The following is a 520,745-nucleotide window of genomic DNA, read 5'->3' as shown; positions in this document are numbered from 1 at the left end:
GTCAGGGGCACTAACTAGGGTAAATCCATGAGGTAATGGGGACAGGGCCTGGGTGGATTGTGGTCAGTGTAGACTCGATGGGCCGAATGGTCTCCTCCTGCACTGTAGGATTTTATGATCATGATCTATGAGTTCTTTTCAAGTATAATCACTGTATCATAGGCAAACATGAAAACCAATTTGCTCACAGTCAAGTCTCAACCAACATTTAAGTGATTGACCAGCCAATCTGTCTTTTGTGGCATTAGCTATTGTATACTTCAATAAATCTCTCTCTTCTTCAATACTCAACACAAATTAGGTGGAAATACAATGGCTGCAGTTCCACAAAAGAAAGGTTTGAGTGAAAAAGTGCAACTTCAATGGAAGACTCCTTCCAAAATGTCCTAACCTTGGGGTTCTAGTAATTGGACAAGTTGTTTGTACTTTAGTGCGTATTACAGCTAAGTAACAATCTTTAATCACAAATTTATTCCAGTTGAGTTGGCCAGCATTGCTAGGTTCAAGAGGGCAGCTCACCACCATTTTCTCAAGGACAATTAGATATGGGCAATAAATGGATTCATTCCTGGGATGTGGGCCAGCAAAGCCCACATCCCAGGAACGAATATTTTAACAAATGAGCTTTCTGCTTTTCCTAAAAATACTATGAGATCTTTTACACGCAATAAATTCAAAATTATAAATTGGGAGGCTTGCTACCAGTGAGCCAGTGCCATTACAATATATAACATTTCCAAATGATTTAAAACCCTACCAAATCACTAGCAAGTTTTGGTATAATAAATTGAAAAATGTCAGTGAATGAGATCGCCTTGTTTTCAGGAGTATTGACTCATTATTTAGAAATGTCTTGTAGCAATGTTACACCTAATTGTCGGAGTTTCTCATAAAATTAACATTGTAATTCCAGGAACTTAAACGTACACTAGTTTCATTCTGATGAAAGAAATCAAAATAATTAATTAATTTGTATTTTTGTCCTCTCAAATGGATTTACCAATTTGTATTGAAACTATTCTGAATGTTTACAATGTCATTCTTATCTATTTGATAGCACGGCACAGTGGTTAGCACTGCTGCCTCACAGTGTCAGGGACCCGGGTTCAATTCCCAGCTTGGGTTACTGTCTGTGCGGAGTTTGCACGTTCTGCCTGTGTCTTGTGGGTTTATTCTGGGTGCTCCAATTTCCTCCCACAGTCTGAAAGACCTGCTGGTTAGGTACATTGACCCAAACAGGCGCCAGAGTGTGGCGACTAGGGGAATTTCACAATAACTTCATTGCAGTGTTAATGTAAGCCTTACTTGTGACAAATAAATAAATAATAAACTTTAATCATTTGCAAGTTTTAGACTTCATTAATATAACACATGAACTTGTAAATAAATAAATGGCACTTGTGGTCACTGCTGTTTAAGAACCAGTGCTAAAATTATTCTGGGACCATTTTGGATTTTTCTAAATTGGGAATATTATGACCTCATTGAGTTTCTGTATAAATGAGGTGATTGTTCAGTTTTTGTACTAAAACCTGAACAAAGTTTTGAATTTGAATTCAGAATCTCCTGGCTGGTGGCTAGAATTGATTGTATTCAATGTTAGAAAATATATTAACTTTTAGATTAGAATTGCTTATTTGGCAGAGTTTATTGGGGATACATTATGGAGTGTTGTGCCTGCTTTAGGTAGTTTGCTAAAAATAAATGAACTGGTAATCAGTTCAGGGTGGGTAATTAGAACAGATTTCAGGACTATTTTTGCTTGAAGGATGTGCATCCTAAAAATAAAGTTTCTGAAGTGAAGCCATATTGTGAGACCAGAAGGAATTAACAGAACAAGAATTTTTAAAAGGCCAAGCAAAATTGCAGCTAGTTTGGTCATCAGATAGTGGTATAATTGATCCATGTTGTTTTGATTAACCAAAATGGAAAATGAGTCTTTATCTCCCAACACTGAAACACTCTGAACTGCTAAATTATTGTGATCTTTAAAATTAATTCATGGGATTGTGGTACACCACAATGCTGTGAGGGAGGGTGTTTCAGAATTTTGCCCTAGTGACAGCCAACAAATGGTAATTATATTGAATTGATTTATTATTGCCACATGTATTGGAATAGAGTGAAAAACATTGTTTCTTGCGAGCTATACAGACAAAAAGTACTGTTCATAGAGTACATAGGGGAGAAGGAAAAGATAGGGTGCAGAGTATAGTGTTGCAGTTACCAATAGGGTGTAGAGAAAGATCAGCTTAAGATGTAATAGGACAATTCAAAAATTTGATGGCAGCAGGGAAGAAGCTGTTCTTGAGTTGGTTGGTTATGTGTTTTCAGACTTTTGTGTCCTTTTCCCAATGAAAGAAGGTGAAGGAGAACATGCCTGGGGTGCATGAGATCCTTGCTTATGCTGGCTGCTTTCCTGAGGCAGCAGGAAGTGTAGATGAAGTCAATGAATTGGAGCCTGGTTTGCATGATGGACTGGGCTACATTCATAAGTCTTTGTAGTTTCCAGGGTATTAGTCAGACCAGGAGCCATACCAAGCTGTAATGCATCCAAAAAGGATGTTTTCTATGGTGCATCTGTAAAAATTGGTGAGAGTTGTAGTGGACATGTTGAATTTCCTTAGTCTTTTGAGAAAGTAGAGACGTTGGTGGGCTTTTATACTATAGTGTCAGCATGAAGGGACTAGGACAGATTGTTAGTAATTTCAAGAAGAAATTAGATACAGCTCTTGGGGCTAAAGGGATCAAAGAATATGGGGGGAAGGTGGGATCAGGATATTGATTTTGATGATCAGCCAATGATCAAAATGAATGGTGCAGCAGGCTTGAAGGGCTGAATGGCCTACTCCTGTTTCTATTGTCTATGTTTCTGGACACCTAGAAACTTGAAGCTCTCAACCATCTCCACTTCATCACCTTTGATGTAGACAGGGCATGTCCCTCACTACGTTTCCTGAAGTTTTACTGATATTGAGTGTATAATTCCAAATCAGGATGGTTAGTGACTTGAAGGGGAACATCCAGGTAGTAGTCTTCCTATGTGTCTGCATGTCTGCTGCCTTTTTTTAATTCAGAAAACTAATTATGTTTCTTGAGTATAATTATATACTGGAGGGGATGGGGGACATGGTTGGATGGTAGTTTTCCTTTTGAAAGGTCAATTCAGATTCTGGATTTCACACTCGATATTTGAAGCATAAAACTGTGCAAGCAATGAGTGACAGCAGTTAACTATTTTTGATTACTTATTTCTTTCTTTTACCGATTTGTTTGTGGCTAACAAGTTTTTTTTCGTTCTAGTTAAAATTCTGTTAAATTTAGAAGTACTCCATCTTTAATAGATGTTCCTGTCAGCTCCAGTTCAGTTGCTAATAGAGAAAACAGGTGATGTTCTAGAATGACCCCAATGTGGACAAATTGACACAAGATAATCAGGGCCTAATTTCAATTGTACAATAAGGATTGATTTCAAAGTTTGTTTATTGGTGTTACAAGAGGCTGACATTAACACTGAAATGAAATTACTGTGAAAATCCCCTTGTCGTCACACTCCGGCGCTAGTTCGGGTACACTGAGGGAGAATTTAGCATGGTCAACGCACTAAGCAATACGTCTTCTGGATTGGTTGAAATGCTACTCTATCACTTCTGGGTCTAGTATTTTGAATTACTCCATGGAAAGCTAATGGCTGCTGTTCAAAGTTGGCTTTTGATTTGGACATAATTACACTAACTCAGCCATAATACTCAGACTCCAAGGGTAGAAATTGATACTGTATAAGTATCCTGAGATCTGGGCTGTGTTTGAGCAATTTACCTTTTTTATTCCTTCATGGGATGAGAGCATAACTGGCAAGGTCAGCATTGGTTGTCCGTCCCTAATTGCTCTTCTTTAGGCCCATTTCAAAGGTCAATCCACATTGCTGTGGGTCTGGAATCACATGCAGGCCAGGTCAGGTAAGGATAGCAGATTTCTTTCCCTAAAAGTCATCAGTGAAACAGATTTTTATAACAATCAGCTGGCAATTGTCATAATCACCATTAAATTCCTACAGCATTAATCCAGTGACATTACTGCTATTGCAGTAACATAGCAACAGTCTTAGGCAGAAGATGACCATCAATCTACCTGGTCCACCTGTCATGTTCCTTTAATACATCTCTAATAGCCAGGAATCCCATTTTGTTGACAACCAAAACTCATTCTTTCTTAAAACTTATTATGGCTTCCTGTTCCACCACAAAACTGTTCCACATACTTGTCACTCTTTCAGCATTTGGTATTTTATTTCATCGTTATTTTGTAAATAGAAGCCCCTTCTGCTTAGAAACAGACAGATGGATGTAGCTGTTCTAAATATTAATGCATCATTTCCGGTAGCCAGGAGCAGAAGAGTATAGGCACAGATCAAACAGCTAACATGGAAGCAGATGGAGATAGGTGGGAAGTAGAAAAGTACATACAGAGAAGGAAATTAAGAAGCCAGGAGCACAAAAACAAGATCAAATAGAGAGAGTTTCCACCTATGTATAAAAGATGAAAGAATGCTGCAATACCCTGTAGCATCTAGTCATTTCTATTTAAAATTGTGTGTTTTTCTTTACAATTTTAAAATAGAATGGCATATTTAGCACTGATGTGTTTTTATCTTCCTGTTCTCTTCATTCCCCATCACGACAAAAGAATTTTATGCTCCTTTGCTATTATTTGGTGACAGGAAGGAAGGACTATAACCTGTCAACAATAACTTTAATTTATACAGCACCTCTAATGTAAAAATACTTCACAGAGTTGTAAGGGAAAGAAATGGCAAGTGCACTAAAATATATTGGGAAGGATGACCAAAAGCTTATCAAAGATGCAGATGGTGTTGAAATGGGAAAAGGATGTGAACAGGAAGGTTGTCCAGGGAGGGAATTCTAGAACCTGGGACCTATCTGACTGAAAGCATGAGGTGATGGAGAGGGTGCACAAGGGACAAATGTATGTGTGCATGACCTCCCCTTCACAAAACCATGCTGTCTATCACTAATAAGTCAATTTGTTTCCAAATGTGAGTAAATCCTGTCGCTAAGAATCTTTTCCAGTAATATCCCGACCACTGATGTAAAACTCTTTGGCCTATCATTTCCTGGGTTATCCCTCTTCTTAAACAATGGAACAACATTGACTATCCTCCAGTCCTCTGGAACTTCACCCATAGCCAATGAGGATACAAAGATTTCTGTCAAAGCCCCAGCAATTTCCACCTTGCCTCCCTCATTATTCGGGGGTAGATCCCATCAGATCCTGGGAATTTATCTACTTTAATGCTTTTTAAGATGCCCAACACCATCTCCTCTAGGCTCTTCATCTATCAAGCCCCTCTCTTTGGTGAATACTAGGGCAAAGTGTTCATTTATTATCTTGCTCTCTGGTTCCATGCATAGATTCCCTTCAGTATCCTTGAATGGACCGACCCTTTCCCTGGCTACCCCCTTGCTCTTTACATACATATAAAATCGCTTAGGATTTTCCTTAATCCTGTTTGCCAAGGACCTTTCATTACCCCTTTTAGCCCTCCTAATTCCATAAGTTCCTTCCTACGTTCTTTATATTCTTAAGGGCTTCATCTGACCAAAGCCTTTTAGACCTTACGAATGCTTCCTTTTTCTTTTTGACAAGGCTAATAATATCCCTCATTATCCAGTGTTCCCAATACTTGCCACATTTATCCTTCATCCTCACAGGTACATGCCAGTCCTGAATTCCAATCAACTGACATTTGAAAGACTCCCACATACCGGTTGTTGATTTACCCCAAAACAGCCTCCCCCAATCTAAACTCTCCAGATCCTGCATAATGTTGTTGTAGTTAGTCTTCCCCTAATTTAATACCATTGCTCTAAGACTATTCTTGCCATTATCCACAAGCACCTTAAAACTTATGGAATTATGATCACTGTTCCTGAGATGCTCTCCAACTGAAACTTCAATCACCTGAATGGGTTCATTCCCCAAAACCAGGTCTAATATGGCTCCTTCCCAAGCTGGGCTATTTACATACTGTTTCAAGAAACTCCTCAGTAACTTGATTTCTTCGAGGAAGTGATTTGGAGGAAAATGTAGCTGGTCTGATTCAGTGATCATAATTCCATAAGTTTTAAGTTTGCAGACGACACAAAAATTGGTAGAATTGCTTTTGGTGGAGAGGATTGTCAGAGGATACAGCAAGATATGGACTGGTAGGAGACTTGGATGGAAAAAAGAGTTTAATCCAGACAATTGTGAGGTAATGCATTTTGGAAGCTCCAATGGAGCTATACAATAAATGGTAGAACCCTTAGAAGTATTGACAGGCAGCGAGATCTGAGCGTACATGTCCACCGATCACTAAAAGTGACGCTGCAGGTGGGTCAGTTAGTCACAAAGGCAAATGGCATGTTACCTTCGTTGGTCAGGGCATTGAGTATAAAAATTCACAGGTCATACTGCAGCTGTACAGAATCTTAGTTAGGTCTCATTTAAAATATTGTGTATAATTCTGGTTGCCACACTACCAGAAGACTGTGGATGCTTTGGAGAAGGTACAGAAGAGGTTTACCAGGATGTTGCCTGATCCGGAGGGTAATAGCAATGAGGAGAGGCTGGATAAACTCAAGTTTGTTCTCACTGGAACATCGGAGGTTGAGGGTGACCTGATAGAGGTTTACAAGATTATGAGTGGCATGGAGATGTGTGGGGGCAAGTATTTTACACACAGGGTGACGAATGTCTGGAGTGCACTGCCCAGGGAGGTGGTGGGAGCAGGTACGATAGTGGCATTTAAGGGGCAATGAGACAAATACATGAATAAGATGGGAATAGGAGGATACGGACTCCATAAGTGCATATGGTTTTAGTTTAGACAGCAATCATGATTGGCACAGGATTGGAGGGCCAAAGGGCCTGTTCCTGTGGTATACTTTTCTTTGTTTTGTTCTTTGAAGGATGTGTGCATGGCGAAGGGGAGTGTGTGTGTGTGTGTGTGTGTGTGTGTGTGTGTGTGTGTGTGTGTGTGTGTGTGTGTGTGTGTGTGTGTGTGCACAAGTGTGAGGGGTGAGTGCAGGTGTGTGTGTGTTGTGGCATGTGTGTGTGCATGTGGCAGGGACAAGTGTACATATGTGTGTGCGCACGGGAGGGGCAAGTGTGTGTGCGTGTGCATGCATGAGGGGTGACTGCTTATGTTCATGAGGGACGAGTGTGCATACTTTATTAAAATTCATGTTTAATGTTGTGTCAAACCTTATCTTTTCAAAAATATACTCACTCATTGGCTCCTTGGGTATGAGAAAGTTTGAAATGTGCCCCTAGACAAGTCTGCTTTGGACTCATTATGGAAGGCTTTCAAAAAATTGAGATAAGTATGGACTTTTAAAGAACTGTTAATCATGCATTTGTACAAGTTAAACTCAAGATCTGGGAAAATGTTTTGAAAATGTTTCTCTTGGATTTTCCTCAAGGCAACATTTGTCGCTCATTGTTAACAGATCGGTGGGTGTTAATGGTGTAGGACTGGAGTTCCATCTGGGCCATATCAAGTAGGCATAGTGGTTTCGATTCCTATTCCGGGAGCTTTCATTGCCTTTTTTTCCAAATTGAATTCAGTTTCAGAATTTGTTGTGAAACTGAACTCTCCCACTCTGGATTACAACATCCATACCATGGTGATAACTTGCCATACCCATTATAACAGCATGTTGCACCATTTTCTGAGAGTACAACTATTTTCTTCTATTTATTTTTTTGAAACAGCAGCAAATTGACAGATGGTATTGATTGAGAATGGAATTATTTTCTTTTTGGGCTCCTACAGTCTGTTTCAAGCACTCCTAGCTTATGTATGGTACATCCCAAGGAAAAATACAGGTCCTACTCAATAAAACACCTCAGTCCATTAAGAACACATCCTCATACAGCAGTGAGATACTTCCCATTTTTCTGTCCCTCCATAGATCTGAGATTTCCAATTTGTATCAGTTTGGTTTTGAAGACCCATTTGGATAATGATTCGCTGGCTGTGCAGTATCAGTTCATCCTGGATAGTTAGTTCATCTCTGATGGCCAAGAATGTGCGGAGCTCATAGGAAAGCTCCCTTGAGGACTCATGCCAACCCCCCCATGATGATGTTGCGCAGTTGTCTGCATATGATGGCCATCTATAAGGCATCTTTGATTTCCTGGATTTTATGAAAGGACAGCATCTCCATCATCATGATATCTATGTCTTCCTCATAATCTGCCTGGTCTGTAGTGAGTAGGAGGCTCTAGAGAGACCATTAGCCAAGTATAGCTCCTTACCATGCTCATAGATGGCACTGAGGTTTTAGTGTTGTAGTTTTAGCATCATGCGCTGCAGTCATGCAGATTCTGTGTGAAGAGGATTTTTTAGAATTGTTGTGAGTTGTTTATGAGTTTCAACACTTACAGAATGACCATATATAAAGTCACAATATTTCTGACAGGTGAAGACTCGAACAAGGAGTTCTGAGCATGATGAGTCTTAGTGTCAGTGAGGGCCTTTAATGCAAAGGCTACTGGTCTTCCATTCTGGATTCAGACTGTGCTAAGTCCAAGTTGGGAGGTGTCTGCTGATCAGAGTATGGGCGCTCGAATGTCCAGGTATTATAGCAGCGGTGCGGCTGACAGTACCTGTTTGAGTCAGTTGAAGAGTGTTGAAGCTGTGTGGTTCTCCTGTCAATACCATTCACCATCTTGCTGGAGGAGCTGACGAAGAGGTCCAGTGACCTCACTGTGACAAGGAATAAACTTGGAAAGATAAACTGTCATACCAAGGATGCGCTATAAAACATGGGGATGGTTATTTGTCGTATAACTATTGCCTCACCTGGATCTGACTTCACGCCATCAGCTGTGACTAAAAGCCCATATAAGGAGCCTAAACCAACATTTTGCATTGGATGACCCTGATTTTATTGGGGATGAAACAAAGACGTACATCATGTTCTTTTCTAGTACAACCCCAAACCAGGATATCATTGACGATGATTTCACAAGGTTGGCCTGTAAAGAGTTGCTCTGTGTACCATTGGAAAACCTCGCTGCCAGTCTCATGGGTATACTGCAGGTAGTTTAGCAATAATGTCACATTTGAAGAGGTCTTTGTACTTCTGGGACTTGGTGTTGCAGAGCAACCAAGTTGGATGATCCTCGGTGTGATGCTGTCTTGAAGCCCTAATTGTGGCCTTACGTTCGGGTCGACGATGTGAAACTTGAAGCTGCTTGTGTACAATAGAGAGTGGCCACATCTTCCGTGTGGATGGCTTGTCCACCATAGACCATGTGGTCCACCTGGGTGTTGGGGTCCGGTGTGCAAATTGGTTGCATGGGCAGTACATTGCACTTTGTTGCAGTGTCTATCTGCACCTTCAGTTTGGGTTGCTGCAAATCATATTCAGGTGGTGAAAATCTTGCCTTTTTCTGTGAAGGTGTCAACACTCTCACAATACAATTGTTCAGTAGAGTTGTTTGGTTGTTCTAGCTGTGCTCTGGTTTGTTCACCTTGTTCACACTTCTAACCTTGGACTAACTGCGATGTGGCTGGTGGCACAGGGAAAGCTTCTGTGGTTTGGAGCTGCAGCATTTTGCAAGATGGTTCAATTGCCACATTTATTGCAGCATTTACCAAACTCCAAACATGCTGTTCTGTTCTGAGGGTGATGGCCATGGCAGATGGGGCAGTGCATGTCTTTTGCAGCAAAAACTTCTGTTTCCTGTTTTAACTCCTTGCTGCCTTTTTTGGACTATTCATTTAGCATTCTGTTGCTGATGGCTGTTTGTAATATTAAATCTTTCTCTTGAAGAGCTGCTTATGGACAAGGTTACTGTGAACAGCACGGACTATGTGATCCCTGATTAACTTAGCAGTGAGGGTTCCAAATGCACATTATTTTGTGCTGAAATTTTTAAGATTGTCATATATGATTATATCGATTTGTCAAATCTTTGTTAAATGTAGGCCCGTCGAATATTATGTTCTTTACTGACAAGAAAGTGTTCTCATACTTTTTTAAGGGTATCTCAGGTTCCTCTTCCACCTCCTCCATCTAAAAGACAAAAGGTTCAAACTTCTTTATTGCTTTGGGGCCCACTAGATCTGCTAAAGTGTATATTTGTACCTTTTGGACTTGTCTGATAGCCCGGCACCACAATGCCTGAGCCATTCCAGTTCAGACTTGCTGCCACAATGTTTTCATTGAACACAAGTGGGTCGATGTGACAAAATCCATGTACCATACTGCCAATTGCTGGCACCATGTAGAAGTGTTGGGTTCCAATAACTGGCAACCCAAGACTTATAACAACACTGGTTTATTTAGTACTCAGAGCAGTTCTTACTTTCTTCCACTCCACCCACGTCTTTCCAACACATGACCCTTGAATAGCCACATCATCGGTTTATGCAGTTCTTTATCGTATGCATCACAAGTGTCCCAAATCTAATGAATTTCTTTGCAGTGCGGTAATGACTGTCATGCATGAAAGCATCAGACATTTTTTATATAATGCCCCATAAACAGCATGAATGTGAGGGAAGAATGTTAACCAGCACAGCTATTGTCATAATTCCTCTTCCAATCATAACATTTAATATGTACAAGTCGTGCATATATAATAGTTTACAGATCTATAGGGCTGAATCTTACAGTCCCACCAGCCATGGAAATTGGAGCAGGCAAGGGGGTGGACCATGGGAAGGTACGTTGACCTCTGGCGGGATTTTCCAGATTTGGGATGGGCGCAGCTGGAAAATCCCGCCCATTATGTTTTGTGTTAAGGACCGCACAAAAGGCCTTCTTGAAGATAATATTCACTGGTTATAACTTTAAAACAACTTAGAAAATGCTGAATAAAATGGATGATTTCTCCAGTAATAGGAATGGCAGTTGCTGATCTGTATGCAGTGGACAGAAGCATTGCAACCAGCCAACTTGCTGACAATCATGCTGTTTAATCTGCAAGATCAAGTTTAACCTTGACTTACAAACCGCTATGTATACGCATTCTGTTCTAATTGTTTCAGCAAAATCCATACAGAGGATAAGGCCAAACTGCCCATGGCATCCTTATGGATGCATCAGTGATGATGCTTGCTGTTTGATTAATCATATAGTTGTGTGACTAGTGCAGAAAAATTTTCCCAACTCATCTGCTCTCAATCACAGGCTACCTGTTTAAGTTTATTTACTAGGGTCACAAGTAGGCTTACATTAACACTTGCATTAAGTTACTGTGAAAATCCCTTGGTCACTACAGTTCAGCACCTGTTTAGGTACACTGAGGGAGAATTTAGCTTGCCAATGCACCTAACCAGCATGCCTTTCAGGCTGTGGGAGGAAACCGGAGCACACGAGGAAATCCACGCAGACAAAAGATAGAATGTGCAGATTCCGCATGATACCCAAGGTGGGAATTGAACCTGGGTCCCTGGCGCTGTGAGACAGCAGTGTTAACCACTGCGCTGCCTGTAACTCCACAGTATTGTTTACATTGGACATGCCGCAGACTGGCACTGAAATTAAATTTGACAGCCACACAATTTCAGGGGTCCACTGTTCTGTACCAAGAATCAATTTTATACAAATGTGGCACAATTCATGTCACCAGTGTCAAACTGCAAAATGAAAGCATCTTGGAAGAACTGGTTTGTATTCTGAGTTGGACCACATGTATGATACCACAAATAATTGGAGTGAATTTTCCCGTTCAGCCTGCCACAGGAATCGTAGCGGGCGAGGGGTGGACCACAGAAAGGTCTGTGACCTTGGGCAGGATTTTCTGGTTTTGGGGCGAGTGTTGCTGGAAAATTACAAGTCACACTTGTTTAAAGCTGACAGCTGAACCCAAGTTTTGTTGCAATACTTTCTCGCCTCTGTCCTTTTTCCCTTTCACTGAGAGCTGGAAAGAGTGTAATATTTGTAACTGGATTAATAGTAAACAACACTCTTCCTTTGGCTCTGGAAGCTGAGAGAAATATGGATCATTACACAGTGGAAATACAATATGTAACCTGTCACTGAGAAGTGCATCAGTCATGCATGTAACTTCAATTAACCTCATGTTCTGTCTAGATGAAAGGATTTTGCTCAGTCACAACTTCTGAATACTCAAGTCTGAGAGATCTGAAGGGTGAACTCAGTTGGCTAATCCTTAAGTGTGATTTGGGCCACCTTAATTGTTTCACTCAGGGAGTTAACTGCACACAGTTTTAGCAGGTACTGGATGAGTAACAGATTTGCTGAACTGTTTTTTAAAAAAGACATTAAAACGTTACCATTGTACATGTACCGCTAGAGTTAAAATCTCAGTCCTGGCTGACATTTTCACTCAGATGTCTCTTGAATAAAACTTACCAAACTTCGTTAGATTGCCTGTGACTGAGAAGGAATGAATTGGGAACATCATTCTGCACGAGTCACACAAAATCACCTGATGAATCAAACAGCAAATGAATCATCACTGCTGTATCCATGAGGGTGACATGGCCTTATCCTCTGCGCAGATTTTGCTGAAACAGTAAGAATGGAATGTGTATAGAGTCATAAAGTCATAGAGGTTTACAGCATCAAAACAGGCCCTTCGGCCCAACTTGTCCATGTTTTTTTTAAACCCTAAACTAATCCCAATTGTCTGCATTTGGCCCATATCCCTTTATACCCAAGGTACCCATGTAACCATCTAAATGCTTTGTAAAAGATAAAATTGTACCCGCCTCGACTACTACCTCTGGCAGCTTGTTCCAGACACCCACCACCCTCTGTGTGAAAAGGTTGCCCCTCTGGACACTTTTGTATCTCTCCCCTCTCACCTTAAACCTATGCCCTCTAGTTTTAGACTCTCCTACCTTTGGGAAAAGATATTGACTATATACTTTATCTATGCCCCTCATTATTTTATAGACATTTATAAGGTCACCCCTCAGCCTCCTATGCTCTAAAGAAAAAAGTCCCAGTCTATTAAGCCTCTCCTTATAACTCAATCCATCAAGTCCCGGTAGCAGCCTAGCAAATCTTTTCTGCACTCTTTCAAGTTTAATAATACCTTTTCTATAATAGAGTGACCAGAATTGCACACAGTATTCCAAGTGTGGCTTCACCAATGTCCTATACAACTTTAACAAGACGTCTCAACTCCTGTATTCAATGTTCTAACTGATGAAACCAAGCGTTCTTCACCGTTCTGTCCACCTGTGACTCCACTTTCAAGGAGCTATGGACATGTATACCCCAATATCTCTTTGTTCTGTAACTCTCCCCAATGCCTCACCATTAACTGAGTAAGTCCTGCCCTGATTCAATCTACCAAAAACACATTACCTCACATTTGTCTAAATTAAACTCCATCTGCCATTCATCAGCCCACTGGCCCAATTGATCAAAATCCCACTGCAATTGGAGATAGCCTTCCTCACTGTCCACCATGCCACCAATCTTGGTGTCATCTGCAAACTTATTAACCATGCCTCCTATATTTTCATCCAAATCATTAATATAAATGACTAGTAACAGTGGGCCCAGCACTGATCCCTGAGGCACACCACTGGTCACAGGCCTCCAATTTGAAACACAACTCTCTACAGCCCCCCTCTGGCTTCTGTCAAGAAGCCAATTTTGTATCCATTTAGATACCTCACCCTGGATCCCGTGAGATTTAACTTTATGTGGAGTTGTTTGTAAATCAAGAATAACCTTGACTACTAAACACATCTTCCCCTTCTTCCCCCTATCAGCATTCCGCAGGAACCATTCTCTCCAGGACACTCTGGTCCATTCCTCCATCACACCCGACACCTCACTCCCTGCCTACGGCATCTTCTCATGCAATTGGAGAAGGTGCAACACCTGCCCCTTTACCTCCTCCCTGCTCACTGTCCCAGATTCTAAACACCCCTTTCAGGTGAAGTAGCCCTTGACATGCACCTCCTTCAATCTGGCCTATTGCATTCGTTGCTCCCAGTGCGGTCAACTCTACATTGGAGACACCAAACCACAGGTTGGGTGACCGGTTTTCTGAGCACCTTCGGTCTGCCCATAAGCATGACCCAGACCTTCCTGTTGCTTGCCACTTCAACACACCATCTTGCTTTCCTGTCCACATGTCCATCCTTGGCCTTTTCAATGTTCAAGCAAACCCCAATACAAATCGGAGGAACAACGCCTCATCTTCTGATTGGGCACTTTACTGCCTTCCGGAATCAACATTGAGTTCAACAACTTCAAAGCATGAACTCTCCTCCAACTTCACCCCATTTCCATTTATTTTATTTCATTTTGTTTCATCTCTTTCATTCATTTTTATCACCCTTCTCTGTCACTTCTGTTTTTCCACTTTTCCATTCCTGTTTTACATCTTACCCCCCCAACCTCCTCCCCACCCCTCCCCCTTCAGGGCAACTGTCACATTCCTCAGGCACTCCTTTAACAATCTGTACCTCTGTTCTGCCATTCACGCATTCTGATCACTTGATAGACACTTTTAGCACCTTAGCCTTCTATATCCTCATTTACATTCCCTTTGTCCAATTCTATACCCCCTTCCCTGTTCCCCCCGCCCCACCCCAATTCTCTTTGCTGTCAGCTCTGGGTCATCCAGACTTGAAGCGTTGGCTCTGTTTTCTCTTCACTGACGCTGTCAGACCTGCTGAGATTTTCCAGCATTTTCTGTTTTTGTTTCAGATTCAAGTATCTGCAGTACTTTGCTTTTAAACTTGACTGTGTTGTTTTCTCCAGTCCTTTATTTCTGTCTGATGTTCGTGTTAGACAACAACAAGAATAAACAATTTAAATTTCTATTGCATCTTTAATGTAGAAAATCATCCCACAGCATACCATAGGGAGGTAAGAAAAAAGAAGTTGATTTTAAGGAGATACTGCAAGAAAGGATCAAAAGCTTGCCAAAAGGGACAGGTGGGTTTGGCATGGCAATTCAAGAGCATGGGGGCCAAAGCATCCGAAAGATGTAGTGGGGAAGTAACCAAATGTGGGGTAGCATAGTGGTAATATCACTGGACTAGCAATCATAGAGGCTCAGGCTAATGGTGTAAGGACACAGTTTCAAATCCCACCAGGGCAGCTGGACTTGAACTTAAATTCAATTAATAACTCAGGATTTTTTTTTGAAAAGCGACTCGAGGCGGTGACCATGAAGCCATCACTGATTGTCCTGAAAAGCCATTTGGTTCACTAATCTCCTTTCAGAAAGATCTGGCTTTCGTGTGACTCCAGAGCTACTGCAATGTGGTTGACATTTAAGCCCTCTGAGTTGGCCCAGCAAGCCACTCAGTTGTATCAAACTAATACAAAGTCAAAAAGAATTAGTGAAAGTGGACAGACCACCCTGGCATCAATGAAACAGAAATGACAAGGGGTAACTCAGCCCTGTCAACTCGAGAGAGAAAATGGAATATTGTGTGGGAAGTTGTTGACTCTGGCAAGGAGAATAAAAACAGCATATTACTGAAATAGAGAATGACTGCAGATTCCAAGGTGAAGAGGAATCCAGGTGCTGGAGCATGAGTCACAAAAAATGACTCACTCAAGTTAGTCACAACAAGTAATTAAGAAGGCTAATGGAATGCTATCCTTTCTTCCAAGAGGAATTGAACATAAAAGTAAGGATGTTATGCTTCAGTTATACAAGACATTGGTGAGACCATAGCCGTCATTCTCCTAATGGGCCTCTAAGCCCCCACAAAGTCACATAGCATCAGGTCAACAAGGACAAGGAAGCTTCCTGCTGATTACCACCTATCACTTCTGCCACCTCTGCACAATCTCCCCACCTTAGCTGATGAATCAATACACCTCCATGTCGGATACCACTTAGAGGAAGCACTGAGGGTAACAACAGCCTGGCATAGTCTAAGAGGCAGAATCATACTTTGCAGGGAATATACCAGATACCACCATCACCATCTCTGGAAATGTCCAGTGCCACTGATCGGACAGGCCCACCAGAAGTGGCAGCACAGCACATGTACCATGGGAGGGACTCATACTGTGGACTCATTCTGATACAATTGACGCTGGACCCCACAAAGTCTATCGGCATCGGGTCAAACAAGGAGAAGAAAGCCCCTTACTGATTATCACCTACCATCTCTGCCACTGCTGCACAACCACCACCAGCTCCCCCTGCCCCCCCCGCCACCCCAACCTTAGTTGTTGAATCAATACTGCTCCATGTTGGACACTTCTTGAAGGAAACACTGAGGTAATGTGACAGAATGTACTCTGCGCGGGGGTCTTCATCACCAAGAATGCCTTGGTAATACCACTACTGACTAAGCTGGCCAAGATCTAAAGGACATAGCTGCTAGACTGGTCAGCGGCAGATGGTGAAGGAACCAACAAGAGGGAAAAACCTATTTGACCTCATTCTCACCAATATACCTGTTTGGCTCCTCCTGAGGTCCCCAGCATGACAGAAGCTGGTCTTCAGCCAACTCAATTCACTCCACGTGATACAAGAAACAGCTGAAGGCACTGGATACTGAAAAGGCTGTGGGCCCTGATGGGGGGTAGTATAGAATTTTTAGTTTTACAATAATAAGTAGACTAGGTTAAGGTAATTATAAAGTGCCTTATATGTAATGAGAATTCACAATGTGCCTGGAACAAAATATGCAAAGGTATTATAAACTGTATAACGACAAATTAACCAAGTATTGTAAGTATAAACTGTATTTTCAATATATATGTATTGTGCATCTTGGCCAACTTCATTCTGAATGCAGCATGATGGGAAACAGTGATAGACAAGCTGAATTCTTTTAATACAATGCAGCATAGAAAGGCAGCTTCTGTTATTTATTTTTGGATATGCAAAAGGCGAGTTTAATCATAGGCCTGCTATTTAAGGGAGTAAATTCATTCACGGATAGTGAGGCTGGAGCAGTATTTCAAGCTGATAAAGGAGGCCCAGGTTCCAGCGAAGGAGTGACTCCTTTCACCAATTAAAAATCACAGATGTTGGCTATGGCCTTGGTTACTGGTAGTGACGTGGGTTAAGTTTCTTAGGTAAAGGGGAAGGAACCTACATGGGCAATATGCTAATAATCTCCTAACCCTGTTGACAGGTGGAAAATTATTGGCTAATAATTGTGATGTTGTGATTCAGCCCTCCAGTCTGATTGATGAGACTGGGTGGGATATTGAAATGTTCAGAATAATATAGTAATTTTATATTGCAATATTAGATGAGAGAGGATAGTCGACCCTCATTGACTGTGTCTGTCTCCTAATACATGCGTTAGCAAATAGATTTCTTTTCGTTCTTTAACTATGTACTGTTTTTCGCAGTCTATGTATTGGTTGAGTGAGGTTCAACAAGTACAGAGCACCCCAGAGGATACCTGAGAAAATTCCTCTTACCAGGCCCTGACAACATCCCAGCAATGGAGCTGAAAACTTATGCTCCACACCGAGCTGCTCTAGCTCAGCCAAACTGTTCCTGTACAGCTACATTATTGGTATCTATTCAGCAGTGTGGACATTGCCCAAGTATGTCCCATACACAAAAAACAGGATAAAATCAACCCAAAGTGGTGAAGAGATTCATTAACAATGCAATCAAGAACTGTGCATCATTAAGACAATAATAACATGTTCACTGATAGTCATTTTGGGTTCCGTTAGGGTGACTCAGCTCTTGATCTCATGACAGCCTTGGTTCAAGCATTAACAAAAAAAGCTGAACTCAAAAGGTGAGGTGACGGTGGCTACCCTTGTCATCAAGACGGGACAATGGGTTACCATTGACCAGAAACTGAACTAAACCAGCCACATAAATATAGTGGCTCAAACAGCAGGCCAGAGGCTAGAAATTCTGCAATGAATAACATACCTTCTGATTCCCCAAAGCCTGTCTACCATCTACAAGACACAAGTCAGCAGTGTGATGGAATACTCTCCATTTTTCTGGATGTATGCAGCTTCAACAACACTCATGAAGCTCAACTTCATTCAGAACAAAATAGCCTGCTTCGTTAGCACCCATCCACCCCTGTAAACATTCACTCCCTCCACTACCAATGAAGAGTGGCAGCCATGTGTAATATCTACAAAATTGAATGCAGGAACTCACTTATGACATCATCTTCCAAACCCATGGTCCCTCCATTGTTACAATCCTTGGCCAGGCCTTAGTTGTGGGAAGATCAGGTTAGGAACCAATAATGTTTTGTTTAAAGTAGTCAGTGTTTGACAATGAAGATTCTGAGTGAATAAAGCCAAGAGATTCTGTGGGTTTTGAACAAAATAGACTTTATTATTCAAAATCATAAAGATAAAACAAGTTACAATAACTATGCTGTACTGCAACATTCACAGTAACTACGAAGAACTGAATTACCAGACAAACTGTGGCTAGACACGCCACACTACAAAATAAATGACAGATGTGACCAAAACAGATTTCATGGATTTCTCAACATCCCATTGACACATTAGTCACACTGTGAGTCAGCCAATTTTACTAGAACTCCATCTCTCTCATGAAATTTCCAATCTTTAGCTTTGAAGATCTTATCTTGGAATTTTTTCCAAAGGCTTCTTCCAATTAGACAGCCTCAAGCATATTACAGATTGAATTATCCTGGATTCCTGAGTGTACTCAAACACTGACTCACAAGCACAATTTCGGCCATGCCATGCAGAACACCATTGAGTAGTATTTATGCTCCAATGACCAGCAGCACAATGTCATCAACTTTTGTTTGCCTTTTGGGATCTTTACGGCTTCTCTCAAGCTCACCTCAAAGTCCACTCCGCACAGCCCTTTCTTTAATTTAGAGCCTGTTTTTCTGCTCATTTCTTTTAACTTAACTGGGGTCAGTTGTTCTCCCTTGTCTCTATCTCTTACCTGGACTTCCTTTTGGCTGATTGACTAGAAAAGCTGATTGCATCAGATTTGCTCTTCACTGGCCCTTGATCTGATCTGGTGACCTATCAAAATATTCCACCCTTGTTTCTGGGCAAAACAAGTGTAACAATCAGTGGAACATCCTGTACCTTAAAACTACCAACTTGCATAGCACAGAGATACAGAATTAATGAATTTCATGACAGCTACCTAGAAGGATAAGGACAGCACTTGCATGTGAACATCACCACCTGCAAGTTCCCATTCAAGCTGTACACCGTCTTGAGTTGGAACTATATTGCCATTCCTTCACTGTCACTGGGTCAAAATCCTAGAACTCTCTTCCTAACAGAACTGTGGGTGCCTATAACTCATAGACTGTGGTTCAAGTAAGCTGTACCTAATGTTAGAAAGATAACATAGGCAGTCTCTCCGATGATAAACATACAGGTAGGAATCTCCATTTGTGTTGAATGAGATGCAGAATTTGCAACTAGTATTGTTTAACATGAGGCATTGACGTAACCCACACTTCCTTGTTAAGGGCAATTAGGGGTGGGAAAATAATCTTGGCCTAGCCAGTGACACCCATATCCTGTGTATGAATAAAAAGAAAGGCATGATCACCAATAATGGGGTGAAGGTGGGGAGATTTACAAGAGGCCAATGTCAGAGAATCAGAATTATGTTTACTGGAGGAAGTTTCAGAGAAAGAGAAGGGCACAGCAATGAAGGAATTCAGATAGAAGGATGAGAATTTTGACCTTGAGGCATTGGATTAGTGTCAACCAATGTAAATCAGAGACAACTGGGGGACTGGTGAGTGGAACTTAATGTGGGGTAGGCTTCAGGCAATTCTATTTTATAGAATTGTGGAGAGTGGGTGGGTCATCCAGCAGAATACTGGGAAGTTAAGTCAAGGCAGAGATAATTGTTTTAGTAGAAGATGGCTGAAGTAGGAACAGAGTTAGGGTAATATTACAAAGATAACACTGGAAGCTCTGTTTGAGTCTGAGTAGGTTTACAGATTGTAGCGTTCAACCTAAGGCATTGAGGTAAGCCATACTTGGAGCGGTGTGCACAGTTTTGGTCTCCATACTTAAGAAGGAATGTGCTTCCATTGGAATTAGTTCAGAGAAGGTTCTTCCATTGGAATCAGTTCAGAGAAGGTTCACTAGGCTGATTCCTGGGATGAAAGGGTTGTTTTGTGAAGAAAGGTTGAACAGGTTGTGGCTATGTTCATTTGAGTTTAGAAGAATGAGAGGTGATCTTATTGAAACAAAGGTTTTTGCCAGGGTAGATGCTGAGAGGATGTTTCCCCTCCTAGAGGAATGTAGATTAGAACATAGAACATAGAACATAGAACATTACAGCGCAGAACAGGCCCTTCGGCCCACGATGTTGCACCGACCAGTTACAAAACAATGACCCACTAACCTAAACCAATCCCTTTTCGTCCATAAACCTATCCACAGATCTCTTAAACGCCCCCAAACTAGGCGCATTTACAACTGCAGCAGGCAGGGCATTCCAATCCCTCACCACCCTCTGGGTAAAGAACCTACCCCTGACATCCGTCCTATAACTACCACCCCTTAATTTAAAGCCATGCTCCCTCGTGCTAGATTTCTCCATCAGAGGAAAAAGGCTATTACTATCCACCCTATCTAAACCTCTAATCATCTTATATGTTTCAATAAGATCCCCTCTTAGCCGCCTTCTTTCCAGCGAAAACAACCCCAAATCCCTCAGCCTCTCCTCATAGGACCTCCCCTCCATACCAGGCAACATCCTGGTAAACCTCCTCTGCACCCTCTCCAAAGCCTCCACATCCTTCCTGTAATGTGGGGACCAGAACTGCACACAGTACTCCAAGTGCGGCCGCACCAGAGTTGTGTACAGTTGCAACATGACGCTGCGACTCCTAAATTCAATCCCCCTACCAATAAACGGCAAGACACCGTATGCCTTCCTAACTACCTTATCTACTTGATTCCCAACTTTCAGGGATCTATGTACACATACACCTAGATCCCTCTGTTCATCCACACGATTCAGAGTCCTACCGTTAGCCCTATACTCGACACATCTGTTATTCCTACCAAAGTGAATTACCTCACACTTCTCCACATTAAACTCCATCCACCACCTCTCGGCCCAGCTCTGCAACCTGTTTAAGTCTTCCTGCAAACTATGACACCCTTCCTCACAATCTACCACACCTCCGACTTTGGTGTCATCAGCAAATTTACTAATCCACCCAACTATACCCTCATCCAGATCATTAATAAAAATTACAAACAGCAGTGGCCCCAAAACAGATCCCTGAGGCACACCACTCGTAACCGAACTCCATGATGAATATTTACCATCAACCACCACCCTCTGTCTCCTATCCGCTAGCCAATTCCTGATCCAATTCCCTAGATCACCCCCAATCCCATACATCTGCATTTTCTGCAGAAGCCTACCATGGTGAACCTTATCAAACGCCTTACTAAAATCCATATACACCACGTCCACTGCCTTACCCCCATCCACCTCTTTGGTCACTTTCTCAAAAAACTCAATAAGGTTAGTAAGGCACGACCTACCCGCCACAAAACCACGCTGACTATCTCCAATCAATTCATTACTCTCCAAATAACTATAAATCCTATCCCTAATAATTTTTTCTAAAACCTTGCCCACAACAGAAGTGAGACTCACCGGTCTATAATTCCCGGGGAAGTCTCTGTTCCCCTTCTTAAACAATGGGACAACATTCGCTAACCTCCAATCTTCCGGTACTATACCAGAGGCCAACGACGACCTGAAGATCAGAGCCAGAGGCTCAGCAATCACTTCTCTTGCCTCCCAGAAAATCCTGGGGTAAATCCCATCCAGACCAGGGGACTTATCTATTTTCAGACCCTCCAGAATATCTAGCACATCCTCCTTATCAACTGCAACACTGTCAATTCTACTCCCCTGCAACCCAGTGTCCTCCTCAGCTATATCCATGTCCCCCTGTGTGAACACCGAAGAGAAATATTGGTTCAATGCCTCTCCAATCTCCTCCGGTTCCACACATAACTTCCCTCTGCTGTCTATAACTGGCCCTAATCTTGCCCTAACCAACCTTCTGTTCTTGACATACCTATAGAACGCCTTAGGATTCTCCTTAACCCTATCAGCCAAAGTCTTCTCATGTCCTCTTTTAGCCCTTCTTAGCTCACTCTTCAACTCCCTCCTAGCCAATCTAAAGTTTACTAGTGCACTACCCGAGCCCTCACGTCTCATCCGAACATAAGCCTCCTTTTTCCTCTTAACCAACGAAAAAACTTTTTTGGTGCACCACGGTTCCCTAGTCCTACCAATTCCTCCTTGCCTGACAGGGACATACCTATCACGGACTCGCAGTAGCTGCTCCTTGAAAAAACTCCACATTTCAGACGTTCCCAGTCCCTGTAATCTCCTAGTCCAACCTATGCTTCCTAATTCTCTCCTAATAGCCTTATAATTACCCTTCCCCCAGCTAAAACCACTAGCCCGAGGTTCATGCCTATCCCTTTCCATCACTAAGGTGAACGTAACCGAATTGTGGTCACTATCACCAAAATGCACACCAACTTCCAAGTCTAGCACCTGGTCTGGCTCATTTCCCAGCACCAAATCCAATATAGCCTCACCTCTAGTTGGCCTATCTACATACTGAGTCAAAAAACCTTCCTGCACGCTTTGTACAAAAACTGACCCCTCTAATGAGCTAGAGCTATAACAATTCCAATCAATATTAGTAAAGTTAAAATCCCCCATAACAATTACCCTATTACTATCACTCCTAACCAGGATCGTCTCCGCAATCCTTTCCTCAACCTCTCTAGAACTTTTAGGAGGTCTATAAAAGACTCCCAACAGGGTGACCTCTCCTCTCCTATTTCTAATCTCCGCCCATACTACCTCAACAGACAAGTCCTCATCAAACTTCCTCTCTGACACTGTGATACAATCCCTGACCAATAATGCTACCCCTCCCCCCCTCCTACCTCCTTCTCTACTCCGACTAAAACATTTGAACCCCGGGACCTGCAGCAACCTTTCCTGCCCCTGCTCTATCCATGCCTCTGAAATGGCCACAACATCGAAGTCCCAGATATAGGCCAAACACGGGTAACTGGGACTAGCTTAGGGATTTTAAAAAAAGGGCAGCATGGACAAGTTGGGCTGAAGGGCCTGTTTCCATGCTGTAAACCTCGACGACTATCTCTCTCTCTGTCCCTCTCCTTTCCCTGTATCTCTCTCTCTGCCTCTCGCTCTCTCTACCAATCTCACCATCTTCTCTATCTTTCCCTCTATCTCTCTCTCTTTCATTCTCTCTCTGCCTGCCTATGTCACCATCTCTCTCACTTTCTCTAGCTCTCCTTCTATCTCTCTCTTTCATTCCCTCTCTCTCTCTCTGCCTGTTTATCTCAACATCTCTCTCATTCTCTTCTATCTCTCCCTCTATCTCCTTCATTCATTCTCTCTCTCTACCCCTCTATGTCACCATTTCTCTCACTCGCTTCTCTAGCTCTCCCTCAATCTCTCTGTCCCTTTCATTCTCTCTTTCCCCTCTCTCTCTCTGCCTGTCTATCTCACCATCTCTCTCTCTCTATCTCTCTTCTGTCTATTTCTCCCTCTATCTGTCTCTCGTTCATTTTCTCTCTCTGACCCTGTTCAACATCAGTGTTGAATCATTTCTCCATTCTACACAAACCTCCATTCAAGTGGGGAAATCGGAGGTGTTTCACCTTCCACAGGGGCTGTCTGGGGTCCTTCAAGCTTCAAGTTTCTTTAATCATGTCACGGGTAGGCTTACATTAACACCGCAATGAAGGTGCTGTGAAAATCCCCTAGTCGCCACACTCTGGTGCCTGTTTGGGTTACACTGAGGGAGAATTTAGCACGGCCAATGCATCCTCACCAGCATGTCTTTCGGACAGTGGGAGGAAACCGGAGGAAACCCACGCAGACACGGGGGGAATGTGCAGACTCTGCACAGACAGTGACCCGAGGCTGGGAATCGAACCCGGGTCCCTGGCGCTGTGAGGCTGCAGTGATAACCCACTGTGCCACAGTGCCTGCCCTTGTCCCTGGTATCAGTGCTGACAACTCCCTGAATCTCAAAGGGCCGGACGCAATGGGAGATTGCTCATCCATTCCCTCAGTCAGGGGCAGAACCCGAACACCCCGGAACGGGACACAACTGGAGGGTCAGTCTGGTTCCAACTGAGCAGCAGGCATTCTTTACAAAACAGGGCTTTAATTCCCTACTGAAAGCGATCAGAAACAAATGCTTCAAGCTCCCACACCCTGCAGCCTAACACACAGTAAATATAGCTTTAACTCTCACACACTTCTCATTGGAGATAAACCCTGTACTTGCAGGAAACGAGCTGAGATTAAGGTCGAACGGTCCTGGAGCGAGTCTGGGAATCACACCCAGACCGGATCACGGAATCCGGTTGCTCGCTCACAGGGTGATCTCCATCAGGGATCCAGCTTGTCCACATCCCAGCACTGGACCTCCACCTGATCCCAATCGATCGGCTGCTTTGGACACTGATCCTGGAACATCTGCTGCACCTTCCTCACGGCCACCAGGGGGGAAGGGTTTAAAAAAGGGATCTCCCTAGAAGAGGAGGAGGAATTTCTTCTCTCCGAGGGATGTCAGTCTTTGAAGGCTTGATCATTGTATGTATTCAAGAGAAGTTGAGTGGTCAAAAGGCTACGGTATCAAGGGATCAAGAGGTGGGCCTCAGGGACAAGATGATGGCAGAGTAGATGTGGGGCAAATGAGAGAAATGAAAGAGAAACTGCAGACAGGTTAAATTTCCACATTCACATCCTTTGTTTAAGGTTCACAAATCAACCATTGCTGGATGATTGGAAATAACTAAACACGAAATCAGTGCTCGGATAATGGGGCCTGGGGGGGATTTGATTAATTTGGCAAAGAGAAGGGAAGGAAACAACAGACGCAGCTGAATGCTGGTCTCTGTCTTGGTGACAAAACACTGAATACACTTTGCAGCTTTCAAGCCAACAAACAACAATCTCTGTGCCAACACTGAAGCAATGTTTGATATCAAAATTCCTGAACATAATGATTTTACAAAAGAATATTATATGAGCTTCCAATTAGACCTAATTTTTGCTGCTTGTCGCCTGCTTCTGATCTCCTCAATCAATATATTCCATTCCAATTCCTATTCTCTTCCCGTGCCTAGTGGTGCACTAAGACAGATTTACATCTGTTTCTACAGTTATTAATTCCCAGAACAAGTCGCCAGTCTATCACCAGGGCCTATAGCTTGAGGGGCATCACTCCACATCAAGCATGGCTGACCAGGAGTCTCTCCTGCTTTTACAGCCAGCCAGTGGAAGGATTTGCAAGTTGCAACCTGTTATGAATGCACCTTCCTTGGTCGTCAAGTCCTGGGGTGTGACTGAAACCCAGAGCTTGTGGCTCAGAGGCAGTGACACTACCCATTGTGCCACAAGGCCTCCCAACCGGGATATAGTGGGGACTAAATTTGATAACCCCTAGAAATGGGGACAAGGATTGCTTGGTGTAATTAACCTAATTTAATTTAACGCCTTTTTAATGTAATGTGGGTAACACAACAAATGTACATTGCCTGCTATCTTAAATGATGTCAGAGTCTAGGCAGTCTAATCACGCTGTTGATAGGAACATTCGGCCCTGAGCATGTTCCACCATTCATTCAAAGGCTGATATGTTGTTCCATTAGCTGGAATATTACAGCCCCACACCTATCCATAGGGGTGGGGGGCACATAATATATGAGGGGTGGCTTGTCCACAACCTTCACACCCATCCCTGAACTGTTCCTCCCATAACATGGGGGGAAAGGGGTGTGGTGGATTGGCACTGGAATCTTCAAATGTACGAAATATATAAATGAATAATTAAAGGTCATTTGTGTTTGTTTACAAACCAATTGGCCCCAATATCCCGCTGCCCATGAAAAGTGGTACTATCCTCTGTGTGGGGATGCCCTTTCCAGATTGAGTGCACTTCCCTGAAGATAGTGCTCCCACCTCCCTTCCTCCCCATTGCTCTGCAAACCAAGACTCTCACATCCCCTCACCAAGCATCCCCCTTCCTAAGGTGTCTGATCTCTCCCCGTAAAATATCCTGAATTAATTCACTCCAGGATCCATGGCAGCCTTTATTCTGGGAATGCTTGCAGTTCCAGCAGCACACACTACGAAGCTTTGGCACTGCCTACAAGCAGGGCTTCTTCTCAGTGAAGGTGGAGGTGCCACACTTGCTTCGTCACTGTTGCCTATAGGGCACTATTGCTGCGCAGCGGACTTCATTTTCAGTGGTCGGTTTTGGACCGATGTTTTAGTTTAAGGGCAGGAAAGTAGCCCCTAACACCCCTCTATCCCCAGCACCAGCTGCACTCCCCACCACCCCACCCCATGCCCAAAATGTCCAGCTCCACATCCCCTCATATCTTAGACAAAAAAAGGTCAGTTTCAGATTTAAACTTAACAATTAATCTAGCATCAATTAACATTAATCATTTGCAGGAGAATTTCCAAACATTCACCATCCTTTATGTTTTGAAGAAATGTTTCATAATTCCATTCCAGTTGGTCCGATTCCAATTTTTTGGACTATCTCGCCTCGTAATTTAACCCTTGGAATCCAGGTTTAATTTGGAGAACTCTCCGCTGCACAGCCTTCCAAGTTCACTATCTCCTTCTTAAAATGTGTTGTCCAGACTTGTTGTCGAGACAGGACTTTGCATTGCTGTAACATTGACTTCTACCACATTTTATGTTCCAATCCTCCAGTGTCAGCTGTGGCTCAGTTGGTTGCATTCTCACCTCTTGGTCACAAGGTTCCTGTCCCAGTTGGGGACTTGAGCACAAAATTCAGCGCTCACTCCAGTGTGGGATTGAGGGAGTGCTTCACTGGTGGAAGTGCTGTCTACCTGCTGGGGTGGATGTATAAGATCCCATGACACTATTTTCAAGAAGATATCCTAGCCAATATTTATCTCCCCATAAACAGCAAAGAAACACGCGATCTGCTCATTATCACACTGCTGTTTGTGGGAGTTTGCTGTGTGCAAGTTGGCTGCTCTGTTTCCTACAACAGTGATTTCATGTCAAAAATACTTGACTGGCTCGCATGCTCTTTGAGACATCCAATGGTCAGGAATAAATGGAATAAAAGCAAAATATTATATATTATACAAACTGAAATCTGTCTTTCTTTTCATCCCTCATGATATAAAGACTGGGATGCCATTAACATTTTTGAGGTATTCTCTATCTGTTCATGATACTTTAATGATCTATGTCTCAGAACCCCAAGTTTTATTTAAACCTGCATCAATTCTAGCTTTTCGCTTTGATCAGCTGACCATTTCAGCAGGTCAACTCATGCATGGCCAGCACTAGTTACAGCTACTTTGCATCTCTTAAAGGGAAGATTCTTTGTGGTCAGAGCACTTAGTGGAAATCACGCAGGAAACACATTTGACCTGTGAAATATCGAATAATGGCACAAAACAAAGGAGGGAGCAGATGCCAGGCTTTTCAGACACTGTGCTGGTGGCCCTGGGGGAGAGGTTGGAAAGGAGAAGGAATGTCCTATAACAGCAAGGTACCTGAAGGCCCTCCAGACACTTATTCAGAAGGCATAGGGGAGCAGATGGTCAAGGAGGTCAATACCAGACATCAAAACACAAGCTTGCACTGTTCCTGAAAGTTTGATGACTGTTAAAGTCAGGAAATGAATCTTCAAATGCCACATCCTGCATATTCCACTAACCACATCATAAACATCAAACACTGTATAATTCATCACATCCTCATCACTTACCTGTCAACAATCTCATCAATCTGCACTCATACCTGATATTTACACTGTCAACCACACCCTCACTCCTACAACTTCCCGCTTTCTAGCTATTCAATCATAACAGCTCAATCACTCAGACACATTACATCACGCTCAGACACTCTCACAAACAATATGGTACATTACCAGAAGTGGAGGATGCCAACAGGAGAGGCACAGACATGTCTGCACACCCTGACCAGTATTGGGACACAATAAGAAACCTCACAACACCAGGTTAAAGTCCAACAGGTTTATTTGGTAGCAAAAGCCACTAGCTTTCGGAGTGCTGCTCTTTCATCAGGTAAGTGGGAGTTCTGTTCACAAAAAGGATTTATAAAGCCACAATATGCCCTGTTTGTGAAACGAACTCCCACTTACCTGACGAAGGAGAAGCGCTCCAAAAGCTAGTGGCTTTTGCTACCGAATAAACCTGTTGGACTTTAACCTGGTGTTGTGAGACTTCCTACTGTGTTTACCTCAGTCCAATGCCCGCATCTCCACATCAGTATTGGGACAGCCATTGCTGAGGTCATCGCTGAAACCATCAAAGATGATGCGATTGTCACACATAATCCACCCTCTCACATCCCATGGTCCCCTTCATCTCACATCCTTTTCTGATTTAAAAGCAGGCCCAGGTATCTTCCCTAGTCACCACCTCACCCAGCCCACAAACCTGACCCCTGTGCCTTGTCCCTTTCAGATAGTAGAGAAGTACAACTTGGCCAGGCAATGGAGGAACAGGAAGAAAATGATGATGGTGCAACATCAGTTAATTTCACACTCAGCACTAACAGCTCAACTACGAACACTGCATTTCATTTACAGGAAAGCCCAGAGGTGGGATCTGTACGTGGAGAGACATTCGGATATGAGGTCCAGAGCAGTGGACAAGGATCTCTCAGGTGCCAATCCACCAGAGGGTGAGATTACACACAGATTCTGCTGCAAAAGATCAGAAGATGACTCTAATTTAACCATCTACACTGAACACTGATGGGTGGGCACAACAAAATGCTTGCTGCATTGGCAAGTCTGCCAGAAGGTTAACATTCAATTCCAATGTGCGTGGTGGCATCCAGTACCAGCTTGACACTGGGCATTGGGCCGAACTCAGAGCCCATCCTTTCAAGCAACAAAATGGTGGCCAACTTCTTCAGCACACTTGTAAATTCAACCATGGTGCTGCATCTTCTGGCCAAAGTTAAGCTTCCATTACAACACAAGCAGCTTCTACCAGAAGTCTGAGTGCTGCAAATAGAGGCGCAAGCTGAAATCCTGTTGGGTCACTTTGCTGCATGCAAGCTCTGCTGTGGATTCCAGTGTGCAAAGTGGTTTGCAGGGTATCACAGCAATCCACCAGTCTGTCCTCCAGCAAAACATTAGGAATCCTGAGGCAGCACGAAGCTGCTAACCTCTCTCAGGATGATAGCACTCATCCATCCAGTCTTCCCACTTCACTGGTGTCCTTGTCTACCAGTCAACCTATCCAGGCTTCTGCTACCTTTACCAAAACTGCAGTCTGGTAGAGGCACACAGTCTTTTGTGAGGGACCTTATCTGCAGAGAGACTAAATAGACTGGGTCTGTACTCATTGGAGTTTAGAAGGATGAGGGGGATCTTATAGAGACGTATAAGATAATGAAAGGGATGGATAGGGTAGAGGTAGAGAGATTCTTTCCACTCAGAAAGGACAGCAGGACTAGGGGGCACAGCCTCTAGATAAGTGGGGGACAGTTTAGAACAGAGTTGAGGAGGAACTTCTTCACTCAAAGGGTGGTGAATCTCTGGAATTCTCTGCCCATTGAAGTGGTGGAGGCTACCTCGCTAAATATATTTAAGTCATGGGTAGATAGGTTTTTGACAGACAAGGGAATTAAGGGTTATGGGGGGAAAGCGGGAAAGTGGAACTAATCCATTTTAGATCAGCCTTGATCTTATTGAATGGCGGGGCAGGCTCGAAGGGCTAGATGGCCTACTCCTGCTCCTATTTCTTATGTTCTTATGTTCTTATGTCTGGAGCCAGAAATTCCAGGCACAGAGTTGCTCAGGGTCATCTCCCTAGCTGTCTCCTCGTCTGAAAGTGGAACTGTTCAGGATTATCTCCAGCCATGCCAGGATCATCCTCAGCCATAAGAACTAAGGGCAGGAGTAGGCCAACTGTCTCCTCCAGTCTGCTCCACCATTCAGTGTGCTCATGGCTGATCTAAGGACTGGCAGATCAGCAGTCTAAACAGTACTACCACTAGCGGGGACATTGCTGAGGCTATTGTTGCAGGTTGAGGGTGCCTTTTTTAAAATTAATTCATGGGATGTGAGTGTCGCTGGCTGGACCAGCATTCATTGCCCATCCCTGAAGGCATTTTAAGAGTCAAACACATTGCAGTGGGTCTGGAGTCACTTGTAGGCCACACCAGGTAAGGATGACAGACTTCCTTCCCGACAGAACATTAGTGAACCAGATAGGTTTTTTTGTGACAATCGACAATGGTTTCATGGTCATCATTAGATTTTTAATTCGAGGTTTTTAATTATTTAATTCAACTTTCACCAGCTGCCATGGTGGGAAATGAACCCAGGTCACCAGAGCATTGCCCTGGGTCTCTGGAATGCTAGTCCAGTGACAATACTACTCCGCCACCACCTTCCCTCAATGCCTATGTGCCTATGAAGTGGGGTAAAGGGAATGCTAGAGCCAGTTTTCACTGGCTGTGTCCCCAAACAGAGGCAGGAAGTGGCCTTAATTGGTTATTTGAGTGGTTCAATTGGGCTGCTGATGGGTGAACAATCTGCCATCTTTCCTGCTGCTGGCAAGGTGACATGGATGAGAGACTATTGGGCATCCCTGAATACTTTCCTGTGCCATTTTGTCAGTCTTCCTGCCCGTCATCAAAGGAAGAGTGAAGTTCTGGCTCGTGACTATCAAAAATTAGTACTGCAAAATAATCTTTCAACTACTTTAAACATCAGGTAGTATAACTTGAAGATGAACAGGTACAGAATTCCCTAAAAGTGACGTCACAGGTGGATACGGTCGTAAAAAGTGCTTTTGGTACATTGGCCTTTATAAATCCGAGTATCGAGTATAAAAGTTGGAGTGTTGTGGTAAGGTTATATAAGGCATTGTTGAGGCCAAATTTAGAGTATTGTGTACAGTTTTGGTCACCAAATTACAGGAAGGATGTAAATAAAGTTGAAAGAGTGCAGAGAAGGTTCACAAGGATGTTGCCAGGACCTGAGAAGCTGAATTACAGAGAGAGATTGAATAGGTTAGGACTTTATTCCCTGGAGCATAGCAGAATGAGGGGAGATTTGATAGAGGTGTATACGATTTTGATGGGTATAGATAGAGTGAATGCAAGCAGGCTTTTTCACTGAGGCTAGGGGAGAAAAAAAACCAGAGGGCATAGGTTGAGGGTGAAAGGAGAATATTGGGGGGAGGGGCTTCTTCACGCAGAGAGTGGTGGGAGTGTGGAATGAGCTGCCGGATAAAGTGGTAAATGCGGGGTCACTTTTAACATTTAAGAGAAACTTGGTCAGGTTCATGGATGAGAGGGGTGTGGAGGGATATGGTTCAAGTGCAGGTCAGTGGGACTAGGCAAAGAATGGTTCGGCACAGACAAGAAGGGCCAAAAGCCCTGTTTCTGAGCTGTAATTTTCTATGGTCCTATGGTTCTATGAGTTCTGTTCAACTTGAAACGAAAACTCTTTTCTCTCCACAGATGCTGCAAGAAATTCTGGGTATTTCCAGCACTTCCTTTCTCATTTTATATGACATAAAATATACCATAACTTGGATAAGGTCAAATTTGCCTCAATGTGGCAAAATTGGGAGTGAATTATTCAAGAGCACCTACATTGATCTTCAGTACAATTTACAGATAAGCAGCCTGTGGGGTAACTCTCTTTCAGTTCAAAATGAAGGAGGTGCAGTAATATTTGGAGTAAATAAATGGCAAACTAACTATCACTGATGCTATTACAGCCAGAATTAAAGAAGTACATCAAATCACACACAATGCTTTAATTCATAATACATGCTCTAAACAAGTGTAAAATGAGAAAATACTTCTGATCTTGTTAAATATTTTATTCAAGCCCAAATGAGCAACTGCAGTTTCTAGCCATTAATCTTTGAAGAGGTTTAGCTATTTAGGAAAAGTGATCAGATAGAGATAAATTACTGTGGGTAAATTAATTTTGGTAAAAAACATAAATCACATATTTTAACAAATTGCAGCAACTGGTGCCAAAAACACAGAAGGCTCTATGAATTCTTGTTCATTTTCTGTCTTTCGGGACGAGAGTACTACTACTGATAGAAACTTTTTGACAGCTTTCCTGAAGAGATTACAAATACAATGGTGCAATACGGCAAACATGTTAGAAAGCTCTGTTAGTGCAGTGTGGCAGATGGTGCATTAATGCATTAACAGCAGCTTCTTGTGTTGAATATTAATGCCGCCAGTTTGTGCAGAGGAGGACAACGTTCGATGATTCTGTGCACAAATGCTGATGTGAAAAGGTAATCAGTATTTACTTTAGGGAAAGCCACAGGAAGGCCCAGTCTGGCTCTCCCCAGCCATTTCTTTCATAGCAGAAAATCAATATCCGCATTTCCGATGTATTTGTATTTATCGGTCGTACTTTGGAATCTCAGACAACAAACAACTTATTAATCTCCGGTTGAATAATTTTTTTTGCATAGTTCCAGGTGGAGACTTCTTAATGCTTAACAGAAGTGGTCATTGGTCTGAATACCTCTCCCACAGCCTTGTTGAACTGCAGAAGTCTATAATAATTGAGCTGAATGATTCAAAAGGATTCACACTATTGTTAAATGTAATAACAATTCTATATCAACCCTCTATGTCTATTTACCTTTTTAATTTAATATACCTTGCCTCTCTACCTATGCCTCTCATTTGTTACTAAAACAGAAAACAATCATGAAAGCCATATAAGAGTTTGAAAATGTCACGGCCAAATTCTAAAAGATAATGGTCTTAGCCAGCCTACTATTACAATTATTATTGCTTTGGTACAAAAGAATGCAACGAATGAAAGGAAAATATTTCAAGGACGCTTAGCAAGGACTTGAAAGTCATAATTGATTCATTGCTCTCAAGGTTCAGACAATGTCATATAGCAATTAAAACTGCTGGGGTATATTGTTAATGCAGTAAAGTGCATGCCTTAGAGGTATGCTAAGGTTTTACAATAGTTAGCCAACATTTGAAAGAGTTTACAATGTGACACTGTTCAATGTTAGTCACTAAGGGTGTGATAAATTCTGGGTGACAAAGCCAAGTTGGTTGCTCAGTCATTAGTGGAAGGCGTTTTTGATAACCAAGATGATCTTATGTCACTGTCCTTGCTTCTTTCACATTCTAATCTTATGAACAACAATTTTTGATAGTTTTATAGCAATACAGAATGGTCAGTAATGATTTCACCGGTTCAGCAATGATTACATTATTCGGTCATAATATTGGTTTATTAACATATGTGATTGACTGGAAAAAAACACACTACCAACTCATCATGGAACCCATCTAATCTTCGCTCTATGTAATCATAATGTGGGAGATATTTTGTCCTCATTGGTGAAGATGAAAACCTCATCTGATGTTTCAGGTAATATGTCTCTGTATAGTTTTCCTATAACTCACCCTCTTTCAGTTAGACAAATGGATCTGTCTAGGCCAGCAACTTATTTTTAACTATCTTCCTTGCAACTTCATCGCTGGTCATTAAACAGAACAACTCAAGTTATGCATCAGGACTAAGCAAGTAATTAGCCATAGTCTACAAATGACCATAGGCACCTCTCTATTCAGTCAGAAGCACCATGCCAAAGACAGAGCTAAGTAATTCCATAATATTGATCTATTCAAAGAAATGTTGCATTTACCCACAAGTGGTGGTGAACTAGAATGCAATTAATGGGAGGAAGAAGATCCATGAACTTTCCTAACATCTACAATAGTGGAGCCCAACAAGAATGCAAATGACAAGGTTGAAGCATTCATAACCAACTTGGACCAGCCATGTCGAATGTGACTCCCCTTGATCTTACTTCTGTGACCCTGACCCCTGCAGATGTTAGTCTTCAGCCAAATCGATTCACTCCGTGTGATCTCCAGAAATGGTTGAGTGTAACTGATACTGTGAAGGTTATGAGCCCAGATATTATCCCAGCTGTAAAGCTGAAGATATGTGCTTCAGAAGCAACTGAGCTGTTCTAGTACACTTAAAGCAATTGTCAAACTGGAAGATCGCCCAAGTATGTCCAGCCGATAAAATGAAGGATTTATCTAACCTACCAATTACTGCTCCATCTGCCTACACTCTGTCATTCTGATGGGAGGAGTTATCAACAGTGCTATCAAGTGGAATTCACTCACCAACAACCTGCTCATTGATACTGAGTTTGGTTTCCACCAAAATCAGGTCTCGTGACAAACATGGACACAAGAACTGAATTCCAAAGCTGAGATGCGAGTGACTACCCTTGATATCAAAGCAACATTTGACCATGTGTGCAATCATGAGCCCTAGTAAAACTGAAATCAATGCAAATTAAAATTGGGAGACTGAAATCGTACCTGGCACAAAGGAAGATAAATGATTGTGGTTACTGGAAACAAATCATCTCAGTCCCAAAAACAAGAGTTTCTCAGGGCAGTGTCCCCCATTCTGTTATCGTTTAGCTGTTTCATCACAAAAGGAAGCCAATTAGCTTATCAACCCTGTGTTGGATCTCTGTAAGAGCAATTTAACTAGTTCCATTCCCCTGACCTTCCCTGTAAAGAAAATTATTTGTAACACTACAATGCACGTATATATGTATTCTGGATGATATGGTTCAGGCATCGACAATGCAATCAGCTCAAAGCCATTGCTAGGTCACATTTATAATAAGCCAAATAAATATTTGAACATTCAAGTATTTGACTTCAATATGCAGTTATGACTGCTCCTTTTGTAACTTCCTAGATTTCAGACTGAAATGGATGTGAGCATCGGCATCAAAAAGAACAAGATGATCAAAATGTTTCACAGTAGAGATGTCCAGATCGATTAGGCGCCACCTTGTCCAATAACAACAACAACTTGCACATATCTATTACCATCCAAAAATATTCCAAGCAGCTTCATATGAAGAGGGAAAATAGAAGCCTGCCCAAGAAAGAAAATCATGGGAGTGGAGAGCAAATGCTTTGTAGAAGATGTGAGTTTTGTTGGGCTCAAGGGAAGAGGAGATGGTAAATCAGAGGGTATAAGGAAAGAATTCCAGCTTGTGTGGCCTAGGGAGTTGAAAGCAGAGGGAGTAAAGCTGCGTTAAGGGAGCAGAGGTTGTCAGAGTCAGAAAAATGGAGGTTTAAGAGAAAAGCTGTTGTAGTTCTTAAGGAGGTTATAGAATTAGGGAGGAATGAGGCAATTAAAGTATTTAAACATAACCATGAGAATGTAAATTTGAGACACAGGGTGTAACAACAAGGATAGGGATAATAAGTGAATGGAAATTGGTGTGGGTTAGTGTATAGGCAGTACAGTTTTCAATGAAGCTTATGGTGTATAAAATTATGAGGATAGGGTGAACAGTGGGAAACTTTTTCCCAGGTCGGAGGTGACAAACACGAGGGGTCACAGGTTCAGGGTGAGGGGGGGCAAGGTTTAACTCAGATATCAGAGGGACGTATTTTACACAGAGGGTGGTAGAAGCGGACACGCTGGGATTGTTTAAGATTTATCTGGATAGCCACATGAGCAGACTGGGAATGGAGGGATGCAGAAGAATGGTCTAGTTGGACCAATGAGCGAGCAGGCTTGGAGGGCCAAAGGGCCTGTTTCCTGTGCTGTATTGTTCTTTGTATGGAGAGAATGGCAAGGACTGTTTTACAATAGTTTTGTTTGGAGATCATTGTTGATGCATAGATGAAGGTTCAGTAGCAGCTGAACTAATGTGATTGTGAAGGCAACCGATGCGAAAATTATGTATATACTGGAGAGGATATGAGTGTGGCATTGCAGCTCAGGCAGGAAAATAGGATGTTGAGGATATCCATACTATCTATTTCATCTCGATATGTTACCTGTGTAGTGATGACGGTACATAGTTTATGGTGCGGATCAATGATAATAGCTTGGGTCCTTCAAACCTGTAGCAAGAGGAAATTATGGCTTATCCAAGGCTGGAGTTCTTGTTGCCATTGACGCAAAGATAGATTGGAAAGTAAGTTGTTAAGAGGACGTAAAAGGGGGGATTTTTCCTTTGGTGGGTGGGGGAAGGCAGACAGTGCAAAGGTCCGTTGACCTTGGGCGAGATTTTCTGGTTTTGAGACAAACACGGCTGGAAAATGCAGCTCAAAGAGTCTACAAATGGATATCTATAGGTTAACCAAGTAAATAAAAAAAAGCTGATGGAGCATAATGTGTAAAATGTGTATTGTTCACTTTGATAGGGAAAGTGGAAAAGCAGTCTATTATTTAAATAGAGAGAGATTGCTGAACTCTGCATTACAGAGGGATCTGAATGTCCTAGTCATGTATCAGAAAAAGTGAGTAAGCAATTAAGCTAGTGATTAGGAAGGAAAATGGAATATTGGTGTTTATTGCAAGGGGAATTGAGTCTAAGATGTTTAGCTACAGCTTTACAGGGCCTTAATTGGACTGCATGTGGAGTACTGTGTACAATTTTACTTTTCCTTACTGAAGAAATAGAATGGATGGCACAGTGGCACAATGGCTAGCACTGCTTCCTCACAGCACCAGGGAGCCGGGTTCAATTCTGGTCTTGGGTCACTGTCTGTGTGGAGTTTGCACGTTCTTCCCGTGTCTGCATGGGTTTCCACTGGGTGCTCCGATTTCCTCCCACAATCCAAAGATGTGCAGGTTAGGTTGTTTGTTCATGCTAAATTGCCCCTTAGAGTTAGGGAGACTATCAGCGTAAATACATGGGGTTATAGCAGTACAGCCTAGTTGGAATTGTTGGTGCAGGCTCGATGGGCCAAATGGCCTTCTTCTGCACTGGTGGGAAATGATGATTCTTCTATGAATTGCAGCAAAACCTGTTCAGAGAAGGTTCACCAACTAATTCCTTGATTTAAAGGGTTACTTTATGAGGAAAGGTTAAGCATGTTGGGTTTATACTCATTGAAGTTTAGAAGAACGAGGGATGAGTTATTGAAACATAGAACTCCTGAGGAGAATTGATAGAGCAGATGTTTCTCTTGAGGGGGGAGGGCAGTCTATAACTAGGGACACTGTTTAAGAATCAATTTAAGACACATATGAGGAGAAAACTTTTCTGTTAGTCATTAGTCAGTGGAATTCTCTTCTGCAAAGATCAGTGGAGGATGGGCCATTGAATATATCTGAGGCAGAGTTTGACCGATTTTTGATCAACAAGGGAGTCAAGAGGGTTGACAGGAATTGAGGCCACAAGATCAGCCACGGTCTTATTGAGTGGTGGAGCAGACTAAAGGGCCGAATGGCCTACTCTTGTTTATTGTTCTTGTGTTCTTGGATTTTGGATAAGCAATCTGATGACATAGGGCCAATATAGAGGTCAAACAAAATAGTAAAGAGAGTATAGCTGAGTGTCAATAGCGTATATATAGAATCTGACTCATTCTTTCTGAAGATGCCATCAAGGATCAGCATATTGTGGAAGTGGAGGGATGAATTCCTTGAGAGGACACAAAATGACTGGGTAGGGGTGCAAAGAAAAAAATGCTTAAGATACTTTGACCACAATTATGTAAACAGGAATTTAGCTAAAATTTACCAGTAGCAAAATATTCCGAGATGATTCAAAAGGGAGGTGGAGAGAAAACAGGGAACTATAGACCACTGAACCTAACGTCAGAACAGGGGAAGTTGCTAGAGTCTATCATCAAGGATTTCATAACTTAGCATTTGGAAGGGAGTGGTATAGTCAGACAAAGTCATCATGGATTTACAAAAGGGAAATCATGCTTGACGGATCTATTGGAATTTTTTTGAGGATATAATTAGTAGAGTTGGCCGAGGAGAACCAGTGGATATGGTTTATTTAGACTTTCAGAAGGCTTTCAACAAGGTCTCACATAACAGACTACTATGTAAAGTTAAAGCATATAGGATTGCAGGTAATGTCTTGATATGGATAGAAAGCTGGTTAGCAGATAGAAAGCAAAGAGTTGGCATAAATGAGTCTTTTTCTCACTGGCAGTTAGTGACTAGTGAGATTCCACAGGAATCTGTGCTAGGACCCCAACTGTTCACAATATTATTTAGTGATTTGGAAGAGGAAACTGAATGTATTATCTCCAAATTTGCAGATGATACAAAGTTTGGTGGGAGGGTGAGCTATGAGAAGGATGCAGAGATGCTTCAGTGTGATCGGGACGGGCTGAGTGTGTGGGCATCTGCATGGCAGATGCAGTATAATGTGGATAAATGTGAGGTTATCCACTTTGGTAGCAATAATACAAAGACTTGAATGGGTATAAATTCAGAGGTGGATACTCCTGGTGCATCAGTCGTTGAAAGTAAGCACGCATGTACACCAGGCAATAAAGAAGGCAAATGGGTATGTTGGCCTTTATAATGAGAGGATTTGAGTATAGGAATAGCAACGTTTTGCTGCAATTGTATAGGGCGTTAGTGAGCCCATATCTGGAATATTGTGTGCAGTCTTGGTGTCCTTAACTGAGGAAGGATATCCTTACAGTAGATGGAGTACAGCGAATGTTTACAGGCTGATTCCTGGGATGGCAGATCTGTCATATGGGGAGAGACTAAGTCGGTTAGGATTATATTCACTGGAGTTTAGAAGAGTGAGAAGGGATCTCATAGAAACTTATAAAATTCTAACAGGGTTAGACAGGGTGGATTCAGAAAGAATGTTTCTAATGGCGAGGGAGTCCAGAACTAGTTTGAGGATATGGGGTAAACCTTTTAGAACTGAAGTGAGGAGAAATTTCTTCACCCAATGAACGGTGAATGTGTGGAATTCATTGCCACAGAATGCAACTGAGGCCAAAACGTCTGATTTCAAGAAGAAATTATATATATCTCTAAAGGGATATGGGGAGAAGGGCAGCAGGATATTGAATTTGATAATCAGCCATGATCAAAATGAATACAAAGCGGGCTCGAAGGGCCAAATGCTTCTATTTTCTACGTTTCTATGAGTATTATAAATGCTGGTGTCTTCTAAAGTCCATGAAATTCAGTAATGGAGTAAATTTAAGCATTCAACATTATCAGTAATAAAACACAAAAGAAAATGGAGGTACTTCTCAATGTAGTGCAGTTCTCCTAAGTGGACTTTCTGCCAGGGTTGTACGGTCAGCACCACGAAATCCTGATTGACTAACATCAATAATGTTTCTCTGACGAAGAGGAGTAGCTCAAATAAACTGAGATGCCGCTTCTCCTTGCTCCGAGACTGATCACCCTGTGTCCGCCCCTAGCATTGGGGTGGACATGTTTGTTTTAAAGTGAAAATTTAGGAAACTTTTGCTGCAGACAGATTGAAGAAACGGTCACTCCCTCAGATTGGCATCTTGTCATTAGTTCTTGAAGGTTGCTGTCCACTGAAAATAGAACACGTGAAAATTGATACAATTAATTTAATGCAAATATTAAAATAAATGACAGTTGTAGGAGTGGACGGGACGGTGCACGTAAACAAGGAGTTAATTCTTAAGATGTTAGAGAAATCCATCACTGAAGACGAATCTTGGAGGATTTGAGATATGTTCCACCTGAAAGAGTACAAAACGTTTTAAAAATGGTGAATGTGGCTGTTGGAATATAGGTTGTTCTTTCATTATTGAGAACTAACTATTGCAAAGTCTAGTTGGACTAAAGGTTGTGTGGGATGGTTTTGGACTAAGGGTTGCCTGAGACTGTTTTGGTTTGGCTTTTTTTTGGAGGAGGGGAGGGCATATTTTACAGGACAAAAACACAAGCCTGTGTCCTTTTTTCTGATGTGGGTATGCCGGCGTTGGACTGGCGTAAACACAGTGAAAAGTCTGACAACACCAGGTTTTAGTCCAACCTAGGTTGGACTAAAACCTGGTGTTGTCAGACTTTTCACTCCTTTTTTCTGCAGAGAGAGACTGTACGGCCTTTGAATGGGGTGGCTTGGAGATTGCAATTCGAACCCTGCCGGTGGATGTCAGTATCTCCTCTCCCAGCCTGGGGTAGGAGGAGAGTGATGATAATTAGGCTTTTTCTACATCACTTCTTGCCCGGATGGATGACTTCATTCTTCCGCTCGGAGTTCCTTTATGTTGGCAGTGGGCTCCCCGGCTCTCTCCAGAGCTCTCTCCACACAGGGAAAGGGAAGACAACAACATCTCCAGAAGCATCACCGGCGGGGACAAACAGCAAAAACAAAAGAACCCTCAGCTAACCGAGAGCCAGTCAACGCCAGGATTACCCCCCGAAACAGACCCACCTCGTGCAATTTGTGCTTTCAGTCGGTGAATTTCCGGGACATTGCTTTTTTTTCTCCCCTTCCTTTGCTTTCCTTCTCTTGGAGGCACTATGTCGGAGATTCTGCCCTACAGCGAGGAGAAGATGGCTCATTTCGGCGGCGAGGGCGAGGTGGGTCAGCTCTCCTTCAGCTGTCGCCTCCAGGACACCAACACCTTCTTTGGGGGCTCCCAGCCCAAGAGACCCCCCAAACTGGCGCAGATCGGCCGAGCCAAGCGAGGTAAAGAAAGCGCAAACATTCGCTTAACTGTAAAACTGTTGCTCTGGATGTTGCTGCACACTCCAGTTGTTCCATTGCAGCTTAGATGCTTTTTTAAAATGTCAATAGATTGCAAATCTCGGCGTTTCGTCAAAATGATTATTTGCGAGTTTAATCCAGATCTAGGCAGTGAAATGGGTACTTCCCGTTGGTGAAACAGTGATATTTATCATATCTCTTTGACAAAAATATCGCATTTCACTCTTGTTTGTGTGTGATCTATAGAATATTGATTACACACATATTGTAAACCTTGCCACCTTCCCACTACTTAAAAACAACCCTCACGTTCCAAACTCCTGTCTCTCCTCATTTATTGTTGAATTGAATTATATTTAACATTTAGATGTAATGAATGTTCAGTGCGATTTTTTAATCTGCTTTACCGCGAGGTAAATATCATTTTCATCCATCCGTTTATTGAGTTGGATTTGTTGCCTTTTATTATGCACATCATGTCGTTTCGCTGCGTCTTTTGCTCCGATCATCAATTTGGACATTGAATCCAGATTATTTCCAACTCTCTGGAAATTCCAGATCTCTAGTCTGCTTTGACGCTTTTTTTTTCATTCTCAGATCCAAGCTCCAATATTTAGCCTAGAATGAGCAGATTCGCACCATGTCAAAATAATCCTCTTGCACATTTCTTCCCAGACCAAATTTCATGTATTATTCAGAATCGCAGATCCACACTTACAGCATCATGCACCCAAAAGACCCACTTACAGCATCATGAACAGAATTCAATATATCTGCGAAATATATCGGATTTTTCCTTAACAGATTAGATTCGAAACTTCTCTGTTGTCCCTCTCTCTTCACAGATGATGCCAGACCGGCTGAGTTTTTCCAGCATTTTGATTTTACTTCAGAACCCATTTCATCCTTTTTAGTATCAAAATCGCAAAAGAGAGACAGATTTCCATCCGTTTCAGTTTCCAATCCTCGCCAGTCACGCAGAGGTAGCTGCGAATTTTCTAAAAGATGCTTAAGACATTTTTTCTTCCTGCCCTCGGTGAGTTCACTTAATTCCAACTTGATCAGCGGAAAACCGAAATGCAGACATTTCGCTGGGCAGATGTTCCGGTTAGCCCTCCCGTTGTCTGATCCAGAATTTTTTTTTTAAATTGTAATTAAAATGTCAGATTAATATTTGTGAGGACTGGAGAACAAATGTGTGAACTGGCGGAGAATTTCGCATAGCATCAAAACAAACTTCCGCGTGTTTGTTGACAAAGCAGTACACTTCTGTAATATTGAGGGTCAGTGTTAGAAAATTACAGTGGCACATCTTTGCTTTGACAACAATATGATGCATGGGGGCGAATATTTCCCCCTCTCCTGGTAAGGTGCATTGAAGGTCAACATCTTTGTTGATATGTCTCAGTTTGGCCATGTACGAAATGGAGGTGTGTACTGTCTGTAGATGCTAAATTGCATGTAATTGCTTTACAGTTGTTATCGAAGATGACAGAATAGATGATGTCCTGAAGGGAAGAGAAGACAAAACTTCGTCTGGAGTGTAATCGGAAACGGTGCTATCCTGACTCCCAAACTTTTTTTTAAAAAAAGAGAAAACAAAAACTATTTTAAAGCACTTTTTTGGGCTGTGCATGCGTTTATGGATTGTCCAGAGAGATTTTGGGGCTTGCTGGCGAATCTCCAATCCAAACAAATGCACACAAATTGAGGAGCTGTCGACATCGGCACCATTCGGTTTATCCAAGGTACACAACAGATCAGAGTAGCTGTCCATTTCAGAATTTCAATCTCCAAGTGAAGGCACAAGGGAGAGATGGAGGAGCAGGTCAATTGCAGCAACAACAACACCCAGCTCCTCTCCGCCACTGCACGCAGATTCCCGAGCGCTGCAATTCACAACCATCACATTCGGACTTAACCACAAACAGGGCGGTTGATCGGAGACGACAGCTAGCAAAAGCGACTCGGTGGCAGAAAGAATGAAAGCAAGGGACAACGAGCAGAAAGGAAGGGATTTTTTTTGTTGCATCAAAATAGACATATTAAAATTCATCCTGTTGCATGAGCTTCCGATCACGGTGCCAATATCGGTGCCAGCAGTCATTAACAGTTTGGCACGCTTCTTTCTAATGGAATTCTTCGTACTTGTATTTTTATATCTAAATCTTTGTAAAACAAAATGCTAGTCTATGTATTGTATTGCATTACAAAATGTTTGTATTTTTTGTAAAGGATGTATAAGACCGGAGACTCATTGACTGATTGTGGTCGATTGTGTGTCAGCATTAGGAAGAGACTTATTGAATGTTATTTATGAACCTCTTAGTCTTCTAGGGACTTTTTTGTTTTTTTTAATTTATTTTTGTTTATTTGCACACATCAATGCTAAAAAAAAATCTGTATTTAAAATCTATATTGTGAATAACCATTGCTACTGGATTAGTGAAATCTGAAGGTTTATGGGGAAAACTAATGCACTGTTTAAAGATGTTTAAAATGATGCGCTGTTAACATTGACTTCTCTTTTTGGAGTATTCTGAAGCTGTGTTTTTTTTAATTTAATTTTGTAACATTCTTTTATGAAGCTTACTATCGTTAAATGTGCATGTTAACATGAGGCGTAATTTTAAATAATGGAAACAATCATTCCAAGGATATATAAAAGCAAAAAAATTGTAATGACATTCTAAGAATGACTCATTGTACATTTTATGACCATTTTCACTGTATTTGGTGAACAAATAAATGGTTGAAGGCTGTAAGGACACAAATTGGCTGGTTTTCTCATTGTGTCTGCATCGCATTTCGAATGAAGAATTTTTAAATTTTGATTTTTAAAAATTCTTTTAGTATACAACAACCGCATCCATACAACTGTAAGCTACAACTACAAACGAACCATCGACTGGTAGAATCGGCGCAGTTTTCTTTATTTTAAAGTGACATTATCCTGAACGGTTTATGGATATGTAACCTGTACTTTAATATTGTCTTCCTTTTCATTGCCCACTGTTCTCATCCACCAAATACATTTCTTTCATCAAGGAAAGTCTGGGATAATTGGTCACTAAATGTCCATAGCATTCTAGGTGTAACTAACTATATTCCAGGAGAAACCAATGACTCATCTCGACTATCGATCGCAGTTGTGGTTAGAACATCAGGAAGTCAATCAGTGGAATAATACATGGCTTCTGAGTCGGATAAGGTCTAGTCTCACTGCAGAGTTCTGTCCTCGCACATCGTCAGTTGTTTGCTGACAACATGTATTTTTCTGGGTTTCCCTAATCGTCCTTATCTAAATTAATCCCAGCAACATTGAAATAACTGGCCGGCAGCAATCCTTGGGCTGAATACAAATCATCGAACCCTTATAAAGGGAACGCTAACGGGATGCAGGGAATCAAAACACGGTTTGAAGGTGATTAGCGATACAATTTGAAATTAAATCTGATGCAATTATCTCTCACTTTGGGTGATGAGCACCCAGTTTAAAAGTAGGGTGACTTTCATTTTTCCCGAACAACATCGCAGTTAATGAATATTTAACAATGATGCATGCTGAAATGATATTGGTTTTAAGCGTGTGATTAATATTGCAGCATAATTGAATTTTAAAACCTGATAACTGAGTTCTAATTACATCATGCGCAATAAAATCGAGGCGGTGTGGACCATTCCCGGCGGAGTGACATTATGCCTTTATTTGCATATAAATAAAAGAAAATGAAGGCGTGCAAATTACAATTACCGTTGGTCATCATTTGTGCAAATTTGGTGTTTATTTTCATCCATTTTTGGCCCAAAGGGGATAAATGTTTAGTTAATTTAAAAAAAATAGCAGTGCCAACGGCAATGAAATCCGCTATAGGGTGTCAGCTCAAATATTGGTCAAGGGGCCCCATCCAATGACAGCTGAAGTCACCGTCACCATTGTACCCAAATTGTGGAAATTCCAACAATGCATGTCTCTCATTTCTGGATAAAAGCAGAGTCCACATGAGGGAAGGGTATCAATCCTGGGAAAGCAGGCAAATTCACAATTCAATTCTCTGCATAGTAATTTGACTGTGAAATAGTTGATTACCAAGACCTTCTCACTTCACTGTTTTCAGGAGAATATGGAAGTATTACAAACAGGAGGAAAAAAGTTCAAGTTTATTTATTAAGGTCACAAGTAAACTTGCGTTAACGCTGCAATGACGTTACTGTGAAAATCTGGGAATCGCCACACTCCGGCACCTTTTCAGGTACACTGAGGGAGAACTTAACATGGCCAACTCATCTATCCAGGGGGGTCTTTCAGACTGTGGAAGGAAACAGGAGTACCAAGAGGAAACCCACGTAGACAACGTGCAGTTTCCACACAGACAGGGACCCAAGTGTAAATCGAAGCCAAGTCCCTGGAGCTGTGAGGCAGCAGTGCGAAGAACTGTGCCACCATGCCTTCTGGTAATACTACACCCAAATACCCTTTTACCACCATTTGTTTTGATCATAGTCTAAACAACTTCAATGTTATCAGAAATCAAACTGGAATACTAATTTTGCTGGTAGAAGGTGTATATGTTTTACTCTATACTCAAAGTAAGGGATTGGAACAGGAGCAAGCAATTTATCTTATTAAATCTGTCGTCTTTCTTTTAGATATGGCATTTTAAAAAATCCAAATGCTTCACTTTCACCACATTCCTTAATACCCAATCTTCAAAAAATACTCATGTCCCATTAAAACTCTTCATTCAAATTGATATTTACATTCTTTGGCACAGTGCATGGCACATCCCCCACCCGTTGATTCATCTTTCATTGCCTCATTATGATTCTTGCTCTGGATTCAAATCTGAATTAATAAGTCTTTGCCCATCAACTTTGTCAGTTCCAACATTACGTGAAAACCTTAATTGAACTATTCCTTCATCTGCTCATCTCTGGGCACTACAACCCAAAAGTGTTAGGTCTCATCATAGCCTTACACTTTGATACTGGTTTGATACTGGATAATATTGAGTGAAATATTGCTTGAGCCCATCTTAATATATTGAGCTGCCCAAAACCAATCCATCATTCAATTTTGATCTAAGAAATTGCTCTTAGTGCTTGCTTATATGTTTGAGATGGAGCGCAGCATCCCAGTAATCTTTTGCTTGCTTTTTGTCTGCATGGGGGTCACTTTGTCCTCTTGGATGAGGGTGATAGAGTTTGAGAAGGCATTAAGCATTTTCAATGTTGAATGTAACACAGCCTGATGAGTACAAAACCTCCCTCAGTCTGATATGCCTGTGTCAACCTCAGAAGAGGATTCATTGGTGCGGGACTTTAATGCCAATCATCATGACCTCCATCTTAGATAGCCAAACTGTGGGGCAATTTTGTGCTCTGGATACATACCCACCTGAAATTTGTTGCAGACTGCCCAATTGGATATGTATGGGAACATTGCAAACAGGTGAAGAAGCATTTCATCCATAAGTCTGGGTTGAAATAGTCCAAGGGATTTTTAACATCAAGCACTGGCAGATGACGTTCATTTGTTAACCCTGCATCCAAGGACTTAGATCCTCATGTCAACAGAAAATATGGAAGAAAATTAGAAGTATCAAAATGAGATAATATCACAGCACATTTCAAAGATAGATTGACAAACACATTAATGCCAGTTGGTGTGATACCAACACTATAATTGCACATCAGCACAGCATATTCCCCACCTTTCTGCGATAGTGTTTCCGTTCTCTGTGAGTTTTGACAATATAACAAGTTGCTATATTCGTAGTCATATAAAAGAGGGTAGTTCTAGCATTTAATTGGTTTGCTAAAAGATACAAATGTGTCAGAAACCTCATGTGGCTGTTTAATGAATATTAATGAGACCATCAAGAAAAGCATCATAAAAGGTCATTTATTGTGAATAAAGAGAGTTGGTTGAGTGGAATAGTGTGTGCGTAGATGAGTTGAAAAATACATGTATAAAGGGTCTGTCGGAAGAAATGGGGCTGTTTGGTGAATGAGAAAGAATTGTCGGAAGTATTTTTAAAACCTAGTTGTACCATGTTCTACACTCCCTGATATAGTTTCACTCTGATTTTTCCTTCCTGTTAGATTCCCACCTGCTATTGCTCCTGTAAGTTGTTATAATTAATTAAAAGGCCGGTTCTAGGGAAGGCTGGTAGACCACCATATGCAACATTAAATACAGTGGTGTAACAGTAGAATGCAGCAGAGTAGGCTGGTTAAATGCTCAATCACTAACTGCTGATGGGTAAATAAACGATACATGCGTGGCTAACAATTTGGACTAAAACACCTACAATGTAGCCATTGTCCCACTGGTCATTTTTCAAAGGAGCTGATAGAACATAGAACATTACAGCGCAGAACAGGCCCTTCGGCCCACGATGTTGCGCCGACCAGTTAAAAAAAAACAATGACCCACTAACCTAAACCAATCCCTTTTCGTCCATAAACCTGTCCACAGACCTCTTAAACGCCCCCAAACTAGGCGCATTTACTGACTCCTTCAGTGGACCTGGCGGTTAGACCTTCAACTTGCTGCCTGCGCATGTCATTGGCTGATTAGTCACTATTGAGAAAAACTGGCTTGATCTTTATTTTCAAAATTGAAAATCTATCCCGGTATTTCACCAAAGTAGCCAGGCTATTTAGTTGAAGCTGGATAATTGCACGCGGTCCTCGTGCATACTGGGGATCATGAAGCTTTGACTTTCGCAAGGTTGCAGCTAAGGTCTCTGGAAAGTGGCTGCATCCCAACAAAGCATTTTCAACAAACGGCACTTCTATTTTGTAGATTCTGGAGTTGCATTATAACATTTACCTGCTTACAGGCTATTGTCCTCTTAATACTGATTTTTAAAAAATCTGTAGTGGTTAAATAATCCCAACAGCTGAAATTCAGAGCTGCACAGATTCTTGCTGGAAATGCATAGAGATTACCGATTCAACAGACACAGATGTTATCAACAAATATTAGCATAAAAGGTGCTTAAGTGCAGTTCTGATGCAGATTTCTTGTCAAGTTTCTGTTCATTTTTTAATGAATTAGAATGGCTATAGCAGTATTACATCTAGCACACTAACAAAATACTGTTACGCTTGATGCTTCTTTGCAACAAACTGCAATGGAAAGTGGGTAGAATAAAGGGCAATGTGATTGTCAAGTATGAGGGTTGAGTTTAGTAACAGACTCTACACTGAAAAAAGCAATTAGGAAGCTGCGAAATAAGGACTGAGATACACAGTTTGGCCAATTTGAAGTCCACTGGTGCCAACACTGAGACAGGAAGAAGATGTGTTGATAGGATTACAAAAGTAGAAAATGCTGGAAAATCTCAGCAGGTCTGACATCATCTGCCGAGAGAGAATAGAGTCAATGTTTCGGGTCTAGATGACCCTTTGTCAGAGTTCTGACTCTCCCCTCAGAACTGCTGAAATTTTCCAGCATTTTCTGTTTTTGTTTCAAATTCCAGCATCCGCAGTATTTTGCATTTATTGAATTTATAGGATTAACTCTGCATGAACCAGAATGGGGGCCAATGTCCCAGTAGACAAGGGTGGCAAAGGCTTTGAACTTGTAAGGTTGGGAAGAGATCTGCAAGAACTGAAACGAGCTTCAATATAAACAAATTAGGGAAGGTGATTATTGCACGGACTAAATTACAAAAGGAAATAAATGGCAAGGTAAAAAAAATTGTAGGAGGAAGTGAGAGTAGCTGCTATTAAAAATAAACTATCCATATGGTGATGCACACAAAGTCCGTAATAAAACAGGGATCTGGATGTAACGATATATTGCTAAAAATCCAGATATGGTTCAGATGAAAGGACATGCGGCCTGAAATGTTAACTGCACAGATACTGCCTGACCTGCTGAGTTTTTGCAGCATGTTTTATGTCTACTTCACATTGAGTAGGGATTGCTAACACATAGAATCAAAATGGTAAAATAGAGCCCTAAGTGCTGGGCAGACTTGAAACTGGAAGTGTTTCAGATCCGATTTTTAGACCTGTTCTGAGGTGCCCCCATATGCACTCTGCCTGCAAAAATATCAGCGATTTTGAATTGTGCTGTAGGAGCCTGAGGGCAGGGCTTACCGTGCCCAAAACCCTGCAGCTCTGATCTGTGCCTCCAACTGCGCATGCACAGAAAAAAATGATAGAATGCTGCTCCCCTGCCACATCCATCCCAGGCTGGATAATGCCTCCCCTGCAGACATTGCCCCACTCCCACAACATTACTGACCCCCCCGTATTCCTCCACTCCCCCACCACCCAGACTGATTGTAGGCCCTTCCCTTTTCCCCCCACCAATTTCAGGCAGAGTGCAGCGGAACCCCCTTTCTCTCTACTGATCTCAGGCAGAGTGGCAGTGGACCCCCTTTCCCTCCCTCCCACCAATCTCAGGCAAAATGACAGCAGGCCCAGCTTCTCTGCCCCACCAATCTCAAGCAGAGAGCCGTCGAATGCTAGGCACCTACCTCATTAACTGGAGTGCCCGAATTGGGCTTCTATGGAGCATGTCTGTTTCATGCCAATTCTGGATGGACAAACATGGTAGTAAAGAAGGAAGTACCAGTAAAGTTGGGCATGCAGCCCATTAAGTCAATTTAAATGCATACTAATGCATTTAAATGGCCATCACACCTGTTTTGGGCACAGTTCTGATTGTGGCCATTTTCAGGCCTTGGTAAAGGGGGAACTTTCACAGAAGCGGGCGCAGATCGCGCTACTCACCTCACTTTACTAAGTTTGCTTCTCTGAAAACGGGCACAACGCAATGGTAAAATCAGGCCCATGTTTTTAATAATACTAGAAGTTTAATAATACCATCTAGGGGATGAAACATTATAGGATGTAACATTTTTTTAAAAATAGAGAGGGAAAAAGCCATGGAGCAATCAGAGATGACAATGAGTATAGCTTTCAGTAAGATAGAAATAGTCTAGAATGTTGAAAAAATTAAGGAATAATGAGTCAATCGCACCAATGGGGTCATCTGTAGATCACCGAATAGTGTAAGACGGAAGAAGAAATATGCAAACAAATTAAGGAAAAGAGTAGAAAACACTGAATCATAATTGTGGGGCATGAGGGTGTGGCGGCAGAGGGGGGTTCAACTACCCTGGAATTAACTGACCAGAAATAGGCAAAGAGGATAGAGAAATTAAGTTTCAAAAATGTATACAGGAATCTTTTCCAACATGCATAAAACCCAGCAAAGAGGAATCTAGTTTTTAATTCATTGACAGGATGTGGGCATGGCTAGCAAAGTCAGCATTTATTGTCCATGCCTAATTGCCTTTGAGAAGTTGCCTTCTTCACAACTGAGTGACTGGCTAAGCCTTTCAGAGGGTGTTTAAGGGTCAACCGCATTGCAGTAGGTCACAAAGGGACCGGTAGGATAAACTCACAGTCAGTGATTGGAAAATGGCAGAAATGTTAAAAAATAGTTTTTCTTCCAATTTTTATTACTTCTGGTGGAGAAAATATCAGAAAATGAGATTAGAAATGATATAACACACATTTAAAATAAAAAAAGGTTTTAAATATACTAATCAAACTCAGGGAATAAATCCCCCATTGGGCCACATGGATTGTTTTTGTGCATTTTAGAAGAATCTAGGGAAGAGATGACAGATGTACTCTGATACATATTTAATAATTAGTTAAAAAAAGGTGTAGTGCCAGAGGACCGGTGCATAGCTAAAGTTAAATCTATAATTAAGAAGAATGATAGAACGTGCAGAGTCATCTTAATGTAAAGAAAGATATCGGACTCAAAGAGAAACTAGAAAAGCACATAGAAAACAAAAATATTATGATCAATAATTATCATGGATTTGCAAATGGAAAGTCTTGCTTGGCAAATTCCATTGAATCCTTTGAATATGTATCAGAGTAGACCACAGTAGTTCAGTAGATGCAATTTTTTCTAGATTTTCAAAACATCTTTGATAAGGTGCTGTAAAGAGTGATGAATAAAGACAGGGCATGCAGAATTTTTAAATTCCTTTTTATTATTCATGCGTGGGACATGGGCATTGCTGGCACACCAGCAATTATTGCCCATCCTGTTGCACTTGTTCAGAGGGCAGTTAAGAGTTGACCACATTGCTGTGGGTCTGGGGCCATATATAGGTCAGACCAGGTAAGGATGGTAGATTTCCTTCCCTAAAGGGCATTAGTGAACCAGATGAGTTTTTCTGACAATCAACAATGATTTCATGATCATCAGCAGATTCTCAATTCCAGATATATTCTATTGAATTCAAATTCCGCCAGCTGCCGTGATGGGATTCGAACCCGGGTTCCCAGACCATTAGCTGAGTTTCTGGATTAATAATGACAATACCACTAGGCCATCACCTCCCCGGTATCAGTGTACAAGTAGCAGAACGGATAGCTGCAAGAGGAAAAGGGTAGCTATTCAGAGTGACAGAAAGTGGGAAGTAAATACCCAAAGATCAGTGCTGGGACCACAGTTGTGCACATTTATGTTAACATTTATCCTCTGGAATCAAAACTACCAAACTGGTGAATAAAACCAAATCTGTGGGGAAACGAACTGTAACAAATTACAAGAAAACATCAATAAACTTGCAGAATAGGCATATAATTAGCAAATGAATTTCAACACAAATAAATGTGAGGTATTACATTGTGGTGAGGAAAACAAAGGGGTTACATATTATATGAAAAATAAAAATCTAAATGGAGTACAGAAGCAACAGAATCTGAGAGTACAAATGTATTAATCACTAAGAGTAGCAATGCAGTCTAATAAGGCCATAAAAAGACAAATTAAGCACGACAGTTGATTTCTAGAGTGTTAGAACTAAGAAGTCAGGCTTAATGTATCTTGCATCTTGGTTAGATCATTGGAATACTGTTTACAGTTCTGATTGCCATTTTTCTAAAAAATACATAGAGGCACTGGAGAGGATGTAAAAAAGATTTGCAAGGATGATACCAGAACTGTGAGGTTATGAAGATTATGGAAGAATGAAAAATGTCTATCTCTTTTCTCTTGAAAAAAATTATCTTTGGTAAACTGTTTCCACTCGGGAAGAAGAGCAAAACGAGAGGGCAGCCGTATAAGAAAGTCACCAAGGGATCAAATATATAATTCAGCAGAAACTTCTTTACTCAAAGAATGGTGAGAATATAAAACTCATTACCACAGGGTATGGTTGAGGTGAACTATAGGAATGCATTACAGTGGAAACTAGATATGCATGAGGGAGAAGGGGATTGAGGATCATGCTGATAGGTAGAGAGAAAGGAGGCTTGTCTGGAGCATAAACACTGGCATGGAATGGTTTGGCTGAGTAACTTGTTTTGGTGCTATGTATTCTGTGTAATCTAACATAAATGGCACATTTTGTTTTCGAGGTAGATTCTTGTGAGGGCCTGGACACCAGAGTGAAGTTTAGGTAAGAGGCGTATTATAGCTATAAGCCTTTTCACTTCTGCATGAGTGGCAAAGTTCAATTATTGATGAATTGAATATCCCTGACTCTTAAGTGTGTGTTTAAAAAATTGTTAGGAAGCTGTGTAGGTTAATGTAGCAAGACTTGCATTTTATACATTCTACAGTCACATCTGGCAGATATCTGAAAACCCCTTCCAGCCCTTTAGTTGACAAGTCTGTCCTATACCACATCATGCTCTACTCACCCATCACTCTCTTCTCTGGCTTTTATTGACTGTCAGTCCCCCAGAGTGCACACTTAAAATTCTCCTCATTATGTTTAAATCCTTTTGTGACCTTGCACTTTCTTATTTGTGTATCATTCTGCAGCTTTACAATCTATCAAGTGCTATGTATTCCTTCAACTCAACCTCTTGTGAATCCCAGCTCACTCTGCCCTACGATTTAGAGACATGGGAGAAGGGACAGAGATGGGGATGGATGCTGGGAAATATAGTGATTGAATCATGGGGATGAGAAATTTAAGCACGGGGTTGGGGAAATAGGAGTCGATGTAAATTATTGAAGACAGGGTTGATGGATAAATGTGACTCGGTTTGGGAATAAGGTACAGGCAGCCATTTTGGATGAGTTGAAATACAGTTTGAAGATTTTTTAAAATTTGTTCATAGGATGCGAACATTATTGATAAGGCAAGCATTTATTGATTACTGACATTCCTAATTCCCTTAAGAAGTTGGGGGTGAGCCATCTTCTGGAACTACTGCAGTGCATATGGTGTAGCTACATCCAAAATGCTGTTAGGAAGAAAGTCCCAATGATAATGAAGAAGCAGTGATATATATATATAGTCCCAAGGCAGATTGGTTTGTGACTAGAAGAGGAATGTGCAGGTGCTGGTATTCCCATGGATCTGCTTTTTTCGTCCTTCTTGTTTTTCAGAGCGCACAGGTTTGGAAGATGGTGTATTAGACAATTTGGTGAGTTGCTGCAATGAATCTTATAGGTGCTACACACTGCAGGTGGTGCAGCAACTGAATGTTTAAGGTGGAGGGTGTGGATTCAATCAAGATTTTTGAACAAAGATGATACTGGATCTCGAATGATGCAAAATCTCTCTCCCTGGCAATATATGATGAAGAATTCAGAAAGTAACTGGTAGAGCAGTAGAATCACCCTGTTCTCAATTCCATAGTAACAACTCTCCCGACCATCCCCAACTTTAATGGTTGTTGTGTCTTGAGAAAACCTGAAGAATCCTCTTTGTTTACAATAAAGTGGATTGGGTGAGAAAATATCGGCCATATCAAAACTCAGGGTGAAGAGGAGGCTATTACAGACAAGGGGAACAACAGAGATGCATTTTAGTGGAAGCTAGATAAGCGTGAGGGAGAAAGGAGCTGAGGGTCTGTGCAATCTATCACTAATCTAACAAAAAGGAAGAAAACTAAAGCCGCAAAACATAAAAAAGACGAGAAAGGCTTGGGGGTTCAAATTGAGAGGCTGAAACGCTGTGCAACCCTTGGGCAAACACACAAAGGTCACATCACTTGTGGCACCATCCACCTGACCACTTCATTCACTCACTCTAATCACCTATTAATCTAAACACTTTGTCCCACTCTGCAAAAATCAGAAAGCATCATTGTGATAGTAAACATTCAATATGAAGGGAGTGGGGCTCAAAAGATTTTATCCCGCATTCTACACATTGATTATTTTTGGTAAATATCTGGGGGCTGACCCACCCTGGTTAAGAACCTCTGTGTTATGCCGTGACAGGTCAAAGATCCTCAATCTAGTTTTCTTTCTTATTTTCCTTTCGCCAGTGTACCAGATGCAATTTTCCCATTGATAATGCTCTATTGGCTTATATTTTGGCTTGTACACATCCTTTCCTGGAATTCATTTGCTAATTAAAATTCAATGTTATTGAGGTAGTCTTCATCCTCAGTGATTTGGAGATAAGCTGTGGCCTCAGGTTCTGTTCTCTGTGAACATTTATCTTCAAGTTCCTGATCATCAGAAGATAGGTTTTCTCCTTTGGTCATGGTGTAGAAATGATAATGGAAGTCAGTTCCATAGGTTTGGTGTTTGATGGACCACATGTAGTCCTTTTTGGCATAAAGCGGCTTCCGAAAATGAGGCTGTGCAAATGTGATGGAAATAAAGCGTCCTCCCTTCCGCAGAATGCGACTAACCTGAAATAAAGAAGGAAACACTTAACAATCTTGTTTCCAACTGGCACACTGCCCAATTTCCTTTTTCTCTCTGTCTCTGATATGCCCTTGCTTTTAGACCAAAGGTCCAAAAGTCTTGAAGGCGGATCAACACTGTGTTGCAAAAAGTAGAAATTTAAAAATTTTTACAGCCGTTTACATCCCTTTCTTCTGGTTAAAGATGAGCCCATATACATGGAGTAATATGAAATAATTATTGGTAAGAGGCAGAATGCTTCAATGTTAAGGGGATCTGGTATTATGGGGAAAGGGCAGGAGAATGGGGATAAGAAAAATATCAGCCATGGTTGAATGGCGGAGCAGACTCAGTGAGCCAAGCGGCCTAATTCTGTTCTTATATCTTATGTTCAAACACAACAGGATCAGATGAACATATTCAAGAATACTTGAGGAGATAAGGTTAGAAGTAAAGGTAGGTAAAGAACACTTCGCATTGACATCAACTTAGGAAAAATAAAATTAAAAAATTGTGAAAAAGAATGGTTCAAAGTGTAAACAATTTCAGTCCAACGAAAATCTAAAATTTTATGGAATTCTTAATTTCTTCGAGGACGCAACAGAACAAAAATGGTCATGTGATGAGTGATGTGGACTATCATTTGCTCACATCCTGTTAAAAAAAGAAACAATGAAAAATACAACTTTTTTTTGATAAGGGAGAAACTATTAATCAGACAATAAACTCACAGAAAAACAGAAAATTAATAGTTGTGGTCAATGCTTGTAAGGTTTATTGGACAGCTGTGACCAGACGATTATCCCAGGGATTAATTGTGGAATGTTAGCTGCTCATGATATTCATAAGTAAAATTTAAAGTGTTTGCAGATGGCACAAAGTTGTGCTGGAAGAAAGATATTCAGAGGCAAATAAATATATGTTCATCACCGTTCATAACATAACATATAACGATGAGGCTAACAGCAGAAACTGAATACCATGCAGGCTTGCAATGACAAATTACACACAAAGAACAAAGAACAACCCAGCACGGGAAACAGGCCCTTCGGCCCAACGAGCCCGCGCCGCCACCTTAACAAAGCATTTTCCAACACCTACCTTGCCCCGTGTGTATGCAAATGGTACCCCTATTGTAACCAGATTCAGGGGAGAATAGTGTAGGGTCAATTTGGTACACCAATCAGTCCAAGAGCACATCTTTGGGGTGTGGGAGGAAACCGGAACACCCGGAGGAAACCCACGCAACCACAGGGAGAATGCGCAAACTCCCACAGACACTGGCCCAAATCCATGTAACTGCACAGCTAGCAGTGATAGTCAGTGAGATGTTGTGGTGCCCATCTACTGGTCCAGGTTTAAGCACACACAACGACGTGAAGTACTAGGCCACTCTCGGAACATCCAAGAGCAGTCCACGCACGACCCACCGTGTGCATGCCCCTCGTTTGACAACAAGGTGGACCGACACACCTGTGGATTAAAAGAGACAAAACACTACCATGTAGTACTACATTTCCAGTATCGTCCCGAGGCTCTGACCCTTTTTAAAACCGTCTCCTATAACCCTCCATCCCTGTTTCACTCATGTGCCTAAGTAAACCTTAAACAAGTCCAGCTTGCCTGCCTCCACCACCTTACTTGGTAGCGCATTCCATACCCCCATGACCCTCTGTGTGAAAAACCTCCCTCTAGTATCCAAATTACACTTCTCCCCCCTTACCCTTAGCTCGTGACCCCTCATGATATTTGTCTCCAATCTAGGAAAAAGCCTGCCACTGTTGACTCTATCTATACCCTTCATTATTTTATACACCTCTATCAGATCCCCCCTTAATCTCCGTCTTTCTAAGGAGAAGAGCCCCAGTTTACCCAATCTTTCCTCATAACCCAGTCCTTCCATACCAGGCAGCACCCTGGTAAACCTCCTCTGCACTCTCTCCAGGGTCTCCACGTCCTTCCAGTAGTAAGGTGACCAGAACTGGACGCAGTACTCCAAATGCGGCCTGACCAACGTTCTGTACAACTGAAGCATTAGACGCCAGCTCTTATACTCTATACCCCTTCCTATAAAGGCTAGCATTCTGTAAGCTTTCTTCGCAACCTTCTCCACCTGGGTTGCCACCTTCAGACACTTGTGCACCTGCACTCCCAGGTCCCTCTGCATTTCTATACTCTTAATTGGTCTACCTTTTATCATGTAACTCCTCCCTGCATTATTCCTTCCAAAATGCATCACCTCGCATTTGTCAGGATTAAATTCCATCTGCCATCTATCTGCCCAGTATACCACCCTATCTATATCTTGCTGTGTCACCTGGCAATCTTTCTCACTATCCACCAATCCTGCCATCTTGGTGTCATCTGCAAACTTGCTGATCACACCACGTACGCCCTCTTCCAAGTCGTTTATATATATTACGAAGAGAAGAGGTCCCAGTACTGAGCCCTGCGGCACACCACTGGTGACTGACCTCCAGCTAGAAAAGGACCCTTCCACTACTACTCTCTGTCTCCTGTTGCCTAGCCAGTTTTCAATCCATCTAGCTACCTGTCCTTGTATCCCATGTGCCTTAACCTTTTCTACCAGCCTACCGTGAGGGACTTTGTCAAACGCCTTACTGAAATCCATATAGATGACATCAACGGCCCGCCCATCGTCAACCGTTTTTGTCACCTCCTCAAAAAATTCTACCAGATTTGTAAGGCAAGACCTCCCCTGAACAAAGCCATGTTGCGTATCCCTAATCGGATCGCAACGCTCCAAATACTTATACATCCTATCCCTAAGAATTTTTTCCAACAATTTCCCTACCACCGATGTCAAACTCACTGGCCTATAATTACCAGGGTTATCCCTACTGCCCTTTTTAAACAGCGGTACCACATTAGCTACCCTCCAGTCCTCTGGGACCTCACCTATGTCCAAAGAAGAGACAAAGATTTGCGTCAGAGGCTCAGCAATTTCATCTTTCATCTCCCTAAGCAGCCTGGGATAAATGCCATCAGGCCCCGGAGCTTTATCAGTTTTTATGCTACCTAAAAACCCTAACACTTCCTCCCTCGTAATGGATATTTCCTTCAACTGATCTACAGCTCCCTCCAATACATTACACGACACCAAACCCCTCTCCTTCGTGAATACTGACGCAAAGTATTCTTTCAGGATCTCCCCCATTCTCTCAGACTCAATGCATAGTTCCCCTCCTTTGTCCCTAAGAGGACCTATTTTCCCTCTAACCACCCTCTTGTTCCTAATATAAGAGTAAAATGCCTTTGGATTTTCCTTAATCCTTTCAGCCAAAGCCATTTCATGCCCCCTTTTAAGCTCTCTCCTGCTCTCTCTATATTCCTCCAAGTGCTCTCTCCATTCCCAGTTGTTTAGACCTAACATATGCCGCTCTCTTCTTCCTGACCAAGTCCTCAATATCCCCTGTAATCCATGGCTCTCTAATCCTGCCTTTCCCATTCTTCCTCTTTACCGGCACATGTCTTTCCTGCAACATTATCAGTTTGCCCTTGAAAGCCTCCCATTTGCCAACCGTGGACTTGCCTGCTAACAACCTCTCCCAATCAGTGTCCTTCAGCTCCTTCCTACTTGTGCCAGAGCCTAATTATTTACTAAAGTTAAAAGTTTATTTATTAGTGTCGCAAGTAAGCCCACATTAAGATTGCAATGAAGTTACTTCAAAAATCCCTTCGTCCCCACACTCTGGCAGCTGTTGGGTACACTGAGGGAGAATTTAACATGGCCAACCTAACCAGCACATCTTTCGGACAGTGGGAGGAAACTGGAGCATCCAGAGGAAATCCATGCAGACATGGGGAGAACATGCAGATTCCGCACAGACAGTGACCCAAGCCAGGAATTGAACCTGGGTTCCTGGTCTTTTGAGGCAGCAGTGCTAACCACTGTGCCACCATGCTGCTACGAAAGGCTCAAATGTTGTACTCAATCTTCAAATAGCTTCATACCATCAAATGTTCTTTTGGCTTCTAGTGAAACCACTTCACAACTACCAAAAGACAATGTTATTATGAATTATTTATCCAATATTACCAGCAAAATTATTAGACAATACTGAGATCTGTGGAGCTGTGGGATGAGGGGAGTGGGTTGGGGGGGCAGAAGTGTAATTATTGTGGGAGCAGAGATGATGTGGGAGGGGAGATGCTGCGGGCAGGGAGATGGTGTGGAAAGGGAGATGATGTGGGAGCAGAGTTGGTGTAGGAAGATAGATAGTGTGGGAGGAAAGCTGGAGCTGCCTGGTTAGTATAGGAGGAGGTGGAATAATTGGGGTGGAGGCAAGTGAATATGGAATGATGAGCTGGCTTCTTGAACTGCTGTTGGCCTTGAGATGTGGGTATAGCCAGACCACTGTTGGGAAGTTCATGTTCTGCTGGATAATTGCACTGTAACACAGTGGCATCACTGGAACAATCTGCACCCTCCACCTGACCCCACTGCCAACACTACCATCAGCCTTGGAGTTCTTAGAGGCCAGCTCCCTAACTGCAGCACAGACGCACCTACATCTCAAGGACTGCAGTGGTTCACAAAACCAGATCACCACCATCTTCTCAAGGACGATTGGGGATAGACAATAAACATTGGCATGGCCTGCAACATCCACACCCCATGAGCGAAAAACAAATAATTTTGAACCTAAATTTGAGAGTCGGACCTGTAATTATTGTAGCTTTCCTGACTTTCCTCGTTATCACTGACAGAAAATCAGGCGAAACTTCAAAGAAATAGTGTAAACGCTTTTTTGTTCTCGGATCTGCACAGACCTACACCAAACATACAGCAAAGGAAAAGGAGATCTCCCATGCAAATTCTAACCTGCTCCATTAGTGATGCCGCAAAGGAAATTTATAGGTGAATGCCTATTGATAATGATCCAGGGAAGAACCCAATGGATAGGCATCTACTGGTGTTGGACCAGACTGGAAACCGATTAGTAAGGACAAATTTATGATGATAAGATATCAGCAGGGTTGCCACACTGTAGTATATCTGAACTTTTAAATGCTAAAATAAATTCAATACAGAAAGGGAGGAATTACTAAACTACAAATTTTGTGATAAAAGATCTTCATGGAATTCCATAATATCTGTTTATTTCAATTTATTGCTGATATCATGCCGAGAAATGGGTTGGTCTTGTCTGTCACAACGAGTCATCTGTTACTGCTGCAGCTTATATTCATAGCAATCTATCACTATCTCACCCCCTTCCACATCACTCCCTCTTCCAGAGGTGACAACTGATTAATGGAAGTCCATTCAAACTGATGACTCTCTGTTACCCCCAGAATTCCTTTCTGGCCCATGGTGTTGTCAACTTCACTCCCCATGATGGTAATGCTTGATCTCTATCACAAAGCAAGAAATACTGCCAAACAGCATGATCTCTGTTTGATAGTGCAGCCAATATTCAATGATATGCCAAATAGGCAGTTGCAGGATCTACAGCTGCCTGGAAGGATATACCCGCTGGTGGGAATTAAAATAACATTTGGATTGTCTTGTTGCACCCCCCCTCCCCCACCCCCTCCTCTGGAGGGGTTTTTGAAGACAAAAGCTGCAAGTCCATGTTCTGTCAGAGGTAGTGGCCTCCATAGAGCAATCTGCAACTTAGACACACACCCCACCTACAAACCTTGGAGCTCTCAAAGGCCATGTGCGAGGAAGTGCCTTATAGAGTCATCATAGGGCTAAACTTAAATGAATAACACGAGAGGCATGGACAGAGTGGATAGTCAGAAGCTTTTTGCCAGAGTAGAAAAGTCAATTACTAGGGGGCATAGATTTAAGGTGCGAGGGGCAAGTTTTAAAAGAGATGTATGAGGCAGATTTTTTACACAGAGAGTGGTGAGTGCCTGGAACTCACTGCCGGGGGAAGATAGTGAAAGTGGATATGGTAATGACTTTTAAGGACCGTCTTGACAAGTAAATGAATGAGATGGGAATAGAGGGATATGATCCCCCAAAGCGTAGGTGGTTTTAGTTAAGTCGGGCAGCATGGTCAGTGCAGGCTTGGAGGCCGAAGGGCCTGTTCCTGTGCTGTAATTTTCTTTGTTCTTTGAGAGCAAATCAACAAACTGTGATTGAATTATTTAACCATAAATTGGTTTGTGTGCATACGGACACACACTTTCACAGTGTGTGTGGCACTGTTTTACAAGTTATTCAGCAGTTTGTGATATGTCACGAGAAGATTGGTACTTCTAAACTGGACAGGGATTGTAGTGAAGCCAATTAATAGGAAGAAATACATTTTATTGAGGAAATAATACATTCAGATTTTTTAGAGCGACACAATTCTGTATAGATCTGGGAAAGATCACATTTGAACAAGAGGGCGTGCTTCTGCCATTTGACCTCATCAGATTTATAGTTGAGTCCATGATTGGGTAGGTTGTAAATGAGTTTAATGGGTTAACGACCCTTTCCTTTTAATCGCAAAATAAATCTGTCTTTCATAGTACTTCCCACAGAATGCCACTTCTTATTGAAGACTCAGCTCTACAATATTCCAGTTTAGGTCTTGAAAATATAAAACAATTGAAGGTGAGTTCATTAAAAACAGGTATCTGCTCCCACCTAATCCTGAATGAAGGTTAGAATAGAATCCTCAGAGCTCTTTTCATGACTTTAAGTGGCTATCCACGTAAAGTGATGACTCACAGGTGTACAATATTTATTTTTCACTTGTATAATTATCAGTCCATATGGCTGCATTCACATCACAGGAAATTTGCATTATTTCAAGCTGCAATGATTCATTTATTTTAATGAAATGCCTTTGTGTGTGGCAAACTTTGGTTTCCTCCTTGTATACCAGAAGTCCTTCCAATACTGCATGTCATCACAGAATCACTGCACCACTTCAGTGTGTTGTTTTCTGCAAAGGTCCCTGCAATGCTTATTCAATTTTTTTATTCATTCGTGGGACATGGGTGTCACTGGCTGGCCAGCATTTATAGACCATCCCTATTTGCCCGAGGGCAGTTGAGGGTCGCCCACATCACTGTGGCTCTGGAGTCATAGGTAGGCCAGACCAGGTAAGGACAGTAGATTTCCTTCTCTAAAGGACGTTAGTGAACCAGATGGGTTTATCCAACAATCGGAAAAGGTCCTCAGTAGATTCTGAATTCCAGATATTTTTTATTGAATTCAAACTCCACCTCTGCCATGGCAGGATTTGAACCTGGGTATCCAGAACATTAGTTGAGTTTCTGGATAAATAGCCTAGCGATAATACCATGAGGCCACTGCCTCCCAGAATCACAGAGAAGTTTACTATAATGAGTGGTTCATTCTTTTTTCCATGATTGAATCCCAGGCCAGCCCTGATTTCTTTCAACAGTTGTGGCAAATTGCGGATAAGTGATTTGATGGAAAATAATTGACTAGCTCCAAACTAGGTGCAAACATGGAAAAACTGAAAGTTGTTAAACAAGAATTTTTAAAATTGGGATCAATTCTATCCCCTGCATTTGTATCTGTTTCTGACAGATACCGAATAATCTTGCAATGCTTTATGTTTCAGCTCACTGTCTTTTAGAACATACCTGCTTCACAATCTCTCCCAAGTTTTTAATTGATCTGCCAATCAAAGCCAGTATTCTGATTTGCAATTTGACCTGTGACTGACTGCCAATTCATTTCAAGAATCCACAGCAATTGCATGCTCTGTCTGCATATTTCTTGCCAGCGCAGTAAATATCATATGCACAAAAGTAGGAAAAATATGTAATTTACAGGACCTGCCATGTGATAAAAGGCATGAGCTCCTTTTGTGCTTCCAGCTGATCTTAAATTCTGAATGAATTTCACAAGAGTAAACGAACACCAGTGATGGGGTCTCAGATCTTATTGTAACTGCGCAAAATGCAAATTCTTACATTTGTTATGCATGCCTGATGATGTGTCCAGTTCTTCAGCAAGGAGTGTGAGCACAGTCAGTAGAAACCTCAACTGTGTTTTTACTTTTGTAAAAATAGCAAGCTGAGTCTTTAAACTGGTAGAATTTGTACCCTGTCGATCCCATCAAGTGCCTAAAAACTGGTGCCCATTCTCACATCATTAGGTTAACTACTGGCCACTCTAAAGCTATCAGCAGCTAAATGTTATTCAATATCAGATTTTTAAAAATTACATGTTATTGGCAATATTTCATAGTGAATTAAAATATGACACTCCAGTTTTAAATAACAAAATGTGAATGCACAATGTTTGGAGGAATTGCTATATTACAGATTGCTAGATGGGTTAGAAATGAGGCGCTCCTACAATCATGTAAAAACCAAAAAAGGCACATTAAGCTTTAACAGACTACGACATTGCATCAGAATTACAGTGAAAAGGCACAGCAGAAGGAGGACATGAATTATGGATAAGCCATCATTATTTAGTAGCAGGTACAGTGGGAAGTTGCTTTAGTTGAGGGCAGTATAATTGACATCAGAGTCTTCAGTCTTCTTCTCTTGCTATTAAATAGATGCTGGGAATTTGCCAAACCTCAGCACTGTTGGGACATCAACTGTAGGTTTTTAAAGTGGTTTGATCTCTGAGCTTTTAATCTTGTAGGGCTTCATTATGCTGAAGACTGACTAGAGAAATGTGAAAGAATAAAAGACAGCTTATCCCAACGGAAGCTGCATATCAGATGTGATGCCCAGATTCGGACTTCCACCTATTTCAATTTTCTCATATTTACTAAACAGACCTTTCAAAACAATTACATTTACAGAGACACCTTTATATAGATATTAGATGAAATTTCTTTTCAGTTAATTCAGATTATTAGAGGGATGCGATTATCCATTGCATCTGACAGTGCAGAAGATGCCATTCGGCCCTGCAAGTATGCACAGAACCCTTAGCATAGTCTAATTCCTGTGTACTATCCTTTAAGTTGGCATGCTGCTAGTTGTTTTGGAAACTCTGACAGAGTGTTCCATTGAGGCCCTCTTCCTCCACCCCATCCCTGTAAGCCCACACATTTATCATGGCTAATCCATCTAATTTACACATTTTGGGACATAAAGGGGCGATTTAGCATGACCAATCCACCTAATCTATACAGCTTGAAACTGTGAGAGGAAACGGACCACCCACAGGAAACCCAAGAAGACACAGGGAGGACAGGCAAACTCCACACCTAAAGCTGGATTTGAACCCGAGTTCCTGTAGCTGCAAGGCAGCAATGCTAACCACTGTGCTGCCCATCAAGACACAAAATATATCTCAAACAAGCTCCTTACTAAGGTTGTAAGGTTGTTTGGTTTCTCACAAAATGGTCTGGTGGCTTTTGTGGTTGAATATAAACTGTTTATTGGTTCCATTATTGTATGTATCTCCAAGGTGCTGTCTCCATATTGGTTACTTCCAGACTCCACAACACACAGTCTATCATCATGTGACCCTCTATATCACTGTGTGGATAGTATTCTTTCCCTCATCCCACACTAATCCTTATGCTACATCTTCTCCAAAGCTTTATCAAACATGTTCCAATACGATCGTTTTAGGGGAATTTCATGGGAACGTCATTGCAGTGTTAATGTAAGCCTTACTTCTGACTAATAAATAAACTTTACTTTAACTTTACTTGCTACCCCTTCTCCTCTGCTCAAGTCTCCAACTTTATAAATTCAGACATTGTGGAAGTTTGACAATTCTTCCAAATCTTGTTCTGTTATGTTTACGTGAGAGGTACTCTCAGTTGATTTGGATTTGATTTTGTTGGCTTAGTGTTGAAATTGTAGTAGACAGTTTCTGTTTCTCACTATGCTAAATAGACATTCTGATACATGAAGTTCATCATGTTCTACTTTTTCACTGGCAAATTAGCATGGTGACACAATGGTTAGCATTGCTGCCTCACAGCACCAGGGACCCAGGTTCAATTTCCAGTTTGGGTCTCTATCTGTGTGAAGTTTGCACATTCTATGTGGTTTCCTCTGGGTGCTCCGGTTTCTTCCCACAGTGCAAAGATGTGCGGGTTAGGTGGATTGGCCAATCTAAATTGCCTCTTAGTGCCAGGAGGACTAGCTAGGGTAAATGCATGGGGTTGCAAGGATAGGGCCTGGCTGGGAATGTGGTCAGTGCCGACTCGATGGGCTGAATGGTCTCCTTCTGCCATTCATAGGATTCTATGATTCTAATAATGTTGGTTCTCTGCACTGAACACTTCTCCCTTAGCAAAGTGTGATTCCTGTGTGCTTTGCTTCAAGTTGGCATTCTGTAATTCTACTTCTGCCAATTGCTTCAGAGACTCTTTCATAATCCTTTATGAAATCTTTTACTTCTTGTCTAACTGTTCAACATTTTCATGACATCTAGATTTTGGATTTTCATTTTGGCCATTTCTGTTTTGAACAACTCAATGATTCTCAAGTATCCAGTGTTTTTTCTCTCAGTTCCTTAAGCTTCAGCATCAGATTTGCATTTTCCAATCTTACTTCTGTTTCTCCTTTGTCTCAAGCAGAGCTTTGTCCTTGACCTTCATTTTGGTTCCACAGTTGGCCAGATCTGTCTCCGATGAAGTCTTAACTTGTTTCAATTCTGTAATTGTGCTACTCATGGCTTTGTTATCTGTTCTCTGCATGAAAAGTACTATGGCTTTTCCTCTCAATGCCTCCACTTTTCCGTTCAGCTGGTTCTTCAGCTCTTCAGTCTCTTTCTAGTGCCCCTTGGCTTTCTTCTTGAATATTGAACATTCCTGGCTTTTGTCGGCCAACTAGTTCTTCAGTTTGTTCAGAGTGACATGAAATTTGTTTTGTTTTTCTTGGTAATTTTTCCAGAAGAACAAACTTTGATCTGAGGGAATATTGTAATGTGTGAAGATTCTTTAACAGGTTTTCCTCTTCTTTGCAAATCTCAATTGCTTCATCTAGAATTTTCCTGTAATTCAACAGTCTCCCTGAGATGTTTCTGCTGCTCTTCTATTCCATAATTCACAACAATCTTCATTTCTTCCTGCTGCTGAAGGATGAATGTAGTCTTTTTGAATTTGACCTTGAAGCATGATTAACTGTTCTTTCCATTGCATTTTTTCCTTATTGACCAGTTGTCAATACATGATACACTTTGGGGCATTGCTTTGTCATTACTGATAATTCCAATGCAGCTTTTTCTGAAGTAGTATTCAATATTTTTTTTTAACTCTTCCTGTTTTGCCAGGGTTACACATTGAGTCTTTGAATGGGTTTTCAGTGTAGCGACCTTTTTGACTATCTTTTCTGCCCGCTGTCGTACTTGGCTATACTTCTGGTTGATCTTTTCCAGCTTAGCTTTGGATAGGATAGAGGTGGAGAGACTCTTCCCTCTCAAAAAAGACAGTAGGACTAGGGGGCACAGCCTCAAGATAAAAGGGGGGTGGTTTAGAACGGAGTTGAGGAGGAACTTCTTCACTCAAAGGGTGGTGAATCTCTGGAATTCTCTGCCCGTTGAAGTGGTGGAGGCTGCCTCGCTAAATATTTTTAAGACGCGGGTTGATGGGTTTTTGATAAGAGAGGGGATTAAGGGTTATGGGGAGAGGGCGGGAAAGTGGAACTGAGCAGCGACAGATCAGCCATGATCTTATTGAATGGCGGGGCAGGCTCGAAGGGCTAGATGGGCTACTCCTGCTCCTATTTCTTATGTTCTTATGTTCAAACATTTTCCGATGGAATGACTTCATTTTCTTTTTGCATGTTTTGTTCCTTTTGGGTTACCTAAGATAGCTTTCCTTCATTCACAGCCAGCTCTTGTTCCATATTGCTAGCTGATATTGCAGTTTGGGTAACATGTTGTCATTTTCAATAAGTGTTTCTGCTGCTTCTCAGCCTTTTTTATCCTTGGGCTGGTATGGTCTGTAACCATCTTGCGTTTTGCTCAAGTATTGTCTTCTTTGGGATGGGATCTCATTTCTCTCAGACAAGGGATCTTCTGTCTCTGTTGTCCCAGGGTCTCCTGTCTCTGTCAGCCTGGGGTTTCCTGTCCCTCTAAGCTTGGGATCTCCTTGTCCTTTTGGTGCTTTATCGGGGGTGTTTTTGGCCTTTATTAAGGTCTCTGGGTTCCATAACCTGGGGCTCAAAATACTAATCAAAGGCTTTTAATATCTCACCAGATGTCATTGAGGATTCATCTATACCTTGTTTTAGGATTACCCCATCTGTTCATCACAAATACAGCACAGCACCACTTTTGTGGGATATTGTGCTAATCCAAGCGAATGATCTTGGACCTTCATGCCCTGGTCCAAAAATTAACTGATAGCTTGCAGACCACAGTCCCCTATTTGCAGTTCTCAAGATCACCACTGCCCTGAACATTTGTGCATCTGAGTCGTTCCAGCGATCGGATGCAAACGTGGGTGGCATCTCGCAATTGGCAGCTCATCATGTCATCAGGTAGGTCACAGATTCTCTGTTCAGGAGGACTGAAAATGTATCCATTTTGAGACAATGGGCTTTTGCAACCACATTGGGGTTTGTTGCCATTGATGGACTCCCTCAGGTCCAGGGAGTCATTGATTGTACCCAAGTAGTGATCAAGGCACTGACCGACCAGACGGCGAGATTCCTGAACTGAAAAGGCTTCCATTCAATGAATGTCCTGTTGGTTTATGAACACAGGAAGTGTATCTTCCAGGTCTGTAATCAGTTCTCATACAGCTGGAATGGTTTTTCTATCCTTCAAGAGTGCCAGGCGCTGCATCTTTTTAGGACAACATCCAGACGTGTGGGTGATTGCGGGGGGATAAGAGTTATCTACTGAGGAAGTGCTCTCGACTCCTGTCTTGCACCCAGACGTGGATGGAGAGAGATGCTACAATTAAAGCAATCTCCCAACACAAACCTGCATTGAATGGACCATTGGAATCTGAAGATGTGCTTCCATTGCCTAGACTGCTTGAGTGATGCCCATCAATATGAGCCAACCAGGATGCCTCATATTGTGATTGTCTGCAACACGCTGCACAACTTGACTACCTGCAACGTCACTCTTCCCGAAAGGAGGACAGGGAAAAGAAGGAAGCGGAAGATGAAGGGGATGCTCCAGAGGAGCCCAATGCCCAGGATTTGGAGGAAGTCCTCTGTCCCAAGCTCAGAGGAATCAACGGACTGTCTGGGCTGTATGGGCCATGCTAATTCAGCAAGATTTTACTTAAGCACCTCTCAACTCTTACAGCAGAGGATTCTGTAACACACCTGTCCGGCAGAAAGTATATGAAAATCACATCTCGTCTCAGGATCATGACCCAGAAATGATCTGGGTGTCAGGTTCTCAATCCCAGCCCTAGAAGCCAGTGCTCCAATTGGGAAAAAACAAAATTCTAATTCTGTTTCATAATGTTTTTTGATGTTGATGGTGGTTGGAGATTAGGGGGCGGGGTGATGGATTTAGGACGGTGCAGTGAATAATGAGTGTGATACATTAATAAAGAATGATCAAAAGCAATTAGAAAATGAAAGAAGATTTTCTTCCAGTCTGATTTTCAGAAAGGTTTCTACAGTTGCAGCAGGATAACCTACTTTACTGTGAAAATCAATGACCTTTCAAATCTGTTATTCGGATTAGGAACATATGAATTAAGAGTATGCCATTTGGCCCCTCAAACCTGTTCCATTAAAATGTTTCCAATATCAATATTATAGTTAGTTTTTAAAATTTTTCATAATACAAGCTAATGTTTAATGTAATTTTTTTTGATTTAAATTTAATTCAAATCAAAATTGTGCAAACAGCAGCCTCTGTATCATTTTAAGACACTGCGGTGGAAGCACAATAACATGTATCGAAATGAATTTAATTATAAAATAACGCTCTCAATTTTACAGAGATGCAGTTAGCTTCAAGGAATATACTGGATTTAAAAAGGTTGGTAATTGTATTATTGTTTGCTGAAGGCATGGGTGTAAAGTAATAGTTTAAGATGAAACTTAAAGACATACGGGGTAACCAAATTGTGCTGATAATTCACAGGCTACTTCTTAGGGCTTCAATGAATTGTAAAGTGTTATAGTTGCAGTAATTCTAAAATAGTTTTCACTCCTCATCTGGAGGAGCAGATTCTTGCTGGATTATAGTTCTACAGATAACAGCAGCTTCCAATGCTTCACATAAGTGGCTACACGCATGAGCCTAGAGTTTAGGCAGGCCTTTTGACCTTGGAAGACATCACAGTCAGGTGTTAAGTTTAAGTTTATTTATTTGTGTCATAAGTAGGCCAATGCACCTAACCAGCATGTCTTTCGGACTGTGGGAGGAAACTGGAGCACCTGGAGGAAACCCACGCAGACATGGGGAGAACATACATACTCTGCACAGACCGTGATCCGGACCGGGAATAGAACCTGGGTCTCTGGCACTGTGCGGCAGCAGTGCTAACCACTGTGCGTCCATGCCAAAGTACACTTCTGATGTCCACACACATACAATTTCTAGAAAGGCCACTTGAAAGCAAATCAGGGAGGAAACCTGGCTGTTTTCTTTTCACTTCTAAACTGAGCTAACTCATCAAAGGCCAGAAAGTGAATATGAAGATGTGGTGCATCTACAAGTATAACCACAGCCGTCCTGAACAATCGATTTAATTTCTCCTTCCATCAGTTGACTTGTACCTTCATTCTCACGGTGCGCATGAGCTATCCAAATTGGTTAAATCCCTGGCTGTGTACATGGAATATAAAATTTGCTCTACCCACACTGGCCTGCAATGTTTGAAATTATACCTAATACTCTACCTTTATTTACTAACACTTCAAAATATTATAACGGGCCTGCTTCCAGGCTGCTGTGTTAACGCTGAGAAATAAAGAGCTGAATTCAACACTTCAGAAATGTTAAGAAAACAGTTCAGGTAATACAAGTAACATCAATATCATTACAACATGGGAAACAGATGAAATAACACAAAATAAAAAATGTATTTGGAGGACAAGGTCACAAATTGTCACTTACACATGTATTCTAACTATGAAATTTTCGGATGCCTGGTATGTAGGCTGTTTGTTGACTGATTGAATCAAGCAATGTGTTCCTTCAATTGTTTGTAATAGGCAGAACCAACCAGCCCCAATTCGGTTAGCTCATGTCTCTTTTACTGCCAACCTGAACTATTACTTTACCCATGTCTTCAGCTTACAATAATACAATTATCAATTTACAAATCCAAAAGCAAGACATCTATTGTTAGAAGAGATCCTGCAATTGGGCAGCACATGCTGTTCATAGCTACACTAACAATAATGTGTGATAAAAACATAATGAGCTGGAGGAACCCAGCAGGTCTGGCAGCATCTATGGAGATAGAAACAGAGTTAATGTTTCAAGCCCAAAACAATTCTTCTTCAAGGTAGAAAGGTGATGGATTTTATGCTGCTGAAAGGGGCAGGAAGGGTCTTGTGGAGCAAAAGGTAGGGTCAGGAATTGGTTAGAGGGTGGGGGAGATGAAATAACAAAGATGGAACAAAGGCAAGTGGAATAGTAATGGTTAGTAGTAAAGCAAACGTCCAGAGTAGGTGTTAATAGCAGAAAAAACAATTAGCACTGTCTGAAAGCAAAACATAAGAACAAGCATTAGGAAGAACATACAATTTGGAGGACAGAGTTTGTGGTTTGAAGTTGTTTCAATTTGTTGACTCCATATCATGGTTCATTTATGCTTGCTAGACGTGATAAGCATTAATTTCTGTAAACAAAGTTCAAGTTTTGTGCATTTTTTTGAATCAGTGTGGAAGTGTATAATTCCCTGTTGCTTTCTGTGTGGCAGTTGGTGGAATTTAAATTCAATTAATAGATCTGGAATTAAAAACTAGTCTCAGTCATGGTGGCCATGAAATCTTTGTTGATTATCATACAAACCCATCCTATCCTTTAGGGAGGGAAATCTGCCATATTTATCTAGTCTGGCCTCTGAAATGGCTTAGCAAGCCACTCAGTTCAAGTGCAATTAGGGTGGGCAGTAAATATTGGCCTTGTCAGTGACACTCACATCCCATGAAAGAATGAAGAGAAAGTCAAGGATGTGACTTGCAGTTCAAGAAGGTTGACACTATTCAGGATAAAGCAACCTATTTGATTGGAACCCCATCCACTTGTTTAGACATACAGTCTCTCCGTTGTACAGCACACAGTGATTGCAAACTATCTCCAGATAGTTCAATAACTCTGCCAAGACCTCTTCAGTACTGCCTCCAAAACTAAGGGAAGGACATGCCTCCAAACTCACGCCATGCTGACTTGTTCCTTCATTCTCACTGTGACAAAATTGTGGAACTGTCTAACTAGCTACATTTTTGAGGCATCTTCACAAGGCTGATTCAAGAAGGCAGCCCATCATCATCTATGTTAGGGCAACCAGAGAAGAACAATAAAGACCAGTGATACTCCCACCTTGAGAACAAATTAAAGTGATTTATATGTTTGCGCCTGATTATGCCCAATCTTGCCCATCCATTCTGTTGGCGAAATCAGCCTAGCGCCCTGGTCCCCACAATATACTGGGAAATTGAGACGCCTGCACAATGGCGTCCCTAGAGCTCTTGCAGCCAGCCTCATGGGTGTGCTGAGACTCCACCCCCATCACTGACAAGATTCACATTATAGCCTCTGTGTTGAACAGAGTGCCATAAATGACCATTACTTACTTGGAAAAAACCTCCCATTTTCTCACCCATTTTACACTTAGACTTTTTTGTCCATAATGTAATTGCTTTATTATATTATATTCTTTGTTGTTCATTACATGGAATGTTTGCGATCCTCTGGCCAGATCATTAGCTCTCATTGCCTGTTTGTGTGATTTTCAGATGTTTTATTCTAATGCAGCTGCAACAAAAAAGAAAATCTGTAACATGTCCTGGCTGTTTACCCTCAATACTTTCTGTTTTGCAATGAGTCTGTAAATACTTTGCCAAGTTTGTCAAAAATCACACTTTTGCTGCAACATGGGAGGTAAGTATTTTCCTTAAGTTCAGAATTTTAAACAAAAAGATCTCACATCAGCTGTTGTCACAATGCATAACTTCAGTCCTGGAAGTAGTTGAGGATTTATGGTAAGCATGTAAGAGTCTAGAATTTACCCTCAATAATCCCTGAAAAGTATCTTGATGCAATCTGCATTCAATAATTCACAAGGTGCTGCAGAACTCTCAAAACCCAGGCTGGGAGTGGATAGTTCCAGCTGAGACCAGTGAAAGCAGGTCAAGTTGTTCAGATTTAAAGAACATTTGCTTTGAACTGCGGGATGGATTAGCAGGATAAGGAAGGGAGTAATTCCTCCGAGATATACTAACAAGGAATCATGAATTATACATGAGACAATTCCAGTTGATTCAGGCAAAAGCAGATTGATTGGACATTTGTTTAAGGGGTGTGGAGGGTATGGGGTTGGAGGTGGGAAGAATTGCTACTGAGCAAAATAAATGGATAAACGGAGCAGGCAACCAATTCTTAGATGTTTTTCCAGAAGCTTGTTGTTTCATACTGACAAGGAATTAGTGACTCACTAGTAAATTTAAATACAAAGTGACTGATTTATCACCATAGTATTTTGGCACGCAGGTTGAGCTACCACCTTCAGAGCCCGTTTTTAGTGTTGATCATGACTTTGAAGGCTAAATACCAGCAGTAGGAGCAGCATTATTTAAAACAAATTAGTTAACAGGCAGCCTTGCAAGAAACCAATTGACTGACAATGAGCAGATTTATGAGACCAAAAACCAACTATTTACAAAAACAGTAGATAAATTCAAGAATGCAATCTTGTTCAGATTTAAATCACACCAAGGCAATTACCAAATTCTCTACTGTTATTTTGCTCTCGTAACTTCTTCTTCGGATTTCACACTATATTTTGTTCGCTTGTTCCCTTCTCCCATCCAGAATAGAACATTCTAAGACTTCCAGTTTTGTATGGCAGCTGTCAATTAGAAACTGAGATTTCCTCCAAGCAGGAGTGGTTCAGGAAATATGAGCCTCGGATTTCTTTTGATTTGATTCATTATTGTCACATGTATTGGTATACAGTGAAAAGTATTGTTTCTTGCGCGCTATATAGATAAAGCATACTGTATATGTGCCATATAGACAAATCATACTGTATATGGAGGAGGAAAAGAAAGGGTGCAGAATATAGTGTTACAGTCATAGCTAGGGTGTAGAGAAAGCTCAAATTAATACGAGGTAGGTCCATTCAAAAGTCTTACAGCAGCAGGGAAGAAGCTATTCTTGAGTCACTTGGTATGTGACCTCAGACTTGTGTATCCTTTCCCTGACGGAAAAAGGTGGAAGAGAGAATGTCTGGGGTGCATAGAATCTGTGATTTTGCTGGCTGCTTTTCCAAGGCAGCGGTAAGTGTAGACAGAGTCAATGGGTGGGAGGCTGGTTTGAGTCTTTTCAACACAAGACAGAATATGATCCACTATAACATCATTCAAACTATCTCCTCAGATAAGAATTGAGGATATTCACCCTAGTTCTGAGACCTGAGATTTGAACTGAGCCACATGTTCCACCCTTATTCCTTGTTCCTCTGCTTTCCTGTTTCCTCTGCTATTTTTTTCTTGTAGCTTGCTGATACTTAATTCTCCTCAAATAACAGGAAGCTTCCTAATATCCAAAGTTAATATTTTATGACTCACCAACAGGTGCATTGAGTTAAGCAAATTGAGCAGAATAATTGCTTCCAGTTGAGATTCAAATTGTTTATCGCTCGTTTTATATTGCAACGGACAATCTATTGATAAAACTAAAGTCTACTAAACAAACCAGGGCACACGGTGAGGCTTTCTATCTAAGAGTCAAATTGTTAAACCATAAAGGTTGCCTGAGAGAGCTTAGATCATAGAAACCCTACAGTGCAGAAGGAGGCCATTCGGCCCATTGAGTCTGCACTGACCACAATCCCACCCAGGCCCTACCCCCATACCACTACATATTTACCCACTAATCTCTCTAACCTACGCATCTCAGAACCCTAAGGGATAATTTTTAAGTATGGCCAATCAACCTAACCTGCACATCTTTAGACTGTGGGAGGAAACGAGAGCACCTGGAGGAAACCCATGCAGACACGAGGAGAACGTGCAAACTCCACACAGATAGTGACCTAAGCTGGGAATCGAACCCAGGTCCCTGGAGCTGTGAAGCAGCAGTGCTAACCACTGTGCTACCGTGCTGCCCACAGTAGCTCCTTCTTTCAGAAGAAGCACTTTGAGCTTCTTCTCAAAGAAAATATTTCGCAAAAGTGGATTGAGTGTCCTGTGAAGGCTGAAAAAGAAATAAAACACCCAGAAACACATAGCAGATGAGATAGAATCCAAAACAGAAAAATAAAATGCACTTTCGGTAACACTACTAATCAGGAGTGCCTTTATCCAACCCCACTCTAACCTGAGCTAAAAAAGCTTAGTTGGTGTTTTGAGTACCGATTGAGAAAATCAGTGAATTCTCCATATCAATGCCTCTACCAATCAGAATCCATTTGCCAACCAATCAGCACATTTGGTATCCTAGTGAATTGTCCTGATGAGTGCTGAATAAGAAACTTTGCACGTGTCTTTTTTTTTTCAGAAATACCCCAGTTCTGTACTTCCTTCAAACTCTACAGTGCAGAGTAAACAGGTCCTGTGTGTTTATTATGTTGATTCAGATATATGTTCAAATCCGACAAAACTGTTCAAATATAAGGAGGGAATTTTCCCAGTGTCCAAGACAACATTCGTCGCCAGGCAATGCCATCTAAATCAGGTGAATTTGTCACTCATTTTTATTGCTGTTTCTAAGAGCCAGAAGAATGGCTGCTAAGTTTTCTCACATAACATCTTGCATTTAGGTAGCACCTTTCATATAATAAAGTATCCCAAGACATTCATAGAATCATAGAACCCTACAGTGCAGAAAGAGGCCCTTTGGCCCATCGAATCTGCACTAAACACAATCCCACCCAGGCCCTAGCAACATGTCATACCCACTAATCCCTCTAACCTACGCATCCCTGGATATGAAGGGGCAAATTCTTAGCATGGCCAATCAACCTAACCCGCACATCTTTGTGGGACTGTGGGAGGAAACCGGAGTATCTGGAGGAAACCCACACAGACACAAGAAGAATGTGCAAACTCCACACAGACAGTGTCCCGAGCCGGGAATCGAACCCAGGACCCTGGAGCTGTGAAACAGCAATGCTAACCACTGTACTACGGTGCCACCCCAAAACAAGACACAAGAAATAGAAGCAGGAGTTGCCACCAGATCCTTCAACCCTGACTTATCAATCAGTATGATCAAAGCTGATCTATGCCAGCTTCGGCTCTTTTACTGTGCCATTCCCCATAGTCCTCAATTCCTCAATCTATCAAACATTTATCCACTTCCACTTTAAATACTAATAATCCTGCTCTCTGGGGCGAAGAATTCCAGAGATTCACCTTCTTCTGTCAGGAGAAATTTCTACACACCTCTGTTTTAAATGACCATCCCTTTGTAGCTACGTCCCCTTGTTCTAGACTCTACGGCAAGTTAAAACATTTCACTAACTACCCTGTTAAGCCCTCTCAGGGTCTTATATGTTTGAATAAGGTCACCCCTCACTCTTCCAAACTCGAAGGAATACAGAACCGGAATATTTATTCTCTCTTGATAGGACAACCCTCTCATCTCAGGAATTAGCCTTGTGAATCTCCTTTGAAGTGCCTGCAATGTTACCATATCCTTTTTAAGTTCAGGGGACCAAAACTGCATGCAGTGTTCTAGGTGAAACCTTACCAACACCCTGTACAATTGCAACAAAACCACCCTATTTTTAAACTCCAGCCCTTGCAATAAAGGTCAAAATGCCGTTTGCCTTCTTAATTACCTATTGGACCTGCTTGCAAACCTTTTGTAATTCATGCACTAAAACACCTAGATCCCTCTGCACTTCACTCACCTGCAGTCTCTTTCCATTTAAATAATACACTGCTTTTTTTGACTCCTCCCACCAAAATGCATAACCGTACACTTCCCCGCATTCCCCAGGGCCTGGAATGCACTGCCAAGTGAAGCATTCTCCAAGGCAGCCTTCATGACACACGACAGCGCAGAGTCGCTGAGCAGAGGCTGATAGCCAAGTTCCGCACACATGAGGAAGGTCTCAACAGGGATCTTGGGTTCATGTCGCACTATCTGTAACCCCCATGACTTGCCTGGGTTTGCAAAACCTCACTTACTGTACTATCTGGAGACAACACACATCTCTTTAACCTGTGATCAGTGCTCCTTCCACTCACATTGTCGGCCACTTTAGGACTTGAACAGCAGGTTAGGTGTAAAGATTCGCATTCTAATCAGTAATCTGTAAACTGTCTGTGCTTTATATGCTCTGTCTGAGGCCAGAACTCTCCATTCACCTGACAAAGGGGCAAACCCCAAAAGCTTGTGAGTTTACTATCAAATAAATTGGTTGGACTTAAACCTGGTGTTGTCAGACTTTTTACTGTGTTTATCCCTGTCCAACGCTGGCATATCCACATCTAGGATATGTGCAACAGAGCTTTGAATAACCTTAAGTTAATGGAGGGTGGAAGATGAAAGGTTGGCCTGGCATATCTTGGAGTAGTCAAGTCTAAAGGTAATAAAGAGATAAATTTCAGTTGCAGATGAGCCGAGAGTAGGGCAAGTCTGTCAATGTTAGAGAGGAAGGTAAGCAGCTTTACTGATGTTGTGGATATGTGGTAAGAAGAACAAGTCAACGTTAAATGCAACACCAAAGTTATGAACAATCTGGTTCAGACAGAAACAGGGAGAAAGTGGTTGAGGATCAGAGTTTGTGGTGGAGACTAAAGTTAATAGTTTTGGAATTCCAGACAAACCGCCTGAAATTTAGAAACAATGGTACCTTGTTAATCCCTCCTAACCTACACATTGGGACACTAAAGGGCAATTTAGCATGGCCAATCAAGCTAATCTGCACATCTTTGGAGTATGGGAGGAAATCTGAACACCCGGAGGAAACCCATACAGGCATGGGGAGAATGTGCAAACTACACACAGACAGTCACCCAAGGCTGGAACAGTATCCGGGTCCCTGGTGTTGTGAGGTAGCAGTGCCGCCCACATCAATGGTTCTATATTTCTAGCTGCCATCTCTAATTAGTGATCAGATGGGGTAATCTTGACTGATCTTTACCTCCTTTACCTTGGGATGCTTTGTTTGATTACAGTGCTCTTACAACTGTGGAGTCGCACAGTGACACCGGGTGCACGGGTTTTCTCCCACAGTCCAAAGATCTGCGGGTTAGGTGGATTGGTTATGTTAAATTGCCCTTTAGTGTCAGGGGGACTAGCTAGGGTAAATGCTTGGGTTGTGGGGAAAGGGCCTCAATGAGATTATGGCCGGTGCAGATTTGATGGGCCAAATGGCCTCCTTCTGTACTGTAGGGATTCTATGATTCTAGCCTCAGGAAAACTAATATTGAGCTTGAAAGTTCCCAGTGTGTATGTTTCAGTTCATACTCGATATTAGATTACGCCATGAGGAAGGGATTGTCCTTTGGTAACAAATCTAGGTGTGTGGAACTGCAGAGACTATCAAATTGAACAGTTGTGACTTATTTCTAAAGTACTATCCTTTATAAAGCAGGCTCCTTCCAATCTCTGTGCTTTCCAATTTCCCTGGGAAGAAATGTACTTAATTTCCGAATACCATGTATTTGTTACATTTTTGTGTGAGCTTTCCCCATTATAGATTCCTATGTCCATCTTTGGAATGGAAAATGGCAATTGAAATTCATCACACACATTCCACAATCAGACCATGAGGTTCCCACAATTCTCACCAAATGTTTTCTGTATCTTTTCTTTCACTATTTTCTCCACGGAAATTTCAATAACCAATGTCTAATAAAGCTTCAACCAAAATGTTAAAATTTAGGAAGTATGTAGTTATGTTTAAAATGTAAAACTGAACTGGCATTCGAGTCTTTAAGCTTTTACTTGAATGCCCCAGTTTGTCTACAAACCTGGGTTTTTGAATGGGATATTTTTGCCCAGAGATGTGACACTGAGCTGAATATTTCATTTTACACAGAGTCTAATTTCCCAGGATGCCTCATTATCAGTCAGCTAAAGTGAGGAAGCTTTATTTCCAGTAGTTTCTACTCAAAGATTCTTCAAAATTATTTGACAGCACAAACTAGAAAAGCTTTATTGATGTAAAATTCAAAGAGCATTTTTTTTAAAAAAATAGACAGTGTGTATGTGAAAACAAGTTAATGCAGTCCCAGTTATACACCTATGTTTTCTTCCTGGGATCTGACAGAGAGATAGAGAGAGAGGAGTAAGGGAGAATGAAATAAGGAAAAACAAGTAGTTTTATTTTGTTAGTTAAAGTTCTTAAAGCAGAATTTTGAAGCCAACTAACTACTTCACTTGTAACACACTGATGTAAATTGCACTAAAAGAGGGTTTGTAGTTTGACAGTACACAGGGATACAAAGTGTGATAATGGCGATTTACTTTCATTGTAATTTTTTAAAAAAAGCTTTGAATCACATCTATGCATTCTGAGGGCGTGCAGTTTGCAAAATTTACCAGCATGCAATCTGTACGTAATTATGCAGTTATGTTTTCTCTTTTGTGAAGACTTTGGGCAGAATTTTCCTATCCCGCTCGCCATGGGAATCATAGCAGGTGGGACAGAAAATTCGGCAGACCTTGCAAAGGTCTGTTGACCTTGGGTGGAAAATTTCTGGCCTTGGGTTGAGTGCGGCCGTAAAATCCCAGCCTCTTAAAATTTCTTTGTTTTTTTTCTGGAATACTTCTAGTACAATGGATAATTCTAAAAGTTTTACTTCAAGCAAATGATGATGCTTAATTGAATTTTTTAATAATTGAGGTATTCTGTGACAGTGATCTTACAATCCTGTGATCAGGAACATCCATGATTTTGAGCTTTGATACTTTGAAAAGAAAGGACATTGGTCTGGATTTTATGATGATAATTACAGTGAAACTGTCAACATTTGCCATTAATATTCCTGTGAAGCTGACAGCAACCTCTGGTTCTGCACATGTACAGCGAAATGCAGGAGTCCAAATGTTGTTGTCAGCTATACTATGTTTCTCAGAGGGTTGAATATTAAGGCCTCCCCAGGCTGTAGTCAATGGGAAATCTTTGAACTGATAAGAACTTCCACTTGTATGCTCTTAGTCACACATACATACCCTTGAAAAAAAGTTACCTTGTTACTGCTAATCAACCTCATTGGCCATGAAGGGCTAATTTCAAAGCTGTCAAATTCCAATTTCTCTATTATGATAAAATTAAATATTTTAAATATCATTCAAAGTGAAATTTTAAATTGCAATGAAGGATTTCAATGCTTTTAACTTCCTGATGTGCTATCTGTGGGAATACTTCAATGTGACTGGCTGAGTTCCCTGCTTCTAGTCGTTTTGGTGACTAGTGGAGTGCCTGTGGTGACTAGTGGAGTGCCCCAGGGATCGGTGCTGGGGCCTCAGCTATTTACCATTTATATAGATGATCTGGAGGAGGGAGCTGAGTGTAGGGTGTCGAAATTTGCTGATGACACAAAGATAAGTGGAAAAGCAAATTGTGCGGAGGGTGTAGAAAGTCTGCAGAGGGATCCAGATAGGCTGAGCGAGTGGGCGAGGACCTGGCAGATGGAATACAATGTTGGCAAGTGTGAGGTTATCCACTTTGGCAGGAATAATAGTAGGAAGGACTACTACTTACAGGGCGAAAAGCTGCAGCATGCTACGGTGCAGAGGGACCTGGGGGTCTTTGTGCATGAGTCGCAAAAACCCAGCCTACAGCTGCAGCAGGTGATCAGGAAGGCGAATGGGATGCTGGCCTTCATAGCGAGGGGGATGGAATATAAAAGTAGGGAGGTCTTGCTGCAACTGTATAGGGCACTGGTGAGGCCGCAGCTGGAGTACTGTGTGCAGTTTTGGTCGCCGCACTTGCGCAAGGATATTTTGGCCTTGGAGGGAGTGCAGAGGTGGTTCACTAGGCTGATACCGGAGTTGAGGGGGTTGAACTATGAAGAGAGGCTGAATAGACTGGGCTTGTACTCGTTGGAGTTTAGAAGGATGAGGGGGGATCTTATTGAGACGTATAAGATGATGAAGGGGATGGATAGGGTAGAGGTGGAGAGGTTCTTCCCGCTCAGAAAGGACAGCAGGACTAGAGGGCACAGCCTCAAGATAAGGGGGGAGCAGTTTAGAACGGAGTTGAGGAGGAACTTCTTCACTCAAAGGGTGGTGAATCTCTGGAACTCTCTGCCCGTTGATGTGGTGGAGGCTACCTCGCTAAATATACTTAAGACGCGGGTAGATAGGTTTTTGGTAGGCAAGGGGATTAAGGGTTATGGGGAGAAAGCGGGAAAGTGGAACTGAGCCACTTCAGATCAGCCATGATCTTACTGAATGGCGGGGCAGGCTCAAGGGGCTAGATGGCCTACTCCTGCTCCTATTTCTTATGTTCTTATGTTTCTTATGTTCTTATGTTCTGACATCACTGCTGCAGCAGGTCTTGAGATCCACTTGGCTTGGTGCCTGATATACTGTTGTCAGAAAAAGTAAAGCCTGCACCACAGATATTGCTAAATCTTTACAAGCACCTTCCTTCAAAGTCAGTGCCAAACACCATCACTTTGCTACTTACTGCAAAATCTAGGCCATTTTCTAACTTTTCAGCACTACTGTACCGAAAGAGGCTTTTAAACATGGGCCCAGATTTTATGGTAAGAATCACGTTGAAATTATCAGGGTCACTGCTATAGTAACTTTTGGCATCAGCACATGCACAATTAGATGCAGAATTCAGGAAGTTACCTTTGACTTGCTTTTGTGAGGGACTAGGACTTCACATTGTAAATTTTTATAAAATATATGCATACATTCATCACTTTTTCTGAGATGTTTTAATACTGAGCAAAGATCTTTCAATTGGCTAAAACTGTGTCTGTCAGTGACCCCAAAGTAAAAGAATCCATTTGGCAATTTTAGGAAAACCCACATCTCATTACCTCTGAGGACTGATTAACAACCCCCTGTGGATTGTACAAGCCAACTTCAAACACAGCTTTCAAGGCCATCTGCATTTAATAATCCAGGCTGGCCAGAAGGTGATGGCTTGCCTGCTAAGATAAAGGCCCTGCAATCTTCATTACAATTTCTAATAGCTGAGACATTTAACAGTCATTGGATTCCAGAAAATGGATACATATCATAATAAATAAAAGCAAATTACTGCAGATGCTGGAATCTGAAACCAAAAAGCTTTGACAAAGGGTCATCTGGACTCGAAACGTCAGCTCTTTTCTTTCCTTACAGGTGTGGCCAAACCTGCTGAGATTTCTCTGCGTTTTCTCTTTGTCAAAGATGGTGGAGATGTGACATGGGCCTCTTGCTTGTGGAATAAATAATATTGCCTTGGTGAACTAAAAGCTCAGTCTGCTGCCTACCATCTGACTAGCAGACTCACAGGCCGGAACTCTACCACCTCACCCTCCATGGAATTGGAGCGAGTGAGTGTCCAACAACGGAAATCTCCATTGAACTCGAGCAGGAATTTCCAGTTTCACCTGAGTGAGGCCATGAAATCCCATACACTGTCATAAAATACTGCCTAAATTGAATAAATGTCCCATTTACACTGCTTCTGTTGGAAATTCTGTGCCATCACCTACAACACTGATTTATCTCTGCATGCTTATTGCATCTTGTGAAGTCCACTCCAAGAAAAGTAAATTCTATGTAAATTCAGCCCACAACCTCCGTAAAGGATCCTCATTGGATTTTTGATTCTGGACTCCTAATTCACATAAACCAATATTTATTTTCACTCTGTCCGGGAAAGCCTTCCTTTCTCCATCACTCTATTTATTGCCTGAGCGTGGAGGCAACATTGCAATCCTCCTTTCGTATTTTGAATGTTTGTAATAAACTAATCCTTTTTTAGTTCACCCTATCTTGAGTTTGCTGTGAGGCTATTAATAGAAAATTGGATCGCGGCAAAACCAAAGGAGCTATAAAGAGGAAAACAAATTAAAACACCTATATGTTCATGGACAGATAGTGAGAAGAGTAATTAGTGATATTTCAATTCACTCCCTTCCTGTCCGTGACACTGCTCCTCCACAAGCTATGTTCCAACAGTATCTCACTGAGACACTCAGCATCTACACACATGAAGAGGTATGAATTTGTGATACCTCTCCACAAAACATACTGAAAAAACCGAATGCTTATCCATTCAAAAATAAGTGAACTTTTAATGGCATGATAAGTCAACTATTGTCAGCCTCTTTGGTACTGAAAATTTACTTTTACCACTGTGGACCAGATTTCAATAATTGACTGGGATTTTAAAAAAAACTTTTATTTAGCTTTTTCTTTCATTTAACTTTTTCTTTCCTCCCTCTCAATTTCACTTTCCATAAAATTTTGCATTTAATTAAATATTCTATTTACATTTCTTAATTTAGTCTCTGGGCAGAATTTTTGAGTCCCATTGGTGTCAGGAACTGAGGTGGATTGGGCCTGAAAATACTGGCGTCAATTGGTATGATTTCTGAATAATGCACATATTTTTTCCCTGTGAGAGACTGTTGCGAATGATCCACCCATGGGAGTTCACAATGGAGTTGAGACTATTAGGAAATATTCATTTTTGGTCTATAAATTGCAGGGACAGATTGCTCCATCAATGACAGCTGCACATTTCTGTGCACTTCTCGCATTTATATGGGGTTTTGTAAAACTTTTAAGAAGCAGTAGTTTTCAGAAATGTTTCACAGGGAGAAAGTTTGGAGAGTAACTGTTCGCTTCATTAATTCATGTACGGCGTACTTTTTACACATGTATATTCAAAAATGATTTCCCAACACCAGTCATGTTTGCCAAGGCAGAGTTGGGGCCAACAGGACTATGTGCCTCCATGCAGTGGATAGCTACCTAGGCTGTTGAAGAGCTTTGTTAATTGACAGGGTCACAGTTTAACTGGCAATGAGCACTTAATGGCATGTTGGGGTCAGTGCTTCAAGCTAGCCTAGAGGCCCTTCATATCCACCTGGGTACTAGAACAGCCCTAAGCTGCCTGATAGACAGAGGCCTCCCCAACATCATGGATATTGCTGATCATAGGACTGTTAGATGTCCATCACCAAAATACCTCAATTAGTAATAAATTCAATTAAACATCATGATTTGCTTGAAATTAGGATTCTCTATTTTATTGGAAGTATTTCAGAAAAAGCGAAGAAACTCAAGTCTTCATAATAGTATTCAACATAAATGTATGATTAAATATAGACTGCATGCTGGCTAATTTTGCAAACTGCATGCCTTCAGAAACCTAGCCACAGAAACCTTTTTTATTTGAAGTTTCAAAAAAGTTAGTGAGAAGCTGTCTCCATGTTGATGTATACTCTCAATTATTTATCATCCATTGCAGGCTGCTGTTCCTCTCGTAGAAACATAGAAGACAGAAGCAGGAGGAGACCATTTATCACAATCATGACTGATTGTCCAACTCAGTAGCCTAATCTTGCTTTCTCCCCATAACCTTTGATCCCATTTGCCCCAAGTGCTATATCTAGCCGCCTCTAGAATACATCACTTCCATTGCCTTCATCTGGCCCATCTCAAACACTTCCCTTCCAATTCTTGATCTTTCTGTCTCCGTTTCTGGCAATAGGCTATCTACCAATATCCATTACAAGCCCACTGACTCCCACAGCTATCTGGACTACAGCTCTTCACATCCTACATCCTGTAAGGACTCCATCCCTCAGCTCCTTCACCTCCATCGCATTTGTTCTGATGATGCCACTTTCCAAAGTGATGTTTCTAATATGTGCTACTTTTTCCTCAACCGTGGATTCCCACCTACAGTTGTCAACAGGACCCTCAATAGTGTGCAGACCATCTCCCATGCCATGATCCTCACCCATCCCCTCCCTCTCAGAACAAGGATAGAGTCCCCCTCATTCTCACATTTTACCCTGCCAGCCTCCGCATGCAAAGCATAATCCTCAGCCATTTTTGCCAACTCCATTGTGATGTCACCATCAAACACATCTTCCCTTCACTCCCGCTGTCAGCATTCCGCAGAGACTGTTCCCTCTGGGATAACCAGGTCCACTCCTTCACAATACCCATTATCTCTTCTGTTACAGAAGATCACAGAAAGTGTAATACCTGTCACTTTACCTCTTCTATACTTTCCATCCAAGATCCAAAACATTAATTTCAGGTTAAGTAGCGTTTCATTTGCACCTCTTTCAATTTGGTGTATTGCATTTGCTGCTCCCAATGTGGTCTCTTCTATATCAGAGAGACTGAGCTTGCCTGATGGGCGAGGGAAATGTGGCGTATAGAAGACCTTTCTCTGACGACACTCAAGGGGGGCCCAAGTCCTTCTGATTGAGGCTTAGCCCGTGGTGCTTGCTTTGCTGAGCACCTTCGGTCTGTACGCAATCAAGACCCTGGCCTTCCAGTTGCTTGACATTTAACAATGATCCTATTCCCATGCCCACATGTCTGTCCTTAGCTTGCTGCAATGTTCCAGTGAAGCTCAACGCAAACTGGAGGAACAGCAACTCATCTTCTGGGTAGGCACTTTACAGCCTTACGGTCGCAACATCGAATTCAACAACTTTAAATGATTTGCTCTACTCCACCTCGTCCCCTTTGTTTTCATTCTATTTTATTTAATTTCGTGCTGTTCTCTACCTTTTATTCCATTATTGTCTTTCTTCATTTTTCTTCTCCCACTCTGTCCCTCTACTTCATCCCCCTTCCCTTACCTTTCCTCCCCGCAGCTTCTCCTTTTCTACATCTGTCCCATTCCTCTCCCCTCCCCCACAACATCTCCATCTGTTACAGCTTACAGCTTCTCTGCCGTTTGGCCATTCACACCCTTTATTCTCTTTGTGGACAGCTATTAGCAGTCTTTTCCCCTGGTTTCTATGGCCATGACTCATTTTTCATTCCCTCCCCTGCAGTATAAATATCTCCCACTTTCTATGCCTTTTAGCTTTGACAAAGGGTCATCTGTACTCGAAATATCAGCTCTTTTCTTACAGGTGTTGCCAGACCTGCTGAGATTTTCCAGCGTTTTCTGTGTTGGTTTCTGGAATGCATTCAATGTTTTGCTATTAAATACTTTCTGTGGTAATGAATTCCACATAAACCATTTTTTATTTGAAGTTTCAAAAAGGTTGGTGAGAAGGTGCCTTCCATGTTGATGTGTCCTTTCAGTTACTCATCATCCATTGCAGGCTGCTGCTCCTCTCAAGCTGGAAGTCCTCTGGATTGACATGGAGAGTTTGCCTGCTGTCATTAGTTGGGCAGGGGAGCTGAATCCATGCCAATTAAGGAAGCGCTTCTGCGAAAAGAGTGATCGTCTTCCTCCAACTCCCCTCACTTTGTGGGGTGGATTTGGCACCCAGACACAATCCTAACTCCTGATTCCTGTCACCAGAGGGAAAATCTGTCCCTGCATGTCTCAGTGAGGATTCTTCATTCTGACTGATTATGGAGACATTCTATTGCTTACCCTGTTCACACAAGTCCCAGGACCTCTGGGCACAGTGCTATTTAGATTGACAACTTGCAAATCACAGTCCAAAATCCCACAGAAACTCTGCGGGCCGTTGGAAGTGTAATAAACAGTACGTGTTGTTTGTTTGCCACAGATCACAAAATCATGGTTGTGTTTTTCAAGAAATATTATTTCCCTGAATTGTTGAGTATATTCCATTGTGAAATATCATTTTTGTAAATGTATATACATGTAAAAACTACACTCTGATGTGAATTAATAAAGTGAACAGTTACTCACCAAACTTTCTTCCTGTGAAATATTTCTGGAAAATATTGCTTCTCAAGACTTCTACAAAACCCATTTAAATGGGAGAAATGTATAGAGATGTGCAGCTGTCATAGATGGAGCAATGTGTCCTGGGTATTTTCTAATGGTCTCAATGCCAGTGTGGACTCCCAGGGGTGGATCATTCGGTTACCAAAACTGTCTCACACAGGAAAAAAAACTATGTGCATTATTCACAAATCTTTGCAGGGGATTTTGTCTCCCCATTTGTCCAAGTTTCACAATTATTGAAAGATCATGAATGAACGTTTTCCCATCTCAAGGAAAGAAACCTGCTGAGAGATTATGAAACTTTGCTATCACTGTTTTTTTAATGCTACACGCTGCTTGATGAACAGACTTTTCAGAATATATCCATAAAATATATTATTTCTCTCTGTGAACTGTAACAGGGGATAATGGCGGGAACTTTCAATCTCAGCAGTGTGTCTAATGGGTGTTATCAGATAGGCTGCCTACTATACAAGTCACCAAGTGTCTGGACATTAGGTGGGATATAAATGGTGTGGCCCGTTCATTATGACCCGCTATAAACTGCTGTATTTCCCAGTTCCTTCCGCTGAACTTGAAAGTTTTAATAAATGAATCTTTTTTTAAATCTTCTTTGACTAAAGTTGATGTAGGAAGGAGAGAAAAGCTTCTGTAGATCATGGAAAATAAAACAGAGAAATACAGAAATTTACACAATAATAGAGAAAAGGCAGAGGTAGATTTGATTTGATTTTTAATTTTCATATGTATTAACATATAGTGAAAAGTATTGTTTCTTGCACGCTATACAGACAAAATATACCATTCACAGAGAAGGAAATGAGAGAGTGCAGAATGTAGTGTTACAGTCATAGCTAGGGTGTAGAGAAAGATCAACTTAATGCAAGGCAAGTCCATTCAAAAGTCTGATAGCAGCAGGGAAGAAGCTGCTCTTGAGTCGGTTGGTATGTGACCTCAGACTTTTGTATCTTTTTCCCTGAAGGAAGAAGGTGGAAGAGAGAATGTCCAGGGTACGTGGGGTCCTTAATTATGTTGGCTGTTTTGTGCAAGCAGTGGGAAGTGTAGGCAGAGTCAATGGTTGAGAGGCTGGTTTGCGTGATGAATTGGGTTACATTCACAACCTTTTGTAGTTTCTTGTCATCTTGGGCAGAGCAGCAGTCATATCAAGCTGTGATACAACCAGAAAGAATGCTTTCTATGGTGCACTTGCAAAAGTTATAGCTGACACACCAAATTTCCTTAGTCTTCTGACAAAGTAGAGGCATTGGTGGGCTTTCTTAACTATAGTGTTGGCATGGGGGACCCAGGATAGGCAGGTTGTTGGTGATCTGGACACCTAAAACTTGAAGCTCTTGACCCTTTCTACTTTGTCCCCATTGATGTATACAGTGGTATGTTCTTCTTTACGCTTCCTGAAGTTGATGACAATCTTCTTCGTTTTATTGACATTGAGGGTGAGGTTATTGTTGCCACACTAGTTCACCAGATTCTCTATCTCGTTCCTGTACTCTGTCTCGTCATTGTTTGAGATCCGATCCAATACAATGATGTTGTCAGCAAACTTGAAAATCGAATTGGAGGGGATTACTGCTACGTTATAAAACAAAGGAAGAGGGCACCCCAATGCCATTCTGTGTTAACGTTATTACAATTACACAGCTTTTCTTTGAGTATTTTCCCTTCCTGATTGAAGCTCTGCAACTAAAAAGCTAAAAAAAACTTTCATTAAAAGTGAGGGAGGGTCCTCAATGGAACCCAAATGGGACAGAAGCACCAGCCAGACACCACCCCCCACCCCAACCCTGGGGCATCCACCCAAGACACAACAAGGGTGTCCAAATCCAAATCCCAATGCCTATGCCCCAACAACTCCAGTAGGTCAGGCCAAGGAGGGTGCACCTGCTCAGCACAGGAGAAGGCTCAGGCTAAATCAGATTCTGAGCCTTCTGCGGACAGGTCATCTTGGACAACTGGACATAACAATTAGCTAGCTGCCTCCACCTCTGCTGTGGGTGTTGGGGCTGCATCTAGACATAGCAGTAGAGTTAAAAAAATTGAGAAGTTTTGGGTGCACGATGATGACAAGGGTGTTAATTCACTGTATATAATCTGCATGATTCTCAATATATTTTGCATTTCTCCTCTCCCAAGATTTTTTTATTGATTCATGGGACATGGGCGTCACTGGCTGGCCAGCATTTATTGCCCATCCCTAGTTGCCCTTGTTGAGTATTGTTTCTTGGTCCTCCTTGAACTGTGCCAATCACCGATGGGCCACCTTCTCCTCATTCTAATCAAAGCTATTAAGGTGGCAACGTTGCTTACATCCTACGTTTTTGACTCCTACTGAATCAGTTGTATCTGTGAACGGATACAACTGAGCAATCGATGAGAGTTCCTGTGGAATGGTCTTCCTCCATATACAAGGAGGAAAATCAGTCTGCAGTTCTTCACTTTTCCTTACTCTTCACTTTGCATATCAATCCACTCCTTGCAGGATGATATCAGCTTGGAGAGGCCTTGACAACAACTATGGAAATCAGTCCTTACGTCCTGACTGCAAGCATGGTGCCTTTTAATGAGCATTCTCCACAACCTTCTGCGGGAGTTCATCTCTGTTATCATTCCACCCAATGTGGACATGAAGACTGTGCTGGATGAAATATACACCACCACAAACAGCCTTGAGACAAAACATCCCAAGGCCTTGTTCATCGGGGCTGGGGACTTCAATTAGGCCAAGCTCAAGGGCATCCTACCAAGGTAACACCAACAAGTCTCCTGTTTCACCAGTGGCCAAAATGTCCGAGACTACTACTACACAAATATCAAACATGACTACTGCTCTATCGCCTGTCCACACTTTGGCAAATCAGACCACAAGGCTGTGCTCCTGCTCCCAGTTTATAAGCAGAAATTGAAACGGGAGAATCCATTAAAAAAAGTCACGCGATGTTGGTCTGAGGAATCGGATGATCTCCTATGGGACTGCTTAGAGTCAATGGATTGGTCAATACTTAAGAACTTAGTGACCAACCTGAATGAGTAAGCCATGACAGTAACTGACTTCATTAGCAAGTGTGTGGAAGACTATGTGCCAAAGAAGCAAATCCTTGTGTTTCCCATTTAGAAACTATGGATGAACAGGGATATCCATTGCATGCTGAAGTCCAGGTCTGACGCATTTAAATCAGGTGACCCTGATCTATACAAGAAATCCAGATATGGTCCAAGGAGATCCATCAAAGATGCCAAGAGACAGTACCAGACCAAGCTAGAATCTCGGCTAGCCACATGGACTCTCACTGATTATGCCAAGGTGTGCAGGACATATCAGGCTACAAGTTAAAACATGTAAAATTGCCAGCTCCAATACAACCCTCCCTGATGAGCTCAACGCGTTCTATGCCCGATTTGAGCAAGAGGTCGGTGAGATCTTGCGCTCTACCGCTGAAGCCACAACTGAACCTGTATCCATGGTCCCTCATTGCAGAAGTCAGACCTGCTTTCTCGAAAGTCAGCCCACAGAAAGCAACTGTCCCGGATGGGATACCCAGACAAGCACTCAGATCCTGTGCAGACCAGCTGGTGGGGGTCTTTACAGACAACTTAAGTGTCTCTTTACAACAATCTGAAGTCCCTATCTGCTTCAAAAAGATGACCATCGTCCTTGTACCAAAGAAAAGCCAAGCAGCGTGCCTTAATGACTATTGTCTGGTGGATTTGACATCCAACATTATGAAGTGCTTTGAAAGGTTAATCATGGCACAAATCAATTCTGACCTCCCAGACTGCCTGGATCCACCACAGTTCGCCCATTGCCACGACAAGTCCACAGCAGATGCCATCTCCCTGGCCCTACACTCAACCCTGGAACACCTGAATAACAAAGTCACCTATGTCAGACTCCTATTTATTGACTACAACTCAGCCTTCAAATCCATTATTCCCACAAGAATCAACTCCAAACTCTGTGGCTTGAGGCTCAGTTCCTCCCTCTGCAACTAGACCTTAGATTTCCTAACCCACAGGCCGCAATCAGTAAGGATAGGCAACAACACCTCCTCCACGATTATCCTCAACACCGGTGCTCCAATGGCTGTGTCCTAAGCCCTCTACTATACTCCTAGTACACCTATGACTGTGTGGCCGAATTCCCCTCCAACTTGATTTTCAAGTTTGCCGATGGCAGCACCATAGTGGGTTGGATCTCAAACAATGATGAGACAGAGTACAGGAAAGATTTAGAGAATCTGATGAACTATTGCAGCGGCAATAATCTCTCCCTCAATGTCAACAAAATGAAGGAGATAGTCATTGACTTCAGGAAGTGTAGTGGAGTACATGCTCCTGTTTACATCAATGGGGACGTGGTGGAAATGGTCAAGAGCTTCAAGTTTCTTGGTGTCCAGATCACCAACAACTTATCCTGGTCCCTCCATGCCGACACTATAATTAAGAAAGCCCACCAATGTCTCTACTTTCTCAGGAGGCGAAGGGAATTAGGCATGTCTGCTACGACTCTCACCAACTTCTACAGATGCAACATAGAAAGCATTCTTTCTGGTTATATCACAGCTTGGTATGGCTTCTGCTCTATCTAAGACCTCAAAAAACTACAAAGGGTCGTGAATGTAGCCCAGTCCATCATGCAAACCATCTCCCATCCATTGACACTGTCCACATTTCCTGCTGCCAGCATAATCAAGGACCCCAGATACCTCGGACATACTCTCTTTCACCTTCTTCCGTTGGGAAAAAGAATACAAAAGTTTGACATGTACCAACCGACTCAAGAACAATTTCTTCCCTGCTGCCATCAGACTTTTGAATGCACCAACCTCATATTAAGTTGATCTTTCTCTACACTCTAGCTATGAATGAAACACTACATTCTGTATTCTCTCCCTTCCTTCTCTATGTACAGTGTGCTTTGCCTGTATAGCATGCAAGAAACAATGCTTTTCACTTGTATACTAATATATGTGACAATAATAAATCAAATCAAGTCAAAGCAAATCATGAGATGCAAATGAATGCAAATATGATTCCGTTCATAGATTAGCAGGAAACTTGACTGGCCATTAACTGGCAATCAGAGTCGGGAGGACAAAATTCCAGACTTTTTTCCCAATAGCGGAAAACTGACTTTTTCCCTCACACCAAATTTACTCCATCACAATTACAGCTGCTGGCAGGAGAGGAAAATTCACTCCCTTAAATCAAATGACCCACAACATGCGAAAAGCAAAAATCAATTTGCCTGATCTTCCCATGTCAACAGAAGGATCCTTTAAAAACTTCCAGGATCCGAATCCGGATCTGCATCTTCGCCAAAAACTAATCAATCCTTCCTTGGGCCAGACCCATCTGTATACCAGATTCCATTCAAACCCATCCATTAATTTGAGATTATGGACAAAACACAAATGGACTAACAGAATAACAAAAAGGGTAAAAGTATTACCTCTGCCCACTTTCAGTGGTGGAGGTAAAGAAATCAATTTTCTCTACCTCCCAATATTAACAAATCTTTTCAAAAATTCCAGGAACTACATATGGATCTTTGCCAAAAATGAATTAGTTCTTCCTTGGGCCATACCTGTATTCTCAGTTTCACTAAAATCCATCCATTAGTTTTATAAAGTATTGTTTACAGACTAACCGGGACTAAAACATTACCTCTGCCCAACTTCAGTGGCCGAGGTGACAAGTAAAGTCATGGGGCTCAGTCCCATAGTTGAATATTGATGAGTTACTGAGTTGCTAAAAGCAGAAAGTAAATTGTTTGCATACTAAGATGACAAAGAAATTTCCCATGTCCCAAATTATCAATTGCTGAACTTTTGCAAAACCACTGAGATAAAAGTTCTAAAGCCAGCTTGCCTTTGGGAATATAGATATTCCTGAATACCAGAGCATCTTCTATCAAGACAGCATAGAGTAGCATTGCAGGCACCTATTGGTAACCTGGAAAGCTGGGCAGGTGGATTTGAGTCCAGGGGATGATCAGCCATGATCTGATTGAATGGCTAGCACGAGAGAACATAGCTTTAAATTGAGGGGTGACAGAAAAAGGACAGATGTCAGAAGTAGGTTCTTTACTCAGAGAGTAGTAAGAGCGTGGAATGCCCTGTCTGCAACAGCAGTGGACTTGCCAACATTATGGACATTTAAATGGTCATTGGATAAACATATGGATGATATTGGAATAGTGTAGGTTAGATGGGCTTTAGATTGGTTTCACAGGTCAGCACAACATCGAGGGCCGAAGGGCCTGTGCTGCGCTGTAATGTTCTATGTTCTAATTTGCCTACTTCTCCTAATTCCTATGATCCTAAAGCTAGTGCTGAACAAAATAATATCCTACAGATTGAAATATATCTTTTCTTCCTGCAACTCCAGGGTACAAACAGCTACGAATAAAATCTAAAGACTTTATCTCAGATAAAGATCTACAGATCTTAGTATCCAACAATGATTTTTTCAAAGACCCCGTGAAATCTTTCTTTACAAGAATATTGCTCAGTCCTATCTTGGAGTAGGCGGGGAGAGGGGATGGTTGTTGGTTGGGGTAATAATTGATGGGAAAAGTACTGGTTTCATTAATGACAAGGCAATTTTTAAAATCTGGTTCAAAATGTCAGTGCATCTGAGGATCCCTACAGCCTGCCTTTGCAGTAGGTATTGTACAGCAAGTTTATTTTTGTCGTGTGATAATGAGAAAATCCTCAACCGAGGGCTTCGGAGAGGATCCTATGCAGCTTGTTCTAATTACTGAATTCTTTCCCTGACCTGAAAAAGAGAATTAATAATGATTGCTTTGTGTTACAGAAATAGGCAATCATTAACCCTTGCAGGATTGCAGCATTACTTGTTCACAAGAATTACTCTCAAAATTACAATGAAAAAAACTTAATCGAAAGATGCGGAGGAGATATGCCACAGTTCAAAATGTTTTAGTTCAATGAAGAAAATGAGCAATTTACAGAAATTCTGTCATTCTTACTTCATGGAAGGGAACTAAATGCAACACTAATGGGAAGTTTGCAATTTAGATGTATAATTCTAATTGGAGTTCTCTCTTAAGTGTATGGCCTTAAGGTGCCCGACAAAATTGCCAGACAATTATTGTGTGCAGTTCTGGTCTCCTTGCCTAAAGAAGGATATAATGGGAGGGCAATGAAGGTTCACCAGACTAATCTGTGGAATGGCAGAATTGTCCGATGAGGTCAGCAGTTCTGCTTCACTTAAAGCAATTGAGGGCTTAAAGTAGTCTCTTGAAGCATTTTCACTGGAAAACACAGCGCAATTCTTGGGATGCTACCTGACACTGATGTAGCTCTTATACAGAGCTCCCAACCATCCGGTTAACCAACATAACAGTGTGTAAATAAACCGTATGACCACCATGTTACGAAAATACTCCAGTAGTCAACATTCCACATATTCCATAGCTACTGGATGGAAAACCAAAATCATTCCAGGCAGCTAAACATGGTTCAGAACATAGAAACACGAATTGTACCCCCCCACCCCAGCTCTCAATCCTGCTCTGCAATTTAAACAAGATCATGGCTGATCTTCTACCTGACTGGCTAGAATCCGAAAGGTTCCCACACCCTCTAACTGAAGAAATTCCTCAGTCTTTTGGCTAAGATCAAATGTAGTATCGACATACTGTGCTTGATTGAAGTCATTAGGTTACATGTTTGCTTCATTTGAAGCAATTTTTAAAAGCGGCATCTTGGTCTTTTGGCTGAGATGCAAATGAGATCAAGCCTTGGAGGCGGAGCTGTGCCTACTCCAATCAGCTTGGATCATGTAGATTAAGCCCAAGACAGGAGGTGAGAGCCCTGTCTTGTCAGCTTGGATAGGAAATGTCTCAACTTGTTGGGACTCTGAATTGGACTTGATTTGATTGAATTGGAATAAAAACCAAAAAAAATGGCCTGCCTTTTATTCTGAGATTCTGTCCCCTCGTTTTTAATCCCCTAACCAGGGGAAACATTGTTCCTGCATCTATCCGATAAAAATTTTGTATACTCCAATGAAATCATCTCTCATTCTTCTAAATGCTAGAGGATATAGGCCAGATCTGCTCAATCTTTCCTCATAGGACAATTCCACCATCCCAGGGATTAGTCTGATGAATCTTCATTTCACTCTCTTTATAGCCGGGTGTGGACTCACCAAAGCACCATGCAGCAAAAAACAAACACTGAAAGTGCTGGAGAAACTCAGCAGGTTTGGCAGTGTCTGCAGAGAAAGAAATAAGGTTAATATTTCAAGTCCCTATGATGGGAATGGAGTGTAAAAATAGGGAAGTCTTGCTGAAACTACACAAGGCACTAGTCATACCACACCTGGAATATTGTGAACAATTCTGGTCCCCTTATCTAAGGAAAGATACACTGGCATTGGAGCAGTCCAGAGAAGGTTCAGAAGGTTGATCCCGGATATGGAGGGATTTTCTTCTGAGGAGAGGCTGAGTAGGTTGGACCAGATATTCATTGGCATTCAGAAGAATAAGAGGCAACCTTATTGAGACATATAGGATTCTCAGGGGGCTGACAGGATACATGCTGAGAGGCTGTTTTCTGTTCAGAGAGCATAATCTCAGAGTAAGGGGTCACTAATTTAAGACACAGATGAGCAGAAATTTCTTCAATCTGAGGGTAGTGAATCTGTGGAATTCTTTACTGCACAGAGCTGCAGTGACTGGGTCATTAAGCATGTTCAAGGTAGAAATAGACAGATTTTTAATCAGTAAGAGTTATGAGGATATGACAGGAAAGTGGAGTTTGGGATTATAACAAATCAGTCACCATCTCATTGAATGGTGGAACACACATGATGGGCCAAATGGCCTACTTCTGCTCCTAGATCTTATGGACTCTTCTTTCAGAGCTGCAGCAAGGCTCCCTTATTCCACTACTCAAATACATGGGTTTCCCAAACTTTTCCAGCCATGGAACCCTTTTGACCTCCTGAGAATACTGAAGCAACACCTAAGAAATATTCTTATTGTGTTGAAGAGCAAAGCACAAAAAATAACTGTTTTTGAGCAACAGATATAAAGATACAAAAACCTAAATTATGGAAGCCATTCTATTCTCCATATGTAAGGGTGGCACGGTAGCACAGTGGTTAGCACTGCTGCTTCACAGCTCCTGGGTTCGATTCCCGGCTCAGGTCACTGTCTATGACAACTTTGCACATTCTCCTCATGTCTGCGTGGGTTTCCTCCGGGTATTCCGGTTTCCTCCCACAGTCCAAAGATGTGTGGGTTAGGTTGATTGGCCATGCTAAGAAATTACCCCTTAGTGTCCAGGGATGCGTAGGTTAGAGGGATTAGTGGGTATAATATGTAAGGATATGGGGTCAGGGTCTGGGTAGGATTGTGTTCGGTGCAGACTCGATGGGCCAAAGGGCCTCTTTCTGCACTGCAGGGTTCTATGATTCTATGTATACTTTTACTATAATTAAAAAGTTTTCTTATTAAAACTTACTTAGGTCTTTGCTTTTTGTCATTTTAATGGGAGGAGGCTCCTTTGGGAAGAGTGCTGCTGGAAAGCTGGATTCTCATTTTAGATACACACTCACTCTCCCCTTTCACACATACACATTCATCACTCTGACACACACAGTCCTCTCATCTCTCTCACACACACCTCTCATCACACACAGATGCTAGTGATCCCCTTTCATCCTGCATCCCAACCCTCATCCGTTTTCCCCCTTGCCACCCTCTCACTCTGTGTTCGCAGATCACTCACCCTCTCACTTCCTCTTTGAATCATAATCACCCTTTGACTCCCTCTGAGGCCCAGTCAGCCTCTCCAAGACCAGGCACCCCCCCCCCCCACTCTCACTGCACGGCCTGGCTCTGCCTGCTCCCTCTGCTCTCACCATCATTCTACTTACACGCTTACTCTGATCTCAAAATTCAAGTTTCATGCCATCTCCAGCTCATCCAATCCAAGGCAGGTGTTTGGAGAAGCTAGTCTCTGATTGGATGTGCAGTTTTTTGACACAAGCTTGGCCTGTCATAGAACGGAACTCAGTTTGGAAGCCCCTGAAGGATATCTTCGTCTTCCTACTTGCTTATTGTATCGGCGGATTAGTTTTTAATAATTTGTGAACAAGAACATCCAGGTCCCTTTGGACATTAGCACCTCCCAATCTCTCCCCATTTAGGAAATATTCTGCATTCTGTTTCCCTACCAAAGTGGATAACTTCACATTTTTCCACTGACATTCCATCTGTCATGTTCTTGTCCACTCATTTAGCCTGTCAGTATACCCTGGAAGCTTCTTTGCATTCTCCTCACAACTCTCATTCCCACTTAGTTTTGTAATATCAGCAAACTAGGAATTATTACAGTTGGTCCCCATATCCAAATCATTGATATTATTATGAATAATTGGGGTCATTCAATCTATATTAACGTGGTGATACTTCACGCTTGTGTAATGATGCTAATTTGACAGTTGAGAAATACCAAATGGCAGAATGAGTTAGGAGCTTGATGACAATGGTTCAGAATCAATGTATAACACAACACATTATAGCAAGTTAATCTTTCTTCCCTTAAATCATTATCTAAATCTCTACACCTATGGTTCACAGAGGAACCTAAAAACAGAAGTAGACCTTTAGCTCTTTGAGCTTGTTCTGCTATTCAGTTGGAAAATGACTGATCTGTGACCCAAATCCATACATCTTACATCTGACTCAAGATTATTCCATCCATACATTCAAAGCTGCTTTCATCAAAATCATTCTTTGAATAACAATCACTGGATCTGCTTCAGCAATTTGTGATTAATGTCTTCGCAATCTTTTGAAATTCCAACCATATTAACAAAAAACTAATCTTGTACTAAAAGACTGAGATACATAGGATTGCATAGGATTATACAGGACAAATGGTATAGGATAAACGGTATAGAAATATGCTACTCGGCATAAGCAGTTGATGCTGGTGTACTACTCAGGCCTCTTCCCCCATCCAAATCGATCAGCTTAATTCTTTATTCCTCCCTCATGTACATATCTAGCCTCCCCTTAAATGCATCTATAAAATTCACTTCCAAGTTCCAAATTCTCACATTTGGTCAACAACGTCTCTTCTGAATTCTTTATTGGATTTCCCATTGGTGACCCCTGGAAGAGGAACAATTCTCTCTGGTTCCACACACTCACCACCTTTCAGCGTTCTACAGACTTCTACGAGGTTACCATTTAACCATTTTTCAAGACAGAAGAATCTCAGTCTGCCCACCCTTCCTTGACACGAGTAACCTCACATTAATGACTGGGAGGAGCTTGCCACCAATTGTTCGAACTAACGACAATTTGTCTTTCAGATCACCAGTCCTTCCCATGAGTATTCATGACATTAAAATTTATGTTCAATACGCTCCTAACAGTACAAGGCGGGGGACGCAGCCCACCAATGTAGGCATGCCGGCAATAGCAAACTGGTTTCATGACATCATAAAACTGATTTTCTCACTTTTGCCATATTTTCCACTTCTGCCGCCATAACGCCCGCCACAGATGGGAATAGATAATCCCAACCACAGTTAATGTTTTGAGTCCAATATGACTCTTCTTCAGAGCTGCAAAGAGTTGCAAAGGGATATAGCTATACAACAGAAAATATGGACTTCTTTTGGACTGGTGGTATGTGGGATTGCATTCTGTGTTAGAACACCATTTGTTTTAAGAACATAACATAAGAAATAGGAGCAGGAGTAGGCCATCTAGCCCTTCGAGCCTGCCCCGCCATTCAATAAGATCATGGCTGATCTGTCGTGGCTCAGTTCCACTTTCCCGCCCTCTCCCCATAACCCTTAATCCCTTCTCTTATCAAAAACCCATCAACCCGCTTCTTAAAAATATTTAGCGAGGCAGCCTCCACCACTTCAACGGGCAGAGAATTCCAGAGATTCACCACCCTTTGAGTGAAGAAGTTCCTCCTCAACTCCGTTCTAAACCGCCTCCCCTTTATCTTGAGGCTGTGCCCCCTAGTCCTACTGTCTTTTTTGAGCGGGAAGAGTCTCTCCACCTCTATCCTATCCATCCCATTCATCATCTTATACGTCTCAATGAGATCTCCCCTCATTCTTCTAAACTCTAATGAGTACAAGCCTAGTTTATTCAGCCTCTCCTCATAGCTCAATCCCCTCAACTCCGGTATCAGCCTAGTAAACCTCCTCTGCACTCCCTCCAGGGCCAAAATATCCTTGCGCAGGTGCGGCGCCCAAAACTGCACACAGTACTCCAGCTGCGGCCTCACCAATGCCCTATACAGCTGCAGCAAGACCTCCCTACTTTTATATTCAATCCCCCTCGCTATGAAGGCCAGCATCCCATTTGCCTTCCTGACCACCTGCTGCACCTGCAAGCTGGGTTTTTGCGATTCATGCACAAGGACCCCGAGGTCCCTCTGCACCGTCGCCTGCTGCAGTTTTTCGCCCCGTAAGTAATAGTCCTTCCTACCATTCTTCCTACCAAAGTGGACCACCTCACACTTGCCAACATTAAATTCCATTTGCCATTTCCTGGCCCATTCGCCCAGCCTATCTAGATCCTTCTGCAGACTCTCCACACCCTCCGCACAATTTGCCGTTCCCCCAATCTTGGTGTCATCAGCAAATTTCGACACCCTGCACTCGGTTCCCTCCTCCAGATCTTTTACATGAATGATTTGGACAGTGGTACAAAGGTGAATCGTACTGAAGTTTTCTGATCATACTGTAGAAAAATAAACATGAGTAAAAATGCAGGAGGTGGCAAGAGGGCATAGGCAGGTTGGCTGGAAGGTCAGATAGGCAGCAGCTGCAGTTCAGTGTTAGGAATGTGAGAAAGAAAGCATATCCTAAACTGTAAGTTTCTTGACAGAGTGGAGAAACATTGGTTCAGAAAGTGGCATGTTTGGGACAGATTCAGCTGAGACATTGTCTTTTTGCCATGATCTTACCGTCTTTGCAAGAGTAGGATAGGAAGGAAAAATAATTATGATGGCTGTGGAAATTCACAGGCTTATAGCAGGTACTGATTGTGTAGCCAATTCCTAGATTTGGAGATGGTGAATGAAAAAGCTGAGATGGACAATGCGAAGCTGAAGGAGAGGTAGAAAGTAGTGGAAAGTGGTAGAAAGTTCAAGTTCAGGGTGAAAGTAAGAAGCGACAGCAAATAGCTATCTGTGGAAAAAAATAAGCCATAGAGAGGATATAAGTAGCACCGGAACAAAAATGTTCCACATTTCCAATGAAAAATGCTAAGATCCATACAGGTTCCCATAGGGGCACCATTTGATTTGGAAGATATTAGTACAGTTGCACCCTGACTTGGAACTATATCACCATTCCTTCACAGTCACTGGAACTGGAACCCCCTTCCATAGTGCACTGCTGGTGTACCTCCAGATGTCTTGTTGCAATTAGGGAGATGGAGCACTCTGTTGGCAATTAACACATGTGCAGCAGGCATCTTCAGCATTCCTGTTATAATGACCAACCTTGTTTTTTTTCAATGAACCCTTCCAATGCCTGGTGATCTGTACCAACTCTCTCACTGAAGTCACCAAGAATGATTAGCTTGTCTGACTTTGGTGCAGTAGCAATCGAGGAGTGGAGGTCATCATAGAATTTATCCTTGACTTCATCAGGGTTGGTCATAGTAAGGGTGTACACACTGAGTTAAAGCAACATCAGACAAACATTCACTATCCTTGAGGCGATAGTTCATGGCAGCAAAGCCTACATCAGCTTTGCGCCATTCTTCTTTGCCATGGCCAATCCAAAAAAATGTGAAATCTGCATTAATTTCCTTAACCTGGCCCTCCTCAGGTAGACAAACCTCAGTATGGATGGCAATATGGACATTGTACCTAGCCAGCTTTCTATCAACAAGAACAGCTCCATCAGGTTTGTCAGCGCTGTGGTGTTGTCCATGAATGTGTGCATGTTCCATATGCCAGTGATGGCTGGTGTCATCTTTACTTCCTTTTTTGAACTTTGCTTGGCAACTACTTGTTGGGATCCCTGCCAGCGGTAATCTTGTAACCAGGAAGGTGAAGCAGACAATGCTTAAGACACCTTTTCTAGCCCCTCCTCCATAGTAGAGAGGTTAGGCCTGAAAAGGGTTGTTCAATCACTCAAGGGCTGCTGAGGTCTATTCTCGCTTCCTTCCAAGTGAAAAACATCCCTATGGCCTGAACTGTCTGTGCAAGTTTATGGCTACAGCTCAGAGTGAAACCAGATCTGTTGTCACATTGTTCACTCACTGTCATGGGACTGTGAGGGATAGATGATGGATGACAGATGATGAACATGACTTGCGTATGAATTGCATTAAAGTGAGGGAGAATTGCGCATCATCAGCCTCACATGATATGGAAACCTCTATGATGAATTCTGTTGTGCGATCAGAATGGGGTGCTAATCACACTGTTTGGTTTTCAACACAAGTGCCCCCTATTGTTTAATGAGGTGTCATTCTTAATTTGTGCCACAGCATTCAAGCAATTCATGCGAGAACTCCACTGCATTTCATTTCAGCTTCTATCTTATAAGCCTGAACACTTTGTGAATCATGAAGTTCCTGCTTTTTCCCTCATTACAAAAACATTTGAAAGCAATGTATTGTTATGACCTAAGAGCATAGTTGCATTGCAGTTTTTAACAAATAGATGGATAGTTTTATAAAAAAACTACTGCAGATTAACATTTTATGTTTTTGAAATACTACAGTAATGCTATTTAATGACAACAATTGAAATGTACAAAAATTCATACTATTAGGCCAAATGTGCCAAGTTTGAAAGCTGCACAGGGCAATCATTAAGTTACTTGCTTATAACTGGAGCAATGTTTAATTGTTGTATTCTCTTTTAAATATCTAAACATCCGATCTGTTGTCCCAGGAGTCAGTCAGATATTAATTAAGTATTTTCCTGATTCTGACAGCTGTGCTGTTCATCACATCATAAATGATGACCGGTGTTCCACTGGCATGGTTACCATTGTAAACACTTCATAGAACTTGCAGTTTGATGTAATTAATAATCCCTTTTTCATTTACTGTAATACAGTATCACAGTATTTAAAAAACTGTCACACCCTACTTCAGTCTTCAACAGTTATTAAGGCCTGGGCTGACAACATTGTTGAATTCACTTAGCATGTCAGATTGCAACTCTCGCATTTAGGTCAGAAGGTTGTGGGTTCAGTTTTGCATCAGGATGATAGCATATAGTTAGGTTGACATTTAAGGAAATACTGCATTGCCAGAGGTATGTTCTTTGACAAGTCTTTAAAGTAGGCCCCTCTGTGCTTAGTCCTGTGGATTAGATGAACATTAAAGCTTCATCAATACAATTTGAAGATCGCTTGGTCAGGATTTTATGATGTTGCCATGGCATAGCTCCATTGCCGTTTACTTCGGTGGGACTATAGGTGCGATCTTCCAGCCCTTCACACTGGCGGGTTCTGGTTCCGCCAATGGCACATCCCTGCTGTAAGTTCCCTGGTATCGTAGGGTGGAATCAATGGGGAATTCCATTGATACAGGCAGGACTAGAAGATTCCTCCGCCAGCCAATGGCAGGCCACCATCAACAAACATGCTGTGGGGAGGCATGTTTCTCGATGTAGAGAATAATCTGCATCGATTATTGCAGATAATAATCTGGGCAGGAGGGGCTGTAAAATCCTGACCAACATGTTCATTCTCAATGTTTCAGCCAAGATTCTTCCTTCAACTGATTAAATGGACACTCATCTCACTGCTATTGATATAACAACTTTCTTTAAAAAAGGAGTTCCAACATAGAACACGTGAGCAAATATGTTAGAATTAGAAGTCCTGACAACAATGTACATGCTGATTCTTAAGGGTTTTCAGAATTCCTTCTTTGGCTAAGAATTTTGAGCCATGTGAGTATTTATTCCAGAACATTTAAAGCACAGCAAATATTCTGGTGTTGAAACATTATTCATAGTACTCTCCTATTTGCCATCCAACAGTTTGTTTTCAGAAATGTTCATTACGATGCCAGCGATGCCATTAATTTGTGACCCACAGAATAATGCAGTATACTGAACAGCCTTGCTCCATACTTGAGAATACTGTCTGAAATCTTTACAATATGTTATAACTCTTCCAACACTTTTAGAACTAACTTCTATTCTGTTTAAGAATATTGATCAATCTCCTTAATTGAATAGAGTATCGATTTTTCTGCCTGATGAGATCAGTATAAAGAGAACGATCCCCTTGCCAATGTTTAATGAAGAACGTGTATTGATATAATGCTTCCGACAGCTTCAAAATGCCCTGAAGTGTTTTACAACCTATTATGAACTTTGAAATGTGGTCACTTGTATTTATTTAGGAAACCGGGCAGTAAATGTGTGCACAGTAATGTCCCACAAACAGCAATGAAAATAAATAACCAGTTCATTCATTTTAGGCATTGGCTAAGGGATGCCAGGAGACATTTCTCAATGTTTTATGCTCTTTTTCATCCCTTGGGCAGGAGGATCGGGGGTTTAGGATCTCTGCTTATCATAACATCTGAAAGATCATCTGAAAGGATCCATACTTATGGTTAGGATAAAATACTTAGGGTTAGGCTGATTGAACATGTTAAGTTAACCCTTAGTGTTCTGGGATGTGATGGTTAGAGGGATTAGCAAGGTAATTAAGTGGGAATAGGGCTTAGGTGGGATTGGTGTCGGTGCAGACTTGACGGGCCAAATAGCCTCTTTCTGTGCTGTAGGGATTCTATGATTCTATACATTGTGAGCTTCACCCTACAGTGACTGTTTTATAAAGCACTTAGCTTTGCCTCTAACCCAGGAATATTGGTTGAAAGCAGGCCACCATGTGCAACTGCAGCCCATAAAAGTTACAGATCATATTTAGAGACAGAATTCTGGCAAAATATGGGATGGAGTTGATTCTGCTGTCCATATAGCCATTCAAAAAACCTCAATCCAATTTCTCAAGTATCTATCCAATTCTCTAGCACTAATAATTCGCTCAGAGTAGTCCACTTCACAAAGTCACCATCAGCTATGTTAGAATCTAAACTTCCTATGTACTTTCTTTCCACTAAACTCAATCATGGATTTCTTGGTTTTAGAGTTTGTGATAAAACTCAAACATATTTATCAAACTCTGAATACTTGAATAATATTATCACATAGTCTTTTTATCAGAAGTAAACACATCGCAGTCTTTTCATTGCTTGCATGTTTTAAGCTGCATGGGTATCAGTTTTGTTGCTGATGCCTCTAATGCCTGGCCATCTATTCTTTCGTATGGCTCCAAGGATTGCAAGTAGTCTTCTTGGTGGGATCATATAAATACCTTTGCAAACTCATTATTATCTCCTGGAATTTATATTGCATCAATCTACGCTATTCCAAGATCCAGTTAGTTTTCCTTATTACTAATGCACGTTGTGTTGTTGGTTTCAGTGAATGATCAACCTAAAACAACAGAATGTGTGGAATATTCCATGGCTTATTGCCAGTTAATTCATATTCCCACTCTTTACCCCCCTTCCTTGGTTTCATTACTTCAAATCTGCTCACATTACCATCCTACTCAGATCCCTCTGTGTTTGATATATGTGGTCCTTATTGTTAGATCCAGGCTGGACGACATTTTACACACCTTAAACAGCCTACTCCAGCCTGTGGGCATCTTTGAGTGACCCCTTTTCACGTTGTTACTGACTCCATTCTCTGCTTTTTTGGTTTAGCCGGCTTTCAATTCACTTCAGAAGCTTATCTCCTGTTCTGTGGTTTCCTACCTCATGAAATAATCCCTTGTGTGACATTTGCTAAAACTAAAATATATTACTTGCACAGACATAGTCACTTTGGGAATGAATAGTTGCACATGCCAGCAAAAAATGTTTGACAGCCTTTACAATATACTGTGTGGGCCTAAATAAGTGAAAATGTGATCACGTGATGTAGATGTGTTTTTAAAGATTTGAAGTTTACTTATTAGTGTCACAAGTAGGCTTACATTAACACTGCAATGAAGTTGCTATGAAAATCCCCTAGTCGCCACACTCCGGTTCCAGTTCGGGTACACTGAGGGTGAATTTAGCATGACCAATGCACCTAACCAGCATGTCTTTCAGACTGTGGAAGGCAACCGGAACACCCGGACGAATCGGGGAGAACATGCAGACTCCGCTCAGACAATGACCCAGGCTGGGAATCGAACCCGGGTCCCTGGCGCTATGCAACAGCAGTGCTAACCACTGTGCCACCATGCCATCCTGATAAGGTTTCTCAGTTTGGCACCGCTGTCCCAAGAGGACAGCAGTGATATCCTCAAGAGGAGGTGGTGGCCAGGGTCAATGCTGTAAGATATCTGTGGGCCTTAGAATTTAATGCAAAAGACAGCAATGGATCTTAAGAAAATAGCTAAAACATAGCTACCCAACAGTATCACATACCAGGTGAATGGCTGAAGTATATATGCCATAAAAGTTTACTTGTCAACTTGTTATACATTTATTGCCAACTTATGGCAAACACTCAGGCAACTTTGAAGCTAATTATTCACATATCATGCATGCCCATGTTCCAGTACAGCACACGTTCAAACTGCAATTTAAAATGATAGCTTGATACAACAGAGAATCAGATTGCAGTATGCATTAACATTTAATTATATTACTATTTATGGCAGCCAAAATGAAAGTTTACTGTTAACTTACCCTGTTATATAATATGTGGAATGGGCTGCACATTCTTTCAGTTGAAACTAGCTCTTTAGAACAGATCTATGCTCTGTGAGTTTCTGTTGTACCTTGAGATTTACTCGGCATTAAGAGAAAGGATTTCCCAAATAGCAGCGAAGACTTTGTTATAATGGGCTGCTGGCTAGGGTCAGTATATAGACTTGATACAAGAGGAAATATGGGTAAAACATGAAATAAATACGAGAACAACCACAAGCATTTCAATTGTTCTGTTCTCATTATTCTGTTACTTTTGTCAAAGCTAGAAACTTCTATATCTTCCATTTATTCTAGGGCAGTTTTGCTGTGTTTAGAGTTATTTAAAAAGACATGTTCAGACTGCAATCTAGTAACTGATTACAACTGAGATGGAAACAGTCTCATAACTATAAATTTGAAATCTTTGAAGGGATTGTAATATAGAGTAAGATAGCACAATGTTAAATTTAGTTCACAGGAACAAATAGATCATATAGTGCATGATATCAAACATTACATAACAAGTGCAATACCAATAGAATAAACCACAAGAAACCTGGGCTACTTTGGGATTTATAACACAGAAACAGACTTAACTGATAACTCAAGCGACAAAGGGGGCACGGTGGCACCATGGTTAGTATTGCTGCCTCACAGCGCCAAGGACCCTGGCTAGGGTCACTGTCTGTGCGGAGTCTCCATATTCTCCCCGTGTCTGCATGTGTTTTCTCTGGGTGCTCTGGTTTCCTCCCACAATCCAGAAGACATGCTGGTGAGGTGGATTGGCCATGCAAAATTCTCCCTCAGTGTACCTGAACAGGCACCGGAGTGTGGCAATTTTCGCGGCAATTTCATTGCGGCGTTAATGTAAGCCTATTTGTGACACTAATAAAATAAACTTTAAAATTCTGACTGAGATCAGGCAACATTACTAGTTGGACTCAAATCATATTCACAGGTCATCAGCAAGTGTATTTTGGGTTATACATATGGTAAGTAACTAACATTTTTGGATTTAAACATAAATAATGATTTAGGATAAAAATATACAAAATAAAATTTTGAGACTTTTGTGCCTTACAATGCTATTTGTTTTTACTCTCAATATCACCACCATTAAATATGAAAAAATAGCATTGGATCTGCACCACCATAGGAACTACCACTGTGCCCAAAATGCACTGATAAACGAGGCTTGTTCAACTTCAACAGATCTTACAACACCAACAAATTTAATGCAATTACAGTGTAATGATTTATCCTCTACACTTATCAGGCTAGTTGAAAGTCCATTGTTAATATCATGCAGGTACTGTTGACGATTTTTCAGAGAAAATGTGAAGGGTCCTTGCACTTCTTTTCACTGATGTTCCCTATGCTAGTATAACTGAATTTACTCTTTATAGGAGCCAAATATAATAACCCTTAATAACAGCAAAAATTGTCTTCAATAGCGGCAACCCACCGTTGCCAGTCACAATCTCACTAATTTTCATTTGAAGTAATGACCCTGATTTATACCAGTAACAAGTACTCTTTATTTAGAAGCAACCATTCTTATTGTCAGTGTTAGTTACAATGATGTTTCTCACAGAACTAATCTCAGTAAAAGATGCAGAAACTAGCACGCACTGTGCCTGTTTTTTTGAATATATAATAGGCACAGAGCAAATCAATTTACCAGTGGGACAATCTGTACAAACATTGGTCCCCCTTCTAAATTCAAGCTACCCATTTTCTAGGCATCCCTGATTTGAATTGCTCTACCATGATGGACATACCTTCACCTATACAGGGGCCCCTCCACAAACTCTGTTTCCTCCTTTAAGATGTTCCTTAAAACCTACCTTCATCTGCCCTAAGATCTCCATATGTGGCTCGGTATGAAATTTAGTTCAATAACTTCTGTGAAGTACCTTGGCATGTTTTACCACATTAAACGCAGCTGTTGAAGCATGTTGAAATTTTTTGATTTGCTCAAATGCTTAATACATGTTATTATTGAGAACTTTCAATACCATTGTCTTCTCTATAATAATAGGGCAGCATGGTCGCACAATGATTAGTCTCACAGCGCCAGTGACTTGTGTTTGATTCCCTGCTTGGGTCATTGCCTGTGCAGTCTGCATGTCCTCCTTGTGTCTGCGTGGGTTTCCTCCCACAGTCCAAAAGACGTGCTGGTTAGGTGCATTGGCCATACTAAATTTTCCCTCAGTGTATCTGAACTGGCTCTGGAGTGTGGCAACTAGGGAATTTTCACAGTTACTTCATTGCAGTGTTAATGTAAGCCTACTTGTGACATTAATAACATTTTTTAAAAACTTTACATCTTTTATGTCTGTCATTTGTTCTCCTCTGACCATCCATGTGATCTGTTGTCAAATTCTCAAGTAGCTTTGTGCTCTCCACAATATGCACACATTATAAACAGATTGAGACCACCCAAACATAATTTTTATAGGATCCTTACAAATGCTAGAGAAAGAAAATTGTATCTCCACAGTCTGAGCTATATTTAAACCCAGATTCCAGAACTCAAAGAATTGCCTTCTAATCCCCAGCAGGCCAGTGCCATGGCACATTTAATTGTTTCAAAGTTAAATTCAAATTATATGAGATTAGATAAGTGAAACAAAAATACAGGCAATAAATGAATAAAAGGAGGAAAAGTCACACAGTGGAGGGAAAGAGCAAATCAAAAGTAAAGTAGGACCAAGAAGGAGTTAAATATGGTTATCAAATATAATGTGCTCCAGCCACCATAACAAGAAGACTGGCTGATTGAGTGGATAAATCCTGCTCTAATTCACTAAGCTGAAGATTTATATTACTGTATAAAAGTTCAGGTCTCTCCCCTTCCCTAGCTTTTAATGTGCTGACGTCAGCACAATACTATTTGTTGTGGTGGAATATAAATGGAATATTATAGTTTTGGATAAGATAATCCTTTTCAATATGAAAGCAGTTCTCGGTGTCTCTGACTGAGTAATCAGCGGTATGCAAATCGTTTGAGAGCATACGCTGGTGAACGGAGAAAAATCCCGGGATTTTTTCAACTTTGATAGACAGCTTTGTTTCGGATTATTGCATTTTAAGATTTTTCTTTATTAATTATTGTCATGAGGCTACTCTGACCCCATATGAATTTTACAACCAAAGAAATTACATTGAAATATCATGTGTTGCAATGGTTAACAAATCATGAGGCATATCTCAGAACTTGGTCTGTCTGTAAATGCAGTTAACTGAATTATAATGCCAATATTGCTTCACTTTTCCAGTAATTAAATAGCCCCTGTACTGGCAAGCTGACAAAAATGATTGATCTAAATTGACTTTGCAGTGTGCTATCTTTCTACTGCAATCCAAAATGCATCACCTTCTTCCAGCATTTTCTCTGGATTCACCATACAGAAGCAGCAAATTTTCACTGGGATACTGCAAAGTAAGGTCATTTATACTGTAATTAGTCACAACAGGTCTCTCCCAGTGGAGAGCCATTGGCATGCTGGTCTTTACCACTGTTTGGAAACAGGCAGAATCTTTGTTTACATTGTATGATGATCAGGTCAGGTTGGTTTTTATAGTGGCAGATCTTTGGGATGTGATGCTTATACTAGGAGGTTCATAAATGCAAACCAGTCTTATTATGGAACAAAACATGCAGTGACAGGGTGCTTCATTCCAGACTTAAATGGAAAGTAAATGTAGCTAGATTAAAGTTCAGGCCACATTTCTAGAAGCAGATTTAGGTAGGAATCTATCCTTATTCCTAATTTCTAAACTGTCAGGCATTAGGAAAATTAAGGGTAAACAAATTTAAAAAAGCATTTAGCCACATTTCAATGGGACAGATTACAATTTAAATATATTCAATTTGCACGCAGGAGGAAACCTCGGTACATTCACTTGCTAACAATAGTTCTGTTGTGAAACTCAAGTCTGAATTTAGTCTGATAACCCTTCTGTGACGATCCTAGCCAAAACTAATTCCAACTCATAAGGTGTCCTAATGGAGACATTTTGAGTTAATATATTAAATAGAAAGATTTGCCCATTTTATGCATCTATTTTGTCCTGTATCTTTAGAATATTTATTTCTAGGGCGTAGTTATTTTACAACAGCAGCTAGTGAGCAAATGATTATTGTCTGTAACATAAAATAGGTGTACGTTTTAAGTTGTAAAGAAATAATGATTTGCCTGATAAAAAAATGTGGTACTCAAACTTTGACAATACTAGGCACTTACACAGCTATTGCAATAGATTGCACCCCATAAAGCAATCCACCACTTTTACCAGTAAAATACCTAAACAGTTAATGCGGATGTACTATGTATTATGCCCATGACACAACTGACAACAAAGACAACCTCAGATAACATTGATTTGTTGCTTCAACTGGATTGTGTGGATTATTCAGCATTAGACCACCAGAGTATACAGATGTACTGCTCCTAAGACACAGTATTATCCCCTCCAATAAACAACCAAGGGTGTTTGTACAACCTCTCAGTGCCAAAGTGGATGGCATCTCAAGCTTCACGCTTCAGTTTTGTATACTGATTTGCATTTGACTCCTTAGTTCTGCTTTCAGTCCTTTTTTCATATTGAGAATGAGCAACAAAAACATCATCAAAACACTATCGCCCCTTTGAGTACTGAATATCTCTGTATTTTCTCCTCATATTATCAAGATGATATGAGCATTGAGAATGCATAATGCTTGCAGAATATGAACCAATATGTACCATGAACATGGAACCAAAGTTCAGAAGCATGCAACATTCAAAAACCTCTGAATAAGATTTAAAAAAAACAAAATGTATCATTTAAAATTATAATCAGACAGACTGAAATCATTCTTCGTGTGATTAATTACCATAAAACATTTGAAAATTGGACAATTAAAAATATATTTAAAAAATACAGGAGCTTTATTTAGAATTTGCTCATGCCATTCTGGAATTCAATCATGATGTGGAATAAAAACATGCAATATCAAATTCAGTCAGCAACACAGAACACGAAGTACTGTGTGCAACTTATCATCAAATGCCAGCAGCTATACTATTACAGAAAACACAGGATTGCAAATGTGCATCTGTCTGTATGCGTACTGAGCACAATTACTCAAATACAGCTTGAACTAGACTCATAAAACTTTCAACGATTGCCTTTTGAGCCCGTGGCACTTTTGGGATTGATCATAGAATCCTGGCAGTTAATAGTTTCCATAGCAATGTCCTGATGGTCTATCAAGCCTAATCCTCATAGCTCACATCCATGCAACATATGATTTTATTCCCCAAGTTTCCACACTCTGAAGTTATTTTACACGGAGAAAATAAAAACAACAAACAAATAAAACATTGATGATTGCTACAGTAATATAGGCAATTAAATCTCACAGGATTGCTACCAAATAAATAATTCAATACTGTGCAGTCTAAAAATTGCCATTGTTTTATCGGTGATAAATGAATACTTACAGCTATACATTAAAGATTAAATTTTACAGGTGTGTTCTGTAGAAACATTTCTCCCCGTGGATAATGAGAAACATTTGCGTTTTTTTAACCTCACAAAAGTAATAATTAGTACAACACGGAATGTGAATGTATGGATTTACCAACTTTCAGGAGCACTGTCTCCATAACCACTGTGCCACCCTGGCCCCACAATCTTGTGAATCTGAACCCCTTTAACATCATTCTTCTTGATCCCCCTAGAGTTCTCCCTTTGGTCTCTTGTTGCCATATTGTCACCCATCTCAGTTTCTCTATTCCCTTTATAAAGAATTCACATTAAAAAAGTACCTTTAAAACATGCCATGGCAATTTTTACATCTAGTTGAACATGTATGTGTAAACCACTAGTTGGCTACTGTATACAATATTGGTAACTTCATTATAGAAAGGTGACTGCATTGGAGAGAGTACAGAGGAAATTCATGAGGATGATAGCAGGAATTGAGAATTCTAGTTATGAGGAAAGACAGGATAAATGGCATTGCTTCCTTTGGAACAGAGGAGATTTTTTTTTGTTCATTCGTGGGACATAGGCGTCACTAGCTGGGCCACCATTTATTGTCCATCCCTAGTTGTCCTTGGAAGGCTGTTGAAAGTCAACCACATTGCTGTGGCTCTGTAGTCACAAATAGGCCAGACTGGGCAAGGACAGCTGATTTCCTTCCCTAAAGGACATTCGTGAACCAGATGGGTTTTTCCGGCAATTAACAATAGTTTCATGGTCATCAGTAGATTCTTAATTCCAGTTAATTTTTTATCGAATTCAAATTCCACCATCTGCCGTGGCGGGATTCGAACTCGGGTCCTAAGAACATTAGCTGAGCTTCTGGATTAATGGCCTACCGATAATACCAGTAGGCCATCGTCTCCCCTGAAGGGAGATTTAATTGAGGCATCTGGAATTATGAGTGACCTGGACAAAATAGAGATGTATTGTGGCACATCTCTGGTTCAAAGCCAAATGCTCTGGGCTTGAGTCTCACCCTAGAACTTAATTGCCAAAGAAGTACATTTATAACGTGGCCAAACAGGTAGGGTATCAACCTGCAAATCCTTCCAATACACACTAATGTACCAAAAGAGTGGGAGAGATTTCTGGTGAGTCATGTGATGGAAAGAATGAGGGACCATCTACCATCACCATCCAGAGCTCCAGATTACAACATGTGTGTAATACTGCATGTTGCCACAGCAACTCAAACTCTCTGACCAAACTGTAACACTCACCAGATAAAATAGATAGGGAGGATCCATTTTCCTTTGAGGTCAATAAGCTGGAGTATAGATCTAAAGTAACTTTTAAGATTGATCATAGAATCCTAGCAGGTAATAGTTTATATAGTAATATCCAAATGATTTATTAAGTAGAGGGGAGTTGAGAAATCTTTTCACCCAGAAGATCTTGAGGGTCAGGAATCTGCTGCCTGAGAGGGTGGTAGAAACAGAAACCCGCATCACAGTTAAACAGGAATTGGAGATGCAGCTAAAGTGCGAAATCTAATGGACAACCATTGAAAAGCTGGAATCTGGGATTAGGCTGGGTAACTCTTTTCCATGATGTGGAGATGCCAGCGTTGGACTGGGGTAAACACAGTGTGTAGTGCACGACGGCGCAGTCGCTAAGCAGAGACTGATAACCAAATTCTGCACACATAAGGATGGCCTCAACTGGGATCTCGGGTTCGTGTCACACTATTTGTAACCCCCACGACTTGCCTGGGCTTGCAACATCTCACTTACTGTCCTGTCTGGTGACAATACACATCTTTTTAACCTATGCTTAATGCTATCTCCACTCACATTGTCTGCATCTTTAAGACTTGATTAGCTGTAAAGACTTGCATTCTAATCAGTATTCTGTAAACTGTGTGTGTGTCTTTCTATGCCCTGTTTGTGATCAGAACTCCCCACTCACCTGACGAAGGAGCAGTGCTCCGAATGCTAGTGGTGTTTGCTACCAAATAAACCTGTTGGACTTTAACCTGGTGTTGTGAGACTTCTTACTAACTCTCTTCCAGTCAGATTAGAAATGAAGGGCCACATGGCTTCCTGTTTCAGAAAGGGAGTTGGTTATTTTTAAACATTAAGGGCACTACCTCTGGCAATATACCACTCCCTTGGTGTTGTACCATTCGAGATTATACCCTTAAATCCTGGAGGTGGGCTTTAACCACAACCGAACCACTCTTTTCTCAGTAATCGATCATTCCCTGAATTCAAAAATGTGAGTTCACTCAACTCCAAGGACAAATTCATTAAACCTGCTGACAAAGTGGACACTGTCATACAGCAGATAATGACGGCCTATTTTCTGATAACTCCCTTGACCTCGGACACAAGCATGCCTCAACTATGGTACATTAAAATATCATTTCAAACATTGCCACTGATTTGATTTATTATTGTCACATGTATTGGAATACAGTGAAAAGTATTGCTTCTTGTGCGCTATACAGATAAAGCATACCGTTTGTAGGAGCACATGGGGAGAAAGTAAGGAGAGGGTGCAGGATGTAATGTTATAGTCGTAGCTAGGGTGTAGAACATTATTATAGAGTTTAAAAGAGTTAGAATACAGTTTTAAAAGCATAGAGTTCGAGGGTATGCTGGGGACAGCTCACAAGATGTCGCCATGCTCTGACACCATCTTGAAGGAAGAGAGCATCTTTCTCTGTCCTCCAAATTTGATGTGTCTGATCTACTACAGTTCATTTCCAAATTCTCCCCACTGACTGTTCCAATAGCCTGAATGATTCAAGTTGTTTGTCACTAAATTAATTTCCTCTGCTGTTTACTTTTTCTTTTGTTCAGTTCATTTCACTTATATCCATTGTTCCTTTTATATGCTCTCCTGTTGTGCTGACCTCATATTCTCTAGAACTAACTGTCTCTTTTTGACCAGGGCTGTTCGACACCTCCATCTGATTTCTGACCCTTCAGTCTATTTCTCGAACGGCGATCCAGTCTTAATCCACAACTCTCCTCACCATCTTTTATTTGCACTCATTTCCTCCAGAAAAATATGTTACTATAGGAACCCAATTTTGAAGAAGTTCCAGTTTCTCCCTGACATCCTGTTGCATTGACAACTCTTAGCTGCTGCTTCCTGCTCTCACTTTTATATTGAGAATTCACCAATTATGCTTCCAACTCCTACTCACCTCTCATCATTGCATATTGACTCTTCCCTTTCTGGAATTCTCTATCTCCGTTTCTCCCAATAAGGTTTCCATGCATGCCCATTACAATCCTACTTTTTGCCACAGTAGCCTGTGAGTTGACATCATTTCGAGGTGTAGAAACAGTTGGACGGCACGGTGGCAGCTAGTGCTGCTGCCTCATAGCACCAGGGGCCCGGGTTTGATTCCTGGCTTGGGTGACTGTGCGGAGTTTGCACCTTCTCCCCTTGTCTGTGTGGATTTTCCCCGAATGCTCTGTGTTTCCTCCCACAGTCCGAAAGACATGTAGGTTAGGTGGATTGGCCAGGCTAATTTCTCCCTCTGTACCCAAACAGGTGCCAAAGTGTGGCAACTAAGATATTTTCACAGTAGCTTCATTGCAGTGTTAATATAAGCCTATTTGTGACACTGATAAATAAACTTCTTACAGGGCTAGTGGGGCAACACATTCTGACTTCAAAATCTTCAGATCTCTCTTTTCTTTTCAAGAGTCACATGTTACTATATGCTGGCAGCATTTTTCAATGTTCATTTCAAACCTTCTGGATCTGTGGGATGTTTTTGTTGTCCTTTTTATTGCGAGAGCCTTTCCTTTTTTAAAAAATTCATATTGGCTAAAAAGAGTTAATGAATGATATACTGGGTAAATATGAGATTCATCTCTGCATTAGCGAAATCTCTATAGCTTTTAATAAATTTACCGTGCTTCCAATATTGAATAGTTCAGCAAAAATATGCATAAAATACACAATAGGTTACAGTGTGATGCGATTTTAATCCGTTCCATACTGCAGCAGTTCAAGAAAGTGGATCAACATTTTATCAGGGAAAGCAGCACGAGAAATAAATAATAAAAACGGAAGATGCTGTTAAAACTCAGCAAGTCTGACAGCATCTACAGAGAGAGACACCGAGGTGGCGTTTCAAGTCCATGTGACTTCGGAACAAAAGAAAGGGAGAAACGTGATGGACTATATACTGTATAAGAGGGGGTGGAGACAGGGGAGCAAAGTATAAGGTCAGTGATAGTTGAAAGCTAGGAGAGATTGCAATAAAGATGTGCCAGGCACAAGACAGAGCAAGTATTTATGGCAGAGTGAAGGACAATGGGGAAGGTGATTTTACTGGCATAAAGATAAGGTAGAGAGGGCGGGAATGTGGAACTGAGCCATGACAGATCAGCCATGATCTTATTGAATGGCGGGGCAGGCTCAAAGGGCTAGATGGCCTACTCCTGCTCCTATTTCTTATGTTCTTATATGTTAATAGGAGAATAAAAGGTAAATACTCAATGAAAGATATTGAAGAACAAGTGCCAAGTGGAGGAAGGGTGACAAATATTTAGAATAAATAAAGGAATCGAGATGGAGGAGAACATCACAGTCTGAAGTTGTTGAACACAATGTTGATTCCTGAAGGCTGTAACATGTCCAATTAGAAGATGAGGTGCTGCTCCTTCAGCTTGCATTGTGGTTCACTGGAGCATTACAGCAGGCCAAGGACAGGCATGTAGGAAAGATGCTGAGTTGAAATAGCAAGCAACAGGAAGGTTAGATTTTTTTGCAGACTGAGTGAAGGCATCCTGCAAAGCAGTCACTCAGTATGTGTTTAGTCCTCCCAGTATACAGGAGACCACATTGGGAGCAGCAAATACAGTAGACCAAATTGAAGGAGGTTCAAGTGAAATGCTGCTTTGCCTGAAAGGAGTGTTTGGGACATTGAACAGGGAGGAGGGAGGGGGTAAAGGAGCTGGTGATACGCCTTCTGTGATTACAAGGGCAGGTGCTAAAATGTTGGGAGTGATGGAGGAATGGACCACGGTGCCACAGTCAGAGTGGACCACGGGGCCACAGACAGAGTGGACCATGGTGCCAGGGACAGAGGGGACTATGGTGCCAGGGAAAGAAGGGATCATGGTATCACTGAGGGAGTAGGCCATGGTGCCACAGAGGGAGTGGGCCATGGTGCTATGGACAGAGTGGACCACGGTGTCACAGAGCGAGTGCTCCCTCCTGAATGCTGACAGGGAGCTGAGGGGAAATTGTGTTTGATGATGGCATCATGCTTGAGCTGGTGGCATTGGTGGAGGATAGTCCTTTCAATGCGGAGGCTGGTGGGGTGAAAAGTAAGAACAATAAGTGATGGCCCTGCCAGTCATATCTGTGTCGATACCCACATTTGTGTCAATCCCCATATTCAAGAAAGATACATTAAGACATGAAGGTCACACAGTAGAAGAATGCCCTCTTCAAATTGAACAAAATATTAGGATATATTATTTACAAACACACATTTTCAAGCAGAAAAGATGGATCATCATAAAATCTATAACACAATTTGTTTTACAGTTGTTAAACAAGACATCTCACTTAAGTGATCAATGTTCCCAGATATCATAAGGAAGTAACACTGTTAAATGGAAGCAAGCATCTTATCAGGGATTTAATCCAATTGAGGTGGAAAGGGAAAATCTACACATGCAGCAAGATCTTTTCACTTTAATGCAAAGGCCTGTAGCTAGCTTTAGTAAATTCCTGTATGGAATAGCTGACCATATAAAATATTCATTTCATAAGAAATCAGTTTTCAGATATGAAATGTCCTTCAAAAAGCTCTGAAAACAAAACAGAATCACCTCTGATTTGCTCAGAAATAGATTCATTAACACACTGATTTGCTCACATTGCTCTTTTATTCCACACAAAACTGTTACCATCTAAAATTTCCCCACTATATGGATCAGTTTGAATTACTTTGCCAAACACCTAATGACAATTCTGGACTTGAAAGCATCTATAGTTATAAAGAAATGTATATAATTTTTGCCTCTTTTCTGGTGGTGCAATTCCACAGATGGGACTCGCTCCCTGTACATTATACACACCATTCTTCCTCAATGAACTTGGATTGCAAGGTCCAGCAAGATATTGTAGGGAGCATCACAACACGATCAGATCTGTCCTCATCCAATATCAACACACTTATATTTGCCAGAGTAGTCAATGGATAATAATCAGGAGGAACTGCACTACTCAATAGTGACTTAGATGTACTGTAGCCAATTAAAGAGCTCCCATTGCTGTTCTAACTGAGATCAGCTGAGTCTTCAGAGCAGATGTTGAATCTAGAATTAGAGTATTGTGCTATGAATCCTTCAGTAAGCTTCTGAACAATGCACTTGACAAGTGGACCTTCATTTTGCTTTCTCCTATCCCCTTTTCTTGCCTCCATACTTGCTTATAAACGTGTCAAATCTGTAACCTTTCCCAGTTCTGACAGAGTTCCAGCATTTTCTGTTTTTGTTTACTTAATGCTAGCTTACTCCGACAATCGGATTCTTTGAGTTATTAAATTGGGTGAAGTGGTTAGCCCTGCTACCTCACAGCGCCAGGGACCTGGGTTCGTTTTCCAGCTTGGGTCACTGTCTGTGTGGAGTTGCACATTCCCCCCGTGTCTTTGTGGGTTTCCTCTGGGTGCTCTGGTTTCCTCCCACAGTCTGAAGAAGTGCAGGTTAGGTGGATTGGCCATGCTAAATTGCCCTTTAGTGTCAGTGGGACTTGCTAGGGTAAACGCATGGGGTTACGGGAATAGGGCCTGGGTGGGATTGTGGTTGGTGCAGACTCGATGAGCCGAATGGCCCCCTTCTGCACTGTAGAATACTATGATTCCAAATTGTTCAGCCAACCCCTTGTTCAGAGTTCAAGCACATATCTGGATTGATAGTTTAGTGCAGTTCTGAGGCATTCTGCACTGTTCAATGTGCTGTCTACCAGATAAAACATTCCGTCAGGGCCCTCCATAAAAGATCCTAAGTCGCTTTTCAAAGAGCAGTGAGTTCTCCCAGTGTCTTGGACAGGATTTCTTCTACAGCCAACACCCACAATAGACTGATTAATCTAATTTGTTGGTCATGGTCTATATAACATAATTGATTACATCTCAAGATAATTAATTGTTTATGAGGCAGTCTGGGGGATACTGCTAAAGTACAGCTTTCTCGCTCCAGATGCAAAATTGGCATCTTAATTGTAACCCAAAATGCCGGTACAATTGCTTAAGAAGCGATATGACAGTTCGGCAACACCAAATTACCTGAAAGCAAACAGAGACAAAGTCAATCTATAACTGTCTATCTAAGCATAGGAAATGACTGATCTTCATCCAGGTAACAATGCATTTGATTGCTCATTGATGCTTCTCTATTTAAACGCTTCACCCAATGCTGCTCTGCGTAATGGGCCCCCCACTTGGTATATCAATTTGAATTAATTTTATTTTGTTAAATAACACCTGTCTGAAAACACGGTAACAGTAAAATTATTTTGTGATTGCTTGACACGGTTTCACAAGGTGACTAATGCATCAACAATGCTGGCTGACTGAGGCACTCTACAATGTGGTATTCATCTGTATTTAGATTATCTTTCAATACCTATAAACTTCTAAAATATTACCTTTGCTATCAGATTAAACAACTGAAAATGAGTAAATTCCATTCTTGTTGGATCTTGTCCTTTTAATATCACTATGAAAACATTGTGTTTGAAGACCTGAAGACTGATACAAAACCGAAATTCAGTACTGAACCAATTAGACTAATCTGGCCAGCGTATTACCTCATATGCAGCTTTTTAGATGAGATTATAAATAAATTGATTGGATTCACTTCACCTCTCTTCAAATATGTAACCTTTCTAAAAAACTGGAAAGGGTTGGCTCATTAGAAAATTGATGCTCTTACCATGGATAGTAAAGGAGCTACAATATGTCATATTGGAGAGCTATATTAACCACTATGACATTTTTCCTTTTTATCTTCTCTTTGGAATAATATCTAATGACCTAACATTGCGTGTGTAAGATGGACAACAATTACTATTAAAGAAATAAAGTCACAGTGACCAAAATTGGGCTCTTGGTTAAGGGTAAAGGGGCTATGAATAGGGGCAGGAGAGTGGAAGTGGCTTTGATATTAAAAACTTGGATCAGTTTCAATTATACTGAAGTTCTGCTGTACATCCTGATCTCCAATTCTATAGAACTTTTCTCTTTGTTACCATATCCTTCTACGTATCCAAAACAAACCAATATTTTAAAACTGAAATAGCTCCTCAGAGGCCGGTGTCCTTTCACCAAATTCCCTTTATTTGCAAACTCAATTCCACTCCAAGAGGTTTCAGGTATAAATTTAGAATCGGTGTGCCGATGGACCTGACACTCTCATATTTATATACCGGTGAGGCTCCCTGATTGGGCAGGCAGTTATAACTGGAAAGGGTTGGCTCATTAGAAAATTGATGCTCTTACCATGGCAGGCTAAGTAAATTAACTCAAATTAATGAGGGGATAAATTGAAAAGGGCAGCTCCCAAAAAGATGGGGAACTGCCCGAAACAAAAGACAAAGTGGAAAGGAAACTCAAAGCATCACATCAAATGTGATTAAAGGGGTCAATAATGCACCCCAGTCCCTGCGGAAGAACATAAGAAATAGGAGCAGGAGTAGGCCATCTAGCCCCTCGAGCCTGCCCCGCCATTCAATAAGATCATGGCTGATCTGTCGTGGCTCAGTTCCACATTCCCGCCCTCTCCCCATAACCCTTAATCCCCTTGATTATCAAAAACCTATCAACGCGCATCTTAAAAATATTCAGCGATGCAGCCTCCACCACTTCAACGGGCAGAGAATTCCAGAGGTAGCTAGTGGACATCAGGCAATTATAACCTCAGTCAGGGAGCTCATATTCCAAGAGGCCAACCTCATGGGCCTTGTTGAAGTTATTACAAAAAACATATAGGGCGGGATTTTACGGTCTTGTTCATCCCAAAACCATAAAATCCTGCCCGAGGTCAATGATATTTCCATTGTCCATCCCTTACCTGTTCCGATTCCCATGGCAGGTGGGATGGTTCCAGCCATAATCAGCTCTGAAATCAAGTTATTGGCACCTAGTTGCTGCCATTACAATGGCATCACATTAGCAGCTTCTGCTTTTCAAACTATTACTATAGCTCATCCCCTATAATTTTGTTTATGGTGATTTGGAGGTTAATCAAGGGAGAAATGGATGCTTGGGCGTAGAGTGGTGCACATGGTCAATGAAACCATTTACAAAGTTCATGGAAGATCTGCTTTGAGATGGTGAAGAAAATGTATTTTGATAGAGAGAATTTGTTGTTTTCACTTGTTGGACAATTAGAATGTGTGAAGAACAGATGCTGGATGCAAGACTTTAGGTGTTAACTAGACCTCCTAAGATATTAATCACAGATACAAAGTTAAAAAAGAAATTGAATGCATAAATAGACTGCAGAATCTTCTTACAGCTCACGGAGATGATTTTTTTTTACAATTTTATGAACTTTGAGGACATTTAGCTTTGGATTCTCACTATTTGGTTCCCAATATTTGGAACCTGATGCAGATAAAATATCATTGGTGAATCAAGAAATACATAGCATTAGTGACTCATTTAAAAACAAGCTTTGATAATAAAATCAGGCACTCTGGATTTGAGAGGGTTGATTACTATATGTGTGAGAGTGGTGGGAAGAGGGGCAGATTACAGTGTTTGTGGTTAGGGTAAGGGCTGATGACAGTGTATGTGTTGGGGAGATTGCCTTTAGTGTGTGTGTTATTGGGAGAAATGCGCTGATTACAGTGTATGTCTTGTAGAGTTGATGGGGGGCGGGGTAGGTGTTGATTATAGTATGTGTGTTGGTGGGGAGATGGGCTCTACACAGTGTGCAAGGGAGAGTGGGGAGTTGCCACACTGAAAGAGATGATGAATTTCGCTGTGTCTACCTTCGTTGAGAGAATGCTCCCAAGATACGGATAATGGTTGAGCTAGTTGGAATAGGAGTTTAATTTTCTGGCTGTTTAGCAAAGGGCTCATTTTCTCACATACTTCGGAAAAAGCATGGACATTGATCTGGTGCACAAGCGCCATCTGCACACAAGTGTCATCTGCACACTGGAGTCAATGACTGAAGATGGAGTGATTTTGGTTTTGGATTGAAGGCACATAGGCTGAACAGTTTCCCATCTGTCCTGTAAATGATCTCTGCACCTATGGGTGGTTTGCTGGAAGTGAAGTGCAATATTGCAATGAGGAAGATGGAGAGAAGGGTTGATGCATTGACACAGCCTGTTTTGGTCCCAATCTTCACTGAGCTAAGATTTGTTTCATTGATGAGGATCATGGCTGGTACATCATCATGGAGCTAGTGGGGGATGCTGACAAATTGCTGAAGACAGCCAAATCTGAAGAGGATATCTCATAAGTCTTCATGGTTTAGAATCAGAAACTTTCATGATTTTGAAAGAGGATAAAACATATGGCAATAGGTATCGTTCCTTGTGTTTCTCTTGGATTTGCCACACAATGTAAATCATGGCTGGAATTTTACCAGTCCACCCGCCATAGGATTCAGAGCAGGCACGGAATGGACAATGGAAAGGTCTGTTGACCTCAGGCGGGATTTTACGATTTCAGGACGAGGGAGGCTGTAAAATCCTGCCCCATTTCTTTTTCATCTCTTGATGGGTAAAAACCACTGCCACCGGGATGAGGCAACTGAGGGTGATCCTTGAGTGTTCCCTATTTCAGACAGCAAGGAGATTCCATCTCAACAGCTGGACAGAGAACACATTCCCAAATGGATTAAGATAATAAATACCAGGAACTATAAATTGGTAAACTACAGTGATGGCTACCTTTATCCTCGACCAATCAAGAAGGAAAAGCAATCAGGCAAGAACAAATATCAAGACTGAAGTGAATTTTGGCTCTCACTGAAATTGTAATTGACATATGGAATTGCTTCCAGCTTGCGTTAATGAAGGGGGTGTTATATCCATTCTGAATTTCTAAGCAGCATGTTTGTTCCTTGGAAGATTCATTAATCACCTAACTTGCAGGTGATAATTTGGAGTGAACTATTCATTTCCTACCAGACTGAAGATGAATTGATTTTTAATTGAAGTTGGAAATAAATGAATAATTTTTTAACTTTTGATATAAGCTGATCTATTATATAAAACACTGTTCAGACCATATATAGATTTCCCAATGCAGTTCTGTCAAATAAACATAGGACAAGATTATCTTTAATTTCAATATTTTCATCCTTCCAAACATAAAAATGAAAATAGACTGGGAAATTAATAATGTAAAAGGGAAAGAGAGGGGAGAATTTCCTGAAATTCCTTTCTTGACCAGTATGTTTCCAGTCCAATGAGGAAGGAAATAGAGCTGGATGTGATTCTAAGAAAATGACATTGGGCAGGTTTCAGTGGAAGTGGGGATTATTTGTGGAACAGTGTTCATAATATGATCAGGATTAGAAATGTTATGGAAAAAGACAAGAACGATCAAATGTAAAACACATTAAGCTGAAGAAGGGTTAACGTCAATAAATTGAAAAGATATCTAGCCCAAGTGGATTGGATCAAACACTGGTTGGAAGAACAGTAATTGAACAACAGGAGGTCTTCCAACAGGATACATTCCCATGAGGGGAAAAGGAAGAGCATCCCAAGCCACAGCTCCTTGGATGACTGGTGCAAAGAAAAGAATGAAAGTAAAAAAGAAAGCTTTTGACAAATGTAAGGTTCATAATATTGTAGAGAACAAGCTGAATGTAGAAGAATAGAGGATAGCTAAAAAGGGAATAAAAGAGGGAGCATGAGAATAGATTAACAGCTAACATAAAAGGAAATCAAAAGCCTTTTATAAAGATATAAATAGGAAAAGGTAGAAAGAAAGGAAGGGTGTGGCCAATTAAGGTCCATAAAACACATATTCTTGTCGAGACAGAGGCCATGACTGAGATATTAAATGAATAGTTTGTATCTGTCTTTCCTGGGGAAGAGGATGCTGTCAATGTAACAGCAAAGGAGGAAGTAGAGCAAACTGGATAGGGTAAATGTAAGGAGAAGGAAATTAAAGTTTAGAAGTGTTCAAAATAGGTCATCCCATGTGGATGGGATGTATCCTAGGTGGCTGAGGATGGGAAATGGCCACAGACTTCCAATGTTCCTTAGGTATTTGTGATGTGGAGATGCCGGCGTTGGACTGGGGTAAACACAGTAGGAAGTCTGACAACACCAGGTTTAAGTCCAACCGATTTATTTGATAGTAAACTCACAAGCTTTTGAGGTTTCCCTCTTCATCAGGTGAATGAAGAGTTCTGGCCTCAGACAGAGCATATAACAGCACAGACAGTTCTGTAAACTGTCTGTGCTGTTATATGCTCCGTCTGAGGCCAGAACTCTTCATTCACCTGACGAAGAGGGAAACCTCAAAAGCTTGTGAGTTTACTATCAAATAAATTGGTTGGACTTAAACCTTAGGTATTTGCCAGAATTCTACCACCCCGCCCATCACGGAATTGGGGCATGCAAGGGGCAGGCAACCAAAATGTCCGTTGACCTCAGACAGGAATTTTTGGTATCGCTTAAGCGAGGCCATAAAATCCCACCCATAGTTTACACTGAAAAGACAAAGGCTGAGGGGGTGACCTGATAGAAATCTACAAAATTATGAGATGCATAGATAGTCTGAGGCTTTTACCCAGGGTGAAAGGATTGACTACAAAAGGGCACAGGTTCAAGGTGAGAACTGTAAGTTTAGGGAAACGTGCAGGGAAATATTTTCACACAGTGGGGCCCGGAACATACTGCCAGTGGAGGTGATGGAAGCAGGCATGTTAGCAACGTTCAAGGTATATCTTGATAGATACAAAAACGGGTGGCAAACAGAGGGATAGAAACTGCATATTGGCATAGGCTTAGTGGGCCGAGGGGACTATTCCTGTGCTGTATTGTTCTTTATATAGGAGTTGGAATAGTCTTGAAGGATTGGAGAATTATAGATGTTACACTCCTCTTTAAAAAAAGGGTGGAAATTTGAACCCAGCAATTGTAGCCCAGTCAGCGCAATGTTGGTGCTAAGAAAATTTTACAGCCAATAATCAGAGGCAATATTAGTTAGCATTTAGAAAAGTATGGACAAATGAAAGTCAGCATGGAGTTGTTAAAGACAGATCGTGATTGACTAACTTGACTTCTTTCTTCATAATGAAAAGGAGAATAATGTGGTTGATATTGTGTATATATAACCTTCCAAAAGATGTTAACAAAGTCATTTCCTTTCTTCAGGTATCATGCTCCAAGAGGGCATTGGTGACTATGGACTTCTAAATTTTGATCCATAGTTATACTTGGCAAGGTACTGAAGTATTTTGCCATTACCTTCTGCCAGTGGTTGACCAGGAATCGCTCCTGCTCTTACCACCTGCTACAGATGTATGTTGGAAGAATTTACAAGTTTGTACTCAACTTCTTTGGTCACATTATAGAATCATAGAATCATACAATGCATAAAGAGGCCCTTCAACCCTTCGAGTCTGCATCGACCATGATCCCACCCAGGCCCTACCCCCATATCCCTACATATTTTACCCACTAATCCCTCTAACCTAAGCATCCTAGTACACTAAGGAGCAATTTTAGCATGGCCAATCAACCTAACTTGCACGTCTTTGGACTTGGGAGGACACTGGAGGAAACCCACACAAACACAAGGAGAATGTGCAAACTCCACACAGACAGTGACCCAAGCCGGGAATCGAACCCAGGTCCATGGAGCTGTGAAGCAGCAGTGCTAACCATTGTACTACTGTGCCGCCCATTTGTTAACATTATGTACACATGTTTCTTGGCCATCAAGTCTTAGAGTGGAACAATAGCAGAAAAATGCTGGAAAATCTCAGCAGGTCTGAAAGCATCTGTGGAGAGAGAATAAGAGCCAACGTTTCGAGTCTGGATAACCCTTTGACAGAGCTCCAGAGCTCCGTCTCTCCACCCATGCTGTCAGACCAGCTGATATTTTCCAGCATTTTTCTGTTTTTGTTTCAGATTCCAGCACCAGTATTTTGCATTGAGTCTTGGACTGGGACTTGAACCTAGAGCTTCCAATAATAAACTTGTTCGCAAAATTAGTGACAATATGGATATGAAATTAGCTGAAAGATAGAAAGCAATGATGAATTGTTGTTTTTCAGACTGAAATGAAATAATCTTACTCATAGACTCACAGAATCCTACAGTGCAGAAGGAGGCCATTCAGCCCTTCAAGTCCCAATCAACTACAATCCCACTTAGGCCCTATCCCCATAACCCAATGCATTTACCCTAGTTAGTCCCTCTGACACTAAGGGGAAACTTACCATGGCCAATCCACCTAACCCACACATCTTAGAGCTAATACTAGCTCTAATTTATTTTCTAAGCCACGGTTTGGTCACCTTTCCAGTTTTAGTTTTGGCACCAGACAGGAATAAACAATTGTTGGAGTTCACCTATGTGCTCCTTGAATGTTTGCCAATGCCTATCCACCGTTCATCACCTAAATTCCCAATCTATCAGAAGAGCGGGTGGGATGGTGATGAAACAAATGGGTTCAGGGTGATGGAGGGGATGAGGATGATTCAAGGAGGGGCATCATTGAGGAAATGGAGAGCTTGAGGGTGAGGGATTGGAGGCTTTGAGGGAGTGGACAGATTGAGGGTGACAGTTTGAGGATCTGAGGAAGATAATAGTTTAAGGGAGTGAGAATGGAGTTCTGAGGGTGACAAATTGATGCTTTGAAGCTGAGGGAGTGGAGGGTGAGGGACTGGAGAGTCTGAGGCAGTGGAGGGTCACACTTTGAGGGTGAGGCAATGAAGGGCTACAGTTTGAGGGTGAGGAAGTGAAGGGTCTGAGGCAGTGGAGGGCTACAGCTTGAGGGTGAGGGAGTGGAGGGTGATGGTTTGAGGGTGAAAGTCTGAGGGAGGTCAGCATATTAGAGAGTGGAAGGTCTGAGAATGGAGGATGAGGGAGTGGAGGGTCTGAGGGGGGTGAGGGTGAGGGAGCCAAGGTTCTGAGGGAAGTGAGGAAGGTCAGCATCTGAGGGGGTAGAAGGTCTGAGAATGGGGGATGAGGAAGATGAGGTTCTGAGGGAGGTGAGGTTCTAAGGGAGGTGAATTTCTGAGGGAGGCAAGGGTCTGAGGGAGGCGAGGGTCTGAGGGAGATGAGGGTCTGAGGGAGATGAGGATAAGGGAGGTGAGGGTCTGAGGATGGAGGGTGACAATTGGAGTTGACAGTTAGCTGGGAGTTAGTATTCAGACGGCCGCTACTTTTGATAAATATTAATAACCTGGACTTGCTTGTACAGGGCACAATCTAAATTAATTTTCAAGGCTGAGGGACTTCAGTTATACAGAGAGATTGGAGACGCTGGGATCACCTTCCTTAGAGCAAGGAAGGCTAAGAGGGGATTTGATGAAGGTATTCAAATTCATGAATGGTTTTCGTAGAGTAAATAAGGATACATTTTCTACAGTGGCAGAAGAATTGGACCAGATGACACAGATTTAATGAGACTGACAGAAGAACCGGAGGTGACCTGAAGAATTTATTTTATATGCAATGAGTTATTGTGATCTGGCACTGCCTGAGAGGGTGGGGGGAGCACATTCAACAGTAACTTTCAAAGGGGAACTTGATAAACACTTGTAGGGAAAAATTTACAGGGCCAAGGAGAAAGAACAGGGAAGTGGGACTAATGCATAGCTCTACCAAAGAGTCAGCACTTGCATGATGGGCTGAATGGCCCCTTTCTGTGCTTACTATTTTGTGAATGCATAATCCCTGTTATCAATCATTCAAAAATGATCAAGGAAATGGAGCTTCTTTTTATAAATGGAAAGAAATAATTTTAGTGAAACCAATTGATTTTTTAAAGATTATTGCCAGATTTTGATAACAGTATCATGGATGGAATTCTCCCATTTTGAGACAGTACAGTGCTGGACAGCTTTGGCAGCACCTGTCCCACTGACCAGAATGGCAGGATCCTGGGCCAGATCCTGTGCTTGGAAGCTATATAACTGCAGAGGGGCCCTCCCCTCTGACTCCCCTGGCAAGTGGTCCACCTACACTCAGCTGACAGGTTTGAAAGTCCTGGCACTATATTTAAATACCCGTCCAGCACAGTTGTATCATTTTCACCAACCCACATGTCTTCACCAGACTGTGCAAGATGTCAGCAACCCCGAGGAGAAAGAAAAGGCTAGCAGCTTCAGGAAGAAGTCTGTTACTCGATTCAACCGCCTTCCTTCCGAGTCCATCACCTGTGAGGTGCCCATGCCCCACTTGGACCTCTAACCACTGCTTCTCAAGTCTGCACCCACTTCCTTCCAATAAATGTTGTGGGATTCCTTTGACCTCCTTGTTTGTGTGCTTTTTATGTCGGCGTGTTGGGGTCCAAACACCCTCCCTTCGGTCTTCCCTCTGCATCTCAAGGTCCGTCTTCCTCATCCACCTCCTTGCCTCTCTACCTGCTATTGTGAACCCTCAGCCTGTGCACTCCCTTTGCACAGCCCTTCTCCCACATTGTGCCTCTGTCATCATCAGGCCACCATCACCCTTCCATCACTCCTCTCCCCCATCCCTCCCACCTTTCTTTGTGCTCCACCCTCAGTTAAACTTTGTTGCGGTGGCCATATGAGTCCCATAGCACAGTGCTGTCCAGAGAAGTGCTGATATGTGGTAGTGGGGGAACCCCTGTACTCCCCAACCTCAGGCACAGTACTCTGCCTCAGCAGAGTGGTGTACAGTGCATCAAGAGCAGTGCAGCACTGTGGCAGACAGTTTCGTCACACTCACCTCAGTTTTTATGTCAACTGAGGACCGTTTTGTGCATGTCACGCTTTGGTGTCAAACCCGATCGCAAATGTGATTTCCCACTGGCAAGAGTGGAAGGTCTGACAGGATACTGGTGGGCAGCCGTTTTAATGAGCATTCATGAGATGCAAATAACGTTTGCCCTACCTGCCAGGGGATGATCGACCCCCTGCCATTGGGAGAATGGTAACAATTTTACACCCGAGGTTTGGGAGTATTCTGCCCTCTGTTTCTAGGGATTTTGTATGGGGGGAATTAATGATTAGGAATTTTTAAGTTAGCCACTGTTAAAATAGGTTTTTTTTGAATTTCTGTTAGACAATTAACAATCAAAGTAATAGGGGAATAGAAGGGTCGTTACTCATAAGAAATCATGCTGAAATACAGTTTATGCATTCAATGGGGTCTGAATTCAAGGAGTTCCTTGCTTTGAAAGAATAGTGAAAAGCACTGAGTTCAACAGTTTGAACTTAGGATGACAGTTTGGGCCTGATTTTACCATCAAGTTGCGCCCGTTTTCAGGTGTGAAAAATTGGTAAAGTCAGGCATATGGTGAGTAATGCCTGCCTCCATGCCAGATCCTCTTTACCATGGCCTGAAAATAGCTGTGATCGGGATCGAGTCTGAAACGGGCGTCTGAAAATTTGCATGTATTTAAATTGACTTAATGCGCTGCAGGTCTAACCTTACCGGCACTTCCCCCTTTACATACCATTCCCTCATCCAGAATCAGCGGGAAACCGATATGTTCCACAAAAGTGCGATTCAGATACTCCAGTTAGTGAGGTGATAGGTACCTAGCATTTGACAGCTCTCTGGTTGAGATCAGTGGGAGGGGGGAGAGGGGGGTCCGCTGCCATCCTGCCTGAGATCAGTGAGGTGGAAGAGGGAGGGGTGTTGGAGAGGGTGGGGGGCTAAGAGGGGTCAGTAATGTTATGGGGATGGAGCAATGTCTGTGGGGGTCAGGGGGAATCATTATTTGGCCCGGGAGCAGCATTCTATCATTTTCCTACTGTGCATGCACAGTTGGAGGCGCCAATCGAAGCTGCAGGGTTTCAGATACGTTAAACCCTGCCCAGCGATTTGGAATTGCTGATATTTTTGCAGGCAGAGTGCATATGGGGGCGCCTGAGAACGGATCTAAAAGTCAGATCTGAAACACTCCCAATTTCAAGTCCGTCCAACACTTAGAATCGAAATGGTAAAATAATGCCCTTTATGTTTAAACAAGCCATACCAACCGACTCAAGAACTGCTTCTTCCCTGCTGCCATCAGATTTTTGAATGGACATATCATATGTTAATCTGATCTTTCACTACACCCTAGTTAAGACTTTAACATTATATTCTGCACCCTCTCCTTTCCTTCTCCCTGATGTATTCTAGGAACAGTTTGTTTTGAGTGTATGGAGTGCAAGAAACAATACTTTTCACTGTACCCCAATACATGTGACAATAATAAATGAAATCAAATCAACCTTCATAAGAGTCCGTGACATTATTTGTATGTGGGTAATCTATACCAACAGGATGTTGCTTTTGTTTGCAATGAATTTAAACTTCTGAGGCCTAAGGAAGTAAAAGATAAAGTTGCATCTCAGTTTAAGACCAATGAAGCAAGTGTTGCAAAGATGAGGTGGCATTCATTTATAGCCAATAAGAAAGGGTAATTTGAACTGATTCCAAATAGGGGCGGAGGAATGATGAATATGGGGATAAAAGTTTGAAAATTTGTGTCTTCGTTGGTACACGTTTACCATTGCTTCAATGGTATATTTCTGAGACATGGTTCATTATTCTTTTGAGACATAAGAAAACAGAGTTTAACTGCGCTGTCAGCATTCTAGGTCTTATTTTCAGGCTGCCTTCATTGATTCTTGCTGAGTAAATTTATATTTTACGTAATTTCTTAATTTACAAATGCAGGATGTTTGTACCTCAACCACAACTGAGTGGTCTTTTGTTATAGATTAAACTTTCAGAACTTGTGCTTTTATTTAAAAGGGTTTTATACCACAGAACCCCTCATTCTTACACTATTAAGGAAATTGATCCAAGCAAATTGTTCAGGGTTCACTTGCCAGGAGTTAAAACCTTAAAAATGTGAAAGTTGGGAGCTAATGGGTTGTTAATAAGAACAGTTGACCATGAAAAACTTAACAATGATCTAGTTCATGAGGATTGCATTAAAGGCTTCAAGAACAATTTTTGAATACAAAAAGAATTTAGAGACAGGGAGAGAAGATAGGTAAACAATGACCTTTTCATGTTCTGAGAAATCACTTTGTTGTCTCCCATTTTTCACCTGCCCCTTCTCTTCAAAGATATTTGACCTCAAAATACAGTAACATTTACCTTGGGGATTCTTCAGCACCTTGTCCAGGTTCCCATTCTTTATGTGAGAGCCTTAGCAGCATACTATACAATTGGAGGGTATCTCGCAACCAAATCTGACATTGCCTTAATGTGATGACTACATGCTTGCGTTTCCAACAGGATATACACAGCATAGTAATCGGAAGTGGGAATCTCGACCACATTTCCCATCCTCATCCAGGGTAATGAAACCAACTGCACTGCCACAAGTGCCATCCTGGCAGAGAACATTTAAATCAGCAGATGCTCAGCCTTTGAATTTAGGATCTTCCTGGTTTACCTTTTCAAATACTCTGAGCCATCAACGAAACAATTCCCGCGTAAAACATTTTCCTGACACCTATGCATGAGTGCTCTCAACACGAGGTGGTATAGCTTTGGAAAAAAGTGAACTATGCCTGATTAAAGGTGTTAACTTATACCTCTGCCCACTTTTCAACATTTCTCATAGAATCCTCCAGTGCAGAAGGAGACCATTTGGCCCATCGAGTATGCACCAACCACAATCCCACTAGGACCCTATCACCATAGCCCCATACATTTACCCTAGCTAAATCCCCTGACACAAAGGGTCAATTTAGCACGGCCAATCCACCTAACTCGCACATCTTTGGACTGTGGGAGGAAACCGAAGCACCCGGAGGAAACCCACACAGACACGGGAGAATGTGCAAAATCCACACAGACACTCACCCAAGCCAGGAATCGAAGCCAGATTCCTCGCGCTGTGAGGCAGCAGTGCTAACTACTGTGCCACCCTGCTGCCTCTCTCTCTCTCGCCCTTTGTTATCACCTATCCTTCCAATCCCTTTTCCTTCAACCAACAAATTGAAACTTAAATGCTGACATAGTTTTTGCCAGTACCATTAACCCCAGAACTGCATGCCATAGCCTTGAAATATCTTGCAAACATGCTTTGTTCTAAATCTTTTACATGTAATCTTGTATCTACAGCCTTTCATTGTGACCTCTCAATTATTGGGAGCAGTTTGCTTTATCTATCTTACCCTGTCCTTTCATATGGTTTCTGTAAACTCTTCTTCACATTTTCAATTTTCAGCATCTCTACTGCATGAACCCTACTTGAACTGGTTCTTTAGTCTGTACTTTCCTTTCTATTCTTCAGTATTGCTGCTTCAGCTGCCTGTATTCTCTCCATGTTCACACTCTGGAATCATTTCTGGGCAGTTAGTCTTGATTCACTGCACTTATTTCAAAAGGAGCTGGAAAACAGTGGAGAGCATACCTATATCTGGACGATAAATGGATTATCTGAGGGGTGGAAAGGTGGCAGAGCTCTGACTCACGCAGTCAACACAATCTCTTGGAACTTACTGGATTGACTTCAGAGTTTAAAGTACCTGACTGTGAGGCTAGGGAAGAGGGAATGGGGATAATACCATCTGGAAATTGCACTGTTCAAATCTTTTTCTACACTTGTTCATGTGGTCTGTTCTGGCTTAGATAATAAGCAGAGCGGCGGTCAGGAGGTCCAGCCAACTGAAGCCAATAGCATGGGTTCAATTCCCAAACTGGCTGAGGTTATTCATGAAGGACCCCTCCCCTTCTCAATCTTGCTCCTCGCCTGAGATGTCGTGATCCTCAGGTTAAGTCACCATCAGTCAGCTTCCCCTCTCAAAAGAGAGATTAAACTACGACCATCTGGAACTATGGCGACTTTACCTTTAATAAGGATGTGGCAAATGGCCTCAGAGTCCTGGGCCAACAGGAAGCTAGAAAGCATTTAGAGTGTGCAAAAAACCAACAGGGCATTCCTCTGATGCTCCTACTTCAAACATCATTTCCTGAGATCACACCTGAAGGATGGTAAATTGGCAAAGATGTCAAAGCGTTGATAATGCCCATGGCATTGTCCAACTTTCCCAGCATTAATCAGTACCTTCAATGGAGCATTGGAGTAAAAAGGACAAGTAGGGTAATTCTTATTTTAAAGGATCCCATGCTCAAAAGAAACAACATTCTGTCATACCTGCCCCATTCCTGATAAAACGGAAGTTCTGCATAAACGATTAGGAGGTTGGAAAATAAAATGAATGGGAATATAAACAGGGAAATGCATTTGAATAAATGCAGCGATTCATTAAAGGAACTTGAACAAAAAAAAGTGAACAAGTTGAAAGAAAAAAATAGATTTGAAATATATGCTAACAAATTCAAGCTTGCAGAAGCTGAATGACTAAAAGTCAATACCAAACACTATAATTAATGTTAGTTGAGAAAAAGTGCTAACTTTGTCATACTTTTTAAAGTAATTTATTTTTTGGGCACAGCAGGGTTGCTTAAAACACAAGACTTTTTTTTGAAAAGGCAAATATATTTTGAAGGGATGTGGAGCCTCCGCTGAGAGACAAAGCAGTTGCCTCATTCCGTGACAGAACAAGGCTTGTTTTGAAAGATTTGACAGGCCGTGAGCAGTGAGGCCAGACTGGATTTTCAGCCTGACTGCTTGTCTTTCTGTGATGGTTCTCCAGGGCTTTCAACTTCTTTCACAGTGCAGTGATAGGTAACTAATGAAATGGGCACAAATCATGCTGTCTCACCTATTTGCTTACTTTTTTTCTGTGTAGTTTCCCTCCAACTTTCATCTATCTACCCATTATTAAATCTGCAGTTAAACCTAGAGACTTTTCTATGATCATAAAGTAGCACATTTTAAAAGGGTTCATGTTTTGAAGTTGTCAATTTATTGCAACATATATCAAATACCTCAAGAGATTTCTGCGTAAAATCTTGGGTGCAAAGTGGTTCTCACCATTAGAAGGGGACTGGGGAGACAGCAGACTGTTTTGCACTGGGATTTTAGGCCTTGGACACTGTTTTCCAAGCTGGCCACCCTATCGATGGGCACGGCAAGGTGGTACGATCGCACCCATGGTTTCTAAGCGTGTGTCAAAACCCTTTTGATGTCTAGACACGATACATTGTATGGTTTTTCACAATCCACTTGACTTGTCATTCCCTCAAAGAAAGCAAGGAGGCAGTATATACCCCTTTTTAAGCCATGCTGCAATGTTTATTCAATTATCACTATATAGACAATACTCAAACATATTCCTGATAACTGTTTCTATCAGTTTATAAGGAACCGAAGAAAGATTAAAAGACTAATGGATCAATAGTTGTCTTGGCTCTTCCATCACACTTTCTGAAGATGGGCAGGGGGAGGAAGGGGGTGGGAGGGGGCGGCTGTGGGGGGGTGGGAGGAGAGGAAGTTGTGGCTGAATCAAGGAACAGACTTGACCTTGAGGCTGCTAGCCTTTTCCTTCTGGGTTGTTGATATACTGCATGTTCTGGTGAAGACTGGTGGGCTGGAGAGAGTGAAATGAGCATGCTGGACTAGTATTTAAATATAGTGTCAGGACCTATGAACCCATTAGCTGAGGGTGGGTGAACGAAGCAGCAACCAGCCTGCCAGATAGTCGGCGGAGAACTTGCCTCTGAATAATTAATATTCTAAGCGCTGGGTTTCTACCAACTTTTCAGGTGGTGGGTTTCAGATCTCACTTCTCTCTGGATGAAAATGTTAGTTCTCAACTTCCCTCTAAATCATATCAAAATTTATAGACTACCCAGATGACACGGTCCTTTTGACCTTGCATTATGGAGTGTACAGCAGCAGTTCCCCCTGTGGTCTTTCATTCCCTGTAGGGAAGTGTCCGCTGAGTAAAATCTTCCAAACTGTGGCATGTGGTAAAATGTATTCCATCAATGTGTTATGCAGAACATGCTTGTGTACAACAATATCCCAATTTGACTCAACCTTTCACATGTTTGCTAATAGTCAGAAAATGCCTCACAGCTACTCAGCAATAACGCAGTTTGGATTTTGCCAGACCTCACTACAGCCTTGGTCCAAACATGGACAAAAGCACTGAATTCCAGGGGTGAGTGATAGTGACTGCCTTTAATATCAAGGCTGTATTTGAGTATGGCAGCTAGCACCCCAGTAAAATTGAAGTCAACGGAAATGCGGGGGGTGAGGGAGGGGGAGGTAGTGAGGGAACAAGATGACTCTTCACTGGTTGGAGTATATCTCGCACAGAGGAAGATGGTTTTGGTTGGTGGAGGCCAATCAGCTCAGTCACTGGACACTATTACAGGGCTTCCTCAGGCCAGTGTCATCGGCTCAATCACCTTTCCGTTGCTATAACACTGACCTTCCCTTCAACATAAGGTTGGAAGTGGGAATGTTAACTGATGATTGCATAATCTTCAATATCATTCACAACTCCTCAGATGCTGACCTATCTCCATATTCAGCAAGACCTTGACAACATTCAAGCTTAGGCTGCTAAGTGGCAAGTAAGACCCATACCATATAAGCACCAAGTGACAACAATCTCCAACAAGAGAGAATCTAACCATTTCTCCTTAAAATTCTTCTGGAGCTGTCTATGTCCTGCAAAAGATAGAGAGACAGAGGCTAGTTTCATCAACAGAAAGGTTGCAAAGAATCTGTAACACTTTCCCAAAGGCATCAGTGGATGCCCGATGAGCTGACACCTCCTACTGCAACAATATGGGAGAGGCACGTAACACTTCTTAGCATCACTGACAGTGCTGATGTAAAAGAAAGGTTCTGTAAAGACCATGTCCTACAATCAATCCCTAAATATGACAAAATTATCTTTCTGTTCGAATTCAATGCCAGAGTCAGACATGACACATCACAAGAACAGGCATCTTTGGTCAACCTGGAGTTGGAAAGGAAATTGCAAATCTTACCTTTGTTGTGTGCCAGGCTTGAGGTTAGTATGAGATTAGTATGACTAATACCCTTTTCCGCCTAAAAGGCAGATACAAGAAAAGCTGGCCAAACACACAGTGTAAATACTGGCACCTTCTTGAATATGTGCTTGTCAGACAGAAGGGAAAGGGTGATTGCTAGTTAACTCATGGCCTTCTAGGAGTTGACTGGTGGACAGACCACTCCATGGTGGCACAGTGTTTAGCACTGCTGCCCCACGACGTCAGGGTCCCAAGTTCAATTCCTGGCTTGGGGCACTGTCTGTGTGGAGTTTGCACATTCTCCCTGTGTCTGCATGGGTTTCCTATGGGTATTCCGGTTTTCTCCCACAGTCTGAGAGGTGTGCTCATTGGCCATGCTAAATTCTCCCTCAGTGCACTTGAACAGGCGCTGGGGGTTTTCACAGTAACTTCATTGCAGTGTTAATGCAAGCCTACTTGTGACACTAATAAATAAACCTTAAAACCTTATCTGCATCAAACTGAGTCTAACAATCCAGCCAAGACATCATAAATTTACTTGTCAGGCACAGCCAAAGTTAAATGTCAAACTTCTTAAGAATTCTACTATTGCAGTCGACCTTGCTACACAACCTGACCCCACTCTGAAGTTTGATATTCCTCCTGCAGTGTGATATGGAAGATGAATGGAAACAGCTCCATAATCAGATCTTCAAGATTTCAGCAAACGTCCTGGGATACTGCAAGCACAGACACCAAGACTGCTTTGATGAGAATGATAAAAACTTCTTGCATCTTCTCAAACAGATGCAGCCTCCTAAAGTCCCAAACATCAAGTATATAAAAATATTAAACGTAAGTTCCAGTGTGCTTTAAATTTTAAATGCAAAATGACTGGTGAAGCTTGTCATGATTTTTAACCCAGAGACAGTTTAGTAAGAAAATTTTGTACTTTCTTTAAAAAATGCCTATCGACTCTATTATTGTTCTAAAGAATATTTGAAAGGACTTTAAATTTGCATCAATTATAAAGGGATCAATTATGTGCACCAAAAATGTGCCAGCTATGCTAAATTGCCCCTTTATGCCCCAAAATGGGTAGGTTATGGTAAATTAGCTATGGTAAATGTGTGGGGTTATGGGGATAGGGTAGGGGAGAGGGCTTGGATAAGGTACTCTGTTAGAGAGTCAGTGCAGACTCAATGGCCCAAATGGCCTTCTTCTGCACTGTAGGGGTTCTTTGGTTGTATAAATTACAATTTTCTTGGCTACTGAGAAAACAACCTGCTTACTTCTGACCTTGAACAATACCATAAGAAGTGTCACAACACCAGGTTACACCAGGAACAATACCAACAGGAAGTTAAGACCAGAACCCGTTTAACTGGGGGATACAAGCAAGGAGCTGGGGGTGGTGGGGGCATTTGAAGGTGATTCATGCACAGATACAGACACAAAAGAATAAGCTGTCTAAAAAGGACTAAAACCTGGAAAGTACTGTGAATAGCTCAGAAATGCTAAAGAGCTGGGTGTTTCCCCAGAAGTGGCCAAACCATGAACTGGCTTGTAAGAGATTGGCTGGTTGAAAAGGATCTAGGGAAAGCTACACCATCAGGACTGTCATGACCCAAGGAGTACATAATCAAACCTATCCAACTCAAAGGTGAAAGCAGCCATCAAATAGGACTCCACCCTACATTGCCTGAACTACACATTTGTGTGGCTATGTAATGTCATGTTTGTGCAGAGAGTGATGTGGGTATTTGTGGACCTTTAAGATGTATCTTTGTTGTCTTCATTATTTACAGTGAAATTTGAAGTATCATTTGTCTGTTAATTTATGTTCAATTTACTGATTCTGATTTTTGATTCTAATTCATGCTAAAGTAAAAGTTACAAGATGTGAAACTGTGATGGTAATTTCTTCTTTGAGGATTATTGGGTAAATTTGGTTATTTTGTTTTACGGTTCCCCCACATGGATTATAAAGAATTCAAAAGCTGATAAACTGCACAATCTGTGTTTTTGCAACGTGCTGTACATGGCTTAGCCAGCACTACCTTTGTTCCTATCCTAATAGTTAATGGAAATGTGGCCTGAACACTTCACCAAGCTCTTAATCCAAGACTTCCACACCTCAGCACATCTCTTGTATGAAATTGAGAGGTTGCCTGAGAAAGAATGCCAATCTCTTCCTCCTTCTGCCAAATAGCAATGGCAATAAATAAAACGAATAAAGCAAAACCCCTGCTCCAGATGACATTCCTGCAGATGTATAATGGTGCAAAGCTTGGTAACAAACTTACAGCTGGCTTCAACAGTAACAGGGATCAGGAAAACATTCCCCAAGACTGCAAAGATGCCAATGTTGCCAACATCTAGAAACAAGAAGGATCCAAACATGTATTGGCAGCGATTGAGGAATGTCTTCTCTCAATCGCAAAAAAAATTCTTACAAGGATCTTGTTAAACTATCTACTATACGTTCTAATAAATGATATCATCCCAGAATCATAGTGTTGTTTTAGGACTAACTGTGAAGCAGCTAATGTGGTATTTGCAGCAAGAAAACTCTAAAAACGGAGCAGACAGCAATATCCTGATCTAGAAATTCTGTTCATACACCTAACTAAAATTTTTGACAGGGTGAGGAGACCTGGACTTTGGCACTTTTTCTTCAAGCTAGGATGTCTTTACAAGTTTGTCAATATCCTGTACATACACAACGAAGTCCAAAGATGCAGTACACGACAAAATGACTGATGCCTTTGTAACAACGAGCTGCATAAAGCAAGGTTACATTGTGGCACCCCAACTCTTCAATCTCTTTGCTGCAAAGCTTAAGGAAGCCACCAGAGACGTGCCTGCAGGCATCAACATTAGGCCTCATTCAGGAAAGCTCTTTAATCTCTCCAGAATGTGTGCCTCCGCCAAACTCACAGAGAGTAATCAGAAAGCTTCAGTATGTAAATGACTATACTGTAGCTGCCCACAACAAGACATTCAGAGCACAGCAAACACATTCTCAAGACTGAGCCAAGAACATCACTCTCTAACTCAGTGGGCAGAACTTTATATTCCCCCACCAGTGGGTTGGTGGGTGGCAGTAAAATTCTTTGGATGGCCTTCCCAATAAAAGCTGAGGTTCCCTGACCTCTCGCAGTTGTAGGATGGGGCAGGTGAGGCCCAGGTTGCCTCCAGTTCCCACTGCCCTTGCTGCAACTGAGGCCCTTAATTGACTAAGTAAAAACCAATGAAGTGCTGTTTCCTGCCCAGCCTCAATTTTCAGACTGGCAGAAGGAATTCCAATAGGGAGAGTGGGGGCAGTGGCTCTGCTGGAGCTTCAGGTGGGGAGGGAGGGGAGAATGCCTCCACCGACAACCTCTTTTTCATATGGGCCTCTCCCTGTCCCCAACACCATCCTCAAGGGTCTGGCCATTATGGCAGCTTCTCCCACCCAGCCTCTGCACCAACACCTCCTTTGCCAGCCCTCCCGTCCCCGTCCTGAGATCCCGAAAACTTCAGTCTGTGTACAACCAGGACCCTGACCTTCCGGTTGCTTGCCATTTTAACACAAGATCCTGTTCCCATGCCCACATGACTGTTCTTGGCTTGCTACAATGATCCACTGAACCTCAATGCAAACTGGAGGAACAGCATCTCATCTTCTGGCTAGGCACTTTACAGCCTTCCACTCTCAACATCAAATTCAACAACTTCAGATGATTTGCTCTACCCACCTCAATGCCTTTGTTTTCATTCTTTTTTTTCCACTATTCTCTACCTTTTGTTTTTTATTGTCTTTCTTCATTTTTCTTCCCCTCCCCCACCCCTTTTCCCCTACTTTATCCCTCTTCCCTTACCTTTTCTCTCACTTTGCTTCTCCTTTTCTAAATCCTACCTCTGTGCCATCCTTCCCCAACATCTTCATTTTCACTTCTCTGCTGTTTGGCCATTTGCACCCTCTGTTCTCTCTGTGGACAGCCATTGGCAGTTGTTTTCCCTGGTTTTTGGGGCTATGGCTCATCTTTCATTCCCTCATTCTGCAGTAGAAATATCTCCCACTTTCTATGCCTTTAAGCTTTGACAAAGGGTTGTCTGGATTTGAAATGTCAGCTCTTTTCTCTCCTTACATATGCTGCCAGACCTGCATTTTCCCTTTCAAAGCTGATCTGGTTCTGGACTTATATTCTGTCCACTGCAGTTTTTAGAAGACGAGAGCTCTCTGAGGTGGGATTTGCTCCCAGCTGATTGAAGGAAGTCCCATACCTATCCATTAATACTTGTTGGAGCATCAAATGGCTGGGGGGCAATAGTATTTGCCACTCCCGACATTTTGATGGCAGGAAGGGAAACTCCGCCATCTAAAAAATCCTGGCCAGTACATTGAGCATTATGGTTATGTTTTAGCTCAGCATCAGATACATACTATGAAGCACAGGTCTTAGTGGTTGATGGCATCAGTCTCAAGGTTGCAAACAAATTCTCATAGCTTGGGCAGCACACCCTGTAGAGATGCTGCTGTTGATGAAGGTATCAGTGCATGCTTCCAGAAAGCAAGTTCTAAATATATCTGATTCCAGGATTGTATTGGGAAGCAGGGCATGAAGCTGAGAGCTAAAAACAAACTTAACAGGCTATTGTCATTATCATCCTCAAAAACTCTGATTTTTGCACAACATTCCACAAAACAATGCACCTTGAAACTTCACTCATGAACATAAGAACATAAGAAATAGGAACAGGAGTAGGCCATTTAGCCCTTCGAGCCTGCCCCGCCATTCAATAAGATCATGGCTGATCTGAGGTGGCTCAGTTCCACTTTCCTGCTTTCTCCCCATAACCCTTAATTCCCTTGCCTACCAAAAACCTTTCTACCCATGTCTTAAATATATTTAGCGAAGTAGCCTCCACCACTTCAACGGGCAGAGAATTCCAGAGATTCACCACCCTTTGAGTGAAGAAGTTCCTCCTCAACTCCGTTCTAAACTGCTCCCCCCCTTATCTTGAGGCTGTGCCCTCTAGTCCTGCTGTCCTTTCTGAGCGGGAAGAATCTCTCTACCTCTACCCTATCCATCCCCTTCATTATCTTATACTTCTCTATAAGATCCCCCCTCATCCTCCTAAACTCCAACGAGTACAGACCCAGTCTATTCAGCTTCTCTTCATAGGCCAACCCCCTCATCTCCGTTATCAGCCTAGTGAACCTCCTCTGCACTCCCTCCAAGGCCAAAATATCCTTGTGCAAGTGCGGCGACCAAAACTGCACACAGTACTCCAGCTGCGGCCACACCAGTGCCCTGTACAGTTGCAGCAAGACCTCCCTGCTTTTATATTCTATCCCCCTCGCTATAAAGGCCAGCATCCCATTCGCCTTCTTGATCACCTGCTGCACCTGCAGACTGAGTTTTTGCAACTGATGCACAAGGACCCCCAGGTCCCTCTGCACCGTAGCAGGCTGCAGCTTTTCGCCCTTTAAATAGTAATCCCTCCTACTATTATTCCTGCCAAAGTGGATAACCTCACACTTGCTAACATTGTACTCCATCTGCCAGGTCCTCACCCACTCGCTCAGCCTATCTAGATCCCTCTGCAGACTTTCCACACCCTCCGCACAATTTGCTTTTCCACTTATCTTCGTGTCATCAGCAAATTTCGATACCCTACACTCAGCCCCCTCCTCCAGATCATCTATATCAATGGTAAATAGCTGAGGCCCCAGCACCGATTCCTGCAGCACTCCACTAGTCACCAACCGCCAATCAGAATAGCACCCATTGATACCAACTCTCTGCCTCCTATTAGACAACTAATCCTCTATCCACGCTAACACCTTACCCCCAACTCCATGCCCCCTAACCTTCCGAAGCTACCTTTTGTGCGGCACCTTATCAAACGCCTTTTGAAAACCGAGAAACACCACATCCACCGGTTCCCCTCTGTCTACCGCACTGGTCACATCTTCGTAGAAATCCAATAAATTTGTCAAACATGAAAATGTAATGAGATTTATAATATTTCTTATGAGAACATAAGAAATAAGAGCAAAAGTAGGCCATAGGTGTGGCAAGCCTGCTCCAGTCTTCAATACGTTAATAGCTAACCTTCAGCTTCAACCCCACTTTTCTGTCCTCTCTATATATCTTCTGATTCCCCAAGAGACCCAAAAATCTGTATCTCTCAGCCTTAAATATATTCTACAATGGAACATCTACAACTATCTGAGATACAGAATTCCAAATACTCACAATTCTTTGATGGTAATTGATCTTCCTCTCCGCACTCATTCCTATCTCTGAGCATCTCCTCACATTTCCAACTGAGCAATCAACAACTTCTTTGAGGAATGAGTATGACACAACATAGTCACCCTCCATAAAATGTTGTCCTTCCCTCTTCTGCACACGATCCATTTCTCACACTCAGAATGCTTGCTTTCTCTCCTTGCAGAAGAGTGTGTACAACTCCCAAACAACTGGATGGCACGGTGGCACAATGGTTAGCACTGCTGCCTCACAGCACCAGGGATCCGGGTTCAATTCCCAGTTTGGGTCATTGTCTGTGTGGATTCTGCATGTTCTCCCTGTGTCTGTGTGGGTTTCTCCGGGTGCTCTGGTTTCCTTTCACACTCCAAAGATGTGCAGGTTAGGTTGATTGGCCATGCTAAATTGACCCTAGTTTCGGGAAATTAGCAGGGTAAATATGTGGGGTTACGGGGATAGGGTGTGGGATTGGTCAGTGCAGGATTGATGGGCCGAATGGCCTCCTTCTGTACTGTAGAGATTCTATGACCTTTGAACTCTGGGGAAAAGCACAAAACTGAGCGTAGTGGTAATGGTGAAAGGGTCTTCCAGCAGCTGCCACATTGACAGCCAATACTGTGGATTCCCACATTGCTCACCAGGAAGGAGATCATGTTCCAGGAGGGTGAGAATGTCAGCTATGAGGAACATAGGGCTGAATTTTCCCCCTCTGCCTCCCACAGGAATTGGAGTGGGCGACGAGCGGACTATGGATGGCTCCATAGATCTTGGGTGGGACTTTCCAGTTTCAGGGCAAGAAAATCCCACCCAGAGTCTCCTGAGGCACTGGTTTTCACATTTTTTGAGAGGGTTGATCTTGTCTAAAGATGCTGTAGTGGGACACCTCATTTCCTCCTTAAAGGTGAGCCTCTGAGTCCTGTAGAGCCTCACTTGACTGAGGTGAAGGCAGCTGTTGCTGCGGGTCTTGATGTAGCTGGTCCTCATGTTTCTCATTGGAGGTCCAAGGTAGAGCTATACCAGTTGCTCTCCAGCTACAATGAAGGCCGACACCTAGGCAAATTCCAAGGCTCCTGACTTCCAAGAGGCAGTCAATCACTTGGCAAGTGATAAGGTACTCTGATCACAGCCTTTCACTTGTGCATGGTCAAAGCTAACCAGTTTCAATGTTGAAGACCTTACTGACCTTTAACTGAAGCAGCACCCCACTGTGATCTCACCTCATTGACTCTGGTGAGCTCCACACAGGGAAACCAGTATTCTGGCTGTTAAAGCCAAAATTCTGAACTCAACCCTGAACAAATTGCCTCTTACCAAATTCTAATTACTGATTCTGCAGCTCCGTGAGGTTTTCCCACTCATCTGCTAACCTGCACCCTTTGAACCTGGAAAGGGTGGGGGGTGGGATAATGTTAGGTTCCCAGCCTGATGCAACTTTTAATCCCCCACCTCCGACCCGACACTTCATCTGCACCAAAGTCTTCCCCACGCACACGCCCTGCCCAGCCCACTCCACCCTAGCAGTTAAAACTCTGCCCAATATTTTTATTCTTAACTGCAGTGAAAAGAAGCACCTAATATTGATGCTGAACTTAAGACACAGCACGGAAGAGTCGGAATATGAAGAGGTGCATACACAATGTTAACCTTACTCTCGCAGATGTTGCCAAGCCTGCTGAGCTTTTGCAGCAGTTTTTGTTTTTATTATCCAGCATTTGCCGTATCTTGCTTTTATTATATATTGCTGCAGCATTTCATGGGAGTGACAATAGCTTTATCGGTGTATCAGCGATGTGAGATTTTAATAGTCAGAACATGTGCACCAGTTGTGGTAGTAGCTAAATATTGCTGCAACAGATGAAGGCTCTGAATACTGAAGAAAACAATCTGAAATATTGACATTTCAAGTACAGACTGAAGATTAAAAAATACCTAGACATGAATATACATACATTTCAGTGTAGTTCTGAGATGTTTTTGCAATTCTTGAAGGATTAAAGCTTTTTTTTATATAACATCTTCTATCAACTTCAGTGTGATGCTTTGATTCTACAGAGTATCAAACATATTCTCTGCAAACCTCACTCCCACAAGATTAAACCAGTTTGTATTCTGGGAGAAAACCCACTGCACCACAGCAAGAAAAGCTCCTTTGAATCCATCCAATTAACGGCAACCCTGTAGGCAACTCCAGTTGCTATAGCAACATCAGTGTCTAATCAATACTGGATGCTGGTTTCTATGGGGATTGTACAGAGATTCAGGGATAATCTGGCAAAAATAACCGAGAGAAATTATTGCTGTATATTAAAAAAAATTGACATTTTCAAAGGAGTAAAATATTCAATTCGAAGCAGTATTTGTGGATGAGTACTGAATTGTTTCCTGTTATTGTGGCAAAACTAACAGGCTTTCTATCATCAAATGAATGTTAAAATTGCTTTTACTGTCATTTTTTTTGTTTGTGTTTCAAATGTAATGAAAGCTTTTTTAGCATTCATTGGTTTTCAACATTTTTAGCAGAATTCTCTTTAAATTCTTTACTCATTATTACAGGGGACAGAAAATATCATCATCCCCTGACAAATGGTAGCAGTTTCTACTGCATTCAGAAAATAAGGGAAAGTCATTTATTTAGAAGGGGAGTATACTTTCTTTTTCCCCGGCTTTCTGCTGAAGATTTGATTCGTGTTACAGTTCTTTGGGTGCTAAGCGCTTCCAATATTCCAGTCAAACAGACATTCTTCATGATTGAGCCTTGGGAACAAGTCTTTCAACACCGTTCAACCATTGAGACTAACTCCAATCCTGTTTTCACCTGTCACCATCACATGTACATTTTTCAGCAGGGGTCACTGCATTGCAATTACCCAACCATATCTGATATTATTCCCCCCTCCACCCCCATCTCTAGCCAAGGGTCAAACCAATTGTAGCACCCATAACGTCAGCTGAGACTTTGGACTAGATTTGGAATGTTGTTATTCTATGTAGGAACAGCTAAGTTGCTATTCTATGTAGGTGACACGGTAGTGGCACAGTCATTAGCATGCTGCCTCACAGCCGCAAGGGAACCAGGTTCAATACCGGCCTCAAGCCATTGTCTGTGTGGAGTTTACATGTTCTCCCTGTGTCTGCATGGGTTCACTCTGGATGCTCTAGTTTCCTCCAACAGTCCAAAGATGTGCAGGTTAGGTTGATTGGCCATGCTAAATTCACCCTAGTCTTGGGGGGATTTAGCAGGGTAAACATGTGGGGCTGCAGGGTGGAGTTGTTGTCAGTGCAGGCTCGATGGGCTGAATGGTCTCCTTCTGTACTGTAGGGATTCTATGATTCTTCTATGATAGATGTAAGCCATTCAGTCCTTTGACCCTATGCACTATCAATTAAACCAAGCCTGCTCTATATCTTAACTCGATTTGTCCACTTTGTTCTTGTTCTTGTTGGGTCAATATTTGGTAGTGTATTTACTCAATAAATGATCAAGGTTTTTTTGAAGTAGATTAGCAATATTAAAATTGCTATTTTGTAGTTGATAGGGCTAAACGTGTTGATTTTGAGATTACTTTAAATATCCTGAGCCTCTATTGATTCAATGGTGATTAGGGAATGTGCTACAATCTTGTCCTCATCCCTGAGCTACCTGTATTATATATATAATATATAGGTGGTCTTTAGCTCAGTAAGTAGCCTCATCTCTGAGTAGTAAGGTGTAGATTCAAACCTCACTCCAGGATTTATTGGCCAAGGAAGGAGGGTTAATGATTTGGTTCAACAGGTCAATAATCGTTCCAACATCCTTCAAAGGGAAGAAAATGTGTATGAACATATGAAACAAACAAACAATACATATATAAAGTGGGAACTCTTACCCACCTGTACAGGACAGTTACACCATTTTTATCACAGATAAAGAGCATCCATACTATGATCAAATTCGAAGAGATACGCATAATACGGGTGAGCAGAAAACCATTGCTTGCACCAGTAGGTGCACGTTTGTGCATTATTAAAATTTCTGTGAAAGTGCACAGTATGTGTGTCAGAGTGTAAGATATTATTTATTGAGATATTTAACAAATTAAAGCCATCACTGACAGTGTGCCCTGCTATGAAACATCAGCTATCTTGCAGAGTTTACTGCATAAAATAATTTACTCAGTATAAGGCACACTATAAATTATAAGTCGAGGAAATATACATTTGACATCAAGTCAAATAACAAAATGTGGCAGTGTAATACAACATGGAGAAGCATGCAACCATGGAGGAGAACGTGGCCATCAACATTTATTTCTAAATCACTGCAAACCTTTTCTGTACCATAGGGATCTGCAGCCATTGACAAAATATAATGCATAGTACGAAAAATATGTCGCGAAAGATAAAAGTGCAGATTTTCTTTCCCTGTATTGCAATTTGGCATATTGCTAATTAAAAATATGCACCAGAGATGCAAATTACAAATCATTAACAGCACTTCAACCTTTTCAATACCTGTATTATCTGCTGATCGTAATGCTTTCTTCTCAACTAGCATTGATCAGATTGTCACTGAGCTTTGTGGTGAATTCAAATCGATATGGAGTAACAGAATTCAGAGTCAAATCACGTATGGGGATACTGCAATCTGATATTGTCAGGATCAGCTATGTTTTATAAATGTCCTCTTGTATTTTCCACAGATTGTTGCATCAAACTAAATGTAATGAAATAATATAACAAATCTGGTAATGGTAAAGTAACTATTAAACTTTTTTTAAAAGTATTTATATTTCTTTCTGCCTATAATAGCATATTCTCCATGCATCATAGTAAATCCAAGTGTATTTTTAACAATCACTCAATGGTTTTTATTTTTATATTTCAAACCTTACCCATTTACAGGTAATGCATCACTGTCATTTTAAATAAGAACAGTTTACTTGGAATTGTCAGTGTTTGCTTTTCAAAGTGCTAAACAATAGCAGCAGTCAGTGATGTCTGCATACGTAACTCTCAAATTGCAGCTAGCACTGATGGTCCTTTTAATTCAGATTCATGTATCAGTCACATAAACTATTTTGCTGAATCATAATTCTGGGGGAAAATGCACTTTGTGGTGTTACACAGATATAAAAGACCAGAAAGCTCTCTATGTTTAAACCCTTGACTATGTCACAAATCATTGTGAGCCAGGCTGATACCTGGAGTCGCACAATTTGCCTCAGTGTTTTGGGTGAGCAAAGATAAAAAGCTTATTGCCATCTGTGGAGCTCTTCTGGAAGTGAAATGTGAGGAGTTTGGTCTTGGGACGTGAATTGTGCTCCTGCATGAGACCCCACCATCAGAGAACATAAAAGGAGAAAACTCAAACGAAAATCAAAATTGTTTAATTATACGGCACAGAAGACTGTCATTCAGTCCACTGTGTCTAAGCTAGTTCCTTGAAAGAACAATCCAAGTAGTCATATTTCACAATTCTTTCTCCAGAAGCCTGCAAATTTTGTCGTAAATTAGAGAACAAAAAAAAACTTAATATGGTGAACATCACTAGTACGAGGTATCACAATACTAGACTTCAGTTAGTTAGTGCGGCATGAGAGAATAAGTTTGATTGATGCCCTCATTTTCTATCTTTTGACAAGTTTACGTGTGAATGTTAAAATGAATTAGCAGACATCTTCTTGTAGTTAACTAATATACCAGGTAGCAGCTGGGTGATCAGACCCCTTTCCTATAATTAAAAGCAATACAAAAATACATTTTGAGTGCCTTCCGCATGTACTAAATTAGAGAAAAAATTAATTTAAAATGATTGTTCGTCAGGAATGTTATACACGACAACTGCATGTAGAAGCTGTTGGAGAGATAGTTCACGGGCAAACATGATCAAGGGTCAGTGAAAAGTTATGTATGTTAACTTACTTAAAATTGAAGACAATTTAATCTAGTAATTAGGTATATAATCGACTAGATGTAATGGAAAAATACCAGGTTTCTTCGTAAAACTGCAAAGAGACTGCGTTGCTATAGTGATATCTTGCAAGACCTTACTATGTTTATACACTCAGCGTACACTAAGCACTTGTGTTACCTTTAAAGTCTGGTTTCACAAATTTAACTCAGATTAAAATTAGGGTAAAAATCTCAGAATCCCTTCAAAAATGTTCATTCTGCAATAGATACTGGTATCATTTGTGTAATTTCACCATAATATTCCAGGTGTTATTGGTCTAGAACAGAGCTTCTGAAAAAGGCTTTTTCAAGAACCTTGGATAGTCAAAGCTCCCTGAGATTCAACACAACTCTTTTCATGAAAAGGTCCATAAGCTGCTAAATATTGCTGCTGTTATGATTGTGATGTTAAAATAAATTTAACATCTACTAAAGTGAAAAAAGAGATTCAAATCCTGTCTTCCCATTAGTACAGCCAGCTTCATATATGTGAGAAATGTGAGAGCCTGGAACATCATATACATGTTCTTTTCTCAAATTCCTCCCCATCCACCAAAACTAATTGTCCCCTTCACTTGTAAAGGTGCTGACTACTTGCTATGTCTTGATTCCCAGGTTATCATTCACGCTCTGATAAACCCATTGCCAAACATTACTGATGAAGGTAAGTTATTCAGCTGAACACCACACAATGTGCACTTTCAGCTGGGGTTACTGGATAGCGACCAAAAGCAGGAATCATGGTTGATTTATTTTGTCCTCCCTAACCTAACAGTAATGAATGACAACTTGCATATATATTGTCCCTTCAGCATGGTAAAATGTCTTGAGGCACTTCACAAGAGCATTATCAAATAAAATTGACACCAAGCCACATAAGGGGAAATTAGGGCACATGACCACAGGTTTGATCAAAGTAGGGGCACGATCTTACCTGCAGTTCTTGCTACATTCCCACTGCAGGGAGGTTAGAGAATTTGTTGGCCAGCCAAATCTTCGTTCACTATAGCAAGATGGGAAAATCCTGCCGGTGTGAACAGTGGTAAGATTCTGGCCTATGGATTTAAGGAGCATTTTAAAGGAGGTGAAGAAAATTATGGGAAGAATTCCAGAGATGTCGGCTTGGCAGCTGGATGTGAATGTGTGACCACCAATGGTGGAGTGACTAAAATTGTGAAAGTTCAAGGGGCCAGATTCTGAGGTGTGCAGGTATCACAGTAGCTTACAGGACTGGGAGAGACTACAGAGATAAGAAGAGGAAAGGCCTTGGAGAAATTTGAGAACGTGAGTGAGAATTTAAAAATCTAGGTGTTGCTTAACTGGAGCCAATGTAGGTCAGCGAACACGGGTGTGATGAATGAACAAGACTCAGGTGCAAGTTAGGGTGCAGAGGGATTGCTGGGTTTTTACAGTAGGTAGGAATATATTGGAATAGTCAAGTCTGGAGGTAGCAATGACATGGTTGAAGTTTTCAGCAGCAAATGAGCTGATAAGAGTGGAGTCTGGTAGCACCTGATTTACACCCTGAGCCACTGGGGTAGCTACAAAATTTCCAGTCGTGTATTCATGCTATTAAATTAACAGGACAATTCTGAATTTTGGGCAGATGTGATCAAAGACTGCTTTCCTTTTTTTAGGTTCTGTAACTTTCTCCATGTTTCTGTTTTAGGTACCTGCTCTGCTTTACTGAGGCTATTCGGAGTTTTTTTTAAATAATCTGCGTTGTGATATCTGTATTAACCCAAAATGAAGGGGTTTAACAATTTGAGAGACTGACATTTTGAAGATACCCCAAAGTTATTAATAGTATGACTGATATATACAGCCAAGACTCAGCTCAATACAACTCATTTAAAAGATAGTCAAAGGTAAAAAGGTAACAATTCACTTCTCTACTGAGACTTTTACTATCATTTCAATTCCTCAAACAACATTCTTATGGTTCTACTACTTTGTAACACTCTACTATTCAAAATTATGTCTGGACTTTTTTCAAATCAGTGCTAATTTTTTTTATTAAGACAACTCTCTTTAAAACACCTTTTGACTTGTTATTGTTTACAAAAAATGCTTTCATTATTTTATCTTATCTTCCACTTTGTTTGGATCCTTTATTAATCACTTATAATAACTTTCCATTGAAAGTCAGTTGAGTTATTTAACATACAGGTTTACTGCAGTTTCATAAGCATCATTTATAATCCCACTCCCTACTTAGCATCTCATAATCTTTTTATATAATATTGTCTATGGTATTGTACTGGTTTTTTAAAGTTTTATTTATTAGTGTCACAAGTAGGCTTACAGTAACACTACAATGAAGTTACCGTGAAAATTCCCTAGTCGCCACACTCCGGTGTCTGTTCGGTACACTGAAGGAGAATTTAGCATGACCAATGCACCTAACCAGCACATCTTTTGGAGGAAACTGGAGGAAACCCACACAGACATGGGGAGAATGTGCAGACTCTGCACAGACAGTGACCCGAGCCGGGAATCAAACCCAGGTCCCTGGCGCTGTCAGGCTGCAGTGCTAACCACTGTGTCACTGTGCTGTCCCATGTCACATACATGCAACTATCATGGTTTTGCCTTGCATAAACAGTAGATCTTAAAAAGCTGTCACAATGCTCAATATCACCTTCCCAGTCCACCCTGCTCCTGTATACAGAAGGTTCTGTAAACCTCCCAGACACATAATGAAATCATGTTGCCACTGTCACCCGAGACAGACAGTCAACAGAATAAAACTGACATTATTTCATGTTTTTGTCTTGGATACAACACACAGTTAATGAAACCATGCTGCCACTCAACCCAAATGTACACATACATACACTTACAAAAACACACTGATTACATTTTCCAGACTAGAAACATGAAACCTTCAGTAGGCATTTATAATCAATGATAGCTATTTTGGGTGGGAAATGGTTAATGAAACGCTGCTATTCTTGTATCCTCCCACACACACAATTTATAAATCAGAAATCATAATAAAACACAATAAACCTGTGAAGTGGGGCTAATTTACTACATTTAGTTTTAAATTCAATGTTCTAGTTAATTTAGCATATTAAAAAATTCAACCCACTTGCGTAATACAATAAAATGAGTGGATTTCATTAGTGAATGTCCTATCGGTTTCTCTCCATTCCCTATTTGACACTATAGGCTGGAGGAATGTGCCATAATTCCAAAGTTTTGGATTTGAATCACACTGTATGATATTACAATAACAAAAATAATACATTAATTTTAAGTTTCATTCTCTGGTACTTTTAACAAAGTAAAAAGTCTGACAATACCAGGTTTTAGTCCAACCGATTTATTTGATAATAGACTCACAAGCTTTCGGGGTTAGCCCCTTCGTCAGGTGAATGGAGAGTTCTGGCCTCAGACAGAGCATATAAAGCACAGACAGTTTAGAGATTACTGATTAGAATGCGAATCCTTACACCTAACCTGCTGTCCAAGACCTGAAGTGGCTGACAATGCGAGTGGAAGGAGCACTGATCACAGGATAAAGAGATGTGTATTGTCTCCAGACAGTACAGTAAGTGAGGTTTTGCAAACCCAGGCAAGTCACGGGGGTTACAGATAGTGCGACATGAACCCAAGATCCCTGTTGAGACCGTCCTCATGTGTGCGGAACTTAGCTATCAGTCTCTGTTCAGCGACTCTGCGCTGTCATGTGTCGTGAAGGCCGCCTTGGAGAATGCTTACCCGAAGGTCAGAGGCGGAATGCCCGTGACCACTGAAGTATTCGCCAACAGGAAGGGAACAGTCTTGCCTGGTGATTGTCGAGCGATGTTCATTCATCTGGTGTCGTAGCGTCTGCATGGTCTCCCCAATGTACCATGCTTCGGGACATCCTTTCTTGCAACGTATCAGGTAGACAATGTTGGCCGAGTTGCAAGAGTATTTACCATGTACCTGGTGGATGGTATTCTCACGTGTGATGATGGTATTCTCACGTGTGATGATGGTATCCATGTCGATGATCCGGCATGTCTTGCAGAGGTTGCTGTGGCAGGGTTGTATGGTATTGTGGTCACTGTTCTCCTGAAGGCTGGGTAGTTTGCTGCGAACAATGGTCTGTTTGAGGTTGTGTGGTTGTCTGAAGGCAAGAAGTGGGGGTGTGGGGATAGCCCTGGCGAGATGTTCGTCTTCATCAATGATATGTTGAAGACTCCAGAGAAGATGTCGTAGCTTCTCCGCTCCGGGGAAGTGCTGGATGACGAAGGGTACTCATGGATACCATCATCACACGTGAGAATACCATCCACCAGGTACATGGTAAATACTCTTGCAACTCAGCCAACATTGTCTACCTGATACGTTGCAAGAAAGGATGTCCCGAAGCATGGTACATTGGGTTCATGTTGCACTATCTGTAACCCCCGTGACTTGCCTGGGTTTGCAAAACCTCACTTACTGTACTGTCTGGAGACAATACATATCTCTTTAACCTGTGATCAGTGCTCCTTCCACTCGCATTGTCAGCCACTTCAGGTCTTGGACAGCAGGTTAGGTGTAAGGATTCGCATTCTAATCAGTAATCTCTAAACTGTCTGTGCTTTATATGCTCTGTCTGAGGCCAGAACTCTCCATTCACCTGACGAAGGGGCTAACCCCGAAAGCTTGTGAGTCTATTATCAAATAAATCGGTTGGACTAAAACCTGGTGTTGTCAGACTTTTTACTGTGTTTACGCCAGTCCAACGCCGGCATACCCACATCATGACTTTTAACAAAAGCAGAGAGATTTCAAGTGGCATCAGTGATAACTAATATTCCACTGCACAATGTGAATTCCTTTATTCCTATCCCTACAATTAATTCTTTTACCTTTTAATTCTCAGAGGTTGAAAAAATCAGGCCTCTGCTCCGGCTTTTCCAAGAGCTAAACAGAGAGGTATTTAGTCTGAAATAACTGCTCACTTTCTTCAAATTTGTTTTGCATTTTGTTATTCATGCTAATCAGGATGATACTTCTGGAACCATCATTAAATCTACAGATCATATAGTTATATGGTCAAGTAATTTTAGGGAGATTGACAACATCAAAGTGAATGGACACATTAAATAAGGTTATCTGATTAAATTAATGCACATCGGAAACCAGTGTGAAGGGCTGGATTTTTCTGTAACTCCAGCCTATTTTCCGATGGTTTTGGGGTGAGACTGAGCAGAGGATATGTTACAATAATTTTCTTTCCCCACCCTACCTGAAGATCAGGTGACTGAGAAACATTGTTTGAGTTTTAAAGTTTATTTATTAGTCACAAGTAGTCTTACATTAATACTACAATGAAGTTACTGTGAAAATGCCCTAGCTGCCACACTCCGCCGTCTGTTCGGGTACACAGAGGGAGAATTTGGAATGGCTAATTCACTTAACCTGCACATCTTTAGACAATGGGATGAAACCAGAGCACCCGGAGGAAACCCGTGCAGACATGGGAAGAATGTGTAAACTCCACAGTGATCCAAGCCAGGAATCAAACACGGATCCCTGACACTGTGAGGCAGCAGTGCTAACCACTGTGCCACCGAGCCGCCCTTGGAGCTTGCTACCGATATTACATGCAGTCTGAATACAGAAGATCCACTGGGATCAGTAGGGAACACACCAGTTAGTGGAAGTCCTAAGCTGGGAAACCCGAAGGAAAGTCCACAATGGAATTGTTAACTGTATATTAATTGTGTACAGATGGCGCACATTAACTGGGGATTTGCTTCTGTCCCTGTAAAAAGGAACAAACTGGAACTGTGGTTATTAGGTGAACATGTGCACATTTTGAATGTATACCCCTGTAAATAAATGCTTATGAAAGTGTGTAAAGATTGCTCTAGTTCTTTCAGCACCTGACTTTATGAACTATAACATGGTGGCAGAGAATCTATAGTGGAGTTTCAGACAGAAGTGTAAAATCCTGGTGACAATTGTGGACAAGGGCAGAAAGCAAAGGTAACTTGTTGGGATCTGTTATCATCTGGCGTTCTCAGAGTCTGGAGGAATTAAGTAGATAGGTAGTCACACTCATACCCTTACCTATGAAAAAAACAAGATATGACCTTTAACATTTTCAGTTCCTATAACAAGTAAAATCAGAAATAAAGTATATTGTGAGCTGGATGCCAGTCAGTTCAGTAGTAATGAAGGCTTGGGCCTTTTATCAGAGTACTTGGATGAAATTTGCAATGAAGGTGATCTGTTAAATATGTATGAAGCATGGTTAGACCTTGATAGATTGTGGAAAACAGGTGGAGGAATATATTGTAGACATTGTATAAAAGATTGCAATAATTTAGTGTGGGGATCTCTGGATCGATAGTAGCATTTACATTACTGGGTTGTGTAAAGCTATCTCATATGGACAGAAAACTGATTCTAATTGGTGTTCTCTTCATGGAAACTATGTTGGATAAGATAACTGCTGCATTCAAAAATAATCCTGGGAAACAGTCATTTCCTTCACCCTTCAGAAATGTGACATTCTGCTTGACACACAGAAGAGCACTCAATGATTGCCCGATTTCAAAATAGCGGACACAGTCATCAATATGACGGAAGGATTAAAGACAGGCAGAACAAAGATGAAAGCACCACTAGCAAATCAGACTAATATAGCTAATGGCAAAATTTGAAGAATATTAGCAGGTGAATGAATCCAGAAATGTCTGAGGAAGAATTAATAGGTGCTTCATGTGCAATTCAAGGTATCATTATGGGATAAACTGCCAAAGTGAAAAGGCAGGGTTTTTATGATGAACGTGGCAACAAGAATTCTGAGGAAATGGTTCAAGATAATGATGAATCTTAACAATTCATACCGGTTTTAGTCTTGTGATAAATGTGTCAGACATGGATTCTTTTAATTGTGAAGTTCTGGATAGTGCTTGCGCTTCACAGTATGTGCGGCAGATCAATTAACGTCATTCACTAGGTAATGAGATGGAGATGCTGGCGTGGACTGGGGTGGGCACTGTAAGAAGTCTCATAACAACAGGTTAAAGTCTAATGGGTTTATTTGGAATCACAAGTTTTTGGAGAACTGCTTCTTCATCAGATGATTGCAAATAAGCCTGTTGGACTTTAACTTGGTGTTATGAGACTTCCTACTAGGAAATGAGGATTAGTGCAAAGTTAAAAAATATTAAAGTAATACTTGCTTTAGGTTTGGTGATGATAACACATCCCTAAGTTTTGTAAGTACTAATGTAGACTCTATTGATGCTGTTGTGTAAACTTTCCTTCTATGAAAAGGACACAAATGAAACCTAGCATTGAGCATGATAAGGAATATTTTTTTGGAAACTCAGCTGATCTCTTGTTTACCCAGACCGAACATTATTGTATTCCCTTAACAAAGCCTAACTTTTCTCATCAAAGTGTTAGAAAAGTATTCATGGCAACATGGACCAAGGAGTTGAATTTCAGAGGTGAGGTCAATGTGACTGCCCTTAATATCAACGCAGTATCTTTCTGGGTGTAATATTAGGGACCTCTAGTGAAATTGAAGTCAACGAGGATCAGTGAGGAAACTCTTCACTGGTGGGTTTCATATCTGCCACACAGGAAGATGGCTGTGATTGTTGGAAGCTAATCATCTCAAACCCAGAACATCACAGCAGGAGTGCCTCAGGTAATGTGCTAAGGTCCACCATCTTCACCTACTTCATCAACAATCTTCCCTCCATCAATAGGTCAGAAGTGGGGAAGTTCAGTGATGATTGCACCCTTGTTCAGTATCATTTGCAACTCCTTAGGTATTGAAGCAATCCAGGTCCTCATACAATGAGACCTGAATGGTCAACATTCAGTTTAGGATAAGTGGCAAGTGACATTTGTGTCACACAATTGTCAGGCAATGACCATCCAACAAGAGAGAATCTAACCATCTCCTTATGATTTTTAGAGGCATTACAATGAGGCGTACTGACATCCTGGGAAATTGCCATTGACTAGAAATTTAACGGTATCAGCTATAAAAATACCACGGCTACAAGAATAGGTGGGAGGCTGGGAATTCTGCAATGCATAAGTGACCACCAGAATCCCCAATGTCTGTTTACCATCTACAAGCGACAAGTCAGGAGTATGATGGAATACTCCCAACTTGCCTGGATGAGTGCAGCTCCAACAACGCTCAAGAAGCTCAATGCCGTCCAAGACAAAGCAGTCCAGTTGATCAGCAACCGATCCACCGCCTAGTGCTACCATTACTATCATCGTGCTGATGAACAGCTAAATGTCAAATCTGAAGCTCTTCAGCCAGTTGGCAGCTTCTTTTTCAGCCTGATGTAGGGCAGTGAGACTGTCACTGAAGCATAGGTCAGGCCATTTATATGCATCATGTTTGCACTTTGCCACTGTTGCACAGGGGTGAGTCATGGTGTCCCCAGTGGAAGAGGTTGCTGCGGCAGGGTAAGACCTGTTCAGTTTGACCCATTTTCCACACAGGCATTCAAAGCCTAGGATTTTCAACGTAGAATCATTAATCAGGTGCTGATTCTGGGCTGTGTTGTTGGTGTTGTGTCACAGGTCCATCCACAGCAGAACTGCCGGGCTGGGCAGATTGGTTACCATGAGATGAGTACTCCCTCCACCTTCTGCGCACAGTGGTAGCACTGGAAACCATTTACATGGTGCACTGCTGTCTTCGTCAACTACACACAATTGGCAGCATTGTGTACCATCTACATGGTGCATTGCTGTCTTCTTCACTTGCGCACAGTGTCAGCACTGTATGCCATCTACATACTGCACTGCTGCAACTTGCCAAAGTTCTTCACCTACATCTACAAAACCCAGGGTCTTTACCACCTTGAAGGTGAAGAACAGCAGGTGCATGGAAACACCACCACCAAGTTCTCCTCCCCAAGTCACAGACCTTAATGAGATGCAACTGTATCATTGTAAGTTCACTGTCGTGAGATCAAACATATTAAGCATTGTTGATATATCACATTGACTGAAGCAGTTCATCACCACCTTCTCGAGGGCAACTGGGGAGCAACAAATGGTGGTCTTGCCAGTAACACTCACACGTATTGAAGAAAGAAGCTCTGATGATGCAGGAGAAAGATGTCCCAACAATTGTCTGAGCTGGTATAAAGATGCTGCACTGCAGATCTCTCTGTCAACTGTTCCGGTTCATTGCGAATCAAAACAGACACCACCAGACGCAGGAAAATGCCCTCATAAGAACAGGATGTGGCGCTCGACTCATCGATCAATAGTTCTGCTGCACCACAGCGAAAAACCGCACCGACCTCCTCAGAAGACAAACACAGGACATGGTGGACAAGAGTACCCTTCGTCGTCCAGTACTTCCCTGGAGTAGAGAAGCTACGACATCTCCTCCGGAGCCTTCAACATGTCATTGATGAAGACAAACATCTTGCCAAGGTCATCACCACACCCCCACTTCTTGCCTTCAAACAACTACACAACCTCAAGCAGACCATTGTCCGCAGCAAACTACCCAGCCTTCAGAAGAACTGACCACGACACAACACAACCCTGACACAGCAACCTCTGCAAGACATGCCGGATCATTGATGCAGATGCCATCATCTCATGTGAGGACACCATCCACCAGGTACACGGTACATACTCTTGCAACTCGGACAACGTTGTCTACCTGATACGCTGCAGGAAAGGATGCCCCGAGGCATGGCACATTGGGGAGACCATGCAGACGCTACGACAATGGATGAATGAACATCGCTCGGCAATCACCAGCAAGGCTGTTTTCTTCCTGTTGGGGAACACTTCAGCGGTCATGGGCATTCGGCCTCTGATCTTCGGGTAAGCGTTCTCCAAGGCAGCCTTCACGACACACGACAGCGCAGAGTCGGTGAACAAAGACTGATAGCCAAATTCCGCACACTTGAGGGCGGCCTCAACTGGGATCCTGGGTTCATGTCACACTATCTGTAACCCCCACGACTTGCCTGGACTTGCAAAGTCTCACTAACTGTCCTGTCTGGAGACAATACACATCTCTTTAACCTGTGCTTAATGCTCTCTCCGCTCACATTGTCTGTACCTTTAAGACTTGATTAGCTGTAAAGACTCACATTCCAATCATTATTCTGTAAATTGAGTTTGTGTCTTTATATGCCCTATTTGTAAACAGATCTTCCACTCACCTGTTGAAGGAGCAGCGCTCTGAAAGCTACTGGCGTTTGCTACCAAATAAACCTGTTGGACTTTAACCTAGTGTTGTGAGACTTCTTACTGTGTTTACCTCAGTCCAATGCCAGCGTCTCCACATCAAAAAATGAAAGGACAGGCTACAATTTCAATAGATTAGAAAAGAAAATAAAGGATACAGAGGAGCCTCACAACATAACCCGATGCATGAGGGGTTATAATCGTGAAGCTTGGTGGCTGCCAATGAACTTGAGGATAAATTAAGAGAGACAAATAGAGAAAGCTGGAGAGTTTAGAGTTCATTTTGATGGATTGTAAATAGGCCCAGCAGCTCTGTCACATCAGTGGACTTATGTTGAAAAAGTCCATGCACACTGAACTTCTAAGAATGTGATGAGACTACTTGCTTGGGTTTTTAAGAGCAACTGGATGACAGGGATCTTAGAGAGGTTTCTTCCACAGTTGGAAATGTGTTTTTTCAGCTCTGTAGGCCACTTAATCGTGCGAGCAGACATCAATCAAGTCTAAAGCCACATTTCTGCAAGGATGATTCTTTTTAGAGATAAGTATCTGAAACTCCCCAGAAAGACAACACATTCTAAAGACAAATTATCTGGCCTGAATGATGCCTCCAGGGTGTGGCATGGTTGGATTAAGATTTGTTTTGTTCAAAATGGGCTGTGTTGAACTAAAAGCAGATCCTGTAATGTTTTATTAGCACCATAATAGAAAATATTCCAGCATCTTCATGATGCAGGTTTATGATTTCTTATAGGGTGATGATTCATTAGGTTAGAGCAGAATTTAAAACTGGGAATTTGGCTTGTGGGACTTTTATCTTGGGTTAAGATGTTCAGCAATGTGAGCCGAGAATAACTTTAAATCAGCAATCCGACTTAGAGAGTGGTTCTTCCAGTTAAGTGTACTAGGTCATCATGACAAAACGATATCTACAAAAACAGAATAATTATGAAGCTTGGCTGTCGGTTGAACAAGTTCAACTGCTGGTGCAACCAGATCATAGGATTTGTATCTTTGGTGTTAAGTACTACGATGAAACACTGAATGTAAAGAATGTTTCAAGAATATAAGAACATAAGAAATAGGAGCAGGAGTAGGCCATCTAGCCCCTCGAGCCTGCCCCGCGATTCAATAAGATCATGGCTGATCCCCTATTGATCAGAAATCTATCTACCTGTGACTTAAACATATTCAATGAGGTAGCCTCCACCGCTTCAATGGGCAGAGAATTCCAGAGATTCACTACCCTCTCAGAGAAGAAGTTCCTCTTCAACTCTGTTCTAAACTGACTCCCCCTTATTTTGAGGCTGTGTTCTCTAGTTCTTGTTTTCCTTCTAAGTGGAAAGAATCTCTCTGCCGCTACCCTATCTAGCCCCTTCATTATCTTATATGTCTCTATAAGATCATCCATCAGCCTTCTAAACTCCAACGAGTACAGGCCCAATCTACTCAATCTCTCCTCAGAAACTAACCCCCTCATCTCCGGTATCAACCTGGTGAACCTTCTCTGTACTCCCTCCAAGGTCAATATATCCTTTCGCAAATAAGGGGACCAAACTTGCACACAGTACTCTAGTTGCAGCCTCACAAAGAACAAGTAACATATTCAGGAAGTGACGTTTGGATGAATGTGTGCTTAAGTTCCCATCCCCAGGTCATTCATAAACATAAAGGTTGCCATTTCTAGTGATGCTTCACATGCTAATCTTCTTGATCGGTATTCCAGTGCTGTTGGCTTCATAATATTTCTGATAGTTGAGAATGGGAAATGTTATTCTTTAACTCAGGAAGGGAAGACGATTAAGAATGTTGTTAAAAATAACTTGGGCTGCCAAAACATTGGTTCTTGTGGAGATAGTGGATTTAGAGTCATAGAGTCAGAGTCATAAAGTTTAGAGCATGGAAACAGGTCCTTTGGCCCAACTTGTCCATGCCACCCTTTTTTTTAAAACCCCTAAGCTCGTCCCAATTGCCTGCATATGGCCCGTATCTCTAAACCCGTCTTACCCATGTAACTGTCTAAATGCTTTTTAAAAGACAAAATTGTATCTACCTTTACTACTACCTCTGGCAGCTTATTCCAGACACTCACCACCCTCTGCATGAAATAATTGCCCCTCTGAAACCTTTTGTATCTTTCCCCTCTCACCTCAAACCTATGCCCTCTAGTTTTAGACTCCCTTACCTTTGGGAAAAGATATTTACTGTTTAGATGATTTGTGCTCGTCATTATTTTATAGACCTCTATAAAATCACCTCTCAGCCTTCTACGCTCCAGAGAAAGAAGTCCCACTCTATCCAGCCTCTCCTTATAACTCAAACCATCAGGTCCCGGTAGCATCCTAGTAAATATTTTCTGCATTCTTTCTAGTTTAATAATATCCTTTCTATAATAGGATGACCAGAACTGTACACAGTATTCCAAGCGTGGCCTTACCAATGACTTGTAGAACTTCAACAAGACGTCCCAACTCCTGTATACAATCTTCTGACCAATGAAACCAAGCATGCCGAATACCTTCTTCACCACTCTGTCCACCTGTGACTCCACTTTGGATTTGGGATTCTATTCATCAAATATTTTAAGTGAAATACTGTATAATAGGTGTACTGAAGGTAGCAAATCTACTGAATGCTGTTAATATAATTGTTCCATGTAGGATAATGTCAACTACAAAAAGTGTGAATGAGAAAAGGTTACAGATTGAAGTATCAACAAATAATCCTGGAAATAATCAGCAAGTCAGGCAGCATCTGTGAAGAGAAACAGAGTTTCATTTCGAGTCGATGACCCTTCATCAGAACAGATTATAGATTGGCTAAGATGACTTGAAACAAATGCTAGAGAGAAAGGAAATCTCCAAAATCAAATGACTGGATCCAAGTCATCAACTCTCAAATTATTTTCCAAAATTACAAGTGCCAAGAAACAAGTACCAATGCAATGCATTAAAGAACAAAGAAAATACAATCAAGGAACACACAATTCAGCCCTCCAAGCCTGAGCCAATCATGATGCTCTAACTAAACTGATAAAAAAAACCTTTTGCCCTTACTCGATCCGTATTCCTCTCTTCCCTCCCTGTTCATGCACCCATCCAGATGCCTCTTAAATGTTGCTAATGTGCCTGCTTCCACCACCTCCTCTGGCAGCATGTTCCAGGTACCCATCACTCTTTGTGTGAAAATCTTCCCCCACACATCTCTCTTAAACATTCCCCCCTCACCCTGTGCCTGAGGTTGAACAGGTATTTTGTGTCGGTTTTTACAGTGGAAGACTCAAATAATATGCCAAAAATTGATGACAAGAGGCTGTGGCAGGTGAGGACTTAGAAAGCATCATTATCACTAAAGAGGTAGTGTTGGGCAAGCTTATGGGACTACAGGTAGAAAAGTCACTTGGCCCTGATGAAGTGCATCCCAGGATACTAAAAATGATGGTGTTGGAAATAGCAAATGCACTCGTGGTAATTTACCAAAAAATTGCTAGACTCTGGGGTGGTTCCCACAGATTGAAAAACAGCAAATGTTATGCTACTGTTTGAAAAAGGAGGTAGATAACTACAGGCCGGTTAGCTTAACTTCTATAGTAGGGAAAATGCTTGACTCTATCATTAAGGAAGAAATAGCGAGACATCTGGATATAAATTGTCCCATTGGGAAGACGCAGCATGGATTCATGAAGGGCAGGTCATATTTGACTAATCTGGTGGAATTCTTTGAGAACATGGTGGACAATGGGGAACCTGTGGATGTGGTGTATCTGCATTTCAAAAAGTCATTTGACAAAGTGCCGCACTAAAGACTGCTGCATAAGAAAAAGATGCACGGTGTTACGGGTAATGTATTAACATGGATAGAAGTTTGTTTAACTAACAGAAAGCAAAGAGTGGGGCTAAATTGGTGTTTCTCTAATTGGCAATTAGTGACTAGTGGTGTGTTATGGGATCACTGTTGAGACCACAATTGTTTATGATTTACATAGGTGATTTGGAGTTGGGGACCAAGTGTAGTATGTCAAAATTTGCAGGTGACAGCAAGATGAGTAGCAAATAAGATGCGGGCAAAATGTGCATAGGACGCTGAAAGAATGCAAAGGGAAATAGATAGTCTAAGTGAGTGGGTGAGGGTCTGGCAGATGGAGAACAATGTTAGTAAATGTGAGGTTATCCATTTTGGTAGGAATAACAGCAAGATGGATTATTAATTAAATGGTAAAAAAATTGCACAATGCTGCTGTGCAGAGGGACCTTGGTGTCCTTGTGCATGAATCACAAAAAGTTGGTTTGCATGTGCTGCAGGTAATTAAGAAGGCAAATGGAATTTTGTCCTTCATTGCTAGAGGGATGGAGTTTAAAAAGAGGGAGATTTTGTTGCAGCTGTATAAGGTGCTGGTGAGGCCACACCTGGAGTACAGTGTACAACTTTGCTCTCCTTATTTGAGAAAATATACACTGGAGGGGGTGCAGAGGGCACTTCCTAGTTTGATTCTGGAATTGAGAGGGTTGGCTTACGAGAAGAGATTGCGTAGACTGAGGCTATACTTATTGGAATTCCAAAGAATCAGGGGAGATCTTATAAAAACATATAAAATTATGAAGGGAATAGATTAGAAGCAGGGATATTGTTTCCACTGGTAGGGGGCAAGGCCTCAAAACAAGGGCAAGCAGACTTAAGGCTGAGTTGAGGAGGAACTTCCTCACCCAAAGGGTCGTGAATCTGTGGAATTCCCTGCCCAGTGAAGCAGTTGAGGCTAATCTCATTGAATGTTTTTAAGGCAAGGATAGATACATTTTTGAACAGTAAATGAATTAAGGGTTATGGTGAGCGGGCGGGTAAGTGGAGCTGTGTCCATGAAAAGATCAGCCATGATCTTATTGAATGGTGCGGCAGGCTTGAGGGGCCAGATGGCCTACTCCTGCTCCTAGTTCTTATGTTCTTATTTAATTGACACTTCATCCTGGGGAAAAAGCCTCTGACTATCCACCTTGTCTATGCCTCTCATAATCTTGTGGACCTCTATCAGGTCTCCTCTCAGCCTCCGTCTTTCAACCTCTCCTCAAATCCAACGCCCTCAAGACCAGGCAACATCCTGGTGAACCTCCTTTGCACTCTCTCCAAAGTTTCCACATCCTTTTGGTAGTGTGATGACCACAGCTGCATGCAATACTCCAAATGCGACCTAACCAAGATTTTATGTAGTTATTATACTGAATGTACAGATTTGTGATTTAATTTGTTTTGTAATTTTCATGCTGCATATAGATGGCACAGTGGTTAGCACTGCTGCCTCACAGTGCCAGGGACCCGGGTTCAATTCCCGGTTTAGGTCACTGGCTGTGTGGAGTTTGAATGGTCCCTGTGGAATGCTGACAGAGGGGTTGAGGGGAAGATGTGTTGAGTAGTGGCATCATGCTGGAGTTGGTGGAAATGGCGGAGGATAATCCTTTGAATACGGAGGCTTGTGGGTGAAAAGTGAGGACAAAGGGGACCCTATTCTGGTTCTGGGAGGGAGGGGGTGAGAACAATGGCTCAAGGATGGGTCATACTTGGCTGTGAGCCGTGTCAAACATAGGGTGGAAAACCACGATTTTGCAAGAAGGAAGTCATATCAGCAACACCATTTTGGAAAGCGGCATCAGTGAGTTTCCATTTATTGCATTCCAGGACAGTGAGGAACAATGGATATCAATTGCACAACCTTTGGAAAGTCATGATGTGGAGTTGCCGGCGTTGGGTTGGGAAAGGCACAGTAAGTAGTCTCACAACACCAGGTAAAAGTCCAATAGCTTTATTTGGTAACACGAGCTTTCGGAGTGCTGCTCTTTCATCAGGTGAAGGGGCAATAGTCCGAAAGCTTATGCTACCAAATAAACCTGTTGGACTTTAACTTGGTGTTGTGAGACTTCTCACTGTAGAAAATCATGGAGTAACTGCCAAAAATTTCTGGATGTCTCCATTTAACTGCATAAGTGTGTGGTGGGATTTTCCAGTTTTGGGGTGAGAGTGGCCCAAGGTCCATGGTCTGTCCTCCCCCCGCTCCGATTCCCGAGGTGCATGGGACAGGAAAATTCCCTCCGTGGACTTCATTAGTTGCTGTCAGTTTAAGAAATGATGTGAATGTCCTGAGGTGAATGTGGATCATCTCACTGTCATTATTACTGCAATATTCCGGCCACATTGTCTGTCTTTTAAATTGGGCTTTCTGCCAGATATTGATAAAATGGACTGATAAATGTCAATGAGATACTTCCAGTACAGACAATTATCTTGAATGCATTGAAAGGGCTGGTACTATGAATGTCTAAACAAGTTACTATAACTTGATTCTTCTTTAAGTTCTATTCATGACAATCCAGATTCCCTTCTTTATTATGCAACCTGTGTGGTTTGTGGAGCAGGAAGTCAACCTGGATTTTAACTCCTAATTGAAAAGGAACAAACCTTTCAAAAAGTATGTGGCAATACACATTGTAGAGGACACCCACAATTCAATAGCCTCTAGAACTTGCATGAATAACCACATCATGAATATGGTAAAGTATGTAAAGTCCATTTATTAGTCACAAGTAGGGCTTAATTAACACTGCAATGAAGTTACTATGAAATTCCCCTAGTCGCCTCACTCCAGCGCCTGTTCAGGTCTTTTGGACTGTGGGAGGAAACCGGAGCACCTGGAGGAAAACCACAAAGACATGGGGAGAATGTGCAAACCCCATACAGACAGTGACCCAAGCCGGGAATCAAACCCAGATCTCTGGCACTGTGAAGCAGCAGTGTTAACCACTGTGCTACCCTGCCTGTACTGTAGATTTCCAGCAAGATAGAAAGAGGAAGAATCAAAATTTCTCACGAATTTTACTTTAATATCCAATATTTTATGTTTGATATATTTTAGCTTTGTCAATTAGCCTTACTAATTATTGAACAATAAGAAGTTCACAACATCAGGTTAAAGTCCAACAGGTTTATTTGGTACTTGTTAGACGTTAATGTGGTGTTGTGAGACTTCTTACAGTGCCTTCCCCAGTCCAACGCCAGCATCTCCACATCATAATTTTAGAACTCCTAGACTGCAGAGGGAGGCCATTCAGCCCATCAAGAGTGCACTGATTCTCCAAAATAGCATCTTAACCAGGCCCATCTCCTGTAATCCCATGGATATACCATGGCTAATCCATCAAATCTACAAATTTTTAGATACTATTGAGCAATTTAGTATGGTCAATCCACCTAAAGTGCCCATCTTTGGAGTGTTGGGGGAAGCCCAGAGGAAACCCACACAGACATGGGGAGAATGTGCAGATTCCACGCAGTCACCTGAGGCTGGAATTGAATCTAGGTCCCTGTACTGCGATTATTCCAATGTGTGCACAACTTGCTTAAAAATTCTGTTCGATATTACTGTTTTTCTAATAATCTATTTTATAAATTTTTTTGCACATAAAAATAGCAAAATGGTTAGGAGATTTTTGCACATTCTATGACCTTATTGAAAGACCTTCTGGTCATTTTTAAAAAGGCAGATGTTATAAAGGGATATTAGTATTTTGTAGGTTTCAATAAAATCATCTCTCAGTCTTCAAAACTCTAGAGAATACAAGGCTAGTTTTCCAAATCTCTCTTTATAAGACAGTCCCTCCATCCTGAGAGAAAGTATCCTTTTGGTAATGGGATCAAAACTACGCACAGTAAAAAGTAAAATTAAACTTTATTTATTAGTCTTACATTAACATTGTAATGAAGTTACTGTGAAATTTCCCTAATTGCCACAGTCCGGTGCCTGTGCAAGTCAATGTACCTAACCAGCACATCTTTCAGGAAGTGGGAGGAAACCAGAACCCCCGGCGAAAACCCACACAGACAGGGGCCCAAGCTGAGAATCAAACCCATGTCCTTGTGCTGTGAAGCAGTAGTGCTAACCACTGTACCAACGTGTCGCCCTGGTACTCCTGATGTGGTCTATCCAAGGTTCTATACAATTGAAGAAAGACTTAAGTAAATTTGTTTATTAGTCACAAGTAGGCTTATATTAACACAGCAATGAAGTTACTGTAAAAATTGCCCAGTTACCACACTATGACACCTATTTGGGTACACTGAGGGAGAATTTAGCATGACACTGCACTTAACCAGCATGACTTCTGGAGTGTGGGAGGAAACCGGAGCATCCGGAGGAAATTCACGCAGGCAAAAGGAGAATGTGCAAACTCCACACCGACAGTGACCCAAGCCGAGAATCAACCCCGGATCCCTGGAACTGTGCAGCAGCAGTGCTAACTCCTCCTGTACTCCAATTCCCGTACATACTGTTAGCTTTCCTAATTGCTTGCGGCATCCGCATTTAGCTTTCAGTGGCTTATTTATGAGGACACCCAGGTTCTTTTGTACACCTACACTTTCTTACCGTTTAAAATTACCTTTCATATCTATACCTCCCACCAAAGTGGATCCATTGCTGTTAAGATTGTTATGCATAATAAAAATAGAGGAAGGATAAACTGTGTGTTCAATACATACAGCTTAGAAGGTCTACTTCATAAGAATGCCCAGTTGGGTTTCTGCAGCTGCACTTTATTGGCTAACTGCTTGTGGTCTTTTGGAAGGTACACCTGGAAACAATTTTCTCTGTCAATCCACTTATCCTCTGATGCGGTGCCTGTCTTAGCAAGATGAACAGTGAACAATTCTTTCAGTTTAAGGCTTGCTTTCTGTGGTCACTTCATATTATTTATCAATTAATTGAATCTGCTTTGTTGTAGACACCAATTTGTCATGCCAACAGTAAGGGTAAGTGCCGAACTAAAATTGAGAATCCAAGCAAAATGAGTTTGTGTTGGTTCACTGAATACTTGAACCTGGCCAAATTCTTACTCCACAAATATATTCAATTTTCTTCAGGGACAAATCTAACAGTTTTGTACATACAGAAACTAAACATATTCATATCCAGTTATTTACCATGCATGTGTGTAGGAACATAAGAACATAAGAAATAGGAGCAGGAGTAGGCCATCTAGCCCTTTGAGCCTGCCCCGCCATTCAATAAGATCATGGCTGATCTGTCGCTGCTCAGTTCCACTTTCCCGCCCTCTCCCCATAACCCTTAATCCCCTCTCTTATCAAAAACCCATCAACCCGCGTCTTAAAAATATTTAGCGAGGCAGCCTCCACCACTTCAACGGGCAGAGAATTCCAGAGATTCACCACCCTTTGAGTGAAGAAGTTCCTCCTCAACTCTGTTCTAAACCGCCCCCCCTTTATCTTGAGGCTGTGCCCCCTAGTCCTACTGTTTTTTTTGAGCGGGAAGAGTCTCTCCACCTCTATCCTATCCATCCCATTCATCATCTTATACGTCTCAATGAGATCTCCCCTCATTCTTCTAAACTCTAACGAGTACAAGCCCAGTTTATTCAGCCTCTCCTCATAGCTCAACCCCCTCAACTCCGGTATCAGCCTAGTAAACCTCCTCTGCACTCTCTCCAAGGCCAAAATATCTTTGCGCAGGTGCGGCGCCCAAAAATGCACACAGTACTCCAGCTGCGGCCTCACCAATGCCCTATACAGCTGCAGCAAGACCTCCCTACTTTTATATTCAATCCCCCTCGCTATGAAGGCCAGCATCCCATTCGCCTTCCTGACCACCTGCTGCACCTGCAAGCTGGGTTTTTGCGACTCATGCACAAGGACCCCGAGGTCCCTCTGCACCGTCGCCTGCTGCAGTTTTTCGCCCCGTAAGTAATAGTCCTTCCTACCATTCTTCCTACCAAAGTGGACCACCTCACACTTGCCAACATTAAATTCCATTTGCCATTTCCTGGCCCATTCGCCCAGCCTATCTAGATCCTTCTGCAGACTCTCCACACCCTCCGCACAATTTGCCGTTCCCCCAATCTTGGTGTCATCAGCAAATTTCGACACCCTTCACTCGGTTCCCTCCTCCAGATCATCTGCACAAGAAGTACAAATAAAAGCAAAATAGTGAGGATGCTGGAATCAAACAAATTCAGGAAAGACTCAGCAGTCTGGGCAGCATCTGTGGAGAGAGAAACAGTTAATGGGCCCTATTTTACCATTTTTATTCTAAGTGCTGGGCAGACTTGAAACGGAGAGTGTTTCAGATCCGACTTTTAGGCCTGTTCTCAGGCGCCCCCATATGTACTCTGCCTGAAAAAAGCAGCAATTCTGAATTGCGCTGCAGAAGCCTATGGGCAGGGCTTAATACACCCAAAACACTGCTGCTGCAATCAGCACCGCCAACTGCACTTGCGCAGAAAAAAAAATAGAAAAACGCTCCGCTGCCATATCACTCCCGGGCTGGATAATGCCTCCTCCTAACGCCCACAGACGTTGCCCCACCCCCACAACATTAATGACCCCCATCCCTCCACCCACCTCCTGCTACCCAGACTGATCTCCGCTCCCTACCCTCCCATCCCCCCCCACTGATCACAAGGAGAATGGCAGCTGTTGCTCCTCTTTCCCCCCAACCAATCACAGGCAGAGTGGCAGCTGGTCCCCCCGCCCAACCCCACTTCTCCCCCCACCGATCTGAGTTAGAGAGCCATCTGACCCACCTCCTGCACTCCCCCCCTCGATTTGAGTCAGAGAGCCATCTGACCTGCGCCCCTCCTTCCCCCTGCCCACTCCCACAATCTGAGTCAGAGAGCCACCAGAAACTTGGAGCTTCAGAAGCTGGAGCACCCGAATCATACCTTTGCAGACCATGTCTGTTTCGTACCAAATCTGGACGGGCAAACGCGGTGGTAAAGGGGAAAGTGCTGATAAGTTTGGGCGTACAGCCCATTAAAGTCAATTTAAATGTATGCAAATACATTTCAATGGCATTGCGCCCGTTTCAGGCACAATCCAGATGAAGGCCATTTTCGGACTTGGTAAAGGGGGAAATGGCACGGAGGCAGGTGCAGATCTTGTTACTCGTCTCACGCCCAACTTTACCAAGTTTTCGCACCCGAAAATGGGCTCAACTTGATGGTAAAATCGGGCCCAATGTTTCAAGTCTGTATGACTTTTCCATTGAGCTTCCATGGTTGATAGGTGGCGTTAATCCATTTCTTGCACCTCTGCCCCCATGCTTTCTCCTCCATACCAGAACCACGTTGGGTTCATTATACTCATTTTCCACCCCACCAGCCTCTGCATTTGAAGGACCACCCTCCACTATTTCCCTCAAATCCAGCATGATCGCATGATGAAACACATCTTCTCCTCCTGTTTCTGTCAGCATTCTGCAGAGACTACTCGTTGCGTGATACCATGGTCCACTCTTCCTTCACCCCAATTCTTCATCCCCTTCCTATCGCACCTTCTGCATGGGTTTCCTCCAGGTGCTCCCACAGTCCAAAGATGTGCTGGTTAGGTTGCTGGCCATGCTAAATTGACCCTAGTTTTGAGGGGGATTAGTAGGGTAAATATGTGGGTTTACGGGGATAGGGTGGGATTGGTGCAGGCTTGATGGGCTGAATGGCCTCCTGCATTGTAGAGATTCTATGATCCCCTTGCAATCACAGAAGGTGCAACACCTGCCCCTTGACCTCCTCATGATTCAAATCCCAAACACTCCATACAGGCAAAGCACCATTATATTTGCATCTCCTACAATTTGGCCTGCTACATTTGCTGTTCCCAATGCAGTTTCCTCTACAATAGGGAAACTAAATGCAAATTGGCAGAACGCTTTGCAGAACCCAACATGACCCCAACCTTCCTGCTGTTTACTATTTCAACTCAGCACCTTATTCTCATGCCCACATGTCCGTCCCTGGCCTGTTGCAATGCTTCAGTGAAGTCCAAGTCAAACTGGAGGAGCAGCACCTCATCTTCCGATTAGGTTACAGCTTTCAGGACCCAACACTGAGTTCAAAAATTTTAAACTGTGAAATTCTCCTCCATCTTGACCCCTTTCTTAAATCCAAACATTTTTTGTCCCAGTGTAAATCACCCTGCTCCTCCCCCCAATTATTGGCCATCTGTCACTTGTTCTTTAGTTTTGCTTTCACTGAGCACTGACCTTTGTTCTCCCATTGGCACATTCTGCTATCTTACCTTTATTCAAGAAAGGACAGGGACAGAAAGAAGGAAACTATAGGCTAATTAGCCCAACATTTGCCAGAGGGAAAACGTAAGAAGCTATTATTAAAGATGTTATAGCAGGGTTCTTGCAAAAATTCAGGGCAAACAGGCAGATTCAATAAGGTTTCGTGAAAGGGAAATCATATTCAACTAATTAACTGGAGTTCTTTGAAGGAGTCACATGTGCTGAGGATAAAGGGATGTGAGATACAGAGGGATCTGAGAGTCCAAGTGCATGAATCACAAAAGGCTAGCATAAAGGTACAGCAAATAATTAGGAAGGCTAATCAAATGTTATTGTTTATTGTTAGGGGAATTGACTATAAATACAGGGAGATTTTGCCTCAAATGTACAAGGTATTTGTGAGACCATATCTGGCGTATTGCATGCAATATTGATCTTCTTATGTAAGGAAAGATGTTAATGTGTTAGAGAAGTTTTACTAGACTAATACCAGGAATAGATGGGCTGGGTTACGAGGAAAGGCAGGGGAAGATAGGTTTGTATCCACTAGAGTTTAAAACAGTAAGAGGTGACTTGTTGAAACTTTAAGATCTTGAGGGATATTGACAAGGTGGATACGGAAAGGATGTTTCATCTTGTCGGAGGATCTAGAACCAGGGGTAACTTTTTAAAAGCAAGTGTTTGCTGATTTCAGATGGAAATGAGGAGGGTGAGTCTTTGGGACTTGCTTCCTCAAAAAGCAGTGGAAACAGATTCTTTGAATCTTCTTAAGGCAGAGCTGGATAGATTCTTGATTAACAAGGGTATGAAAAGTTATCAGGGATAGGAGGGAATGTGGAGCTGAAATTGTAGTCAGATCAGCCATGATTTTGTTGAAAGGCATTCCTGCTCCCAATTCTTATGTAAGTTCATACGTATGTACTCTTAGCTCTGAGCTATCTTTGATCTTCTACTCTACTCCTGCTGTTCCACCTAATCTCATACAGTATATAATTCATTACATATCTCCCTGTCTTTAGCTCTGAAGTAGAGTTATATGGACTCAACACTTTAACTCTGTTTTTCTCTCCGCAGATGCTGCCAGACCTGCTGGGTTTTTCCAGCATTTCCTTTTTTTGCTGCAGAAGTATAAACATGTGTTGGTCTCTGACAAACATTCCTACTTCATTGTACCTCGTATTTCTAGTTGTTGTTTCAATTAATTACCCATTGTCTGAGTGGTAATGAGTCCATATTTCCTATTGTTTTCAGGACACTAGCAAATTACATGTGTTTCTCAAATCTTAAAAGCATGAAAGAATCACCACTACCTGCTATCATAACTCGGTGGTATCTAGTACCTCTGTCTACTTTCAACGGTCAGCGTATGAGTGTCTGATCAGTTTCTAATTTTTCATTACTTATTGTTTTCCATTGCCATTGGCTCATTGACAAAATAAGTGTCTCTCCCTTCAACTATGCTTCTGCCCTCCTATTGTCATTTTTGGTTCTGCTTAAGCTTCCTTCCTTTTATTCGCTTTCTGTTTGGATCTCAAATGCTTCCTCTTTTTATAATTTTAAAACTATCCATTTGCAATTCTTTCCCCCACAATTGTTTAAATAAAACAGTTCTTTTGCTGGTACTGGTTTTGCCATGGTACAGCTGGAGTTACAATGATCTCTGTGAGGGTGATTTACATCTTCTCAGAAAACATACACAAATTGTACATTGCCTATAAGGCCATGAGATACAGGAGCAGAATTAGGCCATTTGGCCCATAGAGCCTGCTCTGCCCTTCAGTTTTCACAGATACGATTCTCACCCCCGTTCCCCTGCCTTCTCCCCGTAACCCTTGGTCCCCTTATTGATCAATTATGCCGAAGTGAAATTGGTAAAACTGTCAATTTTTTTGCTTTTCAATGGCAGAATTTATGGACAGGTGGGGCGTGATCTTACCTGCTGTTCATGTCATGCTCTCGCTGCAGCAAGATGGAAGAATTTTGTGGCTAGCCAAATCTCCGTTCACTGCAGTGGAATGGGAAAATCCCACTGTCATGAAAGGTGACAAGATTCTGGCTGTGGTCTGTGCTCACTCATGTCGCAGGCCGAGACTTATGGCAAGATTGTGTGGGAGCAGTTTTTCAAGTAGCAACACACTCAGGAGGGAGGTTAGACTTCTCTGCGATATTGCCAATAGGAGGCAATTGAGAGCTGCTGACAGCGATGGCAACTGATTAAGGAGGACAGTCAGACATTCCATTCTCTTGGTACAAACAGAGGGCTGTCTGCTCTGTAACCTCAGCAGAGGCACTGAGATGGTGTGTGACTTGGAGAGGAACTTGCAGATTGTGGTGTTCCCATGGATCTGCAGCTCTAAGCCTTCTAAAGCAGTGGGGGTCACAAGTTTGGAAGCATCGAAGGTCGAAGGCTTGTGGAGTTGCTGCAGTGGATCTTGCAAATGGCACACATTTCATACCACCCTAACAGGATAACCTGTCTATTCTTTTCTCCCCACTGTGTTAATCTAGCTTCCCCTCAAACCCATGCTATTGCCTCAGCTACTTCTTTCAGTAATGAATTATGATTTAGCCAGTCTTGATATAAAGAAGTTTCTCCTGAATTCCCTATTAGATTTATTAGTAAGTCTCCTATTTACAACCCCGTGTTTGCAAATATTTATGACGTAATAATAAAAATAATTGAATTAATTCACGCTGAAATCTCAGCAGTAATATTTCTCATATGTCTCAATGGCCAACAACACTAGGTGTTGTATCCTGTAGGCATGGATTTTGTAATCATTTGGATATGCAGGGGTACCAGATAAACAATGGCAGACACTGGATAAATATTTAATTGGACTCAGAACAATTGCTGGTTAATTAGCATATCATAAACGGAAAAGCTATAATGTATCTTTTAATAATTTACAAATTAATTGAGGGCGGAGTGGCATAGTGCTATTGTCATGGGACTAGTAATCCAGAGATCCAGGATAATGCTTCGGGGACCCAGGATCGAGTCCCACCGTGGCAGATGGTGAAATTTGAATTCAATAAAAATCTGGAATTAGAAGTCTAATGATGGCCATAAAACAATTGTCGATTATTGTTAAAACTCATCTGGTTCACTACTGTTTTTTAGAGAAGGAAATCTACCATCCTTACCTGGTTTAGCCTACATGTGACTCCAGAGCCACAGCAAAGTGGTTGACTCTTTAATGCACTCAGGAATGGGCAAAAATTGCTGGCCCAGCCAGTGATGCCCACATTCCATAAACGAATAAAAAAAATTAAACTTTCCTCCAATTACAATAAGCAACATCCCATAAACAATAAGTAAACAGTAAGCAATGCGACAATTTGAAATGACAACAATTAATTAATATTTGCAAACTAAAATATTGTGATCAGTTTAGGATTTCTATTGTACTGTGTTTCAAAACATTTAAATTATATTAAAATTTTATTTAACACGAGTTCTTCTACTTTGCTTACATACTTCTTTCAATAGAATATACTAAGCAATGGTTAGAATTTTCAGTTCATTCTATTCATGGAAGAACTCTTCCCTAAATTGTTCAGGACTTTTGAACTATTGCTCATTAGAAAAAAATGTCCCTTCTTCCTTTGTCTCCATTGTACATCTGTTCATTAACAGGACTGGGTAACAATATAGAATCGTAGAATTCCTACAGTGCTGGAGGAGGCCATTCGGCCCACTGAGCCTGCACTGACAACAATTCCACTCAGGCCCTAACCCTGTAACCTCGTGCATTTACCCTGCTAATCCCCTGATACAAGGGGGCAATTTAGCACGGCCAATAAACCTAACCCGCACATCTTTGGAGTGCGAGAGGAAACCGGAGCAACCAGAGGAAACCCAACATAGACATGGGGAGAACGTGCAGACATCACACAGTTACCCAAGACAGGACTTGAACCTGGGTCCCTCATGTTGTGAGGCAGCAGTGCTAACTATTGTGCCACCCACTGTGCCAACATGCTGCTCACTATATAAGAAAGTTACTTCTCAAATTAATCCAAACCAATTTTTTAACAGTTCCTAATCTATTTTCAATTTTTAATCCAAAAGCAAACTATCGCAGATGCTGAAAATCTGCAATAAAAAAAATGCTAAAAATACTTATCAAGTTCAGCAGCGTCTATGCAGAATTATCAGGCAGATTCTTGTAGAGACAAAGATTCTTGCTCTTTTTACGATGGTGTCTTGCGCTACTGTGGTATTTAACAGGCCAGTGGCGAGTCTGCCTCCCGTCAAGTAGTGCCTGCCTACCACTACCACACACCTGAGGCTTCAGATCAAGGAGGGACCCAGGTACAGAGTAAGTGATGGCGGGCAGGGGGTCATGGCGTGGAGGGGGTTAGCAGCAAGGACTGAGGATGTGGCTCTCAATGGATCCCTTCCTGATGCCAGATTCTGCGACGAGCAAGAGTGCCTTTGAACAAAGGACCCCACCTGGGAGCTCACCAGCAGATATGCCAATGTTTGTTTGTCATGCTCCCCGCTTGACGAGCCCTGAAGTTGGATAAGTACCAGTATTTGCCTATAAATCAGCATTATGTTCTCACTTAAGGACCTCAGTTGGCAGTGCGGAGGGAATACCTTCCATGGGCCTCTCTGCGATGGGCTTAATGTCAGTGGAGGTGAGAAGGTGACCTGACTAAATATCCCCTTGCCATCAAACTGCCCATGGGCAAGGGCACAAGATTCCACCCATTGTTTCAGGTTATTCAGTTATGCTCTGAACTCTGCTTTTCCCTCCACAGATGCTGCCAAACCTGTGGTGTAATAGTTCCTTCATTTTTTTTGTTTGCTTACTGGTTTTGAAGTATCAGCCTCAAAAGTTGATTTCACTTTCTTTGGCATAATATTGTTGTAATGACATAGCATTTTTGCCTCTGACGACTATGTTCTAAGAATTAACAAGAGGGAAACTGAGCAATACACTTTAAAACAAAACTTTTAGATTTAACATTGTTCTTTTCACATTGTCGACTTGCACTAAAATGCAGCTTAAGGCAATGTATATACTGACAACATATTAAGGAACATCTTCCCAGAACGAGTTAGATATAACTAAACAGCTTATACACATACATACATCTTTATTACAGTATTTCGTGGTCATTTTATTAGTACAGATCATGATACAAAAGAGCAAAGTCAATGAAATGATGTCAAGCGTTATATGCTTGGTAATTATTAGATAATACAAATTTCATTAACTTTAGAGCACTCAGCACAGCCTGTTGATGCAATAAGAACAGATGTTATCATTGAATCCCTACAGTGCATTCAGCCCATCGAGCCTACAATGACAACAATCCCACCCAGACCCTAACCTTGTAACCCTCTGTATTTATCCTGCTAATCCCCCTGACACTGAGGACGGAATTTTCCCATCCTGCCCGCCACAGGAATCGTAGCAAGTGGGACTCGGACCAGAAAAGGTCCGTTAACCTTGGGTGGGATTTTCCAGTTTTGGGTGTGAGTGCAGCTGGATAATCCCGCACTGAGGGTCTATTTAGCATGGCCAATCAACCTAACCCACGCATCTTATGTTCCAGATAATTTAACCTTTTCTGATGAATTAAGTTATGCAAATCACTTAATTGAAATATTAATCTGTCAAAATGTTTTAAGTCCTGGACGGACACTTGTATTGTCTTAGCCTACAATGTACCACTCATCAAATACACATCATCAACAACCATCTTAGTCCACACAAAATGGGAGACTCACTGGACTTTAATTAAAAAGATTATCATGGAAGTATTATATTTACAGGAAATTTTAATTGTCTTTATCTGTAAAAAGTTGTCGTTGACTGAGCCATGTGCGGTTATAGGCTTTCTTGAATGATCTTATCTGCCTTTAAGAGCATCTATATAGCTCATTATAACCTAAAAATGACTTCAGAGTGTAAGCTTTTTCAACAAGCCCACTGAATTTATCAACATAGAAAGAACAAGTACATTAATGTGAATTTTATTTCTTGCACAAGGAATAAACCCCAAGCCACAAGTCCAAGAATGAAATGAATACTAGAGACAGAAAAAGAATCAGAATAGAGATAACATGAGAAACACTTCCTCAGTTCTAGAGGAGAAGATTAAAATAGCATATTTCCTATAAACTGTTTATATAAAAAAGTGCTGTCCAAATGGAAAATAGCATGTTTTATTTGACCTCTATTGCATTTAACTGAAAGCAGATATCCCAGTTTCGATCTTCATGGAGAATGACCAGCACACTATGAATGTTAACGCCTACACTCCTTTCTATCTCCTGATACTCCTACTTTTACTTGCCAATGAAATAACTTAACACCTACACAATAATGACAGGCTTATTGAACTGCTCTAGAGGTGCTGGAGTATCAACAATGATGACACCGTCACTACAATATTTAAGCAGTTTTCAAACTCTTAAAAGAGATTAATATTCCTTTTGTCCACCCACTCAAACTGTATTTCCAAATTGTGCGTAGCTTTTAAAATGCAAAAAAAATGATCCATTTGCACAGCCCAGTAGCTCACAGCCAACTCTGCAGGCTGTATTTTCATTAGTACCTATTGACAACATAGGCAGTCACGTGTACCATCTTGCTAAACTGAAGACTGCTGCATGATTGAAGGGCAAGTCTGAAGGTCAAAAAAGTCTGTCGTGTTGTCTACCTTTAACGCGGCAAGGTAACAAAATGCTAGGGGTAAATTTTCACTTGAATTGTCAGCACCACTCTTTCAAGTGCAAATGCATTTGTACTACAGCCCTAATCTTTCAATCTGATGTAAATTAAAATAGTGGAATCAAAGGTTAATTTCCACTATATTTGACTCCTGGGTGTGGGTGCATAAAAGGCAGGGCTGTACACAAATATTAATAGGTGGTAATTGTCCATACTTCATAAAAGTAGGAAGGGAATATGTTAAATGTGGAGATAAAAGAAAAGATCCTAGGTTTTATAAATATGATCATGGCACAAAACAAGTGAGTTAATGGTAAATCTATACAAGTCAATTCAATAAGTCAGTCAGAACATTAAGGGTGAGCCCATGCTCATAAACTAACCAAAGCCGTCACAGTTTGTTGGTTGAGAAATTGCATCCGTGTTGTACCTGGTATCATCCATTTAAATTAATGCAGAGAAAATTAAGCATTATGGACTTGTGATTTTGCACCCAGCACTTCCTGTCAGAAACAATGGGTGAAATCCTCCCTCCCAGTGCGGCGGATTTGGCAGCAGGCGGGCATGGAGAACCTGGCAGGAGCCATAAAGTTGCTGACGTAAAATCGCATTGCAATTGTCCCAATGGCAAGTCACTCTTCCCACTAGCAGGTGGCGTAAATGCCAGTTGCATCTCATGAATGCTCATTAAAACAACTGCCCACTGGCAGCCCAAAATGCCTTTCGATCTTGCGTCACGCTAGCGAGAAATTACATCGGCATCAAACATGGTGGCTAATGAGTGGCATGCAAAGGCAGCCCACAGTATGTCAGGAAATTTGGCACGAGTGCTTTCTGCCATAGTGCTGCATTGCTCCTAATACACAGTTCACAACTCTGTCAGGGCAGACCAGTTCCTGCTTCCATCTCCATGCCAAGATGTTCTTCATGGACAGCACCGTGTCGGTGGACCATGGCCCCTTGTCCTGTGTCACTGAGTCAGATCAGTAATGCCCTGGGGTTCGGGAGTATAGGGATCTCCTTGATCCTTGGTGCCACAGAGCTGTGTTTGTTGGATAGGACTGTGCTAAGGGACTCCTGCAGCCACTGCTGCAAAGGTCTGAAATTTGACCAAAGGTGGAATACGAGGTGAGGTTGAGTGTTGCCTAATGACCTCAAGGCGGCAGTGTGGCAGGAGGTCTGTGGGGGATGGGGTGGGGGGGAATGGCTCACGATGGCACAAGAGATGCAAGGAGGTGGACGAAGAAGACAAACAATGGAAGGCAGAGGGAAGACCAAGAGGAGGGAAGCTAAACCCTGACAATGCTGCAAGAAAAGCTCACAAACAAGGGGGTTGAAGGAAAATCACATCGGTTACTGGAAGGGGATAGCCAAAGACTCCAGATGTGGAGGATAGAGGTCCATGCAGGTGATGGACTTGGGGAAATGGTGGTTAATGTGAGGAACAGATTTTTTTATGGCTGCTGGCCTTTTCCCCTGAGTTGCTGACATCCTGCACAGTCTTGTTAAAGCAGCTAGGCTGGAGACACTTATATGAGTATGCTGGACTAGTATTTAATTTTGTCTTTATTTATTAGTGTCATAAGCAAGCTTATATTAACACTGCAATGAAGTTACTGTGAAAATCCCCTAATCTGGTGCCTGTTCAGGTACGCTGACATGGGGAGAACGTGCAGGCTATGCACATGCATTGACCCGAGCCAGGAATCAAACCCGGGTATCTGGCAGGGTGATGCAGCCGTGTTTTCCACTGTGCCACCATACTGCCCCCTTTGAACTGGTCAGCCCTCCTGTTTACATGCCCTGAATTGCCTCTTTCAGGCTGGAGCTATGTGTCCAACCTCTCTAGCCTTGTAGGGTGGCATGTGGCTGCATAGACGGCAACAGTTGGTGGTGTCAGTGTGGCTCCTAAAAGTGATAGCATAGCTGGTCCACTTGTTCTTTATCAGAGAGCCATGTAACAAAAGGTCACAGCAGGATGTTTTAAAATCAAAGTGAGTAAAGTCCAAGGTAGGTGAACTGACTTCCAAAGAGTTGGAAATCATCTGTAAAGTAGTGAAGTCATGCCCTCAGAACAAGTGCTGTAAGCACAAGCTTTTCACATAGGCAGGCCAGCATCTATGCAGCTTCACTGGCGGATGGCTTTCCACACTGTCAGTTCCCAGAATTAATCACACTGTGCAATGCTCTCACTTTGTTGATCCTGTTCAGATCCACAGCACTCAACAAAGCCGCGAGCCGGCTGTTAAAGCGAGAGTCTTGGGTAAAAACTCAATTAATTAGTCACTTAAATTACTGACCTAACAGCCTGAAGGGAATTTTACGTTCACCACAGAACGCGCTCTGATAAAACGCACAAGTGGGTGTCATTTTTCGGGAATTTAGACCTGAACCCACACCCAGCCCTGGGCTAGGACTTTACTCACCTTCAAACAGTAAGTAGTTTCACAACACCAGGTTAAAGTCCAACAGGTTTATTTAATAACACGAGCTTTCGGAGTACTGCCCCTTCATCAGGTGAGTGCAGGATTTGTTTCACAAACAGAGCATATATAGACACAAACTCAATTACAAGATAATGGTTGGAATGTCCAACTCCAAACGAATTGAAACTTAGAAGCAATGCGGAATTTGTTCATGAGTGCTTACTGACGGATCCAGAAACAACAATAATGAATAGTTTCCTCTAAAAGCTTGTTTTATTTGCTATGTTAACTATGAGACTTAAAATTGGCTTGCACAGAAAACAAAATGGACACAGAACATTCAGAGAAAAACTTATGACTTATTGGGCAATGTTATGTTTTCCACCATTCTTCATGGGTAGGATATTAATCTTATATTATAAATGCAATAGTGAAGAAGTTTGGATTTTTTCTCAGTTCTTCTAAGGCATGTCCTAACCTCTAAACCTTATTTCTTATTGACAAACTTCAGGTCAACTTTTCCCATGTCACAATGTGTAAGGAGATACTATTCTCAACAATGTTCAACAAGGTCACCCATTTAAGATTAAAATATATTTCCAGTATCATTTTAATAGCCAATGTTTGTTGCTGCCTGCTGTTCTAAGCTTAAATTTAGAGATACATTTGCGACTAACCCACACTTGTATATTCCTCTTTTACAGAACAAACCTTTTAAAGAATTCAGCGCCAAAACCTACCGTTGACAGTAAAAAAAAGCAAAATATGAATCAGCTCTGTAAAAACTTTGTTACTTGGATAAATAGGCTTTAATGGTAAGTGCAGTGCCATTGAGAAATAGCTGGCTTTGGCAAGAGTTCAATAAAATGGATTAAAATATTTGGGTGTTATCCTGGGATTTTGGTGAGTATCTCATGACTTGGGGAGAAATTTCAAGTTTAATCTTTTGCAAGGTTTTTTTTGATAAACCTACGGGAGACTGAATTGGTTGTGAAAAATCAATAACAATACAAATTGTATCCTTTTGGAAGAAACAAGATTAACAAAGCAGACCTCCTTTTGTTATTCAATTCTTAAGTTTTTATGAAGGAGTTACTGAGCCTGATAAAGTGAAAGTTGTGATTACCAATGGTAAAGATAAAGCTTCAGTCCAGGATGTGGCAGCAAATTACCCTAATTATGTACATTAATTCAGCTTCTGTGCATGGTACTCCCATGACTGACTTCAAAATATCAACACCTCCTATTCAAGCAAAACAAGATCACCAAAAAAGGAAAGGTTGGGGCAGCATGGTAGCACAGTGGTTAGCACTGCTGCCTCATAGCACCAGGGACCCAGGTTCAATTCCCAGCTTGGGACGCTGTCTGTGTGGAGTTTGCACATTCTCCCCCTGTCTGCATGGATTTCCTCCAGGTGCTCGGGTTTCCTCCAACACTACAAAAATGTGCAGGTTAGATTGATTGGCCATGCTAAATTGCCCCTTGGTGTCAGGGGGACTGACACCTATTCTTGAATTATTTCTTAGCTCCATTGATCCATACATCTGTGAAAGAAAACCATAGGTTCTAATTGGTCACTTTTTTTTGTACGTATACAAATGTAATTTTAATTACATCAGTCCAGCGCACAGTCTTAAGTCTTCCCCTTCTGCAGGATAAATACGTGGAGTTAGGGGGATAGGGGCTGGGTAGGATTGTGGTCAGTGCAGACTTGATAGAGCAAATGGCCTCCATCAGCACTGTAGGGATTCAATAGTTAACAAACACTGATTCAGAAAAATCCAAGATTTTCATCTTCACTTAAAGATACTGAATAAAATTGAAACTACAACACACAAACAGGTTCCCCGGTCTAACCCGTCCATACAAGTGTTTATGCTTTGCACAAGAGGCAGGAATCATCCATGAAGGCAATTACTTTGGAGCAGCAGCTGAAAATATGTGATGTTCATTCAGCATTTCCAGATGTACTGTGGATCAGTGGAGAGACATTGGCGAAGTCTATCTGTAGGATGAGCATCATGACACCCCAGGGCATTGATATATTCTTCCCTGAAAAAATGGTCATTTTCTTGAAATGCAAGTGCAGGCCCTCACCAATGGCTTCCATTCTCTGTCTGCCAGTTTAAATAGAATTGCAGAATCATAGAATGCCTACAGTGTAAAAGCACGCCATTCGGCCCATTAAGCCTGCATCAGTAACAATCTCACCCAGGCCCTTTCCCTGTAACACATGTATTTACCTTGCTAGTCGCCCTGACACTAAGGAGCAATTTAGCATGGCCAATCAATCTAACCCACACATTTTTGGTCTGTGGGAGGAAACTGGAGCACCTGGAGGAAACTCACGCAGACATGGAGAGAATGTGCAAACTCCACACAGACAGTGACTCAAGGCCGGAATTGAACCTGGCTCCTTGGCACTGTGAGGCAGCAATGCTAACCACCATGGATAGGATGGGAAAGTATCACCTTGACCATTCAGCATCCTGCTAAAGTTTAGAAAAATGCTCTCCAGCTCCTAAATGGAGGGGAAGCACAGATGGGCTATGAGAGGGAAGATGGAGAATGGGCTTACAGTAGTGAGGACTCTCTGCAAGATGCTGTCTCCTGTCTCCCTCTGTCCCACTCAATTATTGATAGGGAGTTACTGACAGGGCCTTCACAGCTCCCAAATCCCAAAGATCACCTCTGTCAGAGCAGGGGAATGAGCAGCTCTGCTCTGCCACAGGGCAGCACCACCATAGAAGTAATATTAAAAGAAAGCAAAAGACTTTGTAATCTCACATGAATCAGTGTGTTTCCAAGTGTGTCAATTTTATTGCCATTGTTAATGAACCATAAAAATTTTCATGACTCACTGTTCAGCCACCTCCAAAATTGCAACTCAGCAGGCAAGTGGCTGTCACCTGAGGATAAAGATATGACCAAAGTAATGTGCGTCAAAGAGAGAGAGGGATTACTGATTGTGGGAATCTTGTGTGTTGGGACAAATCATTAGGTTCAGCATTGACATGTCATGAGGCTTCACTGGCTTGCATTAGTGGAATTGTGAATATAGGTGTTCGTTGCAGATGTCTCTGGCAGCTCAGCAAGAATCCTGGCCAAATCAGTTTCCTCCTTTTCCTCCTGCTGCTCCACCTCCTCTGGATATGCATAACCTTAATAACCTTCTACCTCCTACAGTTCTAGTAATTTGCAGTGCTACATTTGGGACACCTTACTAGTGCATACTGAAGGAGGCCCAAGTCTTACAGATGTCACTACTGGATTCCTCAAATGAACTGGGAGTCAAGAAATTCACAGCCACTAGCAATGCATTCCCACCTGGCCCACTTGAATTGAAGTTTTGTCCCAAGAATCTGCAGGTACGCTGCTGATCTGCTGAGAAAGTCTGAGCCTCCTGAGTATCGTTGTTTAGTCAGGTTCAGAAAGCTGATCCCCTGTCTGTATATGCTAGGAAATGATGTGGGTATGCCGGCGTTGGACTGGCGTAAACATAGTAAAAAGTCTGACAACACCAGGTTTTAGTCCAACCTATTTATTTGATAATATTCTCACTAGCTTTCGAGGGGACAGCCTCACCTGACGAAGAGGCTGTCCCCTCGAAAGCTAGTGAGAATATTATCAAATAAATAGGTTGGACTAAAACCTGGTGTTGTCAGACTTTTTACTGTGTTTATGCTAGGAAACACAGTAAAAAGTCTGACTACTATCTATGCTAGGAAAGGTATTGCTTCCTTCGAGCTGGAGCTTTGTATCCATCCCCTCTGTCCCTTGCAACAGCAGTTGACGAAGGAGAAGGTTTGATCATGTTGATGCTGTTCCTTTTGTTCCACATCAGAGGTCAAAGATACAGCTGCCTAAGCCACCCTCATGCTCCTCAGAAGGTTGACAGCAGATCAAAATAAAAACTCAAGAAACTGAAAAGAACTCCAAAGCATTGGAAATCGCCATCAAAGCAATGATACTATAAGGACATGCCTTGCAGTTTGGCAATAAGCAACTGTTTTAGTTTAGTATCTTGAAACTTTTTAAGCCTGTCAACTTTGTAGTTTCGTCAATCTCCATTGTGCTCTCGCCTTGTTGACCACAGCAAGTTTCACACAGCTCAGAAAAACATTGTACTGGCAATTCAAGCCAGAAGGCAGGGCAAAATTCTCATTAAATTGTGATACAATCTGTATGAAGGAACTGTAAACCAAAATAACCATATTAACAACATGATTCCATTGTCTGTAGCTTTTACTTTAATACAAAGCAGAAGCAACATGAATAAAACATGAATTACCAGGCAAGTGATACTTCAGTTAGAAAGGTATATTTAACTTCCAAGAGATTATACAACAAAGTTACGTCATATACAACCAAAAGCATCCAACAACTCCACACAAACATGTGGCACTAATCTATGCAGTTCTACAGTATGCTGTTCCTTATTCGGGCAGGGTAGGTCAGTAGTCCTATTCACCTTTGAGTTTCACAATCACCATTAATTAAGAAGGTGTACAAGTCCTCTCTCCCTGGGTCACAATAATCCTGATGGTGTTCCTTTTCAATTAACTAAGCTATAACAACCTAGTTCACAGGTTGGATGCTTCTGAAAAATACACCCAGCTCTTTAGCATCTCCACAGCTTTACAGATTTTAGACCTTCTTTTGCCAGCTCACACATTACCTCCAAAAGATTCTGTCGCTTTTCTTGCCAATCCGAGAAACTGGCCTCTTCCTGAAAGTGATTCTTTTTTAATTCATTTACGGGATGTGGGCATTGTAAGTCAGGTTACCATTTATTACTCATCCTGAATTGCCTTTGAGAAGGTGGTGGTGAACTGCGTTCTGAAACCGTTACAGTCATGTGGTTGTCCATAGGGTTGCTAGGAGGGAGTTCCAGGATTTTGACCCAGCACCAGTAAGGGAATGGAGATAAGTTTCCAAGTCATGCAGCTGGACTTCCAGGTGGTGGTGTTCCCTGTGTCCACTGCATTTGTCCTTCTAGATGGTAGCAATTGTGAGTTTGGAAGGTGCTGTCTAAAGAGCGTTCGTGAATTCCTGCAGTCCATCTTTTAGATGGTACACACTGATGTCTGTGCATCAGTGGTGAAGGAAGTGAATGTTTGTATTGAAGAGTTGTGAATGGTGCTTAACATTGTGCAGTCATCAGCGAACATCTCCACTTCTGAATTCATGTTGGAAGGATGATCATTGATGAAGCAACAGAAGATGGTAGGGCCTTGAACAATACCCTGAGGAATTGCTTGCAGTGATGTCCTGGAATTGGGATGATTGATTTCCAACAACCACAACCATTTTCCATTGTACCAGCTCTGACTCCGGCCAGCAGAGAGATTTCACCGATTTCCATTGACACCAGTTTTGCTAGAGCTCCTGCCACACTCGGTTAAGTGCTGTCTTCATGTCAAGGACAATCACTCTAACCTCACCTCTGGGGTTCTGCTCCATTCTCCATGTTTAATCTGAGGTGAGGAGCTGATCCTGGCACAATCCAAACTCAGCATCACGGAGCATGTTATTGCAAAGCAAGTACTGTTTGTTACCAATGTTGGTGACCCCTTCCATCATTTTTTTGATGATCGATAGTAGGCTGATGGGGTGGCACTTGGCTGGGTTTGATTTGTCCTACTCTTCATGTACAGGACATAGCTGGGCAATTTTTCACATTGTTGGGTAGATGCCAGTGTTGAGGCCCAGATTTCTTCAATGATGTCAGAGGGAATCTGAAGGACACTTAGCCTCTTCTCTAGATCATTGGTGAGCTGCTATTGGATGCAGTCGATCTTCAGACTTGACGTTCAGGTTCTTGGGATTTTCTTTCCTTGAGGATGCTGCTTCGGTTTTGGAGAAGGTAAGTTCGTCTTCAGTCTAGCTGTCAGCATCTCCCATGGTTGTGGTCAACCTTGCATCCTGTCATTCATTCCTCCTGACAGTATAGCCAATGAGGTGCAAGTGGCCAGAGCGAAGGTGCTTCTAGGAAGTCTTATTCAGTTTGGGAGCCAGATAACTGTGTTATTGAGAAGAAAGTCATGCTGAGCACAGAATTGCACGATTAGACCACTGATGTTGCCTTTCCTAACTCCGTTTTCGCCATTAACACCTCCAAGGTTTGGTGAACAGTGTCGACTCTGGCCTTCAAGTCACCAAGTATCATCAGCTTGCCTGACTTTGATGTGGTCAGGGAGCAAATGTCTGCATCGAATTTCTCCTTGATGACTTCAGCATTGGTCATTCTGGAGGTATTTGCACCGATGATGATAGCTTGTTTCTTGTCTATCTGTGGGTTCTTGAATGACATGAGGTGGCTGGCCAGCTTATTCACCAATTATTATTGAATCTGAAGCTCACACCAACTTGTGCCAGTTCTCTTTGGCTCAATCACTCCAGGCCCCTACTTCCCTCAGTTGATCTTCCTTTGAAAGGTGCATTTTGCTAAGTGTGGCAATGTCAGCTTTGTACTGGGCTAGCACTCTGCCCACTGGGGCAGTTCTCTGTTCTGGTCGTCAGCTTAGACATTGTCCATGTGAGTGCACACATTCCATGTATCACATTTGATTTCTTTCTTCTCTTTTGACATTGCTACCCGCTAAAGTGATGCCTATCAGCTGCGGTAAGCTGGCCAGGTTTTGCTGAAGCAAGCAATGTTTGGGGCACCTATTCTAGCCCCTTTCTCTGACTATGGAGGTGAGCAGTGTGAACCTGAAAAGGCTGCTCAGTCGCTCAGGTTGCTGCTTCGGTTTTAGTGAAAGACGGCCCTATGAGTTGGACTGCCTGTGGGCAGGTTTGTCACTACAGCTTCCAGTGAATCACACCTGCTGCTTCATCGCTCACCTGTCACCACAGGACTCGCATTTTGGATGAGATGTATGAAGGTTACTTGCACGTGAATTAGACTTAAGCGAAGGAGAGTTGCACACCATCAGCCTCACTCTCTACTGCCCCAGATCCAGGCGCAGTGAATGAATAACAGTCCATTAATCGTAATTTTTGTAATATCAGCACAACAATAGATTTCAGTTACAAACATACAGAGGGATATAGTTGGCAGAGTACATAAAATAAATCCAAGATTTCACTAAAAGTAAGTTGCAAAAAGTTATTCTCAAGGCAGGGATTAAGTACATCTGTATGATGAAAGGATAGGAAATATTAATTTCAGTATGCTGCCTACATATCTCCCACATGCTCTGTAGTCTGATTAATGGGATGAATAGAGTCCTTGCACTGTGACCTAACAATAAATAAATATGCAACGCACAGGCAGCCAAGTGGAGATAAGGATGCAGCCACCCACACAGTTGCAGTAGGTCAAACACCTGCTTAATGAATTTTGGTTTAGTATCAATTCAAAAAAGACAAACTATTTCTCTAGATTTCAGTGTTTTTTCACCACAGGCAATGTATTGTTTTGGTGGTTAGTTGAGCTGAATCATCTACTTCCTGCACTTTAAATTCACTATTTGTGATAATGGTTGTGAAACTCTCTCTCTCTTGGAAATACAAAGGACTCTGAAGACAACGCAGCAAAGCTATTATTGGTCAAAAATCCTGAGGATTAACAACCCAAACGTATGCGACATGCAGATGAGGACTGCATTGTCTTTCAGTTAGTTGCCAACCTAGTAGGAGACATTTTGGGGAATCTTCAATTTGATTTCTCTGAATTTCTTTCTGAGTCAACAGTTATCGTGATGTATGTTGAGACACAAGAGGAACTCTGATATATACAAAGTTTGGGAATAAAACAGGCCTATTGTGCACCGTCAGCCTTGCTCCCTACTCCAACATTCCACGGATTCAGTGGCAGTGAATGAATAACAGTTCACTAATCATAATGCTGAACATTCAAACAAGCCTCATGAAGCATCAAAGCTCATAAGAACATAAGAAATAGGAGCAGGAGTAGGCCATCTGGCCCTTCGAGCCTGCCCCGCCATTCAATAAGATCATGGCTGATCTGTCGTGGCTCAGTTCCACATTCCCGCCCTCTCCCCATAACCCTTAATCCCCTCGCTTATCAAAAACCCATCAACCCGCGTCTTAAAAATATTTAGCGAGGGAGCCTCCACCACTTCAGCGGGCAGAGAATTCCAGAGATTCACCACCCTTTGAGTGAAGAAGTTCCTCCTCAACTCCGTTCTAAACCGCCCCCCCCTTTATCTTGAGGCTGTGCCCCCTGGTCCTACTGTCCTTTCAGAGCAGGAAGAGTCTCTCCACCTCTATCCTATCCATCCCATTCATCATCTTATATGTCTCAATGAGATCTCCCCTCATTCTTCTAAACTCTAACGAGTACAAGCCTAGTTTATTCAGCCTCTCCTCATCGCTCAACCCCCTCAACTCCGGCATCAGCCTAGTAAACCTCCTCTGCACTCCCTCCAAGGCCAAAATATCCTTGCGTAAGTATGGCGCCCAAAACTGCACACAGTACTCCAACTGCGGCCTCACCAATGCCCTATACAGCCGCAGCAAGACCTCCCTACTTTTATATTCAATCCCCCTCGCTATGAAGGCCAGCATCCCATTCGCCTTCCTGACCACCTGCTGCACCTGCAAGCTGGGTTTTTGCGACTCATGCACAAGGACCCCGAGGTCCCTCTGCACCATCGCCTGCTGCAGTTTTTCTCCATGTAAGTAATAATCCTTCCTACCATTATTCCTACCAAAGTGGACCACCTCACACTTGCCAACATTAAATTCCATTTGCCAGTTCTTGGCCCATTCGCCCAGCCTATCTAGATCCTTCTGCAGACTCTCCACACCCTCCGCGCAATTTGCCGTTCCACCAATCTTGGTGTCATCAGCAAATTTCGACACCATACACTCGGTTCCCTCCTCCAGATCATCTATATAAATGGTAAATAGCTGAGGCCCCAGCACCGACCCCTGAGGCACTCCACTAGTCACCAACCGCCAATCCGAATAGCACCCATTGACCTCCACTCTCTGCCTCCTATTTGACAACCAGTCCTCTATCCACGCTAACACCCTACCCCCAACTCCATGTCCCCTGACCTTCTGCAATAACCTCTTGTGAGGTACCTTGTCAAACGCCTTCTGAAAATCAAGAAAGACCACATCCACCGGCTCTCCTCTATCCACCGCCCTAGACTCATCCTCATAGAACTCCAGTAAATTTGTCAGACACGACTTCCCCTTAACGAAACCGTGCTGCGTCTGCTGTATCAAGCAATTCCCCTCAAGATGCCTCACTATTTCCTCCTTGATGACGGATTCTAACATTTTACCTACAACAGACGTTAAACTAACCGGCCTATAATTCCCCGCATTTTGCCTGGCACCCTTCTTAAACGATGGTGTAACATTAGCCGCTTTCCAATCTTCCGGCACTTCCCCGGAATCCAGCGACGTCTGGAAAATAACCACCAAGGCATCCACTATCACCTCCGCCATTTCTTTCAGAACCCTCGGATGCATTCCATCCGGTCCTGGGGACTTGTCCACAATCAGCCCCTCCAGTCTGTCGAGCACCACCTCTCTAGTAACAGTAACGTCATCGAGACCCTCCAGTCCTACCACCTTTCCATCGCTAATACCCGGCAAATTATTCGCGTCCTCCTCCGCGAAGACTGAAACAAAAAGTTATTCAAGACCTCAGCCATTTCCCCATCCCCTACCACTAAGTCCCCCTTCTCATTCTCTAAGGGTCCAACGTTCACGCTAGCCAGCCTCTTCCTTTTTATATACTTATAAAAACTCTTGCTATCCTTTTTTATATTAAGCGCTAGCCCAGCTTCATAGTTTATCCTACCCTTCTTTATCAACTTCTTTGTCAATCTTTGTTGACATTTAAACCTCTCCCAATCCTCTTCTCGCCCACTACTCTTAGCTACTCTAAATTCCTCCGCTTTTAATTTAACACTTTCCTTCACCTCCTTCGTTATCCACAGCTTATTACCTCTCCTCCTACGGTCCTTTTTGACCATCGGAATAAATTTCTGCTGAGCACCAAGAAAGATCTCCTTAAAAATCCTCCACTGCTCCTCAGCAGACCTACCTTCCAACGCGCTCCCCCAGTCCACATTCGCCAATTCCTCTCTCATCCTACCATACTCCCCTCTGTTCAAACAAAGGACACGCGTCCGGGAACCCACTTTGTCCTCCTCCATCTGCACCAGAAACTCCACCATACAATGATCACTCTCCCCAAGAGGATCCTTCACCGCAAGGTCCCTGATTCTACCCGCCTCATTACATAGCACCAGATCCAAGATAGCTCGCTCCCTCATCGGCTCCAACACACACTGTTCAAGGAAACTATCCCGGCAGCATTCCAAGAACTCCTCCTCGAGCCCACCGCGTCCAACATGGGTCAACCAATCAATATGCAGATTGAAATCCCCTATAACTACGGCCGTCCCATTCCTGCACGCCACACTTATTTGCGCGTTAACAGCCCGCCCCACCTCCAGATCATTATTCGGGGGCCTATACACGACACCCACCAGCATCTTCCTCCCTTTGCTGTTCCTAATCTATACCCACAACCATTCCACTTTCTGCTCCTTGGCTCCAATATCATCCCTTGCTACCACCCTGATGCTATCCTTAAATCAGCAGAGCTACGCCCCCCACTTTTCCCTCCCGCCTATCCTTCCTAAACACTTGATACCCCTGGACATTCAGCTCCCAGTCCCTGTCACCTTGCAGCCACGTCTCTGTAATGGCCACCAGGTCATATCCATTAGTGCTGATCTGCGCCACCAGCTCATCCACTTTATTCCGAATGCTTCGTGCATTCAGATAAAGTGCCTTCATCCCAGCCTTCCTTTGGACCCTATTCATACTCACGCCCCCTACTCCCTTTATTACTGGAACATCCTCGGCCTCCACCCTTACCTGTACCCTCTCCTTAACTTTAGGCCTCGTAATGTCACCTACCGTCGCACCCTCCCCCCCCCCCAATTAGTTTAAAGCCCTGTCTACAGTCCTCTTCACACGATTCGCCAGGACTCTGGTCCCAGCACGGTTCAGACCAACCCCATCCCGCCCGAACAGGTCCCACCTACCCCAATACTGATGCCAATGCCCCATAAATTCAAACCCATTCCTCCCACACCAATCCCTGAGCCACCCATTCACTTCCTTAATCCTGTCAACCCTACGCCCGTCTGCACTCAGTTCAGGTAGTAGCCCAGAGCTCGATCCCATTAAGTGAGAATAAGAAGGTTCTTCCCTGAATTGTCCAGATCATTGAGCTCAGTTGGCTAGATGGTTAGAGTGTGGTGGAGAATGACATCAAGCCCTGCATCTGCTGCAGTAGTTCATGGAGATCTGTCTCCTTGTCTTTTCTCATTCTTGGTGTGGAGTTTTGCCCATCATGCTAGCTCATTGCCTGTGTTTCTCAAAAAGACAGAGATGTCTATCGTCTCTTATGAACTATTACTGTAATTATTACCTGTGGACATATCCTTCTGGAGATAAATGGAAGCTGTAAGGAATACCCATTGCACACCAGGATCATTCTTGAAAGGGTCAAAGGTATATAAGGAAACCATACTTTCTTTCCGACCCAGGTGAGCTGTCATTTCCTTCACAGGGAAGATTAAACCCATTGTCTTCAGCCTTACCACAAACTGTACCCTTGCCACCTATTCCATTCCCTACCCAGTCACTATCTCAGATTGAATCTGATTGTTTGGAACGCTTCTAACACCCTTACTTGGGGGATAATCTGATGCAAAAAAAAACACCCTGCCTCTGGGACCTCATGATTGTACTATTCTACTGCTCTTCTGTCAAATTTCCCACCCTTCAGGTTCCATGAAGTGAAGCTTATCCAAATGGCTGTGATCCCTAATCTATCCCACATCAAATCCTGCTCACCCTTCATTTTTCTACTCATTGATCTGCATTAGGTCTTACTCTCCCATGGTTCAAATTTAAAATACTCATCCTCAAGTTAAATCCTTTAATCCCTTCACCTCTCCTTACATTTGCAATATTCTTCAACCATCTGAGAACTGTCTGTTCTTCTAACACTGATTTCTCATGCATTCCTCCCCATCATCCCCCACCACTTGCCTCAATAATCTAGATTTTATACATCTCCTCTATATTTCCACATTCTCTTCTTAACGACAACCATTAAAATCTCACCTTTTCGATCATTTCTTAGTAACCCCTCCTCACATCGCCTTCTTTAATTTAGTTGCAATTTGTGTCTGACAATTGTTAAACTCTGATTGACCTCACAGCCTATTCAGGCTAATTCCCTGCAGAAAATACTAAAGTAGTGGCCTTAGGATTACAGAGTATATCAATAACTAAGCACCTCCAGATTCAACTCTATTCATGAGTAGCACCATGAACTAGAAAACAAGACAATCAATCAGGATTCAGTTGATTTCAGTGATATAGAAAGAATTATGGTAGGGGATGGGGAAATGGCTGAGGTCTTGAATAACTTTTTTGTTTCGGTCTTCACGGAGGAGGACGTGAATAATTTGCCGGGAGTTAGCAATGGAAAGATGGTAGGACTGGAGGGTCTCAATGACATTATTGTTACTTGAGAGGCGGTGCTCGACAGACTGGAGGGACTGATTGTGGACAAGTCCCCAGGACCGGATGGAATGCATCCGAGGGTTCTGAAAGAAATGGCGGAGGTGATAGTGGATGCCTTGGTGGTTATTTTCCAAACGTCGCTGGATTCCGGGGAAGTGCCGGAAGATTGGAAAGTGGCTAATGTTACGCCGTTGTTTAAGAAGGGTGGCAGGCAAAAGGCAGGGAATTATAGGCCGGTTAGTTTAACGTCTGTTGTAGGTAAAATGTTAGAATCCGTCATCAAGGAGGAAATAGTGAGGCATCTTGAGGGGAATTGCTTGATAGAGCAGACGCAGCACGGTTTCGTTAAGGGGAAGTCGTGTCTGACAAATTTATTGGAGTTCTATGAGGATGAGTCTAGGGCGGTGGATAGAGGAGAGCCGGTGGATGTGGTCTTTCTTGATTTTCAGAAGGCGTTTGACAAGGTACCTCACAAGAGGTTATTGCAGAAGGTCAGGGGGCATGGAGTTGGGGGTAGGGTGTTAGCGTGGATAGAGGATTGGCTGTCAAATAGGAGGCAGAGAGTGGAGGTCAGTCGGTGCTATTCGGATTGGCGGTTGGTGACTAGTGGAGTGCCCCAGGGGTCGGTGCTGGGGCCTCCGCTATTTACCATTTATATAGATGATCTGGAGGAGGGAACCGAGTGTATGGTGTCAAAATTTGCTGATGACACCAAGATTGGTGGAACGGCAAATTGCGCAGAGGGTGTGGAGAGTCTGCAGAAGGATCTAGATAGGCTGGGCGAATGGGCCAAGAACTGGCAAATGGAATTTAATGTTGGCAAGTGCGAGGTGGTCCACTTTGGTAGGAATAATGGTAGGAAGGACTATTACTTAAATGGCGAAAAACTGCAGCAGGCGACGGTGCAGAGGGACCTCAGGGTCCTTGTGCATGAGTCGCTAAAACCCAGCTTGCAGGTGCAGCAGGTGGTCAGGAAGGCTAATGGGATGCTGGCCTTCATAGCGAGGGGGATTGAATACAAAAGTAGGGAGGTCTTGCTGCAGCTGTATAGGGCACTGGTGAGGCCACAGCTGGAGTATTGTGCGCAGTTTTGGTCGCCGCACTTACACAAGGATATTTTGGCCTTGGAGGGAGTGCAGAGGAGGTTTACTAGGCTGATACCGGAGTTGAGGGGATTGAGCTATGAGGAGAGGCTGAATAAACTAGGCTTGTACTCGTTAGAGTTTAGAAGAATGAGGGGAGATCTCATTGAGACATATAAGATGACGAATGGGATGGATAGGATAGAGATGGAGAGACTCTTCCCGCTCAGAAAGGACAGTAGGACTAGGGGGCACAGCCTCAAGATAAAGGGGGGGCGGTTTAGAACAGAGTTGAGGAGGAACTTCTTCACTCAAAGGGTGGTGAATCTCTGGAATTCTCTGCCCGTTGAAGTGGTGGAGGCTGCCTTGCTAAATATTTTTAAGACACAGTTGATGGGTTTTTGATAAGCGAGGGGATTAAGGGTTATGGGGAGAGGGCGGGAATGTGGAACTGAGCCACGACAGATCAGCCATGATCTTATTGAATGGCGGGGCAGGCTCGAGGGGCTAGATGACCTACTCCTGCTCCTATTTCTTATGTGCTTATGTTATGTTATTAAAGAAAGACTCTTGGCAAGATTTCCACTCAACCCACCGAGCAGTTTGCATGGTGGAAGACAGCCCGCCATTGGCTGACAGTGGGATCTTCTGGTTCCGCCATTGTCAATGGGTTTTCCCTTGGAATGCATCCCTTGTCGCTGCAAAATCTGTGGCGGGGGTGCGGCTGTTCCTGTCCCCACCAGTTTGAACAGTTGGAAAATCCTGCCCACAGCAAAGGACACTCTGGTAGTCAATATCACTATTCTTGCTTCAAATTTGTACGTTGTATCTCCAAGGCTGTTCAAACTTTAGCAATTACATGACACCGCTTTCTCTAAAAATACCAATTCAAGAAAACTGTAATGGTCCTACCTACTTTCACTGAAAAGGCCACAGAAAAGCCTGAGGAAATTAAATCTTTAAAGTAAAGGAAGATCTACTGCATACTTCCTGAATGAATGTAACTTTATTTAGATGCTAAATAATAAAAAAATGAATAAAATAATTACAGTTAACAAATTCAAGGGCTATCTAATTAAACGGATTTGATTCCACTCAAATTTTAAGCCTTATGAGTCAAACTGATGCTCTTTGCTGATGTAGAAGAAAGGCACTTCTAGTCACATCAGTATTCTGCTAATTTTAACAACAGGATAATTAATATTAACAGAAAAGGCTGTTTACATCACTAAGGATTAAAGATTATTTGCTACTACCATCCCACTTAGCATTGTTCCTCTAACTTTTTGAAAAAAATATCACGTAAGAAAGGCCAATGGGCGATAGAGGTTTCTACACAAATGAGCAAGCATCTTGCAATCACACTTTGGAATTAAAGCTATTACACTCAAGCAACAAGATTTTTTCCACTGATAATACCTATGGAGGGGTGAAAAACTGGAAAAACAGTTCTCACATTGTCAGCTGGCAGTTTTAGCACTATTCTAATGTTCACTACATCAGTGCTGACTGTTCAATAATGAGAAATATGTTCTTGTCAATGGCTCTTAGCATCATATGATGGTGTTTCCTCTTTCATCCAATAAACTATTCATTGAAAAGCCCACTGCCATCTACCCAAGTTACAAGTATTGTTCTTTCGAGCATGCATGCATACTTGTTGGCATCCATATGAATATTACTGTTGCAACATGTGTTCTCTCGCATCAAAAGAGATGGGGCACAACAGACGCAATGCGCCTCTAGAACACTCATGGCCACCTACAGAATACACTGAAGCTAGGTATTCAGGCCAAGAAGCAGATTCCTGCAATAGCAAAAGCTATCCAGGCAGATGATTATCAACTTGTGTCACATGCTGAACCCTGAGCTATGCTGTTGTGGCATTTTTAAGATTATATGAACAGAATCATAACATCGAATCAATTGTGTTAATAAAATAAATTAAATGATGCATAGAGAAAAACTTAGTCTGCTTTCCATGGCAATGGTAGTCAGTTATATTTCACAGAAAAGTTGGATTAAAGATGAAGTATAGCTACAACCTGACAGGTCATGATGCTGAAGAGGACGAACAGTGAATGAAATAGCTAACAATGGAGGAATCAGTCTCATACAATTGGATTTGACATTATGTGGAATATTACTCTGTTGCAATATTAAACTTGATTTCAAAAAAATTCATTTTGATTTTGATTTCTTATTAACACATATTTCAACATTCAGTGAAAAATATTGTTTCTTGCACACTATACAGACAAAGCATACCATTCATTGAGAAGGAAACGAGAGAGTGCAGAATGTAATGTTACAGTCACAGCTAGTGTGTAGGAGCATATCTTAGATTTATTCAAAGTTGAATGATGACATAAATGCTTAGAGACTGCACATGCTTCCATTAACTCTCAAAACAGTTAAATGGTAACAAAGTGAAGAACATGCATGCGAATATCTCTCCTGGATGGGGGAAATCAGACTAAGACCCCCCAGCAATGTATAAACAAGTGGCACAGTGGCACGGTAGCACTGCTGCCTCACAGCACCAGGGACCTGGGTTCAATTCCGGCCTTGGGTCACTGTCTGTGTGGAGTTTGCACATTCTGCCCATGTCTGCGTAGGTTTCCTCTCACACTCCAAAGATGTGCGGGTTAGGTTGATTGGTCATGCTAAATTGACCTTAGTGTGAGGGGGATTAGCAGAGTAAATATGTTGGGTTAGGGTGGGATTGTGGTCGGTGCAGACTTGATGGGCTGAATGGCCTCCTTCTGCACTGTAGGGACTCAATGAAGACTACATCCCAAAATGGATCTGTATAAGTCTGATACATTTTAATCAACATTTCCCAATTCATCCAGATGAATTCATGTAACTTCTTCCTCGCCACGGTTCCTTTTCTTGTCCACTATTTTCATTCCTGGTAACTGTCTTAAATTGAGCAAGACAATTTCAGTGACATTATCAACAGTTTATCAACCATATATCCACACCATTAGCAAGACTGTTTACATTTACCTCTGTACTATTGCTTCCCTCAGCTCATCTCCTGCTGAAACCTTCTGTGTATGCCATTGTTACCAGCAGACTTAATTATTCTAATGCTCTCCTGGTTGGCCTTATGTCTTCCACCTTAAATAAACATACAGGCCAGAATTTACTGCCCTTCCCACCACAGGAATTGGAACAGACGAAGGGAGGACCACAGTAATGCCCGTTGACCTCGGGCAGGGTTTTATGGTTTTGGGACGAGTGAGCCCATAAAATCCCACCCACACTCACCCAAAACTCTGCTGACAATATCCTAACTAGCCCTAAAGCTCATACATCCATCATCTCTGTCTTCTCATCCCTGTTTTCAGATCTCTCTATCCCTCCTATCTGCGTAACCTTCTCCAAATCTAGCAACATTCAAGATCTCTGCACACTTATATTATTGCCTTGTCTGTATCCTTGATTTTAATTGCTCCACTTTGGTGTTCGTTCTTTCAGCTGCCTTGGGCCTAAGTTCTGGAACTCCCTCTTTAAACCTTTCCACCTCTTCTCTTTTAACATGCTCCTAAAATTCAATCTCTTTGACCAATTTTTTGGTCATCTATTGATCTTCTTCTATGACTGGATGGCAATGATGTACTGGTATTTCCACTGGAATTGTAATCCAGATATTCAACTCTGGGGACTTGGATTCAAATCCCACCATGGTCAATGGTGAAATCTGAATTTGATACAAATCTGGAATCAAAATCTAATGATGACTATGAAACCATTGTTGATAGTTGTAAAAACCCAACTGATTCACTAATGCCATTTAGGGAAGGAAATCTTCCAGCCTTACCTGGATTTTCCTTACTTTATGATGTTTAATAATAATGCTAAATGCATTCTATAAGTGCAAGTTGTTACAAGTCTTTGAATTCTTCTACATAGCCACAATATTCACCAACATCTTTTAGCTCATTCACAATAACAAAAGTTACTTCCTCAGATCATACAAAGAAATCAAGAGAAACCAGACTGGAACATCTGTAAGAGAATGACAGGTTTTAGTTGTAGCTCCAATGCCCAAACTTTAAGCACAGACCAGTAACTAGCTTTACTGTGCTAGTTAGAGCAAGATATGAATCATAAAGCTGTCAAATCTCATTCCCTTCATCCTGTCAGTTGTGAATCTTCCAGCAAACCATTGACAGATAAATAAAACATTAGCATTGTAGGAAATGGCATCTGTTGTTTGTCCGTTTATTTTGCCAGCAAGACTCCAATTTGAGCCTCATTTATCCATCGGCAACATTAGTGGGATGACTGCATGAATATCGACCATTGCCAACTCTCAAATCTCTCAACTCTTCAAACATCTTTGAATATAAAGAGTTAATTTGTTAATTACAGAGTTGCCAAACTATGATTAACTAATTAACTTTTATGTTCAACAACAAAGTCAGTAGTAATTCCATTAATGCTACTGGAGAATTTCTACAACAGGCGGAAGTAAACAGATCCACAGTGGTAATAACATGTCACCTTCAGTCTACCAGGCTCCCACTCTGCCACTTCTGTGCTGGATTTCCTTCAGCAAGTTTTACCAGTACTTACTTCATAATCTAGATCCTAATGCATGGTTTTGAAAAGGAGTCAATAAAAATATGAAACAAAAATATGATCATTATATGTTTATACGTTTGTGCAAATTTTTCTTCCAAAGTCTTTGAAATTGCAGTCTCTGTGAGCAACCTCTTAGATACTGAGATAGTCAATATCCACAGGCAGCAAGACCTGGACAACGTTTAGGCTTGAGGTGATAAATGGCAAGTAACATTCATGCCACTCAAGTTCCAGACAATGATCATCTCCAAAAAGAGAGAATCTCACCATCTCCCCTTGGCATTACCATCACTGAATCCCCCACTAATAGCATCCTGGGGGTTACTATTGACTAGAAACCTAAAGTGGATGGTGGCACAGTGGTTAACACAGCTGCTTCACAGCGTCAGAGACCCAGTTTCAGTTCCTGGTTTCAGTCTCTGTCTGTGTGGAGTTTGCACATTCTCCCCAAGTCTGCGTGGGTTTCCTCCAGTTTCCTCCCATAATTCAAAGACGTGAGGATTACGTGGATTGGCCATATTGAATTGCCCCGTAGTGTCAGGGGGTCTAGCTAGGGTAAATGCATAGAGTTAGGGGATAGGGTCTGGGCAGGATTGTGGTCTGTGTAGACTCAATGGGCCAAATGGTCTCTTTCTGCACTGTATGATTCTATTCTATATAAATGCTGACACTACAAGAATCTATGGAATACATAGATTAAGTATTCCATAGTGAGTAACTCATCTCTTGCCTATCCAAAGTGTGTCCACCATGGACAAGTGCAGTATGATGAAACACTCTCCACTTGTCTGGGTGAGCGCAGCTCCAAATACACTCATGAAATTCAGCACATCCCAGAAAAATCAGCACCCCACCCACCACCACCATAAACTTTCTCTCCCACCAGTGCAAAGTGGCAGCAGTTTGTACCAAGTACAAGATACACTGCAGCAACTTATAAGAATGTACAAAATAGGAGCAAGAGCAGGCGACACAGCACCTTGAGCTTGTTCCACCAGTCAATATGATCAAGACTGATATTTAGCCTCAACTCTCTTGTCCATCTGCTGCCCATATCTCTTGTTCCCCTGAGAGATCAAAAATATGTCAAACTCACCCTTAAATAGATTTCATAATCCTCTGGGGCAGTGAAATCCAAAAATTCACAACCCTTTGGGTGAAGGAATTTCTCCACATCTGAGTCATAAATGATGGGTCCTGAACCTCACTTCCCCCTCTCCCAATGACCATCTGCCTTGAAATGCTGTGCATGTGTATTCTTGGCAATTCCTTCACCGGGGACGCAAAGCTGCTAATGATTTTTTTTTTGTGGAGAAATCTACAATATTTCTGTTTGCAAGCACTATGTCGTAACATCACAAATATTGCCCATTTCAAACAAGCATTGAACGTCAGCCAGGCTTTCACATGATGTGATCTAAATCTCAACAGCAGAAGTGAGCATGCCTTTTTTTCACTGCTGGACACTTGGAATCCAAGGTTGAATGATTTCAGTGTTCACTTTATTTAGTGAAAGAGAAAGAATAAGGATGCTAGGATTGCCTGCTTGTACCTGCTAACTTGCCATAATTGTCTGCCTATAGGTTCAAGCAAAGGTATTATAGCCACAAGCTACAGCATTTACAGAGGTATACAAGTTGCTTCAAAGAAACCACCATCAAATCTTCACAATAGGGATAGCAGTGCAGTAGCAGTCAAAGCCCCTCACTTTTATTATTCTTCCCTGCTAGCAACAGGCAATCTTCAGTACTCAACTGCTATTCACAAATGTCTAACATAGGTGATCAATGTTTCATTTAATAGGATACCTTAGCTTTCTTTTCTTCTTAACAGCATTAACTCTGGTCAGTGACAAAATCAACATTACATCTTGCAGGTCAGTGTGCACTTACTAGGCAGCAGCCATTAAACTGTCATTTTTTCAGATGAAATAATTTTTAACATTCTCACATCTACCATTACTTGTGCAGAAAGATGAGATGGACTTTGATTGTATTCAGGCTCCTCACCATCTACTCCACGCAATGTTCACAACCCTCCATGTGCAATTACACAAGTGTGGCAAGATGTACAAAATGATGGCACAGTGGTTAATTCTACTACCTCACAGCACCAGCGATCCATAGAACATAGAACATAGAACATTACAGCGCAGAACAGGCCCTTCGGCCCACGATGTTGCGCCGACCAGTTAAAAAAAAACAATGACCCACTAACCTAAACCAATCCCTTTTCGTCCATAAACCTGTCCACAGACCTCTTAAACGCCCCCAAACTAGGCGCATTTACAACTGCAGCAGGCAGGGCATTCCAATCCCTCACCACCCTCTGGGTAAAGAACCTACCCCTGACATCTGTCCTATAACTACCACCCCTTAGTTTAAAGCCATGCCCCCTGTTGCTAGATTTTTCCATCAGAGGAAAAAGGCTATCACTATCCACCCTATCTAAACCTCTAATCATCTTATATGTTTCAATAAGATCCCCTCTTAGCCGCCTTCTTTCCAGCGAAAACAACCCCAAATCCCTCAGCCTCTCCTCATAGGATCTCCCCTCCATACCAGGCAACATCCTGGTAAACCTCCTCTGCACCCTCTCCAAAGCCTCCACATCCTTCCTGTAATGTGGGGACCAGAACTGCACACAATACTCCAAGTGCGGCCGCACCAGAGTTGCGTACAGTTGCAACATAACGCTACGACTCCTAGTTCAACACTGGCCTCAGGTTACCGTCTGTGTGGAGAACAGATATGGTCTCCCTGTGTCTCCATGGGTCTCCCCCAGCGCTCTGGTTTCCTCTCAAAATCCAAAGATGTGCGGATTAAGTTGATTGACCATGCTAAATTGACCCTAGTGTCAGAGGGATTAGCACGGTAAATATGTGGGGTTATGGGAATAGGGCCTAGGTGGGATTGTGATTGGTGCAGATCTGATGGGCCAAATGGCCTCCTTCTGCACTGTAGGGATTCCATGAATTCTATGGAAAATAGGTTACAAATCCTTGATTGTCACTCCTTGAAGCTGTCCACATTAGAATATTCAGAAGGGAGCAATATTCAAATGAAGGGCTCCATGAGCTCTACTTTCTTGTTGGAGACTGGAAGAGATAGGTTGGTAGTTAGGAAAACCCAGAGATAACTTTGCTCTGCAGGATGACCTGAGCAGTGGGTGTTTTGGCAAAGGAGAGTGAAGCCTAACAGTGAGTATTTTTGGAGTGCCTACACCTTTTGTAATTTAGAACTAATTAGCACTAAAGGCAATTGAAAAATCATCAAAAATGATAAATTTGTGTGAGAATTTCCATCTTCCATCTGAACGGACAAGGGCAGCAGATACATGGGAACACCACCGCCTGCAAGTTCCCCTCCAAGCCACTCACCATCCTGACTCAGAAACATGTCACCTTTCCTTCACAGTTGCCTGGTCAAAATCCTGGAATTCCCTTCCTAATGGCATTATGGATCAACCCACAGTACATGGACTGCAGTAATTCAAGAAAGCAGCAACACCTTCTCAAGGCCAACTAAGGATGGGCAATAAATGCTGGCCAGCCCATGACACCCATGTCCAATGATTGAATAAAAATAAATCAAAAATTCACACTGATACAACAGAAATGTGCATAACAAGTTAACAGCATATAACTACCACCAGGATGCTTCCCAATGGGGTGATTTGTCGTGCTTGTTGCATGGACAGTCCCGAATCAAAGCTGTATTGCTGTACAGATAGAATTACTTACCTTAAATGAAGGATCAGATAAAAGCATATTGTTTGATCAACAAAGAAACCTCCAAGCTACAACACAAAGTCATAATGGGTTACCTCATGGGAATTACTCCTGTTGTCATAGGAGGGAGACAACCTGAAGGAACAAAGAAATGTCAGTCAACTGATGTGACTTCTTCCAGGATGTGGGAGGGGGGGATAGAGGCAACATTATCTGTGTGTGTTAGTCCCTGTCTGTGCAGCAGAAACTAGTCTCCAATCATCTCAATCTTCCCTGTCATTGGACAAAGACCCTGCTGCATCAGGGTCTTGTGGTAGCTGATATGAAGTGGCCATCCTGCATTAAACATACCCACACATAGTTATCTTCCACTCCCTCAAAGTGAATTTCAGGGACCTGGAACATCAGGATTTTCAAGAACAATCCCAGTGGCAAAAGACCAGAACATTGGATTGCTATTACAACGCAGAATATTACAACTTACATAATATTACAACAGGCCCAGGTGCAGGCTAAGCACAGACAGCAGAGGAAGCATACCAAAACCTCTGAGCATCCCACCTACCTGGTTCATTAACAGCTACCTGGCCCACCTCAGGACCCACAATCCAGGAGTGGAAGAAAGCCAACATCTGTCCTAAGTAGAAGACTAAGAAAATCGCACTATCCTTGATTTATCAGAACAGCTAGCTATAACTGCTCTAAATTATTAGACAGTGCCTTTTCCTGCACAGGGTTCTGCAGAATGACAAACAGAACAACCTCCTTGCTATCACACAAGCAGCAACAACTTCATTTTCCCAGCCGTCAAGCCCATCCCAGCCATGTTGGGTTGCTTCATCCTCTGGCCAAAATCTCACCTTTCCAGTTTTCCCATTCATTGTTTATACATAGGAAAGACACAGAAATGAGCAATTTGGTCCAGTCAGTCCGTGTTGGCAGTTACACTCCACACAAGCAAATAGGCCTAATCACAATTATCCACGATATTCAGATATTCCTTCATTTCCTTTACCTTCATCTACATCGCAACCTAATCTTGAATGTTAACACAGTTTCTGCCCCAACCACTACTCCTGGAAATGAATTGACAGCGTCAGAGCTCGACGCTGCACCCAAATCATTCAGTATAATCAGTCCATGTAATAGCTATCATTGAGTTGTATATTATTGTCAATTGCACATTCATCAAAAATGTTAAAAAAGAACACAAATATTATAGCCACAGTACGATTTTAATATAGTGCTCTTCACACCACAACACTCTTTGAAGGGCCTATAAATAATTCCTTTGCTAACATAAATTATATTGCAAAAAGGTGATGCAGACAGCGTTGTAACAGGATTCTTGTATGCCTTGAAACACAGACTTTTAAAATACAATATATGTATGTTACAAATTTCCATTTTCAGTCCCAGTGATTTTATAAGAGTTAACTCCTGGTGGTCCCCTGACACATATAAATAGTTAAATGGCACAGATAAACAATTTGTTTAAATTTAAGTCACATCAATCTAATTTGAGCTCCCTTACCTTGAAGACAAGACTGAAAGTTACCAATTAGGATGGTTCAATGTTGCTGTAGCAACAAGACATTGCCATAGTAATAGGAGTGAATCATCTGCAAACAGAAAATGTTCACACTTCTATTGAAGTGTAAGGCAACAGGTTTAAACTTACAGCTGTTTCATGTTGAATTCTTGCCAAATGCTGTAAATTAGCATAAAGTTCAGTCAACATTGGTATGCAGAGTGAAACTGTGAGAATGTTGAACATTAAGGGCATCACGCAGTATTCCTCAATTTAAGTGTTGGTGTAGAAAATGGATAAATAAATGTAAGATTTAGTGTTGATGAGTGAGGGTAGATGAAGAAGATCAAGCAGAGCTGATCTTACCATCTACCTATGCGGATTTCTCGTTAATCTTGTTGCATCACAGGACATAAATGTGACCAATTTATCCCGTGGCTTTCTGGCTTGGTACATTATTGAGTCATACAGACTGACAGTTCCAAGGTTGATCTCTATCATAAAATCCCTACAGTGCAGAAAGAGGCCATTCAGCCCATTGAGCCTGCACCCTTAAGAATCCCATCCAGGCCCTATCCCCATAACCTATGTATTTACCCTGCTAGTCCCCCCTGAAACTAAGGGCCAATTTAGCATGGCCAGTCAACCTAACCCACACATTTTTGGACTGTCAGAGGAAACCAGAGTACCCAGAGGACACAGGCACAGGGAGAACTTGCAGACTGCACACAGTCACCCAAGACTGGATTCGAACCCGGGTCTGTGAGGCTGCAGTGCTAACCACTGTGCGTTTAAAGTGATTCAAGGTGTTGACAGGGCAAAACATTGGTCTCAGAGATATGATAAATAACAGGCAAAGCAACCATTCCCACAAATGCCAACCAACCAAAAGAATGCTGACATTGCCTCCAAACAAGTGGATAACTGCAAAACAACATCCAGTATCAAACTATACAAAAACAATATTACACAGAAGGTGTAGTAGAGCATAGGTTTTTAACTTGCAGCTACACCGAAGTTCCCGTGCATTATAAGAAACAAATCATAAATGCATGAAAACTGAAGGTGGATATACGTTTTCAAGGTTTCATTTTTCAAAACAGTCTGGAGGCATTCTCCAGCCTCAGATAATGGAAATCTTTGACACTTTTTGGAATCTACAACGAACAGGGATACTGATTTTTTTCAATCAATTTAAATGAAAAATGCACTTATTTAACCAATTGGGAATTAACTTTCTTTTCTTATTTTTTTTCAGATAAAACAGGCAGGAAAGTGGATCAGGATATTGGTTTCGATGATGAGCTATGATCAAAATGAATGGTGGAGCAGACTCCAAGGATCGAATGACCTACTCCTGCTTCTATTTTCTATGTAATCAGTTTTTGGAAAAACATCTGCAATTTTAAAAATTATTTTAATTTTTTTGCTAAGAGCAAATAGAGCTTATTACTTCAGTCGGTGGCTGACACACGTATAGAACTGTATTCAATTCTCCTGAATGCTACGCTCTCATGTCCCACCACAATGGGCAAGTACAATTCTGGGATTAGGGACTCAAGGCCATCAAAGTATTTGGGAATTTTACATTATGCAGTCTAGCGAAATCCAAATACCATTATTTCACAATTGGCAGAACTTTAATTTTTTAAAAAAAGGGAAACAAAATATGGCTTAAGCCTTCGATCAATCAGATAACCATATCTATAAAAGCAATCTTCCTTATTTACAGAACCACTTACTTTCCAACATTTGCCCCCTTTCTGACTAGGAAGACCACGTAGCCCATCTTAATCATTCATCCAGAAATCCTTCCAGTCCCTCTTTGCAGCATCCAATTGTTAATTGGATGCCATCAAAACGTCTTCATTACACTAGAGAGGGAAGTTTATTGCATATATTGAAGAATTTCCTGATATCAGTCCTTAATTTGAACCTGTATTCATTTGTTTTGCGGTTTAATTTAAAATGATACTCTAGGAGGGGACATCCACACATCACGGGAATCGTCGCAGGCACAGGGTGTTGGGTGAGGGGGGGTGGGTTTGTTGGCAGTGGACCTTGCAAAAGTCTGTAGACCTCAGGCATGATTGTCTGGTTTTGGGGCGAACATGGCTGTAGAATCCCATCCCTAAGTTTCCTTTCTCTGAACCTTCAGTCTTACAAAACCTTTATAAAATCACTTCTCAGAATCCTACTTTCTAAGCAGAATAACTTAGGAATAGTCTTTCCTCATAACTCAAATCCCTGACACGAGATTGGTGAAATTCAGTGGTGCAAACAGATTTAAAAGAATTGGGTGCAGTGTAAAGTAGGCAGCTGATGTGCTATTTTATGCTCCAGCTCAAGGTTAATTACACACCCAAGGAAATGGTCTTATTATTCTCTATTGCACCACCTGAATGATTAATTAATCCACAGTATTAGCATGCACTTTCTGTGTAGGGACACAGGCTCAAACTTAAAAGAGTGATGGCGCAGACGACTTTGCACAGAGGATGGATAATGTGAGGAACGGATGGCACGGGGAAAATGTGGAAGCAAATAGTCTGAAGAAGAAATGGGTACCTATTTGAGAAAATGGGTGTTTGATTGGTATTAGTGTTTTTTTCAACCATCTATTCTGTTCCGAACCTATTTCTTGCCACCTGAAACAGTAACTGACTTAGAATAACTGAACGTCAGTCACCCAAGACATAAAGTTGCAGTGAACAAGGTGACAAGTTTTCTTTATCGTAATGATAATGGTGGCTGCTATATTCCCAACTTTAAAGTGATAAACTATTTATGAAACAAAAGTCAAACCGTTGTAGAAAATTATCCATGCTACTTGAATCTACTGAAAGGCCTGAGAACTAAACTTATGCACAGACAAATTAGGAGCAGGTGTACACCACTTCAACCATCGAGCCTGCTCCGCCATTCAATAAGATCATGGTTGATCTAATTGTAAAATTTGCTGTCAGCCATTTCTATTGACTGACCGGAATTCTCCCATCCCACCTGCCACTGGAATTTTAGCGGACAGGTTGCAGAGAATGTGAAGCTGCCATTGACGGTCAAGTGGGAATTTCCAGCTTTTAGACCAGTACGGCCAGAGAATTCCGCCCATTGTTTCTTTCCTCAAATCCAAATGTTTACTCATAACTTTGGAACCAGGGAATATGTTCTACAGCTACCCATCCTGTTTTGTTCTTTTAATGTAGGAGTGAAGCCAATGCAATTATGTCATTGTTCACAATTCAAAAAGAGAAGCTTCACAGTGTAATGAAGAATTCCTTAAATTTTATGGGTGATAAAAACGCTGTAGCACTCTTGAGTGTTCCTGAGTTCTGGTATACTTGGGAGAAGAAACCTCTAGCAATGTGTCAATCAAAGCTTCTACTGGTATGTCAGATACTGCAAGAAGAAATTGTGTTAATAAACTATGGAACGATTTGTTTTATTTCATGAAGTTAAATTGAAAGCCTCCTTTGTACTACTAGCTTAATAAATAAAACAAAACATTAATACATGTATATTAGTTTAATTACATATAGAGCATATTTGTCTGTCATGGGTAAAGTCTGAGTCAGGGATGGCCCTTTCATTTCTTAGCTACTAACGTTTCTTCATATCAAGGTGAATATTGGTAGTGCTGCAACAGAATTGTTTTCCAGTCAGAACAGCATGTCCTCCAGGCTTGTTGTATCCAGAGTTTGCTCTTGATCACACCAGCTAAGTACCATGATTTTAATCACAGAAAGACAGTGTGACAGTTCTATGTCCGAAAACAAATCACTCCTTTGATGAGCAGCCTACAGTACAACTGACAGATCTGCAAACCAAATTTAGGTGCATTGGAAAGCCTACCAGAGAGCCTGCAGTCAATGTCAAGGAACGTGGAGGGGTCCAACACCAACTTGAAACAGGATTTTACTCCAGAACTTGAAGTCCATCTTTCCAGCATGGACATGCTGGCCAACTCCAACATGACACCCATAGATCCAAGTGGTGGATAATGTCTTAACTTTCATTGCAGCAGAAGTAGCTTCCACAAGAAGTATAATTGCTGCAAGGAAGACCAAGACTGAGGTCATGCAAGCTCAGCTTAATGCCACACAAACTCAAACTGTTGCTGGATTACAGTGCGCAAAGAGGCTGGTAGAGTGTCACAGTAGGTCATTAATCCTCCAACAGAATAGATGTAGTGCTGAGCAGAAAAGAGTCGGTAGCTCCACAGTGCGGCCTTCTCTCAGGAAGGCACCATTTATCTTCCTACTCCACAGTGCCTTGCTGTTGCCAGTTAGCATACCAGCCGAATTGTTGCCACTAGTGTTGAGATGGTATAATACACAATTGGGCCTTCAAGGCCCAGAGCTGCCTCAAAGGTGTCCTGCATGGCCAACTGTGGTCTGCTGTACTGACAGTCAGAAGTTGTCTACCAGTGGTATACATGGATTTTAGTAAGGCGTTCGATAAGGTTCACCATGGTAGGCTTCTGCAGAAAATGCAGATGTATGGGATTGTGGGTAATCTAGGAAGTTGGATCAGGAATTGGCTATCAGATAGGAGACAGAGGGTGGTGGTGGATGGTAAATATTCATCATGGAGTGCAGTTACGAGTGGTGTGCCTCAGGGATCTGTTTTGGGGCCACTGTTGTTTGTAATTTTTATTAATGATCTGGATGAGGGTATAGTTGGGTGGATTAGTAAATTTGCTGATGACACCAAAGTTGGAGGTGTGGTAGATTGTGAGGAAGGGTGTCATAGTCTGCAGGGAGACTTAGATAGGTTGCAGAGCTGGGCCGAGAGGTGGCGGATGGAATTTAATGCGGAGAAGTGTGAGGTAATTCACTTTGGTAGGAGCAACAGATGTGTCGAGTATAGGGCTAACGGGAGGACTTTGAATAGTGTGGATGAACAGAGGGATCTAGGTGTGTGTGTACATAGATCCCTGAAAGTTGGGAATCAAGTAGATAAGGTTGTCAAGAAGGCGTACGGTGTCTTGGCGTTTATTGGTAGGGGGATTGAATTTAGGAGTCGCAGTGTAATGTTGCAACTGTACACTACTCTAGTGCGGCCGCACTTGGAGTACTGTGTGCAGTTCTGGTCCCCGCATTACAAGAAGGATGTGGAGGCGTTGGAGAGGGTGCAGAGGAGGTTTACTAGGATGTTGCCTGGTATGGTGGGGAGGTCCTATGAGGAGAGACTGAGGGATCTAGGGTTGTTTTCGTTGGGAAGAAGGCGGCTAAGAGGGGATCTTATTGAAACATATAAGATGATTAGGGGTTTAGATAGGGTGGATAGTGATAGCCTTTTTCCTCGGATGGAGAAAGCTAGCACGAGGGGGCATGACTTTAAATTAAGGGGGGGTAGCTACAGGACGGATGTCAGGGGTAGGTTCTTTACCCAGCGGGTGGTGAGGGATTGGAATGCCCTGCCTGCTGCAGTTGTAGATGCGTCTAGTTTGGGGGCGTTTAAGAGATCTCTGGATAGGTTTATGGACGAAAAGGGATTGGTATAGGCTAGTGGGTCATTGTTTTTGTAACTGGTCGGCGCAACATCGTGGGCCGAAGGGCCTGTTCTGCGCTGTAATGTTCTATGTTCTATGTTCTAATGATGCTGTCATTATTGGAGTAGAACTAGAAATATTAGGGACAGCGAAAGACACACAGAAGGTTGAACAAGAATGACTAATTAGCTTTTGTATGTAGAATTTTTGTCTTATGGCCAAGGGGATGCTATGACTGTTGGTGAATGGGGATTGGGATTGCTGTTTCTGGTTTTGCATTCAGGTAGTTCATTCATGGTCAACCCAGTCAGAAACTAGGCCGTGTAAGTTGACCCCTCTCTTCCTCCTCTTCCACCCCAATTCTCCTCCCGAACTGGAAACAGTGGAAAGTTGGTAGCAAGGGCTCATTCTGGGGAGGTTATGCAGCAGATCTGCTCCAATGATAACTGCAGGGTTCCTCCCATACTGTCCATGCACCATTAGAGTGTGCCAAATAGTTTGCTCTATCACATTTTGTGAGGCAACATGGCTTTGTTTGTATGCATGCTGTACACATATGCATGAGTTGCACACTGGAGCCATCAGTTACGTGGTTTGCAACAGTGGCTCAAATGTGTCTGTCACAGAATGAAGACGTCATATCTGCTGCCAGGATAGCAGGCAGCAACCTGTTTGATTCACTGTATATTGTCACACACCACCTTCAAGGAGCAGAATCCATGTTGATTGCAGTGTGGGGGCAGAACTGAAATTTTGCACTTGCAAAACAGTATGTGCACAGATAGTGGTACCCTACACTAAGAGGAAGCTTACAATCCGAGGGATGTGCTCTCTGCACCTGCTTCTCTCTGTAACAAAGAGTGAAATAAATAGATAATCAGGGGTTTCCTAAAAAACAGCAAACTGTGAAATGTTGCAAATATTTTGAACATCAGCCTGGAAGAAGCTAGGCTCATGAAAGTTCATGCTCAAGATAACCTTTACACAATGTATTCCATCCATTCTCTGAGGTTGTAGTTGTCACTGTAGCAGTGGAGATTTCAGTAAGTACATCTTTGTAGAAGCATAGTCATCACATACTTTGCCCCTCATTGTAGTATGTAGTGTAATAGGTGAATGTTAAATACGTAAATAGACAGCCCTCATCATCAGTGATGTAAGGTTACATGGCAACAGAGTATTCTGAGAGATAGTTCAATGTGGAGCTTTGTGCTAAGCCATATACTGCACAGTTAGTACAATATTCAATAAAAGATAGACTTTACCAACAGTCTTGCCACCAATAGCCTCTATCAATCCTGACTAAAGGCAACTTCATCCAAGACTTACAATGGTGATAAAATGGTGTCAAAAAAATAAACAAATTGTAATATTTTTCTGTTGATAACATCATTGTCATGTTTCTCATACAATGGAAGGCAGGTTGTTGGGGGTTTGTGAGTATGGTAATTGGAGTAAGAGACAGGCTGATGGTGTGAATTAGAGTTAACAATAAGAATTGGGTTTAATATAGTAATGAGCCAAGAGGTATTTCAAACAGATGTTTAGATAAGGCATTTACTTGTTCCTTGTTAGTCAATTTACTAGCCAGGAATAGATCTGAATTAGTTGTTCTGGTTCAAAGGAGACCATTTACAGGTTGTAAAACAAAATGTAAGGAAGTAAACAGGAGTTTCCCATGTGAGGGGATAGCTGGTTAAATCTCCTAGCAGATAGCGGGAATAAATGGTCAGAACTCCCAGAAAGCAGTATTAACAAAGGCAGACATGAACATAAGAACATAAGAAATAGAAGCAGGAGTAGGCCATCTAGCCCTTCGAGCCTGCCCCGCCATTCAATAAGATCATGGCTGATCTGTCGCTGCTCAGTTCCACTTTCCCGCCCTCTCCCCATAACCCTTAATCCCCTCTCCTATCAAAAACCCATCAACCCGCGTCTTAAAAATATTTAGCGAGGCAGCCTCCACCACTTCAATGGGCAGAGAATTCCAGAGATTCACCACCCTTTGAGTGAAGAAGTTCCTCCTCAACTCCGTTCTAAACCGCCCCCCTTTTATCTTGAGGCTGTGCCCCCTAGTCCTACTGTCTTTTTTGAGTGGGAAGAGTCTTTCCACCTCTATCCTATCCATCCCATTCATCATCTTATACGTCTCAATGAGATCTCCCCTCATTCTTCTAAACTCTAACGAGTACAAGCCCAGTTTATTCAGCCTCTCCTCATAGCTCAACCCCCTCAACTCCGGTATCAGCCTAGTAAACCTCCTCTGCACTCCCTCCAAGGCCAAAATATCTTTGCGCAGGTGCGGAAGAACCAGCTGAAGTCAACCCCAAAATAAAACAAAGGCACTGTGTCGTAAAAATTACTGGAATTGTACAGATTTTAACATTGATAATGATTTGCTGAACAGAAAAGAGGAAGGTTAGCTCTGAGGTTAGTTAAGATCTTTTAGAACTGTTTAAAATATTCTTATTGTGAAGATTATGAGGGACATGGACAGAGTGGATAAGAAGCAGCTGTTCCCCTTAGTTGAAGGGTCAGTCACGAGGAGATATAGGTTCAGGATGAGGGGCAGCAGGTTTAGGGGGGATGTGAGGAAAAACCTGTTTACCCAGAGGGTGGTGATGGTCTGGAATGCACTGCCTGGGAAAGTGGTGGATGTGGGTTACTTCACATCCTTGAAAAAGTATCTGGATGAGCACTTGACACACCATGACTTTCAGGGCTATGGACCAAGCGCTGGCAAATGATATTAGATGGAAGTTTAGGTGTTTCTAATGTATCAGTGCAGACTCAATGGGCTGATGACATGAAGATGAGTGGAAAAGCAAATTGCGTGGAGGGTGTGGAGAGATCTGGATAGGCTGAGCGAGTGGGCGAGGACCTGGCAGATGGAGTATAATGTTAGCAAGTGTGAGGTTATCCACTTTGGTACAAATAATAGTAGGAGGGATTATTATTTAAAAGGCGAAAAGCTGCAACATGCTACGGTGCAGAGGGACCTGGGGTTTCTTGTGCACGAGTTGCAAAAACCCAGTCTGCAGGGGATCAAGAAGGCAAATGGAATGTTGGCCTTTATAGCAAGGGGGATAGAATATAAAAGTAGGGAGGTCTTGCTGCAACTGTACAGGGTACTGATGAGGCCACAGCTGGAGTACTATGTGCAGTTTTGGTCATCGCACTTGTGGAAGGATATATTGGCCTTGGAGGGAGTGCAGAAGAGGTTCACTAGGCTGGTACCAGAGATGAGGGGGTTAGCCTATGAAGAGAAACTAAATAGACTGGGTCTGTACTCATTGTTTAGAAGCTTATAGGGCGTATAAGATAATGAAGGGGATGGATAGGGTAGAGGTAGAGAGATTCTTCCCGCTTAGAAAGGACAGCAGGACTAGAGGGCACAGCCTCAAGATAAGCGGGGGGGCGGGGGCTGCTGTTTAGATCAGAGTTGAGGAGGAACATCTTCACTCAAAGGGTGGTGAATTTCTGGAATTCTCTGCCCATTGAAGTGGTGGAGGCTACCTCACTAAATATATTTAAGTCACGGGTAGATAGGTTTCTGACAGACAGGGGAATTAAGGGTTATGCGGAGAAAGCGGGAAGTGGAACTGATCCACTTCAGATCAGCCATGATCTTATTGAATGGCGGGGCAGGCTCGAAGGGCTAGATGGCCTACTCCTGTTCCTATTTCTTAGGTTCTTATGGCTGAATGGCCTCTTCTGCGCTGTATGATTCTATGAAGCCATTATTGCGTTTAAGTGTAGTTCTTTTTTTTATTCCTTAATAAACATTTAATTTACTATAAAATCATCACAAGTAGTCAGGTATATCATTTCCAGATTTGAGAACCTCTTCTCATACTCTCCAAATTGCAAAATAAATATTTTGGTAGTTGTTATAACTTTCCCTTCTGGGATTTGGGAGCAGTTTGATATTACCAACAGGCATGTCATAACAGTAGTGTCAGCGGAAAAGACAATAGGAAAATCATCAAGTAAAGCGCCCAGTGACTGAAAACATGAACAGAACTAGAGTAAAGAAACACTAGAGTGAAGAAAGGCCATGGAAAAAAGAGTCTTATCTTTACCAAGCTGCTTCAACTCTGTGGAAGGCCCAACGAAGCTGAGAAGTGACAGAACTGACATCGCAGGTTTACCACGTACAGAACCACATCAGGAAGAGCAGTGATGACGAGCAAGGAACAGGTCAATACATTTCTCTATGTCATAGGCAACAGTGCAAATGACACACTGATCGGACAGGACATTAGCGAACAGACAGTGACATACAATAAAGTAATAAAAGCCTTCGATGCATGTCTCCGGCTCAGCAGGAACACTGTCATGGAAAGGGCAAAGTTCAATAGATGCACTCAAAAGCAGAGAGAGCGTAGATTCCTTCATTAACGATTTATATCGACTAGTTGAAAATTGTGAATATGATGCCCTGAAAGACAAATTAATTCAGGATCACATTGCTGTAGGAGCCTTAGAAGAGACTTTATCAGATTTTCACAATCACTGGGAGGTTTAATGCTAGCGGCGTGGTGGCACAGTGGTTAAGCACTCACAGCATCAGGGACCCAGGTGCAATTCCAGCCTTGGGTGACTGTGTGTGATGAGTTTGCACATTCTCCCCATGTCTGTGGGTTTCCTCCGGATGCTCCAGTTTCCTCCCACAATGCAAAGATGTGCGGGTTAGGTTGATTGGCCATGCTAAATTGACCCTAGTGCCAGAAGGACTAGCAGGATAAATGAGGGTTACAGACGTAGGGCCTGGCTGGGATTGTGGTCAGTATAGACTTGATGGGTTGAATGGCCTCCTTCTGTACTGTAGGGATTCTATGATAAACACTGTGCTATCAACAAGGCAGGCAAAAAGAGAATAAAAAATTGTGTATTTATTTAAGGTGAAAAGTGGCGTATAGTACATAGAGGTAGTAGTGCACCTACTCAAAAATAGGGAAAGAGCAAAGGGGGTGTAGTACCTGCCAGTACTCAGTGTTCTTGGTGTAGTGGGAAAAGATAGCACTGGCGTGAAGAATGTACCTCCAGAAATGTGGAGTACCTTTCCTGTAAGATAAAAGCCATGCAAAAAAAATCCTTACATAGAAATCAAAGCAAAAACCTACAAACACATGTAACATTCAAGAAAGCGAAGATGAAGAAGACCATAAAGTGCTATTTTTGGGAGAAATTACAGGACCTAATGGGAACTATTAGAGCATAAACATTATAGTCATTGGATAAAATTCAAAATTCAGATTAGACACCAGAACAGGAGTTTCAATTCTTTCAGACGCAGAACAGTGGCTAAAGCAAAACGTCTTCCAGTTATTGGCCATATAACTCCACAGTTCAGGAAGTATTCAATTGAAGATAAAAGGACAGTTGACAGCTAAAATACAGTACAAAGGAAGAGAAATCACAGAAATATTTCTTGTGAATCAAAACCAAGAGTGTTCACTGCTAAACAGAAAAGAATGTACACTTATCTGTAAAGTAGATATATTGGAAAAAAAATTGAAAGATTTCAGGACAGAACTTCCAAAATTATTTCGAGGTCTGGGAGCTGACAACAGCTTATTCACGTAACATTACATTGAGACCAGATGCAAAACCAGTGTATCACTGCAAGCAAAGTTCCACATCCACTTTTACAGACGATAGAACAAGAAATGGAATCAATGCTGCATCGGGAAGTCATCTCAGCTATGTCCAAACCTATAAGTTGGCTTTTGATGTTGGAGAGAAAGAGGATATGTGCCCCTTTCTTCTTGCTCTGCCACTTTTTGTTTGGCTCGCATTTGTTGCCCCTAGTGACGCCTGGCCCTTATATTGTGGCTTGTTGTCTTCTTATACCCTGACAAACCCAATTGGCTTAATCCAAATCGGTATCAATCTCACATAGTTAAACAAAGCAATAGAAAGGGAGATCTACCCAATGACATCTGTGAATGAGAGTGTGGCAAAGCTAACAAATAGCACAAGAAAGCTGTGTTGGTCATTCATTGAAAATAAATGGCAGAATGCAGCAGTATCGCCATCAGGATAAGTAAATAACATATTTTGGGAAAGCAATCACAGTGGGGGAAGAAAGAAAGAATCTTGGGCTAGGGGTGGTTCAGATTTCTGTGTGCCTGGAAGGACCCCTGCTCCTCTTGGTGCACAGGAAACAAAAAAAACTGTAAAATCTTATCTTACTTCTTCTAGTCTTGGCTGCTATGCCTGGTAGGTAATTTACCACTGCTTACTGACTCTACAATGAGCCGTGTAAGGACATATATTTACATTCAAAACCACTAATTTATGGATTTTGCAGAAAATGAATCCTTAAATTTGTGGAATTCAGTCATCAAATATTGGCAAAAATGTCCCGATTGTACATAATAAAAACATAATTTAACATATCCAGTTAATGTAGCTCAACAAGTTTCCTTATAACCAAGATGAAGCAGGTGAACTGGCACAGTGCTGCCTCACAGCGCCAAGGACTTGGGTTCAATTCCTGTCTTAGGGGACTGTTTGTGTGGAGTTTGCACATTCTCTCCGTGTCTGCATGCGTTTCCTCTGGGAGCTCTGGTTTCCTCCCACACTCCAAAGATGCGCGGGTTAAGTTGATTGACCATGATAAATTGCTCCTTTGGGTCAGGAAGCTAGCAGGGTAAATATGTGAGGTTGCGGGGATAGGACCTGGTAGGATTGTTGTCAGTGCAGGCATGATGAGCCAACTGGTGTCCTTCTGCACTGTCGGGATTCTATAAGAGATTAAACACTTCTCCTTCAATTGCTATTTGTGATTATATTTACTCCTATAGATTTGATGATTAGGTTTAGAAATGCATGGAGTAAACATACAATAGTAATTCAAAACAGTAAAGCACCAGGATTTCCTTTATTTGAGTCAGAAAGAGAAATTGAAATAAATGCCTTGCAATCAATTTTATATTGAACTTAGGGCGAATTTTACACTGACAAAAACCTGCTTTGTAATTGAAGAGATTCTGAATCAGATAAATTGAAATTGTTCTTTGAATAAGTATTGATACTTCAGACATTCACTGACGCTATTCGTGACAGACAAACATTCTCAGATCAAAAATATGTTTTTTGTCTGCATCTACCTATTTATAATGCTATTTGCTTTGGGAGTGTTATTTTTCTTCAAATTACCTTGCTTTACCATAGTTGATTGCCAAAAAGACAGGGCCACGATGAAAAGATAAGCTCCAAGGATTTTTTCCAAAGAGTAGTTTCAAATTAACATTAATATGCCAACCATTCCAATTAATTCTGAAGTATTGCACATGCAAGTTAGCTTATCAACAAGTGAGTCTGGGCTACATTCATTTCTTTTTAAATGCCCCCCCTGATTCATTGATCTCCTCTGCCTGTGCTGGTCTAAAGCCCAGATCCCACGGATGAAAAACCTTTTCCAACACACTGCATCACCAAGTCTCTCACTATCTTTAATTGATCTGTTGACGCTGGATTTGAATCCCAGGGAGAAATCGCAGGGACCTAATACTATTTATCATTTTCATTTTACCTGGATTGTGAATATATTCTGCTGCAACAATAAAACACAAACATCCATCTTTTTCAATGTACTGTTAGAAGCAGTTTCAGATATTGTTACATGTATTTACTGAGACTAAGAGAAAGTAAAGATTTAAAAATGTCTCCTGTTCTCCACAGAAAAGACTCAATTCACAGAGTTTAGAAAATAAATGGGATTCTTGAGGTGAAATCTCATGCAGAGAGTGGGGATGTGTGCAGAATATTAATGTGTCTATGCTGACAGATAACATGCTGCCTAATTATCACATCCCCAACAAAGCGAATAGCAGATGAAATGCTCACTCCCTGCAGGGGCTTGCTGACATCATCCCTTAAAGTACGTTGTATGGATGCTTTTATCTGTGAGTGCCACTGGGAGACCCTGACAGATACTGTTTGAGATTGTCGGATATTATTCAGAATATAAAGAGACCGAGACTTGGCTTAGATGAGAACCGAGAATCAATGTATCAAGCCACATGACAATCAAAATGATTTGACACAGTGCATTCGCACTGATAAAAACAAGACAGCGACAAACAATTACAGATCCATTCTTAAACACCAAAGCTTTGCCTTCCTAAATGTCTGGGCTCATTAAGGTGAGGCATGACAGTTCTAGAAATTGAAGATTTTTTTTTACTCAGCATGTTACCGCATGTAAACATTCTAAGTGAGACGCAGGGAGGTAACATTTCTTGGAAAATCTTTGACAAAGGGTCATCTGGACTCAAAACATCAGCTCTTTTCTCTCCTTACAGATGTTGCCAGACCTGCTGAGATTTTACAGCAGTTTTTCTTTTGGTTTCAGATTCCACTATCTGCAGTAATTTGCTTTTATCCAGGGAACAGTTTTTTATGATCTAATGTTTTTCTCCTCTCTCCAGAAGGTGATTACTGTTGCTGAGCTTTTGTATTTTGATATTTCAGCCTGATGACATTTCATGTGGAAGCCTGGATAGTGAGTAGTGCCAAGCTATTTGGCCATGCAAGACACCATGCAAGCAGCACTGTTGTTGTCTATATTTTTACGTTCTTTTCTCCCTCGGAGAATGGTGTGGAATGTTAGACGTTTTGCAGGCTGATGATAACTGCCTGATTTGAGCCACCTAAATGCTCCTTCCACGACCAACAAGTTCTGGTTTAGGATTTGAATCCAGGGCCTTCCAACAAGAATTCTACCAACTGAACCACTAAGGTTCACTGAAATGTGGGGAGGGGCGGGGTTTCCATTCCACCCGCCATGGGAATTGCTTTGGGTGAGGTGCAGAGCATGCAAAGGTCCGCTGAGTTCGGGAGGGATTTTCCAGTTTTGGTTATTTCATTTTGATTGTGCTTTCTCAATAAATCCATTTTCCATTACAGTTTAGTGGATGGTAAGCAAGATTGAAATCCTGCCTGATGATTTGGTTTCTGTTTTAATCCGGGAACACTCAGTCCAATTATAGCAGCTTATCACTGTCTGCAGCTCAAATCTGGTTATAGGCTCTGGATCAAATATGGAACCTTCCTGACTATATGACTATGGTAAAAAGTCTGACAACACCAGGTTTAGTGGTCAGCTTAACCTCGATAATAAGAAAGCTTTTAGGAATGATCATCAAGGGCAAAAATACCAAGTGTCAATTAATTAAGTTGTAATGACTTCAGTCAGGCCATTGTGGTTGGCCTGTTGGAATATGAACTCCCTGATTAAGGAGTCAATTGATGAGTAACTTGCGTACATGTAAAGGTGAGTCAAAGACGAGTCCAATCAGAAAGTCTCTTCCTTGTGTTTAAGCTGGAGTGTCAGTTCCTCTGATATTCCTGAAAGTATACTGCTGACTGATAACACTCTATGTACTGCTATTAGAACCATAAATAAAAGGGATTTTGGTGAAGGGACTTCTGCTTCCGAAGACTTATATAAAGAAAGTCAGTTTGGATTTGTAAAAGGCAAACTGTATTCAAACAAGTTAACTGAGATTTTTGATGCGGCAACAGAGGATTAATGAAGGTAATGTAGTTGATGCGATTTATACGAACTGCCAAATGACACCTGATAAAGTGGCGCATAACAGGACTGCCAGCAAAATTCAGATGCACGGAAATAAAAGGGACAGTAACAGCTTGGGTGTAAAGTTGACTGAGCGACAGGAAACAGAGATTTGCCCAGGGATTGGAACTGGGCTCATTGCTTTTCCTGATATGTAGTGGCCTAGATTTTCACTGCAATGAAGAAAATCCCATAAATGGCTAAAATTTCCCCCGATCCTATCATTTTCCATCATTACAAGGAAGGACTAGATTTGGACCAGGGCTTGCACATGTGCAATTTGTGAAGACAGTTGGCCATTTAATTCATCAACTGCCATTGAAGTGGGATTGTAGAAGAACAAGAGTGTGGAATCCAGAGTGTGCAGATTAGAACTGGTAAAAGGATTTGAACTGGATGGACTTTTATGGATATCTAGGTTACCCCTTTGGAGAGATAAGGTACTCCTTTGGTGAGGATTCAGGACAACATTGGGATTGTTAAAAGTGAACATAATTATGCACTTTTACACACAAATGCGTTAGAATTGTCAAACCGTAAAAGTGGTGTCCAGCTCTCCAGAAAATGTCTGGTTGTCCAGCTGTCAAATCTGTTAAAGCTATCCAGGAAGTGTCAGAGAACTGTCCAAGGATACTAAGTGAGTTGGCACGGAGGGAATAAGGGCAAAGATTGGTGGTGTGTTTTGGGGGTGTGTGTTGGCAGAAGCAGGTAAGTTTCAGTAGACAAGGGCAATGGGTTTAACTGAATATTTTAAAAATAACATGTTTTAATAATAGACCTAAAACTCTGATTTTCTGGTAACTAAAGCAACTTGTAACCAATGAATCCTACAACCAGAGGTGGAAAACTTCCATTTCCAGCTGCCTACAATCAGCAAACCTTCTAACAATGAAACAAAATGCAGAATGAAAATACAAGGTCATTTGGTCCACAAAGCCCCCAATTTTAATAGATGGCGATGTGATATTAAAAATATTATATCTTGAGGGCATGAATAGCATGGCTAACAGTTCATATGAATTAAAACACAATGGAATTATCTCTGGCCACATATCTTAGCTAGACCTAGTTCATTGATAATATTCCTGTGGTTTCAGCACAATCAAAACCACAGTGCTCTAAGAAATATTCATCTGTGCTTAACATTTGCATAACCATCAAATCCTCTCCAATCAGGATACTCTTGAAGAGTATATACTGTGAATCATCTTTCATTAGAATCTATTTTACATTTCTACTGCTGTAATAATTCCTCGGAGGCAGAACTCCCTTCACCAAAATCCCTTGATTTACAAGTTTGACAATAGCATACAGAGTGCTTTCAGTTAGCAGTCTACATTAGGAGTCCCAGAGGAACTGACACTACTGGTTAAGTACTCCTGGTTAAGAGGCTCCCTGATTGGCCCATCAATTTGGTTCTTAATCAGGGAGTTCATATTCTAATAAGCTCACCTCAATTGCCTGATTAAAGTCATTACAACTGCCCTGTAACTTAGGATTCCAACTTTAGTTACACTCAATAGGTAAAGATTAAAATGAATTCCACAAAAGATCAATATATAAATTGCAGTGAAATTCAGAACCAAAGCTTGAGGAATTTCTGGAATTGCCTTATTCAGGCTATGGGTGCCTTTGATTAACCCTTTAAATCAACTAATTGAAAAGGTACTCTAAGGCAGACTTTATTTCTATCAGCTGACCCTGAGTCTGAAGAGCATTCCAACGAGGGAGATGTTTCCATGGATGGTGCTGAAAGTTGGACAGAATGGGTTCAAAAGCCCAAGTTACAGAGTAGAGAGTATTGATGATTGATGGAGGTTTGTGAAAGAGGTAGAAAAACTTCCAATTTTGTAATTTTGCCACTAAGAAGCAGGAGACTTAGAAGCAGTTTCATCAACACTAAATCTGGAAGCATTGAGCATTCGGACATTGAAGGAGTTGCACATGAAGACTGCACAAAATATCTTTAAAATTATATAAAAAGCAACTGAGTAAAAAAGTCCTCAAGCATTTAATTTTCACCCACTGCTTCAGAGATGGGGTATAATATGCATATTAGTTGTGTTTTAGAATATGGCAACACCTTCTCTTACACAAAAAATGAAAAATTGGAAACAGCAACAAAATAGCAAACAAGTAAAATATTTTGGGAGGAAAATTCCAAGGAACCAAATTTTCAATTGACAGTATTATTGAGTGTTCAACTTAAGAAAGCCCACCAATGCCTCTACTTTCTCACGAGGCTATGACTCCTACTAACTTTTACAGATGCACCATAGAAAGCGTTCTTTCTGGTTGTATTATAGCTTGGTATGGCTCCTGCTCTGTCGAAGGTCACAAGAAACTACAAAGGGTTGTGAATGAAATCCAGTCTACCATGCAAACTAGCCTCCCACCCATTGACTCCGTGTACGCTTCCCACTACTCAGAAAAGCAACTAGCATAATCAAGGATCCCACACATTCTCTTCCACCTTCTTCCATCGGGGAAAAGATAGAAAAGTCCGAGGTACCAACTGACTCAAGAACAGCTTCTTCCCTGCTGCCATCAGACTTGTGAATGGACCTATCTTATGTGAAGTTGATCTTTCTCTACACCCTAGCTATGACTGTAACACTATATTCTGAACACTCTTCTTTCCTTCTCTATGTACGGTCTGCTTTGTCTGGAGAGCGTGCAAGAAACAAAACTTTTCACTCTATAATAAAACAATAATAAATCAAAGTCAAATCATCATTGTGGCATGAGTGGAATGTGGGTTTACAACACATTAGATTATAAATGACAACAGACAAAAAGTTTGATGCTGAAGTTTTGATTGCTTGATGTTCAAAAATATTTATACCTTAAGAACAATGGAACAGAATTCTGGGAGGGCTTTGCTTGAACTCCTGCAGTAACATTGGAAAAGGATCAGTGAAATGCTCAGAGGAAAGGCATGAAAGGTTTTTACGATGTTTCTCTCAATCTTCTACCAGGAGAACACCTTTAGAAATTCTACCCAAAGGTATTGTAGTGACTAAAATAAAACTGTAACTCAATTTGTTTATTTTAAATTAGAATTATATGATACTTCTTCAGGCATATCTGAGCTTTAACAAGAACCAATCTTCATACTAATGCACAAGCTCCATACCTGAGGAATGCTCTCTGTACAATTTGTAAAGTCCAAAGGAAAGATGACTATCAGTTGAGAAAGACTCAACATTTGAAGTGGTCTTTTCAATATCTTCATTCTTACCTCCTTCAAAATTTGATCCATGATTTCTTTGGTTTCCAGTGATACGTTCCAAGGATCCTTTTCGTCCACCATCAATGCATCAAGGGTACCTTTCTCCAATACAACATCAAAACTTTCATTTTCAAACTTAAGTGCCTTGGCATCCATAACCGTCCATTGCATACCCGAGCAGGAAGCATATTTGGAAGCCATTTTTGCAATGCAGATTGCTGAGAAATCGATGTTTGTGATCGATCTGTAACCGTTCATGAACATATCGTAACTCATTGTGCTATTACCACATCCTAGAAACAAGGGAGAAAGAAGCACTTTTAGGATATTTATTAGAGTTATGTCAACTGTCAGTTATTATTAAATATGTGAGTAAAACAGAAATTTTAATAACCTATGGTGTGTAAAGTCTATATATTACAGTGAAATAATTTTAAAATGAAATCCTGCCTGCTTTAATTTTTTTTATTCGCTCATGGGCTGTGAACATTGCCAGCAGGGCCAGCATTTGTTGCCCATTCCTAATTATTTTTCAGAAGATGGTGATGTGCAATTTCTGGCAGCTCTGTTGTCCATGTGATGTAGGTGTACCCAGAGTGCTGTTACTTTTAGTTTATTTGTTAGTATCACAAGTAGGCTTACATTAACACTGCGAAGAAGTTTCTGTGAAAATCGTGGGCGAGAAGAGGATTGGGAGAGGTTTAAATATCAACAAAGAATGACGAAGAAGTTGATGAAGAAAGGAAGGATAAACTATGACTCTAGGCTAGCGCTAAATATAAAAAAGGATAGTAAGAGTGTTTATAAATATATAAAAAGGAGAAGGCTGACTAGGGTGAATGTTGGACCCTTAGAGGATGAGAGGGGGGATTTAGTGGTGGGGGATGAGAAAATGGCTGAGGCCTTGAATAACTTTTTTGCTTCGGTCTTCACGGAGGAGGACGTGAATAGTTTGCTGGGTGTTAACGATGGAAAGATGGTAGGAGTGGAGGGCCTGAATGAGATCATTGTTACTAGAGAGGCAGTGCTCGTTAGACTAGAGGGACTGATGGTGGACAAGTCCCCAGGACCGGATGGAATGCATCCAAGGGTTCTGAAGGAAATGGCAAAGGTGATAGTGGATGCCTTGGTGATTATTTTCCAAACCTCGCTGGATTCCGGGGAAGTGCCGGAAGATTGGAAAACGGCTAATGTTACGCAGCTGTTTAAATATTTATAGGATCAAGAGAAATCAGAGTGTACTTGAAGGCATCTTGAAGGGAATTGCTTGATAGAGCAGACGCAGCACGGTTTCATTAAAGGGAAGTCGTGTCTGACAAATTTACTGGAGTTCTATGAGGATGTGTCTAGGGCAGTGGATAGAGGAGAGCTGGTGGATGTGGTCTTTCTAGATTTTCAGAAGGCGTTTGACAAAGTGCCTCACAAGAGGTTATTGCAGAAGGTCGAGGGACATGGAGTTGGGGGTAGGGTGTTAGCGTGGATAGAGGATTGGTTGTCAAATAGGAGGCAGAGAGTGGGGGTCAACGGGTGCTATTCGGATTGGCGGATGGTGACTAGTGGAGTGCCCCAGGGGTCGGTGCTGGGGCCTCAGCTTTTTACCATTTATATAGATGATCTGGAGGAGGGAACCGAGTGTAGAGTGTCGAAATTTGCTGATGACACCAAGACTGGGGGAACGGCAAATTGTGCGGAGGGTGTGGAGAGTCTGCAGAAGGATCTAGATAGGCTGGGTGAATGGGCCAGGAAATGGCAAATGGAATTTAATGTTGGCAAGTGTGAGGTGGTCCACTTTGGTAGGAAGAATGGTAGGAAGGACTATTACTTACGGGGCGAAAAACTGCAGCAGGCGACGGTACAGAGGGACCTCGGGGTCCTTGTGCATGAGTCGCAAAAACCCAGCTTGCAGGTGCAGCAGGTGGTCAGGAAGGCGAATGGGATGCTGGCCTTCATAGCGAAGGGGATTGAATATAAAAGTAGGGAGGTCTTGCTGCAGCTGTATAGGGCATTGGTGAGGCCGCAACTGGAGTACTGTGTGCATTTTTGGGCGCCGCACCTGCGCAAAGATATTTTGGCCTTGGAGGGAGTGCAGAGGAGGTTTACTAGGCTGATACCGGAGTTGAGGGGGTTGAGCTATGAGGAGAGGCTGAATAAACTGGGCTTGTACTCGTTAGAGTTTAGAAGAATGAGGGGAGATCTCATTGAGACGTATAAGATGATGAATGGGATGGATAGGATAGAGGTGGAAAGACTCTTCCTGCTCAAAAAAGACAATAGGACTAGGGGGCACAGCCTCAAGATAAAAGGGGGGCGGTTTAGAACGGAGTTGAGGAGGAACTTCTTCACTCAAAGGGTGGTGAATCTCTGGAATTCTCTGCCCGTTGAAGTGGTGGAGGCTGCCTCGCTAAATATTTTTAAGACGCGGGTTGATGGGTTTTTGATGAGAGAGGGGATTAAGGGTTATGGGGAGAGGGCGGGAAAGTGGAACTGAGCAGCGACAGATCAGCCATGATCTTATTGAATGGCGGGGCAGGCTCGAAGGGCTGGATGGCCTACTCCTGCTCCTATTTCTTATGTTCTTATGTTTAAAAAGGGTAGCAGGCAAAAGGCAGGGAATTATAGGCCGGTTAAGTTTAACGTTTGTTGTGGGAAAAATGCTTGAATCTGTAATCAAAGAGAAAATAGCGAGGCATTTTGAGAAGAATTGTTTGATAGAGCAGACGCAGCATGGTTTCGTTAAGGGGAAGTCACGTCTGACAAATTTATTGGAATTCTATGAGGATGTGTCTAGTGCGGTGGATAGAGGGGAACCGGTGGATGTGGTGTTTCTTGATTTTCAGAAGGCATTTGATAAGGTGCCGCACAAAAGGTTGTTACAGAAGGTTAGGGGGCATGGAGTTGGGGGTAGGGTGTTAGCGTGGATAGGGGATTGGCTGTCAAATAGGAGGCAGAGAGTGGGTGTCAATGGGTGCTATTCGGATTGGCGGTTGGTGACTAGTGGAGTGCCCCAGGGAAGCCCAAAAATAGCTGGGGCCTCAGCTATTTACCATTTATATAGATGATCTGGAGGAGGGAACCGAGTGTAAGGTGTCGAAATTTGCTGATGACACAAAGATAAGTGGAACAGCAAATTGTGCGGAGGGTATGGAAAGTTTGCAGAGGGATCTATATAGGCTGAGCGAGTGGGCGAGGACCTGGCAGATGGAATACAATGTTGGCAAGTGTGAGGTTATCCACTTTGGTAGGAATAATGGTAGGAAGGACTACTACTTACAGGGCGAAAAGCTGCAGCATGCTACGGTGCATAGGGACCTGGGGGTCCTTGTGCATGAGTCACAAAAACCCAGCCTGCAGGTGCAGCAGGTGGTCAGGAAGGCAAATGGGATGCTGGCCTTCATAGCAAGGGGGATTGAATATAAAAGTAGGGAGGTCTTGCTGCAACTGTACAGGGCACTGGTGAGGCCGCAGCTGGAGTACTGTGTGCAGTTTTGGTCGCCGCGCTTGCGCAAGGATATTTTGGCCTTGGAGGGAGTGCAGAGGAGGTTCACTAGGCTGATACCGGAGTTGAGAGGGTTGAGCTATGAGGAGAGGCTGAATAGACTGGGCTTGTACTCGTTAGAGTTTAGAAGGATGAGGGGGGATCTCATTGAGACGTGTAAGATGATGAAAGGGATGGATAGGGTAGAGGTGGAGAGGTTCTTCCCGCTCAGAAAGGACAGCAGGACTAGAGGGCACAGCCTCAAGATAAGGGGGGGGGGAGCAGTTTAGAACAGAGTTGAGGAGGAACTTCTTCACTCAAAGGGTGGTGAATCTCTGGAATTGTCTGCCCGTTGAAGTGGTGGAGGCTACCTCACTAAACATATTTAAGACGCGGGTAGATAGGTTTTTGGTAGGCAAGGGGATTAAGGGTTATGGGGAGAAAGTGGGAAAGTGGAACTGAGCCCCTTCAGATTAGCCATGATCTTATTGAATGGCAAGGCAGGCTCGAAGGGCTAGATGGCCTACTCCTGCTCCTATTTCTTATGTTCTTATGTTCTTAAATCGCCTGGTACCTGTTTGGGTACGCCAAGGGAGAATTTAGCATGGCCAGTGCACCTATCCAGCATGTCTTTTGGACTGTGGGAGGAAACCCATGTAGACAGAGAGAGAATATGCAGACTCCACACAGACAGTGACCCAAGCCAGGAATCAAACCCTGATGCCATGAGGCAGCAGTGCTAGCCACTGTGCCACCATGCCATCCATAGGAAGGAAGCCCAAGAATTTTGACCCAGTGACTGGGCAAGAATGGCAATCGATTTCCAAGTCAGAATGGTGTATCCTTTGAAAGTAAATTTGCAGTTGTTTGGTACTCCCATGTGTCTGCTGCCCTTGTTTTACCAGGTGTCAGGAGGTCATTTGACATTGCTAGCCTGTTCACCAATGTTCCACGTAAGGGAGTAAGCGACAGATATTTGCACTGCAGCTTTATAACATGGCAATCTAGACTTGCTGCCATTGTGTGAATCAGTGTTAATTGAGCTGATGAACTCAGCAACTTGTGCAGTTGAGTTCAGCTATAATGATACCCTCTATGCCCAAAGAGACAGTGTTACCATGAGATCACCTCTAGGCCCAGATCTTGCAAACAGCTTTGTTGGGTTCCCTGAGGAACATGTTTTTCATGGAGTGATACTTAACCTTCTGCTCCATGAATATTTCCAATTTGTCTGCTATATTTAAATCCATAGTAGCATCTAATAATTTCCTTGTATGTCTTAATGGGCTCCATCCTGTGCTAAAATGTACCTTTGAAATTGAGCAGTCAAATGAACTCCCTTTCCTTGATGTACTAGTTGAGAAACCTGTCACTACCACAGCAAGCCTACCTTCACTGGTTAATACACATGTTGGGATTCTTGTAAATAGGGTTCAAGCCATTTGTTCATCATGAAAGCTTGATGCTGAAATAGGACACATTAAGGACATCCTTTCTACAGGATAACGGCCACCTTGATCAGATCATTTTGCACTGTATATTGTGCAATCTCATGAACAGGCTTAAATAAGGTTGTCACTTTTGGGCCTGAAAAGTGCCCAGTCTACTTCTGATTACACTGGAAGGGCAAGATGTCTCAAACATTTGAGCAACAGGTGAAGCTAGCTGTTTGACGCTGCTACATTGCAGTGGCAACATGAGTGGCATTCACCACTAACAGGATGCTGCTATCAAGCTAAACAGACATTCTATTTATCACACAAATAAGTAAAATGGTACATAAATGTTAGTGTCAGTGTGGTGCTAGGTGTGTAGGCCATGTGTCCCAAAGACTGGCAAGATCATATCAAACAGCACGTCCCTTCCGCTGTTCACTACAGGCAAGATGCAGACTGTATCCAACTACCCCATGCTTGCAAACTCAAAACTCAGTATCCAATATTAGATCTGATTCCATGATTGCGCAACATTTGCTAAATAATCCTCAGTGTGCTAAAAACTATATTAACAACCAATTTAAGATTCTCGGCAGGGCTCACATTGTGGCACTTTTGCATGTACTGGAAGCTACATATATTAATACATAGCGCCCTGCTCTTTGCAGACAGAAAGAACACTGTACACACATTGCATCCATTTCAGCTAAACAATATAAGTGACAGCTATTCGCTGGTTCATTCCTCAGGGCAATGCCTTGACCAATCAGTTAGGCTGCCTGGCTTAAATGTTCAAACAATGCTTGAAGTTAACTATCAGTCACTATTAACTGAGGCATCCTCCATGGCTTCTACCAATCAGAGTCCATTTGCCAACTAATCAACATACTCTTCTCATACACTAGAAAATTGTTGTTTCCCCTAACATTTGTAGTCTTGTGATTGTCCTGATGCATGCAGGACAAAAAGTTTTTGGTAAAATGTCTTATTCCAGCAACGTTCAATCAAAAACGCTAATGGATTGAAAGCAAAATACTGCAAATGCTGGAAATCTGAAGTAAGAAGGAAGTGCTGAAGATACTCAGCACTCTGGCATTATCTATGAAGTGAAGCAGAGTTAATGTTTTGAGTTGAATTCTAATCAAAATTCCAGAGAAGGGTCATATGCGACTTGAAATGTTAACTCTGTTTCTCTCCCTATCTTTAATAGATTAATTCAAGTATGATTTTACCATGTATCTCCAGGCGACCCACCTCCTCATCAAAGTAAACCTACTTTAGACCTTGTTCTAGACTTGAACCACCACATAAATTCACCACATAAAAGCTTAGCTGACGCCTCTTGCAATGGAAAACAATGAATAATTCACAACTCCTAAGTCGAGCTATATCTTAATTAAGTTTTATGGATAGTTATTCTTTTCGTTGCTCAACAACTACAAAAAAAAATCTGGTTACTTGGCAATCTTCAGGCATTTCAGCCAAATTGTCTTCAAAAGTGACAGATAGCCTCTTTTTCAAAAGTCCAAGATAGACTTGCTGCTTTGAAAAGGGCAGCCAGTTAAATTCCTCCAAAACAGGAACAGGAACCAAATGTCATTTAAATAATTGTCTGCTCAGTGCAAAAAGCTGCCAATCAGACACATATCAGAACAAATCACAGCAAGCTTCTCTGTGAAATGAAAGGCTCATTTCAGCAGGTTTGTTAACCAGCCTTTCCATTGATCAGTCACAGATCAGCCAATCTCACTGAATGGCAGAACAGACACAAAGGGATAAATGGTCTTCTCCTGTTTCAATTTCCAAGGGCATTTTTTTTCTTTAATGTACTTTACCTTTCATTATTTGGCAGCACAGTGGCACAGCGGTTAGCATTGTTGCCTGACAGCGCCAGGGATCCAGATTCAATTCCAGACTCGGGTCACTTCCTGTGTGGAGTTTGCACATTTTCCCCATGTCTGCGTGGGTTTCCTGAGGGTACTCCTGTTTCCTCTCACACTCTAAAGACGTGTGGACTATGTTGATTGGCCATTATAAATTGCTCCTTAGTGGCAGGGAGACTAGATGGGTAAATATGGGGATAGGGCCTAAATGGGATTGTTGTCAATGCAGGGTCAATGGGTCAAATGCCCTCCTTCTGCACTGAAGGGATTCTATGAATTTATTGGAACAGGAACAAATGAGACAAGGAGTAAGCTGCTTACTCTAAAAGCCCTCCTCAACTGATGAATCAGTGCTCCTCCATTTTGTACACTATTTGGAAGAAATACTGAAGGGAACAAGACAGAGAATGCACTCTGGGTAGGGGAGTCCATGACAGTACTGATAGAAATGGCTACCGCACAATCATTGTGGAGACCAAGAATTGTCTGCACACTGATGACATCCTCCATCATGTTGTCTGGCACTATCAGTGTGTTAAATGATTTAGATTCAAAACAGGCTTGGAAACTCAAAAGTTCAGGTCCATGAGACTGGGGCCCTCATCAGCAGCAGAATTGTATTCAACCACAATCTGTAACCTCATGTTCCATTTAATCCATATATCTTGGAACACTAACAAGGAATTTAGCATGGCCAATCAACCTAACCCACATATCTTTGGACTATGAGAGGAAACCGGAGCATCCGGAGGAAACTCAAGCCGACACAGGAGAATGTGCAAACTCCACACAGACAGTCACCTGAGTCCGGATTTGAACCTGGGTCCCTGGCGCTACGAGGCAACAGTGCCAACTACTGTGCACCATGTTGCCCATAACAAGATCATAAAAAGAAAATAGGTGATTTGTTAATTTTTGTAGATCTGGATGCACTCAAAATTTTTGAATAAAGAGAATATTATTTTGGTGTTCAACTTTATCACAGGAAAGGACCCTTAATTAATTGTATGTAAGCATATTAATGAAACTGCTAGAAAAATGCTGCTATGAGATACATGTAGTATTTTGGGGTGCACGATGGCATGGTGGTTAGCACTGCTGCTTCACAGTGCCTGGGACCCAGGTTTGATTTCCAGTTTGGGTCACTGTCTCACTGTCTGCATGTCCTGGTGTCTGCGTGGGTTTCCTCCAGGTGCTCTGGTTTCCTCCCACAATCCAAAGATGTGCTGGTTAGGCTGATTAGCATGCTAAATTGCACCTTAATGTCAGGGGGACTAGCTAGGTTAAACGTATGCGGTTATGGGGATTGGGCCTGGGTGGGATTGTGGTCGGTAAAGACTCAATGGACTGAATGGCCTTTGCTGCACTGTAGGATTCTATGGATTCTATAAATGGTGTGAAGTGAATAACTGAAAACTTTGTCAGCTAAGTAAGTGACTTACTTAGTCACTTAGGATTTAATATCATCTAGTAGCTGCCCCCTTTAAGGGGTGGAATTTGGGAGGGTCATGTGACCCAATTTTCCAAGGGGAAATGAGCACAGGAATCTTGGCGCAGGGTATGGGTTTATACAGCTGGAACTGATCCTAGGGCTGCAAGTGTTAACATTGCTGAAGTACTCTGTATATAATTATCTGCTTGTAAATAAACTGTTATAGCTCCTTGTCCCAATTGGTGGCCATCAATCCTTGCAATTACTACACTGGCGATGAGGTAAATCAGGGCAACTCTGTTTGCAGCAAAGAATTCATCAAGAGCATCATTGTAAAACTGCAGAGTGCACCGGATCCATTCCAAGTGTGGGAAAAAGAAAGAGGTACCAGGCATGCCTCTCTTTGCAAGCCAGAAGCCTTTGATGTAACCACTGAGAACTGGGTACAGTATTTGGAGAAGCTGGAGTATTATTTCAGGCCTAATGAAGTAGGAGAGGATAGGAAGAAAGTCATTTTACTTACCGCATGTAGGACCCAGACAGAAAACTTGGCCTGAAATTTAATGTTCCCTGGGTGTCCAGTCACAAAGGCATTTGCAGAGCTCATGAGCTTGCAAAGGGGCACTGCCACCATAAAGCTTTGGTACGATTGCAAAAATCAGTATAATTTGATGGGTAGGACCCCAGGGAGATCGTTGCAGCCTTCATAGAGCATTGTGACTTTGGACCCACTTTAAACTACATGTTGAGAAATTATTTGGTACGCAGTGTCAATAATGCAGCTGTACAAAGGAAACAGTTGGATGAGTCTGAATTGACTTTCAAGACAGCGGTAGAAATGATGACAGTGATAGAGTGTTGAGAAGGGGACTTAGGAGTTACAAAGTGAGCAAAGCACTGAAGTCAACCACTTAGGGTGGGAAACTGCAAGTCGTGATGGCATCAGAAGCAAGGGCATGGGATGAAACTCAAGCAATGAGTTTAATGTAGCAGCAGGAAGAATCCCTAAATACCGAAGATATAAGCAGCCTAAAAATAACACAAAATCTTTCGGTACACAATGGTTAGCGCTTCTGCCTCACAGCACCAGGGACGCAGGTTTGATTCTGGCTTTGGGAGACTGTGTGGAGTTTGCACATTCTCGCCAATCCTAGCAATTACTAGATGTCAGAAACAATATTCAGTAACTAATAGCTTAGAGAAATCATGAAGACTTCTTAACTTAACCTCTTTGACTACTGAACATCCAGGCTAGCTTTCAACATGTCCACGTTTTCTATCCTACACTGAGGGTTCTATTAGAGCCACAGCACTGAACAAACGTGTTGATGGGATTGAGTGAAGGACCTGCAATTGCACCGCACTCAAAAACGTAGCATGTAGCAACCCTAATGTAGCCCCTGCTATGTAGCAAAGTAAACTGTTAGAGAATAGAAAGGCACCAAGTTGTATACTAATTAAGTATTTCAGCAAAAGTTTTTCTTTAACAAACTGAAACATAAGCATCAACCTTACATTATGAACAAATTTTCTGAATCAAATAGGCATAATGAGGTTTATTTTTAAATATGCAAAGATTCTCCTTTAAGTCCTTGAGAAAGTTGAACAGAAGGAAACAGTGGGTAGTATGTGATAATAAGATATAATTATTTTATGGTTATGTGTGTATTTTACTGCCCACAGAACTGATATTTTGTGCATCTGTACAGCAAGAAAGACATTTCACAAGTGAAGCAACACTTACCAGTCAGCAACTCAATTTTCCCAAGTAGATTTGAAGACACAATAGCTGTGATGGAACATTTTATCAAGGAACACTCAAGGAAAACAGATTTTCTCACTAGCAACAGTGACCCGAAGGCATTCTGTTGCCCAAACTTTTAATTATGTTTTATAGGTGGTGTGGGTGGTGTGTGTGTGTTTAAATCTCCCCTCAGCCTCCTCTGTTCCAAAGGAGACAACCTCAACCCAGAGAGGTTCTAAGCTGAGAATTAAGGGAAGTGTAAAACCGGTACAAGTAGAGAAGTGAAAATAGAAGACAGGCTAAGCATGGGCAGGTATCAAATAGGGTCAGAATAGAGAATAAATATTGATAAAGCAGAATTTAAGGTACTCTATCTGAATGCACATAACATTCACAAGAAGTTGATGATTTGAATGCACAAATTGAGGTAGATGGGAAGATGGGTATAATGGCCATTACAGAGATGTAGCTACAGGCTGATCAAGATCTGAAACTGAATATCTGAGAATATTCAGTATTTACAAGGGAAAGGCAAAAAGTAAAAGAGGTGGGGTAGCGCTGTTAATAAGTGGCAAGATCAGTAATCAGTGACAAAGGATCTTAAATTGGAGGATCAAGATATAGAATCAGTTTGGGTCGACATAAGAAACAGAAAGGGGCAGAAAATATTGGTGGAAGTATTGCTAATGCTGGGCATGGTATAAATCAGGAAATTAGGGATGCATGTAACATATTAATGGGTGGCCTCAATGTACACATAGATTGGATTAATCCAACCAGCACCAATGCGATGGAGGAATTCCTGGTACATGAGACAATGTTTCTGGAATAGGAGCCAATGAGAGTTGGGGCTATTTTGGATTGGTGTTGTGTAAAGAGGCTATTGGGAAATAGTGATATAGTATAGTGCAGACAGTATGATAGAATTTTGCATGAAGTTCAAATGTGATATCGTTCATTCTGAACCTTGGGTCTTAAATCTGAAGAAAGGAAATTTATATGAGGGGGACGTTGGCTATGGTGGAATGGGAAAATATACCAAAAGATTTGATAGCAGACAGGCAATGGCTAATATTTACAGAAATGCTACACGGCCTATGGCAGATACACTTTCCTCCAAGGCATAAGCATCCAAAACGGAAAGGTAAATCAACCGTAGTTAATGAAAGAAGTTAAAGATTGTATTAAATCAAAGGAAGTGACTTTTAAGAATGCCAGAAAAAGTGGTATGCGTGAGGAGTGAAACCAAATTAGAACAATCAAAGGAAGACAAAGGGAAAGGAGAATATTAATGTAAACTAGTGAGGGACATAGAAGTGAACATAAAAGATTCTTTAGGGATGTGTAATGGAAGAGTTTAGCTGGGACAAATGTCAGCTCATTACAGGTGAGGACACGAGAATTCATCGATGAGAATGAACTTTGCAGAATTAATTGGCCGTGCCCAGGAACACTTTGAACTTACTTGGGCCACCAGTTCCCTAGTTTAATCTCTAACATCTTCTCATGGTCACTGTGGCGACTGGAGAGCTACTGGCCAATCTGATTGACTGGCAGCTCTCTGAAGCAGGACTTCCTCCGAAGTCGGGAGCGGAGGTCTGTCTGTATTGGTTCCTAAATTGACTGTGGGGCAATCAGTGTCAGCAGGGATCTGTCTCCTCGCCACTTCCCACCTCTCTGCCCCCATCACCCCCACTGCCCCAGGACGCAGCTACTCTTCAGACAAGGGAAATAGGACATCTGAAAAATTCAGGCCATGGAGATAGTGTGGGAAAGAGGCATTGCGGTAGATGATCAGACATGATCTAACTGAATGGCAGAGCAGGCTCGACAGGTTGAATGGCCCACTCCTGTTACTATCCAATCTTTCTTCACAGGTAAAATTTTCCAGTCCTGGCAACATCCTCTTAAGTTTCCTTTTTCCCCTTTCTAGCATAGTCACATCATTCCTGTAACATAGTGACACAGCACTCTAGCTGTGGCCTGTCTAATATTTTAAGCAGTTTTGGAATAATTCCCTTGCTCGAACAATCTAAGCCCCAGTGAATAAAGTATTCTATATGCCTTTTTTGCTATGCTATCTTGACAAATCTGTGGACATACTTCAATATCTCTTTCTGCTCCTCTGCACTTCTCAGTATCCTACCTTTTGTTTTACACTTCCTTGTCTTGTTACCCTTTCCCAAAATACATTACATCTCATTTCTGTAGACTGAACTCTATTTGGCGCTCTTTTGCCCACCTGATCAACCAACTGATATGTCCCTGCAATCTATAGCTTTCTCTTTCACTTTCAATCAAATGTCCAAGTTTAATATCTTCTGCTTCTTAATGTTTGAATAATATCCCCTATGTTTAAGTGTAATCGTTCTTTTTTTAACCATGTGCTATCTCACTGGAAACAGCCTTCTTGTCAAAAACACCAAATGAATATAAGGAAGTATACAAGAGCTGGCTGAGGCAAATCACTAATTGCTTCACTACATCAACAAATATTAGCTTCATTCTTCCCCTACCAATAATTTTAAAGTTTATTTAATAGTGTCATGAGCATTAACACTGTAATGAAGTTATTGTGAAAATCCCCTAGTCACCATACTCCAGAGCCTATTCAGGGGGAGAATTTAGCATAGCCAATGCACCTAACCAGCATGTCTTTCAGACTGTGGGAGAAAACTGGAGGGTCCAGTGGAAACCCACACAGACATGAGGAGAAGGTGCAAACTCTGCACAGACACTGACCCAAGCCAGCAATCGAACACCGGTCCTTGGCACTGTGAGGCAGCATTGTTAACCACTGTGCCATCAGGATATCAGAGAATTATCACTGTTGCACACTTGTATCTAATCTTGATATTGAAAATGTCAGTTTGAAGACTTGTAGACATGTTTTGTCAGAGAAACTATCGGGCAAAATGATGTTATGAAAATTCCAAAAATTGTCAATTCAAATTAATTTCAAATTCATGAAAACTGAATTCTTAAAAAATTTGCACCACAGTAAACATAACATCCAAAATTTAATACAAAATTGATAAACTGTGCCAGCACAGTCTTTGATACTGTGATTAAAAAGTCAGTAAAGTAAAAGTTAGAGGATCAATGACCAGTGCAGGACTTGGGCTACAGTAACGTACCTTCGTCCCTGAGGATAGCACACAGTGCACGTACAATGCTTCTGACAGTTCACCTCACTCACTGTTTCAAATGGGTCACCAACAATATTCTGCTATTGGCTAAAAAGCACACAGCAAAATTAAATCAGGCAGCAGCCAGTCTTTGTTAGATCAAAGCTCTGCTACAGATGCAAGGTCTGACATTGGCACCAATTGTTTCATGTCCCTCAGTTGATTTTGGCACGCGGTCCAGATGGTTAGTGAGAACCACCGATTAAACACAGATGGAATTGAAACCCCTTCTGGCTTGCTGCAAGTGGAGTGCAGGTCAGTATCAAGTGTTATCTATTTAATTACTGAACACCGCCAGCCATATGGAGGTGTCCAAGAATGTAACCTGCAACTTAGGCTGCAGTTAACCATGTACACCTATCCAACATTTCAATGTTTTCAAGCACATAAAGTTAAAGTTCATTTTTTAGTGTCACAAGGTAACTTACATTAACACTGCAATAAAGCTACTGCGAAAATCTCCTTGTCGCCACACTCCAGCTCCTGCTCGGATACACGGAGGCATGGTCAATGCATCTAACCAGAAGGTCTTCTGAATTGTGGAAGGAAACCAGAGCACACGGAGGAAACCCATACAGACATGGGAGAACGTGCAGACTCCACACAGACAAAGCTGGGAATCGAACACAGATCCCTGGCACTGTGAGGTAGCAGTGCTAAACACTGTGCTCACAGTAAAAAGTCTGACAACACCAGGTTTTAGTCCAACCTATTTATTTGATAATATACTCACTAGCTTTCGGGGTTATCCCCTTCGTCAGGTGAATGGAGAGTTCTGGCCTCAGACAGAGCATATAAAGCAGACAGTTTAGAGATTACTGATTAAAATGCGAATCCTTACACCTAACCTGCTGTTCAAGACCTGAAGTGGCTGATAATGTGAGTGGAAGGAGCACTGATCACAGTTTAAAGAGATGTGTATTGTCTCCAGACAGTACAGTAAGTGAGGTTTTGCAAACCCAGGCAAGTCATGGGGGTTACAGATAGTGCGACATGAACCCAAGATCCCTGTTGAGACCGTCCTCATGTGTGCGGAACTTGGCTATCAGTCTCTGCTCAGCGACTCTGCGCTGTCGTGTGTCGTGAAGGCCGCCTTGGAGAATGCTTACCCGAAGGTCAGAGGCTGAATGCCCGTGACCACTGAAGTGTTCGCCAACAGGAAGGGAACAGTCTTGCCTGGTGACTGTCGAGCGATGTTCATTCATCCGTTGTCGTAGCGTCTGCATGGTCTCCCCAATGTACCATGCTTCGGGACATCCTTTCTTGCAACGTATCAGGTAGACAATGTTGGCCGAGTTGCAAGAGTATTTACCATGTACCTGGTGGTACATGTGCTGTGCTGTACAGGACTTGTACTGTCAACAGTTATGATACCACATGATTTTATTTTTCTGAGACACCAAAGCTGATTCTAGACCTCAGGTTACTATGGATATTGATACATGTAAGTGCATATTATTCCAAAAACAATGCTGGTTTGGAGTTTCTGTTGAAATGCACTGGCTTTCTTGGCACAATTCCCTAGGTGTTGGCCAAACTTGGCATGAAAGCATGACAGGATTCTCAGTGCAAATCGCATTCAGCACAATTCAAGTTTCTTAATCTTTTGCAGGATTCTAAAACTATTAAGTTAGAAGCAGACTCCTTCCACAAGATTGATCATGCCCCAGGGTGAATTAGTTACTGCTGGGAGTCCTGCTAATTGTGCTTGCTTGCAGGCTTTTGAGGAGATCTTTTGGTTGCGAGCACATTAATCGCTATGTTTTAAAACATAGAGAGGGGATTAAGGGTTATGGGGAGAGGGCGGGAAAGTGGAACTGAGCAGCGACAGATCAGCCATGATCTTATTGAATGGCGGGGCAGGCTCGAAGGGCTGGATGGCCTACTCCTGCTCCTATTTCTTATGTTCTTATGTTCTTAAAACATTTTTGAATGATTCTCTTTAAAATTACTGAAGAGCTAACAATTGTACCCCAATCTAACCAAAATAAATGTATTTTTCAAATAGCACTGGGATTTAAAATACTTCTTTTTAGGCATTTTAAATTGAATCTTGCCGAGTTATCAGTTCACTACATCAATGAAGTTTTCTTTCAAATTGCATTTTAAAGTGCTGCCTGATTATGCTAGTTCATGGGAGATTGCATGTTCAGTGAAATGCAAATGAGCTTGAGCAGAAGCCCTGTTCAAAAACACTTTACAAATTGGGAACAACTTGCACCAGAATCACCAATTGTTTTGGAAGCAGAAACTCTACCTAATTGACTGTAACAGTGAAAACTTAAGGGAGAAACTTCTGTTGAGCATTTGATGCAGCAGAACCCAGGGTCTCCAGATCAGAACTTTTCAACCACTTGCAAATTGTAAGCAGCAGAGTAACTCCTCATTGAATTTCATCTGCCTGGCTTTCATTGCTTTGCCTTTATTGTCTGACTTCATTGGAAGATCAGTCTGTCTTCAGAAGTACGTTGCTACTTTTGCAAAATCTCAAAACGTTAAAAACACTCAAGATATGGTTGCCACTGCAAGACCAGCAGTTATTGTCCACCTCTAGGGGATGCGATGGCCTAGTGTTTTTATCGCTGGACTATTAATTCAGAAACTCAGCTAAGGTTCTGGGGACCTGGGTTCAAATCCAGGTGCTGGATTTTGAGTTCAGTAAAAAATATCTGGAATTAAGAATCTACCGATGACCATGAAACCACTGTCGATTGTCAGAAAAACCCATCTGGTTCATTAATGTTCTTTAGGATAGGAACTCTGCCATCCTTATTCGGTCTAGCCTACATGTGATTCCAGAGCCACAGCAATGTGGTTGACTCTCAACTGCCCTCCAAGGGCAACCAGGGATGGGCAATAAATGCTGGCCAGCCAGCGATGCCCATGTCCCATGAATGAATAAAAAAAAGTGGTGGGTTGTCTTCTTCAACTGCTGCAGCGCTGTTAAATAGAGAGACCCAGTGATATTGAAAGAATAGTGAGCGATGAGTGACTAATTTGAGATGGTGAGTGACATGGAGGACGAATTTGAGGCAATGCCACTTCCATATGCCCATGGTCATTGTCCTTCTATGACAACTTTAAGTTACACAGTACCATTAACATTATAAAAGCCCTAAAGCGCTTTGAGGAATGATTATCAAACAAAATTTGGCATTGAGCTGTATAAGCAGCTTGGTCAAAGTGGTGGGTTTTAATGAGTGTGTTAAAGGCAAGGAAAGGTAGAGAAGCTGGGATGTTAGAGGAGGGAATTCCAGAGTTTGGAACCTATACAGCTAAAAGTATGGCTGCCAATGGTAAGCGATTAACATTGAGGATGGTCATGTAGCTAGAATTAGAAGAGCACAGATATCTCTGCGGATTGTAGGGTTGCAGGAAATTATAAAGTAGGGAGGGGGGAGGAGGTCATGGAGGCATTTGAAACCAAGGATGAGAATGTTAAAATTGAGGGAAAGCCCAACCAGTAATCCAGTAAATACAAGGATGAGGAATGAATGGGACTTGACTAGAGTTAGGAGATGGACAGGAGAGTTTTGAATCAGCTTACATTTGCAGATAGCACAGGGACGCAAGTCAAGAATGCATCAAAATAGTCACGTTTTAAGGTACAAAGGTAAAGATGAGGGTTTCAACAATTGATCATTTGAGGAATGGGTGCTGATGGATAATGTTACGAAGGATCTTGGTAATGGGGAAGATCAGAATTCAGTTTAGAGTTTTTTTATTCATTCAAGGGGTGTGGCCTTCGCTGGCTGGAGCGGCATTCATTGCCCATCCCTAATTGCCCTTGAAAAGGTGGTGCTGAGCTACCTGGTGGCGTACCCATAGTACTTTTGGAAGGGAGTCCAAGGATTTAGACCCAGCGACAGTGAAGCAACAGTGATATATTTCCAAGTCAGGATGGTGAGTGACTTAGAGGGGAACTTCCAGGTGATGGTATTTCTATGTAGCCATTGCCCTTGTCCTTCTAAATGATGATGTGGATATACCGGCGTTGGACTGGGGTAAACACAGTAAAAAGTCTGACAACACCAGGTTTAAGTCCAACCGATTTATTTGATAGTAAACTCACTAGCTTTCGAGGGGTTTCCCTCTTCTTCAGGTGAATGGAGAGTTCTGGCCTCAGACAGAGCATATAAAGCACAGACAGTTTACAGATTACTGATTAGAATGCAAATCTTTACACCTAACCTGCTGTTCAAGTCCTAAAGTGGCCGACAATGTGAGTGGAAGGAGCACTGATCACAGATCAAAGAGATGTGTGTTGTCTCCAGACAGCACAGTAAGTGAGGTTTTGCAAACCCAGGCAAGTCACGGGGGTTACAGATAGTGCGACATGAACCCAAGATCCCTGTTGGTCTCAACTGCACACCTTTGGACTGTGGGAGGAAACCAGAGCACCCGGAGGAAACCCATGCAGACATGGGACGAATGAGCAAACTTCACACACACACTGACGGTCTCAACAGGGATCTTGGGTTCATGTCACACTATCTGTAACCCCCGTGACTTGCCTGGGTTTGCAAAACCTCACTTACTGTGCTGTCTGGAGACAATACACATCTCTTTAACCTGTGATCAGTGCTTTTTCCACTCACATTGTCGGCCACTTTAGGACTTGAACAGCAGGTTAGGTGTAAAGATTCGCATTCTAATCAGTAATCTGTAAACTGTCTGTGCTTTATATGCTCTGTCTGAGGCCAGAACTCGCCATTCACCTGAAGAAGAGGGAAACCCCTCGAAAGCTAGTGAGTTTACTTCTAAATGGTAACAGTCATAGGCTTGGAAAGTGCTGCCTAAGAAGCCTTGTTGAGTTCCTGAAGCGTATCTTATAGATGGTACACACGGCTGCTACTGTGCGTCAATGGTGAAGAGTGGGGTTGTTTGTACAAGGGACGCCAACCAAGCAGATTGCAATGTCTGGATGTTGTCAAGCTTCTGGAGTTTTGATGGAGTTGTGTTCATCGAGGCAAGGGAGAAGTATTCCATCACAATCCTGACTTGTGCCTTGCAGATGGTGGATAGGCTTTGGGGAGTTAGATGAGCTACTCACTGCAGAATTCCTATTGTCTGATTTACTCTTGTAGCCACAATATTTATATGGCTAATCTAGGGATAAATAAGATGCCAAGATTGTGAACAGTCTGGTTCAGCCTCAGACATAGGCTGGGAGAGGCATCCAGTCAATGGCCAGGGCCGATGGCCAGAAACAGTCTTCACTGTAGAGGACACAAGTGACATCCTATAAATGGCTGCAAGTCAGGAAATAGAAGGGACGGAGGTACTCAAGAAAATTACAATCACCAGGGAAGAGATACTGAGCAAATTATTTGGGCTGCAGACTGACAAATCTCCTGGTCCAGATGGACTTCACACTAAGGTCCTGAAAGAAGTGGTTAGGAGATATTTAATGCATTTGTTTTAATTTTCCAAAATTCCCTAGACTCGGGAAAGTTTACATTCGACTGAAAGATAGCAAATGTAACTTATTTAATCAAAAAGGGAGGAGACAGAAAGCAGGAAACTATAGGCCATAGGGAAAATGTTAGAAGCCATTATTAAACATGTGATATCAGGTCACTTGGAAAAATTCAAGACAATGGCAGAGTCAACATGGAAAGTCATGTTTAATCAATTTATTAGAGTTCTTTGAAGGACCCATGTGTTGTGGATAAGGCAAACCAATGAATGTACTGTACTTAGATTTCCAGAAGTCATTTGATAAGTTGACACATCAAAGATTATTGTGCAAAAGCTCTTGGTGTAGATGGTAATGTTGGAATGGTTTGAAAATTGGCTAGCTAACAGGAAACAGAGAATTGGCATAAAAGGGTCTTTTTCTGATTGGCAGGATGTGACGAGTGGTATGACACATTGATCAGTGCTGGGGCCTTAACTTTATTTATTTATATAAATGACTTGGATGAAGGGATTGAAGGTATGGTTGCTTCAAAGGCACCTGCTTTTAGTTTCAGTTTGTACTCTGTGCAGAAAACATTTCTTTCAATAAACCTGCTGTGTGTTACTTTGAATCTACATATGCAAACCATGGGGGCGATTCTCTCAAAAACATTCTAAGTGGCAAATTTCATAAAACCTGGAGTAAATTGCACATTTTTTCTCAGTGGAAGTTTAAAAAGTATCTCCCACACTCTGTGCACTGCTTAGTGCACTAGTGTAAATCACATTGAAAATCAGGGGCAGGGTCTATCCCTGTGGAAGAGGCCAGCAGCATAATGCTGAGCGGGCCACTGCACACATGCCGATCTATCAGCGTTGAGATCAGCGCATGCACAGTGGCCCCTGTTTGCCGGCCTCCCCATTGCTGGCCAGTTCAATCGTTGGCCAGCCCTGTGACCCCACATCACTGCCCTCCCTCGTCTGATTGCTGGTCCTCCAAACATGCCCAGGCCTAGTCCTGACCCTCTCACCTCTCCCAGCCCACCTCGATCTCCTGCCACCACCCCCCCAATTCCCCTCACCCCTCTGCCCTGCAGTACCGACTCATCCCCTTCAGCCCCAACCCCCCACCAGCAAGCTGACCACCCCCCCCCCGACTCCTCCACGCCCTTCTCCCCCCCACCCTGATGGGCAGCTCTGATTGCTGGCCTCTCTCCTTCCTGCACTGATTTTGACTGCAGAGTGGCAGCGGGAACGCCCACCTCCACTGGTCTCCTCCCAGAAGCCCTGCCCCATCAGGCCCCATCCCTTTGGCACTAACCTATGCTTGGTTGGCAGTGCCAAGATGCCCCTAGGCATTGGCACTTAGCCCCTTGGGCACAAGGTGGCAATGCCCAGGGGTACTCGACCCTCTGAAGCCTTGATTACCCCTCCTTCACTCTGGCGGGGTTGAGCTGCCAGCTTCCCGTTAGTGGGGAGCTATCGTAAACTCCCTGGAGTGAAATATTCCTGGTTGGGGGATGGAGAGGCTAGCGGACCTGGAAACATCAGTCCCAGGCCTGCTAATTATAGTTAAATTGTAGGGGAGTGACCTTTTGTGTATCTAATGCAGTTAATCAGTGTGGAGCTGATGGCACTGGAAATCCGCACTGGGAATTGCGCTCAGGGCCAGAAACCCAATCGGACGGTGCTTGAATCTCCCAGCCCGCTGTGTTAAAAAATCAGCGCAGTGGGATGAGAGAATTGCCTCCCACATCTTTTCTTTTTGTTTGAAGCCCACAACCTCTAACAGCGTTAGGACATTACACATATAATGTGGGCAAATGTGAAATTGTCCATTTTGAAAGGAAGAATAAAAAATAAATATATTATCTAAATGGTGAGAGGTTGCAGAGCTTGGAAGTGTGGACGGACCTGAGAGTCCTAGTGCATGAATCACAGAAGGCTAATGTATAGGTACAGCAAGTAATGAGAACATTAATTGAATGTTATCATTTATTATGAGGGGAATTGATTCCAAAAGTGAGTAGTCATACTTCAGTTATACAGGGCATTGGTGAGACTACATCTAGAATACGGTGTACATGATTTGTCTGCTTATTTAGCAAATGTGCTAAAAGCAGTTCAGAGAATGCTTACTGGGCTGCAATCAGATCAGTCACAATCATATTGAATGGTGAAGTGGGTTTGAGGGGCTGAATGGCTTCCTGATGCTCCTAATCCATATGTTTATATATATGAATGAATTTGAGAAGGCTTACAGGTGTTGTAGCTGCTGCTGATGGAGTCTTTCTGACTTCTTGCATTGCCTTCTGCAGATGATGCGCATTGAAGCCATGATATTCCAATCGGGGAGGAGGTGGAGCAAGTGGACTGTTCTGTCCACCTATCCAGGCAAATGTGACAGTATTCATCACACTCCCACTGACAAGGCTGATGTGTGCCTTGTAAGGGTGGAAAAGCTTTGGGGAGTCAGCAAGTGAGCCCCCAATGCAGAGAAGCCAGCATATTGTTTACATGGCTGATTGAGATAAGTTTCTCCAAGCTTATTATACGGCAACACAAAACAGGCAGTCCAACTCTAATCTTAGCACCAAGCATCAGTGACTATGTACAACTACGTACTTCTGATAGTGCAGTGAACTTCTGTGGCACATCTACACTGAATTGGTATCCTGCAATACCGGTTTTCTGGCAGTGTCTGCTCTGCGTCGGTGCCGGAAATTGGCAGGGAGGTGCAAAGACCATTTACATGATTATTTTAATATGATTTAAATACGATAAGCGAGCCCGGGAGTGAAGTCTCCGGCTCTGCTACTCTCTCCCACCAGGCCAGAGTATTTCACTCCAATGAGGTTTAGAGTAGCTCTCCACTTTCGGGTAGCTAACAGCCTGACCCCTCTAGTGTGAAGGGGAGCAATCGAGGCCGCCCAGAAGGTCAGGTGATGGGGGATTGCCCCCAGGCATTGGCACCCTGGCAGTGCCAGCCCATGCCCCCTGGCACTGCCCAAAGGGGCAAAATGCCAAAACCCGAGGGGCACCTTGGCACTGTGCCAAAGGGATGGGGCATATCAGGGAAGGGCGTGATGGAGCCTTAGTCTAGGGGGTGATCAGTGGGGGAGGGGGAGTCTTGCTGCCATTCTGCATAGGGATCAGTGGGGGAAGCAGGGAGGCCAGCAATTGGGGCAGGCTAGGGATGGGGGGACTCATCTGAGGGGGGAGTTCAGCCTCCTGGGGGGTGGTCAGGACTATGAGCAAGGAGTTGGGACTGTGGAGGGGTGTGGATCGGAGAGGTTGGGGGCTGGAAATTGCAATGGTCTGGGAGGGGGGTAGTTGTGGCTGGGCCCAGGAATATTTGGGGTGGGGGGAGGTGGCCGGTGGCCAGCGATTGGGCCGTGGGAAGTTTGGAGGGTTGGTGTTGCAGGGGTCACAGGACTGGCCAGCAATCAAGGAGGCCATCAGTGCGGGCCACTATGCTTACATTGATTGTAACCCACTCAGCGCGCTGATTTCAGCCTCTCTAGCAGGGATAGGTCCCATCCCCTGAAATTTAATAGTATCCACACTGGTGGCCTCTGCAGCGCACAGAGTGTGCGAGATTCTTCTCTGAACTCCCACTGAAAAAAACAGCATGAATTACTCCAATTTTCACCCGCATTTGACACCTAGGGCAGAATTTTACCAGCACGTCTGCCCAAGGTTCGTACGATCCCGCCCGAGACTACTGGAGAATGCCGTTCTCCGAGTCTCACCCAACCTCATTCCGGCCTTAGAATTTTTTGAGAGAATTCCGCCCCTGGTGTTTCAAGTTAATTACAGTAAGGAGTTTCACAACACCAGGTTAAACTCCAACAGGTATATTTGGTAGCAAACGCCACTAGCTTTTGGGGCTTTTGCCCCTTCGTCAGGTGGGGCAAACCCTGAAAGCTGCCATTGTGCATAGGGATCAGTGGAGGAAATCGACTCAGCTGACGAAGGGGCAAAGCCCCGAAAGCTAGTGGTGTTTGCTCCCAAATAAACCTGTTGGACTTTAACCCGGTGTTGTGAGACCTCTTACTGTGTTTACTCCTGTCCAACGCCGGCATCTCCACATCGTTTCAAGTTAAAGCTGTTGAACATTTAACTCTTCAAAGCAGGTCACAATTTCAAATTGTTGGCTACTTGTGAATCAAATCTCTCGAACTCCAGTGAAATAATTTCCCAGCTACAGAATTTATTACAAGGTACTCCATCACAAAGATGGAGAGAAATAGTACAGAATTTATACACGTTTATTTCAGATTTCCTCTCACTGAGCAGTACTGACTCCCAGTTTACATCATCAGTGTTCACAAGCTCCGAGCCTCACAATTCAGCATTTTATTCCAATTCTGCTTTATATTCCTTTCTACTACTACATTATCTTTCTCACAGGTGCACTCTGATTCTCGGTATCTAAAACTCGGTGACCTAGTCTCTGTTTATCTTTACTTCCGCTTTCAATGTGTACATTCATTTTATTCCCAATCTATTCCAGGTGGAATTTTTTTTTTTACCCTGCCCTCAACCTGAAGTCTCTTTTTTTTTTAAAATTCTCACTTCTGGTATTACTGTTCCTTTTAATCCAGATCCCAATTTTTCTTTAGTTCCACTCCTGCCCCAATTTTTAAAGATCAATTCCACTATTTTTATTGGGTGGCACAGTGATTAGCACTGCTGCCTCACAGCTTCAGGGACCCGGGTTCAATTCCAGCCTTGGGCGAGACTGTCTGTGTGGAGTTTGCACGTTCTCCATGTGTTGTTTGGGATTCCTCCGGTTTTCTCCCACAGTCCAAACATGTGCAGGGTAGGTTGATTGGCTATGCTAAATTGCTCTCAGGGTCCCAAGACATCTAGATTAGAGGAATGGGGTTACAGGGTATGGTTTGGGTAAGATACACTATCGAATAGAGTCCGTGCAGACTTGATGGATCCAATGGCTTGCTTCTGCACTGTATGGATTCTGAGATTCTATTCTATTAACTTGCATGACCAATGGGACTAATATAAGCTACTTTTCAAAGAGGCAGCACAGGCACTTTTGTGTTGCACGATTCTAAAGTTAAAGTTTATTTACTAATGTCACAAGTAGGCTCACATTAACACTGCAGTAAAGTTACTGTGAAAATCCCTTAGTCGCCATACGCGGGAGTCTGTTCAGGTACACTCAGGGAAAATTTAGCATGGCCAACGCACCTAACCAGCACGTCTTTTAGACTGTGGGAGGAAACCGGAACACCCGGAGGAAACCCACACTGACACGGGGAGAAAGTGCAAACTCCACACAGGCAGTGACCCAAGCCAGGAATTGAACCCGGGTCACTGGCACTGTGAGGCAGCAGTGCTAACCACTGTGCCACCATGCTGCTGTTTGCCAATATTTGGAAGGCATTTTGTTTAAATCATTAACAATGTAAAGCTGGTGCTACATGTTCTTAATGTGCAAGGAAACCAATTTCAGTTGGTTTTACTACTGCTGTCAAGCAGATGATTTCTGTGGATAGTCTCATGGCTGGTGTAGCCTCCCAATGGAACAGAAAGTCAGGAACAACCAGGTTCAGTCGCTTACAGCAGCTCCAATTGGAGTTAATGCTGGCCTTGCAGCAAGTAAGCTATTGTCAGGGTTCTTGCCCCTTTAAGGAATGAGAGCCCACCTCAGGAGCTGCTGGCTATTCAAAAGGCCAGCAACTCGTCATTGGCAGTGGCCACTGCTGGGACTAAAGCCAGCTGAGACACGTAGTGATGGATACTGCAGAAAGCTAGGTAGGGTCAAGGACTGTCTGGGCCAGTCCAGCAGGCCCCAGATAAGAGGCATGGGTGTTACCACGAGGGGGCTACTGCCATTGGAAGGCCCTTTCCTGGGCCAAAGAGTGACTGGTTTAGAGATCCCTAACACTATGCCAGTGGCACAGGAAAATCCATTTGATTGGCCATTTCAGTGGCACAATTGCCTTCTGGTCAAGAGGGTGTACTTTGTCTTCTCCACTCCTGGCAGAATGCCCAAAAGCATTCCATGCCCCTCTGTCCTCCTTCTAATTCCCTGCTCTTGCAGGCTTCATAATATTCAGCACTACATCAGGGAAATGCAATGCAAAGGTCATGGCACAGCAACAAATACAGAGTATAACTGAAGCATTATAGATCTATTCAGTGGGCCAAATCCCCTAACCATATTCTATAACTGCCCAAACTAAAAATCCCAAATGACATCACAGATACATGTCTTGGAATCATAGAATCATACAGTGCAGAAGAGGCCCTTTGGCACATCGAGTCTGCACCAACACATTAAAAACACCTGAACTCCCACCTAATCCCATCTACCAGCACTTGGTCCATAGCCTTGAATGTTATGATGTGCCAAGTGCTCATTCACATACTTTTTAAAGGATGTGAGGCATCCCGTCTCTACCACTCTTCCAGGCAACACATTCCAGACCATCACCACCTTCTGTGTAAAAAAAGCTTTTTCTCAAATCCCCCCTAAACCTCCTGCCCCTCACCTATGTCCCTTCCTGACTGACCCGTCAACTCAGGGGAGAAGCTGCTCCTTATCCCCTCTGTCCATATCACTCACAATCTTGTACACCTCGATCAGGTCGCCCCTTAGTCTTCTCTGCTCCAACAAAAACAACCCAAGCCTATCCAACCTCCCTTCATAACTTAAATGTTCCATCCCAGGCAGCATTCTGGTGAATCTCCTCTGCATCCCCTCCAGTGCAATCACATCCTTCCTATAATGTTGCGACCACAACTGCACACAGTACTCTAGCTGTGGCCTCAAAGTTCTAAACAACTGTAGCATGACTTCTCTGCTTTTGTAATCTATGACTTGACTGATAAAGGTAAACATCCCATATGCATTTTTCACCACCCAACTAACATGCCCTTTTGCCTTCAGAGACCTGCGGACAAACCTACTAAGATCCCATTGTTCAACAAACTTTCTAGTGCCCTACCTTTCATTGAGTACTTCCTTGTTAATCACTCCTTCCAAAGTGTATTACCTCACACTTTTCAGGGTTAAATTCCATCTGCCATCTGCCGCAGGGATCGGTGCTGGGGCCTCAACTATTTACCATATACAAAGACGATCTGGAGGAGGGGACCGAGAGTAGGGTAACAAAGTTTGCGGATGACACAAAAATAAGCAGGAAAGCAAATTGCATGAAAGGCGCAGAAAGTCTGCAGAGGGATCTGGATAGGCTGAGTGAGTGGGCTAGGACCTGGTAGATGGAGTATAATGTTAGCATGTGTGAGGTTATCCACTTTGGTACAAATAATAGTAGGAGGGATTATTATAATCATTATTATGATGATTATTATTTAAAGGGCGAAAAGCTGTAGCATGCTACAGTGCGGGGGACCTGGGGGTCCTTGTGCACGAATCACAAAGACCCAGTCTGCAGGTGCAGCAGGTGATCAAGAAGGCGAATGGAATGTTGGCCTTTATAGCGACGGGGGTAGAATATAAAAGCAGGGAGGTCTTGCTGCAACTGTACAGGGTACTGGTGAGGCCGCAGCTGGAGTACTGTATGCAGTTTTGGTCACCGCATTTGTGAAAGGATATATTGGCCTTGGACGGAGTACAGAGAAGGTTCACCAGGCTGATACCGGAGATGAGGGGATTAGCCTATGAACAGAGATTGAATAGACTGGGTCTGTACTCGTTAGAGTTTAGAAGGCATGGGGGGATCTTATAGAGACTTACAAGGTAATGAAGGGGCTAGATAGGGTAGAGGCAGAGAGATACTTCCCGCTTAGGAAGGATAGCAAAACCAGAGGGCACAGCCTCAAAATAAGGTGGGGGGGGGGGGACAGTTTAGATCAGAGTTGAGGAGGAACTTCTTCACTCAGAGGGTGGTAAGTCTCTGGAATTCTCTGCCCATTGAAGTGGTGGAAGCTACCTCGCTGAATATATTTAAGTCACGGGTAGATAGATTTCTGATAGACAAGGGAATTAAGGGTTATGGGGAGAAAACGGGAAAGTGGAACTGATCCACTTCAGATCAGCCATGATCTTGTTGAATGGCGGGGCAGGCTTGAAGGGCTAGGTGGCCTACTCCTGCTCCTATTTCTTATGTTCTTATGACACAGAAAGGAGAGATTTGGATTAGGCAAGAATCTGGCAGATGGAGTATAACGTTGGTAAGTGTGAGGTTATCCACTTTGGAAGGAATAATAGTAAAATGGACTGTTATTTAAATGGTGAAAAATTACAACATGCTACTGTGCAGAGGGAGCTGGGGATCCTTGTGCATGAATCACAAAAACTCAGTTTGCAGGTGCAGCAGATAATCAAGAAAGCAAATGGAATGTTGGCCTTTATGCTCCAGGGATGGAGTATAAAAGTAGGGAGATCGTGCTGCAACTGTACAAGGCACTGGTGAGGCCGCACCTAGAGTACTGTGTACAATTTTGGTCCCCTTATTTAAGGAAGGATATATTAGCTTCGGAGGGGGTACAGAGAAGATTCACCAGGTTGATTCCGGAGATGAGGGGGTCAGCTTATGAGGAGAGATTGAGTAGACTGGGCCTGTACTCACTGGAGTTTAGAAGGTTGAGGGGAGATCTTATAGAGACGTATAAGATAATGAAGGGGCTAGAAAAGGTAGAAGCAGCGAGATTATTTCCACTTACAATGGAAACAAGAACTAGGGGGCATAGCCTCAAAATACAGGGAGTCAATTTAGAACAGAGTTGAGGAGGAACTTCTTCTCCCAGAAGGTAGTGACTCTTTGGAATTCTCTGCCCAATGAAGCAGTAGAGGCTACCTTGTTAAATGTGTTTAAGTCACAGATAGATAGATTTTTAACGAATAAGGGAATTAAGGGTTATGGGGAGCGGGCAGGTAGGTGGAACTGAACCCACTATCAGATCAGCCATGATCTTATTGAATGGCGGAGCAGTCTCGAGGGCTAGATGGCCTACTCTTGCTCCTATTTCTTATGTTTTACGTTATTTGCTCATTTGGTCATTCCATCTATATCTGTTTGAAGCCTAAGACTACAAGTGCAGCCTCACTGTTAACCACCTGTCCAACCTTAAATCATCTGCAAACTTACTAATCTTACCCTCCATAGTCATCTATGTAATTTATATAAATGACGAATAAAAGGGGGTCCAATACAGATCCCTGTGGAATGCCACTGGACACTGGCTTCTAGTCGCTAAAGCAGCCTTCTGTCATCATCCTCTATCTCCTACAATTCTGAATCCACTTTATCAAATTATCCTGTATCCCATGTGAATTTACCTTCTTTACAATTCTCCCATATGGGACATTATCAAAGGCTTTGCTGAAATCCATATTAACTCCATTGACTGCACAACCGTCGTCTACACACCTGGTCACCTCCTCAAAAAGTTCAATTAAATTTGTTAATTGAATGATCTCCCTCTGACAAAACCACGCTGACTATCTTTGATCAAGTTTGGCCTCTCTGATTGGAGAGGGAGGCTCTCCGTCAGAGGTTTCTCCAATGGTTTCCCTGTCACTGACGTGAGACTAAGTGGTCTGTAGTTCCCCAGTTTACCTCGACAACCTTTCTTAAATAGCGGAACCATATTAGCTGTTCTCCAGTCATTTGGCACTTTCCCCGTGGCCAGGGAAGAATTAAAAATTTGGGTCAGAGCCCTTGCCATCTCCCTTGCCTCCCACAGAAATCTATGGCAGAAATCCTGGACCTGGTAATTTATCTACTTTTAAGGCTGCCAACATCTCCAATACCTTGTCCTTCCCTCTGTCAATTTGCTCAAAAACTTCACAGTCTCTCTCCCTGAATTCCATACCACCAAGTCCCTGGCACTGTGAGTGCTCACCACTGTGCCACCATGCTGCCCTGAGGTGAAGGGAGCATTTATATAAGATGTTGTAGATATAAACAGCAATGTTTCAGCAAAATAATTCAGTTGCAAAGCTGCTTGGTGGCCAAGGAGAACTGGCCATTTGTTTATTGTTTTAAACTTATGTTTTGATCCTTATTGTGAAAACACCCTCTAACCTGAAGAATTGGCCTGTTTATTCAATGATTCCATATAAGGCTTCTATTTATTTTCTGGCTCTGAAACTTATTGTATTAATTTTGTTTGGAACATTGTGTCCCGTACCACTAAACATGCAGAAATCACAGGAAATACTTGGAGGCAGATTATTTAACATCTGTGATTTTGTTTGGCTGAGAAAATAGCCACTTGCAGCAGTCCACTTGTAGTGCTGCTCACTCAATACAACCACTTCAGGAACAAATAAAAGTTGCTACACGGTGATCTTCCTCTTTGTTGTTCATGGGGTTCCCAGGTGCAGCAAGAAGGAGATTCATTCCCTAGCCACTGACTCCATCAACCTCAACTGTCAACTGTGTCCACTCACCTGATGAAGGATCAGCGCTCCAAAAGCTCGTAATTCCAAATAAACCTGTTGGACTTTAACCTGGTATTGTAAGGCTTCTTACTGTGCCCACTCCTATCCGACACCGGCATCTCCACATCATGTCAACAATCTAAGGTGGACTGCTGGCAACCCATGTGTCATATTAAGTCCAAGATGAGCTTTGAAACAAATTTGCACCACCTATTTACACCTCATTTACATCACCCATTTCCATCCCTGCCTCAGCCCATCCAAGTCTTCGTTACCTCTAGAATGGATCATTCCAACAAACTCTTGGTTAGCCACCTGCACATTCCATAAACTTAGGCTGTTCCAAAACTCTTCTGTCTGCTTTCAAAAAATGCACCCAAGTCCCATCCTCCAACACTCCCGGTGTTTGCTGACCTGATTGACCAACACCGTGATTTTAAAACCCTCTTCCTGGTTTTCAAATAACTCCCTGACTTGCCTCTCTCTACCTTTGGAATCTCCCATAGCCCAACAAATCACCAGAGATATCTATGCATTTCCAATTCTGGTCTCTGGTGTGTTCCCAATCTTAACAGCTAAACTATTGATCATTCCTTCAATTGCCAAGCCAGAAATTCTAGAATTCCCTCCCTCTAGTTCTCAACCTCACTGCCTTGCTTTCCTTCTATAAGACTGCTTAAAATCTGTCTCTTTCATCAGCCTTAATATCCCCTTGTGTGGCTCAGTATCAAATTCTATTTGATAGCACTCCAGTGAAGCATATTGGGATGGTTTATTGTGTTAAATACACTATATAAATACAAGTTGTTGTTGCTGCTGCTGCATTCTTGTTTCCAAACCTAACTCCAGTGTAAGGCACTACTACTTGTACAGGTCGTAAGGACTGTACATCTATCATAGGCGGAATGCAACTTATATGATTCTGTAAGGTTCTTCATAAAGGCCCAGAGTGAAGATTTGCCTCTTGTTAAGGTTCAGCTCAGAAACTGCAAAGAGACTGCCCAAACCATAAGTTTTGCATCTTGAATTTGGCTAGGATAAGCATGGGATGTTTCACTACAGGTGTGATTCAAAAGACTCACTAGGGAGCTTTTATCAAATAAAGCTTATTTAAGAATATAACTGATATTTATAGTAAGAAAATTAGCAATAACTTTTATCATTACAAAACAACCTCAATAATGTATAACTTTTAATGAATATCTCTGATGTGTTCCAATTAAAACCAAAATCTAATTTAAAAAAACCATTTAAACAGGTGTATCGCTGCACAGGCTAAAACTCACATAATACTGGAATCCCGTTCCCTGGGCTGAATGCTGGTTTCAAATGATCTTGAAAACTCAGGGCAGCTTGTGGTCTTCAGCTTCCCAGTACACCAATCCTTTACTGCAGGATGGCAATCAAGATGCGTGTTCAGCTAACTGATAAAACTTTAAAAATAAAAACAGAGAGAGTGACTTCTTTCGGCCATGTTTCTAGAACTGCAGCCAAAACAAAACTCCAAACAACCCTTGTCACCTGACAGCTTTTTTTTCCTCCATTCAGCAATGACATCACCTAAGTCTCCTTTTAAGAAAGGTTTTTTTTAAATCATGCTCACAGAAAAGGCTGTGAGCATGATTTAAAAAAAACTTTCTTAAAGGAACACTATGCAGAGACTATTTCCTCAGGTGGATGCAGCTCTTACTAGGGGGCATAGCTATAAGGTTCATGGTGGGAGATATAGGAGGGATGTCCGAGGTAGATTCTTTACTCAGAGAGTGTTGGGGTGTGGAATGGACTGCCTGCTATGATAGTGCAATCGGACACTTTAGGAACTTTCAAACGGTTAGAACATAAGAAGTAGGAGCAGGAGTAGGCCATTTAGCCCTTCGAGCCTGCCCCGCCATTCAATAAGATCATGGCTGATCTGTCATGGCTCAGTTCCACGTTCCCGCCCTCTCCCCATAACCCTTAATCCCCTCACTTATCAAAAACCCATCAACCCGCATCTTAAAAATATTTAGCGAGGCAGCCTCCACCACTTCAACGGGCAGAGAATTCCAGAGATTCACCACCCTTTGAGTGAAGAAGTTCTTCCTCAACTCCGTTCTAAACCGCCCCCCCTTAGTCCCACTGTCCTTTCTGAGCGGGAAGAGTCTCTCCACCTCTATCCTATCCATCCCATTCATCATCTTATACGTCTCAATGAGATCTCCCCTCATTCTTCTAAACTCTAACGAGTACAAGCCTAGTTTATTCAGCCTCTCCTCATAGCTCAACCCCCTCAACTCCGGCATCAGCCTAGTAAACCTCCTCTGCACTCCCTCCAAGGCCAAAATATCCTTGCGTAAGTGCAGCGAACAAAACTGTACACACTACTCCAGCTGCGGCCTCACCAATGCCCTATACAGCTGCAGCAAGACCTCCCTATTTTTATATTTAATCCCCCTCGCTATGAAGGCCAGCATCCCATTCGCCTTCCTGACCACCTGCTGCACCTGCAGGCTGGGTTTTTGCGACTCATGCAACAAGTACCATTTAACTTGATGAGTAACTCATTTGACTTGTGTTCTACAATTGAGCTATCTCCCACCCACCTGAATGAAAAAGCAATAATGGCAACTATATATTCAATGTAAGAAGGAACTCCTTGAAAAACCAGATCATGTAAGGACAGCACAGTGGTTAGCACTGCTCCCTCACAATATCAAGGACCCGGGTTCAATTCCTGCCTCAGGTCACTGTGTAGAGTTTGCATGTTCTCCTCATGGCTGCGTGAGTTTCTTTGGGTGCTCCAGTTTCCTCCCACACTCCAAAGGTGTGCAGGTTATGTTGATTGACCATGTTAAATTGCCCCTTCGTGTCAGGTTAAATACTTGGGGTTACGGAGATTGGTCCTGGGTAGGATTGTTGGTGCAGCTCGAGGGGCTGAATAGCCTCTTCCTGCTCTGAGGGATTCTATGATTCTATTGCCTGCAGCAGTTAATCATGATAACATTTTTCTTTATTTATTAAATGTTAACCAAGCTTTATTATTGTCATGAGTAAAAATTAGTATTGTTGCTTTGATATTGAATTTAGTTAAGTAACAAAAGGAAATGCATCGTTAAAACAGCTGTATCAAGAGTTACTGCTTTTGTACTCAACACCTCCAATTATGAAACCCAGAATCCCAGATACTTTGCCAGCTACTTTATCAATACATCCTGCCAACTTCAAAGATTGATGCAGGTTCACCCTCATGTGCCTCTGTTCCTGCACACACTACAATTGTGCCATTGAATCTATTTTGCCTCTCCCTACCCCTCCTGCCAAAATGCATCACCTCACACCTTTCTGTGTTAAACTCTATCTGCTACTTGTCTTCTCCTTCTGCTGGTCCATATATGTCCTGTTGTAGGTGATTCATATTGTCCACACTATCTGTCATGCCTCCAAGTGTGGTGCCATCCCCAAATTTTGAAATTTTACTCCATATTCCAAGATCCAGGTAATTTATGTACAGTAAAAAAAAGTGATCGCAGCACTGACCCTTGGTAAATACCATTACAACACTCCAGTCTAAAACAACCAAGATCGCTAGAATTACAAAAGGTTGTGAATGTAGCCCAATCCATCATGCAAATCAGCCCTCCCATCCATTGACTCTGTCTACACTTCTCGCTGCCTCAGCAAAGCAGCCAGCATAATTAATGACCCCACGCACCCCAGACATTCTCTCTTCCACCTTTTTCCATTGGGAAAAAGATACAAAAGTCTGAGGTCATGTACCAACCAACTCAAGAACAGCTTCTTCCCTGCTGCTGTCAGACTTTTGAGTAGACTTACCTTGCATTAAGTTGATCTTTCTCTACATCCTAGCTATGAGTACATTCTGCACTCTCTCGTTTCTTTCTCAATGAATGGTACGTTTTGTCTGTATAGTGCGCAAGAAACAATACTTTTCACTATATGTTAATACATATGACAATAATAAATCAAATCATATCATACTTAATGACCCAGCCTCTATCGCACTCTGTGGTAAAGAATTTCACAGATTCACTACCCTCTCAAAGAAGTTTCTGCTCATAAGAACATAAGAAATAGGAGCAGGAGTAGGCCATTTAGCCCTTCGAGCCTGCCCCGCCATTTAATAAGATCATGGCTGATCTGTCGTGGCTCAGTTCCACATTCCTGCCCTCTCCCCATAACCCTTAATCCCCTCTCTTATCAAAAACCCATCTACCCGTGTCTTAAAAATATTTAGCGAGGTAGCCTCCACCACTTCAACGGGTAGAGAATTCCAGAGATTCACCACCCTTTGAGTGAAGAAGTTCCTCCTCAACTCCGTTCTAATCCACCCCCCCTTTATCTTGACGCTGTGCCCCCTAGTCCCACTGTCCTTTCTGAGCGGGAAGAGTCTCTCCACCTCTATCCTATCCATCCCATTCATCATTTTATATGTCTCAATGAGATCTCCCCTCATTCTTCTAAACTCTAACGAGTACAAACCTAGTTTATTCAGCCTCTCCTCATAGCTCAACCCCCTCAACTCCGGCATCAGCCTAGTAAACCTCCTCTGCACTCCCTCCAAGGCCAAAATATCCTTGCGTAAGTACGGCGCCCAAACTGCACACAGTACTCCAGCTGCGGCCTCACCAATGCCCTATACAGCCGCAGCAAGACCTCCCTACTTTTATATTCAATCCCCCTCGCTATGAAGGCCAGCATCCCATTCGCCTTCCTGACCACCTGCTGCACCTGCAAGCTGGGTGTTTGCGACTCATGCACAAGGACCCCAAGGTCCCTCTGCACCGTCGCCTGCTGCAGTTTTTCGCCATTTAAGTAATAGTCCTTCCTACCATTATTCCTACCAAAGTGGACCACCTCGCACTTGCCAACATTAAATTCCATTTGCCAGTTCCTGGCCCATTCCCCCAGCCTATCTTGATCCTTCTGTAGGCTCTCCACACCCTCCGCGCAATTTGCCGTTCCACCAATCTTGGTGTCATCAGCAAATTTCGACACCATACACTCGGTTCCCTCCTCCAGATCATCTATATAAATGGTAAATAGCTGAGGCCCCAGCACCGACCCCTGGGGCACTCCACTAGTCACCATCCGCCAATCCAAATAGCACCCATTAACCCCCACACTCTGCCTCCTATTTGACAACCAATCCTCTATCCACGCTAACACCCTACCCCCAACTCCATGTCCCCTTACCTTCTGCAATAACCTCTTGTGAGGTACCTTGTCGAACACCTTCTGAAAATCAAGAAAGACCACATCCACCGGCTCTCCTCTATCCACCGCCCTAGACACATCCTCATAGAACTCCAGTAAATTTGTCAGACACGACTTCCCCTTAACGAAACTGTGCTGTGTCTGCTCTATCAAGCAATTCCCCTCAAGATGCCTCACTATTTCCTCCTTGATGACGGATTCTAACATTTTACCTACAACAGACGTTAAACTAACCGGCCTATAATTCCCTGCCTTTTGCCTGGCGCCCTTCTTAAACAACAGCGTAACATTAGCCGTTTTCCAATCTTCCGGCACTTCCCCGGAATCCAGCGATGTCTGGAAAATAACCACCAAGGCATCCACTATCACCTCCACCATTTCTTTCAGAACCCTCGGGTGCATTCCATCCGGTCCTGGGGACTTGTCCACAATCAGTCCCTCCAGTCTGTCAAGCACCGCCTCTCTAGTAACAATAATGTCATTCAGGCCCTCCAGTCCTACCACCTTTCCATCGCTAACACCCGGCAAATTATTCACGTCCTCCTCCGTGAAGACCGAAACAAAAAAGTTATTCAAGACCTCAGCCATTTCCCCATCCCCTACCACTAAGTCCCCCCTCTCATCCTCTAAGGGTCCAACGTTCACCCTAGCCAGCCTCTTCCTTTTTATATATTTATAAAAACTCTTGCTATCCTTTTTTATATTAAGCGCTAGCCCAGCTTCATAGTTTCTCCTACCCTTCTTTATCAACTTCTTTGTCAATCTTATTGGATAGGCACATGGAGCACTCCAGAATTATAGGGAGGGGATAACTTGACCTTGGGATTGGACATAGCTTGGCGCAACATTGAGGGCCGAAGGGCCTGTACTGTGCTGTAATGTTCTATGTACTATGTACTAAGATCACACACTCACAACCCAGCTCATTTCTGTGACAAATTGTCACAAATAGGCTTACACTAACACTGCAATGAAGTTACTGTGAAAATCCCCTAATCGCCACACTCAGGCATCTGCCCAGGTACACTGAGGGAGAATTTAGCAAGGCCAGTGCACCTAATCAGCACATCTTTCAGGCTATGGGAGGAAACTGGAGCACCCGGAGAAAACCTATACAGACGTGGGAAGACTCAGGAAAGAAAGGAAAAACACAATACAGGGTATTCATTAGGACTTGCCAGATTTATAGAAGTATTTTTTCTCACCAATGACAAACAGAAGAGAACAATAATTGCAATGGTTCTCGTTGTTACCCAAATCAAGTAACCATAGCCTAGACAGCAATGGCAAATAGAAAGTGAGTGCCACTATTCGCTGTAACTATCTGGAATAGCATGGAAAATCCCATTTGTGGGGTTGTACTGGAGTGTTAAAACAGCAACAGGATAGAAAGGAAAAATGGGAGAAAAGAAAGAAAACAGTTGTTTTGCATAAGTGGGCAAATCACACCATCAGGAGAGTAATTGAAATTGATGGTGCACAAGATTATTTCAAGGCCCTGTCATCTTACGTAAGATGCATAACACCAGCATAACATAATGGAGGCTTCAATAATAGGTACGAAGAAAAAAGAGGGGAGAAGATAACGTTAAATGAAGGTTACATATTAATGAACCAAATGGGATATAAGGCAGATGATGAAGCAAATTTGGACAAGCTGCAACTTGCCACAATGGTTTACCTTCATTTAAAAAGAAAGTTTAGTCAACCTCCCCTCATGACACCATATGCCATGGTCCCCATTACAAACGTTCTGGGTTTGACTCTGCCTGTTTTGAGCTCATTGCAGCTAATGCTACAGTAACAATGTTGAATTTGGCATCAGCACCACTGGATAGTGGGTGAAAAATAGTTGATTTGGGTTTCTGATTGCAGAAAAGTGTAGACAGTGGATGTGAACAGGATTCTATTTGGCTGTAATAATCATAGAGACGGCATTGTCAAATATTTCCCCATCAGTCACTTTCCAGGATCTAGGCATTTACTGGAAACCTAGAGTCAGCCATCTCAGAATAATTTCTCAGCAGGAGTCACTGCTTTAGAAGAGGAGGAGGAGGAATAAATGGAGTCTTTAAACAGCAGAAAAAAAAGTTAAATGCTGCACCAAGGTTACTGTAAATTCAGAACTGCTCTGTCATCCTGGGCGTTGTGCTAATTCCACATAGTTACATTCAGGATTGGAGATGTACAGCTACATAGTTTTCACAGCAGCGACATTTGGGAAAAAAAGGATGCAAAAACAGCAAAATGACATTTGGCAGAAAACAGGTGAATATAGAAAAATGATCTGCTCATTTACATCCGTGCTCAATCTACTTCTGTCCTGATGGCTGTTCTCCCCATAGGTGCCAGGTGCAAATTTGAATCTATTTATTATCTCTGTATGAGTCATGGTGACTCAGTGTGAATCTCAACAACTCACCAGTAAAACCACTCATGCATTCAGGACAAAGTGCAGCAAAGCTACTGATGTTATTTAGCATTATGAAGGTACAGTGCTGTAAAGTGGCAAGAAGCTACTGCCTGTGCCTCACTTTTTCAATCTAAAATTACCATTTCTTAAAATCTAATATGCAACATAAATACAGGCTCCAATTATTCATACATAGGTGTGTTAGTCTCTCCACTGTTTTGATCACTAATGGATCTATGGATTCACAGTAGCAGTTGAAAACTCTCTCAAACCATTCTATTTTTGTTACAGTAATGACTTACACTCCAGGTGACTTGATTTTTTTTGAAAAGTAAAACCGTTATACGTTGGAGCTAATTTACTTTAAGACATTGATTATGCTTGAGTGACAGCAAAATGCAACATTTTGTGAATAGAATTATAAAAGTATGAAGTAATCTTATGAAGCAAAGAAAATTTCACAGTAACTTCATTGCAGTGTTAACGTAAGTCTTACTTGTGTCTAATAAATAAACTTTATTTTAATCTGCATCCAATTCTGTTTATAATTACTTTTTACATGAGTTCCCATTTATCAGGTCCATTTATCCACCAAATTGGCCACCTAATGTGTGGGTAGGTTTTAATAAATTGTATCAATTCTGCTACTTCAACCAGAGTTTGCAAATCTCAAATATATACTTCCATTAGCATCATTAAATGTACACAAATACCTAAAACATTCTTATCAAGAAATTACAAAATTGCAAATGCTGAGAATCTGAAATAATCAGCAAACCTGTCAACATTTGAAACAAAAACAGAGGTAAAAGATTTAGGTGTCAGTCCAAATGTAGGATTTACACTTGAAATGTTGACTTACTTCTTTCTGTTCTCAGATGCTGATAGATTTTTATCAATTTTTATTTTAACATGTGGTATACTTTAACGTGAATTTCTTTCTCTGCCATCCTATTTTAGATAAATACACATTTTTTATACAAAATGACCAATTTCCTAAGCACCAGCCTTCCAACAACCCTTGAACAACTGTGCACCCCCCCCACCCTCCCACTTCCCCGTGGGTGGCACGGAGGCACAATGATTAGCACTACTGCCTCACAGTGTCCAGGGACCAGAGTCCAATTCTAGCCTCAGTCATTGTGCAAACTCCACACTGTCATTCTCCCGATGGGTTTCCTCTGGGTGCTCCGGTTTCCTCCCACAGTCTAAAGACTTGCAGGTTAGTTTGACTGGCTATGTTAAATTGCCCCTTAGTGTCAGGAGGATTAACAGGGTAAATACACAGGGTTATGGGAATAGGGCTTGGGTAGGATTGCTGTCAGTGCAGGCTTGATGGCTGAATGGCGTCTTTCTGCGCTGTAGAGAAACGATGAATCGCCCCCACCATCACCTGCAACTCCTGCAGCCACTCAAACAAGTGAATAATGTTCAGTAGGTATCATCTCAGAAGTCATTCTTTTCTTCTACTTTCATGATATGGATGGCATTGGCTGAGCCAGCATTTATTGCCCATCCTAACTGAGTGGCTTGTTATGCCACTCAGAGGGCATTTAAAGAGTGAACCCTATTTGTAATGGTTCTGGAATCACATGTAAGCCAGACCAGGTAAGGATAGCAGTTTTCCTTACCGAAGGACATTAGTGACCAGATAAGTTTTTATGACAATGGTTTCAGGGTCACTTATGTTTATTAAATTCAAATTCCACAATCTGTTATGGTGGGTTTCTGGCTTACTAGGGGAGGCAGTAGCAAACAGGCAGCACGGTGGCACAACGGTTAGCACAGCTGCGTCACAGTGCCAGGGACTCGAGTTCGATTCCTGGCTTGGGTCACTGTCTCTGTGGAGTTTGCACATTCTCCTTGTGTCTGCATGAGTTTCCTCTGACCACAATCCAAAAATGTGCAGGTTAGGTGGATTGGCCATGCTAAATTCTCCCTCAGGGTACCCGAACAAGTGCTGGAGTACGGCAACTAGGGGATTTTCGCAGTAACTTTTGCAATATGAATGTAAGCCTTACTTGCGACTTTATTTTTTACTTTACTTACTTTAGTAGCATAGTGGTAGTGTTGATGGACCAGAGACCCAGGCTAATGCTCTGGGGATCCAGATTTGAATCCCACCAGAGTCTCAAACTTACTAATGGAAAGTTACTTGGATAGCAGTGAAAATACTCCTGACTATGCAGGATAATATGAATAATCAATGAAAGTAATTTAAAATACAAAATGTGACTTATCTGGATCAAGAGGGGCACAAGGGGTAGGTACACAGGCCAAATCTTCCAGTCTCTGGATCACTTGAGTCCCTTCCCACCACCAACTATCACTGGCCATCCCTGGTCACCTCATTGTATCCCAGACCAAACTAACACCTCACGCGCTTATCCAATTTGCCCACCCTATTACCCTACCCATTCACTATCATTCAAACTGGATCTTTCAACTTACCATAGGCAGCTAATGCTGTAAAAAGGCATGACCAGTTTCTCCAACCCCGGCACTACTCCATTGTGGCAGAGCTTTCTCTGTATAAGAGTTTGCATCACTTGTAAAGGGATTATTGTAATTTTGCAGCAACAAGAAATATTGCTCCTGGTGATTCTTGACCTGGAAGCAGTATCAACAGGAAGGAAGTTAAGACCAAAAACTTGTCACAAAGGAGAGTTGGAGGCAGAAGATGATCAGCACACAGGTGGAGATACAAAGAATTGCTGCAGCAGGACACAATTACCAAAGTCCTGGTCTGTTTAGGAGCAAGCTGAACACTCAGCAAAAAAGGTCAATTTTCTGTTTGGCAGTAAATAGAAAAACAGAGTTCCAGAAACTCTGGAGAAGCAATGCATAACTGAACTAAAAAGATCTGAATCCTAAAAGCAGTGTGAATGGCTCAGGCGTGCAAAAGAACTGAGTGTTTGTATCAGGGGACTGGTATTGTCAGTTGGCCAGTTGAAAAGGTATCCCCAGAAAGATATGACATCAGGAGTGACGTGATTTGAGTAAGAGGGGGTTCAAAGACATGTGCCTTATTGGTGTTAACCGTATCCAAGAGCCTCTGATGCAATACAGCTGCTGGTGAACCCAACTCAATGGCCAAGTCAAATGAATAGGAAAGTGACAGATCGTACATACTGGAGGCTAAGGTGGAAAGACTGTGAGGTTGTACATGGTGCCACATTTGTGCCACGTTTCAGAAAGGAATTCCAGAGATTAGGGCCTTGGTAACAGAAGGGATGGCTGCCAATAGTGCAGCAAGTAAAATTGCAGATGTTCAAGAAGTCAGACAGAGATGCAGGTACATGTGTTTGTGTATGATGCATCTTTTGCTGTATTGACAATTTAAGACATCTCTTAAAACCTACCTCTAGCTGCCCTCAGAGCTGAATCCCACCATGACTAAATTGAATTCAATAATTTGGTATGCTGCGTATGTAAAACCCACTCACCCCCTGAATCCATCACCTGTGAGGCCCCATGCTTGGAACTCTATCCACCACAACTGGAATCTTCATGTGTTCCCCCTCCATCCCTTTGAGCCTACCATGCAGCCTTTTTGGGGTCCAGCTTCCCTTCCCACTCTTCTCTGCCTTCCATTGTTCATTCTGTAGCCTGATGCTTGTGAAATATCCAAGGCCCTTTACAGGAGCATTATCAATCAAAATTTGTCATTGAGCCATGTGAGATATTAGGGCAGCTAGAGGTAGGTTTTAAGAGATGTCTTAAAAGGCAGAAAGAGGTGGAGACATTTCGGAAAGGAATTCCAGAGACTAGGGCCTTGGTAACAGAGTGGATGGCTGCCAATAGTTCAGCAAGTAAAATTGCAGATGTTCAAGAAGTCAGAATTGGAGGAGCACAGATATCTTGGAGGGTTTGAGATGCAGCAAAACCACGAAAGGATTTGAAACAAGGCTGAAAATATTAAAATCAAGACATTGCTTAACTGGGAGCCAATGTAGGTCAGAGAACTCAGAGGTGATGGGCCATGCTCTGAGTTAGAATAAGAGGCAACAATACTGCCATGCTTTTCGGCAAAGCTACAGATTGTTTACTAGTCTAAGTAACTTTTCTCAATCATTTCACTCGTCAAGCTAGTCCCTTAAAATGCTGAAATGATTGTTATCCTCAATTCTCTGCTACAAATGTATCAATTATTGATTAATTTACTTCACATCAATCCTTTCCCAGTTTCGAACATCCCTCATCAGTTACTCAGCTAAACATTGTGCTTATAAACGCATGCTACATGTTTTCTACATTTCTTCATAAGCCGTCACTATTGACTGATGTACTTTTGAAATGCCATAAATGACTCAGTTTCCATGGTAACAGTTTCATGTAGACATTCCTTGATATACTGTACTGGTTTCACCACTTAGAGAACAGAAAATCATTTCCTCATCTTCCAATTTTATGCAACTTTTTTTATTCTGATCTGAAAATTAGCAAATAGCTCTGATTAAATTTGATTGTTTTAAAATTCCCTCAATCCCAATAATCTTACCTTCATAAAATATTTTTAGTATAATTATGGCTGAATACTACACATTTCAAGTGTTTTTACCTTTCTGTACTGCTGGGTTCATCCCTGATTTTCTCCAGCAGTCAAAATGAATGCACAGATTAAGGAGTATTCCGTTTTTGAAAGAAATAGCAAATTCACAACAAGATCAGACAGTGATGCCTTCTCTTTTCCTTCTCCTTCTAGTGGTTAACATCTGCAATGTTACAATTTCTCCCGACTCTACCTCCAAGTTATCTGACCTCTTTTTTTACTTGAGGCAGCATTTCTTGTTGAGCTGTGACACAGTCCTGACAGATCTGAGCCGTCATTTTACTCAGTAAAATGAAATTATCTTGTGCTACTTTCTTTCTTCCTTCTAGCTATCGAGGCATTTGATCACTCATCTTTGCTATTCCTTTTTGTTTTCAGTCCATCATCTTTTATCTTGCCTTTGTGTGACCCTCACTGGAGGTAAAGTTGCTTCAAGCTGGAGGAGTTTCACATATTCTACACAGCATGGGGATAACAACTGATGCTTAAACTTGAACACTATAAGCTTTTAAATGCTGGTGACAGTGTTCCATAATGCTTATACAGTGTCTTTACCAAAAAACCATGAGCAACAAGTACCATTTAACTTGATGAGTAACTCATTTGACTTGTGTTCTACAATTGAGCTATCTCCCACCCACCTGAATGAAAAAGCAATAATGGCAACTATATATTCAATGTAAGAAGGAACTCCTTGAAAAACCAGATCATGTAAGGACAGCACAGTGGTTAGCACTGCTCCCTCACAATATCAAGGACCCGGGTTCAATTCCTGCCTCAGGTCACTGTGTAGAGTTTGCAAGTTCTCCTCATGGCTGCGTGAGTTTCTTTGGGTGCTCCAGTTTCCTCCCACACTCCAAAGGTGTGCAGGTTATGTTGATTGACCATGTTAAATTGCCCCTTCGTGTCAGGTTAAATACTTGGGGTTACGGAGATTGGTCCTGGGTAGGATTGTTGGTGCAGCTCGAGGGGCTGAATAGCCTCTTCCTGCTCTGAGGGATTCTATGATTCTATTGCCTGCAGCAGTTAATCATGATAACATTTTTCTTTATTTATTAAATGTTAACCAAGCTTTATTATTGTCATGAGTAAAAATTAGTATTGTTGCTTTGATATTGAATTTAGTTAAGTAACAAAAGGAAATGCATCATTAAAACAGCTGTATCAAGAGTTACTGCTTTTGTACTCAACACCTCCAATTATGAAACCCAGAATCCCAGATACTTTGCCAGCTACTTTATCAATACATCCTGCCAACTTCAAAGATTGATGCAGGTTCACCCTCATGTGCCTCTGTTCCTGCACACACTACAATTGTGCCATTGAATCTATTTTGCCTCTCCCTACCCCTCCTGCCAAAATGCATCACCTCACACCTTTCTGTGTTAAACTCTATCTGCTACTTGTCTTCTCCTTCTGCTGGTCCATATATGTCCTGTTGTAGGTGATTCATATTGTCCACACTATCTGTCATGCCTCCAAGTGTGGTGCCATCCCCAAATTTTGAAATTTTACTCCATATTCCAAGATCCAGGTAATTTATGTACAGTAAAAAAAAGTGATCGCAGCACTGACCCTTGGTAAATACCATTACAACACTCCAGTCTAAAACAACCAAGATCGCTAGAATTACAAAAGGTTGTGAATGTAGCCCAATCCATCATGCAAATCAGCCCTCCCATCCATTGACTCTGTCTACACTTCTCGCTGCCTCAGCAAAGCAGCCAGCATAATTAATGACCCCACGCACCCCAGGCATTCTCTCTTCCACCTTTTTCCATTGGGAAAAAGATACAAAAGTCTGAGGTCATGTACCAACCAACTCAAGAACAGCTTCTTCCCTGCTGCTGTCAGACTTTTGAGTAGACTTACCTTGCATTAAGTTGATCTTTCTCTACATCCTAGCTATGAGTACATTCTGCACTCTCTCGTTTCTTTCTCAATGAATGGTACGTTTTGTCTGTATAGTGCGCAAGAAACAATACTTTTCACTATATGTTAATACATATGACAATAATAAATCAAATCATATCATACTTAATGACCCAGCCTCTATCACACTCTGTGGTAAAGAATTTCACAGATTCACTACCCTCTCAAAGAAGTTTCTGCTCATAAGAACATAAGAAATAGGAGCAGGAGTAGGCCATTTAGCCCTTCGAGCCTGCCCCGCCATTTAATAAGATCATGGCTGATCTGTCGTGGCTCAGTTCCACATTCCTGCCCTCTCCCCATAACCCTTAATCCCCTCTCTTATCAAAAACCCATCTACCCGTGTCTTAAAAATATTTAGCGAGGTAGCCTCCACCACTTCAACGGGTAGAGAATTCCAGAGATTCACCACCCTTTGAGTGAAGAAGTTCCTCCTCAACTCCGTTCTAATCCACCCCCCCTTTATCTTGACGCTGTGCCCCCTAGTCCCACTGTCCTTTCTGAGCGGGAAGAGTCTCTCCACCTCTATCCTATCCATCCCATTCATCATTTTATATGTCTCAATGAGATCTCCCCTCATTCTTCTAAACTCTAACGAGTACAAACCTAGTTTATTCAGCCTCTCCTCATAGCTCAACCCCCTCAACTCCGGCATCAGCCTAGTAAACCTCCTCTGCACTCCCTCCAAGGCCAAAATATCCTTGCGTAAGTACGGCGCCCAAACTGCACACAGTACTCCAGCTGCGGCCTCACCAATGCCCTATACAGCCGCAGCAAGACCTCCCTACTTTTATATTCAATCCCCCTCGCTATGAAGGCCAGCATCCCATTCGCCTTCCTGACCACCTGCTGCACCTGCAAGCTGGGTGTTTGCGACTCATGCACAAGGACCCCAAGGTCCCTCTGCACCGTCGCCTGCTGCAGTTTTTCGCCATTTAAGTAATAGTCCTTCCTACCATTATTCCTACCAAAGTGGACCACCTCGCACTTGCCAACATTAAATTCCATTTGCCAGTTCCTGGCCCATTCCCCCAGCCTATCTTGATCCTTCTGTAGGCTCTCCACACCCTCCGCGCAATTTGCCGTTCCACCAATCTTGGTGTCATCAGCAAATTTCGACACCATACACTCGGTTCCCTCCTCCAGATCATCTATATAAATGGTAAATAGCTGAGGCCCCAGCACCGACCCCTGGGGCACTCCACTAGTCACCAACCACCAATCCGAATAGCACCCATTGACCCCCACACTCTGCCTCCTATTTGACAACCAATCCTCTATCCACGCTAACACCCTACCCCCAACTCCATGTTCCCTTACCTTCTGCAATAACCTCTTGTGAGGTACCTTGTCAAACGCCTTCTGAAAATCAAGAAAGACCACATCCACCGGCTCTCCTCTATCCACCGCCCTAGACACATCCTCATAGAACTCCAGTAAATTTGTCAGACACGACTTCCCCTTAACGAAACCGTGCTGCGTCTGCTCTATCATGCAATTCCCCTCAAGATGCCTCGCTATTTCCTCCTTGATGTCGGATTCTAACATTTTACCTACAACGGACGTTAAACTAACCGGCCTATAATTCCCTGCCTTTTGCCTGGCACCTTTCTTAAACAATGGTGTAACATTAGCCGTTTTCCAATCTTCCGGCACTTCCCTGGAATCCAGCAACGTTTGGAAAATAACCACCAAGGCATCCACTATCACCTCCGCCATTTCTTTCAGAACCCTCGGATGCATTCCATCCGGTCCTGGGGACTTGTCCACAATCAGTCCCTCCAGTCTGTCAAGCACCGCCTCTCTAGTAACGGTAATGTCATCTTTGTCTTAAGTGGGTAACCCCTTACTCAGAGATTATGCCCTCTGGTCCTAGACTCTCCCACAAGACAAATAACCTCACAGCATCTATTTCAATCTCTCTGAGAACCCCATATGTCTCAATAAGGTCACCTCTCATTCTTCTAAACTCCAATGAGTACAGTTCCAACTTAGTTATCCTCTCCTCATAAGAAAATCCAGGTAAGAAGAAATACCAGGGAACAGTCTTTCCAGGGTCCATCTCCTTTTTGTGGTTGCTGCAGCCTCAAAAATCCAAATGCTGTGAGCGCTTGCATTGACCCCTTTAATTAGAAATCATTTATTTGATAGAATGGGCAGCCACCCATCCACCTTCTCTATTTGGTCAGAGAACCCGAGGAGACAGAACGTCAATGCCATTCCGACAAGGACTAAGTGGAGAAGATTCTACCCATTGTTGGTTTGAAACCTATTAGTCTATTTAAGTCAGTAGACTACAGAAAGACTGTTTTCTCTTGAACAAAATCAGTCACTACAGACAGATCCCTTAACAAATTATGTGTACTGCATATACTAAAACGTTGCCCTGTGCTTATATCTGTCTTTCCTGCGTAAACAGATGTAATCTATAATATAGATTCTAAATGTGATATTACATTGATCATGGCCGTACTAAAATGAAACATAAATTCCAATGCACAGATTAATGTAAGTTAATACCTTTGCAAATTAAGATTGTACACAGCCGATTCATTGTTGGCATAGTTCACTCATGGGGAAGTCTAATGCAATCACCGAAATAGGAATTGTCTTTTAAAATGCCTAAAAAAAATTCAAAGAATGTAAAACATATCGCTAGAGGCTTATAGCTTAAGGGACACCACTCCACAGCAAGGGTGGCTGACCAGGAGTCTCTCCTGCTCTTACCAACAGCCACTGATGTGTTGGAAGAATTTACAGGTTGACACACTCAACCTGTTTGGCCATGTTAAAAATACACTTTTCTCAGCCATCATGTCCTGTGGCAGGACTCAAACTTGGAGCTTCTGTCTTAGAGGCAGAGACACTACTCACTGCACCACAGGATCTCCTCCAAGATATGTTACAGAGACATAATCAAAAACAGAAACTAGGACAAAGGAGAAGATATGAGAAGGGGCAACCAGAAGTTTGATTAAGGTGGTGGGTTTTAAGGACTTTAGCTTGTGCTAGCGAGCTGAGGAACAGGGAGAGAATGCAGATAAACATCTGGCTGCAGAGATGGTGTAGGAAGGAGGGTTTCAGTTACATGGATAATTGGAGCATATTTGGGGAAGGCGGGACCTGTACAAACAGGACGGTTTGCACCTGAACCAGAGGGGCACCAATATCCTGGGAGGGAAATTTGCTACGGTTCTTCAGGGGGTGTTTAAACTGATTTGTCAGGGGGATGGGAAAACAAACTGCAGTGCAGAAGCCAGTGTTGAGCGTAGTGAGGTACTGAGTAGGGTATCAAGGTCGCAAGAGTGTACCGGCAGACAGGAAGGCGGGTTGAAGTGTGTCTACTTCAATGCAAGGAGCATGTGGAATAAGGTAGGTGAACTTGGAGCGTGGATTGGCACTTGGGATTATGATGTTGTGGCCATTACGGAGACATGGTTAGAATAAGGACAGGAGTGGTTGTTGGAAGTTCCAGAGTATAGATGTTTCAGTAAGAGTAGGGAAGGTTGGTAAAAGAGGTGGAGGAGCAGCATTGTTAATCAAGGATAGTTTAACAACTGCTGAAAGGCAGTTTGAGGGGGATCTGCCTGCTGAGGTAATATGGGCTGAAATTAGAAATAGGAAAAGATCGGTCACATTGTTAGGAGTTTTCTATAGGCCCCCAAATAGTAACAGAGATGTGGAGCAAGAAATTGCAAAGTAGATTATAGATAGGTGTGGCAATCATAGGGGATAGTTATTATGGGTGACTTTAACTTCCCAAATATTGATTGGAATCTTTATAGGTTGAATAGTTTGGATGAGGCAGTTTTTGTACACTATGGGCAGGATGGTTTCCTGACACAACATGTGAATAGGCTGACAAGAAGTGGGGCCAAATTGGACTTGGTACTGGGTAATGAACCGGGCCAAGTGTTAGATTTGTTTGTGGGAGAGCACTTTGGAGATAGTGACCACAATTCGGCGTCTTTCATTATTGCACTGAAGAGGGATAGGGCCATATGGCAGGGGAAGGTTTATAATTTGGAGAGGGGTAATTATGACGTGATTAGGCAAGAATTAAAGGAGCATAGAATGACAGCAGAAACGGTCAGGAAAAAGCACAAATGAAAAGTGGAGCTTGTTCAAGGAACAAATACCGCGTGTCCTTGATAGGTATGTCCCTGTCAGGCAGAGAGGAAATGGCCGAGTGAGGAAACCATGGTTCACAAAAGAGGTTGAATGTCTTGACAAGAGGAAAAAGGAAGTGTATGTAAAGATGAGAAAATAAAGTTCAGTTGGGTCGTTTGAGGGTTACAAGGTAGCAAGGAATGAGCTTAAAAAAAAGGGCTTAGGAGAGCTAGGAGGGGGCATGAGAAGTCTTTAGTGGATCAGATAAAGGAAAACTCCAAGGCTCTTTACTTTTATGTGAGTAATAAAAGAATGACCAGGGTGAGTTTAGGGACAATCAAGGATAGTAGTGGGAGCTTGTGCATGGAGTCAGAAGAGATAGGAGAGGCGATGAATGAATACTTTTCTTCAACATTTACCAAAGAGAGGGGCCATGTTTTTGAGGATGACAGTGCGATACAGACTGATAGACTGGAAGAGGTAGATGTTCTGAGGGAAGAAGTATTAGCAATTTTGAAAAATCTGAGGGTCGATAAGTCACCTGGGCCAGTTGGGATATATCCTAGGATTCTTTGGGAGGCAAGGAATGAGATTGCAGAGCGTTTGGCTTTGATCTTTAGGTCCTCACTGTCCACGGGGATAGTGGTGACTGTTGTTCCTCTGTTCAAGGGAGGAAATAGGAATGACCAGGTAATTATAGGCCGGTTAGCCTTACTTTGGTGGTCGGTAAGTTAATGGAAAAGGTCTTCAGGGATAGGATTCATGACCATTTGGAAAGATGCAGCTTAATCCGGGATAGTCAGCACGGATTCATGAAGGGTAAGTCTTGCCTCACAAATGTGATTGAATTCTTTGAGGAGGTAACTAAGTGTGTAGGTGAAGGTCGAGCAGTTGATGTCATATACATGGATTTTAGTAAAGCATTTGATAAGGTTCCCCATGCTAGGCTCATGAAGAAAGTGAGGAGGTGTGGGATAGAGGGAAATTTGGCCGATTGCATAAGTAACTGGCTATCTCATAGAAGACAGAGGGTGGTGGATGGAAAATTGTCAGACTGGAGACCAGATAGCAGTGGTGTACCACAGGGATCAGTGCTGAGTCCTCTGCTATTTGTGATTTTTATCAATGACTTGGAGGAGGGGGATGAAGGATGGGTCTGTAAATTTGCTGATGACACCAAGATTGGTGGAGTAATGGATGAGGTGGAAGGCTGTTGTAGGCTGCAAAGAGTCATTGATAGGATGCAGAGCTGGGCCAAAAAGCAGCAGATGGAGTTTAACCCTGATAAGTACAAGGTGATTCATTTTGGTAGGACAAATTTGAATGCGGATTACAGGGTCAAAAGCAGGGTTCCGAGAAATGTGGAGGAACAGAGAGATCTTGGGGTTCATATCCACAGATCTCTGAAGGTTGTCACTGAAATGGATAGTGCTGTGAAGAAGGCCTATAGTGTTTTAGCATTTATTAACAGGGGGTTTGAGTTTAAGAGCCTTCCATCAACTTACCGACCAAAGTAAGACTAACCGGCCTATAATTACCAGGGTCATTCCTATTTCCTCTCTTGAACAGAGGAACAACATTCGCCACTATCCCTGTGGACAGTGAGGACCCAAAGATCAAAGCTGCAACTGTACAGGACCTTGGTGAGACCATATTTGGATTACTGTGTGCAGTTCTGATCACCTCACTATAAGGAGGATATGGAAGCATTGGAGAGAGTGCAGAGGAGATTTACCAGGATGCTGCCTGGTTTGGAGGGTAGGTCTTATGAGGAAAGGTTGAGGGAGCTAGGGCTTTTCTCTTTAGAGCAGAGGATGATGAGGCGATTTAATAGAAGTTTATAAGGTGATGATGGGGATAGATAAAGTGGATGTTCAGAGTCTATTTCCTTGGCTGGATGTAGCTGTTACTAGGGGGCATTACTATAAGGTTCATGGTGGGAGATATAAGAGGGATGTTCGAGGTAGGTTCTTTACTCAGAGAGTGGTTGGGGTGTGGAATGGACTGCCTGCTATGATAGTGGAGTCAGACACTTTAGGAACTTCCAAGCAGTTGCTGGATAGGCACATGGAACACACGAGAATGATAGGGAATGGGATAGTTTGATCTTAGTTTCGGACAAAACTCGGCACAACATTGAGGGCCAAAGGGCCTGTACTGTGCTGTACTCTTCTATGTTCTATGACAGTCAAAGAGGAAAGGGAAATGGAGAGACACAAAGGTTTAATGCTTTGAAATTCTTTCCCTCAGCAGCTAAAGACTTGGCCTCCAAAGATAGGAAAAGGAGTAGAGAATATGAACAAGAGTCAGGAGAGCAGAGTGGGAGTTCCAGGGGAAGACTCAGAAATAGAGACAGGAGAAATCATGAAGGAAATTAAACACAAAGAAGAACATTTCAAAAACAAAGCAGCCATGTCTGGAAACTTATGTAGGACAGCAAACTTAGGTGGTGGATGGTGGGACTTTACAGGAGACTACAAGATAGAACATGTGTAGTAGTTTTGGATGAGACAACATTTTCAGAGGTTAGAGGATGAGATACTCAGGAAAGCAGTAGAACAGTCCAATCTAGGAGGTGACATAGGCATAGACTAGAATTTCAGTAGAAGAATATAAGATCAAAAACTCCACTCAGAATTTAAAAGGAGGCCAAGGTTGCAAACATTGGCCAAGGAAATTAATGGTTATTGGTGTAGACACATGCTTACAGACACATGTTTATGGCTGTAGCCATTGGTCTAAAAGCTCTGCTGCATTTTTAGATGTTAAATGCCCTTTTAATCTCCAATATATCAGGCAAGAAGCACACACTGTCAATGAACAAGAATTATGCTCCCTGCCATATTGGTGAAAAACGCAAAAACTAGCATGCACTGTCACACCTGAAACAAGAGGAATGGCAATGGACCTTCATGTATTTGTGCGCATTAATGACCGCACTGCAATGACCACATTATGCACAAGTTGATTAGATTTTCAGCAGAAGAATATGAGGTTAGAAATTCAACTCAATGGTTAAACATGACCCCAAGGCTGCAAATGGTGGCCAAGAAACTGAATGGTCACTGGCAAAGGTATATAATTTGTGATAATTCAGTTCACCTGATCAATATTGGTGTTTAGGCTCAACACAAAACTCCTCCCACCCCACTTCATCTAATCCAATCAGCAGGTCCCTTTATTCATTCTTCCTCATATGTTTAACTAATTTCCCCTTAAACATATTACCGCAGATGTGCACTACATAGTCTGACCACTCTTTGAGAAGAGGAGGTTTCGCTTGAATAACCTGCAAAATTTATTAGTGAATATGGTATATTTATGGCCCCTAGTTCTTGAATCTCCCAAAGATAGAAGCGTATTACATCTATTTCTCCCCCTCTGAACCTCCGCATTTTAAAGACACCTATCAGCTTATATATTAACCCTCTTGAGAAATCAGCTCAAACTTCTTCGGTCTTCTATGGTAGGTAATAACTCTCAGTTCTGGTGGACCTTTTTAGCAGCTTCACCAATGCATTTATATCTCTCGGCCATCAGAAGTTAAGGAAGAATTATGCACTGTGATTACAGTCATAGAGAATGTCATTCAAGGCTTATGGATGTTTTAATTCTGTTGTCAGGGGTGGGGGGTGGGGGGAGTGGGGGATGGGGTAGTTTACAGAGACTTCATTGAAGAGATTTAATAAGGAAATGTGGGAGATAGACCCTCATTTAGGGGAGTGACAACAGTCAGAGACTTTGCCCAGGAATGAAAGACTTGGCGATGAGGTTATAGTTAGCAAGGACAAATGAATCATCCATTTCTTTTTGAGGTAGGAAGCAACGGTGATCATTTTAAAATAGAGGAAGACAATTTCCAAAAAGAGAAACCAATTTACACTTTACTGAGCTCTGACAAAGAGTCATCCAGACTTGAAAAGTTAGCTCTGTTCTCTTTCCAAAAGTGCTGGCAGGCCTGCTGAGATTTTCCAGCATTTTCTGTTTTTGAACCAATTTACTATGTTTGCTTGCAGGGCAAGAAGAAAACGTGGTCAGACAGCAGTTTAATGGGAATGGTGGTCAAATGAGCAGAAGGTGGATCTTATGGGTGAGATGAGCTCAGAGAGGAAAGGGGCTGGAGGGAGGGGTACTGCATGGGATGATGAAAAAAAACTACATATGTTAATCTTTCTGAACAACAAATGTTGAGAGAACAGATAGCCAAATACATAGAGAGAATCTTCAAAGGGAAACAACGATATAATTGGCAACCTCTCTGTGGAAGCAAGGGGCAGATTCCATCTGGCAGCCTGTCAGCCAGTTCTAGCTGGCAGACCAGAAGCAAGAGTGCAGAAACCTTTGTGGAGACAGTTAAAACCCAAATCTTCATTGAGCCGAGAGGAGATGTTATCAGGGTAACTACTCAATTGTACATGGACCGATAACTAAAAACTGGCCTTTACTCATAGATCTATTAAACTGGATGTAGGTTGGGAAGGAGGAAATCCTGAAAGAGTTCAGATCTGGTAAATGTACTTTGAGTCAAAAGGATAATTCCTACTAAACTGTGTGCATATAGTAGTTTTGGTATTTACTTGTATATAACTGTCTTAGATTATTATAGACCTGTTTGTGTATATGTGTTTTTTCTTTATTGTGGTAGTCTTTAATAAATGTTATACTATGACGGGGCTCGTTACTGTTCTCACTGGGTTTTGCACGTGGCTCCTTGCACCATAGCTGTAGACTAAACAATACAGCACCACTAACCAATATTTCCAAGTTAGACACCCTAACAGAAGGCATTAGTTGGGTTCGTGACATGTATAACATTTTTTGTTATTAATCTAATTCAGACAATTTTCTATGGGTACCTTTCTATGGTTTAGGAAATAAATTCTTAAAGGCAAACTCACTTAAAGTGCTGGATGACAAAAGAAAGCATGTCCAGATGCATTTGGTAACAAGCCAGTGTTTAAGAGATTATTTAAAAGCTGCAGTAAAAAGCTATTACTCCAAGACATTAATTAATAGGTAAGAAATTAGACCTAACATTTGAAGAATTGAGACCCTTACTTTCAAGTGAGAATTAAGGAAACATGAATCCCCTATTGCTGCTGATTTTATGTTTCCTTATCTGGATTGCAAGACTATGAAATTGACAATTTTTTAAGTTTAGTATTTCATTGAAGTTTTTTATTTCATTTATGAGAGTTTTGGAAATAACTCTGTGAAACACAGATGCTCAAGAGGATTGTCAGACAACGCTAAGCAAATCCAGTGTAGGTGTGAAAAGAGGATAAATGTATCACAGTGGTATGACTAGCCCTTAACAGCAGACAATGGTGAATAGAAAGAAAAGGGCTGCTGTGTCCAATGCCCATAAGTCTGGGATTAAATGGCAAGGCCACGGTGATTCATCTCTCCGGCATATGATGTACTGTGCAGTTGCTCTTGCATGCGAGTGTACTGAGAAACTGTCAGTTCAGGGCTAATGGAAATGTGGGAGATCTAGCTTTTAAGGAGAAGTTAATTAGACTATTCTTCTGTAATTATGTTAAAGCTCTCATTAATTTTGAATGGGATGCAAGCTAATAGATTGCATTTGTAAGTGTGTTACTCATTTCACATAATTTGTACACATAGCCAGTGACTACACTTGTAGCTTCACTGATTAATTCTCTTTTTTTTTCCCCTCATTTTTTTCATTCATGGGATGGCTTGGTCAACATTTATTGCCCATCCCAAATTGCCTTTAAGACGGTGGTGACGTGCTGCCTTCTTGAATCACTGCAATCCAAGTGTTATAGGAACACTCACAATGCTATTAGGAAGCGAGTTCCAGGATTTTGACCCAGCAATTGTGAAAGACAGTGAAGTAGTTCCAAGCCATGATGGTGTGGGGCTTGGTGGAGGAGTTCTATGTGGTGCTGTTCCCATGCATCCGCTTCTAATAGTAGAGGTTGCAAATTTGGAAGGTGCTGTCGAAGGAGCCTTGGTGAGTTCCTGCAATGCTTCTTATAGATGGCACACACTGCTATCACTGTGTATTAATGGTGAAGAGAGTGGATATTGAAGGTGATGGACAGGGCACCCATTATTCGAACTGCTTTGTCTTGGATGGTGTCAAGCTTTTTGAATGTTCTTGGAACTGCACTCATCAAGGCAAATGGAGAGCATTCCATCACACTCCTAACTTGTGCCTTCTAGATAGTTGACAGGTTTTGGGGAATGAGGATGTGAGTTACTCTCCACAGGATTCCCAGCCTCTGACCTGTCTTGTCGCCACTGTATTTATATAACTGGCGTAGTTCAGTTTCTGGTCAATGGCAACAACCAAGATGTTGATAGATAACACCTCAGCAATGGTAACACCATTGAATGTCAAAGGGAAACTGTTAATTTTCTTTTGCCTGAGATGGTGATTGCCTGGCACTTGTGTGGCACAAATATTACTTGCCATTTATCAACAGAAGCCTGAATATTGTCCAAGTCCTGCCACAGTTGTACATAAATTGCTTCAGTATCTCTGGAATCACAAATGGTGCTAAATATTGTGCAATTTTAAGCAAACATCTCCACTTCTAACCTTGACAGAAAGAAGGTCATCGTTTTGACTCTAGAACACATCCTGAGATGACTGACTTCCAACAGCCACAACCATCTTCTTTTGTGCTCCATATGAATCCAACCAGTGGAGAGTTTCCTTGCCAATTCCCATTGATTCCAATGTTATTAGACGTCCTTGATGCCACACAAATACAAATGCTGCCTTGATGCCAAAGGCAACGACTCTCACTACACCTCTGGACTACAGGCCTTCTGTTCATGCTTGGACCAAGGCTGCAATGAGATCAGGAAGAGAATAGCCCTGGCAGAACCCGAACTGAGCATTGGTGAGCAAGGTATTGCTAAGCAAGTGTTGCACTGTTGATGACCCTTTCCATTAGTTTGCTGATGATTGAGAACAGACTGATTCGGTCATTATTGGCCAGGTAGATTTGTCTTGCTTTTTGTGGACAGGACATACATGTGCACATTGCCAGATAGATGTCAGTATTGTAGCTGTACAAGAACAGCTTGGTTAGGGGCATGGCTAGTCTGGAGCACAAGTCTTCTATACTATTGCCAGATTGTTGTCAAGGTCCATTCCCATGGCAGTATGCAGTGCCTTCAGCCGTTTCTTGATATTATGTGGAGTAAATCAAACTGACTGAACACTAACACCTGAGATGCTAGGGATCTCGGGAAACGCCAAGGTGGATCATCCACTTGACACTTCTGACTGAAGATGGTTACAAATTCAGTATTCCCTTTTGCACAATGATGTACTGGACTCCCCATTGAGGATGGGGGTATTCACTGTTTAATTACCTGCGACTAATTGCTACTGAATGTGGCAGGACTGCAGAGCTCGCATCTGATCGACTGGTTGTGGAATTGCTTAGCTCTATCTATTGCATGTTGCTCATCATAGAATCCCTACAGTGCAGAAGGAGGCCGTTTGGTCCATCGAGTCTGTACCATATCTGTCAGAGATATGGTACAGACTTAATGGCCCTACCTCTGTAACTCCACATATTAACATGCTAATCCCCTCAGCCTACACATCATAGGACACGAAGGAACAATTTAGCATTTCCTATTCACCCAACCTGCACATCTTTGGACTGTGGGAGGAAACCGGAGCACCTGAGAAAACCCACAGACATGGGGAGAACGTGCAAATTCCACACAGACAGTCACCGAAGGCTGAAATTAAACCCAGGTCCCTGATGCTGTGACGCAGCAGTGCTAACTACTACACCATCATGCTGTCCAGGACTATTGCTGTTTGGCATGCAAGTAGTCCTGTAGTTTCACCAGGTTACATTTCATATTCAGGTATATCTGGTGCTGCTCCAGGCCTTTCTTGCACAATTCAAATTCTTGCACATTTCATTGAACCCGGGTTGATATCTAGGTTCAACGGTAGTGACAGAATATGGAATATGCCAGACCATGTAGTTGATGAATGTAAGTCTGCTGCTGTTGATAGCCCACACACCTTGTGGATGCCTAGATTTGAGTTGCTACATCTGTTTGAAATCTATCCCATCTCACAATATTAGTGCCACACAACATGATAGAGGGTACCCTCAATGCGAAGGTGGGACTTCATCTCCTCAAGGACTATGAGGTTGTCACTCCTCCCAGTACCATCATGGACAGATTGGTGAGGACAATATCAAGTAGGTTTTTCCCTCTTTTTTTTTCCCCCGGTCTAGAAGCTATGTCCTTTAGGTCTCGGCTAGCTCAGTCAGTCGTGGTGCTACTGAACCACTCTTGGTGATGGACATTGAAATCCCCCCACGCAGAGTACGTTCTGTGCCTTTGGTGCCCTCAGTGCTTCTTCCAATTGGTGCACAACACAAAGAAGTGCCGATTCATCAGCTGAGAGGGCATAGTAGATGGTAATCAACAGGAGGTTTCCTTGCCTGTTTTTGACCTGCTGCCATGTGTCAATGGTGAGGACTCCCAGGGCAGCTCCCTTTCGACGGTATACCACTGCATTGCTGGTGAGACAGTACATAGCGAGGGATGCTGATGGTGGTGTCTGGGTGTTTAGTGAGTGAGGGAGTTTGTTAAGGATTAAGTTCTTTTTAGCTCTTAACTTAAACAGTAATTTATAGTTAAGTTTCTTCCAGTCCAAACCAGGGACAGATTAGCTGAGAACAGCTGTAGCTAGTTAATTAGGTACATAGTTTAAACTGATGTCTAAGCTTCAGCAGCTCTGATTCATTGTTTTACAGAGGGTATAAATACAGGTCTCTCCGAACACCACTTGAGTCCAAAGTGTAAAACTTGGAGTTCGGTGAAGAGGGAAACTATAAATTAAGAAAAATAAATTTAATTAACACAAAAAAAATGGCAGAAAGGGGGGATTTTACAGCTGCAGCATGTGGAACTCCTGGATGTCAAAGAACAAAGAACAACCCAGCACGGGAAACAGGCCCTTCGGCCCAACGAGCCCGCGCCGCCGCATCACCCCACACCTATTCTACCCTGCGTGTCTACGAATGGAACCCCTAACTTAGCCAGATTCAGGGGAGAATAGTGTCAATTTGGTAAACCAATCAGCCTAAGAGCACATCTTTGGGGTGTGGGAGGAAACCGGGGCACCCGGAGGAAACCCACGCAACCACAGGGAGAATGCGCAAACTCCCACAGACACAGGCCCAAATCCATGTTGGATCAGGAATTGGCTATCAGATAGGAGACAGAGGGTGGTGGTGGATGGTAAATATTCATCATGGAGTGCAGTTACGAGTGGTGTGCCTCAGGGATCTGTTTTGGGGCCACTGTTGTTTGTAATTTTTATTAATGATCTGGATGAGGGTATAGTTGGGTGGATTAGTAAATTTGCTGATGACAAAGTTGGAGGTGTGGTAGATTGTGAGGAAGGGTGTCATAGTCTGCAGGGAGACTTAGATAGGTTGCAGAGCTGGGCCGAGAGGTGGCGGATGGAATTTAATGCGGAGAAGTGTGAGGTAATTCACTTTGGTAGGAGCAACAGATGTGTCGAGTATAGGGCTAACGGGAGGACTTTGAATAGTGTGGATGAACAGAGGGATCTAGGTGTGTGTGTACATAGATCCCTGAAAGTTGGGAATCAAGTAGATAAGGTTGTCAAGAAGGCGTACGGTGTCTTGGCGTTTATTGGTAGGGGGATTGAATTTAGGAGTCGCAGTGTAATGTTGCAACTGTACACTACTCTACTGCGGCCGCACTTGGAGTACTGTGTGCAGTTCTGGTCCCCGCATTACAAGAAGGATGTGGAGGCGTTGGAGAGGGTGCAGAGGAGGTTTACTAGGATGTTGCCTGGTATGGTGGGGAGGTCCTATGAGGAGAGACTGAGGGATCTAGGGTTGTTTTCGTTGGGAAGAAGGCGGCTAAGAGGGGATCTTATTGAAACATATAAGATGATTAGAGGTTTAGATAGGGTGGATAGTGATAGCCTTTTTCCTCGGATGGAGAAAGCTAGCACGAGGGGGCATGACTTTAAATTAAGGGGGGGTAGCTACAGGACGGATGTCAGGGGTAGGTTCTTTACCCAGCGGGTGGTGAGGGATTGGAATGCCCTGCCTGCTGCAGTTGTAGATGCGTCTAGTTTGGGGGCGTTTAAGAGATCTCTGGATAGGTTTATGGACGAAAAGGGATTGGTATAGGCTAGTGGGTCATTGTTTTTGTAACTGGTCGGCGCAACATCGTGGGCCGAAGGGCCTGTTCTGCGCTGTAATGTTCTATGTTCTATGTTCTATGTATCTGCACAGCCAGCAGTGCTAGTCACCGAGCTGTTGCGGCGCCCGTCTACCGGTCCAGGATCAAGCACACACACCGACACGAACTACTAGGCCACTCCCGGAACCTCCAAGAGCAGCCCACGCACGACCCACCGTGTGCATGCCCCTCGTTTGACAACGAGGTGGACCTCCACCTGCGGAATAAAAAGACAAAAATGTTAACTTACAAGTCTGCAGTTCCGGTGTCTCCCGAGGCTCTGACCTTATTTAATAGCCCCTACTATAACCCTCCATCCTCGTTTCGCTCATGTGTCTTCAATCCATGGCAACCACATCTGCAGTAAATGTCTGTGACTTGAAGAGAGTTGGCTGAGAGATGTTGCAATACATAAGAACATAAGAAATAGGAGCAGGAGTAGGCCATCTAGCCCTTCGGGCCTGCCCCGCCATTCAATAAGATCATGGCTGATCTGTCGTGGCTCAGTTCCACATTCCTGCCCTCTCCCCATAACCCTTAATCCCCTCTCTTATCAAAAACCCATCTACCCGCGTCTTAAAAATATTTAGTGAGGTAGCCTCCACCACTTCAACGGGCAGAGAATTCCAGAGATTCACCACCCTTTGAGTGAAGAAGTTCCTCCTCAACTCCGTTCTAAACCGCCCCCCCCTTTATCTTGAGGCTGTGCCCCCTAGTCCCACTGTCCTTTCTGAGCGGGAAGTGTCTCTCCACCTCTACCCTATCCATCCCATTCATCATCTTATATGTCTCAATGAGATCTCCCCTCATTCTTCTAAACTCTAACAAGTACAAGCCTAGTTTATTCAGCCTCTCCTCATAGCTCAACCCCCTCAACTCCGGCATCAGCCTAGTAAACCTCCTCTGCACTCCCTCCAAGGCCAAAATATCCTTGCGCAAGTTCGGCGCCCAAAACTGCACACAGTACTCCAGCTGCGGCCTCACCAATGCCCTGTATAGTCGCAGCAAGACCTCCCTACTTTTGTATTCAATCCCCCTCGCTATGAAGGCCAGCATCCCATTCGCCTTCCTGACCACCTACTGCACCTGCAAGCTGGGTTTTTGTGACTCATGCACAAGGACCCTGAGGTCCCTCTGCACCGTCGCCTGCTGCAGTTTTTCTCCACGTAAGTAATAATCCTTCCTACCATTATTCCTACCAAAGTGGACCACCTCGCACTTGCCAACATTAAATTCCATTTGCCAGTTCCTGGCCCATTCGCCCAGCCTATCTAGATCCTTCTGTAGACTCTCCACACCCTCCGCACAATTTGCCGTTCCACCAATCTTGGTGTCATCAGCAAATTTCGACACCACACACTGGGTTCCCTCCTCCAGATCATCTATATAAATAGTAAATAGCTGAGGCCCCAGCACCGACCCCTGGGGCACTCCAATAGTCACCATCCGCCAATCCGAATAGCACCTACTGACCCCCACTCCCTGCCCCCTATTTGACAACCAATCCTCTATCCACGCTAACACCCTACCCCCAACTCCATGTCCCCTGACCTTCTGCAATAACCTCTTGTGAGGTACCTTGTCGAACGCCTTCTGAAAATCAAGAAAGACCACATCCACTGGCTCTCCTCTATGCACCGCCCTAGACACATCCTCATAGAACTCCAGTAAATTTGTCAGACACGACTTCCCCTTAACGAAACCGTGCTGCGTCTGCTCTATCAAGCAATTCCCCTCAAGATGCCTCGCTATTTCCTCCTTGATGGCGGATTCTAACATTTTACCTACAACAGACGTTAAACTAACCGGCCTATAATTCCCTGCCTTTTGCCTGGCACCCTTCTTAAACAACGGCGTAACATTAGCCATTTTCCAATCTTCCGGCACTTCCCCGGAATCCAGCGACGTTTGGAAAATAACCACCAAGGCATCCATTATCTCCTCCGCCATTTCTTTCAGAACCCTCGGACACATTCCATCCGGTCCTGGGGACTTGTCCACAATCAGTCCCTCCAGTCTGTCGAGCACCGCCTCTCTAGTAACAATAATGTCATTGAGACCCTCCAGTCCTACCACCTTTCCATCTCTAACACCCGGCAAAGTATTCACATCGTCCTCCGTGAAGACCGAAACAAAAAAGTTATTCAAGACCTCAGCCATTTCTCCATCCCCTACCATTAAGTCCCCCTTCTCATCCTCTAAGGGTCCAACGTTCACCCTAGCCAGCCTCTTCCTTTTTATATATTTATAAAAACTCTTGCTATCCTTTTTTATATTAAGCGCTAGCCCAGCTTCATAGTTTCTCCTACCCTTCTTAATCAATTTCTTTGTCAATCTTTGTTGACATTTAAACCTCTCCCAATCCTCTTCTCGCCCACTACTTTTAGCTGCTCTAAACGCCTCCACTTTTAATTTAACACTTTCCTTCACCTCCTTCGTTATCCACAGCTTATTACCTCTCCTCCTACGGTCCTTTTTGACCATCGGAATAAATTTCTGCTGAGCACCAAGAAAGATCTCCTTAAAGATCCTCCACTGCTCCTCAGCAGACCTACCTTCCAACGCGCTCCCCTAGTCCACATTCACCAATTCTTCTCTCATCCTACTGTAGTCCCCTCTGTTCAAACAAAGGACTCCTCCATCTGCACCAGAAACTCCACCATACAATGATCACTCTCCCCAAGAGGATCCTTCACCGCAAGGTCCCTAATTCTGCCCGCCTCATTACATAATACCAGATCCAAGATAGCTCGCTCCCTCGTCGGCTCCAACACACACCGTTCGAGGAAACTATCCCGGCAGCATTCCAAGAACTCCTCCTCGAGCCCACCGCGTCCAACATGGGTCGACCAATCAATATGCAGATTGAAATCCCCCAGAATTACAGCCATCCCATTCCTGCACGCTGCACTTATTTGTGCGTTAACAGCTCGCCCCACCTCCAGATCATTATTCGGGGGCCTATACACGACACCCACCAGCGTCTTCCTCCCTTTGCTGTTCCTAATCTCCACCCACAACGATTCCACTTTCTGCTCTTTGGCTCCAATATCATCCCTCGCTACCACCCTGATGCTATCCTTCAATCAGCAGAGCTACGCCCCCCTCTTCTTCCTAAACACTTGATACCCCTGAACATTCAGCTCCCAATCCCTATCACCTTGCAGCCACGTCTCTGTAATGGCCACCAGATCATATCCATTTGTGTTGATCTGCGCCACCAGCTCATCCACTTTATTCCGAATGCTTCGTGCATTCAGATAAAGTGCCTTCATCCCAGCCTTCACCTGGACCCTATTTGCCGGTACGCCACCAACCATACCATTCTTCCTACCAAAGTGGACCACCTCATTCACACCATTAACAGAGAAAAGCACCTTGGGGAACCTGAGAGGATTCGGGAAAGACCAGCTCTGCCACTGATGAAAAACGACAAATGTTATTCAGTCTTTTTCGGATGTATTTCTAACATTATCTGTTTTTCTGTATTTAATCACAGAAATCCAGCTCTCACTTAAATTATGCCTGCAGGTGGACAGCACATTTAGAGCCAACATGACCCTTGCTCTGTCCCAACTCATCAATCCCTCACAAACATACCATGCCAGTGTGATGAAGTATATAGCTTTAAATCATGGCTATTTCATGTCAGCAACAGAGGTGACATGGGAATAATAGAGACACCTGATACTTGCCACAATCTCCATTATTTGTGCATGAAAATCTTAAGCTCAGGCTGCTTCACAACAGATCAATTTTGTTTGAAGTGCAGTCAGCTTTGCTACGTAAGTGGGAATGAAGAACATTCATACCAGGTTTAAAAGTTGATACCAACATGTGTTGTTCTCTGTATACTATTTAAAATTTTGCAAAGTAGTGCTGTAGCTTTATACTGTTTATCAAAGTTAGGGTATAGCCAGCAATATATTTTCTTATCTTTGGAGGTAACCAATGATCACATCATAAAACATAGGAGCAGAATTAGACTATTCAGCCTATCAAGTCTGCTCCACCATTCAATCAAGCCTGATAAAGTTTCTCGACCCGATTCTCCCACCTTTTTCCCTATAACCTTTGCTCCCTTTATCAATCAAGAATCTATCTTTGTCTTAACTATACTCAACGACCTGGCCTCCACAGCCTTCATTGGCAATGAATTCCGTAGATTCATCACCCTCTAGCTGAAGAAATTCCTCCTCATTTTGGTTCTAAAGGGTCACTCATCCCTTTATTCTGAGGCTGTGCCCTCAGATCCTAGTCTCGCCTACAATGGAAAATAATGATCTAACTTTTGCCACTCCCTGTTCCTCACATTCTGGCTGTTAGTGACATGATCAGAAGACATGGAGTCAGGTGCCACAAGTATACTGACAAGACACAGGTCTATCTTTCCACCACCTTTTCTGATCCCTCCACTCCTTTCACATTGTCAGTGTGCATTGAATAATAGCAGAAGTACATATGACAACCTATGCCATATATGCACCTTTACAAGGGACATAGAATATTTGTGTGGAAGTGAGGGAATAGATGAGGGTGGCACGGTAGCACAGTGGGTGGCACTGCTGCTTCACAGCTCCAGGGTCTTGGGTTCGATTCCTGGCTCGGGTCACTGTCTGTGTGGAGTTTGCACAGTAAGAAGTCTGACAACACCAGGTTTAAGTCCAGCCGATTTATTTGATAGTAAACTCACAAGCTTTTGAGGTTTCCCTCTTCGTCAGGTGAATGGAAAGTTTCTCCACTCATCTGACGAAGAAATTCACCTCTCCTAAAATTCTCCATTCACCTGACGAAGAGGCAAACCTCGAAAGCTTGTGAGTTTACTATCAAATAAATCGGCTGGACTTAAACCTGGTGTTGTCAGACTTCTTACTGTATTTACCCCAGTCCAACGCCGGCATCTCCACGTCATGTGTGAAGTTCGCACATTCTCCTCGTGTCTGCATGGGTTTCCCCCAGGTACTCTGGTTTCCTCCCACAATCCAAAGATGTGCAGGTTAGGTTGATTGGCCATGCTAAGAAATTGTCCCTTAGTGTCCAGGGATGCGTAGGTTAGAGGGATTAGTGGGTATAATATGTAGGGATATGGGGGTAGGGCATGGGGTGGGATTGTGTTAGGTGCAGACTTGATGGGCCGAAGGGCCTCTTTCTGCATCGTAAGGTTCTATGGTTCTATGAAGATCCATTACTGCAGCTCAGTGCCTATGAAAGAACGTGAATGAACATTTTATTTCTCATTATTTGTCAATTTCACAAGTTCTGCCAAAAGACACAGTCTCAGTGTAAATTTCATATTTTATATTTCTTTTAGATAAATCATATCCATACTTAATTTACCATCTGTTCCAATTGTCAACAAGTTTGCATTGTTGCAGTTTCAGTAACAGCATCAGGAGAAGTTTATGACGTAATTGCCAGCAGCAAATGTTTTGAGTAATGATGGAATCCCTACAGTGCAGAAAGAGGCCATTTGGCCCATCGAGTCTGCGCCAACTCTCCGACAGAGCATTTTTACCCCACACATTTGTCCCGCTATTCCCGTAACACTAGGGGACAAGTTAACATGGCCAATCCAATCTTGGATTTTTATTCTAAATTTCAGCTGAAACTAATTTTTCATTTTGACTTGCACATATAGTTTAATTTTCAATGAAATGGTCGCTGAGAAGTATATAAAACATCTAGACAAGATGTTTACAGAGAAAATGTGTGATTTGGTACCCTGTATGTAATGAAAGAAAATAACTACTAAATGAAAAAGGCAGTGGGCTGGATTTTGCAGTCTTTGACAAAGCAACAACATTGCCACTAACATGAATGAAAGCTTCCTGCAAAGACCAAGGAATCTCTGTCACATAGATTTCCTCTTTGTCAATTTAAGGTTGAATCTGGTGCCAAGTCAAAGGAATCTTCAAGCGATCAACAGCAATGATGTCATCAGGCAGAGTAAGCAACCAATCATATTTTAAGTATTCACACAGACAGCAAACGAGGAAGCAAGAATCCTTTCAATATTAATTTTAAATTTCACAGATAATGAAATAAATAATTGGGACAAAGAGAATTGAGATAGAAGATATTATATAAACTTTAAAACAAAATTCTAACAATGTGGAATTTCTTCTCGATGGAGAAATGTGACATTCTACAATTATAAATTATTTTTTCAGGGCCAGTGAGGCTAGTTGGCAGTAATTATGAATTTAGACCACTTATGAACCTAGTTACACCTCATTCTACAAGGTATGACATTTTCATGGGTTTTTATGGTAAGACCAAGAGCATGCGGTAGAAGTTCTCATCAATTCAAAGATTTTCTATTGGTTATAGTCGAGTGGACAGGCCTCAGTGAAACCATACAATCACTGCAAGCAACTTCTGAATTTCCATGTTTAATTGCATTTATGACTCCTGAGTTTGCTGCTAGTTTGGAGTAATCACAGCAAACGTTGACAGACTTACATTATTCCTACCACAAAATCTGGGCCAGTAGTTACCCACTGAATTGTTGTTGGTTATAAACACTAAATTAAATCACTTGCACTGACTCAAACTCATTTTGGTACACATCAACATTTAAAATATAAATATTAATGCCATGAACAAGCCAATTGTTTATAATTTATAAACAGAAAGCACTGGAAACATTCAACATGTCTGGCCGCATCTGCGGAGAGAGAAAGAGTTAACATTTCAGATCTGTGACCTTTAATCATGATGAGTGGATGGTCTAACCAAATGTGATCCACTAAAATACTGTTAACAAGCATGTAACTCCATGAAATACAAAAGAATTTGACTGCATCAGTGATGGGAATTCACATTACTTTCAACTAACAGAAATGCTAAACTAGTTTGAGGGGCAGGTAAAATATGGCTGCTGCTATCTCTCCAGCTCAACCTTTTTGAAGTTAAACATATGTTTTGCAAAAACAAATATAAAGAAAACATAAAACACAATAGTAGCAAACAAAACATATGTAAACAGTTTACCATGATTAACGTAACCTTTCCAAAAGGCAGCACAGTGGTTAGCGCTGCTGCCTCACAGCACCAGGAAACTGGGTCCCAATCCTGGCTTATCTCACTGTGTGTGTGGAGTTTGCATATTCTCCCTGTGTCTGCGTGGGTTTCCTCCAGGCACTCCGGTTTCCTCCCATAGTCCAAAGATGTGCGGATTAGGTTGATTGGCCACACTAAATTGCTCCTTAGTGTCAGGGGAATTCAGAGGGTAAACGCTGGAGAAAGGGCCAGGGCGGGATTGTGTTGGTGCAGACTCAGTGGGCCGAATGGCCTCCTTCTGCCATTGAATCATGGAATTCTATGATTCTATGTGTGTACAGTTCAATAAACTCAACACCAGCAACAAGGCTTGGTTCCAAAATGTTTCCTTGTGTAACAAAGTAACAAAGATATAAACAACATTTATTAATGTCTTCCATCTCAGATGGTCTCATAAAAAGCTTCCACAGCAAATTCATTCCTACTACACAACTATCACGGCACTTTAGAAGTAAAACTTGGCAGCCAATTTTATGCATGTTCTACACACAAAGAGTTAACAAACAGTTCATCCATTTTGGGTGATGGTGGATGAATGTTCAACAATACATTGGGAAAAGTTCCTGCCGTTCTTTGAAAAAAATGCCAAAAATGTTACTTCGACCACAACAGGTATCCAGGACCTCAGCTAAACACTACATGCAAAAGTAACATCTTTGGCAATTAGACACTCTCTCTGTACTGCATTAAAGTGTCAACCTAGATCGTATCATCCAATCTTAGAGTGGATCTCGAACTGAATAAAAGCAAAGTGCAAACATTGTTCTATCGCATGACTGTAATTGGCAATTGTTTGTCCATCCCTTAAGAAGGTGGCTCACAAGAGATTCCATGAAATACCACTAAAATCGCAAGCCAGCATAGTCAGGAATCCAAACACGATTCAGGTTAGTGGACTCTCCACCATGCCCCTTTTAATTCTAATTTACTGAGTTGCACAGCATATAACTAAGTTCATACATAATTTTCATTTTCCGACAACTTAAAACAAGCAAAGTGATCCAGTAAGTTACAAGCCTATTTTCTTTGAGCACTCAAACACTGACATCACTTACAAACATATAAACATCTATTCAACATCTAAATTAATTTGCTCACAGCATAAAAAAAATGAAACTCTCCAGAAGGAAACACTGGTACCATTGGTACCAGTACTACTAGATTGGATTTCTATATTCGGGTATACAGTTCAGCCAGTACCAATCATTCACAGGTTTTGTTTATTCCTTGCAAGCCTATGCGTGAGCTATCTACAAAGAAACAACACATCATTCATGCCAATAAACATATGCAAAAACAATCGCTCTCACATTTTACAATCAACACCACCAAAAATTCCAAAGTCCCTCAGGCCTCAAATCAAAAAAATTGATTCTGGTATATTTGAGGAAATAATTCACTTCCCTTTCTTTCTGCATTGTTTTCTCTCTCACTTTCCTTTCAACATTTCCCTAAAAAGACAGTCCCTACAATGCAGTAGGAGGCCACTTGGGCAATCAAATCTGCACTGACTCTGAAATAGTATTTTACTCAGGTCCACTTCCCCACATGATCCCCATAATCCTGTGTGTTTTCCATGACTAATCCACCTAACCTACACATCTTTCAACACTAAGGCGCAACTTAGCCTGGTCAATCCACCTAACCTGCACACCTTTGGAGTGTGAGAGAAAACCAGAGCACTTGTAGGAAACGCATGCAGACACAGGGAGGACATGCAAACTCCACACAGACAGTCACCAAAACTGGAATTGAACCGGGTCCCTGGCACTGTGAGACAGCAACGCTAACCACTGTTACCCTAACCTGCAACTATTGCTTTAGATTGATATTTCAAATGCTTAATCAGTTTCTGGGAAGAAGCTGCAGGAATATGAAGTCAATAATTTATGTTGGTAAAGCACCCTTTTTTAAATTGCAATATTTTAAGGAAAACAAAATAAGCTGCCTGAAAGAAAACCCACTTTTGTAAGATATCCAAAAGTAGCAGCAGATAAAAATGCAGGCAGTAAATTAAAAATTATGCACACATTTCTGAGGAGGATTGGAATGGCAGAAGACGTTCTTTGATTGCTGCTTTCTGAATCCTGCTGCTGAATGAATTTGAAAAATAACTTCCTGAAATTCATTATAGCATCAGCTGCATGTGATATTTTTGTGTCAAAAAATAGGACCTCAGTTATCAGGTTTACAAAACTGTAAAAACAAACAAAGTTTCATAATCCTGTAACTGACTGCTAAGGGAAAAAAACATTCATTTCCTTTCTCTAGTCTGAACTGGACTTCAGATCCTGCCCCGAAACGTTTTAATTGTTTTAATATTTGGCACCACCAAGTCACATAAATTCAGGAGTTTGAATGTTCTCTTCAGCAGTATATTTCTGCTGATAAAACACTGAACAAGTTTTAACATCTGACAAAGCAGCTGGGGCCTCAGTCTCATCCGTAAGAAGGCAGCTGTGACAGTGCAGCACTCCGCAGTGCTATAGCAGAGTGTCAGCCTAGACTTTTGTGCTCAAGTCTCTGGAATGGGAATTGAACCAACAACCTTTATCTCATTTAACCTGCCTTTGCACCAAATCCCTTAATATTTTTGGCTAACTAAAATCCATCAATCCCAGAAATAAAAATTAACAGTGGTTTCAGAAGCAACTGTCATTTGCAAAAGAGAATTTCAAACTTCTACTTCACATGAGGACCTGGATTTTGCAAAGTGCTATGGTCCCAATTCCTATCGCCTCAGCTGAAATTCTGTGTAGAGCCCAGCCAGGGTAGAATGGCTCCCCATTGTCATTTAATGGTCAATTGGCTGGATTTCGGCCCCTCAGATACAGAAAGTTCCACCTCAGAGAGCTACCAGCTAATCAAGTAGCAGGGTGGTCTGTGGTCCCAGCAGCATGAGACAGAGGCACTGGCCACTGCTGGGACTACAAGACAGTCACCAATGGAGATCGTCAATAAAACCAGGCAACAAAGGTAATGGGGGGAGTGGGGGTATTTTTCTGGGGTCAGGTTAGCTGGTTCCAGCACAGAGTGAGGCATGGAAACCAGGTTTGAGAGGCTGGAGAGTAGGGTAAAGAGGGAAGTCTGATCTTTTGGAGGAGGGAGGGTGTGCACTCCAATGGGTGCAGGGACTTGCAAAGAGCCCCTCCCACTTGCCTGACATCAACCCACACAGCTAACACTGCTAGGCTTGAACATGGCACAGGCCTCCCCTTGTCTGGATAAAAGTTAATTGGCCACTTAAGGGTCCCAGTACATTCAAGGGTGAGGTAAGCGAGCCTCCCAATTCCTCCACTGCTGCCTATAAATTTTGTACAAGTCAGGGCAGATAGGAAAGCCACACTCTTTTTATGAGCTCTCCAGTCTTCAACTCAGCTGACAGGGAGGCTAAAGTTAGGCCTTCAATTTCACCGCTCTAACTTTTAATGCGAGATTCTCCAACCAGTGAAAATAGCTTTTCTCTACTCACCCCTATCTTCCCCACTGAAGCCTAAACACTTTGGTCAAAGCACCCTCACTTTTCTAAATTTTAGGGAATATAAACTTAATTTGTGTAATTGTTCCTCATAATTTAACCCTGAAAGCTCAGGCATTATTCCAGTAAATCCAGATTACATTCTCCTAATATGCAAAGCCCAGGACCAAACACAATACTGCTCCAAGTGTTTTCTAACTAGGATTTTGGACAGTTACCACATGAATCATAATCCTTTGTATTCTAATCACTGAGATATACAACTCAGCAATCCATCAGCTTTTTAAATTATATTTGTGTACCCATTGGGCAAACTAAAACTTTTGTTTGGGAAAATTTAAGTAGGGTGGACAGAGAGCTTAAGAAAGATAGTGAGGCATTAGTCACAAGGGTGACACTGAAAAAGCTAAAGGCACCATATTTGAATGTGCATGCGTTCATAAACAAACAAATAAGAACAAAAGAAATAGAAGATGAAGTAGACTTCTTGTCCTGAGTCAGCTTTGCCAATCAATAAGATCACAGCTGACCTGATGTGACCTTACCTCCTCTTTCCTGCCTGTCGCCCATAACTCTGGACTTCTATTTTAATCAAAAACCCATCAAACTCAACCTCGAATATGTTCAATGGCTCAGCCTCTGCTGCTCTCTGGGGAAGAGAATTCCAAACACTAATCAATGATTCTCCTAATATCTCTTATGAATTAATATGACATATAGAAATGAATAGGTTTGATCTAATAGGAATTACAGAGACATGGTTGCAGATGACCATGATTGGGAATTAAATATTCCAGGATATTTGACTTTTAGAAGAGATGTGAGATATGTAGAATGGAAAAGGATGGGATAAAAGCAATAGGGAGAAAGGATCTTAGTTTAGAAAACTATTTTGGTTGGAGCTGAGAACCAAATGGCTGACATCAATGGTCACAGTACTTCATTTTTCAAAAAGTTTTTTTATTTATTAGTGTCACAAGTAGGCTTATATTAACATTGCAATGAAGTTACTGTGAAAATCCCCCAGTCGCCACACTCTGACACCTGTTCAGGTACATGGAGGAAGAATTTAGCATCGCCAATGCACCTAACCAGCATTCGGACTGTGGGGGGAAACTGGGGCACCCAGAGGAAATCCACACACAGGCAGTGACCCAAGCTGGGAATCGAACCCGGGTCCTTGGCGCTGTGAAGCAGCAGTGCGAACCACTGTGCCACTATGCTGACCCATAGGCCTGTTAGCAGTAGTTGTAGTGTTGGACACAGTATGAGTCATGAAATTAGAGGTGCATGTAACAAGAGTAGTACAGTAATATTTTATACAGCCTTTGATCCATTCATAGAATTTGAGTGTCACGTGCATGGCTAGCCTTCACTGCCCATCCCTAAATGGCCTTGAGAAAGGTGGCAGTGAACTGCCTTCTTGAACTGCTGCAGTCCATAGCATGTGAATAGTTCTGGTCTTCACATTATATAAAAAGAGCATTGAGGCACTAAAAAAAAAAATTACTAGACTGAGAGATTATACTTATCAAAAGGAGAAAGATGAGGGGTAACCTGACATAAATGCTTTCACAATCTTAAATATTTCTAACAGAGACAAAGAAGATGCTTCCACTGAGGGGGAGATGAAAACTAGGGACCAAAGATAAAAGACTAACACTAATACATTCAATAGTGAACTTTGTTATAAAATGAGAACGTGGAATGTACTATCACAAGGCTGAGATAACTAGCAAAAAAAATTTCAGAGCATGATAGATAAACATGATAGGTTTTAAACATCTACACTTGATACGGAATCTGAGTACAGGTGTACTTCATGTAAATTAATAGAAGTCATCTGCTTCTTGCAGTGATTTCATACTTATATTTAAGTTTAAGTTTATTTAGTGTCACAATTTGGCTTACTACAATGAAGTTATTGGGAAAATCCCCTGGTCGCCACACTCTGGTGTCTGTTCAGGTAAACTGAGGGAGAATTTAGCATGACCAATGCACCTAACCAGCATATCTTTCCAACTGTGGGAGGAAATCCACACATTTATGCCAAACAATAGTTTTAGCATAATGAAGAAAGAGTCACTTTAACAATTCCAAAAATGAGTAAAATAATCTCTAGTGACAGCCTATATATTCTTAATCTTTTGTAAAGTGGAAGTTTATTAAGATAGTTGTGGAGTTACTTGGATGCTACTGCTAGTCATTTTTGAGTGGAAGATTATTCATTGCAAATAGGTTACTGATATGCAGTGTTTGATACATCACTTATCACAGGCACAAAGATACATCATTGTCCATTGAGACAGAACACTTGATAACATGATAGCTATACAGCATTTCAAATTAAGCACACAACAGGGAAATCAGCCAAAAATGACTGCAATATGGGATTAAACTTCTCCACGCAATCAGTTAAAAACAAATAACTTCTAAATCGCTGCTCTGGAGCTGCATCATGCCTTACAGCTGGAAATCGCATAAATGACTTGAAAAACTATTTACAGTATTTCCAAAACGTTAAAGAGAAAAGAAAATCATTTTGCCACAAGCACAGAACTACTGGACCCAGCACAATATCGGAATTCTGACAAACATTACAATTTCTGTTAATGCCATTGTTTAAGAAGGGTGCCAGGCAAAAGGCGGGGAATTATAGGCCGGTTAGTTTAACGTCTGTGGTAGGTAAAATGTTAGAATCTGTCATTAAGGAGGAAATTGCGAGGCATCTTGAAGGGAATTGCTTGATAGAGCAGACGCAGCACGGTTTCATTAAAGGGAAGTCGTGTCTGACAAATTTACTGGAGTTCTATGAGGATGTGTCTAGGACGGTGGATAGAGGAGAGCCGGTGGATGTGGTCTTTCTAGATTTTCAGAAGGCGTTTGACAAAGTACCTCACAAGAGGTTATTGCAGAAGGTCAAGGGACATGGAGTTGGGGGTAGGGTGTTAGCGTGGATAGAGGATTGGTTGTCAAATAGGAGGCAGAGAGTGGGGGTCAATGGGTGCTATTCAGATTGGCAGATGGTGACTAGTGGAGTGCCCCAGGGGTCGGTGCTGGGGCCTCAGCTTTTTACCATTTATATAGATGATCTGGAGGAGGGAACCGAGTGTAGGGTGTCGAAATTTGCTGATGACACCAAGATTGGGGGAACGGCAAATTGTGCGGAGGGTGTGGAGAGTCTGCAGAAGGATCTAGATAGGCTGGGCAAATGGGCCAGGAAATGGCAAATGGAATTTAATGTTGGCAAGTGTGAGGTGGTCCACTTTGGTAGGAAGAATGGTAGGAAGGACTATTACTTACAGGGCGAAAAACTGCAGCAGGCGACGGTGCAGAGGGACCTCGGGGTCCTTGTGCATGAGTCGCAAAAACCCAGCTTGCAGGTACAGCAGGTGGTCAGTAAGGCGAATGGGATGCTGGCCTTCATAGCGAGGGGGATTGAATATAAAAGTAGGGAGGTCTTGCTGCAGCTGTATAGGGCATTGGTGAGGCCGCAGCTGGAGTACTGTGTGCAGTTTTGGGCGCCGCACCTGCGCAAAGATATTTTGGCCTTGGAGGGAGTGCAGAGGAGGTTTACTAGGCTGATACCGGAGTTGAGGGGGTTGAGCTATGAGGAGAGGCTGAATAAACTAGGCTTGTACTCGTTAGAGTTTAGAAGAATGAGGGGAGATCTCATTGAGACGTATAAGATGATGAATGGGATGGATAGGATAGAGGTGGAAAGACTCTTCCCGCTCAAAAAAGACAGTAGGACTAGGGGGCACAGCCTCAAGATAAAAGGGGGGCGGTTTAGAACGGAGTTGAGGAGGAACTTCTTCACTCAAAGGGTGGTGAATCTCTGGAATTCTCTGCCCCTTGAAGTGGTGGAGGCTGCCTCGCTAAATATTTTTAAGACGCGGGTTGATGGGTTTTTGATAAGAGAGGGGATTAAGGGTTATGGGGAGAGGGCGGGAAAGTGGAACTGAGCAGCGACAGATCAGCCATGATCTTATTGAATGGCGGGGCAGGCTCGAAGGGCTAGATGGCCTACTCCTGCTCCTATTTCTTATGTTCTTATGATTACTTTTTCATTTCTTGCTCAATATTACAACGTCCTGGCAACTCATGACAGGGCTATTTATTTTAATCGTGAGATTCCTGCGTGTTTTTAAACCCTCAATATTGCAAAACATAATTAGGAAAATACACAAAGCCCTAGCAAATTTCTTCATTCGAGGCATACTAGTTAGTTCTTCTGAAATGGCACTCATGGTCAACAACATTCTAAAGAACAAGAGAAATGTAAATTATATGTACAAAGTACAACTGTCAAATTGTACGGCTAATTAGATCCCGATACTTGGGGGAAAAAAACCTGAAAAATATTCAGCTTTTAGGCAGCAAAATAAACATTTTTAAAGTATATTTAAAAACTGCAAAAGCAGCAGAAAAATTATCAATTTAGGGTTATCTTGTTAGTGTTGGCATTTGAAAAGGATTCACAGCAATCTTAGAGATTGAAAATAACTGGAATAATATTTTCTGTTATGTTGTCTGGTAATCTGTCTATTCTTGTTACTGATGTTGTGAAATAGAACTAATTGGCATAAAAATAACCCATCAGAAATGGAACCTACGTTTACAAATTTAGTAAAGGGAAGGCTAACTCCACATCAGTATTTCATACTGTCACTGGTAAATGTTATCCATAAAACAATATACTGATCTTGTTTGTTTTAAAATCAGCATGTATTTTTATAGTCATTTCCTAACTCAGTCTATCACCATTAATGTTGAATGTACCGCGCTTGCAAAATTGATACTGGGCAGGTTAGATTCCTTGTTTCAAAACATTGGCTGGAATTTTACTATCTCGCCCGCCAAAGGAATTGGAGTGGGCAAGGAGTGGACCATGGAAAGGTCCATTGACCTCGGGTGGGATTTTACCTCAGGGGGAGCGAGGCCATAAAATCCCGCCCACTGTGTTTAGTCTTCAGTCTTTGAGTCTTTTTTCATTCTCAGGTCACAGACGTAGCTGGCTGGTCAGCATTTATTGCCCATCCTTAGCTGCCTGAGGTCAATTGAGAGTCAACCACATTACTGTGGCTCTGGGGTCACGTATGCAGACCAGGTAAGGACTACAGATTTCCTTCCCAAAAGAACATTAGTGAGCCAGATGGGTTTTTCCAACAATCGACAATGATTTCATGGTCATCAGTAGCTCCTTAATTCCAGATTTTTTAAATTGAATTCAAGTTCCACACTCTGCCATGGTGGGATTTGAACCCTTGTCCCCAGAACATCTGCTGAGTTTCTGGATTAATAGTCTAGCGATATTACCACTAGGCGATTGCTTCCCTCATAGTTTGAAGGAAGGCCATGTGTTGCTCAACCCAATCCCCCTTGCAATTCACTAAAAGTATTTGAAAGGCATGCCTATGCTTTGTTCATTTTAACTTATTTTTTAAACATTTGAAATATCAATGCTCTAATTGGACCAGAGGAGAGTTTGGAGATGGGAGCTGCCTGCAGAGCATGAGTTGCAAAGGCAGATGGCAGCCACGATGGGGCCTGTCTCTGCCTTGCCAAAGAGGGGAGGCAGCAGCACCTCTCAAAGCCAGCAGCATAAATGCTCATGAAAGTGGCCACATAGCTAAATGAGAGGCAATGTACACGGTTAATCTCTTCTTGGCATAAAATATACTTTTAGTTCTTCATGCTTTGAACCCAAATGATCTGCACTAATGTGCATTCAACTGCCTGGGTTTGCAAAATTTATATTTGAAAATTGCATTCTGACCCCCCCATAGTCCAGTCCTGAAGGAGTTTAATGGGCTATTAACTGGAGGTGAGCAATTTCCCCGTTCCCCCTACTCTGCCCACTATTTGAAAACCATAGCACATCTCACAGATATCAGGATATAAAAATGTCCTCCAGTAATAAGGTTTGTAAAATAATACTTATGCTGCTTCTGACCATACTGGAATTGAAAATCTGGCCCCCCGAGTTAGTAACACTAAACTCATCAAATTCCCTTTCCTTTTACAAAGAGGAACAAGACAATTATATAGCTCACCAGGATGTACCAAATATACTTCCCACCCAATGAATGACATTTATAGCCATTATTATGCAGGCAAATACAACAACCAAGGTTCACACAGGCAAGATCCCACAAGATGCAATGAGATAATCATAGGGTGGCACAGTGGTTAGCACTGCTGCCTCACAGCACCAGATCAAGGCTCGATTCCCGGCTTAGGTCACTGTCTGTGCAAAGACTGCACATTCTCCCCATGTCTGTGTGGGTTTCTGCCAATTTGTCTAGTTTCCTCTCATAATCTGAATGACATGCTGGATAGGTGGATTGGCTATGCTAAATTCTCCCTCAGCATACATGAATAGGAGACTAAGGGAGCTTCACGGTGACTTCACTGCTGTGTTAATGTAAGCCTACTTGTGACGCTAATAAATAAACTTTAAACATTAAATGTTTTGGTGATGTTTGATGATTGCAAATGTCATAAACAGAGGATATTTCCTGCACAGTTATGCAAATTTTGGCAGAGATTTCTGACTGAAAGTGTAAAATACTAAAATGAAGCCTACTTCTAAAAGATTATTTTATTACATTCAAGGCACCTTATTAAGTAAAGAGTAGTGTGCCACAGGGATCAGTGCTGGGGCCTCAACCTTTTAGAATTTTTATAAGTGACCTAGAAGAAACAAAAGGTATGGTTGCTAAGTATATTCAATGACACAAAGACAGGTAGAAAAGAATGTTGTGAAGAGGCCATAAGGAGGGTAGGCACAGCAAAAAGTCTCACAACACCAGGTTAAAGTCCAACAAATTTATTTGGAATCAGAAGCTTTCCAAAAGCTACTGATTCCAAATAAACCTGTTGGACTTTAAGCTGATGTTGTGAGACTTCTTACTATGCCCACCCCAGTCCAATGCCAGCATCTCTACACAAATAGGGCACAAAGGGATATAGATCAGTTGATTGACTGAGATGCCAAAGATCAGACAAATGAGGGAAAATGTGAAATTGCCTATTTTGGCAAGAAGAATAAAAACTTATTATTGAAATGCTGATTGCAGAGTTCTGAGATGCAGAAGGATCCTAGTGCATGAATCACAGGTGGTTAGTATGCAGGTACAATAAAAAAATCAGAAAAGCTAATAGAATGTTATTGCTTATTGTGAGAGGAATTGATTACAAAAGTAGAGAGGTTATGCTTCATTTATGCAGTAAGACCACATCTGAAATACTGTGTGCACGAATGATCTACTTAGTTAAGTAGGGATGTAAATAGACTAAATTAAAACCTGAATGGGAGGGTTATCTTATGAGGAAAGGTTGGACAGACTGGGGCAGTATCTGCTAGAGTTTAGAAAAGGTGGCTTGATTGAAACATACAAGTTCCTGAGCAGTCTTGAGAGGGTGGATGTGGAGAGAATGTTTCCTCTTATGGAAGAATCTAGTACCGGGTCACTGTTTAAAAACAAGAAAGAGGTCACCCATTTAAGACAGAAATGAGGAGAATTCTTTTCTCTCAGGAGGGTCATGAGTCTTTGGTACTCTCTTCCTCAAAAGGCGATGGAAGCAGAGTCTTTGAATATTGTTAAGGCAGAGCTAGATATATTTTTCATAAGCAAGAGGGTGAAAGATGATTAGGGTAGGTGGGAATGTGTAGTTGAGGTTACAATCAGGCCAGCCATCATCCTGTTGAATGGTGGAAAAGGTTCAATGGGCTGAGTGCCATGCTCCTGCTCCTAATTTATATGTTCATATGTTAATGATGCATTATTTACTTATCTTTGTTTTGCATTCAGTGCACCTTAAATGAGGTGTGAACTAATGAGTAAACACAGCTGTTTCTGTCCAAATAAACAGAGCATTTAAAGACCAGCAACTTTGAAACTGACATTAACTCAAATGATAATGGTAACTGCATTTTTGGCTGACATAGGTCACTGTTTCATTCTCATTTTAAGTGGTTGGAATTGCAGCAGCATTGGAGGAGTTACAGTGCAGGTTAATCAGAATATACCAGGGTTTAAAGTGTTATGTTATGAAGACAGGTCATATAAACTTGGTTTGCAGTTGCTGGAGATTAGAAAGTCTAAGGGGAAATTCTCCTAAAAAAATTCTAAGTGCTGAATTTGGGTAAAAACTGGAGCGTTTGACAAGGTACCTCACAAGAGATTATTGCAGAAGGTCAGGGGACATGGAGTTGGGGGTAGGGTGTTAGTGTGGATAGAGGACTGGTTGTCAAATAGGAGGCAGAGAGTGGGGGTCAACAGGTGCTATTCGGATTGGCGGTTGGTGACTAGTGGAGTGCCTCAGGGGTTGGTGCTGGGGCCTCAGCTATTTACCATTTATATAGATGATCTGGAGGAGGGAACCGAGTGTATGGTGTCGAAATTTGCTGATGACACCAAGATTGGTGGAATGGCAAATTGCGCGGAGGGTGTGGAGAGTCTGCAGAAGGATCTAGATAGGCTGGGCAAATGGGCCAGGAACTGGCAAATGGAATTTAATGTTGGCAAGTGCAAGGTGGTCCACTTTGGTAGGAATAATGGTAGGAAGGATTATTACTTACGTGGAGAAAAACTGCAGCAGGCGACGGTGCAGAGGGACCTCAGGGTCCTTGTGCATGAGTCGCAAAAACCCAGCTTGCAGGTGCAGCAGGTGGTCAGGAAGGCGAATGGGATGCTGGCCTTCATAGCGAGGGGGATTGAATATAAAAGTAGGAAGGTCTTGCTGCGGCTGTATAGGGCATTGGTGAGGCCGCAGCTGGAGTACTGTGTGCAGTTTTGGGCGCCGTATTTACGCAAGGATATTTTGGCCTTGGAGGGAGTGCAGAGGAGGTTTACTAGGCTGATGCCGGAGTTGAGGGGGTTGAGCTATGAGGAGAGGCTGAATAAACTAGGCTTGTACTCATTAGAGTTTAGAAGAATGAGGGGAGATTTCATTGAGACATATAAGATGATGAATGGGATGGATAGGATAGAGGTGGAGAGACTCTTCCAGCTCAGAAAGGACAGTAGGACTAGGCGGCACAGCCTTAAGATAAAGGGGGGGGCGGTTTAGAACAGAGTTGAGGAAGAACTTCTTCACTCAAAGGGTGGTGAATCTCTGGAATTCTCTGCCCGTTGAAGTGGTGGAGGCTGCCTCGCTAAATATTTTTAAGACGCGGGTTGATGGGTTTTTGATAAGAGAGGGGATTAAGGGTTATGGGGAGAGGGCGGGAATGTGGAACTGAGCCACAACAGATCAGCCATGATCTTATTGAATGGCGGAGCAGGCTCGAGGGGCCGGATGGCTTACTCCTGCTCCTATTTCTTATGTTATGTTCTAATTCACACCGTTTTTTTCAATGGGAGTTCAGAGAAGAATCTCTCACACTGTGTGCATTGTAGAGGTCAACACAGTAAGAAGTTTGCCGAAAGGGGCAAACCCTGAAAGCTAGTGGGTTTACTATCAAATAAGCTTGTTAGACTTCTTACTGTGTTTACCCCAGTCCAACGCCGGCTTCTCCACATCACTGCAGAGGTCGCCAGTCCGAACATCATTAAATTTCAGGGTGCAGAGCCTATCCCCGCTGAAAAGCTGAAATTTGCGTGCTGAGCGGGTTACTGTGCATGTGCCAATCTGTAAGTGCCAAGACCGACTCATATGCAGTGGCCCCACGTTGAGGGCCTCCTGATTGCTGGCCAGTTTGGTCCTGCAACCATTAGGCCCCACCCCCCCACCCCATGGTAATACCCCATGCCCAATGGGCAATGCCAAGGTGCGCCTTGGTTATTGGCACTTTGGCTGTTTATCAGTGTCAAGGGGCCAGGCTGGCACTGCCAGGGTCCTGGGCCCACTAATCATATTAAAATTATATTAAAATGACCATGTAAATGGTCTTTGCGCCTCCCCGCCGATTTCCGGTACGGAGCAGTTGCTGCCAGAAATCGGCCACTGGTAGATGCAAGCAGGGTGCAAACGCTCACACAAACTCCGTGAATCGGCCGACGCAAGAATCTCACGGCCTAAGCGTGATCTTATGTCTAGGTGTTTAAAATGATAGAGATTTGCCAGTATGTTTATAGAAAAGTTGTTCATCTGGTGGAGGAAATGCAGAATAAAATGAAACTAGACTAATTAGAAACAAAATCAGGATGCATTCTGTGCCCCACAAAGGATTGTAGAGCTCTCGCTTCGAAATGACAGTGGATATTGGGTCAACAGAAAATGTTCTGTATGTGAGAGAAGTATTTTGATAGGTAAGGTAATAGGGGAGAATATAGGGAAAAAGCAATCAAGCAGAGTAATGGTTAAACAGAATAGTGGAACAGATTCAAGGGACTGAATGGTGTGCTTGTGTTATCCCATTCTTATGAGAAAATTCATATTCCAAAATCCACTCACTCATTGTCATTGACTTCAGGAAGCGTAGTGGAAAAAATGCCCCTGTCTACATTAACGGGGATGAAGTAGAAATACTTGAAAGCTTCAAGTTTTTAGGTGCCCAGATCACCAACAACCTGGTCCCCCCATGCTGACACTATAGTTAAGAAAGCTCACTAATACCTCTACTTTCTCAGAAGACTAAGGAAATTTGGCACGTCAGCTACGACTCTCACCAATCTTTACAGATTCACCACAGAAAGCATTCTTTCTGGTTGTATTACAGCTTGGTATGGCTCCTGCTCTATCTTAGACAGCAAGAAACTACAAGAAGTCATGAATGTAGCCCAATCTATCATGCAAATCAGCCTCTCATCCATCGACTCTGCCTACCCTTCCCAATGCCTCGGCAAAGCAGCCACCATAATTAAGGACTCTACGCACCCTGGGCATTCTGTCTTCCGCCAGGAAAAAGATACAAAAGTCTGAGGTTACGTACCAACCGACTCAAGAACAGCTTCTTCCCTGCCACTGTCAGACTTTTGAATGGACTTACCTTGCATTAAGTTGAACTTTCTCTACACACAAGCTGTGACTGTAACACTACATTCTGCACTCTCTCGTTTCCGTCCCTGTAAACGGTATGTTTTGGCTGTATAGCGCACAAGAAACAATACTTTTTATATATATATATATATATATATATATATATATATATATATGTGTATATGACAATAATAAATCAAATCAAAATCAGAGTCAGAAACATGGCAAATAAATATGTTGACGCAAATTTTGACTATAATCTGCCAATATTTATCAGTAGAAGGTACAAAGGAGCATCTCAAAAAAAAATAAAGCTCGCAATCTGTGTTACAAGCATGGGAGACATGGCGGCGATGAAAGAAGAAATGAGAATACTTTTACGGGCATTTCTGATCAGCTATTGGGTGAATGTTGAAAAACGTAATTGTTATATTTAGTTTTCAACTGCCCAGTTCCAGCAGACTTTGCCATTAAATGTGCACAGTAAGAACCACAGCTTTTAAAAGCTTAAGGTTAAAAAAAGATTTATCATTGTTTTATTGCATCAGAGAGGTTGACAATGAACTGAAATTACTCGCAAGTGGTCCCAAAATAGTTCATCATTTAAGTTTAAAGAACAAATCACTGTGATCCAACAAAGTATTTATTCAAGGAGAAAACACAAACACAGACTACTTTTACTAACTCTCCCACCACAAATTTTAGGCAGAAACATAGAAAATAGAAGCAGGAGTTGGCCATTTGGCCCTTCAAGCTTGCTCTGCCATTCATTATGATCATGGCTGATCAAACTTAATATCCAGGTGCCACCTTTCCTCCTTTCTCTTGATCCCTTTAGCCCCAAGAACTATATCTAATTTCTTCCTCACACAACATTTTGCCCTCAGTTACTTTCTGTGGTAGTGAATTCCATACATTCACTACTCTCTGGGTGAAGCAATTTCTCCTCAACTCGGTCCTAAAAGGTTTACCCCTTATCCTCAAACTATAACCCCTAGTTCTGGATGCTTCCACCAATGGGAATATCCTATCTGAATCTACTGTCTAATCTGGTTAGGATTTTATAAGTTTTTATGAGATTCTCTCTCATTCTCCTAAACCTCAATGAATATAATCCTAACCAACTTAGTCTCTCCTCATAAGATGGACCTGCCATTCCAGAATCAGACTAATAAACCTTTGCTGCACTCCCTCCCGAGCAAGGACATCCTTCCTCAATAAGGACACCAAAATTGCACACAATACTCCATGCGTGGCCTCACCAACACCCTATACAATTACAGTAAAACATCTCTATTCCTGTACTCAAATGCTCTGGCCATGAAGGCCATCATACTATTTGCCTTCTTTACTGCCTGTTGTACCTGCGTCAATTTGCTGAGAGATTCCTTTTCTTATTCACTTGCTGTTTGAAATCAAAGTTAAAAAGTACGGGTCATTCAACAGACAATATTAATATTATGTAATTGGGATTATCCTGATTTCACTCTTTCCTTTCTCTTAGGTAACCATCTTCCAAACACAATTCAATGGCAAGCAAGGTGGTCAGGAAATCTGATCAAACCAGCCACTGGAAAGCTACAATTATGAGGGAAAATTGCAAATGCTGAAAATCTTAAATGAAAGCACTGACTCAGCTCACTGTGTTTCCCAACAGCTATTCAAATCAGAAATGCACCTCAAATCATGGATTTCAATGTTTCAAACTTCTGCTGTTATATATTAAAAAGTCTGACAGGGATACTTTTTGTAGAGAAGGACTGATTTGAGAACATATTTGACTTATTTTTAAATTGTCAATTTTCTTGCCAACTATGAAGACCATTTTTTAAGCACTTCTATTTAAATAACAAATTGAAGAACGTCATACGAACACATTAACCTATTAGCTAGTAACATTAATGAGCATGGTTATTTATTTTCTCTCATTATATTTCCATTAGTTCTATCTCCCTTTGTCAATTTAAATCCCACAAGTTTGGGATTAGATTATTCACCGATTATCAAATGCTCTTATGACCTAATTGCACACGCATTTCACTTATTGCTGTTCACAATAAATGATTTGGGATTCGGAAACAGAAACAAGCTAAAATCACACCAAATTCCTTAATGGGGTATGGTTCAAGCAATTCTGTACTGTGGATAATTTACTGAAACTCAAATCAGTATATAGCAGCAGTCAGGAAAGATATCCATATCTTGTCTGCGCTTAAAGAAGGATATAGCACAAATCCCAAGAGGTCTCACAGCCCATTCAAGGCACCGGTACAGATACGTATGGGATACTCTGCAATTCTGATATCATACAACAGCAAGGGCTTTCAGGAAGTGGAGACAGTACAGCAACTGAAAGCTGATAATGAGTACTAGTAATGTGAGCTATGAAGTTTGACACAGTTTACACTGGAATGATGCATTTTCAGAGGAAATATTGATTTCGCTTTCAGCAGCAAAACAACAGCACTCATTCCTGAGTTTAAATTGAGCTGCCCACAAAGAGGTAGCGAGCTCCTGAACATGGACTTCCTCCTTCTGATGGCAGTTTAAATCAAGGGGATCTCCAAGTGTGATCTCTAGCAGTGACATCAGCAGGCTGAGTAATCAAATTATCACACACAACTGAAAAAGTAAAAGCATCAAGTGCCTTTACTTCCATTTAAAAATTTCAGATGGTGAAATCAATGACATGTTTGAATTAAGATAGAAGCTAAAGTAAAGCTAAAAACACTTTCAAATACATACAAGTGGAATTTTTTAAAATGAAGAAATTTGAAATCCCCCAAATATTTTCAGCCCATAATTTCTAAGTAGGACACTGTGTCTGGGGAATACCCCAAAGCATCTCTCCAGCGCATCGCTGGAGAGCCCCCAGAAGTTCCAGGAAAGGATTGCAAGGCCATTGCCTGCGCAATTTAAATTTTCATTGGGCAACAGTCCTGCATTGGGATGCATTCAAACATGTGATTTAAAAATCACAAAATTTAGATGGTTCCAACTATCTTATTGCAATGGTTACCCAGAAAAACTTAGAATAATTAATACCACTCCTAGCTTCTGGGTAAATATAGCACTGACCTACCCCAGTCCCCCTGCTGCAAGAAAGGTTGAATAGGTTGAGTCTAAAAGTTTTGTTAAAGATTACTTATTAGACATTAGATTTACATTAGCACTGTAATGTAGTCACTGTGAAAATCCCCAAGTTGTTAGAGTTCAGAAGAATGAGATATGATTTATTAAAACATAGAAGATCTTGAGGGGACTTAATAGGTTGGATACCAGGAGAAAGTTTCTCTTTGTGGGGGATTGGACCTTCAGAGACATAGCCTTTTAAGATGGAGATGAGGAGTAACTCAAAGATTCATTAGGAAGTCTCTTCTCTGAAAGCAGTGGGGCTGAGTCATCGAACTTAAAAATAATTTTTGAAAGGTATAGAATCATAGACCCCTACGGTGCAGAAGGAGGCCATTTGGCCCATCGAGTCTGCACTGACCACAATCCCTCCCAGGCTCCATCATGTCTTGCTACACACGAGCAAGGACTGCTTCAGTGTCTGAGGAATGGCGCAGAACAGTGCAATATCCACCAACATCCCAACTTCTGAACTAGTGAAGCAGCTGAAGGTGGCTGGGCCTAGAACAGTACCCTGTGGAACTCCCCAATGATGTCCTGAGACTGAGATGATTGCCTCAAACAAGCACAACTATCTTCCTTTGTGGCTGCTATCGGTGAAGAGTTTCCCCAATTCCCACTGACTCATTTTGCTAGGGCTCATTGATGCCACACTTGGTTAAATGCAGCCTTGATGTTAAGGGTAGTCACCCTCACCTCATCTCTTGAGTTCAGTTCTTTTGCTCATGCTTGAGCTAAGGCTGCAATGAGGTCAGGAGCTGAGTGACCCTGGTGAAACCCAAATTGAATGTCAGTGAGCAGATTGTTTCTGAATAAGTTCCACTTGATAGCGCTGGACAACCTCTTCCATCAGTTTGCCAATGATTAAAAAGATGATTATAAAGTATACCAAGACCGGTAATGGGCAGGGTTGAATATATCCTGGTTTGTGTGTACAGGACATGCCTGGGCAATTTTTTACATAAGAACATAATTAGGAGCAAGAATAGGCCATCTAGCCCTTCGAGCCTGCCCCGCCATTCAATAAGATCATGGCTGATCTGAAGTGGATCAGTTCCACTTTCCCACTTTCTCCCCATAACCCTTAATTCCCTTGTCTATCAAAAACCTATCTACCCGTGACTTAAATATATTTAGCGAGGTAGCCTCCACCACTTCAACGGGCAGAGAATTCCAGAGATTCACCACCCTTTGCGTGAAGAAGTTCCTCCTCAACTCTGATCTAAACTGCACCCCCCCCCTTATCTTGAGGCTGTGCCTTCTAGTCTTGCTGTCCTTTCTAAGCGAGAAGAATCTCTCTACCTCTACCCTATCCATCTCCTTCATTATCTTGTACGTCTCTATAAGATCCCCCCCTCATCCTTCTAAACTCCTACGAATACAGGCCCAGTCTAGTCTCTCTTCATAGTCCAAGCCCCTCATCTCCAGTATCAGCCTAGTGAACCTCCTCTGCACTCTCTCCAAGGCCAATATATCCTTCCACAAGTGCGGCGACCAAAATTGCACACAGTACTCCAGTTGCACCAAGATCTCCCTACTTCTATATTCTATCCCCCTCGCTATAAAGACCAACATTCCATTCGCCTTCTTGATCACCTGCTGCACCTGCAGACTGGGTTTTTGCGATTCGTGCACAAGGAGCCCCAGGTCCCTCTGCACCGTAGCACGCTGCAGCTGCAAATCCAACATTGTTGGATAATTGCCAGTGTTGTAACTGTACTGGAACAGCTTGACTAAGGGTGGAGCTGGTTGTGGGGCCCAAGTCTTCAATAGTATGGCCAGAATGTTGTCAAGTCCATAGTCTCTGTAATATTCAGTGCCTTCAGCCTTTTCTTAATATCATGTGGAGTGAATCAAATTAGCTGAAGACTAGCATCTGTGATGCGGAGGACCTCAGGAGGAGGCTGAAATGATTCGTCTACGAGGCACTTCTGGCTGAAGGTTAGTGCAAATGCTTCAGCCTTGTCTTTTGCACAGATGTGCTGAGTTCCATCATTGAGGAGGGAATACATCTGGAACCTTCTCCTCCAGTTAGGTGTGTAATTGTCCATCATCATTCACGACTGGATGTGGCAGAATTGCAAAGCTTAGATCTGATCCACTAGTTGTGGAATCTTATTGCCTGTTGCTATTTGTATCTGTACTGGGTTGTTTTTCTTTTCTCCCAGAGTGGGTCCAACTTACTTTGAGATTCATTTTCAAAATATATTTGTATTTAATGTTGATACAACAGAAGTGGAATGCATCTAGTTGCTTTATATACAGCATTAGACTATCCATGCCTCCCAGCAATAGAGATGTAATGTGCCATCTACCGTTTGATAGACTTTGATCATTGTTTTGAGACAAACCCCTCCAAAATCTGTGGTCAAGCCTGCCAAAAGCTGTGTTTGCATTTAAAGTTACAGTTAAAGTTAACTTATTAATCACAAGTAGGCTTACAATGAAGTTGCCATGAAAATCCACTAGTCGCCACACTTGGGTGCCTGTTCAGGTACACTGAGGAAGAATTTAGCATGGCCAATGCACCTAACCAGCAAGTCTTTCAGACTGTGGGAGGAAACCGAAGCACGAGGAAACCCACACAGACATGGGGATAACGTGCAGACTCCGCACAGTGACCCAAGCCAGGAATTCAACTGGGGTCCCTGGCATTGTGAGGCAGCAGTGCTAACCACTGTGCCACCGTGTTGCCTGTGCATTTACCTGGCAATGGGCAATTTTATCATCCAACATGGGTGTTGTTGGGAGAGCCCCAAATATAACAGAATTCTCAGCTGAGCTGGAGGCACAGAGCATTGTTGATTGTTACAATGGGCTCTTGGAATTTGTGGCCAGGAGCCAATTAATACAAGATGTTTGTCTTTTCAGATTTAGTAAGGCTGTAGCAGATCTGAGGCTTGGGCAAAGTAGTCAACAAGAAGCTGTACATCCTGCTGTGTGCATGTGCTACAAGAGGACAGTCATCAGCAATCAAGAATTCACTTCATAGCTGCTCTACCCAATGACAGATAATCCCAATGATGTCTGTTTATTTGAAGCTAACTGCCGTCTGCTGAGGTTAGAAGTCATACCGTTGGTTTTTGGGGCCAAAGACGGATCAGAGACCTTCCTGGGCAACTTCCTGAAGCTCTGCAAACTTGTTCTCCCACCATGAGTTCTTCATCTCTCTCAGTTTGGACTGCAGCATGTGTTTTGCTTGATGGCATCTGACCTTTTCTACTGGTGATTTTTTAAAAATCAAATATGTAAGATTTGTGAGCACGTTGTGTCGTAGTTTGGCTATGTCTTGATTGTTGTTGAACAAATCTTGGGTGATTCCATTTAACAAATCTTTAAAAACTACAAAGTTCACTTTAAAAGTTAAAAAACTTTAAATCCAAGGACTGCGAATGATAGGCTATGAGTGACATCCCTTAACTTTGTCCAAGAATCTTCAATGTCAATGTTACCTTCTGGAATGCCAGCAAGCTCTTAAAGCTAATTTCTGCTGCAATCCTGTCTCTTGTCAGGTCCATTAGGATAGTTACATCAAGCTTCCTTTGTGGTTTGACCTTCAAGACTATGATGTCTGTTACGATTGCATGAATGGTGACCAACCAGAAACAGCGACTTGGCAGGTGCAGGGAGGGCAGGGTGTGTTTATGGCTCTTCCCTGTGAGAGATCAGGAGCTGGCCAGGGCATAAAGCAGTGAAAGGGAGAACAGGAGACGTCAGGAACAGACAGCAAGAGGACAGCATGAAACTTCGGGAGTTTGAGCAGGGCATAAAGCATCAAGAGAGAGCAAGGCTCTGAGAAATGAAGAGGGTGCATGACTTCAGGAGCTGACTGGGCATGAAGCATATCAGTCTGCAACTCTAAGCAGTGAGAGAGTCTGATTGCCATTCCACTCCTATACCACGTAATCTTTTCAATCCTGTCTCACTTGACCTTCTGAAGAATCAGGCCGGATGAGAATTGTATGGGACAGTGTGCTCCTGAGACCTTCAGTCTAACGCTGCTGAATCAAAGGCAAAGAGGTCACATAATCTCTTGACTAGCACCAGCTACGTTTAAAGAAGGGAGGGGTAGGAGTGGGAGGGCAGGTCAAGCCAAGGGCAAACGTCAGGGGTTCGGAAGGTAAAAAACTTCCTGAAATCTTAATGCAATCAGGCAGCATCAATATGGTTTTGTGAAAGAGAAATCATCTTAACTGATTCATTGAGTTCTATAAGAAAGCAATAAAGAGGAATCATCATATGTAGAGCACTTGAATTTCCAAAAGGCATTTGACAAGGTGCCACATGAAAGGTTACTATACAAAATAGTAGCTCATGGTGAAGGGCTAAGATATTAGCACAGATAAAGTATAGGTTAGCTAACAGGAAACAGAGTAGGGATAAATGGATAATTTTCAAGTGGCAAAATGTGAAATGTCTCTATTTACAATTTATCTACAATCAATGACTTGACTGGGGAGGCAATGGCATAGTGGTATTATGGCTAGTCTATTAATCCAGAAACTCAGCTAATGTTCTGGGGACCTGTGTTTGAATCGCACCACGGCAGATGGTGGCATTTGAATTCAATTTAAAAAAATACCTAAAATTAAGAATCTACTGATGACCATGAAACCATTGTCAATTGTCAGAAAAGCCCATCTGGTTCACTAATGTCCCTTAGAGAAGGAAATCTACTATCCTTTCCTGGTGTCTACAGATGCACAGCAATGTGACTGACTCTCAACTGCTGTCCAAGGGCAACTAGGGATGGGCAATAAATGCTGGCCAGCAAGTGATGCCCATGTTCCATACAGGTTACAAGGCGTCTGCAAAGGAATATAGATTGGTTAAGTGAATGGGAAAAAAATTGGCAGACGAAGTATAATTTGGGAAAATATGAAACCTGTCCACTTTGGCAGGAAGAATACAAAGACAGCATAATATTTATTTGGAGATTGCAGAACTCTATGATAGAGGGATCTTTGTGGCTGGGTATGTGAATGACATCAAGTTAGTATGCAACTGCAGGAAGTGATTAAGGAGGCAAATAGGATGTTGTTGCTTAAGGGAATGGAAAATAAGAGTAGAAAAGTTTTGTTACATTGCATTGGGCATTGGTGAGACAACATCTGGACACTGTGTACAGTTTTGATTTCCTTATTTAAGGAAGGATATAATTGCATTAAAGCAGTGCACAGAAGCTTTACTTGACTAATTCCTGGGAAGAGAGGTTGCCTAATGAGAAACAGTTGGACAAGTTTGGCGTATATCCACTGGAGTTTAGGAGAATGAGAAGTGATCTTATTGAAACATATAAAAGGTCCTGAGGAACTGGGCAAGGGACAGGGAGGGGGGCACAATTCTCCCAGTGGAAATAGGCATAGAGCTGATTAAAAGATTAAAATATTTAAATTCTAATTTAAATCCTATTAGTGGGCCTGGGACTGAAGTCTCCGGGCTTGCTAGCCTCTCCCTGTCATGCCAGGGGTGTGTCAGTTCAGTGGGGTTTGCAACAGCTCCCCACTATCAGGGAGCAGATGGCCTGACCCTGCTGGAACGAAGGGGGTCCATGGAGGCCCCCCCAGGAGGTAAGTGGGGTGCCTCCTGGGCAGTGCCAGCTTTGCTCCTGACACTGTCCACAGAGCATAGGGCAGTGCTGAGAGGATGGGGCTGGGCGGGGTGCAGGGAATCCAGCTGCCACTGTGCACTTTGGATCAATGGCAGAGGGGGGTGGGGGGAAAAAAGGAGGGGAGGAGAGAGAAAAAGAAAAAGAGAGAGAGAAAAAGAAAAAGAGAAAAAAAGAAAAAGAGAAAAAAAGAAAAAGAGAAAAAAAGAAAAAGAGAGAGAGAAAAAGAAAAAGAGAAAGAGAAAAAGAAAAAGAGAAGGAGAGAGAGAGAACAAGAAAAAGAGAGAGAGATATCAGGGCTGGCCTAATAGATAAACTTTAAACTTAAAACTAAACATTGACTTAAATATACTCGGTGAGGTTTGTATAGAGTCTCTCCCATTCTCTTGTCTATGGCAGATAATTTTTTAAAAACTTTATTATTGTCAAAAGTAGATTTACAGTAATACTGCAATGAAGTTACTGTAAAAATCTCCCATTTGCCACATTCCAACGCATGTTCAGGTACACTGAGGGAGAATTTAGCATGGCCAATACACCTAACTCGCACGTCTTTCAGGAAACCCACGCATCCACAGGGAGGGTGCACTGGTGCAGTGAGTGCCATGATGTGGATGTGCTGGCGTTGGACTGGGGTAAACGCAGTAAAAAGTCTGACAACACCAGGTTTTAGTCCAACCGATTTATTTGATAGTAAACGCACAAGCTTTCGAGGTTTCCCTCTTTGTCAGGTGACGAAGAGGGAAACCTCGAAAGCTTGTGCGTTTACTATCAAATAAATCGGTTGGACTAAAACCTGGTGTTGTCAGACTTTTTGCAGTGAGTGCCATCAGCACAGCAGCTGGAAAGACAACAGTTACATTGCTTAAAGGCTGTATCCTATTAATTGGAGGAATATTTTCCACACGCCACAGACTACAGGGTTGCAAAAATTAAACATGCTATTCGGAATCAGTGTTCTTCCTGAATACATTTAAATCATGCTTGAATTTTGTAGATTGTAAGTATTTAAAAATTGACTGTAAGCACTGTGGACTTGCAGATAATAAACAAATGATTAAAGGATCAGAAACAGTCAGCTTAGTTTAGTTGAAAAAAGCAAGAAAAAAGTGCCAAAAACTTCAAAGGATTGGATTGCCAATAGACCTGATCATTAGAGAGACAAAATAAACAAGAAGTTTTAATTAGAAGGAAAGAATTTACATTTATATGCCCCTTTCACATCCTCGGGATTTTCAAAGTGACTCACTGTCAATTAATTCTTTTGAAGTGCAGTGATGTAAACAAATGTGGTAGACAATTTTCACACAAGATTCCACAAATAGCACAATGATAAATAACCAATTAATATCTTTTGACGATATTGGTAGAGGGGCAAACAGTGACACTGAAAGAATTCACTTGCTCTCTTTAAAACATCATTTATGTCCACCTGACAGGAAGGTAATGTCTCAATTTGCCATCTCATTCGCAGGTAAGCATTTCCAACTGCACAGTACTCCTTCTGTACTGCAGTTAAGTATCAACCACTTATATGCTCAATTCCAGCAGTAAAGCTTTCTCGGCCTTTCGGCTAAGATCAAACGTCAGATTAAGCCCAATATGGGGTGCAATGCCTTATCTTGTTTGTCTCTCTTGTGGGGACTTTGAATTGGATTCAATTGGAATTTAAATTTCATTTTTGGAGCAAGCAAGAAATGGATTTGTGTTTGCTCAGCTCACTCCGAGCATTGGCTTTGTAACATTAACCTTTTTAAAAACTTCAAGTGCTTCAGAACTACAATCATACCACTTTCTTTCATCTCACTGAAATAAGAACATAAGAACATAAGAAATAGGAGCAGGAGTAGGCCATCTAGCCCTTAGAGCCTGCCCCGCCATTCAATAAGATCATGGCTGATCTGTTGTGGCTCAGTTCCACTTTCCCGCCCTCTCCCCATAACCCTTAATCCCCTCTCTTATCAAGAACCCATCAACCCGCTTCTTAAAAATATTTAGCGAGGCAGCCTCCACCAGCCATGACCAGCCATGGTAACCAGATCATTTCAATCAGCTATCTTCAGAGATCCAGGAAGATAATTCTGACCCTTCCTTCTCAGCTGCAATATCCCTTAGTTAGGGAGGGAAAACCGGCAAAGTTTCTATTTCCTACCCTGCAGCTGTGACTGCACTCAAAAAAAACATCACTTGCTTTAAAATGCTTTGCAAGAAATACTTGCATCGGGATGTCTTGAACTTACGAAACACACCATATCAATGCAATTCTTCCTTCCTCATCTTTATCCAGCAATCTTTGCAGGAAAGGCACACATGTACCTGTTAAATAATGAAAGAATGGCACATAACACAATGATGATACTATGTGGCAGTCTGAACCATTGGATAGTTTCAAGGAGTTAGATATATTCTAATAAAAAAGTGATAAGGGGATACAGGGAACAACTGGGGAGGTGGATTTGAGACCAGGGAGAGATCAGCCATTATCTGATTGGATGGCAGAGAAGGCTTGAAGGGCTGAATTTGCCTACTTCTCCTCCTAATTCCTATGTTCCTATGTCCTCTATGGTCAACTACTCAATCACCATGTGTTGCCAAGGAAAGCATATGAATAACATCCAATTGAGAGAGATCCTGGAGAAAAGGGGAGAAAATTGGTAAGAAATATATATAAAGATATTAAATGTATTCAGTAAAATATTCAGAATTTTGTTGTGTTAAAATTCACAACATTACATAATTTGGCTGTACTGAGTTTCACACAACTTAAAAACTGGGAGATGTTCAAGCTCATCTTGAATAGTAAACTACCTGTTCATAACTGAAGTTTCAGGAAGATCATTTGAGACAGATTACATAAATACAAAATTGGAATAGAAAAACAGAAAAAATGCTGAGTTAATCAACCTTAGTCCTGTTCCCTTTGTCTTCTAAAGTTAAGGAACTTAGCTGACCTATTGCTTTGCTACATTACAAGTGTGAAAATGGCATGAACCAAGCCTAGTCCATCATGCAAACCAGCCTCCCATCCACTGACTCTGTCTACACTTCCCGCTGCCTCGGAAAAGCAGCCAGCATAATCAAGGATCCTATGCACCCCAACATAATCTCTTCCACCTTCTTCCATCAGGAAAAAGATACAAAATCTGAGGTCACGTACCAACCGACTTAAGAACAGCTTCTTCTCTGCTGCCATCAAACTTGAGAGTGGACTATCTTTCTCTACACCCTGTAACATTACATTCTGCACCATCTCCTTTCTTTCTCTATGTACAGTATGCTTTGTTAGTATAGCGTGCAAAAAGCAATACGTTTCACTGATTTCTTATTGTCATATTAGTATACAATCAACTATATTATTCCAAAGAGGGCAGCATATTCAATCACACTGCTAACAAGCATCAAAATGGTATTTTAAGAAGAGTCTGCTTATTATATATTTGCAATACAACACAGGATTTGTCTTCGCTATGGGTGCTTCAGTAATTAAACTTGGTCCTAAAATACGTAGCACTATGCACAATATCTACAAAGCCGCAAACATGTCCGAGTTTTTAAGCTATTCTCATTAATGTTTACGAGGGGATCAAGTAAAATTAGTAAACTTTATTTAAACTATAGCAAAGTTAATTATATGCTATGAGTCAGGATAACCAATAACATGTAAATCATCTTGAAGTATATGGATGAGTTGATCAAAATATGATAAAAATAGCAATAAACAGCAAACTTATCCCTACATGACTAATATTAGACATGGAAAGATACTAATTCTGAGTAAATGCATAAATCTTTCGAAAGAAATGGTGTTGCACATGAATAGTAGCATAATGTTTGGCTTGTGATCATTCTGCACATTTTGCCCATGTTTGGGTAGCCCATTGTTGCCAGCAATTTAAAATATTAGTGTTCAATATTTTTTGTGTCTACTTTCTGTTACTATATGGAAATAGTCTGTTCGACAATTAGATCACAACCATGAATCTAACTAAACATGCAATGAAATATTTAGCATCTGTACATGACCTGGGTTCCTGAAATCATTCAGGTATTGTTGGTTTTAATTAACTTCAGATTCAATTCTCACAAAATTCCACATGAACTTAATCGTAACTTTAACTCGTCATTTCTCCAACATATTTTGACAAACTACCTTTTAATCAAACTGAAACCCTGTACTTGTATCAGTCAGGTAGGCTGAACAAGAAACTAACAATGGATGCAAAAATCAGCAACAGAAGAAAGTTGCAAATTTTAAAAACTGATTCATATTTATAGGTATCCCCTCCCAACTGTTGACCCAAAGTTAGATACAGTAAATTCAGATGTCCAGGATTTTCCTTTTTAACCCATTTACAATAAAGAAATCACTTGTGATTTTTTATCCTAAAGACCTGATTTTTGTAACCACAAAGTCCCTACTGGGCCGATGGAGGCCATTCAACCCATCGAGTCTGCACCAACTCTCTGAAAGAGCATCTTATCCAGGCCCAGGTCCACCCCCACTACGCAACTCTGCACATTTACCTTAGCTAACCCACCTAACTACGTATCTTTGGTAACATTCAACTCCACATAGCCACAGTTGCAGGCACCAATATATTCTAATTCATTTTTCACCAATAGTTGATGTAAATGATACATAAATATTTTGAAGCAGCACACAATATTCCTACAGTAAATAAGGTTACTGAGCAAGGAGTGGAATTCAATTACTGAAGGTACAGTAGAAAACCAGCATTTTTATTTCAGTAGGCATTTAAAATGAAAAGGAAGGTAATATCATTCTGAGACTTCCTCCAGCTGTGCTGATTAATTGAATTTATATAAGCAGTGCTATGATAAATGAAGTAAGATAAACCAATGGTATCAAATGCCAGTCTGATACACAATTTATCACAGTGTGATAATATCACAATTGAAACTTCTACTACGACTATCATTAACAACCATATTCAGGTACTTTACAGCAGTACCACTAAATACTGTTCTACAAAAATGAGGCACAACTGTGAGACCTATTTCTGTACTGTGGCCAATGGCAAATTTGGCAGAATAGGAGCTAATGAAGCCATGTGCCATATTCACACAAAGCTAGCAGTTAGACCAAACAGATTAAAATTGAAAATTTCATACACCAAGGAATCTTCTACATGCTGGTCAGATGCATCTGGAATCATGACTGTTAAGAATATTTTGTGTTCATCATAAAGTGAAAGAAAAAAATAAAACATGGGGGTAGGGAGTTAGCGTGGATAGAGGATTGGTTGTCAAATAGGAGGCAGAGAGTGGGGGTCAACAGGTGCTATTCGGATTGGCGGATGGTGACTAGTGGAGTGCCCCAGGGGTCGGTGCTAGGGCCTCAGCTTTTTACCATTTATATAGATGATCTGGAGGAGGGAACCGAGTGTAGGGTGTCGAAATTTGCTGATGACACCAAGATTGGGGGAACGGCAAATTGTGCGGAGGGTGTGGAGAGTCTGCAGAAGGATCTAGATAGGCTGGGCAAATGGGCCAGGAAATGGCAAATGGAATTTAATGTTGGCAAGTGTGAGGTGGTCCACTTTGGTAGGAAGAATGGTAGGAAGGACTATTACTTACGGGGCGAAAAACTGCAGCAGGCGACGGTGCAGAGGGACCTCGGGGTCCTTGTGCATGAGTCACAAAAACCCAGCTTGCAGGTGCAGCAGGTGGTCAGGAAGGCGAATGGGATGCTGGCCTTCATAGCGAGGGGGATTGAATATAAAAGTAGGGAGGTCTTGCTGCAGCTGTATAAGGCATTGGTGAGGCCGCAGCTGGAGTACTGTGTGCAGTTTTGGGCGCCGCACCTTTGCAAAGATATTTTGGCCTTGGAGGGAGTGCAGAGGAGGTTTACTAGGCTGATACCAGAGTTGAGGGGGTTGAGCTATGAGGAGAGGCTGAATAAACTAGGCTTGTACTTGTTAGAGTTTAGAAGAATGAGGGGAGATCTCATTGAGACGTATAAGATGATGAATGGGATGGATAGGATCGAGGTGGAGAGACTCTTCCCGCTCAAGACAGTAGGACTAGGGGGCACAGCCTCAAGATAAAGGGGGGGCGGTTTAGAACGGAGTTGAGGAGGAACTTCTTCACTCAAAGGGTGGTGAATCTCTGGAATTCTCTGCCCGTTGAAGTGGTGGAGGCTGCCTCGCTAAATATTTTTAAGACGCGGGTTGATGGGTTTTTGATAAGAGAGGGGATTAAGGGTTATGGGGAGAGGGCGGGAAAGCGGAACTGAGCCACGACAGATCAGCCATGATCTTATTGAATGGCGGGGCAGGCTCGAAGGGCTAGATGGCCCACTCCTGCTCCTATTTCTTATGTTCTTATGTTCTTATGTGTGCTGAGGCACCAAAGTACTGTGTCATCTGGTACAAGGCAGGTCAATAATGGAAAAGATATGAATATAAAACAGCACACATTTTGCATCTAATTAAATTTTCCTAAAGTTATGATTTACTTCATAAAAGTGATTTCAATAAAATTCCATAGGACATTTACTAAGTTAGGCTTCAGTCTTGGCACAGTGGTACCACTGTTGCCTGGGTCAGAAACTGATATATTAAACACCAGTCCTGAAACTTGATTGCACAGTCTAGGTTGACACTGAATGAGACGTTAAATTAAGCTCCCATCTACTTACTTATGAACAGAAAGATATTTTGTACTATTCAAAGAGCAGGGAAGTTGTCCGAGTGTCCTGGCCAGTTATTCTTCAAACAACATAATTAAAACAGATTACTTTGTCATTTATCTCATTACTGGAAGTGGAATCTTGCTTGGCACTTACATTTCCCCAATAATACAACAGTGACTACACTTCAAAAGTACCTGATGGCTAAAATGGAACTTTGGGGCATCCAGAAAGGTGCTATACAGGTGTAAGCTCTTTCTTTCTTTAAAAACTCCCACTGTTGTTAGTTTGCAGCACCTAAACGTTCTCATCATCTAACACCTAAACTGCATTGGTCTCACCATCTATCTGCAACTCCTGTGCTTTCCTCAGATAATAGAAGCTTGGATAATCAAGGTTATACTACTGGGTTGGAATTTCCCTAATCAAACTTGTGGCCAAGTTATGCTAATATTACTGACAAACTTATGCAGAAATTTCCTGAGAATCTCATCAATATGTATCACAATACACAGAACAATCAAGGCCAATGGAAAGCTTGGAACAGCACGGACTGCTAAGAAAGTAAAAGGTGGAAGTTTCACTCTTTTTATTGAAATAGACGTTGATATCATTAAAAGCTTTCAAAGGTATAGTAAACAGTATGGAAAACAGTAAGTAGTAGTACATGTTTTTTACTGAAATGTTGCAAAACACGAGTGATAATATCTTCAGGATTCCTAAAACACAGGGCATAATTTTTGCCCATTCTGAACTAACGTCAATGACTAGAATGAATTAAAAGACCAAATAGTCTATTTCAGGAGTTGATTAAGGAATAAATGTTGGTCGCCAGGACAGCACCCCTGCTCTTCTTCAATTATTGCCATGGGAACTATTACATCCACTTGAAACACAAACAGTCTTCCATTTAACATCCGATCCAAAGATGGCACCTCCAGCACTTCCTCAGTAATGCGCTTAAGTGTCAGCCTAGATGATGTTCTCATTTGTCTGGAGTGGTACTTGAATCCACAACCTCCTGACTCAAAAAGCAAGAGACCTACTAACTGAGTTACAGCTGACACCAGAGTTGAAGTTCCAAGTCACCCATTCTCCCTGTGTCTGCGTGGGTTTCCTCCGGGTGTTCCGGTTTCCCGCCAGTCCGAAAGACTTGCTGGTTAGGTGCACTGGGCATGCTAAATTCTCCCTCAGTGCACCCAAACAGGCACTGGAGGATTTTCATAATAACTTCATTGTAATATTAAGTCTATTTATGACAATAATAAACTTCAGTCTGAAATAATATAAATGTGAATTTCCTAAACTGTTGATTAAATTAATGACTTTTGTTTTAACTGCACACAAGAGAAACTACAGTTGATAGGACATAAACACCAAGAACAACAGGATTCAGAAAACCTATTCTGATTCACCTTGAGAAAAAAAATCAAGTCAACATCACTAGAGCCACCTGACTGATCTTCACACACGTATATTGTTAAAGAAATGTGACGTTAAGAACAAAGCAGTACTTTAAATTTATATTGCACTTTTAACATGAAAAATCCAATTTTGCATCACAAATAATGTTTGTTGCTCTAACTTTTCCTAAGTCACAGAGGGAGAGATTGGAAATTAAAAACTTTCAAAAGGATGGTGTTTTGACAGGGATTTTACAAAAGGTGGGAGATGTCAAGGTGGAGGTGGACTTCCACTGTGAAAAAGTCAAGACAACTAAAATGTAAGACAAAGAAAAGGCAATACTCAAAAAACCAATGTAAGTGATTTAAAGCTGTAGGTCTTTCAGAGATAGTGGGTGAAGTTATGGAAGGGTTTGAAGGTGAAGATAATAAATTTGATGTATTGGTAGAACAGGTAGTTGATAGAAGTCAAAGTATGATAGACAAGAATAACTATTTTTTGGAGAAGAGTGTTTGAAGGATGCAGCACCTGAGTTTAGCAGAAGAATATTGAAAAGATGAAGCCTAAAAGTGACCAAAGCACAGATGAAGGCTTTAGTGGCGGAGGAATTCAGACTGTGGAGGTGGAGATAAGCACTCAGGTATCAACTAGAATGAGGGGTTGAAGGTCACCTCTAGGAATAACAAAATGCAAAAGTTCAAGTTTAGCTTAAGTCAATTTAAGTTTAATTATTAGTGTCGTAAGTAGGCTTACGTTAACACTGCAATGAAGTTACTGTGAAAATCCCCCAGTTGCCACACCCCAGCGCCTGTTTGGGTACACTGAGGGAGAACTGAACATGGCCAATGCACCTAACCAGCACGTCTTTCAGACTGTAGGTGGAAACTGGAGCATCCAGAGGAGACCCACACTCGCATGGGAGAACCTGCAGACTCTGCACCGACAGTGACCCAAGTCGGGAGTCGAAAGCGAGTCCTTGGCGGTGAGGCAGCAGTGCTAACCACTGTGCTGCCCCAGTGACAAATAAGCCAAATTTATTGCAAGATCTAGTATCAGGAGGTAAACTAATGGCACAAGGGTGGTCAAAGAGTTAAAGAAAGATGGGCGAGGGAAACTGATGCTTTATGACAAATTCACAAGCTATGTGAGTCACTAAAACCAAGGAAAGAAAGAACCACTGCAACATAAGAACTATTTGGCTTTGTGGGTTTTTTATACTTAACCACACTGGAGTGACGGTCTGGATATTTTAACCAAACATGGTTTCCAAGTTTTGGGGTTTTTTTTAGAAGAATCACCTTTGGGAACATATTTTATCAGGAGGTTCCCAGCACTTGAGACCTAGTTTCATTTCAACCCTGGTACAACCCAATTCTCTATTAACAAGTTCATCTCACTTATCTGAGCTGAACTGGACACAGATGTTCCTTTCCAGATTTTTCAAATACCTTTCAGCTGACTGATTTCAGTATGTAACTGTAAATAACTTAGTGGGCTTTCCTCAATGTGATGTACTGACACATAATATAGACTGGCATGAATTAATGATGCTGTTGCCCAAAATGTTAACTTTATGCAAAAATTTCCCGGAAACACCAGTGAACAGTTTCAACAAGTAAGTTGCAACAGGAAAAATGGAAATGGAAGCAGTAGAATTGAGTGATTTAAGAAACATTTTTTTGTATTTTTTCATTTACAGGTCAACATTTGACAAGGTTCTGAGATAGCAGCCAGCATATCATCTATCACTGCTTATTAACACTGTCTCCCTCTTAAGTTAAAGGTTAAAGTGCTGTTGATGTCAATGTTCAGGCTTCTTACTTCAAGGCTATTAAAAATACAAATATAACTGCTAATTTTGTCAAATTTTCCCAGATCTTTTCTTTGGTTTGGTTGCTTATTCCATGTATGTTGTTTGTCACAATTATCAAACAATTATTATAAAAACAAAATACTGCATATGCTCTGAAGAGTCACACGGCCTTGAAATGTTAACTCAGTTTTCTCTCTCCACAGATGCTGCCAGACCAGCTGAGTTTTGCCAGCATTTTCTGTTTGTATTATCAAACTACTAGCTCAGGTGACATGCTACATGCCATACAAAACAAACAGGGTCTACTGGCAAATACAAATTTTGGATCGTGATTTTCTATCTCATAGAACATTCATTTCCAGTCTAGATAGGAGAAAATTTCAGTTGTCTAAAAACTGCTAATAATCACTCCCATCAAGATTCAAGCATTTTTTTCTAAGAGTTCCTTTTAGCCGAGAGTATTTTACTTTTCAAGCATTTTACTTACACATTCAGATGAATGCAATCAAACTTCCCTTCAGAAAAAATACCAAGAGAACCACTGAAGCATTTTCACTGCCTGGATCTATACTTTTGATGATTCAGCATTCCTTAATTTTTGCATTTCTAAAAAATATTATATCTATAAACAACTGAGTACTTTTAAACTTTTGTTATATTTTTGGACTTAATAAACCATGCTAAGCTGCACACTTGAATCATAACAACTAAACCTAAATCCATCTGTTGAAAAACCTACGCCAAGGGATACAATACATTTTACAAATAGCCATGTCGTCAGGAAGATCTGTAAATATGTGCAACGTTGGCCTCTGGTGGCAGTACCTCTGTATTTCACCTTTAGGTTAAATACCCCAACTCAAATGAACCTCAGCCTTTGTTCATAGGACACCAAATAGTATTTCCATTTGTCTCCAAATCCAGATATCCTGTGCTATATAAATATAGCAAAATATGTAGTCATTGACCTCAGATGAAAAACAGAAAGAATTCTAGAAAGAGAACAAGATCCTATAATACAGATGGAAGAAATGTGAAACATTTTTTTCTGAATTGCATGAGTGCCCTCTAATGTTAAAGCTAAAAAGTTGCAATCACTTTTACAAACTTATTTAAAGCTGCAACTTTTAGAAATACATTTTCCCAAAGGTTTATTATCTTTTAGTAGTGATCTGCTTCAGGGGAAGTCCATGGCTCACTGTCTTATGCCTTCCCCTTCAATCACTCATAGGTACCTCCCATTTTCGATTTCAAGTTGAACAACATCATCATCCTCTTTCTTTCTCTTGGTTTCTATTTCTCTAATCTTCTTTCAATCACCTCCTTCAGCAAATTCTCATGCCTTAAAATATGGTCTATTCAACCTTGTGGCTTTTTTTTGATGTTGATCAACAACCATTCCTCCTCTAACATCCAAAGAATCTCTTTATTGCTTTTGTGTTCTTTCAATCTGGCATGCTCCATCCTTCACCAGAATAAAATTTCACAACTACGTATGCCCGCTTTTCTCAAGGTTCACATTTCAGCACAATACACCATATATTGTAAAATGGTGTATTATCTTACCTCTGGGATGGGAGAAGTGCGCAATTTATCTAACCCCACTACATTGCAGGTCACACTGAGATATTACGGGGTTAAGTATTGCATGCTGTTGAGAGTTGGTTTTTGAAATGACAAGTTTAAGACATCTGTGATTAACGAATTTACCCTTTAACAGTTCTTTCTTTCAACATAACAATATTACAACCTTACATACGGTTAACCTGACTAGAACAAAAGGTGTCGTGTGATTAGCTATATTGTATCAGACTGCATGTAATCATAAGGATTGTAAAAACTACATAAAGGGGGACTGTCCCATTGTTTAGCACACCTTTGCTACCTGATTCCCAGCACTGGTTACATAGCAAAGGTTTGCCAGCTTGCATACGTAAGAAGAATAAAGAACTTTTGAATCGGACAGTGGTTGGAGCTTGCCTTTGTATCAAGGACAGAAGAGTCTCGCGAGAAACAAAAACAACAACACCATTAGTTCAGAAGTGTGATTCACTCACCAAAATGACCAATTGTTTACCTTTGTTACTAGACCCTTTCAACAAACAAAATAATTGGATTATTGTTAAAAGAAACTTTTAAAAAAGTGTAGCAAGAACTGGTACACACCAAAAACTGAACTCTGGAAGAATATCTATCTCTTTTTAAAAATACCCCAAACAGATAGGGTCACTGCAGAGATGGGCTTTAGGCAAAGGATAAAGTTTGAAGGATTTCAATGCTGTCGATCTGGAGTTACCTCATCTGAAAACTGGTCCCAGCAGATATCTGGAGGTTCAGCGTGGAAGTGATTGTAGAGCTGAATCTATTCTTCTTGTCTAAGTTTTGCAGGTTTCCAAATACTCAAGCATTATATTCATGGAGAATTCATATTACAGAGCGATACCCACACACAGAGTTCCAGGCAAGGGAGAGAGGAACTGAGTGAGTGAGTTCGGGCTTATTCTCCAAAACACACCGAGCTCACAAACAAGTTCAGAATTTAAACTCCTCTGTCAGGTGATTTCCATTAAACCACCAGGCCTTTGCATTTAGGCCATTTTTTTCCATTAATTAAAATAATTGCTGTTAAACAGACAAACAGCTGTCCCCTTTCAAGAGCCATGCTGATCAGGTAGTCTGATTTCCTGGAAAAGGAATGTTTAACAACAGTTCTTTGTATCAGTAACTACCTTCTAGAGATCATAGAGAAATCATAGTCATACAGCACATAAACAGGCCCTTCAACCCACCAAGTCTACGCCAGCCATCAAATACCAATCTATATTCATCTCATTTACCAGCATTTGATCCATAGCTATTTTGCCTTGGTGATTTAAGTGTTCAACCAGATGCTTTGAGATGTTGAGAGTGCCTGCTCCCGTTACCCTCTCAGGCAACATGTTCCATATTTCCACCACCCTCAGTGATTTTTTTCCCCTCAGATCCCCTCTAAGCCACTTACTCCTCACCTTAAACCTAAGCCCTCTAGTTTTAGACACCTCTGCCATGGGGAAAAGATTTTCATGATCCACACTGTGCCTCTCATAATTTTGTATACTTCTAGCTGGACCCCCTCAGCTGCCTTTGTTCCAGGGAAAACAGGCCCAGCCTATCCAGTCTCTCCTCATAGCTGAAACGTTCCAACCCAGGTAACATCCTGTTGAATCTCCTCTACACCCTCTTCAGTGCAATCATGTCCTTCTGATGTGACAACCAGAGCTGCACACAATACGCCATCTGTAGCCTAACCAATGTTTCATAAAGTTGTACCAAGACCTCCCTGCTCCCATATTTTATACCCTGGCTAATGAAGACAAGCGTTCCTTATGCCTTCTTCACCACCCTATCTACCTGTGCTGTCACCTATAGGGATATATGGACTTGTACACCAAGATTCCTTTAATCTTCAATACTCCCTAGGGACCAACCGTTCAATGCGCATATCCCACCTTTTGAGACCGCCCAAAATGCATCAACTCACACTTTTTAGAATCAAATTGCAATGCCATTGCTCTGCCCACCTTACTAACTGATCAATACCAGGCTATCCCCTTCACTATCAACAACAGCACCAATTTTCATGTCATCTGCAAACTTACTAATTATACCATCTAATTTCACATCCAAGTAATTAATGCATACAACAAACATCAAGGTCCTAGCACCAATCCCTGTGGTACACTGCTTGTCACAGGCTTCCAATCACAAAAGCAACCCTTCATCATCACCTTTGCCTCCTATTAATAAACCAATTTTGGATCCAATTTGTCAACTTGCTCTGGATGCCATCCTTCCATGTGGGACCTTGTTGAAGGTTTCACTGAAGTTCATGTAAACCATATCAATTGTGCTACCCTCATCAATGTATTTGGATACCTTTTCGAAAGCTCAATTAAATTAGTTAGACAGGATCTCCACATTGACTATTCCTGATTGATCCTGGTCATTCCACATGTTGATTAATCCTGTCCTTCAGATTTTTTTCCAATAATTCATCTACTATTACATTACAGGTCAGTTGGTGCAATTGCCTGGCTTACCCCTGCTTCTTGAATAAAGGTACCACATTAGCTAGCCTCTAGTCACTTGGCACTTAACCTATGACCAGCGAAGACTTAAAATATGGGGGAACTGGGTAGGCAGCTGAGAAAGAGAAATGCGAAGGTAGTAATCTCAGGATTGCTGCCTGCGCCATGGGAGAATGAGAGCAGGAATGGAATGAGGTGGAGGGTGAATGCATGGCTGAGGGACTGGAGCAAAGGGCAGGGATTCCGGTTCCTGGATCATTGGGACCTCTTTAGAGGCAAGTGTGGCCTGTACAGTAAAGACGGGTGGCACTTGAATTCCAGGGAAACCAATATCTTGGCGGGAAGACTGGCCAGGGCTACTGGGGGGGACTTTAAACTAGAAAGATTGGGGGGAGGGATCAGAGATGAGGAGACTGAGACCGAGGAGGTTAGATCCCGGGTAGGGAAGGACTGTAGACAGTTTGAGAGGGAGGTTAGATGGGTGGTGAAGGGAAATGTCCAGACTGAGGGGCTGAGGTGTGTCTATTTTAATGCCAGGAGAGTAGTAAATAAGGTAGATGAGCTTAGGGCATGGATTGCTGCTTGGGAATGTGATGTGGTGGCCATTACAGAGACTTGGATATCTCAGGGACAGGACTGGGTACTTCAGGTGCCGGGATTCAGATGCTTCAGGAAGGACAGGGTTGGGGGCAAAAGAGGTGGTGGAGTGGCACTGTTGATCAGGACAGTGTCATGGCTGCAGAGAAGGAGGATGCCGTGGAGGGACTGTCTACAGAGTCTCTGTGGGTGGAAGTTAGGCACAGCAAAGAGTCGATAACTTTGCTGGGTGTTTTCTATAGGCCGCCCAATAGTGACAGGGAAGTTGAGGTGCAGATAGGGAAACAGACCCTAGAGAGATGTAGAAATAACAGGGTTGTCATGATGGGAGACTTTAATTTCCCAAACATCGACTGGAATATCCCAAGGGTAAGGGGTTTGGATGGGGAGGAGTTTGTTAGGTGGGTTCAGGAGGGTTTCCTGACACAGTACGTGGATAAGCCTACGAGAAGAGAGGCTGTACTTGACCTGGTGCTGGCTAATGAACCAGGACAGGTGTGGGATCTCTTGGTAGGAGAGCATCTTGGGGATGGAGATCATAATTCTATCTCCTTCACGATAGCATTTGAAAGAGAAAGGATCAGGCAGGCTAGGAAGGGGTTTGTCTGGAGTAAGGGGAAATATGAAGACATCAGGCAGATAATTGGATGAATAAACTGGAAGGAGGTGTTCTTGGGGAAAAGTACAGAAGGAAGGTGGTGGATATTCAAGGAATGTTTGACTGGAGCTCTGCACGATAACGTTCCGATGAGACAAGGAGGTTTTGGTAGGGCGCGGGAACCGTGGTACACGAAGGTTGTGGTGAACCTAGTCAGGAAGAAAAGAAAGGTGTATAAAAGATTCAGAGAGCTAGGAGATGTTAAGGATCTACAGGAGTATAAGGCTTGTAGAAAGGAGCTTGAAAAAGGAAATTAGGAGAGCCAGAAGGGGTCATGATAAGGCCTTGGCAGGTAAGATTAAGGAGAATCCCAAGGCCTTCTACAAATATATAAAAAGTAAAAGGATGAGAAGAGAAGGGATAGGACCTATAAAAGGTGAGGGGGAAAAGTCTGTGTGGAATCGGAAGAAATGGCAGAGGTGCTTAATGAGTACTTTGCCTCGGTATTCACGGTGGAAAGTGATCTGGGAGGTTGTACTACAGGTTTGCGGCAGTCTGAAAAGATTGAGTATGTGGATGTTAAGGAAGAGGATGTGTTAGAACTTTTAAACTCTACCAAGATAGACAAGTCGCTGGGACCAGATGGGATGTACCCTAGGTTACTGTGGGAGGTGAGGGAAGTAATTGCAGAGCCCCTGACGATGATCTTTGCGTCGTCGATGGAGACGGGAGAGGTTCCGGAGGATTGTGGATGTGGTTCCTATTTTCAAGAAAGGGAACAGGGATAGCCCAGGAAATTACCAACCGGTGAGTCTGACCTCAGTGGTTGATAAGCTGATGGAGAGGCTTCTGAGGGACAAGATTTATGAGCATTTGGAGAAGTTTAGAATGATCGGAAATAGTCAATATGGTTTTGTCAAGGGCAGGTCATGCCTTACGAGTCTAGTTGAGTTCTTTGAGAATGTATCTGAACACATTGACGAAGGAAGAGCGGTAGACGTGGTTTACATGGACTTCAGCAAGGCGTTTGATAAGGTCCCCCATGCAAGACTTCTTGAGAAGGTGAGAGGGCATGGGATCCAAGGGCCTTTGGCCTTGTGGATCCAGAACTGGCTTGCCTGCAGAAGGCAGAGAGTGGTTGTGGATGGGTCTTTTTCTGCAATCGAGGTTGGTCACCAGTGGAGTGCCCCAGGGATCTGTTCTAGGACCCTTGCTGTTTGTCATTTTCATAAATGACCTGGATGAGGAAGTGGAGGGATGGGTTAGTAAGTTCGCCGACGGTACGAAGGTTGGTGGTGTTGTGGATGGTCTGGAGGGATGTCAGAAGTTGCAGCGGGACATAGATAGGATGCAAGACTGGGCGGAGAAGTGGCAGATGGACTTCAACGCAGGTAAGTGTGTAGTGGTCCATTTTGGCAGGACCAATGGGATGAAGGAATACAACATCAAGGGTAGGAGTCTTAGCTGTGTTGAAGAGCAGAAGGATCTTGGGGTCCAGGTCCATAGGACTCTTAAATCGGCCTTGCAGGTGGAGGATGTGGTCAAGAAGGCGTATGGTGTACTGGCCTTCATTAATCGAGGGATTGAGTTTAGGAGTCAGGAGGTAATGCTGCAACTTTATAAGACCCTTGTCAGACCCAACTTGGAGTACTGTGCGCAGTTCTGGTCGCCTCACTATAGGAAGGACATGGAAGCTATTGAAAGGGTGTATAGGAGATTTACATGGATGTTGCCTGGATTAGGAGGCATGCCTTATGAAGATAGGTTGAGGGAGCCAGGGCTCTTCTCCCTGCAGAGACAAAGGTTGAGAGGCGACCTGATAGAGGTTTATAAGATGTTGAGGGGAATAGATAGGGTGGATTCTCAGAGGCTATTTCCCCGGGCTGAAATGGTTGCTACGAGAGGACACAGATTTAAGGTGCAGGGAAGCAAGTACAGAGGAGATGTTAGGGGTAAGTTTTTCACTCAGAGGGTGGTGAGTGAATGGAATTGGCTGCCGTCGGTGGTGGTGGAGGCGAACTCGCTGGGGTCTTTTAAAAAACTTCTGGATGAGTATATGGGATCTAATGGGATTGGGGGTTATAGATAGGTCTATGGCTTAGTAGGTATAGATGTGATCGGCGCAACTTGTGGGCCGAAGGGCCTGTTTGTACTGTAATGTTCTATATCTTCGGCAGGGCCAACTGCCATCTCCTCCCTTGCATCCCTTAGCGGCTTGGGATGCATCTCATCAGGCTCTGGGGATTTAGGCACCTTTTTGCCTACTAAAACATCTAATACCTCCTCCTCATTAATCTTAACATGCTCCAGAACTTCTTCATCCTAAATGAAAATCTCCAGCCTTTTCCCTTCACTCTTAGAGGAAAACGTTGGCCCTGAATGCTCACTGTTTCACTTTTAAAAGACTGCCACTTTCAGAAAATAGACTTACCTAAAACCAGTTGCTCCCAGCTTACGTTTGCCAGATCACACCTAACGATATTGAAATCGGCCTTGCCGCAATTCAGACACTGAATTTCTAGACACTCCTTATCCCTTTCCACAATGACTTTGAATCTTACAGATATAAAGTCATTAGTCCCAACCTGCTTGCCCATAGACACTTTGACCACTTACCCAGTTTCATTCCCTAGGATGAGGTCTAGAACCACCCCATCCATAGTGGGACTATCTACATACTGGCACAAAAAGCTCTCCCAGATTCCTTTCACACTAAGGAGATTCCAGTTAATATTGGTAAAGTTGAAATCCTCTTGCATCTCTGTGATTTAGAACATAAGAACATAAGAAATAGGAGCAGGAGTAGGCCAACTAGCCCTTCGAGCCTGCCCCGCCATTCAATAAGATCATGGCTGATCTGTCGTGGCTCAGTTCCACTTTCCCGCCCTCTCCCCATAACCCTTAATCCCCTCTCTTATCAAAAACCCATCAACCCGCGTCTTAAAAATATTTAGCGAGGTAGCCTCCACCACTTCAACGGGCAGAGAATTCCAGAGATTCACCACCCTTTGAGTGAAGAAGTTCCTCCTCAACTCCGTTCTAAACCGCCCCCCCTTTATCTTGAGGCTGTGCCCCCTAGTCCTACTATCCTTTCTGAGCGGGAAGAGTCTCTCCACCTCTATCCTATCCATCCCATTCATCATCTTATACGTCTCAATGAGATCTCCCCTCATTCTTCTAAACTCTAACGAGTACAAGCCTAGTTTATTCAGCCTCTCCTCATAGCTCAACCCCCTCAACTCCGGCATCAGCCTAGTAAACCTCCTCTGCAGTCCCTCCAAGGCCAAAATATCCTTGCGTAAGTACAGCGCCCACAACTGCACACAGTACTCCAGCTGCGGCCTCACCAATGCCCTATACAGCCGCAGCAAGACCTCCCTACTTTTATATTCAATCCCCCTCGCTATGAAGGCCAGCATCCCATTCGCCTTCCTGATCACCTGCTGCACCTGCAAGCTGGGTTTTTGCGACTCATGCACAGATTTGCCAACATATTTGCTCCTCCATCTCTCTCTAAGAAGCAGCAAAGTGATTGCTTTTTTTTATATAAACTCCATCATATTCTTTATCTCTGCAGAGGGCCAGTTTCTGCATATGAATATATATAGCTTTTAGCAAGCACAAGCAAGTTACACTGTGAGCCCAACTGACAATCTTAAATGGATAGGTAGTATAATTCTTAGCACACAGGAGATTGTTCAGCAAGTGCTCAAGTAGCTGGACAGCTGATTCATAATGCAGAACGACGTCAGCAGTGTAGGTTCAATTCCTGTACCTAGTTGCTGTCCCTCCATGGGCTTAGAAATTCATAAAAATAAAGAGAGAAATCCATTAGGTAAAAGAAAGCTGGTATGGAGAGCAGTGCAGAGAATTGGTAGAACCAAAAGAATAAAAGACACCCTCTTTGGAGGCAGTAAACTGGAGGAAGAGAGATAAGAAAGGACAAGGAGGAAGTACTCCCCTTAATTTAGCCTTTACCTCTTGATCAGGAAAGTGATCAAAATGTATATAAGAACATAAGAACATAAGAAATAGGAGCAGGAGTAGGCCATCCAGCCCTTCGAGCCTGCCCCGCCATTCAATAAGATCATGGCTGATCTGTCGCTACTCGGTTCCACTTTCCCGCCCTCTCCCCATAACCCTTAATCCCCTCTCTTATCAAAAACCCATCAACCCGCGTCTTAAAAATATTTAGCGAGGCAGCCTCCACCACTTCAACGGGCAGAGAATTCCAGAGATTCACCACCCTTCGAGGGAAGAAGTTCCTCCTCAACTCCGTTCTAAACCGCCCCCCTTTTATCTTGAGGCTGTGCCCCTTAGTCCTACTGTCTTTTTTGAGCGGGAAGAGTCTCTCCACCTCTATCCTATCCATCCCATTCATCATCTTATACGTCTCAATGAGATCTCCCCTCATTCTTCTAAACTCTAACGAGTACAAGCCTAGTTTATTCAGCCTCTCCTCATAGCTCAACCCCCTTAACTCCGGTATCAGCCTAGTAAACCTCCTCTGCACTCCCTCCAAGGCCAAAATATCCTTGCGCAGGTGCGGCGCCCAAAACTGCACACAGTACTCCAGCTGCGGCCTCACCAATGCCCTATACAGCTGCAGCAAGACCTCCCTACTTTTATATTCAATCCCCCTCGCTATGAAGGCCAGCATCCCATTCGCCTTCCTGACCACCTGCTGCACCTGCAAGCTGGGTTTTTGTGACTCATGCACAAGGACCCCGAGGTCCCTCTGCACCGCCGCCTGCTGCAGTTTTTCGCCCCGTAAGTAATAGTCCTTCCTACCATTCTTCCTACCAAAGTGGACCACCTCACACTTGCCAACATTAAATTCCATTTGCCATTTCCTGGCCCATTCGCCCAGCCTATCTAGATCCTTCTGCAGACTCTCCACACCCTCCGCACAATTTGCCGTTCCCCCAATCTTGGTGTCATCAGCAAATTTCAACACCATACACTCAGTTCCCTCCTCCAGATCATCTATATAAATGGTAAAAAGCTGAGGCCCCAGCACCGACCCCTGGGGCACTCCACTAGTCACCATCCGCCAATCCGAATAGCACCTGTTGACCCCCACTCTCTGCCTCCTATTTGACAACCAATCCTCTATCCACGCTAACACCCTACCCCCAACTCCATGTCCCTCGACCTTCTGCAATAACCTCTTGTGAGGTACTTTGTCAAACGCCTTCTGAAAATCTAGAAAGACCACATCCACCGGCTCTCCTCTATCCACCGCCCTAGACACATCCTCATAGAACTCCAGTAAATTTGTCAGACACGACTTCCCTTTAATGAAACCGTGCTGCGTCTGCTCTATCAAGCAATTCCCTTCAAGATGCCTCGCAATTTCCTCCTTAATGACAGATTCTAACATTTTACCTACCACAGACGTTAAACTAACCGGCCTATAATTCCCCGCCTTTTGCCTGGCACCCTTCTTAAACAACGGCGTAACATTAGCCGTTTTCCAATCATCCGGCCCTTCCCCGGAATCCAGCAACTTCTGGAAAATAACCACCAAGGCATCCACTATCACCTCCGCCATTTCTTTCAGAACCCTCGGATGCATTCCATCCGGTCCTGGGGACTTGTCCACAATCAGCCCCTCCAGTCTGTCGAGCACCGCCTCTCTAGTAACAGTAATGTCATTAAGACCCTCCAGTCCTACCACCTTTCCATCGCTAACACCCGGCAAATTATTCACGTCCTCCTCCGTGAAGACAGAAACAAAAAAGTTATTCAATACCTTAGCCATATCCCCATCCCCTACCACTAGGTCCCCTTTCTCATCCTCTAAAGGACCAATGTTCACCCTAGCCAGCCTCTTCCTTTTTATATATTTATAAAAACTCTTGCCATCCTTTTTTATATTAAGCGCTAGCCCAGCTTCATAGTTTCTCCTACCCTTCTTTATCAACTTCTTTGTCAATCTTTGTTGACATTTAAACCTCTCCCAATCCTCTTCTCGCCCACTACTCTTAGCTACTCTAAATTCCTCCGCTTTTAATTTAACACTTTCCTTCACCTCCTTCGTTATCCACGGCTTATTACCTCTCCTCCTACTATCCTTTTTGACCATCAGAATAAATTTCCGCTGAGCACCAAGAAAGATCTCCTTAAAGATCCTCCACTGCTCCTCAACAGACCCTCCCTCCAACGCGCTCCCCCAGTCCACATTCGCCAATTCTTCTCTCATCCTACCGTACTCCCCTCTATTCAAACAAAGGACGCGTGTCCGGGAACCCACTTTCTCCTCCTCCATCTGCACCAGAAACTCCACCATACAATGATCACTCTCCCCAAGAGGATCCTTCACCACAAGGTCCCTAATTCTACCCGCCTCATAGGAAGAGGCTGGCTAGGGTGAACGTTGGTCCTTTAGAGGATGAGAAAGGGGACCTAGTGGTAGGGGATGGGGATATGGCTAAGGTCTTGAATAACTTTTTTGTTTCTGTCTTCACGGAGGAGGACGTGAATAATTTGCCGGGTGTTAGCGATGGAAAGGTGGTAGGAATGGAGGGTCTTAATGACATTACTGTTACTAGAGAGGTGGTGCGCGACAGACTGGAGGGGCTGATTGTGGACAAGTCCCCAGGACCGGATGGAATGCATCCGAGGGTTCTGAAAGAAATGGCGGAGGTGATAGTGGATGCCTTGGTGGTTATTTTCCAGACGTCGCTGGATTCCGGGGAAGTGCCGGAGGATTGGAAAACGGCTAATGTTACGCCGTTGTTTAAGAAGGGTGCCAGGCAAAAGGCGGGGAATTACAGGCCGGTTAGTTTAACGTCTGTGGTAGGTAAAATGTTAGAATCCGTCATTAAGGAGGAAATTGCGAGGCATCTTGAAGGGAATTGCTTGATAGGGCAGACGCAACACGGTTTCATTAAAGGGAAGTCGTGTCTGACAAATTTACTGGAGTTCTATGAGGATGTGTCTAGGGCGGTGGATAGAGGAGAGCCGGTGGATGTGGTCTTTCTGGATTTTCAGAAGGCGTTTGATAAGGTACCTCACAAGAGGTTACTGCAGAAGGTCAGAGGACATGGAGTTGGGGGTAGGGTGTTAGCGTGGATAGAGGATTGGTTGTCAAATAGGAGGCAGAGAGTGGGGGTCAATGGGTGCTATTCGGATTGGCGGTTGGTGACTAGTGGGGTGCCCCAGGGGTCGGTGCTGGGGCCTCAGCTATTTACCATTTATATAGATGATCTGGAGGAGGGAACCGAGTGTAGGGTGTCGAAATTTGCTGATGACACCAAGATTGGGGGAAAGGCAAATTGTGCGGAGGGTGTGGAGAGTCTGCAGAAGGATCTAGATAGGCTGGGCGAATGGGCCAGGAAATGGCAAATGGAATTTAATGTTGGCAAGTGTGAGGTGGTCCACTTTGGTAGGAAGAATGGTAGGAAGGACTATTACTTACGTGGCGAAAAACTGCAGCAGGCGACGGTGCAGAGGGACCTCGGAGTCCTTGTGCATGAGTCGCAAAAACCCAGCCTGCAAGTGCAGCAGGTGGTCAGGAAGGCGAATGGGATGCTGGCCTTCATAGCGAGGGGGATTGAATATAAAAGTAGGGAGGTCTTGCTGCAGCTGTATAGGGCATTGGTGAGGCCGCAGCTGGAGTACTGTGTGCAGTTTTGGGCGCCGCACCTGCGCAAGGATATTTTGGCCCTGGAGGGAGTGCAGAGGAGGTTTACTAGGCTGATACCGGAGTTGAGGGGGTTGAGCTATGAGGAGAGGCTGAATAAACTAGGCTTGTACTCGTTAGAGTTTAGAAGAATGAGGGGAGATCTCATTGAGACGTATAAGATGATGAATGGGATGGATAGGATAGAGGTGGAAAGACTCTTCCCGCTCAAAAAAGACAGTAGGACTAAGGGGCACAGCCTCAAGATAAAAGGGGGGCGGTTTAGAACGGAGTTGAGGAGGAACTTCTTCCCTCGAAGGGTGGTGAATCTCTGGAATTCTCTGCCCATTGAAGTGGTGGAGGCTGCCTCGCTAAATATTTTTAAGAAGCGGGTTGATGGGTTTTTGATAAGAGAGGGGGTTAAGGGTTATGGGGAGAGGGCGGGAAAGTGGAACTGAGCCACGACAGATCAGCCATGATCTTATTGAATGGCGGGGCAGGCTCGAAGGGCCAGATGGCCTACTCCTGCTCCTATTTCTTATGTTCTTATGTTCTTATGTTCTTATTACATAGCACCAGATCCAAGATAGCTCGCTCCCTCATCGGCTCCAACACACACTGTTCCAGGGAACTATCCTGGCAGCATTCCAAGAACTCTTCCTCGAGCCCCCCGCGTCCAACATGGGTCGACCAATCAATATGCAGATTGAAATCCCCCATAACTACGGCCGTCCCATTCCTGCACGCCGCACTTATTTGCGCGTTAACAGCCCGTCCCACCTCCAGATCATTATTCGGGGGCCTATAGACGACACCCACCAGCGTCTTCCTCCCTTTGCTGTTCCTAATCTCCACCCACAACGATTCCACCCTCTGCTCCTTGGCTCCAATATCATCCCTTGCTACCACCGTGATGCTATCCTTAATCAGCAGAGCTACGCCCCCCCCTTTTCCCTCCTGCCTATCCTTCCTAAACACTTGATAGCCCTGTACATTCAGCTCCCAGTCCCTGTCACCCTGCAGCCACGTCTCTGTAATGGCCACCAGATCGTATCCATTTGTGTCGATCTGCGCCACCAGCTCATCCACTTTATTCCGAATGCTTCGTGCATTCAGATAAAGCGCTTTCATCCCAGCCTTCACCTGGACCCTATTTGCCGTAACGCCACCAACCATACTCACGCCCCCTACTCCCTCTATTATTGGGACATCCTCGGCCTCTTCCCTTACCTGTACCCTCTCAACTTTAGGCCTCGTAACATCACTTACCCTCGCACCCTCCCCCCCACTAATTAGTTTAAAGCCTTGTCTACAGTCCTCTTTACTCGATTTGCCAGCACTCTGGTCCCAGCACAGTTCAGACCAACCCCATCCCGCCCGAACAGATCCCACCTACCCCAATACTGGTGCCAATGCCCCATAAATTCAAACCCATTCCTGCCACACCAATCCCTGAGCCACCCATTCACTTCCTTGTTTCATGTTTCTCCCTTTGCTACTGGCTAGTACACATTCTCCTTTCAACTGGGACTAAGTCTGTTTGTCTAGGTCTGGGATTTCCTCCTGTCTACAATAAATGCTGTTGAATCAAAAAAGTGAAAAAACACTAGCACAGCAAACTACACAAAAACCAAGCTAAACTCTCCCTTCCTCAACAATTTATGCCTCAACTGCAGCTGACCAAATGTAACTTACTGAATCTCAGCATACAAGTGGGAGTAGGTCACTCCTGTGAAGCACCATTGAAAAAGGTGCTATACAAGTACAAGTTGTTGTTTTGAAGCAATCCCAATAGCACAATGTCATATGTCACCACATGCTCCAAAACAACTTTGTTTCTTGTTGCTGTAATAATTCATGATCAAATACATTGCAGCATTATATTAGGCCAAAATACTTGGCCTACCCACGGGTGTTGATCGATACATAGAAAATAGGAGCAGAAGGCCATTGGGCCTTTCAAGCCTGCTCCACCATTATGATCCAACTTCCAATACATGCTGACTCCACTTGTGATATTGGACGGCACGTGGCATAGTGGTTAGCACTGCAGCCTCACAGCGCCAGGAACTTGGGTTCAATTTCTGGCTCAGGTCACTGTCTGTGCGGAGTTTGCATGTTCTCCCTGTGTCTGTGTGGGTTTCCTCCAGATGTTCCGATTTCCTCCCACAGTTCAAAGACACGTTGGTCAGATGGATTGGTTATGCTAAATTCTCCCTCAGTGTACCCGAACAGGTGCCGGAGTGTGGGACTAGGGGATTTTCACAGTAAATGTAAATCTACTTGTGACTAATAAACAAACTTTACTTTGAATATTATTTGTATAGAGTTTGACCACCTTTCACCATTACTTTTTCCTCACGCATTTCCCATTACATTTACAAACCAAGCACTTATAAAATTTAAAATCTATGAACAGTGAATTCTGGCAATTCTAAAATCTTATTTTCAGAAACCCTTATTATGTTTAGGATCACCTTATTCAAAGTCCAAAGGTCTCTTACGGACAGAAAACAAGTCAATATTTGTTTTATTATACACACACAGTCAAAACTTACTTTAGAAACAGGGCAAAGGGAAAAAGCTGACAGAGGAAGCAATGAAATAGTTCTATAGAACTATACAACCTTTGTGTCATATTTGACCTTCAAGTTGCTCTTCCAAGCTTATATCATTGTGCGGAGGGTATGGAGAGTCTGCAGAAGGATCTAGATAGGCTGGGTGAATGAGCCAGGAACTGGCAAATGGAATTTAATGTTGGCAAATGTGAGGTTGTCCACTTTGGTAGGAATAATGGTAGGAAGGAATATTACTTACGTGGTGAAAAACTGCAGCATGCGACGGTGCAGAGGGACCTCGGGGTCCTTGTGCATGAGTCGCAAAAACCCAGCCTGCAGGTGCAGCAGGTGGTCAGGAAGGGCAAATGGGATGCTGGCCTTCATAGCGAGGGGGATTGAATATAAAAGTAGGGAGGTCTTGCTGCAGCTGTACAGGGCACTGGTGAGGCCACAGCTGGAGTAGTGTGTGCAGTTTTGGTCGCCGCACTTACGCAAGGATATTTTGGCCTTGGAGGGACTGCAGAGGAGGTTTACTAGGCTGATTCCGGAGTTGAGGGGGTTGAACTATGAGGAGAGGCTGAATAAACTAGGCTTGTACTCGTTAGAGTTTAGAAGAATGAGGGGAGATCTCATTGAGACGTATAAGATGTTGAATGGGATGGATAGGATAGAGGTGGAGAGGCTCTTCCCGCTCAGAAAGGACAGTAGGACTAGAGGGCACAGTCTCAGGATAAAGGGGGGGCGGCTTAGAACGGAGTTGAGGAGGAACTTCTTCACTCAAAGGGTGGCGAATCTCTGGAATTCTCTGCCCGTTGAAGTGGTGGAGGCTGCCTCGCTAAATATTTTTAAGACGCGGGTTGATAGGTTTTTGATAGGCAAGGGGATTAAGGGTTATGGGGAGAGGGCGGGAATGTGGAACTGAGCCACGACAGATCAGCCACGATCTTACTGAATGGCGGGGCAGGCTCGAGGGGCTAGATGGCCTACTCCTGCTCCTATCTCTTATGTTCTTATGTTATGTTTATATCTGATCCATCACAAAGATCTCTTATTTCTACCTCATTGCGTTGCTCAGGTCTGCCCCTGCCTTAGTTTATCTGCTGTTGAAGCCCTCCACAAGTCTGAGCTTATCGAAAACTCTGCTATTCATATCCTAACTTGCACAAAGTTCCATTCACCTATACCACTGTGCTCACTCACCTACGAGTCCCGGTTAAGTAGAGTTATTATTAAAATTTTCATCCTAATTTTCAAGTCTCTCAACTCTCTCATCCTTCCTAGGTCTAATCTTCATCAGCCATATAATCCTCAAAGATCATTATGTCTCTCCAATTTTGCCCTCTTGGACATTCCCATTTTATCATTCCACCACTGGCATCAAGCCTTCAATTGCCAAAGCCCTAATCTCTGAAATTTCCTCTTTAAACCTTTCCAAACTTCCACTTTGCATTGCCTCCTTTAAGATGGTCCTTTAAACCTACCAGTAACATAGTTTTAGGCCTTCCCCAATATGTCCTCCTGTGGCTTAATATCAAATTGTGTTTTATTACACTCCTGTGAAGCACCATTGAAAAAGGTGCTATACAAGTACAAGTTGTTGTTTTGAAGTAATCCCAACAGCACAATGTCATATGTCACCACATGCTCCGAAACAACTTTGTTTCTTGTTGCTGACATAATTCATGATCAAATACATTGCAGCATTATATTAGGTCAAAATACTTGGCCTACCCACGGGTGTTGATCGATACATAGAAAATAGGAGCAGAAGGCCATTGGGCCTTTCAAGCCTGCTCCACCATTATGATCATGACTGATCATCCAAATCAATAACCTGATGCTTTCCCCCACCATCCTATGATCCCCTTCACCTCACGTGCTACATCTAACTGCTTCTTGAAAACATTGTTTTGTCCTCAACTACTTATTGTGGTAGCAAATTCCATAGGCCGACCATTTTCTGGGTGAAAACATTTCTCCTCATCTCTGTCCTAAATAGTGTACCCTGTATCCTCAGACTGTGAGCCCTGGTTCTGGACACCCAACACCTTCAGGAACATCCTCCTTGTATCTACCCTGTCTAGTCCTGCTTGAATTTTATAGGTTTCTATGAAATTCCCCCCTCATTCTTCTGAACTCCAGCAAATATAGTCCTAACCAAATCAATCTCTCCTCACATGTCAGTCCTGCCATGCCAAGAACCAGTCTGGTAAATCTTCTCTACACTCTCTCTAGAACAAGACCAAAACTGCACACAATATTCCAGGTGTGACATCACCAAGGCCCTGTATAATTGCATCAAGATATCCTTGCTATACTCAAATCCACCTGCTACGAAGGCCAACATACCATTTGCCTGTTTTTTAAAACTACCTGCTGCACCTGCATGCTTACCTTCAGTGACTGGTGTATGCGGACACATAGGTCTCGTATTCTCCTCTCTTAATTTATGGCTATTCAGATAGTAATCTGCCTTTCTTTTTTGCTACAAAAGTGAATAACCTCATTTATCCAAATTATACCTGCATCTACCAATCACTTATCCAAATCACACTGAAGCATCTCTGCATCCTCCTCACAGCTCCCCTTCCCACCCAGCTTTGTGTCATCTGCAAGTTTGGAGATATTTTATTTAATTCCTTCATCTAAATCATTAATCATAGAATCACAGAACCATATAGTGCAGAAGAGGTCCTTCAGTCCATTGAGTCCACACCAACATATTAGAAATATCTGAACTCCCACCTAATTCCATCTGCTAGCACTTGGCCCTGAATGTTATGATGTGCCAAGTGTTCATTCAGATATATTTTAAAGGATGTGAAGCAACCCATCTCTACTACCCTCCCAAGCAGCACATTCCAGACTACCCCCACCCTTGGGTAAAAAGGTTTTTCCTCATATCCTCCCTAAACCTCCCGCCCCTCATCTTGAACCTATGTCCCCTTGTGACTGACCCATCAACTAAAGATAATAGCTGCTCCTTATCCGCTCTGTCCATGTCTCTCATAATCTTGTACATCTCAATCAGGTCACCCTTTGGTCTTCTCTCCTCCAGCAAAAACAACCAAAGTTCACACAACCTCTCTTCATTACTTAGGCGTTCCATCCCAGGCAGCATCCTGATGAACCTCCTCTGCACCCTCTCCAGTGCAATCACATCCTTCCGGTAATGTGGCGACCAGAATTGCACATAGATTCCAGCTGTGGCCTCAAAGTTCTATATAGCACCAACATGACTTCCCTGCTTCTGTAGTCTACGCCTCGACTGATAATCACCAGGTACACGGTGCACACTCTTGCGACTCGGCCAACGTTGTCTACCTGATACATTGCAAGAAAGGATGTCCTGAAGCATGGTACACTGGGGAGACCACGCAGATGCTAAGACAACGGATGAATGAACATTGCTCGACAATCACCTGGCAAGACTGTTCCCTTCCTGTTGGCGAACACTTCAGTGGTCACGGGCATTCGGCCTCTGACCTTCAGGTAAGCATTCTCCAAGATGGCCTTCACAACATACGACAGCGCAGAGTCGCTGAGCAGAGACTGACAGCCAAGTTCCGCACACGAGGATGGTCTCAACAGGGATCTTGGGTTCACGTCGCACCATCTGTAACCCCCATGACTTGCCTGGGTTTGCAAAACCTCACTTACTGTACTGTCTGGAGACAATACACATCTTTTTAACCTGTGATCAGTGCTCCTTCCACTCACATTGTCGGCCACTTTAAGACTTGAATAGCAGGTTAGGTGTAAAGACTCGCAATCTAATCAGTAATCTGTAAACTGTCTATGCTTTATATGCTCTGTCTGAGGCCAGAATCTCCATTCACCTGGAACAGCCTGCTCCAGCTTAATATTTACTATACTTTCTCAGAGGACAGAAGACTGAGGAAAGTTGGCATGTCTGCTATGACTCTCGCCAACTTTTACAGATAAAGTCATAGAGGTTTACAGCATGGAAACAGGCCCTTCAGCCTAACTTGTCCATGCCGCCTTTTTTTTAAACCCCTAAGGAAATCCCAATTGCCTGTATTTGGCCCATATCCCTCTATACCCATCATACCCATGTAACTATTTAAATGCTTTTTAAAAGATAAAATTGTGTCCGCCCCTACTACTACCTCTGGCAGCTTGTTCCAGACACTCACCACCCTCTGTGTGAAAAAATTGCCCCTCTGGACAATTTGTATTTCTCCCCTCCACCTTGCCCTCTAGTTTTATGCTCCTCTACCTTTGGGAAAAGATATTGACTATCTACCTTGTCTATGCCCCTCATTATTTTATAGACCTCTAAGGTCACCTCTCAGCCTCCTATGCTCTAGAGAAAAAAGTCCCAGTCTATTCAGCCTCTCCTTATAACTCCACCATAGCACCATTCTTTCTGGTTGTATCACAGTTCAGTATGGCTCCTACTCTGTCCAAGACCACAAGAAATTATAAAGGGTTGTGAACGAAGCCCAGTCCATTACTCGAACCAGCCTCCCATCCACTGACACTATGTACTATTCCTGCTAATTCAGAAAAGCAGCCAGCATAATTAAGTACACCACGCACCCCAGAAATACTCTCTTCCACCTCCTTCCGTCGAGAAAAAGATACAAAAGTCTGAGGTCAGGTACCAACTGACCCAAGACCAGTTTCTTCCTTGCTGCCATCAGACTTGTGAATGGACCTACCTCACATTAAGTTGATCTTTCTCTACACCCTGGCTATGAATGTAACACTACATTCTGCACTCTCTTCTTTCCTTCTCTATGTGCAGTATGCTTTGTCAGTATAGCACGCAAGAAACAATACTTTTCACCGTATACCAATACGTGAGAAAAATAAATCAAATCAAAAAAATTACAGCACAGATTATCCTCTCTGACACGGAGCAGTAAAAAGTTAGAAATGTAAAGGGATTTGAGCAAATGAAAGGGTGTAGGATACATATCTAACGTTTCCCAGTTTTGATGAAAGGGCAAAGGCATGAAACATTAACTCTATTGCTCTTTCCACAAATACTGTTATACATGTGGAGTAGTATTTCCTGCATTTTCTGTTTTTATTTCAGATTTCCAGCAACTGCAGCATTTCGCTTTTATGAAACAACCTTAGCTTAATCAGCCTCTTAAAATTTAGTAATTTTTAAAACCTGAATTGTCATGGACAAATCAACATTTAACTCAAAATGTTCTTTCCACTTTGTGAAAAATCCCACCATGGGGTGACCTGAAACTTTTGAGTTGAGAACATACCCAAGATCAGGATGGTTTCGTCACTTCTAATCTCCTCCTTCAACAAATGCTCAAAGCGGGAAAATGCCCCAAACCACTCAAAGGTCTCTTCATGGCGATAGCGTTCATCCCAGTAATCCTGATCCTTATATCGCAAGTTACTACTTGGCAAATGATCCATTTTCTAAAGGAATCTTCAGGTGGTTAGAAGTTTGTTCAGCTTTGATTCTTAAACCAAAACTTGGACTCTAATGTCCCAATCCAAGTTGGATCAGGTCCCTTTTTCTTATTATCCCAGCCCAGGACGTGTCAATCCCCTTTTCTTGCACTTAGCCTTGAAGTAGTTTCCCCACCTGACTATAAGGTTGTATTTGATGTCTGTTACTGTTGGTCTACCCAGGATGTATCTGGCCCTTTTCTCTCATGTACTCAAAGTCAATTTTTTTGCTCTCACTCGTGTTATTTCTAGGTCAAGGGCCCCTTTCATTCTGGTCAAGCTGTACTCTGGTCTCCTGTAATCCTATATCATTGTATCAAATCCCTTTAAAGGAAAATAACAGGTTACACTTTGGTATTGCCACAGGTGTAGACACAGGTTGTTCTGTCTCTGCTGTTTGCCCTAGTTCAGTTGTCCTGACGTCCCAGCTCACACTCCAGTGACTCTCAATGTGTGGTTCACTGGTTCTCACACTCCAGTGGGGCTCACACTCCAGTGGGGCTCACACTCCAGTGGTTCTCAATCCAGTGGGGCTCACACTCCAGTGGTTCTCAATCCAGTGGGGCTCACACTCCAGTGGTTCTCAATCCAGTGGGGCTCACACTCCAGTGGTTCTCAATCCAGTGGGGCTCACACTCCAGTGGTTCTCCCTCTCCTCAGTCTGTGGCATATGGATCCTCCCGGAGTTTGCAATGCCTGTGAATTGAGACAGGATGCGGAACCAGCCCGAGTAGAGCTTGCAATGCCTGTGAATTGGTAACAGCCCGGGTAGAGTTTGCAGTGCCTGTAATTGGGGCAGATTGCAGGACCAGCCCGAGTCGGGTTTGCAGTGCCTGTAATTGGGGCAGATTGCAGGACCAGCCCGAGTCGGGTTTGCAGTGCCTGTAATTGGGGCAGCTTCACTGACCACCTCGCGCTCCGACCGTTACCGAACTCCAACAGGCGGAAAGTTCGAAGATTTAGAACCTGGCGCCAGCCAATCCCATTGCGCTCACCGGAGTCCTTCCCAAACCGTGTCCGCTGGAAACCGGCGGCGAACAACAACAGTTCCCACCCCAGCCTGCAGCTCCAATCCATCCTGGTGAAAGTATTCCACACACTATATCCACACACAGTATTTTGTTCTGTTATTTACCAGCAACACAACCAGGAGGGAAAACTAGTAACAATAGATTTCCGAGACCTGGAATTCTTAGACTTGTTTTCTAAAAAACAGTTTTTTTTAAAGGTTATTTTATTAGTATCACAAGTTGGCTTACATTAACACTGCATTGAAGTTACTGTGGAAAATCCCCTAGTCGGCTCCTGTTCGGATATACTGAGGGAGAGTTTAGCATAGCCAATACACCTAACCAGCGCATCTTTCAAACTGTGGGAGAAAACTGGAGAACCCAGAGGAAACCCACGCAAACAAAGAACATAGGAACAGCATAGGAACAGACCCTTCATCCCTCCAAGCCTGTGCAGAAGGGTTAAACACAGGGAGAATGTGCAGACTCCACACAGACAGTGACCCAAGCTGGGAATCGAGCAAGATTTTGGACAAAGGAATAATATTTAAGAATACCTCTTGATTTTCCTTTCCTATTGTAAAAATTAAAACACAGGAATAGCATTTGTTCATAAATGGTATTTTTTCTTCACTTGTGAAGTAGTGCTAATTCAATGTTCTGGTGATTGATCTGAAATGTTACCTCCATTACAACCCTCTCCTCCCTCCTCCCCCCCAACCCCAGCCTTCTTCTTTACATTTTAAATTATGAACTTGCAATAAAACATGTCAAAGATTGGACAAGGAGACTCAAGCTAATATCCATTACCTTAAAACCTAAAACTAATGTGTTTTTGGGATAAGTCAGCACAACTTGTAAATGTCATAGTATAAACAACAGTAAAGAACTGAACAAAGATTAAATAGCAAGTCTGGAGTTGGCTTAACAGTTCCTTCAGCTCAATGATAGTAAACTGCTGTATTTCTTTTTAAAAGAGATCAGATATTTTCCTTCCTGGTTGTGTTATTGGTTGGAAAAGCAGTCAGTATAATCAAGGACCTTACCCACCCCACATGATCTCTTCCACCTTCTTCTGTTGGGAAAAAGATACAAAAGTCTGAGATCACATACTAACTGACTCAAGAACAGCTTCTTCCCTGCTGCCATCAAAGTTTTGAATGGACCTACCTTATATTAAACTGATCTTTCTTACGCCTTGGCTATGACTAACACTACATTCTGCACCTTCTCCTTTCCTTCTCCCCTCTGTACTCTATGAATGGCATGCTTTGCCTATATAGCATGCAAGAAACAATACTTTTCATTGCATCTCAATACAAAGGACAATAATAAATCAAATCAATTCAAATCACAAAACCTACATATGCACAACTTGTAATTGTCCTAATACAAAAAACTGAACAATGATCAGATAATACGTCTGGAGTTGGTGTTAACAGTTCCTTCAGTTCAATGATAGGGAGCTACTTTTTGTTTGGTGCTGGCTTTGGCTTGGGTGGACACAGTAATAAGTCTCACAACTCTTTCATGCAGCAGCAGTCCGAAAGCTCCTGATTCCAACTAAATCTGTTGGACTTTAACCCGGTTGTTGTGAGACTTCTTACTGTACTTTTTTGGGAAAGGAGATCACCTTTTTTCCTTCCTGGTTGTGTAAATGGTAGATAATAGAACAAACTTGGTGTAATGTGTATAGATGTGAAATATGCTTTTGTACGTTTGGAGACAAAGATGTTTTATTAAAAAAAAACATAGGAGCAATTGGCAACTGGAGTGTCAGTGATTAGCCCGAGAGGGTTTGAGTGGAGGGCGGTGTCTGTGGGTCGAGTAGGTGAAAGGGCGAAGGTGAGAGGTGAAAGTGTCAGCCTTCCCCCCGGATTCAGTTGGAGCCGCTCATTTACAGTCCACGCTGCTGGTTGATGGATGGGGAGGAGAGATGCTGAAAGCCGCCAGCTGGAAGTCGAAGAGCCGCCCGGCTCCCCCGGGCCCGGGCCGGAGCCGCGGCCCCAGTTACTTGGGGAGCCTGTGGCAGGAGAAGCGCTGGATTTTATTCAGGCCGCAGTACACGCTGCCGGTGGCCGCCTGCCTGTGGCTGGCCGAGATCTGTGTCAACCTGTGGGTCATTCGGAAGGTGCCTTGTGAGTACACACACACAGCGGGTTAGCCTCGGTACCTGACATGAAATCAAGCACATGCTGAAAGGAGACATTGTCTTCCCCGGTGGACGTGGCACTGGGAATGTAAAGGATAGATTTGGGTTCGTGAAATAGTTCATCACGTCGAAACAGTGTGAGCATAGACTCCCCACAGTGCCGGAGGCCCATCGATTATCAGACCAGTCCTGACCTTACTGTATGGCAGAGCAGACTCGATGGGCTGAATGGAGTGACTCTCTGACAGAGTAACTTGCCCTGGACCTCTTCCCCACCCTATCCCTATTTGGGGTGGCAGAGCAGCTAGCACCGATTTCTCACAGTGCCAGGGACCCAGGTTCAATTCTGGCGTCGGGTCAATGTCTTTGTGGAGTTTGCACGTCCTCTGTGTGTCTGGGTGGGTTTCCTCTGGGGCTCCAGTTTCCTCCCAAAGTCCAAGCTTGTGTGGGTTAGGTCGATTGGCCATGCTAAATTGTATCCTTGTGTTGGGGGATTAGCAGAGTAAATTTCTGATGTTATGTGAATAGGGTCAGTGTGGGATTTTGTTCAGTACAGATCCAATGGGCCAAATGGCCTCCTTCTGCACTGTAGGGATTCTATGGATAACATAGGAACACAGGGATAAGGAGCAGAAGTAGGCAAATTCAACCTTTCAAGCCTGCTCCACCATTCAATCAGATCATGGCTGATTGCTCCCCTGTCTCAAATTCACCTCCTCACCTGTTCCTCCTATACCCTTATCCTTTTTTTAATTAGAAATATACCTATCTCCTACTTGAAACCATTCAACAATTCAAACTCCATCCCCACCATGGGGCAGTGAGTTCCTCAAGTTCACCACTCTCAGCGAGAAGTAGCTCCCTTCATCTCAGTTTTAAATCTACCATCCCTCAATCTATACCTGTGACTTCTTGCTCTACATTGTCCCATAAGAGGAAACATTTGGTCTACATTTACTTTATTAATTCCTTTTAAAATTTTATATACTTTGATCAAATCCCGTCTCATCCTTCTAAACTCCAGCGAGTATAAGTTCACATATTTCCCATGACTAATTCCCCTAACCTACACATCTTGGGACACTAAGGGGCAATTTAACATAGTCAATCCACCCAACCTGCATCTCTTTCAGATGGTGGGAGGAAACCAGAACACCCAAGGAAACCCACACAGATACAGGTAAAATGTACAAACTTCACACAGACAATGACTGAAGGCTGGAATTGAACCCAAGTCTGGAGCTGTGAGGCAACAGTGGCAAAGCAGGTCAGCTTTATAGAACCTTAGTTAGGCCGCACTTGGAATATAGTGTTCAATTCTAGTCGCCACTCTACCAGAAGGATGTGGAGTCTTTGGAGAAGGTACAGAAAAGATTTACCAGGATGTTGCCTGGTATAGAGGGCATTAGCTATGAAGAGAGGTTGGAGAAACTTGGTTTGTTCTCACTGGAGCGATGGAGGTTGAGGGGAGACCTGACTGAAGTCTACAGGATTATGAGAGGCATGGACAGAGTGGATAGCCGGAAGCTTTTTCCCAGGATGAAAGAGTACAAGGGGGCATAGGTTTAAAGTGCGACGGGCAAGGTTTAAAGGAAATGTATGAGGTAGATTTTTTACACAGAGAATGGTGGATGCCTGGAACTCGTTGCCGGGGGAGGTAGTGAAAGCAGGTATGGTAGTGACTTTTAAAGGGCATCTTGACAAGTACATGAATAGGATGGGAATAGAGGGATATGGTGCCCAGACCAAGCATGGTCGGTGCAGGCTTGGAGGGCCGAAGGACCTGTTCCTGTGCTGTAATTTTCTTTGTTCTTTTGTTCAGTGTTAACCACTATGCTACCATACTGCCCATGATGCACTGAGTAATACATACGCTGATATTCGATACCATGGAATGGGGAGATGATGCTCAGTTTTCAGTCTCAGCTACAGAATAGGCTGGAGGTAATCACTGATCACTCTGGCACCTTCTAACAGGGGAAACAGTAAGATAATCCATCGCAAATGTTAATTGACATCTCTCGGTAATCACCAGATAGGCAATTTATAGAGATTGGAAGTAGGCAGGCACTCTGTCTATTTTCTGCAGCAAAAATGTGCGGTTAATATACTGAAACCAAGCAATGTTACCATTTAACATTAAGCAATGTTAATAAGACCATAAGATGTAGGAGCAGAAGTAGGCCATTCAGCACATTGAGTCTGCTCTGCCTTTCAATTAGATCATGACTGATCTGATAATCCACAACACCACTTTCCTGCCTTGTGTGTCGGCACGGTGGCACAGCGGTTAGTACTGCTGCTTCACAGCGCCAGGGAGCAGGTTCGATTCCTGGGTTGGGTGACTGTGCGGAGTCTGCATGGTTTTCCTTCGGATGCTCTGGTTTCCTCTCACAGTCCAAACGACGTGCTAGTTAGGCACAATAGCTATGCTAAATTCTCCCTCAGCATATCCGCACAAGTGCTGGAATGTGGCGACTAGGGGATTTTCACAGAAACTTCATTGCAGTGTTACTATAAGCCCACTTGCGATACTAATAAGTAAATTTAAGTGTTAGTGGACTGTCCAAATGTGAAGGAATCGACAATAACCTGGCAGCCAAAACTTGCATTTTCAATAAGCAATTACTGAATTTTCCTGTTCTGCCCGTCCCGGGCGTCACCTGATGGAGGGGAACCTCAAACACTTGTGAGTTTACTATCAAATAAATCAGTTGAACTTAAACCTGGTGTTGTCAGACTTCTTACTGTGAGGCAACAGTGATAACCACTGTGCCACCATACATTCAAAACTAAAGAGCACGGCCTCATAACAAGATGCAAATTATTTACATATATATCCTTTTCTTAAAGGAAGCTTTATTAAAACTATGTAATTATTAAAGTTATTGGAGTTGTTTTACTCTGGGATTAATAGCCAAATTTCAGTTTGTTTGTAGATAGGGATTCAAAAGGAAACATGTAGGGAAACAGGTGGGGGATTCCAGAAACAAGAGGGAATAATAAAATTAGAGTGAGATCATTTAGGAATTAAATCAAGAAGCACCCTTTCAAATGGAAGTCACTGGAAACCTGGAACAGTCTCTCTCCCCATCAAATCAAAAAATGATGTAGCTACTGAGACAGTGAAGTTTTTAAGACTGAGGTCAATATACTTTTGCAGGTAAAGGTAAATTAAAGTTTATTTATTCTCACAAGTAAGGCTTACATTGACACTGCAATGAAGTTACTGTGAAAATCCCCTATCAATGGAATCAATCCAGATAGCAATGGAAATGGAATAAAGGGTTAATAGAGTTGAGATACAGATCAGCTGACAAAGTGGTTCAAATCATTGACTGCAGTAGAGCTCCCCTGTGAATTAAGTACAGCACAATTCCCTGGAATGCTGCTGTGAAGATGTTTCAATGCATTTCCCACACTTGCAGATGGGCAGTACAAACACACAGATCAAGGGATAAGAGAGTGAGAATTCTGTTAACCACAAGCAATAACAGCAGGTGTGGATTTTGGCTGGTGTTACCATTTAAATGTACCTCATTAGTAATTAATCATTATAATAGATAAGCATATAGAGGCTACAACTGATTAACTATATTCACCTGACACAAATGAAGTAATCAGAACTTAGTTGCAATTGAATATCAATGACTTCAGAACAAATGTACCCTTGTGATTGGTATATGCAAATCACTTGTAAGATGAGCAAAAAATATACCTATCCATGCCATGTGTCACTTAGTAAGTCTGTACGCCACCTGGTGGGCAGCAGACTTCCTTGCTATAGCATGAGTAAAGGTTGACTTAAAACTCCAAAAGCTTTGTCTCAAGGTGGAAGTACCCATTTTGTTGGATAGCAGCGAATTTCCACCTCAGCACTGTTTTCATTGAGCGGTGAAACATACTCTGGGAGCTGAATGGCTTAATCTGTCCAGTCTTCCAAATTATCAGATAAATCTTTACCTTAGAAATCACGCACACTCCATTTGTTTCTGTTTTAGAAAAAAAAACCCTCATGACTCCAGGCAGGTAGAGGAAACAAGGACAGCATTCTTTTAAAAGTTCATACATTTCTGGAAACAAGGGTTTTTGAGATGTCAAATGACATGTTAGCTTGCTGATATCACAGAATTGATAATTATCAATCTTGTGTTTTACATATGTGCTTATGACAAAAGGTTTTCAAGTTAAGCAGCAACAAGTGATGACACACTGGATGCCAATTCTTCTGTTGATTCTGCAAGTTGTGTCTGAATTCTTTTGAGGTAGAAATATATCTGAACTTTCAGAAGATATTTGGCAAAGTGGCACACAAAGTGCTAACTTACAAAAGAGAGGAAAACTAGTCTAGGAATCAAGGGGAAAATGGGTGCTCTGGATATAAAAGCAGCTCGGTGGTGGATGGAACTTTTCCAGACAGAGAGAGGTGACTTGCAATGATGGTCTCAGATTTGGGTCTATTACTCGTAATTCTTATAATTGTCCCAGAAGCATGTGTGGAAGTGGCATTATAAAGTTTGCAGATGGTATGAAACTTGGCAAAGTTGTCAGTCAGTCTGAAGATAGTTAAAGGTTTTAGGGTGGCTTGGGATGATGAAACATGGCAGATACAGTTCCATGTGTGGTGTGACATGATGCATTTTGGGAGGGTGAGTACGGAAAAGCAATGTATATATAGGGCGCAAGTTTAAGGAGTATAGATGAGCAGAGAGACCTTGGTGTTTGTATATATAAATCCTCAAACATTGGAGGGCAAATTGATGATGTGGTTCAACAAACATTGGTTACTTGGGTTTATGGATAGAGAGTTGAGTATCAATTCATAGAATGGTTACAGTAGGGACAGCAGCTGTTCAGTTGTCTGTGCCAGCTCTCTACCTGTAAGTAGTATGTTGTGGATTTTATAATGATTTTATAAAGTGCTGCCACCCTGAAATATTGCAGCCACAAAATGCCTATAATGGAGTTTACACAGGCTAAATTATCTTTTGGGAAAATTAAAACAATTTGAATTAGTAATTTCAGTATTTGGATATCTTTACTGCATTTGATGTTTGTTTGCATAAAAATACCATGTTTAGATTTTTTACCGTGAATTCTTGGATATGGATGTAGCTAAGCATCAGATCCCATACCCTTGATTTTTATGGGTAGCAACATTTGGGATGGATGGGGTGTGGGCAGGTGGGAAAAGCCCATGGTGTATTGAGTATAGAGTCCCAGGCCATTTTAACTTCCAATCTTTAGTTCAGCAAGCCATCAGAAACCAACCAGTGGGCAAAAGTGAGAAATGAGCATGCCAGTGAGCCTTAGGATGCCAGGGACTCAAAGGAACTGTCCTTGGCATAAACTCAGCATTAGATAAGGACTTTGACAACCTATGGCAGTGAGTAGAGGTAGGGGCAAGGTTTTAAATGCCCAAATGCATGTCTTGCAGCCTGGTTGCAAGACATGAGGCACACATGGTCTTCTTTCTCCAGCCTTTCAAGAAGTGTTCGCAAGAGTAATTTAACAAAATGTACCTTGGCCTCTTCAGCCAGTTGCACCTCCTGATGTGGCTACAGTTAGAGTGCCTCACCTGACCTCTTCTTTAAATTTAAATTGCAATTGTGACTTTTGACTGTAAAGTAGCCTGCAGCAGGAGCCCTAACCAAAGATGAAATTGTGCTGGATTACACCAGTGTGACCTCAGGCCACTAAATGGACTCAGCCAGTAACTCTCCCATTCACTATTTTCATTGCATGGTGTAGGGGCTAAAATCAAGGCCATATGAATCTTGGAGGTAGGTGTAAAATAGGGCAAATTAGGTTCAATTGAAAAATGCAAAATATAAATGAGTTGATCTTGTTTAGTCAGAAATCATTGTTGGTTTTTCTATGGCGATTTTCTATTTTATTCTCTTTTTAGCATTGCTCTTGTTAACCTTCGATAAACTATTGCAATGATCCACGTTCAGAGAGAGAGGAGAAAAAGATTGCAATGTTGTTCTGTTAACTGATCAATTATATTGATAACTAATGTGAAGTTCCTATCCACACTAAGTCATTCTCCTGGTTGGTCAGTATAGTAAACCACACTGGTTCTTCCTAAACCAGTGATAAACAATCTAGGTTAGTGAGTATGTCGCATGAGTGGCCTTCCTTCATTTCTGTGGGCCGCAAGATTGAAATCAGACTTGTTCACTAACCATCACCCTGTGAATCAGATTGAACACATTACATACACGCGAAATATTTTATGAGTTGTAGAACATGCTTAACCATTCATATATTAATTGAGCTACCAACTTTAAATGGTGTATACAAAATAAGTACGCTTTGGTTACAGAGGGACTGCATGGTTCTCACAGTCAGTGCTGTGTGTAGTCAGTGTGCCCCTTTCTTCACATGCCTTTTCTTTATCTGTGTATCCTGTTAGTCATTAAGGTAGGAAGAAAACTACGCGGATGGAAACCAGCAGAATTTGGCAACCCTGCATGTGGACAACGATCAAAAAGATGTCTTGTGGACCATGCTCTGAATCCTGATGGGTTGCATGCAGCCCCACAAGCTGCAGGTTTCCCATCACTGTCCTTAAACAGAGTGTGAAAATATCGCAGAGCAATTGGGCATCTTTCTTTTCCTATGGGAAAAGTTCCTGGCTGCTACTTTGCAACTGCCCCTGTTCTGCTAAGAGCCATTGACCTGAAATGTTAACCCTCCACAGCTGCTCCCAGATTTGCTGAGTACTTCCAGCATTTTCTGTTTTTATTTCAGATTCCTGCATCCTTAGGATTTTATTTTTATAAAAACATCAAAAATAATTTGAGTCTAAATGTTTCCTGTACTTTCAGACACGGAAATTGACTGGAAAGCCTATATGGATGAGGTGGAAGGTGTGATTAATGGAACATATGATTACACCAAGTTGAAAGGAGATACAGGCCCTCTTGTGTAAGTATTGGGCACCAGGTCCCTACATTACAGCCAATTGTCTGATCAAACAACTAAAACAGCCTGCACCCTCTGATTTTGAAATTGTATATATCATTACAGTTTTTATTTAGTGTACAAATGAAGAGAGAAATTTTGCAAATGTATTGGAACACAGTATTGACAATTACTATTTTGTGGGCTCATGGATTTCTACTATTTCCTGGGAGATTACATTCAAATTGTTGCCCTTTGTTTCTTTCAAATTTGGCCTTGCTTTTTGTTATATGAATGCAAGTTCTTATTAGAGATGAAGATCTGTTGATTTTCCTGGTGATAATCCAGTATCATTTATGAGTCTTTCAATGCTTTTGGTAATTGTCAGAGTACATTTGTGAGACAATTGTTCTTATGTCAAGGAGAGTAACTCAGGCTAAGGTGTGATCCCATAGGCATCACTAGCCCATTATACCCCCTACAATAACCATTCTTTATATGTCACCCTAAGTCAGTATCAGCTGGAAAAACGAACTGCAGCTATTGTTAGAGCTGTAATTGCCCATTTTCTACATACGAGGTTTACCACAGTGACAATAGATGGTGCAGAATGATGTGACTAATTTTGGTAACAAATTTTCACCATAGTTAAAATCAGCTAACTGATAGGATGGGTAGTATTACCATCAGATTGTTAGTTTGTCAGATTGTGTTTGCTACATGATATAGTTTGAAGATGCACATGGATATCAAAGTGTCTATGAATGAATATAGAGCAACACACAGGTAATTATGCAATTACTGAGATCAACCTATAGGACACTAATACACTGTGCTATTCTTTCTCTGCACAGTTATCCCGCTGGGTTTGTTTATATCTTTATGGTGCTGTATTACGTCACAGATCATGGAGCAAACATCCAAATTGGACAGTACATGTTTGCTGTCTTCTACCTCATTACTCTGCTGCTGGTCTTCAGGATTTACAATCAAACAAAAAAGGTGAGTAACATCCTGTATCTGTGTAGATTGGAAACAGACAATGATTTTTATGCAAATATTTGATCGACTTAGCTTCCATGTTATCATGTGCACGTCCATCTTACAAAGTAGACATTTAAAAAATATTAAAAGATTGTGAGGGCAATTCTTCCATCCTACTGCGCTGCTTTTGTAGTCCAATGGGCCAGAAGATTCGAGCAGAGGCTGTTTTGCAGGCTCCCTGCTGAGTGCCACAGTCTCCACAAGTCTTTGAGTGCCAGATTTCAGCATGTATGTGAAAAATAATGCTGTGTCTTAGGATAATGCCACTAATGGTCAGTATGTAGATGAGATATAAGAGAGAGGGGTGGTCTAGGATAGATCACCATCCATGACACCTTTGGCAAGAAGAGAAGCCACTGCAAGTGATTCTTTAGTTATGATTAGATAGCTGAGAATGGAACCAGATGAGGGCACCCCACTTAAACCGATGACAGTGATGAAGTGGCATCACCTCTCAATGACTCCCTTGTTGCTAAGTTATCAATCTGCTTATTAAATATTGGGAAGACTGATGCCATCGTTTTTGGACTCCACTCTAAACTCTGCCTCCTGTCCCTGACAGCAGCCTAAGGTTACACCAGTCTGTTCATAAGCTTAGTAGCACATTTGATCCCAAGACAAACATGCCTATTTCCACCTCACAACATCACCCAACTTTACCCTGTTTCAGCTGATCTGCTACTGAAACCCTTATCCATGTAATTGTTACTCTTAGGCTTGACAATTCCAGAGCATTCCTGGCTGGTCTACCCTTTGTAAATTTTAGGTAATCCAAAACTCTACTGCCCATGTCTTCATTCTCATTAAGTCTTGTTCCTTTATTATCCCTGTGCTGGCTGACCTGCTCTTGATCAGATTGGCATTGGCTGCCACTCAAGCAATGTCTTAACTTTAAAAGACTCATCCTTATCTTCAAATCCCTACATGGCCTTGCCCCTCCCTATTTCAGCTATCTTGGCAATCTCTTCCAAACACACAACCTGCCACAATATCTTTGCTTGTCCAATTCTGGCTTGTTGTGCATTCCCTGATTAGAATAGTTTTACCATCAGTGGCTGTGCCTTCAATTGCACAGGCCCCAGGCTCTGGAATTCTCTCCCTACACCTTTCCACCTCTTTATCTTACTTTCCTCTTTTCTTAAACTTGCTTCTTTGATCAAGCTTTTGACCATCTGACCTCAGATCTATTTATGTGGCTCAGTGTCATATTTAGTTTATAATGCTCCCTTGAAACACCTTGGGACTTTCATTGTGTTAAAGGTGCTATCTAAATAGGAAAATTGTCATTTTGAAATTGCGTCATCTCATTCAGTGGTATATATCCTGGCCTTTTGAATTCCAGGATTTATTGACTATATCTTTGTCAGCACTGCTGTTGAATCTGGTACCCCATCCATTGGTGATCTCTGAGTTCGCTGATCCTTCTCAATGCATATCTGCAGCTTTGGAAGGCTGTGGAGAACATCACATCTGCTGAACTTGAATTTGTATTCACACTGCATCCATCTGTGTACAGTACTGGTTGGTCATGGCGGGGGGAGGGGGATGTCCTGGCCGTGTGTAGGAACAATGTATAACACTCAAAATGAAAACCTTGATTAAAATCAGGGTTGTTGCAGCCGGTTGATGTGTCAAAGGGTGAATCAATCATCACTGGGTTGATGTTGCACATCACCTAGCAGGTGTCTCAAAGTGACATTGGCAAAGGCTGGCAGTTGGTCACCTGATGTTTTCTCAGTTGCTGAATAGTAGATGGGATTTTGTGCTAATTTGATCACCTCTGCTTTCTCACGTTTATTGGTGGCTTTTCTACTGACAAGGGGAGTTTGGGGTTCCATTGGATGAATGTTTAGTAATGAATTCCACAAAATGTTTCACTTGCAGTGGACAGTGTCTGCTCTTCAAATATTAAAGCTCAAGTTCACACACTTTCCAACATTTGTTTTCTAGGTTCCGCCATTTGTCTTTTTCTTCATGTGCTGTGCCTCCTATCGGATCCACTCTATTTTCATCCTTCGACTCTTTAATGACCCGATTGCCATGATGATCCTCTACATGGCTGTGAACCTCTTTTTGAGCAATCATTGGTCACTGGGCTGCTGTTTCTTTAGGCAAGTGCTGTAATAAGCAAGAACTCTGTTGACGATATTATTACGTTATGGAAATGGCTAAAAACTTGCAAATCTATAAAAAAAAGTTAGGAAAAAAATGGAATATTGACCAAGCCTTTTCCATCCTGACAAAAATGCAGCCTAAGTATATTCCTCCCTTCACCCCTTACAGCCATGCAATCTCCTAGGCAAGGCACACCAATTTAGAAAAAATATCTATGCCAAAGTCTTGTTGCTGTTCTCACCGGCAGGATTTTATGGTCCCACCGACAACCCGCACCCCTGCTATGGATTTTCCAACAATGAGGGGTGCGCTCATCAGGAAACCCCATTGACAATGGTGGGACCATAAGATAGATCATAGAACAGTACAGCACAGTGCTGGCCCTTCGGCCCTCAATGTTGTGGCGAGCTATGTCCGAACCCAAGATCAAGCTATCCCACTTCCTATCATTCTAGTGTGCTCCATGTGCTTATCCAATAACCGCTTGAAAGTGCCTAAAGTGTCCGATTCCACTATCACAGCAGCAGTGCATTCCACATCCCAACCACTCTCTGAATAAAGAACCTCCCTCAGACATCCCTCCTATATCTCCCACCATGAACCTTATAAGTATGCTCCCTAGTAACAGCTACATCCACCCGAGGAAATAGTCTCTGAACGTCCACTCCATCTATCCCCCTCATCATCTTATAAACTTCTATTAAGTCGCCTCTCATCCTCCTCCGCTTCGAAGAGAAAAGCCCCAGCTCCCTCAACCTTTCCTCATTAGACCTTCCTCCAAACCATGCAGCATCCTGGTAAATCTCCCCTGCACTCTATCCAATGCTTCCACAGCCTTCTTATAGTGAGGTGACCAGAACTGCACACAATATTCCAAATGTGGTCTCACCAAAGTCCTGTATAGATTTACCACCAGTGAGCAGTGCGCTGCCTCCTGCCATCGCAAAACATGCCATGGAGAGGGAGAAAAATCCCGCCTTAAAGAAATTTTAAAGGTATTGATGACTAACAATCTTTGTTCACCTACCGACTTATGCCTTCCATTCACAGAAAAACCTATACCCAGTTCAAAGATGTGTGGGTTAGGTTGATTGGCCATGCTAAATTGACCATAGTTTTGGGGAGATTAGTAGGTAAATATATGGGATAGGATGGGATTGTTGTTGGCCTCCTTCTGTGCTATAAGAATTCTATGATTCTATAGGGAACCCACACACACATTGCAGGCTGATCCAACCATTAGCAATGTTCTGCAAAGAGGCATTTTCTGTTTAATTTAAATCTGTACTTCTGAAGCTTGGAATGATTCCCTCTAATCCTTCCCTCTCCATCTAGTTTTAATCTACCACTTGGACTGAATGTAATCCCTTCCTTATTTTAAAGACCTTAATCGTATCCCTTTGAATTCTATCAATCTCCAAAGTAAAATGCACCAATTATTTATGTCTGTCCCATTAATTTAAGCTAAATATCTTTGAGTGATCCTCCACTGTCAATTTTTCAAGGCCCCAACATCCCTCATTCAGCAGAAAGCAAAGCCCGTAACATGAACATATAGTTAATCTGGTTTGTTGGTGTTGATTGAGGAATCGGCTTTGGCCAAGACAGCAAAAAATCTCCCCTCTTGCAAAACTGTCATGGGATCTTTTATACCCACTAGCTACAATTGTTGACCATAAGACCGTTCTAACGAAAGGTCACCAATCTGAAATGTTAAATATGTTTCTCTCTCCACAATTGATGTCTGATGTGCTGAACATTTTGGCTTATAATACAGGAAATTCTGTTCCTTGGAATATATATTACATATGAACCCTAGCTCCTCAAACAATACAGCATTCCCCCAGGAGCCCATTGGAAGTATCAGCCTAGATTATGTGCTCATATTTGCAGTGGGACTTGAACCTGCAATGTTTTGACTCTAAGCCAAGACCGTGTTAAATTCATCCTTATGTTGTGTACTCTGAGTTGCAACACTACTCTGACATCTCCGTGAGGGTAAAAGGGCTATCTTTACAGACTATTTGAGGAACTGGTTACTTCTGGAGCAGCAGTTAATCACAGCCAGGCATAGCTGGCATATGTCCTCTTTGAGTGGCTCTTTAAGCTTGTAGGATTATCGATCCATTTGTAGTAGGCACTTGTCCAGAGCACAACATGAACGGAAATTTGACAAATATTGAAACTGAGTAGTTCCACGCAGAGATCAGAAGGAACTACGCAGAAAATAAATACAAAGAAAACATTGATGCAACAGGGAGAATGCTGGTGAGGTTTGAGATGACAAATTGGCTGCATTAGATCACAATGTGTGCTGACATTGGACTGATTTTGAACTGCCACAATGATTTTATCTTCTTTCTATGTCAAGATGGAAATGGGTCTGTTTCTGAATTTACTTGCAATTAAATCTACAGAGCATATATAAGACAAAAAAATGAAAAATAAACAATTCTCTGTCATCACTTTTTTCAAAAAACAAACCAGTGAAAGTAAAAATCAGGTGGGCTCTTTAACAATCAATCCATTCCACCCATGTAGTGAAGATAACAATTACTGTCCATTTATGTATCCAATTATTTTGCAAAGCAACGTTTAGTTAACATTCTGTTAGACGAAAAAATTTAAATTTTATCCTGTTTGTTCCCTGGGCAGTTTAGCTGTTTCGGTAAAGATGAACATTTTGCTCTTCGCTCCAGGACTACTGTTCCTTCTAATCTCTGAGTTTGGACTGGTGCGGACCATCCCAAAACTCGGGATCTGTGCTATGTTGCAGGTAAGTTAAATCTTAGATCTACAGTTTGTTTTGGAGTTGGAATGATCGTAAAATGTGAAAATCATATTAAGTATAAATGTTCAAATATCCAATTCACTGTGATTTCTATAGGCCACCAGATAACTATTAGGGAGGATAACCATTTGGCCTGTCTTGGTCCATCCTTCCAAAATGATTCAATGATTCCCATCCAGCCAATCACAATATCCATTTATTTGTCAAATTAGTCTTTTTTTCATTTGTTCAAGGGATGTGAGTCTTACTATCTAGGCCAATATTTAATACCCTGTAGGAATTTTTTTATAAACCTATGTGTTATGCTGGCTCTCATATGAGAGACTTCTCTTTATTAATTACAGCTTAGCAAATACAAAGAATTCATGGAAACAGTAATTCTGGTTGAAGATATACTTTATTGTTGCCCAGGCCTGGTCCTTGTGTGTGGGAGAATGATTTGAGGCAGCCCAACTTATTCTAAATTACATTGTTATCAGTATTACAGTTATACATTTTCCAAAAATCATCTGCCCACATCTTTGCTCATCCTAGCAGGACATGAGCCAGTCATTTTGGTATGAATCATTTACCTTGGCCAATAACATTTCACTCTCTGGCAACATGAGAATATGAATGTTCGTAGAGTTCTTTTCCCATCATCTCCTAGCAACCCAAATATGTAAACCCATAGAGTTCAAAAGTTCCTTTCCCACAGTCTACTTAGCAACCCTTTATCGGGAAAATTGAGTTATTCTATTCATGCTACTTCCTGGGAAGCTTATATTTTCTAAAGCTGATAAGATAATTCTCAGTAGCTGTATTGTTTTCAAGGAATGTGATTCTTCTTGGTCAGCTGTATCACATCATGCCCTAGAATGTCATTAGCCAAGGTATGTGCCTTTAATACAGAATACAATGTATTTTCAAATATACATGTTTAAATTCTCTAACAGTGTTTATATGTGTTTCAAAGCAAACAATACCTTTGTAACTCCAGGTATTTTGTTGTGTATTATACTATATTCACTCCAAATAAACCTATTCTGATCCATTAGTCTTTTTAGTCCCAGGTTATCCTAAATCTCTCCACATACCCATCGCTAATTGTGCTTGAAAAAGTGGTGCACCACCTTCTTGCAGCTGCAGTTCATGTAGTGGATCTAACCATCTTCCCTCAGTATTCAGCAGCATTACCATTGTTGAATTCCTCAGCATCCACATCCTGAGGGGAGGTGAGGTGTAACCATTGACCAGAAATTTAATTGGATCAGCCATTTAAATACTGTCGCAACAAGAAGCTATAATTCTGCAGCAACACCTGCACCTACTACCCTTGTTCTTCCAGGTGTTACATGTTCTGGGTTTGGAAGGCTCTGTCAAAGGAGCCTTGGTGAATTATTGTTGTGTATCTTGTACAGACTATAACTGTGGTCAGTGGTGGAGTGTGTGATTTTTTTTTTAAGGTGGTAATGGGGGTGCTGATCAAACAGACTGCAGGTCCTGGATGGTGTCGAGTTTCTTGAGTATTGTTTGAAGTGTACCTGCACTCATCCAGGCAAGTGGAGAGTATTCCATCACACTCTTGACTTGTGCCTTGTAGATTGTGGACAGATGAGTTACTCGCTGCAGAGTTTTCAACCTCTGATTTACTGTTGTAGCCACAGTATTTTTGTGGCTGAACCAGTTAAGATTCGGCCAATAGCAGCCCCTAAGGTGTTATTGGTTAGGGATTCAACAATGGTAATTCCACTGACTGTCCAGGGCAGGTGGTTTGGTTCTCTCTTGCTGAAGATTACCACTGCATTGAGCTTGTGTGGTTTGAATGTTAATTGCATCTGCACTGTCCGTTTCATCTACATATCATTGTTTGTTTATTGTTATCTCAAATCTGAGATAGTGTGTTTTACACTCTTTATTTTGAAGTAATATTTTTGATCTATTTTCCAATCTTTTTATTGTTTTACATACAGTAAGTTCACCTTTTAAGGCTGAAAAGCCCAGTTTTCTCTATTGTTTCTATATTACTCTTCTCTTATGCTCGGGATAATAGCTATCACCTTAATTATTTCCAGATCCTAACTATTTCCCTTTGAGTATTTTTCATCAGAACTGGGCACGGTTCTCTGATCAGACTCAGATCAAAATAAGTTAATTTATAGAGAATATACTACAGTAAAAGTACAAAGTAGCTGGAGTTACAAAGATCCTGTTTGCATAAGAAACACATATAACCACTGTTAGAGAATTCAAATATGTATTTTTGAGAACATATTTTATTTTGTATAAAAGGTGTACACCTTGGCTAATGACACTCTAGGGCATGACTTTTTAATTAGCAAATACTCAAGTATTGTCGATTTAGATTTGACTCCTCGTTAAAATAACTTTCCCCTTTTCACCAACCTCTTTGTCTCTCTTCTAAGAGCTAATGTTAATTTAGTTCTGTACTTCATATTCTGTCTGAGTGCTCCGTAACACTTGGAAATAAGTGGACATATAGCAAGAGGCCACGTAGTTTTGTGAAAAGGAGGTCATGTTTCACTAAATTGATCAAGTTTTTTGAGGAAATGACAAAAGTGATTGATGAGGGTCGGGCAGTGGATGTTATCTACACGGACTTCAATAAGGCTTTTGACAAGTTCTCTCATGGTAGACTGGTGCAGAAGGTGAAGTCGTATGGGATCAGAAGTGAGCTGGCAAGGTGGGTACAGAAGTGGCTTGGGCATAGATGGTAGCTGTGGAAGGATGTGTTTCTGAATGCAGGGCTGTGACAAGTGGCATTCCTCAGGGATCAGTGCTGGGACCTTTGCTGTTTGTAATATATATAAATGATTTGGAGGAAAATGTAGCTGGTTTGATTAGTAAGTTTGCAAACAAAACAAAGGTTGGTGGATTTGCGGATAGCGATGAGGACCTTCAGAGGATGCAGCAGGATATCGATTGATTGGAGACTTGGGCAGAGAGATGGTAGATGGAGTTTGATCTGGACAAATGTGAGGTAATGCATTTTGGAAGGTCTAATACAAATAGGAAATATACAGTAAATGGCAGAACCCTTAACAGTATTGAAAGGCAGAGGGATCTGGCTGTACAGGTACGCAGGTCACTGAAAGTGGCAACGCAGATGGAGAAGGTAGTCAAGAAGGCATACGGCATGCTTGCCTTCATCAGCCGGGGCATTGAGTTTAAAAATTGACAAGCCACGTTGCAGCTTTATAGAACCTTTAGTTAGGCCGCACTTGGAATATAGTGTTCAATTCTGGTTACCATACTACCAGAAGGATGTGGAGGCTTTGGAGAGAGTACAGAAAAAAATTACCCAGGTTGTTGCCTGGCATGGAGGCCATTTAGCTATGGGAAGAGGTTGGAAAGACTTGGTTTATTCTCACTGGAATGTCAGAGGTTGAGGGGCAACCGGATAGAAGTCGACATGATTTTGAGAGGAATGGACAGGTGGATAGTCAGAAGCTTTTTCCCAGGGTGACATAGGTTTAAGATGCGAGGGGCAAGGTTTCAAGGGTCTTTATAAGAGCCATGTCAGACCCCACTTGGAGTACTGTGCGCAGTTCTGGTTACCTCACTACAAGAAGGATATGGAAACTATTGAGAGGGTGCAGAGGAGATTTACAAGGATGTTGCCTGGATTGGGAGGTTGAGGGAGCTAGGTCTCTTCTCCCTGGAGAGACGAAGATTGAGAGGCGACCCTGATAAAGGTTTATAAGACGTTGAGAGATATAGGTAGGGTGGAATCTTGGAGGCTATTTCCCAGGGCTGAAATAGTTGCTACGAGAGGTCACAGGTTTAAGGTGCTGGGGAACAGGTACAGAGGAGATGTCAGGGATACGTTTTTCACTCAGAGGGTGGTGAGTGAGTGGAATCGGCTACCGTTGGTGGTGGTAGAGGCGAACCCGCTGGGGTCTTTTAAGAGACTTCTGGATGAGTACATGGGACTTAATGGGATTGAGAGTTATAGATAGGCCTGCTAGGTATGGATATGATTGGCGCAACTTGTGGGCCAAAGGGCCTGTTTGTGCTGTAGTGTTCTATATTCTATGAGATGTACGAGACAAGTTTTTTTACCCAAAGGATGGTGAGTGCTGGAACTCGCTGCCGGGGGAGGTAATGGAAGCAGATATAATGGTGACTTTTAAGGGGCGTCTTGACACATGCATGAATAGGATGGGAATAGAGAGATTATATCCCCGGAAGGGTAGGGTATTTTAATTAAGTTGGTAGCATGGTCAATGCAGGCTTGGAGGGCTGAAGGGCTTGTTCCTATACTGTAATTTTCTTTGTTCTTTGTTCATGCTCCTAATACTAGCTTAATTGGAACCATGTATACTCATTTCTGTGCCTTTTGCAGAATGTCTCGCCAATTTTTTTCACTAATGCAAATTCTCTGTTTGGGAAAAACTATTAAATGCTGATAAACAGAGCCCATCATTAGTTTTATTCAGTCCTGTTCATATGGAAGCTGGTTTTCTATCAACAAATGTCTCAGCCTGCTTTATTTATTGTTGGAATGATTAGATCAGATTTAAGTGCAAATCCCTTGCTAAATTATTATGGCAGCAGCTTTCAAATCAAAAATTCTTTGTTTGCTGGCCCCCTCAGACTTTTGCATTATCTTTGCATCGTGGAAGAAATTGTCAGCTTGCCACCTGGATATAAAACCGATGGTGCAAAAGAGCCTCCTATAACAGAAACCACAGAAACTACCCAATTTTTATTTCCGCTTAATCAGGCAGTTTTATGCCCGGCTAACAAGTTGCAAATCTGTGTCTCAGCTCTATTGTATTGAGGTTACATGGTATTAAAATGTTAGATCTGTATGAGGAGAGTTTCCTGGAAATAGATTACTTTTCATCTCCATGCATCTTCTCATTATTTAAATTGGCTCCTGGTTATTTGATATTGCAGCAAGAGACTTGCTGTATAGGAGTATTCTGAGTAATTGCTTTCTCTTATCATGTTCATTGTTTCATTTGCCTGAATATTTTATTACATTAGGTAAGACCTTAATGCAGATCTGTGGGTGTCTTTTTTTTAAGGTCAAGCAATATTAATCTACCAACTAAATATGTTTTGAATATAATTACTGGTAATCCTGCTACATCCCAGAAAATAACTTAATTGGCCAAGGTTATTGGCCTTCACAATTTCTGTCAGCCATGTACTTATATGTTAGTGGCAGTTTTTTATATATTCGTGGGATATGGGCGTCGCTGGCTGGCCAGCATTTATTACGCATCCCTAGTTGCCCTTGAGAAAGTGGTGGTGAGCTGCCTTCTTGAATCGCTGCAGTCCACGTTCTGTGGGTTGACCCACAATTCTGTTAGGGAGGGAATTCCAGGATTTTTACCCTGTGACTATGAAGGAATGGAGATATATTCCCAAGTCAGGATGGTGAGTGACTTGGAGGGGATCTTGCAGGTGGTGGTGTTCCCATGTATCTGTTACCCATACAGCAATACTATCGTCACTGCTCTCACCAACAATAGAATGATGGCTAACCCTGGATTACTGACTTCCCAGGATATAAATTTTCACCGATCCAGGAACTGCTTTTGAAAGTAGGAGAAAACATATGCCTTTGTATTTTTGGCACACTGGAGATTACACTGGTGGGAGGATTATGGGTGAGATTTTCTGGCTCCACCCACCGTCGGGATGCCAAAAGTCAGCCTGTGACATCGCCAGTGGTGTGATGTCCCATGGCAGAGCTGAGAAAATCCCAGGCAATACCTTTGAATTGATATGCATGTGTCATTTTGCCCATGTGTGTTAACATGTTGCAATGAAATTTTGGATTTAATCAATCCTATTTGCTGTTATGTACTTCTCAGCCACTCCAAAATCTCATTGCCCTGGTACCAACTTAAAGACCAGAAATACAATTCATTTTTTATGCTTTGATATATTCTAGTATTGTAATATATGTTCACACCAACTATTTAGAACAAGGGCGGCACGATAGCACTGTGGTTAGCACTGCTGCTTCACAGCTCCAGGGACCTGGGTTCAATTCCCGGCTTGGGTCACTGTCTGTGTGGAGTTTGCACATTCTCCTCATTCTGCAAGAGTTTCCTCTGGGTGCTCCGGTTTCCTCCCACTGTCCAAAGATGCGAGGGTTAGGTTGATTGGCCATGCTAAGAAAAATTGCCCTTAGTGTCCTGAGATGCATAGGTTAAAGGGATTAGGGGGTAAATATGTAGGGATATAGGGGTGGGGCTTGGTGGGATTGTGGTTGGTGCAGACTTGATGGACCAAATGGCCTCTTTCTGTACTGTAGGGTTTCTATGAAGATCCAAGTAGCAGATGTTCAGAGAACTGTGCCTATATCAGCAAGGGAAAGTGCAATAATTAATGTGTATACCATTATCATATATTGGAATAGCTCCATATTTAAGTACATAGACCAGCTTTCAAGGCATTCAGGATCTCACCATTAAGAATCAACAAACTGACCAGAATTCTGAAGTTATGTTAGTTTTTGATTTTAAGTTAAATCTGATCTTGAACTTTAACTAATAATAGACTTTTTTTTTGTTCTGTGATTTCAAGTCCATCAAACTTCAGTGAATTTTGATGAAAGAAATTTATCCTAAAAGCACGTTGTTTCAGGTGGCAGCACAGCAATGTGAATAGTAACTAGACAGAATTACTTTGCAATTCCATTCTCAGGTTGGGATTCTCCCAAAACACAAATTAAATGCCCAACCAGTTGGAAAACGGGAATATTTTCCGCCTGTTTTTTAGATGTATGTACCAGAGTAAATCTTCGACACTCTGAGCATTACAGGGTGCCTTGGCCTGATTCCCTCTGGTAAGTAGGGGTGGATAGCTGAGCAATGCCAAGGTGCCCACTGGGCAATGCCAGTTTACCCTTTGGGCAGTGCCAGAGTGCCATGTTGGCACTGTCCAAAGGGCACCTCCCCCTTTGTCCCCGACCTCCCGGGGCAGAGCCTCAATGGCCTCTGCACTCACTGGGGGGATGAGGACGTCTGCTCCCCATTAGTGGGGAGCAATGGTAAACACCACTGGAGGGAGCTACTCCTGGCAGGGGAGAATACCGAATTGGCCCACTAGTCATACGGAAATTCTAATTTCAATATGATAATTAGCTCCATGCCCATTGGCTAATTGCGCCGAAGAAAAAAAGCACTTGGGAGATGTGTGACTGCTGTTTCTTGCTAAAAGCCCCCCGCTGGTTCTCCTGCCCACTGCACTATGCATCTATGCAATGTTGAGTGACAAAACTATCTTCAGTGCACCCTTTGTATTGAATCTCCCCTAAAATATTTGACAAATAGAATCTGATATCCACAGCTTCAACAAGAGCCAGTGTTTCCACAGCTAAAGTACTTTTAACATCCCTTTTTATTTTCTTAGCTATCCATTTTCACTGATGCAGATTGCATGTTAATCTTATTGAAATGTCACTAAAATGACTACTTTCTTGCTCAATGGGTCACCGACGGATGGAAACTTAAGTGCGCGTTTGTCCTGATATAATTTTCTTAATGCTTAATTTGCTCATAAATCCTCAGCTTTAGAGTGTTCCATCACAGTACTTCCAATATAACAATAGGGTGTATAACCAATTCAGCTGCTCTGTCTCTTTTCCAGATGTAACATCATCTTCGTGTTGACACAGCATAATTAGCCAATATCGAAACAACACCCTTTAAATAATATTGCTGGTTTGAAGCTATTCCCAGTTATGCCAACACATTGAATATATTCAAGAGGTGGCTAGATGTAGAGAAAACAGGATTATACTATTGAATTGGATGAACAGCCATGATCATGATGAATGGTGGAGTAGGTTCGAAGGACCAAATAGCTTCCTCTTGCTCCTATCTTCTATGTTTCTATTCCAGACCTGTTCTACTCGATATCTAAACCAATAACTAAATCAGTAAACCTGATTGAGTAAACTGTTGGTCCATTGATTGTTTCCACAGCTTTATCATACTCCATGTTCAGTTTCATTTGTACCTTTTTCATGGAAGGTTTACTAAACAGCAAGAGTATGTCATGGGCAACTACATCAGTATTGATCAAGTGGCTTATTCCAGCCTTTGTACGTGGTAATACCAGTCTTTTTAGTTACCTCAATGCATTGTCATCAGTTGCAGTTCTATTAATGAATACAAGTAGCTTTGTCTATTCTCTACAGGGACTTAATGGTTTCAATTTTTCATTGCCGCACATGTCATCTTGGACCTAACTTGACCTAAAAACAGCGTAATTTCTTGCTCTCATTAGACATCTTTGTCCAAGTTTGACTTCTTACTAGGCAAACAGCAGGTACCTGAAACCTATAAGTGATGTGCTGTGCTGCTTAACTCTCATGTAATTACATTGTCACCATGCCCTTAACCACCCATCATATCCTGGAGAACATTAATGCCTTGTTTGAAACTTCCAGATAAAAAGCTCTCTTTTCACGTGCTGCTAACACTGTAAGCTGGAGCTATGTCAAAAAAGGAGAAACAGAGTGGGAAGACTTCTCATCTTGCAGTTGTAAGGTGATAGAAAAATGGGAATCTGCCCCAAAACAATATAGAATTACAGTAGACTGTTTGAAATGTTGAAGCAGTCCAAATAATGTGTTCATTTTAAAATGTAAGGCTGTGAGATTAATGTGGCTTAACTTGATATTAAGAGTTTGCTTTCAACGTGCAGTTCTCCATTTCATTGTTTATAAGCTGCTAAATAAACCTTTCAATCACTGTTCAGCAGTGACTCACTGCCTAGCTGATCTTTGAGAGCAAACAATTCATTGTTGCTCAAATCCCTTTATCTGGAAAAAAGGAACAGGTGAACAGATGTTAGTCTAGTTTATGGACACACTGTAAATGTTTTTATGCAAAGCAGTTTCTTCAACTGTGGATTAACTTCTTTACACTTGAATGCTTTTATTGTGTCTCTGGTTTACTGAAAAATTATTTGTGCATTACTTCCCAATCGCTGCAAAGCTACTTTTAATATGAGTGTATTCAAAAGTTCCAAAAGTGGAGGTAAACCTGCCTCCTCGTTGATAAAAGCCAAATACTGCGGATGCTGGAATCTGAAATAAAAACAGACAATGCTGGAAAATCTCAGCAAATCTGATAGCATCTGTGGAGAGAGAGCAGACACAGTAAGAAGTCTCACAACACCAGGTTAAAGTCCAACAGGTTTATTTGGTAGCAAATGCCACTAGCTTCCCAAAAGCTAGTGGTGTTTGCTACCAAATCAACCTGTTGAACTTTAACCTGGTTTGTGAGACTTCTTACTGTGTTTACCCCAGTCCAACGCCAGCATCTCCACATCAGAGAGAGCAGAGCCATGTTTCAAGTCAGGATGACCCTTTGTCAGACCAGCTCTGACAAAGGGTCATCCAGACTAGAAATGTTGGTTTTATTCTCTCTCCACAGATGCTGTCAAACCCACTGAAATTTTCCAGCATTTTCTGTTTTTGTTTCTGCCTCCTTATAGGTTGGCTCTCTTGATGTGGAGATGCTGGCAATGAACTGGGGTGGGCACAGTTAGAAGTCTCTGAACACCAGGTTAAAGTCCAACAGGTTTATTTGGAATCACGAGCTTTTCGGAGTGCTGCTGTTTCATCAAGTGAGTGATGACTCACCTGATGAAGGAGCAGTACTCCGAAAACTCGTGATTCCAAATAAACCTGTTGGACTTTAACCTAGTGTTGTGAGGCTTCTCACTGTTGGTTTATTAAACAGTGAGATCTCCAATCAAATATTGATGACACTCATAGGTTACACTGTTTCTAAGGTTTACTATAGATCAGCAATGTAAACCAAGGTGACACTTGAGGCACCACTCTGCTAAGAAAGGTGGTTGCAGCCAACACTATTGGTAATATAAAGTAGCTTTCTATTGAATACAGAATTAATCACGTTCATGTCACACTAACCAATAAAGTAATTTTACCAACAGAACTGTTCTTATCCATTGGAAAAGGTAAGTATTTGTTTGCAGCTTTAACCATCCTTACATTGAATAAATGCAGCATGAAAGGACTTTCCTCGTATTATCTATCATGTCATTTGAAGAGGCAGTCACTTCAGGTTTACATATTAGCTTCAACTTATATAATACTGTCACACATTATCAGCATTTCCTCCACAATATTCAACTGAATGTAGAAATAAAGCAATATACTTAAGAAATGATGTTATCATGGCAGCCTCTATAGGCTGTGCAACATCTCATGAGTTCCTGCATCAGGCTGCTCATTAATTTTCCCCTTTATTTACGTAAGCTCCCATCTGTGGCTATGCAAAAAAAACGAAGGAGCCATGCAATTACACAAATTGGCTGCACACAGCAAAATAATTAGAGCATTCATTGATTCACAGTATTGCTCGATCAGGGAGAAAATGGTCAACTGTGGCTTTAAAAAAATAGTCTCAACAGAATTGAATGGATACTTGTAAAAGAAACATTTACATGGTTGTAGGAAAGAGCAGGAGAGTGGAAGTAATTGAATAGCCTTTTAAAGAGGCAACAGGCATGATAGGCCGAACAGCCTTCTTCAGTGCTGTATGATTCTGTGTAATGCTGCAATCCAAATATTATTTTTCTTCCTTGTACATTATTTAGGTGGTTTTGGGCTTGCCTTTCCTGATGGAGAATCCAGCTGGATATGTGGCAAGAGCTTTCGACCTAGGCCGCCAGTTTCTCTTCAAATGGACGGTGAACTGGCGTTTTCTGCCTGAAGAGATCTTCTTGAATCGTTATTTCCATCTTGCACTGCTGGTGGCACACCTGAGCATCTTGATTCTCTTTGCTGTCTACAGATGGAACAAGTAAATGTCCTTGATCAGTTGTACATGCAGTATGTCTATTCAGGTGTAGAATGCACACCATTCAATGGAAATAAAAACAGCACATGCTGGAAAAATTTCAGCAGGTCTGAAAGCATCTTTTCACGCCCCCACAGATGCTGTCAGACCTGCTGAGATTTTCCAGCATTTTCTATTTTTCTTTCAGATTCCCAGCATCTGCAGTATTTTGCTTTTATTCAATGAAAATGATTGGGTGTGCTTTTTGTAACTTTTTGTGTGCCATTTTTGTTTGTCAAGTTGAGAAAAGTCTGCACTTGAGATGTAGTGTTGCCACCAAGCACTCCAAGAAGCAATGCAAAATTATTCTGTCTCAATGTGCGTTCACTATTTTGCTTTCGCATTATGCCTGAATGAAACCTTTGAAGAAAGTTGCTCTTATTTTGCCTGTCGACATTTTTGTTAATTGTTTGCCTTTCCCACACCATCCAATACTGAAATTGTCAAATGAACCAAATTGAGAGTGGCTTACTATTATGACATCTCTACCACTTACATCCATGGGTGTTCAATAGATTCTGCCATGTTGAAAAGCCCCAAAGGATTAATCAAACAACTCTACTATGGTACAGTCAGCTACATTACAAATCCCAAAGCATGTTTTCAACCCTTTTTATAGAAACTAAGTTTTCACTTCATTTATAGAAAATGCCTTGATTCTGAATATATGGTGTCCTTTCTGGTATAGAGATAACACTTCCCTCAATTGGATCCATTTCTTTATTTGTTTGTGGGACATGGGCATCGATGGCTAGGCCAACATTTCTTGCCCACCCATGAGGGCATTTAAGAGTTAACCACATTGTTGTGGCTCAGGAGTCACATGTAGGCTAGGCCAAGTAAGGATGGCAGATTTCCTTCCTGAAAGAACATTAGTGAACCAGATGGGTTTTTACAGCAAAAATAATGATTTTGTGGTCTTTTAATTCCAGATTTTTATTTAATTCAAATTTCATATCTGCCATTGTGGGATTCAGAGCATTACTCTTGGTCTCTGAATTACTGGTCCAACAGCAATAAGCACTGCACGACCACCTCCCCATTTGATGTGACTAGTGAGTGCTTAATGGTGCATTTATGCAATTTAACATGGGTGGAAAACAAACTGTGTTTTCCTCTGCTGTCACTACTGTAAATGCCTCATAAATTGTTCTTTCATTTTAGCCTATCTTCACTTCAGTATAGAGGTCATAGAGATTTCCAGCTTGGAACAGGTCCTTCAACCCAACTTGTCCATGCCGTCCTTTTTTTAAACTCCGAAGCTAGTCCCAATTGCCCGCATTTGGCCCATATCCCTTTATCCCCATCTTATCCATGTAACTAAATGCTTTTTAAAAGAGAAAATTTTACCCACCTCTACTACTACCTCCGGCAGACACTCATCACCCTCTGTGTGAAAAAATTGCCCCACTGTACACTTTTGTATCTTCCCCCCTCTCACCTTAAACCTATGCCCTCTAGTTTTAGACTCCCCTACCTTTGGCAAAAGATATTGACTATCTAGTTTTAGACTCCCGTGTCTTTAGGAAAAGGTATTAATCTATGCCCCTCATTATATTGTAGACCTCTATAAAATCACCTCTCAGCCTTCTATGCTCCAGCTTCTCTTCATAATTCAAACCATCAAGTCCCGGTAGCATCCTGGTAAATCTTTGCTGCACTCTTTCTAGTTTAATAATATCCTTTCTATAATAGGGTGACCAGAATTGTACCATTATTCCAAGTGTGGCCTTACCAATGTCTTGTACATCTTCAACAAGACATCCCAACTCCTGTATTCAATGTTCTGACCAATGAAACCAAGCATGCTGAATACCTTCTTCACCACTCTGTCCACCTGTGACTCTACTTTCAAGGAGCTATGAACATATACCTAGATCTCTTTGTTCTGTAACTCTCCCCAGTGCTCTACTGTTAACTGAATAAGTCCTGCCCTGGTTCAATCTACCAAAATGCATGACCTGGCATTTGTCTACATTAAACTCCATCTGCTATTCGTCAGCCCACTGGCCCAATTGATCAAGATACCATTACAAACAGAGATAACTTTCTTCACTGTCCACTATGCCACCAATCTTGGTGTCATCTGCAAACTTACTAACCATGCCTCCTATATTCTCATCCAGATCATTAATATAAATGATGAATAACCACCGGACCCAGCACTGATCCCTGAGACACACCACTTGTAACTGGCCTCCAGTTTGATAAACAACTCTTCACAACCACCCTCTGGCTTCTGTCATCAAGTCAATTTTGTATACATTTAGCTACCTCACCCTGGATCCCGCAAGATTTAACCTTATGCAACAACCTACCATGCGGTACCTTGTCAAAGGCCTTGCTAAACTCCATGTAGACAACATCAACTGCTCTGTCTCATCTATCTTCTTGGTTACCCCTTCAAAAAACTCAATCAAATTTGTGAGGTATGATTTTCCACTTACAAAGCCATGTTGATTGTCCCCAATCAATCCTTGCGTCTCTAAATGCCTGTAGATCCTGTGTCTCAAAATACCTTCCAACAACTTACCCACGACAGATGTGAGGCTCACTGGCCTGTAGTTCCCAGGCTTTTCCCAATATCTTCACTTTAATTTCACCCTTTGTCTTTTTCTGTCTTCACCTCTCTGTTCTTACTTAATTCTCTCTCTCTCGTTGACCACTCCTTCATTTCTATGTCCTTCTACTTGGACTTTCATCTCATTCTCTAACATCATTCCCTTCTATCTCTCTACTTCTCTGCCCTTCCTACTCTGTTCCCTCTCTACTCTTACATTTTTCTCTTTGTCATTCCTTTTGCTTTCTGGTACTGCCAGCCACTGCAATGAAATCTATTCTGGAAATCTCCGCCTTTGTGAGCCCAGGCCAGTCATTTGTGCCAAGATGGGTCTCCTCATCATCACAGATGAGTTAATGTCGGGCCATTAATGAAAAGCTTTCACTTGTGGCAAAACACACTGGTAGAAATAGGCCTTGTTAGCAGCTGCATCCTGGATTTGCATATCAGACCCTATCTGAGGGATACACAATATGTTAGGTGGAAGAGAAGAGGAAGTTGTGTGATTTAGTTGTACTGTTCACTAGAATTCATAGCATTGAATTTTAACCTTTTAAAATTCCCACAAATCCATCAAACGTTTTTTTTCTCCACCAGTAGGAAGGATCCAAAGTTAGAGTTCCATAAGCCGAGTAGAAATAGGCAGACAGGATTGGTTAAATATTGCTGTTCTAGATATTGAACATTTCCAAAATCTTGCATAGAACAGGTGTGAGAAACTTCCAATAACCCCCAAGAGAAAGTGGTTTGTTCCAATTTACTACGAGCCTGTAACTTAATCCTGTTGATTTTCTTGCAGGTATTGCACTAATTTCTGTTCCTTGGTTTTTGTGTCACAGATCTGAGGAGCAAATGCTTTCACTTCTGAAGGCCCCAGAAGAGAGAAAAATGCAACATGAAAATGTGACAGCAGATCATATCCTTCCAAAATTCACTATCATTACTCTTACCTATGATAGTAAAAGTAAAGACACAGCATAGATGTCAAGAGAAGCAAGCTGAGATGGAAGGCCACTCTTAATGGATACATGTAACGTAAGCTCAAGTGCTAAAGCTCTAAATGAGTGGTTTTCAAACATGTCCATGAATAGTCTGTAGGATCATCAATTTCCTGCCAAGTAATTTCTATTACTATCTATATAGAACAAAAACTCCAACAGTGACATTGTTTTCTTTGGGTAGCATAAACTGACCTTCACGCCACGTGTCTTTGTGATGATATATGCCTGCTGCCCATTAGAATATGTCAGGATTTGCGGGGGACTCCAGGCTCCATTAGTATTTGTAAGGTGTCCCTGACAGAGTTTGAAAATCACTCTCATAAATTGCTTCAACGTTTTAACAAAATTGGAATCACTTTGTTTCTGTGATACAAGGGACATAATTGGGTCATATCATTGTTTTAAGTTGCAAATCCTTGATGTATTGCAGTACTAATCAAGGCAAGAGATAATAATGTTAGGACAGGGAATAAGAGTGGAATATAAACAGATCTGGGGAGCAAACCATCCTATGATTCCTAAGTCAGTACGTACTTCTGGAACTCTTGCTTCATGAAATCATTTGGTTTTGCTGGTTGAAAAAATACAGAATTGCTGTTCATATTGTATGCTGCTGTAAGGTGACTTGTTCCTCCAACCTACCATGTTAGCTTTGTGACTAAAATCAGATTTTTTATTTCTTAACTCCTTTTTCCTTTACTGATGAACACAGATTGTATTTGTCCTCTTTACTTCCAATTTCATCGGGATCTGTTTCAGCCGATCACTACACTATCAGTTCTATGTCTGGTACTTTCATACTCTGCCATACCTCTTATGGAGTATGCATGTGAAAAAGCTTGCTCATCTTCTCAAGTGAGTCTCACCATTTTCTGTAGAGCAATATCTACACCATGGTTCTTTGTAAGCGATATAATAGAATAAATCTTAAGTAACTTGTTTATTTCACATTTCTTTTAAAACCTCTGAACAAGAGATCAGAGAGAATCAAAAATTTGAATTAAGAGCTAAATAGATAATAAGAGCAATTTCTGCTTGCAATGTACTCCTTCAAATGTACAATGTAAGGTCTTCATGAAGACATTAAGAGACCAAATCCATCTTGAGCAGTAGTACCAAATAAAGAATAGAAAATTGACACCCCCCTTAATTGGCTTACTCACTGATTTTAAGTCCAATCTTTACCCCTAAATTTTGTTGCATTCAAAGAACAGGCACATCTTGGTAAAATAAAGTAACCATTGGGACATGTGTGTAGAACTCTGGAGGAAGAAAAGATGGCTTTTTATGGCTAGTGGAGTAACTTAAATCTAGAAAGCCATGATGTGGAGATGTTGGTGTTGGACTGGGGTAAACACAGTAAGAAGTCTCACAACACCAGGTTAAAGCTAGTGGCGTTTGCTACCAAATAAACCTGTTGGACTTTAACCTGGTGTTGTGAGTCTTCTTACTGTAGAAAACCAACCAGAACAAGACAATAATAGAAACAGAAAATGCTGAAAATATGTGCAGAGAAAAGGAAATAGCTGACAGTTCAGGCCTGCAAATGTTCTATTTTTCTCTCCACAGCTGCTTCCTGATCTGCTGAGTATTTCCAGCATTTACTGTTCTTATTTCAGGTTTCTAGTATCTGCAATAGTATTGTGTGTAAATGCCTTTTCTTTTAACTTTAACTCTTCCAGCTGGCATTTGGATGCCAATAATGATTCCTCCTTAAAAACATACTATTGAGTTTTGCTGTTTTTCTCAACCAAATTCCACAGTGTGTTTGACAACCAGGAGCTCCACAAGTCAACAAAAGTCCTTGTGTACAGAGCAGTTGTCATCATCACACCAGCGTACTACAGTGAGACCGACACTGTATCAGTGAGGTGTAAGAGCTCTAGAGAAATTCCATCAGCAATGCCTCTGCAGCATCCTCCAGATTTAATGGGATCACCATCAAACAAATTTTGGTGTCCTTCGTGAAGCCAGCTGCACAAGTATTCAGGCAGTCTTGCTGCAAAACCAACTGTGGTAGACTGGACACTGTCTAAATGGCTGAAAACTGTCTTCCCCACCAGCTCCTGCTTTCTCAACTCTCAAAATTGGCAATGTTCTTGGCAACAAAGAAAGCACTTCAAATATAACTCTGAAACTCTCCTTGATGATGCCATTAATGACTAGGAGGACCTTGCTACCATCTGTTCAAAAAAGTAACATTTTGTCCATCAAGCTACATTATGCTTTTACACATCATGAACTCTTAGTGATGAGGTAAAGCAGTGGCAGAGAAGGGAAGAAAAGTAAGAAAATCTTGCATTCTGGATCTCACTACCTTGTGAGGTAACCTGCCCGATTGTGCTCAAGGATCTGCAGTTTCAGAGTCAGTCCAGTCAGCACCATGAGGACCTGTGGCAGAAAGTCATGACCCTGAGAAGAGGTCATCTTTGAATTGAGGGAAAGCCAATGCCTGTTTTTCTCAATTCTCAGTGTGCTATTTTGAGCCACACCAGACGATGAATAACACATAGATACAGCTCTGACGGACAGTCATCTAGACTAGAAACATTGGCTCTGTCAGGTGCTGTCAGATCTGCTGAGATTTTCCAACATGTTTCTGCTTTGTTTCAGATTCCAGCATCTGCAGTATTTTGCATTTATTGTAATATATAATACACAGTTTACCACTGAGGCACAAACCATGGGTTGGAAAGCCGCCGTTCTCAAATTCTGAATGTAAAATCTAAAGTATGAAATGGGTTTAATTTTTTTATATTAATCCTGTGTGCTCAAAGGTGCTAGAATTGGGAAGTATAGAATCTATAGTTGTTTTCAAAGTCGCAGATTTTTTTTACTGGAAGTAACAATTTTCAAATAATTGTTAGTGGACAGTAAGGAGTTTGTGCATTGTGATGCTTACTGTATCAATCGAATTTACATAGCTGGTCAGATGCATACAGGGGAAAAACATTTATATAAAACCTCTTTCCTCTTGCACGCTACTACTCCTTTTCTCAAACACACATGGTAGTTTTACTTGATTCTGTTCCCATTAGGTATAAGATAGTAGTGTCCAGAGTTCAAGCAGTGCCCAGAGAGTTGGAAGTATTTTCATGCTGCTGGCACAGATTAAATAATTTGGATTGGGAAACAGGATTGGTTAAACCTTGGGGCTTACTATTTACTTATCACTGAGCATATGTGGAGGCCCACAAAGCAATTAATGATAGACAGTTAATAGAACTTACCTATACGCAGATTTGTACTGTTTAAAAAGGTGCTAAAGGTAGGTCATTTTGAAATTGTGTTGATGCCATCTTTAATTCCTCTTTCAGAGTACTTATTCTGGGATTAATCGAGCTGTCCTGGAACACCTACCCCTCGACTGTGTACAGCTCAATTTCACTCCATGTCTGCCACATGATTATTCTACTGTCTCTATGGTATGGTCATGCAGAGCCTGAGAAGAGTGCACTGACCGATGACCCCAATGTATTGAAAAAGAAAAACTGATCTTTGGACTTGAAGATTCCCCAAGGCACTGCTAAATTCAGAATTTGATATTGCAAGGGGAGAAATTAAGAGAACGAAACTCATATTCATGGTGACTAGGTGACTGCCAGTCTGAAGTATGATAGATTTGTGATCCCATGGCCATAATGGACACAAAACCCATTTTATACGAGTTGGATACCTGCAGCTTTGGTTTTCTCTGGATGCCATTTTGCACTTACCAGGTGTCTCTGAATGTTTTCTCTCTTACTATCTTTTAGGTTTTGGTTTACAATGATTTTTTTTTTGCTGAGAAGTAAGCAGAGCTATTATCCCTATAGAATGGAAAGATGGAAATGGAGAAAAACATCAATGCTGTGCTTATTTATAATTTTAGAGTGATTTGTCTTCACTACATTGTCTCTCAGCATAATGTATTTTTAATCCTCCCGCAGCAGCCACCACCTTCCTACACAAAGCAAGGAGTTCTTTCGAAGATTTCACGTGTAAAATAAGTAACAGCCACAATTTTAAGAATGCAGTTTTTAAAAATGGACATTGAATTACAGATTAGCTTCATTCTTGATGAATTTTGTGTCCATTAGAATTGTTCTCTGATTAAATGATGGAATGAATGGGAGTTTATTAGAAGTCCAGATGCACCAGTTGGTGTGGCCATACCAACATAAAGAGAGCAACAAATTGACTTTGTGAAGATTTTGATATCTCTATAAGATTTCACGTTGAGCTAAATGCTTAGGATTAAGAGTTCAATACGTGTGATCTATAAACTGAACAAATTACTGAATTTTTATGAGATAGTAACTGATATGAGGGTAGATCAAATGTGCTAGTATTTATTTTTCAGGCATGCAGTGTAGGAGTAATACCTATACAAAAGTTAAAGACTCCCATTGCAGTAAGGTATGGTTTCCAGATGCTGAGGTGGGCTTTTTGAATAATGTATGCTCAGGTTTTGCTGAATAAATGCAGAAACTTATTTTTTACTAGCCATTAAGTTTGTAATCAAAGGGAAGTAATTTTATAAAGGATTCTGCAATAATGCGAATATTTTTATCTAACAAATATTCTGTATGGACAGCTCCAGATAGACCATGGAGACTTCTTTTGTTGCAGTCCACATAACAACCTCTACAATGATTTGAAGGTGTTTTAGACAGTTGCCACCTTCTTTCCCCTTTTTAGAAAGCCCCCCACACGTGTAACCTGCTTGGATCACTGTCAGTGTGGAGTTTGCATGTTCTCCCCGTGTTTGTGTGGGCTTCCTCTGGGTGCTTTGGGTTCCTCCCACAGTGCTGGTTAGATGCATTGGCCATGCTAAATTCTCCCTCAGTGTACTCGAACAGGTGCTGGAGTGTGGCGACTAGAGGATTTTCACAGTAACTTCATTGCAGTGTTAATGTAAGCCTTCTTGTGACAATCTTAAATTTAAAAAAAACTTTAAAACTGAGCTTTAACTGGGCATTTTTGTGCGAGTTCAATTGAAATTAATGTTGAAGTTGCACATTGTCACACAATTTTAAGCAGGCAGTAGCTTCCAGTGTACATTGAAACAAAGCACCTCCCTGAAATATGAAGGACAGCTTTTGTATCTTGGTTAAAGTGCTAGGCTGTCCATATCCTCTGCCAGTAAAACTGACAAAAGATGTGGGATCAGGGAAATGGCTAACATTTAGTGAGATGAAAACAGAAAATGCTGGGAAAACTCAGCAGGTCTGGCAACATCAGTGAAGAGAGAAACAGTTAATGTTTCAAGTCCAAAATGACTCTCAATCAGAACAGATTTTCCAGCGTTTTCTGTTTTTAGAATTCCTGCAGTATTTTGTTTTTATTTCAGTAACGCATAATGAGCCTTTGCTGGATTGGGGGCACTCCCATGCAGAACTGGACAGAAAACTCCAGTAGCTTCCTGAATCAGGCTCACTTGAAAAGATATTTTGTCTTCCCAGCCTGCCAAGATTCCAGCCTGGATTGTTAGCTGGACCTGCATGTGGTAAAACCGGGCATGTCAATGCTGATTCTAAATTTGCCAATAACCTTTATGTTGCCACTCCATCCCTGCCCCACCTTACACCAATGCCATTGTGGGTACAAGTTTGGTCTTGGCTGAATTTATGCCAATTTATCAGGCATTCACCCAAGATGGTACAGATTTTCAGGCTCAAGCTGTTCTTTGAGGAAAAGTGGAATTTCTGTCTAGCCTGTAAAAGGTCCCCTGGAGCTGTGCAACATGTAGGCAGCCCATTGCCACATCAAAAAACAAATTGAAAACTTCAGAAAATTTGGTTCCAGTATTTCGAAAGAAAGCAAATTTGTTGGGAAATATTGTGAATGGCACAGTGGTTAGCACTGCAGCCTCACAGTGCCAGAAACCTGGGTTCAATTCTAGCCTTGGGTCACTGTCTGTGTGGAGTTTGCACATTCTCCCCATGTCTGCGTGGGTTTCCTCCTGGTGTACTGATTTCCTCCCACCGACCAAAGACCTGTGGGTTAGGTTGATTGGCCAAGCTAAATTGCTCCTTAGTGTCGGGGACTAGGAGGATGAATATCGGTTTATGGGGATAGGGCCTGGGTGGGATTTTTGTCGGTGAGGCTCGATGGGCCAATTGACCCCCTCCTGCACTGTAGGGATTCTATGATTGGGCCGGATTTTACTGTAGTGAAACAAGGCCACATGCTGCTGATTTGAAGTAAGGCTCATTTACAGATCTAGCAATTGTGAGAAATTCACATCTATTATTGTACAGTGCTGCTAAAGCTAATTGGGCATTTCCTGGTAAAGAACATTGCGATGTGGAGCTGGAGAGATGTCAGGTTTTCTAAGCAGCCACTCACATTAAAAGATTTTTATAGCACTGAAACAGAGAACAAAAAAGCACTAAAATAAAATCACTTTTTTAAAAAAAAAATCTTTACACCAAGCAAACTAAAGATTGGAGTATACTGTTGGAGTGAATGTAGAAGCTAAAATATTCTGAAAATTTTAAAAACACTTTTGGCCAAAATATCTGCTAATTAATCATTACACAGACTGGTACAATTATATTTTTTCTTGAGCTAATTCTATTGTTTACCCAATTTTATTACTCACCAGACACACCTGATAGTGTAAAACACTATACTCAGTCTCCTGCCAATGCAAAATGGCTGCCTAAGATGGCCACCGAAACCTGTCTATTTATATGCACTGGTCCGTGCATGCACAGAATGCCAGCCTGCCTCAAAGTTATCTTTGTCAGGGTGCAAATTACTGTGCTGATGGTTTGATTGACAGGCATGTGAACCGGTGAGCAAGTTGAGGGTTGGGGGCTAATAGGTAACAGATTGGGGCAGCATCCAAGCTCACAAGTTTTGCCATTAGTTGCTCTGAACAAAACTGCCTCATCTGGAGCTCATGGAACGGGTGGCCAGGAATTTGTTTGTGTCTGGTTTAGCCTTCATCTACCTGTTAACAGGTTAGTTTGAGGCTCTGAGGAACTGCATTCAAGGATGGATGGCACTGAAGGAAGGCTCAGGGGTGGAGAGATAGAACCCTTCCTCCCAAAGAGGATGGAGAGAAGAAGAACATTCCAGTATTATTTGTTTCCCTAAATAAGCCAAGTTAAAGCTCCACCATGTTGCTCTTTGTTTACTTATCACTGCTGCTCACTGTCACTCACAATGACAATGGAGCGAAACACTAGAACTGCACATTCACAGTATTGGCAACAAATGCTGTCAACTTCTTAAAGGATTACAGATGGCATTGTATGAGCAGAAAATTGAAATTCTTACTGGTTTTAGGCAACTGAGCGCCAATGGTGGAGACTGACAGGCTAAAACTTCATTTGTACATTCATCTCTGCATCTCAGTTTCAAAGGAACAATGACAGTAAACACTGACTGTTCACTATCAATACCCGACTCAAGTTGCAGTCTGTTGTTTTTGGATGCTCCTTAAAGCATAGCTTCACTGACTTTAAAATTATGTGTAGCAAACTAATGCAAGATCAAATGTTTCCATTTAAAAATTCACAAGTTCTGGTTTTCCATGCATTTTAAATGGACCTATTTGTAAATAGATGCCAATTCCAAATTAACCGAGTATCTTCACATCCCTCCAAATTGTGCACATTTCTGAGCAGACAAAATCTCTAAAAGTTGAACTTGATGGTGTTCAGATGAGTGCAATGTGTTTTGTAAGCATCATTGTAACAATTAGCAGGCATCAGCAATCCACCACTTCTGTATACATTCTGGTTGGGCTTTGAAACATCTTCATTTCTGTCTTAATTGTACAGTTTGTGAAATGTATAATCAAATTTTCCTCAGAATTTCCTCAGTTTCTGAACATTGTCTCTGTTAACCATTTGTACTCAGACTGTACAAGCAAAAAATATTTTTCAAAAATGTTTTGTTTTCTATGCAGTTGTCTCACTTTCATTTTCACACCAAAACTGAAGGTAAGAAAATAAACTTTTAGAACTTAGCTGGTTAATTGTACATGTGCGTAAGGTATCACTCATTGTTAATGAACTTGTTTGTACAGCTCAACTGTCTTTCTGTTGTTCTACATCCACTTCTGTATACAAAGTCAAAATATAATGCTATAGTGATACCCAACAGTGAGAATCTAGTTGACATACATGAGGGTACCCAGGCTTAAAAGGTGGAATTTTCAATGCCAATAAATATAGAGGATGAGGTGGGGTAGGTGGTGCTGATCCCCATCCCATTGGTTGGCTCCATGGTATGTTCCCACTTACATGGGATTGAGAGTTGACATCTGAGCTAGAGTTTCCAATTTATCTAGAAGCCTCACTGCAAGGATCACACCTCGGTAGTAGTTGTTGCTGTAGAGGGCTTTGCGCCTGATCTCAGACCCTGCTGGCACTCCAACTTAATATGAAGCAGGTGATTGGGATTGGAGTTATACATTTCTGTCAGTGGGGTTGCCAGACTTTGATCTTAAAAAGTCTCTGGTTCTCCAGTTGCGGCAGCCCACTGGCTGCGATTTAATTGATCACCTCCTGCGAAATTACCCTGCATTCGTGGTGTCCTTTTTCAAGGATGTGGGTGCCACTGCCGAAGTCAGCATTTATTGCCCATCTCTAATTGCCCTTGAGAACTTGGACACACTGAAGTGATCATATCTGTGCTGGAGGATGGCACGCATTCTGAGGCATCATGCTTAGAGGTAGGGTTGAGGCTGGTTCTGTGGCTGGTCTCAATTTTGAGCCTCCTGCTTTTCTTGCTGGAATAGCAAGAAACCTGGAATAGAGAAAAGTCACAGCTCCTGAACTCACTACAGCTTTGGTTCAAACAGATCTCAACTCCAGAGGTGAGATGAGAGTGATTGCCATTGACATCAAAGCAGCATTTGATTGGGTGTGGAATCAAGTAGCACAACTGGAGTCAATGGGAAACCCCTCTCCTGGCTAGTGTCAGACCTGACACAAAGGAAAATGGTTGTAATGGTTAGAGATCAATCATCTCAGCTGCAGGAGTCCATCAGACTAGTGTCTTAGACTCAATCATCTTCAGCTGCTTCAATGACCTTCCATCATAAGTGCAGAAGTGGGTTTATGTTCACTGAGAAGTGGGGATGTTCACCAATGACTGCACAATGTGCAACACCATCATGACTCCTCAGATACTGAAGCAGTCCATGTCTAAATGCAACAAAACCTGGACAATGTCTAGGCTTGTGCTGACAAGGAGAATATAACGTTCATGCCACGCAAGTGCCAGACAATGCCATCTCCAGCAAAAGTGGATCTAAGCATCACCCTTTGACATTCAATGGCACTACCATCACTGAATTCCCCCACTATCAACATCCTGGGCATTACCATTAACCAGAAGCTGAACTGGATTAGCCATATAAGTACTGTGGCTCCAAAACCAGATCAAAGGCCAGGAATCCTGTGGTGTGTAATTCACTTCTTGACTCCCAAAGCTTGTTCATCACCTACAAAGTAAAGTCAGGGATGTGATGGAATACTCCCCATTTGCCTAGATGTATGCAGGTACAACACTCAAGATGCTCTACACCATCCTGGACAAAGCAGCCCCACTTGATTCCTATTCCTTCCACAAACTTTCAACCCATCCACCACTGATGAACAGTGGCAGCCGTGTGTACTGTCCACGAGATACACTGCAAGGACTCTCCAATGTTCCTTAGGCAGCACTTTCCAAATTTATGACCATTATAAAGTTTAAAGTTTATTTCTTAGTGTCACAAGTAGGCTTACATTAACACTGCAATGGGGTCACTGTGAAAATCCTCTAGATGACACACTCTGACGTCTGTTCACGTACACTATCAGAGAATTTAGCATAGCCAATGCACCTAACCAGCACATATTTCAGACTGTGGGACGAAATTGGAACATCTGGAGGGAACCCGCACAGACACAGGGAGAATGTGCAAACTCTGCACGGACAGTGACCCAAGCCAGGAATCGAACCTGGGTCCCTGGTGCTGTGAGACAGCAGTGCTAACCACTGTGCCACCATGCCAAAGGACAAGAGAAGGGAAGGAAGCAGCAGATGGGAAATTATAGGCCAGCTAGCCTCACTGTGGTCATTGGCAAGATTTTAGAGTTTACTATTAAAGATAGATCGCAGCGTACTTGGAAGTGCATGATTAAGTAGGACTGAGTCAGTGCGGCTTTGTCAAGGGGAAGTCATGTCTGACAAATCTGTTAGCGTTCTTTGAGGAGGTAACAAGGAAGTTAGATAAAGGAGAACCAGTGGACGTGATTTATTTAAATTTCCAGAAGGGCTTTGATGAGGTGCTGCATAGGAGACTGTTGAATAAGTTAAGTGTCCATGGTTTTAAGATCCTGGCATGGATAGAGGATTGGCTGACTGGCGGACAGCAGAGAGTGGGGTTAAAGGGGTCTTTTTTAGGATGATAGCCGATGACTGACTAGTGGTGTGCCTCAGGGCTCAGTGCTGGGATCACAACTTTTCACAAAATACATTAATGATTTGGAGGAAGGAACTGAAGGCACTGTTGCTAAGTTTGCGGATGATACAAAGATATGTAGAGGGACAGGTAGTACTGAGGAAGCAGGAGGACTACAGAAGGACTTGGATAGGTTAGGAGAGTGGGCAAAGAAGTGGTAGATGGAATACAATGTGAAAAAGTGTGAAGTTATGCACTATGGAAGGAGGAATGGAGACATAGACTATTTTCTAAATGGAGAAATGCTTGGGAAATCAGAAACAAAGGGACTTGGGAGTCATTGTTCAAGATTCTCTTAAGGTTAACGTGCTGGTTCAGTTGGCAGTTAGGAAGGCAAATGCAATGTTAGCACTTATGTCGAGGGGGTTAGAATACAAGAGCAGGGATGTACTCCTGAGGCTGTATAAGGCCCTGGTCAGATTCCATTTGGAGTATAGTGAGTAGTTTTGGGCCCCATATCTGGCTTTGGAAGAGTCCAGAGGAGTTTCACAGGAATGATCTCTGGAATGAAGAGCTTGTTATATCAGGAACAGTTGAGACTCTGGGTCTGCACTCATTGGAGTTCAGAAGGATGAGGGGATCTTAATGAAATTTACAGGATATTGCATGGCCTGGATATAGTGGATGTGGAGAGGATATTTCCACTAACAGGAAAAACTAGAATCAGAGGGCACAACCTCAGGCTAAAGGGATGATCCTTTAGAACAGAAACAAAGAGGAATTTCTTCAGCTAGAGGGTAGTGAATCTGTGGAACTCTTTGATGCAGAAAGCTGTGGAGGCCAGGTCATTGAGTGTCTTTAAGACAGAGATAGATAGGTCTTGATTAATAAAGGGATCAGGGATATTTGGAAAAGGCAGGAGAATGGGGATGAAAAAATAGTCAGCCGTGTTTCAATAGCAGAACAGACTCGATGGGCCGAGTGGTCTAATTCTGTTCCTATGTCTTATGGTCTTATGGCCTAACAGTAGGGAACATTACCATCTGGAGGTTCCTCTCCAAGTCATTCACCATCTTGACTTGGAAACATATTGCTGTTCCTTCACTGTCATCGGGTCAAAATCTTGCAACTCCATCCATAACAGCACTGTGAATGTACCTACATCTCAGGGACTGCAGCGGGTCAAGAAGGCAGCTCACCGGTGCCTTCTCAAGGGCAACTAGCGATGGGCAATAAATGCTGGCCTAGCCCGTGATGCCCACAAGCCACAGGAACCCAAGACCCAACAAAACTTTTCCTTCCATCCCACATTGCTACATCCTGGCATTACCTCACTGCTTCCCTCCCTGCTCCATTAAATATCTTCCTCCATGAGGCAGCTTACCTCCCTTCTCCTGCCTCCCCATATCCAGCCTCCATGTAACTTGCCCAACCTGCACCCAATCCCAATATGGGTCAAGTTTTGTGAGCAGTCCACAAAAAGGCCAAAACAATGTATACTCACCTCAAAAGTCATGGAAGAAATGAAGCTCGCCAGGTGCACCTCACTTATTTACAGTCTTAAATGTGAACATTCTAATTTCTGGTAGGGAATTAATTTTGAGAGGGAACATAATTCCAGTGAGGTGGCCTTTTACTGAATGTGCATGACATGCTAATGCATGGTAAAGCACTTCCTGACATTGTTTGTTGGGAAGTTTAACTCTCATCTAACATGCCTTTTGAGACCCAAAAACGTAATTGCTAAAGTTCACCGATGGAAACTAATTTTTGTCCTTGCATCAACTTAAGTTCCCCCCACCCTCTCTTTCGCCAAAATTCCCACTGCTGGTGGGATCAGAAGATTCCACCAATTAACTCTCTATGTCATTCCATGGATGCTGTGGATTTGCTGAATACTGTTGTTATTGTAGCATGTTTTACAGATTGTTAAACTGAACAATATATTAAAAATAAGAATAGATCACACATTCAACACAAGGTGGTGCTGTGGTCCTGAACAGTTATATTTTATAATTCCAATTAAACCTTGACCTACCAAAGGGTGGCTTTTGGTGCAGCCAAAATAATTTGTCAGTTCTTTTCAGTAAGGAAGATTATCAAATCAGTGAAACTTAAACTGGTTTTCCATTTCTTTGAAATTAACTAAAAGTTTTAGTATCCCATCAATGAAGAAATTATGTAATACAACTTTGTTATTAATTCAGTGGGAGCAACGTCTATGACAGATCTGTTTGAGGAATGAGTTTGAATGAATGCCTTGATCCTGAGGAATTAAGGCATTGCTCAGAGCAAGGCCTTGACCAATCAGGGTCAAACTGCCTGCTTTAAATTTCAAACAATGCTTGGCAGTTAATTGTCAGTCACCCGGTGCATGCTCCATGGCAACACCTCTACCAATCAGACTCTACTTGCCAACAAATCAGCACTTTGTTCTCATGCAGAAGAGGAAAATTGTTATTTTCCTCTTCTGTTGGTATTTGATGAAACGACCATTTGTTCTTGTTCATGGAAAATTTTGTATTCAGTGAATTGAGATAGGAATGAGCAAAAAATTGAGCAAAAAAAACATTAAACTAGCAAAACTTTGAACACAATTTGCATCCGAAGCAGATGATCTTGGCCTTTTAGTTGAAAAAAAAACCAAGAGAATGATCATGTATAATCATACAAAATTGTATACTTTGACTGTTATTAGTCAACAGTGTGGATTTGATAATGACAGATAATTCTTACGTTTCTGCTTGACGGACAGCACTTTTTCTTTTCCAATTGTCAGAATAGAAAGAAAGCAGATTTTTTCTTTTACAGACCAGTACACAAGGAATGGGTTGGTTAGGAAATCATGGAGAATAAGCAATTCAGGATTCCTCTACACACTCTTGTGTGTCAGGAATGTCACTCATCAGATGGGCAGCTAGATAAGTTTTTGTTTATTCATTCGTGAGACATGGGCGATGCTGGCTGGCCAGCATTTATTGCCCATTGCTAGTTGCCCATGAGAAGGTGGTTGTGAGCTGCCTTCTTGAATTGCTGCAGTCCATGTGTTGTGGGTTGACCCACAATGCGGTTAGGGAGGGAATTCCAGGATTTTGACCCAGCGACTGCAAAGGAACAGTGATAAATTTCCAAGTCAGGACAATGAGTGACTTGGAGGAGAATATGCAGATGGTGGTGTTCCCATGTATTTGTGCCCTTGTCCTTCTAGATGGAAGTAGTTGTGGGTTTGGAAGGTGCTGTCTAAGGATCTTTGGTGAATTATTGTGGTGCATCTTGTAGATAGTGCACAATGCTGCTAATGACTGTTGGTGGTGGAGGGACTGGATTCAGTGATGGTAACACCAAGTCAGCAGAAGGTAAGTCAGCAGACAGAAGCAGGAAGATTGATTGGTTGCGTTGTTGTGTGATAGCAGGATCAGTGTTCGAAGGCAGATGAAGAAGAAATCAGATGCTTCAAAGTAAGGATTGGATCAGAGACTGGGGCTTCATGCTAGTGATGGGAGTCCTCTAAAGAGAAGATCTTGTTGGGGGTTGGGGGGCATTGGTGGGGAGTGCTCAATTGTGGAATCTTCCTGAATCCAAGAGGTAGAGCTGAAGGCACTTACCTCCTCAATCCACCATGTCCTTGCCTCAATAAAACCGTCAGTTTTTTAGACATCTGGGAGATCCAGCCAACAGCAGATAGGAAACCCACATGATGATGAAGCTTGTATCCTCATCATGTTTAAAGTTGCACCTGTCTCCTTGGAGCAGGTTGGCAGCCTTTCCACTTTCTGGCTTACCTAAAAGTGGAAATGGGTGGAGGTGCTCCAACATGCTCCCAATCCCACTGGACACAAGCTGCCCTTATTTCAGGTTAAAATTCAGACCATGTTGTTGGTTTTCCTTTCAGAATGATAGGACCCGATTTAAAATCCTTCAAAACCTATTGACTTAAAATTGGACCCCATAATTTCCCATTCTACTGTCATGCACCACACTATTGATTGAGGTGAAAACTGATGCGTCAAGTAAACTGTCAAAATCAACAAGTTAACAAGCTTTGAATTAGGAATCAATTGCTGGTGAGCTGAAAATGGGAAGTACTAGTACCAGTTAACTGCCAAAACTCTCTTAATGTACTGAAGTTGCAATAGAATATTTCCACCAAAAGTGATGTAAAATCAATGTTATTATTTATTTCAAGATTATTATATAAATCAAGGCCTGTTATTATATTTTTAATTCAACATCAGTATCGGAATCTTTTTCATACACGTAGTAGAAAGGAGGTATACGTTTTGAAATCTGCATCAGACATTTTTAATTAATAGAATGCTGCAATCACAATGTTCACTTTAATGACAAAAAGGCTACATCTTATCCAAAGGTGCAGAAGAATTTCATATATTTTATTAGATTTTTTCCCTCAATCAGGCACTATAATTTAACTTTCTGTGCTGCAATTTAAAACTATTATAAAGTACATATATTTTCATTGAACGTCTGTATTTACATACTACTGGGGTTATAACACAGCATGTTGAGCTTAATGTTCTCATTCCAGTGACGGAGCAAGAGGAAAAGATGTCTCGTTGCTCCCTTCAGTTTATTGACATTTACGTGTTCGGGAAGCTGCTGTGAATGTAGCCACGTGTCTGCCTTGGCAGCAATGAGCTCCCATTCTAGAAAGTAACCAGCACACTGATGTTCAAGCCACCCCAGTGCCACAGCAGTTGCCCAGCTCATTCCTTCCAGATCATTGTAGTGTGCATTGAGATCATTTGCTGACTCGTAAAAGACGCCACCAGTTTCAGAGGCGACTGGTGAGTTTTCACATAGATCCGTTTCAGAGCCCCTGCCGCTGTCAACCTGCTGGAAGGTGGTGCTCAGACCATCAGTGCTGGCACTGAATGAATTGTAGAGGCTTGCTGGAGGACTAGTGCAATCAAATACACCCTCAAGATGTGACCATGTAATTTTCTTTGAACCTTTTGTGCTCCCTTCACTATTTCCTTGATCCTTTTCAGACTCTGACTGGACATTCATCTTACTCGCACAAGATTCGGTCTCATTTTGACTGTGGGCGGAGATCTCCCTTCCGAGGAGAGTGTCACTTTTGCTACTTGATGTACCTGATGATATCCAGCGTGAAGATGGACTGAGGCTTGCTCGGTGACATGAGAAAGGTGAGGCTCTTCTCAGTTGGTCCAAGGGAATCTGAACAGCTTCAGAAAATGCTTCATTCAGGAGAAATGCTCCAGAGGCCAATTGTAAGTGCACCTAAAATAAGAAAGTGTAAGTTAAATATACTCTTAAGAACATAAGAACATAAGAAATAGGAGCAGGAGTAGGCCATCTAGCCCTTTGAGCCTGCCCCGCCGTTCAATAAGATCATGGCTGATCTGTCGTGGCTCAGTTCCACTTTCCCGCCCTCTCCCCATAACCCTTAATCCCCTCTCTTATCAAAAACCCATCAACCCGCGTCTTAAAAATATTTAGCGAGGCAGCCTCCACCACTTCAACGGGCAGAGAATTCCAGAGATTCACCACCCTTTGAGTGAAGAAGTTCCTCCTCAACTCCGTTCTAAACCGCCCCCCCCTTTATCTTGAGGCTGTGCCCCCTAGTCCTACTGTCTTTTTTGAGCGGGAAGAGTCTCTCCACCTCTATCCTATCCATCCCATTCATCATCTTATACGTCTCAATGAGATCTCCCCTCATTCTTCTAAACTCTAACGAGTACAAGCCTAGTTTATTCAGCCTCTCCTCATAGCTCAACCCCCTCAACTCCGGTATCAGCCTAGTAAACCTCCTCTGCACTCCCTCCAAGGCCAAAATATCTTTGCGCAGGTGCGGCGCCCAAAACTGCACACAGTACTCCAGCTGCGGCCTCACCAATGCCCTATACAGCTGCAGCAAGACCTCCCTACTTTTATATTCAATCCACCTCGCTATGAAGGCCAGCATCCCATTCGCCTTCCTGACCACCTGCTGCACCTGCAAGCTGGGTTTTTGCGACTCATGCACAAGGACCCCGAGGTCCCTCTGCACCGTCGCCTGCTGCAGTTTTTCGCCACATAAGTAATAGTCCTTCCTACCATTATTCCTACCAAAGTGGACCACCTCACACTTGCCAACATTAAATTCCATTTGCCATTTCCTGGCCCATTCGCCCAGCCTATCTAGATCCTTCTGCATACTCTCCACACCCTCCGCACAATTTGTAAATGAATTTCACTTTTCCAAGGAGCCCTCAGTTGGGATATATGTTGATGGTCACATTTGTAGCCAATGTATCAAATACCTGACTTTTGCCTATTTGGACATTTTTGACGTGTAAATCCTTGGGAGATTAAACATTTAAAAACAAATCCAACCTAAATCTAATTTTTACTAGAGAAAATGAGAGACATTTATAACATACTCTGACAAAACTGAAAATTCAATTTGGACCAAATCCTAAACTGCACCCATAGATGTTTTCAAGTCATTTGTTTGGTTAATTATGAAATCATCATAAAATGTTACTCATGTCTTTAAATTCCCTTAATAAATCAGTCCAGAATATTCTCTCCCAAGTCCAAACCACATCTGTGTTCTCAAAGTCAACACAAATATGAAGTACCTGATGCTTTATAAGTAATTATTATAAATATCCACACACATTCCCTATGTGACAAATCTATGGAATAATGTTATGAAATCACTTGATGTAATGTTCAACTCATTTTAATGTAAGGTTACAAAGGGATTGATTATTATAGAGGTGTCTTGTAGAATTTTGAAGTTAGAATGATCATTTAACCAGTCACCTTTGTTACAAAGATATGCTATATAGAATGTTAATTTGTGAAATCATCTGCTGGATATATAGAAAACAATATGTTGTGCTAGACAAATGACACTAGCCCACATAAGCTATTAAATTACATTTTTAGGAAGGCCACAAGCCACTGTTTGGAAATATGGGGCGGGATTTTCTGACTGCACTCGCCCCAAGACCAGAAAATCCTGCCTGTGGTCAACGGACCTTTTCATAGTCTGCCCCTGCCTGCTATGAATCCATGGTGGGCGGAACAGGAACATTCTGCCCACAGAGTCTATGGAATTCTCAAAGACAATGGTGAAGATAAGCCTCATATTGAAACCATAAAGAGGACATGTGACCCAACTCTAGGTATAAAATATACTGGATTTGAACTAACAGGCACAGACTATCATAGGAACAGTAGGGGCTCCAGCCTTACCAACTCCATCTCTGAAATCTCTTTCAACAAAGCTGAGCCCTGTTTGTGATTTGAGAAGCCACCAGAAGGCCTCATTGTTGCAAACTGAGCATCCTTAAAGGAGGATTACAACTCAGCACCCCACCTTAAAGAGAAAAGAAAATCACCCAGCCAGGACTAGAGAGTGGCTGCTTCAGTGGGAAACCACAGTACCAGCAGCCACCATGGAAAGTAACTCCTTATCAGTGCGCAAGCATTCAGACAATCCATTCATAATTTTCCTGGCTTTGCCCTTTTTGGTTGGCTAATACAGGCAGGGTCTTGTGGCACAGCGGTAGTGTCTCTATTTCTGAGCTCAAATCCTGCTTCAACACCTAATGGCCATAAAAGGTGTGTAGATAATGTGGCCAAACAGTTTGATTATCAGTCTGTAAATCCTTTCAATATGCTTGATAAGAGGTGCTAAAGAACGGGAGTGTTTCCTGATGAGCCATTCTGCAGAAGGCAATGGCAAAAACTGCAGTACTTTGCCAACTGTCATAACTGATCAATCCAATGGAAGACCTTGGTTTTTAACATTATCTTTAGGATGTGGCACCTGAAGGAGGAGCACCTGGCCAATTGTTTAAGTTTTATTTATTAATATCACAAGTAGGCTTACATTAACACTGCAATGAAGTTACTGTGAAAATCCCACAGTCCAGTGCCTGTTCGGGTACACTGAGAGTACACAGAGTTGAGGGGGAACTTCTTCATTCAAAGGGTGGTGAATCTCTGGAATTCTCTGCCCGTTGAAGTGGTGGAGGCTACCTCGCTAAATTTATTTAAGACGCGGGTAGATAGGTTTTTGGTAGGCAAGGGGATTAAGGGTTATGGGGAGAAAGCGGGAAAGTGGAACTGAGCCACTTCAGATCAGCCATGATCTTATTGAATGGCAGGGCAGGCTCGAAGGGCTAGATGGCCTACTCTTGCTCCTATTTCTTATGTTCTTATGAGGGAGAATTTAGCAAGACCAACGTACCTAACCAGTCTTTCTGACTGTGCGAGGAAACTGGACCAACCAGAGACATGGGGAGAACGTGCAGACTCCGCACAGACAGTGACCCAAGGCGGGAATCAAACTTGGATCCCTGGCACAGTGAGGCAGCAGTGCTAACCACTATGCCAGCATGCTTGAACATCTATATGCTGTGAACATTTTATTTCTTTTTGTACCTGCCTGGGGATGTTGCATGTGTGTTTTTTGCTTTGCTGGGAAGTTGGATATATTCATGCATTTTAAATCTTTGTGTTAATAATTTCTGTATCTTTACTTGAGTGAGTTTTAATAATAAAGCTAACTCCTCACTTGTTAACTGAAGAAACCTATCTGGCTTAATTCTTATACCGAGCTATATACAGTTAAGTACATACAGTTAAGAATTGGCAATATCATATTTTTAAAAAATTTAAAACTCTATCATAATCAACACAGGAGTGGGACAAAGAGAAGATTTGGCACAGCTTTTCTAACTTGGACATAACATGTTATTGTCCCTCACATATTGACTCCATAACAATATTATCCATAGGTAAATATTAGATTGTTCCATTTAACATCCTTGAGTTTTCTTTTCATTATCTTCAGTGATCAGGGAGCAATTTCAGTCTTATTTGGGTTGACTGTCTCAATATTGAATTGGAGGCAATAAACTGCATGCTAAGACTAACTGGGTATGGTGTGTTGCAAGAAGCTGGTATTGTTCTGATTGATTTGCACCACTATTAAATGGACTTCAATCAGCAATGACGCCAGTTTGTAGGGGTAATATGCAGCATAGATTAATATTTGCTTTGTCGCAAAAGCTCATGTTGTCCGACCTTAAACAAAGAATTCAGCATTTTAATCCACAAAAGCTAATTCCAAGAAGATGTTCACAGTTTTTCTCACCAGAGGCAGATAATCATTCTTCTCTTCTTCAGGAGAGGAATCCACTTTGGCAGACAGACAGTTGGATTTTATTGGTATGTACTTTCCGGTCTGACTCGGTCTTCTGTACCTTCCCAGGCTAAACCTTGTAGAGTGAATAAAGCAAGTTGAGTGAATCAATAGCTGGAATCATGTTAGCAGAGCAGCATATTTCAGGGAGTGGAGCAAGGTTACCCTGGCTTTACTCCTCTTTAGTACCTATGCTTTCTGATAAAACAAAACTAACTGTGTCTACAATGCACGCTAATATTTGTGACATAGTATGTAGTTTTGTCCATTTGGTGGGCAATAAATATTACTGATAGAAAGCATTTGAACCATAGAAACTAAAAACAGTAGTCCATTCAGCCCTTCAAACCTGCTTCACCATTCATTTTGATCATGGCTGATCATCAGATTCAGTATTCTGATCCCTTCTTCTCCCCATATCCCTTGATCCCTTTAGCTCCAAGAGCTACGTCTAATTTTTCATGAAATCAAGTTTTGGCCTCAACTTGATTCTGTGATAGTGATTTCCACTCATTCACCACCCACTGAGTGAAGAAATTTCTCCTCACCTCAGTTCTAAAAGGTTTACCCCTTAACCTCAAACTATGACTGGACTCCCCATGTCTGGGAACATTCTTTCTGAATCTACCCTGTCTAACTAATCCTCTTAGAATTTTATAAGTTTCTATGAGATCCCCTCTCAGTCTTCTAAATTCCAGTGCATATAATCCTAACCAACTTAGTTTCTCCTCATATGACAGACATTCCATCTCTGAAATCAGCCTGATAAACTTTCATTGTACTCCCTTTACAGCAAGGAAACCCTTCCTCAGACAAGGACACCAAAATTGCACACAGTATTCCAGGTGTGGCCTCACCAACGCCCTATACAATTGCAGTAAATTGGTATCCACAAAGGAGTTACTATTGTTGCAACAGCGCTCAGTAAAAATGAATCCACCTAATTGAATTATTATCCTCAATAGAAAGCCAGAATCTAACTCTTGCAGTGATGTTACTTTGTCTAGTGGAATAAATTCTGTATTCCACGATTTGTAAGATAAGAAGCATATCATTGCCACTTCGACTATACATTGTTAAGAATAAATTAGTCAGGGTACCTGGATCCAAAGAAACTTTCAAATGATTTCTGTGATCGTACCAAGACTTTTGAAGGACTCTGTGCGTTACCTGGATGATTAAAGAAAATGCTGTCATTTGTATTGAAGTCAAACTACAAATCAATTAAATGTCAGCAACTCACAGCTGGACTTTTCTGTTCTTAGTCTGTGTAGAAATGATTCTCAAAAATAATGTTGTATTAGCTGGCGATTTGCCACCAAAATGTAACTGTGATAGTTATTTGAAACTATAACATTTCAGATTCACAATCAACTGTATTGCCCTTACATCTACATCATGCTGCCTCCACTTCACAAATGCAAATCACTCACCAGAACAATGGAATTATTTGTATCTCCATCCAGTTCAAATAGCAGACAATACATTTTCCCAGCTCAAGGTTATAAGTTAGTAAATGATCTGCCTTAAGCCTTCATAAGTACACATCTGCCATAAGTACTTTATACTCACCTGCGCCAAACCATTGATATTTAAATAAAGGCTTTAGGGATGATTGTTAACATCACTTGAAAATCTTGATGGTGCAATTTCAATGTTTGTGTCAGACTTTTAGTTTGGGTAAGCTGAACCTGATGCCCAGTTGAGGTAAGGGCAACTTTAGCAGGAAGGAGATTGAGCATAGTTAAAGTGATTTTTATTTATTTTTTATTTATTTTTTACTCTTTCACAAGATGTGGGCATCGCCAGCATTTATTAGTCACCCCTAATTCCCTTTGAGAAGGCGTTGGTGAGCTGAATTCCTGAACCGCTGCAGTCCATGTGGTGAAGGTACATCTGGTGTTGTTAGGGAGTTCCAGGATTTCGACCTGGCGACAGTGAAGGAAAGGAAATAGTGTTTCAAGTCAGGATGGTGTGCTGCTTGAAGGGGACTTGCAGTTGGTGATATGCCCATGCATCTGCTGCCGTTCTTCTTTCAGCTGGTACAGGTCGTGGATTTGGAAGATGCTGTCAATGGAGTTTTGGTGAATTGCTGCAATGCTTCCTGTATATGGTACGCTTTGCTGCCACTGTGCATTGCTGGTGGAAGGAGTGACTGTTGGATGGGGTGCCAATCAAACAGGCTGCTCTATCCTAGACAGTGTCAAGTTTCTTGAGTGTTGTTGGAGTTGCACTCATCCAGCCAAGTGGATGAGTGCACTCATGACTTGATCTTCACACTCTTGACTTGTGCCTCATAGGCAGTGGACAGGCTTCAGGGAGTCAGGAGGTGAGTTATCCATCACCAAATTCCCAGCCTCTGATTTGCTTTGGTAGCCACAGTATTCATAAGACTGGTCCAGTTTAGTTTCAGAGTATTGATAGCAGGGGACCCAGTGATGGTAATGCCATTAAATGTCGGGGAGATGGTTGTATTCCCTCTTTTTGGAGTTGGCCATTACCTGGCATTTATGTGGCACATATGAAATTTGCCACTTACCAGCACGAGCTTGGATATTGTCCAGACTTTGCTTCATTTGCTGCTTTAGTCTCTGAGAAGCCATAAATGCAGCTGAACATTGTTAAGTCATCAGCAAATATCCCAACTTCTGACCATTTGATGGAAGGAAGATCAGAAGATGGTTGGGTCCAGGACACTACCCTGAAGAAATCATGCAGTGTCCTCTGAAGAGTGATGGCTTAGAACTGAGTTGATTGACATCCAACAAACGCAATGACTTTCCTTTGTGCTAGGCATGACTCTTAACCGGTAAAATGTTCCCCACCTCCCCCCACGATTCTTATTGACTCCAGAATTAACATTTACATTTAAACCAAAAAATAAATAATTAACAATCCAAAAGTTTGGACTTGGAGTTCACTGAAACACCTTTCACTCATTCCACATAATCAAATATGCCAAATAATGGATAACTGCAAATTACAAAGCTACGTTCAACCTAACAGGCTTCCTGTATATGGTACACTTTGCTGCCGCTGTGCATTGCTGATAGAATAAAAAGTTTAGCAAAAACCAGCAGAACTTCAAGCAAGTTTGTCTTAAAAGTCACAGTAAGCTACCTATTAATATGACCCCCCCCCCCCCACCGGTACTTAGTCCATTTTGTAGATCAAGTCTGAAGCCAGCATTAGTTTCATGGAGAAATTTGTATCAGATTCACCTGTCCCACCAGTAGAGGGAGGTGGTGTGCAAGAGTTTGAATCATGAGCATCACAGTTGATGATTTCTATAACGTATAAGAATTGTCCAAGGAAAAGACATTGTACAGTGTGTAAGTTATGCAACGATGCTTTATCCAAGCAGACAATTTCAATGCACCAATATATAAACAATTCACTCCCAATACCTATTATAGTGAAAGATTCATCATCAAAAAATCCCTAAATTCCCAACCATGCTTTATCTTTTCATTTTCCAATATTTTAAAACCTGCATATTGACACAAATTTGATATAAAGCTCCCCTGGGCCCCCAGCAGCTAATGCTGACCAATCTAACATTAAGTAATGCATACAACTGCATGTAGTAACATCAGTAGGGGGTGTCATGGTGGCACAGTGGTTAGCAGTGGTGCCTTACAGAGCCAGGGACCTGGGTTTGATTCCCGGCTTGGGTCACGGTCTGTGTGGAGTTTGCACTTTCTCCCTGTGTCTGCGTGAATTTCCCCAGGTGCTCTGGTTTCCTTCCACAGTCCAAATGTGTGCGGGTTGGGTGGATTGGCCATGCTAAATTGCCCCTTAGTGTCATGGGGACTAGCTAGGATAAATGCATGAGGTTATGGGGAGAGGGCCTGGGTGGGATTGTGGTCAGTGCAGACTCAATGGGCTAAATAGCCTCCTTCTGCACTGTAGGATTCTATGACTACCCCCTCGTGAGGATGGAGGTAATTGGGTAATCTCCCATAAACCATTGTTGCAAGCAAGTGGGATTGATTTTACACACATAATTTGTATTGAACTATCCTCCACTCACAGCAGTTAGCTGGAAAAATTGCCCATCTTGCTGCAATTTTGGTCATTTGTTTGTTGCTGTTTGTAGAGATTCTTTTTAAACAGCCTCTACATGTTGTTTGCTGTGGTGTGTTTTTAACCAGACCCTGTTTGCTGAGTAGTTAGACTTTGTTTGCTATGAGTCTTGCCATAAATCCTGCCCCAACTTCAGATGTGAGAATTCAGAAATAAAAACAGAAATATCCAGTATAACAGACAGCATCTGGAGGGAGAAACAAAGTTTCAGTGATGAAGGGGTCATCAACCTGAAATATTGGGTTGGATTTTTATCCTGGGAGTCAGAAGCAGGGGTGGGAAAATGTCCCAGCTCAGTGTGCCTGGCTCAGAGGAAGGTGCCTACAAAGGTGGGGTTTTGGTTCCAGTGGGGTGGATGCTAACTGGCGTCCATCCACCACTCTCAGAAACAGTTCAGAGGCAGCATATGAGCTGCTGAATGCCAAAGTGCAGTGTTTAAAAGGCCTACATCTGTGCTCTGAGACTTTGTCCCGCTAATAATAAAACAGAAAACAGCCCTCTATCCCTCACCTCTTACACACCCCCATGCCTCTCCATGCATCCCGGTGGGACCCCATACACTCCACCCCAACATATGCCCTTCCATCTACCCCTTATATCATCCATGTCCATGTCCCCCCACCCCACCCATCTCTATGGCCCCTCATACTCTCCATGTCAAGCTACGGCACATCCATGCCCCCTCACCCATTACACAATCTTTCCAGAACCAATGTGTTTAAGAGGAACAGTGGCATGTGTGAAAACACTTTCTTTTAAAAAAGTCATTTGTTCATAACTCTGTTAGAATGTTTTCACTACAACCCAAAGTGACATTCAACCAGACCTTGAAAGTATCAATAGCAGAAATTTCAAACACTTGACTTCACTTTATCTTGTGTAAATATTCATTGAGGAATTAAGAAATAGAAGTTAAAGAAAAAGCTGTCAATCAAGCAAAGCCTTTCTTTGGCCATATGCCTCAACAGACTACTGGATATTCGGACTCTTAGCCAAAGCCTTACTATACATTCTTGGCTGAGAGCTCAGGCATCTATTAGTCTGGTGAAACAGGGCACCCAAGCGAAAACATTACTTGACAGATTTTTCTGTTTGATCTATTTGTCAGTTGTTTAATGTTAGTTCAGTTAGCTGCTCAGCTGATTCATGATGCAGAATGATGTGGGTTCAATTCCCATACAGGCTGAGGTTATTCTTCTCAAACTTACCCCTCACCTAAGGTGTGGTAATCCTTAGGTTAAATCATCACCAGTCAGCTCTCCCCCTCAATGGCCTATGGTGATCTGGGACTATGGCGATTTTACCTTTATTCATATAGGCATGGATCCTACAAACTCATTTTGCCTCTGAATTATCCATAAATACTTCCTTAAAATGATTGTTGCTTTATTGTTGTGAATTATTTGCCTTGCTTTTGCTTTTGAAGGTGTCTTTGAGTTGCTAAGTCTTTCCTATTTGAAAATTACCTTAAGAAATACCAATTAATTGAATCATAAAACACCGATGCTTAAGCATATAGAAGTTGATGCATTAAACAATACTGCTCAGGTATGCTGCCAAGAAATTGGAGATTGGGAGACTGTCATCATTTCCGATCTGGACAGTGGCCATTTTGGATGCCAAATCCTGACATCACTAATCTCAGTGAGCAGAAAGTTGCTCTGCTACAAATTCTCTGGATTGTCCTTGGTGTTTTACAAATTTATTACATTTTTAAATGTGGATGCAAATAACTTGCCATCAGCAGAAAGATGCACAAACTGTGCTTGACATTTGTGTGTCTGACCTCTCTCTTCCCAGATGGCAATGATGTCACTTGATGGTCAATCACAGTCTATAAAGCAGTGGACGTTTGCTGCAGGCTTGTAGTAGAAACTGCAACTCGGTTGTAGAAATTGTAACATTACCCAAATAAGCTAATGTCTTTTCATGCAGAATGAAAGGAAACAGGTTCAGCAGTGGCTGTACAAGGTTAGAACTGCAAAGCAACTCGGCAGAGACTCCGATTCTTAGTCACGCTAAACCTCAGTATGAGGAAACGCGTTTTGCACACAGCAAGTGGTTAAGATCTGGAATGCACTGCCTGAGCATGTGCTGCAGGCAGGTTCAGTTGTGGCTTTCAAAAGAAAACTGAATCATGACCTGAACAGGAACAAAACTGAAGGGCTACAGACAAGGGAGTTGGACGAGGTGAAGTGTCTTTGCAGAGAGTAGGCGCAGACATGACAGGTCAAATGGCCCTTTTCCATGCTGCAACTATGATTCTTAACAGCTGTAGCTCTGCTTCAGCCACGTCTCCATGCCTTCCTCAACCACAATGAATGACTCACTCTGTGCCTCCCTCTTAAACTCATTAAGTCTCTTTGAAGTATCTGTAACTGGGCTGATGCCTGGTTCAAGTGTTATGGATGGCTCAAAGTGTTCAGTTAAGCCTTGTTGTGCAGAGCTGCCCAACTCCTCTTCCTGGGCATCTGGGCTTTCTGTAAAAAAAAAAGGAAAATGGCACTGCATAAGTGTGTGGGCAATGTTGTTCACATTGTTGCAGTGAAAGGACATGTATATTTCATGGAAAAGCACATAAACTGATCTAATCTTGACTAAACTATAAGTTATTGCCATACAAAGAGAATATATTTGCACAAACCAGGAGCATTGCTGTCTCCACAAACTTCAGCCAGCCAGGCAATGGTCTCCATGATGAGCCCCTCACTGTAGGTATTAGAGTCCCACCACCAGTCCATGTGCACTGTTTCCTGTTCAAGATCATCTTCATTAGCAAAGAAAAGAACAGTATGCATTGCATGAGAACATTTTGCAGAGAGAAAGGGCTGCTGTATAGGTCACAGATTTCAAACGCTCTATCTGCTCGGCTAGAATTGAGAAAGCAGCATACAGCAATGTCAAGGTGAGGAATGGTGTGACTTGTCCATTCCCTCCCATTTTACACATGGACCTGTAAGTTAATTTACATTGGCTGTACTGCCAACCATGTTTTTTGAATGTAATTTTGGAGAAGGGTTTTGTTCACCTGAATTTGTCCAGTCATCTTCTGGAATTGGAGAACACAAGAACTAACAAAAACATTTCAGCAGTGTTCAAAACGCCAGAAAAAGCAGTCATAAAGTTGTAGCTGCAAAATAACTGAGGCTGACTCCTCTTATGCATGAACCTGTTTATTGGTCACTTGTTCTTGACCCATGGTGGGAATTTTACATTCCTATCAGCCATGATAATTTGAAGAGCCTCTTTCAGGATATAGGCATCTCTAGATTTCTTCCTTCTTTCTATAAACTCTCAAAATGTTACCATTCCACATAGCTTGGCTTGATACACATGTGCCTAAAAAGATGATTATTGGAGGTGAAGCACTTTTGATGTAGGTTATTTGCCATTGCTTTAACAAGTTCAAATTTCTGCTTACTATACTGCAGCCTTACAAATACCTACTTGTAAGTCTTTTATTAAGGGGGCTGGAATTTCTTAGATGCATCAAGAAAATGCTCTGGCCAGTGAAGGCAAGCATGCCATATGCCTTTTTGATTACTTTCTCCACCTGTGTTGCCACTTTCAGTGACCTGTGTACCTGTACATGCAGGTCCCTCTGCCTATCAATACTCTTAAGGGTTCTGCCATTTACTATATATTTTCTATCTTTATTAGATCTTCCAAAATGCATTACCTCACATTTGTCCGGATTAAACCCCATCTGCCATCTCTCCACCCAGGTCTCCAACCAAACTTTATCCTGCTGTATTCTCTGATGGTTCTCATCACTATCCGCAAATCCACCAGCCTTTGTGTTGTCCACAAACTTACTAATCAGACCAGTTATATTTTCCTTCCAATCATTTATATATATTACAAACAGCAAAAGTTCCAACACTGATTCCGGAGGAATGCCACTTTTCACAGTTCTCCATTCAGAAAAGCATCCTTCCACTCTACACTCTGTCTTCTATGACCAAGCCGGTTCTGTATCCATCTCGCCAGTAACTCATAGTTACTCAAAATATTTCTTGGAGAAAGAAACCCACTATAGCAGATGCTGAAATTTAAATTTAATAAGAAATTTGGCATTAAAAGTCTACTGATGACCATGAAATTGTTGTCAATCTGGTTCATTGATGTCCTTTAATAGGAAGGAAACCTGCCATCCTTACCCATTTATAAATGCACACACAATATTTTCACCCCAGATATTCTTTTCCTTTCAACTTAGACACGGTAGATTTTCAGACTTGTTGCCTGGGCATCAAATCTACATTATGAATTGGTTGCCCACTAAAAGGAACTGCGCAATCTTTCCTTCAATTGATTTTAATAGAACAGAAAGCCAGGTGATTTGCACAATGGATAAGCTTGTCCATAAGTCAGAGATTTGCATCTGGTTGAAAATGTAATCAGCTATCTTATGCTATTTTAACATGTTAATCAGAGCACTTTCCCAGAAGGAGAAATGGGAGATGATGACACTGTGGTAATATTAAGAAATAAGAAACATAAGAACATAAGAAATAGGAGCAGGAGTAGGCCATCTGGCCCTTCGAGCCTGCCCCGCCATTCAATAAGATCATGGCTGATCTGTCGTGGCTCAGTTCCACTTTCCCACCCTCTCCCCATAACCCTTAATCCCCTCTCTTATCAAAAACCCATCAACCCGCTTCTTAAAAATATTTAGCGAGGCAGCCTCCACCACTTCAACGGGCAGAGAATTCCAGAGATTCACCACCCTTTGAGTGAAGAAGTTCCTCCTCAACTCCGTTCTGAACCGCCCCCCCTTTATCTTGAGGCTGTGCCCCCTAGTCCTACTGTCTTTTTTGAGCGGGAAGAGTCTTTCCACCTCTATCCTATCCATCCCATTCATCATCTTATACGTCTCAATGAGATCTCCCCTCATTCTTCTAAACTCTAACGAGTACAAGCCTAGTTTATTCAGCCTCTCCTCATAGCTCAACCCCCTCAACTCCGGTATCAGCCTAGTAAACCTCCTCTGCACTCCCTCCAAGGCCAAAATATCCTTGCGCAGGTGCGGCGCCCAAAACTGCACACAGTACTCCAGCTGCGGCCTCACCAATGCCCTATACAGCTGCAGCAAGACCTCCCTACTTTTATATTCAATCCCCCTCGCTATGAAGGCCAGCATCCCATTCGCCTTCCTGACCAGTAAGCTGAATTTACAAGAATGCAGTCAAAATAATAAAATGGACTCTTAGTTAACTCACCAAGTCTGATAAGAAGAAAATTAGCCTCTGATGTTCTGGTTTCTCAGAAAATTGGATTCTTGCTTATGAAGCTAACATATTTCCCCAGGGGTTGACGTGATTGTCTGCAACCAGTAATCCTGGAAAAATGGCCTTTTTAGAAGCCAGACACATTTTTAGCCATTATTATCTGGCACCACCAGCAATCTGATGCTGGCAAGGTTCCTGCAGGATTTCTTAACCCTGCAGGCAGCTCACTGAACCATAAATAGTAGAAGTACCCCTGGCTGATTTGTCGAAATGGAGCTGATCCCAGCAATTCTGACAAGGTGCAACTAGTCAGGAGGTGGAAGCCCTGCCCTGCTGTCATCACACTGATGGAATAGGGACACAGAGTAAATTTCTTCAATGTAGTCTTCAAACAAACCCACATTTCTATATAGTTAAGTAACTGTTTTTATTAAATTGATTTAAGAGTATGTTTCTCTTAACAAAATTGGCAGTCAAGTGCCAACATTTTTAAAAGCAGAATAAAATAGTTCCAATGTACAAAAGCAATGATTGTTTTCCCAGAGGAAATCATGGATAGATGAGGAGTGCAAATGTATGTACAGAATTCTGGCAGATAAAGCTATACCAAAATGTTATTTGGTTACCTCTTGAGGTGGCAAGACAATCATCTCAAAGCATGGAGGTCTCAGAAATAGAATTACGTGGGCTCCTGCTGCACAGGCTCCGCAGAGGCAAGGCCACTGACAATATTGCAAGTCAATCTTCAAGAAACCTCTTAGCAATCCTCCATATCGCCTGTTGCATTACTGAGAGTTGGAGATAAGAACGGATTTGATTCACTGATACCACTAGGGAGAGGTGGCAGAATGTTAAAATGGTGAAAAGAAAGACTTGCTTTGATACAGAGCCTTGCACAACCATCGCATGTTTCCATGCATGGAATAAAGCCAATAAAGTACTTTCGGAGTGTAGCAATTGCACACCTTTACATCAACAAAAGTAATCGCGCAACAATGGTTAGAGTTATTGCAGTCATTTTTAATTTCAAAAAAGAGGATTTGTTTGCTACAGAGTGAAAGAATAGGACAAAATACTTCCTTTTGTGCCGATTTGCCTTCGATTTTTACAACACTTCCAGCAAATACCATGCTTCACTTTCAACAACAATGTTGTGCATCAGACAAAATACCAACTTGCACTATGGATGATACTGTGGAGCACCACCAGTGTGGTGAAACATTTCCTTCACACTGCTTATTGCTAAATGTATGCTTCAGTATACTTCAGCCTTACAAATACGTAACTGTGAGCTGTTTGTTAAGAGGGCTGGGTTCCTCAGGTGGATTATGAGCCAATTTTTAAAGACAGCAATGTCTCTCAGGAGCTAACTTGCAGCATGTTCATGGTCTCCCCACCATCGTTACCAGTCCCTTGATGGCAGGAGCTATCACAATTCAGAGAATCCAGCTCTGGTGAGCCACAAACTCAGCAAACACCAAATCTCAGCCCGAATGTACACATTATACATGGTGCCTCAGGTAATTGTAAAAGGGAACCTCCAATGCCCTTGTACCCCCAGACAGCAATGTCTTGTTTTTCATTCTTCCCCAGAGTCTCCAACAATGAAAAACTTGATGACCTGGAACTTCCTGGCTCCGTAACATCAGATGGGGGGGGGGGGTGTTCCCAGGTAAGGATTTACCATTGTCCAGTAGGTCTAACTTCGCCTGAACAATTGCACTGGGCTGGGAACCATTTGACAAAGTGATTTAAACCACTAACTTCAGATGGTGCTGCCAGTTTTACACTCACAGTTAGTCGAAAGAAATTTTGGATAAAGAATCCAACCATGGCAGATGGTGAAATTTGAATTCAATAAAAAATCTGGCATTAAGAGTCTAATGATGACCATGAAATTGTTGTCAATCTGATTCATGGATGTCCTTTAATAAGAAGGAGACTGCCATCCTTACCATTTATAAATGCACACATTTTCACCCCAGATATTCTTTCCCTTTCAATTCACACATGGTAGATTTTCAGACTTGTTGCCTGGGCATCAAATCTACATTGTGAATTGGCTGCCCACTGAAAGGAACTGCGCAATCTTTCTTTCAGTTGATTTTAATAGAACAGAAAGCCAGGTGATTTGCACAGTGGATAAGCTAGTCCATAAATCACAAATTTGTACCTGGATGGCAAGTTGAAAATGTAACTATCTAATGCAGTTTTAATCGAAGCACCTTCTCAGAAGGAGAAATGGTAGATGATGACATTGTGGTAATCTTACTGGACCAGTAATCCAGAGGCTCAGGTTAATGTTCTGGAGTCACAGGTTAAATCCAACCAAGGCAGCTGGTGAAATTTAAAATTGAATTGATAATTCTGGAATTGATTGCTCGCCTCAGTAATGGTGACCATGAAGCATTGTCGAAGGTTGTAAAAACCCATCTGGTTCACTGATGTCCTTTAGCGAAGGAAATCTGCCGTCCTTACCTGGTCTGGCCTGAAGGAAATGGCAGAGGTGATAGTGGATGCCTTGATGATTATTTTCCAAACCTCACTGGATTCCGGGGAAGTGCCGGAAGATTGGAAAACGGCTAATGTTACGCCACTGTTTAAAAAGGGTAGCAGGCAAAAGGCAGGGAATTATGGGCTGGTTAGTTTAACGTCTGTTGTAGGTAAAATGCTTGAATCTGTAATCAAAGAGGCATCTTGAGAAGAATTGTTTGATAGAGCGGACGCAGCACGGTTTCATTAAGGGGAAGTCGTGTCTGACGAATTTATTGGAATTCTATGAGGATGTGTCTAGTGCGGTGGATAGAGGGGAACTGGTGGATGTGGTGTTTCTCAATTTTCAGAAGGCGTTTGATAAGGTGCTGCACAAAAGATTGTTACAGAAGGTTAGGGGGCATGGAGTTGGGGGTAAGGTGTTAGCGTGGATAGGGGATTGGCTGTCAAATAGGAGGCAGAAAGTGGGTGTCAATGGGTGCTATTCGGATTGGCGGTTGGTGATTAGTGGAGTGCCCCAGGGATCGGTGCTGGGGCCTCAGCTATTTACCATTTATATAGATGATCTGGAGGAGGGAGCCGAGTGTAAGGTGTTGGAATTTGCTGATGACACAAAGATAAGTGGAACAGCAAATTGCGTGGAGGATGTGGAAAGTCTGCAGAGGGATCCAGATAGGCTAAGCGAGTGGGCGAGGACCTGGCAGATGGAACACAGTGTTGGCAAGTGTGAGGTTATCCACTTTGGTAGGAATAATGGGAGGAAGGACTACTACTTACAGGGCGAAAAGCTGCAACATGCTACGGTGCAGAGGGACCTGGGGGTCCTTGTGCATGAGTCGCAAAAACCCAGCCTACAGGTGCAGCAGGTGGTCAGGAAGGCAAATGGGATGCTGGCCTTCATAGTGAGGGGGATTGAATATAAAAGTAGGGAGGTCTTGCTGCAACTGTACAGGACACTGGTGAGGCCGCAGCTGGAGTACTGTGTGCAGTTTTGGTCGCCGCGCTTGCGCAAGGATATTTTGGCCTTGGAGGGAGTGCAGAGGAGGTTCACTAGGCTGATACCGGAGTTGAGGGGGTTGAGCTATGAGGAGAGGCTGAATAGACTGGGCTTGTACTCGTTAGAGTTTAGAAGGATGAGGGGGGATCTTATTGAGACGTATAAGATGATGAAAGGGATGGATAGGATAGAGGTGGAGAGGTTCTTCCCGCTCAGAAAGGACAGCAGGACTAGAGGGCACAGCCTCAAGATAAAGAGGGGGGGGGGTGCAGTTTAGAACAGAGTTGAGGACGAACTTCTTCACTCAAAGGGTGGTGAATCTCTGGAATTCTCTGCCCGTTGAAGTGGTGGAGGCTACCTCGCTAAATATATTTAAGATGCAGGTAGATAGGTTTTTGGTAGGCAAGAGGATTAAGGGTTATGGGGAGAAAGCGGGAAAGTGGAACTGAGCCACTTCAGATCCGCCATGATCTTATTGAATGGCGGGGCAGGCTCAAAGGGCTAGATGGCCTACTCCTGCTCCTATTTCTTATGTTCATATGTTCTTATGTACATTTGTCTCCAGATCCACAGCAACATGGTTGACTCTTAACTGCCCTATGAAATGGCCTAGAAAGCCTCTCAGTTCAATGCTAACTGGAGATGGGCATCAAATGTTGGCCGTTCCAATGACACACATCCTACAAAGAATAAATTTTAAAAAGCAATGCTGGAAATAGTAAGTCAGGTAGAATCTGTGAAGACAGAAGCAGAGATAGGTAATTGATCTGAAATGTTAGCCCTGTCGCTCTTTCCAAAGATCCCACCAGTCCTGCCAGCAATTTCCAGCATTTTCAGTTCTTATCGTAGATTTTCATCTGCAATACTTTGCTTTGGTCTCAGTAATGTTGTAGCCAGGCTTACCTAGTGTATGTTATAAGGAAAAGTATAATTAAGCTAAAATATACCAATGTGTAATACTCCTCTTACACAATACACTTTGTTCATTGCCTCCCACCTCCAAAAACAGCAATATTCCTCTGACCTTATAGCTCAGAATGTTCCCTCAGGTGAAAGTTGAGCTGAAGATGTATAGAAGGGTAAATTCTGTTGAGCGATTAGTTGATTTACCCCAATTCAAGAATACAAATTTATCTTGACTACTTAATATCCGTTTGATTATTTGACTCAGGGACATTCCCTTCGTGTCAGTATTTTCCAAACATGCAACTGATGAAATGAACTGTCGGTATGTGTTGGTGAATCATCAACTGTCAGCACGAAGGTAGAAAGTTATCCTCATTCTATCAATGTTATAATTTAAACAATTGGTTTGGTTTCATGTCCACAAGTTGGAAGTCTGCAAGATGGAGCTTCTTAACAGAGGTTGAGTTGCTATATACTCCTGTATGTATAACATTTTAAAACTTTAATAAGTTTCTTCTTTCATCAGTCAGTATTGGTGTTTTAATTAAATCCGTAAACAAGTTCAAGGGAAGAAGTATGCACTTACTAGGACAACATGCAAGATTATACATGACTACAGAACTGCTGTAATTTTCACAAAGTTAATCAAAATATACACTTGCATTCCCAATTGGACCTGTTTGTCTCAATTTGCCAAGACTCAAGGTATGCAAATGGAGTTCAATATTCAAAACTAGGAGGCAGAGACCAACATAGATCATTCTAAAGAAGAGCAATTTAATTACTGAAATATTTACAAGATTAACTCTGAGCAGAAAGATCAAGAAGTGCCATCTAGACATCTGCTTTACTGGTTACGTCTCCAGAGGAGGTCAACATATCTAAACACCAATCTAAAGTTTGGGCAAGAGGAAATGTTTTCCTAATTGACCAAGCTCATTTCAGTCAATTCACTATTGGCTCATTGCACAATAAGAGTCATATAGCACTGAAAAGGCCATTCAGTCCATCGAGTCTGCACCGATAATATCTGCCACTAAAGGTGTGTTAATTCCATTTTCCTGCACTTGTTCCATATCCTTGAATGTTATATTTTGAGTACTCATCCAAGTATTTATTAAAGGTTTATCTCTAATTCCCTCTGATTTCCTGGCCCTTATCCTAAAACTATGCCCCTTCATGATTGACCCCTCAACCAAGGGGAACAGCTGCTTCCTACTTACCCTGTCCATATCCCTCATAATCATGTAAAGCTCAATTATGTCTCCCCTCAGCCTTCTCTGCTGCAAAGAAAACAAACTAAGTTATCTAGTCTCTCATAGCTCAAATGCTCCATTCCAGGCAACATCTTGGTGAACCTCCGTTGTACCCGCTCTGGTGCTACCACATCCTTCCTATAGTGAGGTGACCAGAACTGCACACAATACTCCAGCTGTGGCAAATTAGTGGCATTGCCCTACACACAAATCTGGAATGTAATCCTTCCTACTCTCTCAACTAATGGCACCTTTTGCTTTTGTATTAGAACAGTGCAAGTTCAAATGTTGCTCTAACACAGCAGGAGGCCATTCAATCAGACCATCATGTCCATACTGGTTCTTTGTCAGAGCAATCTAAAATGAATATTATTCCATTCTCTCACTGCCTTGCCTTAAATCCTTTTATACTTCAAGTGTTTTATTTGCATTAATTCCCCTTAAATAAGACCATGATCTTTAACTCACTATTTCTGGAAACAAAGGGTGGAGTCTCCTGTAGTGTGTTGATGGTGGGAAGGACATGTAATTAAATGAGATGGAGGCAGACCTAAACTTCACCATATTCCTGCCTCTGCCAGAATTAAGTTCTGGGTTTGAGGCTCATGGTTGATCTTCCTGCCCTGGTGCCTATGAGGCCTTAAATAGCCCATTAGTAACCACTTGAGAGCCTCATCCTGCTGGTGTTGATATTAACCCAGTTGCAGGGGGGCCTGTTGCCATGCAGTGTGCATAGTAACTAACACCATCTTGTTATCTCTGGGGTAGTGGGCCCCTTTATCAAAGACACTCAGTTGGCAGACTGAGGGACTCAGGAGGAGGGGGGAATAGGGTTTGGCCTGCTGAATGCCACCATCCTACTTTTGTTATTTACTCGGCAAGGTTTCCGGCCCCAAGGTCTCGATTCCAGGGGAAGGCCTGCTAGTGGCTTCACTACTACCTGACTCTCTTGTGTTTTGGTGGGCTTTTCCAAAAAAATGCAGCACTGGTCTTAAGCTAGCTCTCCATCCGATAGGCCAAATCCTGGATGCCTCAACAAGATTCCGCCCAAGGTGTTCAGGACTCACTCACCCTAATTCCTTCTTACCCCTCCTTGCTCACAGTGATAACCCCTTTACGTCTTTGTTTGCCTAGATAACAACCAATTCATTCCGAGGTGATTCGATATCTTTTGAAATGCTTTATTTCAAAGCTTTGAGGTTTTACTGATAGTCACACCAACAGTCTTTCTAAAATATGCAGCATAGTAAACTGTGAAAGAAACGTCATGAATTATTGTTCAGTGTATTCAGCACATTTGGAACATTTCCATGTAATGTCTTAATATGTTGTTCAAACAATGATAATTTTGTAAGGATCTGATGGGGAAGAAATGCAGGTTATGGCAAAGCAATTGTTAAACATAAATGCATTATTTACCATCTAGGACACTCTGCCTTTCCCATCCAGAGGATGAGGAAGAGCCCATGCTGGTTGGTGAAGCTGGAATTTCTTCCTTCTCTGTAAAGAGCAGAAATACATCTTATCCTTCCAATTTAGTTTCATCTAATGTATACTTTTCCCTACCTCAGGCCCGCAAGAAAAGTTCCTGTAAATTTTTCGAAAGTCCTGTAATAAAAATTAAATACTAAAAACAATCATAGAATCCTCACAGTGCAGAAGGAGGCCATTCGACCCATTGAGTATGCACCGGTAACAATCCCATTCAGGCCTTATTCCCGTAACCCCACATATTTACACTGCTAATCCCCTGACACTATGTGGCAATTCAGCATGGCCAATCCACCTAACCCACACATCTTTGAAATATGGGAGGAAACTGGAGCACCTGGAGGAAACCCATGCAGACACAGGGAGAACGCGCGAACTCTACACGAGGCCAGATTTGAACTTTTGGGTCCCTAGTGCTGTGAAGCAGCAGTGCTAACCACTGTGCCACTCCAAAGGCATCAGTGGGACAAACATTCACACTTAAATCACCTTTTATAGCTCACCACTCCTCAGTGAATGTAAAATATTAGCCGGGCATAAATCATAAGAATGTCCTTGCCTGAAAAAAATATAACAGGGCTTATCTAGGTATGCTGTTAAGCATGCTGCTGGATTTAGCTATCATTTAGAAATATGGGAACGTAAAATAATTTTCTCTTTATTGGCATTGCTGATAAGTTTATGATGACTATTTAATGTCCAATTGCATCTGAAATAAAATCCTTAAGTCGCTATGACTTTTAAAAGTTATTGCAAAGAGCAAACTCCTACCTTTGCTGCACTTTATAATATCTACTAGAGTAGAAAGTAATTGTACAGACAAGAACAGCTGTATTTCTCTGCACATTTTATAGATCCAAAAGATATCTAAATTTATCAATCAGGATGAAAACTGAGATGTATTAGTGACATCCACTAGGGATTCCTGTGCTGATATAATAAACCTACCACAGCAAGAGACAAGGAACTACCAGTGACTTGAAAAGGGTAGGATTTTTAGTCAATCAATACATGTTGATGAGTAAGGGGACAAAACAATGTGGTGCAATTAATTAATAAAGAATAATCTTGTATATTGCAAAATGCTTAGAAATCTTTTTTGAAGTTTTGCCACAGTTTTAAATTCAAATGTGGCAGAAAATATGTGTACAGGAGGGCAGAGTAGCAATGAGAAACCTATAACATGGCATCTCAACACACTTTGGTGCCTATAACACTTTCTGTTGTCATACCCAATAATGAGCAAATGTTTTTGTTGGGTAAAGTTGGGCTTGCTTGTGAGGCTAATACATAGAGCCAGCTAGGAAAGACTAAAACAGAAATAACTCTAAATGGATTAATGCGTTAATTTTAAAACGGATGTAAAAGGAAAGGGAAAAGCACCTCTATAAATCCTGCATTGAGGATCCACTGGGATATATCAGGGCAAAGAGGAATGTGGGAAAATGCATCCATAGCAGTAACAGTAAGGAATTCTTTCAGTACATTACCAGCTGGAAGACAGTTTTGGTTTTATGGAGTGGGTAATAGGATTATTTACTCATAACTATATCATCACCTGTTGACACAAACAGATCATCCAAATCCTCAGAATCATGGCTCGAGTGTCTTCGACCCAATCCAACAGAATAACTTCTCTGTCGCTTGAATCCTGAGCATGATCCCCGAGTTTGGTTGAATTTACTTCCTTTAACAAACCAAAAGAGACATCCATGATACATAGTGCATTGGAATGTGGCAGTATTTAGCTTTCTATATATATAATTACTATGTTGAATATTTCTAGTAACATCCTTTTATTGGGTATTCAGAGATATTGAAATGTTTGTGATTACACAATTCAATTTCAGCTCTAAACTATAAATCAATTCAGTAAAATTGCACGATTGAAGGAAATTTGCAGCTGGATTTCTGATAGTTTTGCACTAACTCCATTTGTTTATTTCTCTTCTGTCTTCAAAGATCTACATAATGGCTCCGCGTCCATTCCTTGCTAACTCTATGAAGTGTCTTGGGGTACTTTTCTATATTAAAAATGCTGCTTAGCACTAACCTTGGCTCATAGTTCTCCTGGTGTTCTGGGTAACGTTTACCTTGCCATACCCCTTAGGATTTTGAATACTTCTTTCAAGTCTCCTCTTAGCCTCCCTTTCTCCAGGGAAAACAGTCACAACCTCACCAATCTATCCTCACAGTTACAGTTCTATCACTGGAATTATTCTTGTGAATCTTTTCTGTACTCACTCCAATTCTTTCTTAAGTGTAGTGTCCAGAACTGGATGGAGTATTCCAGGTGAGGCATAGCTAATGCCTTATACAAGTTCAACATGACTTCTTTACTCTTGTACTCAATGCCCTTAAGGTACTGAATGCTTTATTAACTATTCTCTCAACATCTCTGCCATCTTCAATTATGTACATATACACTAAGCTTCTTGAGTTCCTGCACCTCCCTGAGAGTTTCTCTCTTTATTTTATACCATCTCCCCATATTCTTCCTGCCAAAATGATTCACCTCACACTTCTCTGCATCGAGCTTTATCTGCCACTTGTCTGCCCAATCTACCAACATGTCCATGCCTTTTTGAAGTTCCAGACTATCCTCATCACAGTTGACAACGTTTCCTATTTTTGTAACACCTGCAAATTTTCAAATCATGCCCTGAACACCAGTCTGGGTCATTAATCTATAATAGGATGAGCAAGAATCCCAACACCCTCCCCTGGGGAACTCCACCACAAACTTTCCTCCAATCTGAAGAATAAGCATTTTTATTACAATTCTGTTTTCTGTCATGCATGTTGTGGAGATGCCGGTGTTGGACTGGGATAAATACAGTAAGAAGTCTCACAACACCAGGTTAAAGTCCAGCAGGTTTTTTTGGTAGCAAACGTTGCTGGCTTTAAGAGCACTGCTCCTTCGTCAGGTGAGTGGGGAGTTCCCACTTTTTAGCTCCTGGAATAAAAGGGACTGTAGGCAGTTGGATAAAAAATTGGCTGTATGATGGAATAAGAAGTCTTACAACACCAGGTTAAAGTCCAACAGGTTTATTTGGTAGCAAACGCCACTACCTTTTGGAGCGCTGCTCCTTCGTCAGGTCAGCACTCCAAAAGCTAAAGGCGTTTGCTACCAAATAAACCTGTTGGACTTTAACCTGGTGTTGTGAGACTTCTTATTCCGTCATACAGCCAAATATTTTATCCAACTGCTTACAGTCCCTTTTATTCCAGGAGCTAAAATTTTGCTCACACGTCTGTTGTGTGGCACTATATCAAATGCCTTTTGAAAATCCACATCAACAATGTTACCCTTGTTAACCTACACGTGGTTCTGCCCAACTAAATATTTGGCCACTACATGCACATCGTGTGTCCTCTTACACCATTGTGTGGCTAGTCTCACATGAACTTTTCCAGACCCTTATATTAAAGTACCCTCTTTCACCTGACCACAGACGCACCATCAGATACTGGAAAATAGGACAGATGTGAATGCATGACAAAGCAAGTGATAGAGCAATAAACTGTCTTTGGCTACTCTGGATCTCTGAAAAGTTGGTGTGGGTGTTGGGTAGTAGGCCAGATTTTCTGTCATCTGGTGTTGTAATTCATTAAAAATTATTCTGACATGTGATTAACCAATGTTTTTGGCCCAAGCATAGGGGAAAAAAAAATCATTGGTACATTACGATTACCTGTGTTTCGCACTTCCACGTATGATGGCAAAGGGCTCTGTGTGGCAGAACTTATTGGGATGATGGTGGTGTACATGGATATGCTGTTACACGCTCTGCTTGTCTGAATGGATTTCAGGCGATATCTTCTAGACGTTCCTCCAGAAAATTAGACAACATATTGTTTAGTTCAATTTTCAAACCGGTTCTTAATACTTTCAAATCAGTCTATTCTCCTACGCCTTTCAATTAGTATCCTGCATTTAATTAAAGTTTCTCTGAAATTCTTAATGCAAAATAGCCTATTTCAACATTTATAATGAATTGTTTACATACTAAATTCTCATTTTTCTGTTTTATTTAAATTGCTAAGTTAAAAACACTAGAGCAATGAAATATTTCACAGCTGTAAAATTGAGTAGGCTGTATGAAACTGACTTTTCATTTTTTGTGTTTGATTGTAAAGTATCATCTGGATACAATGGATAGAGGAAGACCAGGGAGGGAGGACTGCATACCTAAAGTTTATTTATTAGTGTCACAAGTAGGCTTACATTAACACAACAATGAAGTTATTGTGAAAATCCCCTCGTCGCCACACTCTGGCGTCTGTTCCAGTACACTGAGGGAGAATATAACATCACCAGTGCACCTAACCAGCATGTCTTTCGGACTGTGGGAGGACACTGGAACACCCGGAGGAAATCCAGGCAGACATGGGGAGAACGTGCAGAGTCTGCACAGACAGTGACCAAAGCAAGCAATCGAACCCACTGTGAGGCAGCAGAGCTAACCACTGTCCACATCTATAACAGAGCCAGACCAATATTTCACCCACTGTCAGAACCATTCTTTATTTAAGAATGCCTGAAAATAGAGATGACAAACCACCCAAACCTACTCTAAACCAGATGTAGTTCTATTTTCAAGGAAATAGTATCAATTCTGAGAATCTACACTGTATATCCACTGCTCTATGGGTAAAGAACTTAGAACATAAGAACATAAGAAATAGGAGCAGGAGTAGGCCATCTGGCCCTTCGAGCCTGCCCCGCCATTCAATAAGATCATGGCTGATCTGTCGTGGCTCAGTTCCACTTTCCCGCCCTCTCCCCATAACCCTTAATCCCCTCTCTTATCAAAAACCCATCAACCCGCTTCTTAAAAATATTTAGCGAGGCAGCCTCCACCACTTCAACGGGCAGAGAATTCCAGAGATTCACCACCCTTTGAGTGAAGAAGTTCCTCCTCAACTCCGTTCTGAACCGCCCCCCCTTTATCTTGAGGCTGTGCCCCCTAGTCCTACTGTCTTTTTTGAGCGGGAAGAGTCTTTCCACCTCTATCCTATCCATCCCATTCATCATCTTATACGTCTCAATGAGATCTCCCCTCATTCTTCTAAACTCTAACGAGTACATCATTTATCACTTCCTTAGGTTTTTCAGGATGATAATTATTATGTGTAACACAGACATTTTTACAAACATTCTTGAAATAGATTTACCATATTCGATTTCGCTCTCTTTCTCAGCCATATTTTCAAAGTCTCTGATGACAGATTGGGCAGTCAACTGATGGAGGATCTCATCCCATGGATTTGTAGAGTTCTGTGCTGACTCTGGCTCAGGAGGCGGCTGGTAGAGGGAGGATAGGTTAGCAGTTACCTCCCAGCTGACTGGCTTCCCACAGATCAAGCCATGGATCACTGATTTGCACTGCATTGTGGGTGTGCCGTTCACGTCAGTTAAACCCGAGTCCTCTGAGGTCACTGGGGAGAAAAGGTTCTCCGGATCGAAGAAAGTGTCCCAATCAGGAGTGGACACTTGGAACAGGAGGGTATCTGTTGGAAATGACAAGCAGAAACAAACTCAGAAATCAAGAGTGCATACATTCATTCTGACCAAATTAAACTGGCTAGTCCTCACTGAAACTTAATGCTAACTTTATGATTAGTACTGGATGTTCCTCTTGATGTCATAGCTTGTTGCTATGTTTATAAATATTCTTGTGTTTCCTGCTATCTTCTTTGCTGTTTTTCCCTTCTCCTTATCATTTCCCTAAAGGTATAGGGATATTTCCCATAGGCTGGCTAGTACCCTTATGGTCCCCATTGCTCGTTTCACTGTTATTAGTTGAATCTAATGCTGTCCTCATATACATACATTGAATAGGAGTCACAATACCAAGCAAGAACAATAGGCTTGGCCAATGTCTTTTCCTTCCCAATCTATCTCAGAGCAACTTCACTGAATGATATGTACATACAAGATCATTCAGGAATTTAATCCTGAGCCACCTGATCAAGGGCGACACAGTGGCATTGTGGTTAGCATTGCTGTCTCACAGCTCCAGGGACCCAGGTTCAATTCCATCCTTGTCTATGTCTGTGCGGAGTCTGCACGTTCTCCCCGTGTCTGCGTGTGTTTCCTCTGGGTGCTCCAGTTTCCTCCCACAGTCCAAAGATGTGCGGATTAGGTTGCATGGCCATTCTAAATTGCCCGATTCATGTCAGGGGGATTAGCAGGGTAAATCGATGGGGTTATGGTGATAAGGCCTGGGTAGGATTGTTGGCCTCCTCCAGCACTGTAAGGATTCTATCCATGTCATAGTTAAGTATACCACACAAAGTCTCTAATCACAATATCAAATTGTACATGTAACATTTCCCTCTAACTAATTATCCCTGTTGTGTGGTTATATGTTGTCTTGTGAAGAGGTTTAGAGGCTTGTACGGTTGAAAAATAATTATTTATTAATAACGCATAACATTTATGTAGGATATACTCCTGACTCGGTATCATCTTCTACCAGACTCACCACTACACTCTACTAACTCCATGTGACTTTTTACATCATAATGTGGGCAGTACTGATTCCCCAGTCCCACATTAACACTTACAGTCTAGGATGCCCTAATACTACACCTCCCACCAGGTCTTTACCCAAATGTATTTACAATAATGTTTACATTCTACTCCTTCCACCAGATGGTTGCATTGGAAGCACTTCACAGTAAAAGCTGGATACTGCTTGGCTCTGTGAGGTCTTTGGGCACTGTAGTGCTGATATGGTCTGCCACCATCTTGTGTTTTGCTTAGGCATTGCTTTCCTTGGCCTCTTGTTGCCTCATGAGTGGGACTGTTGGGGTTGCTCTGTGTTATGGTTTAACTTCACCATGGGAAATGGAACAGTTTTGCTGATGGACTTCTGATTGTCTTACAATTTGGAGGACTTTGTCCAAAGTCATATCTTCTTTAGCTAGGAGCACATCCAAAAAAGTATCACTCCCAATACTCTTCGTTCTCTCATGAGCTCTGACTTAAGGCCACCATAGTTACAGCCTTTGTTTAGAAGAGTTTACAACGCTCCGGGTTTTTGTAGTCTCTTGTTAAATTTTGCTCACTGCAAAATATTATTGTTTCCTAAGATAAAGTAGATGTCAAAGGATTTCAGGGCCTCTTCAAAGATACTTTTTTAATCCTCATCTGGCTGTTATGTCATCAGCTATTAGGCCTATACTCCTGTGTTATCACTTGGTCAGCCTCTGTTTTCTTATTCATGTCTAATACTTTCATAAATCATAAAAATCTTCTCCATAACTCCCTATTTTGCACCTGGTCTGTGCCTTCCATCTGCCTTAATGGATCTGGAAGTGTTAATTTACCAGGAGCTCCATTACAGGTATGAAGACCAATGGGTAGAAGAAAGATCCACTGTGTCGCGCAGTAGGCCTCTGCCAGAGCACGTGGAGATCCGATGATCAGAGAAGTTGATTCTCCATCCATAACTGTTTTCAGTACAGGAGAATATAGCTTTAAAATATTTATTTCTTCTTTCTTCCCATGCTTGTCGGGATTTGCCAGGCTCCATTGCAGAGTACAGAGGAGATGTCGGGGTAACTTTTTCACTCAGAGGGTGGTGAGTGAATGGAATCGGCTGCCATCGATGGTGGCAGAGGCGAACCTGCTGGGGTCTTTTAAAAGACTTCTGGATGAGTATATGGGATTTAATGGGATTGGGAGTTACAGATAGTTCTATGGCCTGGTAGGTATGGATGTGATCGGCGCAACTTGTGGGCTGAAGGGCCTGTTTGTGCTGTAATGTTCTATGTTCTATTGCGAGCTGTATAAATTTCAGCGATACTGCAGAAAATCTTTTGAATGATCCATTCCGGCCAGCTATCTGCTTTCCTGAGCTTGGACAATCAAACTGAACCAATTTTTTGTTCTTTAATTTTTTTTCTTCCATTCACCAGATGCAGCGTTATTCAAGTCAAACTCTTGAAACAATTGGCCTGCCAGTGCTGTGCCAAATTTAAAAGTGTCTTTCAGTCTTTTTCTGAAGGTTGTTCACTCTTTTGCAATCTTGCAAGGTTCTCTGACTCTGCTTGTGATCAGGTCTTGCAATGGACCTCCACAAGATCTGGTGGAGTCCTTTCTTCATTGCACAATGGATATTTCTTCTGCCCTTCAGCCCCCACACCTTTTGTGATCTCTAGCTGTATGTTTGAGATCTTTTAGTTATGTCAGACAGCAGTTTCTTTACTTCTTAATTCTTAAGGCTTTTGGGGTCCTTCACCTCCTGCCACCATGTTGTACAGAGATCTAGAGCTTGTATGGTTGAAAAATAACTGTTTATTAATAACACATATATACAAATATATAGGCTGGAATTTTACTGGCATTCCCGCCCCAGAATTGGGGAAGACGAAGCTCGCAGAACAGAATTCATTGTTGGCCTCGGATGGGATTTTACGAGCCTCACCCGAGCGAGGTTGTAAAATTCCATCCATAGGATTCAGCTCTCACTAGGTTCTGTCTTCATGTTGACTTCTACCAGACTCATCACTACACCCTACTACTTCCAGGTGACTCTCTACATCACAATGTGGAGGTACTGTTTCCCAGTCCTACATTAACCCTTACAGTTCTGATCATCATAATACTACAATCCCTGAGTTATTACCAGTGTATGTGTGAGGATTGAGGTCTTGTGGGAGAACTTGTTAAGTCTTCATGACAACAGTGAAAGGACCTCACAATTTAAATGAGCCTGGCAGATTCTTAGATGTTTCAGTAAAACATACAGATTATCTGTGATAGCTTACTGGAATCATTGAGGTTCCGCCCTGAAGAACTGTCTGCTTGAAATTGTTGAGATTCACACCCGATATAATTTATTCTTCCACTGACAGACCAATTCAGAGTCTGGCCGGTGGAAACCTTCTCCAGTGCCTTGCGCAGATGGCGCATGTCTAGTTGACCATTTGGTGAAGAGAAACTCCGGCCAGACAAGGCTGCCTGTGCTATCACTTTCCTTTTCCTTCTTGCCTCATCTGATGATGGGTCACCTCCAAAAGTGTTCTGGAATGAAGAAAAAAGTTTTTCTCACTGTGATAGTCAAATAGGACCAGTAAAATGATCGCTTGGTTTCTCAAAGTAGCATCAGATACAACTGAACAGGTGATGTTATTATTCACAGTGTATCATGAAGGATGGTGTGAGACTCAGTTTGACAGATACTCTGAAGGCTTAGAAAATGTGCAACACAAGAACACAAAAGAACAAAGAACAAAATCAGCCCGGGAAACAGGCCCTTCGGCCCAACGAGCCCGCGCCACCATTTCAACACCACCAGTCCACCTCTCTACCCATGACCCCTATCTAATGTTTTATGGCCATCCAGATTGAGGGAAACTGATTTAGGGACAATATCCGTACAAGAAATAGTTGCAGGAGTTGGTCACCCTGCCATTCAATACGATCATGGCTGATCTATGCCAGCCTCAACTCCTTTTCTGTACCATTTCCCCACAGCCCCTTATTCCTTGATCTATCAAACATTAATCCAGCTCAACTTTAAATACCTCTAATGATCCAGCCTCCACCATTCTTTGGGTAGAGAATTCCAGTGATTCACCATCCTTTGTGAGAAGAAATTTTTACGCACCTCGGTTTTAAATGACCGGCCCTTTATTTTGAATCTGTGTTTTCTTGTTTGAGACTCTTTCACCACTGAGAACGTCTCTCCATTTTCCCAGTCAAGCTCCCTCTGGACGAGTCTCCCACTCCAATTACACTCATGATATGTTATAAAGGAATAGCAATACTTTTGAGTCAGGTTGATGAGTGGCCTGGAGGAGAACTTCCAAATAGTGACGTTCTCATGTGTCTGCTACTTCTGCTCTTAAAGATAGCAGCAGTCGTGGGTTTGGAGGTACTATCTAAAGAGCGTTCATGAGTTCCTGCAATACATCTTGTAGAGGGTACAAACTGCTGCCACTCTCTGTTGATGGTGGAGGGGGTAAATATTTATGGAAGGGGTGTCAATCAAGTGGGTTGCTTTATCCTGGATGGTGCCAAGCTTCTTGATTGTTGTGGGAGCTGCACTCATCCAGGCAATAGGGGAGTATTCCATCACACACCTGGAATACTCTCTACTCACCTGGATGAGTGCAGCTCTAATTCACTACGGCCCTTTCAGGAAGGAAATCTGTTACCTTATCTGGTCTGGCCTGCACGTGACTCCAAAACAACATCAATGGCCTTCTGAGTGGTCTAGCAAGCCACTCAGTACAAGGGCAAATAGGGATGCAAAACAAATGCTGGCCTTGCCAACAACATCCACATTACATGAGAGAATAAAGAGGGAAATTGCAGATGGTGGTGTTCCCATGCATCTGCTGCCCTTGTCCTCCTAGATGGCAGAGGTCACAGTTTGGGAGGAGCCCAGTTGCTGCAGTGGTATCTTGGAGAAGATTCATATGTTGCCAATATGTCAGTGGTGCATGGGATGCCAATCAAGCAGGCTGCTTTATCCTGGGTTTATACTCGAGAGGCTGTTCTTCATGTTGGTAGTTTTTTTGTGGTTATTAAGGATCAATTGGCAGAGTAAGGGTCACATGACTGGGGAACAATCAGGGAGCAAGGTGAGGGATCACCCTGGTAATCGCAGGATTCTATATTCAGAGTAATTTCGGGAGCTGATTGCAACCTCAAGGCTACAAGCCTCTATAAATAAGGGAGTTGTGTCTTCCCTAAACTGGTGAGTGAGCATCTTTACAGTTTCTCTTTCAGCTTTTCCCATGTTACATAGAATCACCACAATGCTAGTTCATCACCTTCATACCAACCATCATTCGTGGATTTGCTGGGTGTTATTATAGCTGGATGCCCTTCCTGCTGCTAACCCTCCCGAGGACCGGGTTTCTCCCAAAATAATTCTGAGTTCCCAACTTGTGGGAAAGTGGGACTAAATCCTGCTGTTTCTTCGGTGTGAGTTCCAAATGTATCTCAGGCACTCTGTGCAATACAGAGTTCCTCAGTAGGATTCACTCTGAAAATCTGTGAGCGACGCTGGCAGCACAGTGCTGAGTGGGCCACTGTGCATGCACCCATTTGTCAGAGAGGAGATTGGCGCATGCACAGTGGCCCTGCCTTGCCAACCTTCTGATCACTGGCCAGCTTGATTGCTGGCCAGCCCTGCAACTCCCCCATCACTGGCCTTTCAAACTCCCGCACCCTCTCATCACTGCCCCATGGACTTCCCCGGGTCAGTGCCTATGTAACCTGCCCCGATCTCCCCGATTACTCCCAGCTCGGACAGTCCCGACACCCCACCACCCACCCTCCCCGATCCTGATACCCTCCAAATCCAGACACTCCTGAATGTCCCAACATCCCTCTCCACCCAGATGGCCATCCCCAACTCCCCCCCCGCTCCACCCCCCCCACCAAGCCCCCATCTGGATGGCCAGTCCCCAATTGCCCTGTTCCTTCCTTCTGCCAGCGATCCCAATGCAAAGTGGCATCGGGTTCCCCCACCCCCACCATTTTCATTTCCCTCAAAAGACCCTGCCCCTTCGGGCCCCGCCCTCTTGGTACTACCCATGCTGGGGACCAACACTGATACAACCTATTAATCAATTGAGCAGCCAATGTACTTACTTTATCATTAACTAATTCAAAATTAGACGAGGCCTTTTTTGGTGATTCCCATTGAGGCAAACCTTTCTGTTCATAAGGTGCAATCTTTTCCAAACCATGTGGGAGAGATTTTATTTCCCTTTCAATGTCCTGAGGTTCTGTGGAGTCACTGCTATTTGATCCACGGGTAGATGTGTTTTGGACCCCAATTCCTTTATCACTGCAGGTGGAACAATGTGTCAACTTATATTGTTCCTGGATATACGAGGAATGGGAGATACGCTTCCGTAAATCATTAAAGTCTGAATCTGCAATCCAAAATATAAATCTGCATAAATGTCCCTCTTAGCATTGTGAAAATGTCCTTACTTTTTTTATAAAAGTTTTTTAGACAATGACAATTTAACATGTTAAATTTAAATATTTCCTTTATGTTTGTTGCGCATTTTTCATTTCGAAATATAGAAAATGAACCATATATTTTTCTGTCTTTTGCCTTGTTGTCAACCAGAACTAGAGTTGGGAAACAAACACACAAAAAGGCATCCAGTAACTATCATCGATGGTGATGGAAGTTTAGAACTCGGTCGATCGATTTTTAGCAGCATTTGGCAATGGGATATGTAAGCTAGGCAGATCTTGTGGGCGACACAGTGGCACTGTGGTTAGCACTGCTGCCTCACAGCTCCAGAGACCCGGGTTCAATTCTGGCCTTGCCACACTGTCTGTGTGGGGTCTGCATGTTCTCCCCATGTCTGCGTGGGTTTCCCCCGGGTGCTCAGGCTTCCTCCCACAGCCCAAAAAACAAGCTGGTTAGGTGCATTGGACATTTTAAGTTTTCCTTCAGCGCATCTGAACAGGTGCCGGAGTGTGGCAACTTGGGGATTTTGACAGTAGCTTCAGTGCAGTGTTAATGTAAGCTGACTTATGGCACTAATAAATAAACTTAAGCTTACAACATATTTATGTTTTGCAGGATGATGTTGACGATTGGCCAGCTACACCTGCTTTAATAATGAAGTCTAGATTGGTAGACCTGACACGGGGAACAATTCTTCCTCTTGATTCCAGATAACCTTGCACTCAGATAGAATGTGGGTTGACAAGCAATAGGACGCTGCATTGAAAAGCTGCACACACTGATGGTTCCAAAGCCTTAGCTATGCCAATCTGTGTCAAAGGTTGCCAGACTTAAGTGCACCTTGGTAAATGGTTTTTTTATTGCTTGGAAGAGAAACTATGTGCCTGCATTGTTCAAATAGATGATCTACATGCATTGATTCCTCAGTAACCTGGTTCAAAGCCAATGGTTTCCATAAATGTCTGGCACACCAAAATCAAAATGTCATTAGCATGGTTTAATAAATCTTTAGTGCTAATAGTAATTTTACTTCTACTTATGACTAAAACACCATCACAAATATTTACTGCATTGAATAGATTTTAATCATATGTATGAATTAAAAACACTAAAAAAAAGCTTTTAACTGCTTCAGCTCCTTCTTCTTGGGATATCAACAACTTATCATGACATCTTGTCCTATTACTTGATCTACTTTGGATAACAAAGCACCAGTGGTGAAGGTTTAGGGAATAGTCCAGACCATTATCCTTCAATTTCAAGAAACAGCATGAAATTTAGAAGCTTCGACAGGAAGGTAGGACAGGAGAAAGAAGAATGGGAGATTGTACAAGGGTGGAGAAACAGTGTGATGTTCATATACCTTACCCTTACATCTTTCATTCTCGTCAGCATTAGCACCTGAAAATTCGATTGAAATCTCTCGGGAAATCTCCTTTAAAGCCTGCTCAATGTCATTTTTTTCAACTGGTTTGATTCCATCAGTGAAAACTAATGTTGAAGGGTCTTCTTGAGCCTGAAATACTGAGTTAGTTGATCCCTTTAACGCAGTTTTAGAGTTGTGCTTTTTCCCCTACAACAGAAAGTATATGCTCAAGTATTTTTCAATATGAAGTGTACATATACACACATGCATAAAACCTGTAGACTTTCTCTTCCATATCATGCCTTATCCTTTTGGCGTTGGCATTTTGGATCTTCCACTGCTACTGAAACATAGTAAAATAAAATCAATTTCCTACCAGAAATGTGCATTTTGAATCAACAGGTACCAATGAGCAAAATTCCTGAGCCTCACTCACTCACTGTTACAAACTATCCAATATCCACACACAGCTTCTTGTTTACAAGGTTATGAATTGGTAGTACTAATTCATGGTGGTATTCTAATGTTCTGTTCCATGTGAAAAAGCAACTTCACATGTCCTTTTAGACTGTTTTGAATTTTTTGCATCCAGAGATTTTTGAACTAGTAACCAATGCAGAAAAATATCCTGTTAAAAAAAAGTAATTGAAATTTCCAAGACATCCTGACACTCTGCAATCTGCCCAAAAACCCACTCCCGAATGGAAATCATCCCTCCACTTTTCACCAGTATAAATCCTTTCTGGATCTGTGCTAGTCTCCACACCTTTGACCTCTTATCCTCTGCCATTCATTGGATCGACATCTGGCAACATGCAATGGATGGAATTTTCCCATTCTGGGATTAAGTCCTGTGGCATGTGGCTTAGACCCCCCCTACCACAGTTACCTTCAGTCTGCACCTCAAGAGCCCAAATGTGATTCCATCAATCCCTCCCTGAGAACCCCATCACACGTCTACAATCTTCTATGCTCCTATACATCTCTACAACATCCCCATGCTTTTTCACACTTCAGATCCTGCATAAGCACCCAGCTGCAACAACCAAGCACAGCTCTTCACACACCCACACCTCAATACCCCCAATGTCCCCTATCCTGCCTCTAGGCTTGAACCACTGCCCAACCTCTTCATTCCTCCCACATGGACCAAAAAATACTCTGAGTTGGAGGATCAATCATAGAATCCTTACAGTGCAGAAGGAGGCCATTTGGCCCATTGAGCTTGCACTGACAACAATCCCACCCAGGCCCCATCCCCATAACCCCATGTATTTATCCTGCCAATCCCCTTAATACTAAGGGCCAATTTAGCATGGTCAATCCACCTACCCAGCACATCTTTGGAGTGTGGGAGGAAACCCGAGCATCCAGAGGAAACCACGCAGGGAGAATGTGCAAACTCCATACAGTCACCTGAGGTCAGAATTGAATGCAGGTACCTGGTGCTGTGAAGCAACAATGCTAACCACAGTGCCACTGTGCCAGTCAAATCCCCTGGCAAGATTTCTGGATGAAGTTCTGATCCCTGGGTGAAGTTCTGATCCCTGGGTGAAATTCTGATTCCTGGGTGAAGTTCTGATTCCTGGGTAAAGGTCTGATCCCTGGGTAAAGGTCTGATCCCTGGGTGAAATTCTGATTCCTGGGTAAAGGTCTGATCCCTGGGTAAAGGTCTGATCCCTGGGTGAAATTCTGATTCCTGGGTAAAGGTCTGATCCCTGGGTAAAGGTCTGATCCCTGGGTGAAGTTTCTGCAGCGACACCAGCCACCTCCTGGGTGCTGCTGTGTGGGAAGATGTTATTGAAGCTCCACATTCAGTGCCAAGTGGTTTTCCAGGGTTCGGTCACTGGAGGCCTCTTCCTTGTTCTGCATCTCTGCAAGCTGGCCAGCGTGAATTCCTGCTGATGTTGTGGACGATGGAACATGGGGAGGGTTTTGGAGGGAAGGGGAGGGATTTCCAGTCGTACTTTCATCTATGTCTCTTCAGCAGGATGCAAATTAGTTTCACACCAGCCTGTCAGGGGAATTGTGACCTGCCATGCTGGGTTGCAGCAGAAAATCCTGCCATGATTTAATGCCACGAGGCTGATTCTTGTACCTCTTACTGATTTCTCCCCCTTCCTTGTCCACCATTAAACCTGCCATGGGGTGCATGAGAAAATTCCACCCATGAACTTTCCATTCATAGCAATGTACCAGTAATACGTCCCTTCATTGGCTCCCCCTACATTCTCGATAGCTGGTTTGCCTTGACTTCCACTTTATCGAACACAATTTCCCTTCCTCTTCACTTGTCAATCCCAGTGATTGACTTCTCAATATCTCGGGCTCCCACTACCCTAAATAATCTGAGGGGATTTCTACTTAATGTAGAGTTAACTTACAGCATTCTTCTTCTTTTGGAATCCAGAGAGATCATAAATTACACCATAACCATTCAGATGGTCCCCGGGATACATAGGTCCAATTTCACTCGGAGAAAGGAGAACTTCTAAAGTATCTGGGAGATACCATTCGATGGTGATGTCACTCAGGGCAGGCTCAATTGCCTTCTTTAAGGACTTAATTAACTAATTGACAAAAAAAAAGACAGCGTTAATATTCAACCATACCTGTCTAAAATCTTTACTGATGCACAGTGGGCATGTGACTTGAGCCACAGTGTCTGCCAGAACATAGTCAACTTAATTACATTAGGATTTCAGTCCATGAAGAATTGGCTTTATTGGGGTTGATTGTGTACCCAACTGTTGTACAATAGACCCTGTGTTCAGACATCAATGTTTGACTACAAGGCTGAACATTTCTTCAATTTATTTTTCAAATAATGCTAGAATATGATACCATAAATAATTAATTATATCCTGTTCTTCCAATGAATATTGAACTAGCACAGTCTTAGCACAGATTTAAAAGCAGATACATTTAAACCATAAAGCCATATCAATTTCTCCCTTTTCCCAACAATGTATAGTACGGAGGGTATCTGAAAGAACACAGTAATAGCACTGACCACCGGAAAGTCTATTGTGTTTGAATGAAAACCAATCAACCAGGTTATCAACATGGGTCAGAATTCTCCAAGCTCACCTGCAACAGTGATTCTCCAGTCCCGTTGCAATGTATGGTGATTTGGCTAAGCGCCAAATTCTCCATTCTCACTGGCAGAGTGACTGGTGTAAATGACATCGACAAATTCCGGCCTTTACGGTTTAATGACTATGATTTGCTTTGATGTGATTATAACTTGGAAACAATCTGGAGTTATTGTGTTGAAGGACTATCAGTTGCTGAATATTAAATGTCTAACTACAAGGCTGAACATTCCTTCAATTTATTTTTCAAATAACGCTAGAATATTATATCATAAATAATTACTTGTGCCCTGTTCTTCCAATGAACTAGCACAGTCTTCAGTCCAAGGCTGATCTGAAAAGAAAATGGAACCCTACCCGGGGACAGGATGGATTACCTTATGGCTGGAACTCTATCACCTCGCTCACTACGGAATTGGAGTGGGCGAGGGTCCGACAACAGAAATCTCCGTTGACCCCCACAGCAGGAATTTCTGGTCTCGCTCGAGCAAGGCTGTAAAATCCCGCCCAGTGTGTGCTATCTATCTCCTTCTTTTCTGATCATCATCTTCAATTCATTTTGCATTGATAAAAAAATTGTGCCTATCATTCTGGGGCTGAGCAGTGCCATCCTGTTCTTGTAACTACAATGTGAATGTTCTAAATTGGTGATAAGACAAAGCCAAATGGCTGTGTGGACTGATACTACATTATTCAATCCAAACTTGTAAAGCAGGGGGCACTTACAAAGAACGACTGCAACCCTGTGTACCGTGAGGTGGCAACTGAAGCACAATTATACTGTTCGGTTATGCTAATTCTGTGAAATTTCAGAATACACAAATAAATTACACATGTTTGATCTTTTAGTTCTAAATTAAAATGTCATTGCAATAGCCTGGATACTCAAAAAGTTACTGTGTGTGACTGATTACTTGGGAAGCAAAAGTCTTGTTAATTGGAAGAAAGTGGTCTAAAGCAGATAAAGAATCATAGAATCCCTACAATGGAGAAGGAAGTCATTCAGCCCATTGAATCTGCACTGACTCTCCATCAGAACATCCCACCCAGGCCCGATCCCCATAATCCCATGAATTCACCCCACAAATCTCCCCTAACCTAAACATCTTGAGACACTAAGGGGCAATTTAGCATGGCAAATCAACCTAATCCACACATCTTTGGACTGTAGGAAGAAACCAGAACACCCAGAGGAAACCCACACAGACATGGGGAGAATGAGCAGCATGGTAGCACAGTGGTTAGCACTGCTGCTTTACAGCTCCAGGGACCTAGGTTCGATTCCCGGCTTGGGTCACTGTCTATGTGGAGTTTACACATTCTCCTCGTACCTGTGTGGGTGTCCTCTGGGTGCTCCGGTTTCCTCCCACAGTCCAAAAATGTGCAGGTTAGGTTGATTGGCCATGCTAAGATTGCCCTTAGTGTCCTGAAATGCGTAGGTTAGAGGCATTAGTGGGTAAATATGTAGGGATATGGGGGTAGGGCCTGGGTGGAATTGTGGTCAGTGCAGACTCGATAGGCTGAATGGCCTTCTGTACTGTAGGGTTTCTATGATTTCCAATGTGCAAATTTCACACAGCCAGAATTGAATCCGGGTCCCGAGTACTGTGAGACAGCAATGCTAACCATTGTGGCATTATGCTACCCTAATATGAATGGATATGAAGTGATAGCAGTTTGCAAGGCAACATAATATAATGAAAATCAGAAGAGATATAACATCTCATCCAAAATGGCTCATTTTACATTATGCCTCAAAGTCAACATTGCCCCAGTGTATGTATATATTACTGAAAAGCACAGCCACTCACCTTTGGTTGTAGTCGTTCACCTTCATTGAAAAATTCAACTGTTCCACCTGTAACCTTTGCAACCCCATGCAGCAACCGCTTGCAGGCATTAGGACCCAGCCCATAGCTGAAACATCTAATGAAATGTTCTGGCATTAGAAATATATCCTTTGCCATACGTTATCTTTAAAGCAATTATAATGAAGCTAGATACAAATATTAATCATGAGCTAGATGAGAGCTTTACTTAATGTCTCAATATGGAATGTTACTGACACTGAACTCTTGCCATTTTTTTGAGATCTATAAATTAGAATTATGGAACCAATTTTGCTAATAATGTGTTCCTTGCCGAAGCAGCAGCCAAATGGATCACTGTTGGAACCCAACTTAATAAATATTTATTGTTAAAGGCATATGGTACATTCTTGTTAACCTTCCCAACACTTCTCTCCCTTGTAACTGACAAATGAAAGGAACGTTGTGAACTAACAGTACTAAACGCTAATTGGATGTAGCATCTATGAATCAAACTGGACAGCTTGGTTCACTGCCATGAAAGGGAGGCAAACATTACTGAAATGTTCACTGTTACACTGTAAAGTATTCAGATTTTAAATGAACATTTAACAATTCAGAAGCAGAGGTTTGTACTTCCTCAGCTACAAATTTGTTTGCTTTAATTAACCTTTTTTGAGCCATGTTGCTTTTTTTTCACTTTGATGTGATGATCGAATTACGGACATCAATTTGCACGAGCTATCAATGTTAGATAGCCAGAAAGTGATTTACTTTTGGCAAAACCACCAGTCAACATTGCACAAGTCCAAATGAACATATATAATACATGATACAAAATAACAGATTCTCTGATGGAACAGTGTTTAAATTAAATGAATAAACTCAGCTTGTGAAAGTTATGTTGTAAGTAGAAACTAGAAAACTCTGAGTGGAGAACTCAGTTCCACTGTTATCCATGTTTGTTTAACTTCATTTTCTTTGCATTACAAATAAAATGGCCAATCTGTTAAATCGTGTAAGAAACAAATAACTTACAGTCCTCAAACTGCACAGATTTTACAAGAACAAGGGCACAACTGGTCATGGCTGAATGGTAGAAGAGAAGCCTCTTCTCTTCTACCATAATCAACAGGGCAGTTGACAATATCCATTCCATTTCCTGCACTTGACTCATACCTTCCTCTCTTTCCCAGTTTTACCTGTTCTTACCTTTCATTCAACCAGCCTCCAATTTCAACACGACTTCTTTCACCATTTCTGCCACTGGCATGTTGTCACCACCAAATACATCCCTCCTTTCTGTAATTTAAAATGACCGCTCCCTGCCTGATACCTGGATGCACACTACAAACACCTCCAGAGCCCCTTCCCACCGCACCACCTCACAGAGATATAAACCTGTCCTTTTACCTCCTCTGCATTCAGCCATTCGGTCCCTCATACATTCTTCTTCCAGGTGAAGCAGCAATTTACTTGTAACTCTTTTCAAATGAGTGTACTGTATTCACTTTTCAAGATGTAGGCTCCTCCAAACTGGGGAGACCGATGACAGCTGGGTGACTGCTTTGTGGAACATCTCAGTTCATAGAATAGGTTCATAGAATCCTTACATTTCAGAAGGAGGCCATTCAGCCCATCGAGCCTGCACCGACAACAATCCCATTCAGGCCCTATCCCTGTAACCTCACATATTAACGCTGCTAGTCCCTCTAACCTATGCATCCTGGGACACTAAGGAGCAATTTAGCATGGCCAATCAACCTAATCCACACATTTTTTGACTGTGGGAGGAAACTGGAACATCCAGAGGAAACCCAGACACGTAGACACAGGGAGAACTTGCAGACTCCGCACAGACAGGCACCCAAGCCGGGAACTGAACTCGGGTCCCTGGCGCTGTGAGGCAGCAGTGCTAACCACTATGCCACCATGCTGCCCTGTCACTTTTGAAGCAGATACACGAGTTTCCAGCTGCCTGTCATTCTAATTCTCTGCTGCACTCCCACTCTGATCCTTCTCATCCTCTGCTCCTGCATTGTCCCAGTAAAACTCAACATAACCTTGGGGAGCAGCACCTCACCTTCCCATTTGCCATTTCACAGCCTTCCAGAATCAACAATATATTTACTACTAACATCAAATGCTGGAAAACCTCAGCAGGTGTGACAGCAACTCTCTCTCGAGAGTAGAGTCAATGTTTCGAGTCAGGATGACTCTTCAAAGGTCATCCCGACCTTCAGGATCTCCTGAGATTTTCCAGCATTTGTTTCAGATTCCAGCACCCACAGTATTTTGTCTTTATAATAACATTTTCAGGTCCGAATCACTGGTCTAACTATTTTGGACAGCAGTTGATATAGTGGTTCTGCTATTCTCAATGACACCTCCTCGAGACACATCTTCAGTTTCTTTACTTGTCCCATGACCATTCCTGTTTGTTTTGCAACAGTATCTCTTGTCATTTAATCTCCTGGCATTCCACCCAGCCCAGAGCCTTCACTCTTGTTCTTTCCCCACCCCAACACCCTTTCCTTAGCTCTGTTGTGGCTTAAAAACAGGTCCATCTCTAAATCTTTCCTGTTCTGCTAAAAGGTCATCACTCTGGAAAAAACTGTGTAGAATTTTGCATTCTGTGCACAGGGTGCGATCTGAGGTGGGAAAAAGGTATGCAGCTTGCAGGCAGCACAGCCGAGTTTTCTCTCCAGGTATCATATAGCTCTCTGTCCACAGAAAATCTGAGGGTGTAGTTTTCACCTGACAGACTCCACAGAGGTCAGGTTGCCATTATTAAAAGGCAATCCGATCTACACAAAAAAAACTACATCCACCCTCACCCACAGATACAGGTACCCCCCACTCCCCCCCCCGTCACCACACACACTGGGGAAATTATCCCCAGTGGATAAGGGGAACCCCCCATATGCATCAGTGAAATGCCCCTGCACAGATAAAGGGAACCCATCCCATAAGCATTCAGGCAGCTCTACACTCCCACACCACATAGATAAGAGCACGAGGGCAACACTCCCACCCCAGAGATAGGGAGAGTCCCTACCCCCTCCACCACGGAGCTGCTCAGTGAGTCCATCCTGGCATTGGGTGATGGGACAGTACCAAGGTGCTGATTGGGCAGGTCCCTCTCCTCCTGGGGGCCTATACCTACCTGTGCCATTCAGTGGGTTCCCATCAACTGCTTCACATTTTCAGAAAGCAGTTTTAAATTGCTCTGATGTGACGCCAGTGAGGGGGGATTTCTAAACGTGGGGGGAGCCTATGGCGGGAAAGCCTGCCGATTATATTCAAATTTATTCAAATGTATTTAAATGCACTTTTCAGCCTCAGTTGAAGGTGGACTCAGGCATCTTGGATGCGAGTTTGAGTCAAAAACAAATTTTTAACCCACACCTGGCAAGATGCACATGTTTTTGGTTAAAATTCCACCCTTTAATTCAGATGTGAAAAGATGGTGTTGAACTGATAATGTGCTTCACTTCCAGTGGAGATAGACCCACGCAATAACAAGTGTCTAACTGATGTGAGTGATAATGTTCAAATTCTGTTCCACTGATCATAATAAATTATGGCCGGAATTCTCTGACCTTACCCATGGCTGGGATTCTCCAGTCCCGCTGCTGCAAATGGAGATTTGACTGAGCACCAAATTCTCTGTTCTTGCTGGCAGCGGTAGCAAGGGTCAGTTTAACATCAGAAAGTTCAGGCCTATATATGTGAGGAAGTTACTTCACCCAGCACATAACAGCCAAGGTTATTGAGAAGCCTTACCCAATGGATCAGACTCTGTAAGAAAGAAAAGGCCTTAAACTTTTCATCCTTGTTGACAAAGAATGAGAGTAGAACATTTGAATAGCACACTGGTGGGGATCATTGCAGCATTCACATTCTGAGTCATTACCGTTATTGTTGTTTAGAGATAGACTATAGTTAATTATATTATTTTAACCTTCAGTCATCCTGCTAAGAATCTCTTCTGAGTTTATAGGATAAAAGAAAGCATTTGGTCATTATCTTTAATTGATCCCTCAACACTGAGGTGACAGTTTTATATTTGTTCAAGAAGTGATTAATATAAATGGAGGCATTAAACAGTGACGTGTGTCATTAGTGTGCCTTTAAGAAAGGTTTTTTTTAAATCATGATCTATGCAACTCTCACAGTTTCAGTGTTTCTCAGCTCACAATCTTAGCTGATGTCATTATGGCACCGGTTTGTGTGGCGATGTCCTTGTATTGTGACTTCAATAGCTTAAATCAGGTCTGTTTATTTTAATTCTGAGTTTTATTATGATCCTGCATTGTTAGAAGGATGGTCATGTGTTTTTGGACAGCTTTTCTTTCCTTTCCAATGAGTTTAAGGTTTCATTTTGAGTTTGAGCTGCTGTTTAGTTGAGTTTTAGAAGGAGCAGCAAGCTGAACAGAAGTGTTTTCTCTCCCTGTTGTTTTGGAAATTCTGCTGGTTATTTGAAAGCAACGTCTTGCCTTTCTGAAGGGGGAATCCGCTGTTTGTGGCTTGCCTCGTGTCTCTAGTGTTTTGAAAAGTTGTTCTGATTTCAAACTGCTCTCAGTCTATACAGAGAACTGCAGACTTCATCCAAAGGACTCAATCCTAGTATCATGTGAACATTAGCCTATGCTGTATTAAACTTGTAAAAAGGGTCTATTGTTTATGGGATTGGTTTGATTGTGACAGCTCCTATATTTGTTAAGGGTTATACATTATAGTGGTTGTTTTGTTTCTTGTTTGTAATTGATAAAGATTCTCGCTAATTTGCTTACTATACATGTTAACTATATTCTGAAATAAATTTTGTTTGATAAAAGCTCCCTAGTGGGTCATTTGAATCACATCTGAAGTGAAACCCATCATGTTTATCCTAGTCATGTTCAAGGTGCAAAACCTATGATCCAGGCAGGTTCGAGAAAACACTATGGAGTTTCTGACCTGATCTATAATAGATGGAATTTACATATCTCTTTGAATCATAGAACCCTATAGTGCAGTAAGAGGCACTTCGGCCCATCAAGTCTGCACTGATCACAATCCCACCCAGGCCCTACCCCCATTTCCCTACATATTTTACCTATTAATCCCTCTAGCCTAAGCATTTTAGGACACTAAGGGGCAATTTTAGCATGGCCAATCAACCTAACCTGCACATCTTTGGACTGTGGGAGGAAACCAGAGCACCCAAAGGAAACCCACGCAGACATGAGGAGAATGTGCAAACTCCACACAGACAGTGACCCGAGCCGGGAATCGAACCCAGGTCCCTGGGGCTGCGAAGCAGCAGTGCTAACCACTGTACTACCGTGCCGCCCAATCTCTTTCAGATAAAGGGTGAGATCATTTGGTAGCACAAAGGAGCTTAATACTTCATCTGGACACAACAGAAATACAAGTACCTTGCAGAACTTGCATTTTTTCGCACAAGCTCAATAGTCTTCCCAGCATGGCTCACTGAAGCATCTGTCAAAATGAAGAGTTGCCGAGGATAGCCACGGTGCACTGGCTGCTTGAAGATCCAGGATAAAGCACCAAGAATATTTGTGCCACCCATGTCAGCCCTCATCCTCTGAATATACTCGCAGGCAAAAGATAAGGTCTCCTTTAAACAGGCAAAGGAAATTGTCAACCAGAGATTTCAGAACCTGCAGCTAAGCTCCTAGAGAAGGAATTATATAAACATGTGACCCAGTATAATAACATACTTATGCAGCACCTTCAATTTAATAAAACATCCCAAGGTAAAGGAGCATTATAAAACAAAGTATTAAAAGCAAACCACAGAATCGTGGAATCCCTAAATTGCAGAAGGAGGCCATTTGGTCCATTGCATCTGCACCGACTCTAACAGAATATCTCATCTAGCCCTCTCTCCTGTCCTATCCCCATAGCTCCACACATTACCATTGCTAACTATTCTAACCTACCCATCTCGGGATACTAAGGGGCAAATCAGTGTCACCAATCCACCTAACCTGCACATCTTTTGACTGATGGAGATATTAGATCAAGTTTTGTCCAAAAGACAGGTTTTAAGGAGTGTCTTAGAATCATAGAAACATAGAAAGTACAGAATGTGGCTTTTTCTTAAAAGAGGAAAATGAAATAAAGACACAGAGAGGCTAAGAGAGGTGGACAGGGTGGGGAGCATTTCATGACTTAGGGCCCTGAAGACTCAGGTGATGCATTAAATGTTCTGACAAGGTGGGGAAAATATGACACCAGCTTTGCTTAGTCTACTTGAAATAATGGGTGAGATTTTCCAGTCACACTCAACACAAGACTGGAAAATTCCACTTGAGGAGAATGAACCTTTGTATGGTACTGTCCTGCCTGCTATGATTCCCGTGGCAGGTGGGACAGGGAATTCCATCCACTGGCTCCTTTTTGTTGTGTGGAATAGTCAGCTACTATGTAAAGATAGAAAGGTCAGACTACATCTTAGTCTCTTAGGTATTTGGACAAGGAGTTTCAAATGTGGCTTTTGAAAAGAATATTTCTTAGAAATCTCAGAATTTTTGGTATTCAACTGAAACTGCCCGGGTGGGATTTTCCAGCCACACACGCCCCGAAACTGGAAAATTCCACCCGGGGTCAATGGACTTTTGCATGGTTTGTGTCCCACCCACTATAATTCCCATGGTGGGAAAATTCCACCCTACATGTTTAAAGGGGGAGCTGGAAATATTTTTCATTGCAGATTAAGGGGAAAAGCAGAAAAAATCCTTTTCAAATATATTAAGGGGAATGTTTGGATATGTGACCACGTAGTTTTACCATTCTTAAAAAAAATGCTGTGATTTTGGACAGTCATTTCCAGTCCGTGACAATTGGGCAGAATTTTCCTCTCCCGCCCGGTATGGGAATCGTAGCGGGTGGGGGCGGACCATGAAAAGATCCATTGATCTCGGGTGGGATTTTCCAGACTTAGGGTGAACACAGGTAGAAAATCAGTCACCAGGGTAATAGTCAGATGGTGAAATTATTCTCTTAATGGAAAATGAGAGAATGCTAATGATCTTATTGAATGGCGGGGCAGGCTCGAAGGGCTAGATGGCCTACTCCTGCTCCTATTTCTTATGTTCTTATGTAATTATTCTCTAATTAATACTCTAAACAAAAATTCTTTAAAAAATCTGTGGAAATGCATGAAATTAGTCAGCAGGTATCTCTTAAATGTCTACTGTTTTGAGAATTGCTTTCTTCTTAGAAATTGCATCCTTTAAAGTTGAATGTTCCTGCAATTTTACTGCAGGTTTGTTGATTGATCCATTTTCTTAAGTTATTATAGTCTTAAAATACAAAGATTCTGATGTAAGCAAACCACAGCGAACTGGCAGTGCATTGACTACAAGTCCATGTACGCTTCCAATGATTTAACTTTTACATTTATCATAAACCTGAAAGGGATTTTACGTTGATCTCTATACAGAAACATGTCAGAGGCTGTCATCATTCAGCAGGGAACAGGACCTTTTCAACATCCATCCAACAACTTAGGTGACAATGTATGGCTCCTAATGCATGCTCTGTCGACCTAAGATAAACCAAGGGAGCAAGTAATTTTTTATTATTGCAGGGTTTAAGGAAATACGCCGTTAAGTGCCTGTTTGTCACTGTTGTGGACACAATTTAAATCAATGGCACTGACATCCCTACTGTGCTCTCATTTGGTAAATGTTATAGCAGGGAGAACTTACATCACTACACTGCCGACTGGAAGAGAAGAGCGTCCTCACATTTGATCCAAAGCCAATTATGTTCAGCAATGTTCCAGGTGGTAAACTTTTAATAACAACCACCATGGCTTCCTAGAAATGAAGAAAAAAGAAAGCAGTAGGTTTGACAGCCGTGCGCCTGACATTATCACGTTTATACATATTGTACATATAGAAGATAAGCTATAAGTAAGGGCTTGGTGGATAAAACAGCAGGCCACGCCAAAATATTTTACATTCTGCTGTCAAAATCTCAGAACCTAGTGCCTGGTAGAACAGGAACACCCATCCAGGCCCCACAATAAAAGTCATGGCTCCCCTCATCCTTGTCTCTCCCCTTTTAGCAGATCAGCCTCATTACCTGCACCACATACCCACCTTACATCCCCTCAACTTTCCCAAACTCCCTCAACCCCAATCTCTGTCCAAAACTATCTATCCCCTTACCCCTCCATAACCAACTCTCAATAGCCCCTCCCACCCCCAACCTAACCATTATATACAAAATCCACGAGCCATTTTGGTAGGAAAAACAGAATTGCACAGTATTTCTTAAATGGAGAGACGTTGGAAAATGGTCAGTCCAAAAGTGACCTGGGAAGGCAAATAGTACATTAGGTTTTATTGCAAGGGGGTTTGAGTATAGGGATAAGGAAATGTTGCTGAAGTTGTATATTGGTGAGACCATACCTGGAGTATTGTGTACAACTTTTATCTTCTTACCTGAGAAAGAATAGACTGACCATAGAGGGAATGCACTGAAGGTTCACCAGACTAATCCTGGGGATAGTAGGATTACCCTGTGAGATTGAGGAGTCTGGACTGTATTATCTAGAGTTTATCAGAATGAGAGGTGAACTCATGTCATGTAGAACATTCTTACAAGGCTTGAAAGAATAGATGCAGAAAGGATGCTTCCCCTCCCAGATTGGGGGTTCTTGAGCCAGTGGACTATCTCAGAATAAATGGTAGGCCAGAATAAGGATGAATTTCTTCAATTAGAGGATGGTGAAACTTTGAAATTCTCTACTCCAGGGTGCTGTGGAGGCTTAGATATTGAAAATATTCAAAGCGGAGTTTGATAGATTTCCAGAAACCAATGACTTTCAGAAACCAATAATATTAAGGATTACAGGGACATGGTGGGAAGTGGTTCGGAGATGGGAGATCAGCAATTACCTAGTTAAATGATGGAATAGGCTCAAGGGGCTGAGTGGCTTACTCTGTTTCCTATTCCTTAAATTATTTGAAACTCTTTGAAAATAGATCTATCAAAATAAACAAACAGCGCTTTAAAGTTGTTTAAAAACTACTATTCTTTTTGAAATTCATAAATTAGCAAATATAAACAGGTCTACACCCCAGACAGCTGTGTAATTAAACTCTGCTGAGTGTAATCCATTGGTGATTTGAGAACAATCAAACTGACATTTTCTTAAGCAACAGTATAAACAAACCCTGCTGAGCTAAATCCATTAGTGCCTTTAAAGACTGCCAAAAGCTCAGGTATGGATCAGAACCTTCAAAATGCCAAACAGATCGTTGAGCTAAGTCTCAGAAAAGAAATGATGCAATGGGGACATATCACACAATCAGTCTGTATTTCAAACAGGCTATTCTTTCACTGTTTATTGTGCAGGTTACTACTTCATCCAGTGGATAATCTACTCTCATGAATCTAAAGACTTTTCAACTTTCTCGATGTTGTTCCTTCTCTTTACAGCTTGTCAAATATCAGAAGGAACAATCTGGCAACCATATTATTTGATAGTCACTTACCATTTCAAATTACAGCACTGTCATTGCTCATTTTAGTAAAACCACATGCAACTACGCATTTCATAACGACATGTAAAGTCAGCAATTCATTCTGTACTGACCTTTCATACAGTTCCGGCCTCCAAACCATGGCTCATCAATGACTTAAAACACTTAACAAAACCTACCTGTCTCCATCACATGCCCAAAATCTGTCTAAAACCAATGAGATATGCAAGAAGATGAACATGGACTTGCAGTCAATGGAAAAGTAATGGCAATCTCTGTGTTGTTGAATTTACTTTAGCCAATATTGATTTGAATCTGACGCCAAGTCAAGAGGATCTCCAGCCATCCAACAACACTGATCTCATCAAGCAGTGTGTATAGCCAACCAATTAACAAATCTTTTATAGACAGCAAGCCAATAAGTAAAAGGCAGTGGTCATCTTTCATTTTGAGATCATTTTACAGACAGCGTTTTTCAGATGTTAAATTTCAAATCTTAAGGGATGCCATTTCATAAATATCAAATTAGTTATTCTTTCCCCAAGGCCAAAGAAGCTGTTCAGTTGCAATTTGGAACTTAATGCACCACTTAAAGCCCATTCAACATGGTGCAACTTTTCCCAATGGTTTTTGAGCAAGACTAACAAAATAAAAGTAGAAGCTCCCATCAATTCAATGATTTTGAATGGTTTCAGTTCTGAGGACTTCAACAACATATCCTACATAATTGTGTAGGACCACTGACAGCAATTTCTGGATTTCCACATTTAACGCACGTACAGAGATTCCAGAAGTTGCTGTCAATTTCAGAGGAGTAATGATAGCGAACATCACAAAGTCCCAACCATGAAACAAAACATTGACCATTTTAAAATTCATGTATATTTCTAAGTAACCCACTTTTATTTTCTCTATATTAATGCCACTCATGCTGCCACTTCTGTCAATAAGGAATATAATCTCTCTGGTCACATTTCCAAAATCAGTTGGGATGCCATGGAGATCAGGGCAAAAGTTCAGCATCAGCACAGGGTTGAATGCAATGTCTTTATGAAAGCGCTTCCGCACAAAATCAACCTGCAAGAAGACAACACACATTCTCATCAATGCCTCTGATAGTTGCACTATTATTTTCACATGTTATAACATAACACAATCACAGCAGAATAATAATGTTAGTAATCATACTTACCTGTATCTACTAACTTGTGTCAAAGCATGTCAATGCAAGCCATACAATTCAAATGTCAGAAACAAATTCTATAACATCAAACTCCCACAAATAACAGTGAAGAAAATGATCACCTATTCTTTTGGGCTGCGATTTTCCAGCAGCATCACACCCAGCACAGAATGCATTTGAGCAGAGCGGGGCCAGAGAATTGCGGGTGAGGGATTTAGCGTGTTTATTATTATTATTATTTATTTATTAGTCACATGCAGGCTTACATAAACGCTGCAATGAAGTTACTGTGAAAATCCCCTAGTCACCACATTCCGCACCTGTTCAGGTACACTGAGGGAGAATCTAGCATGGCCAATGCACATAACCAGCACATCTTCAGATTTTGGGAGGGAACCGCAGCATGTGGAGGAAACCTAAGCAGACACAGGGAGAATGTGCAACCTCCATAAAGGCAGTGACCCAAGCCAGGAATCGAACCCAAGTCCCTAGCGCTGTGAGGCAGCAGCGCTAATCACTGTGCCACCGTGCCGCTGGATGTTCTGGGCCAGCTCGAAACATCGCGGATATCTTTCTACCTACTGCTCCCGGGATGTAATCTGGTTCCCACCCTTACTGGGAGGGAATCAGCTCAGCATATTTAAATGAGCATTCAAATATGCTGAGTTCATTCGAGGCCAGATTTTCACCACTTCTGGTATTTCCCAATCCTCGGGCACAATGGGAGACTGCGAGAATCACTGCTAGTCTCTGCAAATGGAGACGAGGCGTGATGGCCATGATGGGGCAGTGAAGTCCCCAGTTGTCAAGGGCAACTGGCACTCTGGCAGTGCCAACCCAATGCTGGTGAGCTTTGTTTGGCAGGGAGGTGGGTAAATATCCCTTCAATGAGGTTGGGGGGAGATCCCCAATATCCGTGGGGGAATGGAGGGGGTCCTCAATTTCAGTTTGAGATCAGGGTGTGTAAGTGGAACTCCTAATGGGGTGGTAAGATTTTTAAACCAGTAGGAACTAAGGCATGGAAAGAACTAGCAGCATCAGCTAAACGACATTTAAAATAAGTTTTTGAGGTAACAAGAAGCAATTTATACATATGAAATGCAGTAATTGATTCAAACAAGGGATTATGATTGTAAAACACATATGCTGATATTTTGAATATATTATTGATTTTGAGGAATATTGTTCGCTTTGGCAAGAACAATTTACTGCAAGGCATCAAAGTAAAAAGACATTAGGAGGAAGCCATATTTCAAGAAAATAATTGAGCTTTGGAAACATGCAAGTTTTATCAGCAAGTTTTGGATGGAAGGAACATATAGCACACTTAATCATTTTTCATGAATAGGGTTTTTCCACTGTCCGGATGAGGTGGACTGTGTCATGAGTTAGTCTGCTTAGTAAGAAGTCTGACAAAACCAGGCTTAAGTCCAACCGATTTATTTGATAGTAAACTCACAAGCTTTCGAGGTTAAACTCTTTGTCATTCACCTGACGAAGAGTTTAACCTCGAAAGCTTGTGAGTTTACTATCAAATAAATCGGTTGGACTTAAACCTGGTGTTGTCAGACTTCTTACTGTGTTTACTCCAGTCCAATGCCGGCATCTCCACATCATTTAGTCTGCTTAGACAGTGATCTTTAAGGGAACCCATGAGAATACTTATTTGAACTCTGGGCTGAGCAGCTTAGGTTACTGGGCAACCAAGGAATGCTGTCAGCCAAGAAAGGAGTCAGCTTCTGGATTTTGTGGACTAAAAAAATACCGTTATGCTGAGGGGTGGAATATGATTGACCAAAATTTTTGACATGTATTCTTGTTGACTTGCATATCGTGATTGATTTAAAGCTACTGAAAGGAGGGAATGATTGATAAGAAAGAACTATAATTGATCTGCTTTTGATTGTACATGATAGATTCATCAGAGAGGTTTTGCTGCTCTATGTCAGAACTACTTAACCCTTTGATGAACTTCTGGCAGCTGCTGGTTTAAATAAAGTTGCGTCTTTATACAGAGATACCTGCCTCGTGAGTCTTGTATTGTCTAAACTTTGGGCAGTAGCAGTCACCTTGGGTACCCCACCAACAGTCTTCTCTTTAAAAATGGTGTCCAATCTCGGTGAAGCCAGGCATTACGCCAGTTTTCTCACTTTGTCATTTTTTTAGAAAAATTCCACCCTTGATAGCATTAGTTGAGAGAAGAAAATTGAAATAAGTTGAACTTTATTCCATTATGTTTAAAATTGGCATTGCTGGCTGGGCCTGCATTTATTACACATCCTCAATTGCCCTCTATTTCAGGTATAGGCCAGACCAGATGAAAATGGCAGATTTCCTTCCCTAAAGGATATTAGTGAGGCAGCGGGGTTTTTTTAATGACAGTTCACAATGGTTCCGTGGTCATCATTAAGCTTTTAATTCCAGATTTTTATTGAATTCAAATTTCACCATTGGCTGTGGTCATTGAAAACAGTAAAAAGTCCGACAACACCAGGTTTAAGTCCAACCGATTTATTTGATAGTAAACTCACTAGCTTTTGAGGTTTCCCTCTTCTTCAGGTGAATCGAGAGTTCTGGCCTCAGACAGTTTACAGATTACTTATTAGAATGCGAATCTTTACACCTAAACTGTTGCTCAAGTCCTAAAGATTCGCATTCTAATCAGTAATCTGTAAACTATCTGTGCTTTATATGCTCTGTCTGAGGCCAGAACTCTCCATTCACCTGAAGAAGTGGGAAACCTCGAAAGCTAGAGAGTTTACTATCAAATAAATCGGTTGGACTTAAACCTGGTGTTGTCGGACTTTTTACTGTGTTTACCCCAGTCCAACACCGGCATGTCCACATCGTTGTGGTCATTGAACACAGGTGTCCAGATCTTGCCCTGGCTCTCTGGATTACTACACCACCAGCTCTCCACATAATCAAAGCTCTTAGACTATGAAGAAAACGGAATTTAGCTTTAGGTTTTGGCTTGAGGGTGTGCATAATTACTCTCTATGTAGCATTAGGTACCAAATGATTGGCTCAGGGAGTAACACATGGTATATTTAAGAATAACAAATTTCAGGTTTGTTGAGTGTTTGTTTACTGAAGTGTTTTTGGTGTAAGCTTCAAAATACTTTATCTTTCTCTGAAATTCAGCAGATAAAAGTTAAGTGACTGGCATTAGGTTTCCGTTAGAGTCATATATAAATTTGAGACGGCCAATCAACTTATTCTTTTTTTCATGGATTGATTATTCTTGAAGCTGCTCCACGGCTGTGGGTCACTAATATGTTATTTGTGTCCCAGAGCAAGGGACAAAGGAATGTTTTATTATAATGGGGATGAAAGTCTGCTAACTTCTAATCTGTTATAATCTGTTACACATTTATATATTTAATCCAGGCTGATGTAAGTTGTTCACATGTTGCTTCATTTGAATCATTTAACTCTTGATCCCTTTACCAATCAAGAACCTATCTATCTCTGTCTTAAATACACCCAATGACTTGGCATCCACAGCCTTCTGTGACAATGAATTCCAGAGATTCACCACCCTCTGGCTGAAGAAATTCCTCCTCTTCTCAGGTCTAAAGGGCCTCTTAACTCTGAGGCTGCACTCTCGGATTCTAGTCTCACCCACTAATGGAAACATCTTCCCCGTATTCTGTGAATTTCAATGGCATTCCCCCCTCATTCTTCAAAACTCCATGGAGCCAGAGTCCTCAGATGCTCCTCGTACGACAGGCTTTTTATTCCTGGGATCATTCTTATGTACCTCCTCTCGATCCTCTTCAAGGCCAGCATATCTTTCCTTAGATACTAGGCTCAAAACTGCTTGCAATATTCTAAACGTGGTCTCACCAGAGCCTTATAAAGTCTCAGCAGTACATGCCTGCTTTTGTATTCTAGCCCTCTCGAAATGAATGCTAACATTGCATTTGCTTTCTTAACTACCAAGTCAACCTGCAAATTAACTTTAAGAGAATCCTGAACTAAGACTCCCAAGTCCCTTTGCGCTTCCGATTTCTGAATTCTCTCCCCATTTAGAAAATAGCTTACCCCTCTATTCTTCCTACCAACGTGCATAACCTCACATATCTCCACGCTGTATTTTATCTGCTACTCTCCTAATGTGTCCAAGTCCTTCTGCAGTCTCCCTGCCTCTTCAATACAAACCTATCCTTCTGTCTATCTTTGTTGTGATAATATTATTGGAAGTATTAAGCTGGCTTAGTTTTTTCTCTGTCCAAAGACTTATGCCTCTCTTCTTAAGAATTAACAGGGTCAATATAAATTCTGGTGTTTTGTAAAGTTGCTCCAGTTGTTAATTTTTCTAGAAGATTATTCTTATATGAATTCCAAAAAAATAGCCTATGGCAATGATGTGGCTTTGTAAAGAAAAAAGCCATGCTCCCCATGCATGTGCTATTTTGAAAGGCTGGTTTTTACCTTTTTGTCCACATTTGAGTCTTTCTTCATTGTTTTACTGAAGTCCCGTCTGCTTTTAATGTGTTGTTCATACTCCTCAAAACTCATGCTGCCTTCCTCCAGCACAAGGTGCGGAACGTGAGGCTCTTGTAGAACAGAAGAGCACAACATGTATCAATTTACAGCGCTTATGAAAGTAAAATCTATCATGCACCTTGCATTTCCCCCTTCTCACAGGAATGTTAGATGTTGAAACTGAATTCATCATTCTGATTAAATCCCTTTCACTCTCTTTATTCGCCTTCCATTTGGGTGAAAATAGGGATAGACATGGAAGTATAATGTAATACAAAGTATGTATTCAGTTCCTATGATGACTTGGAGGGCAAATGCTCCACTTGCCTCGAGATTGAGTTAAAGGCTGGATTGGATCTCAGAATGGCATTGAGTTGAACCTTAAGTTGGGGCAACAATTGGCATATTACGACAATTGTCCCAGTACACTTGCTGAAAATCTAATGCCCCAAATTATTTTCCCACTTGGTACAATTATTTTCCAATTCAATTTGCATAAGGTCTCAAATTACATTTTCAAATTATCTAGGGAAAAAGGCTGGTACAGTTATGAAATTCTAAGGAACTCAGACAAGATAGGGAGCAATCTCAATGGTTTTAGATGTAACAGGTATTGCGTTTGATCTCTGACCTCGCCCGCAGATGGGATTTTCTAGTCCCACTGCAGTGAATGGAGATTTGGCTGGGCACCAAATTCTCCATTCTCACTGGCAGCAGCAGAGGGGTGTGAACGACTGGAGAATTCTGGCCGATATCTTGTAATCCTCCTGGAATTGTGTAAAGAAGTCACTAAGCTAATGGATGAAAAGAATCCAGTAGATGTAGTTTATTTGAATTTTCAATCGGCTCCAAACCAAGTTACTCATGTGAACCTGATAGGAAAGTTTAAGGCTGATAGATTATCAAAATGAACAGATGTGGTTTAGCAACAGAAAACAAAGGGTGGAGATAAATGAAAGTTACTTCACCTCGGAAAAATAAACCAGAGGTGTGTCACAAAGGATCTCCACGGGACATCTGCTATTCTCAATAATTGTGAATGACATGAAAAAGGGTTACTGTCGACATAAAGCATTTTCTGATGACAAAAAGCTACACGATTAGCTGGTAGGTTGATTGATTATATTCAGGGAGACTCTGGCCTGTTATAATTACTGGTCTGAGATATGACTGAGAGATTTTGATGTAGTTATGTTGTAGAATATCAATAAATGTACGGTAATAAGTCAATTATTGTTTCATGACTACTGTTGTTAAAATAATGCTAATCAGAAAATCTAGGCTAAAATGCGTAAGGTATGAAAGGATCCGACTCTACAGGAGGCAAAAGCCAGCCTCCTGAATGCATATTAAATTTGCTGCTTTAAAGATAAACCATTGGTAGGTCTGGGAGCAATGGCCCATCCAAATTGATTTTAACTAACAAACTTACATTAAAAACAAAATACTACTTTTGGGGTAACTATGTGGGGCTCACCAGTTACAGAATTATAGAATCCTACATTGCAGAAGGAGGCCATTTGGCCCATTGAGTTTGCACCAACCACAATCCCACCCAGGCCCTATTACCATAGTCCCATGCATTTATCCTAGCTAGTCCCTTTGACACCGAGGGGCAATTTAGCATGGCCAATCCACCTAACCCACACATAGAATCATAAAGATTTACAGCATGGAAGCAGGCACTTCAGCCCAACTTGTCCATGATGCCCCCTTTTTTAACCCATAGGCTAGGTCCAATTGCCCATGTTTGGCCCATATTCCTCTATACCCATCCTACCCATGCAACTGTCTAAATGCTTTATAAAAGACAGAATTGTACCCACCTCTACCACTACCTCTGCAGCTTGTTCCAGACACTCACCACTCTTTGTGTGAAAAAGTTGGCCCTCTGGACCCTTTTGTATCTCTCCCCTCTCACCTTAAACCTATGCCCTATAGTGTTAGACTCCCCTAACTTTGGGAGAAGATGTTGACTATCTAGCTGATCAATGCCCCTCATTATTTTATAGGATTCTACAAGATCACCCCTAAGCCTCCTACGCTCCAGAGAAAAAGGTCCCAGTCTATCCAGCCACTCCTTATAACTTAAGTCCTGGTATCATACTAGTTAATCTTTTCTACACTCTTTCTACTTTAATGATATCCTTTCCATAATAGAGTGAGCAGACCTGTTCACAGTATTCCAAGTTTGGCCTTACCAATGTCTTGTACAACTTCAACAAGACGTCCCAACTCCTGTATTCAATGTTCTGGCCAATGAAACCAAGCATGCACATCTTTGGACTGTGGGAGAAAACTGGAGCGCCCAGAGGAAAACCACGCAGACACAGGGAGAATGTGCAAACTCCATACTGACAGTGACCCAAGCTGGGAATCGAACCCGGGTCCCTGGAGCCATGAGGCAGCAATGCGAACCCACTGTGCCATCGTGCTGCCCATGCAATGTTATGGGAGACACTAAGTAGATTCTGCATGATTGATCTTTGGAAACTATCAGGTGCAAATTAGAGTGTGGATCCTGAATTTTGGATGGCAATCATTGCTGGGATCATAATGCAAAGGAGTTCTATTTTTGAGGGAAACTGGTGGAATATTGGTTCTCAATAAAATTCATTCCCACTTGAATGCAGTAACCATTTCAAATTCAACACCCATTTATACCCCACCTTATGTTATCTACCATTCAAACCAGTGAATAGTGTTGGATGTAAACTAGGTGTCCTACTGGGCCTGAAACAATCCTGTCAGGGAGGTTAGTTTAAAATTATCCCTTCAGTCTTAAAACATTGCATATATAATACTATAACAAGGATAATATAGCAGTGATGCCTATAAATCCCACAAAAGGGTAAAGTTTACCACATGGATGCAAAATGATTTTGAGGTTCCTGTCATACTGATGTTTCTCTGCCAGTGTGATGTATAAAGTTGAGGCAGACCTGGCAATAGGGTCCGCACCTGCCCGCAGCGCATGGGTGGGACTCTCCACACCTACAAAACAAGAGAAATTAAAAAGTTGAGAATCTGGGATGGGATTTTGATGCTTCCTGTCGGTGGAAATGAGCAATAATACCTGGGAAATGAAAGTGAATGACTATCCACCTCATTGCTGCTGTCAGCATTCTCCAGGGCTACAGCTGAACAACTAGTGTTCCCACCTTTGTCAGGCAATAGACTCTCCCCACATGCAAATCACTGTCCTAAATCACACATAGGACCTGGTGTGCCATTTTTGAATGGTGGTGGATGGGGCATAAGTTACGCACACATTTTTATTCATTCATTCATGAGATATGGATGTCACTGTTAAGACCAACATTAATTGTCCTTCACCAAGTGCCTCGACAAAGTGATGGTGAGCCACTTCCTTGAATCGCAGCAGTCCAATGGATGAAGTTACTAATGGGGGGTGAGGTCCAGGCTTTCCTCAGAGCAAAAATGAAGGAATGGTGCTATATTTTCAAGTGGTGTCTGGGAAGGAAAATTGGAAATGGTGGCATTTCCATGTGCTTGCTGCCCTTCTAAATAGTGAGGGTCGAGAGTTTGTAAGGTGCTGTTGAAAGAGGCTTGGCGAGTTACTGCAATGTGTTTTGTAGGTGGTACGCAGGCTGCAACCACTGTGTGCTGATGGTGGAGGGAGTGAATGTTTAGTTTGGTGGATAGGGTGGTGATCAAGCGGGCGGCCTAGTCCTGCGTGGTATCAAGCTCTTTGACTGTTGTTAGACCAGTATTCAACAGACAAGTGGAGAATATTCCATTACTCTTCTGAATTATGCCTTGTAGATGGTGGGTTATCAGAGTTTATGCAGAAAAAGTGGGAGAAGGAGGATGAGAAAAATATCGGATGTGTTTGAATGGTGAAGCAGACTAGATGGGCCGAGTGGCCTACTTCTGCTCCTATGTCTTATGGTCTTATGAAACGCTTTGGGAAGTCAGAAGGTGAATTAATTGCTGCAGCATTCCTTGCCTCTAAGCTATTCTTGCAGCCCCAGTGATTATGTGGATGGTCCAGTTCAGAGTTCAGGTTTTGATCCAGGATGCTGATGTGGCGGATTTGATGATAGGGGAGGAGGCAAGCACGCAATTTCCTCTAGGATCCCACCCACACTCAGCAGTTTTATGCAGGGACAGGCAAGGCTTCAGATGGAAAGGCCACTCTTCCCCAACTTTTAGGCAGGCAGGAACATTGAATCTCTGTGGGGAAAAGTGGGAAAGAATCAAAGTTAGATCTCAGCAGAATGAGGGACGGTGGAGGAATGCCACCTTCTCTCAAGGCTTGGTGACCTCTGAACTTCCCTGCTCCTCTAGCCTCTCCCCTAAGACCCAGATCACTCACCTTGTGACCCCCTGTCCCATCACAGACCCCTTTTCAAAACGTTATCATGGAATGTGAGCTTCATTGATGCCAGTATTTGTTGCCCATCCTTACTTCCCCTTGAAGTGAATGGCTAGCTCGGCCATTTCAGAGGACAGTTAAGAGTCAACTAAAGTACCATGGATGTGGAGTCACGTGTAGGCCAGACCAGTAAAGATTGAAGCAGTTGGATTTAAGACAATCAACAATGGGTTTTGTGGGCACCATTACTAATACTACCTTTATATTCTAGATTATTTAACTGAATTTAATTTCCATCAACTGCTGTGGTGGGATTTGAACATGTGTCCCCAGAATATTTGCCTGGGCCTTTGGAGTACTAGTCTAGTGACATTACCACCATGCCACCATTTCTCAACCACCTCCAACACTAAGGCTCAGGCAGGTTAGTACAGTTCCTCTTCTGTCCACTGCAGCGCTGTCACTGCAGGGAATGGAGCTACCAGTCAAACAGATTGACTGGCAGCTCTTGAAAGTGGGAATTCCTCTCAAGTGAGGAAACTGGAGGGGCATTTAGCTAGAAAAAATAGTAAAACCAGGGAAATTATAGTGAATGACTATCCACTTCATTGCTGCTGTGATCATTCTCCAGGGCTGAACAACCAGTTCAAATAAATAAGCATGCAGCATATAGACAATAAGCAATGGGTCTAAATAATGGTTAAGAATCAGTGCAGCCTTGGTGGGCTGTGCTGCATTGTTCTTTGGTCTGAACTGCTCTTATATGCTTTAAAATGGAACACCAGTAAAACAGAGAAATAAGAATACTGACCCAAACTGCTTTTTTTGCTTCAGGAGATTCAATGGAGTGTAAATAGGCTATGGGACAGTTGGATATTGCGAGCGACTCTAGGAGGTAGGAGGTAAGCTCCCAGTGTGTAATTGTGTGGCTGTGTGGGAATGATGACATTGGCAATAACTTCAACAGTTTATGAAAGGGATCCTTGACAACCCTTGCATGCTGTGTCTGTAACCACACAGGAGTGATTTCCAGTGCCCTCCCCCACATCACAAGGCCACATGGCAATATGTGAATGAATGCACATCATACAGTCACCATCCAAATTCAAGGCCAGGTCTTCCTGCATGCAGGTAAGGACTGGTTCATTATCTGAGCAGTTGTAAATGAGACTGAACTTCATGCACTGTGCAATGGGCTCATTGTTGAAGCAGTTGAAGATGGTTGGGGTATAACACTACACTGAGGGACTCCTGCAGTGATGTCCACGGACAAAGGTGATTGACCTCCAAACCATCACAAATATCTTCCTCTGTGTTCGTTATGAATCCAAAGCATGGAGTGTTTTCCCCCGATTCCCATTGACTCCAGTTGTGCGAGGGCTCTTTGATGCCAAACTCAGTAAGATGCTGCCCTGACATCAAGGGCAGTCCCCACACCGCACCCCCCCAACCACCCCCCCACCACCCCCAGCCCCCGACCCCCACCTCGGGATTTTAACTCTTCTGAGACAAGGTAGTATTGGTGTCTGGAGCCGGCTTAAACCAAACAGAGCATTGGTGAGCAAGTTGATGCTGAGCAAGACCATTTGATGGTACTATTACTTCGTTGGTATTTCAGAGTAGACTGAAATCTGGCAGTAATTGGCCAGATTTGGCCAGCTTTTTGGGGACAGGATATATGTGGGCATTTTCCCACTTTGTTGGGCAGCTGCCAATGTTGTAGCCGTTCTGGAGCAGCTTGAATAAGGTTGTGGGTGGTTCTGGAGTACAAGTACCAGTACTATAGCTGAGGTGGTACTGAAGAGGAACTGGAGGGAAACATTGTATTTTTGTAGGGTTGCAAAACTTGCATGGACTGTTGACCCTCCCTGCTGCCACACAGCCCCATCACCCCTCAATCCCCACCACCGTCAACCTACCTACCTTCGCCTGCCCACAGGGCACTCTGCAATGGCTTAGAGTCAATGGGAACTCTAGGGGTATTCATTTTCCTCCTCCTGCCAGATGCTAATGCTCACCCAGTCAGTCTAGAATGAAACCTTTTCCATTGGACGTGGCGATGAGCTGTGATCTCAGCTACTTGGATTCTCACCAGCGTACTCATCCTGTCTTTTTTAAACAACTGCCTACCTGATATTTTCATGCAGCATTTAACCAATCCATTCTGGTTTCTCTTTACAACTGCCACCACCCTCTCCATTAGGGTAATTGGGTTTCAGTGTAAGAGCAATCTCTTGTATATTCAATTACATCTGCACTTTTAAAGCCCAATACTTAAATTAATCGACAAAAAAAATCACCCTTATTGTTATTCAGAACCTGGTTGCACTGTGCTTAAGCTCAGTGATTTACTGCATTAGGACTCAGATGTCTGGAAACTCTTTAGATTCCCTCTGTCAGAAGTAATTGTGTTTAATACTGAAACTGTAGAAATCAATCTGCTAGATTGACTTAAACTATTGATTATTTCTACACTCATGCCTGCCTTGAATATTTATTAAAGATGATGAATAATTACATGGTCTGGAAAAAACAGGATTTCTTCCAGTTAAATTAAATTTATTTACATCCTTACCCTTTTAAATTCCTCTCTGACCTACCACATTTTCATTAAGGCTGTAAAATAATGGCCAAGGGAAGAGAGATAGAAGAGAACACATTTGACTTCATTTGTGCTGCAACTGGATTGTTAATCAAATGTAACATTTATCGCATTTACTTAAAAAATTAAATGTATGTAGCCCACTTTTGTGTTTAGGGTAAGCAAGTGAAATGCTCCATAGCATGGTATACAACAAGAATGATCTTCCAGTCCTATAAGGTATCATGGCCAGATAAATAACAGGGGGTCCAATGTTGCCCACCACTATTTCATATTCTGGGGGACAGAGCAAGAGCAAGACAGAGAAGGAGGGCAATTATAACCTCCAAGAATGGGCAGGTTTGGGCTGGGTGGGAAATTAAAGATTAGAAAAATTTCCAACACAATCCCAACCTGCGAAGCCAAGATGGTGGCTGGGTGACCAATCCATTGTCAGAAGCTGTATCAGTCAGTAAAAGCTTTAACAAAAACAAAGAACCAAGAGGCAACATTCTGGTAAATCTTTTCTGTACTCTCTCCAAATCCTCCATATTCTTCTGGTAGTATGGCACCTAGAATTGAACACTATATTCCACGAGCAGTCTACCTAATGTCCTATAAAGCTGCAGCAACAAAGGCTGCAATCCTCCATTTTTATTGGCTTCTTAAAATTTTAACCCATTTTGGTTGTGTGTAAAAAAAGACTAAAAAGGGGCCAGTCCATTAGATAAGTGTATTTATTGCACTGCTTTTAGATCAGGAGAACCAGGAATGTTTTCCCACAACTCAAGTGGCTTACCTGTTTCCAGTTTCATGATGTTCAAGTTTGCAAAATCTCTCCTTCTCCCATTTTACCGCTATAACGTGTGGTGTACTTTAATCTTGTCCCACCACCATGCGCTCCCTCAGCCTCCTCCCTGTGCGCTCTCCCCCAATCACAATCTGTTGCACTGAACATGCAAACACAATCTCTCCTAACCATGATCTGTGCCCATTGACTGTAGTCGCTCTGCCGTTTCTCCTCCTGGCCACGCTCTCAGCTTCTTAGCTGCAGCCTTTAAAACAAAATGTCATCCTGAACACCACCCCATCATTCTGCTCCCAGCCTCCCACCAACCTCCAGCCTCCCTCTCCCCTGCTCTCACCCCCCAACCCCCCTCATCCCCTGGTCCCACCCTCCCCAACACCCAGCCTCCCTCCCTCTCCACTGCTCCCACTCCCCAACCTCCATCATCCCCTGCTCCCACCCCCAGCCTCCCCACTCCCAAGCAGACATGGGGAGAATGTGCAGACTCTGCACAGATAGTAACCCAAGCTGGAAATCGATCCCGAGTTCCTGGCGCTGTGAGGCAGCAGTGCTAACCACTGTGCCACCATGTCCCCGTAATGTTGGAAATCCTGAATATTCAGCATTGTTGACACTGGAGCTGCTTTAGAAAACCAGAATAACTAGAAAAACAATTATGAAGCAGAGAGCTGTATTTATAGGCATTTCATTCTCCTCCCCAGTTACAACTCGTTTGAGGTTTCCTTTAATTTTATTCAATATATGTGATTACCTTTGAAATCAAGCTTTATTCTTTTTAATGGTATAAAGGATCTCATTGCAACTCCACTGCTGGAGAACCCAAAGTCACCTCTCCACAAAGAACCAGTTACTGAGCCTGGAACTGGTTCAATTAGATATGTACCTTATATTAATTTATATAACTAAAAGGATTACTGTAAAAGCAATGTCCAGCTAAAGGATTCTATTTTGCACCATTTCCTATCTTGTAACAGGTTATGATGGTAGAAATCGGCTTCTTCAGTGCCAGAAAAAGATGCCCTGGATCAGATAAGAGTGGTGAATATTGACAATAAATGACTTTACAGGCTTCTATACTACGAAATTTCTTACCTGCTAGGAGACAGGGGCCTCGCACTAGCATCTCAAAGCTAAATTCATATGGTACTGGGTTGTATAGTTGTTCAGTGAAGATTTCCGGCAGACTGCGGTGTCCACTAGTTGAGGACTTTTCTGGTTTTAACCCTCCTGCTCCAAAGCAACCAGTCGAACTAAAACTGTACATTTGTAAAAAAAGGGTGGCGGGGAGGGGAGACACATATGAAAATTCAATTGGAATAACATCCAGGGAAAACATATCAAAACAAAACAGTTAACAACCTAGTGCTTTGCCCTGTCAGCATCAATCTCCCACACATATCGTCATAGGAATGGCTGTTGATAGTTTGTTAAAATTCCTGGCTTTCAAATATCAGGATTATTCATGGTTGCTGTCACTGCTACATGACCAATGGTGGTCCAAAATTAAACTCTTGGGCGGGGGGGTCTAAAGTTCCAAATTTCAATGCACGTAATATATGCAAAAATGAATAGGCAATTTTTTAATTCCATCCTTACAATGGCTGGGGTCAGTTGCTCCAGCCACAACTCTAGAATGAGTGATTTTAATAGTCCTTTCATTTCATTGTGGTAGAGGTTATCTTCATGATAGCCTTGAAGCAGTTTCATAACCAGGCTAAGAAAATGGATATGATTCTATATCTCCCAAGAGTTGTAGTTATGCTGTCCAATATTCGTACACCAAATGTGAACACATGTAAGAGACACACCTTTGCTATTTACTTGAAGCACTGGCTCATTTATTGTGAAAGGGCAATGCCTCCCTTAGAAAGATCAAGCAATTCTACAAATAGCTTGAACAGTTGCATACTAATTCACACACTATGTCCAATTTCAATTGCCTCCATCTAATGAAATTGTGGCAGTGTAGCTTACAATGGTGTTGGGTCACTTAGCAGTCTTGTTCAGGATTTTGGGTAGGATCATGAAAAAGACAGGCTGAGCACCCACCTGCTTCAGGCAAGTAACGTCCTGTAATACGGAAATTGGTGCCCTAGGACAACTGAAGGATTTCTTTTTTTTATTTGTATATGGAATGCTACAGCAGCATTTATTGCCCATTCTTAATTGCCCTTGAGAAAGTGGTGGCCTTCTCGAATCATTACAATCCATGTGTTGTAGGAACAATCACGGTATTGTTAGAATCACAGAATTCCTACAGTGCAGGAGGAGACCATTCGGCCCATTGAGTCAGTACCGACTCTTATCCAGGCCCTATCTCCATAACACCATGTATATTACCCCACTAATCCACCTAACCTATAAATATATCTTGGGACAATAAGAGTCAATTTAGCACAGCCAATCCATCTAACCTGCACATCTTTGGACAATGGGACCCCAGAGGAAACACATGCAGACATGGGAAAAATGTGCAAACCACGCACAGATAATAACCCAAGGCTAGAATTGAACCCTGGACCCTGGAGCTGTGAAGCAGCAGTGCTAACCACTGTGCCACCATTAGGGTTAGGGACCCAGGGAATGTAGGGCGGGAAGGGGTGCTGTTGCTGGCAGTTTCCCCTTAATGCCAATGAGTGACCTTCATGCTGCCCAAACTTTATCTCTTAACAGTTTTTTGAGAATCAGTTAGTCTGTTGAAGGATTTTGCACCCCCAGCTTCCATTGGCTAATTTAAAAGTTGTCCATTAACTTCACGAGGCAGTAACTTATGAAGACTTACTCTTGCTCATCATTGGTTGTAGACTCAATCCTCTCCTCATTGCTGCATAACAGAGGCATTAGCACAGAAGAAAACACCAAATGCATGGTGCCATTTTGTTGCGTCTGAGGTTCCAGCGTGGTGGTGAGAAATATTGTCATGGTTTCCAGAGAACCAATCAGCCCAGTGCTAACAATGAAGGTTGTCCTATCCATGTCTTCATCCAATATCAGGTGACCTGTGTATTAACATGGTGAAGACTCAAGTTCAGGGTGCTTATTCATTTCCAAGACCATAGAAAGAGAAACTGGGCATCTTCATTGAGAATAACCTCCCAAAATATTTAGAACAGTGAACTTGAACAATCATTTTTGGCAAGAAGGGGAGTAAAGGTAAATTGTACATTCACAAGTTATTGTTGTTTTCAAATAAATGAATGGATTGGAGCAAAAGGCTCTTACAAATCTGGACTTATACCTCCCTGTGTAACAGGGATTAAATTCCAATTATAACATGTACATCAGGAGCCCGGAACTCAGGAAAAGCATGTTTAAGAGGTGGCAAAACGGTAAACCAAGATGGAAAGTGGGATTGGATGACACAATGGAACAAGAAAAATGATACAGATTCAATCTGTATGTTAGGTTAATGTCCAGGTTGTAAAGTTAAAATACACCTCTTCCTGTGTTCATACAAACTGACAGTTAAAGTTGAACTCATGAAATTGAAGGTAAATGGTTAACCTGGTTAGGTAATTGATTGAGGAGAAGGAGGCATGGCAGGATGTGAGGAGCGATGTCTCAGACGTATCTGTGTTTGGGTCTCAATTAATCACCATGGGTGGGATTTTACAGACTCGCTTGGGCGAGACCAGAAATCCACACTCTGAGGTCAGTAGAGATTTCTGTTGTCAGACCCTCGCCCACTCCGATTCTAGGATGGCGAGGCGGTAGAGTTCTGGCCCATTTTTCATAATGATACAACAGAAAGCCACTTTTCCAAACTGACCAACGACACAAAAGTAACCAACATTGCAAGCCGTCTAGATAGATGCATAAAATTTACAATGAAATATAAATAGGTTAAATGAGTGAGCAAAACTGTGGCAAGTGCATTTCAATGTAGGCAAACATGAGGTTGGATTGAAAAAAGGCTTTAATATGATAGTTTCTAAATTAAAGTTTACAAAATTTAAGTTTATTTATGGTGAAATGGTGCAAAGCTTGATACAGTGGAGATACAAAGAGACTTGGGACCATAGGACACACAGATCATTACAATTTTATGAACAGGCACAGAAAATAATGAAACAGGCTAATAGAATTCTGGCTTTATATCCAAGTGACAGCAGTACAGAGAGATTGAAGTTATGTTATAGCTACATAAAGCTATGTTAAGACTGCAACTGGAGTATTGTGATTAATTCCCTCGGAAGGATATATTGGCCTTGAACGGAATGCAGTGTAGATTTACAAGGACAATACTTGGACTCCGAGGCTAAATTATAAAGAAATATTATATAAATGAGGATTGTATTCCCTGGAATTTAAAAGGTTAAGAGTGATTTGGTCAAAGTTTTCAACCTAATTAGGGTAAAAGTTAGGATAGATGGAGGAAAACCATTTCCACTGGTTGGGAATTCTAGACTAGGAGTTATGATCCAATAAAGAGCCAAATCTTTCAATAGTGAAATCAAAACAGAAAATGCTGGGTAAACTCAGCAGGTCTGGCAGCATCTGTGGAGACAGAAACAGAGCTACTATTTCAAGCCCATCTGACTCTTCTTCAGGAATGAAATTAAGAATCAATTCTTCACCCAATAATCTGTAACTCTCTTCCAACAATCGAATACTAAATCAATTGGTCATTTTGATTCTGAGATTGATAGATTTATGTTGACTAATGGTTTTAAGGGATGTGGGATAAAGGCAGGGAATACAAAGTCTCACATGAACCATTATTGCACCAAATTGGGGAACAGACTTTAAAGGTTAAAAGGGCTGCTCCTGTCCCTATGTTCCCATAACAATTGTAAATTGGTTCCTGGAGGAAAACACATTTCCTTACAGCATAAAAAAGATGCTTGTTGTGGGAATGGAAATAGCACATTAGTGATAATTGTGGTGTTCTGTAGAGATGGAACATGCTATTTAGGAATTGTGGAAGTCGCTGTCAACTCACGTTTTTTTAAGCAGCGGATAATGGTACTGGGTCAAAATAAAGGGGTAAATACCTCTTCTGGAGCTAAGTCCAGTGGCAGGAATGTGAAATGTTTCCCACTGTGAAGGCTGATGGGAAAACACACCAAATCTTCCAGCCCCAACCTCATTAATTATATATTTTGCAACATTATTCCATGGTGAGTAGTCTACCCAGGTGCCATCTTGTAAAGGCACCCAACATCACTGACCGTTTTTGAAGAAAAAAGGTGGACATCCTGAAAATGAAAACAGAACTCTGGGAGCACTGAGACTGGAAAATGGACCTCCTGCGAAAGTTAGTGGCTCTCCAAGAATATTTTGAGGCTGGAAGGTGGACCCCCTACCTCCCGCCCACCGGACACCAAATCTTGCAAGTTAATCAGCAGATGTTCCTCTGACCCATTGCTGTGGCATTTAGGGGTCCAGGTTGTCCACTGGCCTCCATCCTGAGCTCAGGAGGCAGACCCAGGCATTGTTCAGTAGAAACCTGACCTTGTTCCAGATGTACTTTGTACTATTGTGTTTTCCTGCTGGGTGGTCAGGCCTTCATCAGCATCTCATTAGTGGGATAGAACATAGAACATAGAACATAGAACATTACAGCGCAGAACAGGCCCTTCGGCCCACGATGTTGCGCCGACCAGTTACAAAAACAATGACCCACTAGCCTATACCAATCCCTTTTCGTCCATAAACCTATCCAGAGATCTCTTAAACGCCCCCAAACTAGACGCATTTACAACTGCAGCAGGCAGGGCATTCCAATCCCTCACCACCCGCTGGATGGAAATGAGTTCCATGCTGGGCTCCAGTAGATCTCCCGATTTTGGGCCTCCTGCCAAATTCTATCCCCCTCCTCCTTCCCATGCCCACTTGGCATTGATTCTGCTGATGGGGGCATGGGAGAATTCTGCCAGAAGTCTCCTTTTGCTCTTTAAAAAAAAAGTATCTGCAAAAGTTTCCCAGCCTCTTATATTTGATAAATTTGCTATTTGATATTTTTGTTTCTCTTTACTCAGAGGGTAGTGAGGGCATGGAATGCCCTGCCTGCAGCAGTTGTGGACTCGCCAACTTTAAGGGCGTTCACATGGTCAGTGGATAAGCATATGGATAACATTGGAATAGTTTAGGTTAGAGGGTCATTAGATTGGTTCCACTGGTCGGCGCAACATCAAGGGCCAAAGGGCCTGTACTGCGCTGTTCAATGCTTGGTGTGCATAGACTAGGGGAAATGTATATTTATAAATGTATATTTAAAGTCTGTGGCATCAATCACAATCCCTGGAATTAATGAGGCAAGGTGAGATATGGAATGCTGCATACATAACCAGTCGCCTTGCTGATTTGAATTGCTCGTCTATGATTTGGGAGGGAGATGCCACCGATTTATTTTCCCTCTCCTGTACTCCTTGAGTTCTGTTTGGGAAATAGTTTGGAGGTTAGGCAGTGACTATGTTGTGTGAGCTTTGAAGGAAGTGTCTAGTTAGCCATTTCTTTTCAAAATGGTGATGTACTTCAGTATGAAGAGTATGAAAAGCCAATGAACAGAAATTAATATACCAAATGAGGCAGAACTGAGTAAAAAAGTAAAGATTAATTTGAATTAAATACACTGCTTGCACCACATTTAGAGCATGATGTTCACGTACAAGAAAGATATTAAACAATAAGGAATGTATGCCATAGATTCAGCGGAATGATGCCAGGGATAGGAAACTACAGTTATGAGGGGAGATTGAAGATGCTGGGGGGTGATCACTGGGGGACAGAAGGCAACAAGGAGATTTAATGGAACTTATACAGATCTTGAAAGGTCTTAATGGAGTTAATAGGGAAAGACAACTCCCTCTTATGTTGGAGAGCCATTGATGATGGGTCAACAATTTAGCACCATCAGTAAAAGTGTCAAGGAAGAGAAACTTCTTTCCACAATAGTTGTTGGAGTGCAGAACATTTTGTACTTGGAGTATTTGATGGAGAAGGCGATATTGGCCCTGGAGAGGTCAGGATCAATGGGGTTGGCTTTGAATTGCTTTAGCAAAGAGTCTGCACAGATATATTGGGCAAACTAGCCTCCTTCTCTAACTGTTAACACTTTTGCCTCAAATTACATGGTCATAACTGGTAGATAAGAAATAGTTCAGAAATGTTACCTTTTACAATTAGTACAGACCTATTCAAATCAGTAAACATTTGAGACTAAGGTAAATGCCGGTTGTTATTCAGACTGCTATTTTGCTAAAGTACTGATTAGTTATGCATCTTAAATTGGAGTGGTGTGTTTTCGTTTCAGATCTGGGTTACTGCCATATCTTGAACTGATTCGTTACGAGATTAATATGTGCAAATGTTCTAAGTAATAATCATATACCTGCAAGATTCATTGTGCTGCAAAATTTCATAACCTCAAGCTCTATTAACTTAAGTGGACAATTTTGAACTCTAACCCACTGCAAATCTATCGTTTGAGATGAGGAGAGTTGTTCTGTGTACATATCTTTAATGTTATTTCCTGAGGATCAGATTCACGAGGACAGTAACAAATCAACACTGATAAATGAGAAGTATTTTGGCAAGAAATATAAAAGAGCTCCCATATTGCTAAAAATAATGCAAATGGGGTGGAGGAGTAAAGGGATCTGGAAGTACAAATACGCCAATCACTAAAAGCAGCAACACGAGTTAACAAAGCCACAGCTAAACAAATCAAACACTCAAGTTTATTTCTAGAGGGAGAGAATGAACTTCTGCCAAATTTTGGTCAGATCACACCCAGAAGACTGTTTATAATTCTGGCCACAATATTATAAAGATTGTAAAGACAAAGAGGCAGTGGAGAAGATGCGAAAAAAGATGTACAAGAATGACACCAGGAATGTGGGCATGGTGACACAGCGGTTAGCACTGCTGCCTCAAAGTGTCAGAGACCCGGGTTCAATTCCGGCTTAGGTCATTGTCTGTGCGGAGTCTGCATGTTCTCCCCGTGTCTGTGTGGATTTCCTCCAGATGCTTTGGTTTCCTCCCACAATCCAAAAGACATGCTGATTAAGTGCATTGGCCACACTAAATTCTCCCTCAGTGTACCCGGAGTGTGCGACTAGCGGCTTTTTACTGTGACTTCATTTCAGTGTCAATGAAAGCCTATCTGTGACAGTAAAAAACTTTAAACTTTTTATCTCTCAGGAGGGGATGAATGAGCTGTGTATCTCTGGAAAAGAAACTGAGGGGTGACCAATATCCCCACACTCTCTCAAGGAACTGCAGAAATTTCACTTGTGGAGGAGAGAATTATGAAAGATTTTGATAGGGTCGACACAGAAAGAGTGACCAGAATTTTCCCCACCTTCAAACATTGTATGTACGGGGACCCCTGTCCATGTCAGCCATGCAGCCTTTGGTGAGATTTTACAGGAAGCAGCCAATCAATATGCTGCTTCTGCACTGACCATCCAATTGGGATGATGGGCAGGTTCTGGACAGGGAAGGGCCAATCAGAGCAGCTGAAGGCAAAGGGGCCAGTAGGCCCATTGGGAATGGTGTGTGCTGCTCAGGTATACAGAGATGTAGCGGGCAGACAAAATGAAGGAGTGATACCAATGCTGGAACCAGAAGTTACAACCTGATGCTAGCACAAACCATTCGATCTATCTGTTGGGAAACCACCACAAATGAAAGCAGTGAATGTAGAAACATAGAAACTAGAAGTAGAAGTAGACCATTTGGCCCTTCAATTCTGCTTTGCCATTCATTATGATCATGGCTGATCATCAAATTCAAAATCCTGATCCGGCCTTCCCCCCATATCCCTTGATCTCTTTAACCCAAAGAGCGATATCTAACTACTTCTTGAAATCACACAATGTTTTGGCCTCAACAACTTTCTTGTGAATGATAGATTCACCACCCTCTGGGTGAAGAAATTTCTCCTCACTTGCACCCTTGTGCTGCAAAGAATAACATGACTCCTTTAATGTTTCCTCAGCATGTGCCTGTCATGTTGCTAGGACCTCCTACACTGCTCTTGTGTGAGGAGACAAGCTGCAGGCAAAGTGGTGATTGGGGGCAGGAGAGGGGGACACCACCACATGATTTTTGGAAACTAACACTAAAATGCTTAAACAGGGCATAATTAAGCTTCCAATAATTTAATTCATAACCTGTTGCTACTGAGCAGGTAGTCGTTGCTGATGGGACTCTACCTCTGGGAAAAGTAATCAAAACTCAAAATGAAACCAATTTGCAGGAACATGTTAGGGAGAGGGTCAGACCTGTTTCCTTCTGAATATCCCCACACACTCTCAAGGAGCTGCAGAAATTCCACTTGTGGAGGAGAGCTAATCTGGAGACCACCAATATAGGACAGTCATCAAGAAATCAAAAGAAATTTATTTACCCAAAGAGTGGTGAGAATGTGGAACTCACTGCCACAAATAATTGCATAGATGCATTTAAGGTGAGGCTAGACTAGCCCGTGAGGGAGAAGGTAACAGCTAATGAAGAAAGACTGGAGGAGGCTGGAGTACAACATAAACTCTGGCATGGAGTATTTGGGACAAATGACCTGCATCTGTGCTGTATACCCTCTGTAACCTATGAATTCTCCTTAGCTTGGAACTCTCCTTGGTAAGAAACTATACTATATAGAATATGATTTATTGATTTGTCACACTAGCTCTTACACAGTAACTCCCATGCAGATATGCACAATCCCATAACTATCAAAATGTAAAAGGAAATGCACCTTATTAAACAAGCTTCACATTCAATTGTGACCTAAGGATTCTTTATAAAAGCATCAGCTGAGACTATGATTGGAATATAACCTATCGTCTTGACTTACCATTGTTACACTGTAGAGCTAGGTTAGCACGGCTACAACAGTCAAAACAGCAGTCTTCCCCTCTTCCCCGATTCTTTATCTGTATCGTTACCGATCTTCCTGCTGTCAAGGCTTCAAAGCCAACCACTGTCTCGGATTCCTCCAACAGGTAAACAAACACACCTGGAAAAGAGACTAACCTTTTCAAAATTCTCATTTGTACAAGAAGAAACGTCTTCATGGAGTAAAGGTTCACGGATTAACTTTAACAACACAAAGCAATATTTTGATCTGAAGAAAATTCTGTTCCTTTTCCACAGATGGACAGGGGGCTTAATTAAGATGAGGGAATGACCCGAGAGTCATTCATGTAGATGGCTGAGGCACAAATGAAAGGCATGTAGCAAACATGGAAAAATCAACAAAATGAAAGCATTTGGCAGGAGGCAAAGGTCTTTCACAAAATGCTTCTGCAAATGCTTTTAAAGCTAATGTAGTTATTCCCCAGTGACTTTGTGAGATTTACATTTAATTATATTGGAAACATTGATTTATGGTCACAGTCCAAGCAGTGCTGCCTGGATTGTGCCCATCAGTGCTTTCCAACACGGACCGTGTTGTAATTTGAGAGGTCACAGTGAAGGCCATGGGGTTAGTGGTTATCAATGCCACTATGGGTACATCTCCAGCACCTACTTCCTCTGTATGACCAGAGGATCCAGTACCTGCCCACCCTGGAACTCAGTGTAAGCAGATTGATCTTATTTTTCTTTCCAAATCAAAGGCTGCCATGGTCCAAAACAGGAGTCTTGCATTTCCACAATGTATGCCTGACACACTTTCGCCATATTCCAGCCTCTGGTGTTACACTAGGATCTCTCTGAGCTGGAGAGACAGGAACTCTGCCCCAGCACTCCCCCTCCCCCCCCACCCCCAACCCCCCTCACTATGCAGCCACCAACTCCCTGTCAGCTTAATTGTTTCACAGTCATTGGCTTTATAGTAGGGAAGTGGAAGATTCTGCTTCTTCATGGTGGGGCAGACTTTGATGGAACTGGGTCCCCACCCCTGCTGCCCCACAAGGAACTGGGTCCTTCCTCCTCCTCCCGCCCCCCCCACCCCCAGCACTCCCCGCGCACCATCCATTTCACCAGATTTTCCAGTTGAGGTAGGAGTCTAACCAAAGCTTAGTGAGGAAATTCAGGATTATTTAGTGAAACTATTTGTGGCAAGTCATAATGTAAATCTGTATTTCTCACAAAGCAAGCAATAGGGGAAAACAGCTACAAAAAATCACCACATCAGAGAGGGAAAAGAAAAAAATGCCAGGCAAAAACAAAGTGAAAGGAAACTCTTTATAGGGGCTGTGGACAGGTGATTTATATTTATTCTGAGTATACCTTCCCCCATGGCATTCCTCACAGTGAGTTGGAGAATAGATAGGAACACTGTATTTGTAGCACTATAAAATGCATTATTTTATCATCTGAATGTTTGTGTCATAATAGAAATGGAAAGCCGAATCAGAATAAAGGACAGAATTGAAGGAAGCTGTGTACAGATGAAGTGGGACAAAGCCTGATCTACTGTAGCCTGGCTTGGGTTGTCCGTTTAAACCAAATCTAATTGTTCTAAAGAAGCACATCCTGAGGCTTATCGGCAATCAGCTCTGCTGCAGCATGCCATTGTTGAATAAATATATCTGAACCAAATCACATGTAACTTGTAATATTTTCAATTGTGATGGATATGATATTATACAATTAGATGATGGCAGTGTTGTTCAAAAAGGAAGGCTAATTTTACCCAATATATATTTTCTTGGGTGATGCTCAAACACAGAATCTTTCTCCAGGTACCATGTCGTCAGAAGGTGTTGGCGACCACGGACTTCCATGTCAAATACAGCAAAAACAGAAAATGCTACAAAATCTCAGCAGGTCTGATAGCATTTGTGGACATGATGTGGGTATGCCGGCGTTGGACTGGTGTAAACACAGTAAAAAGTCTGACAACACCAGGTTTTAGTCCAACCTATTTATTTGATAATATACTCACAAGCTTTCAGGGTTAGCCCCTTCGTCAGGTGAATGGAGGCCAGAACTCTCCCTTCACCTGACGAAGGGGCTAACCCCGAAAGCTTGTGAGTATATTATCAAATAAATAGGTTGGACTAAAACCTGGTGTTGTCAGACTTTTTACAGCATTTGTGGAGAAAGAATAGAGCCAGCGTTTCGAGGCTGGCATCCAGTGGATGGAGTCAGTTGGTCAGCAGGGTTGGGGTCAGGTGAGGAGTTGGGGTGAGGGTCATGTGATGATCAATGGGGGTTGGGATCGCGTGATTGATGGATGAAGTCCGGTCATCAGTAAGGGTGGGATTGGGTAATAAGTGGGGTCCTGTAGTCAATGTGGGTTGGGTGGTCAGGTAAACAGTTGGGGTGAGGGTCATGAGATCAGTGGGGGTTGGGGAGGGTCATGTGATTGATTGGTGGATGAAGTCTGGTTATCAGTGGGGGTGAGATTGGGTAATAAGTGGGGTCTTGTAGTCAGTGGGGGCTGGGTAGTCAGTGAGGGTAGGATTTGGTGATATGGGGGTGGGGTCAGCTGATCAGTGGAGTTGAGTCAGGTGATCAGCAGGAATGGTATGGTCAGTGGGGGGGGGGTCAGTGCGTAGGTCAGTGGGGGGGATGGCGTGGTTTGTAGGAAAGGATAAAGAGTTCAGAATAAGGCAGCAACAGGCACCTCTTGCAGAAGTTAAGAAAATCGCAGGTTTGGTTCCTTCACTCGTTCAGCTTTGAGTAGCTCCAGCTATAAAAGGGGGCCATATCTCCTCGTGTTTTCCTAATTAGCCCACACATACTTCACTAACTCTGATCAGCAGGTGTTTCAATAGCACGTTGTCCCTGTGTTTGCTGGAGGCAAGACTAGGGTGTCTGGTAACAGGGAATACATTTTCTTGCTGCCAGGAACAAAATCTATGTCCAGCTAATTCACTTTCCAAAGATAAGATCGGTAAATGTGAAAAACAATCTAGTTATCCCTAACTATTACATTCTGCAAATGGAGATAAAATAGTTCCCATTAACTCAGAGGTGGCAGAATTCTCATCAATGCTACCATCCCTCTTTATGAGCTGCCTAAAGAAAACTATGGGTTTGAATTTCCACCTTCAATGCAATTAACAATTCAGGAACATATTGAACTCAAAATTGCACTAGTTTTGAAAAGCATTCTTCCCATCCATAATAATACCATAAGATTTAGGAGCAGAATTAGGCCATTCAGCCCATTGATTCTGCTCTGCTATTCAATCGTGGCTGATAAATTTCTCAACCATTCTCCTACCTTTTCACTGTACCCTTTGATCCCCTTACCAATAAAGAATCCATTTATCTCTGTCTTAAATATACTCAATGACCCAGGCTGCGATTCTCCCATCTGTGTGGGGGATGAAATTAGCGCAGCGGACTGGGAGAATCTCATGATGGGTGATGCATGGGATTTGCGCATGTATTTCCAACCTGATAGCGTCTCCCAGCAGCAGATTTCTGGCGGAGTCTGCTCTGCACCGGAAATCGGCAGGGAGGTGCAGAAGTAATTTAAATGCTTTATGACCTGCCAGCCTCTTCCCCTCGTGCCAGAGTGGTTCACTCCAGCGGGGTTTAGATTAGCTCTCCACCAATGGGGAACTAGAGGTCCAATCCCGCTGAAGTGATGTGAAGTGCCAGGCTGTGCCCCAGTACTGCCCAAGGGGCAAAGTGTCAATGCCCCAGGTGGCACATTGGCACTGCCTATCAGGCATCAAATATTGGGGCATGGCATAGGGGGCAGGGTCTCTTGTAGGACAGGACAAAGGGCTGATCGGTGGGAGTGGGGGATCCCGCTGCCACTCTGCAAAGGAAGGGTGCGGAAGGAGGGAGGCCAGTGATCAGGATGGGCTGGGGGGGGGGCAAAAAGTTTGCTGGGGGGTTGGCACTGTTGGGAGAGGGGTAACGGTCAGTGGGGGGGAGGGGGGCTGGAGATTGCAGCGAGCCAGGAGGGGAGGGGGTCATCGCTGGTCGGGGACCAGTGATCGGACCATGGAGGGGTTGGAGGACCGGCATTATGGGGGTCATGGAATGGGCCAACGATTGAGCTGGTCAGCCATCGGGAGGTCATCAGTGCAGGGCCGCTGTGCATGTGCTGACCTTGGCACTGACAGATTGGCACACGCGCATTAGCCTGCTCAGCACACTGATTTCAGCCTCTCCAGTGGGGATAGGCCCTGCACTCTGAAATTTAATGATATTCACGCTGGTGACCTCTGCAGTACACAGAGTCTGGGAGATTCTTCTCTGAACTCCCACTGAAAAAAACAGCATGAATTACTCCAGTTTTCATGCAAAATCGACATCTGGAATTTTTTGGGGAGAATTCTGCCTCCACAACCTGCTATGGCAATGAATTCCATAGATTCACCACCCTCTGGCTGAAGAAATTTCTCCTCATCTTGGTTCGAAAGGGTCGTCCCTTTACCCTGAGGCTGTGCCCTCAGATCCTAATTTTTCCTACTAATGGAAATATCTTTTCCACTCCACTCCATCCAGGTCTTTCAGAATTTTGTAAGTTTTAATAAGATTCTCCCTCATCTTTCTAACCTCCACCGAGTACAGATCCAGAGTCCTCAAACACTCATCATATGTCAAGTTTTTCATTCCTGGGATCGTACTGGTGATCCTCCTCTGGACCCTCTGCAGGGCCAGCACATCTTTCCTTCGAAACGGGGCCCAAAATTGCTCACAATACTCCAAATGTGGTCTGACCCGAGCTTTATAAAGTCTCAGCAATACAACCCTGCTTTTGTATTCTAGCCCTTTCAAACTGAATGTTAACATTGCGTTTGCTTTCCTAACTAACGATTCAACCTGCAAGTTAATCCTGAATGAAGACTCCCAAGTCCCTTTACGCTTCCAATTTCTGAATTCCCTCCCCATTTAGAAAATAATCTACCTCTTTATTCTTAAAGTGCATAACCTCACACTTCCCCACATTGTATTCCATCTGCCACTTCTTTGCCCAGTTTCCTAACTTGTCCAAGTCCTTCTGCAGTTTGCCTGCCTCCTCAATACTACCTGTTCCGTTTGATAGGGGCGGCATATGGGACAGTGGTTAGCACTGCTGCTTCACAGCGCCAGGGACCTAGGTTCGATTCCCAGCTTGGGTCACTGTCTGTGTGGAGTTTGCATGTTCTCCCCGTATCTGCGTAGGTTTCCTCCCACAGTCCGAAAGACGTGCTGGTTAGATGCATTGACCAGAACAGGCACTGAAGTGTGGCGACTGGGGGAATTTCACAGTAACTTCATTGCAGTGTTACTTGTGCCTAATAAATAAAACTAACTTAAACTTAACTGTCCCTCAACCCAGCTTTGTATCATCTGCAAACCTGGTCACAATGCCCTCAGTTACTTCATTTAGATCACTGATGTATAAAGTGAAAGATTGTGGTCCCAACATTGACCCCTGCAGAACTCCAATATTCACTGTCTGCCACCCTGAAGAAGACCCCTTTATCTCCACTCTCCACCTTCTGCCAGTCAGCCAATCTTCCATCCATGTCTCTGACACCATGTACTCTTAGCTTACTCAGCTTATCAAGTTTCTGCTCAGAATCATTTGTATACCCATGCATCAAAGCCATCAGGCAATTTTAGAATGTAATGTGAAGTAAATGTTACTTTAAATGACACCCCTTGATGTATTTAAGTCCAGTAACTTGGTGCAGTTTGATTAGAACTGCTGAAAGTGAGTTTAACAGAAAAAAAATTGATCCACTTGTTAAAATTGCCACCTCTGAGTCACTCAATATAAATTATATTAAAAATCATTGTTCTGAACTATTTGCTAGTTATCTCAGTGTAAAATAATGAGTTTCTTTGTGAATTAAAATAGATTTATATCCAAAAGTTCAATGCACCAAGATAATTCTTGTTAAGGTCTGCAAACAAGCAGAATTATAAGAAACTTACAATGGTGATTAAATCAAGCTGGGATAGAACAAAGAACAAAGAAAATTACAGTTCAGGAATAGACCTTCGGTCCTCCAAGCCGGCACTGACTATGCTGCCTGACTGAACTAAAACCCCCTATTCTTTCAGGGACCATATCCCTCCATTCTTATCCTAATCATGTATTTGTCCAGACATCCCATAAAAATCACTATTGTACCTGCTTCCACTACCTCCCCTGACAATGAATTCCAGGCACCCACCACCCTCTGTGTAAAAGACTTGCCTCATGCATCTGCTTTAAACCTTGCCCCTTGCACCTTAAACCTATGCCCCATAATAATTGACTCTTCCACCCCGGGAAAAAGCTTCTGACTATTCACTCTGTCCATGCCCCTTATAACCTGAATGATGATAACGGTGTTTTTTGTGGGTTGGGTACACTCAAAGCTGTAAAGATCACGGAAATTTGATGAGCACTAAACATTATTTTGTGCTTAAAGCTGCTCTATTTCACACTAATTTCAGGAGAATTGCTTCAAGGCCCTACCACAATATAAAGAAACCTCATGCCCTTAGTGTCTTATAGTTTTTCTAATCCACAGTGCTGAATAACCTGCCGATTTGTGATTTTGTTTCCTTCTATTACTTGTATTTATTGCTTCATTGCTCACCTTCCACTGGCTCCGTTTCAGGGTTGGTGTAGGTGAGGCTTGTAGATACCCTGAAGGAGTAACCATTGGTACAGGCTTTGATGCTAGAAGCTTTCAACGGAAGAGGTGCCCATGTCGATTGATTTAACAAGCCTGGCATTGTGTTCAGGGACAATCTTTATGGATTGTAATTCCGAAACATAAATTTATATGAGCGGACAATAAAATCGGAGATATCTGCAGAAAGATATATGAAAACAAAAATTAGATTAATCTCTGATATATGATAATCAAATCTCTCTGTTCAATAAATAACATGCTTTCGCATGGATGTTCTGAATGCTGTTTAACCGGGTTACTTGTAAAAGACAAATGCTACAAATTGTAAATATTATTCTGTCCATGTTTAAGATTCAAATTCTCCAACATGACTTGATTTTCTTACTGTGTACTGTATGTTTAAACAGCATAAAATAAGCAAATGTCACATTTCTTTTATAAAAGTGAAAATGTCTTTAGAATATAATAAGATTACATATATAATAAAAATTATCAAGTCAATCGCTGTTCCTTCATTGCTCAAAGAAATAAACACAGTTAGCCACTCCATCTTGTTCGAGGGAGACTGTGGGCAGAATTTTCCAGCCCTGCTAGGTTCATTCAGTCCCGTCAAAAGTTAATGGACTATTGGCTGAGCTGCCAGCCACAATGAGGCAGGAAAATCAGATTTAGAAATCCTTAAAACCTTTATCGCACTGCAATACCCCATTCGCCTCAGATATTCATTAGTTCTGAAAGTGCTGTGCTCTGCAGAAATACGTAGAATTTTAATGGCTTCCCTGTTAGTTTTTAGTTTTGTACCATGACACCTGAGAATTGCCATTTCAAATTCAGGAAGTATTGTAAATTTACACAATAAATACAGATATTTCCAATACTCAATCACAGAATGACACCTGGAACAGAAACACATTGTTTGCATGCCTGTGAATAATTAACAGTAACACTAACATTGAATTTCAGTTGATGGAGAAACATGTACAATGCATTCTCAATTTGCTGTTCCTCTAAAAATTCAGTTCTGAACAATTCCTAGATAAAAATAGACATTCCTTCCTTCAGCTAGGAATTAAGTTATACAGTAGAATAATCAGAGGGTCTTCTCCCTCACTCTTCTGTGTGGATTGAATAGTATAATGGATAGGTTCATGATCTCTGATACAGTATCAGTGAATGGATAGTAAAATGCTAGAGTTTCTTTTCACCTCCAGAACCCCTGGTTTAAACAGACTCACATCCCTCAAAAGCTATCTCTTCCTGTCAGCTGTTAAATTAAAATGGATCTAGACAGACCCGTTGAAAAATGTATTTCTGCCTTCCAGAAATGGAATCGACACTGGTCAATTGAAAACATAATTTCTCAAGCAGAGTGGTAAGCAGATTCTGTAGCAACCAAACTTCATTTTGACAGAATTGATGTGAGGGGGAACCACTGAGATGAGAAATGCTCATAAAAGCAAGAAATGGTAGAAAAGAAAAAAAATAGGGGTGATGGCCTGGTGGCATTATCACTAGATTATTAACCCAGAAACTCAACTAATGTTATTGGGATCTGGGTTCAAATCCAGCCACGGCAGCTGGTGGAATTTGAATTCAATAAAAAATATCTGGTATTAAGATATTGTCAATTGTTGGAAAAACCTCATTCACTAATGTCCTTTAGGGAAGGAAATCTACCAACTTTACCTAGTCTGGCCTATATGTGACTCCAGAGCCACAGCAATGTGACTGACTCTCAACTGTCTTACAAGGACAACCAATGAGCAATTAGGTGAATTGGCTATGCTAAATTCTCTTCAGTGTATCCAAACAGGTGCTGGCGTGAGGCAACTAGGGGATTTTCACAGTAACTTCATTGCAGTGTTAATGTAAGCCTACTTGTGACTAATAAATAAATACAATTTAAATGCTGGCCATCCAGTGACGCCCATGTCCCACAAACGAATAATAATAAAAAAAGCCCTTTGTTATATTTTGTCTTAGGTAACATCCTCAGGCATCATTAGCCAATGTATATTAAATAATTACCTCCCTCGGTGCACAATCCCTGACAGAGACAGTACACCAGAAAGGGGGCTAATGTTTCAGATTTCCCTAGCCCCCCAGTCCAAAACAAGAATGGAAGCAGGGGGCCTTGAAAATACCAGCACCAGTAATTAAATGCCACGTCAAGTTCAAGGCACCTATCCTGGAATAATGAGTGGCACAGGTTGAGAATAGGACAGGAATCCTGCTCTCCCTCCAATTAAGTATCACTGACACAGGTTAGCAGCTTGTTAAGAGTCAATACCTGAGCTAAAGGAGTGGACAGGTGACCCACACCTCCAGTAACTGATCAGCTGAAGCCAAATGGGTAAAGAATAAAAATTGGTAAAGAAACAGGCTCAGTCGGTGCAAAAAGGGCCTAAGCACCAGGTATGGTTGTATTTGTGGCATTATACAGGTGGCAGAGATAGGGCATCAGCAGAATTTTTGGGCTTTGAATGGGATCAGCACCTTTCTGGTATCATGGGATCAAAAGAGCAAGAGGCAAGGATGCCAAGGCCAGTAATCCAGAAGGAAGGCTACGGCTGGCAATGGGGCACAAATGCCAGTTACTGGGCCCTGTGAAAGTGAGGGGCAATGTCCTCTATAGAAAAGGCAGAATCCCAGGAGGGCACAGGAAAGGAAAGAAGGAAACAGAGGGAAAATCTTCACCAGGATCAACTGCTGAAGATGGAATTACCTTAGGATAACCGAGAACCAGTTTCGAAGGAGACCACAACTCTGCAGGCAGTTGGTTACTGCCCTCATTCCCAACGACCTCACTGATCCCAGCACTAGTCACCATGCCTGAGTGGGCAAAGACTCTGAGAACCTTAATGTGCTTCTGGCTCCTCCCAAAGATCAGCTGCAGACCTTAGTAAATGACTGCACGCCACTGCATCTCACTGGATGCTGATGCTCTCTTTGCCAGAGCTGGAGGGTGCATTAATTTAGCAACCAACATGGGATTGCGTTTCATCTCCACTTCTGGGTTCTTCCAGGATGTCACTGATTGTATCATTGTAGCCACCAAGATACCCAATTGATGTCAGTAAGGCCATCAGTAGGAAAGGCCTCCATGCCCTCAACATCTAACTGGTGTGACAACAACATGAGTTTCCCTAAAGTGCACTCTCACTTCTGTAATAAAGACGTCTCCATCCTCCATCAGTCCAGAGAGCCTCAGTTCTCTACTCCACGTGTATGGACCCTTGATAAAAGAGATCCTTTGAAAGGGATGACCTTCTGCAGGAAGCTCAGATAGTGAGGTGACATAGCCAATGCCATCTAATCATCAGAGCAACCACTGGCTATTGGAACTTCCAATGATATGACTCTGGTGCCTGCATTGACCTGGTGGTGACCTCCACATTCTCATGTAAGGATTTGATCATTGTTTGCTGTGACCTTCCAGAAACATATGGACCTTGAGGAGAGTGAGGCCCTGGAAGCAGATAGCTCATCAGGAGATGAGCAGGAATAAGGGGTAGGAGAGGAGACGGAAGAGGTGGCAGAGAGAGTGATGAGCAGAGAGATGACCCTGCTGTGTGATGGGCTGATCTCCTTCTGTCAACCTTCGAGAAGAGCATCCTCTAACTCAGCCTTGTGATCTCTGATATTACATCCAGGTTACGATGAAGCCAAGGTGTGCTCTGCCCTGGGTGCCAATTTCCGACTTTCCTGTACCATCTCACTCCCCCTGCTGCATTAAAATGCTTTAGCATGAACTGCAGGTCTTTCCCTCAGGAAAGTCAACAGCCTCAGTGATTACTGCCACTGATGTCTAAGTGAACCCACACTTTAACTAACCTATCTCCATTCCCTGCCAGCTCAAATTGGACAGGAAGTCTGTCTCCAACTGGAGTAAGGGGTCACACCTGTAACAATCTGGGGTGGGAATTTTCCATCCCATTGCGTTGCTCGAGTAGCGTAGCGGGACGGGGTGGGAAATATGAGCAAGAGCAAAAAATTGGGTTTGTGTCCAATTTCTCACCTCTCACGATATTGCTTGCCCAGCCTGCCAATGCAGTCAGCCTGGAATCCAGGAAGGGCATGAGGCTGATTTAAATATACATATATCTGTAATAAATCCACAGAGGCCAAAGTGTCATCAACAAAGTTCCTTCATTTACATAATCCTACCATATCATACAGAGTACCCACAGTGTGCTAACTGTATCAGGAGTCCAAGGAGACTGACACTCCTGTTTAAATACAGGACATGGGGCTCCTGGTTGGGTCATCAATTATCTAGTTCATACTCAAGCAGGCCAATCTCAATTGCCTGATGAAAGTCATCACAATATCAACTACTTTTAATGTTATTAGTGAGTCCGAAATGTAACAGTATTTCAGGTTTTTGTGACACTTAGAATTTTTTTGGGAAGATTACTCTCCTGAACTTTAATCAGTTTCCAACTGGAGTCAGGTTTCTGATTCAAAAACAGACCCATCTCCCAGCTCACTGGTGAAAATTCAGCCCAGGACATCCAAACCTGAGAACCAGTAGCACTATATGAGGAACAAAGCATGGAGTTCACGGGGAAGAAATCTGCTTTTGCTCTGGAAGATGGCAGCATTGCGGTAATGTTACCAGACTCGTAATCCCAATGGCCAAACAAATGCTCCAGAGACACAGGTTCAAGTCTTACTATAGCATCTGGAAGAACTTTAGTTCAATTAAGTGAATACACTGGAAATAAAATTAATAATAATTATAAACACATGATTGTCATAAAAGCCCATCTTATTCAGGGGAGGAAATCTATTGCCCTTACCATATGACTCCAGACCCACAGCAATGTATTTGACTCTTAACTGCCTCTGAAATGGCTTGATAAGCCATTCAGTTGAGAATGGCTCACTACTACCTGCTCAAAGGTGGTTATGAGTGGGGAATATATACTGGTCCACATCCCTAGAACAAATATGAAAATGCAACTAATTGCCAGAACCAAGTTAGCCACTGAACGCCTGCACTATCACCTGACATATTTGAGAAGCTCAACATCAGCACAGACAATTATATGAGCGCTTGCAATTGCAAATTGAAGTGGTGAAATAGATTAGTGAGACTTTTTAAATCAATACACTTTAAGGCACTGACAGAACTAGCAGTATTCAGTTAAATGACTTTAAAATAAGCTAACAAGAAGCAATTCACACACACGAGATGCAGTGATTGATTCAAATAAGTGATTTTGATTGTAAAACATAAATGCTGATATTTTAAATTGTAATTATTGATTTTAAGGAGTATTGTTCACTTTGGTCAAAAGCATTTTACCACAAAGTATCATGGTAAAAGTGATTAAATCAAAGCCATATTTCAAGAGAATATTTGAAATTTGGAAGTATGCAAGATTTATCAGCTAAAGTTTCGGATGGGAGAACAGTGGGTACGCTTTATCACACCTTGTGAATAGGGCTTATTCACAGTGTAGATGAGATGGACAGGTGACCAGGTGTGGTGTCATGTGTTTGTCTGGTTGGACGGTGAACTCCGAGGGAACCTGTGAGAACAAGAATTTGAACTCTGGGCTGAGCGTTCACGGCTCCGAGACAACTAGGGTGCAGGGGTCAGCCAAGGGGTCAGCTTCTGGATTTCACAGACTAACAAAATACCATTACATTGAGGAGCAGAGTTGGCCAGAGTATTTGACTGTTGTTATTGTTGATACGTATATCTTGAATCTGGTTGATTTGAAGTTATTGTAAGGTGGGAATGATTGACAAGAAAAATCTATTATTGATCTAGTTTTCAATTGTATTGCCAGGTTTATCGGAGAGGTTTTGTTGCTCTGTGCCTGAGCTGCTTAATCCTTTGATGATCTCCTGGCAGCTGCTGGTTTAATAAAGTTATGTCTTTTATACAGAAACACTGACTTCATGAGTCTTGTATTGTCTGGGATTTCTTGACAGTGTTGGTCACCTCAATTACCCCACAACATAAACAGCCTTGGTCACTGTCAGTGTGAAGTTTGCACTTTCTCCCCATGTCTGCGTGGGTTTCCTCCGGGTGCTTTGGTTTTGTGGGTTAGCCATGCTAAATTGACCCGAATGTGGGGTTACGGGAATAGGGTAGGATTGTGGTCAGTACAGACTTGATGGGCCAAATAGCTTCCTTCTGTACTATAGGGATTCTATGGACATCCAAAAGAGAACATGGGAGAGTTGATTTAATGGGAGAAGACTGCCAAAAGTGGCTTCTGCCCACTGTCCCAGCCATAAAAATGTACTTGCCCTGATTATGCATCAGGAATATATGGAAAACTGAAAAACTTCACTCACTAAGTTTAGTGTGTAGCTCTAGTTCTTTGGTACTCTAAAGGAGCAGTAACGACATTTGCAGGATAGGATTTGAACTCATAGACAATGAGGAGGGAGGGAATCCTGGTAATCGCTTCCAGCAGCCCACAGGGAGTCATTAAGGAACAGGAGGAGGCCATTCAGCCCAGCTTGCTCTGAGCTTTCAAAAGCTGAGGATGGTCTTCAACTTCAATGCATGAGAGTCAAAATTTAGTCCAATATCCATGAGTAAGTGTAACACTTGTTAAATACTGACCTCCATGTGACTGTGTGAAGCTTCACTCCAGATTTCATATATTCCTTTTAAAGCTTTATTTGCATCTACCATCTGCTGCTTGATCATGAGTTTTTTTCCTTCAGCAAACCGAATAAAGCGCAAACACCTGATATCACTGCCAGGTTACGTAAGCCATAACAAATTTGAACCTGCCACTTGTGCATAATTAAAATTATATAAAAGGTCATCCATTACTGATCACAATTGTTTAGCCCTGAGGATGGTACACAACACCAGTTGCACCAGGAACAGTTAATCTCACTTTTTCCAGCCTTCGTATTTAAAAGATGAGCTGAAAGTAGTTTCGAATGTACAGCTGACCTAACTAAATCTCAATGCAATCAATTCAAAACCGTGATCAAAGCTATCCAGAAAGATGGCTCCTGTTAATTAAAGTAAAAACACTTCCTAAATGATATGTTTTTAAAAGTTGTTTCACATTAAGTTATCATAAAGTTTAACACAATTTGTATTTGCCTTAACAACCTGTGAGGATGTGTACTATTAATTGTAATGGGAGGATGGAATAAGTATGCTAATATCTAAATTAAATGTGAAGTTCTCCATTGAAACTTAATCTTCTTCTATCGCTAAACAGAAAATGCAGAAAGAGGAAAATCGTACAGTTGAATTGGAATTTTCTTTTACAATTAAAGTTTTTAAAGTGTTTATTTATTAGTCACAAGTAAAGTTTACATTAGCACTGCAATGAAGTTACTGTGGAATTCCCCTAGTCACCACACTCCGGCAACTGTTCAGGTCAATGCACCTAACCAGTACATCTTTCAGACTGTGAGATGAAACTGGAGCACCTGGCAGGAACCCATGGAAACATGGGGAGAATGTGCAAACTCCACACAGATAGTGACCCAAGGGGGGAATCGAAGCCAGGTCCCTGGTGCTGTGAGGCAGCAGTGCTAACCACTGTGCCACCTTCAATCTCCAATGCTCAATCTTGAGCCCAAAATCAAAGAATTCCCAATTTAGAATCTCAAAAGAGGAGGCGATGGCCTAGTGGCCTAGTGGTCATCTGGACTATTAATGCCGAACAGCTAATGTTCTGAGGACCTGGGTTTGAAGTCCGCCACGGCAGATGGTGGATGGTGGAATTTGAATTCAACAAAAAATGTCTGGAATTAAGAATCTACTGATGACCATGAAACCATCGTCAATTGTTGGAAAATCCACCTGGTTCACTAATGCCCTTTAGAGAAGGTAACCTATTATCCTTCCCTGGAAGGGAAGTCTACATGTGAGTCCAGAGTTACAGCAATGTGGTTCACTCTCAAATGCCCTCAGGCAACTAGGGATGGGCAATAAATGTTGGCCAGCCAGCGACGTACATGTCCCAAAAAAATAACAGGACTTCAAATTGGAGGATCAGGTATTCAGACTAACAGATCAACAAGCTCAGTGGTAGAGCTCCATTTTGCCAGCCATTGGAAAACAAAGAGCACCTCAGATTGGGCCTTCCCTAAATAAACGCCACATTTTCTAAGTAAGACTGCATGCTCAGAATGCAGTTTCATCCTTTAAGTATCCTGAATAATTGCCGAATTTTATCAGGAGCACATTTTGAAAGTTGTTTCCCATTATAATAAAATATATTGTACTGTTTAAATTGCAGAATGAATAATTTAATGGGCTATATTATAATCATTTATAAATCGTGTTTTAACATGATATTAAAGAAATATTGAGTCAAGTATAAATAGTAGAGACATTTCCAGTATCAGAACTTAATTGCATCTGGTGCAATGAATCAAACACTGGTCTTTCACCTTTAGACCTGGATTCAGATCCATCCATACAGTTCCTGAAGTGTAGAAGAGGCCAGTTGGCCTATTGAGTCTACACCAACTCTCCAACAGAATGTCTTACCCAGGCCCTCTCCCCCATCCTAACCCCATACCATTTAGCGTGGTGAATTCATCCAACCTATACGTTTTTGAACATTAAGGGACAATTTACCAAGGCCAATCCATCTAACCTGCACATCTTTGGACCGTGAGAGAAAACCAGAGGAAACCACACACAGACAAGGGGAGAATGTGTAAATTCTGCACAGTCCCCCAAGGCCAGAACCAAACCCGGGTCCCTGGCACTGTGAGAATCTTGTGTATTTTATATAATAATGTGAGAAGACATGTAAGTGTGGTTATATTAAAGATAGATGTATAATTTATCTCAATATGTGTCCAATGCAAGTTTCTGACTCTAAAAGGAAGTGCCTAATGAAAATTGCTAGCTTCTATTGTGTTCAAGACTGGCTATAATCAGCAAAATAATTTAACCTTAAACAATGGGGTGGAAGAGATCCAGACAATACCATTGAACAATGTGATAAGGACCACACTGGCAGGTGAGATTAAATTAGCCTTTCTTATCCAAAAAAAATTTGTATGTAAATTGAGCCGCCAACAGTAAAAACAGTCAACACTGAAACTCAGAAATGTTAACTGCATGGGTTTTAATAAGCATTTCATAAGAGGAAAAACATGTGCAAAATGTATGTAATTATCAGAAAGACTATTACCAGGCAAAATACCTAACCAGGTGGCCATATCCTCAAATCTATTAGCATAAATTGTCCCAAATTATGGCAGAGATTGGTTGTATGCTGCATATGGTACAGAGGGGAATAAAGATTGACTCCCAATCAATAGAAGCAAACAGAACATAGATCAGCACAGCACAGGGACAGATCCTTTGGCCCATGAGGTTGTGCCAAACATAATGCCAAATTAAACTGATCCCTTCTACCAGGTCTATATCCCTCTAGTCCTTGCATATTCATGTACTTATCTAAAACCCCTTAATCGCCCTATCATATCTGCCTCCGCCACCACCACCCCTGGCAGTGTTCTTCAGACACCTACCATACTAGGAAAGATAATACTGAGAGGCCATAGGTTGTAGTAAAAAGGATGGAAATGGTAATTTGATGTTGACTTTAATATTGTTAATTTATTGACAAATTCATGATCAATCCAATCTATATCATAAGTGATTGAAAATTTAAATAAAGATTAGTACAAATTTGATTATTTCATTCAAATCAAAGATGCTCTAAGATAACCCGATTGTCATGATTGCAGAATACTGTTTGTGGCAGGCAGATTTGGATATCAGCTATCTTTTTTTTTAATTCATTCATGGGATCTGGGATTTGCTGGCTGGGCCAGCATTTATTGCCCATCCCTGAGGATATTAAAGAGTCAACAACATTGCTGTGGGTCTGGAGTCATATACAGGCTAGTAATGTAAGCACATTAGTGAACCAAATGGGCTTTTACAACAATCAACGACGGTTTCATGGTCATCAGTACATTCTTAATTCCAGATATTTTATTGAATTCAAATTTCACCATCTGCCGTGGTGGGATTTGAACCCAGATCCCAGAGCATTAGTCTGGGTCTCTACGTTACTAGTCTAACAACAATACCACTATGCTAATACCTCCCCTGTTAGATGATAAGTAACACTGAAGCTAAACCTGCTTCTTTGATAACCAAAGGAGCATTAATCAATTGTTGACCAAACTTAAAAGAATCCAATTGCCAGACTGTAAATATTACATAATACTAACAGGCCTGAAGCATGATATGGAGATGCCGGTGTTGGGCTGGGGTAGGCACAGTAAGAAACCTTACAACACCAGGTCCAACAGGTTTATTTGGGAGCATGAGCTTTCAGAGCGCCACCCTTTCATCAGGTGAGCCAGGAAATTCAGGTCCATGTTTTCATAAGGGATTAAAGGAAGTGAAATGTAGTGATTGGGTCTTTATAAATTTTTTTTTGAAATAGTGAATGCACCAATAGATACTTAAGAACTCATAGATTCTAAGATCTGTCCAAGAAGGATGCTGGGTGAAGTGGCATGGGGGTCTATGGGTGGTGAGTGTGGGGCATAGGTTGGTATAAATTGGCCTAAGGATTAGAAACAGCTATGGGGATCTTGGTAGAGGGGCATAGTTCGTCATGGAGGGTATGAAGGGCCATGTGGGCTCGGTAGATGTGCATGGGCTGGCATAGGGAATATGATGGACATAGACGGTTATGGGGCATGAGTTGGCATATATCGGCATGGGCATTGGAGGGGATAGTGTGAGGGGTGAGGGCTGGTGGGCTGTTTTATGTTTTGTTCCTTCCTTTCATAGATCTGACAAAATGACAAAACTCCAAACCTATCCTTTCACCCAGCCTGTCTCTCCAACCGGCAACCTACAAACTCTTTCAGGAGGCAGCAACTACGACTCCCAATTTCACCCACTCCAAACCCACTTTCCTGCCCCAGAACAAATGTCCAAACTTCCGGAACAATTTCTCCCAGGTCGGGCTTGCGGAATCAGGAAATGTCACAGCTCTGTGTTCCCGAGCTGGGAGTCAAAATTCAACCCCAAGCGCACAATATAACTTTCTGCTTTTTTATTTCTACCACTCCAGAATGGAATCCCAGGACCTGACGAGATTTAACAATGATTAGGTTCAGCTATATGGATAGCTTTGTTCCAAAAGGGATCAATTTCTGTGAGAACATATCAAAACAGTAATGGCTGTCTGGGCAATCAGAATAAGGCAGGCCAGTATCTGAAATTGGTTTCTGATTTCTCTGCCAAAAGCAATGGTTGGCACATCTTTTCCAGAAAATTAGATTGAGCAAGTACAAACATGAAGTGCTTTGATATTCAGGGCAGATTTGTATCGAAGACTAACTGTACCATCAAGCAAAATAATTGTGAATGAGACAAGTTAGCACGCAAAATACATGGGATAATGAAATATCTACCTGGGCAGTGGACTGGAATTCCATATTGACCTGCAATTAAACTACAAATCCTGCATAAACTGACTCTTACATATGTGCTATATGAAACTAATTTGTCTATTCTCAATCCAGTTTCTGGAAGGTAATGACTGCAACATCACATCTTAAAGATGACAAGTGCAATGATAATATTTGCACTGGAACAGCAGGAGATTCTACTTTAAGGTTTAAATGGAGCTTAACTACACAATTAATCTTTGATGAACGCTTTATAGGCCACGGAGAAGCATTATGAACACAAAAATTTGGAAGATCTTTGCATTATTGAAACAGAAATCAAGACAGATCTACAACCCTGTGATCCTTAGATATTACAGACGAACAGCCATATTCTAAAGGTTCTGGTGGAAAAATGAAACAAATACTGGAAACACTCAAACTCAGACAGCATCTTTGGAAAGAACAAAAAGTTAACATTTTGGGGGTGTATATCCTCTATAAAGATCAGTCTTGCCAAACCGAAAACACAGGATTGACACTGTAAGCTTAAGTTGGATTTTCATTATAGGGCAGGTGAGCTGCATTAAAAGTTGAGCCCACGAGCCCCACAATGTGTATGGAGACTGCCAGGTGCAGAAGCAGGCTGGGTGGAAAGCCTACCCTTGAACACTGAGTGCCATAAGACCATAAGACAATAAGAAAAAGGAGCAGAATTAGGCCACTCAGCCCATTGAGTCTGCTCCGCCATTCAATCATGGCTTATATTTTTCTTATCCCCATTCTCCTGCCTTTTCCCCATAACCCCTTATCAATCAAGAACCTATCTATCTCTGCCTTAAAGACATTCAATGACCTGGCCTCCACAGCCTTCTGTGGCAAAGAGTTCCACAGATTCCCCAACCTCTGGCCGAAGAAATTCCTCTCATCTCTATTTTAAAGTTTCATCCCTTTAGCCCTCTGGTTCTAGATTTTCCTACTAGTGGAAACATCCTCTCCACGTCCACTCTATCCAGGTCTCACAGCAGTAACCCACCCACTACCCTTGGCCTTAACCCCTCCATTCCAACTCACCCAGTATCCTTTGACAGATCTTTGACAGCTTGACAGTTATTTGACTATTCGTTGATAGCTCCTTGACTGTTTCCTTTGATATTTATTTAACAATTCTTGAGCTTCAATGTATTAATCTACCTTTTACAATTGTGTTTACTTGTAGCAATCCCAAAAGATGCCTTCCCTTTCCCAAAGGAGGCCTTAACTCTCCCAAAGGTGTTCCGAATTAAAACCATAGCTATCCAAACAAATCCACCAAATTCAGGCCGGTTCTTTCCTGGTCTAATCTGCACATTTTGGGTTTCACACTCCTGACCTTCCAAAATCTCACTTCAGCTGGTGATCTAGATGGTCAGCTGCCTCAGTAAATTCAGCGTGTGCAAACGTTGGCTCAACTCAAAGGGTGGGATTTTCCGGATGCGTTTGCACTGAAACCGGAAAATCCTGCTGATGTCAACTGATCCTTTGATTGTCTGCCCTTTGCCCACTACGATTCCCGTGGCAGGTGGAACAGTAAAATTCGCTCCAAAGTCTCACCTCTATGAAAATAGGAATTGCAGTACTGGGGGTGAGACTGCAAATTTCTAGCCAGTTCTGAGATTTTCACCATGACGACGAGCCACTGTCACGGCAAAAATCTAGGCCTCAGTTTACGATTTATTGGTGGATCTTTTCCTCTTTCTAATAAAGTGAATTTTATTCCCTGAACATTCTAACTAAGAAAATTATACCTATGATGATGGATTAAAATTGGTGAGGTATCTACTAAGGATGTAATAGCAACCTGCTTAGCAGTCCATACAAGTTGGAACCAGGAATAGAATGGTCACAAACAAACTACAGTGACAAACACAGAAACATAGAAATTAGAAGCAGGAGTAGACTATTCAGCCCTTCAAACCTGCTCCATTAATTAATTTGATCACGGCAAATCATCACATTCAATATCCTGATCCCTCCTTTCCCCCCTCCAATATCCCTTGATCCCTTTAGCCCCATGAGCAATATCTAATTTCTTCTTGAAGTCTCACAATGTTTTGCCCTCAACTACTTTCTGTGGTTGGGTGGCATGTTGGCACAGTGCTTCACAACTCCGGGGATCCGGGTTCGATTCCCAGCTTGAGTCTGTGTGAGTTTGCACATTCTCCCTGTGCCTGCGTGGGTTTCCTCTGGGTGCTCCGGTTTCCTCTCACAGTCCAAAGTTAAGTTGACTGGCCATGATAAATTGCCACTTAGTGTCCTGGGATGTGTAGATTAGAGGGATTAGCAGAGTGGATATGTGGAGTTAGGGGAATAAGGCCTGAGTGGGATTGTTGTCAGTGCAGACTTGATGGGCCGAATGGCCTCCTTCTGCACTGTAGAATTTCTATGGAATTCCACAGATTCACCACTCTCTGGGTGAAGAAATTTCTCCTCATCTTACTTCTAAAAGGCTTACCCTTTATCCTCAAACTATGACCCCTACTTCCAGACTCCCCAACAATCGTGAACATTCTTTCTGAATCTACCCTATCTAATCCTGTTAGAATTTTATAAATCTCTGTGAGAACCCCTCTCACTCTTCTAAACTCCAGTGAATATAATCCCAACCAATTTAGTCTCTCTTCATATGACTGACCTGCTATCCCAGGAATCAGCCTGGTAAATCTTTGTTGCACTCCCTCTATAGAAGGACATCCTTCCTTTGGCAAGGACACCAAAACTGCTGACAATATTCCAGATGTGACCTCACCAACTGTCTGCACCATTGCAGTCAAACATCCCTCTGATACTTGGCCACTTACTTAATGGCAGAGAATTGAGCTCTGGAGAGGAAGGATCACAACTGGAGAAAGCTTCCTGGGCAATGAGGACAAAATAATATATAGAAGTTGTATACAAAGAACAAGCAAACTTGCATTTACCTGGAGGAAATAAGGTAAAATTATAAATAATCAAATAAACATATGCTTTTGGGTCACTGCGCAAGGCAAGTTAAACAAGAACAGACAATGGAAAATATCATTTTGTATCTCATTGCATTTCTTCCCTAAATGAACTATCTAATAGAATTGATGTGTTCAGGGAAAGCCTTGCCTAGGTGGCATGGTGGCACAATGATTAGCACTACTGCCGCACAGCGCCAGGGACCCAGTTCATTCCAGCCTCAGGTGATTGTCTGTGTGGAGTTTGCATGTTCTCCCCGTGTCAGTGCAGCTTTCCTCCGGGGACTCCAGTTTCCTTCCACATTCCAAAGATGGGTGCGGGTTAGGTGGATTGACCATGCTAAATTGCCCCTTAGTGTCAGAGGGACTAGCCAGGGTAAATGCACGGGGTTGTGGGGATAGGTCCTGGGTGGGATTGTGGTTGGCGTAGATTCAATGGGCCGAATGGCCTTCTTCTGCATTGTAAGATTCTATGACTCTATGAATAGAATACACCACGATTAGAAATTGTAGTGTGCCACGACTAAAAAAACCCTTCAATTCAAACATGATTGGTTTTTCGCATCAAAAGACTGTGGACGCTAGAAATCTGAAACAGAAGCAAAAAATGCTGAAAATACTCAGCAGGTCAAGCAGCATCTGTGAAGAAATACAGAGAATATTTCAGGTGAATGCCCTTTCGTCGAATTCGCTAACGATTGCTTTGCAGTTGCTCTAAAGAGCAATTGATTGAAATTAAATCAAAGAGTAAAATAGTTCTGTGTCTTAAGTTAATAAGTCAGTAATTGTGCCAAGCAGACAAGATACTTACATATTTAGGTCGTAGGTCTAGCTATCTTCTTATGCACCCTGGTATCAAATTATGTCTGCTAATGCTCTGGTGAAGCATTAAGATACAGTTTTTTGCTTCATTAACAATGCTTATAAATGTACTTTTATTCTTGTCGCAGGATGTGAGCATCATCAGCTTGGCCAACACTTAGTGCCCATTCCTAATTGCAATTATGAAGGTGTTGGTGAGACACCTTCTTGAATCAATGCAGTCCCTATGATGTAGGTACACCCTCAGTGCTGTTAGGAAGGGGGGTCTAGGGTTATGCCCAGTGACAGGGAAGGAACAGTGATATGTCAGGTGACAACTGAGGATGGTGAGTGGCTTGGATGAGAAGTTTCAGCTGGTGGTGTTCCCATACATCTGCTGCCCTCGTCCTTGTAGGTGGTAGATGCTGTGGGTTTAGAAGGTGCTGTTGAAGGAGCCTTATGAGTTCCTGCAGTGCATCTTGTGGATGAATCATAGATTCATAGAATCCTACAGTGCAGAAGGAGGTCATTTAACCCATCCAGTCTGCACCGACCACAATCCTATCGAGGCCCTATCCCCATAACCCCATGCATTTACCATAGCTAGGCCCCCTGACATTAAGGGCCAATTTACCATGGCCAATCCACCTAACTTGCACATCTTTGGACTGTGGGAGGAAACAGAAGCACCTGGAGATACCTATTCAGACACAGGGAGAATGTGCAAACTCCACACAGACAGTGACCCAAGCTGGGAATCGTACCCGGGTCCCTGGCGCTGTGAGGCAGCTGTGCTAACCACTGTGTCACCATGCCACCTCTGTACACACTGCTGCCACTGTCCATTGGTGCTGGAGGGAGTGATGTTTAAGATGGTGGATGGGATGCCAATCCAGCTGGCTGTTTTGTCTTATATCCAGAAGGATTGTGTGGCGGTTTCTCCTATCAATACCATCATGGATCAACAGGTAGGTTGATGAGGATATGGTCAAATAGATTTTCCCCCTTGTTGGTTCCCTGACCAAATGCCTCAGACCAATCTAGCAGCTATGTCCTTTAAGCCAGCAGGGATACTAATACTAGCCAGACATTTAAGAGTCAACCACATCACTGTGGATCTGGATTACATATAGGCCAGGTAAGAGTATCAGAATTCCTTCCCTAAAGAACATTATTGAGTTAGTTTTTTTGTGAAAATTGATAGTAGTGGACTCGCTTTTAAGTACTTAACATACTTGTTTAATTCTGAATATATGAATTAATTGAATTTAAATTCCACCTTCTGCCACATTGGAATTTGAACTCATGTCCCCAGAGTATTTGCCTGCCCCGAAATTACCAGTTATCACTCTGCTACCACTCTCCTCAGAAGGGTAGTTGTTCGGCCTGTTGAAAAGTCACTAATTCAATTACTTCAATAACAGGCATATTATCGTAGAATCATAGAATCCCTACAGTACAGAAGGAGGCCATTCTGCCCATCAAGTCTGTATTTCCACTATCCCACCCAGGTCCTATCCCCATAACCCCCATGCGTTTACCCTAGCTAGTCCCCCTGACACTAAGGGGCAATTTAGCATGGCCAATCCACCTAACCGCGCATCTTTGGATTGTGGGAGGAAACCAGAGCATCTGGAGGAAACCCATGCAGACACGAGGAGAATATCCAAACTCCATACAGACAGTGACCCAAGCCAGGAATCAAATCCTAAGTCCCTGGTGCTGTAAGGCAACAGAGCTAACCACTGTGCCATTGTGCCAGCCTTTATAATTGGCATCAATTTCTTCACATCAGCAAAAGGAAATTCTAGCAAGATTATCACTTTGAAATATCCAGAAACTTCCAATTTCTATTCAGTAGCCTTTCTCTTAAAGCACCAGATGTCAAGTAAAGACAAGAATTGAACTACCTGTGTTGTTCCCCACAATCAAATACCTTGCTGTAGCTGGTTATCCGAACTCGCTTGGCCAAAGTACCACAGGGCATACAGTGCCCACAGAACAGCATCACTGCGGAAGCTAACTGCTCAGAACAAGATGGGAGTCGAAGCAAACAAAAGGACAGAAATTGAAGGGGTGGAATAGGAAAAAGAGGGTGGGAAGGATGGAAATTTACAATCAAACTGACAGGGATTTGGTAAGAAAAATAAAAAAGCAGAAATTAATAGTAGGATGGCATAAAGTGTTGCCTGTAGTAAGTGTGAGATAAGGTCGGGTTTGACGGTGATGTCTCATAATTGATTCTCTGCCAATGCCCACTGTCTTAGCTGAGAAGTAAAGAACTGCTAATTGACTGAGTTACCAGGCAGCCTAGCCAAGAAAAAGCCAAACACTTCAATTCTCTCCTGATTTGGAAAGAATGAGAAAGTGACTGGCAGAAAAAGGGGTAAAAACAGGTGTAATGCATGACTGGGGAGCCAGAACAGTTGAATGATGTAAATCATATTTCATGCCAGATTGTTTTTGTTTGCCAATGATCAGATAATCAATATGTTTAGTTATCACATGGGAAAAAAATCAACTTTTTTAATTCATTGTTGAGTTATTTTAATATGCGGTGACCAGAGCTGAAACATTAAAGTGAATTGGGGTATGATTTACTCTGAAAACCTTAAGTCAACAATTCTCTCCTCACCCTGAAAAAGAGCAGGAAATTATCTCCTTGTGGGAGAAAGGTTTCCCCCTCCCTCGTGGACATTCATTGATAATATCCCACCTTAAAATAACGAATCAACACTTTAAAAAAAGGAAAGTTTTTATTTTTCGCCGGCTGGTCAAAATCAGGCCCTGGGACTGCAGCAAAGGCTGGATGGAGATTTGGGATTGTTAAGAGTTATTAACTCCAGATCAGGGAAGCGATTGTGTAAACGAACTAATGGAAACATCGTGGCTGTAAACATGCAACTGTTTGAATAAAAATATCCTGAGCTGAAAGGGGATCGTAAATGCTTTATTTGTCCGGAGCTAACAAAATGAAAAGCCAAGCAGTAAAGCAGCAGGAGGAATAACAATATTTTCTGAATGTTAAAGGTTCCAAATATTGTTGCAAATAAAGGAGGGAATATAAAAAAAGTAGAAATAAGTCTTCAAGAGATTGAACGGATTGGGTTTGACTTATCCATATCACCAGAATGTCATATTACCTAAACAACAATTCACACTACATTCAACCTCAGAATATTTTCCTTTCTCCTCACTGTTTTAGTAACCGAGAAAAAGCTCAGATCGGATTTTTAAAAAAATCCCTTCAATCCAATATTCCAATTAAAATCTCTCAAAATAAATATTATTATAGCTCCCCGTCTGCGTTGTTTACAGGATGAGAAAGAAAAGTTACACAGCTCACCGATCAACTCTGCATTCGATTGTAGAAATGTCCAAACATGTCTAGAGGATGAATGAGGTTTACCTTGATGTTAATCTAGTATTTTGAAAGCCCCCTTCTATTTCTCCCTTTTGAAGAATTATCCTTTACGGTGAGTGAGGATGGATGCTTGTTCCTGTTGCTAGCGGCTGCATCTGCTAAGCTGCCGCTGGCTTACGTCCACAGTCGCATTCATCCGGTGGCAGTGTGTTTCCCATCTCAAGGACGTTTCCCTGAGATTCCGGTGGCGGAGAGCAGCTTCTCTCTATTTGGACTCTGCACACGTGTGAGGGATGAACCCGGTGCAATTGGTCTTAAAGCTACAGTCACAATAGGGAAGGGATACAAATTGTGTTTTGGGTCCATTACAGCTTTTTGATATACTTGCATCCAGACCATCCCCAGAGCAACAATTCCTCCCCTCTGACTTTCCCTAGTCCTTGCCACTTGTGAGAGTGACTGCCCTTGACATCAAGGCAGCATTTGACCTAGCATTTGTGCATTTGACCTAGCATTTGTGGCATCAAGGGGCTTTGGGAATCATGGAAATCAGAGGGAAAACCCTTCACTGGTTGGAATCACTCTTGCCCCTAAGGAAGATAGTTGTGGTAATTGGAGGTTAATCATCTCAGTTCCAGGTCATCACGTCAGGAATTCCTCAGGGTCGTGTCCTAGGCACAACCATCTTCAGCTTTTCATCAATGATTTTCCTTCTGTCATAAGGTCAGAACTGGGGTTGTTTGCTGATTTCACAATGTTCAGCACCATTCACGACTCCTCAGATACTGAAGCAGTTCATGCTCAAATGGACCAAGACCTGGATAATATCCAAGCTTGGATTAACAAGTAACTAATAACATTTGCACTACACAAGTGCTAGGCAATGACCATCACCAACCAGACAGGATCTAACCATAACCCTTTGACATTCAAACGCATTAACATTGCTGAATCTCCTGCTATCAACATCCTGGGGGTTGGCATTGACCAGAAACTGAACTGGAATTGCCATATAAATACTGTGGCTACAAGAGCAGTGTTGGCCTTCTGCCCTGGTCAAGTTCATTTCCTGGGTGCTGTCCTCCCCTGGATCTGCACTTGTTTATCTGAATGTTGCACTATGTTAGCGCTACTTCCTTCTCTTCTTCTGAATGGATGATCATTTACCCCTTCATGGTCTTGCCACTTCCATTTCTGTAAAATTGAGAGTGCTCCGGAGACCAGACGCTCTCGAGCGTCTTCAATTTTAATTGCTCCACCACCATGACTGAACCTTCAGTTGCTTAGGCCTTAAGCCCTAGACTCCCTCCGTTAACCTCTGGGCCTCACTACCTCTTATTCCTCCTTTAAGATGCTCCTTATAAAAATATCTCTTTGATCAAGATTTTGACGATCTGCACTAATATGTGGCACAGTGCCAAATGTTGTTTGTAATGTTTTTGCGAATTGGGACTATTTATTACCTTATAGGTACTTTACAAATACCTGAATATTGTTGAAAAAAGAGAGATGCTGTTGAAAGTTTCCATTTTACGCTTACTAGGATAGATGCAAGAATGCCAAATTTCAAAGGAAGCAACAATTAATGCTGCATGAGAAAAGGATGTTGATTGGTTGGCGAGTCAACTCTGGTCAAAGTGTTGTCATGGAGAATGCATGGCATATATGCAACACATCTAAATTTGTATTTATAAAAATACCATTTATCGTTGCTGTGGTGTACACTAGCACCCTTCCCAATTTTCCTTTCCATTATCTACAATGTTATAGCTTGGTGACATTCACAGGTAGCACATAGTTAGTTTTCACATAAATATGCATAACAGCCCCATCTTGCTGCATCCTGAATTTGCCGAGCTCTCAATTTGGTACCAAACTTCCTCTGACTAAATGCTGTAAAAAATTGAGTCCAAGCCCTTTGACTCCCATCAGTACTCATATTGATTCCATCAACTTTTGCAAATATCAGGTGGAATTTTGTGGAGGCAATGAAGATCTTGGCTACCAGTCAGAGAGACCCCTGATTCGTTTATTAGGGAAGGCCCATTGCATTTTATATTGTTCAGGCATTTGACAGGACAAAAGCAAGCCTCCTCCCAGGATCGAAGACCATAGACCATGGAGTGCATGGATACCTGCCAGCCAGAAGTGTAGCTCCTTCTGTGCTCAGCAGTTCCACTGGAGAGGCAGTGGCAGCTCCCTACACCTATTCTAGGATTGAGGAAGGCCCCAGCCACAGGTGAGTGATGGCTGAAAGGGAAGAGAGGTGTGGAGAATGTTGTCAACAGCAAGGACAGGGAGGTGGCTCTTGGTGGCACTCTCACTTCCCACTGCCAACTCCCTCGAGCAGGCACTTACCCATGTTTGCTTGCCATGCTCCCCACCTGGTGAGGCCCCACACCCGATGCTAGGTTAATACCAGTACTGGAAGTATGAAGCTCTTGGACATGAATTTTTAAATTTTTCGCTATTTGTTGGTAGAAAATGCTGGACCACAAGATGGAGATGTTTCCTTGAAAAAAGTCACCTAAAATTGCCAAACATCTTATGATCTACAGGTTATCTTGTTACACAGATCATTATGATTTGTTTTGGAGTGATGCTTATCCATGATGGCAGGATTGAGTAGTGTTGTGCTTTTTTAATGATATAAAATCACTAGTAAACACATTGTGGGTTCACTTATTAATACAAGGCACATGAAAACATACATACATGGATTGAAAGCTTGAAGACAGCAGCAGCAGGGCTGTGTGTGCTGTGTTCTGTTCATGGGCTGAAGTGAAACCAAGATATAATCATGTGACACACTTCCCTTCTTGTGATGGCATGCTGTAAAAGACATATTACAATAGTTGGTTGTTCCTTCTTTTGTAAAATCTGGTTTGAGTGGTTACAAAAGAGGAACAGCTTTCTTGTCTGGTAGGGATAAAACTGGAGGTGATAAGACATGGTAAACAGTGTGGAATTGGAAGGCCAACAAATTATTTAGGCCCTCCTCCAACCAAGAACATCATATCGAAATGGAAGAAGCAAGAGAAAGAATGAATAAAAGTAGAAAAGAGCAGGCACACATTTTGTGTGTATGAAGCATAGAGACCACAGCTAAGATAAAAGGTGAGATATTGGATAATAGGCCACAGGAGAATTGGAATTTCTGCAACTAGCAAAATGATTGTAAGTGAAGAAAGAAGATGAGCATGTGTATGTAACATTACTGAGTTTGACAACATCTTGATGCTACAGATTAATGAAAAGACAAGGGTTGAACATGTCTACAGGAACCAGGATAGCACAGAAGACACTGACTTTAAGGTCATCATCCTGAAAGGTTCACTCTGCCTCTTCCCTCACAAATGCTGCCAACTGAGTATTTCTAACAGTTTCTCTTTTTATTTCAAATCTCCATCAACTGCGGTATTTTGCTTTCAAATAAGATACAATTTGTTGACCAGTTTTGTGTTGAGTTGCAATACCACTCTGCAAGTGTGGAATTCTGCTGAAATTCTGATTCAAATAATATGAATTCAGTACTGCAATCTGTCAACCAGTTAGGTAGTTATCTGTCTGTTACCTCATTACCAAAGACCTTACACCACATACAGGCTTTTATGTACAATCCATAGATATTGTACACTCACTGCGAGAAGTTACAATCCTAAATTATAGTGTCAATATCAAATGCACTGACTTTTGATGTTCATCACACTGTTGGAAGCAAAAAAAATTACTTACCCTAAGATAAAGCCAGTTTTGGAAATCCCAATATATTGGTAGTGAGAGAACCATAATGCACAAGGGAAAACCTGCACACTGCACAAGCTTAGACAGCAATGCACTGAGAAGTCCAGGCTAACCCCTTTCAGCTAACAAAGTGATCGCTGTGAGAAAAAATGTCAGTGCTGAGTTCTAGAGATTATAAAAACAATCTGCAAGTCACATTTCCCGGTTGCCCTTCCTGTCTTTCACTCTTAAGGCATTTCCTGTGCCACACCTCAGATGTCATAGCAAAACATTGTACCAATGGACTGTAGTAAGGACATGTACTGAAACTTCCAAAAAAAGCATTAAGGACTTACAAAAAATGAGTCAGTAGACTCCACCAAGAAAAGGAAGGATAAATAATTCATTGTAAGTATTTCTTTTAACACAATTTTGTTCCTGATTGCTTTCCCCCTGATCCTGTCAACTTAATCCTACATTTTCAAAGGTAATAACACCATTATCAAATACATATTTCATAAGCTGTTCAATAAAAGTATCCCTTTTGTTCTCTTGTTCATTCACTCATGCTTACAATTGGCACCTCTCAAACATCTGAGGTCACAATTGACTTTTTTCTCACTAAGTGTGTCTGGAGTTTTCAGGGTGCTGCTGCCTGGCCTCAGACAGCATTTCCACAGATGCATTAGCGTGATTATCACACTGCAGATGTAAGGAGATTTCTGAATTTAAATCTGAAAACAAGCCACCCACTGAATTTTGAAAGCTTTCTTTCTTTTCCCTAGGATTTTCTAGTTCAAAGGATGGCACAGTGGCACAATGATTGGTACAGTGGCCTCACACAGTGCCAGGGATCTGGGTTCGATTCCAGGCCTGTGCCACTGTCTGTACAGAATCTGCACGTTCTCCCCATGTCTGCATGGATTTCCTCCGGGTACTCTGGTTTCCTGCCACAGTCTGAAGGACATGCTGGTTAGGTGCATTGGCCATGCTAAATTCTCCCCCAGTGTACCCGAAAGGTGGCAACTAGGGGATTTTTACAGAAACTTCGTTGCAGTGTGAATGTAAGCCCATGTATGACACTAATAAGCAAACTTTAAAAGAACTTTAAAACTTTACACTGTCAAGCAGTCCACTGAACGTTTTAACAGTTCATTAATTCAAAACCATTAATACCTAATTGTGACACTAATAAATAAACTTTAACAACTTAAGCTTTTAAAGCTTGTTTGAGCAGTATGATTACTTCAGCTAGAAATCATTCTTGTGGTTTTCCTCAGAACTTTTTCCAAAGACTCTTCTTTGACCTGCCAACAGAACTGAAACTGGACAGAATTTTCTGAGAGTGATTTAAGCAAGATCATACCAGAACAAATTGGTGAGGTTTGCTTTGCTGTGTACTGAATAATCCTGCCAATGCAACTTGATAAGATGGCCTCCCAGTGTTGCCCATTAAACTTTTGAGAATTATGAATGATAGTGTCATGACTTATTTGAAGTCAATGCAAAATGTTAAACTATGGAAGAAAGTTCATTTAAAAAATGTTGTTCATTATTTTGACAATTTAATTTGAAGAATACAAACTTGACATTTATATTTACTGAATTATAGGTTAATTTGAGGCAGCTGGATTAACAAATCACTTGTGTACTAATTACTGGTTAGCGGATGTAGAGAGGAACTAAGTACATTGTACAAATGAAGTACAAAACTATTCACATTAAAGGAACATTAATATTATATTAGGTTTGGAATATTTTCTGGTAGATTACAGACTGGTGCAGCTATGAACAATGCACCTCTAAACCGCATTCATTTTGCATTATATTAACAATGGAGATAAGCTTGTGCTGAAGTTATACTAAGCATCATAATTCCTTACAGTGCATTTTCTGAAAAACAATTAATTGAGGTAGATGTTCTTTGTGGCACAACAGTGGCAGACAAAATCACATCTAACGTCTTACACCTCAGATTTGTTAAATGTAAATTAAAATTTTAAAATATTTTTATGTTTGAATTAGATACAGAAGGCCCAATTTTACCATCGCATTGCTCCCGTTTTCTGGCGTGAAAACTTGGTAAAGTCAGATGTGAGGCGAGTAGTGTGATCCGCACCCGCCTCCAATTCCCCCTTTACCAAAGCCCTAAAATGGCCACGATCGGGACCATGCCCAAAACAGGCACGACGGCCATTTAAATGTATTTGCATGCATTTAAATTGACTTAATGGACTGTCACTCTGCCTGAGATCAGTGGGGGGGGGAGGGGGGTCTGCTGCCACTCTGCCTGAGATCAGTAGGGCGGGGGAGGGGGGTCTGCTGCCACTGCCTGAGATCAGTTGGGGAGATCAGCGCAGCTTGTGGGCCGAAGGGTCTGTTTGTGCCGCGGTTTTTCTATGTTCTATGTTCTAATCCTTTGAGCTAGATGGGAGCCATGATCTTATTGAATGGTGGAGGAGGTTCGAGAAGTCAGATGTCAGTCTATTCATGCTCCTAATTTTTATGTTCTTATGAGCTGCAGGTTGCAAAATTGGCCTGAATTTTCACCATGGCGGAAGGGCTCTATGCCTTATCCATAATGTCCCTGGGATTGGCCCACCCAAGGCCAGTTAACACTGGAATCAACTTCAGGGGCAGTTTTTCCTGAGCCAGGTTCCTAATTTGGGAAATTTCCTGTCTCTGCATATTTGACACGTAGCAAAAATTCAGCCCATTGCATAAATAACTGAGAGGGCACTTCAACATGGCAGCAGCCTCTCATCAACCTTTTTAAAAGTTTCAGAACAGATACAGCAGCCAGGCTACCACCATTGAGGGGGTCTGTGGGAGGGGCTGTGGGGGGAGTGTTGGGGGGAGAGAGAAAGATGTGGAACTGTTTATATAGGGGAACCTTAGGCTGCAGCTGACTCAGGCAAGCAAGGAGAGTCTCTTGGTCTGCATGGATGCTGGTCCCCTGTTGCTGGGTGCCTACCACAAGGCCTTGCATACATGGAGAACTGGAGGGTAACTGGAGAAGTGCCCCTAACCAAATTCTTAATGAGTCAAATTGGCTGCTTGCCTCATGGGGACCCAGCAACTCTGCCGGCCCCACAATGCAACTTGGCAAAAATGGTCAGCACTAGGAATGGGGTCAGGAAACCACTCAATAACTGTGCCAGCATTTTCAGGTCTCATCCCCTTTTGTCGCCACCTCAGCGTGGCTTAGAAATTCAGCACTTCTGCCTCACGGTGCCAGGGACCTGGGTTCAATTCGAGCTTTGGATGACGGTCTGTGTGGAATTTGCATGTTTCCACCCCCTCCCCCCCTCATCGTGTCTACATAGGTTTCCTCCGGGTGCTCCAGTTTCCTCCCACATTCCAAAGATATGTGGGTTATGTGAATTGGTCATACTAAATTGCCCATTAGTGTCAAGGAAATTAGAAGAGTAAGTACATGGGGTTACAGGGATGTGGTCTGTGTGGGAATGTTTTCAGTGCAGGCTCGATGGGCCACATGGCCTCCTTCTGTGCTGTAGGGATTTTATGATTCTAACTCCGTGCCACTCTCAACTGTGCATTATCTAACCTCAGTGTAGTTCACTATATGGGTTGATATTTAAATATGGTGGCATAATGTTAACATTGCTGCCTCACAGAGCCAGTACCAGGCATTCTGGCATTGGGTGACTGTCTGTGTGGAGTTTGCACATTCTCCCTGCTTCTGTGTAGGTTTCCTCCAGTTTCCTCCCATGTTGCAAAGATGTGCAGTTAAGAAGATGCTAAACTGCCCCTTAGTGTCCCAAGATATATAGGTGAGGTGGATGAGACATGGTAAAAGCATGAAGGTACAGAGATAAGGTGGGATGCTCTTTTGGAGAGTTGGTGCAGACTCCATGGGCTGGGTGGCCTCTTTCTGCACCGTGGGGATTCTATATTTAGCATCTTTATCTTTTTCCTGAACAAGGCTGCCAACTGGAATTATAGAATGGTTACAGCACAGAAAGAGGTCATTCAGCCTGTCATAGCAATACCAGCTGTCTGCAAGAACAACTCTGCAATTTGTTTCTCCTCAGATCATTAATCACATATCTTTTGAAGACCTCAGTTGAATCAGCCTCTGCTATTCTCTCAGTTGTTTTTCTTATTTGTTTAAATCAAGAACTCAAAAACAACCCAATATATCTTCCACGTTTGTAAAATACATCAGATGCTTTATATACCTAAATGTCCTCAATAAGATGTATCCCCTTTAATAGTTTAATGTCAAACCTTTGAAGAGTGCACTGGATGTGCATATGACAATTTGTGAATGGACCACATACAATTAAGTTGCTCAGCTGGTGCAGATTCATGATTAACTAGTTCAACTCACAACCAACTTCCCTCCTGTAAAGTACCCACAACATAACATGTTCACCTAGTTCCCGCTCTCTTTCTGCCTCTTTTCTCTCTCTCCCTCCAACTGCTTCCCTTCTTTTCTCGTTGACCAAACTTTTTCTCTTTCTATTCTGTTTTTCCTTTTCTGCTGAAAATACCTGTGGTGGGGGGAACAGTGGGGATGTGTGAGAGTGGCTGACAAGAACATTGGGGCTCAGGTGAGCAGGCAAATTCTCTAAACTGCACATCTGACTGCTGCAGCACAGTGGCACAGTGATTAGCCTCAGCACCGGAACATGGGTTTGATTCCTGGCTTGGGTCACTGTCTGTGCAAAGTTTGCACATTCTCCCTGTTCACTGCAAAGTTGCCTACTGTTTTAAAACCTATGGGATGCTGTTTTAGGGGGTTTAGCTCTGAAGTTAGGAAAATAGAGGGATTTGGATCTGGGTAACTGGGTAAATTTAAAGATACTCTGCGTATGTAGTTAAGTATATTTTAGCTAATTTTCTGGTTCTGTGTTTTATTGCTTAATAAACATTTATTTTGTTTAAAATCATCACGCAAATGTCTGGAACATCCTTCACTGTTAGAATCACAGAATTCTGCACCGACCATAATCCCACCCAGGCCCTATCCCCATGCATTTACCCTAGATAGTCCCCTGATACTAAGGGGCAATTTAGCATGGCCAATATACCTAACCTGCGCATCTTTGGGCTGTAGTGGGGGGGAGCCGGAGCACCCAGAGGAAACTTGGGGAAAATGTACAATCTCCACACAGACAGTAACCCTCGCCAGGAATCAAACCTAGGTCCCTGGCACTGTGAGGCAGCAGTGCTAACCACCATGCCACCATGCTACCCAAGAAGAGCTCTTAACATGTTTCCTCACATTATGCCAAACTGTAGAATACACTTGAGAGCAGCCATGTCAAGCTTCCCTTCTGGGATTTGGAATAGCCTAGCATTTAACACAACTCTCGCTTCTATTCAGTGCAAAATCAATTCTGCTGATAGAAAGTGTTCACCCAAAGACAGATGGTAATCTGTCACATTCAGTTCAAAAGAAACAGTTGCACAGACTCAACAAGTTCTCTGTCATAAACAATACAGTCTGAAACCTGCCTTCCTCTTCCAGCAGCCTGCTCTCCAGTTCTTGTCAGCACTGTACATTGATAGATATGTTAGCTGGAAGCAAGAAATAGCGGACTAGCTGCCCGCATCTGTGAAAGGTTTACAGGAAGGAAGCACTTTATATCCACAACTCTTATCTCATAGAATAGAATCCCTACAGTGCAGAAGGAAGCCAATTGGCCCATTGAGCCTACACCAACAACAAGTCCACCCAGGCCCTACCCCTGCAATTCTATGAGTTTACCTGACACTAAGGGACAATTTAGCATGGCCAATCAACCTAACCCACACATCTTTGGAGTGTGGGATGAAACTGGAGCACCTGGAGGAAACCCATGCAGGCACGGGGAGAGCATGCAAACCCCACACAGACAGTCACCTGAGGCCTGGAATTGAACACAGATCCCTGGCGCTGTGAGGCAGCAGTGTTAACCATTGTGCCACCTTCACTCTTTGCTACAAATGTTAAAGATGATCTCAAATGAGACATCAAACCATGGGTTTGGCAATTAGAATGCAGGATAAATTTAGACAGGGGACAAAAAGTTGCAAACACCATTTTATGGGGCCTGTTAAAAGCTTGCTCCAGATAAGCATATTTTTCAATTACATTATGATCAGGTTCAGTGCTATGATTCTTGTAGTTTCAGAGAGGACACTCCCATCCCTTTGATCCAGCTTAATTCCACTTCCTTTGACAGAGTTAGCAGGATGTTGTTGTAACAGCTTCATTGCCTTTCGGTTCCAAAAATAACTTCAAATAAAATTCCAAAATAAGAGACGGTTTTTGTTCCTGGGGGAAATGGTTATTGTCATTGTCTGCTGTTCTACTGGGGAACATCACTGTTGGCACGTATTGACATTGACTGTGTAGAAGTCGGAATAGCGAGAATCTCAAATTTCTCAGTAGAGGAGATAGAATTTCTACATCTGCAGAAGCAGTAATAAGGGCAGTGATCACATGAATACGACCCTATTGCCTGTTGAGAGTAACGGAAATACTTGACAAGTTGTCTTGAACCAATAGAGGCCAATGTTGAGTTTTCCCACAGCCTTCAACAGGATTTGGCTTTTCCGATTCTGTTACTGTGTATGAGAGCAGCCTCTGGTGAAATAAATCCTGTCCCAAACGTTGTTGCAGTATCATGAAAAACTACTTTAATTGTTGAAATATGCTTGCAGCAGCTCTTTTATTTAACTGGGTGGGTTGGAAGTTCTGTCTGGGTACGCTGCCTGGCTTCACACAAAGTGAAAAAGATTGTTTGCATTCAGATACAAGGTAAAATTTGAAAAAAATGCTATATTGAGGGAACTGTTAACCCCCCCATGATGGGCGGGAGATGTCAGTTAGGAGGTATTAAAACTGCAAAAATTTGAAAGTCAACTCTAATGCCCCTTGAATAAAGCATTTGATTTTAATGGACTTTAATTCCATCCTTGGGGTGGTGCAGTGGCACAGTGGGTTAGACTGCTGCCTCACAGCGCCAGAGACCTGGGTTCAATTCCCAGCTTGGGTCACTGTCTGTGTGGCGTTTGCACATTCTCACTGTGTCTGCGTGGGTTTCCTCCGGGTGCTCCAGTTCCCTCCCACAGTGCAGAGATGTACGGGTTAGGTGGATTGGCCATGCTAAATTGCTCCTTAGTGTCAGGAGGACTAGCTAGGGTAAATGCATGGGGTTATGGAGGTAGGGCCTAGTTGGGATTGTGGTCAGTGAAGACTGAATGGCCTCCTTCTGCACAATAGGATTCTATGATTCTAAGTTGGGGATACGGGTATTTGAACCCCCAGCAGCTGATCAACCCCTTACTCTATCTAGCTATCAGTCAGGGGATGGTGAAAACAAAACCAAATAAGGCACTGCTGTTAAATCCAAGACATGAACGGCACTTTCCAAATCTGCTAGCTATACCACCTAGAAGGACAAGGGCAGCAGAAGTATCACAACTTCTCCTCCATGCCATCCACCATTCTGATTTGGAATTATACCAAAGTTTCTTTGATGTTACTGGGTCAAAATCTCGGAAATCCCTTCCGGAAAACATTGTGAGGGTACCAACACCACATGGACTGCAAATGTTAAAAAAAATGGCTCATCATCACTTTCTCCAAGGGCAAGAACGGATGGATATTAAAGCTGGCCTAGCCAACAATGCTTATATCCCAAACATGCATTTAAAAAAATCAACAGGATCTCGCTATTACCCGCATTTCCAGGCCTCCCACGCCAAACTTCCCTGCCCTTTGAAAAAGATTAAAGTTGTTACATTGGTGTTGCCAATTTGCTGTAAACCTTCTGATTTTTTTTGTTATCTTTTATAATGTGGCTGTTGAAAATATCCAAACCCCTTTTCCTTCCATTTCTTTCATTTTGGTTTGGTGCTCATTCCTTAAGTTCTCCTGATGGTAGATTAATTTATTACAAAAAATACTTTGGGGGCAGAGGTTAGTGTTTTTCCTTTAAAATGTTTCTCTCCCAGAAAGGTGAGAAAAAGCTGTTGAAAATGTTGCTATAAGTTTAATTGGCCTGGTGGAACATGGCCAGTAGGTATCCAGGCCAGAGACCTGAGTTTGTGCGATAGGTAACGTTAATGCTCTTAAATACGCTGGAGTATATACTAAAGGATTTGTGTTAATTTTCTGGTTATCTTACATTTGCTGAAACAACTTGTATTACAGTTGAATAGCTGCATTGGTAAAGACTCTGATGAGGGTATGTGTGGAATTTTGATGTGGGGTTTAGGTTTAAAGCAATCAAATGGATATGAAGCTGTTATTTGAACATAACCTTCTACAGAGTTGTCTGTTTTATTAATTCTGCCTCTTGTTTGTCGTTGTTTTGACTTCGATTGTTTGTTTGAGTTTCCATAGCAACAATCTGCTGCTCTTTTCACTGTAATAGAAGAGATAATAATTTACAAAGAGCTACTAATCCATGTATGAAGGAACCTGTGTTCAGAGAAAGTCCATGTTAAGCAGATGTTTGAAAGGGGTTTTGACCTTTTAAATTATGGCACCAGAAATTCATCTCACACTTCTATGATTGAAGCAAAAGCTTCTGGGAATTATATAAGGCCACAACTCTACCAATTAGTTTTTATTTGTAATTATTTGAAAGGATAATTCCATCTTATTTAGCCCTGGGGCAGGGAAGAAGGCAATGTCCTGATTGAGCATTGTGTTGACTGGGTGTTTGCGAACTTGGTGTTCCTAAGAAATAAATGTATTAAATCTCGTTGTACTGAGATTTCTCCTCAATAACTACTCCACAAGCAGGTGTCAGACAATACCACACTTTATGGAGTCTTTCTACTCCACACTCCGAATGTAGACTGCCCACTTTGGTGAGATCCTGACAGGTCACCCCACATTCAAGGTCACAAGACCCATTTCCTTAAATGGGCTATGTCCCAACATACATAACAAAATATTTCTTGCAGCTTATCAGACAATAAAGTGAAGGTATTACCCTTTAGAGATAGAGATATGAGTAAATCTTTCCTCCACATACTTTTGCCTTTCTCCCCATTCTGTTCCCAGGACCTACAGTCAGTAATCATTCTTCCCGTAGAAATTTAGAAGGGAGAATATTGTAGTGGTATATTACATGACCAAAAGACCATGCTGCAGCTAATGATAGTCAAGGATGGTGTGATGAGAATGAATTTTTCCTGTCTGGTATTCTGCTCATGATTCTTACTGTCCCTTTGCAGAGAAAAGCCTGGGAATTACAGGCCAGAGAGCTTCACTTCTGTAGTGGGTAAATTGTTCAAAGGTATTCTGAGAGACAGGACTTACAGACATTTAGAGATGCAAGGACTGATTAGGGACAGTCACATGGTTTTGTGAGTAGAAAATCATGTCTCACAAGTTGAATGAGCTTCTTGAAGAGGTAACTGAAAGGTGGATGAGGGCAGAGCAGTTGATGTTTTCTACATGGACTTTAGCAAGGCCATTGACAAGGTACTGCATGGTAGGTTGCTGCATAAGGTAAATCTCGCGGGATCCAGGGTGAATAGCCAATTCGATACAAAATTGGCTTGATGGCAGAAGACAGAGGATGGTTATAGAGGGTTATTCTTTAAGCTGGAGGCCTCTGACCAACAGTGTACCTCAGGGATTGGTGCTGGGTTCACTGTTATTTGTAATTTATATTAATTATTTGGATGAGAATTTAGGAGGCATGATTAGTAAGTTTGCAGATGACACCAAGATTGGTGGCACAGTGGACAGCGAGGAAGGTTATATAGGATTACAACTGGATCTTGATCAATTTGGCCTGTAGGCTGACAAATGGCAGATGGAGTTTAAATGCGAGGTGATGCATTTTGTAGATCGAACCAGATCAGGACTTATTCAGTTAATAGTAGGGCATTGGGGAGAGTTAGAGTCATAGATGTCATTGAGATATACAGCAGGGAAACAGGCCCTTCAGCCCAACTTGTCCATGCCACCCTTTTTTTAAAACCCCTAAGCTAATCCCAATTGCCCACATTTGGCCCATGTCCCTCCATACCCATCGTACCCTTGTAACTATCTAAATGCTTTTTAAAAGATAAAATTGTACCCACCTCTACTGCTACTTCTGGCAGCTTGTTCCAGACACTCACCACCCTCTGTGTGAAACAATTGCCCCTCTGGACACTTTTGTATCTCTCCCCTCTCACCTGAAACCTATGCCCTCTAGTTTTAGACTCCCCTACCTTTGGGAAAAGATATTGACTATCTAGCTGATCGGTGCCCCTCATTATTTTATAGACCTTTATAAGATCACCCCTCAGCCACCTACACTCCAGAGAAAAAAGCCCCAGCCTATCCAGCTTCACCTTATAACTCAATCCACCAAGTCCCGGCAGCTTCCTAGTAAATCTTTTCTGCATTCTTTCTAGTTTAATAATATCCTTTCTATAATAGGGTGACCAGAATTGCCCACAGTATTCCAAGATGGACTTACCAATATCTTGTACAACTTCAACAAGACATTCCAACTCCTGCATTCAATGTTCTGACCGATGAAACCAAGCATGCCTTCTTCACCACTCTGTCCACCTGTGACTCCACTTTCAAGGAGCTATGAACATGTGCCCCTAGTCCTTTGGGCAGCACGGTAGCAGAGTGGTTAGCAGTGCTGCTTCACAGCTCCAGGGACCTGAGTTCGCTTCCCAGCTCAGGTCACTGACTGTGTGGAGTTTGCACATTCTCCTCGTGTCTGCATGGGTTTCCTCCAGGTGCTCCGGCTTCCTCCCATAGTCCAAAGATGTGTGGGTTAGGTTGATTGACGATGATAAAATTGCCCCTTGGTGTCCTGACGTGTAGGTTAGTGGGATTAGTGGATAAAATATGTAGAGATGTGGAGTTAGAGCCTGGGTGGGATTGTGGTAGGTGCAGACTCGATGGGCTGAATGGCCTTTTTCTGCACTGCAGGGTTCTATGATTCTATGATTCTATCTCTTTGTTCTGTAACTCTCCCCATCGCCGTACCATTAACTGAATAAGTCCTGCCCTGGTTCAATCTACCAAAATGCATCACCTGGCATTTGTCTACATTAAACTCCATCTGCTATTCGGCAGCCCACTGACACAACTGATCAAGATCCCATTGCAATTGGAGGTAACTTTCTTCACTGCCCATTATGCCATCAATCTTGGTGTCATCTGCAAACTTACTAACCATGCCACCTATGTTTTTATCCAAACCATTAATATAAATGACAAGTAACAGTGGACCCAGCACTGATCCCTGAGTTACTGATAGTAGTGATAGTCACTGAGCTGTTATGGTGCCCGTCTGCTGGTCCAGGATTAAGCACACACAATGACACGAAGTACTAGGCCACTCCCAGAACCTCCAAGAGCAGCCCACGCATGACCCACCGTGTGCATGCCCCTCGTTTGACAACAAGGTGGACCGACACCTGTAGATTAAAAGAGACACTCCTCAAAATATTACTATTTATTTCCCCAAGTTCCCTAACGTCCGTGCTTTTCTCAACAGTAAAAATTGATGAGAAATGTTCATTTAGGATCTCACCCATCTCTTGTGGATCTGCAAATAGATGACATTGTTGATCCTTAAGAGGTCCTACTCTCTCCCTTGTTACTCTTTTGCCCTTTATGTATTTGTAGGAGCTCTTTGGATTCTCTTTTGCCTTATCTGCCAAAACAATCTCATGCCCCCTTTTTGCCCTCCTGATATCTCTCTCAACTCCACTCCTACACCTCCTATACTCTTCAAGGGCTTCACTTCATCCCAGCTGCCCATGCATGTCATGTGCCTCTTTCTTCTTCTTGACCAGGGCCTCAATATCCCGTGTCACTCAGGGTTCCCTACTTCTGCCAGCCTTGCTCTTCACTCTAAGAGGAATGTGCTTACCCTGAACCCTGGTTATCACACTTTTGAAAGCCTGCAACTTGCCAGATGTCCCTTTGTCATCCCATAGACTCGGTCAATTAACTTCCTGCCTGATACTGTCAAAATTGGCCTTGCCCCAATTTAGAATTTTAACTTTTGGGCCAGACCTATCATTCTCCATAGCTATCTTAAAACCAGTGGAATTATGGTCACTGGTCCCAAAGTGATCTCTCACTAACACTTCTGTCACCTGCCCTTCCTTACTTCCCAAGAGGAGGTCAAGTTTTGCCCCCTGTCTAGTTGGGCCATCCACATACTGAATGAGAAATTCCTCTTGAATACACTCAACAAACTGTATTCTTGAATCAATTGTATTGATTTCTTTGTTATAGAACAAAGGGATCAAGGGGTACAGGTTCCTAGCCTCTAGGAGTCACAGGTGTATAGAGTGGTGAAGAAGGGCGTAGGTCAGCTAGTCAACATCTTTTCCCAAAGGTAGTGAGGTCTAAAACTAGAGGGCATAGTTTTAAGGTGAGAGGGGAGAAATACAGAAGTGTCAAGAGGGGCAATTTTTTCACACAGTGTGGTGAGTGTCTTGAACAAGCTGCCAGAGATAGTGATAGAGGCGGGTACAATTTTGCCTTTTAAAAGGCATTAAGATAGTTACATGGGTAAGGTGGCAATAGAGGGATATGGGCTAAATGCGGGCAATCGGGGCAAGCTTTGTGGTTATAAAGAAGGGCGGCATGGACAAGTTGAGCCAAATGGCCTGCTTCCATGCTGTAAATCTCTGTGACAAATGACCTCTATGATCTCTACCAAGGTCAAGCCAGCCAACTCTATTCCCATACAAGAAATAGCTGACCTCCTTAGTGTGGGAGGAAAATTGCCCCTTGCCTAATGAAACAATCCTGGTAATTTTAAATGGAATCACAAAGGGGAATATCGAGCCTTTGTGCCCAACACAGGGAGATTCCCAGCCTCTTGGACTAAATCTGAACGCAGTTTATTAACCTATTGCACAACACTAATCTGTCAACTGAGATTAATTATATCCTGTTTCTCACTGACAGCTAGATTGATTATAATTTATAGAACATGGCTACTTCTGTTTTTTTAAATTCATTCATAGAACATGAGCATCACTGGCTGGTCAGCATTTATTGCCCACCCCTAGTTGCCCAAGGGCAGTTGAGAGTTAACCCCACGTTGCAGTGTGCTACATTGTATGTAGACCAGACCAGGTAAGGACAGCAGATTTCCTTCCCTAAAAGGCATTAGTGAACCAGATGGATTTTTCCTGACAATTGAAAATGATTTTATGGTCACCAGTAGATTCTTAATTCCAATTTTTTTCAATTGAAATCAAATTCCACCAGCTGCCATGGTGGAATTTGAACCCGGGTCCCCAGAACATAATCAGAGTTTCCAGATTAATAGTCTAGCAATAATACCACTAGGCCATCACCTCCTCTGTATAATTTTTCAAATATCAGAGATTATAAAATCTTTTAATTCTAGAACCAGGAATGCATTAAACTTCAGTGGAAATATTTATTTTAAACCACAAGGTTAACTTTTAACAGAATTTATGGCCTCTGAGAGTTTACACAATTTTTGATTTTAAAAAAGAATTGACTATTAAAATCATGTGAAAATCAGGTAAATAAACAACAGTATCCTGACTTGATTTTAAGGAAACTAATTTTACTTGTGCATCAGGTATAATCTTCTTGGCTTCTTAGGACATCTTAGACTTCTTTAGGGGTGGCACAGTGGCACAGTGGTTAGCATGGCTTCATCACAGTGCCAGAGACTCAGGTTCAGTTCCAGTCTCGGGTCACTGTCTGTTTGCAGTTTGCACATTCTCCCAATGTCTGCATGGATTTGCTTCGGTTTCCTCCCACAGTCCAAAGAGACGTGGGTTAGGTTGATTGGCCATGCTGAATTGATCCTAGTGTTAGGGGGATTAGCAGGGTAAATATGTGGGGTTACAGGGAAAGGGCCTGGGTGGGATTGTGGTTGGTGCAGCTTCAATGGGCCAAATGGCCTCCATCTGCAAGGTGGAGGTTCTTTTGCAGCATTTTTTATGAATCATTCGTAAGGATTTCCTCTTAGCTCCTTTGCAGTTTTTTAATTAGCTGGTGCGTACATTGTGCTGTGCACTTTCATATGGGAAAAGGCTAAATAGAACAGAAACAGTTCAGTGCATGGTAAGATACTATTTGTCAGAACAGGGGGTTGGACCTGTGCTGGGAATTGGGCTGAGTCTCATTGCCATAGGCTAAGAAAGGCGCTCACAATTTTGTGATACTGACGCTGGAACACAAGAGACCAGTTCAGGCACTATGTTCACGATATATGGTTACAGCTTAGGTAGAATGTTTCACCCTCATACACTTCCCTTGTAGCTTTTATCATAATGCCACTGGAAAGAGCCTGAACGTTACATTTTGTATTATGATTGGGCACACAGCTATTCTGGCAAGATTCCCAAGGCCCACACTATGACAGTAAAGTGCTTTCCTTGATAGATAGTTGTCTAGCATATTTCAAAATCACTTATCATTTAAGTAATTGAGGTTGCAAATTATTTTTTTGATGGCAAGATATGCAAATTTCTGTGGCTCACTGGGATAATTCACTTAACACAAGCAGCTCAGTTTTGGTACAAATTGAAGTGAGTATGAAATGACATTGCTGGCAATCAAAACCCGCGCTAAGGTATGCTTCAGTTTATTTGTGTTCTTGTACTAAGGTCTATGCATTTGGGCATCGCATTTTCTGTGGAAGGAAAGCCATCTTTTGAAATTAGGTAACAAGCCACAATGTGACAAAAAATTTAGCAGCTTTCTACATTGCAGCCACAACAGTTAAACACTTTTACTTCCCAACTACTAAATCCGTCAGGAAATAGAGAAAGGAGAAAATAAAACTGAGATCAAAAAGATAAGAAGGAGCAAACAGCAAGAGATGGTTGGGATGCATTGGTAGTGGTGACTAAATCAGAAAGTAGCAGAACATGGTGGTTGCCCTGACTGACCTGCCTTCCAGGAACTGGCTCTCAAATCTTTTGGTCCTTTAATTAACGGCTTTGATTTTACATCATTTTAGGAGCTCTGACTGTAGACTCTTAAGTTATGCACAGTCAATTTTATTCCAATGAATTGTGTGAGAGGGAATCTGAGCTGATAATGAACAGAATGATCCCGTTTCCAATCACGAATCAGTAAAGCAATGTAATGTTATCACATTGCGCGCAGGGGAGGTTGAGGTTGGGAGGGTGCGGGTATTGGGGTACAAAGAATTGTTCCAGCCACAATGAATAACCACATTGTAAAATAGATTGAAGAAAATGATCCAAACAATCCCTTGTTCGTATTAAATATTGGACAATTTGCATAGGCATCTTATAGAATTATCTGAATTTCATACAGTTGATATCCATTGAGTTTTATTATTCCCTATGAAGTACAGCAAAGTAGTCAATTTAGTATGACAAAAAAATAATGAATTCTGTCTTTTCCAGAGAGAGACTACTGTAATTGTAAAAGCCCACATATGATAAACCTGTCACTGTGATGAATGAAAATGCTTTTACTGTAATGTACGAATGAATTATTCTTTACTTTGGCTTCCAGCTGAAACCGGTTTTGGTGGAATAGGTTTGGGTTAAACCATATTTCATTCCGTCTGTGGATACTGCCAGGATTAGTAAATGTGCAGTAACCCCTTACTGTTAACTGTAATCCAGGCTGTTAGAGGCTGATACGCTAATGCTATGATAACTGATTCTACATCCTGCTGGAGTGCATCACATACCATTCAGTATGGCCACATAGTGGGATAATGAATCGATGCATAAGGAATAAGATTGTAATGGCATTGAGCCATGGTATGCTTAATTGCACTCAACCACAAGACCAATTTATTAAAATAATTTTGGGCACTGCTGCCAGCAACTGTAGAAATCCCTCAAAGCATAATAATTTCGCTTGAAGTGTTTGACACACAGAGGCCATTTGCAAAAATGGCCCCTGAAAATCGGTAAGAATTCTCGCAACACCAGGTTAAAGTCCAACAGGTTTATTTGGAATCATGAGCTTTCAGAGCACTGCTCCTTTATCAGGTGAATGGTCCCCACTCCTCTCTCCTGAGACTGTTCACTGTGCCCACACCAATCCAACGCTGGCATCTCCGCATCATGGCTGAAAATCAATAAGGTGAAGGGGCATAACAGGCTCTGGCACAAGGAAAGTAATGGACAAATATTTGTTTTTTATGCATCTTGCATCTTCAACAATTCGTATATCCCAATGTAAGTCGTACTCATAGCCTTAATGAGTTTTGTACAAAATACAAAATTTGTGCAAAGCGTGCCAGACATTTTCAACCTGCTTTATAATGCAATGGATGTGTTAGAACTTGAACCTTACACCAAGAAGCACTGTTGCCTGCCATCTCATTATTGTATCCCTACATTTGTTTCTCCTCCTCACAGACTTTTAGTTCATGCATTGATTAATCCTTTGTTTAAATGATCAGTACCTAGTTTTTAACCAAAGTTGTTCATGATGAGGTTAATGGAGATGCATGAATTTTATCTATCTTGATCAAAATCCTGATTTTCCCTCTGTGGGGAAATATGTCTTCTCGCTAAGGTCAGGATTGCACCAAGCAGCCTCCTGCAGTGATGCCGTGTCCTAGCAGAACAATGAGTCACATAGTAACACTGCTTGCCACCACACAGCTCCAGTTAAAAAATGTAATTGCCTATACCTCTTGTTTGCTGATCAGAGCATCATTTCCACACTGTAGCTCACCTGATGCAAGCCTTGTAGCTGATCCTACAGGCACTCAGATTAATTGCTATAATGGAAGGAAAGTAGGGCCACAATCTTGCCTGCTATTCATGCTATGCTCCTGCTGCTGTGAGGTCAGAGAATTTGGGGACCAGCCAAATCTCTGTTCACTGCAGTGGGATGAGAAAATCCCGCTGGCATGAACGGTGATAAGATTCCAGCCTATAATTTTTTTCGAAAAATTCAACTTTGGAGTAAAATGCCTGATATTAAGAAGTAATCAGGTGTAACACATACTAGCAGCCAAACTGAGAATGACCTTTGAAGGATAAGGGGCAGAATTTTACAGCTGTGCTTGTCCCAAAACCATAAAACCCCACCTGAGGTCAATGGATCTTTCCATGGTCTGCCCCTCACTCCATGTCCCCCAATTCCCGTGGTGGGCAAGACAGTAAAATTCTGGCCAAGATCTCAGAAATGTTCCAGCGCAGGAAGCCATTCTGCCCTGAATTACACCAACTCTCTGAGTAGGCATTTAATTTAGTGCAATTCTCCCACCTTCTCCCCATAACACTGCACATTCTTCCTTTACAGATAAGAGTTGAATTCCCTTTTGAATGCTTTGATTGAATCTGCCTCCACCACACTCTCAAGCAGAGCATTCTAGATCTAACCTCTCATTGTACGAAAAATGTTTTTTCCCATATCGCTTTTGCTTCTTTCACCAGCTACATTAAATCTGTGCCCTCTCATTCTCGATCCTTTCATGAGTGGAGATAATTTCTCTCCATCTACTCTGTCCAGACCCCTCATGAGTTTGACTATCCCTATCAAATCTCTTCCCAGTCTTGTTTTCTCCGAGGAAAGCAGTCCAACCTTCTCCTGTCTATCTTCACAACTGATGTTCCTCATCCCTGCAACCATTCTCATAATTAGTTGCTACTATGTTTGAACGAATATCTTGGTGAATATTCAGTGCAGCACAGACCTGCTGCTCCCGTCAGTACCAGGATACAGTTACAGCAGGATATAGATAGGCTGGAAAATTGGGCAGAGAAATGACAGATGGAATATAATCCAGATAAATGCAAAGTGATGCATTTTGGTAGATCTAATGTAGGGGGGAGCTACACAATAAATGGCAGAACCATCAAGAGTATAGATACACAGAGGAACCTGGGGGTGCAAGTCCACAGATCCCTAAAGGTGGCAGCACAGGTGGAGAAGGTGGCCTTTATTGGACGGGGCATAGAGTATAAAAGTTGGCATATGATGTTGCAGCTATATAGAACATTGGTTAGGCCACATTTGGAATACTGCATCCAGTTCTAGTTGCCACACTACCAGAAGGACGTGGAGGCTTTAGAGAGAGTGCAAAAAAGGTTTATCAGGATGTCTTAGCTATGAGGAGAGATTGGGCAAACTGGGGTTGTTCTCCCTGGAAAAACAGAGGATGAGGGATGACCTAATAGAGGTGTATAAAATTATGAAGGGCATAGATAGGGTGAACAGTGGGAAACTTTTTCCCAGGTCGGAGATGACGAACACAAGGGGTCATAAGTTCAAGGTGAGGGGGGTCAAGGTTCAACACAGATGTCAGAGGGAATGTTAAACTGGTGGCTCGGGCTTGTGGGGCCAAAGGACCTGTTTCCTGTGCTGTGTTGTTCTTTGTTCTTTGAGAGTCTGCTGATTGCTATCTCTGCTTCTGCTGCAGCAGCAGCAGAGACCTCCAAAAGTATCATTCAAAGTACCGTTCTGAAGTATTTTACACAGAGGGTGGTGGGGGCCTGGAATGCACTGCCAAGCAAGGTGATTGAGACGGACATGCTGGGATCGTTTAAGACTTATCTAGATAGCCACATGAACAGACTGGGAATAGAGGGATACAAATGAATGGTCTAGTTGGGCGCATGAGTGGCACAGGCTTGGAGGGCCAAAGGGCCTGTTCCTGGGCTGTACAATTCTTTGTTCTTTGTTTGTAGTACCAGTCAGGATCATTAAGTGAGGTATTAAACCAGGATCCTGTGCTCTTTGCCAGTTCATATGAGCACTATTCAACACAGTGGAGAATTCTCCTGGTCTCCTCCCCATCATCACTCAGATCTCTGACCAAGCAAATCTAAACCTGAGTTTTTGCACGTATACACGGTGCATTGCTGACTGGTATTCATAATCTTCATTAGATTTGAACATGAGTCAGATCATATTACATCTCAAACAGTTCAAAGGGAATTGCAAAAGTCCTCAGAATGTCCAGCTAAACACTTGCAAATGTTTATTAAGTAGGTTTTACATAAGAACATTAGAACATAAGAAATAGAAGCAGGATTTCCTTCTTGATGATGGATTCTAACATTTTACCCACAACAGACGTTAAACTAACCGGCCTATAATTCCCTGCCTTTTGCCTGGCACCCTTCTTAAACAACGGTGTAACATTAGCCACTTTCCAATCTTCTGGCACTTCCCCGGAATCCAGTGACGTCTGGAAAATAACCACTTGTGCTGCTGCTGTGAAACTGAAGCAATATGGAAGTAACTCCTTCAGCTGTTCTCCTATTGTTATCACAAGTGTATCAAGCTGAATTGACACATAACATGTACCTCACATTCTGTAATTTGGCAGAAAAAGTTGCTTTACATCAACGCAAACTCCCTCTGACTAGTTAATCTATGAATGTTGTTGGAATGCAGCAACAATAACATCCAAGTGAAGGCAAGTTCTTGGATCATGACATCCAATTGTAGACAATGCAATACAACTAAGAGTCTTTTGGGGTGCTACTGATATGTACACTGACTTTTACATGACAATACAAGTAAGCGTTGGGAGGTTTAAGGGATACTTGTGATTTTGAATTACGCCCACATCCTCCAGGGTAAACCAATATTATACTTACACATTTATTACATCAATGGTTCATATTCCTGGCCTCTCCCGTGGCGAATTTTGAAATTATTTGAACTCTATAACAATCACATTTTATTAGATTCATGGAGTACATTTTTGGTAATTGCAAGACCTCGCTGAGAATAGGATGGTCCTAACTGCAGGTATTTCTACAAGTAACACTGGAGACACTCCATGGTACACAATTTAATACACATCCCCCAAGCTTTAAGAACTTTTCATTCTTCAATGTCTGAGAGCACTGGAGCACACCGATGTTGAGATTGTGAAACCGTTTGAGGGCAGGTTAAATCAAACCCCACTCGTCAAAAGTGATTGAACTTAAAGCCTGAGAATCAATAACTCTTTCACTTTAAATGAGCCACACACCGGCAATTCCTTACAGAAGTCACACTGAATGAAATCAAGCAAAAAGATTCCAAACATGTCTCTGTGTAAGTACTGAGTGTCTGGTAAAGCTTTACACGAAAACAAAACTGTTGCTTTAATTTAAATCAGTGAGGATTCATGTTTATAAGCTGCAAATGGAAAATAAATTGGCTGAAGGAGTCTGAATCAGGATAGGTGTTAACTAATTGATGATAAAGCAGAGACACTATTGGTACCACTGTTTCTGATTTAAATCAGTGGCTTGGATTGAAAAACTCAATGTAAACTGGTTCCATCCACAGGCAATCACAAATGAATAGGGACACAGTAGAATCTGAGGTAGCATTGATGAATTAGGCAAAATGGCCAGAGCTTTTCCACTCCTAATGACAAGCTAATGAGTGTAGAAGCAGAAAACATTGACCAATCTGAGATTTGGAAACACTACAGTAGAAATGCACAGAAGAGAAGGTGATCATTTGGCCTTCATGTCATACTGGCTTTTTGAAAGAACAATTAACCCCATTCCCCTGCTCTTTTTCCATAATCTGTGCAGTTTTCTCTTTTCAAATATTCCTCTCAATTTGGGTCTCTCCAGCATTCCTGATTTTAATTCCTCCACTGTTGGTGGCTCACGCCTTCAGCTATCTAGACCCTGAACTCTGGAATTCCCTTCCAACTTCCTCCTTGAAAACACTTCTTAAAGCCAATGTTCCTCTTCAACCAAGGGTTTGGTTATCTGACCTCAGATTTCCTATCTCGCTTGGTGCAGTATTTTGTTTTCTGATGTTCCTATGAAGCACCTTGGGGTGTTTTATTGCTTAAAGGTACTATGTAAATCCAAGTTGTTGTTGTTTTGAGCATTACTACTGGTTGAGTCTGCATCCACTGCTTTTCAGGCCATAACAATTCATTTAGGGGGAGGCAAGGCATCGTGGCAATGCCACTGAGCTATTAATCCAGAGATCCAGGCTATGGGTTCAAATCCCACCATGGCAGTTAATAGAATTTAAATTCAACCAGTAAGCCTGGAATTAAAAGCCAGTCAGTAATGGGCAGATCATGAAACTATTACTGAATGTTGTAAACCCATTTGCTTCACTAATGTCCTGTATAGAGTCCCTACAGTGCAGAAGGAGACCATTCAGCCCATTGAGCCTGTGCCAACAACAATCCCATCAAGGACCTATCCCCGTAACCCTATATACCTGTTAATCCCCTTGACACTAAGCATGGCCAATCAATCTGACCCACACACCTTTGGAGCGTGGGAGGAAACCAGAGTCCTTAAGAAGCCCATGTAGACACAGGGAGAATGTGCAAACTCAACACAAACAGTCACCCAAGACCGGAATTGAACCCGGTCCTTGGCGCTGTGAGGCAGCATTATGCTATCCTGTCACCCTTTAGGGAGGGAAATCAGAAACTTTACCTGGTCTGGCCTACATGTGACTACAGACCCACAGCAATGTTAATTTTTAACCACCCTCTGAAATGTCCTAGTAAGCCACTGAGTTCAAGAACAGTTAGGGATGAGTAACAAATGTTGAGTTTCCCAGTGACATCCACATCTCAAGAGTGAATTTAAAAAGACTACAGAAAACAAATTCTCCTCATCTGACCCTGTTTGCTTTGCCATTTGCCTTTGCTTTATGCAGCCTGGTTACAGACACTCTTGCTAGTGAAAATAATTTCTCTTTAAGCACCCTGTCAAAACCCTTCAACAGTACTCGAAATTTTGTACAGGCAAGTGTAAATTCCTGTATACAGAAAGAGAAAATGCATGATAAAAGTACTCCATAAATCTTGCAACGTAGAGTTTATTGTTACACAAAAATAATCAAGAAGGCAGATAGAATGCTGGATAACATAGCAAAATGGTAGCATGCCAGTCAGCAGAAATCATCTTTATTTTGTAAATAGTTTGAATACTGTATCAAGTTCTGGTCACTCAAGTGCAGCAGACACAATTTAAATCCTGGTGACAGTGGAGAACACAAAGCCACATAACTGATCTTTAGAATCAGATGATTGAGTTAGAAATAAGCATATGAACAAGGAACTGGAGTGGGCCATTCAGCCCCTCGAACTTGCTCCACCATTTAATAAGATCATAGCTGACTTGATATTAACCTTAAATCTGAATCCCACCCACTCCTGATAATCTATCACTCCCTTACTTACTAATCGGGCGGCACGGTGGCACAGTGGTTGGCACTGCTGCCCGACAGCACCAGGGACCCATTTTCAATCCCCGGCTTGGGTTACTGACTGTGCGGAATCTGCACATTCTCCCCATGTCAGTGTGGGTTTCCTCTGGGTGCTCCAGTTTGCTCCCACAATCTGAAAGATGGGCTGGTTAGGCGTTTTCTAATGCTAAATTCTCCCTCAGTGTACCCGAACAGACACTGGAGTGTGGTGACTGGGGGATTTTCACCGTAACTTCATTGCAGTGTTAATGTAAGCCTACTTGTGACACTAATAAATATATATATTTTAAATCGACCTTGAGCTTAAAAATATTCAAAGACGCTGCTTCCACTGTCTTTTTTAGGAAGACAGTTGCAAAGGCTCACGACCCTCTGAGTGAGAAAAAGATTGCAGAAACATTTGATATTGCCTTGAAAGAAACCAGAGGACAAGTGATCAAATAGAACTTTAGAAGATGTAACCAGGGTAGGACAGAAAAATCTGAAGCATTAAATTGTGCGAATAGACAAGAATACATAAGGCTATACATTTGTCCTGGATAGATAGCAGTGCAAAAACTGGCAATGAAGACTTCAATGGCAAAGAAATTCAGGCAGCCTGTAGAGTGAGCTGCCGAGGTGTTATCATTAAAACCCATGTTGTACTAGAAATCAAGTAGCTATTTAATGGCAGCATTCTGTCCCATTTTTGTGTCACATTTCTCCTGAGGAAGCAAATTCACTCAGGGTATGGTTCCAACTGTGGTGAAAAAAAAAGTACAAAACTGAGATCAGGTCTGGGATCTCCCAACTTGTCAGGTCTAGTTGCCAACTTGCTGTTGAACATGACTAAATCTTCCAGGGAGCTACTGCTCAGACATATCACAGGGAAGCTTCAGGGTGTCATTCTATACTAGTGACTCAGGTTTCAGTGGGGTAGAAATAGTCTCGTTTGTCTTTGGAATTCCCTACCACAGCCAAAATAAAAACTCCACCAACCTCGCTCAGTGATTACATTGCCCAATCTTGAACTGAACTGCATCAGACCTGAGGAGGTTTTCCAGCATTTTTTGTTTCTGTTTCAGATTCCAGCAACTGCTTTTTTTTTGCATCAGACCAGAATTAGGTTCAATGTGTTGAATTGGCAAATCTGAACTCGTTGGTTAGTAATAAGGTCACTGAAGTTGGATCAGGAAGTAAACATCAGGCAGGAATCTTGCTCTGTATCCAACACTCCTTCTGAGAAAGGAATTTTTGTGGAAACCATTGGGGAAGCATTAAAATCGGGCACAAATTAGGTGGCTACTAGCTTAACTGGGTTACATTATGTTTAGATGAGGTTTGTGTTCCATTTAGAATAAAATGTTAAGGGGGTATTTAATTGGTATCTTAAGAGGAATCATTGAGTTGATATTGTCTCTGATGGGGTGGCAGCAGGGTTCTCAAAGAAGGAAGCATAACCTTAAAATTAGAGGAGCCAAACTATTTTTCGGCTTCAGCTTCAGCTTTACATTTTGTGGGTCAGTGACAGACAAATCTGTGGAAAATTGGTTGGCTTTGTCACAGAGGCGGCTGGAAAGTCTCAGCAGGTCTGGCAGCATCCTACCATCCCACAAACAGAGGGCATCTCAATCCATCGAATGGACCCTACAGCAGCCTCAGGCAAGGCTGGGGGAGGTGGGGTCGGCTTCCTAATCAACACCTCATGGTGCCTAGATTTAGCAACTTTCTGCTCCACAAACTTAGAATACTGACGCTAAAACGCTGCCCCAATCCCTTCCGTGGGAGTTCACCTCCATTATCCTGATGGCAGTTTACATCCCACCCCACGTGGATGTGAAGATCATGCTGGACGAAATGTACACCACTATGAAATGTCCTGAGGCCTTGTTCATTGTGGCCGGGGACTTCAATCAGGCCAATATCAAGGCCAAGTTACCACCAACACATCTCCTGCTCCACCGGAGACCCAAACATCCTAGACCACTACTACACAAATATCAAACATGCCTACCACTCTATCACCCATCTGCACTTTGGCAAATCAGACCACAAGGTTGTCTTCTTGCTCCTGGCTTACAAGAAAAAACTGAAGCGGGAGAATCCATCAAAGAAAGTTGTGCAATGTTAGTCTGAGGAATTGGATGATCTCCTACGGGGCTTCTTAGAGTCAATGGACTTGTCAGTACTTAAAGACTCTGCAACCAGCCTGAACGAGTACACCACTACAGTAACTGACTTCATTAGTAAGTGTGTAGAAAATTGTGTGCCTAAGAAGCAAATCTGTGCGTTCCCCAACTGGAAGCCATGGATGAACAGGGATATCCATTGCTTGCTGAAGTCCAGGTTTGAGGCGTTCAGGTCAGGTGACACTGGCCTTTACAAGAAAGCCAGATACGATCTAAGAAGATCCATCAAAGGTGCAAAAGACAATACCAGACCAAGCTAGAGTCCCAGGCTTGCCACACTGACCCTCGCCGACAATGGCAAGGTTTGCAAAACATAACAGGCTACAAGAGGAAGGCATGTAAGATCGCTGGCTCCAATGCACCCCTCCCTGATGAGCTCAATGCATTCTATGCCCTTTTTGAACAGCGGGAGCATGCCTTCCACCTTGGAAGCCTGGAATGAACCTGTATCTGGGGTCACCATCGCAGATGATGGCGCAGCTTTCTCGAAGGCCATCCCATGGAAAGCAACTGGCCTGGATGGGGTACCCGGACGAGCACTCAGATCCTGCACAGATCAGCTGGCGGAGGTATTTGCAGCATTTTCAACCTCTCATTACAACAATCTGAGGTCCCTATCTGCTTCAAGAAGCCAACCATCATCCCAGTACCTAAGAAAAGCCAAGCAGCGTGCCTTAATGACTATCAGCCGGTGGATTTGCCATCCATCATTATGAAATGCTTTGAAAGATTAGTCATGGCACAAATCAATTCCAGCCTCCCGGACTATCTGGATCCACTACAGTTTGCCTACTGTTGCAACAGACCCACAGCAGACACCATTTTCCTGACTTTGCACTCAACCCTGGGACACTTAGATAACAAGGACATCTATATCAGACTCCTATTTATTGATTACAGCTCAGCCTTCAACACTATTATTCCCATGTGGCCTGGACCTCAGCACCTCCCTCTGGGACTGGATCCTGAACATCCTAACTCACAGACCACAATCAGTAGGGATAGGCAACGACACCTCCTCCACGATCATCTTCAACACCGGAGCTCCACAAGGCTGTGTTCTCAGCCCCCTAACATGATCCTTATACAGTTATGACTGTGCGGTCAAATTCCCCTCCAATTCTATTTTCAAGTTTGCTGATGGTACCACCTAATGGGTCGGATCTCAAACAATGATGAGACAGAGTACAGGGATGAGATAGAGAATCTGGTGAACTGGTCAGGCAACAATAATCTCTCCCTCGCTGTCAACAAAATGAAGGAGATTGTCATCGACTTCAGGAAACATAAAGGATAACATGTCCCTGTCTACATCAACAGGGACGAAGCATAAAGGGTCGAGAACTTCAAGTTTTTAGGTGTCCTGATCAACAATAACTTGTCCTGGCACCCCCATGCTGACACTATAGTTAAGAAAGCCCAACAATGCCTCTGTTTTCTCAGAAGACTAAGGAAATCTGGCATGTCAGATTTGGAGGTTTGGAGACGCTTACCAACTTTTGCAGATGCACCACAGAAAGCATTCTTTCTGTTTGTGTCACAGCTTGATATGGCTCCTGCTCTACCCAAGACCAGAAGGAACTACAAAGGGTCCTGAATGTAGCCCTATCCATCACACAAACCAGCCTCCAATCCATTGACTGTCCACACTTTCTGCTGCCTCGGCAAAGCAGCTAACATAACTAAGGACCCCATGCACCTCGGACATTCTCTCTTCCACCTTCTTCCTTTGGGAAAAAGATACAAAACTCTGAGGTCACGTATCAACCGACTCAAGAACAGCTTCTTCCCTGCTGCTGTCAGGCGATTGAATGGACCTACCTTGCATTAAGTTGATCTTTCTCTATACTCTAGCTATGACTGTAACATTACATTCTGCACTCTCCCATTTCCTTCTCTGCGAACAGTATGTTTAGTCCATTTAGCGCGCAAGAAACAATATTTTTCACTGTATGTTAATACATGTGACAATAATAAATTAAATCAAATCAAATCAAATCAAAAGTTCAAGTCAGCATCTGCAAAGAGAAAAAGAGCTGACATTTCGAGTCCAGATGACCCTTTGTCAGAGGTGGCTGGCAGGTAGGGCTTCTTGTCGAGTGAGGGAGGGGCTGGGGGAGGAGGGAAAGGGGGGAAAACAGCATTGGATCAATGGGGCAACTACAAAGATCTTTTAAAAGAAGCAAAAGCTTACCTTTACCGTTGTCCCTTTAGGGCTGTTTAGGCTGCTCAATATCTGGAAGAATTTGGACCATCGTGTCTAAGGTTGGTCCTTCTCAGAATCTTACAAATTTAAGGTGTCACCATCTGCAACCCAGAAAAGAAGGGCTCTTCTTTTTGTCCCCTTAGATGAAGGTTCACAAATTACACAAGAGTGTGGGAATCACTTGGTAGTGATCAAGGATGGGAATCCTGGCTGTGGTAATTCTTCTACCCTAACCCAGCATGATTGGGGCCAAATGTAGAATTCCTTCGAGCTGGGATCAATTAGTTTAGCACAGATCAGCATTTGAAACTGTTGTCTACTGATCCCTGCCTCTTATCCATTGACGCAGCAGATGCCTTTTTAGCAACAATTTATTACAAGTGATAATCTCGCTTGAGAGAGGGAGGAAATCTCAACATCTCAGTGACGTGTGCATCCTGAGTCAAAGGAATGTTGGCTATCACACTCACAGCACAAAACTGACTTCCTATTTCACAAGTCACAAATCCAAGTAGCCAGTCATGAAAACAGCAAAGTATTTTCTTTCGGTTTGTTCAAGATTTTCCCTCGAGTGATTCAGGAATTCTAATCAATTGTAAAGGCAAAAGAACCAGAAGTTGCCAGGGCCCGCCCAGTTTACTTTCTGATCAAAGCACAGAACCAGACATGATAAATCAAAGACAAACAATTCAATAAGTCAGTAAAATAACACCTACTTTTATTCCAGATCCTCACTTTCATTTGGATGGTAGATATGATTTAGCTTCCATGATAGGCAAAGAGCTATAGAATTTAAACTAGTTTCTATTCCGGATCGTGCGTGTAAATCTTTGGGGGAAAATGAATGATGTAACTGCCCTCACAGAGGCACACGTTCAGACAAGATTTGATTGTTAAATGTTGATGCAATGTTATGCTGAAATATTTCAGTCTTCTATGGCGCCCTGGCATAAATATTTTGTACATTCCAAAGTAGAAAACAGTCAGACAAATGCAACCACAACAGAGGTTCTGAGGTCAGGGTGGAGTAAATTGATGGGAGAAACAGATGTGTTATGAAAATGTCCTTGTAAGTTAAACATCTTCATTTATGGCTTACATGTTTAGTTCAGTTCAAGATTTTAAGCATTCTTTTGATGTCCTCTAAATAAATCTATGAACTCTGGAATCATTTTGCACTGAGCGACAAAATTGTTCTCAACACCACCCCTCAGAGAACATATAACTTCAACCTCTTCCACCTCACAAATCATTATCAGACTTCTTGAGCTTGTTGTTTTCCCTCAATCTGTGTGTCCATCTTTGCCACAAATCCATTTAAGTATCTCCAGTCAGGTTTCTGTCACTGGCACAGCACTCAAGTAAGCCTAACCACAGACACAAATGATATTCTCCCAAAATGTAATCATTGCTCTGACTCCTCAAACTTACTGCACCCTTTGACATTGTCAGCCATGCTATCCTCTTTTAACACCTCTGTTCCAACTCTACAGAACTGTCCATATTTGGAAGCACTATTATCTGCTCCATCGCAGCCGGAGCATTCCCATTATTGGCCTTTCTTCCTACTCAATGTTGAGATCTGTGCAGCGATCCACAGATCTATCCTTGATCCCCTTCCTTCCTTACCTGTCCCTTGGCAACAGTGTCCACAGACATGGGATTAGTTTCTAAAAATAAGCCAGATGATACCCAGCCCTTCCTCTTTATCACCTCTCTTGGCTAGTCCACTTCTGTGTTATCCAACATGTTGTCAGGCTGAGAATGGTACTTTGTGCCATTGTTTGAGGAAAAGATGGCAAAGCAGCAGGAGAAAAATAACTAACAAAAAGCATTGGAAGAAAATTCTCAGATTGACTGATTAGCAAATAGTTGGCTAGATTTCCTGATCCGTTGGGAATGGTGGCAGGGTTAATACCTATCTCCTAGGATATCAACACCAGCAGATCTTTTGGAGTCAGTCCCATTTAATTTTTTTTTGATAGAATTCAACAATTATTTCTGCTGTTGCTATTTGAACTATTTTTCAAGTGCTTTGTGGCTGTTGTAATTGCACTCATTTTTAACTTACTCAGCTTGTCTGTCTCTAAGCATTTCTGATTTGCTGCATTATTAAGACATGGATAATAGAGGGTGTGCAGCATGAGATTTTGGTGAGCTATCAGTTAAATAGGGGTTGGCATATTCAATGTTTGATACAGCTTCCAGCAGAAGATATATTGAAATGGGCAGTCAACACTGAGGTGCCAGTGAAATGGCTTCCTAACACACTTCCAATTCCAGATAACTAAGACATAGCATCACAGAAAATGTCTTTGCTGGAAATAACCACAGAATCATAGAATCCCAACAGCACAGAAAGAGGCCATTCGGCCCATTGAGCTTTCACTGTCTCTCCGAAAGGGCATCTTACCCAGGCACATCCCCCAGCCATATCCCCATAACACCACACATTTACCCCGTTAATCCATCTAATCAATACATCTTGGGGCACTAAGGAGCAATTTAGCATGGCCAATCCATCTAACCAGTGCATCTTCCAAACTGTAGGAGGAAACCAGAGCACCCAGAGGAAACCCACACAGTCATGGGGCAAACATACAAACTCCATACATTCATTCGAGGCCAGAATTGAACTTGGGTGCCTGGGCACTATGAGGCAGAAGTGCTAACCACTGTGCCACCATGCCACCCTAGCATAGATAGAACCTCATTATGTAATAATTCAAGTCAATGATTTACAATTAATGCTGAAAAATACATTCTAATTCTTCAAATCAATGAAATCAAACAATGACAGTGACAGATAAGGTTACACGGTGGAAAGTCTACTCAGAATTCACTCTTTTCTGTAGAAAAAAACCCAAGAGATGACCTGATAGAGGTCATTAAAATTCAAAGGGAGTTCAATATACCAGGTGTGGAGAAGATGTTTCCACTTTTGGGGAAGACAAAATCTAAAGACTATAAGTATAAAATAGTCATTAATAAATCCAGTCAGAAGAAACTTGTTTACTCAGTGAATGGTTAGAATGTGGAACATGCCACCACACGGTGTCACTGAAGACATGGTGTTGATGAATTTAAGGGAATGTTGGGCAGGTAAACGAGGAGGAAATTATGAGATGATTATGCTGTTGGTGTTAGACTAAGTAAATACTAAAGGGAGGCAGATCATTTGGAGTATAAACATTGATTGAAAGATGTATCTTATATTGTAAACCCCATATAACTTAACAATCTGTCTTTTTAAAGAACAGACAAAAGTAAAATTGTTGGTATTATATAAAGTAGCCAGAAAGTTCTAAGATGGAATAGTTGAATGATTTATTTACTTTTGCCTCAGTCTTGAAATACTTATGTCTTCTCTTCATCAACTTTTATCTGGCATTTTTTTTGTTTATTTGTTAGTGTCACCTAACCAGCACATCCTTCGGACTGTGGAAGGGAAGCAGGTATGTGGAGAATGTGCAGACTGTGCACAGACAGTAACCCAAGCTGGGAATCAAACCCAGGTCCCTGGCGCTGTGAGGCAGCAGTGCTAACCACTGTGCCACCGTGCTGCCCCGTATCTGCTTTATTGTGCACCAAATGTCTATGATGTTTTTCAACAACTCACTCGATCTCCCTCTCCCTGTGATCACAGGATGAAAACTCATCACCCATTATAATGTGTGTGTCTCAATTACTTCACTTTGCCTCATTGAATGAAAAAAAATCCTATTCAGTCATACCAGGTGAGTTTTAATTATATGAATATTGATATGTTTTAATTGGATGTTAAGGTGGCGATACACATCTCAGTTATTTATTTCTCTTCACTGTGTAATAGCATTTAGCTTAGACAACTAAGAAACCATTAGTCATATCCACAATCAAAACTATCAACCTAGTCTCGTCATCTGCTACCCGTTTTTATGTTTCAATTCTTATTGCAAAGAGTCATAAAAACCTGACAGTACAGAAGGAGGCCATTCAGCCCATCGAGTCTGCATCAACAACAATTCCACCCAGACCCTATCCCTGTAACCCCATATATTTACTTCGCTAATCCCTCTAACCTACATATCCTGGGATACAAAGGGACAATTTAGTATGGCCATTGCACCTAACCCACACATTTTTGGACTGTGGGAGAAAACCAGAGCACCCAGAGGAAACCCACGCAGATACAGGGAGACCATGTAAACTGGACACAGACAGTGACCCAAACCAGGAATTGAACCCAGGTTCCTGGAGCTGTGAGGCAGCAGTGCTAACCACTCTGAGTCACCATGCCACCCCTGTGGTGTCCTGTAGTGGTAATTTAAAGATGTTTTTGCGCATGTATTTTCAGCTGAACTCACCCTGATTTCTGGTACGTGACACAAATTCCATTCCAGATATGGACTTGATCAGTTCTTCTAATGAAGATTGGCTACTGTGACTGACAATGGAAGACCACCTATCTATGAAATGGACTCATCTGATGAAGGAGCAGTGCTCCGAAAGCTCATGTTCCGACTAAACCTGTTGGACTTTAACGTGGTGTTGTGAGACTTCTTACTATATCTATGAAAGATAGGTGATATTTTCTCGGTAGTAAAGCTGCCCACCTTCAGTATAGAAGTAAATTGAAAACCTCTGCTACAAATCATGAGTGCCTGATTTCTACTGCCACCCAAGGTTGTGATGTGTAACTGAAGTGTTACTAGCTCAGAAATCTGCACATTATGCTGACGGAGAGCAGATTCTTGCCGAGGGATGTGGGTCTTGCCTGCTGACCTCTGACCTATGCTGCCTCTTCTTGGGAAGGCCTTCAGGACCACAAACCAATCAGGTGGGAGCGAGGGCAACAACCAGAGAGCCTTTGGCTTCCTGTGGAAGTCTCAGCTACTGAGAGCTGCCAGCCAATCAGAGGCCAGCAGCTTTTACTGGGGGTGGGAGCATATTCCCCATTTCCCATAGTCGAATTCCTCAATCATCGTTACCTTTGATTGATCAAATCCCAGCCACCCCCATAGGTAACAAGCTAGCTGCCTAGCATTTGCTTGTTCCGCATCACAGGACGATCGGTGCTGCCGTTGGGTTAATGGCAGGCAGCGGTGGTAAGATGTGGACCTCAAATGGTCATTAATTGTCCGCTTAATGGCCTTCACTAGTAGCAGGGCGGGAATGTCATCCACGGGCTTTCCAGCCCAGAACTTAATTTTGGCTGAAAGAAGAAGGTGTCCGAGTCCCACTACTCCATCATTCTGTCGAATTACATGCCCTCCCCACCTCCACCTGTAAGAGCACAAGATTCTGCTCCTTAAGATAGGTTAGAATGGGGAGAGCCCTATATCCATTTCTGGTATGACCAGAGCATTCCTTTAATTAACTCATCTCAGGTATTGGTGAGTTTTGCTGGAAACATACCCAGGGAAGTCAGCTAAGGCCGTGTACTCAGTCAGTGGAGTACTGGACAGAGGTGTAACAGTGGCCATAGGCCACTAGGCCAGTGAGACCCTAGTCAGCCAATGAAGTTTATATGATTCTTCTTCAGAACTGGATGGGACACAATACTCGAGTGAGAGCTTTCAGGCTTGGAATGTGAAGAAGATTCACCCGTTTCTCTGGATACCTGGGGATACAATTAACAGATTATAGTTTTTTTGCAATTTATTTTCATATTTGTTTTACTAATTTGCTCCAGTCCTCTCCCCTCCTGCCAGTCCCTCCGACCCCGCCCCCAACCCCCCACCACCACCCCCACCCCACTCACATCCCTCAATGCACAAACACTTGCTGGGTATGGTTACTTAAACACCAGTAACTTCCAGGACCTCCATCAAGAATCCACTTCTCTTGTGTGAGCTTGGTCAGTCTACATCAGCAAGCTAAGTGAATGTTACGGAGAGGCTGACAACAAACATCCTATTTGAATGTGGGTGTATCACAGCCAAACTTAATCCAAGGATGGCATGGTGGCACAGTAGTTAGCACTGCTGTCTCACAGCGCCAGGGTTCGAGTCCAACCTTGGGTGACTGTCTGTATGGAGTTTGCACATTCTCCCTGTGTCTGCTTGGTTTCCTCCAGGTGCTCCAGTTTCCTTCCACAGTCCAAAGGTGTGTAGATTAGGTGGACTAGCCATGGTAAATGCGGTATGGGGCAGAGTGGAGGGCCTGGGCAGGATACACTTCTGAAGGGTCAGTGCAGATACGATACTGTACGGATTCTCTGGTTCTGCCCTCACCAGTGAGGGTTATGTATGGTTCCCACCAAGGGGGACCAGACGTACTGACTTCACCTGTGGAGAACTGGAAGCCATTGAAGCCCTCCAGGTGGTCGGGAGCAGGACTAGGCAGTGTCCCTTGGGCAGAGCCAGCCTGGAACCCTTGCTTTACCCACCGAGCAGCAGGCACTGCCAACAGATGGTCCTGAAGGCGTAGGCCCTAGAGGGCAGCCCTGTGACAGGGAGGCAAGGGCAGGAGCTTCGTGGTGGGGGAGTAGGAAGGGGGTTACTCCGCATTAGGGGGTGATGACAGATGGGGATGGCGATCGTCTGGGGGGGGCAGTGTCCAGGGCAGCGATTGGGGAAGAGTAATGTCCGGGGGTTTTGTGGGGAGTGACAGATCTCCCAGTATACTCTGTACACGGTGTGAACACAGTGCACTTGATGATTGGGACACCTGGGGAATGGCATCCCTAGAGCTCAGCAGCCAGATTCTCAGTGAGAACAAGCTCTACCCCTCCCCCTACTGGTGAGAATCACATCTGGGGTTTTCTTTGGTTGGTGATAGGCAGGGGCGGCGATCAGGGTGGGGGTGGGTTGAAGGGGGGCAACGTTTGGGGCAGCAATCGGGGGGAGTCGTTGTCTGGGGCAGTAATCGGCGGTGGTGGGGGGGGGTGGTTAGAGAATGATGTTCAGGGGTATGGAGGGGAGTGACAGATCTCCCAGTATATTATGTAGAGAGTGCACTTAATGATTGGGGCACCTGCCTAATGGGATTCCTGGAGCTCAGCAGCCAGATTCACAGTGAGAATAAGCTCTACTCTTCCCCCTTATGGTGAGAATCATATTGAGCACTTTTTTTTTCCAAGTACCGTACGATTGTGACTGGGAGCTCACCCAAGGAACCTTACAATTCTTTCCCATTCTCACACACATTTGACACATCTGAATTTTTTTAGTAAATCACCTCAGTGGAATTTCCAGAAGGATCCACAGGATGGCAGGTAGGTGGAGGAACACATCTCAGTTCAGAGAAATTAAGGTTGAAACATTGATATTACTGTCACGACTTAAACTGACTGACAAAGTATCGCCTGTAATAAAAATGCAATGTTCTTAGTCATGATTTATCAGAGACTGATTTACTTCCACCATGCTCCCAAATAACACCCCAAAACTGGTGCTGGGCAGAAAACGGATTTCACCATTTGCTCCTGAATGGCAAACCTCCCAAATTTACCCTACACTGCTTCACCACCGTTAGAAGTGTTTGAAAGGATTATTGCGATCCCCAACTGGAACCTCCTCAGACCACTGGAAAAATCCATGAAAAAATTACATATAGCACTGAAAATAATATAGTTACACCATTTCTCTGGGGATTCCAAATTCTAATGGAAGGTCAGGAGAACCATTGCGGAATTGTTGAGACGTGATATCAGCATCTGGCAACATAAAGCACACACAGCAGTATAAACTATTGTCAGAGATAAACTGCTTGCATAAAAATGCTTTTACTGATCCTTAAGCTGCTGTCGCTCTTAAGGAAAAGGCTGATATTGTCAAGATGGATGAGTGGTTTATCTGTTTCTGAATTTATTGTGGAATGTTGTTCCCTTCACTGTGACGAAGACAATCTTCAGCACCATGGTAATCCCCCAGGTTATTCACCATCACCTTTCCTTAACCATTAACCGTTGTACCAATGGAGATTTCTCTTCCTACCACTGCTCTCTACCTTCTGGAATAACAACAGAACGCAGAGCATTCCTCTTCCTGAATCATCAGCCTCTTGTTCTGTCAGCTTCTCTACCAAACTTGGTACCATGATGGTCTCCTCTTACCAAGCACACTGCAAGGATGTTTGGACTGCTGATGGGATACAGTTGTTATCGCAGTCATGGCATACTGTAAAAGGGCAATTAGGGATGGACCATAAATATTGCCTGGCCAATGATGCCCACATCTCATGAATCAATTTTAAAAAAGATCGAAATTTATGGAGAGGTGGCACAGAGTAAAATGGTGATGATGGTTTGGTGGTGGTGGTGGGGGGTGGGCGGGGGGGGTTGTTGTTAAGTGGTGGTGGTGTTCCATCACCTTCCGGTCATGGCATTTTGCCAGTGACAGGGAAAGTGAAGAATCTCCCTCTCTTCCAAAGACCAGTTGTGACACTTCCGTGGCCAGTTAAGGGCTCTTCCCACCACCATCTGCATTTTGCCAGAGGTAGGTGGGCCCTCGGCCAAGCCTGGTGAACAATGAAAGCCTTTCTACAGATTCTGGGTTGGAAGGAAGAGGCACACTTCTAAATGGGAACCCAATGGCAACAATCTGCTGTCCTTACCAACCAACTCCCAACAATTAACCTGACTGCTCACCAGAGCCTGCCTGTCTATGGATGGCACAGTGGCACAATGAGCAGCATTATAGCACAGTGGTTAGCACTGCTGCCTCACAGTGCCAGGGATGCGGGTTCAGATCCAGCCTTGGGTGACTGTGTGGAATTCTCCCCATGTCTGCATGCATTCCCTTCGGGCACTTTGGTTTCCTCCCACAGTCCAAAGAAGTGCAGGTTAGGTGGATTGGCCATGATAAATTGGCCCTTTAGTGTTAGGGGGCAAGGTAAATACATGAGGTTATGGAGATAGGGCCTGGGTGGGATTGTTGTTGGTGCAGGCTTGATGAGCCAAAATGCCTCCTTCTGACTGTATGGATTCCAAGATTCTCTGATGAGCCCCAGCAGCCCGTGATGCTGCTTACCTTGCTCAGAGAGCAGTGTCCATAGTTGGATCCTCTCCAGCTGGGTACAGTTCCAGTATGGGCCATTGCTCTTGGCACCACAGACAGGATTGAAGAGTTGTAGGTCTCCCTGATTGGCTGATGAACTCTCAGAGGCCAGGTCTGATCCCTTAAATCTGCCACCACCCTGAAGCAATCCAACTCTTTAACAAAAGCAGCATTTACACTGCTCCTACATGTATTAGCGGTGTGACTTCTGGTCCCACTGTCAATGGGCTTTCCCATTGTTTGCACGCTTTGCTTCTGGAGACCCCACAGCAAGGAAGGGGCGGGTTGGGGGGTGGGGGGGTGGCGGGTTGCCATCAGCAGGACCAGAAGATCTGACCAATGGGAATGAATGGAAAATCCCATCCACTGTTTCAGCCATAGAGTCATAGAGGCTTACAGCATGGATACAGGCCCTTTGGCCCAACTTGTCCATGCCGCCAGTAGTTTTTACCACTAAGCTAGTCTCAATTGCGTGCATTTGGCCCATATCACTCTACACCCGTCTTATCCATGTAACTGCCTAATGCTTTTTAAAAGACAAAATTGTACCTGCCTCTACTACTGCCTCCAGACACCCACCACCCTGAGTGAAAAAAATACCCCCCCAAACCCTATGCATCTCTTCCCTCTCACCTTAATCCTATGCTCTCTAGTTTTAGACTCCTCTATCTTTGGGAAAAGATGATTATCTAGCTGATCCATAGCCCTCATTATTGTATAGACCTCTATAAAATCACCGCTAAGCTTCCTACGCCCCAGAGAAAAAAGTCCCAGTCTATTCAGTCTCTCCTTATAATTCAAACCATCGAGTCCCGGTAGCATCCTAATAAATCTTTCTGCACACTTTCTAGTTTAATAATATCCTTCGCTCTTTGAGATTGAGAACTGTAATTTCATAATTAAATGTATATCTTGCAATGTCCCCATATGTACAGAATAGCTCCTGAAATTGATACATCACAGAAAGCAATCATACAATTCTGATACCATCTCCTTTTAAAGAAGTCTTATCAAGCTGAACTAAACAAAGTCATCAGTGAACCTTTTTAGTCTGACACATCTTTAGCGTATTGTCCCATCAGTACAGAATATGAAAACAGCATTCAGAATAAGTAATCTTCCTTTAATCTGTTAAAATAATAAGATTTACTACTGCATGTAGAATGGTGAATAGTGATCCAGCTGAATAAATCAAGAAACACAAACTCCCAAATATTCCTAAGAAATTCTAAACAATAATTAATACATTCATTATTCAAACATTCCCATGAATATATGGGGGTATTCCTCATAACATATTGAGTCATTTAGAGGGCAGTGACTAGCAAAGCAACTTTCTTTTCCTTCTTGTTATGGACAAGGATAGAGGTAAGCTGCAAAAGAAAGTTTTGGATTGGGAGAGTTGATTTTAATAAAACAAGACAGGATCAGGTCCAATGTAAACTGGGAACAGCTAATAATGGAATAATCTACAGAAGAGAGAGGTATTCAAATAGGAAACGGGGAGGGTGCAAGCCCAGCATGTTCCCTCTAGGGTGATAGGTAGGAATTACAAGCCCAGAGAACCATGGACTACCAGAGACATTCAGGATACAATGAGAAGGAAAAGAAAGGCTTTTAGAAAGTACAAGGATTGCAAATCAGTGGAGCATTAGTGAGGTAAAGTACAAAGTAGTGCTTAGGGAAGCAATTAGACATGCAAAGAGGGGATATGAGAAAATTCTGGCTGGTAAAAGTAAGGAAAATCCCAAGATATTCTGTGAGGATATCAATGAGAAGAGGATAACCAGGGAAAGAGTAGAGCCCATTTAGGGACCAA

At 42.2% G+C, this 520,745-nt stretch overlaps 4 protein-coding genes across 10 annotated transcripts; 2 read left to right on the top strand and 2 right to left on the bottom strand.

Moving 5' to 3' along the window:
• The first annotated feature begins 40,071 nt into the window (after nt 1-40,071).
• On the top strand, nt 40,072-43,318 carry camk2n2a (calcium/calmodulin-dependent protein kinase II inhibitor 2a). Its single transcript, XM_080185819.1, has 2 exons — nt 40,072-40,526; nt 42,021-43,318. The coding sequence occupies exons 1-2, from the start codon at nt 40,358-40,360 to the stop codon at nt 42,089-42,091; spliced, it is 240 nt and encodes a 79-aa protein (XP_080041945.1). The 5' UTR covers nt 40,072-40,357; the 3' UTR covers nt 42,092-43,318.
• A 7,838-nt stretch (nt 43,319-51,156) lies between these two features.
• ece2a (endothelin converting enzyme 2a) lies at nt 51,157-338,110 on the bottom strand. Its single transcript, XM_080185818.1, has 3 exons — nt 336,921-338,110; nt 218,754-219,037; nt 51,157-54,197 (listed from the first exon to the last, which is right to left on the bottom strand). The coding sequence occupies exons 1-3, from the start codon at nt 337,078-337,080 to the stop codon at nt 53,913-53,915; spliced, it is 729 nt and encodes a 242-aa protein (XP_080041944.1). The 5' UTR covers nt 337,081-338,110; the 3' UTR covers nt 51,157-53,912.
• A 1,904-nt stretch (nt 338,111-340,014) lies between these two features.
• On the top strand, nt 340,015-375,567 carry alg3 (ALG3 alpha-1,3- mannosyltransferase). The gene is made up of 9 exons (XM_080185817.1): nt 340,015-340,264; nt 347,112-347,211; nt 348,042-348,189; nt 350,182-350,342; nt 353,002-353,122; nt 363,737-363,942; nt 367,378-367,455; nt 368,251-368,394; nt 370,857-375,567. The coding sequence occupies exons 1-9, from the start codon at nt 340,063-340,065 to the stop codon at nt 371,032-371,034; spliced, it is 1,338 nt and encodes a 445-aa protein (XP_080041943.1). The 5' UTR covers nt 340,015-340,062; the 3' UTR covers nt 371,035-375,567.
• Nucleotides 375,568-382,087: 6,520 nt separating this feature from the next.
• vwa5b2 (von Willebrand factor A domain containing 5B2) lies at nt 382,088-510,772 on the bottom strand. 7 transcript variants are annotated; one of them, XM_080185811.1, is made up of 25 exons: nt 509,934-510,359; nt 482,429-482,545; nt 461,153-461,368; nt 454,516-454,677; nt 447,496-447,712; nt 445,806-445,969; nt 439,848-439,979; nt 436,932-437,056; nt 432,212-432,388; nt 429,527-429,637; nt 427,226-427,428; nt 421,806-421,920; nt 419,284-419,469; nt 416,902-417,106; nt 415,194-415,480; nt 412,355-412,610; nt 408,752-409,087; nt 407,269-407,406; nt 405,132-405,260; nt 403,502-403,582; nt 393,844-393,966; nt 393,530-393,679; nt 388,214-388,283; nt 387,066-387,189; nt 382,088-383,191 (listed from the first exon to the last, which is right to left on the bottom strand). In XM_080185811.1, the coding sequence occupies exons 3-25, from the start codon at nt 461,289-461,291 to the stop codon at nt 382,421-382,423; spliced, it is 4,401 nt and encodes a 1,466-aa protein (XP_080041937.1). In that variant the 5' UTR covers nt 461,292-461,368; nt 482,429-482,545; nt 509,934-510,359; the 3' UTR covers nt 382,088-382,420. The 7 variants fall into 7 exon arrangements, with proteins under 7 accessions (XP_080041937.1, XP_080041936.1, XP_080041938.1 ...); XM_080185810.1 differs by lacking the exon at nt 509,934-510,359 and adding an exon at nt 483,449-483,620; XM_080185812.1 differs by lacking the exons at nt 482,429-482,545; nt 509,934-510,359 and adding an exon at nt 510,662-510,772.
• Nucleotides 510,773-520,745: the final 9,973 nt, after the last annotated feature.

This window comes from Carcharhinus amblyrhynchos, chromosome 3 (genome assembly GCF_965287045.1).
Source record: "Carcharhinus amblyrhynchos chromosome 3, sCarAmb.v2.hapA, whole genome shotgun sequence".
Taxonomy (NCBI): domain Eukaryota; kingdom Metazoa; phylum Chordata; class Chondrichthyes; order Carcharhiniformes; family Carcharhinidae; genus Carcharhinus; species Carcharhinus amblyrhynchos.
This window is presented reverse-complemented; position numbering and strand designations above follow the sequence as displayed.

Bases quoted from the DNA above. Each gene is read 5' to 3' on its own strand.
- ece2a (XM_080185818.1), bottom strand. From the start codon at position 337,080: ATGGATCATTTGCCAAGTAGTAACTTGCGATATAAGGATCAGGATTAC. The intron at 219,038-336,920 runs GTATGTTCTCAA...CCTTGTTTCTAG, and splicing joins CGAAACCATCCTGATCTTGG to GATGTGGTAATAGCACAATG. The intron at 54,198-218,753 runs GTAAGAATGAAG...TCTTTATTTCAG, and splicing joins TGGATCAAATTTTGAAGGAG to GTTAGTCGCATTCTGCGGAA.
- vwa5b2 (XM_080185812.1), bottom strand. From the start codon at position 461,291: ATGCCAGGCTTGTTAAATCAATCGACATGGGCACCTCTTCCGTTGAAA. The intron at 407,407-408,751 runs GTAAATCTATTT...AATTTTCTGGAG, and splicing joins AGAGAGCGAAATCGAATATG to GAACGTCTAGAAGATATCGC. The intron at 403,583-405,131 runs GTGATGATATAG...TGCTCTTTACAG, and splicing joins TGATCTGTTTGTGTCAACAG to AGAAGGAAGAAATTCCAGCT.
- camk2n2a (XM_080185819.1), top strand. From the start codon at position 40,358: ATGTCGGAGATTCTGCCCTACAGCGAGGAGAAGATGGCTCATTTCGGC. The intron at 40,527-42,020 runs GTAAAGAAAGCG...ATTGCTTTACAG, and splicing joins GATCGGCCGAGCCAAGCGAG to TTGTTATCGAAGATGACAGA.
- alg3 (XM_080185817.1), top strand. From the start codon at position 340,063: ATGCTGAAAGCCGCCAGCTGGAAGTCGAAGAGCCGCCCGGCTCCCCCG. The intron at 347,212-348,041 runs GTAAGTATTGGG...TTCTCTGCACAG, and splicing joins GGAGATACAGGCCCTCTTGT to TTATCCCGCTGGGTTTGTTT. The intron at 368,395-370,856 runs GTGAGTCTCACC...TTCCTCTTTCAG, and splicing joins AAGCTTGCTCATCTTCTCAA to AGTACTTATTCTGGGATTAA.